This window comes from Phyllobates terribilis, unplaced genomic scaffold, assembly GCF_046119375.1.
Source record: "Phyllobates terribilis strain yellow unplaced genomic scaffold, ASM4611937v1 Scaffold_6__1_contigs__length_29720123, whole genome shotgun sequence".
Lineage (NCBI taxonomy): Eukaryota > Metazoa > Chordata > Amphibia > Anura > Dendrobatidae > Phyllobates > Phyllobates terribilis.
Genome location: NW_027362766.1, coordinates 2,941,899 through 3,518,614, shown reverse-complemented (window position 1 = coordinate 3,518,614; position 576,716 = coordinate 2,941,899). Strand labels below are relative to the sequence as shown.

Below are 576,716 nucleotides of genomic sequence, written 5' to 3'. Positions count from 1 at the left end.
AGAAATCGCAGGTTAACAGCAGCTCAGATTAGAGACCAGGTCAATGCCACACAGAGTTCTAGCAGCAGACTCATCTCTACAACAACTGTTAAGAGGAGACTTTGTGCAGCAGGCCTTCATGGTAAAATAGCTGCTAGGAAACCACTGCTAAGGACAGGCAACAAGCAGAAGAGACTTGTTTGGGCTAAAGAACACAAGGAATGAACATTAGACCAGTGGAAATCTGTGCTTTGGTCTGATGAGTCCAAATTTGAGATCTTTGGTTCCAACCATCGTGTCTTTGTGCGACGCAGAAAAGGTGAACGGATGGACTCTACATGCCTGGTTTCCACCGAGAAGCATGGAGGAGCAGGTGTGATGGTGTGGGGGGGCTTTGCTGGTGACACTGTTGGGGATTTATTCAAAATTGAAGGCATACTGAACCAGCATGGCTACCACAGCATCTTGCAGCGGCATGCTATTCCATCTGGTTTGCGTTTAGTTGGACCATCATTTATATTTCAACAGGACAATGACCCCAAACACACCTCCAGGCTGTGTAAGGGCTATTTGACCAAGGAGGAGAGTGATGGGGTGTTACGCCAGATGACCTGGCCTCCACAGTCACCAGACCTGAACCCAATCAAGATGGTTTGGGGTGACCTGGACCGCAGAGTGAAGGCAAAAGGGCCAACAAGTGCTAAGCATCTCTGGGAACTCCTTCAAGATTGTTGGAAGACCATTTCCGGTGACTACCTCTTGAAGCTCCTCAAGAGAATGCCAAGAGTGTGCAAAGCAGTCATCAAAGCAAAAGGTGGCTACTGTGAAGACCCTAGAATATAAGACATATTTTCAGTTGTTTCACACTTTTTTGTTCAGTATATAATTCCACATGTGGTAATTCATAGTTTTGATGCCTTCAGTGTGAATGTACAATTTTCAAAGTCATGAAAATGCAGAAAAATCTTTAAATGAGAAGCTGTGTCCAAACTTTTGGTCTGTACTGTATATACCAGGATGGGCGATATTAGAACAGAATTGGGGGACATATACATATATTCCATGTGGTGGTATCGGGGTATATACATATATTCCATGTGGTGGTATCGGGGTATATACATATATTCCATGTGGTGGTATCGGGGTATATACATATATTCCATGTGGTGGTATCGGGGGTATATACATATATTCCATGTGGTGGTATCGGGGTATATACATATATTCCATGTGGTGGTATCGGGGGTATATACATATATTCCATGTGGTGGTATCGGGGTATATACATATATTCCATGTGGTGATATCGGGGGTATATACATATATTCCATGTGGTGGTATCGGGGTATATACATATATTCCATGTGGTGATATCGGGGTATATACATATTTCCATGTGGTGGTATCGGGGGTATATACATATATTCCATGTGGTGGTATCGGGGGTATATACATATATTCCATGTGGTGGTATCGGGGTATATACATATATTCCATGTGGTGGTATCGGGGGTATATACATATATTCCATGTGGTGGTATATACATATATTCCATGTGGTGGTATATACATATATTCCATGTGGTGGTATATACATATATTCCATGTGGTGGTATATACATATATTCCACGTGGTGGTATCGGGGGTATATACATATATTCCATGTGGTGGTATCGGGGGTATATACATATATTCCATGTGGTGGTATCGGGGGTATATACATATATTCCATGTGGTGGTATCGGGGGTATATACATATATTCCATGTGGTGGTATCGGGGGTATATACATATATTCCATGTGGTGGTATCGGGGGTATATACATATATTCCATGTGGTGGTATCGGGGATATATACATATATTCCATGTGGTGGTATCGGGGGTATATACATATATTCCATGTGGTGGTATAGGGGGTATATACATATATTCCATGTGGTGATATCGGGGGTATATACATATATTCCATGTGGTGGTATCGGGGGTATATACATATATTCCATGTGGTGGTATCGGGATATATACATATATTCCATGTGGTGGTATCGGGGGTATATACATATATTCCATGTGGTGGTATCGGGGGTATATACATATATTCCATGTGGTGGTATCGGGGGTATATACATATATTCCATGTGGTGGTATCGGGGGTATATACATATATTCCATGTGGTGGTATCGGGGGTATATACATATATTCCATGTGGTGGTATCGGGGGTATATACATATATTCCATGTGGTGGTATCGGGGGTATATACATATATTCCGTGTGGTGGTATCGGGGTATATACATATATTCCATGTGGTGGTGTCGGGGGTATATACATATATTCCATGTGGTGGTATCGGGCGTATATACATATATTCCATGTGGTGGTATCGGGGTATATACATATATTCCATGGGGTGGTATCGGGGTATATACATATATTCCATGTGGTGGTATCGGGGTATATACATATATTCCATGTGGTGGTATCGGGGTATATACATATATTCCATGTGGTGGTATCGGGGGTATATACATATATTCCATGTGGTGGTATCGGGGGTATATACATATATTCCATGTGGTGGTATCGGGGGTATATACATATATTCCATGTGGTGGTATCGGGGATATATACATATATTCCATGTGGTGGTATCGGGGGTATATACATATATTCCATGTGGTGGTATAGGGGGTATATACATATATTCCATGTGGTGATATCGGGGGTATATACATATATTCCATGTGGTGGTATCGGGGGTATATACATATATTCCATGTGGTGGTATCGGGATATATACATATATTCCATGTGGTGGTATCGGGGGTATATACATATATTCCATGTGGTGGTATCGGGGGTATATACATATATTCCATGTGGTGGTATCGGGGGTATATACATATATTCCATGTGGTGGTATCGGGGGTATATACATATATTCCATGTGGTGGTATCGGGGGTATATACATATATTCCGTGTGGTGGTATCGGGGTATATACATATATTCCATGTGGTGGTGTCGGGGGTATATACATATATTCCATGTGGTGGTATCGGGGTATATACATATATTCCATGTGGTGGTATCGGGGTATATACATATATTCCATGTGGTGGTATCGGGGTATATACATATATTCCATGTGGTGGTATCGGGGTATATACATATATTCCATGTGGTGGTATCGGGGGTATATACATATATTCCATGTGGTGGTATCGGGGGTATATACATATATTCCATGTGGTGGTATCGGGGGTATATACATATATTCCATGTGGTGGTATCGGGGATATATACATATATTCCATGTGGTGGTATCGGGGGTATATACATATATTCCATGTGGTGGTATCGGGGGTATATACATATATTCCATGTGGTGGTATCGGGGGTATATACATATATTCCATGTGGTGGTATCGGGGATATATACATATATTCCATGTGGTGGTATCGGGGGTATATACATATATTCCATGTGGTGGTATAGGGGGTATATACATATATTCCATGTGGTGATATCGGGGGTATATACATATATTCCATGTGGTGGTATCGGGGGTATATACATATATTCCATGTGGTGGTATCGGGATATATACATATATTCCATGTGGTGGTATCGGGGGTATATACATATATTCCATGTGGTGGTATCGGGGGTATATACATATATTCCATGTGGTGGTATCGGGGGTATATACATATATTCCATGTGGTGGTATCGGGGGTATATACATATATTCCATGTGGTGGTATCGGGGGTATATACATATATTCCGTGTGGTGGTATCGGGGTATATACATATATTCCATGTGGTGGTGTCGGGGGTATATACATATATTCCATGTGGTGGTATCGGGCGTATATACATATATTCCATGTGGTGGTATCGGGGTATATACATATATTCCATGTGGTGGTATCGGGGTATATACATATATTCCATGTGGTGGTATCGGGGTATATACATATATTCCATGTGGTGGTATCGGGGTATATACATATATTCCATGTGGTGGTATCGGGGTATATACATATATTCCATGGGGTGGTATCGGGGTATATACATATATTCCATGTGGTGGTATCGGGGTATATACATATATTCCATGTGGTGGTATCGGGGTATATACATATATTCCATGTGGTGGTATCGGGGATATATACATATATTCCATGTGGTGGTATCGGGGGTATATACATATATTCCATGTGGTGGTATAGGGGGTATATACATATATTCCATGTGGTGATATCGGGGGTATATACATATATTCCATGTGGTGGTATCGGGGTATATACATATATTCCGTGTGGTGGTATCGGGGGTATATACATATATTCCATGTGGTGGTATCGGGGTATATACATATATTCCATGTGGTGGTATCGGGCGTATATACATATATTCCATGTGGTGGTATCGGGGGTATATACATATATTCCATGTGGTGGTATCGGGGATATATACATATATTCCATGTGGTGGTATCGGGGGTATATACATATATTCCATGTGGTGGTATAGGGGGTATATACATATATTCCATGTGGTGATATCGGGGGTATATACATATATTCCATGTGGTGGTATCGGGATATATACATATATTCCATGTGGTGGTGTCGGGGGTATATACATATATTCCGTGTGGTGGTATCGGGGGTATATACATATATTCCATGTGGTGGTATAGGGGGTATATACATATATTCCATGTGGTGATATCGGGGGTATATACATATATTCCATGTGGTGGTATCGGGGTATATACATATATTCCATGTGGTGGTATCGGGGGTATATACATATATTCCATGTGGTGGTATCGGGATATATACATATATTCCATGTGGTGGTGTCGGGGGTATATACATATATTCCGTGTGGTGGTATCGGGGGTATATACATATATTCCATGTGGTGGTATAGGGGGTATATACATATATTCCATGTGGTGGTATCGGGGGTATATACATATATTCCGTGTGGTGGTATCGGGGTATATACATATATTCCATGTGGTGGTATCGGGGGTATATACATATATTCCATGTGGTGGTATCGGGGGTATATACATATATTCCATGTGGTGGTATCGGGGATATATACATATATTCCATGTGGTGGTATCGGGGGTATATACATATATTCCATGTGGTGGTATAGGGGGTATATACATATATTCCATGTGGTGATATCGGGGGTATATACATATATTCCATGTGGTGGTATCGGGGGTATATACATATATTCCATGTGGTGGTATCGGGGATATATACATATATTCCATGTGGTGGTATCGGGGGTATATACATATATTCCGTGTGGTGGTATCGGGGGGATATACATATATTCCATGTGGTGGTATCGGGGGTATATACATATATTCCATGTGGTGGTATCGGGGTATATACATATATTCCATGTGGTGGTATCGGGATATATACATATATTCCATGTGGTGGTGTCGGGGGTATATACATATATTCCGTGTGGTGGTATCGGGGGTATATACATATATTCCATGTGGTGGTATCGGGGTATATACATATATTCCATGTGGTGGTATCGGGGGTATATATATTGTAATGCAGCAGGTTGCTAGCATTACTGTAAATGGTCCAGGATGTGCTTACTGGACCATATACCTTCCCCTTTATCTGACTGGTCACATGACTGTGACATCACCCAGGTCCTGTATGCACAGTAAAGCTCTGTATACATGACTGGGACAGCACACAGGACCTAGACACACAGCTGACTGATCACATGACTGTGACATCAGCAAGGTCCTGTCAGTATGAGGCTGTCTGTGCACAGCATATATAAACCTGCTTAATTTGAGACAGGTGTGTTCGGTGTGAGAGGCGTGAGGCCTGTTCCCCATGTGTGTGGGATACCGTGATACCGTGAAGCCTGGCAGCCTGAAGGCAAAGACTAGATCCTGTGCGGATGCTAGTGGCCTTGGAAGGCAGCGGCTTTGAAGTGAAGCCTGGTACCTGAAAGGTCGAGCCTGGATCCTGTGCGGATGTCAGTGGCCTTTGAGGGAGAGCCGGCTTGAGTAAGAGTCCTGGAAGGCAGAGCCTGGATCCTGTGTGGATGTCAGTGGCCTTTGAGGGAACGACGGCTGGAGACCCCTACCTGGGAAGCCGCAGAGCCACAGTGGTGGCAGAGTAACGGACTGAGACAGCTATACCCGGCAAAGGTAATACCCGGTGCTATATGGACATTGTGATATGAACATTGCTACTTTATTACCTTGCCGTAAGCTGTACCCTGGAGCAAGTGGGCCGGTGTGCCACTTGGCTCATGAATTGTTTATGTGTGTAAACCTGCCGGTGGCGGACTAAGATGAACTGTGTGTGAACAGCGGTTTATGAAGTGCCATAATAAACTGCAACACTGTGTGAAAAACGTAAAGACATTGCACGTGTGCATTGATTGACGCAGCGAAGCGAGTTACCCCCAGTATGATGACGAGCGCTGCCTTACATATGGTTCGAGAGTGCGGGCAACGGCAGCCCGGTTGCTAGTGGCAACGACAACCCCGGTTGCTAAGGGCAACGGCACAGGACGACGAGTGTGGATAAAGCATCTTGCGGCAACTCGGCGGGGTTGCGAAGATTGGCGTCGCACTCAAACCTGGTTTGCTGTGGCTCGGCGGGGCTCACGAAGTATAAAGCATCTTGCGGCAACTCGGCGGGGTTGCGAAGATTCTCATCGCACTCAAATCCGGTTTTGCGGTGGCTTGGAGGGGCCACGAAAATTTTTCCGGGAGAGCGATGAAGTGCTAGTGTGAACAGTGTACCGCGATGGCTGTGAGCAAAGCAGCAGATCTGTCTGGAGCTATTGAGCGGTTGAAGGGCCGGTTGGGACCGGAGCAGGTATTTGGGAAACTTTTACTGGACATGGTGCAGGAACCGCAGGAGCTGTGGGCACCATATGGAATGGCGGCAGTGGACCATTCTATGGACTCTCCGGGGGCGCCAGTGTTGTCCCAGAGTGCCCGGGGAGGTGGTAAGAGATGTTGTGAACTGAGTCCTAAGACTACTGCAGATTTTTTGTGTAAAAATTACCCTGCCGGTGTGGTTGTTAAAAAGGGGGCGGAGTCTAAAAAGGGGCGGATTTTCACAAGAGTGTGGAGTGTAGAAAACTGAAAATTGTTACTGTTGGTGGGTTGGTGCCTCCTAAAAATGACAATGTGACCGTTGATAACGGGGTAACTCCAGTAGAAGGGGGTGACGTCAAAGTGGGAGGTGACCTGTTAGTCCACAACACCATGGGTAGTGACACAGACCCCGTAGCTGACTGTGACACTATGAAAGTAAAAAGTGAGTTCAGTCAGGAGGGGCTAGACGTGGTGAGAGAGTCCCCATCTCGTAGACGGCGCAAGGGCCACAAAAAGGTTGCTCCTGTAGACTTGGCTGAAAATAAAAATAAAGAGAGGGTAGTACTGTGTGCCTTTGCTTCAAGTGTGGATCCTCCATTAGAGGTAGAAGAGGAGGTGACGTTGCCAGTAGCAACCTCCGGTACGGTACCGAGTCAGGAGGATCTGACAGCCCTGGAAGGGGAGGCGGCCAGTCGTGACCAAGAGCTGGAACCTATCGGCCAGCAGGGTCAGAGTGATGGGCAGCAATTATGTGGAAACCTGGGGAACTTGTCCTCAGACCAGCTGAACCTGGAGTCTGTACAGCAGAAAATACTCCAGCTTGTGAAGGACTTACAGCGAGATCTAAAGGGAAGCAACGAGGAAATTAACCAGTGGAAGGAAATGTTCTACGCAATTAAGGAGGACCGCCGCAAAATCCAGGAAGAGGTTTTGCAGTTGAAGCTTGAGAAGGAGGCGCGGCAGAATGGTGTTTCTGGACGCGAACAAATCCTAGAACGACTGCGCAAACAGCTCAACCAGGAGCTGTGTGACTCCAAGAAGGTGTGTGGTGAACGCAGTAGGGAACTGCAACAGAGTAAGAGAGATTATGAGGATCTCCTCAAGGTGAAGGAGAAACTAGAGGAGGATAAGGTGGGTGCAGAGCAAGTGCACCAAGCGGTTGAGACCACTCTGCAAGACACCCGTGAGGAGAATGATGGTCTCCGGGGAAAGACCCTAGATCTGGAAGCTCAGGTGAAGGAGCTACAGATGTCCTGTGATGCTCTCCAGAAGGCGGAGACGTACCTTAAAGAAACCGTCAGCAAGATGGAAGCTGAGCGGAAAAAGATGGAGGAGTCTGTCGGAGAATCCACAGACCAGGGCCAGGAGTTGGCCGCTGGTGAGGGGAGGTGTGAAGCAGATACCTCCTCGAGTGATGCGAGCTTGGATGATTCGGTGGAAGTAAGAGCCGAGATCAGGGAGCTCAAGGAGTTGCTACAAACCCAGTGGACGCAAGAGAAGCGTGAGAGACTGGCTATTGAGAGCCGAGTGGGCACATTGGAGACGGAGAGGTCTGAGAGAGCTCTGCTGCTGGAAGCGCAGTTGAAGCAGGAAGAGCTTCAGAGACGGGCCGCTGAGAGGCGAGTAACTGAGCTGGAAGGAGAAGTTTTAGAGCTCAAAGGTCGCCTAGCAAAGTGTCACGTGGTGAACGAGGTCTCCTTGGAGAAGGGAAAAGGCAAACAAGTTGCACTTACTCCCTTAGACCCTGAGAAGGAGGACCTGAGGAGAGCTAAAAGTATGGTGTTGGAAGATAAAGGTGAAGTGGAGGTGGTCAAGACGAAAAGTTGTGAAGTGGTAGCTGTGAGTCAGCTCAGGGGAAGCATCCAGGGTGGCTATCCTAAGTGACATGCACTGGCGATGTGTTCGCACGAAGCGGTTTCTCCGGTTGAAGACGGAACAAGCCGTTAGACAACTGGAGCTTAGGAGAAAAGCTCACAGTATGCGTGAAGAGGTTATCCGGGTGCCTCATGTTCTGGTGAGAAAGCTCATTGGGAGAAGCGGTCGAGCCATGCAGATGATGGTCAAGAAGTCTGGTGTGGTGAAAGTAAGCAGTCCACGTGATCAACAGGACTGGATACCAGACAAAGACGGCATGGTGTCCTTTTCCGCTGTAGGAACAGAAGAAAGCCTAGAATATATACGCATGCTGATTGAGTACCGAGTGACCTGCCTGCAGGAGGTAGAACAATTGAATCTCGCTAGACTGCGAGTAGATAGACAGCATCATCTGAGCAGCAGAAGATGGAAGCCGTCTAGCAATAGTGAGACCCGACAGAGAAAGGGCCCCCTAAATAACAGAACAGCTACAGCTGGAGTTAGGGACCTTTTAGGATGTCCTGAGAGTAGTGGGTGTGGGTTTAGAGGTAGTGAGACCTCCAGTAACTCCGGTTTGAGCAGCCCATACAAACGACCCAATAGAGGACGGGACAGTACGGAGTCGAACCGGACCTTAGATACCGGGGCATGTGAGTCGCGCTGCTGTATTGACCGCTGGGAGCGGGGAAGACCTGACAGGGTTTCGATTGACCGCTGGGAGCGGGGGAGACCTGACAAAGTTACGACCCGGAAAGGTGACCTGACGAAGTCAGTGACAGTGACAAATGGTAGGTCCCTAAAGAATGGGCTAATGTCATTGACTAAGGTTCCAGGGGCTGAGTAGCACAATTGTAAAGTTCATGGTCTCTGTGAGCTGGGGGTTATAATGTTATTGTGTATATTATGTGTTCAACCCCACAAGTTTGAACAGAGGGGAGGGATATGTAATGCAGCAGGTTGCTAGCATTACTGTAAATGGTCCAGGATGTGCTTACCGGACCATATACCTTCCCCTTTATCTGACTGGTCACATGACTGTGACATCACCCAGGTCCTGCATGCACAGTAAAGCTCTGTATACATGACTGGGACAGCACACAGGACCTATACACACAGCTGACTGATCACATGACTGTGACATCAGCAAGGTCCTGTCAGTATGTGGCCGTCTGTGCACAGCATATATAAACCTGCTTAATTTGAGACAGGTGTGAGAGGCGTGAGGCCTGTTCCCCATGTGTGTGGGATACCGTGATACCGTGAAGCCTGGCAGCCTGAAGGCAAAGACTAGATCCTGTGCGGATGCTAGTGGCCTTGGAAGGCAGCGGCTTTGAAGTGAAGCCTGGTACCTGAAAGGTCGAGCCTGGATCCTGTGCGGATGTCAGTGGCCTTTGAGGGAGAGCCGGCTTGAGTAAGAGTCCTGGAAGGCAGAGCCTGGATCCTGTGTGGATGTCAGTGGCCTTTGAGGGAACGACGGCTGGAGACCCCTACCTGGGAAGCCGCAGAGCCACAGTGGTGGCAGAGTAACGGACTGAGACAGCTATACCCGGCAAAGGTAATACCCGGTGCTATATGGACATTGTGATGTGAACATTGCTACTTTATTACCTTGCCGTAAGCTGTACCCTGGAGCAAGTGGGCCGGTGTGCCACTTGGCTCATGAATTGTTTATGTGTGTAAACCTGCCGGTGGCGGACTAAGATGAACTGTGTGTGAACAGCGGTTTATGAAGTGCCATAATAAACTGCAACACTGTGTGAAAAACGTAAAGACATTGCACGTGTGCATTGATTGACGCAGCGAAGCGAGTTACCCCCAGTATGATGACGAGCGCTGCCTTACAACATATATTCCATGGGGTGGTATCGGGGTATATACATATATTCCGTGTGGTGGTATCGGGGGTATATACATATATTCCGTGTGGTGGTATCGGGGTATATACATATATTCCATGTGGTGGTATCGGGGGTATATACATATATTCCATGTGGTGGTATCGGGGTATATACATATATTCCGTGTGGTGGTATCGGGGGTATATACATATATTCCGTGTGGTGGTATCGGGGTATATACATATATTCCATGTGGTGGTATGGGGGTATATACATATATTCCATGTGGTGGTATCGGGGTATATACATATATTCCATGTGGTGGTATCGGGATATATACATATATTCCATGTGGTGGTATCGGGGGTATATACATATATTCCATGTGGTGGTATCGGGGGTATATACATATATTCCATGTGGTGGTATCGGGGGTATATACATATATTCCATGTGGTGGTATCGGGGGTATATACATATATTCCATGTGGTGGTATCGGGGGTATATACATATATTCCATGTGGTGGTATAGGGGGTATATACATATATTCCATGTGGTGATATCGGGGGTATATACATATATTCCATGTGGTGGTATCGGGGTATATACATATATTCCACGTGGTGGTATCGGGGGTATATACATATATTCCATGTGGTGGTATATACATATATTCCATGTGATGGTATCGGGGGTATATACATATATTCCACGTGGTGGTATCGGGGGTATATACATATATTCCATGTGGTGGTATCGGGGGTATATACATATATTCCATGTGGTGGTATCGGGGGTATATACATATATTCCATGTGGGGGTATATACATATATTCCATGTGGGGGTATATACATATATTCCATGTGGGGGTATATACATATATTCCATGTGGGGGTATATACATATATTCCATGTGGTGGTATCGGGGGTATATACATATATTCCATGTGGGGGTATATACATATATTCCATGTGGGGGTATATACATATATTCCATGTGGGGGTATATACATATATTCCATGTGGTGGTATATACATATATTCCATGTGGTGGTATCGGGGGTATATACATATATTCCATGTGGTGGTATCGGGGGTATATACATATATTCCATGTGGTGGTATCGGGGGTATATACATATATTCCATGTGGTGGTATCGGGGGTATATACATATATTCCATGTGGTGGTATCGGGGGTATATAGATATATTCCATGTGGTGGTATCGGGGGTATATAGATATATTCCATGTGGTGGTATCGGGGGTATATACATATATTCCACGTGGTGGTATCGGGGGTATATACATATATTCTGTAACGGGTCTGGGAGGCGGAACCTCTGAGCTACTATACAAGGGGGCGGTCCTTGTAAGGGAGCGGGTGGCGACCAGGCAGGCAGTCACAGCAGGTGACCGGGACAGTCTCTGGGTGTACGGGCAGGAGGTCACGGCAAGTGACCGGGACAGTCTCTGGATGAACGGGCTGGAGGTCACGGCAAGTGACCGGGGCAGTCTCTGGGTGAACGGGCTGGAGGTCACGGCAAGTGACCGGGGCAGTCTCTAGGTAAAGGGTAGGTACGACCTGTGATGGCTGAACCTCCAGGTAGGCTAGCAAGGCAGATGGAGGATGTGTGCTCCCAGGTGAGCAAGCGAGAGTCTCTGGAATAGCTGGTGGTCACAGCACGTGACGGCGGAGCCTCCAGGTAGGCTAGCAGGCAGGTAGCGGAGGAGCGCTCCCAGGTGAGCGGGCAAGCTGGTCCATAGACAGACTGACAGGAGTAGAAAGGCAGACCGTCGGACCTCAGGCTAGCAAGCAGGCAGGTAGCTGATGTGCGCTCCCAGGTGAGCGGGCAAGCTGGTCCTTAGACAGACTGACAGGAGTTGTAAGGCAGACCGTCGGACCTCAGGCTAGCAAGCAGGTAGCAGGAATAACAGGCAGGAAACAGACAGCAAACTGGCAGGACTCTGGCAGGAATCAGGCAGGTAACTGGCAGGTAACTGGCAACGGGACCTGAGGTCTGAAGCAGAGTAGAACAGTGCAACAACATTGCTCGGGCACCTCCATTTTGGAGGAGGTGCCTTATATATGGTGAAGTCCTCCGGCCATTGGCCGGGGACTCCTTAGGACGGCGCGCGCGGCCCCTTTAAGAGGAAGGGAGAGCGCGCGCGCCCTAAGCACAGTGGCCGGGAAGGAGCGCGCGCTGCCAGCAGAGCGGGAGGAGGACGCCGGGCACGGAGCAGGGAGGTGAGGGGAACAGCGTCCCTGCCTAGCAGAGGGCAGGGACGCCGGCGCTACAGTACCCCCCCCTTTAGGCCCCCCCTTTTTTAGGCCAGACAGAAATTTAGCAAGGATAAGAGGGGCATGGATGTTCTCCCGGGGCTCCCACGTTCTCTCCTCAGGACCAAACCCCTTCCAATCTACTAGAAAAAAGGTCTTTCCTCTTACGCTTTTGGTGGCAAGAATGTTCTCTACCTCAAACTCGTCCTCAGCAGAAACCGGAGCAGGAGGCGTACCTGTAGACTTGGAAAAAGAGTTAAGTACCACAGGTTTGAGGAGAGATACATGGAAGGAGTTAGGGATCCGTAAGTTGGCCGGGAGTTTCAATTTATAGGCCACCGGGTTGATCTGACTGATGACCTCCAGGGGGCCGATGAACCGAGGCCCTAACTTGTAAGAAGGTATCTTGAGTCGGACATATTTAGATGAGAGCCAGACTTTATCTCCGGGACGAAATTGTGGAGGATCCAGGCGTTTTTTGTCAGCGTGTCTTTTCATACGCTCGGATGACAGAAGGAGTGCGGATCGGGTACTCTCCCAAATGGAGGAAAATTTGCCAACGAGAGATTCCGCAGCCGGGTTGTCCACAGAGGTGGAGACAGGAAAAGGAATCCGAGGATGCTGACCGAAGACTACAAAAAACGGGGATTTGGAGGAGGATTCGCTCTCGTGATTGTTATAAGAGAACTCGGCCCATGGTAGGAGATCCACCCAGTCTGAATAATGGGCATTAACGAAGTGCCGGAGGTAACTGGTCAGGTTCTGATTGATCCGCTCCACTTAACCATTGGACTGTGGGTGGTAAGCGGAAGAGAAGTCCAGGGTGACGTCTAGCAGTTTACAAGTGGCTCTCCAGAAGCGTGAGGTGAACTGTACCCCACGATCCGACACGATGTGGAGGGGCAGGCCATGAAGACGGAAGATGTGACGAATAAAGTCTTTAGCTAGCTCGGGTGCAGACGGGAGGCCTGGCAGCGGAACGAAATGAGCCATCTTGGAGAAGCGGTCAGCGACCACCCAAATGACCGTACAACCGGCAGAGACTGGGAGGTCTGTTATAAAGTCCATTGCTATATGATGCCAGGGGGCAGCAGGTACTGGGAGCGGAAGGAGGCGACCGGCTGGCAGATGTCTCGGAACCTTGTTGCGGGCGCAGGACACACAGGCAGAAACAAAGTCTATTACGTCCTTGTGCAGGGTAGGCCACCAGTAGTGCCGGGTAATAAGCTGGAGGGTCTTTTTCTGACCGGCATGGCCAGCCAGTTTAGACGAGTGACCCCAGTGAAGGATCTTCTCCCGATCAGGTACTGATACGAACGTCTTTCCGGGAGGGAGACGATTTAGACTCACGGGAGCCACCTGCATTACTCTGGCGGGATCGATGATGTGTTTCGGATCTTCCTCGAGATCAGACACCAGAAAGGATCGAGACAAGGCGTCCGCCTTGACGTTTTTGTCAGCCGGGCGAAAATGAAGAACAAAATCAAAGCGAGCAAAAAACAAGGACCACCGGGCTTGGCGCGGTTTAAGTCTCTGGGCATGCTGGAGATAAGCCAAGTTCTTGTGGTCAGTGTAAATTATTACCGGGTGAAGAGCCCCCTCGAGCAGGTAACGCCACTCCTCCAATGCCAGTTTGATGGCCAATAACTCTCGGTCTCCTATGGAATAATTGCGCTCTGAGGAGGAGAAGAGTTTAGAGAAGAAGCCGCAAGTTACCATCCTCCCGGAAGATGATTTTTGAGTAAGTACCGCTCCGGCTCCAGAGGAGGAGGCGTCAACTTCCAGGAAGAACTGCTTGTTGCCGTCCGGGCGATGCAGCACCGGGGCGGAAGAGAAGGCCTGTTTTAAGGAAAGAAAGGCCTCCTCTGCTTCGGGCGGCCACTCTTTGGGATTAGTACCCTTACGGGTGAGCGCGGAAATTGGGGCAGTCCGGGAAGAGAAGTGTGGTATGAAGAGGCGGTAGTAGTTGGCGAAGCCCAGGAACCGCTGAATGGCCTTCAACCCCTCCGGTCGAGGCCATTTCTCGATGGCAGACAGTTTCTCTGGATCCATTCGTAGGCCGGTCTGAGAAATAATGTAGCCCAAAAACGGAAGCGAGGTCTGCTCAAAGAGGCACTTCTCGTATTTAGCGAAGAGGTGATTCTGCCTGAGCCTGAGCAGGACCTGACGAACGTCCCTCCGGTGAGTCTGGAGATCCGGAGAGAAGACCAAGATGTCGTCCAGGTACACCACTACGCAGGAGTAGAGCAGGTCCCAGAAGATGTCATTGACCAACTCTTGAAAGACGGCAGGAGCGTTACAGAGACCAAAGAGCATTACCAGATATTCATAGTGGCCGTCCCGAGTGTTGAATGCCGTCTTCCATTCATCCCCCTGACGGATACGAACCAGGTTGTACGCCCCACGGAGGTCCAGTTTGGTGAAGATTCTAGCCCCTCTCAGACGATCAAATAACTCCGGAATGAGCGGAAGGGGGTACTTATTCTTCACCGTGATTTGGTTAAGGCCTCTATAGTCTATACAGGGACGGAGAGAGCCGTCCTTCTTTTTTACGAAGAAGAAGCCTGCTCCCGCCGGGGAGGTAGATTTCCGGATGAATCCCCTGGCCAGATTCTCCTCAATATATTCGGACATCGACCGGGTCTCAGCAGCGGATAATGGATAAATACGCCCACGGGGAGGAGTAGTACCGGGTAACAGGTCGATAGGGCAGTCGTATGGTCTATGAGGGGGTAGTGTCTCTGCTTCCTTTTTATTAAAGACATCAGCATAAGACCAATAAGGAATCGGAAGTCCAGGTAGATTAGCTGGGGTAGGAGAAGGACGGATGGGATGGACGGGAACCAGACAGGTCTTATGGCAGTCCTGTCCCCAGCGAAGGACCTCTCCGGTCTGCCAGTCAAGCACGGGTGCATGTCTCTGGAGCCAAGGTAGACCTAGCAAGAGGGCGTGAGAGAGTCCAGGCAGAACATGAAAGGAGATACTCTCAGAATGCAGCATTCCCACCTGCAGAGTAATGGATTCGGTGATGAGTTGGATGGGGCGTGGTAAGAGACCCCCATCCACGGCAGCAACAGACAAGGGTACAGCCAGAGGTTTGGTGGGGATGCGGTATTTCTCTACCAGGGACTGTGAAATAAGATTCCCGGCTGCTCCAGAGTCCAGTTGGGCTAGTTCGAAATAACGGTTCTCCCCGCAGACGATTGAAACTGACAGCAGCAGAGATGGAGAGGATTTATTCTTGTCTAGGTCGACCTCTCTGAGCAAACCTAGACACAGGTGTTTCCCGACCTCTCTGGGCAGGCACGGATCCGGTGCTCCTTACTGCCACAGTAGAAGCAGCTCCCCTCGGCACGGCGTAAGTCCTGACGGGTTTTGACCATCTTGGTCTGGTCGACCTGCATAGACTCAGGAGAGTGTACCTGGGGAGAGACGGAGGGAGTGACGGGTTTCTGAAAGGTAGGAGCTAGACGTGGAAACCTCCTCTCACGGGTGACCTCTTTGGCACGCTCCTGGAACCGTAGGTCAATCCGGGTGGCAAGAGTTATTAAGTCATCGAGAGTGGTAGGAATGTCCCGACCGGCAAGTTCATCTTTAATACGGCCGGACAGACCCTCCCAGAAGACGGATACCAGAGCGTCGTTATCCCAGGCCAGCTCCGAGGCAAGGGTACGGAACCGTATGGCATATTGGCCCACGGTGAGACTTCCCTGACGGAGGCGTAGCAGAGATGATGCGGATGAGGTCTTCCGTCCGGGTTCGTCGAAGACTTTCCGGAAAGCCGTGAGGAAGGCAGGCAAGTCGGACACCAGGGGGTCTCCTCTCTCCCATAGAGGATTTAGCCAGGCCAGGGCCTTCCCGGTGAGATGGGACATGATGAAGGCAATTTTGGCCCGGTCAGAGTTAAACTGGTGGGACAGGAGTTCAAAGTGCAGGGTGCACTGATTTATGAAGCCCCGAGCCTGGGCGGAGTCGCCTCCGAAGCGAGGAGGTGCAGAAAGCCGGGGTCCGGGGTAGGATACCATGGTATTGGTGGGCAGCGGAGCTGCCGGGTTGCGAGTCATGGCACTGGCGGTGGTTGCTGGTGGAGCAGTCAGAGTGTCCAGGCGAGAGTTGACATTCCGCAGGTGACCCAGGATGGACTCCTGTTGGGACCTCTGACGGGACAGTTCATGACAGAGGTCCGAGAGCGAGGGAGCTTGGGTGCCACCGGGTTCCATGGCCCGAGCAAACTGTAACGGGTCTGGGAGGCAGAACCTCTGAGCTACTATACAAGGGGGCGGTCCTTGTAAGGGAGCGGGTGGCGACCAGGCAGGCAGTCACAGCAGGTGACCGGGACAGTCTCTGGGTGTACGGGCAGGAGGTCACGGCAAGTGACCGGGACAGTCTCTGGATGAACGGGCTGCAGGTCACGGCAAGTGACCGGGGCAGTCTCTGGGTGAACGGGCTGGAGGTCACGGCAAGTGACCGGGGCAGTCTCTGGGTGAACGGGCTGGAGGTCACGGCAAGTGACCGGGGCAGTCTCTAGGTAAAGGGTAGGTACGACCTGAGATGGCTGAACCTTCAGGTAGGCTAGCAAGGCAGATGGAGGATGTGTGCTCCCAGGTGAGCAAGCGAGAGTCTCTGGAATAGCAGGTGGTCACAGCACGTGACGGCGAAGCCTCCAGGTAGGCAAGCAGGCAGGTAGCGGAGAAGCGCTCCCAGGTGAGCGGGCAAGCTGGTCCATAGACAGACTGACAGGAGTAGAAAGGCAGACCGTCGGACCTCAGGCTAGCAAGCAGGCAGGTAGCTGATGTGCGCTCCCAGGTGAGCGGGCAAGCTGGTCCTTAGACAGACTGACAGGAGTTGTAAGGCAGACCGTCGGACCTCAGGCTAGCAAGCAGGTAGCAGGAATAACAGGCAGGAAACAGACAGCAAACTGGCAACGGGACCTGAGGGCTGAAGCAGAGTAGAACAGTGCAACAACATTGCTCGGGCACCTCCATTTTGGAGCAGGTGCCTTATATATGGTGAAGTCCTCCGGCCATTGGCCGGGGACTCCTTAGGACGGCGCGCGCGGCCCCTTTAAGAGGAAGGGAGAGCGCGCGCGCGCGCCCTAAGCACAGTGGCCGGGAAGGAGCGCGCGCTGCCAGCAGAGCGGGAGGAGGACGCCGGGCACGGAGCAGAGAGGTGAGGGGAACAGCGTCCCTGCCTAGCAGAGGGCAGGGACGCCGGCGCTACATATTCCATGTGGTGGTATCGGGGTATATACATATATTCCATGTGGTGGTATTGGGGTATATACATATATTCCATGTGTTGGTATCGGGGGTATATACATATATTCCATGTGGTGGTATCGGGGGTATATACATATATTCCATGTGGTGGTATCGGGGGTATATACATATATTCCATGTGGTGGTATCGGGGGTATATACATATATTCCATGTGGTGGTATCGGGGGTATATACATATATTCCGTGTGGTGGTATAGGGGGTATATACATATATTCCGTGTGGTGGTATCGGGGTATATACATATATTCCGTGTGGTGGTATCGGGGTATATACATATATTCCATGTGGTGGTATCGGGGGTATATACATATATTCCACGTGGTGGTATAGGGGGTATATACATATATTCCACGTGGTGGTATCGGGGTATATACATATATCCCATGTGGTGGTATCGGGGGTATATACATATATCCCATGTGGTGGTATCGGGGTATATACATATGTTCCATGTGGTGGTATCGGGGGTATATACATATATTCCATGTGGTGGTATTGGGGTATATACATATATTCCATGTGGTGGTATCGGGGGTATATACATATATTCCATGTGTTGGTATCGGGGGTATATACATATATTCCATGTGGGGGTATATACATATATTCCATGTGGGGGTATATACATATATTCCATGTGGGGGTATATACATATATTCCATGTGGGGGTATATACATATATTCCATGTGGGGGTATATACATATATTCCATGTGGTGGTATCGGGGGTATATACATATATTCCATGTGGTGGTATTGGGGTATATACATATATTCCATGTGTTGGTATCGGGGGTATATACATATATTCCATGTGTTGGTATCGGGGGTATATACATATATTCCATGTGTTGGTATCGGGGGTATATACATATATTCCATGTGGGGGTATATACATATATTCCATGTGGTGGTATCGGGGGTATATACATATATTACATGTGGTGGTATCGGGGGTATATAGATATATTCCATGTGGTGGTATCGGGGGTATATACATATATTCCATGTGGTGGTATCGGGGGTATATACATATATTCCATGTGGTGGTATCGGGGGTATATACATATATTCCATGTGGTGGTATTGTGGGGGTCGTGATGACATTCCACTCGTCCTCCAGTCACTCCAAATTCAAACTATGAGCATGGGTCAACCATTCAAAGAATGAGTCAGACAACAAGCTGGTTCAAGCTCAGAGCATGCTCAGAAGACTACTACAGTCAACGTCCTCAGCATTGTTCTGAATTTATTTTTTACATGCACAAATCTAAATACACTACATAATGGGAGGGGAAAGGGGTTGTCCGGGGCGGGGTAAGCCATGAAAGTCCAATGTCTGGCCACTCCTGATTGGTCCACATCTCCTTATCTCAGTCTCTGGGCAGATATTGCAGCCGTCAGCTTATAATCTTGTTTCGTTTCTCTGAAATGTCTTGGCAACACTGGAAATGTCTTAGTTTAAGTTTCGATTTGAGTAATTACGTAGCAAGGAAAGCTTATTGTTATATGACACAAAATGGTGGTTAGTACATTAGCAAAAAAGCGTATAAAAGTTACAAAAATATAAAAGTTACAAATATATATATTCTCTTTTACCCTGACATTCCCCCCTAAACACTAAGCTTTCCTTTGCTTCGGGGCCTTTGAGACTGTCCATGTGTGGGGAGAGGGGAGGTGGATTTCTTCACCCAATCATCTTAGAAGCTGCCCCCTTATGGGACGCCCCCAGACAATTGAGCCCTATCCTGGGTGACACATGGAGTTCTCCCAACTGATCCTAAACTGAATCTCTCAATTGGACTTTGTCATGGGGGGGCTGGTCAGGCTTGTTCAAAGGAGTGTATTTCTCTATATAAGGGGACTATGCAGCACAGGACCACCAGGCCCAATACTAGTAGACCTCCCATTACTAGACAAACTTGTTGGAGGAATCCCTTGAGCCCTCCCAACCAACTTGAGAAAAAGGAGCTATCTACCCCTGTGTGGTAGCTGTCCACCCTGGGACAGACAGTAAGCATATGGAAAGGATATAGAAGAAGGTAGTCATCTTTTATAGACTCGTTCTGTCTCTCTTGCAGTGGGAGCCGTGAATCCAGGTGCTCTTGCCCTCAAGCTTCAGAGCCGTCGGGGTGGTGAGAAGCACAGTGTACGGTCCCTCGAACCGCGGCTGGAGGCTGTCTTTCCGGACAAACTTCTTCACATACACTAGATCGCCTGGGATGAAATCATGTACTGCATCACCTGTAGATTCTGGGAGAGAAGCAGATACTGGAGAGCGGGTGTTAGTCAATTCTTTAGACAGAGCAATCACAAATTTTACTACTCTATCATGTGTTTCAGACAACTCTTGGGGCCTAATCTCTCCTATCTTGGGTGGGGTCCTAAACAAAATTTTATAGGGAGTCAGCCCATGTTTGGCCTGAGGAGTGTGTGTGATATGATACAATACTATGGGGAGTAGGTCGGGCCAGGGGAGGGGATGATCTTAGGTCATTTTCAAGAGCTGGGTCTTGAGTGTGGAATTCATCCTTTCCACTTTGCCTGAACTGGCAGGATGGTATGGAGTGTGGAGGCCCAAATCTGTTCCCAACATGTTCCAGAGTTCTTCGTAGATATTTGCTGTGAAAGCTGGTCCTTGATCCGATTCTATGACTTGGGGAAACTCCAAATCTGCAGGCAATTTCGGTGATCAGTTTCTTGGCTGTGACTTTAGCAGTCATGTTGACAGCCGGGTAGGCCTCGGGCCAGGCTGAGAACATATCCACGGCTACCAAAACGTACTCCTATTTTCTTGCTTTAGGCATTTGGATATGGTCGACTTGTATTCTCTGCCAAGGATAATCTGGTTTAGCCAGGTGTTGGAGAGGGACCCGTGCCGTACACGTTGGGTTGCAGGTAGCGCAGACAGAGCAGAATTTTGAGTATGCAGTCACAGTGGAAGAGATTCCGGGTGCAACGTACAGTTTCTTGATACATGCCAAGGCTTGATTCTTTCCTCCGTGTGTAGGCCCGTGAGCCCATGCTGCCACAGCTGAGTACATGCGTCTAGGCAAGCAAGGCTTCCCATCCACTTGGTAAAGAGTCGAGTTGACCTTTGAATCTTTGCGACCTGCCAGCACGGCTCCTGCCGCTTTCCATTGCTTGACTTCTTCAGTGGGGGTCTCCCTTTGTTCCTCACACAATTTTTCTTCAGGCATCCTGACCCCCCTGGATTCCATTCGTGTCTCCGCTGGACTTGTATGGTCTTCCGCCGGCTGTTCCTTGGCTCTTGCTCTAGTGAGCGCCACAGCTACGGTTTGCAGGGTTTCTCCCATCTCTTCTTCCTTTTCCTGCCACTTTGATGACACATTCTCCACTGCTGCAGTCTTGGCTGCTTGGTCAGCTAGGTGATTGCCCCTGGCTTCTCTGGATTCTAGTCTTCCATGAGCCTTGACCTTGATAACAGCAACCTGAATGGATAGTTCCAGGGCCTTCATTAGGGCCTTAATCCATGAGGCATGTTTCACTGGTGTACCTGCAGCTGTGATGAATCCTCTAGACTTCCACAAAAGTCCAAAATCGTTGCAAATTCCATGTCCATACCTGGAATCGATATATATATATTCGCCTTTGTTCCTGCTGCCAGGTGGCAGGCCTCTGTGAGAGCCACAAGTTCAGCTTCTTGTGCAGACATGTATGGTGGTAGAGCTTCAGCCTTGAGGACTGTTAGGTCTGTTGTGACAGCATATCCCGTGTGGAACCTCCCTTGAGGGTCTGCGAAACGGGATCCATCAGTCCGTAGGTGCAAGGCAGGGTCTGCGAGCGGATGTGCCACCATATTCTCTGGAGCAGAAGTCTCTTCCTGCAAAATTTTTATACAATCATGAGGCTCCACCAATGGACCTTCACCCTCTTCACCTTCCCCCCTAGAAGGTGGAGGCAAAGTGGCAGGATTGATAGTCAGACATCTGGTCAGCTGACTTGTCAAGGAGGATGTGAGCAGCGTGGAACGCCTTAAGGCACGGGGGGGGCAGTTCGGGCGACAGGGTCCAGGCGGGCTGAGTAGTAGCCCAAAGGCCGATACTTATGATCATAGCGTTATGCTAGAACTCCAGAGGCATGACCTTCCGATTTCGAGACAAAAAAGTGAAATGGCTGAGTATAGTCTGGTAAGCCCAAGGCCGGGGCAAAAACAACAGCCTGTTTAAGGCGGTCAAAACATAGTCTGTGTTGATGAGAAACACGTGGATCTTCAGCATGAAGCCAAACTGAGCCTTCATCCTTGAAACAATCGTACAGGGGTTGCATGAGCTTTGAGGCATCAGGGATCCATTGCCTGCAGTAAGTGATGAGGCCAAGGAAAGTCTGCATAGCGGAGTAGGTGGTTGGGAAGGTGATATCCATGATGGCTTGTTTTCTTTCTTCAGTCAGATGTCTAGCACCTTGTGATATACAATGTCCGAGGAAAATGACCTTGGGCAGACACCATTGGACTTTGCCTTTCGAGACTTTACAGTTAGCTGAGTGAAGAGACCAGAGAAGGGATACTGACATCTCTGGCAAATTTTCTTCAGTGCCACAGAGTAAAAGATCATCCACATACTGTAGAAGGGTGACCTGAGGGTTCTCTTGAACCCATGGCTCCAGAATAGACTTCATAGAATGAGTGAATTGGTTAGGAGAGTTCTGGGCTCCTTGTGGAGTCCTGGTCCATGTAAACTGTGCTCCTTGAAAGGTGAAGGCAAAAAGAAACCACGAATCTTCATGTAAGGGTATACTGAAGAAGGCGTTGGCCAGATCTAACACCGTAAACAAGGTGGCCGTTGGAGGCACCTGAGACAAAAGGGTGTTTGGGTTGGGTACCACTGGAGTTTCTAAAATGGTAGCTGCATTGACGGCTCTGAGATCCTGAACCAACCGGTATCTTGGAGGCTCTCCCGGAACTGTTTTCTTTTTTACAGGAAAGAGGGGTGTATTGCATGGAGATACACATCTGACAAGGACTCCTGATTCCAGGAGGGAAGCGACTTGGGTACTCAAGCTTTGTTCTTGTGCAGCCTTGAGGGGGTATTGTGGCAACCGTGGGTACCTATGTCCAGGCTTGAGGTGTACTCGGACCGGGGGAACCTGCAGGAGGCCAACGTCCTCTGGCCCGCTGGACCACAGAGAGTGAGGGAACTGTGAGGTTGTATGGTCATCATCATGAGAGGGAAGGCTTTAAAAACACAGTGGTCTTCAGTCCCTTGTTCGGAATGAGGGTCCCGCAAAAGAAGCTCCATACCATGGTTTCCGAAGGTAATTGTTGCCTTCATTCGCTCTAAGAGATCGGTTCCCAACAGATTGACAGGACAAGTTTCAGAGACCAAGAATCTTGTGAGTACTCCGGTGAACGGTCCTGCAGACACAGGGACTGTGGGTGGAGAGGAAATATGTTGGCCTTCCACCCCAACACAGGTGAGGGTATCCGGTGATAGGGATACAGAAGGAGGGAGCTGTGCAGAGGAAATGACAGATGTGGCCGCCCCAGTGTCCACCAGGAACTTCAGTGGTTGATGGTCCACCTGTAAAGTGACAGTCTCTGAGGATGTGGTCAAGGCTACCACACTGCCAACATAACATTCATCCTTCAGAATCACGAGATTGTCTTCTGTTTTTAGATGATCCCTTGTCATCTCTTCTGTCTTGTTTTCTATATGTGGGAGGAGTATCATCACCTGTGCCTTTAACCATTACCCACTTGATTCCATGTTGGTTGCCAGGGGGTGGGTAGCTTTCTTGAGCTTGATATAGCATGGCAGGAGCGGTTTTCTTCTTTGGCTTAGTATCCTTTTCCATTTTTAGCATGGCTTTTTGGAAAGCTTTGACAATGTTCACTACGTCGTTAAAAGAAGAAGAACGAATCTCGGGGCGTACCCTCAGAACGTCATCTCTGAGAGCGTCTTGTAGGCCATCTACTAGGGCCTGAACCAACAGGGCGGCCTGCATCTTGACGTGAGGACTGTATCCGAGATCCTTAAAATGCATGCTGAGTCTTGCAGCAGATCTTTCCACAGATTCATCAGGGTCTTGTTGAACATCTTGTACAGACCCAGCTTGATCTGACAAGCGATCCTGAGCCCAGGCTTTTAACTGTTTCATGTATTCTAGGCCGGATTCATACGTACTAAGGGATCCTGCTTTTGTGGAATTCATGGCCTTTTGAAAGCTCTCCGTTTTCGGCTAAGTGAGCCTGGCATTCTGCAGCCAGAGTAGAACCAGCAGCAAGGGCAATTTTACGAACCAATCCTCCAACATGGCTCATACAGGTGTTTGCAGGGTTGGCTATGGCCCCCACCCGATGTGTAAGGATGTCACCATAGCCTATTGACAGAGTGACAGGGTGTCCTGATGGGTCTACTAGGTTCCGGGAGCGGCAGGGGTCCCAGACTTCTGAGGGGCTGGGGGGTGGTGTTCTGTCAGCAGTTGCTTGGAGCAAGGGCCGGAATATGGGTAATGAATGTGGGGTGGAGGATGCCATAGGAGACGTATGGGGTAAAAAGGGGGGGGGGGGCTGGAGTATCTTGAGCCCATCCCTCATCTGGCTCCGTATCGTCTTGAGTAACAGTATGTTGGCGGAGGGAGAGCAGTCTGGCCTGAAATTCTGGGGAGTTGAGGAGGATATCCCCAGGGTTGTGGGTGACTCCCATAGGAAACAGGGGAAGCGTCTCAGCATCGTGAACTGGAGCAGAGGGTGTCACATTAGTTTCAGATGGGTACTCTGGGACTACGGGCTTTTCCACCTGTGCTGGTGGCTGGTAATATGCACTGGACGGATCTAGTAGTGGATATAGGCTGGATTGGGGCTTTACGGGCCTCCCACAACAAGTAAGAGGTGTAGCAAGATGGCCGTGGGAGGGAGGAGTTAAAATGGAAGTGGGATTATTCTTGGAGGCAGGAAAAGGTGTAGTAAGATGGCCGTTGGAGGGGGGAGTGGGGGTGGGATTGTTCTTGGGGGCAGGCTGGGCATCGTGCCATGGGCGGCCCGCCCAGAGTGGGTTTTGCTCTCCACACACCCGACACGTCCACCCCTCCGGTGATTTGTTGTTGGCACCATTATAGGGCGGTGGCTGAAGGCTCGGTGTAGTGACAGGCATCAACGGGGTTACGGCCAATTTAGGGTCACATAACAAATCACATTCTGTAGCTTTCATGTATCCGAACAAAGGCTCGGCATTCTCTGTCCCCCCCCCTGCACCATCTACTCTAAGATGTGCTTGCAGAAATCCTCACCCAACTTTCCCAACTTCTGTGTAACACATTCATAAGCTTATCATATTCTACAAATTCCTAACATTCTTCTTGCCTTCTTGCCTTCCCGTAACTCCACTAATTGGCTTAACTCCTACAGCAGCATTCCGCAACTTACGAAATCTTTCAAATTTGAATATACACAACATTTTCTTATAGAATGCAATGATCTGTCGCGACTCAGATCACTGGTGCAGCCGACAGGTCGCCACTCCTCAGTGTAGAGACACCTCGATACACTGTTGAGATAGAGAGACACCTCAATCTAACTCCTTTCCTAGCCTTGAATGGCGACTTTACAGTGCGACTCACCACGGCACCCTGACTACAGGTCACCACCCGTCAGTGTAGAGACACCTCGATACACTGTTTAGATAGAGAGACACCTCAATCTATCTGCTTTCCTACCACAGCACCACCCGACAGTGTAGAGACACCTCAATACACTGTTTCCTAACCTTGACTTAACAGCAGTCTCTGTATTAGACGAAGAGTACTCCTCAATTCGTCACAGATTCTTTCTCCCTTACACTACAATTCAGGAATGCTTTGTAACCTTGACTATCAGTCACGGGAGGCAGCTATCTAAGAAAAGTACAGTGACCGGGGGAGGAGGAGGTGGTGTGCACACGAGCACGCGCAGGCATGCGACGTCACTCGGTTTAACACTTGCTGGTTCAGGACGTGGTGCGGGACGCCCAAGGTCTCACCACTCGACCGGTCACCCACCCAGATCCAACCTGACAACCCCACAGAAACCGCTGCGGCTGACACACAGGCAAGTGAGACATATAAAATACATCTCAACTTACCGTGTTCGATGGAGGTTGATCAGGCCTCAAATTCAGCCACCGCGGTCACCACCAGGGAAATCAGCAATATGGGTCCGGGAGGGCGGCGTACCGCTAGCCACGCCCCACGTTGGGCGCCATTTGTGGGGGTCGTGATGACATTCCACTCGTCCTCCAGTCACTCCAAATTCAAACTATGAGCATGGGTCAACCATTCAAAGAATGAGTCAGACAACAAGCTGGTTCAAGCTCAGAGCATGCTCAGAAGACTACTACAGTCAACGTCCTCAGCATTGTTCTGAATTTATTTTTTACATGCACAAATCTAAATACACTACATAATGGGAGGGGAAAGGGGTTGTCCGGGGCGGGGTAAACCATGAAAGTCCAGTGTCTGGCCACTCCTGATTGGTCCACATCTCCTTATCTCAGTCTCTGGGCAGATATTGCAGCCGTCAGCTTATAATCTTGTTTCGTTTCTCTGAAATGTCTTGGCAACACTGGAAATGTCTTAGTTTAAGTTTCGATTTGAGTAATTACGTAGCAAGGAAAGCTTATTGTTATATGACACAAAATGGTGGTTAGTACATTAGCAAAAAAGCGTATAAAAGTTACAAAAATATAAAAGTTACAAATATATATATTCTCTTTTACCCTGACAGTATCGGGGGTATATACAGTACAGACCAAAAGTTTGGACACACCTTCTCATTTAAAGATTGTTCTGTATTTTCATGACTTTGAAAATTGTACATTCACACTGAAGGCATCAAAACTATGAATTACCACATGTGGAATTATATACTTAACAAAAAAGTGTGAAACAACTGAAAATATGTCTTATATTCTAGGTTCTTCAAAGTAGCCACCTTTTGCTTTGATGACGGCTTTGCACACTCTTGGCATTCTCCTGATGAGCTTCAAGAGGCAGTCACCGGAAATGGTCTTCACTTCACAGGTGTGCCCTGTCAGGTTTAATAAGTGGGATTTCTTGCCTTATAAATGGGGTTGGGACCATCAGTTGTGTTGTGCAGAAGTCAGGTGGATACACAGCTGATAGTCCTACTGAATAGACTGTTAGAATTTGTATTATGGCAAGAAAAAAGCAGCTAAGTAAAGAAAAACGAGTGGCCATCATTACTTTAAGAAATGAAGGTCAGTCAGTGCGAAAAATTGGGCAAACTTTGAAAGTGTCCCCAAGTTCAGTTGCAAAAACCATCAAGCACTAAGCTACAAAGAAACTGGCTCACATGAGGACCGCCCCAGGAAAGGAAGACCAAGAGTCACCTCTGCTTCTGAGGATAAGTTTATCCGAGTCACCAGCCTCAGAAATCGCAGGTTAACAGCAGCTCAGATTAGAGACCAGGTCAATGGCACACAGAGGTCTAGCAGCAGACACATCTCTACAACAACTATTAAGAGGAGACTTTGTGCAGCAGGCCTTCATGGTAAAATAGCTGCTAGGAAACCACTGCTAAGGACAGGCAACAAGTAGAAGAGACTTGTTTGGGCTAAAGAACACAAAGAATGGACATTAGACCAGTGGAAATCTGTGCTTTGGTCTGATGAGTCCAAATTTGAGATCTTTGGTTCCAACCACCATGTCTTTGTGCGACACAGAAAAGGTGAACGGATGGACTCCACATGCCTGGTTCCCACCGTGAAGCATGGAGGAGGAGGTGTGATGGTGTGGGGGTGCTTTGCTGGTGACACTGTTCGGGATTTATTCAAAATTGAAGGCATACTGAACCAGCATGGCTACCACAGCATCTTGCAGCGGCATGCTATTCCATCCGGTTTGCGTTTAGTTGGACCATCATTTATTTTTCAACAGGACAATGACCCCAAACACACCTCCAGGCTGTGTAAGGGCTATTTGACCAAGATGGAGAGTGATGGGGTGCTACGCCAGATGTCCTGGCCTCCAGTCACCAGACCTGAACCCAATCGAGATGGTTTGGGGTGAGCTGGACCGCAGAGTGAAGGCAAAAGGGCCAACAAGTGCTAAGCATCTCTGGGAACTCCTTCAAGATTGTTGGAAGACCATTTCCGGTGACTACCTCTTGAAGCTCATCAAGAGAATGCCAAGAGTGTGCAAAGCAGTCATCAAAGCAAAAGGTGGCTACTGTGAAGAACCTAGAATATAAGACATATTTTCAGTTGTTTCACACTTTTTTGTTAAGTATATAATTCCACATGTGGTAATTCATAGTTTTGATGCCTTCAGTGTGAATGTACAATTTTCATAGTCATGAAAATACAGAAAATCTTTAAATGAGAAGGTGTGTCCAAACTTTTGGTCTGTACTGTACATATATTCCATGTGGTGGTATCGGGGGTATATACATATATTCCATGTGGTGGTATCGGGGGTATATACATATATTCCATGTGGTGGTATCGGGGGTATATACATATATTCCATGTGGTGGTATCGGGGGTATATACATATATTCCATGTGGTGGTATCGGGGTATATACGTATATTCCACGTGGTGGTATCGGGGGTATATACATATATTCCATGTGGTGGTATATACATATATTCCGTGTGATGGTATCGGGGGTATATACATATATTCCACGTGGTGGTATCGGGGGTATATACATATATTCCATGTGGTGGTATCGGGGGTATATACATGTATTCCATGTGGTGGTATAGGGGGTATATACATATATTCCATGTGGTGGTATCGGGGTATATACATATATTCCATGTGGTGGTATCGGGGGTATATACATATATTCCATGTGGTGGTATCGGGGGTATCGGGGTACATACATATATTCCATGTGGTGGTATCGGGGTATATACATATATTCCATGTGGTGGTATCGGGGGTATATACATATATTCCATGTGGTGGTATCGGGGTATATACATATATTCCATGTGGTGGTATCGGGGGTATATACATATATTCCATGTGGTGGTATCGGGGGTATATACATATATTCCATATGGTGGTATCGGGGGTATATACATATATTCCATGTGGTGGTATCGGGGTATATGCGTATATTCCATATGGTGGTATCGGGGGTATATACATATATTCCATATGGTGGTATCGGGGGTATATACATATATTCCATGTGGTGGTATCGGGGTATATGCGTATATTCCATATGGTGGTATCGGGGTATATACATATATTCCACGTGGTGGTATCGGGGGTATATACATATATCCCATGTGGTGGTATTGGGGGTATATACATATATTCCATGTGGTGGTATCGGGGTATATACATCTATTCCATGTGGTGGTATCGGGGGTATATACATATATTCCATGTGGTGGTATCGGGGGTATATACATATATTCCATGTGGTGGTATCGGGGGTATATACATATATTCCATGTGGTGGTATTGGGGTATATACATATATTCCATGTGGTGGTATCGGGGGTATATACATATATTCCATGTGTTGGTATCGGGGGTATATACATATATTCCATGTGTTGGTATCGGGGGTATATACATATATTCCATGTGGGGGTATATACATATATTCCATGTGGGGGTATATACATATATTCCATGTGGTGGTATCGGGGGTATATACATATATTACATGTGGTGGTATCGGGGGTATATACATATATTCCATGTGGTGATATCGGGGGTATATAGATATATTCCATGTGTTGGTATCGGGGGTATATACATATATTCCATGTGGTGATATCGGGGGTATATAGATATATTCCATGTGTTGGTATCGGGGGTATATACATATATTCCATGTGGTGGTATCGGGGGTATATAGATATATTCCATGTGGTGGTATCGGGGGTATATACATATATTCCATGTGGTGGTATCGGGGGTATATACATATATTCCATGTGGTGGTATAGGGGGTATATACATATATTCCATGTGGTGGTATCGGGGGTATATACATATATTCCATGTGGTGGTATCGGGGGTATATACATATATTCCATGTGGTGGTATCGGGGGTATATACATATATTCCATGTGGTGGTATCGGGGGTATATACAGTACAGACCAAAAGTTTGGACACACCTTCTCATTTAAAGATTGTTCTGTATTTTCAGGACTATGAAAATTGTACATTCACACTGAAGGCATCAAAACTATGAATTACCACATGTGGAATTATATACTTAACAAAAAAGTGTGAAACAACTGAAAATATGTCTTATATTCTAGGGTCTTCACAGTAGCCACCTTTTGCTTTGATGACTGCTTTGCACACTCTTGGCATTCTCCTGATGAGCTTCAAGAGGCAGTCACCGGAAATGGTCTTCACTTCACAGGTGTTCCCTGTCAGGTTTAATAAGTGGGATTTCTTGCCTTATAAATGGGGTTGGGACCATCAGTTGTGTTGTGCAGAAGTCAGGTGGATACACAGCTGATAGTCCTACTGAATAGACTGTTAGCTGCTTTTTTCTTGCCATAATACAAATTCTAAGTAAAGAAAAACGAGTGGCCATCATTACTTTAAGAAATGAAGGTCAGTCAGTGCGAAAAATTGGGCAAACTTTGAATGTATCCCCAAGTGCAGTTGCAAAACCCATCAAGCGCTACAAAGAAACTGGCTCACATGAGGACCGCCCCATGAAAGGAAGACCAAGAGTCACCTATGCTTCTGAGGATAAGTTTATCCGAGTCACCAGCCTCAGAAATCGCAGGTTAACAGCAGCTCAGATTAGAGACCAGGTCAATGGCACACAGAGGTCTAGCAGCAGACACATCTCTACAACAACTGTTAGGAGGAGACTTTGTGCAGCAGGCCTTCATGGTAAAATAGCTGCTAGGAAACCACTGCTAAGGACAGGCAACAAGCAGAAGAGACTTGTTTGGGCTAAAGAACACAAGAAATGGACATTAGACCAGTGGAAATCTGTGCTTTGGTCTGATGAGTCCAAATTTGAGATCTTTGGTTCCAACCACCATGTCTTTGTGCGACACAGAAAAGGTGAACGGATGGACTCCACATGCCTGGTTCCCACCGTGAAGCATGGAGGAGGAGGTGTGATGGTGTGGGGGGGCTTTGCTGGTGACACTGTTCGGGATTTATTCAAAATTGAAGGCATACTGAACCAGCATGGCTACCACAGCATCTTGCAGCGGCATGCTATTCCATCCGGTTTGCGTTTAGTTGGACCATCATTTATTTTTCAACAGGACAATGACCCCAAACACACCTCCAGGCTGTGTAAGGGCTATTTGACCAAGATGGAGAGTGATGGGGTGCTACGCCAGATGTCCTGGCCTCCACAGTCACCAGACCTGAACCCAATCGAGATGGTTTGGGGTGAGCTGGACCGCAGAGTGAAGGCAAAAGGGCCAACAAGTGCTAAGCATCTCTGGGAACTCCTTCAAGATTGTTGGAAGACCATTTCCGGTGACTACCTCTTGAAGCTCATCAAGAGAATGCCAAGAGTGTGCAAAGCAGTCATCAAAGCAAAAGGTGGCTACTTTGAAGAACCTAGAATATAAGACATATTTTCAGTTGTTTCACACTTTTTTGTTAAGTATATAATTCCACATGTGGTAATTCATAGTTTTGAAGCCTTCAGTGTGAATGTACAATTTTCATAGTCATGAAAATACAGAAAATCTTTAAATGAGAAGGTGTGTCCAAACTTTTGGTCTGTACTGTACATATATTCCATGTGGTGGTATCGGGGGTATATACATATATTCCATGTGGTGGTATCGGGGTATATACATATATTCCATGTGGTGGTATCGGGGTATATACATATATTCCACGTGGTGGTATCGGGGGTATATACATATATTCCATGTGGTGGTATCGGGGGTATATACATATATTCCATGTGGTGGTATCGGGGGGGGGATATACATATTTTCCATGTGGTGGTATCGGGGGTATATACATATATTCCATGTGGTGGTATCGGGGGTATATACATATATTCCATGTGGTGGTATCGGGGGGGGGATATACATATTTTCCATGTGGTGGTATCGAGGGGATATACATATATTCCATGTGGTGGTATCGGGGGTATATACATATATTCCATGTGGTGGTATCGGGGGTATATACATATATTCCATGTGGTGGTATCGGGGTACATACATATATTCCATGTGGTGGTATCGGGGTATATACATATATTCCATGTGGTGGTATCGGGGGTATATACATATATTCCATGTGGTGGTATCGGGGGTATATACATATATTCCATGTGGTGGTGTCGGGGGTATATACATATATTCCATGTGGTGGTATCGGGGGTATATACATATATTCCATGTGGTGGTATCGGGGGTATATACATATATTCCATGTGGTGGTATCGGGGGTATATACATATATTCCATGTGGTGGTATCGGGGGTATATACATATATTCCATGTGGTGGTATCGGGGGTATATACATATATTCCATGTGGTGGTATCGGGGGTATATACATATATTCCATGTGGTGGTATCGGGGGTATATACATATATTCCATGTGGTGGTATCGGGGGTATATACATATATTCCATGTGGTGGTATCGGGGGTATATACATATATTCCATGTGGTGGTATCGGGGGTATATACATATATTCCATGTGGTGGTATCGGGGTTATATACATATATCCCATGTGGTGGTATCGAGGGTATATACATATATCCCATGTGGTGGTATCGGGGGTATATACATATATCCCATGTGGTGGTATCGGGGGTATATACATATATCCCATGTGGTGGTATCGGGGGTATATACATATATCCCATGTGGTGGTATCGGAGGTATATACATATATTCCATGTGGTGGTATCGGGGGTATATACATATATTCCATGTGGTGGTATCGGGGGTATATACATATATTCCATGTGGTGGTATCGGGGGTATATACATATATTCCATGTGGTGGTATCGGGGGTATATACATATATTCCATGTGGTGGTATCGGGGGTATATACATATATTCCATGTGGTGGTATCGGGGGTATATACATATATTCCATGTGGTGGTATCGGGGGTATATATATATATATTCCATGTGGTGGTATCGGGGGTATATACATATATTCCATGTGGTGGTATTGTCGGGGTAAAAGAGAATATATATATTTTTGTAACTTTTATACGCTTTTTTTGCTTATGTACTAACCACCATTTTGTGTCATATAACAATAAGCTTTCCTTGCTACATATTACTCAAATCGAAACTTAAACTAAGACAGTTCCAGTGTTGCCAAGATTTATTTCAGAGAAACTAAACAAGATTATAAGCTGACGGCTGCAATATCTGCCCAGAGACTGAGATAAGGAGATGTGGACCAATCAGGAGTGGCCAGACACTGGACTTTCATGGCTTACCCCGCCCCGGACAACCCCTTTCCCCTCCCCATTATGTAGTGTATTTAGTTTTGTGTATGTAGGAATAAACGAAGAACATTGCTGAGAACGTTGTCTGTAGTAGCCTTCTGAGCATGCTCTGAGTTTGAACCAGCTTGTTGTCTGACTCATTCTTTGAATGGTTGACCCATGCTCATAGTTTGAATTTGGAGTGACTGGAGGACGAGTGGAATGTCATCACGACCCCCACAAATGGCGCTCAACGTGCGGCGTGGTTAGCGGTACGCCGCCCTCCCGGACCCATATTGCTGACTTCCCTGGTGGTGACCGCGGTGGCTGAATTTGAGGCCTGATCAACCTCCATCGAACACGGTAAGTTGAGATGTATTTTATATGTCTCACTTGCCTGTGTGTCAGCCGCAGCGGTTCCTGTTGGGTTGTCAGGTTGGGTCTGGGTGGGTGACCGGTCGAGTGGTGAGACCTTAGGCGTCCCGCACCACGTCCTGAACCAGCAAGTGTTAAAACGAGTGACGTTGCATGCCTGCGCGTGCTCGTGTGAACACCATCTCCTCCTCCTCCTCCTCCGGTCACTGAACTTTCTTTAGATAGCTGCCTCCCGTGATTGATAGTCGAGGTTTCAAAGCATTCCTGAATTGTAGTGTAAGGGAGAAAGAATCTGTGACGAATTGAGGAGTGCTCTTCGTTTAACACACAGACTGCTCTAAATTCAAGGTTAGCAAAGGAGATAGATTGAGAGGTGTCTCTCTATCTCATCAGTGTATTGAGAGGTACTCTACACTGACGGGTGGTGCCGTGGTAGGAAAGAAGACGGATTGAGAGGTACTCTTCGTCTTATACAGAGAAACCTCATAAGGAGGGGTTCTGCTGTCAGTCAGGGTGCCGTGGTGAGTCGTACTGTAAAGTCGCCATTCAAGGTTAGGGAAGGGATAGATTGAGAGGTGTCTCTCTATCTCATCAGTGTATTGAGAGGTACTCTACACTGACGGGTGGCGACCTGTCGGCTGCACCAGTGATCTGAGTCGCGACAGATCATTGCATTCTATAAGAAAATGTTGCGTATATTCAAATTTGAAAGATCTCGTAAGTTGTGGAATGCTGCTGTAGGAGTTAAGCCAATTAGTGGAGTTACGGGAAGGCAAGAAGGCAAGAAGAATGTTAGGAATTTGTATAAATTGATAGGTTTATCTAGTACAGGCAGGCTCCAGCCTTCAGTTTGGAAAGAATGCGTCACACAGAGAAAGGGAAAGTTGAGTGATTTAGGACTCCTGCACCAGGCTCAGACACATTTTAGAGTAGATGGTGCAGGGGGGAACAGAGAATGCCGAGCCTTTGTTCGGATACATGAAAGCTGCAGAATGTGATTTGTTATGTGACCCTAAATTGGCCGTAACCCCGTTGATGCCTGTTACTACACCTTTCCCTGCCCCCAAGAACAATCCCACCCCCACTCCCCCCTCCTCCCTCCCACGGCCATCTTGCTACACCTCTTACTTGTTGTGGGAGGCCCGGAAAGCCCCAATCCGGCCTATATCCACTACTACATCCGTCCGGTGCATATTACCAGCCACCAGCACAGGTGGAAAAGCCCGCAGTCCCAGAGCACCCATCTGAAACTAATGTGACACTTTCTGCTCCAGTCCACGATGCTGAGACGCTTCCCCTGTTTCCTATGGGAGTCACTCACAACCCTGGGGATATCCTCCTCAACTCCCCAGAATTTCAAGCCAGACTGCTCTCCCTCCGCCAACATACTGTTACTCAAGACGATACGGAGCCAGATGACGGATGGGCTCAAGATACTCCAGCCCCCCCTCCTTTATCCCATACGTCTCCTATGGCATCCTCCACCCCACATCCATTACCCGTACTCCGGCCCTTGCTCCAAGCAACTGCTGAAAGAACACCACCCCCCAGCCTCTCAGAAGTTTGGGACCCCTGCCGCTCCCGTAATCTAGTAGACCCATCAGGACGCCCTGTCACTCTGTCAATAGGCTATGGTAACATCCTTACACATCGGGTGGGGGCCATAGTCAACCCTGCAAACACCTGTATGAGCCATGTTGTAGGATTGGCTCGCAAAATTTCCCTTGCTGCTGGTTCTACTCTGGCTGCAGAATGCCAGGCTCACTTAGCCGAAAACGGAGAGCTTTCAAAAGGCCATGGATTCCACAAAAGCAGGATCCCTCAGTACGTATGAATCCGGCCTAGAATACATGAAACAGTTAAAAGTCTGGGCTCAGGATCGCTTGTCAGATCAAGCTGGGTCTGTACAAGATGTTCAACAAGACCCTGATGAATCAGTGGAAAGATATGCTGCAAGACTCAGCATGCATTTTGAGGATCTCGGATACAGTCCTCACGTCAAGACGCAGGCCGCCCTGTTGGTTCAGGCCCTAGTAGATGGCCTAGAAGACGCTCTCAGAGATGAAGTCCTGAGAGTACGGCCCGAGATTCGTTCTTCTTCTTTCAACGACGCGGTGGACATCGTTAAAGCTTTCCAAAAATCAATGCTAAAAATAAAAAGGATACTAAGCCAAAGAAGAAAGCCGCTCCTGCCATGGTATATCAAGCTCAAGAAAGCTACCCACCCCCTGGCAACCAACATGGAATCAAGTGGGTAATGGTTAAAGGCACAGGTGATGATACTCCTCCCACATATAGAAGACAAGACAGAAGAGATGACAGGGGACCATCCAGAAACAAAAGACCATCTCGTGATCCTGAAGGACGAATGTTGTGTTGGGAGTGTGGTAGCCTTCACCACATCCTCAGAGACTGTCCAACTCGCAGACAGTACCATGACCGGTCGTTCCGTGACGGTCCACACAACCATGGACCTTCCCGTGAACCATCTCATCCACGCCAATGACGGCTCGGTCAACCAGTGTCCACTTTCCCGGCTACGCATCTCACGGCCGCCTGTGGGACTGTCACTTTACAGGGGGACCATCAACCACTGGAGTTCCTGGTGGACACTGGGGCGGCCACATCTGTCATTTCCTCTGCACAGCTCCCTCCTTCTGTATCCCTATCACCGGATACCCTCACCTGTGTTGCGGTGGAAGGCCAACATATTTCCTCTCCACTCACAGTCCCTGTGTCTACAGGACCGTTCACCGGAGTACTCACAAGATTCTTGGTCTCTGAAACTTGCCCTGTCAATCTGTTGGGAGCCGATCTCTTAGAGCGGATGAAGGCAACAATTACCTTCGGAAACCATGGTATGGAGCTTCTTTTGCGGGACCCTCATTCCGAACAAGGGACTGAAGACCGCTGTGTTCTTAAAGCCTTCCCTCTCATAATGATGACCATACAACCTCACACTCTTCTTGATACCTCACAGTTCCCTCACTCTCTGTGGTCCAGTGGGCCAGAGGACGTCGGCCTCCTGCAAGTTCCCCCGGTCCGAGTACACCTCAAGCCTGGACATAGGTACCCACGGTTGCCACAATACCCCCTCAAGGCTGCACAAGAACAAAGCTTGAGTACCCAAGTCGCTTCCCTCCTGGAATCAGGAGTCCTTGTCAGATGTGTATCTCCATGCAATACACCCCTCTTTCCTGTAAAAAAGAAAACCGCTCCGGGAGAGCCTCCAAGATACCGGTTGGTTCAGGATCTCAGAGCCGTCAATGCAGCTACCATTTTAGAAACTCCAGTGGTACCCAACCCAAACACCCTCTTGTCTCAGGTGCCTCCAACGGCCACCTTGTTTACGGTGTTAGATCTGGCCAACGCCTTCTTCAGTATACCCTTACATGAAGATTCGTGGTTTACAACGCTATGATCATAAGTATCGGCCTTTGGGCTACTACTCAGCCTGCCTGGACCCTGTCGCCCGAACTGCCCCCACGTGCCTTAAGGCGGTCCACGCTGCTCACATCCTCCTTGACAAGTCAGCTGATATCGTCCTTGGACATGATCTAGTTATACAGGCCGGCCATGATCTCTCAGCTGTTCTGCAACAAACATCTCCGAAACATCTAACCAACCAAAGACACCTGCGGCTGCAGTGTTCCCTATTGTTGCCCTCCAATATAACATTTACCAGATGTCTGACTATCAACCCTGCCACTTTGCTTCCACCTTCTAGGGGGGAAGGTGAAGAGGGTGAAGATCCATTGGTGGAACCTCATGATTGTATAAAAATTTTGCAGGAAGAGACTTCTGCTCCAGAGAATATGGTGGCACCACCGCTCGCACACCCTGCCATGCACCTATGGACTGATGGATCCCGTTTCGCAGACCCTCAAGGGAAGTTCCACACGGGATATGCTGTCACAACAGACCTAACAGTTCTGAAGGCTGAAGCTGTACCACCATACATGTCTGCACAAGAAGCTGAACTTGTGGCTCTCGCAGAGGCCTGCCACCTGGCAGCAGGAACAAAGGCGAATATATATATACCGATTCCAGGTATGGACATGGAATTTGCAATGATTCTGGACTTTTGTGGAAGTCTAGAGGATTCATCACAGCTGCAGGTACACCAGTGAAACATGTCTCATGGATTAAGGCCCTAATGAAGGCCCTGGAACTACCCATTCAGGTTGCTGTTATCAAGGTCAAGGCTCATGGAAGACTAGAATCCAGAGAAGCCAGGGGCAACCACCTGGCTGACCAAGCAGCCAAGACTGCAGCAGTGGAGAATGTGTCATCAAAGTGGCAGGAAAAGGAAGAAGAGATGGGGGAGACCCTGCAAACCGTAGCTGTGGCGCTCACTAGAGCAAGAGCCAAAGAACAGTCGGCGGAAGACCATACAAGTCCAGCGGAGACACGAGTGGAATCCAGGGGGGTCAGGATGCCTGAAGAAAAATTGTGTGAGGAACAAAGGAAGACCCCCACTGAAGAAGTCAAGCAATTGAAAGCGGCAGGAGCCGTGCTGGCAGGTCGCAAAGATTCAAAGGTCAACTCGACTCTTTACCAAGTGGATGGAAAACCTTGCTTGCCCAGGCGCATGTACTCAGCCGTGGCAGCATGGGCTCACGGGCCTATACACAGAGGAAAGAATCAAGCCTTGGCATGTATCAAGAAACTGTACTTTGCACCCGGAATCTCTTCCACTGTGACTGCGTACTCAAAATCCTGCTCTGTCTGCGTTACCTGCAACCCAACGTGTACGGCACGGGTCCCTTTTCAACACCTGGCTAAACCAGACTACCCTTGGCAGAGAATACAAGTCGACCATATCCAAATGCCTAAAGCAGGAAAATAGGAGTACGTTTTGGTAGCCGTGGATATGTTCTCAGCCTGGCCCGAGGCCTACCCGGTTGTCAACATGACTGCTAAAGTCACAGCCAAGAAACTGATCACCGAAATTGCCTACAGATTTGGAGTTCCCCAAGTCATAGAATCGGACCAAGGACCAGCTTTCACAGTAAATATCTACGAAGAACTCTGGAACATGTTGGGAACAGATTTGGGCCTCCACACTCCATACCATCCTGCCAGTTCAGGCAAAGTGGAGAGAATGAATTCCACACTCAAGACCCAGCTCTTGAAAATGACCCAAGATCATCCCCTCCCCTGGCCCGACCTACTCCCCATAGTATTGTATTGTATCATATCACACACACTCCTCAGGCCAAACATGGGCTGACTCCCTATAAAATTTTGTTTGGGACCCCACCCAAGATAGGAGAAATTAGGCCCCAAGAGTTGTCTGAAACACATGATAGAGTAGTAAAATTTGTGATTGCTTTGTCTAGAGAATTGACTAACACCCGCTCTCCAGTATCTGCTTCTCTCCCAGAATCTACAGGTGATGCAGTACATGATTTCATCCCAGGCGATCTAGTGTATGTGAAGAAGTTTGTCCGGAAAGACTGCCTCCAGCTGCGGTTCGAGGGACCGTACACTGTGCTTCTCACCACCCCGACGGCTCTGAAGCTTAAGGGCAAGAGCACCTGGATTCACGCCTCCCACTGCAAGAGAGACAGAACGAGTCTATAAAAGATGACTACCTTCTTCTATATCCTTTCCATATGCTTACTGTCTGTCCCAGGGTGGACAGCTACCACACAGGGGTAGATACCTCCTTCTTCTCAAGTTGGTTGGGAGGGCTCAAGGGATTCCTCCAACAAGTTTGTCTAGTAATGGGAGGTCTACTAGTATTGGGCCTGGTGGTCCTGTGCTGCATAATCCCCTTATACAGGAAAAATATAACCAATGCTGTCCCAACCTCCGGGACCTCTCTGAATCAAGAGAAGATATGGAGAAATACACTCCTTTGAACAAGCCTGACCAGCCCCCCCCCCATGACAAAGTTCAATTGAGAGATTTAGTTTAGGGACAGTTGGGAGAACTCCATGTGTCATCCAGGATAGGGCTCGATTGTCTGGGGGCGTCCCATAAGGGGGCAGCTTCTAAGATGATTGGGTGAAGAAATCCACCTCCCCTCTCCCCACACATGGACAGTCTCAAAGGCCCCGAAGCAAGGGAAAGCTTAGTGTTTAGGGGGGAATGTCGGGGTAAAAGAGAATATATATATTTTTGTAACTTTTATACTTTTGTAACTTTTATACGCTTTTTTTGCTAATGTACTAACCACCATTTTGTGTCATATAACAATAAGCTTTCCTTGCTACATATTACTCAAATCGAAACTTAAACTAAGACAGTTCCAGTGTTGCCAAGATTTATTTCAGAGAAACGAAACAAGATTATAAGCTGACGGCTGCAATATCTGCCCAGAGACTGAGATAAGGAGATGTGGACCAATCAGGAGTGGCCAGACACTGGACTTTCATGGCTTACCCCGCCCCGGACAACCCCTTTCCCCTCCCCATTATGTAGTGTATTTAGGTTTGTGTATGTAGGAATAAACGAAGAACATTGCTGAGAACGTTGTCTGTAGTAGCCTTCTGAGCATGCTCTGAGCTTGAACCAGCTTGTTGTCTGACTCATTCTTTGAATGGTTGACCCATGCTCATAGTTTGAATTTGGAGTGACTGAAGGACGAGTGGAATGTCATCACGACCCTCACAGTATCGGGGGTATATACATATATTCCATGTGGTGGTATCGGGGTAAATACATATATTCCATGTGGTGGTATCGGGGGTATATATATATATCCCATGTGGTGGTATCGGGGTATATACATATATTCCATGGGGTGGTGTCGGGGGTAAATACATATATTCCATGGGGTGGTGTCGGGGGTAAATACATATATTCCATGGGGTGGTGTCGGGGGTATATACATATATTCCATGGGGTGGTATCGGGGGTATATACATATATTCCATGGGGTGGTATCGGGGGTATATACATATATTCCATGGGGTGGTGTCGGGGGTATATACATATATTCCATGTGGTGGTATCGGGGGTATATACCATACGCTCGCTGTTAGTTTCTCAATGTCGCGGCCTCGTCCATCACTCGCCGTCAGTTACACAGTGAGCTGATGATTGCTGGCGGCAGTGTTGCGTCCTCTGACCACTGGGGGCAGTGTAGAAACCTGTGCTTATCCCTGGCACATAGATTACTGGTGACGTCACGTGTGTGGGCGAGCTTTGTCTCCATCCTGCGCTGTGATTGGCCTTTAGGTACGTAACCCTCCTCCTTCCCCATTCTCTGTACTACGCATGCGCTGACCTGTAGTGACGCCTGGAGCCGCCGCAGAGCCTGGCGAGTAGTGGCAGCCAATCAGCGGTGAGCGCGAGCTGCTCCCGGCGTGCACCGCTCCTGTCCTCATAGAGACGTCAGTCCAGTATCAGCTGCTCCTCCGGGTGTCGCTGTCTCCGCCCAGTACTGGCCAGGTGAGAGGAGTACGGAAGCCGAGAGCGTCCTGCTGTGTGATAGAGGGGTGTATACGGCGGCCTCTGTATACAGCGCAGAGCGGCCTCTGTATACAGCTTAGAGCGGCCTCTATATACAGCGCAGAGCGGCCTCTGTATACAGCGCAGAGCGGCCTCTATATACAGCGCAGAGGGGCCTCTGTATACAGCGCAGAGCGGCCTCTATATACAGCTTAGAGCGGCCTCTATATACAGCGCAGAGGGGCCTCTATATACAGCGCAGAGCGGCCTCTATATACAGCTTAGAGCGGCCTCTATATACAGCGCAGAGGGGCCTCTATATACAGCGCAGAGCGGCCTCTGTATACTGCGCAGAGGAGCCTCTATATACAGCGCAGAGCGGCCTCTATATACAGCGCAGAGGAGCCTCTATATACAGCGCAGAGCGGCCTCTATATACAGCGCAGAGGAGCCTCTATATACAGCGCAGAGCGGCCTCTGTATACAGCGCAGAGGGGCCTCTATATACGGCGCAGAGCGGCCTCTGTATACGGCGCAGAGCGGCCTCTGTATGCAGCGCAGAGCGGCCTGTATATACAGCGCAGAGCGGCCTCTATATACAGCGCAGAGCGGCCTCTATATACAGCGCAGAGCGGCCTCTATATACAGCGCAGAGCGGCCTCTGTATACAGCGCAGAGCGGCCTCTATATACAGCGCAGAGCGGCCTCTATATACAGCGCAGAGCGGCCTCTGTATACAGCGCAGAGCGGCCTCTGTATGCAGCGCAGAGCGGCCTCTGTATACAGCGCAGAGCGGCCTCTATATACAGCGCAGAGGGGCCTCTATATACAGCGCAGAGCGGCCTCTATATACAGCGCAGAGGGGCCTCTGTATACAGCGCAGAGCGGCCTCTGTATACAGCGCAGAGCGGCCTCTGTATGCAGCGCAGAGCGGCCTCTGTATACAGCGCAGAGCGGCCTCTGTATACAGCGCAGAGGGGCCTCTATATACAGCGCAGAGCGGCCTCTATATACAGCGCAGAGCGGCCTCTGTATACAGCGCAGAGCGGCCTCTGTATACAGCGCAGAGCGGCCTCTGTATACAGCGCAGAGCGGCCTCTGTATACAGCGCAGAGCGGCCTCTGTATACAGCGCAGAGCGGCCTCTGTATGCAGCGCAGAGCGGCCTCTGTATACAGCGCAGAGCGGCCTCTGTATACAGCGCAGAGCGTCCTCTGTATATACAGCGCAGAGCGGCCTCTGTATACAGCGCAGAGCGGCCTCTATATACAGCGCAGAGCGGCCTCTGTATACAGCGCAGAGCGGCCTCTGTATACAGCGCAGAGCGGCCTCTGTATACAGCGCAGAGCGGCCTCTGTATACAGCGCAGAGGAGCCTCTATATACAGCGCAGAGCGGCCTCTATATACAGCGCAGAGGAGCCTCTATATACAGCGCAGAGCGGCCTCTGTATACAGCGCAGAGCGGCCTCTATATACAGCGCAGAGGGGCCTCTATATACAGCGCAGAGCGGCCTCTGTATACTGCGCAGAGGAGCCTCTATATACAGCGCAGAGCGGCCTCTATATACAGCGCAGAGGAGCCTCTATATACAGCGCAGAGCGGCCTCTATATACAGCGCAGAGGAGCCTCTATATACAGCGCAGAGCGGCCTCTGTCTACAGCGCGGAGCGGCCTCTGTCTACAGCGCGGAGCGGCCTCTGTCTACAGCGCGGAGCGGCCTCTGTCTACAGCGCGGAGCGGCCTCTGTCTACAGCGCGGAGCGGCCTCTGTATACAGCGCAGAGCGGCCTCTGTATACAGCGCAGAGCGGCCTCTGTATACAGCGCAGAGCGGCCTCTGTATACAGCGCAGAGCGGCCTCTGTATACAGCGCAGAGCGGCCTCTGTATACAGCGCGGAGCGGCCTCCGTCTACAGCGCGGAGCGGCCTCCGTCTACAGCGCGGAGCGGCCTCCGTCTACAGCGCGGAGCGGCCTCCGTCTACAGCGCGGAGCGGCCTCCGTCTACAGCGCGGAGCGGCCTCAGTCTACAGCGCGGAGCGGCCTCAGTCTACAGCGCGGAGCGGCCTCAGTCTACAGCGCGGAGCGGCCTCAGTCTACAGCGCGGAGCGGCCTCAGTCTACAGCGCGGAGCGGCCTCAGTCTACAGCGCGGAGCGGCCTCAGTCTACAGCGCGGAGCGGCCTCAGTCTACAGCGCGGAGCGGCCTCAGTCTACAGCGCGGAGCGGCCTCAGTCTACAGCGCGGAGCGGCCTCCGTCTACAGGGCAGACTGGGGCCTCCGTATACAGCGCAAAGGGGCCTCCGTGTACCCGGGGCAGACTGGGGCCTCCGTATACAGTGTAGCCTATATACTGTACAGAGCTGCCTGTATACAGTGTAGCCTATATACTGTACAGAGCTGCCCGTATACAGTGTAGCCTATATACTGTACAGAGCTGCCCGTATACAGTGTAGCCTATATACTGTACAGAGCTGCCCGTATACAGTGTAGCCTATATACTGTACAGAGCAGCCCGTATACAGTGTAGCCTATATACTGTACAGTGTAGCCTATATACTGTACGGAGCTGCCCGTATACAGTGTAGCCTATATACTGTACGGAGCTGCCCGTATACAGTGTAGCCTATATACTGTACGGAGCTGCCCGTATACAGTGTAGCCTATATAATGTACGGAGCTGCCCGTATACAGTGTAGCCTATATACTGTACGGAGCTGCCCGTATACAGTGTAGCCTATATACTGTACGGAGCTGCCCGTATACAGTGTAACCTATTGTTAATGATTATAACCGTGTTGTAATGCTGCTGTACTCACCACGCTGTTACCTTTTTGTCACAAGCAGCGCTCTGCTGCCCCCTATCGTCAGGATAATTACCCAATTGAAGGACGAGGCTGCGGCTGCTCGCTAGTAGGCCGGTTATTGGGGAAATGACAGTGAGCGTATGGTATTTACACCTCTGATTCCAACACATGGAATATCTATATACCCCCAATACGGTCTCTGTGAATTCCCCGATAACCCAAGTACGTCTCTGCCAGCAGCGATCATTTACAGGCGATTACACCCCTGCCAGGCAGCGTATGGCTTCAGGAGGGCGGATTACAGAACAAGAGGCTATGGGAAGAAACTGTCCCGGCACTCGCGTGTCATTTAATGCTCTTTAGTGGAAATCCACACGACGACGTTTCAGCCCATCCCGGGCTTCTGTCACTTGTGGAATAACAAATCCCAGATGAATTTCTAGGGTCCTTCCCCGGAAATGACACCGAAGAAAAATGTATCATCATTAACAATGTATCGCAGTGTGATAACATATAGATCTATATCTCCAGTAAGAAAACCTTTCACATTATTGGGCAAACCGCATAAAATATAAATCCTGATCCTATATAATCCCCAATCATTACAAGAAGTCAACACCTCAGATACATTACAGAGGAGAGATAAGAATCACCACCGCTGACCCCAGAAAGTCTCATCATTAATAGCCATTCTACATTTAACTTCTTTCTATTTCATTCATTTTATATATATTTTTATCATTCTTTCCCCTTAATCATAGCGGAATTGATTAAACATGTCCTGTATATAAAATATATATATATCCATTTTCAACAAAATGATTGACATACAGTGGAGGAAATAAGTGCTCCCTTTCTGTTTTTGTAAGTTTGCCCACTGACCAAGACATGAACAGTCTATATTTTTAAGGGTCGGTTAATTTTAACATTGAGAGAATATCCAAAGAAAATCACATTGTATAAATTAGATACATTTATTTGCATTTTGCAGTGAGAAATAAGTATTTGATCCCCTACAAACCATTATGAGTTCTGGTTCCTACAGACCAGTTAGACTCTCCTAATAAACTCGTTACCTGCATTAAAGACAGCTGTCTTACATAGTCACCTGTATAAAAGACTCCTGTCCACAGACTCCATTAATCAGTCAGACTCTAACCTCTACAACATGGGCAAGACCAAAGAGCTTTCTAAGGATGTCAGGGACAAGATCATAGACCTGCACAAAGCTGGAATGGGCTACAAAACCATAAGTAAGACGCTGGGTGAGAAGGAGACAACTGTTGGTGCAATAGTAAGAAAATGGAAGAAATACAAAATGACTGTCAATCGACATCAATCTGGGGCACCATGCAAAATCTCACCTCGTGGGGTATCCTTGATCATGAGGAAGGTGAGAGATCAGCCTAAAACTACATGGGGGGAACTTGTTAATGATCTCCAGGCAGCTGGGACCACAGTCACCAAGAAAACCATTGGTAACACATTACGTCTTAAAGGTTTAAAATCCTGCAGTGCCCGCAATGTCCCCCTGCTGAAGAAGGCACATGTGCAGGCCCGTCTGAAGTCTGCCAATGAACTCCTGGATGATTCTGTGAGTTATTGGGAGAAGTTGCTGTGGTCAGATGAGACAAAAATCCAGCTCTTTGGCATTAACTCAACTTGCCGTGTTTGGAGGAAGAGAAATGCTGCCTATGACCCAAAGAACACCATCCCCACTGTCAAGCATGGAGGTGGAAACATTTATGTTTTAGGGGTGTTTCTCTGCTAAGGGCACAGGACTACTTCACCGCATCAATGGGAGAATGGATGGATCCATGTAACGTAAAATCCTGAGTGACAACCTCCTTCCCTCCGCCAGGGCATTAAAAATGGGTTGTGGCTGGGTCTTCCAGCAAGACAATGACTCAACTACAAAAAACCTCTGACTGCTGTGCTGCCAACAAGGGTTTTACCACCAAGTATTAAGTGTTGTTTGCCAGGGGGATCAAATACTTTATTTCTCACTGCAAAATGCAAATAAATTTATCTAATTTATACAATGTGATTTTTTTTTTTTTTTTTTTGAATTTTTTGGGATATTCTATCTCTGAATGTTAAAATTAACCTACCCTTAAAATTATAGACTGTTCATGTCTTTGTCAGTGGGCAAACTTACAAAAGCAGCAGGGGATCAAATACTTATTTCCTTCACTGTATGCGAATACTTGATTAGAGCACTTGGGATATATCTGGAGTAAAAAGAAGAAATGCAGTCAGTGAATCCCATTTACATAAAGCGGATTGTCTGATCATCCCTGTTCAGTGGGTTTGGAGAGTGTAGATCCCGCCCGCCCGCTCGCGCTCTGCTGTTCCCCGTCTCCTGGGTGTCTGACGGCTCCAGCACTTGGTATCGTCATTGTGTGATGGAACGACCAGGATGTGATCTCGTCACAACCAGTAGTTGTCTCTTCTGCTGCCCTCTTGTTGCATTGTCTCCCCTATATACAGTAACACACTGCTCGTCATACAGGTAAGAAACCTCGGACTTCACAACGTCTCCCTGCTCGGGGGAAGAAAACGTTGATCACTTTATTACATTGGGACAATTAAGGCTTGGGAAGCTGCCATTGTCTTTTTGTGGAAAAGATGTCTAAGCTGTTTAATCGCACCGCCAACATCTGCTCCTATCAGTTTATTTGTAATATTAGAGAGTTTTTTTTATTGCAGATCAAGGGAGGATTATTAAAGTCAGACATTTTGATTTGCTCTTTCAGGAATGTGCCAGTGTTTTTTTTATTATATGGTCGATCTTGCACTGGCACTTTGTAGCACGTTTTCTCTATTTGAGCTTTATCCTCTGCTTCGCCCGATAACCTCTCGATCAGCATTTCCAGAAGCCTTTGCATACATTGTGTCTGAAACAAGTGTATGGACCCTCTGGAATTAGGATTTATAAATCCCTGTTTTCGGAGTGTGGGTTAGTGGAAAACACGATTTGTATCAAACCCCCCACTAGTATCCTGCATAACTGTATCCAGAAAATTCACTTTTTGAGTGTCATTATGAAATACTGAATTGTAATTCACTCCAATACCTGGGACACATGATGCCTGGTGTGCGGTCAGCAATAGCGCCACTCACAGGCAAGAATGACAACACAAGGTAATTACAAAAACACTAATTTACACTCTATAAATCGATGGGGGCCTTGAGTATAGAAGTGGACAACCTCTTTAATTGTTCAATATTCTCAATCTGGACTTTGTGGACCGTTTACAACCTGAGGACAGTCAATAATCTCCGGTCCGGAGAACACATCATCTGTTCAAAGGTGTCACAGTAAGTAGGATCATCAGAAAACAAAGTGGGCTGTAAATCCACTCTCAAACCTCTTTTAATCCTCCTTTCCCGGTAACTCTGTGAGCTGCAGAGTCCTATGAAATTAGTCTTCTTCATTCTTTTTCCTAATCACGTCTCTGAAATTTGCTCGATGGAATTTTTTTTAAAAATCTATAGAAACTGAGGATTGAGCAATAATTTTCCCAGCCTCATCTTCATTGAAAAAAAAAAAACAACTTATAACCGCCACGAGGAAAAAACATATGCTCATACCAAAAAAGTTACAATTTATTTTTTTACGCAGTTTGAGCAATAATGTCGAATGTTGTTGCGTTATAAACAGATATATATATAATCATATTGCAATGTATACATTTTTTATGATACATTTTCTGTTTTTTTCTTTCTTTGGTGTCATTTTCGGGGATGGACCCTAGAAATTCATGTATTTGTTATTCCACAATTGACAAAAGTCCGGGATTGGCTGAAAAGTCGTTGTGTGGATTTCCATTAAAGAGCATTAACCGACTCGTGAGTGCCGGGACATTTTGTTTCCATACGCTGCTGGCTTTTCCTCAATTTAGAACATATATTTACATTATACAGAACAAAAGCAGAAGAGCTAGTAAATTTGATATTTAATCCAGAACGATAGGTAGTGTTTGTAAAAAAAAAAAAAAAAAAAATGTAAAATCTTTTGTAAAAGGGACAACACAATACAGCACATACAGTTACATAAAATAAAAGGATGAACAAAATAAACTTACTAAACCTGATGTCACTGCAATGACTTCAGAACTTAACCGATGGAAGCAATCCGATTGAAAATGTGGATCGAAAACGGCCTTGTATCTCCCGGCCTTGAACACATCATGACGAGCACCGGCATTCGATATTGCGGTCATGTTTTTTTCGTGATTTTACCTTTTCATAGATAGGAAACATGGCTGTTAGCTATCTGGCCACTATTGATTTTAACACAAATTACACTAAGGAAATCCACATCTATGGGAGATTTCAAAGAAGACTCCTAGGTCAATATGAAAGCCCATATAATTACAGTTTGTGTACCATGTGGACACAGTGAATGGCAGACCAATCGGATGAGAACACGAGATAAGGAGAACCACCGAATGTCAGGTCCAAAAAATCATTTAGACATTAGCTATATAAAAAAAACTTTATTAACAAAATGGTTATAGTGGTGATCAAACACGAGATGTGTCTGCAATCAAAATAATACAATTACAACATCAATGAATTATTTTATGTTTATTTATACGTTTGACATGGGCTGCATATACACAAAGTGTATCCATGGTGTCATGATGCGTTGTGTTGCCCCAAAATGTTGCCATTATTACTAGTGTACATTCCTCTATTTGGCATCTTGTGAGCCTGGCGCGGCCACGTCCCTAGCTGCGGCGCCTGACGTCCTCCCTTCTGTGACCGCGCAGCCAACTGCTGCGCGCTCATGGAAGTGACCGCCGTGTAGCTGCTGCGGGACCTGTCTGATCCAGTGCGCACGCGCCGCACAACCGATGCCATTGGTGGTTTGACGGTCACGTGGTTCACCACATGACCGCCCACCTGGTGTATTTCAAGGTCCTCTTGCCACACTAATTCACCTTCCCTTGAGAAAGCCGTCTATACTACACGCGAAACGCGCGTTGGGAAGTGGCTTACACTTCAATCCTTGGCACTGTCACTACCCGGGGTAAGCTTTATTATTTTCATTGATTCTACGTTGTTGCCACCACTGCTGAGCCACAAGTTATTGTACTTTAATTTATCATGGCCGATATGTTTTTATGATACCATATATTTATGAAGGTGCCATGTTAAATATTTGAACTATCCCTGTTACTTGTGCTTGTTTGTCTGTGACAGCAACTATATTATGTGATCTCCTGAAGCTTTCCCCTGGTACGGCTAGTGCCTTGCTGCTATTTTCCTAACCCTCCGGCACACGTCTCTTTTTATATGTATAGTCTTGTTTAAATTAATTGTTAATAAAGTTTATACAATTTTTATTATATTTGAAAAACTCCCTTCCTGGCGTTATACTATACAGTACAGACCAAAAGTTTGGACACACCTTCTCATTTAAAGATTTTTCTGTATGTTCATGACTGAAAATTGTACATTCACACTGAAGGCATCAAAACTATGAATTACCACATGTGGAATTATATACTTAACAAAAAAGTGTGAAACAACTGAAAATATGTCTTATATTCTAGGTTCTTCAAAGTAGCCACCTTTTGCTTTGATGACTGCTTTGCACACTCTTGGCATTCTCTTGATGAGCTTCACGAGGTAGTCACCGGAAATGGTTTTCACTTTACAGGTGTGCTCTGTCAGGTTTAATAAGTGGGATTTCTTGTCTTATAAATGGGGTTGGGACCATCAGTTGTGTTGTGCATAAGTCTGGTGGATACACAGCTGATAGTCCTACTGAATAGACTGTTAGCTGCTTTTTTATTGCCATAATACAAATTCTAAGTAAAGAAAAATGAGTGGCCATCATTACTTTAAGAAATGAAGGTCAGTCAGTCTGAAAAATTGGGAAAACTTTGAAAGTGTCCCCAAGTGCAGTTGCAAAAACCATCAAGCGCTACAAAGAAACTGGCTCACATGAGGACCGCCCCAAGAAAGGAAGACCAAGAGTCACCTCTGCTTCTGAGGATAAGTTTATCCAAGTCACCAGCCTCAGAAATCGCAGGTTAACAGCAGCTCAGATTAGAGACCAGGTCAATGCCACACAGAGTTCTAGCAGCAGACACATCTCTTCAACAACTGATAGGAGGAGACTTTGTGCAGCAGGCCTTCATGGTAAAATAGCTGCTAGGAAACCACTGCTAAGGACAGGCAACAAGCAGAAGAGACTTGTTTGGGCTAAAGAACTCAAGGAATGGACATTAGACCAGTGGAAATCTGTGCTTTGGTTTGATGAGTCCAAATTTGAGATCTTTGGTTCCAACCACCGTGTCTTTGTGCGACGCAGAAAAGGTGAACAGATGGACTCTACATGCCTGGTTCCCACCGTGAAGCATGGAGGAGGAGGTGTGATGGTGTGGGGGGGCTTTGCTGGTGACACTGTTGGGCATTTATTCAAAATTGAAGGCATACTGAACCCGCATGGCTACCACAGCATCTTGCAGCGGCATGCTATTCCATCCGGTTTGCGTTTAGTTGGACCATCATTTATTTTTCAACAGGACAATGACCCCAAACACATCTCCAGGCTGTGTAAGGGCTATTTGACCAAGAAGGAGAGTGATGGGGGGGCTACGCCAGATGACCTGGCCTCCACAGTCACCAGACCTGAACCCAATCGAGATGGTTTGGGGTGAACTGGACCACAGAGTGAAGGCAAAAGTGCCAACAAGTGCTAAGCATCTCTGGGAACTCCTTCAAGATTGTTGGAAGACCATTTCCGGTGACTACCTCTTGAAGCTCATCAAGAGAATGCCAAGAGTGTGCAAAGCAGTCATCAAAGCAAAAGGTGGCTACTGTGAAGAACCGAGAATATAAGACCTTTTCAGTTGTTTCACACTTTTTTGTTTAGTATATAATTCCACATGTGGTAATTCATAGTTTTGATGCCTTCAGTGTGAATGGCAATTTTCATAGTCATGAAAATACAGAAAAATCTTTAAATGAGAAGGTGTCCAAACTTTTGGTCTGTACTGTACATATACAGTATATATTTCACACAGCCCTACATTACACAGTGTACAGCTATGTCAAAGATCACAGCCAGAGGGGGAATGGTGAACCCACCATGCTGTTGCCTTTTTATCACAAAAAGCCCTCTGCTGCCTCCTGTTGTCAGGACAATTACGCAATTGACCAACAATTAACGGAGGAGGCTACGGCTGTTACCACTTCTAGGCTGGTTATTGGGGAACTAACAGTGAGCGTTGTCAGGGATTCATACGGACGACATCGGGGAGATCACACAATATCCCCCCCCCGCTGCCGTCGCTCTGTCTAGATTGAGCAGGGATTCCCGTGCACACGATCCCAATTACTCACTACGTAGGTATGGGCAAGCGTGCAGTGAGCGTATGGTGTACACACCTCCAGATCCCAACACATGGAATATGTGGACATGCCCCAGTACAGTCACTGCCAGCTTCACGATGGCCCAATTAATATTATTCGCTGCCACCACCGACCAAATTTGAAATATAATACAGGCCTGGTTGGACGCCTGCGTTTTGGTAGCATATATGGCTTCAGGGGAAGGAACGATTTCAGAGCAAAAGAAACAGAACTATAAAATGTTATATTTAATCCAAAAGGGAGGCAGTGTTTATGAAAAATATACAAAAGGTTTTACAAAAGGAGACAATACAGTACAGAATATACAGTTACACAAAATAAAATAGGATCAAAGAAGAACTTACTAAAAGGATCACAGAGACTATTCCGTTTAGCTGGAGCGGAGGTGCTCCAATGCCCATTCAGTGAACGTGACCCCTTGCTTATAGAATCTATACCTCCCGGTAACGAGTACTGACCCACCCTCGGCTGGGTCTTTTATGTCGAAGCGGAAAACCTGCTCACACATCCCTTGTGATGACATCACGTGGGCTGGACTCCAGCCTTCATATTTTTATTAAAATATCTAACTTCCGCGATAACTCATCGTTGATTGATCGCCGAAGCTTGCAAGTGACGCCATATTTTTTGTTACGAATTTACCTTTCCTTAGAGACTACACATGGCATAGCTGCGGTCCGTTATTCTGGTACTATTGCACCACAGCTCAGCGGAGGGGCCCACAGCTATAAAAAATAAGTGTATTATTCCTTAGCTAACCCTGTCGCTAAAAATGTGTCCCATTATTATTGGTAGTATAGAACTTCAGATATTACATATTTCGTGTCAGTGCCTAAAAGCTTGGAGTTTGCAGCTGGCTATTGTGAGTAGTGTTTGAAGCCTAAACGAGCTGCATCCTCCTCACCAAGGTGTAAATTTATCGTAGGCCTGTGCCACTGGAACGTACACTCGCATGTTAATTGGGTTTGCCACCTCTCTTTGTACTGGCATTTGTCTATTAGCCACTTCTCCTGTGTGTGCTAATTTGCATACAGACAGCTCCGTAGATTGTCAGCTCTCCTACTGACAAACAGTATGGAGGAGGGGGGGTGAGTGGTTTCAGGGGGAGAGAGAGATCCTTAATATTTCTTAATATTTTTATGATAATCGTATAGTATATACACTTCCGATTCCAACTCCTGGAATATAGGTATATACCCCTGGTACGGTCACTACCAGCTTCGCAATAACAAAACTAATTAGCTGCCACCACTAATCGTTTACAGGTCGATTGAACACAGTACAAGTAGCGTATGGCTTCAGGGGTGCAGTTTACAGAACAAAGGAACAGAACTATTAAATTTTATATTTAATCCTGAGATATAGGCAGTGTTTCTAAAAAATATAAAAAAGATTTTACAAAGGGGATGTCATTGAAATATTGAGAATTTCTTCCCAAGCCCCTCTTCACCCTCCCTTATCAACCATCTGTCAGTACAAGAAGCTCTCCGTGTAAATCGCAGCACACATGAGGTGGCAAACCGAATTAACATGCGAGTGTATTTTGGAGTGGCACAGGCCTGCGATAAATTTACACCTAGGCGATAAGGATGTAGTCCTGGCTTCAAAAGAATTCTCTCACCCCCAGGGCATCACCCTTTTGCTCTACAGAAATCTACAGTCTGGCCGCCACCGACATGAAATATGGAATATCTGAAGTTCTATACTTACGATAATAAGGGCACACGTATTTTTAGCAACAGGGTGAGCTAAGGAACAATATGCATAAATTTCTGTAGCTGTATGCCCCTCCGGTAAGCGGTAATGCAAAAATACAAAATGACAGGACCGCAGCTATGTCATGTGTGGTCTCTAAAGAAAGGTACGTTCATAATAGAAAATATGGTATCACTTTCGGGCTTCTGCAATCCATCAGTGAGAAGTTATCGCAGAAGCCAGATATTTTAGTAAAACCATAAAGGGCGGAGACCACCCACATAAGATCATCACAAGGGAGTGTGTGGGCAGGTCCCCCATTCGACATAAAAGACCCAGCCAAGGGTGGGTCAGTACTCATATTGGAAGTTACATATTTACGTGTAGCACGGGTCACGTTTGCTGAATGGCATTGGAGCGCTTCCCTCCAGCTAAACTGAATTGTCTCTGTGATCTTTTTAGTAAGTTCTTCTTTAACCCCATTTATTTTCTGTAACTGTATATTCTGCATTGTAATGTCTCCTTTTGTAAAACCTTTTGTACATTTTTCATAAACACTGCCTCCCTTTTGTATTAAATATAAAATGTAATAGTCCTGTTTCTTTTGTCCTGTAATCGTTCTTCCCCCGAAACTGTATACGCTACCATAAAGCAGGCCTGTACTATAGTTCAAATTTGGTCGGTAGTGGCAGCGAATAATATTAAGTGAAGCTGGAAGTGACCGTACTGGGGCGTATACACATATTCCATGCGTTGGAATCCGGAGGTGTGTATGCCATACGCTCATTGCGCGCTTGCCGATACCTACGTAGTGAGTAGTAGGGATCGTGTGTGTGCGAATCCCTGACAATCCTGACCGAGTGACGGGAGCGGTGGGATATTGTGTGATCTCCCCGGTGTTGATCCTGACAGGACAAAACAATACAGTATATAGAGTTACATAAAATGAAAGGATTAACAAAAGAAAATAACTAAACCTCACATCACTGCAATGGCTTCAGATTTATGGAGGATGTCACTTCAGAAAGAAAATGAACAGAACTAAAGTTAGCTGCACCTCCCGGCACTAACAATTGATCCGGACTCCGGTTCTGCTTTTTATTAGCTCCTGAGTTACACCCACACACCTCCCCTTGATGGCTTATAACAGGGCTGGTCAAGGGATGTAGCTTCAGTTTCAGAAAATTATAAGATTCCCAACATTCACAATATCTTCTCTCCTGAGGGTCGCAGGCGCTAACCATTGCGGTCATATTTTTTTTAAATGATTTTACTATTGCATAGACCACAAATATGACAGGTATAGCCTCGTCTATCAGGTCCGTATTCAATTGAAGGGATTCTGGACATTGCCAAGCGACGTGAAACCAAGCTTTGCATTCGCCACTTCATCACGTTTCCAAAAATATGACTTTTCTATTAGATCGACGCAGGTCATATAAACCTCCCTTCTTAATTTCTAGTAAGCAGACAAAAGATCTTTACATTTCTTTTAATTCTTATCTTTGTTGTAAATCTGCTTCTCCACATGCCTGGTGCAGGGGCTCAGATCTGTTAGCCATTAGGAGTTTCCTTAATTACTTGATTCCAAAGCATGGGGTCAGCTGCACAGATTGTCATGTGGAGGCGCTTGTAGAGTATATGCTCTTCCTCTCATATCTGCATGGATTTTAATTTTCTTTATGACAAGCTACACTATACATATACAGTAGAAACTGTATTACACACAATCCTACATTACACACACGTACAATTTTTATATAAAAATATCCATTACTCTACATTTAGGAGGTGAAATAAGTATTGAACACGTAATCAGTTTTGTAAGTAAATCTATTTCTAAAGGTGCTTTTGACATGAAATTCTCCCCAGATGTCGGTAACAACCCATCCAATCTACACAGGCAAAGAAACATCTCAAGATGGGTAAAACCAGTGAGCTGTCTCAAGAGCTTCGCAACCTTATTGTTGCAAAACATACCGATGGCATTGGCTACAAAAAAATTTCTAAACTACTGAAGGTTTCAGTGAGCACTGTTGGATCCATAATCCGGAAGTGGAAAGAACATCATTTCACCAGGAACCGGCCACGACCAGGTGCTCCCCGCAAGATTTCAGACAAAGGAGTGAAAAACATTATCAGAAAAGTTGTCCAAGAGCCAAGGACCACCTATGGTGAGCTACAGAAAGACCTGGAATCAGCAGGTACAATTGTTTCCAAGAAAACGATTAGTAATGCACTCAGTCTCCACGGCCTGTATGCACACTCACCACTCAAGACTCCATTGCTAAAAAAAAAGCATGTTCAAGCGCGTTCACAGTTTGTACAACAACATTTAGACAAGCCTGTGAAATCCTGGAAGAATATAGTCTGGTCAAATGAGACCAAAATAGAACTATTTGGATGCCATAATAAACACCATGTTTCGAGTCCAAAAGGCCCTGCATATCATACTATGCTTACTCCTCTTCTAAATCAGAAGACGTCGAGCAGTGCCATCAGCTCAGAACTGGCAGCCACCAGTGGGATCCAGATACACCCATCTACTGTTCGGAGAATTCTGTCCAAAAGAGGAAGAATTGCAGCCAAAAAGCCAAGCCTTCAACATGGGAACAAGTCCAAGCAAGTCGACTATTCAGAAAAACAAGAGGTATCTGCAGTTATGGAGACTTTATATGTGGGGTTGTGGATGGAGAGGGATTATATGTTGGGGTGTCGATATAGCGGTATTACTTGTAGGAGGTGTATAGAAGTATTATATGTCGAGGTTGTAGATGAAAAGGTATTATACGTAGATGTAGAGGTCTTAGGAGGGTGGTATCCTCTTGCTCAGTAGATGATCTGGCCTCAGGGTGGTCCGCTCCTGCTCTAGCATTCTCTTTCCCCGCAGGACTGGACTATGAGCTCCATGACTGGGACTTTCACTTCTGATGAGCGCCAGGAGTTCTGCGGCTTCTTTGACCAGATTGTGCAGGATCTGACTGCGGAGGATTGGGGTCACCCTGAGATTGGCGATGCGGTGTTGCGCTTGCGGCAGGTGAGATTGGTGATTCGTTGTTGGGTGGAGACGTCTTGCCACGGTCCTTCTGTGTCTTACGTGGAGGTTTATTTTTCAGGTACTGGAGTATAACGCTGCCGGGGGGAAGTGTAATCGTGGGATGACCGTCTTGGCCTCATATTTGGAGCTAGTGGGTCCCGAACTGCAGAAGGACGAGAACATCCAGAGGGCACTGGCGGTGGGCTGGTGTGTGGAGCTGGTAGGTGTGCCCACCCTGCGGCTCCTGTCCTGTGACTCGCGGACCTCTCCCTCCTCATCATCTCTTCTCTTTTAGCTCCAGGCTTTCTTCCTGGTTGCTGATGACATTATGGATAACTCTGTGACCCGTCGCGGGCAGCCATGCTGGTACAGGAGGGTAGGTGGTTATAGAGGAGGGGGATATGCTGTTACACGATGGGTATGCTGATCATCCTTCTTCTCCTCCTGTAGGCCGGCATCGGACTGGACGCCATCAATGATTCCTTCCTACTGGAGGCCTCCATATACCGCGTCCTGAAGAAGCAGTGCCGACGGCAGCCATATTACGTCAGCCTGCTGGAGCTTTTCCTGGAGGTGAGATGGGACCTCCACTCATCACCCCCAGATCTTGGGAGGCAATGAACCTGGCACCACGTTCCACTGTGTCAGGCGGGGGGGGGGGGGGGGCACTGTGCCTTGACGTACTTACCACTGTGTGGGGAGAAGGGCGCTGTGCTTGGCACTCACTCGCTCTCCTGCTCGTAGACCTATCAGATGGAGCTAGAGTAGGCGGTACATACCACTGTGCGGGGAGGAGGCGCTGTTCCTGGGTGTATGTACCACTGTGCGGGGAGGAGGCGCTGTGCCTGGGTGTATGTACCACTGTGCGGGTAGGGGGGCGCTGTTCCTGGATGTACGTAGAACTGTGTGGGGATGGGGGGGGGGCGCTGTGCCTGGATGTACGTACCACCACGAGGGTAGGGGGGCGCTGTTCCTGGATGTACGTAACACTGTGGAGGGGACAGGGGCACTGTGCCTGGATGTATGTACCACTGCGAGGGTAGGGGGGCGCTGTTCCTGGATGTACGTAACACTGTGGCGGGGACAGGGGCGCTGTGCCTGGATGTACGTACCACTGCGAGGGTAGGGGGGCGCTGTTCCTGGATGTACGTACCACTGCGAGGGTAGGGGGGCGCTGTTCCTGGATGTACGTAACACTGTGGGGGGGACAGGGGCGCTGTGCCTGGCACTCACTCGTTCTTCTGCTCGCAGACCTCCTATCAGACGGAGCTGGGGCAGGCGCTGGACCTGATCACTGCTCAGCCGGGGAAGGTTGATCTGGATCGGTACACAGAGAGTAGGTGAGGGACCCCCCGTATTCCTGCGCAGTTGCTGCAGACTTCAGCGTCTCACACCCGTCTGCGTTCTAGGTATAAGTCCATTGTGAAGTACAAGACGGCCTTCTACTCCTTCTACCTGCCGGTGGCTGCCGCCATGTATATGGTGAGTCTATGGGGCTGATGTACCGGCGGGGGATGGGGCAGTGAGAAGTTACCCGTCTTCTCTCCTCGCAGGCCGGAATAGACAATGAGGACGATCACCAGAACGCCAAAACTATCCTGCTGGAAATGGGCGAGTTTTTCCAGATCCAGGTGAGACAGGTGCTGGTGGGGTGCGGTGACCCCAATATTCATGTGTAGTAATGTCCCTGTCTGTGGTCAGGACGATTATCTGGACTGTTACGGGGACCCCAGCATCACGGGGAAGATCGGGACCGACATCCAGGACAACAAGTGCGGCTGGCTGGTGGTGGAGGCGCTGAAGAGAGTGACGCCCGAACAGCGGGATGTCCTCCAGGTAAAGAGCAGGCAACCCTGCTGTACAATACATCACACCTTACCAGAGAGAAGATGTCACCTCCGCCGTACACTACATGACCACCCCCCACCCCCCCAATTATCAGGGCCGGCAGACTCGTGGGCTTCAAGCCATCGTCCCGTCCATTAACCCTTGCTTTTCTTCACAGGAGAACTATGGGCAGGATGATACAGAGAAGGTGCAGCGGGTGAAGCAGTTGTATGAGGAGCTGGACCTCTCGGGGGTCTACATGCGGTACGAGGAGGACAGTTACCGGAGACTGCAGACTCTCATCTCTCAGCATGCCAATGGTCTGTCCAAAGAGATTTTCCTGGGGCTGGCACGTAAAATCTACAAAAGGCAGAAGTGAAGCCACAAACTGTATATAACCCCCACCCAGAGGGGCTTCTCCTGCTTGTCCCAGTAGGACGCCCTCGACCATGACTGATGGCTGACATCGAGGGAGAGGCAGTGCCCTTTCTCATCACTTGGGGGCATGTCTCTGTATCAGTGTAAAACATTGGTATTTTGGGAGGTTTGGAACAGTTCTCTGTCCTAAGGACCCACGTCACAGAAGACCATTGTCATAGAAAATATTAAAAATCTCTGAAGTCACTCACATCCCCCCCTCCCTCTTTTTTCTTATCACACAGATTTCCAGTAAGGCAATCTAGTTGATACTCTTAGATGGAAGATTTTACAATAGACAAAGAGATGTGAACCATCTTTGTTAAATTGCATGGAGTCCTTTTGAAACCAAGTGAAAGAAGATGTCTTTTGTAAGAAAAACTGAGATTTACAATAGACCCTGGCATACTGAGGAGGATGTCCATTGTGTATGGACAAAGATTTACAGATTGGACAAATAGTTAAGACAGGAAAAGGCCTTTTAAGTTTCCAGAGGATTGAAGCAGATACCTCACACCCATAAGAAAGAGCTATTGTCATCCTGCATACACATTCCTTTCATCAGCAGAGCTTCACTCAGACTTAATGTGTTAGGAACCGACCTGGGTTGGAGTAGTGATATTGCAAACACTAGCGGCAGCCCCGGTAGGTAGTCTAGACAGGAATTGGTACACAGGAAAGCAGTATAATCTTTGTTAGAAGCAGCAGAAGGGATAGCTTGACTAATGGCTGGGAGCTCAATAATCTCACAAGGAGGAGGTGCAGGCCAGGTTTAAATAAGGTGTGCAATCAGTAACACAGGATTAAGCCAATTAGGAGCAACACTGGGTGGAGCCACTCAGGAACAATACAGGTACTAGAATCTAGTTTAGCCAGAAACTGTCCAGAGAGCAGAATAGCTCAGAGGGAAGAGCTGCCGCCTGGTGTATAAGAGCAGCTGGGTTCAGCTCCTGCCATAATGTCTCTGAAAGGAAATATTGAATATCGAAATTTGTATAAATCCGATATTGATGAAACATACATTTTCAGCACAGGGGCTCACAGGGGAAGAAGACGCATCATTTTTCCTAACTGTAACCCCTGCTAATGAGCCACTAATCCACAGTGACCAGATAACTGACAACAGCTATGTCATGTTTCCCATTTAAGGAAAGATAAAACCCCATTGGAAAATATGGCGTCAATCTCGAACTTCTACGATCATTTGGTAAGGAGTTATCTCATAAGTTGGGATTTCATAAAATCCTGAAAAGCTGAGGATCGCTCACACCCAGGCCTACGTGAGGTCGCCACGGGGAGTGAGATGGGTGGGACACGGGCTGATAAAAGATTGAGCCGAATTATGATCTGGATTCTTATGTGTGAATCCTGTATATTGAACGGCCCCAAACAAAGTGCTCTCCTTCGGCTAAGTTGACTCGTCTCTGCGAGCGGCATAATAAGTTATCTTTTTAATCCCTTTTATTTCCTGTAACTGTATATGTCCCCTTTGTAAAATCTTTGTATAGTTTTCATTAACACTGCCTCCCTTTGGATTAAACATAAACGTAGGTTGAATAAAGACCTCGGTCCATCCAGTTCAACCTTTCTCCCCCAATTGTACTCCCTACACTCACTTACTGAGACTACGCCTCACAAATGTATTATTACCATTGTTATTATTGCTGCACTATCACAATAAAAATGAACCCCTTTATAATTTAATTAGTTTTATATTTTGTATGACTCTTGTGATTCTAATAATGATATTACTAAAATCCCTGTACCTAAATCTGTTGGACCAGAAGAAGGCAAAAACCCCCAGGACACATTCAGCCAATTTGCATCACGGGAAAAAATCCTTCTTGACCCTGAAAAAAGGCGATCAGTCCTAGACCTCCGGATCAAACCTAATTATACTAGTTATGTAATTACTATTATCGTATTACACACACTACTACAGGTGTAATATTTTGTCTAATTTACCTGTAGCCCACAATGTTATGTTTATCGAGAAAATCGTCCAGCCCTTTTTTGAAAGCTGTTATAGTGTCGGCCATCACTACCTCTTGTGGTCGGCATTGCCCAGTCTGACTGCTCTGACTGTAAAGAACCCTTTCCTGTTTAGGTACCGGAATTGCATTTCTTCCGCCTGTAATGAGCCCCCTGGTCCTTAGTACGGTCTTTGGAAGGAATAAGTCCTGTGCCGTCCTTTGTACTGACCACACATATATTTACATGTAAATGAGCTCTCCTCTGAGGCATCGTTTTTCTAAGCTAAACAGACTCAACTTTTCTCATATGAGAGGCCTCCATCTTGTGTAATAATCTAGTTGCCCTCCTTTGAACTGACTCTAACTTCTGAATATTCTTTTTAATATGTGGAGCCCAAAACTGGATCCCATATTCCAGATGTGGCCTCACCAGTGATTTATAAAGGGGTAACAGTACCTTGGGATCGCGGGATTTTATTTCTCTTTTTATATACCCTAAAATCTTATTTGCTTTTGCGGCTGCTGCCTGACATTGAGTGCTGCTGCTCAGCTGACTTGTAACCAGAATTCCCCGTCCTTCTCCTGTTCTGTAGTCCCGAGTATACTCCCATCTAATGTATATGCAGCAATAGGATTCCTCCGTCCTCGGTGCATTACTCTACATTTATCTACATTAACCTCATCTGCCGAGTGTTTCCCATTCAGTCGTCTTATCCAGATCGTTCTGCAATATTGTAACGTCAAGATCAGATTTTAATATCCGACATAGTTTGGTGTCGTCAGCAAAGACTGAGACTTTACTCTAAATCCCATCAACAAGTTCATTAATAATAAAGAGGTTAAAAAGAATCAGTCCTAGCACAGATCCCTGCGGCCCCCACTGCTCCCGGTACAGATCCCTGCGGCCCCCACTGCTCCCAGTACAGATCCTTGCGGTCCCCACTGCTCCCAGTACAGATCCCTGCGGTCCCCACTGCTCCCGGTACAGATCCCTGCGGTCCCCACTGCTCCCGGTACAGATCCCTGCGGTCCATACTGCTCCCAGTACAGATCCCTGCGGTCCATACTGCTCCCAGTACAGATCCCTGCGGTCCCCACTGCTCCTGGTACAGATCCCTGCGGTCCCCACTGCTCCCGGTACAGATCCCTGCGGTCCTCACTACTCCCGGTACAGATCCCTGCGGTCCCCACTGCTCCTAGCACAGATCCCTGCGGTCCTCACTGCTCCCGGTACAGATCCCTGCGGTCCCCACTGCTCCCGGTACAGATCCCTGCGGCCACCACTGCTCCCAATACAGATCCCTGCGGCCCCCACTGCTCCCAGTACAGATCCCTGCGGTCCCCAATGCTCCCGGTACAGATCACTGCAGTCCCCACTGCTCCCAGTACAGATCCTTGCGGTCCCCACTGCTCCCAGTACAGATCCCTGCGGTCCCCACTGCTCCCGGTACAGATCCCTGCGGTCCCCACTGCTCCCGGTACAGATCCCTGCGGTCCCCACTGCTCCCGGTACAGATCCCTGCGGTCCTCACTGCTCCCAGCACAGATCCCTGCGGTCCTCACTGCTCCCGGCACATATCCCTGCGGTCCTCACTGCTCCCGGTACAGATCCCTGCGGTCCCCACTGCTCCTAGCACAGATCCCTGCGGTCCCCACTGCTCCCAGTACAGATCCCTGCGGTCCCCACTGCTCCCGGTACAGATCCCTGCGGTCCTCACTGCTCCCAGCACAGATCCCTGCAGTCCTCACTGCTCCCAGCACAGATCCCTGCGGTCCTCACTGCTCCCGGTACAGATCCCTGCGGTCCTAACTGCTCCCGGTACAGATCCCTGCGGTCCCCACTGCTCCTAGCACAGATCCCTGCGGTCCCCACTGCTCCCGGTACAGATCCCTGCGGTCCCCACTGCTCCCGGTACAGATCCCTGCGGCCCCCACTACTCCCGGTACAGATCCCTGCAGTCCCCACTGCTCCCGGTACAGATCCCTGCGGTCCCCACTGCTCCCAGTACAGATCCCTGCGGCCCCCACTGCTCCCAGTACAGATCCCTGCGGCCCCCACTGTTGACTATATCTCATTTAGAGAATGTACCATTTATGAAGACTTTATTTCCTATCATTTAGCCAATTCCTTACTCATCTGCATATAATACCCCCAGTTCCGGCTTCTGTAGCTTCAGTATAAGGCTGTTACGTGGTACAGTAATAAATGCCTTTGCAAAGTCCAGATAAATCACATCATAGAACCCAACATGTTTGTTAGCCATGACCTATTTTTCATGAATCCGCACTGGTTATCATTTATTATATTATTCTCTGTGATATAACTCTGCAGGTCGTCTCTTATGATGCTCTCAAAAACTTTGCACACTACTGATGTCAGGCTTACCGGACGGTAGTTACCTGGATCCACCTCTTACCTTTCTTAAATATCGGTACCACATCAGCTATCCTCCAATCCTGTGGCACTACCCCTAATACCAGAGGGTCTAAGACTAGGAGGTACAGCGGTTTGTCAATTAATGAGCTTAATTCCCTCAGTATCTGTGGATGAATACCATCTGGGCCGAGGGATTTGTCAATATTTAATTTGCTCAGATGCAGGCGTACTTCTTCTTGTGTTAAACTAGTTATATCAGGTGGTGAACTTTGATTTTTGCCCTGTTGAAAGATCCTTGGAACCGACGGTTTATTGGTGATTATGGATGAAAATTGCCTGTTTAATATCTCAGCCTTTTCTTTGTCCTCTATAATTATCTTATCATTTTTTAAGGGGCCGATAGCATCTGATTTTTTGGGGGGGGCATTGATATATGTATAAAATTTTTGGGGATTTAGTTTAAATGTCGCTGGCGATTTGTTGCTCTGTAGATAATTTAGCAGCTTGATTTCTTTTTTACATTTCTTATTTAGGTCTTTATACTCCTGAAATGCTATTTCTGCATTCTCGGCCTTCAAGATTTCTCAGCCCTTTGTTTTTGTCTTATTAATCTTTGTACTGTCTTATTTATCCATAACGGTTTCTTTTTATTCCTGGACATTTTATTACCAGAGGGTATAAATTTTCTACAGGATTCTTGTAGTATTTCCTTAAACATGCCCCATTTACGTTCAGTATCCCCAGTTACCATGACATGGTCCCAGTCTACGCGATTAAGCTCTTCCCTTAATTTGTTGAAATCAGCTTTCCTAAAGTTCCAGGTTTTTGCATTTCCTTTTTGAAATGCTTTACTGAATATTACATTGAAACTTACCATAGTATGGTCACTGTTTCCCAAATGCTCCCGGACCTGTAGATCTGAAATTGTATCTGGTCTATTTGACAGAACCAGATCCAGCAGATTACCACCCATGCTTGGGTACCAGCTGAGAGAGGTCATTGCCCTGAACTGTGTATAAGAACTTGGAGCTTTTAGCACAACTGGACAATTCTATGTCCCATTGGATATCTGGATAGTTAAAATCCTCCATAATAAGGACTGTGAAGGTATTCAAGGTAATCCCCTGTCAATCACTGTGCACTACGTGACGGTGATTACAGAGATCTCCATGTACAATGTAATTCGACACTGCAGCTTGCAAAGGAGGGGGCCGACAAGCGTGAGTGACAAACCCTCAGCAGCTGCAAGCAGCTGCACAGGGTTTGTCCCTTCCCATCCCCCACGCCATATGCTTCTATTGTTCAAGAATCTATAATTCAACATTGAATTATGGGAAACCGATACATCCAAGCGATATACAAGATAGATTTTCGGAAACCTAAAAGAATGGAGAATCTCACCATTCCTTTCCACACCGCCCAGCAAGCAAGGATAGGGAGATATGTGGCACAGCTTTTCAGAAGCCCCTAGCGCCACTGTGTTTGGTCTCCACGCATAGCAGGGGCCCGGCTGGGTCTGTTGACACCAGAACCGGTTCCCTGGGACCATCTAGTAAAGAGGTATAGCCCATTTTAGTTTTTGGAATCTCTTAACTAAGAGAGACAAGGGGAGGAGATTTGGGCGTAGTGACGAAGCTGGATTTGGTGTCATCCAGAGGGGTTAAGTACTCCAGGAACCCTGACATCATTGTCTTTTTTTCCTGGGGGGACCGTGACGTCAAATCGTGTGGAAGGAGTCCATCAACCAAGTGAGGGCCCACAAGCCTCCCATGTGGCAGCCCTCCCCCCACAAGTCAGGCCTTTTCATCTACCCGGTAATTGACACGTAATAACTGCTTTATACTTGTTGTACCATACTTTTCTATTTGTAACTCTGACCACTGTGTATGTATAACCCTTATGTATATAGTGTATTTAGTGTTTAGTGTGCCGATTAAATAGATAATTTAACCTTGGGCTGTTCTTTTATCTCAATCCACGATCCTTACGTCTGTTGTTCAGTCCAATGAACACACTACTATGCTGGTTTCTAGCCCGATATAAGTCCGTTATATCAAATAGAAACTGGTGGCAGCTCTACCAGGCCGACAAGGCTCTATTTCACTTTAGTGAAAGAGCCTCTCAGCCTGTCAGGGGCGTGAGCGAGTGTGGTGCCATGTCAGTGGCTGAGTGGACCACTTTTTCTCACTCCCTGGTGCCTCTCTGTACCTGTGTGGACATGGGGTGACTGTGTAGAACTGTACCAATCTGATCTTACGTGTCCTTGAGGGGGGTGCAGAACGTCACATTGGTGCAAAGGGTAGAACCGTATCACGTGCTCCGTGTGGTATAGTGTGACGGGGTGTGGATCCATCACAAGTAGTGGCAACAGAGAGGTTCTGCGGGGTCTCCCTGTTTCTGTTTCTTCACAAGGACCCTATTATTATTTGCTGCCTTTTTAATTTGTTGCAGCATTTCATCCTCTACCTATTCAGCTATATTAGGAGGCTTGTAACAAACTCCAATTAGTAGCTTTCCATTATGGCCATAACGCCGACTGACTCTACATTGTCGCAATGCCCCCAATGTCGTCATTGAGCACAGGTTTTAAGTTGGATCTTACGAGAATACACACCCCTCCACCTTTTTTGTCTTTCCTGTCCTTTCTGAATGTATTGTATCCCTCCATGTTTGTCACCCAGTCACGGCTTTCATGCAGCCAGGTTTCCATAATATCCACCACATCATATTCCGTGACCGACATAAGTCTCCAGTTCATTCATTTTGTTTGCGAGACTTCTTACATTTGCCAGCAGACATTTAATACCATTAGCACATTTGTTACTCCTACTCAGCTCCCTACTTTACTTGCGTATCCCAGCCCCTTCTAGATCCTCTATAACCCCTGCTGTCTCACTCTCTCTGTCTACTCTATCTATACCTTTATTAGCACAAATACCCTCACTCCCCCCTGATTCTAGTTTAAAAGCTCCTCCATCCGTCTGACCATTTTTTCCCCTAGCACAGCTACACCCTCCCCATTGAGATGCAGCCTGTCCCTACTGTATAGCCTGTAGCCAACAGCGAAGTCAGCCCAGTTCTCCATGAACCTAAACTCTTTCTTCCTGCACCAATTTCTGAGCCACTTATTTATCTCCCTAAGCTCCCGCTGTCTATCTAGTGACGCATATGGCACCGGCAGTATTTCTGAAAACACCACCTTGGATGTCCTGGCCTTCAGCTTCTCTCCTAGTTCCCTGTACTCATTTTTAAGTACCTTCCACCTCCCTCTAACTTTGTCATTGGTACCGATGTGTACCATGACCGCTTGGTTTTCCCCAGCCCCACCCAGCAATCTGCCTATCCGATCCGCAATATTTCGAACCCGACAGAAAACACACTGTTTGGCATTCACGGTCTCGGCGGCAGATGACCCTGTCTGTCCGCCTAATTATAGAGTCCCCTACCACCAATATCTGTCTGGCCTTTGCTGCACTCCTATTTCCGTCCTTTCTACAGCAGTCGTCTTCCTTGTTGCTAGGAGCAATGTCCTGCTGCAGTGATCCCAGCCCTGGGCTTGCATTTCTAATATCAGCCAAACAGGCATATTTACTAGGCTGTGCTAGATCAGGACTGGGCTCCCTGGCACTTTTCCCCCTACCCCTTCTTCTAACTGTTCCCCAGCTACCTACTTCTGGGTCCTGATCTTCCCCACCTCCACCCTCCTCCATATCACTGGCCCCAACCAGTACAAGCTCAGTGAGCTCTAGACTCCTCTCCAGGTTTGCAATGCTCCTGAGTGTTGTAGCTGCACATTTAGATCCAGTATCTGGGCTTCCAAACACGTAACTCGCTGACATCGAGCGCAGACATATTCACCGTCGAAGGGCTGTTCAAGGCCTGGAGACATCTCACAAGACGCACCTGGTAGGGTGTCCATGGAGCTCATATTATATGGGGATAAACAATACAAGTAAAATCAGAAAAACTAAATAGGAGGCAAGTAAGGAAAACACCAAACTATGCTCTTGTGTTAAACTAGGATATTGTGTTTAACTATGTACTTATCTGCCCCTCTGTGTACTTATGCCTCCTCTGGGACGATCAATCATACAATATATTACATGTGGTGGTATCGGGGGTATATACATATATTCCATGTGGTGGTATCGGGGGTATATACGTATATTCCATGTGGTGGTATCGGGGGTATATACATATATTCCATGTGGTGGTATCGTGGTATATACATATATTCCATGTGGTGGTATCGGGGGTATATACATATATTCCATGTGGAGGTATCAAGGGTATATACATATATTCCATGTGGTGGTATCGGGGGTATATACATATATTCCATGTGGTGGTATCGGGGGTATATACATATATTCCATGTGGTGGTATCGGGGGGTATATACAGTTGTGCTCAAAAGTTTACATACCCCGGCAAAATTTTTGATTTCTTGGCCTTATTTCAGAGAATATGAATGATAACAAAACAACTTTTTCTCCTCTCATGGTTATTGGTTGGGTGAAGCCATTTATTGTCAAACTGTTTTCTCTTTTTAAATCTTAATGATTAACCAAAAACATCCAAATGACCCTGATCAAAAGTTCACATACTCTGGTGATTTTGGCCTGATAACATGCTCAGAATTTTACACAAATGGGTTTGAATGACTGCTAAAGGTAACATCCTCACCTGTGACCTGTTTGCTTGTAATCTGTGTGTGTGCAAAAAAGCTAAGTGAGTTTCTGGGATCCAGACAGACTCTTGCATCTTTCATCCAGCCACTGACGTTTCTGGATTGTGAGTCATGGGGAAAGCAAAAGAATTTTCAACGGATCTACGGGAAAAAGGTAGCTGAACTGTATAACACAGGAAAGGGATACAAAAAGATATGCAAGGAATTGATAATGCCAGTCAGCAGCGTTCAAACTGTGATTAACAAATGGAAAATCAGGGGATCTGTAAAAACCAAACCACGGTCAGGTAGACCAACAAAAATTTCGGCCACAACTGCCAGGAAAATTGTTGGGGATGCAAAGAAAACCCACAAATAACATCAGCTGAAATTCAGGACTCACTGAAAACTAGCGGTGTGGCTGCTTCAAGATTCACAATAAGGAGGCACTTGAAGAAAAATGGGCTGCATGGTCGAGTCGCCAGAAGAAAGTCATTAATGCGCAAATGCCACAAAGTATCTCGCCTACAATACGCCAAACTGCACAGATGTAACATCCCTGGCTGGCATGGCTTGCCACCTCCCACCATGCAAGACCGCCTTCTTACCTATCAGTCCAGGCTGCACACTTTGCTCCAGTATCTGCTGTGTGCATGTCTCTTGTCTGATTGCTTAGGGCGGCGGCATGGTTACTGACTGTTTCTTATAGTTACTGTGTGCACAGTCCTAATGCGTCCCCAACCTATTGCTGTGAGTCACTGGATACTTAAACCCCCTCCACCCAGTAGGAGGTGCCTGAGCAACACTTTCTTTCAGTGTGTTCTGTGCAACTGAGTTGCCAGGTCCTGTCCTGTATCTTGTCTGTTTCCGCCACCCTGGAGGCTGAGTTCCCAGGCTCGTTCCTGTATCTTGTTCCTGGTTCAGTTCCTGTCTGAACAGTGTCCTAGCCCATTACTTGTTTTGTCTCTATGTCCGTATCTTCCCTTTTCCTGAAGTGCCTGAACCTGCACCTAACTCCAACTCGTTGTCTCTGTACTTCTGTTTGAGAGTTTAGTGTCCACTCGCTATTTCATTGTAAGTACCTTGTGTGTATTTGCTCTGCTCTGCTTGTCTACTGCACCTGCGGGTTTTGCTCTGCTCTGCTTGTTTACCGCACCTGCGGGTTTTGCTCTGCTCTGCTTGTCTACCGCACCTGCGGGTTTTGCTCTGCTCGTTTACCGCACCTGCGGGTTTTGCTCTGCTCTGCTTGTCTACCGCACCTGCGGGTTTTGCTCTGCTCTGCTTGTCTACCGCACCTACGGGTTTTTCTCTGCTCTGCTTGTCTACTGCACTTGCGGCTCTGTTCCTGTATCCCAGTCTGTGCAGGTCCCTATCCTGCCTGCGTTCCTACCTGCCAGTACCCACCTGTCTGCATACCAGCCGTGCCTGCCAGTACCCACCTGTCTGCATACCAGCCGTGCCTGCTAGTACCCACCTGTCTGCATACCAGCCGTGCCTGCCAATACCCACCTGTCTGCCAGCCTAACCTGCCTGTTCCTGCATTCCCTGGTGTGGGTCAACAGCTGTGACCGGGGTCTGACCAGGAGTAGCACCTGGTCCCTCTGCTCGGTTCCTCCCTGGTTCACGGAGTCGACTGAGCCGCCGTGCGACCTTGGTTGGACCGAGTTGATACTTAGTCACGCCCCTCCAGGCACTCCTCGGTTCATGGTCCAGTGGGATCACTAACCATGCTCACGCCAGTCAGCCGGGCTTGTGCGTAACAGTTTGCTCAGGCTATGGTCCCCGTTGAGCCTCATGGCCCTTCTCTCTCGGAGACATTTGAATCCTTGTCTGGCGAATACGTGCACGAAGAAAATTTTTTTTCTCAAGCTGAGGTCCAGGCGATTTACGCACCAGCCCAAATGGAGCTATCAGCACTCGTTCCTGCGGATCCACCACGGTACTATGGGGATCCAAAACAAAGCCGTCCATTTGTGGAGCAATGCATGCTGCATTTCAAATTCTATGCTCACTATTTTCCCACTGATCGGGTTAAAGTAGCATTTCTGATGTCCTACTTAGCAGGTGATGCCTTGAATTGGATCACCCCCTTATGGGAAGCATGGGATCCTATCGTCTTTGACCTGAAGGCCTTCCTGGTGGCCTTTCTAATGGTCTTCGATGACCCTAACCCTGAGGCTTCTGCTAAAGCTTCCCTTCCCAATATCCTGGAGCAGTCCCGATGGGTGATGCGTGTAGGTAGCCCACCAGCTCTCCAGCCTGAAGAGACTGCTGCCCACATAGAATCCACACAGGATGACAATGCTCCACAGACTACTTCTCTTCCCAACCTCAAGAGGCAGTCCAGACGTGCAAGGCGTAGAGGTAAACCGTCACGCCAGGTTCTGTCCTCCCAAAGACCTCCTGTTCCCCAGCCTGTAGAGGCAGCTATCCGCACAGAATCCATGAAGGATGACCAGGTTCGTCAGGCAAAGCAGAGGCCGGAACTCAGTCACAAAATCGGATTGCGGTCCCTCTGCGGTTGTTTGGGACCCCCTGACAGTCTTTGTCCAGCGAGGGTTGGAGAATCCCAAGACATTAGGCCTGTAGGAGAGGCTGCCCTTGGCGTTAGTGTTTCCTCTCCACAGATGACCATGACTGTCTCCGTGGCAAGTGAAGGCCTCGGATTAACCGGAAGTTTCGGGCTTAAAGTCTTGAAGAGTCGGTGTCTGATTCCCATCCGACAACTCCAGAAGCCGGTTTGCGCATTGTCAGCGGAAGGACAAGTCCTACTCAGAAACAGTCAAAATATGTGTACAAATTAAGCTCCAGATTGGAGCATTACACATGAAGAAGTTCACATTCCAGGTGCTGTCTAATTTACCCACAGGTCGTCCAGAGCCGAGAGATCTAGTGCCCGCTCAAGTCTGGAGATCCTGCATGGTGTATCCAGGGGGACTGCTGAGGTACAAGGGGTGTCCAGTCCCCATATCTTCAGGACAGTCAGCAGTGTCTTCTTCTTCACCAGATCTGCTAGTCGCTGACTCGCTGTGCGCTGAAGTCTCCGAAGGAAGGGAAGCGGAGGCATTGTCCCCACACAGTCTCGACGATTGTACCAATGATCTGGCTTTAGGCACTGTCAGGGTAAAAGAGAATATATATATTTGTAACTTTTATATTTTTGTAACTTTTATACGCTTTTTTGCTAATGTACTAACCACCATTTTGTATCATATAACAATAAGCTTTCCTTGCTACGTAATACTCAAATCGAAACTTAAACTAAGACATTTCCAGTGTTGCCAGGACTTATTTCAGAGAAACGAAACAAGATTATAAGCTGACGGCTGCAATATCTGCCCAGAGACTGAGATAAGGAGATGTGGACCAATCAGGAGTGGCCAGACACTGGACTTTCATTGTTTAACCCGCCCCGGACAACCCCTTTTCCCTCCCATTATGTAGTGTATTTAGATTTGTGTATGTAAAAATAAACGCAGAACAATGCTGAGGAGGTTGACTGTAGTAGTCTTCTGAGCATGCTCTGAGCTTGAACCAGCTTGTTGTCTGACTCATTCTTTGAATGGTTGACCCATGCTCATAGTTTGAATTTGGAGTGACTGGGGGACGAGTGGAATGTCATCACGACCCCCACAAATGGCGCCCAACGTGGGGCGTGGCTAGCGGTACGCCGCCCTCCCGGACCCATATCGCTGATTTCCCTGGTGGTGACCGCGGTGGCTGAATTTGAGGCCTGATCAACCTCCATCGAACACGGTAAGTTGAGATGTATTTTATATGTCTCACTTGCCTGTGTGTCAGCCGCAGCGGTTTCTGTGGGATTGTCAGGTTGGATCTGGGTGGGTGACCGGTCGAGTGGTGAGACCTTGGGCGTCCCGCACCACGTCCTGAACCAGCAAGTGTTAAACCGAGTGACGTCGCATGCCTGCGCGTGCTCGTGTGCACACCACCTCCTCCTCCCCCGGTCACTGTACTTTTCTTAGATAGCTGCCTCCCGTAACTGATAGTCGAAGTTTCAAAGCATTCCTGAATTGTAGTGTAAGGTGTTGTGCTGTCAGAATCTGTGACGAATTGAGGAGTATTCTTCGTCTAATACAGAGACTGCTGTAAAGTCAAGGTTAGGAAACAGTGTATTGAGAGGTGTACTCTACACTGACGGGTGATGCCGTGTTAGGAAAGGAGACAGATTGAGAGGTTACTCTCTGTCTTGTCAGTGTATTGAGAGGTGTACTCTACACTGACGGGTGGTGCCGTAGTAGGAAAGAAGACGAATTGAGAGGTGCTCTTCGTCTTATACAGAGAAACCTCATAAGGAGGGGTTCTGCTGTCAGGGTGCCGTGGTGAGTCGTACTGTAAAGTCGCCATTCAAGGTTAGGGAAGGGACAGATTGAGAGGTTACTCTCTGTCTTATCAGTGTATTGAGAGGTGTCTCTACACTGAGGAGTGGCGACCTGTCGGCTGCACCAGTGATCTGAGTCGCGACAGATCATTGCATTCTATAAGAAAATGTTGTGTATATTCAAATTTGAAAGATTTCGTAAGTTGCGGAATGCTGCTGTAGGAGTTAAGCCAATTAGTGGAGTTACGGGAAGGCAAGAAGGCAAGAAGAATGTTAGGAATTTGTAGAATATGATAAGCTTATGAATGTGTTACACAGAAGTTGGGAAAGTTGGGTGAGGATTTCTGCAAGCACATCTTAGAGTAGATGGTGCAGGGGGGGGACAGAGAATGCCGAGCCTTTGTTCGGATACATGAAAGCTACAGAATGTGATTTGTTATGTGACCCTAAATTGGCCGTAACCCCGTTGATGCCTGTCACTACACCGAGCCTTCAGCCACCGCCCTATAATGGTGCCAACAACAAATCACCGGAGGGGTGGACGTGTCGGGTGTGTGGAGAGCAAAACCCACTCTGGGCGGGCCGCCCATGGCACGATGCCCAGCCTGCCCCCAAGAACAATCCCACCCCCACTCCCCCCTCCTCCCTCCAACGGCCATCTTACTACACCTTTTCCTGCCTCCAAGAATAATCCCACTTCCATTTTAACTCCTCCCTCCCACGGCCATCTTGCTACACCTCTTACTTGTTGTGGGAGGCCCGGAAAGCCCCAATCCAGCCTATATCCACTACTAGATCCGTCCGGTGCATATTACCAGCCACCAGCACAGGTGGAAAAGCCCGTAGTCCCAGAGTACCCATCTGAAACTAATGTGACACCCTCTGCTCCAGTCCACGATGCTGAGACGCTTCCCCTGTTTCCTATGGGAGTCACCCACAACCCTGGGGATATCCTCCTCAACTCCCCAGAATTTCAGGCCAGACTGCTCTCCCTCCGCCAACATACTGTTACTCAAGACGATACGGAGCCAGATGAGGGATGGGCTCAAGATACTCCAGCCCCCCCCCCTTTACCCCATACGTTTCCTATGGCATCCTCCGCCCCACATTCATTGCCCATACTCCGGCCCTTGCTCCAAGCAACTGCTGAAAGAGCACCACCCCCCCAGCCCCTCAGAAGTCTGGGACCCCTGCCGCTCCCGGAATCTAGTAGACCCATCAGGACGCCCTGTCACTCTGTCAATAGGCTATGGTGACATCCTTACACATCGGGTGGGGGCCATAGTCAACCCTGCAAACACCTGTATGAGCCATGCTGGAGGATTGGTTCGTAAAATTGCCCTTGCTGCTGGTTCTACTCTGGCTGCAGAATGCCAGGCTCACTTAGCCGAAAACGGAGAGCTTTCAAAAGGCCATGAATTCCACAAAAGCAGGATCCCTTAGTACGTATGAATCCGGCCTAGAATACATGAAACAGTTAAAAGCCTGGGCTCAGGATCGCTTGTCAGATCAAGCTGGGTCTGTACAAGATGTTCAACAAGACCCTGATGAATCTGTGGAAAGATATGCTGCAAGACTCAGCATGCATTTTGAGGATCTTGGATACAGTCCTCATGTCAAGACGCAGGCCGCCCTGTTGGTTCAGGCCCTAGTAGATGGCCTACAAGACGCTCTCAGAGATGAAGTCCTGAGAGTACGGCCCGAGATTCGTTCTTCTTCTTTCAACGACGTAGTGAACATTGTCAAAGCTTTCCAAAAAGCCATGCTAAAAATGGAAAAGGATACTAAGCCAAGGAAGAAAGCCGCTTCTGCCACGGTATATCAAGCTCAAGAAAGCTACCCACCCCTGGCAACCAACATGGAATCAAGTGGGTAATGGTTAAAGGCACAGGTGATGATACTCCTCCCACATATAGAAGACAAGACAGAAGAGATGACAAGGGATCATCTAGAAACAGAAGACAACCTCGTGATTCTGAAGGATGAATGTTATGTTGGCAGTGTGGTAGCCTTGACCACATCCTCAGAGACTGTCACTTTACAGGTGGACCATCAACCACTGAAGTTCCTGGTGGACACTGGGGCGGCCACATCTGTCATTTCCTCTGCACAGCTCCCTCCTTCTGTATCCCTATCACCGGATACCCTCACCTGTGTTGGGGTGGAAGGCCAACATATTTCCTCTCCACCCACAGTCCCTGTGTCTGCAGGACCGTTCACCGGAGTACTCACAAGATTCTTGGTCTCTGAAACTTGTCCTGTCAATCTGTTGGGAACCGATCTCTTAGAGCGAATGAAGGCAACAATTACCTTCGGAAACCATGGTATGGAGTTTCTTTTGCGGGACCCTCATTCCGAACAAGGGACTGAAGACCACTGTGTTTTTAAAGCCTTCCCTCTCATGATGATGACCATACAACCTAACTCTCTGTGGTCCAGTGGGCCAGAGGACGTCGGCCTCCTGCAGGTTCCCCCGGTCCGAGTACACCTCAAGCCTGGACACAGGTATCCACGGTTGCCACAATACCCCCTCAAGGCTGCACAAGAACAACACTTGGGTACCCAAATCGTTTCCCTCCTGGAATCAGGAGTCCTTGTCAGATGTGTATCTCCATGCAATACACCCCTCTTTCCTGTAAAAAGGAAAACCGCTTCAGGAGAGCCTCCAAAATACCGGTTGGTTCAGGATCTCAGAGCCGTCAATGCAGCTACCATTTTAGAAACTCCAGTGGTACCCAACCCAAACACCCTCTTGTCTCAGCTGCCTCCAACGGCCACTTTGTTTACGGTGTTAGATCTGGCCAACGTTTTTTTCAGTATACCCTTACATGAAGATTCGTGGTTTCTTTTTGTTTTCACCTTTCAAAGAGCCCAGAACTCTCCTAACCAATTCACTCATTCTATGAAGTCTATTCTGGAGCCATGGGTTCAAGATAACCCTCAGGTCACCCTTCTACGGTATGTGGATGATCTTTTACTCTGTGGCACTGAAGAAAATTTGCCAGAGATGTCAGAATCCCTTCTCTGGTTTCTTCACTCAGCTAACTGTAAAGTCTCGAAAGGCGAAGTCCAATGGTGTCTGCCCAAGGTCATTTTCCTCGGACATTGTATATCACAAGGTGCTAGACATCTGACTGAAGAAAGAAAACAAGCCATCATGGATATCACCTTCCCAACCACCTACTCCGCTATGCAGACTTTCCTTGGCCTCATCACTTACTGCAGGCAATGGATCCCTGATGCCTCAAAGCTCATGCAACCTCTGTACGACTGTCTCAAGAATGAAGGCTCAGTTTGGTTTCATGCTGAAGATCCACGTGTTTCTCATCAACACAGACTATGTTTTGACCGCCTTAAACAGGCTGTTGTCTCTGCCCCGGCCTTGGGCTTACTAGACTATACTCAGCCATTTCATCTTTTTGCCTCGGAATCGGAAGGTCATGCCTCTGGAGTTCTAGCACAACGCTATGATCATAAGTATCGGCCTTTAGGCTACTACTCAGCCCGCCTGGACCCTGTCGCCCGAACTGCCCCCATGTGCCTTAAGGCGGTCCACGCTGCTCACATCCTCCTTGACAAGTCAGCTGATATCGTCCTTGGACATGATCTAGTTATACAGGCCGGTCATGATCTCTCAGCTGTTCTGCAACAAACATCTCCGAAACATCTAACCAACCAAAGACACCTGCGGCTGCAGTGTTCCCTATTGTTGCCCTCCAATATAACATTTACCAGATGTCTGACTATCAACCCTGCCACTTTGCTTCCACCTTCTAGGGGGGAAGGTGAAGAGGGTGAAGGTCCATTGGTGGAACCTCATGATTGTATAAAAATTTTGCAGGAAGAGACTTCTGCTCCAGAGAATATGGTGGCACATCCGCTCGCAGACCCTGCCTTGCACCTATGGACTGATGGATCCCGTTTCGCAGACCCTCAAGGGAAGTTCCACACGGGATATGCTGTCACAACAGACCTAATAGTTCTGAAGGCTGAAGCTCTACCACCATACATGTCTGCACAAGAAGCTGAACTTGTGGCTCTCACAGAGGCCTGCCACCTGGCAGCAGGAACAAAGGCGAATATATATATATATATACCGATTCCAGGTATGGACATGGAATTTGCAACGATTTTGGACTTTTGTGGAAGTCTAGAGGATTCATCACAGCTGCAGGTACACCAGTGAAACATGCCTCATGGATTAAGGCCCTAATGAAGGCCCTGGAACTACCCATTCAGGTTGCTGTTATGAAGGTCAAGGCTCATGGAAGACTAGAATCCAGAGAAGCCAGGGGCAACCACCTAGCTGACCAAGCAGCCAAGACTGCAGCAGTGGAGAATGTGTCATCAAAGTGGCAGGAAAAGGAAGAAGAGATGGGAGAGACTCTGCAAACCGTAGCTGTGGCGCTCACTAGAGCAAGAGCCAAGGAACAGCCGGCGGAAGACCATACAAGTCCAGCGGAGACACGGGTGGAATCCAGAGGGGTCAGGATGCCTGAAGAAAAATTGTGTGAGGAACAAAGGAAAACCCCCACTGAAGAAGTCAAGCAATGGAAAGCGGCAGGAGCCGTGCTGGCAGGTCGCAAAGATTCAAAGGTCAACTCGACTCTTTACCAAGTGGATGGGAAGCCTTGCTTGCCTAGACGCATGTACTCAGCTGCGGCAGCATGGGCTCACGGGCCTACACACAGAGGAAAGAATCAAGCCTTGGCATGTATCAAGAAACTGTACTTTGCACCTGGAATCTCTTCCACTGTGACTGCATACTCAAAATCCTGCACTGTCTGCGCTACCTGCAACCCAACGTGTACGGCACGGGTCCCTCTCCAACACCTGGCTAAACCAGACTACCCTTGGCAGAGAATACAAGTCGACCATATCCAAATGTCTAAAGCAAGAAAATAGGAGTACGTTTTGGTAGCCGTGGATATGTTCTCAGCCTGGCCCGAGGCCTACCCGGTTGTCAACATGACTGCTAAAGTCACAGCCAGGAAACTGATCACCGAAATTGCCTGCAGATTTGGAGTTTTCCCCAAGTCATAGAATCGGATCAAGGACCAGCTTTCACAGCAAATATCTACGAAGAACTCTGGAACATGTTGGGAACAGATTTGGGCCTCCACACTCCATACCATCCTGCCAGTTCAGGCAAAGTGGAGAGAATGAATTCCACACTCAAGACCCAGCTCTTGAAAATGACCTAAGATCATCCCCTCCCCTGGCCCGACCCACTCCCCATAGTATTGTATCATATCACACACACTCCTCAGGCCAAACATGGGCTGACTCCCTATAAAATTTTGTTTAGGACCCCACCCAAGATAGGAGAGATTAGGCCCCAAGAGTTGTCTGAAACACATGATAGAGTGGTAAAATTTGTGATTGTTTTGTCTAGAGAATTGACTAACACCCGCTCTCCAGTATCTGCTTCTCTCCCAGAATCTACAGGTGATGCAGTACATGATTTCACCCCAGGCGATCTAGTGTATGTGAAGAAGTTTGTCCGGAAAGACTGCCTCCAGCCGCGGTTCGAGGGACCGTACACTGTGCTTCTCACCACCCCGACGGCTCTGAAGCTTGAGGGCAAGAGCACCTGGATTCACGGCTCCCACTGCAAGAGAGACAGAACGAGTCTATAAAAGATGACTACCTTCTTCTATATCCTTTCCATATGCTTACTGTCTGTCCCAGGGTGGACAGCTACCACACAGGGGTAGATAGCTCCTTTTTCTCAAGTTGGTTGGGAGGGCTCAAGGGATTCCTCCAACAAGTTTGTCTAGTAATGGGAGGTCTACTAGTATTGGGCCTGGTGGTCCTGTGCTGCATAGTCCCCTTATATAGAGAAATACACTCCTTTGAACAAGCCTGACCAGCCCCCCCATGACAAAGTCCAATTGAGAGATTCAGTTTAGGATCAGTTGGGAGAACTCCATGTGTCACCCAGGATAGGGCTCAATTGTCTGGGGGCGTCCCATAAGGGGGCAGCTTCTAAGATGATTGGGTGAAGAAATCCACCTCCCCTCTCCCCACACATGGACAGTCTCAAAGGCCCCGAAGCAAAGGAAAGCTTAGTGTTTAGGGGGGAATGTCAGGGTAAAAGAGAATATATATATTTGTAACTTTTATATTTTTGTAACTTTTATACGCTTTTTTGCTAATGTACTAACCACCATTTTGTATCATATAACAATAAGCTTTCCTTGCTACGTAATACTCAAATCGAAACTTAAACTAAGACATTTCCAGTGTTGCCAGGACTTATTTCAGAGAAACGAAACAAGATTATAAGCTGACGGCTGCAATATCTGCCCAGAGACTGAGATAAGGAGATGTGGACCAATCAGGAGTGGCCAGACACTGGACTTTCATTGTTTAACCCGCCCCGGACAACCCCTTTTCCCTCCCATTATGTAGTGTATTTAGATTTGTGTATGTAAAAATAAACGCAGAACAATGCTGAGGAGGTTGACTGTAGTAGTCTTCTGAGCATGCTCTGAGCTTGAACCAGCTTGTTGTCTGACTCATTCTTTGAATGGTTGACCCATGCTCATAGTTTGAATTTGGAGTGACTGGAGGACGAGTGGAATGTCATCACGACCCCCACAGCACCACCCCGCCTTGCAGACGTGTCATTTCAGAAACCAGACTGAAGTTGGTCCCTAAGCAAGGATCCTCCATCTCTAACAAATCTGGCAATAAGTCCATCAAGGCGGTGGCTACCTCCAAGTCTCTGCACCCCTCCAACCAGGTGGAGGACCTCCAGTTGCCTCCTGAATCCTCCGGGGTGCTTCCTGATAAGAAATGGAGAAAGACTTTTCTGCACCCTGTACCTGGTACTTCACCCACTTCATCCAGTAAACTTGGCAAAGTATACGTCAAGGCGGTGGTTACCCCCGAGTCTCTGCACCCCTCCAACCCGGTGGAGGATCTCCAATTGTCCCGTGAATCCTTTGGGGTGCTACCCGACATTAACAAATGGAGAGAGACTTTCCTGTGTCTTGTTCGTGGTACTTCACTCACTTCATCTGTTGCTGAGGATGGCTCGATGGGAGGAAGCATCCTAGTCACCAAGATGGTGAGACCAGTTTCATTCCCGCTAGTGGACAGAAGAGGTAATCTTCTTGAAGAGAAGGATCGGCCTCTAAATTCTCTGCGGATATCCTTGCAGGCTTGAAGAAGAGGGGGTGTAAAGGGGGGGGGTACTGTAACATCCCTGGCGGCGTGCTGGCATGGCTTACCACCTCCCACCATGCAAGACCGCCATCTTACCTATCAGTCCAGGCTGCACACTTTGCTCCAGTACCTGCTGTGTGCATGTCTCTTGTCCGATGGCTTAGGGCGGCGGCGTGGTTACTGCCTGTTTCTTATAGTTACTGTGTGCACAGTCCTAATGCTTCCCCAGCCTATTACTGTGAGTCACTGGATACTTAAACCCCCTCCACCCAGTAGGAGGTGCCTGAGCAACACTTTCTTTCAGTGTGTTCTGTGCAACTGAGTTGCCAGGTCCTGTCCTGTATCTTGTCTGTTCTGCCCCTGGGGGCTGTATACCCAGGCCTGTTACCTTTATCTGTGACTTCTAGTCTGTTTCCGCCACCCTGGGGGCTGAGTTCCCAGGCTCGTTCCTGTATCTTGTTCCTGGTTCAGTTCATGTCTGAACAGTGTCCTAGCCCCTTACTTGTTTGTCTCTATGTCCGTATCTTCCCTTTTCCTGCAGTGCGTGAACCTGCACCTAACTCCAAATCGTTGTCTCTGTACTTCTGTTTGTGAGTTTAGTGTCCACTCGCTACTTCATTGTAAGTACCTTGTGTGTATTTGCTCTGCTCTGCTTGTCTACTGCACCTGCGGGTTTTGCTCTGCTCTGCTTGTTTACCGCACCTGCGGGTTTTGCTTTGCTCTGCTTGTTTACCGCACCTGCGAGTTTTGCTCTGCTCTGCTTGTTTACCGCACCTGCGGGTTTTGCTCTGCTCTGCTTGTCTACCGCACCTGCGGGTTTTGCTCTGCTTGTCTACCGCACCTGTGGGTTTTGCTCTGCTCTGCATCTCTACCGCACCTGCGGGTTTTGCTCTGCTCTGCTTGTCTACCGCACCTGCGGGTTTTGCTCTGCTCTGCTTGTCTACCGCACCTGCGGCTCTGTTCCTGTATCCCAGTCTGTACTGATCCCTATCCTGCCTGTGTTCCTACCTGCCAGTACCCACCTGACTGCATACCAGCCGTGCCTGCCAGTACCCACCTGCCGGTATGCCAGCCTAACCTGCCTGTTCCTGCATTCCCCGGTGTGGGTCAACAGCTGTGACCGGGGTCTGACCAGGAGTAGCACCTGGTCTCTCTGCTTGGTTCCTCCCTGGTTCACGGAGTCGACTGAGCCGCCGTGCGACCTTGGTCGGACCGAGTTGATACTTAGTCACGTCCCTCCAGGCACTCCTCGGTTCATGGTCCAGTGGGATCACCAACCACGCTCACGCCAGTCAGTCCGGGCATGTGCGTAACAACAGAGACAAGTCTCAAAATTTCTGGAACAAGGTAATTTGGAGTGATGAGACCAAAATTTAACTTTTTGGCCACAACCATAAACGTTACATTTGGAGAGAAGTCAACAAGGCCTATGATGAAAGAAACACCATTCCTACAGTAAAGCAGGGAGGTGGATCGCTGATGTTTTGGGGATGTGTGAGCTACAAAGGCACAGGAAACTTGGTAGAAGTTGAAGGAAAGATGAATGCAGCACGTTATCGGCAAATACTGGAGGCATACCGGATTTGCACTCATCAGCCCGGTAGCTTCGCATGGGACGTACTTGGATGTTCCAACATGACAACGATCCAAAACACAAAGCCAAGTCGACCTGTCATTGGCTACAGCAGAACAAAGTGAAGGTTTTGGAGTGGCCATCTCAGTCTCCTGACCTCAATATCATTGAGCCACTCTGGGGAGATCTCAAGCGCGCAGTTCATGCTAGACAGCCCAGGAATTTACAGGAACTGGAGGCTTTTTGCCAAGAAGAATGGGCAGCTTTACCACCTGAGAAAATAAAGAACCTCATCCACAACTACCACAAAAGACTTCAAGCTGTCATTGATGTTAGAGGGGGCAATACTCGGTATTAAGAACTGGGGTATGTGAACTTTTGATCAGGGTCATTTGGATGTTTTTGGTTGTCATTAAGACTTAAAAAGAGAAAACGCAGTATGTCAAGTATTCCCACAGCGACGACACCAGGGAGATCACGCAATATCTTGCCGTGCCGTCACTGTGTCATGGATTTCGTCCGGAATCGCGAGCACACGATCCAGACTACTTACTCCTTAGGTATCGGCAAGCGACCAGTGAATATATGGCGTCACACCTCTGGATTCCAACGCATTGAATACGTGTTTACGCCCTCTATACGGTCACTGTCAACTTCACGATAGCCCGATTATTAATCTTATTCTCTGCCACCACCGTCCAGATTTGAAATATAATACAGGCCTGGCCGGACGCCTGCAGTTTGGTAGCGTATATGGCTTCGGGGAATGGAACGATTACAGGACAAAAGAAACAGAACTATTAAATGTTATATTTAATCCAAAAGGGAGGCAGTGTTTAGGGAAAATATATACAAGGATGTTGCAAAGGAGACAATAAAATACATAAGCAGTTACATAAAATAAACAGGATTAAAGAGGAAACTTACGCTATACAGTTCGCAGGGACGAATCAGCATAGGTGGAGGAGGGGCTCCCCAGTTTGATTTGAGCTGCTTATAGTCCTTATAGCCCCCTGGCAATGAGTGCCCCTCGATTCTTTTATACCTAAGGGGAGATCTGCCCACACACCCCTTGTGGTGACATCATGTGGGCTGGGCTCCAGCCTGTACATTGTTATTAAAAAAGCTAACTAATGCAATAACTGTTAGAACCTTGCTGTTAGGTTTTTTTTCCTTTTCTGGTCACATGACCTTGTTGGCCTATTTAATCCTGCTCCGCCCTTCTGGCTTTGCTGGACTTCATTGTATATCTACTTTCTAGCTAGCCTGTGCTCTGTATCTAGCTCTGTTAGTTTGCTTGGTCTACGGACCTCTATGTTCTATCTATTTTGTTTGTTCGTCTGTCTGCTACTATTTCTGTTAGGAGGTGTCCCATATTCCTCCCAGTCCTTAGTACTTGTAGGGATTCCCTCCCCACATCTATAGGTCTCCGTACAGACTAGATTAGGACTTTAGCAGGTCTGATCGCAGGATCAGGTTCCCTGTTACATCGTAGGGATTCAGCTGAGTCCTATAGTAGGGACAGATCTCCTCTCTTTCCTTAGCTTTGGTAGCAGAACATAACAGTAAGTCCAGCCAGCAAATTCTCTAAGGAAAGATTTTTTTTTTTTTGTTCCATCATGATGTCGGTTCAGGATTTGGCTAAACACCTGCAGGGACTCTCTCTGGAAGTGGCCGAGCTCCGTCAGCACGTGAGTAACTGTCCTGGAGCATATTTCTTGGAGGAATACATACAGACAAGTTTGGCCGCCGGTCACATTAGGCCCTCTAAGTCTCCTGTGGCGGTTGGATTTTTTTTTGTAAAAAAAAAGGACGGCGGTTTACGTCCTTGTCTGGATTTTCGTGAGATTAACAAAATTACGGTACGCAATCCTTACCCACTGCCATTGATTCCTGATCTGTTTAACCAGTTATTGGGGGCCAAGTGGTTCTCTAAAATTGACCTTAAGGGGGCATACAATCTGTTGCGCATGAAGGAGGGTGATGAATGGAAGACTGCTTTTAACACTCCTGTGGGTCATTTTGAGAATCTGGTTATGCCTTTTGGTCTTACTAATGCTCCTGCATTTTTTCAGAATCTGATTAATGACATCCTTAGACCTTTGATCGGTAAAAATGTGGTTGTGTATTTGGATGACATTTTGATTTATTCGCCAGATCTGGAGTCTCATTGGCGGAGCGTGCGTGAGGTATTACAGTTATTAATGGACAATTCGCTTTTTGCTAAGCTGGAGAAATGTGAGTTCGCTGTACAGAGAATTAGTTTTTTGGGCTACATTATCTCCAGCAAAGGTTTTGAGGTGGCCTGGAAAGGTTTCGGACCCGAGGATAACTCTTGGGTGAGGTCAGATGATGTTTCCGCGTCCAGACTTATCAGAGCGTTTCACAGGAGATTTCCTGATAAGCCTGGTCCTAGGGGATCCGGAGGATCCTCTTAGAAGGGGGGGTACTGTTAGAACCTTGCTGTTAGGTTTTTTTTCCTTTGCTGGTCACATGACCTTGTTGGCCTATTTAATCCTGCTCCGCCCTTCTGGCTTTGCTGGACTTCATTGTATATCTACTTTCTAGCTAGCCTGTGCTCTGTATCTAACTCTGTTAGTTTGCTTGGTCTACGGACCTCTATGTTCTATCTATTTTGTTTGTTCGTCTGTCTGCTACTATTTCTGTTAGGAGGTGTCCCATATTCCTCCCAGTCCTTAGTACTTGTAGGGATTCCCTCCCCACATCTATAGGTCTCCGTACAGACTAGATTAGGACTTTAGCAGGTCTGATCGCAGGATCAGGTTCCCTGTTACATCGTAGGGATTCAGCTGAGTCCTATAGTAGGGACAGATCTCCTCTCTTTCCTTAGCTTTGGTAGCAGAACAAAACAATAACTTTTCGCTTGTTGATCGCTGAAGCTTGCAAACGACGCCATTTTTTCTGTTATGATTTTACCTTATTTAGAGACCACACATGACATATTTGCGACCCGTCATTCTGGTGCTTTTGTGCTACAGCTTGACGGAGGGTTTTTCAGCGATAAAAAAGTATCCCTATCATTCCCTAGCTGGTCCTACTCCTAAAAATCTGGGTCCCATTATTATGGTAGTTATGGAACTTACAATATTCCATATTCCGTATCGGAGTCGGCTTGTCTATAAACTTCTTTTTGAAGTTCAGGAAGCAAGCTTCAATAGTTACATGCAAATTATTTCAATACTGCCAGTAATTACCCCCTGTGTCTGCCAGGGACAAGATGCTTGCATTTTAACTAAGTTGTAACACTTCTCAGCTGGCATTTGTTTGTGTAAGCTATTTTGGCTGTGATAATTTGCAGGGAGACACTGTAGATTGTCATCTCTGGACTGTCAGCTCTCAAAAGATGGATAAGGGAGGAGGTGAAGAGAGGCTTGGGAGAAATGGTCAATATCTATGACAACGGGAGCAAGAGAATATTTTCAATATTCCTCAATATTTCCCTGACACAGTAGTTTGAAAATAAATGGCATCACCCAACCAATAACCAAGAGTGGAGAAAAAGTTTTTTTGTTATCATTCATATTCTCTGAAACAAGAAAAGAAAAATTCTGCCGGGTATGTAAACTTTTGAGCACAACTGTACATATATTCCATGTTGTGGTACCGGGGGTATATACATATATTCCATGTGGGGGTATATACATATATTCCATGTGGTGGTAACGGGGGTATATACATATATTCCATGTGGTGGTATCGGGGTATATACATATATTCCATGTGGTGGTATCGGGAGTATATACATATATTCCATGTGGTGGTATCGAGGGTATATACATATATTCCATGTGGTGGTATCGGGGTATATACATATATTCCATGTGGTGGTATCGGGGGTATATACATATATTCCATGTGGTGGTATCGGGGGTATATACATATATTCCATGTGGTGGTATCGGGGTATATACATATATTCCATGTGTTGGTATCGGGGGTATATACATATATTCCGTGTGGTGGTATCGGGGGTATATACATATATTCCGTGTGGTGGTATCGGAGTATATACATATATCCCATGTGGTGGTATCGGGGGTATATACATATATTCCATGTGGTGGTATCGGGGTATATACATATATTCCATGTGGTGGTATCGGGGTATATACATATATTCCATGTGGTGGTATCGGGGGTATATACATATATTCCGTGTGTTGGTATCGGGGGTATATACATATATTCCGTGTGGTGGTATCGGGGTATATACATATATTCTGTGTGGTGGTATCGGGGGTATATACATATATTCCATGTGGTGGTATCGGGGGTATATACATATATTCCATGTGGTGGTATCGGGGGTATATACATATATTCCATGTGGTGGTATCGGGGGTATATACATATATTCCATGTGGTGGTATCGGGGGTATATACATATATTCCATGTGGTGGTACCGGGGGTATATACATATATTCCATGTGTTGGTATCGGGGGTATATACATATATTCCATGTGGTGGTATCGGGGTATATATACATATATTCCATGTGGTGGTATCGGGGGTATATACATATATTCCATGTGGTGGTATCGGGGGTATATACATATATTCCATGTGGTGGTATCGGGGGTATATACATATATTCCATGTGGTGGTATCGGGGGTATATACATATATCCCATGTGGTGGTATCGGGGTATATACATATATTCCATGTGGTGGTATCGGGGTATATACATATATTCCATGTGGTGGTATCGGGGGTATATACATATATTCTATGTGGTGGTATCGGGATATATACATATATTGCATGTGGTGGTATCGGGGGTATACACATATATTCCATGTGGTGGTATCGGGGGTATATACATATATTCCATGTGTTGGTATCGGGGGTATATACATATATTCCGTGTGGTGGTATCGGGGATATATACATATATTCCGTGTTGTGGTATCGGAGTATATACATATATCCCATGTGGTGGTATCGGGGGTATATACATATATTCCGTGTGGTGGTATCAGGGTATATACATATATTCCATGTGGTGGTATCGGGGTATATACATATATTCCATGTGGTGGTATCGGGGGTATATACATATATTCCATGTGGTGGTATCGGGGGTATATACATATATCCCATGTGGTGGTATCGGGGTATATACATATATTCCATGTGGTGGTATCGGGGTATATACATATATCCCATGTGGTGATATCGGGGTATATACATATATTCCATTTTAATGGTATCGGTGTATATACATATATTCCATGTGGTGGTATCGGGGGTATATACATATATCCCATGTGGTGATATCGGGGTATATACATATATTCCATGTGGTGGTATCGGGGGTATATACAGTACATATATTCCATGTGGTGGTATCGGGGGTATATACATATATTCCATGTGGTGGTATCGGGGGTATATACATATATTCCATGTGGTGGTATCGGGGTATATACATATATTCCATGTGGTGGTATCGGGGGTATATACATATATTCCATGTGGTGGTATCGGGGTATATACATATATTCCATGTGGTGGTATCGGGGGTATATACATATATTCCATGTGGTGGTATCGGGGGTATATACATATATTCCATGTGGTGGTATCGGGGGTATATACATATATTCCATGTGGTGGTATCGGGGGTATATACATATATTCCATGTGGTGGTGTCGGGGGTATATACATATATCCCATGTGGTGGTATCGGGGTATATACATATATTCCGTGTGGTGGTATCGGGGTATATACATATATTCCATGTGGTGGTATCGGGGGTATATAGATATATTCCATGTGGTGATATCGGGGGTATATACATATATCCCATGTGGTGGTATCGGGGTATATACATATATTCCATGGGGTGGTATCGGGGTATATACATATATCCCATGTGGTGGTATCGGGGTATATACATATATTCCGTGTGGTGGTATCGGGGGTATATACATATATTCCGTGTGGTGGTATCGGGGGTATATACATATATTCCGTGTGGTGGTATCGGGGGTATATACATATATTCCATGTGGTGGTATCAAGGGTATATACATATATTCCATGTGGTGTTATCGGGGTATATACATATATTCCATGTGGTGGTATCGGGGTATATACATATATTCCATGTGGTGGTATCGGGGGTATATACATATATTCCATGTGGTGGTATCGGGGTATATACATATATTCCATGTGGTGTTATCGGGGTATATACATATATTCCATGTGGTGGTATCGGGGTATATACATATATTCCATGTGGTGGTATCGGGGGTATATACATATATTCCATGTGGTGGTATCGGGGGTATATACATATATTCCATGTGGTGGTATCGGGGGTATATACATATATTCCGTGTGGTGGTATCGGGGGTATATACATATATTCCATGTGGTGGTATTGGGGGTATATACATATATTCCGTGTGGTGGTATCGGGGGTATATACATATATTCCATGTGGTGGTGTCGGGGGTATATACATATATTCCGTGTGGTGGTATCGGGGGTATATACATATATTCCATGTGGTGGTATCGGGGGTATATACATATATTCCATGTGGTGGTATCGGGGGTATATACATATATTCCATGTGGTGGTATCGGGGTATATACATATATTCCATGTGGTGGTATCGGGGTATATACATATATTCCATGTGGTGGTATCGGGGTATATACATATATTCCATGTGGTGGTATCGGGGGTATATACATATATTCCATGTGGTGGTATCGGGGGTATATACATATATTCCATGTGGTGGTATCGGGGGTATATACATATATTCCGTGTGGTGGTATCGGGGGTATATACATATATTCCATGTGGTGGTATTGGGGGTATATACATATATTCCGTGTGGTGGTATCGGGGGTATATACATATATTCCATGTGGTGGTGTCGGGGGTATATACAGTACAGACCAAAAGTTTGGACACATCTTCTTATTTAAAGATTTTTCTGTATTTTCTTGACTATGAAAATTGTACATTCACACTGAAGGCATCAAAACTATGAATTACCACATGTGGAATTATATACTTAACAAAAAAGTGTGAGACAACTGAAAATATGTCTTATATTCTAGGTTCTTCAAAGTAGCCACCTTTTGCTTTGATGACTGCTTTGCACACTCTTGGCATTCTCTTGATGAGCTTCAAGAGGTAGTCACCGGAAATGGTCTTCACTTCACAGGTGTGCCCTGTCAGGTTTAATAAGTGGGATTTCTTGCCTTATAAATGGGATTGGGACCATCAGTTGTGTTGTTCAGAAGTCAGATGGATACACAGCTGATAGTCCTACTGAATAGACTGTTAGAATTTGTATTATGGCAAGAAAAAAGCAGCTAAGTAAAGAAAAATGAATGGCCATCATTACTTTAAGAAATGAAGGTCAGTCAGTGCGAAAAATTGGGAAAACTTTGAAAGTGTCCCCAAGTGCAGTTGCAAAAACCATCAAGCGCTACAAAGAAACTGGCTCACATGAGGACCGCCCCAGAAAAGGAAGACCAAGAGTCACCTCTGCTTCTGAGGATAAGTTTATCCGAGTCACCAGCCTCAGAAATCGCAGGTTAACAGCAGCTCAGATTAGAGACCAGGTCAATGCCACACAGAGTTCTAGCAGCAGACACATCTCTACAACAACTGTTAAGAGGAGACTTTGTGCAGCAGGCCTTCATGGTAAAATAGCTGCTAGGAATCCACTGCTAAGGACAGGCAACAAGCAGAAGAGACTTGTTTGGGCTGAAGAACATAAGGAATGGACATTAGACCAGTGGAAATCTGTGCTTTGGTCTGATAAGTCCAAATTTGAGATCTTTGGTTCCAACCACCGTGTCTTTGTGCAACGCAGAAAAGGTGAACGGATGGACTCTACATGCCTGGTTCCCACCATGAAGCATGGAGGAGGAGGTGTGATGGTGTGGGGGTGCTTTGCTGGTGACACTGTTGGGAATTTATTCAAAATTGAAGGCATACTAACTAGCATGGCTACCACAGCATCTTGCAGCGGCATGCTATTCCATCCGGTTTGCGCTTAGTTGGACCATCATTTATTTTTCAACAGGACAATGACCCCAAACACACCTCCAGGCTGTGTAAGGGCTATTTGACCAAGAGGGAGAGTGATGGGGTGCTATGCCAGATGACCTGGCCTCCACAGTCACCAGACCTGAACCCAATCGAGATGGTTTGGGGTGAGCTGGACCGCAGAGTGAAGGCAAAAGGGCCAACAAGTGCTAAGCATCTCTGGGAACTCCTTCAAGATTGTTGGAAGACCATTTACGGTGACTACCTCTTGAAGCTCATCAAGAGAATGCCAAGAGTGTGCAAAGCAGTCATCAAAGCAAAAGGTGGCTACTTTGAAGAACCTAGAATATAAGACATATTTTCAGTTGTTTCACACTTTTTTGTTAAGTATATAATTCCACATGTGGTAATTCATAGTTTTGATGCCTTCAGTGTGAATGTACAATTTTCAAAGTCATGAGTATACAGAAAAATCTTTAAATGAGAAGGTGTGTCCAAACTTTTGGTCTGTACTGTACATATATTCCATGTGGTGGTATCGGGGTATATACATATATTCCATGTGGTGGTATCGGGGGTATATACATATATCCCATGTGGTGGTATCGGGGTATATACATATATTCCGTGTGGTGGTATCGGGGGTATATACATATATTCCATGTGGTGGTATCTGGGGTATATACATATATTCCATGTGGTGGTATCTGGGGTATATACATATATTCCATGTGGTGTTATCGGGGTATATACATATATTCCATGTGGTGGTATCGGGGGTATATACATATATTCCATGTGGTGGTATCGGGGGTATATACATATATTCCATGTGGTGGTATCGGGGTATATACATATATTCTGTGTGGTGGTATCGGGGGTATATACGTATATTCCGTGTGGTGGTATCGGGGGTATCTACGTATATTCCGTGTGGTGGTATCGGGGGTATCTACGTATATTCCGTGTGGTGGTATCGGGGGTATCTACGTATATTCCATGTGGTGGTATCGGGGGTATATACATATATTCCGTGTGGTGGTATCGGGGGTATATACATATATTCGATGTGGTGGTGTCGGGGGTATATACATATATTCCATGTGGTGGTATCGGGGGGATATACATATATTCCATGTGGTGGTATCGGGGGGATATACATATATTCCGTGTGGTGGTATCGGGGGGATATACATATATTCCGTGTGGTGGTATCGGAGTATATGCATATATTCCGTGTGGTGGTATCGGGGTATATACATATATTCCATGTGGTGGTATCGGGGTATATACATATATTCCATGTGGTGGTATCGGGGTATATACATATATTCCATGTGGTGGTATCGGGGGTATATACATATATTCCATGTGGTGGTATCGGGGGTATATACATATATTCCATGTGGTGGTATCGGGGGTATATACATATATTCCGTGTGGTGGTATCGGGGGTATATACATATATTCCATGTGGTGGTATTGGGGGTATATACATATATTCCGTGTGGTGGTATCGGGGGTATATACATATATTCCATGTGGTGGTGTCGGGGGTATATACAGTACAGACCAAAAGTTTGGACACATCTTCTTATTTAAAGATTTTTCTGTATTTTCTTGACTATGAAAATTGTACATTCACACTGAAGGCATCAAAACTATGAATTACCACATGTGGAATTATATACTTAACAAAAAAGTGTGAGACAACTGAAAATATGTCTTATATTCTAGGTTCTTCAAAGTAGCCACCTTTTGCTTTGATGACTGCTTTGCACACTCTTGGCATTCTCTTGATGAGCTTCAAGAGGTAGTCACCGGAAATGGTCTTCACTTCACAGGTGTGCCCTGTCAGGTTTAATAAGTGGGATTTCTTGCCTTATAAATGGGATTGGGACCATCAGTTGTGTTGTTCAGAAGTCAGATGGATACACAGCTGATAGTCCTACTGAATAGACTGTTAGAATTTGTATTATGGCAAGAAAAAAGCAGCTAAGTAAAGAAAAATGAATGGCCATCATTACTTTAAGAAATGAAGGTCAGTCAGTGCGAAAAATTGGGAAAACTTTGAAAGTGTCCCCAAGTGCAGTTGCAAAAACCATCAAGCGCTACAAAGAAACTGGCTCACATGAGGACCGCCCCAGAAAAGGAAGACCAAGAGTCACCTCTGCTTCTGAGGATAAGTTTATCCGAGTCACCAGCCTCAGAAATCGCAGGTTAACAGCAGCTCAGATTAGAGACCAGGTCAATGCCACACAGAGTTCTAGCAGCAGACACATCTCTACAACAACTGTTAAGAGGAGACTTTGTGCAGCAGGCCTTCATGGTAAAATAGCTGCTAGGAATCCACTGCTAAGGACAGGCAACAAGCAGAAGAGACTTGTTTGGGCTGAAGAACATAAGGAATGGACATTAGACCAGTGGAAATCTGTGCTTTGGTCTGATAAGTCCAAATTTGAGATCTTTGGTTCCAACCACCGTGTCTTTGTGCAACGCAGAAAAGGTGAACGGATGGACTCTACATGCCTGGTTCCCACCATGAAGCATGGAGGAGGAGGTGTGATGGTGTGGGGGTGCTTTGCTGGTGACACTGTTGGGAATTTATTCAAAATTGAAGGCATACTAACTAGCATGGCTACCACAGCATCTTGCAGCGGCATGCTATTCCATCCGGTTTGCGCTTAGTTGGACCATCATTTATTTTTCAACAGGACAATGACCCCAAACACACCTCCAGGCTGTGTAAGGGCTATTTGACCAAGAGGGAGAGTGATGGGGTGCTATGCCAGATGACCTGGCCTCCACAGTCACCAGACCTGAACCCAATCGAGATGGTTTGGGGTGAGCTGGACCGCAGAGTGAAGGCAAAAGGGCCAACAAGTGCTAAGCATCTCTGGGAACTCCTTCAAGATTGTTGGAAGACCATTTACGGTGACTACCTCTTGAAGCTCATCAAGAGAATGCCAAGAGTGTGCAAAGCAGTCATCAAAGCAAAAGGTGGCTACTTTGAAGAACCTAGAATATAAGACATATTTTCAGTTGTTTCACACTTTTTTGTTAAGTATATAATTCCACATGTGGTAATTCATAGTTTTGATGCCTTCAGTGTGAATGTACAATTTTCAAAGTCATGAGTATACAGAAAAATCTTTAAATGAGAAGGTGTGTCCAAACTTTTGGTCTGTACTGTACATATATTCCATGTGGTGGTATCGGGGTATATACATATATTCCATGTGGTGGTATCGGGGGTATATACATATATCCCATGTGGTGGTATCGGGGTATATACATATATTCCGTGTGGTGGTATCGGGGGTATATACATATATTCCATGTGGTGGTATCTGGGGTATATACATATATTCCATGTGGTGGTATCTGGGGTATATACATATATTCCATGTGGTGTTATCGGGGTATATACATATATTCCATGTGGTGGTATCGGGGGTATATACATATATTCCATGTGGTGGTATCGGGGGTATATACATATATTCCATGTGGTGGTATCGGGGTATATACATATATTCTGTGTGGTGGTATCGGGGGTATATACGTATATTCCGTGTGGTGGTATCGGGGGTATCTACGTATATTCCGTGTGGTGGTATCGGGGGTATCTACGTATATTCCGTGTGGTGGTATCGGGGGTATCTACGTATATTCCATGTGGTGGTATCGGGGGTATATACATATATTCCGTGTGGTGGTATCGGGGGTATATACATATATTCGATGTGGTGGTGTCGGGGGTATATACATATATTCCATGTGGTGGTATCGGGGGGATATACATATATTCCATGTGGTGGTATCGGGGGGATATACATATATTCCGTGTGGTGGTATCGGGGGGATATACATATATTCCGTGTGGTGGTATCGGAGTATATGCATATATTCCGTGTGGTGGTATCGGGGGTATATACATATATTCCATGTGGTGGTATCGGGGGTATATACATATATTCCATGTGGTGGTATCGGGGGTATATACATATATTCCATGTGGTGGTATCGGGGGTATATACATATATTCCATGTGGTGGTATCGGGGGTATATACATATATACCATGTGGTGGTATCGGGGGTATATACATATATTCCATGTGGTGGTATCGGGGGTATATACATATATTCCATGTGGTGGTATCGGGGTATATACATATATTCCATGTGGTGGTATCGGGGGTATATACATATATTCCATGTGGTGGTATCAGGGGTATATACATATATTCCATGTGGTGGTATCGGGGTATATACATATATTCCATGTGGTGGTATCGGGGGTATATACATATATTCCATGTGGTGGTATCGGGGTATATACATATATTCCATGTGGTGGTATCGGGGGTATATACATATATTCCATGTGGTGGTATCGGGGTATATACATATATTCCATGTGGTGGTATCGGGGGTATATACATATATTCCATGTGGTGGTATCGGGTGTATATACATATATTGCATGTGGTGGTATCGGGGGTATATACATTATACATATATTCCGTGTGGTGGTATCGGGGGTATATACATATATTCCATGTGGTGGTATCGGGGGTATATACATATATTCCGTGTGGTGGTATCGGGGGTATATACATATATTCCATGTGGTGGTGTCGGGGGTATATACATATATTCCATGTGGTGGTATCGGGGTATATACATATATTCCATGTGGTGGTATCGGGGGTATATACATATATCCCATGTGGTGGTATTGGGGTATATACATATATTCCGTGTGGTGGTATCGGGGGTATATACATATATTCCGTGTGGTGGTATCGGGGGTATATACATATATTCCATGTGGTGGTATCGGGGGTATATACATATATTCCATGTGGTGGTATCGGGGGTATATACATATATTCCATGTGGTGGTATCGGGGGTATATACATATATTCCATGTGGTGGTATCGGGGGTATATACATATATTCCATGTGGTGGTATCGGGATATATACATATATTCCATGTGGTGGTATCGGGGGTATATACATATATTCCATGTGGTGGTATCGGGGGTATATACATATATTCCATGTGGTGGTATCGGGGTATATACATATATTCCATGTGGTGGTATCGGGGGTATATACATATATTCCATGTGATGGTATCGGGGGTATATACATATATTCCATGTGGTGGTATCGGGGTATATACATATATTCCATGTGGTGGTATCGGGGGTATATACATATATTTCATGTGGGGGTATATACATATATTCCATGTGGTGGTATCGGGGTATATACATATATTCCATGTGGTGGTGTCGGGGGTATATACATATATTCCATGTGGTGGTGTCGGGGGTATATACATATATTCCATGTGGTGGTATCGGGGGTATATACATATATTCCATGTGGTGGTGTCGGGGGTATATACATATATTCCATGTGGTGGTGTCGGGGGTATATACATATATTCCATGTGGTGGTATCGGAGTATATACATATATTCCATGTGGTGGTATCGGGGGTATATACATATATTCCATGTGGTGGTATCGGGGGTATATACATATATTCCATGTGGTGGTATCGGGGGTATATACATATATTCCATGTGGTGGTATCGGGGGTATATACATATATTCCATGTGGTGGTATCGGGGGTATATACATATATTCCATGTGGTGGTATCGGGGTATATACATATATTCCATGTGGTGGTATCGGGGGTATATACATATATTCCATGTGGTGGTATCGGGGGTATATACATATATTCCATGTGGTGGTATCGGGGGTATATACATATATTCCATGTGGTGGTATCGGGGGTATATACATATATTCTATGTGGTGGTATCGGGGGTATATACATATATTCCATGTGGTGGTATCGGGGGTATATTCATATATTCCATGTGGTGGTATCGGGGGTATATACATATATTCCATGTGGTGGTATCGGGGGTATATACATATATTCCATGTGGTGGTATCGGGGGTATATACATATATTCCATGTGGTGGTATCGGGGGTATATACATATATTCCATGTGGTGGTATCGGGGGTATATACATATATTCCATGTGGTGGTATCGGGGGTATATACATATATTCCATGTGGTGGTATCGGGGGTATATACATATATTCCATGTGGTGGTATCGGGGGTATATACATATATTCCAGGTGGTGGTATCGGGGGTATATACATATATTCCATGTGGTGGTATCGGGGGTATATACATATATTCCATGTGGTGGTATCGGGGGTATATACATATATTCCATGTGGTGGTATCGGGGTATATATATATATTCCAGGTGGTGGTATCGGGGGTATATACATATATTCCATGTGGTGGTATCGGGGGTATATACATATATTCCATGTGGTGGTATCGGGGTATATACATATATTCCATGTGGTGGTATCGGGGGTATATACATATATTCCATGTGGTGGTATCGGGGGTATATACATATATTCCATGTGGTGGAATCGGGGTATATACATATATTCCATGTGGTGGTATCGGGGGTATATACATATATTCCATGTGGTGGTATCGGGGTATATACATATATTCCATGTGGTGGTATCGGGGGTATATACATATATTCCATGTGGTGGTATCGGGGTATATACATATATTCCATGTGGTGGTATCGGGGGTATATACATATATTCCATGTGGTGGTATCGGGGGTATATACATATATTCCATGTGGTGGTATCGGGGGTATATACATATATTCCGTGTGGTGGTATCGGGGGTATATACATATATTCCATGTGGTGGTATCGGGGGTATATACATATATTCCGTGTGGTGGTATCGGGGGTATATACATATATTCCATGTGGTGGTGTCGGGGGTATATACATATATTCCATGTGGTGGTATCGGGGGTATATACATATATTCCATGTGGTGGTATCGGGGTATATACATATATTCCATGTGGTGGTATCGGGGTATATACATATATTCCATGTGGTGGTATCGGGGGTATATACATATATTCCATGTGGTGGTATCGGGGGTATATACATATATTCCATGTGGTGGTATCGGGGTATATACATATATTCCATGGGGTGGTATCGGGGTATATACATATATTCCATGTGGTGGTATCGGGGGTATATACATATATTCCACGTGGTGGTATCGGGGTATATACATATATTCCATGTGGTGGTATCGGTGGTATATACATATATTCCATGTGGTGGTATCGGGGGTATATACATATATTCCATGTGGTGGTATCGGGGGTATATACATATATTCCATGTGGTGGTATCGGGGGTATATACATATATTCCATGTGGTGGTATCGGGGGTATATACATATATTCCATGTGGTGGTATCGGGAGTATATACATATATTCCATGTGGTGGTATCGGGGGTATATACATATATTCCATGTGGTGGTATCGGGGGTATATACATATATTCCATGGGGTGGTATCGGGGGTATATACATATATTCCATGGGGTGGTATCGGGGGTATATACATATATTCCATGTGGTGGTATCGGGGGTATATACATATATTCCGTGTGGTGGTATCGGGGTATATACATATATTCCATGTGGTGGTATCGGGGGTATATACATATATTCCATGGGGTGGTATCGGGGTATATACATATATTCCATGTGGTGGTATCGGGGGTATATACATATATTCCATGTGGTGGTATCGGGTATATACATATATTCCATGGGGTGGTATCGGTGGTATATACATATATTCCATGTGGTGGTATCGGGGTATATACATATATTCCATGTGGTGGTATCGGGGTATATACATATATTCCATGGGGTGGTATCGGGTATATACATATATTCCATGGGGTGGTATCGGGGTATATACATATATTCCATGGGGTGGTATCGGGGTATATACATATATTCCATGTGGTGGTATCGGGGGTATATACATATATTCCATGTGGTGGTATCGGGGGTATATACATATATTCCATGGGGTGGTATCAGGGTATATACATATATTCCATGTGGTGGTATATACATATATTCCATGTGGCGGTATCGGGGGTATATACATATATTCCATGGGGTGGTATCGGGGGTATATACATATATTCCATGTGGTGGTATCGGGGGTATATACATATATTCCGTGTGGTGGTATATACATATATTCCATGTGGCGGTATCGGGGGTATATACATATATTCCATGTGGCGGTATCGGGGGTATATACATATATTCCATGTGGTGGTATCGGGGGTATATACATATATTCCGTGTGGTGGTATCGGGGGTATATACATATATTCCATGGGGTGGTATCAGGGTATATACATATATTCCATGTGGTGGTATATACATATATTCCATGTGGCGGTATCGGGGGTATATACATATATTCCATGTGGTGGTATCGGGGGTATATACATATATTCCGTGTGGTGGTATCGGGGGTATATACATATATTCCATGGGGTGGTATCAGGGTATATACATATATTCCGTGTGGTGGTATATACATATATTCCATGTGGCGGTATCGGGGGTATATACATATATTCCATGTGGTGGTATCGGGGGTATATACATATATTCCATGTGGTGATATCGGGGGTATATACATATATTCCATGTGGTGGTATCGGGGGTATATACATATATTCCATGTGGTGGTATCGGGGGTATATACATATATACCATGTGGTGGTATCGGGGTATATACATATATTCCATGTGGTGGTATCGGGGGTATATACATATATTCCATGGGGTGGTATCAGGGTATATACATATATTCCATGTGGTGGTATATACATATATTCCATGTGGCGGTATCGGGGGTATATACATACATTCCATGGGGTGGTATCGGAGGAGTACTCTACACTGACGGGTGGTGCCGTAGTGGGAAGGAAGACGAATTGAGGTGTACTCTTCGTCTTATACAGAGAAACCTCATAAGGAGGGGTTCTGCTGTAAGGGTCTGTGACGAATTGAGGTGTACTCTTCGTCTTATACAGAGAAACCTCATAAGGAGGGGTTCTGCTGTCAGTCAGGGTGCCGTGGTGAGTCGTACTGTAAAGTCGCCATTCAAGGTTAGGGAAGGGACGGATCGAGGTGTACTCTCTGTCTTATCAGTGTATTGAGGAGTACTCTACGCTGAGGAGTGGCGACCTGTCGGCTGCACCAGTGATCTGAGTCGCGACAGATCATTGCATTCTATAAGAAAATGTTGTGTATATTTAAATTTGAAAGATCTCGTAAGTTGCGGAATGCTGCTGTAGGAGTTAAGCCAATTAGTGGAGTTACGGGAAGGCAAGAAGGCAAGAAGAATGTTAGGAATTTGTATAACATGATAAGCTTATCCAGTACAGGCAGGCTTTAGTTTTCAGTGTAGAAAGAATGTGTGATACAGAAGTTGGGAAAGTTGGGTGAGGATTTTTGCACCAGACTCAAGCACATCTTAGAGTAGATGGTGCAGGGGGGAACAGAGAATGCCGAGCCTTTGTTCGGATACATGAAAGCTGCAGAATGTGATTTGTTATGTGACCCTAAATTGGCCGTAACCCCGTTGATGCCTGTTACTACACCTTTTTCCTGCCTCCAAGAACAATCCCACTTCCACTCTAACTCCTCCCTCCCACGGCCATCTTGCTACACCTCTTACTTGTTTTACTTGTTGTGAGAAGCCCGGAAAGCCCCAATCCGGCCTATATCCACTACTAGATCCGTCCGGTGCATATTACCAGCCACCAGCACAGGTGGAAAAGCCCGCAGTCCCAGAGCACCCATCTGAAACTAATGTGACACCCTCTGCTCCAGTCCACGATGCTGAGACGCTTCCCCTGTTTCCTATGGGAGTCACCCACAACCCTGGGGATATCCTCCTCAACTCCCCAGAATTTCAGGCCAGACTGCTCTCCCTCCGCCAACATACTGTTACTCAAGACGATACGGAGCCAGATGAGGGATGGGCTCAAGATACTCCAGCCCCCCCCTCCTTTACCCCATACGTCTCCTATGGCATCCTCCACCCCATATCCATTACCCGTACTCCGGCCCTTGCTCCAAGCAACTGCTGAAAGAGCACCACCCCTCAGCCCCTCAGAAGTCTGGGACCCCTGCCGCTCCCGTAATCTAGTAGACCCATCAGGACGCCCTGTCACTCTGTCAATAGGCTATGGTGACATCCTTACACATCGGGTGGGGGCCATAGTCAACCCTGCAAACACCTGTATGAGCCATGCTGGAGGATTGGCTCGCAAAATTTCCCTTGCTGTTGGTTCTACTCTGGCTGCAGAATGCCAGGCTCACTTAGCCGAAAACGGAGAGCTTTCAAAAGGCCATGGTTTCCACAAAAGCAGGACCCCTTAGTACGTATGAATCCGGCCTAGAATACATGAAACAGTTAAAAGCCTGGACTCAGGATCGCTTGTCAGATCAAGCTGGGTCTGTACAAGATGTTCAACAAAACCCTGATGAATCTGTGGAAAAATATGCTGCAAGACTCAGCATGCATTTTGAGGATCTCGGATACAGTCTTCACGTCAGGACGCAGGCCGCCCTGTTGGTTCAGGCCCTAGTAGATGGCCTACAAGACGCTCTCAGAGATGAAGTCCTGAGAGTACGGCCCGAGATTCGTTCTTCTTCTTTCAACGACGCGGTGGACATCGTTAAAGCTTTCCAAAAATCAATGCTAAAAATGGAAAAAGATACTAAGCCAAAGAAGAAAGCCGCACCTGCCATGCTATATCAAGCTCAAGAAAGCTACCCACCCCCTGGCAACCAACATGGAATCAAGTGGGTAATGGTTAAAGGCACAGGTGATGATACTCCTCCCACATATAGAAAACAAGACAGAAGAGATGACAAGGGATCATCTAGAAACAGAAGACAATCTCGTGATTCTGAAGGATGAATGTTATGTTGGGAGTGTGGTAGCCTTGACCACATCCTCAGAGACTGTCACTTTACAGGTGGACCATCAACCACTGGAGTTACAGGTGGACACTGGGGCGGTCACATCTGTCATTTCCTCTGCACAGCTCCCTCCTTCTGTATCCCTATCACCGGATACCCTCACCTGTGTTGGGGTAGAAGGCCAACATATTTCTTCTCCACTCACAGTCCCTGTGTCTGCAGGACCGTTCACCGGAGTACTCACAGGATTCTTGGTCTCTGAAACTTGCCCTGTCAACCTGTTGGGAGCCGATCTCTTAGAGCGGATGAAGGCAACAATTACCTTCGGAAACCATGGTATGGAGCTTCTTTTGCGGGACCCTCATTCCAAACAAGGGACTGAAGACCGCGGTGTTCTTAAAGCCTTCCCTCTCATGATGATGACCATACAACCTCACAGTTCCCTCACTCTCTGTGGTCCAGCGGGCCAGAGGACGTTGGCCTCCTGCAGGTTCCCCCGGTCCAGGTACACCTCAAGCCTGGACACAGGTACCCACGGTTGCCACAATACCCCCTCAAGGCTGCACAAGAACAAAGCTTGAGTACCCAAGTCGCTTCCCTCCTGGAATCAGGAGTACTTGTCAGATGTGTATCTCCATGCAATACACCCCTCTTTCCTGTAAAAAGGAAAACCGCTCCGGGAGAGCCTCCAAGATACCGGTTGGTTCAGGATCTCAGAGCCGTCAATGCAGCTACCATTTTAGAAACTCCAGTGGTACCCAACCCAAACACCCTCTTGTCTCAGCTGCCTCCAACGGCCACTTTGTTTACGGTGTTAGATCTAGCCAACGCCTTTTTCAGTATACCCTTACATGAAGATTCGTGGTTTCTTTCTGCCTTCACCTTTCAAGGAGCACAGCTTACATGGACCAGGACTCCGCAAAGAGCCCAGAACTCTCCTAACCAATTCACTCATTCTATGAAGTCTATTCTGGAGCCATGGGTTCAAGAGAACCCTCAGGTCACCCTTCTACAGTATGTGGATGATCTTTTACTCTGTGGCACTGAAGAAAATTTGCCAGAGATGTCAGTATCCCTTCTCTGGTTTCTTCACTCAGCTAACTGTAAAGTCTCGAAAGGCGAAGTCCAATGGTGTCTGCCCAAGGTCATTTTCCTCGGACATTGTATATCACAAGGTGCTAGACATCTGACTGAAGAAAGAAAACAAGCCATCATGGATATCACCTTCCCAACCACCTACTCCGCTATGCAGACTTTCCTTGGCCTCATCACTTACTGCAGGCAATGGATCCCTGATGCCTCAAAGCTCATGCAACCTCTGTACGACTGTCTCAAGAATGAAGGCTCAGTTTGGCTTCATGCTGAAGATCCACGTGTTTCTCATCAACACAGACTATGTTTTGACCGTCTTAAACAGGCTGTTGTCTCTGCCCCGGCCTTGGGCTTACCAGACTATACTCAGCCATTTCACCTTTTTGTCTCGGAATCGGAAGGTCATGCCTCTGGAGTTCTAGCACAACGCTATGATCATAAGTATCGGCCTTTGGGCTACTACTCAGCCCGCCTGGACCCTGTCGCCCGAACTGCCTCCACGTGCCTTAAGACGTTCCACGCTGCTCACATCCTCCTTGACAAGTCAGCTGACCAGATGTCTGACTATCAATCCTGCCACTTTGCTTCCACCTTCTAGGGGGGAAGGTGAGGAGGGTGAAGGTCCATTGGTAGAACCTCATGATTGTATAAAAATTTTGCAGGAAGAGACTTCTGCTCCAGAGAATATGGTGGCACATCCGCTCGCAGACCCTCAAGGGAAGTTCCACACGGGATATGCTGTCACAACGGACCTAACAGTCCTCAAGGCTGAAGCTCTACCACCATACATGTCTGCACAAGAAGCTGAACTTGTGGCTCTCACAGAGGCCTGCCACCTGGCAGCAGGAACAAAGGCGAATATGTATATACCGATTCCAGGTATGGACATGGAATTTGTAATGATTCTGGACTCTTGTGGAAGTCTAGAGGATTCATCACAGCTGCAGGTACACCAGTGAAACATGTCTCATGGATTAAGGCCCTAATGAAGGCCCTGGAACTACCCATTCAGGTTGCTGTTATCAAGGTCAAGGCTCATGGAAGACTAGAATCCAGAGAAGCCAGGGGCAACCACCTAGCTGACCAAGCAGCCAAGACTGCAGCAGTGGAGAATGTGTCATCAAAGTGGCAGGAAAAGGAAGAAGAGATGGGAGAGACTCTGCAAACCGTAGCTGTGGCGCTCACTAGAGCAAGAGCCAAGGAACAGCCGGCGGAAGACCATACAAGTCCAGCGGAGACACGAGTGGAATCCAGGGGGGTCAGGATGCCTAAAGAAAAATTGTGTGAGGAACAAAGGAAGACCCCCCACTGAAGAAGTCAAGCAATGGAAAGCGGCAGGAGCTGTGCTGGCAGGTTGCAAAGATTCAAAGGTCAACTCGACTCTTTACCAAGTGGATGGGAAGCCTTGCTTGCCTAGACGCATGTACTCAGCTGTGGCAGCATGGGCTCACGGGCCTACACACAGAGGAAAGAATCAAGCCTTGGCATGTATCAAGAAACTGTACTTTGCACCCGGAATCTCTTCCACTGTGACTGCGTACTCAAAATCCTGCTCTGTCTGCGCTACCTGCAACCCAACGTGTATGGCACGGGTCCCTTTTCAACATCTGGCTAAACCAGACTACCCTTGGCAGAGAATACAAGTCGACCATATCCAAATGCCTAAAGCAGGAAAATAGGAGTACGTTTTGGTAGCCGTGGATATGTTCTCAGCCTGGCCCGAGGCCTACCCGGTTGTCAACATGACTGCTAAAGTCACAGCCAAGAAACTGATCACCGAAATTGCCTGCAGATTTGGAGTTTCCCCAAGTCATAGAATCGGATCAAGGACCAGCTTTCACAGCAAATATCTACGAAGAACTCTGGAACATGTTGGGAACAGATTTGGGCCTCCACACTCCATACCATCCTGCCAGTTCAGGCAAAGTGGAGAGAATGAATTCCACACTCAAGACCCAGCTCTTGAAAATGACCAAAGATCATCCCCTCCCCTGGCCCGACCTACTCCCCATAGTATTGTATCATATCACACACACTCCTCAGGCCAAACATGGGCTGACTCCCTATAAAATTTTGTTTGGGACCCCACCCAAGATAGGAGAGATTAGGCCCCAAGAGTTGTCTGAAACACATGATAGAGTGGTAAAATTTGTGATTGCCTTGTCTAGAGAATTGACTAACACCCGCTCTCCAGTATCTGCTTCTCTCCCAGAATCTACAGGTGATGCAGTACATGATTTCATCCCAGGCGATCTAGTGTATGTGAAGAAGTTTGTCCGGAAAGACTGCCTCCAGCCGCGGTTCGAGGGACCGTACACTGTGCTTCTCACCACCCCGACGGCTCTGAAGCTTGAGGGCAAGAGCACCTGGATTCACGCCTCCCACTGCACGAGAGACAGAACGAGTCTATAAAAGATGACTACCTTCTTCTATATCCTTTCCATATGCTTACTGTCTGTCCCAGGGTGGACAGCTACCACACAGGGGTAGATACCTCCTTCTTCTCAGGTTGGTTGGGAGGGCTCAAGGGATTCCTCCAACAAGTTTGTCTAGTAATGGGAGGTCTACTAGTATTGGGCCTGGTGGTCCTGTGCTGCATAGTCCCCTTATATAGAGAAATATACTCCTTTGAACAAGCCTGACCAGAGCCACCCCATGATAAAGTCCAATTGAAAGATTTAGTTTAGGGACAGTTGGGAGAACTCCATGTGTCATTCAGGATAGGGCTCGATTGTCTGGGGGCGTCCCATAAGGGGGCAGCTTCTAAGATGATTGGGTGAAGAAATCCACCTCCCCTCTCCCCACACATGGACAGTCTCAAAGGCCCCGAAGCAAAGGAAAGCTTAGTGTTTAGGGGGGAATGTCGGGGTAAAAGAGAATATATATATTTGTAACCTTTATACTTTTGTAACTTTTATACGCTTTTTTGCTAATGTACTAACCACCATTTTGTGTCATATAACAATAAGCTTTCCTTGCTACGTAATACTCAAATCGAAACTTAAACTAAGACAGTTCCAGTGTTGCCAAGATTTATTTCAGAGAAACGAAACAAGATTATAAGCTGACGGCTGCAATATCTGCCCAGAGACTGAGATAAGGAGATGTGGACCAATCAGGAGTGGCCAGACACTGGACTTTCATGGCTTACCCCGCTCCGGACAACCTCTTTCCCCTCCCATTATGTAGTGTATTTAGATTTGTGCATGTAAAAAATAAACACAGAACATTGCTGAGGACGTTGTCTGTAGTAGCCTTCTGAGCATGCTCTGAGCTTGAACCAGCTTGTTGTCTGACTCATTCTTTGAATGGTTGACCCATGCTCATAGTTTGAATTTGGAGTGACTGGAGGACGAGTGGAATGTCATCACGACCCCCACACATATATTCCATGTGGTGGTATCGGGGGTATATACATATATTCCATGTGGTGGTATCGGGGGTATATACATATATTCCATGGGGTGGTATCAGGGTATATACATATATTCCATGTGGTGGTATCGGGGGTATATACATATATTCCATGGAGTGGTATCGGGGGTATATACATATATTCCATGTGGTGGTATCGGGGGTATATACATATATTCCATGTGGTGGTATCGGGTATATACATATATTCCATGTGGTGGTATCGGGGGTATATACATATATTCCATGTGGTGGTATCGGGGGTATATACATATATTCCATGGGGTGGTATTGGGGTATATACATATATTCCATGTGGTGGTATCGGGGGTATATACATATATTCCATGGGGTGGTATCGGGGGTATATACATATATTCCATGGGGTGGTATCAGGGTATATACATATATTCCATGTGGTGGTATCGGGGGTATATACATATATTCCATGTGGTGGTATCGGGGGTATATACCATACGCTCACTGTTAGTTTCTCAATGTCGCGGCCTCGTCCATCACTCGCCGTCAGTTACACAGTGATCTGATGATTGCTGGCGGCAGTGTTGCGTCCTCTGACCACTGGGGGCAGTGTAGAAACCTGTGCTTATCCCTGGCACATAGATTACTGGTGACGTCACGTGTGTGGGCGGGCTTTGTTTCCATCCTGCGCTGTGATTGGCCTTTAGGTACGTAACCCTCCTCCTTCCCCATTCTCTGTACTACGCATGCGCTGACATGTAGTGACGCCTGGAGCCGCACCAGGGCCTGCCGAGTAGTGGCAGCCAATCAGCGGTGAGCGCGAGCTGCTCCCGGCGTGCACCGCTCCTGTCCTCATAGAGACGTCAGTCCAGTATCAGCTGCTCCTCCGGGTGTCGCTGTTTCCGCCCAGTACTGGCCAGGTGAGAGGAGTACGGAAGCCGAGAGCGTCCTGCTGTGTGATAGAGGGTGTATACGGCGGCCTCTATATACAGCGCAGAGCGGCCTCTGTATATACAGCGCAGAGCGGCCTCTGTATACAGCGCAGAGCGGCCTCTGTATACAGCGCAGAGCGGCCTCTGTATACAGCGCAGAGCGGCCTCTGTATACAGCGCAGAGCGGCCTCTGTATACAGCGCAGAGCGGCCTCTATATACAGCGCAGAGCGGCCTCTGTATACAGCGCAGAGCGGCCTCTGTATACAGCGCAGAGCGGCCTCTGTATACAGCGCAGAGCGGCCTCTGTATACAGCGCAGAGCGGCCTCTATATACAGCGCAGAGGAGCCTCTATATACAGCGCAGAGCGGCCTCTATATACAGCGCAGAGCGGCCTCTATATACAGCGCAGAGCGGCCTCTATATACAGCGCAGAGGAGCCTCTATATACAGCGCAGAGGAGCCTCTATATACAGCGCAGAGGAGCCTCTATATACAGCGCAGAGCGGCCTCTATATACAGCGCAGAGCGGCCTCCGTATACAGCGCAGAGCGGCCTCCGTATACAGCGCAGAGCGGCCTCCGTATACAGCGCAGAGCGGCCTCCGTATACAGCGCAGAGCGGCCTCCGTATACAGCGCAGAGCGGCCTCTGTATACAGCGCAGAGCGGCCTCTGTATACAGCGCAGAGGGGCCTCTATATACAGCGCAGAGGGGCCTCTATATACAGCGCAGAGGGGCCTCTGTATACAGCGCAGAGGGGCCTGTATATACAGCGCAGAGGGGCCTGTATATACAGCGCAGAGCGGCCTGTATATACAGCGCAGAGCGGCCTGTATATACAGCGCAGAGCGGCCTGTATATACAGCGCAGAGCGGCCTGTATATACAGCGCAGAGCGGCCTGTATATACAGCGCAGAGCGGCCTGTATATACAGCGCAGAGCGGCCTGTATATACAGCGCAGAGCGGCCTGTATATACAGCGCAGAGCGGCCTGTATATACAGCGCAGAGCGGCCTGTATATACAGCGCAGAGCGGCCTGTATATACAGCGCAGAGCGGCCTGTATATACAGCGCAGAGCGGCCTGTATATACAGCGCAGAGCGGCCTGTATATACAGCGCAGAGCGGCCTGTATATACAGCGCAGAGCGGCCTGTATATACAGCGCAGAGCGGCCTGTATATACAGCGCAGAGGAGCCTCTATATGCAGCGCAGAGCGGCCTGTGTATACGGCGCAGAGCGGCCTGTGTATACGGCGCAGAGCGGCCTGTGTATACGGCGCAGAGGGGCCTCCCGTATACGGCGCAGAGGGGCCTCCCGTATACGGCGCAGAGGGGCCTCCCGTATACGGCGCAGAGGGGCCTCCCGTATACGGCGCAGAGGGGCCTCCCGTATACGGCGCAGAGGGGCCTCCCGTATACGGCGCAGAGGGGCCTCCCGTATACGGCGCAGAGGGGCCTCCCGTATACGGCGCAGAGGGGCCTCCCGTATACGGCGCAGAGGGGCCTCCCGTACACGGCGCAGAGGGGCCTCCCGTACACGGCGCAGAGGGGCCTCCCGTACACGGCGCAGAGGGGCCTCCCGTACACGGCGCAGAGGGGCCTCCCGTACACGGGGCAGAGGGGCCTCCCGTACACGGGGCAGAGGGGCCTCCCGTACACGGGGCAGAGGGGCCTCCCGTACACGGGGCAGAGGGGCCTCCCGTACACGGGGCAGAGATGGGCCTGTATCTAGTTGTGATTGAACAGCTTCTAATCTTAATCAGCCAGATTAGATTTGTTAATCCAAGAGAAATACACTATTGTTTGTGTGACTTGTACATGTATTTCTGTGACTGGTCAAGAAGGACAGTGACTCAGCGTGGAACAATGAATGTTTGCTAATTATGTTGATTAACCTTTGTGTGGACCCTGTGGCTTGTTGACTCACAAGACAGGTGGATAAGCTATGCAAATTAATTAAATGCTCAAACAATGAGACCTGAGACCGCCACCTGAGTACTGCACCTTTCCCCCCAACATATGAATAATGACATTACACAGATATAAATATAAACAGGGATGGCTTTAGTGCTGCAAGCAGAATCAGAAAGACTTTACAAGGAGAATGAGACATCCTTCAGGAGAGTAGCTTGGTAGCATGGCTTTAACAAAAGAGACACAGATTTGGATTCTACATGATTCATGCCTAAGGATATATGGCCCTGACCAGAAGGATACAGATCTGCTCCATTGGCCATCAGAGAGCCCATGGATACATTTGGGGAGACCAGGTTGGGACGATGAAGTCACCTGACCCCATGGATATGTTGTTTGGGGTTGCCAGGTGGGACCCTCCGGTCTCCTAGAACCCATGGAGACATTCGGAGAAACCAGATCGGGACCAGCTGGTCATCTGGCCCCATGGAAACTCGGAGAGTCCAGGGTGGGACCCTCGGGTCTCCTGGCCTTGTACCTCGATGGACTGCTAGTTTCCTAAGCTTGCTGCTACCTTCTCTCTGTGGGGGCCCGCCAGAAGCGGGGGGGCCACTGGTTGAGGTAGTTTTCCCTGGAAGTCTTCAAAGTCGCAGCTGTTCTATCCCAGGCGGGCGGAGAAGGAAGGGTGAGACTGTAATGTTGTACCATCTTCGGTATTTGCTGGGACTGTTTTGTGTGTTTATTGTCCACTTTGTCGGTCAGTAAAGTATTGCCACGCTGTGTTACCCTCACCCTGTGTTGTCTGAGTAGCGTTACCCATGGTCTTCACAACAGTCTAGAGCTGCCTATATACAGTGTATCCTTTATACAGCGCAGAGCAGCCCATATACAGTGCATAGAAGGCTATATACAGTGCAGAGCGGCTTATATACCGTGCAGAGAAGCCTATATACTATGTAGTGCAGCGGGAAAGTGTCAGATAGGCATGACAGGTGCAGTACCCCAGTCACAGAGTGGGTGGTGTAACTCTGAAGCAAGAGCCCGGAAAGGTTGATGCCATCACCACCTGGCCTACCCCCAAGACCAAGAAGCAGGTGATGTCCTTCTTGGGTACGGCAGGGTACTATAGGAAGTTTATTCCCAACTATAGTGCCCTTGCTAAGCCTCTGACTCACCTCAGAAAAAATAAGTTACCGCTAAGGCTATGTGCCCACGATGCAGAAATGCTCTGGATTTTTCCAGAGCGTTTCTGCATCTCCATGGCAGAAAAAACTTTCTGCCAGGGACAAGCGTCTGTCAAGCGTTTTTAGCATGTAATTTCGCATGCTTTTGTCTAGCGCTGTACCAAGCGATTTTAGCATCACTTGGAAAAGTGCTTGAAAGTTGGTATGGATTTATATTGTGTGACCAACGTAATGTTAAAAAAAAAAAAGAATTAGTGCTTAAAAAATAACCTTATACTCACCTTTCCGGCGGCCTCAGTCTGCTTCCGGTGTCGCTGCTGGCTCCGTGGTGGGCACCTGTAGTGTAAAAGGACCTTCCATGACGTCAGCGGCCATATGATACGTCACGCGACCGCCAACGTCAGCAGTCGCGTGACCTGTCATATGACCGCCGACGTCATGGAAGGTCCTTTTACATTACCGGTACTCGCCACGGAGCCAGCAGCGACGCCGGGGGCCATCGGAAGATGAGTATAAGGTTATTTTTTATTTTAATTCTTTTTTTTTTTTTTTACAAGTTCTATGGTACCCGGGTCTGGAGGAGAGTCTCCTCTTCTCCTGGCCCGGGTACCATCCGCGCATTAATTGCATAAGATCCGCATGACTACATGTAGTCATGCGGATCTTATGCGAACCAATGCAAGTCAATGGTGGCGATTTCACAGCGAAATGGTCTTGCTGCGTTTTTTACCGCAATGCGAATTCGCAGCGGAAATTTCCGCATGATGTGCACAGCACATGCGGATTTGCATTGCAGTACATGGCAGACCTATTACAAGCGATTTTAATGCGTTTTCGCAGCGAAAATCCACCGCAAAAACACATTAAAATCGCTTCGTGTGCACACAGCCTAACACTCAACTGGACAGCTGACTGTGAACAGTCCTTCATGGTGCTGAAGTTCTGCAGGCCCTGGACTTCACCCAGCGGTTTGTAGTCCAAACAGATGCCGGTGCTGTGCTCAGCCAAGTAAATGAGGAGGGGGAATGAGTCGGCGTAGCAGGTTTCTTTTGTTCTATTTTTTTTTTTTTTCATGTAATTGTATATGCTGTATTGTTTTGGTTCTGCAATAACTCGCTCGTTGATCGCAGAAGCTTGCAAACTGCGCCATTTTTTCCCTTATGATTTTATCTTTATTTAGAGACCACACATCACATAGCTGCAGTCTGCTATTCTGGTGTTTTTGCGCTACAGCTTCCTGATTTTGCTTACAGCCCTGGAAAACTACATATACATTCCTGGGCTGATTTAGTCACTAAACATATGGGCACCGTTAATGTCGGACGTATGGAACTCACAATATTTCATAGTACATATCGGAGTCAGCGCGTCTGCAAATTTCCCTTTGAGGCATGGGAAGCAGCCTCATGGTTACATGCAAATTAGTGCAAGCCAGAGTTTTAATTACCTCCTGCGTCTTTCAGAGACAAGATGCTTACTTCCTAACAAAGTTATAACACTCCTTGGCTGGCATTGTTTGCATAAGCTATTTCTCAGGTGAACATCTATGTCAGGCAAATATGGAAGAACATTTTACTGACATTAATATTTTCCTGACACAGTATGCTGTACTTAAGAACGCACGCAAATACTACAAGCAGATAAGTGTTTAACCACATCCTGATGCAACTCAGGCCACCAAAAACGACGAGAAACAATGTCCGCAGTTGCCTTACCACCTGGATGACCAGCAAGCACAGAGTTATGATGTTCGTTAATTACTTTGCGGAGCAGATTAGATGGTACAAAAATAACCTTCCTGATGGGCAGAAGGCAGGGGCGTCCACCTGAGCTTCCAACACCTCACCCTTCAGTTCAGGGTACAATGCCGAAATGACTACCTCTTTTGCAAAATCGGGGCAGGGTTCTCATGTTCACCACCACCAGGGAAGCTCCGGGACAAAGCATCAGCCTTGACATTTTTGATCCCTGGACGAAAAGTGACAACAAAATTGAACCTAGTAAAAAACAGGGACCATCTGGCTTGCCTAGGGTTGAGACGTTTAGCCAATTGAAGATATCATAGGTTCTTATGGTCAGTAATAACAGTAACAGGATGGACAGCCCCCTCCAACCAATGTCGCCATTCTTTGAACGCCAATTTACTCTCCAAATGCTCCCTATTACCCATGTCATAATTTCTTAGCCAAGAAAGTGCATGGACGCCATTTACCAGGGGACGGACCCTGAGACAACACAGCTCCAACCCCGACATCCAAAGCATCGACCTCCACAATAAAGGGTTGGGAAACATCGGGCTGACTGAGAATAGGTGCAGTGGCAAAACAGCGCTTTAGGGAGGAAAAAGTCTGCAGGGCGGCATCCGACCATTTGGAAAAATCAGACCCCTTTCTAGTCATGTCAATAAGGGGTTTCACAATTACTGAATAATTTTGGATGAATTTCCGGTAAAAATTAGTAAAGCCCAGATAATGTTGTAGAGCCTTCAGGTTCTCGGGACGGTCCCAATCAAGAAGAGCACAGATCTTCACCGGATCCATCCGAAAACCCTAAGATGACAACGGGTACCCCAAAAGCTGCACCTCCTGGACTGCGAAAACACACTTTACTAGTTTGGCATATAGTTTATCCCTTAATATCTGAAGCACCTGCTTAACATGCCCCCGATGTGTCTCAAAATCAGATGAGTAAACCAAAATATCGTCCAGATAGACTACCACAAACCTGCCCACCAAATGATGGAAAATATCATTAATGAAATGCTTGAATACTGCAGGTGCATTGGTCAAACTGAAAGGCATAACCAGACTCTCAAAATGCCCTTCAAGGATATTGAACGCTCTTTTCCATTCATCCCCCTCTCTGATACTAACCAGATTTTAGGCCCCCCTTAAATCCAACATGGAGACTACCTTAGCTCCCACAACCTGGCTGAACAAATCAGGAATCAGAGGAAGAGGGTATTGATCCCGGATGGTAATTTGATTTACTTTCCGGAAATTTAAACGGGGACGTAGACCGCCATCTTTTTTTTTTACGAAAAACAACTCTGCCGCCACGGGCGAAGATGAGGGTCTGATTTGTCCCTTCTCCAGACTTTCTGCAATGAAATCCTTCATGGCTTCTCTCTCAGGGCCAGAAAGATTATACAGTCTGGACTTCGGTAGTTTAGCTTCGGTAGTCAGGTTAATAGGACAGTCATAAGCACGATGAGGAGACAAATCCTGACACCCCCTCTCGAAAAAAAACGTCCTCAAAACCAGACAAAAATGAAGGAAAGGTCTATGTAGAGACTGTAGAAAGGGAAATATTTAAACAGTTGTCATGGCAGTAATCTCTCCACTCAATGATCTCTCTGGATTGCCAATCCACCAACGGATTATGTTTCACCAACCAGGGTAGACCCAAAACAATTGGGGTGGGAAGACCGTCCAGGACATTGCAAGGGATTATCTCAAAATGGACTGACCCCACCTTCAGGTTTAAACCATGTACAATCTAATCTGAGTCAGAGCTCTGTGCAAGTGGCGCTGAGTCGATGGCGAAGATCAGAATGGGTTTAGGTAAAGTGCAGCAAGCAAGACCATGAGTTCTCACAAACTCAGCATTAACGATGCTGACTCCAGCTCCACTGTCAACAAATACAGAAATGTTCTCGGTTCTGCTGTCTAGCACCACCTCTGCTGTCAGGACAAACCGGGAACTGCAGGTTGACGATAAATGCACCCCTTGCTTATGCAGATCCAGACTACCAAGGGTTAATAGTTTCCTTTTGCTTAGGAATCGAAGAACAGGCCCCAATAAAATATCCCTTTTTTCTACAAAAAAAACACGCCCTTCTTTTTGCGGATCTCCGCAGAAATGTACGATTCAAAAGCACCCCTTAACTGCATGGGTTCCTCCACCTCCCCCTGTACTGGTTCGCCGCCAGACCACCCAGCACCACCACGAAAAGAATGCTCCGGAGGAGGTGGTCTCACCCACCATCCCTGAAGGCGTCTATCAACATGTATAGCCAGTGACATGGCAGCCTCCAAGGACTCTCCGGTTTCATATACTGCCAAAGCATCTTTCAACTTTTCAGTAAGGCCCTGACAAAATTGGCTTCTCTAGAGCTGGGTAATTCCATTTTGTATCAGTTGCCCATCTGCAAAATTCGGATCTGTACGTCTCCACTGACTGATTCCCCTGATGAAGGTGACGCAACCTGGACTCGGCCAAGGAGATTCGGTCAGGGTCATCATAAATGAGGGCTAGAGCCCCAAAAAACCCCTCCACAGACTGGAGACACACCGAACCCTGCGGCAAAGAGAGAGCCCAGGATTGAAGATCTCCTTGCAGCAGTGAGATCACAATTCCCACTCATTACTCCTCACCTCTGGAGCAGTAAGGACGAAGTTTAAAATACAGTTAGGAAGCTTCCTTGAACACAAAAAACTTGTCCCTTCCTCCTGAAAACCTGTCTGGGAGGGCAACCTTGGGTTCAAGCTGGACTGGCCTACCTGCAGAGACCCCAACATTGGGGACCTGCTGCTGAACCTCATAGCAGAGGTCAAAGTCACCTCCAGAGACCGCCTGTGCACCTGCTCTGACAGCTAAGCAATGGAATCCATGAACCAAAAGAACGACAACCACACCCGTAACAAAAAAAACACAAAAACAAGTTGTTGTTTATATATATATATATATATATATATATATATATATATATATATATATATAAAAATATATATATATATATAAAAATATATATATATATATATAAATTATAATAAAAATATGCACAGCCGGTAATGATGTCACGCACAGTGTGGGAAAGACTAAGTGCAACACAAAGGGATGAGGGGAAGGAAGCCCAAACACTAGGGAAAGGGGGAGTGTAGACTCCTAGGCAGATCTAACGACACCCTGCCTACCCTAACGTCCCTATATTGGTTCCACACCAATCACTGAGCAGGCAACCTAAGCCCTGTATATCCCTAGAGCTAGGCCGTAGATAGGGAGGAAAGTGGTTGAGCACTGGTCAGTCGTCACTATAACCTAAAGACAACAAAGGAGGCAAACAAAGGGGGGGAAACTTAGCTTGAGCAGACACCAGAGAGAGGACACCAAGCATCCTCCAAGGGCACCACAGAGGAAGCTAGCAGACTGTTGTAGCTCCAAGCCTTCACAAGGGGAAACGTGAATATCACTGACGACTCCCTGCAGCATACAGAGTTTATAAACACCCAGACCAGGGTTGCCCCTTGGTCCAAAAGTGAGAAGGATTTAGGAAGACATCTGCAATGCCAAACGCAGTGATCTTCTGCAGCCAGATGCAGATCGACTGTCTGTCACATCTGACACACCCGTGACACCACCTCCGTTAATCGGTCAGTCGTGTAATTATCTGGACGATGGGGGGCAGCAGATAGCGTTTTGCTCCAAAAGATAACAACCTCGGTGGTTCAGTGATGACCCCCCTGACTGCGATCTTTGACAATAATTGTCAAAGATCGGCTACACTGTATACAGACTGCTCTGCACTGTATATGGGCCACTGTCAAGGATCGTAGCCAGGTGGGATGTAGACACTAAACCCACCTGCTGTTCTCTTTGGAGCGAATAGCTCTTTGCTGACCCCTGTCATCCAGACAATTAAAATGATTGGCCGAGAATTAACAGAGGAGGCCTCAGGCTGTTTCCACTAATAGGCCGGTTATCGGGAAACCAACAGTGAGCGTATGGTATATACACCTCCAATTCCAACTCATGGAATATGTGTATATACCCCCGTACAGACACCTCTAACTCCACGATAACCCAAGACTACTCGCCAGACTGACTGGACTCCTGACAGGAAGCATATAGCTTCAGGGTGCGGTTTACAGAACCAAAGGAACAGAACTATTACATTTTATATTTAATCCAGAACGATAGGCAGTGTTTATATAAAAAAAAATATACAAAAGATTTTACAAAGGGGACAAAAAAATACAGCCTACACAGTTACATAAAATAATAAGGAATAGCAAAAGAAACTTACTAAGGCTCTCACAAAGATGAGTCAATTTAGCCGAAGGAGAGCTCTTCGATTGGAGACCTTCAGTGAATGGGATTTATGCATACACAGATGTGTACCTCTCTACAGGAATACAGATCATAATTCGGCTTGACCTTTTATCAGCACCTAAGTTACACCAACACATCCCACTTGATAACCTCACGTGGGCAGTGTTGTGGAATCTTCTCAGCCCCTCAGGATTTTATGAAATTCCCAAGTTATGTTCCCTCCTGACAGCAGAAGTTCGAGATGGTTGCCATATTTTTTGAGATTTTACCTTTCCCCAGAGACCAAACATGACATGGCTGTTGTCCGTTATCTGGATACTAGTGATTTGGGGTTTATAGGCAGGTGTTACAGTTACACGGTACAGCGTGACTTGGCTGAGTTTTTTCCCTTACTACAGAACATTTTCCTTATGCATAACATTCACATTCACAGTATGAACCTTTGCAATGCATGACATATCCGATCTGAGAAGGTTGTCAGGAAGATATTGGGCAACCAACCGTCCCAGATCAGTCCCAATAACACATTTGTAGGGAGATTCGACACCTCCAATTCCCTTATACCCCGCAACCCAATCCAGTAAAACCCGAGCCATCAGTAAGGGACGGGGAACACCCCCAAATCAAGTGACAGGGTCTTCCCAGGGATGAGTTTTTCCAGTAACACAAACTCAGGCTGGATGAGGGTTTGTTCTGCGCTGGTGTCCTTGAGCCCAACAGTAATGGTGTTGCCCACTGTCATAGAAAATAAGAATCTCCCCCCCCCCCCCCCCTCCTCTTCCTCTCCCCATTATCGACTATCTGTCAAGAGTAAAAGAAGCTCTCCATGGAAATCGTAGCACACACAGGAGAGGTGACAAACTCAATTGCCCATTCAAATTAACATACAAATGTATTTCCTAGAGGCACAGGCTGGTGATAAATATACATCTAGGTGAGAAGGATGCAGTTCCTGGCTTCAAAATAATTCTCTCACCCCCAGGGCATCCCCCATTTGCTCAACAGAAATCTACAGTCTCGCCGGCACCGACACAAAATATGGAATATCGGAAGTTCTATACTTCCGATAGTAATGGGACACATACTTTTAGCGGCCGGGTCAGCTAAGGAACAATATGCATAATTTTCCGAATCTGTGAGCCCTTCTGGTGAGCTATAATGCAAAAGTACCAGAATAACAGACCGTAGTCACGTCATGTCCAGTCTCTACAGAAAGGTAAATTTGTAATACAAAATAGGGCGTCGCTTGCGAGCGTCTGCGATCAACCAGCGAGAAGTTATCGCTGAAATTAAATATTTTAATAACATAAAGGGTGGAGCCCCACCCACGTGATGTCATCACAGGGGGTGTGTGGGCAGGTCCCCCCCTTCGGCATAACAGACCCAGCTGAAGATGGATCCATACTCATGTTGGAAGTTTACATATTTATGTGTAGCACGGGTCACGTTCGCTGAACGGGCATCAGAGTGCTTCCCTCCAGCTAAATTGAATCGTGTCTGCGATCTTTATAGTAATTTCTTCTGTAATCCCATTTATTTTTGTGTAACTGCATATGTATTGTATTGTCTCCTTTTGTAAAACCATTTGTATATTTTTCATAAACACTGCCTCCCTTTTGGATTAAATATAAAATGTAATAGTCCTGTTTCTTTTGTCCTGTAATCGTTCCTCCCCCGAAGCCATATACGCTACCATAAAGCAGGCATCCGATCAGGCCTGTATTATATTTTAAAATTGGATGTACTGGCAGGGCCACTGGGGGTGGTTGTCGGCTTACCCCCCTTCCAGCTGGCGACAGCTGACTTCCGCACCTCTGACATATAATTGCCCTCATAAGTGTCGGCGATCTGTGCTGCTTTGGCTCCCGGTCCAGTACGAACTGTCGCACCTCCACAGGGCAAAGATGAAGATACTGGTCCTTCACCATCAGATCCTTCAGGCCCTCGAAGGTGGTAACGGACAGTCCTTGGACTATAGCGGTCATGCGGTCCACGCTGGTGGGCTCGGAGCTTTTTGTGGTACACCTCAGGAGTAAGCTGGTACTGTTTTATTAGGGCCTACTTGATGGCCTCATAGTCTCTTTCTTGGTCACGAGGGAGAGAGGTGAACACCTCCAGAACTTTTCCTCTGAGCCCTGGGGTTAAATATTGGTCCCACTGGTACTCAGGCAGCTGGTACTGCTTGCAGGCTTTTTCAAACCCCCTTAGAAATATGTCCAAGTCCTCGTCCTTGTCCATTACAGGAAAATGCTCAGGACGGGGTTTAAAGGTGGAAACGTTACTAGACTCACTGCTCGATGGGGAAGATCTCTGCATCTGAATTTGGGCTAACTCCAGCTGGTACTGATGTTTGGATCGAGCCTGTAACTCAGCCTCTTGGTCAGCTTGGGCCTATTGCTCTGCCTACTCTTGGAATTGCTGAATCCGCTTCAGACGTCCCTCACGATCATCTGCATCAAGTTGCTTCATAGCCATCTGCAGGTGGGGGTCCACACTACCCTGGTTGCGGGTATAGCTGGCACTCACAGGTTGGACCTCTGCAGCAGCGCCACCTGCTCCTTGGCTGGCCGACCCTTCATCAGGGCTCTGGTGACTGTCTTGTCACATTGATACAGTTCAGCAATCATTTTGTTCCTGGTTTTGGCCATGGAATCAATCTGTCTCAGCGTACAGAGGGCAATAAGAGCGACCTTGGACTGTTGGTTATACCAGGGCTCTACATCCGCCTTCATTGCTGAACAAAAGATAGGACAGAAAAACAAGAGAAGAGGGGAGGGGTGTAACTGCTAAATGTACAGTGTCATTCCAGATAAAAAATAATAAAAACAATGAGTCTGATTCCTCAAAACTTTGCACTGAATTCTTTCAAGAACCGTCCAAGTTTTCAGTGACCGGAATGATTACTCAATCCAGCCACTGATTTGTAATATCCCATCGCTTGCCACCAATTGTCAACGATCGCAGTCAGCAAGGTCGTCACGGACGACCCCCCCCTCCTGACGGCGATCTTTAACAGTTGGTGGCTGTCGTAGAAAATAATATTTCTAAAGCCACTGTAGTGAAGGGGCATTCACCCCCTCCCTCCTTTCTCACACAGATTTGCAGTAGGATAGAGAGCTTGCAATGTACCAACCTCTTAATAGGATCACACAGGTATCACATGGTGTAGTGAGGAATCCGCATTAAAATGCAGTATGTCTTTTGTGAAAGGCTGAGATTTATAGAATGGACAGGTAATTGGGCAGGAAAGGTCTTTTCCAAAACGCCGGGTAACAATAGGGACATGTATTTACACATAGACAGAGAAGTGGGAGAAGCCGCTTTTGTCCACAGGAAATACATCATGACTTGAAATTACACTTTTGTCCCTTTAATGGAAATATTACCTCTGCAGCCAGTCGAGCCGCCATCAGTGAAAAGTTTAAAATATCGGGGTCTGCATGGATCTGATAGTGATGGGATATACATTTTCAGCTTCAGGGCTAGTAGGGGAAGAATATGCATATTTTTTCATAACTGTGACACCTGCCTATAAGCCCCAAATCCATAGTGCCCAGATAACTGACACCAGCCATATCATGTTAGGTCTCTGGGGAAAGGTAAAATCCCGATGAAAAATAATACAGCGATCTCAAACTTCTGCGATCGTCAGGAATGGAGATATCCCATAAGTCCAAAATTTCATAAAATCCTGAAAAGCTGAGAACATCTCACAACCCAGCCCACGTGAGGTCATCAAGGGGGGGTGTGTAGGTGTAACTCAGGTGCGGATAAAAGGTCAAGACAAATTATGATCTGTGTTCCTGTAGACAGATACACTTCGGTGTATGCATGAATCCCGTTCACTGAACGTCTCCAATCGAAGTAATTCCCTTCGCTAGCTGAGCCATCTTAGTGGTCGGCGTAGTAAGTTTCTTTTGTTTTATCCTTTTATTTTATGTAATTGTACATGATGTATTGTTTTGTTCCCTTTGTAATATCTTTTGTATATTTTTTTATAAACACTGCCTATCGTTCTGGATTAAATACAAAAAAGTAATAGTTCTGTTCCTTTTGTTCTGTAAAACGCGCCCCGAAGCCATATGCTTCCTGTCAGGCGTCCAGTCAGCCTGTAAAAGGGACTGGTGGTAGCAGCGAGTAGTACTTGGGTTATCATGGAGTTAACGGTGACTGGAGGGTGTGTATATACACATATTCCATACTTTGGAGTCGGACGTGTATATACCATACTCTGTGTTAGTTTTCCGATAACCGGCCTATTAGAGGAAACAGCCTGCAGCCCCCTCCGTTAATGGTCGGCCAGTCGTGTAATTGTCTGGATGATAGGGGTCAGCAGAGAGCTGTTTGCTCCAAAGATAAAAGTGAGTGGGTTCAGTGACGGGTCCCCCCTGGCTGCAATCTTTGACAGTGGCCCATATACAGTGCAGAACAGCCTGTATATAGTGTAGCCTATACAGTGGGTACAGAAAGTATTCAGACCCCTTTACATTTTTCACTCTGTTTCATTGCAGCCATTTGGTAAATTCTAAAAAGTTCATTTTTTTCTCATTAAAGTCCACTCTGCACCCCATCTTCACTGAAAAAAAAAACAAATGTAGAAATTTTTGCAAATTTATTAAAAAAGAAAAACTGAAATATCACATGGTCATAAGTATTAAAGTGTAGCCTATATAAAATGAAAATTAGCTTATATACATTGTACAATGGCCCATATACAGAGCAGAGCTGCCTATATACATTGCAGAGTGTCATATACACAATGCATAGCTGCCTATATACAGTGTAGAGCTGGTCATGTGCAGTTCAAAGCACCCCATATACAGTGCAGAGCAGCCTATATACAGTGTAGAGTGGCTCAATCACAGGGCAGAGCTACACTGTGTATACAGTGAAGAGCTGCACTATAGATATACAGTACAGACCAAAAGTTTGGACACACCTTCTCATTTAAAGATTTTTCTGTATTTTCTTGACTATGAAAATTGTACATTCACACTGAAGGCATCAAAACTATGAATTACCACATGTGGAATTATATACTTAACAAAAAAGTGTGAAACAACTGAAAATATGTCTTATATTCTAGGGTCTTCACAGTAGCCACCTTTTGCTTTGATGACTGCTTTGCACACTCTTGGCATTCTCTTCATATATTTGTCCAAAAGAGATACTCCATCTTTTACCGCGGCTTTTAAAGATCTTACTAAATCATTTAAAGATCAAACCACGTCATGGTGGGAGGTACAAACTTTAGAAAGTTATCTGAAGGCAGGGATTGTTCCCAGACATCTGAGAATGTCGCTCCAACCCCCCTTTAGATACAAGAACCCTAACCTCTTAAACCGGTGGGAGAAGGAGGCAACGGAAAGCTCTTCGAGATTCATGAGGTTGCTTTTAGAAGAAGAGAAGCAGACACTTATAGCCCTGAACGACTCTTAAAACACAAGTAGACATTACAAAAAAATTTGCATCTGAACCTGACTTTGCATCTAAGGAGACCACCCAACAGAATACTCTGGAGAAATGTCAGCACCACTTAAAAGAACGTAAACATAATGCTTTGTGAGAGATCTTCAAGAGTTTACAGAGAACAAGGCATATAACTTCCCGACGTATAGGGGTTCTAGATAGCAAGAGACTGATATTTCGTCTACAGACACAGAAGCCTCCGACCCCGAGACTAGGTATAAATCACAGAGGGAAAGACAAAGGGGCAGAGGGAATAGGAATAATAACAGGAGGTCCTCAGTTAGAGGGCATTTTTTAGAGGAGGGGTATCCACTCAGGAGTCGTTTCAATTTGTCCAACCCACAGGGTCTGTAAATGACTTCCAGGTTATTAATCTCTCCTCCAGGACCCTTAATGTACATGAGATGGGGGTTCTGAGTAAGGCGCTTACTTTTGTACCAACAACTGACTATAAATGATTTGATGCGGTGAAAGATGTGAACCTATTTGTTCGTAAGATTAAATGGAGGAAACATTTTGTTCCGATGAACAAACTCACTTGTTCCGATCTGGGGGTATCCGATGATTTACTGGTTGACATTAGGACTCTTTTTGATTTGGGTTTACCAGACCCTAATTTTGAGGGTAGGGGGTCCCTTCACTGATCTACATTTGAAAAGTACCAATATGCCGCCACCACAGGTTGATGTTGGCCCCATTGTTGTGTTTCTGGACCTGGTCACAGAAGACCTGACCGCCTTGGAAAAAAAACAAAACAAGATATAAATATAATGTGACAAAACTCGAGATGCTGGCTTTATGTAATCTGGAAGGGGATCAGTCAATTACTATTAAGCCCTCAGATAAAGGGGGCAATGTTGTGGTTATGGATTCCAAAAATTACCATCAGATGTGCCTGAATATTTTGCGTGATAAAGATTGCTATAGGGTCGTGAAGGGTAATCCTACTGGTGAATATATGGATGATCTGAAATTGTTGGCATCTGAGGGCCTGACTAGTGGGGTTATCAGTAAGAAGGAATTTGATTTTATCTGCCCTAAATTCCCTATAATGGCCACTTTTTATAGTCTCCCCAAGGTGCATAAGGGGACGAGTCCTTTGAAAGGACGTCCTATAGTGGCAGGGGTGGACAGTCTTACCCAAAATTTGGGTGTGTATCTTGATAAAATCTTGAGACCATTTGTTATTGGCCTTAATTCACACAGAGATACCAGTGACCTATTGAGAAAATTGAATGGCATATCTGGGGATCCCGATGTAATGCTGGCTAGTATTGACGTGGAATCCCTATATTCATCAATTCCCCATGAAAAGGGCCTGGAGGCGGTGGAATACTTCTTGCGTAGCAGAGGATGTCAATTCGCCGACCACAATGAGTTTATTAAAAAGTCTTATCAAGTTTTGCCTGAACAGAAACGTTTTTCTATTTGACGACCAGTACTTCCACCAGCTCAGGGGGACGGCAATGGGGAGTCCCTGCGCCCCATCATACGCCAATCTTTACCTGGGCTGGTGGGAGGAAACAATTGTGTTTGGGGAATGTCCTGTGGAAGGTAGTGAGAGGATATCCCTATGGATACGGTATATCAATGATATCCTAATTTTTTGGAAGGGGGACTCCATACAATTTGATACTTTTGTGAAGGTGGTCAACAAAAATAGTTTTAATTTGCGGTTTACATGTGAAATAGGCATCAATACTTTACCTTTTCTGGACATTTTGCTGTGTAAGAAGGACGGTAGTATCTCTACCTGTACATACCGTAAAAAAAAGCTACAAATTCACTATTGAAATGGGAGAGCAATCACCCCTTGCCCTTGAAGAAAGGGATCCCAAAGGGCCAGTATCTGAGGGTCCGTAGAAATTGTTCAGATAATGCGGTTTTTGATCAGCAGGCCTCTGAATTACGGGATAGATTCATTTGAAAGAGGATACCCCAAAAAAGTTCTAGCTAAGGTCTATGAGGTAACCCTGGCGAAGTATCGTACGACTCTTCTTTATCCATCCTCACAGGATCAGGAAGTAAATGACACATGTGGAGTGATTACTATCTACTCAAATAAGGCACATGAGGTCAGAAAAACTCTCCAGAAACACTGGAAGATCCTTCAGATGGATGAAGATATAGGGAGCTATGTCAAGTCCACCCCACAGATTACATACCTTAGGGGTAGATCCCTTCGAGATAGGCTTGTACATAGCCACTACGTTGGTAGAGCGGGTACCGAATGGCTTAGAGCAACTGGCAAGGGGTGCTTTAAATGTAGTGGATGTGTGGCATGTAAGGTGATCACACAAAGTAAAACTTTTGAGAGTAAGGTGACTGGAGAAATACACTATATTAACTCCTTCATAAATTGTAGATCCAAAGGGATTATTTACAAAGCCACATGTCAATGTAATATCGAATATGTGGCTAAAATGAAGAGAAGACTCAGGAGGCGTATGGGTGAACATCTGCGGGATATTGTTAATAAAAAGGACACACCCTTGGCTAAACAGGTTAACACCATGCATGAGGGCAAAGTTGATTCGGTCAGGTTCATAGGTATTGATAAGGTCAAGTTTCCCCAGAGAGGTGGGGATTGGGATAAGGCTCTACTTCAGAGAGAGGCCAGATGGATGCACTATCTGCGTACGCTGGCACCTAGTGGACTGAATGAACAAATCTCGTATAAATGTTTCCTTTAGGTTGAGGGACAATCTAGGGAAAGGAGTGTAGGGACAGCCGCCGTTGAGTGGGGGCGCCACTGCGCAGGTCTAGGGTGCCAACCTCCGCTGTCAGGTAGGGATGAGGACCTAGGGTCAGTGTAGAAAAGATCCTGTGTGCCATTCTTTATCCTTTTGGCCTCATATATAGGGTTTCCATTTCGCCAGGGTTTCCTTAATTTTTTAGAAATATACCATTTATTTGCCTGCCCCATTGTGTGTGTGTTTTTTTTCTCTACCCCGTACTTCAGATGCTGTCCTTTGGTTTAACCTTTTGGGTAATGTTCCAAATTGTTTGTTGTGGACAAATATATGTGGGTTCTAGCCTTCTAGCTATGCCTGCTTAGCTGTCTGGTGAAGATAGCCCTATGGTGGGACGACGGATGCTTCCTTTTTCTTAAGTCGATTTGCTATAAATAAGTTGGTCCCATTATTTGATATTTTGCTGCGTGATAAGAGTGGCGAATATATCTGAATGGAGGTGAGGAGGTGGACTATATCCCCTAGTTTTTTGACTTTGGTAGTGGATTGCTTTTTTCCTCCTCCCTCGCCAACCACCGCTCTGTAAAATCCAGATTAGGATTGGAGGTTTTTGTTTCTATGAAGCGCCAGTGTAGTGTTCAGGATGCGCCTCATTAATGCATACATGCGTTCCAATAACCGGAAATAGGGAGGACGTCACCGGATGTGATGTCAGCGAGATGCTGTATGCACTCCACCTGGATGGTGGATGCGTTCTGAATACCGGATATACCAGCCCACGTCACCGGATGTGATGTCAGCGAGATGCTGTATGCGTTCCACCTGGATGGTGGATGCGTTCTGAATACCGGATATACCAGCCCACGTCACCAGATGTGATGACAGCGAGATGCTGTATGCGTTCCACCTGGATGGTGGATGCGTTCCAGATACCGGATATACCAGCCCACGTCACCGGATGTGATGTCAGCGAGATGCTGTATGCGTTCCACCTGGATGGTGGATGTGTACCATATACCGGATATACCAGCCCACGTCACCGGATGTGATGTCAGCGAGATGCTGTATGCGTTCCACCTGGATGGTGGATGTGTACCATATACCGGATATACCAGCCCACGTCACTGGATGTGATGTCAGCGAGATGCTGTATGTGACGCGCCCCCTGGGCCTGTGCTGCTGCTGATGTGCAGGGGGAATACCCGGATCGCTGGGGGTTGTAGTTCTCCGTGGCGGTGATCCGGTCCGTGCCCAGGGTGGTCAAACCAGTGGCAGTCTAAATGTTGTAATAAGTGTCCGACTACGCCACCCGTGGATTGCGGTCAGTGGGGACCGCCGCTGCGCTGCAGACCGCTGAGGCTGATGTTGTTTGCGCAGCTGAGTATGGGATGACTCCCCACGGGAGAAGTATTGCCTCAGGGCAGCTAATGTGAGAGATGATGGGAGTGATGGTGTGAGGGTCCCAGTGCTAGTGGTGCTGGAGCGGCAAGGAATCACAGAGACGTGTGGTGCAGTTTCCAAAGCTTTACTCAGTTGTTGCTCCGGTCACTTCGGCCAGCAGTGACCGCCCGAGCCGTGCTGCGTCCACCAGGTGAGGGACTCGGGCAACTCCCAAGCAATTCCAGAGTGTGGCTGAAAGCTCCCCTCTCTTCCTTTCTACTGGCCGTCCCCACCAGTGACCCACCTTTGTCCAGCTTCCTCGGGCCTTCTGTTGGTGAAACCTCTCTCCGGTCTCCCTGACCCTATGCGGTATGCCTTTCTGGTGGATGTAGTGAGGGGTCGCACCAAGATGTGGTCACGACCTCCGGTTTTGGCTGAGGATTATTCGCCTCCACCAATTCGGGTTCCGGTACCCTGCTCTGCCGACCCTTCACCCAGTATCGCCTCTGGGAATATGGGGTTCCTTCTGCCTTCGTGTCTCTGGGCCTTTCTTTGTGTTCCTTGCCTCCTTTCTCCTCCGTTTCAGTTCCTTTCTTACTTTCCTTTCCGTTCCTTCTCCTCTCTCTTTCTGCTGTTTCTGGCCTCCACTCCAGGCCTGCCTCTGGAGCTGGGCCCAGACTGAGCCACAGCTCCCTGTCAGCCCTCTCTGGCTGAACTCCTGTCTTCTTCTCCTCCTCTCTGAACTGAACCGGACTGAACCCTGATCTAAGATGGTGCCCACCTTATATACCTTCCTCTATGTGTGAGCCCAGGTGACTAGCAACCAATGGGCTCCTACCTATGCCCAGAAACCCACCCCTATCTGCTCCTACACCACTGGGTTTTCCTCCCCCTCCCCACTCCAGCCAGGAACAGAAGCTGTCGTGCCTGCACTCTGTCTAGTGGGAGCACCGTTGAGCTGTCCCTCGGAAATGGGGTGTGTGTGGTGCATGCAGCCTACTGAGCCCCGGTCCACACTCCATCCTTACCCGGGAGTGGAATATCACACCTCTGGTTCGAGGTGCAATACCCCTGTAGCAGCCGAGTCCTCGGGGTGCTACATTCCCCCCTGGTAAATCACAGCACGTCCTCGGGCTGGAAAAGAGCAAAGACAATTTAAAACATACAAATTTTTAAAGTGCACTCATATATAAGACATTAACTTTTCACTCATCCCTTTATGGGAGGTACTTTTTTTTTTTTTTTTTTTTTTTAACGTTACTGGTATAAAACATTTTTATAAAACATTCTACTAATGCCACTGGAACTCTTTTTGCAAAACACCATATAAAACTTTTGGCATTACTATTTTAGCAGCATATTAAACTTTCCATTATAAGACATTTTCAAATAAACATTTTCAAAACCTATTCTTGAGCTCTGGCCGCTGTGCAACTTGCGACCAGGTAAAAGTGCAACAGTCCATTTTAATCCGCCTTGAGGTAGACGTTGCGGTTCTTGTATAAAACCAGTAGGGGGCGCTTTAAGAAGCGCAACTATGTACAAGGGTATGGCCGCTCTCAGTCCTCGGCCAGTGGGAATAGGGGAATGGCTGCTCACAGTCCTCAGCCTGGTTAGGGATTAGGGGCACACAGGTAACAGTTCACACAATCAACCATTTCACGACAGTTCTTGTACCCCGACGGGTAACTATATACAGTTCCACTTTACCATTCTCTAATAATGGTGTCCTCCTTGTTCTTCCGGGTAGTCTTCAGGTCCGTCTGGACCCTCGGTGTACTCTGTTTCTGGGCGGTACTGTAGTTCCTCCTCCGTGAGCCTGTGAACGTGGAGGGCGTACGGTCCCTTGGCACCCTTGTGCCGGGTGAAGGTGACCACATCACCCGGGTAGAGATCACGTCCGCGGTGTCCCTCCGGCAGGTGGCTCTCGACATCCCTGCGGGTGACAAAGACGTCGCCGGGGGTTCGATGGTCTCGGATAAAGCCCCAGCCATGCTCCAGCTGGAACTTTATTACGGTCCCGTTGACTCGGGGACCGCGGGCGGCTCGGGGATCTTGTCGGGCCCTGCGCTTCTGCTCCGCGCTCCGGGCCTGCAGCTGTTCTTCTCGGATTCGCCTCTCCCGCCGTTCCCTTTCAAATACCTCCAGCTGTTGACGGCAGCACTCTTCACGCCGGGCTGCGTCCGCCCGGGTCTCCTGGGTGAACCCTATGAGATTCTCACCGGTGGGGTCCCATGCAAACTGGGCATGCTCCAGCGGAAGCGGAGCGATTTTGGCGGGCTCCGGAGCCGGGATCAGAGGCTCACACAGGGGCCGTTCCCTCCGGAGACGGGGGTTGACGTACTCCGGTGGCGACACGAAGGGCAGCCCGTCCGGGCTGGTATGTTGCGCATAGAGATCTGCGCCCAAGGGTGGCACCACGGGTCCCGATCGGGGAGCAGCGCCCCGGGTTACTCGGCCTTGCGACCAGGCCGGGGAACTTCCGGTTGGGTCTGGGGGTGGCACTGTTGAGGAAGAGGGCGCTGGAGGGGCAGCGGCGCCCGGGTTCACCAGGCCTTGCGACCAGGCCGGTGGTACTTCCTCTTTTGCCGCGCCCGGGGTCGAGGGGTGTGGCGCGGAACGGGGCGTGACCGCGGCTCCTGCCGCTTGAGGCCTAGTTGGGAGCAGTGGCGGCGCGGCAACGGGTGTGGTGAGTAGGGCTTCGGGCTCTGCGACGGGAGGCTGGGGCAGGCTTACGGCTGCTGGGCTCGGGGTGATGACGTCCCCATTACCTGCCTCAATCCTTGCGGCTCCCTCCGCGGCATCGTCTCCGGCCTTCGTCCCTCCTGCACCATCCTCAGAGGCAGACGTGCTCCATGTTGCGGGTGGCGCTTCCTGCCGGCGGGTTCCAGCCTGCCGGGCCATCTCCCTTCTCCACTCGGCCAGCGCATCCTGCTGTGCCCGGGCCATCCTCCGGTCCAAGTCCTCCAGCGCAGCCTGTGCCCGCTCCGGATCTCTGGGGAGCTGTGCCAGGATCTCCACTAGGCTGTCTGGCGGTGCGGCCTGCAGCAGGCTCCGGACCAAGGTGTTGGCACTGCTGGACGCTTCCTCCATTCCCGGGTGCGGTCTGTCCAGACTGATCCAGAGCGCACCCTCCCCCACAGTTTTCTTCACTTCCCGCCCCCATTGGGGGTGGTCCTGGGGCAACTTGGTGACAGTCAGTTTCAAGGGCAGCCCTCCCACGCTGATGGACATCTCCACTGCTGCATTCATGGCTGGTGGGGGCGGGCTCCTTTGGCGCCACTCTGGGACCTGGCCCACGATGGGAGGTGGCTTCCTGCTGTCCTTTGGTGCGCACATAATGGCGTCCGCTCTGCCAGGGCGGGAAAAACTGATGAAGATGGCGGGAAACGGTCCAAGATGGCATCTGATGGCGGGAATCGGCTCCGGATGGCGGGAAACGACTCCGGACGGCGGGAAACTTCTTTTTAAGGTACATGTGCAGTTTTCTTCAGGCACGCAATACCCGCTTGTGGCGGGTTGGTAACGATCCTGCCGACTACGCCAAAGTTGACGCGCCCCCTGGGCCTGTGCTGCTGCTGCTGTGCAGGGGGAATACCCGGATCGCTGGGGGTTGTAGTTCTCCGTGGCGGTGACCCGGTCCGTGCCCAGGGTGGTCAAACCAGTGGCAGTCTAAATGTTGTAATAAGTGTCCGACTACGCCACCCGTGGATTGCGGTCAGTGGGGACCGCCGCTGCGCTGCAGACCGCTGAGGCTGATGTTGTTTGCGCAGCTGAGTATGGGATGACTCCCCACGGGAGAAGTATTGCCTCAGGGCAGCTAATGTGAGAGATGATGGGAGTGATGGTGTGAGGGTCCCAGTGCTAGTGGTGCTGGAGCTGCAAGGAATCACAGAGACGTGTGGTGCAGTTTCCAAAGCTTTACTCACAGTTGTTGCTCCGGTCACTTCGGCCAGCAGTGACCGCCCGAGCCGTGCTGCGTCCACCAGGTGAGGGACTCGGCCAACTCCCAAGCAATTCCAGAGTGTGGCTGAAAGCTCCCCTCTCTTCCTTTCTACTGGCCGTCCCCACCAGTGACCCACCTTTGTCCAGCTTCCTCGGGCCTTCTGTTGGTGAAACCTCTCTCCGGTCTCCCTGATGCCTTTCTGGTGGATGTAGTGAGGGGTCTCACCAAGATGTGGTCACGACCTCCGGTTTTGGCTGAGGATTATTCGCCTCCACCAATTCGGGTTCCGGTACCCTGCTCTGCCGACCCTTCACCCAGTATCGCCTCTGGGAATATGGGGTTCCTTCTGCCTTCGTGTCTCTGGGCCTTTCTTTGTGTTCCTTGCCTCCTTTCTCCTCCGTTTCAGTTCCTTTCTTACTTTCCTTTCCGTTCCTTCTCCTCTCTCTTTCTGCTGTTTCTGGCCTCCACTCCAGGCTTGCCTCTGGAGCTGGGCCCAGACTGAGCCACAGCTCCCTGTCAGCCCTCTCTGGCTGAACTCCTGTCTTCTTCTCCTCCTCTCTGAACTGAACCGGACTGAACCCTGATCTAAGATGGTGCCCACCTTATATACCTTCCTCTATGTGTGAGCCCAGGTGACTAGCAACCAATGGGCTCCTACCTATGCCCAGAAACCCACCCCTATCTGCTCCTACACCACTGGGTTTTCCTCCCCCTCCCCACTCCAGCCAGGAACAGAAGCTGTCGTGCCTGCACTCTGTCTAGTGGGAGCACCGTTGAGCTGTCCCTCGGAAATGGGGTGTGTGTGGTGCATGCAGCCTACTGAGCCCCGGTCCACACTCCATCCTTACCTGGGAGTGGAATATCACACCTCTGGTTCGAGGTGCAATACCCCTGTAGCAGCCGAGTCCTCGGGGTGCTACATATGCACTCCACCTGGATGGTGGATGCGTTCTGAATACCGGATATACCAGCCCACGTCACCGGATGTGATGTCAGCGAGATGCTGTATGCACTCCACCTGGATGGTGGATGCGTTCTGAATACCGGATATACCAGCCCACGTCACCGGATGTGATGTCAGCGAGATGCTGTATACGTTCCACCTGGATGGTGGATGCGTTCTGAATACCGGATATACCAGCCCACGTCACCGGATGTGATGTCAGCGAGATGCTGTATGCGTTCCACCAGGATGGTGGATGAGTTCCAAATACCGGATATACCAGCCCACGTCACCGGATGTGACGTAGCGGCGTGTTGTGAGCGCAGCCGATTAAAGGAGACATCGTGTAGGAAGTGAGAGGTGGAACCCCGGGTCTTCTGAGAGGAGGATAAGGGCTGATTGTAATGGTGGAGACCCTCAGTTCAGTTTTCAGTCTCCCCTGATGAATGTATTTGGGAGGAAACGCGTTGGGAGCAGGATTCCTCCAATACTCCTTGGTCTTGAATAATAGGATGACATTATACCAGGATGAATCAAGCCATGATGCACTATAGGATTGGGTGAGATTGTTTCATTATGGTTGGTACAATAACCCGAAGGATTTTTTTAGTGAGGCTTTGTTGATTTTCCCTGACATGGTCCACGGTACCTTTTTTTATGTATAAAGGGCGTGTGGGATTTCACTGTATACCTAAGGTTATGGATAATGTATTGCACACTCCTGTGAGTCGCAGGATTTATATAGGTGCCAGGTTGGTGAATATTATCTTGACCTATTATACACCTTTTGAGCGCATACATGGTATCTCTCTATGATTGTTACTAAAAATGTCAACCAACACTAGTAAGGTAATATTCAATTGTATGATCCTCTGTGTTCTGGATGAACTGAGGCTGGCTCTTCTAAACCCTATATACAGTACAGACCAAAAGTTTGGACACACCTTCTCATTTAAAGATTTTTCTGTATTTTCATGACTATGAAAATTGTACATTCACACTGAAGGCATCAAAACTATGAATTACCACATGTGGAATTATATACTTAACAAAAAAGTGTGAAACAACTGAAAATATGTCTTATATTCTAGGGTCTTCACAGTAGCCACCTTTTGCTTTGATGACTGCTTTGCACACTCTTGGCATTCTCTTGATGAGCTTCAAGAGGTAGTCACCAGAAATGGTTTTCACTTCACAGGTGTGCCCTGTCAGGTTTAATAAGAGGGATTTCTTGCCTTATAAATGGGGTTGGGACCATCAGTTGTGTTGTGCAGAAGTCTGGTGGATACACAGCTGATAGTCCTACTGAATAGACTGTTAGAATTTGTATTATGGCAAGAAAAAAGCAGCTACGTAAAGAAAAACGAGTGGCCATCATTACTTAAAGAAATGAAGGTCAGTCAGTGCGAAAAATTGGGAAAACTTTGACAGTGTCCCCAAGTGCAGTTGCAAAAACCATCAAGCACTACAAAGAAACTGGCTCACATGAGGACCGCCCCAGGAAAGGAAGACCAAGAGTCACTTCTGCTTCTGAGGATAAGTTTATCCGAGTCACCAGCCTCAGAAATCGCAGGTTAACAGTAGCTCAGATTAGAGACCAGGTCAATGCCACACAGAGTTCTAGCAGCAGACACATCTCTTCAACAACTGTTAAGAGGAGACTTTGTGCAGCAGACCTTCATGGTAAAATAGCTGCTAGGAAACCACTGCTAAGGACAGGCAACAAGCAGAAGAGACTTGTTTGGGCTAAAGAACACAAGGAATGGACATTAGACCAGTGGAAATCTGTGCTTTGGTCTGATGAGTCCAAATTTGAGATCTTTGGTTCCAACCACCGTGTCTTTGTGCGACGCAGAAAAGGTGAACGGATGGACTCTACATGCCTGGTTCCCACCGTGAATCATGGAGGAGGAGGTGTGATGGTGTGGGGGGGCTTTGCTGGTGACACTGTTGGGAATTTATTCAAAATTGAAGACATACTGAACCAGCATGGCTACCACAGCATCTTGCAGCGGCATGCTATTCCATCCGGTTTGCGTTTAGTTGGACCATCATTTATTTTTCAACAGGACAATGACCCCAAACACACCTCCAGGCTGTGTAAGGGCTATTTGGCCAAGAAGGAGAGTGATGGTGGGCTACGCCAGATGACCTGGCCTCCACAGTCCCCAGACCTGAACCCAATCGAGATGGTTTGGGGTGAGCTGGACCGCAGAGTGAAGGCAAAAGGGCCAACAAGTGCTAAGCATCTCTGGGAACTCCTTCAAGATTGTTGGAAAACCATTTCCAGTGACTACCTCTTGAAGCTCATCAAGAGAATGCCAAGAGTGTGCAAAGCAGTCATCAAAGCAAAAGGTGGCTACTCTGAAGAACCTAGAATAAAAGACATATTTTCAGTTGTTTCACACTTTTTTGTTAAGTACATAATTCCACATGTGGTAATTCATAGTTTTGATGCCTTCAGTGTGAATGTACAATTTTCATAGTCAAGAAAATACAGAAAAATCTTTAAATGAGAAGGTGTGTCCAAACGTTTGGTCTGTACTGTACATGTCCCCATCCTGGTATATATGGCCCCCATCTTAATCCTAGTATGCATGGCCCCCCTCATCCTGGTATGTATGACACCCCTCATCTCCAGCCTGATATACCTGGCTCCCTATCCCTCGCCTGGTGTGCATGGCCCCCCTCATCCCCAATCCTGGCATGCATGGCCCCCCTCATCCCCAATCCTGGCATGCATGGCCCCCCTCATCCCCAATCCTGGCATGCATGGCACCCCTCATCCCCAATCCTGGTATGCATGGCACCCCTCATCCCCAATCCTGGTATGCATGGCACCACCCCTCATCCCCAATCCTGGTATGCATGGCACCACCTCTCATCCCCAATCCTGGTATGCATGGCACCACCCGTCATCCCCAATCCTGGTATGCGTGGCACCACCCGTCATCCCCAATCCTGGTATGCGTGGCACCACCCGTCATCCCCAATCCTGGTATGCGTGGCACCACCCGTCATCCCCAATCCTGGTATGCGTGGCACCACCCGTCATCCCCAATCCTGGTATGCGTGGCACCACCCGTCATCCCCAATCCTGGTATGCGTGGCACCCCTCATCTCCAGCCTGATATACCTGGCTCCCTATCCCCCAATCCTGGTATGCATGGCCCCCTCACCCCCAATCCTGGCATGCGTGGCACCACCCCTCACCCCCAATCCTGGCATGCGTGGCACCACCCCTCACCCCCAATCCTGGCATGCGTGGCACCACCCCTCACCCCCAATCCTGGCATGCGTGGCACCACCCGTCATCCCCAATCCTGGTATGCGTGGCACCACCCGTCATCCCCAATCCTGGTATGCGTGGCACCACCCGTCATCCCCAATCCTGGTATGCGTGGCACCACCCGTCATCCCCAATCCTGGTATGCGTGGCACCACCCGTCATCCCCAATCCTGGTATGCGTGGCACCACCCGTCATCCCCAATCCTGGTATGCGTGGCACCACCCGTCATCCCCAATCCTGGTATGCGTGGCACCACCCGTCATCCCCAATCCTGGTATGCGTGGCACCCCTCATCTCCAGCCTGATATACCTGGCTCCCTATCCCCCAATCCTGGTATGCATGGCCCCCTCACCCCCAATCCTGGCATGCGTGGCACCACCCCTCACCCCCAATCCTGGCATGCGTGGCACCACCCCTCACCCCCAATCCTGGCATGCGTGGCACCACCCCTCACCCCCAATCCTGGCATGCGTGGCACCACCCGTCATCCCCAATCCTGGTATGCGTGGCACCACCCGTCATCCCCAATCCTGGTATGCGTGGCACCACCCGTCATCCCCAATCCTGGTATGCGTGGCACCACCCGTCATCCCCAATCCTGGTATGCGTGGCACCACCCGTCATCCCCAATCCTGGTATGCGTGGCACCACCCGTCATCCCCAATCCTGGTATGCATGGCACCCCTCATCTCCAGCCTGATATACCTGGCTCCCTATCCCCCAATCCTGGTATGCATGGCCCCCTCACCCCCAATCCTGGCATGCGTGGCACCACCCCTCACCCCCAATCCTGGCATGCGTGGCACCACCCCTCACCCCCAATCCTGGCATGCGTGGCACCACCCCTCACCCCCAATCCTGGCATGTGTGGCACCACCCCTCACCCCCAATCCTGGCATGCGTGGCACCACCCCTCATCTTCAGCCTGATATACCTGGCTACCTATCCCTCTTCTGGTGTGTATGGCCCCCTCATCCCACAATCCTGGTATGCATGGCACCCCTCATCTCCAGCCTGATATACCCAGCTACCTATCCCTCTCCTGGTGTGCATGGCCCCCTCATCCCCAATCCTGGTATGCATGGCCCCCTCATCCCCAATCCTGGTATGCATGGCACCCCTCATCCCCAATCCTGGCATGCGTGGCACCACCCCTCACCCCCAATCCTGGCATGCGTGGCACCACCCCTCACCCCCAATCCTGGCATGCGTGGCACCACCCCTCACCCCCAATCCTGGCATGCGTGGCACCACCCCTCACCCCCAATCCTGGCATGCGTGGCACCACCCCTCACCCCCAATCCTGGCATGCGTGGCACCACCCCTCATCTTCAGCCTGATATACCTGGCTACCTATCCCTCTTCTGGTGTGTATGGCCCCCTCATCCCACAATCCTGGTATGCATGGCACCCCTCATCTCCAGCCTGATATACCCAGCTACCTATCCCTCTCCTGGTGTGCATGGCCCCCTCATCCCCAATCCTGGTATGCATGGCCCCCTCATCCCCAATCCTGGTATGCATGGCACCCCTCATCCCCAATCCTGGAATGCATGGCCCCCTCATCCCCAATCCTGGTATGCATGGCCCCCTCATCCCCAATCCTGGTATGCATGGCCTCCTCATCCCCCAATCCTGGTATGCATGGCACCCCTCATCTCCAGCCTGATATACCTGGCTACCTATCCCTCTTCTGGTGTGTATGGCCCCCTCATCCCCCAATCCTGGTATGCATGGCACCCCTCATCTCCAGCCTGATATACCCAGCTACCTATCCCTCTCCTGGTGTGCATGGCCCCCTCATCCCCAATCCTGGTATGCATGGCACCCCTCATCTCCAGCCTGATATACCCAGCTACCTATCCCTCTCCTGGTGTGCATGGCCCCCTCATCCCCCAATCCTGGTATGCATGGCACCCCTCATCCCCCAATCCTGGTATGCATGGCACCCCTCATCCCCCAATCCTGGTATGCATGGCACCCCTCATCCCCCAATCCTGGTATGCATGGCACCCCTCATCCCCCAATCCTGGTATGCATGGCACCCCTCATCCCCCAATCCTGGTATGCATGGCACCCCTCATCCCCCAATCCTGGTATGCATGGCACCCCTCATCCCCCAATCCTGGTATGCATGGCACCCCTCATCCCCCAATCCTGGTATGCATGGCACCCCTCATCCCCCAATCCTGGTATGCATGGCACCCCTCATCCCCCAATCCTGGTATGCACGGCACCCCTCATCCCCCAATCCTGGTATGCACGGCACCCCTCATCCCCCAATCCTGGTATGCACGGCACCCCTCATCCCCCAATCCTGGTATGCACGGCACCCCTCATCCCCCAATCCTGGTATGCACGGCACCCCTCATCCCCCAATCCTGGTATGCACGGCACCCCTCATCCCCCAATCCTGGTATGCACGGCACCCCTCATCCCTCAATCCTGGTATGCATGGCACCCCTCAGCCCCCAATCCTGGTATGCATGGCACCCCTCAGCCCCCAATCCTGGTATGCATGGCACCCCTCAGCCCCCAATCCTGGTATGCATGGCACCCCTCAGCCCCCAATCCTGGTATGCATGGCACCCCTCAGCCCCCAATCCTGGTATGCATGGCACCCCTCAGCCCCCAATCCTGGTATGCATGGCACCCCTCAGCCCCCAATCCTGGTATGCATGGCACCCCTCAGCCCCCAATCCTGGTATGCATGGCACCCCTCAGCCCCCAATCCTGGTATGCATGGCACCCCTCAGTCCCCAATCCTGGTATGCATGGCACCCCTCAGCCCCCAATCCTGGTATGCATGGCACCCCTCAGCCCCCAATCCTGGTGTGCATGGCACCCCTCATCCCCCAATCCTGGTGTGCATGGCCTCCTCATCCCCCAATCCTGGTATGCATGGCACCCCTCATCTCCAGCCTGACATACCTGGCTCCCTATCCCCCAATCCTGGCTTGCATGGCCCCCTCATCCCCAATCCTGGTTTGCATGGCCTCCTCATCCCCCAATCCTGGTATGCATGGCCTCCTCATCACCCAATCCTGGTATGCATGGCACCCCTCATCTCCAGCCTGACATACCTGGCTCCCTATCCCCCAATCCTGGTGTGCATGGCCCCCTCATCCCCAATCCTGGTTTGCATGGCCTCCTCATCCCCCAATCCTGGTATGCATGGCACCCCTCATCTCCAGCCTGATATGCCTGGCTACCTATCCCTCTCCTGGTGTGTATGGTCCCCTCATCCCCCAATCCTGGTATGCATGGCACCCCTCATCTCCAGCCTGATATACCCGGCTACCTATCCCTCTCCTGGGGTGAATGGCCCCCTCATCCCCCAATCCTGGTATGCATGGCACCCCTCATCTCCAGCCTGATATACTCGGCTACCTATCCCATTCCTGGTGTGCATGGCCCCCTCATCCCCCAATCCTGGTGTGCGTGGCCCCCTCATCCCCCAATCCTGGTGTGCATGGTTCTCCCATGTTTGGAGGAAAAAAGTGCATCTTTTAGTCCGAAAAATACGGCATTTTGTGACCGCCCATAATCCGTTCTTAAGGTAGATTTGTAAGATTGTACAGAATATGTGATGATTATCATTTTCATATGCAGGTTGAAATTTGGTGATTAAACAGAAACACCCGCGTATGGGGATTTAAACTGGGTGAGGAACAGTTATACTCTGCATTAAAGGTGAGATTGTGGAAGACAGTTTCATATCACAGGTCAAACACCATGAGAAGACTGAGCACAGAAACAAGACACCAGGTAGTTATACTGCATCAGCAAGGCCTATCCCAAGCAAAGATTTCAAAGCAGACTGGGGTTTCGAGATGTGCCGTTCAAGCTCTTTTGAAGAAGCATCAAGAAATGGGCAACGTTGAGGACCGTAGACGCAGTGGTCGGCCAAGGAAACTTAGTGCAGAAGATGAAATACAAATCATGCTTACTTCCCTTCTGAATCAGAAGATGTCGAGCAGTGCCATCAGCTCAGAACTGGCAGCCACCAGTGGGATCCAGCTACACCCATCTACTGTTCGGAGAATTCTGTCCAGAAGAGGAAGAATTGCAGCCAAAAAGCCAAGCCTTCGACATGAGAACAAGTCCAAACAAGTCGACTATTCAGAAAAACAAGAGGTATCTGCAGTTATGGAGACGTTATATGTGGGGTTGTGGATGGTGAGGGATTATATGTTGGGGGTGTAGATATAGCGGTATTACATGTAGGAGGTGTATGGAAGTATTATATGTCGAGGTTGTAGATGAAAAGGTATTATACGTAGATGTTGAGGTATTAGGAGGGTGGTCTCCTCCTTGCTCAGTAGATTTGGCCTCGGGTGGTCCGCTCCTGCTCTAGCATTCTCTTTCCCCGCAGGACTGGACTATGAGCTCCATGACTGGGACTTTCACTTCTGATGAGCGCCAGGAGTTCTGCGGCTTCTTTGACCAGATTGTGAAGGATCTGACTGCGGAGGATTGGGGTCACCCTGAGATTGGCGATGCGGTGTTGCGCTTGCGGCAGGTGAGATTAGTTTTTGGGTGGAGACGTCTTGCCACGGTCCTTCTGTGTCTTACGTGGCGGTTTATTTTTCAGGTACTGGAGTATAACGCTGCCGGGGGGAAGTGTAATCGTGGGATGACCGTCTTGGCCTCGTATTTGGAGCTAGTGGGTCCCGAACTGCAGAAGGACGAGAACATCCAGAGGGCACTGGCGGTGGGCTGGTGTGTGGAGCTGGTAGGTGTGCCCACCCTGCATCTCCTGTCCTGTGACTCCCGGACCTCTCCCTCCTCATCGTCTCGTCTCTTTTAGCTCCAGGCTTTCTTCCTGGTTGCTGATGACATTATGGATAACTCTGTGACCCGTCGCGGGCAGCCATGCTGGTACAGGAGGGTAGGTGGTTATAGAGGAGGGGGATATGCTGTTACACGATGGGTATGCTGATCATACTTCTCCTCCTCTTGTAGGCCGGCATCGGACTGGACGCCATCAATGATTCCTTCCTACTGGAGGCCTCCATATACCGCGTCCTGAAGAAGCACTGCCGACGGCAGCCATATTACCTCAGCCTGCTGGAGCTTTTCCTGGAGGTGAGAAGGGACCTCCACTCATCACCCCCAGATCTTGAGAGGCAATGAACCTGGCAGCATGTTCCACTGTGCGGTGAGGGGGGAGCGCTGTGCCTGGATGTACGTATCACTGCGGGGAGGGGGGGCGCTGTTCCTGGGTGTACGTATCACTGCGGGGAGGGGGGGCGCTGTTCCTGGGTGTACGTACAACTGTGCAGGGATGGGGGGGCGCTGTTCCTGGGTGTACGTACAACTGTGCAGGGATGGGGGGGGCGCTGTTCCTGGGTGTACGTACAACTGTGCAGGGATGGGGGGGCGCTGTTCCTGGGTGTACGTACAACTGTGCAGGGATGGGGGGGGCGCTGTTCCTGGGTGTACGTACAACTGTGCAGGGATGGGGGGGCGCTGTTCCTGGATGTACATAACACTGTGCTGGGGGCGCTGTGCCCGGATATATGTACCACTGTGCGGGTAGGGGGACGCTGTTCCTGGATGTACGTAACACTGTGGGGGGGACAGGGGCGCTGTGCCTGGATGTACGTACCACTGCGAGGGTAGGGGGGCGCTGTGCCTGGATGTACGTACCACTGCGAGGGTAGGGGGGCGCTGTGCCTGGATGTACGTACCACTGCGAGGGTAGGGGGGCGCTGTGCCTGGATGTACGTACCACTGCGAGGGTAGGGGGGCGCTGTTCCTGGATGTACGTAACACTGTGGGGGGGACAGGGGCACTGTGCCTGGCACTCACTCGATCTTCTGCTCGCAGACCTCCTATCAGACGGAGCTGGGGCAGGCGCTGGACCTGATCACGGCTCAGCCGGGGAAGGTTGATCTGGATCGGTACACAGAGAGTAGGTGAGGGACGCCCCGTATTCCTGCGCAGTTGCTGCAGACTTCAGCGTCTCACACCCGTCTGCGTTCTAGGTATAAGTCCATTGTGAAGTACAAGACGGCCTTCTACTCCTTCTACCTGCCGGTGGCTGCCGCCATGTATATGGTGAGTCTGTGGGGCTGATGTACCGGCGGGGGATGGGGCAGTGAGAAGTTACCTGTCTTCTCTTCTCGCAGGCCGGAATAGACAGCGAGGATGATCACCAGAACGCCAAAACTATCCTGCTGGAAATGGGCGAGTTCTTCCAGATCCAGGTGAGGCAGGTGATGGTGGGGTGCGGTGACCCCAATATTCATATGTAGTAATGTCTCTGTGTGTGGTCAGGATGATTATCTGGACTGTTACGGGGACCCCAGCATCACAGGGAAGATCGGGACCGACATCCAGGACAACAAATGCGGCTGGCTGGTGGTGGAGGCGCTGAAGAGAGTGACCCCCGAACAGCGGGATGTCCTCCAGGTAAAGAGGGGCGCAGGCTGCCCTGCTGTACACTACGTGTCACTCTACCAGAGAGTAGCCGTCACCTCCGCCGTACACTACATCACACCCCACCAGAGAGGAGCTGCCACCTCCGCTGTACACTGCATGACACCCCACCAGAGAGGAGCCATCACCTCCGCCGTACACTACATCACACCCCACCAGAGAGGAGCTGCCACCTCCGCTGTACACTGCATGACACCCCACCAGAGAGGAGCCATCACCTCCGCCGTACACTACATCACACCCCACCAGAGAGGAGCTGCCACCTCCGCCGTACACTACATCACACCCCACCAGAGAGGAGCTGCCACCTCCGCCGTACACTACATCACACCCCACCAGAGAGGAGCTGCCACCTCCGCCGTACACTACGTGTCGCCCTATGTCAAAGATCGCAGACGGGGGTTGTGCTGAACCCACCCGCTGTTATCTTTCTTTCACAAACAGCTCTCTGCTGCCCCCTATCACCAGGACAATTACACAATTGACCGATGATTAACGGAGGCTGCCTCAGGCTGTTTCCACTACTTGACCAGTTATTGGAGAACTAACAGTGAGCGTACGGTATTTACACCTCCGGTTCCAACGCATGGAGAATATATATATTCCCCCCCCCCCCCCCGCTGTGGTCACTGCTAACTCCACGATGACCTTAGAACTACTCGCTGATACCACCAATTGTTTTTTTACAGGCCGATCGGACCTCTGGTTTCTACTAGCGTATAGCTTTCAGGATTTTGGTTTACAGAACAAAAGGAACATAACTATTACATTTTAAATTTAATCCAGAACGATAGGCAGGGTTTATAAAAAATATACAAAAGATTTTACAATAGGGACAAAACTATACAGAATATACAATTACATAAAATAAAAGGACAAACAAAAGAAACTTAATACGCTGATCACCGAGATGAATCAGCTTTGCGAAGGAGAGCACTTCGATTGGAAATATCCGGTGTGTGCATCCTTCTACAGGAACACTGATCATAATTTGCCTTGCCCTTTTATCCACACCTAAGTTACACCAACACACTCCTCTTGATGAATCATAACAGGGCTGGTCATTGGACGTGGCTTCAGTGTCAGAAAATTATGATATTCTCAATATTCACAATATCTTCACTTCTGATGACCACAGGCATTAGATATTGCTGTCATATTTTTTTATCATGATTTTACCTTTCCACAGCTAAGAATCATGGCATGGTTAATGTCAGTGATCTGCTCACTATTTATTTGGAGCTTATGAGCAGGTGTCACAGTTATGGAAAAATATGCATGTTCTTCCCCTTTTAGTCATGAAGTTGAAAATGTATGTCCCATCAGTATCGGATCTATACAAACCCCAATATTCATAACTTTCCATCGGAGACACAAAGTCTGGATAAGTTATTTTATCATAGCAAATCATCCTGGAAAAGAGCCTCCTTTAATCAAACAAACACCAGACTTCATGTCTATTCTCAGCAAGTACACCAGTCTTCATTACCTGTCCACACCAGGAAGTCTGGGATTCCAAGAGGAGTTTTAATTCGTCTTATCACTTCTCAGCTATACATAATTTCCTCAATTCCCATATGTCAACTGTGTAATTCTACTTCAAGGAGGCTCTTAGATTGCAAGCTCTTTCTCCTTGAGAGATTCTGTATGAGAGAGGAGGGGGATGCCTGCCCCCTCCCGGGAGATGTTATGGATTTTAATGTTTTCTATGACACCCCACCAGAGAAGAGCCGCCACCTCCCCCGTACACTACATCACACCCCACCAGAGAGGGGCTGTCGCTTCTGTCATACATTACATCAAACCCCACCAAGAGAGGAGCAGTCACCTCCGCTGTACACTACATCACACCCCACCAGATATCAGGGCCGGCAGCCTGGTGGGCTTCACGCCATCTCCGGTCCCGTCAATTAACCCTTGCTTTTCTGAACAGGAGAACTATGGGCAGGATGACACAGAGAAGGTGCAGCGAGTGAAGCAGTTGTATGAGGAGCTGGACCTCTCGGTGGTCTACACGCAGTACGAGGAGGACAGTTACCAGCGACTGCAGACCCTCATCTCTCAGCATGCCAATGGTCTGTCCAAAGAGATTTTCCTGGGGCTGGCACGTAAAATCTACAAAAGGCAGAAGTGAAGCCACAAACTGTATATAACCCCCACCCAGAGGGGCTTCTCCTGCCGGTCCCAGTAGGACGCCCTCTTCCATGACTGATGGCTGACATCGGGGGACAGGCAGTGCCCTTTTTCATTGCCCGGGGGCATGTCTCTGTATCAGTGTAAAACATTGGTATTCTGGGAGGTTTGGAACTGTTCTCTGTACTAAGGACCCACATCATCCAAGACCACGTGTCTGTAAATGGTCGTAGCCACGACTCCTGATGGGTTAGATGTGAATGAGGAAATAAAGTACAATGATTTTCTACAAGTAGAACCCTGCCTCTTCTGCACTGTTAATCCACCTGCACTGAGCCGAAGACCCTCCGCCACCGATCACATATACTGAACTTATAGCCGCCTGTAGTGCCACCGATCACATATACTGAGCCTAACAGCCGTGTCTAGTGCCACCTATCACATATACTGAGCCTAGCAGCAGTCTCTAGTGCCACCGATCACATATACTGAGCCTAGCAGCAGTCTCTAGTGCCACCGATCACATATACTGAGCCTAGCAGCAGTGTCTAGTGCCACCGATCACATATACTGAGCCTAGCAGCCGTGTCTAGTGCCACCGATCACATATACTGAGCCTAGCAGCCGTGTCTAGTCCCACCGATCACATATACTGAGCCTAGCAGCCGTGTCTAGTCCCACCGATCACATATACTGAGCCTAGCAGCCGTGTCTAGTCCCACCGATCACATATACTGAGCCTAGCAGCCGTCTCTAGTGCCACCGATCACATATACTGAGCCTAGCAGCCGTCTCTAGTGCCACCGATCACATATACTGAGCCTAGCAGCCGTCTCTAGTGCCACCGATCACATATACTGAGCCTAGCAGCCGTCTCTAGCGCCACCGATCACATATACTGAGCCTAGCAGCCGTCTCTAGTGCCACCGATCACATATACTGAGCCTAGCAGCCGTCTCTACTGCCACCGATCAGATATACTGAGCCTAGCAGCCGTCTCTAGTACCACCGATCACATATTGTCACGGGTGTGTCGCCACGAAGATCGTCACGAGTACACAGCCTGACTTCTCGCAGCTGACTTGTTGGTGCTTTGTGTTTTTCGGCAGTGAGGGAGTTAATTCTCTCTCTCTCTGTGCTAGACGAGGTCCAGCCTCTCCCAGCTGCAATCAATGCTGCTGTAGTGAGACTCCTTCAAATGCCTGCTGGTCTGTTTGGGAAGTGTCGGTGAAAGCATTTCATTCAGACTAACAGAGCGGATCGTGGTGTTTGGAGTTTCTGAGATAAGTGTATTTGGAGTGTTTTTTCCCTTCCTCGCTTTATCATTTATCTCCTTTCCCGTTGGTGTTCCCTCTGTTGTAGTTGTTGTATGCAAGGTGGTTTTGGTTTTTCCCTTGTACTGTCTCGTTCGTCTAAGTACTGTGTGTGGGCATATTATTACTTGTCCCCTTTTGTTGTGATCGGGGTCCTTCTCAGGACTAGATTACTTAGGTGCAGGGATCCTCAGGAGGTAGGGGTTACGCTGGCGGCCTGGACCTCTGTACCTTTAACAGTACCTCCAGGTTGAGGGACTAGTCAGGGCCCCAGCTTAGGGTCAGCTTAGGCCCCCTACCTCCAGTATACGGAGACAGCGTGACATTTTCACCGACCCACTTAGTTTTTCTCCAGCTACCATGGATCCAGTAGCCGGTCTAGCTCGGCAGTTGCAGAGTTTGTCCATGGAGCTGGCGGACGTTAGGTCCAAGGTTTTGCATCCTCAGGAGCAAGCCGGACCAGAACCTAAAGTAGCTCTCCCTGACAGGTTCACTGGGGGGCGGGACAAGTTTTTTGTTTTCCGGGAGGCATGCAAGTTGTACTTTTGGCTGCGGCCTCGGTCATCGGGGAGTGAAGAACAAAGGGTGGGAATTGTCATCTCGCTCCTACAAGGGGACCCACAATCTTGGGCGTTCTCTCTTCCCCCGGGCTCCCCGGCTCTCCAGTCAGTGGATAGGTTTTTCGCTGCTCTGGGACTCGTATATGATGACCCAGATCGGATCTCCCTTGCTGAGTCTAAGTTACGTAGGATCCAGCAGGGAGATCGTCCGGCGGAGGAATTCTGTTCGGAGTTCCGTAGGTGGGCCACGGACACCCAGTGGAATGACCCGGCTCTTAGGAGCCAGTTTTGTCATGGTTTATCCGACAAATTACAGGATGTGTTGGCACAGTATGACTCTCCCGCGTCACTGGAAGCCGCTATGGCCCTTGCTATTCGCGTTGACAGACGGCTTCGGGAGAGGTGCGGGATAACTCTACCCCCTGTGATGACTCCACCTCCTACAAGGTCCCCTCATATGGTGGTTCCCCTGGTCAGTCCAGAGGAGCCTATGCAATTAGGAGGGACATCATTTCGGGGGAGGGGACCGGTGGTGCGCCATAAGACAGGAAGGTGTTTCTTCTGCGGGAGAAAGGGACATTTTATTGGGGGGTGTCCATCCCGTCCCTTGCAGAGTGAAGAGTCGTCGGAAAACTGTTGATCCCAGGTTGTGTGGTGGACGGCAATCTGGGAGTAGGTATTTCGTCCCTAGGTTCGTCTCAGTTTCTCGTACCGGCGGAGGTGGTGGTGGGTACGAGAACTGAGAGGATATCTGTTCTTCTGGATAGTGGGGCCGGGGCTAATCTGGTTGATGCTCGGTTTGCCCGGGTTCAAGGTATGCAATTAAGTGAGTTGGCTAAACCCATCCCCATATTCTCGATCGATGCCAGGCCTCTCGGTCAGGGAAGTTTTTTGCAAGCTGTGCATGACGTAAAACTTCAAGTGGGGGCGATACATAAAGAACTGTTGTCTTGCTACGTGTTGGAGGGTCTTCCCACTCCTATAGTGTTGGGCCTTCCTTGGTTAGCTAAGCATAACCCGGTTATTAATTGGCAAACCAGAGAGATAAGCCAATGGAGTAAATTCTGTAATAAAAACTGTATGAACACGGTCATCGGTGCGGTTACTCCTTGGGTCTTACCTCCATTTCTGGCGGACTTTGAGGATGTATTCTCGGAGAAAAGGTGTCAGGAACTACCTCCTCATCGCGAGTATGACTGTTCTGTAAAACTGCTCCCTGAGGCCAAGTTACCTAAAGCTAGGTTGTATAACCTTTCTGGTCCTGAGAGGCAGGCCATGAAGGATTATATTTCAGAAAGTCTGGCTAAGGGGCATATTAGACCTTCATCTTCACCGGTGGCTGCGGGGTTCTTCTTTGTTAAGAAGAAAGATGGAGGCCTACGCCCTTGCCTGGATTTCCGTGAACTTAATCGGATTACGGTCCTAGATCCGTATCCGCTCCCACTTATTCCCGATCTCTTTAATCAGATCGTGGGCGCCAAATGGTTCTCTAAGTTGGATCTCAGGGGGGCGTACAATCTGATTAGGATGAAGGAGGGGGATGAGTGGAAGACGGCGTTTAACACTCCGGAGGGGCATTATGAGAACCTTGTCATGCCATTCGGTCTGACTAATGCCCCGGCGGTGTTCCAACACTTTGTTAATGACATTTTTCGCCGCCTGGTGGGACAGTTTGTTGTCATATATCTGGATGATATCTTAATTTACTCGCCGGATCTGGTGTCTCATCAGGAGCACGTTAGGCAGGTGTTACAGATCTTGCGGGATAATAAACTGTATGCCAAATGGGAAAAGTGTGTGTTCGCCGTACAGGAACTCCAGTTTTTAGGCTTCCTGGTTTCAGCGTCCGGTTTTCGTATGGACCCTGGGAAAGTGCGGGCAGTTCTTGAGTGGGATCGGCCAGAGAATCTTAAGGCACTACAATGTTTCCTGGGGTTTGCTAATTATTACCGGAAGTTCATTCGTAATTTCTCGTCCATGGTTAAGCCTCTCACAGACATGACTAAAAAGGGGACGGATTTTTCTAGGTGGTCTGACAAGGCTTGTCAAGCATTCTCCTCCTTGAAAAAATGTTTTGCCTCGGCACCCATACTCATTCAACCTGATGCGTCACAGCCATTCATTGTAGAGGTAGATGCTTCCGAGGTAGGGGTGGGAGCAGTATTGTCACAGGGTTCGTCCCCTGGTAAGTGGCATCCGTGCGCCTTTTTCTCTAAAAAATTGTCGTCCGCTGAGAGGAATTACGATGTCGGCAATAGGGAACTCTTGGCCATTAAGTTAGCTTTTGAGGAGTGGCACCATTTTTTGGAGGGGGCAGTCCATCCGGTCACCGTCATCACCGATCACAAGAACCTGCTATATCTGGAGTCCGCGAAACGTCTGAATCCCAGACAAGCTAGGTGGTCATTGTTTTTTACCAGGTTTAATTTTGTTGTTACATATCGTCCTGGGTCAAAAAATGTAAAGGCGGATGCCTTATCTCGTAGTTTCCCTGGGGCCGGGAATACGGACGACCCGATTCCTATCCTTCAGGAGGGGGTGGTGGTTTCGGCAGTATGCTCTGAGCTGGAGGAGGAGGTATTGGAGGCTCAGGGGGACTCCCCTGTTGGACCTCCGGGGAGACTGTTTGTTCCAGATCAGTTGCGACAAAAGGTGATCGAGGCACACCATAACTCAGTTTTTGCAGGACACCCGGGGAGTAAAGCAACTGTGGATCTCCTCTCGCGTCGGTTTTGGTGGCCTAACTTACAAAAGGAGGTGGTAACTTTTGTCGCGTACTGTGGGGTTTGTGCGCGCTCTAAGACCTCACATACCCGTCCGTCTGGGGCCCTCTTACCTTTGAAGATCCCGGAGCGTCCTTGGACTCATCTGTCTATGGACTTTATTACGGACCTCCCTCCGTCTTCGGGTAAAACGGTCATACTCGTTGTAGTGGACAGGTTCAGCAAGATGGCACATTTTATCGCTCTTCCGGCTCTCCCTAATGCTAAAACTCTTGCGCAGGTGTTCGTTGGGGAGATTGTGAGGCTTCACGGGGTACCCTCCGAGGTGGTGTCTGATCGGGGGTCTCAGTTTGTGTCCAAGTTCTGGAAGGCGTTTTGTGCACGGCGGGGGATGCATTTGTCATTCTCATCGGCTTTTCATCCTCAGACCAATGGTCAGACGGAACGTATGAACCAGAGCTTGGAGACATATCTCCGGTGTTTTGTGTCAGAGAACCAGGAGGACTGGGCTTCTTTCTTACCTCTGGCAGAGTTTGCTCTTAATAATAGGCGGAGCGAGTCCACTGGTAAGTCCCCGTTTTTTGGGGCATATGGTTTTCACCCCCAGTTTTGTACTTTCAGTAGGGGGGGCTCTTCGGGGGTTCCTGAGGAGGAACGATTTTCCTCATCACTCGCTTCAGTATGGAGAGGGGTGCTGAAGAATCTGAATACTATGGGGAACCGATACAAACGTATGGCTGATAGGAGGAGAGTGTCTGGTCCGGACCTAAGTGTGAACGATCGGGTATGGTTGTCTACCAGGAATATTAAACTTAAGGTTCCCTCCTGGAAACTGGGTCCCAGGTTCATCGGGCCGTACAGAATCAGTTCTATTATTAATCCGGTGGCATTCCGTCTTGACCTCCCCCCTACGTTTAAAATTCACAACGTGTTCCACAGATCGTTGCTTAAGAGGTATGTGGCGCCGGTGGTACCGTCACCTTTACCTCCCCCTCCAGTGGTGGTCAATGGTAACTTGGAGTTCCAGGTATCGAGGGTCATCGATTCACGCTTTAATCGCCGGTCCCTTCAGTACCTGGTTCATTGGAAAGGGTATGGTCCTGAGGAGAGGATGTGGGTTCCTGCGTCGGATATTAACGCAGACCGATTAGTTCGGGCCTTCCACACGACTCACCTGGATAAACCTGGCCCTGAGGGTCCGGAGGCCCCTCGTAGAAGGGGGGGTACTGTCACGGGTGTGTCGCCACGAAGATCGTCACGAGTACACAGCCTGACTTCTCGCAGCTGACTTGTTGGTGCTTTGTGTTTTTCGGCAGTGAGGGAGTTAATTCTCTCTCTCTCTGTGCTAGACGAGGTCCAGCCTCTCCCAGCTGCAATCAATGCTGCTGTAGTGAGACTCCTTCAAATGCCTGCTGGTCTGTTTGGGAAGTGTCGGTGAAAGCATTTCATTCAGACTAACAGAGCGGATCGTGGTGTTTGGAGTTTCTGAGATAAGTGTATTTGGAGTGTTTTTTCCCTTCCTCGCTTTATCATTTATCTCCTTTCCCGTTGGTGTTCCCTCTGTTGTAGTTGTGTAGTTGTTGTATGCAAGGTGGTTTTGGTTTTTCCCTTGTACTGTCTCGTTCGTCTAAGTACTGTGTGTGGGCATATTATTACTTGTCCCCTTTTGTTGTGATCGGGGTCCTTCTCAGGACTAGATTACTTAGGTGCAGGGATCCTCAGGAGGTAGGGGTTACGCTGGCGGCCTGGACCTCTGTACCTTTAACAGTACCTCCAGGTTGAGGGACTAGTCAGGGCCCCAGCTTAGGCCCCCTACCTCCAGTATACGGAGACAGCGTGACATTTATACTCAGCCTAGCAGCCGTGTCTAGTGCCACCGATCACATATACTCAGCCTAGCAGCCGTCTCTAGTACCACCGATCACATATACTGAGCCTAGCAGTCGTCTCTAGTGCCACTGATCACATATACTCAGCCTAGCAGCCGTCTCTAGTGCCACCGATCACATATACTGAGCCTAGCAGCCGTCTCTACTGCCACTGATCAGATATACTGAGCCTAGCAGCCGTCTCTAGTACCACTGATCAGATATACTGAGCCTAGCAGCCGTCTCTAGTACCACCGATCACATATACTGAGCCTAGCAGTCGTCTCTAGTGCCACCGATCACATATACTGAGCCTAGCAGCCGTCTCTAGTGCCACTGATCAGATATACTGAGCCTAGCAGCCGTCTCTAGTACCACCGATCACATATACTGAGCCTAGCAGTCGTCTCTAGTGCCACTGATCACATATACTCAGCCTAGCAGCCGTCTCTAGTGCCACCGATCACATATACTGAGCCTAGCAGCCGTCTCTACTGCCACTGATCAGATATACTGAGCCTAGCAGCCGTGTCTAGTGCCACCGATCACATATACTCAGCCTAGCAGCCGTGTCTAGTGCCACCGATCACATATACTCAGCCTAGCAGCCGTCTCTAGTGCCACCGATCACATATACTGAGCCTAGCAGCCGTCTCTAGTGCCACTGATCAGATATACTGAGCCTAGCAGCCGTCTCTAGTGCCACCGATCACATATACTGAGCCTAGCAGTCGTCTCTAGTGCCACCGATCACATATACTCAGCCTAGCAGCCGTCTCTAGTGCCACCGATCACATATACTGAGCCTAGCAGCCGTCTCTAGTGCCACTGATCAGATATACTGAGCCTAGCAGCCGTCTCTAGTGCCACTGATCACATATACTCAGCCTAGCAGCCGTCTCTAGTGCCACCGATCACATATACTGAGCCTAGCAGCCGTCTCTAGTGCCACCGATCACATATACTGAGCCTAGCAGCCGTCTCTAGTGCCACCGATCACATATACTGAGCCTAGCAGCCGTCTCTAGTGCCACCGATCAGATATACTGAGCCTAGCAGCCGTCTCTAGTACCACCGATCACATATACTGAGCCTAGCAGCCGTGTCTAGTGCCACCGATCACATATACTCAGCCTAGCAGCTGTCTCTAGTGCCACCGATCAGATATACTGAGCCTAGCAGCCGTCTCTAGTGCCACTGATCACATATACTCAGCCTAGCAGCCGTCTCTAGTGCCACCGATCACATATACTGAGCCTAGCAGCCGTGTCTAGTCCCACCGATCACATATACTGAGCCTAGCAGCAGTGTCTAGTGCCACCGATCACATATACTGAGCCTAGCAGCCGTCTCTAGTGCCACCGATCACATATACTGAGCCTAGCAGCCGTCTCTAGTACCACCGATCACATATACTGAGCCTAGCAGCCGTCTCTAGTGCCACCGATCACATATACTGAGCCTAGCAGCCGTCTCTACTACCACCGATCACATATACTGAGCCTAGCAGCCGTCTCTAGTGCCACCGATCACATATACTGAGCCTAGCAGCCGTCTCTAGTGCCACCGATCACATATACTGAGCCTAGCAGCCGTCTCTAGTGCCACCGATCACATATACTGAGCCTAGCAGCCGTCTCTAGTGCCACCGATCACATATACTGAGCCTAGCAGCCGTCTCTAGTACCACCGATCACATATACTGAGCCTAGCAGCCGTCTCTAGTGCCACCGATCACATATACTGAGCCTAGCAGCCGTCTCTAGTGCCACTGATCAGATATACTGAGCCTAGCGGCCGTCTCTAGTACCACCAATCACATATACATTCAAGCACGTCCCCAGAAGAAGCGAGGCGAAACGGCGTCAGGGTGAGGAGGTCCTCCTCTGCCTCATCAATTGTTTTTAATGGAGAAACTTGCACATATAATAGTTACCAGATTGTGATATTTAATTTATATAGATCTTTGGAGAGATTTGCCACCACGGCGCCCTCTTGAGGCATCTTTGCTTTTTAATTGAATACTGTTTTTCCATATATATGGAATACTTTTTCTTTGAGACTATAAATAATCTTGAGGAAGGATAATTGATTACATGATTAGAAGTGCAATAGAGAGATTGAGATCTGGACTTTCATTTCTGTAATATACCCAAGTTTCTGTATGGCCACCTCTACTCTAGGACACCCAGAACTCATCGTAGACCATTCAACAAAATAAGGATGAAACCCATAATTACAAACAAAAAGGCAAGGTTCCAGCGGACTGATTGTCTTTCCTACACTATGCGTAACAACGGGTCAAAGTGCAACACGAAGGAATGAGGGGAAGGGAGCCCAGACACTCAGGACAGAGGGGGTGGAGACCTCCTAGGCTGATCTGATAGCACCCTGTCCTTCCCTACCGTCCCTATATTGGTTGCTCACCAATCGCCGAGCATGAACCTAAAACCCTGTCGCTCCCTAGAGCTAGGGTCTGGCTAGAGAACGGGGGGCGGGGAGAGGTGAGCGCTAATCAGTCCCCACTAACACTAAAGACAGCAAGGGGAGACAGACACGGGGAAAGTAGCTTAGCTTGAGTCGACCTCAGAGAGATTGCACACACGTCCTCTTAGCACCAGAGAAGTAAGAACTGCACTTGCTCCAAGCCTTCACAAGGGGTCATGTGAATATCACCGGTGCATCCGTATTGCAAAGTGAAAGTATTTATACACTCAGGCCAGGGTGTTAATTAGCAAGAGGAAGGTAGCCGCTGGGTCCTAGAGTGAGAGATCTAAGAAGGTGTCTGTAATGCCTAATGAAGAGATCTCCTGCAACCAACTACAGGGCGACTGTCTTATCTGACACACCTGTGACATGCGCCTGTTAACGGCGAAATCGGCAAGAGGTAAGAATGACGACCAGTCCTCCTGCTGAGCCGCAACGAAACACCTTAGAATTAGTGATGGGAAGCACTAAAATGCTCGGGTACTCGTGTCGAGCACATTGGAATACTCGGGTGCTCGACCCAAGCAACGAGCCCAATGTAAGTCTATGGGAAACTCGAGCATTTTTCAGGCGGCTCCCCCCGGCGGTCTGCAGAGAGCCTAAAAATTGCCCAAATCTATGGGAACAGTGCTCAAATGACATGGGAACAGCATGGGGAAGACCCCTGGAAGCATCTCTGACCCCCAGGTCACTGCTGTCTACAACGTTGTCAGAGGTATTACGCCACTTTTATGGACTCCCAATAAAACATACAAAAACGAAACCAAAATGGATTTTCCTGGGAAATATGTTAAGGAACATCCTTTCCAGGGTAATGACTTGTATATAAGGCAAAATAAATAACCAAAACCAAAAATACTCCTCCACACCTTGGACTATGTTCACACGTAGCGTTTTTGATACATTTTTGCACTTTTGCATTGCTTTCAACCGTGACAAATGCATTCACCAGGAAATGTCATTTTAACATTTTACTACCTTATCTGGCCATGTGGTGTGTGACACATCATCAGACACATCCTGTTTCATTTATGATGGAGGGATTGTGAAAGTCACAAAGCCTATTTTTATAGGGCCATCAGGCGGCCCTTACTATTCTTAAAGGGCCAGCAGTCGGCCCTCACTATTTGTAGAGAGCCATCAGCCAGCTATGCTTTGTTGCTCCCATTACTAAACAGTGGGTCTCCTATACTGTTATTGCGTATGCAGTGAATGGCAGGGCTGCCCAAAATTTGGACACACCCCAATACCCCTTTGAAAATTTGGACGCACCGCAATACCCCTTCTAGGAGACTTAGAGGAGGGCCTCCTGAAAATAATGTTCCCATTATTAGGAAGTGGGTCTCCCATAGTGTTGGCCTATGCAGTGAATGCAAGGGCTGCCAAAAATTTGGAGGCACTCCAATGCCCCTTGGAAAAGACGTGGAGGAGGGCTCATAAAAAAATGTTCCCATTAGAAAGGAGCGGGTCTCCTATACTTGTAATGCCCATGCACTAAGTGTATGTGCTGACAAACATTTACCCCTTGGGGGTATACATGAACATGCTGTGTACATTATTTTTTTTTTTATGGGCATCATAAACACCCTTTAAAAAAAATATGTGGGTGTTGCATCACGGACCACGGTCACCCTGGTGATATGGTGGTGGAGGATGAGGATGAGGAGAAGGAGGAGGACAAGAGCAAATAGCCAAAATCAGGAAGCGTATACCCATGTGTGGGTGTGAAGAGGTGCATGGGAATACACCTCCCAAGAAAAGACACTGGATTTGAGTTTATGTTACGCTGCTATCATTCGGTGGTGTTGAGAAGTCTGGCCCAATCCAGCCCTTGTTCATTTTTATAAGAGTCAGCCTGTCAGCATTTTCAGTTGACAGGCGGATGCGCTTATCAGTTATAATTCCACCAGCAGAATAAAACGCAGTTCATTCCACGTGTCCAGTTTGGATACCCAATTATTATAAGGCATAGAGGAATCACGGAGGACGTTGGTACGGTCAACAAGGTACTCCCTCAGCATCTTCCCAAACTTTGCACTCCTTGTGAGAGTACCCCGCGCCTCAGGCCCTGTGCGATGGGAGGGGCTGAGAGAACTCTTCCAGAACTTTGACAGTGTTCCCCTGCCTCTGTTGGATTGGAGTTGTGTCTCTCTCGGCTGTACATCTTGGTTGTCCAACGAACTGTGACCTCTGCCGCCAGCGTGTTCAGATGGGAATTTTTTTAATAGTTAACAAGGGCCTTCTGGTACTGCCCTATTTTTGTAGACCTGTCCGCCTCAGGAATAAGAGATAGAAAGTTCTCTTTATAGCGTGGGTCTAGAAGTGTCACCAACCAGTAATGACTGTCACCCAAAATTTTGAGAACACAAGGGTCACGGGAAAGGCAGCGTAACATAAACTCAGCCATGTGTGCCAGACTGGTAACAGGCAAGACTTCCGTGTCCTCACCAAGAGGATGACTGACTATGCTCTCCTCCTCCTCCCTGTCTAGCTCCTGATCTTCCTCATCGTCTTCCTCATTGTCACCCAATTCACGTTGGGATGAGATGAGGCTTGGCTGTGTGTAATCACCCTGTATGGTTCCTTGCTCCATCTCATCGTGCTCCGCCTGCAATGCATCCTCTTTGATTGTGAACAGAGAGCGTTTCAGAAGACAAGAGAAGCGGGATGGTGACGCTAATTATGGCGTCATCGCCGCTCACCATCTTGGTGGAGTCCTCAAAGTTTGGAGGATGGTACATATGTCTGACTTCCATGTCCGAACCTGAGGTCTTATGTGTAGTCTGAACTGAATACCGATGGCCTTGTTGATGCTGGTAGTCAACAACTGCTCTCTTCTGCTCACAAATCCTTCCCAACATCTGCAGTGTAGAATTCCAACGCGTGGGGACATCACACACCAGTCGGTGAGCCGGAAGCTGCAAATGCTGCACGGCAAGGGCGGCGGAAGCTGTAGCTGACTTTCTAAAATGGGCACACAGGCGGCGTACTTTGAAAAGCAGATCCGGCAGCTCCAGGTAGGTTTTGAAAAACCACTGAACCTCAAGGTTAAGCAAATGGGCCAGGCATGTACATGTGTGAGCTCGCCTAGCCTCAGAGCCGCCACCAGGTTCCGACCATTGTCACACAACACCATGCCTAGCTGTAGGTTCAGCGGTGTCAGCCACAGATCTGCCTGCTCTTTCAGAGCTGTCCACAACTCTTCAGCATTGTGCTGTTTGTCTCCTAAGCATATTAGCTTCAGCACAGCCTGTTGCCGCTTGGCCGTGGCAATGCTGCAGTGCTTCCAGCTTGTGACTGATGTGGTAATTTCAGAGATGGAGGCTGAAGAGGAGGAGGAGGGGGCTGAGGAGGATGAGGTGCAGGAGCTATAGACTGTGGGGGCAACCCTGACTGACCTAGGGCCCGCAATCCTCGGCGTCGGGATGATGTGTTCCGTCCCAAGGACCGACTGGGTCCCGGCTTCCACTATGTTAACTCAGTGTGCTGTCTCAGAGATGTACCGTCCCTGTCCACAAGCACTTGTCCACATGTCCGTGGTTAGGTGGACTTTCCCAGTAACTGCATTGTTGAGGGCACAGCCAATGTTGTGGGACACGTGCTTGTGTAATGTGGGGACGGCACACCGGGAGAAATAGTAGTGGCTGGGGACCGAGTACCGAGGGACGGCCGCAGCCATCAGGTTGCGGAAAGTTTCCGTCTCCACGAGCCTAAGAGGCAACATTTCGAGAGCAAGCAGTCGCGAAATGTGGAAATTTAGTAGTGTGGCCTGTGGGGCGTTGGCTGCATATTTGCGCTTACGTTCCAAGGAGTGGGCTATGGATAACTGAACGCTGTGCTGGGACAAAGACGTGCTTGCCGATGGTGCTAGTTGAGAGTGTGCAACGACAGGTGCAGCGCAAGAGGCATCTTCGCATGCACTGTGGACAGGGGATTGGCTTGCATGCACAACAGTGGAAGCAGTGGTGTCACCCGCAGACACTGTTCCTGGACCCTGGGGTTCGGCCCACAAAGTCGGTGCTTTGCTGCCATGTGCCTGATCATGCTGGTGGTGGTCAGGTTGGTAGTTTTGCCTGCTGATGCTGGCCTGGCAGGTGGTGCAAATGGCCTTTTTGGGGTTATCAGCAGAGTCTTTAAAAGCAACCAGACTCGGGAAGACCTAACAGTTGTACTGGCAACTTCCGTCGTGTTGGTGTTACGGGGAATGGTTGCCTTCTGTCTGCAGCCACCACACTGCTTCTTCCTGCCTGTTGTGGTGTTATGCCTCCCTTCCCATGTGTGCTGCTGTCCTCACTCTGCATGTCCTCTTGCCAGGTTGGGTCAGTTACTATATTATCCACCACCTTGTCTTCCACTTCCGCACCCTGATTCTCCTCCTCACTTTCTGGCAATTGTGTCTCATCATCGTCCACCTCTTGTGACACTTTCCCACCATCGTCTTCATATGACCATGGCTGCTCAAATATTTGGGCATCGCTACATGTGATCTAGTCTTGCCTCGCTTCAAGTGGACCGGGCGAGAGCCCCGAATCTATAAATGGAAAAGTGAACAGCTCTTCGGAGTGTCCAAGTGTGGGATCAGTTGTCTCCGGGCACTCGGCATGGTGGGAGGAAGGAGGTTCAGGGTGAGGAATATGCAGTCCAGACTCACGGCTACTGAGACTTGACCGTGTGGAAGACAGGGTGGTGGTGGCTAAGTGACTGGAAGCATTATCCGCTATCCAACCAACAACCTTTTGACACTGCTCTGGGCTCAATAGTAGTGTTCTGCCTAGTAATTGGGACAGGAAGGTCGGGCGAGAAGATGTGGGTGTTTGTTGTGGCACAATTTCAGCTTGCCCATGGCCTTGGCCTCTGCATGCACCATCACCATCACGTCCAGTTCCCAGTCCCTTGCCCATTTTAAATGGAGGACAATATCTTCCACGCTCACTACAAATGGCTGAATTTGGAGCGAAGTTATATGTGATCAGTGTGACGGACAAACCACAGTTTTAAATAGCTGGATTTTTAGTTCTGTAATATGGAAAGGATGTGGCTGTATTCTGCAGTGGGACAAAGTGAGCTTGTTTACTGAATCGGTCAACCACCACCCAAATAGCAGTTTTCCCACCATAGGCAAATCTCAATAATGAAAGCCATTGACAGATGAGTCCATGGCCTTTCTGGAATTGGCAGTGGAGCCAATTCCCCGGCCAGCTGATTATGACAAACTTTAGCGCGTGCATAGACCTCACAAGTGGATACAAGATTCTTAATAATATTATACATGGATGACCACCAAAAGAGTCAAACAATTGCTTTGCGTGTAGCAGTAACCCCAGGATGACCACTGAAGACGGAATCATGAAACTATTGCAACAGACACAATCTTGGGTACACCGGCACAAATAATTTGGGACCTGGAGTGGTGGAAGGAGCCAACAGCTGGAATTTACGGATCTCCACATCCAACTCCAAGGATACCATAGAAACCACAATATCTTGAGGAAGAATGGAGGTTCTGGAGGAGAAACAATCAAACCTGTGTGCTAAAGCATCAGCCTTCACATTCTTGGACCCCGGCCTGAACATGATCGAAAAATTAAATCTAGAAAAGAATAAAAAGGACCATCTGGCCTGTCTTGAGGTTAATCGTTTAGTTTATTCAATGTAAGCTATATTTTTATAATCTGTCACCACCGTGACTTGATGAATGGCTCCCTCCAAAAACGTGTCCATTATTCGAAAGCTAATATAACCGTGAGCATCTCGCGATTCCCAACATCATAAATTCTCTCGGCGGACGAAAATTTCCTAGAGAAAAATGCAGTCGCAAGTTGGTCAGTGTTTTGGAATCTTGAGATAATGCAGCCCCTACTCCGAAGTCTGAAGCACCCACCTCCACAATGAACGGTTCCTGGAAAAAATTTGGTGAAATTGCAAATAAAGTGCAATTCCACAACTGTTTTTTTTTTTTTTACCATGTTCACAAAATGCTAAAACTGACCTGCCATTATTATTCTCCAGGTCATTACGAGTTCGTACATACCAAACATGTACAGGTTCTGTTTTATTTAAGTGCTGAAATTTTTTTTCCAAAGTTTGCAAAAAAGGGGGGGAAAAAAGGCGCCATTTCCGAGACCCGTAGCGTCTCCATTTTTCAGGATCTGTTGCACATTAATGACCGGGCCAATTTTTACAATTCTGACCACTGTCACTTCATGGGGTAATAATTCTGGAGCTTCAACGGATCCCACTGATTGTGAGATTGTTTTTTTGTGACATCTTGTACTTCATGATTGTGGTAAAAATTTGTTGATATGGCTGGCAATTATTTCTGCAAAAATCGGAAATTTGGTGAAAATTTCGCAATTTTCAAACTGAATTTTCATGCCCTTAAATCAGAGAGATAGGTGACAAATAGTTAATAAATAACATTTCCCACATGTCTACTTCACATCAGCACAATTTTGGAACCAAATTATTATTTGTTTTGTTAGGGAGCTATAAGGGTTAAAAGTTGACCAGCGATTTCTCATTTTTACAACAAAATTTACAAAACCATTTTTTTACGGACCACATCATATTTGAAGTCACTTTGAGGGGCCTTTATGATAGAAAATACCCAAAAGTGACACCATTCTAAAAACTGCACCCCTCAAGGTGCTCAAAACCACATTCAAGAAGTTTATTAACCCTTCAGGTGCTTCACAGGAATTTTTGGAATGTGGAAGAAAACAATGAACATTTAACTTTTTTTGACAAAAATTTTACATTAGACCCAAATTTTTTATTTTTGCAGGGGTAACAGGAAAAAATGGACCCCAAAATTTGTTATGTAATTTCTCCTGAGCACGTTGATTCCCCATATGTGGGGGAAAACCACTGTCTGGGTGCACTGCAGGGCTCGGAAGGGAAGGAGCGCCATTTGACTTTTTGAATGTAAAACTTGCTTGAATAATTAGCGGACATCATGTCGCGTTTGGAGAGCCCCTTATGTGCCTAAACAGTGGAAACCCCCCACAAGTGACACCATTTTGGAAGCTAGACCCCTCAGGGAACTTATCTAGGTGTGTGGTTAGCACCTTAAACTCCCAGGTGCTTCACAGAAGTTTATAGCATTGAGCCAGAAAAATAAAATTTACACATTTTTCCCAGAAAAATGTTTTTTTTTTAGCCCCAAATTTTTTCTTTTCAAAGGGGTAACAGGAGAAAATGGACCCCAAAATTTGTTGTGCAGTTTCTCCTGAGCACGCAGATACCCCATATGTGGGGGAAAACTATTGTTTGGGCACACGGCAGGGCTCAGAAAGGAAGGAGCGGCATTTTGGAACGCAGCCTTTGATGCTCCTAAGTGCTAGAAGAGCAGAAGCCCCCCTCAAGTGACCCCATTTTGGAAATTATACCCCTTTGTGAATTTATCTACAGGTGTGTTGAGGATTAACTACATGGGTGTTTTCCAGAAACAAGCAGCAGTGGATGTTGCTGAGTAAATTGCAAACGGACGTTGTAGTGACCAATACATTGTAGTGACCAGTACATTATGCCCAGCTTGTGCTTCTGGAGACATGCACCCGTAAATTAGACGGGCTCTCATCACTACAGAAATGCCAAACATGTGGACGCTAACTGCGGTTTATGCACACTGGGGCTCAGAAGGGAGGGGGGCATTTGGATTTGGGAGCACAGAATTTGCTGAATTTCTTTTGGGGGTCAAGGCCCATTTCGCTTTTCCAGAGCCTTTGTGCTACTAGTAACGTGGAAGCCCCCTACATTTCCGTTAACGGATGACGGATCTGAGTGGGGACTCGCATTTTGTTGATTGAGTCAAAGCTTTTATTGTGATCCAAAATGTTCCCTTTTATCCTGCGCTCTACGCTGAACTCTGATATCGGGGATCCATTGAAATCTCTGAGTGACGTAATTCAGATGAAACCCCCAAGGGAGGGATCCATTCACTATAATGAGGCAGCAGAGTTACTCTGGACTCAGTATGGCCTCTGTGCAGCGGTGTCCTTTTTTTCAGTAGTGCACAAAACTGTGGCTGACGGCAGTTTTATGCAAGCCTAATAAAAAGAAGGTCACTGTGGGATCACAGGCCAGATGACGTCCACGGTGCCTCCATCTGCCTCATTACAGGGAATCTTCCGTCGGGGGTTCCGTCTCAATCACGTATTTCAGAGATTTACACGGAAACCCTGGAGTAAGAGCTCAGTGCAGAGCGCAGGATAAATGTGAGCTGAGCCATACTGCGATCTTTGGGAGGCAGATTGAACAAATCAGCTGCAGGTGAAGAATTGGTTTTATTTTTTACGCCGTTCCTCGTGCGGTATAAGTGATTAGACTACTTTATTCTTCGGGTCGGTGCGATTACAGCGATACCAGATTTATATCGGGTTTTTATGATTGACAGCTGTCACACACTAAAAGACGTTTTTTTTTTTGCAGACTAGTTTTCGCATCGCCATATTTTGACAGCTATAATTTTTCCACATTTAAGCTGACAGAGTCATGTGACAGCTTGTTTTTTGTGGGACAAGTTGACGTTGTTATTGGTGCCATTTTCGGGCACGTGACATTTTTTGATCGCTTTCTATTCCGATTTTTGGGAGACAGAATAAACAAAAACCAACAATTCAGGAATAGTTTTTTTTTTTTTTAATGCCGTTCTGCGTGTGGTAAAATTGAGAAGGCAGATTTATTTTTTTGGGTCAGTAAGAATACAACGATACTTTATATATATTTTTTTAATGTTTTGGCGCTTTTACACAATAAAAACTATTTTATAGAAAAAATTATTTTTTTTGCATCACTTTATTCTGAGAGCTATGATTTTTTTTATTTTTCCTCTGATGGAGCTCTATGACAATATTCGGTCATCATGGCAACGACCGGGATCTCACGATGATGTCGTGGGGTCTCTGATAATCTGATATAGGCCACATTATACCCCTCCGGGTCAGATTATACCCCAGCTGCTGTAGATCAGATTTTTCACGCTTTTGAGAACCATTGAGTGATATACTTAGGGTTAGGGGCCCCAGGCAGCACACAGGGGCCCCAGACAGTGCAGAGGGGGGGGGGGAGAGACTGCGCACAGGGCCCCTGTGAGCTTTCTTTGCCCCCCTGTGCGCTGTCTCTGCCCAACTGTACGCTATCTGGGACCCCCTTTGTGCTGTCTGGGACCCCCTGTGCAATGTTTGGGGCCCCTGTGCGATGTCTGGGGCCCCTGTGTGACGTCTGGGGCCCCTGTGCAACGTCTTGGGGCCCCGTTCTTGAGTATATCACTCAATGGTTCTCATAAGCGTGAAAAATCAGATCTACAGCAGCAGGGGTATATTCTGGCGCGGAGGAGTATAATCTGGCCTAGGCTATAATATACCCCTGGTCTATACTCCTCTAGGGCAGAATATTACTGTGTTTTTGCTGCTGTAGTGCTACAGTATATATAGATGCACATACACAAACCATATACCATTTCATGCGGCTTTTGTCAGATTTTGATGCGTCTGCAGCAGATTTCCCTCTTCCATGTGACACGGAGAAATCTGCTGTGATTCTGCACAAAAAATCCACATCATTGGGATGCAGATTTTGATGCAGATTGGCTGCTGATTTTTTCCCTGTGGAAAATCAGCAGCAAATCTAGTGCATGGGAATGGGTAGAGTAGACTTACAGCATGTGTTGGAGGCATTACATTGAACTAACAGTAGATGGCGCCGTTCCATCAGTGCATAGTTAATGTTACGTGCTGTAACTTGTTATATCTGTTTCTCCCTGCTCTCTATGATATGCACTTTAAGTTCTCCAGGGTGAGAGTTCCTATTCTATCCTGATAAGGTTATATAAAGTGAACTTGGAACACCTCCAACAAAAAAATAAGTTTTCCAATTTTGACAACAATGGAAGACCAACTGTATGATCAGCTTTTGAGATTCTACACTGCAACAGAACAAAAGTACCCCCACTGGATCTACGATCTACCTCCAGTGGATCTACGATCTACCTCCAGTGGATCTACGATCTACCTCCAGTGGATCTACGATCTACCTCCAGTGGATCTACGATCTACCTCCAGAGAAACGTTCAAACTCCAAAGTCCCAGTTTAGACAAACATCTAAGCCATATCGAGCAGAGAAAGCCGACTGCCAAATATCCTGACAACCCAACTTCTGGTGGCCATTTTGGCAGAGATAAAACATTTGCCAAAATTTCTAACCGTTATTACTGGAAGGGAATGAAGAACGATGTTCACCAACATGTCAAAACCTGTCAAAAATGTTTTGTCACAAGTCCCAAAATCAGCAAAGAAACTCCACCACTCAACAGTATACCAGTGCCTGGAAAAGTATGGAGCTTAGTTGGGATTGATAAGATCGGTCCTCTTCAGGAAACATCAAAAGGCAACAAATATATAGTTGCTGTCACTGATCGTTTCTCCCAGTGGACTGAAGCAGCAGCTGTTCCATGTACCATGTCAGTAGCAAAATTTTTGCACACCATGATTTGCCGCTTAGGCTGTATGGACACTTTGATTAGCGACCAGGGAAGAGAGTTTGTGAACTCGATCATCAACAACCTGATGGATCATTTTCAAAACAGATCACAGCATTTCATCTGCCTATCACCCACAAACAAATGGCCAGCGGGAACGTGACAATCGAACACTCAAAGAATCTCTTAGCAAGCTTGTCAATGACCAAGGAACCAACTGGGACCAGTTCATCCCTGGTGTTTTGTTTGCCTATCACACATCTGTGCATGCTTCAACCAAGTGCACTCCATTTGAGGTCATGTATGGACGAAAGGCTAAGCTTCTGTAATGCAGCGGCTTGCTGCATTGCTAGAATGTCCAAGGGGTGTGCTCTAGCTGACCATTTATCTCCCCCTCAGGTGACTGATCACGTGACTGTGACATCATCACAGGTCCTGAGTGCACAAAAGGATATATAAACCCTGGTAGTTTTGAAACAGGGAAAGAGTGGCCTGGTGAGGCCTAGAGAGAGAGGCCTGGTGAAGCCTGGAAGGCAAAGGCTGGATCCCCGGTGTTCGAGATACCAGTAGCCTTGGAGGGCGAGAGGCCTGGTCCCTGAGTGGGACTCCACTAGCCTGGAAGGCAGAGGCTGGATCCCCCTGTGTTTGAGATACCAGTAGCCTTTGAAGGTACGTGGCCCGGAGGCCCCATCTGGGAAGCCTTAAAGCCACAGCTGTGGCAGAACCGAGCTGACTGAAGCAGCTACGACCCGGCAAAGGTAAAAACGCTGCTTGATGTGGACATTGATATTGTTACCTTGCTGAAGGCTATGTCTGGAGCCAAGTGGGCATATCGATCACTGGAAAGGCTCTTGGATGTTGTATGTATAACATGTCGGCGAGCCACTGAGATGGACTATTATGTGTGGTTTATGAGGTGTAATAAACTGCTGGACTACATATTACCGGAAAACGTTGCATGTGTGCTTTAACTGACCCGGTGAAGCGAGTACCCCAGCATGATGAGTAGTGCTACCTTACACTTCCTATTGACCTCAATCTATCAGAAAATGACACTGTGGATGTCATGTGTCTTTCAGATTATGCCAACCCTGATGTGTTAAATACAGTCACAATAATTCATAACAAGATCCACTAAACTGTAAAGTACCAACATCCATTCTGATCGCCAACAGAACAGCAACAAAGAAATCACTGCTGGCACCATTGTTTATATCAAGAATCAATGTCGTATTCATCGCATGGGTTCAAAGATGGAACCACGCTGGGTTGGACCTTACTTAGTTGTGGAATCCTTAACCAAGGGACGAGTAAAACTTAAGAACAATAAGACTGGTAAGATACTAAGCAACACCTACCATGCCAGCAACCTTAAGATTTACCAGGATGAAGAGACTTCTCCACCACCCCAGTCCCTGATGACTGTCCCAGTGACTCTGCCACACAGGAACACAAGCAAACCAAGACTTCCAACCCACTACCAAGTTCAGGAAGGAAGTATCTTACAATCATTCTTGACCTTACGTTTAGTAGGGTTGTGTACTTTGGATGCACAAGAGATCTTGGACAACCACAGCGTACATATAAAACCAAAGGTGATAGGAACTGCTACTTTCGGGCCATCAGCTATATCCTGCCAGGAACAGAGAACAACTACTCTCTTCTCAGAGCTAGAGTCATCCACCACATGAAAACTGACTTGTCCAAAAAAACTACAGGGCTACTTTAATCAAGATGTGAATGAATATGTGAACACCTCTGGCATCTCTCGTGATGGAGTCTGGGCAACTGATGCAGAAATCATGGCCACAGCAAATCTGTTGAGTTGTGACAACGTCATCTACACAAAGGTCGGTTGCACCATGGATTGGTTGACCTATCCCGCAAGCTTCAATCTGCCGTCAACAGCAGAACATGCACTTTATCCTGAACACAAGCAGGATCATTTTAATGTTATCAGTGTTTACCTTTGAAGGTTTATATTGTAGCGTCCTGTCACCAGCCATGTGCACGAGTATCCGCCGAAAGCCTCTCTGGAACCAATAATCGCCCCATGTAAAGGTCCTTTATAAGCTGAAGTTTCAGAATGTTATAATTTTTATTAAATCCTGAACAGTCAAGTTTTTTATGAACAGTCAAGATTTTCTGGTTGAGGTAAAAAAAAAAGTCTGTGTGTTTAGAGTTTGAAGCAATAAAATGTTGAAAATAGAATTAGACTTACCGGTAATTCGGTTTCTAATAACCCACCACGACAGCACCAAAGGAGGAGGATGTCACCCCACCCTAATAGGGACAGGAAATACGAAGAGGTTTAAATAGCCCCCCCCCCCCCCCCCACATCTATTATAAAGGACCACAAGACTATAGATGCTTCAAATTAATTTTTATTTCTACTGATAAAACTGTCGTAGAAACAATAAGCGAGGGGGAGGGAATTACCCGTGCTGTCGTGGTGGGTTATTAGAAACCGAATTACCGGTAAGCCTAATTCTATTTTCTCTAATAACCCCCCACGACAGCACACAGGAGGTATACCAAAGATATACTAGGGAGGGACAATAATACCAGATGAGATGGAACCCTTCAAATAGGTAAGGACCATAGTATCACGAAGAGGGTCCTCCCAGACTAAATATATGGGACAATACTGAACAGAAAGGAGTAGTGACCCAAAAAGCAGTCAAAGCAACAGTAATGTATGTAAAATGTAATAACATTTATTAAATCCATTAAAAAACAGAGTTAGTTATACACGTAATTATGAAGGGTGAGAGATAAAAAGACACAAACGCGAAACGCGCGTAGGGGCTCCTGTTTGCTTGACCAATTTTGGCACTGCAGCACTTTATGGGTGAGTTCACTTGCCATACACATAGTACATAGTTTGTAAAGCCGAATAAAGACTTGCGTCCATCAAGTTCGACCTGTAAGTTCTGTAGTTGCTAAAGTTGATCCAGAGGAGGGCAAAAACCCCAAATGATTTAGCCAATCTTCACCTGAGGAAAAATTCCCTCCCGACTCTGAAACCAGCAGTCAGAATAAATCCCTGTATCAACCTACTATTTTATTCTATTTTTAAGTATACGCTGAAATCTGCCTGGTATCTAGAAATGCATCCAGTCCCCGCTTGAACTGGTTTAGTGAATCCGACATTACCGTCTCCTCACTCAGTGAATTCCATATTCTCACTGCTCTTACCGTAAAGAACCCCTTCCTATGCTGGTGCTGAAACCTTTTCTCTTCCAGTCTTAGTGAGTGCCCTCTTGTTACCGTAATATCCCTCCTTTTGAACAAATCCCGGGCAAGGTCTCTATACTGTCCCCTAACATATTTGTACCCATTTATTATGTCCCCCCTCAACCTTCTCTTTTCCAGGCTGAATAGTCCTAGTTTTGCCAACCTCTCTGGGTATTGCAGTCCCTCCATTCCCTTTATTAATTTTGTTGCCCTCCTTTGTACCTTTTCAAGCTCATTTATATCCTTTCTATATATTGGGGCCCATAACTGAGCACAGTATTCCAAGTGTGGTCTGACCAGTGCTTTGTACAGTGGAAGAACAATGTTCTCCTCCTTTGCAGCTATACCTCTTCTGATACATCCCATTACCCTGTTTGCCCTTACAGCAGCCGCCTGACTTTGGGCACTCCAATTTAGTTTGCTATCAATCAAGATGCCCAAGTCCTTCTCCATCTCTGAATTCCCCAATGATTTCCCATTCAGTGAGTACTGGTGACTTCCATTTTTCCTTCCCATATGTATGACCTTACATTTCTCCTCGTTAAACCTCATTTGCCATTTAATGCTCCACCTACCCAGCTTATCCAAATCCCTCTGAAGGTCTGCACTGTCCTCTTTTGTATTAATTGTTTTACATAACTTTGTGTCATCTGCAAATATTGATATTTTACTATTTATCCCGTTGACTATGTCGTTAATAAAGATATTAAATAACATTGGGCCTAGTACAGACCCCTGTGGTACCCCACTAGTGACGCTTACCCAATCTGAGTATATTCCATTTATAACCACCCTCTGCCTTCTATCCTTTAGCCAGTTAGCTACCCACTTGCAGACATTTTCCCCCAGCCCCATCATTCTCATTTTGTATACCAACCTATTATGTGGCAAGCTATCGAACGCTTTTGAGAAGTCGAGATACACGACATCCACTGGTTCCCCCTGATCTACTCGAGAGCTAACCTCCTCGTAGAAGTCAATCAGGTTTGTTTGGCAGGAGCGATTCCTCATGAATCCATGTTGGTTCGGGGTTAATAGATTATTAGCGTCAAGATGCTCCGTAATTGCCTCATTAATAAAGCCTTCAAAAATTTTGCCCACAACGGACGTCAGACTCACCGGCCGATAGTTTCCGGCGTCACTTTTCGCTCCCTTTTTGAATATTGGCACTACATTCGCCTGTCGCCAATCAAGTGGTACAGACCCAGTCTCAACAGAGTCCTTAAATATAAGATATAACGGTCTGTCTATCACATGACTTAGTTCCCTTAGTACCCGTGGGTGTATGCCATCAGGTCCTGGTGATTGGTTTATTTTAATGTTACTGAGGCGTTTCTGTACCCCAGCTTGGGTTAGATTTGTCATACTTAGTGGAGGATTAAGCTTGTCACTTCTCATTTCGCCTGTTAGTTCTTTTTCCTTTGTGAAAGTTGACGAAAAAAATTTATTTAATAGATTAGCTTTATCCTCATCTTTCTCTATGATTTTGCCTTCCTCACTTTTTATCGGTCCAATATTATTCGATTTAATCCTTTTACTATTTATATACGTAAAGAACAGTTTGGGATTTGATCTACTTTCCCTAGCAATACGTCTCTCTGTTTCCTCCTTTGCTATTTTTATTTGTTTTTTGCAGGTTCTCGTTTTTTCCTTGTAACACATTAGTGCCTCCTTACTGTTTTCCTGTTTTAATCTCTTGAATGCCTCTTTTTTGCTATTTAACGCCCCTTTTACGTTCTTGTTCAACCATATTGGTTTCCTCTTATTTCGGGCCCTTTTATTCCCATACGGTATATACCTCTCGCACTGAGTATTCAGAATTCTTTTGAAGGTTTCCCATTTACTATTCGTATTCCATTGATTAAGAACTTTGTCCCAGTCAATAAGTTGAAGGTTTTCTTTCAGCTGATCAAACTTCGCCCTCCTAAAGTTTAATGTTTTAGTTGTTCCCTTATTGATAACCCTACTGAAGGGTTATTTTGTCTTTCTGGACAGGAGGCCTTTCTGGCCAATGATGGAATTACATTTGTACTAATTTATCGTATAGGGACTTCACAATTGATCATAGATACTTTGCTTATATGGAATCTGTTCCCTTTGCCTATTAGCCTTTCCAGGTGTTCAGATACCCCATGTGCAATACTACATGACATAGTTGTGCCAAATTCGTCACACGTTTGTGTCTTTTTATCTCTCACCCTTCATAATTACGTGTATAACTAACTCTGTTTTTTAATGGATTTAATAAATGTTATTACGTTTTACATACATTACTGTTGCTTTGACTGCTTTTTGGGTCACCACTCCTTTCTGTTCAGTATTGTCCCATATAGGGAGGGACAATAGCCTGAAGGACCTTCCTTCCGAAGGCTAAATCTCCAACAGACATTAGGTCTAGTCTGTAGTGTTTGGAGAAAGTATGAATTGAGGACCATGTAGCAGCTCTGCAAATCTTTTCGATGGATGCGCTGGCTTTTTCAGCCCAGGAAACAGATATCGCCCTTGTAGAATGGGCCTTGAGCTTTGCTGGAGGAGGTAGATCCTGGATCTGGTAAGCCTCCGTAATCGCCCTCTTTATCCAGTTGGCTATTGTGGATTTTGCTTTCTTTCCTCTGTTTGGACCTTGTGTATGGACAAATAGGTTCTTGTCTTTCCTTCTTCTGTTTCCTGAAGATAGTGCAGGACTATTCTCCGAACGTCCAGAGTGTGGAATTCCATCTCTTTTTTGTCTTTTGGGTTGTCACAAAAAGATGGAAGGATTATCTCCTGAGATCTGTGGAAATTTGAGACCACCTTAGGTAGAAATGAAGGGTCAAGTTGGAAAATTAGACAATCTTCCAGGATTCTCAGGTAGGGTTCGTTAACCGAAAGGGCCTGTAGTTAACACACTCTTCTGGCTGTAGTTATTGCCACCAGAAAAGCCGTTTTCCAGGTCAGCCTGTCCAGTCTAAGGGCTCAAAGAGTGGAAGGGTTAACCCTTTCAGAACAATGCAAAGGTCCCAGGGGGGAACCAGGTCTGTTACTCTAGGGTGGATGCGGGTGGCTGCTGTCATAAATGTTCTCACCCACTGATGTTCCGCTAGTCTTTGATCGAAGCATGAACTTAACGCCACTACCTGGACCTTAAGAGTACTAGGTCTGAGACCTTTGTCCAGGCCTTCTTGTAAAAAGTCTAGAATCTGAGCCACATCAGCCCTATGAGGGTCTGGGAAAGTGGGTGCACACCACCTTAAGAAGGTTTTCCAGATCTTATGGTAAATGGTGTTCGTAACAGGTTTCCTGCTCTTCTGGAGAGTTTTGATGACTTTCTCTAAGAGGCCTCTTGTTTTTAATATCAGGAATTCAGAAGCCAGGCAGTTAGGTGTAGTCTCTAGGGATCCGGATGGTGAATCGGTCTCTGGAGAAGGAGATCCTTGATGGGAGGAAGGATTAGAGGGGTCTCCACACTCAGACTGGTTAACGTTCCGAACCAACTTCTTTTTGGCCAGCGAGGGGCCACTAGGATTACGCTGATCCCTTTGGTCCTTATCTTCTGTAAGGTTTTTGAAAGGATAGGTAGTTGGGGAAAGGCATACACTAGTTTGAATTCCCATTTGTAAGCGAATGCGTCCACGCCCAGGCAAGGGCCATTTGGATCCAGGGAGAAATATTGAGGTACTTTCGTGTTCTGGTGTCCGGCGAAGAGATCTACCTCTGGATAGCCCCATCTCTCGACTAACATCTGGAAGACGTCTGGGTTTAGGCTCCACTCTCCTGGATGAATCTTTGTTCTGCTTAAGAAGTCGGCCTGGCTATTGACTGAACCTTTGATATGAAGAGCCGACAAGGAAAGAAGATGTTCTTCGGCCCAGGAGAATATGCTTGCTGAGATTGCTTTTAAGCTTTTGTATCTTGTGCCCCCTTGATGACGAAGGTGGGCTACCGTGGTGATATTGTCTGAAAATATCTGAATGTGAGATTTCTGGACCAGAGGCTCCGCTGCTCTGAGGACTTCCTCTACGGCTTTTAGTTCTCTGAAATTTGATGAGCGTTGGCTCACCTCTTTGGTCCATATACCCTGGAATAGCTCTTGGGAGACTATGGCTCCCCATCCCTTTTCGCTGGCATCCACCTTTATGGTTACCAGTGGATTCTAGATCCATGGTACTTCTCTGTTCAGATTTTTTCCGTTCAGCCACCAGAATAGAGAGGTCCTTACTCGAGGTGGTACAGGGATTCTCCTGTTCAGAGACCGTGGGGATCCGTCCCAATTAGTAAGGATGTGGGTCTGTAATGTTCGGGTATGCGCCTGAGCCCAGGCCACCATCTGAATACAGGATTTCATAGACCCAAGGACCGACATGGCGTCTCTTAATGATACTAATCTTCTGCTCCTTAGGACATTGATTTTTGCTTTTATCATGACCTGTTTTTGTTTGAGCAGGAATGACATCTGGCTGTGGGAATCCAATAGTACTCCTATAAATGTTTTTGTCATGGAGGGAACCAGATCTGATTTTTTCTGGTTCACTAACCAGCCCAGAGACTATAGGATCCGAGTGGTCAACTGTAGATGTTCTCGGAGTACTGGTACTGAGGGCCCGATTAATAAAAGGTCGTCGAGGTATGGTACTATTGAAATGTTCTGACCCCTGATATAAACCATGAGTTCTGCCATGACTTTTGTAAATATTTGTGGGGCTGATGAAATTCCAAATGGGAGAACATTGAATTGATAGTGGACTATTTGATCCCCCTAAGCCACTGCGAATCTTAGGAACCTCCTGTGAAGTGGATGTATGGGGATGTGGTAATATGCATCCTGGAGGTCGAATGTGGCCATGACATGGTCCTGTCCTATCAGAGGGACCATCGACCTCATGGATTCCATCTTGAATCGTTGGTAGTGGATATACTGATTCTGTGGCCTTAGATTGATTATAACACGGTGTGAGCCATTTGTTTTTTTTTATTAGGAAGAGTCTGGAATAATGTCCTGTGCCTATCGCTCTTGTAGGAACCAGGGATATCACCCCTGAGGACAATAGGTCTGTAAGATCGGATATCAGGGTGGCCTGACGACTCTGAGAGGAGAGCGGTGTTAACCTTATCCTCTGGAGGATAGGAGAAATTTATTTTTACTCCGAATTCGACAACCCTCAGGACCCATGGGTCTGAGCAGATTTCTTTCCACTGAGGGAGAAAACTCGAGATGCGGCCCCCGACTGTCCTGACGTCATGGTCTGTTCTGAAGTTGGTTTTGGGAGAGAAAAAGATTTTTGCCTCCTCTACCTTTTGGGTAGCTCCTCGTCCTGTTTTGCCTTTACCCCTATATTGAGAGCTCTGCTCTTGTGAAGGATGAAAAGGCCTCGTCCTCACATTCCTAGGTTCTGGGAGGGCCTTCTTCTTGTCTGAGGCCTTCTCTAGAAGATTATCTAGGGCTGGCTCGAACATGTATTTCCCCTTAAAGGGGATGGAACACAACTTCATTTTTGATGCCACGTCGCTGTTCCAGGATTTCAATCATAGGGCTCTTCTTACAGAGTTTGATAGCTCAGATGCTCTTGCCGCCACTCTCACGGATTCTGCAGAGGCATCTGCTAAAAACCCCGTAGTTTTCTGTAGAAGTGGTAGGGACGCCAAGATGTCTTCTCTGGGGGTGCCTGAAACTAGGTGTTCCTCCAGTTGATCTAGCCAACGAGCCATTGATCGAGCTAGCGACTGCGTTGGTGCTTAATAGTGTTACCGAGGTCTCCCAGGATTTTCTGAGTAGTCCCTCAATTTTGCATTCCAAGGGGTCTTTTAATTGAGAGAAATCTTCAAAGGGCAGTATGGTTTTCTTTGCTACTCGTGCAATTTGGATATCCACTCTTGGGACTTCAGACCAGCATTCTGCCATCTCATTGTCTACAGGAAATCTATCCCTTAACTCTGTAGGGGTATTTAATCTCTTTTCTGGAGATTCCCGCTCCTCTAAGACTAAGTCCCTAATACTCTGGTGTATAGGGAACACTAAGTTTTTCCTGGAACGTAGCCCCCCAAACATCTGATCCTGTACTGTTTTGGGCACTTTTTCTTCCTCGACCTCCATAGTTCGCCTTACTGCCATGAGGAGTTCCTGCAAGCTATCTGATGGAAAGTAATATCTCTCTCGTTGGGAGTTATCAGGGGTTGGACTTAGTTCACCTTCCTCTGGAAGATCTTCCGAGATATATATCTCCTCTTGAGAGTCTTCCTCCCCTCCCTCTGGCGGGCTAATTTTACTCTTTTTGGCTGCTGAGGGAGTAGATGTAGAACCCTGACTAGGTGAGGGCATAGGGAGAGTGACCGAGGCTAAGGAGGATTTGATCTCCTGATGTACAATCCCCTTTATTTCCTCCATTAAGGAAGGTTGTTCCTGCCTGATAATCTTCTCCGTACAGTCCTTGCATAGGGGCTTTCTATGGGAGAACGATAGTTTTTTTTGTACAGATGGGACATCTGCGTGAGGGTTTAACTTTTTCTCCAGATGCAGGTTCCTTGTCCCCCTACAAGAGAGGGGAGAAGGGGAGGGTTGCTATAATCACTATTTACTGCATCTGGGAGATGGACTACCAGTGCCATACTTACTGGGACCAGCCCGGCACTGGGCTCTACAGATGCAGAGCGAGAAGCTTCAACAGACATGGTTTTCTCCTACCTGTAGATGTCTTCCTGTCCTAGGGCTCCTTTTATGGGCAACCAGACAAGTGCCTCCCTCTGTTTAGAGGGCTCCTGCCCCGGTGTCCAGGTGAAGATTTCTGATCACCGGCACCATTCCGCTCTTTTTCCCCCCATAGCTTTTTGATGCGGTCCACAGTGGAACGCAAACTGCCGGAAGTGACGTCATCATCCACCACCCGGCATCCGACGTCACTTCCGGCGCTGCGGCGTGTGCTCCACATCCTGGAGCCGGCATCTCCAGCGGGGGAGAGGAGGAGATGGACTGGAGAGCTCAGAGAGGCCTCCGGTCAGAAGATTCTGCAGACCTTGCCCGAGAGCGCGGACTGCAGGATGAGGTCCCGAATCCGGAGGAGACGGGAGCAGCGCCTTGAGGAGGAGAGGTAAAGACCGCTCGATCCTCCGCTCCCCGGCTTCCCCCAGTGCCTGTCGCCGGCCCAGCACAATCGGGGATGACCTTGATAGGGACAGGAAATAACACTGGATGGAGGATGTGGGAGGGGCTATTTAAACCTCCTCGTATTTCCTGTCCCTATTAGGGTGGGGTTACATCCTCCTGTGTGCTGTCGTGGGGGGTTATTAGAGAAAAATTGTTTTCTGGTTGAAGTAACAAAAGTCTGTGTGTTTAGAGTTTAAGAATAAAATGTTGAAAAATTATGTAATTCTTGAGTATATCACTCAATGGTTCTCATAAATGTGAAAAATCTGATCTTTAATATACTCAAGAACGGGGCCCCAGACAGCGCACGGGGGGGCAGAGACAACGCGCCAGTTGGGGGGTATGAGACAGCACGCAAGGGGGGGGGGGGGTGGGAAACAGTGTGCTCTTTGGGACCCGTGCGCTGTCTCTGCCCCCCGTGTGCAGCCTGGGGCCCCGTTATTGGGTATATCACTCAGTGGTTCTCAAAAGCCTGAAAAATCTGATCTACAGCAGCTGGGGTATATTCTGGCCTAGGCCAATTTATACCCGGGGTATATTCTGGCCCAGAGGGGTATAAACTGGCCTAAACCAATTTATACCCCGGGGTATAGTTTGGCCTAGGCCAGAATATGCCCGGGGTATAATATGGCCTAGGCCACTTTAACGCCGGGTATATTCTGGGCGAGGGGTTAATCTGGCCTGTTACACCGGCAATGACAACCACATGGCTCTCCTGCAGACCCCAGGTTGTCATGCTGACCCATTGGCGACCCGCGGTCATGTGACACAGGCCCCGAAGGGCGGGATTAGTGATGCGCTTCCGACACGGCCATGTTAAATGCTGCTGAGATTGACAGCATTTAACATGTCATAATTCCACTCGCGGCTGTTGGGGTACGTCAGCTGATCAGATCAGCTGTCATGTGCCCGGTAACATACAGGCTCATCACCAGAGCCTGCATGGAGTGCAGGGATACCACCTTGGACATACTCACACGTCCAAGGCCGTTAAGGGGTTAAGGTCCCGAGATTGAACCCAATCAGTTATGGCCTGCACCTTCCCAGGATCCATTTTGAACCTTTCAGCTGAGACCATGAATGATCTCTCTTGGACAGAAAGTACATTTCTCCAGTTAAGCAAAGAATTCTCTCTACGATTTTGTAAAACAAAATGGAGAAGTTCATGGTGCGAATCCAGATCGGGCGAAAAAATTAGAATGTCTTCAAAGTAAATCACAATAAAGCTTCCCATACAATCAGAAAATATCGTTCATAACATTTTGAAATACTGCTAGTGCATTGGTTAACTCGAAAAATTACAAGATCTTCAAATAGTCCTTCCGACGTTAAAAACACCATTTTCAACTCATCACCCTCCCCGATACGCATCAGATTGTAAGCCCCTCTAAGATCCAGTTTAGAAAACCACTTGGCCCACAGAAGTGGATTATATAGATCGGGGATGAGTGGAAGGGGGTAAGTATTATTAACATTAATCTTGTTTAGTTCATGGAAATCGAGGCAAGGACGGAGACCCCCATCTTTCTTTTTAACCTTGAAAAATGCAGCAGCCACACGGGAGGAAGGACGGATATGACCCTTCCGTAAACTTTCGCTTACATTTTCTTTCATGGCGGTCCGTTCAGGTCCAGACAAATTGTACAGGCGAGCGTTAGGTAGTCTGGCATTAGGGATAAGATTAAAGGCACATTCATAAGGAGGTAGTATCTTCACCTTTTTTTCTGAGAACACATCTCCAAACTCCTTCAGGTTCCCCGGCAAACTCTCCAGACTAACGGAGCTTATTTGTACTGATTTTACACATTTCTTGTAACAGTATCCTTCCGACACCAAGCAATAACAGGATGGTGAACAAGCAGCCATGGAGGCCCCAGAACAAACCCAGCAGGTAAATCGTCCAGCACATAGCAGGAGATGGTTTCAGAGTGAAGTGCTCCAACTCTTGGTGTGAACTCCACCATTATGATCTGGAATAAATTCTGGAGTAACGGTGTCTTGTCAATGAGGACAATCTGAATGGGTCTTTCCAACATAACTGCCCCTAATCCTAATTTCAGAACCAGTCCAGAATCAATGACGTTGGCGTCAGACCCATAGTCAATGAAATCCAACGCAGATAACCATTGGTCCTTACAAAGTAGTTCCACGTTTAACAGTATTTTGTCTGAGGAGGAAAAAGGTACCTGGGAGTCTGGGAGACCTCCTCGACAATCACCCAGACTCAGGCGTTTCCCGTCGCCTTGCTTGCTTGAGGGCGTAATGAGCTGTCCTTAAAGATTTCCACTACTTGGACAACTCCTTGTCATACTCCAAGCTTAGCCCTGATAAAAACCTTATACTCACCTCCTGTGCAGGCGCTGTTCTCGCGGTGTCATCACTCCCTTTCCCCGGGCTCCCGTTGTGACACGTGACGCTATCGGCCAATCAGCGCTGGCGTCACTGTCTCCACCTCCTGTCAAATTGAGCATGAAGAGGAAGTCAGAGATCAGCCAAAGCCTGGATGTCCTCTTCATGTTCAATTTGACAGGAGGTGGAGACAGTGATGCCGGGATCTCGTGTCACAAAAGAACAAGAGCTCCAGGACCGTGAGTGGCAACACCGATGGAACGGCGCTGGCACGGCGGGGTGAATATAAGCTTTTTTATTTTATCAGGGCCAAACATTTACATCAACAAGGGGTTGTCGGAGACCTCTGTCCCGTGTAATAGAGGAGAGGCCTCCGTCCCGTGTGTGAGGAGCTGCCCACTTACTAAAGACTATGATACTTTTCCAGCAACGGACCATCATTTTTGGCAATATGATTATTGTGTTTTATTAGTGATTTACTTGTTATGTTTTATATAGTTCTGCTAACTTGTCAGTATGTGCACTAGATTCACTTGTAAAATGTCCAGCATTCCAATAATCTGTATCTCAGGAGTATCTAACCATTGTTTCAACAGCCAATAATCTCATTATATGTGTGTAGATTGTAGACACAGTGGAGCCGTCACCACAGGGGGTCTTACATGCAGTCTCAGATGAAAGCTTCTAGAATATTCTTCATTGTTTTTAGCTAACAGTAAATGCTTAAGGGGGAGGGTGATCACTTCTGACCTGGGAGGGGACTGATCCCAGCGAAAGAAAGGACAGACATGTTTTAGTCAGAGTTGTGGGGAAGGATTGAAGGAAGAGGATGGAGACCGTGGACTTGGAAGGATGGATGGATAAACATATTACCATTATGGATTATGTCGTTTGGATTTAAACTTTCTTAAAAGGACTGCTGCTACTGGATACCTGTGCTTTCATCGTTTTATCTGCCGTCTAGAGGATCATGAACTGTGGCTACAGACTATACTGGCTGGAGATACGAAATCTGTTCACCTTTTCTGCATCGCATAAAGACACGGTGGTTGGAACCAAAGATCTCAAATTTGGACTCATCAGACCAAAGCACAGATTTCCACTGGTCTAATGTCCATTCCTTGTGTTCTTTAGCCCAAACAAGTCTCTTCTGCTTGTTGCCTGTCCTTAGCAGTGGTTTCCTAGCAGCTATTTTACCATGAAGGCCTGCTGCACAAAGTCTCCTCTTAACAGTTGTTGTAGAGATGTGTCTGCTGCTAGAACTCTGTGTGGCATTGACCTGGTCTCTAATCTGAGCTGCTGTTAACCTGCGATTTCTGAGGCTGGTGACTCGGATAAACTTATCCTCAGAAGCAGAGGTGACTCTTGGTCTTCCTTTCCTGGGGCGTTACTCATGTGAGCCAGTTTCTTTGTAGCGCTTGATGGTTTTTGCAACTGCACTTGGGGACACTTTCAAAGCTTACCCAATTTTTAAGACTGACTGACCTTCATTTCTTAAAGTAATGATGGCCACTCGTTTTTCTTTACTTAGCTGCTTTTTTCTTGCCATAATACAAATTCTACCAGTCTATTCAGTAGAAGCAAGACAAAAATATATCTCATACCCTACCATAATTACCATGCCCTTTGTTGAGCTGATTGGTATATATGTAGCTTACCACGGGCCTAGGTGGTCTGGAGTTGGGACCCGGTCCTATTTGTCTACCCTTTTATATGCATTACTTCAACTTTGATATACAGTAAGGTTTTTAATATAGGCAGTATAGGTACCGTCCCAATTTAGGGTCACCTTGCCGCTGGTGGGACGGCTTGTATACTTTTTTTGATCAAAAATAGTTCACTAAGTACCCTATATTTATTATGCAATTTTGCTTTACATTTATATATAATTATGGTAGGGTATGAGATATATTTTTGTCTTGCTTCTTTTTTGCTAGTGTGAACATGCCTCTGTTTCTTGTATGTCTGCCATCTTAGACCTCAGTTCACATTGTCCAGTCTATTCAGTAGGACTATCAACTGTGTATCCACCAGACTTCTGCACAACACAACTGATGGTCCCAACCCCATTTATAAGGCAAGAAATCCCACTTATTAAACCTGACAGGGCACACCTGTGAAGTGAAAACCATTTCCGGTGACTACCTCTTGAAGCTCATCAAGAGAATGCCAAGAGTGTGCAAAGCAGTCATCAAAGCAAAAGGTGGCTACTTTGAAGAACCTAGAATATAAGACATTTTCCGTTGTTTCACACTTTTTTGTTAAGTATATAATTCCACATGTGGTAATTCATAGTTTTGATGCCTTCAGTGTGAATGTACAATTTTCATAGTCATGAAAATACAGAAAAATCTTTAAATGAGAAGGTGTGTCCAAACTTTTGGTCTGTACTGTACATCACACAAAATAGTTAATAAATAACATTTCCCACATGTCTACTTTACATCAGCACAATTTTGGAACCAAATTATTATTTTTTTTTTTATTAGGGAGCTATAAGGGTTAAAAGTTGACCAGCGATTTCTCATTTTTCCAACAAAATTTACAAAACCATTTTTTTAGGGACCACATCACATTTGAAGTGACTTTGAGGGGTCTTTATGACAGAAAATACCCAAAAGTGACACCATTCTAAAAACTGCACCCCTCAAGGTGCTCAAAACCACATTCAAGAAGTTTACTAACCCTTCAGGTGCTTCACAGGAATTTTTGGAATGTGGAAGAAAAAGATTAACATTTAACTTTTTTCACAAAAATGTTACTTTAGATCCATTTGTTTTTATTTTCACAGGGGCAACAAGAAAAAATGGACCCCAAAATTTGTTGTGCAATTTCCCCTGAGCACACAGATACCGCATATGTGGGGGAAAACTACTGTTTGGGTGCACGGCAGGGATCGGAAGAGAAGGAGCGCCATTTGAGTTTTTGAATGTAAAATTTGCTTGAATAATTAGCGGACGCCATGTTGCGTTTGGAGAGCCCCTGATGTGCCTTAACAGTGGAAACCCCCCACAAGTGACACCATTTTGGAAGCTAGACCCCTCAGGGAACTTATCTAGGTGTGTGGTGAGCACCTTGAACCCCCAGGTGCTTCACAGAAGTTTATAACATTGAGCCATAAATATAACATTTTCACATTTTCGCAACAAAAATGTTTTTTCAGCCCCCAATTTTGCATTTTCATAAGGGTAACAGGAGAAATTGCACCATGCAATTTGTTGCGCAATCTCTCCTGAGTAAGCCGATACCCCATATGTGGGGGAAAACTACTGTTTTGGCGCACAGCAGGGTTCGGAAGGGGAAGGAGCACCATTTGACTTTTTGAATGTAAAATTTACTTGAATAATTAGCGGACGCCATGTTGCGTTTGGAGAGCCCCTGATGTGCCTAAACAGTGGAAACCCCCCACAAGTGACACCATTTTGGAAACTAGACCCCTCATGGAACTTATCTAGATGTGTGGTGAGCACCTTGAACCCCCAAGTGCTTTACAGAAGTTTATAACATGGAGCTGTGAAAATAAAAATAAAAAATCTAACTTTTTCCACAAAAATGATGTTTTAGTCCCATTTTTTTTATTTTCACAAGGGTAAGAGGAGAAAATGGACCCCAAAAACTTTTGTGCAATTTCTCCTGAGTACGCCAATACCCCATATGTGGGGAAAATACAGTGTTTGGGAGCACGGCAGAGTTCCGAAGGGAAGGAGCACTGTGTGACTTTTTGAACGCAAAATTGGCTGGAATCGAGAGCGGACGCATTTGGAGAGCCCCTGATGTGCATAAACAGTGGAAACCCCCCACAAGTGACACCATTTTGGAAACTACACCCTTCAAGGATTTTATCAAGGGGTATAGTGAACATTTTGAACCCAGAGGTACGACAGAATTTGATAACATTAGGTCATCATATTGAATAAGTTGTCATTAGTCTCGAGCGCAAGTTCTCGCTACTTGGGTTTACATCGAGTACTCGGGTATGCACCATGTATCGCGGGTGCTCGAGTGACATACTCAAGTCCCCGACCGGCATGTTTCATAGTTATTAGACACCCAAAAAAAAAACATGCGGGGATCGCTCGTGCATGGCAGGCAATCCCCGCAAGGTTTTTTTTGGCCGCGAAGCATATGGGGCGGAGACTCGAGCATGTCACTCGACCACCTGCGATACTCAGTGCATACCCGAGCACCCGATGCAAACTCAAGTAGCGAGCACTTGCGCTCAACACTAGTCGCCATATCGTCATCTTTTTTTTTTTACTTTTGAAAAAAATTGCAACCCTAATACAACCCCAACCCTAACACAACCCTAACCCTAGCCCTAACACAACCCTAGCCCTAGAGTTTATTTTTTACGCCGTTCCCTGTGCGGTATAAGTGATTATACGACTTTATTCTTCGAGTCGGTGCGATTACAGCGATACCAGATTCATATTGGGTTTTTATGATTGACAGCTGTCACACACTAAAGGACGCAGTTTTTAGTATCTTCCTGCTGTCTGGTGACCTGGATGTTGTCATGACATCGGGTCTTCATGGCAACATCCGGGAAGCTGCGGCAGACATCGTTGGACTCCGGCAGAAGAGGTGAGTATCGAGATCACCTCCCCTTGCCCCCGCAATGCTGCAATCGACTTAAATCGCAGCATTGCAGGGGTTAATGTGCCGGGAGCGGTGCGGGACCGCTCTCAGCACATAGCACCGGGTGTCAGCTGTGACAATCAGCAGACACCCGGCGGTGATCGCTTGCGTGCCGGCGAAACCAACAGGGAGTACTAATATGTATCAGGCTCGTAAGTCCCAGGGCACAGATACGTATTAGTACGTCCTGGGCTTTAAAGGGGTTAATGCCACTTGAGCTATTATTTATAAATATATGTATTTTGCCCATTTATGACTGTCAGACATTTATAGTTGAACTTTGACCTCTGTAGTCACAATTATTTATAGGGCATTGTTATAGGTTGTCCCTCACAACTGAGGTACCTTGCTTTCTGTTTTTTTTTAATATTGTCAACATTGTTATTTAATAAACATTAATTTTAATATTAATTGTAGTGGTCATTATTTTGATTACCCCACCATGCTTTTTGGTTTTGGGGTGTCATTTTTTTGTTTGATGGTGGGCATATTAGGTAGTAGGATTTAGTGTACAGGACAACAGACAGTTAATACATTTGGGACCAGCTCAGCGTGGGAGGGCGTTTTGTCAAACAAAAAAGGGGGGCACTTTCTGATTAGATCAGTGAGAGATAGAGTTAGTGAAACAGAGTTCAAGGCCAAAGGACTGGAGGCACGAGAAGTATGCATCGTTCTAGCAGTATGAAAACTTCGGCAACTTTCTTTGGACATTTCTGTAATGTCTAGGGTCTACAGACCGAACTAGGCACTAAGAAGAGTGCCTTATTCTGTTGGAACAAGTGGAAGCCAGACAGGGAACCGTATGAGGGGGACAGGACAGGTCTCGGGGATACTGCGCAGCCGAGTGGAGTATCCCGGGGACTGAAGGAGCAAGAAAGCGAAAGAATAGCTCAGGCTGAACGCATGGGGAACATGAAAATGTACTGTGCTTTGTCATCAATTGAACTCAGACTGTTAAGTAAGTAAAGCCCCGCGGCCCCCGCTGCTCCCGGTAAAGAGCCCCGCGGCCCCCGGCACAGATCCTCGCGGTCCCCGCTGTTCCCTGCACAGATCCTTGCGGTCCCCACATCTCCTCTCCTCCAGGGTGAGCCCCGAGCCTGGGCGTCTCCCTCTCCTCCAGGGTGAGCCCCGAGCCTGGGCGTCTCCCTCTCCTCCAGGGTGAGCCCCGAGCCTGGGCGTCTCCCTCTCCTCCAGGGTGAGCCCCGAGCCTGGGCGTCTCCCTCTCCTCCAGGGTGAGCCCCGAGCCTGGGCGTCTCCCTCTCCTCCAGGGTGAGCCCCGAGCCTGGGCGTCTCCCTCTCATCCAGGGTGAGCCCCGAGCCTGGGCGTCTCCCTCTCCTCCAGGGTGAGCCCCGAGCCTGGGCGTCTCCCTCTCCTCCAGGGTGAGCCCCGAGCCTGCGCGTCTCCTTCTCCTCCAGGGTGAGCCCTGAGCCTGGGCGTCTCCCTCTCCTGTCAGACTCAGTCGTGGACTTCTTTCTGCCTCTGGGTCATATATACAGCGACCGCTCATCTCGGGCTGAATCTATACTAGATCAGCTTCAGCTGGGAGACCGCGCAGCAGAGGAATATGGCTCCGAGGTCCTTAGATGGTCCATGGACACAAAGTGGAAGGACCCCGAAATCAGTAGTCAGATCTGTCAGGGGCTTTCTGTGAGGGAGAAGGAGACCTCTACTCTATGAGACAATGCTTCCCTGGAGGCGGCCACGTGTCTGGCTATAAGTGTGGACCACCACCTTCATAAGAGACTGCAGCTATACTACAGACAGGAGGACTACAAGCTCCAGCATGTCCTGACGCCATGTGATCTCTGTATGCTACAGACAGGAGGACTACAAGCTCCAGCATGTCCTGACGCCATGTGATCTCTGTATGCTTCAGACAGGAGGACTACAAGCTCCAGCATGTCCTGACGCCATGTGATCTCTGTACGCTACAGACAGGAGGACTACAAGCTCCAGCATGTCCTGACACCATGTGATCTCTGTACGCTACAGACAGGAGGACTACAAGCTCCAACATGTCCTGACACCATGTGATCTCTGTACGCTACAGACAGGAGGACTACAAGCTCCAGCATGTCCTGACACCATGTGATCTCTGTACGCCACAGACAGGAGGACTACAAGCTCCAGCATGTCCTGACACCATGTGATCTCTGTACGCTACAGACAGGAGGACTACAAGCTCCAGCATGTCCTGACACCATGTGATCTCTGTACGCTACAGACAGGAGGACTACAAGCTCCAGCATGTCCTGACACCATGTGATCTCTGTACGCCACAGACAGGAGGACTACAAGCTCCAGCATGTCCTGACACCATGTGATCTCTGTACGCCACAGACAGGAGGACTACAAGCTCCAGCATGTCCTGACACCATGTGATCTCTGTACGCCACAGACAGGAGGACTACAAGCTCCAGCATGTCCTGACACCATGTGATCTCTGTACGCCACAGACAGGAGGACTACAAGCTCCAGCATGTCCTGACACCATGTGATCTCTGTACGCCACAGACAGGAGGACTACAAGCTCCAGCATGTCCTGACACCATGTGATCTCTGTACGCCACAGACAGGAGGACTACAAGCTCCAGCATGTCCTGACACCATGTGATCTCTGTACGCCACAGACAGGAGGACTACAAGCTCCAGCATGTCCTGACACCATGTGATCTCTGTACGCCACAGACAGGAGGACTACAAGCTCCAGCATGTCCTGACACCATGTGATCTCTGTACGCCACAGACAGGAGGACTACAAGCTCCAGCATGTCCTGACACCATGTCATCTCTATAGGCCACAGACAGGAGGACTACAAGCTCCAGCATGTCCTGACACCATGTCATCTCTATAGGCCACAGACAGGAGGACTACAAGCTCCAGCATGTCCTGACACCATGTCATCTCTATAGGCCACAGACAGGAGGACTACAAGCTCCAGCATGTCCTGACACCATGTGATCTCTGTACGCCACAGACAGGAGGACTACAAGCTCCAGCATGTCCTGACACCATGTGATCTCTGTACGCCACAGACAGGAGGACTACAAGCTCCAGCATGTCCTGACACCATGTGATCTCTGTACGCCACAGACAGGAGGACTACAAGCTCCAGCATGTCCTGACACCATGTGATCTCTATAGGCCACAGACAGGAGGACTACAAGCTCCAGCATGTCCTGACACCATGTGATCTCTATAGGCCACAGACAGGAGGACTACAAGCTCCAGCATGTCCTGACACCATGTCATCTCTATAGGCCACAGACAGGAGGACTACAAGCTCCAGCATGTCCTGACACCATGTCATCTCTATAGGCCACAGACAGGAGGACTACAAGCTCCAGCATGTCCTGACACCATGTCATCTCTATAGGCCACAGACAGGAGGACTACAAGCTCCAGCATGTCCTGACACCATGTCATCTCTATAGGCCACAGACAGGAGGACTACAAGCTCCAGCATGTCCTGACACCATGTCATCTCTATAGGCCACAGACAGGAGGACTACAAGCTCCAGCATGTCCTGACACCATGTCATCTCTATAGGCCACAGACAGGAGGACTACAAGCTCCAGCATGTCCTGACACCATGTCATCTCTATAGGCCACAGACAGGAGGACTACAAGCTCCAGCATGTCCTGACACCATGTCATCTCTATAGGCCACAGACAGGAGGACTACAAGCTCCAGCATGTCCTGACACCATGTCATCTCTATAGGCCACAGAGAGGAGGACTACAAGCTCCAGCATGTCCTGACACCATGTCATCTCTATAGGCCACAGACAGGAGGACTACAAGCTCCAGCATGTCCTGACACCATGTCATCTCTATAGGCCACAGACAGGAGGACTACAAGCTCCAGCATGTCCTGACACCATGTCATCTCTATACGCCACAGACAGGAGGACTACAAGCTCCAGCATGTCCTGACACCATGTCATCTCTATACGCCACAGAGAGGAGGACTACAAGCTCCAGCATGTCCTGACACCATGTCATCTCTATACGCCACAGAGAGGAGGACTACAAGCTCCAGCATGTCCTGACACCATGTCATCTCTATACGCCACAGAGAGGAGGACTACAAGCTCCAGCATGTCCTGACACCATGTCATCTCTATACGCCACAGAGAGGAGGACTACAAGCTCCAGCATGTCCTGACACCATGTCATCTCTATACGCCACAGAGAGGAGGACTACAAGCTCCAGCATGTCCTGACACCATGTCATCTCTATACGCCACAGAGAGGAGGACTACAAGCTCCAGCATGTCCTGACACCATGTCATCTCTATACGCCACAGACAGGAGGACGACAAGCTCCAGCATGTCCTGACACCATGTCATCTCTATACGCCACAGACAGGAGGACGACAAGCTCCAGCATGTCCTGACACCATGTCATCTCTATACGCCACAGACAGGAGGACGACAAGCTCCAGCATGTCCTGACACCATGTCATCTCTATACGCCACAGACAGGAGGACTACAAGCTCCAGCATGTCCTGACACCATGTCATCTCTATACGCCACAGACAGGAGGACTACAAGCTCCAGCATGTCCTGACACCATGTCATCTCTATACGCCACAGACAGGAGGACTACAAGCTCCAGCATGTCCTGACACCATGTCATCTCTATACGCCACAGACAGGAGGACGACAAGCTCCAGCATATCCTGACACCATGTCATCTCTATACGCCACAGACAGGAGGACTACAAGCTCCAGCATGTCCTGACACCATGTCATCTCTATACGCCACAGACAGGAGGACTACAAGCTCCAGCATGTCCTGACACCATGTCATCTCTATACGCCACAGACAGGAGGACTACAAGCTCCAGCATGTCCTGACACCATGTCATCTCTATACGCCACAGACAGGAGGACTACAAGCTCCAGCATGTCCTGACACCATGTGATCTCTATACGCCACAGACAGGAGGACTACAAGCTCCAGCATGTCCTGACACCATGTGATCTCTATAGGCCACAGACAGGAGGACTACAAGCTCCAGCATGTCCTGACACCATGTCATCTCTATAGGCCACAGACAGGAGGACTACAAGCTCCAGCATGTCCTGACACCATGTCATCTCTATAGGCCACAGACAGGAGGACTACAAGCTCCAGCATGTCCTGACACCATGTCATCTCTATAGGCCACAGACAGGAGGACTACAAGCTCCAGCATGTCCTGACACCATGTCATCTCTATAGGCCACAGACAGGAGGACTACAAGCTCCAGCATGTCCTGACACCATGTCATCTCTATAGGCCACAGACAGGAGGACTACAAGCTCCAGCATGTCCTGACACCATGTCATCTCTATAGGCCACAGACAGGAGGACTACAAGCTCCAGCATGTCCTGACACCATGTCATCTCTATAGGCCACAGACAGGAGGACTACAAGCTCCAGCATGTCCTGACACCATGTCATCTCTATAGGCCACAGACAGGAGGACTACAAGCTCCAGCATGTCCTGACACCATGTCATCTCTATAGGCCACAGACAGGAGGACTACAAGCTCCAGCATGTCCTGACACCATGTCATCTCTATAGGCCACAGACAGGAGGACTACAAGCTCCAGCATGTCCTGACACCATGTCATCTCTATAGGCCACAGACAGGAGGACTACAAGCTCCAGCATGTCCTGACACCATGTCATCTCTATAGGCCACAGACAGGAGGACTACAAGCTCCAGCATGTCCTGACACCATGTCATCTCTATAGGCCACAGACAGGAGGACTACAAGCTCCAGCATGTCCTGACACCATGTGATCTCTATACGCCACAGACAGGAGGACTACAAGCTCCAGCATGTCCTGACACCATGTCATCTCTATACGCCACAGACAGGAGGACTACAAGCTCCAGCATGTCCTGACACCATGTCATCTCTATACGCCACAGACAGGAGGACTACAAGCTCCAGCATGTCCTGACACCATGTCATCTCTATACGCCACAGACAGGAGGACTACAAGCTCCAGCATGTCCTGACACCATGTCATCTCTATACGCCACAGAGAGGAGGACTACAAGCTCCAGCATGTCCTGACACCATGTCATCTCTATACGCTACAGACAGGAGGACTACAAGCTCCAGCATGTCCCGGGAGTACTACAGGCCCCAGCATGTCCTCCACCTTCAGCCTCGGGCGTTGTTACCTCAGGTTTCCCCTCACGTTGTGCTGTTATGAGAAGCATTAGTAGGCGGAGCTTCCTGCATCCTGAGCAGTGATTGGCTGCTGTGTACAGGGCCCATCCTCATACGATACCAACAACCAATCAGCGTGCTCCCACGTCAGATAGGACGCCGCCGGCCTTCTCGTCCCTTCAGCCGAGCCCCTGCCTTCTCCCGGGAGTTGTAGTTTTTGCGGAGGCGGCGAATGCAGTAGATAATTGAAGACGAACTACAATTCCCTGCATGCACCGGGAATGGAACAGAGTTTAAAGTCGGTCCCTCGCTATCGGATTGTAGTGCTGAAGCCGGTGCCCGGGACATAAGGTAATGGCTGCTGCTGCGGAGGGACACTGGGAGACTGTCAGCAGGGGGATGATGATACTGTGGAGACTGTCAGCAGGGGGATGATGATACTGTGGAGACTGTCAGCAGGGGGATGATGATACTGTGGAGACTGTCAGCGGGGGGGATGATGATACTGTGGAGACTGTCAGCAGGGGGGATGATGATACTGTGGAGACTGTCAGCAGGGGGATGATGATACTGTGGAGACTGTCAGCGGGGGGATGATGATACTGTGGAGACTGTCAGCGGGGGGATGATGATACTGTGGAGACTGTCAGCAGGGGGATGATGATACTGTGGAGACTGTCAGCAGGGGGATGATGATACTGTGGAGACTGTCAGCGGGGGGATGATGATACTGTGGAGACTGTCAGCGGGGGGATGATACTGTGGAGACTGTCAGCAGGGGGATGATGATACTGTGGAGACTGTCAGCAGGGGGGGGTGATGATACTGTGGAGACTGTCAGCGGGGGGATGATGATACTGTGGAGACTGTCAGCAGGGGGATGATGATACTGTGGAGACTGTCAGCAGGGGGATGATGATACTGTGGAGACTGTCAGCGGGGGGGTGATGATACTGTGGAGACTGTCAGCGGGGGGGTGATGATACTGTGGAGACTGTCAGCGGGGGGGTGATGATACTGTGGAGACTGTCAGCAGGGGGATGATGATACTGTGGAGACTGTCAGCAGGGGGAGGATGATACTGTGGAGACTGTCAGCAGGGGGAGGATGATACTGTGGAGACTGTCAGCAGGGGGAGGATGATACTGTGGAGACTGTCAGCAGGGGGAGGATGATACTGTGGAGACTGTCAGCAGGGGGAGGATGATACTGTGGAGACTGTCAGCAGGGGGGTGATGATACTGTGGAGACTGTCAGCAGGGGGAGGATGATACTGTGGAGACTGTCAGCAGGGGGAGGATGATACTGTGGAGACTGTCAGCAGGGGGGTGATGATACTGTGGAGACTGTCAGCAGGGGGGTGATGATACTGTGGAGACTGTCAGCAGGGGGGTGATGATACTGTGGAGACTGTCAGCAGGGGGATGATGATACTGTGGAGACTGTCAGCAGGGGGATGATGATACTGTGGAGACTGTCAGCAGGGGGATGATGATACTGTGGAGACTGTCAGCAGGGGGATGATGATACTGTGGAGACTGTCAGCAGGGGGATGATGATACTGTGGAGACTGTCAGCAGGGGGATGATGATACTGTGGAGACTGTCAGCAGGGGGATGATGATACTGTGGAGACTGTCAGCAGGGGGATGATGATACTGTGGAGACTGTCAGCAGGGGGATGATGATACTGTGGAGACTGTCAGCAGGGGGATGATGATACTGTGGAGACTGTCAGCAGGGGGATGATGATACTGTGGAGACTGTCAGCAGGGGGATGATGATACTGTGGAGACTGTCAGCAGGGGGGGGATGATACTGTGGAGACTGTCAGCAGGGGGGGATGATACTGTGGAGACTGTCAGCAGGGGGATGATGATACTGTGGAGACTGTCAGCAGGGGGATGATGATACTGTGGAGACTGTCAGCAGGGGGATGATGATACTGTGGAGACTGTCAGCAGGGGGATGATGATACTGTGGAGACTGTCAGCAGGGGGAGGATGATACTGTGGAGACTGTCAGCAGGGGGAGGATGATACTGTGGAGACTGTCAGCAGGGGGAGGATGATACTGTGGAGACTGTCAGCAGGGGGAGGATGATACTGTGGAGACTGTCAGCGGGGGGATGATGATACTGTGGAGACTGTCAGCGGGGGGAGGATGATACTGTGGAGACTGTCAGCGGGGGGAGGATGATACTGTGGAGACTGTCAGCGGGGGGGGGATGATACTGTGGAGACTGTCAGCGGGGGGGGGATGATACTGTGGAGACTGTCAGCGGGGGGGGGATGATACTGTGGAGACTGTCAGCAGGGGGGGTGATGATACTGTGGAGACTGTCAGCAGGGGGGGGTGATGATACTGTGGAGACTGTCAGCAGGGGGGGGTGATGATACTGTGGAGACTGTCAGCAGGGGGGGGTGATGATACTGTGGAGACTGTCAGCAGGGGGGGGTGATGATACTGTGGAGACTGTCAGCAGGGGGGGGTGATGATACTGTGGAGACTGTCAGCAGGGGGGGGTGATGATACTGTGGAGACTGTCAGCAGGGGGGGGTGATGATACTGTGGAGACTGTCAGCAGGGGGGGGTGATGATACTGTGGAGACTGTCAGCAGGGGGGGGTGATGATACTGTGGAGACTGTCAGCAGGGGGGGGTGATGATACTGTGGAGACTGTCAGCAGGGGGGGGTGATGATACTGTGGAGACTGTCAGCAGGGGGGGGTGATGATACTGTGGAGACTGTCAGCAGGGGGGGGTGATGATACTGTGGAGACTGTCAGCAGGGGGGGGTGATGATACTGTGGAGACTGTCAGCAGGGGGGGGTGATGATACTGTGGAGACTGTCAGCAGGGGGGGGTGATGATACTGTGGAGACTGTCAGCAGGGGGGGGTGATGATACTGTGGAGACTGTCAGCAGGGGGGGGTGATGATACTGTGGAGACTGTCAGCAGGGGGGGTGATGATACTGTGGAGACTGTCAGCAGGGGGGGGTGATGATACTGTGGAGACTGTCAGCAGGGGGGGGTGATGATACTGTGGAGACTGTCAGCAGGGGGGGGTGATGATACTGTGGAGACTGTCAGCAGGGGGGGGTGATGATACTGTGGAGACTGTCAGCGGGGGGGTGATGACACTGTGGAGACTGTCAGCGGGGGGGTGATGATACTGTGGAGACTGTCAGCGGGGGGATGATGATACTGTGGAGACTGTCAGCAGGGGGATGATACTGTGGAGACTGTCAGCAGGGGGGGTGATGATACTGTGGAGACTGTCAGCAGGGGGGGTGATGATACTGTGGAGACTGTCAGCAGGGGGGGTGATGATACTGTGGAGACTGTCAGCAGGGGGGGTGATGATACTGTGGAGACTGTCAGCGGGGGGATGGGCGGTTGCTGTCAGCAGCGCGCCGATGTGACGTCCTGGCTATAGTGGGCGGGGCTGACACCATATAAGGCATTGCGCAGTCGCAGTTCGCCGTTGCCAGGCAGCAGTGGAGCAGCCAGTGGGCGGGGCTCGGGGTCGGTGAAGGAGACGCCTGCTGCATGTGGCTTCGCGTTGTGCTCAGTGGACGGTTCTGGTTCCGCCCTCTCCGGAGGGTCAGCGGTCCACCGTGCGCCCGGAACCGGCCAACCACAGAAGTGCCATGGGGGCGGCCCGGAGCAGCCTGGAAACGGGTGTGTGCGCGAGTGACGGGTATACAGCGGTGTGTGACGTCACCTCAATGTATATATGGAGTATACAGGTGATGTGTATATAGTGAGTGTCCAGCTGAGCCCGGCCGTCCTCCTCCATCACATATATATATATGGAGTATACAGGTGATGTGTATATAGTGAGTGTCCAGCAGAGCCCGGCCGTCCTCCTCCATCACATATATATATATATATATATGGAGTATACAGGTGATGTGTATATAGTGAGTGTCCAGCAGAGCCCGGCCGTCCTCCACCATCACATATATATATGGAGTATACAGGTGATGTGTATATAGTGAGTGTCCAGCTGAGCCCGGCCGTCCTCCTCCATCACATATATATATGGAGTATACAGGTGATGTGTATATAGTGAGTGTCCAGCTGAGCCCGGCCGTCCTCCTCCATCACATATATATATGGAGTATACAGGTGATGTGTATATAGTGAGTGTCCAGCTGAGCCCGGCCGTCCTCCTCCATCACATATATATATGGAGTATACAGGTGATGTGTATATAGTGAGTGTCCAGCTGAGCCCGGCCGTCCTCCTCCATCACATATATATATATATATATATATATGGAGTATACAGGTGATGTGTATATAGTGAGTGTCCAGCTGAGCCCGGCCGTCCTCCTCCATCACATATATATATATATATATATATATGGAGTATACAGGTGATGTGTATATAGTGAGTGTCCAGCTGAGCCTGGCCGTCCTCCTCCATCACATATATATATATATGGAGTATACAAGTGATGTGTATATAGTGAGTGTCCAGCTGAGCCCGGCCGTCCTCCTCCATCACATTATATATATATATGGAGTATACAAGTGATGTGTATATAGTGAGTGTCCAGCAGAGCCCGGCCGTCCTCCACCATCACATATATATATATGGAGTATACAGGTGATGTGTATATAGTGAGTGTCCAGCTGAGCCCGGCCGTCCTCCACCATCACATATATATATATGGAGTATACAAGTGATGTGTATATAGTGAGTGTCCAGCTGAGCCCGGCCGTCCTCCTCCATCACATATATATATATGGAGTATACAGGTGATGTGTATATAGTGAGTGTCCAGCTGAGCCCGGCCGTCCTCCTCCATCACATTTTATATATATAATAGTGGGTATGGAAAGTATTCAGACCCCTTTACATTTTTCACTGTTCTGTTTCACTTCAGCCATTTGGTAAATTATAAAAAGTTCATTTTTTTTCTCAGTAAAGTCCACTCTGTTCCCATCACCCAAAAACAAAGGTAGAAATGTAGAAATTTTTGCAAATTAAAAAAGAACTGAAATATCCCATGATCATAAGTATTCAGACCCTTTGCTCAGTATTGAGTAGAAGCCCCCTTTTGAGCTAGTACAGACATGAGTCTTCTTGGGAATGATGTAACACGTTTTTTACCCCTGGATTCGGGGATCCTCTGCCATTCTTCCTTGCAGATCCTCTCCAGTTCCGTCAGGTTGGATGGTAATCGTTGGTGGACAGCCATTATCAGGTCTCTCCAGAGATGCTCAATTGGTTTTACGTCTGGGCTCTGGCTGGGCCAGTCAAGAATGGTCACAGAGTTGTTCTGAAGCCACTCCTTTGTTATTTTAGCTGTGTGCTTAGGGTCATTGTCTTGTTGGAAGGTGAACCTTCGGCCAAGTCTGAGGTCTAGAGCACTGTGAAAGAAGTTTTCATCCAGGATATCTCTGTACTTGGCCGCATTCATGTTTCCTTCAATTGCAACCAGTTGTCCTGTCCCTGCAGCTGAAAAAAACACCCCCACAGCATGATGCTGCCACCACCATGTTTCACTGTTGGGATTGTATTAGGCAGGTGATGAGTAGTGCCTGGTTTTCTCCACATATTCCACTTAGAACTTTGGTGATAATTCTATCTTCATCTCATTAGACCAGAAAATCTTATTTCTCAAAACTCCTTCCACGACAGCATTGGAGGATGTCGTCCACGCCCTATTGTGGAAAAGGAACACAGAGAGTTTAAAAGCCCCTCCCCACCGTCAGTCGCCAGTGTTTTCCTGTCCCCCTTGGGGCATGGAGAGGTCCTGCGGTGCTGTCTGGCCAGCAGTGCAGCATTGTGCTTTAAAGTTTTTTTTTTTTTTTTTTATACTTGCCAAGTAGTGGTCGATCGGGGTGCTTGCTCCTACCTCCATGCCGCTCCTTATGGGGACCGTCCTGGTCTTCCTGCGCCCCATAGAGGGTAAAGCAGGCCAAGTAAATTTCATGCCGGAGGCCTGTCTTCACTCTCCAGATATCCTCCTTCCTCCGGCAGTCTGCACGCTTGCGCGCCAGACGTGACGTCATCAGAAGGTCCCTTCCGGTCTATGCGTTCCATTCCTAAGGTAGATATCCAGGTGGCAAGGGTAGTGAGGAAAACCTCGTTCCCCTTTGAAGACTCATCCCAATTAAAGGACCACTTGGACAGTAAAATGGAAAGAGTCCTTAAAAAATCATGGGAAACCTCTTCTGCCTCTCTTAAGGTCAGTATCTCTTCAACTTGTGTGGCCAGATCCCTCTTCAAGTGGCTAGCCCAACTGGAGGAACATCTGTCATTGGGCACATTTAGAGAAGACCTGCTAAATTCCATTCCCCTCCTTCAAAAAGCTACGATTTCTTGGCGGACGCCTTGGCTGAGTCAATCCGAATCGCGGCCAGAGCAGCTGTTTTATCCAATACCGCTCGCCGCGCACCATGGCTTAAAACATGGAGTGGAGATATCTCCTCCTAAGGTAAAACTCTGCTCCATCCCCTTTCAGGGGAAATATGTATTCGGGCCAGCCCTGGATGATATTCTGGAAAAAGGCCTCGGACAGAAAGAAAACCCTTCCTGAACAGAAACAAGCTAAGAAGCGTTCCTTTCGACCTCCTCAGAATCATCCCTCCCAATATAAGGGGAAGTGTAAGTCTGGGCGCTGGGCCTACCCTAAAGGAGGCAAGGGCCGTAACATCCTTGTACCTCAGCAGCAGGAGAGGAAATGACTTGATCCTTGTCGGGGGGCGTCTCTCGTTTCTTTGCTAAGTGGCAGGCAATAACTTCATGCCAGTGGATCCTAAATACCATCAAAGCGGGTCTTCTCATGGAATTCAAGACGCTCTCCCCTCAGGTCCTACGGGTCACTTCCCTTCCTTCTCAGAGAGCTCAGGACCTGTTATCAGTCGGTCTACAGGACCTTCTGAACTCCGGGGTAATTTCTCCAGTCTTCCCTGGCAGGGAAGGGACGGGTCATAACTCAAAACTATTTATAATACGGAAACCTTCGGCGTCCCCGTGCATCATAATCAACCTGAAGTCCCTGAACCACCACATTAAGTACACACGATTCAAGATGGAATCCATAAGATCAATTATCCCACTAATCGGGAAAGACTATGTGATGGCAATTATAGATTTAAAGAGCGCTTATTTTCATTTGCCAATCCATCCGTCCCACAGGAAGGTTCTACACTTCGCAATCTCCAGGGACAATATGACGAAACACTACCAGTACAACGTACTGCTGTTCGGCATCTCTTCGGGTGTTTCTAAAGATTATGGCCGAAGTCATTGCGCTCATTCAAAAACAAGGTGTCTGTATAATTCTAATAATATCTGGATGACATGTTGATCATAGCCCCTTCCATGGTGACCCTCAATCTTCATGTGTCCAGAACCTTATAAACCCTCCGCTCTTTAGAGTGGATTCGAAACCGCAACAAAATCCAAGCTCTTGCCTTCATCAAGGAGAAGATTCCTGGGTGTCCTACTAGACTCCAACAAGCAAACTACTTTCCTTCTGCTAGAGCATCAAACACCTCTCAGAACCAAGGTTTCAATTTTCAGACACCAGAAAAACCCAACTTTGAGAACAGCCATGTCATTATTGGGGTCGATGACTGTTTGTATCCAGTCAGTATCATGGGCTCGGGCCCACTCAAGGCTCCTTCAGAATCATATCCTGGAACAGACTGGGGAAGTCTCTAAACAAACGGACCAGGACCCCCAGTTGGATAAAGGCTTCTCCTTTCTTGGTGGCTAAGCTCCCAGAATCTTCAGAGGGGGATCTCTTGGTCCCAAGACCCTCTGATTGCAAGGATTACCGATGCCAGCATACAAGGTTGGGGGGCCATGGTGGCTCACACTCCTTTTTTAGGGCAAATGGAGTCATGAGATGAGTATCAAATCCTCCAACTTCAGGGAGCTAAAAGCAGTAGAAGAAGCACTCAGAGCCGCAGTCAACCTGGTCCAAGGGGCTCACATCAAGATACTCTCAGACAATATGACTACAATCGCCTTCCTTCGTCATCAGGGAGATACAAAGGTAGAGAGTCTGAAACAGGTTGCAGGTCGAATATTCTCCTGGGCAGAACATCATCTTCTATCACTTTCGGCAGTTCACCTGAAGGGCTCAGACAACACACAAGCAGACTTTCTAAGCAGAAAAGACATCCATCCAGGAGAATGGAGCCTAAATCTTCAGGTGTTCCAGTCACTGGTATCAAAAGAGATCCACCTCGGGGAGACCTCATTTATCAGTCGCCTAAACGCAAAAGTTCTTCTCTTCTCACTGGCCAGAAGAGACAATACCATAGAGTTGGACGCATTAGCTCATCCCTGGAACTTCAAACTGGTTTATGCATTTCCTCCAGTTCCCCTGCTGTCAAAAGCTATCCAGAAAATCCAGTTAGAGAAAGTTGCCACAATTCTGGTGGCCCCTCTGTGGGCCAAAAGGCCCTGGTTTGGAGCCATATCAGAACTCTGCCTGAACGGTCCGATGATACTTCCACAGGTCAACAACCTTCTCTCACAGGGCCCACTATTCCATCCAAATCCTCAGTGGCTAAACCTTGCAGCCGGGTTACTGAAGCCGAGATCCTAAGATCTAAAGGTCTTTCAGAGAAAGTCATAAGAACTCTTCAGCAAAGCAGGAAACAAGTAACCAATGCCATATACGGCAAGATATGGAAAAAATATATATTTTGGTGTGCTCCGGACACTCCTGATTCCCCCCCCCCTACACCCTAACATAGCTCAGATCCTTGACTTTCTACAGAGTGGATTGGAGTTGGGACTTAAACCTAGTACTCTTAGGGCTGAAATCTGCACTTTATGTTCGATCAAGATCTGGCCTCCCATAGATGGATCAAGAGATTCATGACTTTGGCACTCAGACTTCATCCGAGAATTCAGATTCATGTCCCAAATTGGGATCTCAATGTGGTGCTCAAGGGTCTAACGCTCTTTCTCCCTTCGAGCCATTATCCTCTAGCACGATACAGTCTCTCTCTATCATCTCTCTCCTTTTTAATAGCCATCACTTCAGCTCGAAGAGTGGGAGAATTGCAGGCTCTCTCTATCAGAGAACCCTACATGAATGTCACCGAGGACAGACTTACACTTCGTCTGGATCCTTCATTTCTCCCGAAGGTGGTCTCGGATTTTCATCGCTCTCAGGAGGTCTTCCTTCCCTCCTTTTGCCAGAACCCTACCAATTCAAAGGAAGCAGAGTTTCATCTCTTAGATGTCCGCAGAGTTGTTCTTCACGATCTTCAACAAACTGAGTCTTGGAGACTGGACCAGAATATCTTTATCCAACACTCAGGGCATAACAGAGGAAGGAAGGCAGCTAAATCCACTATAGCAATCAGCGAAGCCTACATCAACCAACAGCTAGCTCCTCCAATTGTTCTGAAGGCACATTCTACCAGATCTACATCAGCTTCCTGGGCCGAAAGAGCAGGCACATCTTCAGAGCAGATCTGCAGGGCAGCTACATGGTCTTCCCTTCACACATTCTCCAAACATTATAGATTAGATCTGTCATCTAGTAGGGGTTTAGCCTTTTGGTAGCAAAGTCCTCCAAGCTATTGTCCCTCCCTAGTAAAATATACGTTGGTATTCCTCCAATGCTGTCGTGGAAGGTATATTGAGAAAATAGAAAACAAATTACCGGTAAGGACTAATTCTAGAAGCCTTCCACGACTGCACGAATTTCCCTCCCTACTCTGTTCTTGGATTTCCACATAATTGTCAGGTAACAATTTCCATGTGATCTTGGTCAACACTGGCGATTGACTCTGGGGAGGGGCTTTTAACCTCCTGTGTTCCTGTCCCCCAATAGGGCGTGGACGACATCCTCCAATGCTGTCTTGGAAGGCTCCTAGAAAACTAATTACCGGTAAGGACTAATTCTATTTTCTCATAGTCTGTGAGTCCTTCATGTGTTTTTGAGTAAACTCTATGCGGGCTTTCATATGTCTTGCACTGAGGAGAGGCTTCCGTCGGGGCCACTCTGCCATAAAGGCCCAACTGGTGGAGGGCTGCAGTGATAGTTGACTTTGTGGAACTTTCTCCCATCTCCCTACAGCATCTCTGGAGCTCAGCCACAGTGATCTTCGGGTTCTTCTTTACCGCTCTCACTAAGGCTCTTCTCCCACGATTACTCAGTTTGGCTGGACGGCCAGGTCTAGGAAGACTTCTGGTGGTCCCAAACTTCTTCCATTTAAGGATTATGGAGGCCACTGTGCTCTTGGGAACCTTGAGTAATGCAGAAATTATTTTGTAACCTCGGCCAGATCTGTGCCTTGCCACAATTCTGTCTCTGAGCTCCTTGGGCAGTTCCTTTGAGGTGATGATTCTCATTTGGTCTGTCTGCCTTTCCAAATCAAGTCCTATCAGTTTAATTACACACAGCTGGACTCCAATGAAGGAGTAGAACCATCTCAAGGAGGATCACAAGGAAATGGGCAGCATGTGACTTAAATATGAGTGTCTGAGCAAAGAGTCTGAATACTTATGACCATGTGATATTTCAGTTTTTTCTTTTTTTAATACATTTGCAAAAGTCTACATTTCTGTTTTTTTGTCAGTCAAGATGGGGTGTAGAGTGTACTTTAATGAGAAAAAAATGAACTTTTTAGAATCTACCAAATGGCTGCAATGAAGCAAAGGGTGAACAACTTAAAGGGGTCTGAATACTTTCTGTACCCACTGTAGATGGTGTATATAGTGAGTGTCCAGCAGGGCCTGGCCGTCCTCTACCACCATCTCTCCATGTCTGACGGCCATTCCATTCCAGCGTCAGTTGAATTCCACCCACCGTCCATCTCATACTACTTAATGTGCTTCTGATTAGGTGACCACCTGAACCAAATCTTATGTAACGAGGGAAAGTATAAAAAAACACTGCTGTGGTCTTCACAAGCCTCTTCAGTAGGACAAGCTGGATGGCAAAACAAGTGCTAGGAACGGCCCAAAAGTAATTGGAATGGAAAAATAACTTGTAACCATGCCAAAGGAGTTGAAAAGAAAAGTCTTGAGTGAGGAAAAGAAGGGCTCAATTCTGACTTTACTAGCAGAGGGATACAGTGAGCGTCATGTTGCCTCCATCCTTAAAATTTCGAAGACTGCAGTCCATTACAACAAGGTCAAAAAGCAGACATTGGGGACAACAAAGCTACAGACCGGCAGAGGGCGAAAGCGACTCTCCACTGACCAGGATGACCGTAATCTTATTCGAATGTCACTCAGCAACCGCAGGATGACATCAAGTGACCTACAAAAGGAATGGCAAATGGCAGCTGGGGTGAAGTGCACGGCAAGAACAGTTCGTAAAAGGCTCCTAGACGCAGGCCTCAAGTCATGTAAAGCTAGAAAAAAGCCGTTCATCAATGAGAAGCAAAGGAGAGCCAGGCTGAAGATTGCCAAAGACCATAAGGATTGGACCATAGAGGACTGGAGTAAGGTAATCTTGACTGTGTTAATTTGGGGCTTTGTGCTGAGATTTTTATGGAGACTGTTCTTGTACTGACAAATGGTGAGGGGGGGCTTCAGGGGTGGAAGAAATGGTTAATATTTTACGAACATCAATATTGCCCTGACAGTCTGTGTCCCTGCATGGTGGGGGAGGGGAAGCCATGCAGGGACGCAGGCTGTGGTGTTACAGTACTTATGCCCCTTCTTCTTCACGCATTGAAGTATCGTCTGCAGAAGAAGTGAAGTCCGACTGTCCTCAGGACCATTTACAGTCCAGTACATCAAGGCATTCTTGGGGAAAAAAGGAAGCAGGCGTAATACCAGGAACCTTGGATTGCTAAGTCTCTCTCTGCCCAGCAAGATCAACTACAACCATGGAAGATGCAACAATGTGGACTTCTTCCTCCTGGTCGGTGAATAGAGACTTGAAGGATTCCGCCTTGACATCTTTGTCAACCGGCCACTTGGGAACTGAAGGCACCTTCCCAGGGTCCATCTTCTGGTTGTCCAGAAAAAAAAAAAATGTTCTTGAGGCGGGGAGGTTCCTGGGAACTGATCATTGGTGATGTGTGGAGAAATCGTCACCTCTTCTTTGTTCAGAGACATCAGCATCCCTTGACTTGCCGACTAGTAGACAAGTAACAATCTGATTGTCCATGGCAACAGTTGAGATCAAAGTTGGAGGGGGAATAATACCCTTGCTATGAGTATCCTCTCCTACAGACCCAAGGCTTTAGAGTACTTCAGGCTTCTCAGGACAGACAGATGCAATGTTCTATACAACTGCTGTAATCGCTTAATCCCTTAAGTTATGTCAGAGTTCAGACTGCAGCTCAAACAGCCAAACCTGGTCGACTTGCATGGGTTCAGAGCAGACTGCCATCCCAGGAAGTTGGGAAACAAACGGTCTTTGGAACGACTGAGCTAGGCGTGACTGTCTCCTCACACATCACTACTTTGGTCCGCACCTGGAAGCTGGAAAGAGAAGATGTAGCAGGAGATTTGACTTGGCTCATCGAAGACCCCTCGGAAGGCTACCAGGAAAGGCCTGAGGTGACAGGATCCCTTATCTCCCACAATGGGTTGAGCCATGCTAGGGCAGCTCCTGCTAAGTTGGACATGAGGAATCCTACCTTAACCCAATCGGAGTAAAAAAGATGAGCACAAAATTTGTAGTGCTCCATGCACTGCTCCAGGAATCCACGGCACTGCTTCGAATACCTATAGTACCGCGGTGGATCCGTCGGGACAGGTTCCACTCTAGGAACGCAAGTTAAAGGTTGAATAGGCACGGTCAGCAGATACTATGACTTGGGGAAGTCAGGGCTTCTGATCGGGTAAAAAAAGATTTCCCTGTCGCTCATAGTGGCAAAACAATAGTTGATATATACTGTAACTCCTGAGGGCGAAGGACCATGGCCTAAGTAAACTGTTACGCTCATGCTTGGACTGTTAAGCGCTAGCGTGAATCGTGGCCCCACTGTGCTGTGGACCGAGGAGAGCCTGGAGGAGCGTGACTAAGTGCCACACCCAGACTGACCTCTGATGCACGGCAACTGAGTGTGCCACGATCCGAGGAGAGCCCGGGCACGAAACCAGGTGCTACTCCAGGCTAGACCTCAGACACACGACAGATGACTCTCAAGGAGGTATACAAACTGCCAGGTGTAGGACCCAGTTCAGACTGGACGGGCAGGATCAGCTTCAGGAAAAACGGTCACTGACAGGTACAACTGGAATACAGGGATGGGTAGGACTCAGTTCAGACTGGATGGACAGGAACAGTTTCAGGATCTGAACTGGATGGACAGGAACAGTTTCAGGAAGGTTTGGACCTGGGTATTCCACCCCAGGGTGGCAGGAAACTGGTTCATGGACAGGACCTGACAACTCAGTACTTACACAAAACACACTGGTGGAGGTGCCTTAAGTACCAAGTGCCTTCTGGCAATGGGCTGGGACACATTAGGAATGTTTGCACTGTTTCTTTGAGAATCAGGAAGTGCATGTGTGGCCGCCCTAACCATACAGCCAGGAAACATGCACAGCAAGCAGAGGACCAGGAGTTCACTGCACGGCCCAGGGCGGTGAGTAGGTCAGTGTACCTGCATGGTGGGGGATGGGAAGCCATGCAGTGATGCAGGCAGTGGTGTTACAGTATATACAACGCATGGAATATAATTTGTACCCCAGTACGGTCACTGCCGACTTCCAATAACAAAAGAGACTACTCGCTGCCACCATTAATCGTCTATACAGGCCGATTGAACACCCGTTACAGGTCGCGTATGGCTTCAAGGGTGCGGTTTATAGAGCAAGAGGAACGGAGCCATTACATTTTATATTTAATCCAAAAATATAGTGTCATGGTTTCATCTTTACTGTGGCCTAGGGACGCTATGAGTGACAGCTCCGCTGCCCTATGGGATCTGGAGCGTGCTGATCTGTCAGTCCAGTCATCCAAGCTGATCCCGTGGCGTGCTGGGCTGTCAGCATTTTGATTGACAGACCTGCTGCTCAATCTGGCCTAGTCTGCAGTCGTTTTCCCAGTTGTCTCCTGTCCTTGGTGATTTGCTAGCTATTTAGCTGTGAGCAGTTAGCTTAGTGCGTGCTCTGTCTCATTGTGTCTGACTTCTTGATCTTGGTGCCCGCCTAGGATTTGCCATGACTGTTGATGTGGATTATCCCTTCTGTGCTTGACACTCTCTGACTTAAGATACCTGACCCCACACTTGGCCTCTGACTATCCGTTTCTTACTGTCTTGATGTACCCTCCTGGCATTTGACCCTGGACTGGTACTGGACCATGCCTTTGTCTTGCCCTCCTGATATCTGACCTTGGACCTTCTGACTACCTTGTCTCAGTCTCGTCTATGAGTAGGGACTCATCCTCACAGGCAGTGTTTGTTTATAAAAAAAAAAATATACAATATGGGTCTGTTTGTGGGACAGGGCAGTCAGGAGGTCCAAGGTCCGATATCAGGAGGGCTCGTGGTACAGAAGGGCAAGACAAAGGCATGGTAGGGTACCAGATCCTGAACATTGGTCTCTACCAGGGATGAGAAGACCTACTAAATATGACCGGTATAGCATCATCTATCAGACGTTATGCAATTGGAGGGATTCTAGTGGCCTTCCAGGCTTGAGTGAATGTGCCACATCTGTCACTTCGCTACGACGCTGAAAATCTATATCCCATACATATCGGATCGATAAAACCCCAATATTCCTATCTAGACCCAGGGAATGGAGTGTCTAAAACATGTTCAGAAAACATCCTTTCAGCCCAGGATGCCCTTCCTGAGAACAAGGGAAACTTCTGCACTTCTCCGCCTATGCGTAAACACTCTTTTTTTTTTTTTTTTTTTTTTTTTTGGTATCTGGACCTCAGGAGATCTTTCCTGCTAATCACCTGGCCACTGCAGGAGGTCTCTGTAGTTCCCTTGTTTAATTACTTTCTTCTCCCTAGGGCTAATTAATCCCAGATGTTCCATGTGTAATTCTACTTCGTAGAGAGTTTGAGTGTCAGCTCTTCTACTTCTGTAGATGTTTTATGGATTTTAATTTTCCTCTGACAGTCACATGCCGGACACTACCAGTACTGGCTAGAATTTCCTGCAGCTCTTTAATGTTGCTGTCAGCCACTTGCAGCCTCCAGGAACAATTTTCTTTTTGTCTTTCATCAATTTTTGAGGGATGTCCAGTTCTAGGTAATGTCACTGTGATATAAATTTAGACCTCTTGATGATGTCTTCATTGTCCATGGTCTATCTGATGCCTAGGAAATGTTTTTGCACCCTTCTGCCTGGAAACTTTCCACAATAAGATCCTTTGCTGTGTTGTCAGCTGTTTACAGACCAGAAAATAGAACAGTGACACTTTCTCTGGGGTCTATCAGAATTGCTGTAAATGACTGCGGCTGAACACTGACTACTATGTAACATGGGGGAAATGTGACCGGCTGATTCTGATCTCAACTACAACCCCTATTATAGGAGGGTGCTCACACTTATGCAACCACATTATTGTAGTTTTGTTGTTTTTTTATTTTCCCATTCCAAAAAATGTTTAGTTTTCAATGGATTGGTGCAGATTATGGGCCACATAAATGAGGAGGGTGGGGGTCCTGAAATGAATTCTTAGTGGCATTATCTTACATGGCAAAAACATTGGCATTTACCAGGGGTGTGTAGACTTTTAATAGCCACTGCATATAGATGTAGAGGTCTTAGGAGGGTGGTCTCCTCTTGCTCAGTAGATGATCTAGCCTCAGGGTGGTCTCCTCTTGCTCAGTAGATTTGGCCTTGGGTGGTCCGCTCCTGCTCTAGCATTCTCTTTCCCCGCAGGACTGGACTATGAGCTCCATGACTGGGACTTTCACTTCTGATGAGCGCCAGGAGTTCTGCGGCTTCTTTGACCAGATTGTGCAGGATCTGACTGCGGAGGATTGGGGTCACCCTGAGATTGGCGATGCGGTGTTGCGCTTGCGGCAGGTGAGATTGGTGATTCGTTGTTGGGTGGAGACGTCTTGCCATGGTCCTTCTGTGTCTTACGTGGCGGTTTATTTTTCAGGTACTGGAGTATAACGCTGCCGGGGGGAAGTGTAATCGCGGGATGACCGTCTTGGCCTCGTATTTGGAGCTAGTGGGTCCCGAGCTGCAGAAGGAAGAGAACATCCAGAGGGCACTGGCGGTGGGCTGGTGTGTGGAGCTGGTAGGTGTGCCCACCCTGCGGCTCCTGTCCTGTGACTCCCGGACCTCTCCCTCCTCATCGTCTCTTCTCTTTTAGCTCCAGGCTTTCTTCCTGGTTGCTGATGACATTATGGATAACTCTGTGACCCGTCGCGGGCAGCCATGCTGGTACAGGAGGGTAGGTGGTTATAGAGGAGGGGGATATGCTGTTACACGATGGGTATGCTGATCATACTTCTCCTCCTCCTGTAGGCCGGCATCGGACTGGACGCCATCAATGATTCCTTCCTACTGGAGGCCTCCATATACCGCGTCCTGAAGAAGCACTGCCGACGGCAGCCATATTACCTCAGCCTGCTGGAGCTTTTCCTGGAGGTGAGAAGGGACTTCTACTCGTCACCCCCAGATCTTGGGAGGCAATGAACCTGGTGGCACGTTCCACTTTGCAGGGAGGGGGTTTTCTGTTCCTGGGTGTATGTAACACTGTGCAGGGGGCGCTGTGCCCGGATGTATGTACCACTGTGCGGGTAGGGGGGCGCGGTTCCTGGATGTACGTAACACTGTGGGGGGGACAGGGGCGCTGTTCCTGGATGTACGTACCACTGCGAGGGTAGGGGGGGCGCTGTTCCTGGATGTACTTACCACTGCGAGGGTAGGGGGGCGCTGTTCCTGGATGTACGTAACACTGTGGGGGGGACAGGGGCGCTGTGCCTGGCACTCACTCGATCTTCTGCTCGCAGACCTCCTATCAGACGGAGCTGGGGCAGGCGCTGGACCTGATCACGGCTCAGCCGGGGAAGGTTGATCTGGATCGGTACACAGAGAGTAGGTGAGGGACGCCCTGTATTCCTGCGCAGTTGCTGCAGACTTCAGCGTCTCACACCCGTCTGCGTTCTAGGTATAAGTCCATTGTGAAGTACAAGACGGCCTTCTACTCCTTCTACCTGCCGGTGGCTGCCGCCATGTATATGGTGAGTCTATGGGGTTGATGTACCGGCGGGGGATGGGGCAGTGAGAAGTTACCCGTCTTCTCTCCTCGCAGGCCGGAATAGACAGCGAGGACGATCACCAGAACGCCAAAACTATCCTGCTGGAAATGGGCGAGTTCTTCCAGATCCAGGTGAGGCAGGTGATGGTGGGGTGCGGTGACCCCAATATTCATGTGTAGTAATGTCTCTGTGTGTGGTCAGGATGATTATCTGGACTGTTACGGGGACCCCAGCATCACAGGGAAGATCGGGACCGACATCCAGGACAACAAGTGTGGCTGGCTGGTGGTGGAGGCGCTGAAGAGAGTGACCCCCGAACAGCGGGATGTCCTCCAGGTAAAGAGCAGGCAAACCTGCTGTACAATACATCACACCTTACCAGAGAGTAGCTGCCACCTCCGCCGTACACTACATCACACCCCACCAGAGAGGAGCTGCCACCTCTGCCGTACACTGCATGACACCCCACCAGAGAGGAGCTGCCACCTCCGCCGTACACTACATCACACCCCACCAGAGAGGAGCTGCCACCTCCGCCTCACCCTACATGACACCCCACCAAAGAACAGCCGTTGCCTTCGCAGTACACTAAATCACACCCCACCAGTTATCAGGGCCGGCAGCCTGGTGGGCTTCACGCCATCTCCGGTCCCGTCAATTAACCCTTGCTTTTCTTCACAGGAGAACTATGGGCAGGATGACACAGAGAAGGTGCAGCAGGTGAAGCAGTTGTATGAGGAGCTGGACCTCTCGGGGGTCTACACGCAGTACGAGGAGGACAGTTACCAGCGACTGCAGACCCTCATCTCTCAGCATGCCAATGGTCTGTCCAAAGAGATTTTCCTGGGGCTGGCACGTAAAATCTACAAAAGGCAGAAGTGAAGCCACAAACTGTATATAACCCCCACCCAGAGGGGCTTCTCCTGCCGGTCCCAGTAGGACGCCCTCTTCCATGACTGATGGCTGACATCGGGGGAGGGGCTGTGCCCTTTTTCATTGCCCGGGGGCATGTCTCTGTATCAGTGTAAAACATTGGTATTCTGGGAGGTTTGGAACTGTTCTCTGTACAAAGGACCCACGTCATCCAAGACCACGTGTCTGTAAATGGTCGTAGCCACGACTCCTGATGGGTTAGATGTGAATGAGGAAATAAAGTACAAAAATTGTGTCTAATAAGAATGATCCCTGCCTCTTCTACACCATTCATCCACCCACACTGGGCCTAAGAGCTGCTGCTACCAATCACATATACTGAGCCTAGCAGCCGTCTCTGGTGCCACCGATCACATATACTGAGCCTAGCAGCCGTCTCTAGTGCCACCGATCACATATACTGAGCCTAGCAGCCGTCTCTAGTGCCACCGATCACATATACTGAGCCTAGCAGCCGTCTCTAGTGCCACCGATCACATATACTGAGCCTAGCAGCCGTCTCTAGTGCCACCGATCACATATACTGAGCCTAGCAGCCGTCTCTAGTGCCACTGATCACATATACTGAGCCTAGCAGCCGTCTCTAGTGCCACTGATCACATATACTGAGCCTAGCAGCCGTCTCTAGTGCCACTGATCACATATACTGAGCCTAGCAGCCGTGTCTAGTGCCACCGATCACATATACTGAGCCTAGCAGTCGTCTCTAGTGCCACCGATCACATATACTGAGCCTAGCAGCCGTCTCTAGTCCCACCGATCACATATACTGAGCCTAGCAGCCGTCTCTAGTCCCACCGATCACATATACTGAGCCTAGCAGCCGTGTCTAGTCCCACCGATTACATATACTGAGCCTAGCAGCCGTGTCTAGTGCCACCGATCACAGATACTGAGCCTAGCAGCCGTGTCTAGTGCCACCGATCACATATACTGAGCCTAGCAGCCGTCTCTAGTACCAGGATCACATATACTGAGCCTAGCAGCCGTCTCTAGTGCCACCGATCACAGATACTGAGCCTAGCAGCCGTCTCTAGTGCCACCGATCACATATACTGAGCCTAGCAGCCGTCTCTGGTGCCACCGATCACATATACTGAGCCTAGCAGCCGTCTCTAGTGCCACCGATCACATATACTGAGCCTAGCAGCCGTCTCTAGTGCCACCGATCACATATACTGAGCCTAGCAGCCGTCTCTAGTGCCACTGATCACATACTGAGCCTAGCAGCCGTCTCTAGTGCCACCGATCACATATACTGAGCCTAGAAGCCGTCTCTGGTGCCACCGATCACATATACTGAGCCTAGCAGTTGTCTCTAGTGCCAGAATGGGGTCCCGTTATGTACTCCTGAAACACCTGGGAGATTGCTGAACCCATGCCTTGGTGAACACAGGACAGCGTGGGAGGTTACCCTGGTCCTGGTAACCTGGAGTCTGACAACTGTGAGTAAATCTGAAGACTGCACCTCACTGTGTCCTAGAATGATTATCTGCACCATCCCCTGCACTACACTGCACAGCAACATCTTCCTCATTAATCTTCATTGCACCGCCCTGGAGCTTAGCTCTACCTGTGGAGAGCTGAACCAACTCTGCTGCGTCACCATCAGCTCCAGAGGATCTGCTCCGCAGCGGCGGCTCCATATAGCCGCATACCACAGGTGGCGTCACGAACAATATACAGTACATACCAAAAGTTTGGACACACCTTCTCATTGAAAGATTTTTCTGCATTTTCATGACTATGAAAATTGTACATTCACACTGAAGGCATCAAAACTATGAATTACCACATGTGGAATTATATACTTAGCAAAAAAGTGTGAAACAACTGAAAATATGTCTTATATTCTAGGTCCTTCACAGTAGCCACCTTTTGCTTTGATGACTGCTTTGCACACTCTTGGCATTCTCTTGATGAGCTTCAAGAGGTAGTCACCAGAAATGGTTTTCACTTCACAGGTGTGCCCTGTCAGGTTTAATAAGTGGGATTTCTTGCCTTATAAATGGGGTTGGGACCATAAGTTGTGTTGTGCAGAAGTCAGGTGGATACACAGCTGATAGTCCTACTGAATAGACTGTTAGCTGCTTTTTTCTTGCCATAATACAAAATTCGAAGTAAAGAAAAACGAGTGGCCATCTTTACTTTAAGAAATGAAGGTCAGTCAGTCCGAAAAATTGGGAAAACTTTGAATGTGTCCCCAAGTGCAGCTGCAAAAACCATGAAGCGCTACAAAGAAACTGGCTCACATGAGGACCGCCCCAGGAAAGGAAGACCAAGAGTCACCTCTGCTTCTGAGAATAAGTTTATCCGAGTCACCAGCCTCAGAAATCGCAGGTTAACAGCAGCTCAGATTAGAGACTAGGTCAATGCTACACAGAGTTCTAGCAGCAGACACATCTCTTCAACAACTGTTAAGAGGAGACTTTGTGCAGCAGGCCTTCATGGTAAAATAGCTGCTAGGAAACCACTGCTAAGGACAGGCAACAAGCAGAAGAGACTTGTTTGGGCTAAAGAACACAAGGAATGGACATTAGACCAGTGGAAATCTGTGCTTTGGTCTGATGAGTCCAAATTTGAGATCTTTGGTTCCAACCACCGTGTCTTTGTGCGACGCAGAAAAGGTGAACGGATGGACTCTACATGCCTGGTTCCCACCGTGAAGCATGGAGGAGGAGGTGTGATGGTGTGGGGGTGCTTTGCTGGTGACACTGTTGGGGATTTATTCAAAATTGAAGGCATACTGAACCAGCATGGCTACCACAGCATCTTGCAGCGGCATGCTATTCCATCCGGTTTGCGTTTAGTTGGACCATCATTTATTTTTCAACAGGACAATGACCCCAAACACACCTCCAGGCTGTGTAAGGGCTATTTGACCAACAAGGAGAGTGATGGGGGGCTACGCCAGATGACCTAGCCTCCACAGTCACCAGACCTGAACCATATCGAGATGGTTTGGGGTGAGCTGGACCACAGAGTGAAGGCAAAAGGGCCAACAAGTGCTAAGCATCTCTGGGAACTCCTTCAAGATTGTTGGAAGACCATTTCCGGTGACTACCTCTTGAAGTTCATCAAGAGAATGCCAAGAGTGTGCAAAGCAGTCATCAAAGCAAAAGGTGGCTACTTTGAAGAACCTAGAATATAAGACATATTTTCAGTTGTTTCACACTTTTTTGTTAAGTATATAATTCCACATGTGGTAATTCATAGTTTTGATGCCTTCAGTGTGAATGTACAATTTCCATAGTCAAGAAAATACAGAAAAATCTTTAAAAGAGAATGTGAGTCCAAACTTTTGGTCTGTACTGTACCATACGCTCACTGTTAGTTTCCCAATAACTGGCCTATTAGTGAACACAGCCTGCGGCCTACTCCGGTAACCATCAGTTAATTGTGTAATAGTCCGGACGATAGGGAACAGCAGAGAGCTGTTCACTCCAAAGATTACAGCGGGTGGGTTGAGCTACAAACCCCCAGCTGTGATCTTTGACATATTGGTGAACTCTGCGTGGTCTCTCCGGTGTCATCTTTGACAATTGGTGGCAAGCGGTGTAACATTACAGGACATCAGTGATCTTGTTCGAGCAATCATTCCTGTCACTGAAAGCTTGCACGGTTTTTGCGAGAATTCCATGCAAAGTGTTGAGGAATCAGACGCTGTTTTTATAATTTTTTTTTATCTGGGACATTAATGTACGTGTAGCAGTTACACCCCTCCTCCTCTCTTGTTTTTCTGTCCTATTTTTTGTTTAGCAATGAGGTCTACGGTTGGAGAGCCCTGGTATAACCAGCAGTCCAAGGACACGCTTCTTTCCCTCTGTGAGCTGAGACAGATTGACTCCACGGGCAAAACCAGGCACCAAATGATTGCAAGGAGGCATAGAGTCAGTCCGTCACCAGAGCCCTGATGAAGGGGTGGGCCAGCCAAGGTGCAGGTGGCGCTGCTGCAAAGGTCCCATGTGTGAATGCCAGTCATATCTGCAACCAGGGTACTGTGGACCTCCTCCTGCAGATGGCCTTCGAGGAACTCAACACTGACGGTTGTGAGGGACGTCTGAAGCTGATTCTGCAATTCCAAGAGCGACAAGCCGAGCAAAAGTACCAGCTGGAATTGGCCCGAATCCAGAAGGAGCCGTCCACCCCATCGAGCAGTGAGTCCAGAAACGCTAATCGCTTTAAACCTCGCCCTGAGCATTTTCCTGTAATGGACAAGGATGGGGACTTGGACATATTTCTGCAGAGGTTTGAAAAGGCCTGCAGACAGTACCACTGGGCCCAGTATTTAACCCCAGGTCTGAGAGGCAAGACCCTGGAAGTGTTCGCTTCTCTCCCTCGAAACCAAGATGGAGACTATGAGGCCATCAAACAGGCCCTGATAATAAAAAAAAGTACCAGCTGACTCTAGAGGTTTACCAGAAAAAGTTCCTTGCCCTCCAGCATGGACCACATGATAGTTATAGTAATGTGGTGGACGGGCTCAGAACCTACTTTGAGCACTAGGTCCAAGGACTGTCAGTCACCACCTTTGAGGACCTGAAGGATCTGATGGTGAAGGACCAGTTTCTTCAGCTTTGCTCTGTGGAGGCTCTATGACCAAGAGCTAAAAGAGGCCGCTAAAGCAGAACAGATCGCACATGCTTATGAGGCCAATCATACACCGGATGTGCAGAAGTCAGCTGTCGCCAGCTGGAAAGGGGGTAAGCCAACAACCACCACCAATGCTCCTGACAGCCGGTCTTCACGGGGTCCTGCCCCATCTTCCAGCACCCGGCGTGCATCTGGCTCTCGCCAGTGCTATACCTGAGACCGAACTGGTTACATCAGCCTCGTCTGCCCAGAGAGGCAGCCCATGGGCCCAGTGCTCCTATTCTTTTTGCGGGTGGGGTGGTTGGGAGGGCCCGGGAGAATTTGCAACTGGTTACGGTGGGCTCAAGGACACCGGCGCAGAACGTACCCTCATCCTCCCAGAGCTTGTGCTGCGGAAGAACTCATCCCTGGGAAGACCCTGACTGTCACTGGGTCTGGGGTGCTTACTGTCCCATACCAATGGCCTTGGTGTTCCTGGATTAGGGTGTGGGGAGAGGGAAAAGGGAAGTGGGGGTGTCCAAGAACCTCCCCACAAATGTGTTATTGGGGAGTGATCTGGGACGGCTGGTTGCCCAATACCTTCCTGACAACCCTCCCAGATCTGATGTCATGTGATGCATAATGAAAATGTGTGTTGTGATAAAGGAGAACTCAGCCATGTGATGTTGCTGAGGATTCTCTAAAAGGAGCCAGCATAAGTGCTAAGGGTGATGGGAGCAGGCACGGAGCCCATGAAGCAGGTGGTCCCGTGCAGGTGACTGTGATGGACTGTGACATGGCCGGTGGTAGCTGTCCCATAGTTAGCACAGCTCCTAAGGTAACAAGGAGAGCAGGGAAGGTCTAGCCAACAGTCTCAAACCTGTCAGTTGGTGCTGAGTAACCCCTCGGAGAAGCCCATCTCCGAATCCCAGAAGGAGAGGGTATTGTGGGATCCAGGAAGGATGGGCCATAAAGTAGGCTTGAGGGGCGAACTATTATTCAGCCTCTACGCTACCTCAAAAAGGGGGAGGTGTCATAGAAAATATTAAGGTCTCTGAAGCCATTGCCAAAGTGGTATTCACCACCCCCCCCTCCCTCCTTCTCTTTCACACAGGAACAAGAGCTTACAATTTACCAACTACCAACCTCTTTTGATAATAGGCCCACACAGGTAGAGGAAGAAGATGCATATTTTTTTCTAACTGTAACCCCTTCCTATAGGCCACAAATCAATAATGGGCAAATCGCTGACAGCAGCCATGTCATGTTTGGTCTCTGGGTAACGGTAAAATCCTAATAAAAAATATGGCTGTGATCATCCGGAGAGAAGTTATCGCATAAGTTGAGAATTTCATAAAATCCTGAAGGTTTGAGAACAACCCACAGCCCGGCACACGTGAGGTCATCAAGGGGGGAGGTTGACTCATCTCTGTGAGCGGCTTAGTAAGTTTCTTATGTTTTATCCATTTTATTTTATGTAATTGTATATATTGTATTGTTTTGTTCCCTTTGTAAAATCTTTTTATAAACACGGCCTATCGTTCTGGATTAAATATAAGATTTAATAGTTCTGTTCCTTTTCCTCTGTAGACCGCGCCTCGAAGCCATAGGCTACCAGAACCAGGCGTCCAGTCAGCCTTTAAAAACGACTGGTGGTGGCAGCTAATAATCTTTCCTGGGTTATCGTGTGGTTAGCAGTGATCGTACAATGGTAACCAGGAATTGAAGCTGGAGGGAAATAATTTGTTTATTGCTGGTGCATTCTGGGAAGACTGAAGAGTCGCCGCGAGTCTGAAGATCTGTGGGTGTAGCTGGATCGGAAAAGTTGCAAAGTCTAGAAGAGTGTCACTCAAGGTGAGGGAAAGACTTAGTGCAACACAAATGGAAGAGGGAAAGGGAGCTCAGACTCTAGGGAAAGGGGGGAAGTGGAGACCTCCTAGGTAGATCTGGCGTCACCCTGTCTCCCCTAACGTCCTGTATTGGCTCTACACCAATCGCCGCACGCGTGCCTCGCCCTGAGTTTCCCTGGCGTATAGCTAAGGCTAGGGAAGGGAGAAGATAAGCACTAGTCGATCTCCACTAAACACTATAGACAACAAGGGTACACAAACAGGGGGAGATTGCTTAGCTTTAGACTAAACCAGACAAATGTGCACACGTCCTCAAGCTCCAGAGAGCATGAAGTACTGCTCTTGCTGAAGCTTTCACAAGTAGAAATGAATATCACCAGCACCTCTGTGGCACCCCTGCGGGTTCAGTTGTCACAGAGGTACTGCATCTCAGCCAGACGTGTGGTACCCCACTCTCAGGTAAGGAGGGAGCATTACCAGGGACCCACACACCCACATACAACACCACATAACTCCAGTAGGGAAGGGCAAGATTGCTCCTGAGGGAGAGCACAGTCCCTGTCCCTGTCTGGAGGGGGGAACTAGGTAGAGGAGGTGGGTGGATGAAGTAGTTTAGGGGAGCACTGAAGGTAGAGAGGACCACGTAGAGTGACAGTTAGTGACGTGGGTCACATGACAGAGTATAAAAGGAAAGGTAGAAAGATCTAGAAGGGTCCTAGGAGCAGGAGCGCAGTGAGTGAGGACCGTGGAAGAGAGTCAGTCAGAGCAGTTGGTGACAGGAGTCTGTCACAGGGAGTGAAGAGAGAAGACCGGAGCAGTGAGAAAGGCTCCAGAGTGAGAGAAAGGATCTTAGGTGCACGGGAAGTGCGGAGTTCACCCGTGCGCCCGAGTTCACGCCGAAGATGAAGAGATCAGGTCGCAGTAGGGATCAGGTCGCAGTAGGGAACCGGCCCCAGACTAGTGGAGGACTACAAGACTCAGCTAGCAAACCGGAGGTTGCGGTATCTTCAAGTTTCGTAGCCAAAACCACACACACATTCGCTGAATTGTGAACCTTAAGGGCCAGAGGAAACTCAAGACGAAACGCTGCTGGGTTAATGATGGCGGTTATTTTATAGGGACCAATAAACCTAGGTCCCAGCTTCCAAGAAGGAACTTTCAATCTTATATTCCTGGTAGACAACCACACAAAGTCATTCAGATCCGGACCTGGCAAGCGTTTTCTGTCAGCCATACATTTATACCTGTCTCCCATGATCTTTAAATTACTCAGGACCCCCCGCCACACCAAGGAGAGTGACGAAGCAAACCGTTCCTTCTCAGGAACTCTCGAAGCTAATCCACCACTAACGGTACCAAACTGTGGGTGATAACCGTATGCACGAAGAACGGTGACCTGCCAGTGGATTCTTGACGATGATTATTGATGGCAAATTCTGCCAGCGGTAAATAGGATGCCCAATCCTCCTGATTTTCAGAGACAAAACACCTGAGGTAGGTCTCCAAATTCTGATTAATGCACTTGGTCTGTCCATTCGACTGGGGGTAGAAGGCAGAGGAAAAGGACAGCTGCACCCCCAGTCGAAAACAGAATGCCTTCCAGAACTTGGAAACAAACTGGGTCCCCCCGATCTGACACCACATCGGAGGGAACCCCGTGAAGCTTCACAATCTCATTTATGAACACCTGAGCAAGTGTCTTGGCATCTGGAAGTGCAGATAATGCGACAAAGTGAACCATTTTACTGAACCTATCTACAACCACCAAAACCACCGTTTTGCCTGCAGATACCGGTAGGTCAGTAATAAAATCCATGGACAAGTGTGTGCATGGCCTGCTAGCGGAAGAAGAGTACCAGACGGACGCAGGGGCAGACATACCGCCTGTGCAGCCGGTGCTCTGGCCCCGAGCAGGAGGGGGCCCAAGAGATCCAACACAGAGCTATCAGTAGCATTAACACTTAACAGGAGAGGCAGGGCCCCCCCGCTCTGCTACACACTACACAAGGTTATGATGAAAGCCGCCCCCCCCCTTGTCCTCACTTGTTAAGGGTTAATTTTGCTGTCTGGTCTTATCAGACTGTGTGGGGAGGGAGGGAGCCATGCTGTGATAAGATGCTCTTATATGAGGCAGCAGAATTGTAATGCAGGTGCCCGAATGCAACGCACAGAGACACAAGGCGAGAACAGTCAGAGATGATTGTAAACCGTTTTATACAACAGGTATACTGAAACAAGGGATTAGCAACAAGGGTAAAGAACAGTGGTGTGAAATAGCAGAAAAATACGAAATTTCTCAAAGTAAGGCGCAGTCTCTTAAAGTAAGGTGATGCCCTCAAGCATGAGAGACACCACACAAGTTCTTTAACCGTGAATTTGGCCCTAGCGGGGGTCACCGGTTATTCCCGCTAGGCCGTGAGTCTCTTTCCGGATGAATTCAATTAAATCACGTTGTGCTACTTTAGCCCCAACCGTCCCCCTCCCAACCTGAGTACTTAAACCCAATTGTCCCCGGTACCGTGGGTGAGCAGTGGAAGTGACGGCCCTGCTCACGTATGCAGCTCCTCTCTGCTTAGCCGTTGGGGGCAGTCTCTCGAGCCTTGGATAGGGGGGTCCAGGCCTCGTCTGTCGGCGGCCGACGTCGGGTTCCGCGAACTCACTCAGCACAGCGATCAGGTTCCTAGTATCCCCAGCAGGCACAGCACTCGGGTCACAACTGTGAGGGATTCGGAGCTCTTTTACCGGTGCCCTTCTGGAGCACCTCTCAGACCTCTGGATTTGGCCTGTCACGCGGGGTTTCTCAGGACGCACGGAGCACATCTATTCCTCTCTGCTGCTTGGCGCCAAAGACCCCTCAGGTTTGGCGCGCTAGCCTCTTATCTCTCTGAACTCCTTCCTGGAAGTCACCTGATCAGGTCCAGCATCTGAATCTGCCCTCCCTGCAACTTCCTTTGTATATTTTGGTTCTGCTTGACTGTCTCTGGCCAGTAGATGGCAGTCTCGCTCCATCCTTGAAACGTCATGTTGAAGTTCTTTTACAAGCTTTTTTGCTCGTTCTACAGAATCACAGGCCAAAGCCATCTGTGACCCCTCTATACCAGCACTTGACAAGACAGGCAGGAAGTTACCAACAATCTGCCTGTGACCCCTCTATACCAGCACTTGACAAGACAGGCAGGAAGTTACCAACAATCTGCCTGTTAGCTCAATCTGGCCCTGTTAGACCCATAGTAAAAAAAAAAAGAAACTGAGTTTTGAAAAAAAAAATGAATTTCTCCTAACTACAGTATTATTTCCTCCAATATGTAAAGTAGTCTGGACCACTCGATAAGTGATCGGCCACGAAAAGCACATCCAGATACCACGGATCAATGGCATAACGGCTCTGTGTGATATTCAGTTCTTAAATATCGTACTTACATTTATTGTTTTAGATTTTATAATTGTGTTCTAAACTAGTAATAAATATAACAATCTTTATATAACATTTTTTTGCATTATGAAGGTGCAGAGCCCAGAAATGTTTCTTGCACAGGGGCCCTCAACAGTCTGTGTCCGCTCCAGCTACAAACAGCAGCCAAGAGAGACGCTTCAGAGCCGCACTACAAACAGCAGCCAAGAGAGACGCTCCAGAGCCGCACTACAAACAGCAGCCAAGAGAGATGCTTCAGAGCCGCACTACAAACAGCAGCCAAGAGAGACGCTCCAGAGCCGCACTACAAACAGCAGCCAGGAGAGACGCTCCAGAGCCGCACTACAAACAGCAGCCAAGAGAGACGCTCCAGAGCCGCACTACAAACAGCAGCCAAGAGAGACGCTCCAGAGCCGCACTACAAACAGCAGCCAAGACAGACGCTCCAGAGTCACACTACAAACAGCAGCCAAGAGAGACGCTCCAGAGCCGCACTACAAACAGCAGCCAAGACAGACGCTCCAGAGTCACACTACAAACAGCAGCCAAGAGAGACGCTCCAGAGCCGCACTACAAACAGCAGCCAAGAGAGACGCTCCAGAGCCGCACTACAAACAGCAGCCAAGACAGACGCTCCAGAGCCGCACTACAAACAGCAGCCAAGAGAGACGCTCCAGAGCCGCACTACAAACAGCAGCCAAGAGAGACGCTCCAGAGCCGCACTACAAACAGCAGCCAAGAGAGACGCTCCAGAGCCGCACTACAAACAGCAGCCAAGAGAGACGCTCCAGAGCCGCACTACAAACAGCAGCCAAGAGAGACGCTCCAGAGTCACACTACAAACAGCAGCCAAGAGAGACGCTCCAGAGCCGCACTACAAACAGCAGCCAAGAGAGACGCTCCAGAGCCGCACTACAAACAGCAGCCAAGAGAGACGCTCCAGAGCCGCACTACAAACAGCAGCTAAGAGAGACGCTCCAGAGCCGCACTACAAACGACAGCCAACAGAGACGCTCCAGAGCCGCACTACAAACGGCAGCCAAGAGAGACGCTCCAGAGTCACACTACAAACAGCAGCCAAGAGAGACGCTCCAGAGCGACACTACAAACAGCAGGGAAGAGAGACACTCCAGAGCGACACTACAAACAGCAGCCAAGAGAGACGCTCCAGAGCCGCACTACAAACAGCAGCCAATAGAGACACTCCAGAGCCGCACTACAAACAGCAGCCAAGAGAGACGCTCCAGAGCCGCACTACAAACAGCAGCCAAGAGAGACGCTCCAGAGCCGCACTACAAACAGCAGCCAAGAGAGATGCTCCAGAGCCGCACTACAAACAGCAGCCAAGAGAGACGCTCCAGAGCCGCACTACAAACGACAGCCAACAGAGACGCTCCAGAGCCGCACTACAAACAGCAGCCAAGAGAGACGCTCCAGAGCCGCACTACAAACAGCAGCCAAGAGAGACGCTCCAGAGCGACACTACAAACAGCAGCCAAGAGAGACGCTCCAGAACCGCACTACAAACAGCAGCCAGGAGAGACGCTCCAGAGCCGCACTACAAACAGCAGCCAAGACAGACGCTCCAGAGCCGCACTACAAACAGCAGCCAAGAGAGACGCTCCAGAGCCGCACTACAAACAGCAGCCAAGACAGACGCTCCAGAGCCGCACTACAAACAGCAGCCAAGAGAGACGCTCCAGAGCCGCACTACAAACAGCAGCCAAGAGAGACGCTCCAGAGCCGCACTACAAACAGCAGCCAAGAGAGACGCTCCAGAGCCGCACTACAAACAGCAGCCAAGAGAGACGCTCCAGAGCCGCACTACAACAGCAGCCAAGAGAGACGCTCCAGAGCGACACTACAAACAGCAGCCAAGAGAGACGCTCCAGAGCCGCACTACAAACAGCAGCCAGGAGAGACGCTCCAGAGCCGCACTGCAAACAGCAGCCAAGAGAGACGCTCCAGAGCCGCACTACAAACAGCAGCCAAGAGAGACGCTCCAGAGCCGCACTACAAACAGCAGCCAAGAGAGACGCTCCAGAGCGACACTACAAACAGCAGCCAAGAGAGACGCTCCAGAGCCACACTGCAAACAGCAGCCAAGAGAGACGCTCCAGAGCGACACTACAAACAGCAGCCAAGAGAGACGCTCCAGAGCCGCACTACAAACAGCAGCCAAGAGAGACGCTCCAGAGCCGCACTACAAACAGCAGCCAAGAGAGACGCTCCAGAGCCGCACTACAAACAGCAGCCAAGAGAGACGCTCCAGAGCCGCACTACAAACAGCAGCCAAGAGAGACGCTCCAGAGCCGCACTACAAACAGCAGCCAATAGAGACACTCCAGAGCGACACTACAAACAGCAGCCAAGAGAGACGCTCCAGAGCCGCACTACAAACAGCAGCCAAGAGAGACGCTCCAGAGCCGCACTGCAAACAGCAGCCAATAGAGACACTCCAGAGCGACACTACAAACAGCAGCCAAGAGAGACGCTCCAGAGCAACACTACAAACAGCAGCCAAGAGAGACGCTCCAGAGCCGCACAGCAAACAGCAGCCAAGAGAGACGCTCCAGAGCAACACTACAAACAGCAGCCAAGAGAGACGCTCCAGAGCGACACTACAAACAGCAGCCAAGAGAGACGCTCCAGAGCACCACTACAAACAGCAGCCAAGAGAGACGCTCCAGAGCCGCACTGCAAACAGCAGCCAAGAGAGACGCTCCAGAGCCACACTACAAACAGCAGCCAAGAGAGACGATCCAGAGCCGCACTACAAACAGCAGCCAAGAGAGACGCTCCAGAGCCGCACTACAAACAGCAGCCAAGAGAGACGATCCAGAGCCGCACTGCAAACAGCAGGGAAGAGAGACGCTCCAGAGCCGCACTGCAAACAGCAGGGAAGAGAGACGCTCCAGAGCCGCACTACAAACAGCAGGGAAGAGAGACGCTCCAGAGCCGCATTACAAACAGCAGCCAAGAGAGATGCTCCAGAGCCGCACTACAAACAGCAGCCAAGAGAGAAGCTCCAGAGAAGCACTACAAACAGCAGCCAAGAGAGACGCTCCAGAGCCGCACTACAAACAGCAGCCAAGAGAGACGCTCCAGAGCGACACTACAAACAGCAGCCAAGAGAGACGCTCCAGAGCGACACTACAAACAGCAGCCAAGAGAGACGCTCCAGAGCCGCACTACAAACAGCAGCCAAGAGAGACGCTCCAGAGCCACACTACAAACAGCAGCCAATAGAGACACTCCAGAGCCGCACTACAAACAGCAGCCAAGAGAGACGATCCAGAGCCGCACTACAAACAGCAGCCAAGAGAGACGATCCAGAGCGACACTACAAACAGCAGCCAAGAGAGACGCTCCAGAGCCGCACTACAAACAGCAGGGAAGAGAGACGCTCCAGAGCGACACTACAAACAGCAGCCAAGAGAGACGCTCCAGAGCCGCACTACAAACAGCAGCCAAGAGAGACGCTCCAGAGCCGCACTACAAACAGCAGCCAAGAGAGACGATCCAGAGCCTCACTACAAACAGCAGCCAAGAGAGACGCTCCAGAGCCACACTACAAACAGCAGCCAAGAGAGACGCTCCAGAGCCGCACTACAAACAGCAGCCAAGAGAGACGATCCAGAGCCGCACTACAAACAGCAGCCAAGAGAGACGCTCCAGAGCCGCACTACAAACAGCAGCCAAGAGAGACGCTCCAGAGCCGCACTAAAAACAGCAGCCAAGAGAGACGCTCCAGAGCCGCACTACAAACAGCAGCCAAGAGAGACGCTCCAGAGCCGCACTACAAACAGCAGGGAAGAGAGACGCTCCAGAGTCACACTACAAACAGCAGCCAAGAGAGACGCTCCAGAGCGACACTACAAACAGCAGGGAAGAGAGACGCTCCAGAGCCACACTACAAACAGCAGCCAAGAGAGACACTCCAGAGCCGCACTACAAACAGCAGCCAAGAGAGACGCTCCAGAGCCGCACTACAAACAGCAGCCAAGAGAGACGCTCCAGAGCCGCACTACAAACAGCAGCCAAGAGAGACGCTCCAGAGCCGCACTACAAACAGCAGCCAAGAGAGACGCTCCAGAGCGACACTACAAACAGCAGCCAAGAGAGACGCTCCAGAGCCACACTACAAACAGCAGCCAAGAGAGACGCTCCAGAGCCGCACTACAAACAGCAGCCAAGAGAGACGCTCCAGAGCAGAGCCGCACTACAAACAGCAGCCAAGAGAGACGCTCCAGAGCCGCACTACAAACAGCAGCCAAGAGAGACGCTCCAGAGCGACACTACAAGCAGCAGCCAAGAGAGACGCTCCAGAGCCGCACTACAAACAGCAGCCAGGAGAGACGCTCCAGAGCCGCACTACAAACAGCAGCCAAGAGAGACGCTCCAGAGTCACACTACAAACAGCAGCCAAGAGAGACGCTCCAGAGCCGCACTACAAACAGCAGCCAAGAGAGACGCTCCAGAGCCGCACTACAAACAGCAGCCAAGAGAGACGCTCCAGAGCCGCACTACAAACAGCGGCCAAGAGAGACGCTCCAGAGCCGCACTACAAACAGCAGCCAAGAGAGACGCTCCAGAGCCGCACTACAAACAGCAGCCAAGAGAGACGCTCCAGAGCCGCACTACAAACAGCAGCCAAGAGAGACGATCCAGAGCCGCACTACAAACAGCAGCCAAGAGAGACGCTCCAGAGCCGCACTACAAACAGCAGCCAAGAGAGACGCTCCAGAGCCGCACTACAAACAGCAGCCAAGAGAGACGCTCCAGAGCCGCACTACAAACAGCAGCCAGGAGAGACGCTCCAGAGCCGCACTACAAACAGCAGCCAAGACAGACGCTCCAGAGCCGCACTACAAACAGCAGCCAAGAGAGACGATCCAGAGCCGCACTACAAACAGCAGCCAGGAGAGACGCTCCAGAGCCGCACTACAAACAGCAGCCAAGAGAGACGCTCCAGAGCCGCACTACAAACAGCAGCCAAGAGAGACGCTCCAGAGCCGCACTGCAAACAGCAGCCAAGAGAGACGCTCCAGAGCCACACTACAAACAGCAGCCAAGAGAGACGATCCAGAGCCGCACTACAAACAGCAGCCAAGAGAGACGCTCCAGAGCCGCACTACAAACAGCAGCCAAGAGAGACGATCCAGAGCCGCACTACAAACAGCAGCCAAGAGAGACGCTCCAGAGCCGCACTACAAACAGCAGCCAAGAGAGACGCTCCAGAGCCGCACTACAAACAGCAGCCAAGAGAGACGCTCCAGAGCCGCACTGCAAACAGCAGCCAAGAGAGACGCTCCAGAGCCGCACTACAAACAGCAGCCAAGAGAGACGCTCCAGAGCAACACTACAAACAGCAGCCAAGAGAGACGCTCCAGAGCCGCACTACAAACAGCAGCCAAGAGAGACGCTCCAGAGCCGCACTACAAACAGCAGCCAAGAGAGACGCTCCAGAGCCGCACTGCAAACAGCAGCCAAGAGAGACGCTCCAGAGCCGCACTACAAACAGCAGCCAAGAGAGACGCTCCAGAGCCGCACTACAAACAGCAGCCAAGAGAGACGCTCCAGAGCCGCACTACAAACAGCAGCCAAGAGAGACGCTCCAGAGCCGCACTACAAACAGCAGCCAAGAGAGACGCTCTAGAGCCACATTGCAAACAGCAGCCAAGAGAGACGCTCCAGAGCCGCACTACAAACAGCAGCCAAGAGAGACAATCCAGAGCGACACTACAAACAGCAGCCAGGAGAGACGCTCCAGAGCCGCACTACAAACAGCAGCCAAGAGAGACGCTCCAGAGCCGCACTACAAACAGCAGCCAAGAGAGACGCTCCAGAGCAACACTACAAACAGCAGCCAAGAGAGACGCTCCAGAGCAACACTACAAACAGCAGCCAAGAGAGACGCTCCAGAGCGACACTACAAACAGCAGCCAAGAGAGACGCTCCAGAGCCGCACTACAAACAGCAGCCAAGAGAGACGCTCCAGAGCCACACTACAAACAGCAGCCAAGTGCAACGATCCAGAGCCGCACTACAAACAGCAGCCAAGAGAGACGCTCCAGAGCCGCACTACAAACAGCAGCCAAGAGAGACGCTCCAGAGCGACACTACAAAAAGCAGCCAAGAGAGACGCTCCAGAGCCGCACTACAAACAGCGGCCAAGAGAGACGCTCCAGAGCCGCACTACAAACAGCAGCCAAGAGAGACGATCCAGAGCCGCACTACAAACAGCAGCCAAGAGAGACGCTCCAGAGCCGCACTACAAACAGCAGCCAAGAGAGACGCTCCAGAGCCGCACTACAAACAGCAGCCAAGAGAGACGCTCCAGAGCCGCACTACAAACAGCAGCCAAGAGAGACGCTCCAGAGCAACACTACAAACAGCAGCCAAGAGAGACGCTCCAGAGCAACACTACAAACAGCAGCCAAGAGAGACGCTCCAGAGCGACACTACAAACAGCAGCCAAGAGAGACGCTCCAGAGCCGCACTACAAACAGCAGCCAAGAGAGACGCTCCAGAGCCACACTACAAACAGCAGCCAAGTGCAACGATCCAGAGCCGCACTACAAACAGCAGCCAAGAGAGACGCTCCAGAGACGCACTACAAACAGCAGCCAAGAGAGACGCTCCAGAGCGACACTACAAAAAGCAGCCAAGAGAGACGCTCCAGAGCCGCACTACAAACAGCGGCCAAGAGAGACGCTCCAGAGCCGCACTACAAACAGCAGCCAAGAGAGACGATCCAGAGCCGCACTACAAACAGCAGCCAAGAGAGACGCTCCAGAGCAACACTACAAACAGCAGCCAAGAGAGACGCTCCAGAGCCGCACTACAAACAGCAGCCAAGAGAGACGCTCCAGAGCCGCACTACAAACAGCAGCCAAGAGAGACGCTCCAGAGCCGCACTACAAACAGCAGCCAAGAGAGACGCTCCAGAGCCGCACTACAAACAGCAGCCAAGAGAGACGCTCTAGAGCCACATTGCAAACAGCAGCCAAGAGAGACGCTCCAGAGCCGCACTACAAACAGCAGCCAAGAGAGACAATCCAGAGCGACACTACAAACAGCAGCCAGGAGAGACGCTCCAGAGCCGCACTACAAACAGCAGCCAAGAGAGACGCTCCAGAGCCGCACTACAAACAGCAGCCAAGAGAGACGCTCCAGAGCCGCACTGCAAACAGCAGCCAAGAGAGACGCTCCAGAGCCGCACTACAAACAGCAGCCAAGAGAGACGCTCCAGAGCCGCACTACAAACAGCAGCCAAGAGAGACGCTCCAGAGCCGCACTACAAACAGCAGCCAAGAGAGACGCTCCAGAGCCGCACTACAAACAGCAGCCAAGAGAGACGCTCTAGAGCCACATTGCAAACAGCAGCCAAGAGAGACGCTCCAGAGCCGCACTACAAACAGCAGCCAAGAGAGATGCTCCAGAGCCGCACTACAAACAGCAGCCAAGAGAGACGCTCCAGAGCCGCACTACAAACGACAGCCAACAGAGACGCTCCAGAGCCGCACTACAAACAGCAGCCAAGAGAGACGCTCCAGAGCCGCACTACAAACAGCAGCCAAGAGAGACGCTCCAGAGCGACACTACAAACAGCAGCCAAGAGAGACGCTCCAGAACCGCACTACAAACAGCAGCCAGGAGAGACGCTCCAGAGCCGCACTACAAACAGCAGCCAAGACAGACGCTCCAGAGCCGCACTACAAACAGCAGCCAAGAGAGACGCTCCAGAGCCGCACTACAAACAGCAGCCAAGACAGACGCTCCAGAGCCGCACTACAAACAGCAGCCAAGAGAGACGCTCCAGAGCCGCACTACAAACAGCAGCCAAGAGAGACGCTCCAGAGCCGCACTACAAACAGCAGCCAAGAGAGACGCTCCAGAGCCGCACTACAAACAGCAGCCAAGAGAGACGCTCCAGAGCCGCACTACAAACAGCAGCCAAGAGAGACGCTCCAGAGCGACACTACAAACAGCAGCCAAGAGAGACGCTCCAGAGCCGCACTACAAACAGCAGCCAAGAGAGACGCTCCAGAGCCGCACTACAAACAGCAGCCAAGAGAGACGCTCCAGAGCCGCACTACAAACAGCAGCCAAGAGAGACGCTCCAGAGCCGCACTACAAACAGCAGCCAAGAGAGACGCTCCAGAGCCGCACTACAAACAGCAGCCAATAGAGACACTCCAGAGCGACACTACAAACAGCAGCCAAGAGAGACGCTCCAGAGCCGCACTACAAACAGCAGCCAAGAGAGACGCTCCAGAGCCGCACTGCAAACAGCAGCCAATAGAGACACTCCAGAGCGACACTACAAACAGCAGCCAAGAGAGACGCTCCAGAGCAACACTACAAACAGCAGCCAAGAGAGACGCTCCAGAGCCGCACTGCAAACAGCAGCCAAGAGAGACGCTCCAGAGCAACACTACAAACAGCAGCCAAGAGAGACGCTCCAGAGCGACACTACAAACAGCAGCCAAGAGAGACGCTCCAGAGCACCACTACAAACAGCAGCCAAGAGAGACGCTCCAGAGCCGCACTGCAAACAGCAGCCAAGAGAGACGCTCCAGAGCCACACTACAAACAGCAGCCAAGAGAGACGATCCAGAGCCGCACTACAAACAGCAGCCAAGAGAGACGCTCCAGAGCCGCACTACAAACAGCAGCCAAGAGAGACGATCCAGAGCCGCACTGCAAACAGCAGGGAAGAGAGACGCTCCAGAGCCGCACTGCAAACAGCAGGGAAGAGAGACGCTCCAGAGCCGCACTACAAACAGCAGGGAAGAGAGACGCTCCAGAGCCGCACTACAAACAGCAGCCAAGAGAGATGCTCCAGAGCCGCACTACAAACAGCAGCCAAGAGAGAAGCTCCAGAGAAGCACTACAAACAGCAGCCAAGAGAGACGCTCCAGAGCCGCACTACAAACAGCAGCCAAGAGAGACGCTCCAGAGCGACACTACAAACAGCAGCCAAGAGAGACGCTCCAGAGCGACACTACAAACAGCAGCCAAGAGAGACGCTCCAGAGCCGCACTACAAACAGCAGCCAAGAGAGACGCTCCAGAGCCACACTACAAACAGCAGCCAATAGAGACACTCCAGAGCCGCACTACAAACAGCAGCCAAGAGAGACGATCCAGAGCCGCACTACAAACAGCAGCCAAGAGAGACGATCCAGAGCGACACTACAAACAGCAGCCAAGAGAGACGCTCCAGAGCCGCACTACAAACAGCAGGGAAGAGAGACGCTCCAGAGCGACACTACAAACAGCAGCCAAGAGAGACGCTCCAGAGCCGCACTACAAACAGCAGCCAAGAGAGACGCTCCAGAGCCGCACTACAAACAGCAGCCAAGAGAGACGATCCAGAGCCTCACTACAAACAGCAGCCAAGAGAGACGCTCCAGAGCCACACTACAAACAGCAGCCAAGAGAGACGCTCCAGAGCCGCACTACAAACAGCAGCCAAGAGAGACGATCCAGAGCCGCACTACAAACAGCAGCCAAGAGAGACGCTCCAGAGCCGCACTACAAACAGCAGCCAAGAGAGACGCTCCAGAGCCGCACTAAAAACAGCAGCCAAGAGAGACGCTCCAGAGCCGCACTACAAACAGCAGCCAAGAGAGACGCTCCAGAGCCGCACTACAAACAGCAGGGAAGAGAGACGCTCCAGAGTCACACTACAAACAGCAGCCAAGAGAGACGCTCCAGAGCGACACTACAAACAGCAGGGAAGAGAGACGCTCCAGAGCCACACTACAAACAGCAGCCAAGAGAGACACTCCAGAGCCGCACTACAAACAGCAGCCAAGAGAGACGCTCCAGAGCCGCACTACAAACAGCAGCCAAGAGAGACGCTCCAGAGCCGCACTACAAACAGCAGCCAAGAGAGACGCTCCAGAGCCGCACTACAAACAGCAGCCAAGAGAGACGCTCCAGAGCGACACTACAAACAGCAGCCAAGAGAGACGCTCCAGAGCCACACTACAAACAGCAGCCAAGAGAGACGCTCCAGAGCCGCACTACAAACAGCAGCCAAGAGAGACGCTCCAGAGCAGAGCCGCACTACAAACAGCAGCCAAGAGAGACGCTCCAGAGCCGCACTACAAACAGCAGCCAAGAGAGACGCTCCAGAGCGACACTACAAGCAGCAGCCAAGAGAGACGCTCCAGAGCCGCACTACAAACAGCAGCCAGGAGAGACGCTCCAGAGCCGCACTACAAACAGCAGCCAAGAGAGACGCTCCAGAGTCACACTACAAACAGCAGCCAAGAGAGACGCTCCAGAGCCGCACTACAAACAGCAGCCAAGAGAGACGCTCCAGAGCCGCACTACAAACAGCAGCCAAGAGAGACGCTCCAGAGCCGCACTACAAACAGCGGCCAAGAGAGACGCTCCAGAGCCGCACTACAAACAGCAGCCAAGAGAGACGCTCCAGAGCCGCACTACAAACAGCAGCCAAGAGAGACGCTCCAGAGCCGCACTACAAACAGCAGCCAAGAGAGACGATCCAGAGCCGCACTACAAACAGCAGCCAAGAGAGACGCTCCAGAGCCGCACTACAAACAGCAGCCAAGAGAGACGCTCCAGAGCCGCACTACAAACAGCAGCCAAGAGAGACGCTCCAGAGCCGCACTACAAACAGCAGCCAGGAGAGACGCTCCAGAGCCGCACTACAAACAGCAGCCAAGACAGACGCTCCAGAGCCGCACTACAAACAGCAGCCAAGAGAGACGATCCAGAGCCGCACTACAAACAGCAGCCAGGAGAGACGCTCCAGAGCCGCACTACAAACAGCAGCCAAGAGAGACGCTCCAGAGCCGCACTACAAACAGCAGCCAAGAGAGACGCTCCAGAGCCGCACTGCAAACAGCAGCCAAGAGAGACGCTCCAGAGCCACACTACAAACAGCAGCCAAGAGAGACGATCCAGAGCCGCACTACAAACAGCAGCCAAGAGAGACGCTCCAGAGCCGCACTACAAACAGCAGCCAAGAGAGACGATCCAGAGCCGCACTACAAACAGCAGCCAAGAGAGACGCTCCAGAGCCGCACTACAAACAGCAGCCAAGAGAGACGCTCCAGAGCCGCACTACAAACAGCAGCCAAGAGAGACGCTCCAGAGCCGCACTGCAAACAGCAGCCAAGAGAGACGCTCCAGAGCCGCACTACAAACAGCAGCCAAGAGAGACGCTCCAGAGCAACACTACAAACAGCAGCCAAGAGAGACGCTCCAGAGCCGCACTACAAACAGCAGCCAAGAGAGACGCTCCAGAGCCGCACTACAAACAGCAGCCAAGAGAGACGCTCCAGAGCCGCACTGCAAACAGCAGCCAAGAGAGACGCTCCAGAGCCGCACTACAAACAGCAGCCAAGAGAGACGCTCCAGAGCCGCACTACAAACAGCAGCCAAGAGAGACGCTCCAGAGCCGCACTACAAACAGCAGCCAAGAGAGACGCTCCAGAGCCGCACTACAAACAGCAGCCAAGAGAGACGCTCTAGAGCCACATTGCAAACAGCAGCCAAGAGAGACGCTCCAGAGCCGCACTACAAACAGCAGCCAAGAGAGACAATCCAGAGCGACACTACAAACAGCAGCCAGGAGAGACGCTCCAGAGCCGCACTACAAACAGCAGCCAAGAGAGACGCTCCAGAGCCGCACTACAAACAGCAGCCAAGAGAGACGCTCCAGAGCAACACTACAAACAGCAGCCAAGAGAGACGCTCCAGAGCAACACTACAAACAGCAGCCAAGAGAGACGCTCCAGAGCGACACTACAAACAGCAGCCAAGAGAGACGCTCCAGAGCCGCACTACAAACAGCAGCCAAGAGAGACGCTCCAGAGCCACACTACAAACAGCAGCCAAGTGCAACGATCCAGAGCCGCACTACAAACAGCAGCCAAGAGAGACGCTCCAGAGCCGCACTACAAACAGCAGCCAAGAGAGACGCTCCAGAGCGACACTACAAAAAGCAGCCAAGAGAGACGCTCCAGAGCCGCACTACAAACAGCGGCCAAGAGAGACGCTCCAGAGCCGCACTACAAACAGCAGCCAAGAGAGACGATCCAGAGCCGCACTACAAACAGCAGCCAAGAGAGACGCTCCAGAGCCGCACTACAAACAGCAGCCAAGAGAGACGCTCCAGAGCCGCACTACAAACAGCAGCCAAGAGAGACGCTCCAGAGCCGCACTACAAACAGCAGCCAAGAGAGACGATCCAGAGCGACACTACAAACAGCAGCCAAGAGAGACGCTCCAGAGCCGCACTACAAACAGCAGCCAAGAGAGACGCTCCAGAGCCGCACTACAAACAGCAGCCAAGAGAGACGCTCCAGAGCCGCACTACAAACAGCAGGGAAGAGAGACGCTCCAGAGCGACACTACAAACAGCAGCCAAGAGAGACGCTCCAGAGCCGCACTACAAACAGTAGCCAAGAGAGACGCTCCAGAGCCGCACTACAAACAGCAGCCAAGAGAGACGATCCAGAGCGACACTACAAACAGCAGCCAAGAGAGACGCTCCAGAGCCGCACTACAAACAGCAGCCAAGAGAGACGATCCAGAGCGACACTACAAACAGCAGCCAAGAGAGACGCTCCAGAGCCGCACTACAAACAGCAGCCAAGAGAGACGCTCCAGAGCCGCACTACAAACAGCAGCCAAGAGAGACGCTCCAGAGCCGCACTGCAAATAGCAGCCAAGAGAGACGCTCCAGAGCCACACTACAAACAGCAGCCAAGAGAGACGCTCCAGAGCGACACTACAAACAGCAGCCAAGAGAGACGCTCCAGAGCCGCACTACAAACAGCAGCCAAGAGAGACGCTCCAGAGCCGCACTACAAACAGCAGCCAAGAGAGACGCTCCAGAGCCGCACTACAAACAGCAGCCAAGAGAGACGCTCCAGAGCCGCACTACAAACAGCAGCCAAGAGCAACGATCCAGAGACGCACTACAAACAGCAGCCAAGAGAGACGCTTCAGAGCGACACTACAAACAGCAGCCAAGAGAGACGCTCCAGAGCCGCACTACAAACAGCGGCCAAGAGAGACGCTCCAGAGCCGCACTACAAACAGCAGCCAAGAGAGACGCTCCAGAGCCGCACTACAAACAGCAGCCAAGAGAGACGATCCAGAGCCGCACTACAAACAGCAGCCAAGAGAGACGCTCCAGAGCAACACTACAAACAGCAGCCAAGAGAGATGCTCCAGAGCCGCACTACAAACAGCAGCCAAGAGAGACGCTCCAGAGCGACACTACAAACAGCAGCCAAGAGAGACGCTCCAGAGCCGCACTACAAACAGCAGCCAAGAGAGACGCTCCAGAGCCGCACTACAAACAGCAGCCAAGAGAGACGCTCCAGAGCGACACTACAAACAGCAGCCAAGAGAGACGCTCCAGAGCAACACTACAAACAGCAGCCAAGAGAGACGCTCCAGAGCCGCACTACAAACAGCAGCCAAGAGAGACGCTCCAGAGCCACACTACAAACAGCAGCCAAGAGAGACGCTCCAGAGCCGCACTACAAACAGCAGCCAAGAGAGACGCTCCAGAGCCGCACTGCAAACAGCAGCCAAGAGAGACGCTCCAGAGCCGCACTACAAACAGCAGCCAAGAGAGACGCTCCAGAGCAACACTACAAACAGCAGCCAAGAGAGACGCTCCAGAGCCGCACTACAAACAGCAGCCAAGAGAGACGCTCCAGAGCCGCACTACAAACAGCAGCCAAGAGAGACGCTCCAGAGCCGCACTGCAAACAGCAGCCAAGAGAGACGCTCCAGAGCCGCACTACAAACAGCAGCCAAGAGAGACGCTCCAGAGCCGCACTACAAACAGCAGCCAAGAGAGACGCTCCAGAGCCGCACTACAAACAGCAGCCAAGAGAGACGCTCCAGAGCCGCACTACAAACAGCAGCCAAGAGAGACGCTCTAGAGCCACATTGCAAACAGCAGCCAAGAGAGACGCTCCAGAGCCGCACTACAAACAGCAGCCAAGAGAGACAATCCAGAGCGACACTACAAACAGCAGCCAGGAGAGACGCTCCAGAGCCGCACTACAAACAGCAGCCAAGAGAGACGCTCCAGAGCCGCACTACAAACAGCAGCCAAGAGAGACGCTCCAGAGCAACACTACAAACAGCAGCCAAGAGAGACGCTCCAGAGCAACACTACAAACAGCAGCCAAGAGAGACGCTCCAGAGCGACACTACAAACAGCAGCCAAGAGAGACGCTCCAGAGCCGCACTACAAACAGCAGCCAAGAGAGACGCTCCAGAGCCACACTACAAACAGCAGCCAAGTGCAACGATCCAGAGCCGCACTACAAACAGCAGCCAAGAGAGACGCTCCAGAGCCGCACTACAAACAGCAGCCAAGAGAGACGCTCCAGAGCGACACTACAAAAAGCAGCCAAGAGAGACGCTCCAGAGCCGCACTACAAACAGCGGCCAAGAGAGACGCTCCAGAGCCGCACTACAAACAGCAGCCAAGAGAGACGATCCAGAGCCGCACTACAAACAGCAGCCAAGAGAGACGCTCCAGAGCCGCACTACAAACAGCAGCCAAGAGAGACGCTCCAGAGCCGCACTACAAACAGCAGCCAAGAGAGACGCTCCAGAGCCGCACTACAAACAGCAGCCAAGAGAGACGATCCAGAGCGACACTACAAACAGCAGCCAAGAGAGACGCTCCAGAGCCGCACTACAAACAGCAGCCAAGAGAGACGCTCCAGAGCCGCACTACAAACAGCAGCCAAGAGAGACGCTCCAGAGCCGCACTACAAACAGCAGGGAAGAGAGACGCTCCAGAGCGACACTACAAACAGCAGCCAAGAGAGACGCTCCAGAGCCGCACTACAAACAGTAGCCAAGAGAGACGCTCCAGAGCCGCACTACAAACAGCAGCCAAGAGAGACGATCCAGAGCGACACTGCAAACAGCAGCCAAGAGAGACGCTCCAGAGCCGCACTACAAACAGCAGCCAAGAGAGACGATCCAGAGCGACACTACAAACAGCAGCCAAGAGAGACGCTCCAGAGCCGCACTACAAACAGCAGCCAAGAGAGACGCTCCAGAGCCGCACTACAAACAGCAGCCAAGAGAGACGCTCCAGAGCCGCACTGCAAATAGCAGCCAAGAGAGACGCTCCAGAGCCACACTACAAACAGCAGCCAAGAGAGACGCTCCAGAGCGACACTACAAACAGCAGCCAAGAGAGACGCTCCAGAGCCGCACTACAAACAGCAGCCAAGAGAGACGCTCCAGAGCCGCACTACAAACAGCAGCCAAGAGAGACGCTCCAGAGCCGCACTACAAACAGCAGCCAAGAGAGACGCTCCAGAGCCGCACTACAAACAGCAGCCAAGAGCAACGATCCAGAGACGCACTACAAACAGCAGCCAAGAGAGACGCTTCAGAGCGACACTACAAACAGCAGCCAAGAGAGACGCTCCAGAGCCGCACTACAAACAGCGGCCAAGAGAGACGCTCCAGAGCCGCACTACAAACAGCAGCCAAGAGAGACGCTCCAGAGCCGCACTACAAACAGCAGCCAAGAGAGACGATCCAGAGCCGCACTACAAACAGCAGCCAAGAGAGACGCTCCAGAGCAACACTACAAACAGCAGCCAAGAGAGATGCTCCAGAGCCGCACTACAAACAGCAGCCAAGAGAGACGCTCCAGAGCGACACTACAAACAGCAGCCAAGAGAGACGCTCCAGAGCCGCACTACAAACAGCAGCCAAGAGAGACGCTCCAGAGCCGCACTACAAACAGCAGCCAAGAGAGACGCTCCAGAGCGACACTACAAACAGCAGCCAAGAGAGACGCTCCAGAGCAACACTACAAACAGCAGCCAAGAGAGACGCTCCAGAGCCGCACTACAAACAGCAGCCAAGAGAGACGCTCCAGAGCCACACTACAAACAGCAGCCAAGAGAGACGCTCCAGAGCCACACTACAAACAGCAGCCAAGAGAGACGCTCCAGAGCCGCACTACAAACAGCGGCCAAGAGAGACGCTCCAGAGCCGCACTACAAACAGCAGCCAAGAGAGACGCTCTAGAGCCGCACTACAAACAGCAGCCATGAGAGACGCTCCAGAGCCGCACTACAAACAGCAGCGAAGAGAAACGCTCCAGAGCCGCACTACAAACAGCGGCCAAGAGAGACGCTCCAGAGCCGCACTAAAACAGCAGCCAAGAGAGACGCTCCAGAGCCGCACTACAAACAGCAGCCAAGAGAGACGCTCCAGAGCCGCACTACAAACAGCAGCCAAGAGAGACGCTCCAGAGCCGCACTACAAACAGCAGCCAAGAGAGACGCTCCAGAGCGACACTACAAACAGCAGCCAAGAGAGACGCTCCAGAGCCGCACTACAAACAGCGGCCAAGAGAGACGCTCCAGAGCCGCACTACAAACAGCAGCCAAGAGAGACGCTCCAGAGCCGCACTACAAACAGCGGCCAAGAGAGACGCTCCAGAGCCGCACTAAAACAGCAGCCAAGAGAGACGCTCCAGAGCCGCACTACAAACAGCAGCCAAGAGAGACGCTCCAGAGCCGCACTACAAACAGCAGCCAGGAGAGACGCTCCAGAGCCGCACTACAAACAGCAGCCAAGAGAGACGCTCCAGAGCCGCACTACAACCAGCAGCCAAGAGAGACGCTCCAGAGCCACACTACAAACAGCAGCCAAGAGAGACGCTCCAGAGCGACACTACAAACAGCAGCCAAGAGAGACGCTCCAGAGCGACACTACAAACAGCAGCCAAGAGAGACGCTCCAGAGCCGCACTACAAACAGCAGCCAAGAGAGACGCTCCAGAGCCGCACTACAAACAGCAGCCAAGAGAGACGCTCCAGAGCCGCACTACAAACAGCAGCCAAGAGAGACGCTCCAGAGCCGCACTACAAACAGCAGCCAAGAGAGACGCTCCAGAGCGACACTACAAACAGCAGCCAAGAGAGACGCTCCAGAGCCGCACTACAAACAGCAGCCAAGAGAGACGCTCCAGAGCCGCACTACAAACAGCAGCCAAGAGAGACGCTCCAGAGCCGCACTACAAACAGCAGCCAAGAGAGACGCTCCAGAGCCGCACTACAAACAGCAGCCAAGAGAGACGCTCCAGAGCCGCACTACAAACAGCAGCCAAGACAGACGCTCCAGAGCCGCAATACAAACAGCAGCCAAGAGAGACGCTCCAGAGCGACACTACAAACAGCAGCCAAGAGAGACGCTCCAGAGCCGCACTACAAACAGCAGCCAAGAGAGACGCTCCAGAGCCGCACTACAAACAGCAGCCAAGAGAGACGCTCCAGAGCCGCACTACAAACAGCAGCCGAGACGCTCCAGATCCTCACTACAAACGCCAGTCAAGAGAAAGCGCCCAACTTGAAATTGCAATAAATGTACATATTTATTACGTACTTTGGTCCATGTAATGATAGTTAATCCTAAACATTCCCAATAAACGTGTGGAAGCATTTTGCAAATTTCACCTTGTATCTATAAATTGTATATTTCTTTAATTTCATTGCCCAATGTGACGATACAGCCTATAGTCTTAATAAGCCAGACGTCTATATCTGTTAATCCAAGAGAAATACACTATTATCTTTGTGTTGACTTATAGATGTATTTGTATTTCTGTGGCTGGTCAAGAAGGACATACAATTATTTGTATAACCCTGATTGCTGTCTCCTCTTGGGTTTGGAAACAATGATGTTTGCTACTATGCTAATGACATATTATACTAAACTAGCTAGATGTTAATTTACAAGCGTCCCCTACTATATAAATTATGTAAATAGATTAGCTCAAACAATGATACCTGAGTCCTGTGAGTAATGCCCTTCTTAACCCCTTACCTGTGAATGTGTACTGGCAAGGACAACTGGAACTATTTTAAGGGACATGTACTTCAGTAGCAGTCAGACTTGACACAGAGATTGGAAAGAGACTTTACAAGGAGAATCAAAGATTAGACTCTCTAAGACCATGCGCTTGAAAGTATAGCTTTAACCAAAGAGACACAGATTTGGATTCTGCATGACTCCAGCCTAAGGGTATGGCCCTGACTGGAAAGATACAGATCTGCTCTATTGACCATTAGAGAGACCATCAATACATTTGGGGAGACCAGGTTGGGACGATGAAGTCACAGGAACCCATGGATATGTTGTTTGGGGTTGCCAGGTGGGACCCATGTAGACATTCGGAGAAGCCAGATTGGGACCAGCTGGTCATCTGGCTCCATGGAATTGACTCGCCCCCTGGGCCGTGGGGTACTCGGAACAGGGCCTTCTAGTGTACGGTGCTGATGGGGGTAGTAGTGGCAACCCGATCCCGTGGCTCAGGGTGGTCAGACCAAGGTTGTGGCAGTCTCTGTATCAGTATAATGCAATGTCCGACTACGCCACCCGTCGATTGCGGTCAATAAGAACCGCCGCTGCTGAGCAGAACTCTGAGGTTGATGTTGTGAGGGCAGCAGAGTGTAGTATAACTCCCCACGGGAGGAATTTAGCCTCAGGGCAGTGTAGAGTGATGATGGTAGTTGTGGTGCGGGGAGTCCCAGTACTAGTGGTGCTGACGTGGTGAGAAAGCACTTTGTAAATGTTTTTTCCCAGCGATATGCGCTCCTGAAGGATGATGATGGAACTTGATATTCGGATTCAAAGAATTTTTATTTCAAACTAAAATACTAAATACTAAAGTATTTTAGTTTGAAATAAAAATTCTTTGAATCCGAATATCAAGTTCCATCATCATCCTTCAGGAGCGCATATCGCTGGGAAAAAACATTTACAAAGTGGTATTGCCTATGAAAGCTCTGTCCAGTGCTCTCATCAGCTCCCAGATTTCTGCAGCAAACTGAATGGAAAGAGGAATGGAGTGATCCACTGATTGGATTTACATGCTTTACCTCAAGATACCAAATAGGTGAGTGGATTTATACTGGAATCTAACTACTACACTAAGAAAAATATCTCCAGGTTATTTTTTAGCTTTGAGAAAAATATGAAAGGTGAAATTAAACACCAGCTGGACGCAGACTTTTTGAATATCTGTTTGGAGCAGAAAATTATCCCAAATGGTCTGCGGATACATTTTAACAGCACATTCATAGAAGATAAGGAATTCACGGAAAAATGGTACAATATATTAGATGATTGTTCCTACAACCTTATGAAACTTTTAATAGAAAAACGTAATAAGTTGGCAAAAAATTTTGCGGCATTATGTGAAAGTGATCTTGGAGAACTAGTAGAGTATAGTTCTTTACCTCTGTATGAAGCACTTAATAGGGATACAAATAGAAATTTACAAACTTTTGAAAGCAATTTGATTGAGATGAAGACCAAAAAGGTTCGCAGAGATTTTTTTGACCTAAAAAAACGGGTGAATAAACATCCGGAGAAACCACAGCCGGGGTGGAGAGTGACTAAAAATAATGAAGTTCCCACAAAACCAAAAACCTCTGGTCAGGTAAACTCCATAGGAACCGCATTAGAGGTAGATAATAATAGGTTTTTGAAAAAACAAAATGAAATAGTAAAGGGTTTGCGTACCTTTTATAATTCTAAGACTAATTCTGCCCGTATGGAGGGTTCATTTAAACCCGTTGGAAGCAGGGGCTATTCCAAAAATGAATATCAAAAATAACATGAATAAAAATAATAATATTTTGGAACCAGAGAAACAAAATACTAGGGTCATATCTTCCACTCCAGGTGCGATTTCTCTACCGTTACATAAGAAAAGAATTGATGGGGCAGCTAGCGAGGAGACTAGTACACATAATTCTGAGGGAGATATATCAATTATGGCGGAAGAGGAATTCAACAATTCACTCTTCTCCTTTCTTTCTCCCAATTTAGTAGAGTCTAATACAATATCACAGGTAATAATACGACCACAGAATCACATATCTGAATTATGCTCTAACTATAGTGTTTTCACAACACATAACACCACTGAATCACCTAATCTTTACACCACAGTAGTGCAAGCACCATCTCCTTCTCCAGCAAATTCAAATATATCTTTTTTAGAGATTGTACCAAGACCAACACGACCACCCACGGAGATAATTTTACCCAGTCTGGAGCCTGGCTCGCTGGTAGCATCTCCAATACAGGTACAAAAGAAGAATCTGATCACAAAGTATTTTCCTCCAACACCGTTGCAATCCTCAAAAAGAAAAGGAGGACCAGAGGTTCTAGAGGAGGGAGGAAAGAAAAAAACTCTGGTCTCTCCATAAGAAGGAGGTGTATAAAAAAGAATAATATTGAAGGGAATGTGGAGAATAGTACGATAAAATTATTTAATTTATCTAAATACCAACTCTCTAAGGCTGAAGAAGCAATTCTATCTAAAGGTCTGGGCTTCTGTCCCACACAGAGAGCCAGGCCTTTTGATTTATTCCTACATCTAAATAAATATGTCCGCAAATTAACACTTATTAGACATTTTGCTATAATGGATCGAACAGCAGGGTGTAAAGATACGAATGAAGGAAAAACTATTGAAAAAGCTGATACCATACAACCCAGTAATAGTATACATAAAAATGTCCGCCCCAAATCCAATTTTAAGCCCACTCACCACCGGGGCAGCCATTTGGATACTTTTTACGCTTTGGTATCCGAGGAATTTCGGGGATTAAATAGGACTGGAGAGAAAAACATACAAAAAGGGAAAACAGAAAACATGAGTTCTGGAGCAAGAACCAGGAATAAAAGATCGATTCAACAAACGAATATTTCAAAGGAAGAAAAAGAAGCCTTAATAAAACTAAAGGACAATGAAAAAATCGTGATTAGAGGGGCAGATAAAGGAGGGGGTATTGTCATTCAGGACCGAGATGACTATTTGGAGGAAGCATACAATATATTATCAGACGCAAAATATTATAAAAAATTAGATGTTGACCCTTCCAAAAAACATATTGAAGAATATCATAGGTTGATAGACACTGCCTTCAAACAAGACATCATAAATAAAAGGGAAAAACGATTCCTGACTAACAAAAATCCAAATACAGCCCTCTTTTATCACCTGCCAAAGGTGCATAAAGACCCTGGGAAACCTCCCGGACGACCGATAATTTCGGGTATAGGGTCACTAACCAGTCAACTGTCACATTACATCGATCTGCACTTACAGGATCTAGTTAGAAAATGACCCTCTTTTCTCCTAGACTCCAGTCAATTAATAAAAGAATGTGAACATTTTGCATGGGAAGAAGATTACATGTTCATAACCTTAGACGTACATGCTCTCTACTCCAATATTGAACACATATTGGGAATCAATTCAGTTTCACATTATTTGAATGGGATAGTAGATATGCCAGAAAATCAGAGACGATTTTTAATAATGGGTCTAAAATTTATATTGGAACATAACCTTTTCACTTTCCAGGGGCAATTCTATATACAGCGGCTTGGCACAGCGATGGGGACTCGGGTAGCCCCAAGTTTTGCAAATCTTTTCATGGGGTGCTTCGAGTCCTCATCGCCCTTCTGTCAGCGCCCCTACTGCAACAACATATTATATTATCGTCGCTATATTGACGATCTAATCATTTTTTGGAAAGGTACTGAGGTTGAAGCTCGAGAATTCATCACGACATTAAATAGGAATGACTGGGGGATCACGTTTTCTGCACAGGTCAATAAAGAAAAAATAAATTTCCTCGATTTAGAAATATCCCATAAAAATAAAAAAATCAGCACTAAAACGTACTTTAAGAAAACTGATACTAATGGCTTCCTTGATTTTCGGAGCGCACACCATCAAAAATGGAAGCAAAACATTCCTTATAGCCAATTTCGTCGAATTAGGAGAAATAATACAAATAAGGAAGATTATGTGGAACAATCAAAAATTCTGATCAATAGGTTTACAGATAAGAAGTATCCAAAACGATTAATTATGGCAGCATACAGAACTAATCTAGCAAGAACTCAGCAGGAGCGCTTATCTAGAGAGAATAACAAAAATAAGGATGTGGAGGAGGGGATAACGAAGGAAGGAGGAGAAAAGCCCAAGCAGATAATTAATAAGAATAAGGAAAGAAAAAAAGATGGGTGGCAGTATAACTTTATTACCGCTTTCAATCGTAGTAATACGGAGATAAGAAACATTTTAAATAAATACTGGTACTTGTTGAAAAAGGATACATTTTTGAAAAAACTTCTACCAGATAGACCCAATATTACCTTTCGTAGGGGCCAAACAGTGAAGGGTATAATTGCCCCTAGTAATCTCAGAATGACCAAAGATGGGGAACAGGAATGTATTAAGAAAAAAGAAAAAACTAGGACAAATAAAACGGATGCTTTCAAACCGGGGGTCCATCGATGTGGCTCCCGAAAATGTTGTACCTGCAAAATCATCAATCATATGACTCAGTACATTACATCGTACAGTGCGGGTGAAACCATAGCAATCACACAAAAATTAACATGTGATAGTGATTTTGTAATATATGTCATTACCTGTACCTGTGGCCTGCAATACGTGGGTCGGACCATCCAGTCCCTACGATCCCGTATGAATGGCCACAGGCACAATACCAAAAATGGGTTTTTAAAACAGAGCTTATCTCGGCACTTATGTTTGAAGCATAATAAAATATTTAATATTTCCGTGACCCCGTTGGAGCAAATACCTGAGAATTGTACTAATAGGGTACAAAATTTAAACCGGAAAGAATCATATTGGATCTTCCGTCTGGGTACATTATACCCAGATGGATTAAATGATATTATAGAGGGTATTTGACATGCAAATGTCGACAGGTATGCATGTGCATGCATATATATATATTTTTTTTCATGTGTATATATGCATATGTGCATGTATGTGTATATATGTGTATGTATGTATATATATATATGTGTATATATATATATTTTTTTTTTCTACTAAATTGTATTTGATAATGGTTTTAATATGAAGAAAGAAAAGGTTTTAAATTTTGTCATAATGTACATTTTTGCAGGATTTTACATTTCTGTATGAAATCAAACTTTTAGTATGTTCAATAACATTTTAGAAGACATTTTATATATGGTAAAATTATAATTATATTTATAGTGTTTTTAGAAAAGAAAATGCTTTCTGTGTGAAGGAAGGAAGGAAAGGAGAAAAAAAAATAAAAATAAATTTGTGTGCAAAAAATTTATTTATTTTTTTAAAACTGTATGAAAGTCATTTAGTATATGGGTTTTGTTAGATTCCTCAGAGTGCAAAATCCTGCATATCTGAGTATCTGGGTGTGTCTGAAAAACAGATCTTTCAGTCTCCACCCAAAATGACAAGCAGGGATATCTGCTATAAAATGTGTGTAGATAGATCTGTTTATATGCATGATGTTATACCTGAGGAAGACTCAAAGAAGGCGAAACCGGTTGTATTTTAGTTTGAAATAAAAATTCTTTGAATCCGAATATCAAGTTCCATCATCATCCTTCAGGAGCGCATATCGCTGGGAAAAAACATTTACAAAGTGGTGAGAAAGCACAGAGACAAGGTGTTGCAGTTCAGATTCTTTACTCACAGTTCTCATCCAGGTCACTTGTGCACAGGTAGGACCGCCGGAGCCGTGCTGCGTCCATCAGGCAGGGGGCTCGATCAACCCCCAGGTAATTCTGGAGTGTGGCACAGGACTCCCTTCTATCCTTTCGTCAGCCGTGCCCGACCAGTGACACTACCTCTGTCCAAATGCCTCGGGTCTTCTCCTGGGAGGACTGGGTGTCCACTTCCCTGACCCTATGTGGTGTGCCTTCCTAGTAGGTGTAGTGAGGGGTCGCACCAAGATGTGATCACGACCTCCGGTTCTTGGTTAAGGATTAGTCACCTCCACCAACTTGGGATCCGGTACCCTGTTCTGCCAACCCGTCACCCTGTATCTCCTGGGTCCTTAGGGTTCCTTCTGCCTTCGTGTCTCTGGGCCTCTCTTGGTGTTCTGTTCCTTCTTACTTTCCTTTCTGTTCTCCTCTCTTCTCTTGGGCCCCTGCCTCTACTCTAGGCCTGGCCCTGGAGCAGAGCTCCTGCAGAGCCTCTCCTCACAGACTGCACTTCTTCTCTGCACGACTGAACTCCCTCCCTGTCCTAAGATGGTGCCCACCTCTTATACCTCCCTCTCTGTGTATGAGCCCAGGTGACTTGCAACCAATGGGCTCCAACCTATGCCCAGAAACCGTCCCCTCCTGCTCCTACATCACTGGGTTTTCCTCCCTCCTCCTCCAGCCAGGGACAGATTCTGTCATGCCTGCATTACTATATAAATGGGAGCACCGTTGAGCTGTCCCCCAGAAATGGGGTGTGTGAGCTGTATGCAGCTAACCGAGCCCTGGTCCATACTCCATCCTTACCCGGGAGTGGAATATCACACCTCTGGCAGAGGTGCAATACCTCTGTAGCGACCGAACCCGAGGGGCGCTACAGAATCTCTCGGAGAGGCTAGGGTGGGACGCCCAAGTCTCCTGGCCTTGTATATCGATGGACTGCTAGCTTCCTAAGCTTCCTACCTCCTCTCTGTGGGGGCCCGCCAGAAGCGGGGGGCTACTGGTTGAGGTAGTCGGCCTTGGAAGTCTCCAAAAGAGCAGCTGTTCTATCCCAGGCGGGCGGAGAAGGAAGGGTGAGACTGTGTAATGTTGCACCATCTTGGGTATTTGTTGAGACTGTTCTATGTGTTTATTGTCCGCTTTGTGGGTCAATAAAGTAATGCCACGCTGCTTTACCCTCACCCTGTGTTGTGTGAGTAGCATTACGCCCACAGAAGACCCCGGGTCTTCACATCCAACATCTCCTATTTAAAAAAAAATAAAGCTAATGATTTAGCAATATGGTAATAATCTGCTCCATTGCAGTCATAGACATGTAAATAACCTAATTTGAATGCATTTACAAAGAATTCATGAAAATTTGTTGAACAGTGAAATTGGGAGCATGTTCCCTTTAACAACACCCCCTCTGGATCCTGACATGGTCGCTTATTGAGTGGCTCCCCCTACAGCAGACTCATCCCTCTCAGAAGATCCGTCTCATGGTCCTAAAGCCCTCTGACATATTGCCAGCAGCTGCTGTTCTGTATGTCTCCTTATGTCAGCAGAGCCCCCTCCTCAGTCCTGGTGCCGCCCTGAGTGTGGATGCAGAGGAGTGCAATCCCCTCCTCCATAGATGCTGATAGCCCTCCCCTGGTCCTGCAAGTCCTGGATGCAGAAAATCCGCAACCTTCCTCCAGGACATCAGGTACCTGAGATGTGGATGGAGGGGCTGGATATTGTAGATGATGTGGATACTGGTGGAGGGGCTGGATATTGTGGAGGATGTGGATACTGGTGGAGGAGCTGGATATTGTGGAGGATGTGGATACTGGTGGAGGGGCTGGATATTGTGGATGATGTGGATACTGGTGGAGGGGCAGGATATTGTGGAGGATGTGGATACTGGTGGAGGGGCTGGATATTGTGGATGATGTGGATACTGGTGGAGGGGCTGGATATTGTGGAGGATGTGAATACTGGTGGAGGGGCTGGATATTGTGGAGGATGTGGATACTGGTGGAGGAGCTGGATATTGTGGAGGATGTGGATACTGGTGGAGGGGCTGGATATTGTGGATGATGTGGATACTGGTGGAGGGGCAGGATATTGTGGAGGATGTGGATACTGGTGGAGGGGCTGGATATTGTGGAGGCTGTGAATACTGGTGGAGGGGCTGGATATTGTGGAGGATGTGGATACTGGTGGAGGGGCTGGATATTGTGGAGGATGTGGATACTGGTGGAGGGGCTGGATATTGTGGAGGCTGTGAATACTGGTGGAGGGGCTGGATATTGTGGAGGATGTGGATACTGGTGGAGGGGCTGGATATTGTGGAGGATGTGGATACTGGTGGAGGGGCTGGATATTGTGGAGGCTGTGAATACTGGTGGAGAGGCTGGATATTGTGGAGGATGTGGATACTGGTGGAGGGGCTGGATATTGTGGAGGATGTGGATACTGGTGGAGGGGCTGCATATTGTGGAGGATGTGGATACTGGTGGAGGGGCTGGATATTGTGGATGATGTGGATACTGATGGAGGGGCTGGATATTGTGGAGGATGTGGATACTGGTGGAGGGGCTGGATATTGTGGATGATGTGGATACTGGTGGAGGGGCTGGATATTGTGGATGATGTGGATACTGGTGGAGGGGCTGGATATTGTGGATGATGTGGATACTGGTGGAGGGGCTGGATATTGAGGATAATGTGGATACTGGTGGAGGGGCTGGATATTATAGATGATGTGGATACTGGTGGAGGGGCTGGATATTGTGGATGATGTGGATACTGGTGGAGGGGCTGGATATTGTGGAGGATGTGGATACTAGTGGAGGGGCTGGATATTGTGGAGGATGTGGATACTGGTGGAGGGGCTGGATATTGTGGAGGATGTGGATACTGGTGGAGGGGCTGGATATTGTGGATGATGTGGATACTGGTGGAGAGGCTGGATATTGTGAAGGATGTGGATACTGGTGGAGGGGCTGGATATTGAGGATAATGTGCATACTGGTGGAGGGGCTGGATATTATAGATGATGTGGATACTGGTGGAGGGGCTGGATATTGTGGAGGATGTGGATACTGGTGGAGGGGCTGGATATTGTGGATGATGTGGATACTGATGGAGGGGCTGGATATTGTGGAGGATGTGGATACTGGTGGAGGGGCTGGATATTGTGGAGGATGTAGATACTGGTGGAGGGGCTGGATATTGTGGATGATGTGGATACTGATGGAGGGGCTGGATATTGTGGAGGATGTGGATACTGATGGAGGGGCTGGATATTGTGGAGGATGTGGATACTGGTGGAGGGGCTGGATATTGTGGATGATGTGGATACTGGTGGAGAGGCCGGATATTGTGGATGATGTGGATACTGGTGGAGGGGCTGGATATTGTGGAGGATGTGGATACTGGTGGAGGAGCTGGATATTGTGGAGGATGTGGATACTGGTGGAGGGGCTGGATATTGTGGATGATGTTGATACTGGTGGAGGGGCTGGATATTGTGGATGATGTGGATACTAGTGGAAGGGCTGGATATTATGGATGATGAGGATACTGGTGGAGGGGCTGGATATTGTAGAGGATGTGGATACTGGTGGAGGGGCTGGATATTGTGGATGATGCGAATACTGGTGGACGGGGCTGGATATTGTTGATGATGTGGATACTAGTGGGGGGGCTGGATATTGTGGAGGATGTGGATACTGGTGGGGGGGCTGGATATTGTGGAGGATGTGGATACTGGTGGAGGGGCTGGATATTGTGGATGATGTGGATACTGGTGGAGGGGCTGGATATTGTGGAGGATGTGGATACTGGTGAAGGGGCTGGATATTGTGGAGGATGTGGATACTGGTGGGGGGGCTGGATATTGTGGAGGATGTGGATACTGGTGAAGGGGCTGGATATTGTGGAGGATGTGGATACTGGTGGAGGGGCTGGATATTGTGGAGGATGTGGATACTGGTGGAGAGGCAGGATATTGTAGATTATGTGGATACTGGTGGAGGAGCTGGATATTGTGGAGGATGTGGATACTGGTGGAGGAGCTGGATATTGTGGAGGATGTGGATACTGGTGGAGTGGCTGGATATTGTGGAGGATGTGGATACTGGTGGAGGGGCTGGATATTGTGGATGATGTGGATACTGGTGGAGGGGCTGGATATTGTGGATGATGTGGATACTGGTGGAGGGGCTGGATATTGTGGATGATGTGGATACTGGTGGAGAGGCTGGATATTGTGGATGATGTGGATACCGGTGGAGAGGCTGGATATTGTGGATGATGCGGATACTGGTGGAGGAGCTGGATATTGTGGATGATGTGGATACTGGTGGAGGAGCTGGATATTGTGGATGATGTGGATACTGGTGGACGGGCTGGATATTGTGGATGATGTGGATACTGGTGGAGGGGCTGGATATTGTGGATGATGTGGATACTGGTGGAGGGGCTGCATATTGTGGATGATGTGAATACTGGTAGGGGGGCTGGATATTGTGGAGGATGTGGATACTGGTGGAGGGGCTGGATATTGTGGATGATGTGGACACTGGTGGAGAGGCAGGATATTGTGGATGATGTGGATACTGGTGGGGGGGATGGATGATGTGGATACTGGTGGAGGGGCTGGATGATGTGGATACTGGTGGGGGGGCTGGATATTGTGGAGGCTGTGAAAACTGGTGGAGGGGCTGGATATTGTGGAGGATGTGGATACTGGTGGAGAGGCTGGATATTGTGGATGATGTGGATACTGGTGGAGGGGCTGGATATTGTGGATGATGTGGATACTGGTGGAGAGGCTGGATATTGTGGAGGATGTGGATACTGGTGGAGGGGCAGGATATTGTGGATGATATGGATACTGGTGGGGGGGCTAGATATTGTGGAGGTTGTGGATACTGGTGGAGGGGCTGGATATTGTGGATGATGGGAATACTGGTGGAGGGGCTGGATATTGTGGAGGATGTGGAAACAGGTGGAGGGGCTGGATATTGTGGATGATGTGGATACTGGTGGAGGAGCTGGATATTGTGGAGGATGTGGATACTGGTGGAGGGGCTGGATATTGTGGATGATGTGGATACTTGTGGAGCAGCTGGATATTGTGGATGATGTGGATACTTGTGGAGGGGCTGGATATTGTGGAGGATGTGGATACTGATGGAGGGGCTGGATATTGTGGAGGATGTAGATACTGGTGGAGGGGCTGGATATTGTGGATGATGTGGATACTGGTGGAGGGGCTGGATATTGTAGAGGATGTGGATACTGGTGGAGAGGCTGGATATTGTGGATGATGTGGATACTGGTGGAGGGGCGGGATATTGTGGAGGATGTGGATACTGGTGGAGGGGCTGGATATTGTGGTTGATGTGGATACTGGTAGAGGGGCTGGATATTGTGGATGATGTGGGTACTGGTGGAGGGGCTGGATATTGTGGATGATGTGGGTACTGGTGGAGGGGCTGGATATTGTGGATGATGTGGATACTGGTGGAGGGGCTGGATATTGTGGATGATGTGGATACTGGTGGAGAGGCTGGATATTGTGGATGATGTGGATACTGGTGGAGGGGCTGGATATTGTGGAGGATGTGGATACTGGTGGAGGGGTTGGATATTGTGGAGGATGTGGATACTGGTGGGGGGGCTGGATATTGTGGATGATGTGGATACTGGTGGGGGGGCTGGATGATGTGGATACTGGTGGGGGGGCTGGATGATGTGGATACTGGTGGAGGGGCTGGATATTGTGGAGGATGTGGAAACTGGTGGGGGGGCTGGATATTGTGGATACTGGTGGAGGGGCTGGATATTGTGGATGATGTGGATACTGGTGGGGGGGCTGGATGATGTGGATACTGGTGGGGGGGCTGGATGATGTGGATGCTGGTGGAGGGGCTGGATATTGTGGAGAATGTGGAAACTGGTGGGGGGGTTGGACATTGTGAATGATGTGGATACTGGTGGAGGGGCTGGATATTGTGGATGATGTGGATACTGGTGGGGGGTTGGATGATGTGGATACTGGTGTGGGGGCTGGATGATGTGGATACTGGTGGAGGGGCTGGATATTGTGGAGGATGTGGAAACTGGTGGGGGGGCTGGATATTGTGGAAGATGTGGATACTGGTGGGGGGGCTGGATATTGTGGAGGCTGTGAATACTGGTGGAGGGGCTGGATATTGTGGAGGATGTGGATACTGGTGGAGAGGCTGGATATTTTGGAGGATGTGGATACTGGTGGAGGGGCTGGATATTGTGGATGATGTGGATACTGGTGGAGGGGCTGGATATTGTAGAAGATGTGGATACTGGTGGAGAGGCTGTATATTGTGGATGATGTGGATACTGGTGGAGGGGCTGGAAATTGTGAAGGATGTGGATACTAGTGGAGAGGCTGGATATTGTGGAGGATGTGGATACTGGTGGAGGGGCTGGATATTGTGGAGGATGTGGATACTGGTGGAGGGGCTGGATATTGTGGAGGATGTGGATACTGGTGGAGAGGCTGGATATTGTGGAGGATGTGGATACTGGTGGAGAGGCTGGATATTGTGGATGATGTGGATACTGGTGGAGGGGCTGGATATTGTGGAGGATGTGGATACTGGTGGAGAGGCTGGATATTGTGGAGGATGTGGATACTGGTGGAGGAGCTGGATATTGTATAGGATGTGGATACTGGTGGAGGGGCTGGATATTGTGGATGATGTGGATACTGGTGGAGGGGCTGGATATTGTGGATGATGTGGATACTGGTGGAGGGGCTGGATATTGTGGAGGATGTGGATACTGGTGGAGGGGCTGGATATTGTGGAGGATGTGAATACTGGTGGAGGGGCTGGATATTGTGGAGGATGTAGATACTGGTAAAGGGGCTGGATATTGTAGAGGATGTGGATACTGGTGGGGGGGCTGGATATTGTGGAGGCTGTGAATACTGGTGGAGGGGCTGGATATTGTGCAGGATGTGGATACTGGTGGAGGGGATGGATATTGTGGAGGATGTGGATACTGGTGGAGGGGCTGGATATTGTGGAGGATGTGGATACTGGTGGGGGGGCTGGATATTGTGGAGGATGTGGATACTGGTGGAGGGGCTGGATATTGTGGAGGATGTGGATACTGGTGGGGGGGGCTGGATATTGTGGATGATGTGGATACTGGTGGAGGGGTCGGATATTGTGGATGATGTGGATACTGGTGGAGAGGCTGGATATTGTGGAGGATGTAGATACTGGTGGAGGGGCTGGATATTGTGGATGATGTGGATACTGGTGGAGGGGCAGGATATTGTGGAGGATGTGGATACTGGTGGAGGGGCTAGATATTGTGGATGATGTGGATACTGGTGGAGAGGCTGGATATTGTGGATGATGGGGATACTGGTGAAGGGGCTGGATATTGTGGATGATGTGGATACTGATGGAGGGGCTGGATATTGTGGATGATGTGGATACTGGTGGAGGGGCTGGATATTGTGGATGATGTGGATACTGGTGGAGGGGCTGGATATTGTGGATGATGTGGATACTGGTGGAGAGGCTTGATATTGTGGAGGATGTGGTTACTGGTGGAGGGGCTGGATATTGTGGAGGATGTGGATACTGGTGGAGGGGCTTGAAATTGTAGAGGATGTGGATACTGGTGGAGGAGCTGGATATTGTGGATGATGTGGATACTGGTGGAGGGGCTGGATATTGTGGATGATTTGGATACTGGTGGAGGGGCTGGATATTGTGGATGATGTGGATACTGGTGGAGGGGCTGGATATTGTGAATGATGTGGATACTGGTGGAGGGGCTGGATTTTGTTGATGATGTGGATACTGGTGGAGGGGCTGGATATTGTTGATGATGTGGATACTGGTGGAGGTGCTGGATATTGTGGAGGATGTGGATACTGGTGGAGAGGCTGGATATTGTGGATGATGTGGATACTGGTGGAGAGGCTGGATATTGTGGAGGATGTGGATACTGGTGGAGGAGCTGGATATTGTAGAGGATGTGGATACTGGTGGGGGGGCTGGATATTGTGGATGATGTGGATACTGGTGGAGAGGCTGGATATTGTGGATGATGTGGATACCGGTGGAGAGGCTGGATATTGTGGATGATGCGGATACTGGTGGAGGAGCTGGATATTGTGGATGATGTGGATACTGGTGGAGGAGCTGGATATTGTGGATGATGTGGATACTGGTGGACGGGCTGGATATTGTGGATGATGTGGATACTGGTGGAGGAGCTGGATATTGTGGATGATGTGGATACTGGTGGAGGGGCTGGATATTGTGGATGATGTGAATACTGGTGGGGGGGCTGGATATTGTGGAGGATGTGGATACTGGTGGAGGGGCTGGATATTGTGGATGATGTGGACACTGGTGGAGAGGCAGGATATTGTGGATGATGTGGATACTGGTGGGGGGGCTGGATGATGTGGATACTGGTGGGGGGGATGGATGATGTGGATACTGGTGGAGGGGCTGGATGATGTGGATACTGGTGGGGGGGCTGGATATTGTGGAGGCTGTGAAAACTGGTGGAGGGGCTGGATATTGTGGAGGATGTGGATACTGGTGGAGAGGCTGGATATTGTGGATGACGTGGATACTGGTGGAGGGGCTGGATATTGTGGATGATGTGGATACTGGTGGAGAGGCTGGATATTGTGGAGGATGTGGATACTGGTGGAGGGGCAGGATATTGTGGATGATGTGGATACTGGTGGGGGGGCTAGATATTGTGGAGGTTGTGGATACTGGTGGAGGGGCTGGATATTGTGGATGATGGGAATACTGGTGGAGGGGCTGGATATTGTGGAGGATGTGGATACAGGTGGAGGGGCTGGATATTGTGGATGATGTGGATACTGGTGGAGGAGCTGGATATTGTGGAGGATGTGGATACTGGTGGAGGGGCTGGATATTGTGGATGATGTGGATACTTGTGGAGCGGCTGGATATTGTGGAGGGGCTGGATATTGTGGAGGATGTGGATACTGATGGAGGGGCTGGATATTGTGGAGGATGTGGATACTGGTGGAGGGGCTGGATATTGTGGATGATGTGGATACTGGTGGAGGGGCTGGATATTGTGGAGGATGTGGATACTGGTGGAGGGGCGGGATATTGTGGAGGATGTGGATACGGGTAGAGGGGCTGGATATTGTGGAGGATGTGGATACTGGTGGGGGGGCTAGATATTGTGGATGATGTGGATACTGGTGGAGGGGCTGGATATTGTGGATGATGTGGATACTGGTGGAGGGGCTGGATATTGTGGAGGATGTGGATACTGGTGGAGGGGCGGGATATTGTGGAGGATGTGGATACGGGTAGAGGGGCTGGATATTGTGGAGGATGTGGATACTGGTGGGGGGGCTAGATATTGTGGATGATGTGGATACTGGTGGGGGGGCTAGATATTGTGGAGGATGTGGATACTGGTGGAGAGGCTGGATATTGTGGAGGATGTGGATACTGGTGGAGGGGTTGGATATTGTGGATGATGTGGATACTGGTGGAGGGTCTGGATATTGTGGAGGATGTGGATACTGGTGGAGAGGCTGGATATTGTGGTTGATGTGGATACTGGTAGAGGGGCTGGATATTGTGGATGATGTGGGTACTGGTGGAGGGGCTGGATATTGTGGATGATGTGGATACTGGTGGATGGGCTGGATATTGTGGATGATGTGGATACTGGAGGAGAGGCTGGATATTGTGGATGATGTGGATACTGGTGGAGGGGCTGGATATTGTGGAGGATGTGGATACTGGTGGAGGGGTTGGATATTGTGGAGGATGTGGATACTGGTGGGGGGGCGGGATATTGTGGATGATGTGGATACTGGTGGGGGGGCTGGATGATGTGGATACTGGTGGGGGGGCTGGATGATGTGGATACTGGTGGAGGGGCTGGATATTGTGGAGGATGTGGAAACTGGTGGGGGGGCTGGATATTGTGGATACTGGTGGAGGGGCTGGATATTGTGGATGATGTGGATACTGGTGGGGGGGCTGGATGATGTGGATGCTGGTGGAGGGGCTGGATATTGTGGAGGATGTGGAAACTGGTGGGGGGGTTGGACATTGTGAATGATGTGGATACTGGTGGAGGGGCTGGATATTGTGGATGATGTGGATACTGGTGGGGGGCTGGATGATGTGGATACTGGTGGGGGGGCTGGATGATGTGGATACTGGTGGAGGGGCTGGATATTGTGGAGGATGTGGAAACTGGTGGGGGGGCTGAATATTGTGGATGATGTGGATACTGGTGGGGGGGCTGGATATTGTGGAGGCTGTGAATACTGGTGGAGGGGCTGGATATTGTGGAGGCTGTGGATACTGGTGGAGGAGCTGGATATTGTGGAGGATGTGGATACTGGGGGAGGAGCTGGATATGGTGGATGATGTGGATACTGGTGGAGGGGCTGGATATTGTGGAGGATGTGGATAATGGTGGAGTGGCTTGATATTGTGGAGGATGTGGATACCGGTGGAGGGGCTGGATATTGTGGAGGATGTGGATACTGGTGGAGGGTCTGGATATTGTGGATGATGTGGATACTGGTGGAGACGCAGGATATTGTGGATGATGTGGATACTGGTGAAGGGGCTGGATATTGTGGAGGATGTGGATACTGGTGGGGGGGTTGGATATTGTGGAGGATGTGGATACTGGTGAAGGGACTGGATATTGTAGATGATGTGGATACTGGTGGAGGAGCTGGATATTGTGGATGATGTGGATACTGGTGGAGGAGCTGGATATTGTGGATGATGTGGATACTGGTGGAGGAGCTGGATATTGTGGATGATGTGGATACTTGTGGAGGGGCTGGATATTGTGGAGGATGTGGATACTGGTGGAGGGGCTGGATATTGTGGAGGATGTGGATACTGGTGGAGGGGCAGGATATTGTAGAAGATGTGGATACTGGTGGAGGAGCTGGATATTGTGGATGATGTGGATACTGGTGGAGGAGCTGGATATTGTGGATGATGTGGATACTGGTGGAGGAGCTGGATATTGTGGATGATGTGGATACTGGTAGAGAGGCTGGATATTGTGGATGATGTGGATACTGGTGGACGGGCTGGATATTGAGGATGATGTTGATACTGGTGGAGGGGCTGGATATTGTGGATGATGTGGATACTGGTGGAGGGGCTGGATATTGTGGATTATGTGAATACTGGTGGAGAGGCTGGATATTGTGGAGGATGTAGATACTGGTGGAGGGGCTGGATATTGTGGATGATGTGGATACTGGTGGAGGGGAAGGATATTGTGGAGGATGTGGATACTGGTGGAGGGGCTAGATATTGTGGATGATGTGGATACTGGTGGAGGGGCTAGATATTGTGGATGATGGGGATACTGGTGAAGGGGCTGGATATTGTGGATGATGTGGATACTGATGGAGGGGCTGGATATTGTGGATGATGTGGATACTGGTGGAGGGGCTGGATATTGTGGATGATGTGGATACTGGTGGAGGGGCTGGATATTGTGGATGATGTGGATACTGGTGGAGAGGCTTGATATTGTGGAGGATGTGGTTACTGGTGGAGGGGCTGGATATTGTGGAGGATATGGATACTGGTGGAGGGGCTGGATATTGTAGAGGATGTGGATACTGGTGGAGGAGCTGGATATTGTGGATGATGTGGATACTGGTGGAAGGGCTGGATATTGTGGATGATTTGGATACTGGTGGAGGGGCTGGATATTGTGGATGATGTGGATACTGGTGGAGGGGCTGGATATTGTGAATGATGTGGATACTGGTGGAGGGGCTGGATTTTGTTGATGATGTGGATACTGGTGGAGGGGCTGGATATTGTGGAGGATGTGGATACTGGTGGAGAGGCTGGATATTGTGGATGATGTGGATACTGGTGGAGAGGCTGGATATTGTGGAGGATGTGGATACTGGTGGAGGAGCTGGATATTGTAGAGGATGTGGATACTGGTGGGGGGGCTGGATATTGTGGATGATGTGGATACTGGTGGAGAGGCTGGATATTGTGGATGATGTGGATACCGGTGGAGAGGCTGGATATTGTGGATGATGCGGATACTGGTGGAGGAGCTGGATATTGTGGATGATGTGGATACTGGTGGAGGAGCTGGATATTGTGGATGATGTGGATACTGGTGGACGGGCTGGATATTGTGGATGATGTGGATACTGGTGGAGGAGCTGGATATTGTGGATGATGTGGATACTGGTGGAGGGGCTGGATATTGTGGATGATGTGAATACTGGTGGGGGGGCTGGATATTGTGGAGGATGTGGATACTGGTGGAGGGGCTGGATATTGTGGATGATGTGGACACTGGTGGAGAGGCAGGATATTGTGGATGATGTGGATACTGGTGGGGGGGCTGGATGATGTGGATACTGGTGGGGGGGATGGATGATGTGGATACTGGTGGAGGGGCTGGATGATGTGGATACTGGTGGGGGGGCTGGATATTGTGGAGGCTGTGAAAACTGGTGGAGGGGCTGGATATTGTGGAGGATGTGGATACTGGTGGAGAGGCTGGATATTGTGGATGACGTGGATACTGGTGGAGGGGCTGGAAATTGTGGATGATGTGGATACTGGTGGAGAGGCTGGATATTGTGGAGGATGTGGATACTGGTGGAGGGGCAGGATATTGTGGATGATGTGGATACTGGGGGGGGGCTAGATATTGTGGAGGTTGTGGATACTGGTGGAGGGGCTGGATATTGTGGATGATGGGAATACTGGTGGAGGGGCTGGATATTGTGGAGGATGTGGATACAGGTGGAGGGGCTGGATATTGTGGATGATGTGGATACTGGTGGAGGAGCTGGATATTGTGGAGGATGTGGATACTGGTGGAGGGGCTGGATATTGTGGATGATGTGGATACTTGTGGAGCGGCTGGATATTGTGGAGGGGCTGGATATTGTGGAGGATGTGGATACTGATGGAGGGGCTGGATATTGTGGAGGATGTGGATACTGGTGGAGGGGCTGGATATTGTGGATGATGTGGATACTGGTGGAGGGGCTGGATATTGTGGAGGATGTGGATACTGGTGGAGGGGCGGAATATTGTGGAGGATGTGGATACGGGTAGAGGGGCTGGATATTGTGGAGGATGTGGATACTGGTGGGGGGGCTAGATATTGTGGATGATGTGGATACTGGTGGAGGGGCTGGATATTGTGGAGGATGTGGATACTGGTGGAGAGGCTGGATATTGTGGAGGATGTGGATACTGGAGGAGGGGTTGGATATTGTGAATGATGTGGATACTGGTGGAGGGGCTGGATATTGTGGAGGATGTGGATACTGGTGGAGAGGCTGGATATTGTGGTTGATGTGGATACTGGTAGAGGGGCTGGATATTGTGGATGATGTGGATACTGGGGGAGAGGCTGGATATTGTGGATGATGTGGATACTGGTGGAGGAGCTGGATATTGTGGATGATGTGGATACTGGTGGACGGGCTGGATATTGTGGATGATGTGCATACTGGTGGAGGAGCTGGATATTGTGGATGATGTGGATACTGGTGGAGGGGCTGGATATTGTGGATGATGTGAATACTGGTGGGGGGGCTGGATATTGTGGAGGATGTGGATACTGGTGGAGGGGCTGGATATTGTGGATGATGTGGACACTGGTGGAGAGGCAGGATATTGTGGATGATGTGGATACTGGTCGGGGGGCTGGATGATGTGGATACTGGTGGGGGGGATGGATGATGTGGATACTGGTGGAGGGGCTGGATGATGTGGATACTGGTGGGGGGGCTGGATATTGTGGAGGCTGTGAAAACTGGTGGAGGGGCTGGATATTGTGGAGGATGTGGATACTGGTGGAGAGGCTGGATATTGTGGATGACGTGGATACTGGTGGAGGGGCTGGATATTGTGGATGATGTGGATACTGGTGGAGAGGCTGGATATTGTGGAGGATGTGGATACTGGTGGAGGGGCAGGATATTGTGGATGATGTGGATACTGGTGGGGGGGCTAGATATTGTGGAGGTTGTGGATACTGGTGGAGGGGCTGGATATTGTGGATGATGGGAATACTGGTGGAGGGGCTGGATATTGTGGAGGATGTGGATACAGGTGGAGGGGCTGGATATTGTGGATGATGTGGATACTGGTGGAGGAGCTGGATATTGTGGAGGATGTGGATACTGGTGGAGGGGCTGGATATTGTGGATGATGTGGATACTTGTGGAGCGGCTGGATATTGTGGAGGGGCTGGATATTGTGGAGGATGTGGATACTGATGGAGGGGCTGGATATTGTGGAGGATGTGGATACTGGTGGAGGGGCTGGATATTGTGGATGATGTGGATTCTGGTGGAGGGGCTGGATATTGTGGAGGATGTGGATACTGGTGGTGGGGCGGGATATTGTGGAGGATGTGGATACGGGTAGAGGGGCTGGATATTGTGGAGGATGTGGATACTGGTGGGGGGGCTAGATATTGTGGATGATGTGGATACTGGTGGAGGGGCTGGATATTGTGGAGGATGTGGATACTGGTGGAGAGGCTGGATATTGTGGAGGATGTGGATACTGGTGGAGGGGTTGGATATTGTGGATGATGTGGATACTGGTGGAGGGGCTGGATATTGTGGAGGATGTGGATACTGGTGGAGAGGCTGGATATTGTGGTTGATGTGGATACTGGTAGAGGGGCTGGATATTGTGGATGATGTGGGTACTGGTGGAGGGGCTGGATATTGTGGATGATGTGGATACTGGTGGATGGGCTGGATATTGTGGATGATGTGGATACTGGGGGAGAGGCTGGATATTGTGGATGATGTGGATACTGGTGGAGGGGCTGGATATTGTGGAGGATGTGGATACTGGTGGAAAGGTTGGATATTGTGGAGGATGTGGATACTGGTGGGGGGGCTGGATATTGTGGATGATGTGGATACTGGTGGGGGGGTTGGATGATGTGGATACTGGTGGGGGGGCTGGATGATGTGGATACTGGTGGAGGGACTGGATATTGTGGAGGATGTGGAAACTGGTGGGGGGGCTGGATATTGTGGATGATGTGGATACTGGTGGGGGGGCTGGATGATGTGGATGCTGGTGGAGGGGCTGGATATTGTGGAGGATGTGGAAACTGGTGGGGGGGTTGGACATTGTGAATGATGTGAATACTGGTGGAGGGGCTGGATATTGTGGATGATGTGGATACTGGTGGGGGGCTGGATGATGTGGATACTGGTGGGGGGGCTGGATGATGTGGATACTGGTGGAGGGGCTGGATATTGTGGAGGATGTGGAAACTGGTGGGGGGGCTGGATATTGTGGATGATGTGGATACTGGTGGGGGGGCTGGATATTGTGGAGGCTGTGAATACTGGTGGAGGGGCTGGATATTGTGGAGGCTGTGGATACTGGTGGAGGAGCTGGATATTGTGGAGGATGTGGATACTGGGGGAGGAGCTGGATATGGTGGATGATGTGGATACTGGTGGAGGGGCTGGATATTGTGGAGGATGTGGATAATGGTGGAGTGGCTTGATATTGTGGAGGATGTGGATACTGGTGGAGGGGCTGGATATTGTGGAGGATGTGGATACTGGTGGAGGGTCTGGATATTGTGGATGATGTGGATACTGGTGGAGACGCAGGATATTGTGGATGATGTGGATACTGGTGAAGGGGCTGGATATTGTGGAGGATGTGGATACTGGTGGGGGGGCTGGATATTGTGGAGGATGTGTATACTGGTGAAGGGACTGGATATTGTAGATGATGTGGATACTGGTGGAGGAGCTGGATATTGTGGATGATGTGGATACTGGTGGAGGAGCTAGATATTGTGGATGATGTGGATACTGGTGGAGGAGCTGGATATTGTGGATGATGTGGATACTTGTGGAGGGGCTGGATATTGTGGAGGATGTGTATACTGGTGGAAGGGCTGGATATTGTGGAGGATGTGGATACTGGTGGAGGGGCAGGATATTGTAGATGATGTGGATACTGGTGGAGGAGCTGGATATTGTGGATGATGTGGATACTGGTGGAGGAGCTGGATATTGTGGATGATGTGGATACTGGTGGAGGAGCTGGATATTGTGGATGATGTGGATACTGGTGGAGAGGCTGGATATTGTGGATGACGTGGATACTGGTGGACGGGCTGGATATTGAGGATGATGTTGATGCTGGTGGAGGGGCTGGATATTGTGGATGATGTGGATACTGGTGGAGGGGCTGAATATTGTGGATTATGTGAATACTGGTGGAGGGGCTGGATATTGTGGAGGATGTGGATACTGGTGGAGGGGCTGGATATTGTGGATGATGTGGATACTGGTGGAGAGGCAGGATATTGTGGATGATGTGGATACTGGTGGGGGGGCTGGATGATGTGGATACTGGTGGGGGGGCTGGATGATGTGGATACTGGTGGAGGGGCTGGATCATGTGGATATTGGTGGGGGGGCTGGATATTGTGGAGGCTGTGAATACTGGTGGAGGGGCTGGATATTGTGGAGGATGTGGATGATGGGGATACTGGTGGAGAGGCTGGATATTGTGGATGATGTGGATACTGGTGGAGGGGCTGGATATTGTGGATGATGTGGATACTGGTGGAGAGGCTGGATATTGTGGAGGATGTGGATACTGGTGGAGGGGCTGGATATTGTGGAAGATGTGGATACTGGTGGAGGGGGCTGGATATTGTGGATGATGTGGATACTGGTGGAGGGGGCTGGATATTGTGGATGATGTGGATACTGATGGAGGAGCTGGATATTGTGGATGATGTGGATACTGGTGGAGGGGCTGGATATTGTGGAGGATGTGGATATGGGTAGAGGGCCTGGATATTGTGGATGATGGGGATACTGGTGGGGGGGCTGGATATTGTGGATGATGTGGATACTGGTGGAGGGGCTGGATATTGTGGAGGATGTGGATACTGGTGGAGAGGCTGGATATTGTGGAGGATGTGGATACTGGTGGAGGGGCTGGATATTGTGGATGATGTGGATACTGGTGGAGGGGCTGGATATTGTAGAAGATGTGGATACTGGTGGAGAGGCTGTTTATTGTGGATGATGTGGATACTGGTGGAGGGGCTGGATATTGTGAAGGATGTGGATACTGGTGGAGAGGCTGAATATTGTGGAGGATGTGGATACTGGTGGAGGGGCTGGATATTGTGGAGGATGTGGATACTGGTGGAGGGGCTGGATATTGTGGAGGATGTAGATACTGGTGGAGGGGCTGGATATTGTGGATGATGTGGATACTGGTGGAGTGGCAGGATATTGTGGAGGATGTGGATACTGGTGGAGGGGCTGGATATTGTGGATGATGTGGATACTGGTGGAGAGGCTGGATATTGTGGATGATGGGGATACTGGTGAAGGGGCTGGATATTGTGGATGATGTGGATACTGATGGAGGGGCTGGATATTGTGGATGATGTGGATACTGGTGGAGGGGCTGGATATTGTGGATGATGTGGATACTGGTGGAGGGGCTGGATATTGTGGATGATGTGGATACTGGTGGAGAGGCTTGATATTGTGGAAGATGTGGATACTGGTGGAGGGGCTGGATATTGTGGAGGATGTGGATACTGGTGGAGGGGCTGGATATTGTAGAGGATGTGGATACTGGTGGAGGAGCTGGATATTGTGGATGATGTGGATACTGGTGGAGGGGCTGGATATTGTGGATGATTTGGATACTGGTGGAGGGGCTGGATATTGTAGAGGATGTGGATACTGGTGGGGGGGCTGAATATTGTGGATGATGTGGATACTGGTGGAGGGGCTGGATATTGTGGATGATGTGGATACTGGTGGAGGAGCTGGATATTGTAGAGGATGTGGATACTGGTGGGGGGGCTGGATATTGTGGATGATGTGGATACTGGTGGAGGTGCTGGATATTGTAGAGGATGTGGATACTGGTAGAGGGCCTGGATATTGTGGAGGATGTGGATACTGGTGGAGGGGCTGGATATTGTGGATGATGTGGATACTGGTGGAGGGGCTGGATATTGTTGATGATGTGGATACTGGTGGAGGTGCTGGATATTGTGGAGGATGTGGATACTGGTGGAGAGGCTGGATATTGTGGATGATGTGGATACTGGTGGAGAGGCTGGATATTGTGGAGGATGTGGATACTGGTGGAGGAGCTGGATATTGTAGAGGATGTGGATACTGGTGGGGGGGCTGGATATTTTGGATGATGTGGATACTGGTGGAGGGGCTGGATATTGTGGATGATGTGGATACTGGTGGAGGGGCTGGATATTGTGGATGATGTGGATACTGGTGGAGGGGCTGGATATTGTAGAAGATGTGGATACTGGTGGAGAGGCTGTTTATTGTGGATGATGTGGATACTGGTGGAGGGGCTGGATATTGTGAAGGATGTGGATACTGGTGGAGAGGCTGAATATTGTGGAGGATGTGGATACTGGTGGAGGGGCTGGATATTGTGGAGGATGTGGATACTGGTGGAGGGGCTGGATATTGTGGAGGATGTAGATACTGGTGGAGGGGCTGGATATTGTGGATGATGTGGATACTGGTGGAGTGGCAGGATATTGTGGAGGATGTGGATACTGGTGGAGGGGCTGGATATTGTGGATGATGTGGATACTGGTGGAGAGGCTGGATATTGTGGATGATGGGGATACTGGTGAAGGGGCTGGATATTGTGGATGATGTGGATACTGATGGAGGGGCTGGATATTGTGGATGATGTGGATACTGGTGGAGGGGCTGGATATTGTGGATGATGTGGATACTGGTGGAGGGGCTGGATATTGTGGATGATGTGGATACTGGTGGAGAGGCTTGATATTGTGGAAGATGTGGATACTGGTGGAGGGGCTGGATATTGTGGAGGATGTGGATACTGGTGGAGGGGCTGGATATTGTAGAGGATGTGGATACTGGTGGAGGAGCTGGATATTGTGGATGATGTGGATACTGGTGGAGGGGCTGGATATTGTGGATGATTTGGATACTGGTGGAGGGGCTGGATATTGTAGAGGATGTGGATACTGGTGGGGGGGCTGAATATTGTGGATGATGTGGATACTGGTGGAGGGGCTGGATATTGTGGATGATGTGGATACTGGTGGAGGAGCTGGATATTGTAGAGGATGTGGATACTGGTGGGGGGGCTGGATATTGTGGATGATGTGGATACTGGTGGAGGTGCTGGATATTGTAGAGGATGTGGATACTGGTAGAGGGCCTGGATATTGTGGAGGATGTGGATACTGGTGGAGGGGCTGGATATTGTGGATGATGTGGATACTGGTGGAGGGGCTGGATATTGTTGATGATGTGGATACTGGTGGAGGTGCTGGATATTGTGGAGGATGTGGATACTGGTGGAGAGGCTGGATATTGTGGATGATGTGGATACTGGTGGAGAGGCTGGATATTGTGGAGGATGTGGATACTGGTGGAGGAGCTGGATATTGTAGAGGATGTGGATACTGGTGGGGGGGCTGGATATTTTGGATGATGTGGATACTGGTGGAGGGGCTGGATATTGTGGATGATGTGGATACTGGTGGAGGGGCTGGATATTGTGGATGATGTGGATACTGGTGGAGGGGCTGGATATTGTGGATGATGTGGATACTGGTGGAGGGGCTGGATATTGTGGAGCATGTGGATACTGGTGAAGGGGCTGAATATTGTGGAGGATGTGGATACTGGTGGGGGGGCTGGATATTGTGGATGATGTGGATACTGGTGGAGGGGCTGGATATTGTGGATGATGTGGATACTGGTGGAGGGGCTGGATATTGTGGATGATGTGGATACTGGTGGAGGGGCTGGATATTGTGGAGCATGTGGATACTGGTGGAGGGGCTGGATATTGTGGAGGATGTGGATACTGGTTGGGGGGCTGGATATTGTGGAGGATGTGGATACTGGTGGAGGGGCTGGATATTGTGGAGGATGTGGATACTGGTGGAGGGGCTGGATATTGTGGAGGATGTGGATACTGGTGGGGGGGGCTGGATATTGTGGATGATGTGGATACTGGTGGAGGGGCTGGATATTGTGGATGATGTGGATACTGGTGGAGGGGCTGGATACTGTGGAGAATGTAGATACTGGTAAAGGGGCTGGATATTGTAGAGGATGTGGATACTGGTGGGGGGGCTGGATATTGTGGAGGCTGTGAATACTGGTGGAGGGGCTGGATATTGTGCAGGATGTGGTTACTGGTGGAGGGGATGGATATTGTGGAGGATGTGGATACTGGTGGAGGGGCTGGATATTGTGGAGCATGTGGATACTGGTGGAGGGGCTGGATATTGTGGAGGATGTGGATACTGGTGGGGGGGCTGGATATTGTGGATGATGTGGATACTGGTGGAGGGGCTGGATATTGTGGATGATGTGGATACTGGTGGAGGGGCTGGATATTGTGGAGCATGTGGATACTGGTGGAGGGGCTGGATATTGTGGAGGATGTGGATACTGGTGGGGGGGCTGGATATTGTGGAGGATGTGGATACTGGTGGAGGGGCTGGATATTGTGGAGGATGTGGATACTAGTGGAGGGGCTGGATATTGTGGAGGATGTGGATACTGGTGGGGGGGGCTGGATATTGTGGATGATGTGGATACTGGTGGAGGGGCCGGATATTGTGGATGATGTGGATACTGGTGGAGAGGCTGGATATTGTGGAGGATGTAGATACTGGTGGAGGGGCTGGATATTGTGGATGATGTGGATACTGGTGGAGGGGCAGGATATTGTGGAGGATGTGGATACTGGTGGGGGGGCTGGATATTGTGGATGATGTGGATACTGGTGGAGAGGCTGGATATTGTGGATGATGTGGATACCGGTGGAGAGGCTGGATATTGTGGATGATGCGGATACTGGTGGAGGAGCTGGATATTGTGGATGATGTGGATACTGGTGGAGGAGCTGGATATTGTGGATGATGTGGATACTGGTGGACGGGCTGGATATTGTGGATGATGTGGATACTGGTGGAGGAGCTGGATATTGTGGATGATGTGGATACTGGTGGAGGGGCTGGATATTGTGGATGATGTGAATACTGGTGGGGGGGCTGGATATTGTGGAGGATGTGGATACTGGTGGAGGGGCTGGATATTGTGGATGATGTGGACACTGGTGGAGAGGCAGGATATTGTGGATGATGTGGATACTGGTGGGGGGGCTGGATGATGTGGATACTGGTGGGGGGGATGGATGATGTGGATACTGGTGGAGGGGCTGGATGATGTGGATACTGGTGGGGGGGCTGGATATTGTGGAGGCTGTGAAAACTGGTGGAGGGGCTGGATATTGTGGAGGATGTGGATACTGGTGGAGAGGCTGGATATTGTGGATGACGTGGATACTGGTGGAGGGGCTGGAAATTGTGGATGATGTGGATACTGGTGGAGAGGCTGGATATTGTGGAGGATGTGGATACTGGTGGAGGGGCAGGATATTGTGGATGATGTGGATACTGGTGGGGGGGCTAGATATTGTGGAGGTTGTGGATACTGGTGGAGGGGCTGGATATTGTGGATGATGGGAATACTGGTGGAGGGGCTGGATATTGTGGAGGATGTGGATACAGGTGGAGGGGCTGGATATTGTGGATGATGTGGATACTGGTGGAGGAGCTGGATATTGTGGAGGATGTGGATACGGGTAGAGGGGCTGGATATTGTGGAGGATGTGGATACTGGTGGGGGGGCTAGATATTGTGGATGATGTGGATACTGGTGGAGGGGCTGGATATTGTGGAGGATGTGGATACTGGTGGAGAGGCTGGATATTGTGGAGGATGTGGATACTGGTGGAGGGGTTGGATATTGTGGATGATGTGGATACTGGTGGAGGGGCTGGATATTGTGGAGGATGTGGATACTGGTGGAGAGGCTGGATATTGTGGTTGATGTGGATACTGGTAGAGGGGCTGGATATTGTGGATGATGTGGATACTGGGGGAGAGGCTGGATATTGTGGATGATGTGGATACTGGTGGAGGAGCTGGATATTGTGGATGATGTGGATACTGGTGGACGGGCTGGATATTGTGGATGATGTGCATACTGGTGGAGGAGCTGGATATTGTGGATGATGTGGATACTGGTGGAGGGGCTGGATATTGTGGATGATGTGAATACTGGTGGGGGGGCTGGATATTGTGGAGGATGTGGATACTGGTGGAGGGGCTGGATATTGTGGATGATGTGGACACTGGTGGAGAGGCAGGATATTGTGGATGATGTGGATACTGGTCGGGGGGCTGGATGATGTGGATACTGGTGGGGGGGATGGATGATGTGGATACTGGTGGAGGGGCTGGATGATGTGGATACTGGTGGGGGGGCTGGATATTGTGGAGGCTGTGAAAACTGGTGGAGGGGCTGGATATTGTGGAGGATGTGGATACTGGTGGAGAGGCTGGATATTGTGGATGACGTGGATACTGGTGGAGGGGCTGGATATTGTGGATGATGTGGATACTGGTGGAGAGGCTGGATATTGTGGAGGATGTGGATACTGGTGGAGGGGCAGGATATTGTGGATGATGTGGATACTGGTGGGGGGGCTAGATATTGTGGAGGTTGTGGATACTGGTGGAGGGGCTGGATATTGTGGATGATGGGAATACTGGTGGAGGGGCTGGATATTGTGGAGGATGTGGATACAGGTGGAGGGGCTGGATATTGTGGATGATGTGGATACTGGTGGAGGAGCTGGATATTGTGGAGGATGTGGATACTGGTGGAGGGGCTGGATATTGTGGATGATGTGGATACTTGTGGAGCGGCTGGATATTGTGGAGGGGCTGGATATTGTGGAGGATGTGGATACTGATGGAGGGGCTGGATATTGTGGAGGATGTGGATACTGGTGGAGGGGCTGGATATTGTGGATGATGTGGATACTGGTGGAGGGGCTGGATATTGTGGAGGATGTGGATACTGGTGGAGGGGCGGGATATTGTGGAGGATGTGGATACGGGTAGAGGGGCTGGATATTGTGGAGGATGTGGATACTGGTGGGGGGGCTAGATATTGTGGATGATGTGGATACTGGTGGAGGGGCTGGATATTGTGGAGGATGTGGATACTGGTGGAGAGGCTGGATATTGTGGAGGATGTGGATACTGGTGGAGGGGTTGGATATTGTGGATGATGTGGATACTGGTGGAGGGGCTGGATATTGTGGAGGATGTGGATACTGGTGGAGAGGCTGGATATTGTGGTTGATGTGGATACTGGTAGAGGGGCTGGATATTGTGGATGATGTGGGTACTGGTGGAGGGGCTGGATATTGTGGATGATGTGGATACTGGTGGATGGGCTGGATATTGTGGATGATGTGGATACTGGGGGAGAGGCTGGATATTGTGGATGATGTGGATACTGGTGGAGGGGCTGGATATTGTGGAGGATGTGGATACTGGTGGAAAGGTTGGATATTGTGGAGGATGTGGATACTGGTGGGGGGGCTGGATATTGTGGATGATGTGGATACTGGTGGGGGGGTTGGATGATGTGGATACTGGTGGGGGGGCTGGATGATGTGGATACTGGTGGAGGGACTGGATATTGTGGAGGATGTGGAAACTGGTGGGGGGGCTGGATATTGTGGATACTGGTGGAGGGGCTGGATATTGTGGATGATGTGGATACTGGTGGGGGGGCTGGATGATGTGGATGCTGGTGGAGGGGCTGGATATTGTGGAGGATGTGGAAACTGGTGGGGGGGTTGGACATTGTGAATGATGTGAATACTGGTGGAGGGGCTGGATATTGTGGATGATGTGGATACTGGTGGGGGGCTGGATGATGTGGATACTGGTGGGGGGGCTGGATGATGTGGATACTGGTGGAGGGGCTGGATATTGTGGAGGATGTGGAAACTGGTGGGGGGGCTGGATATTGTGGAGGATGTGGATACTGGTGGGGGGGCTGGATATTGTGGAGGCTGTGAATACTGGTGGAGGGGCTGGATATTGTGGAGGCTGTGGATACTGGTGGAGGAGCTGGATATTGTGGAGGATGTGGATACTGGGGGAGGAGCTGGATATGGTGGATGATGTGGATACTGGTGGAGGGGCTGGATATTGTGGAGGATGTGGATAATGGTGGAGTGGCTTGATATTGTGGAGGATGTGGATACTGGTGGAGGGGCTGGATATTGTGGAGGATGTGGATACTGGTGGAGGGTCTGGATATTGTGGATGATGTGGATACTGGTGGAGACGCAGGATATTGTGGATGATGTGGATACTGGTGAAGGGGCTGGATATTGTGGAGGATGTGGATACTGGTGGGGGGGCTGGATATTGTGGAGGATGTGTATATTGGTGAAGGGACTGGATATTGTAGATGATGTGGATACTGGTGGAGGAGCTGGATATTGTGGATGATGTGGATACTGGTGGAGGAGCTAGATATTGTGGATGATGTGGATACTGGTGGAGGAGCTGGATATTGTGGATGATGTGGATACTTGTGGAGGGGCTGGATATTGTGGAGGATGTGTATACTGGTGGAAGGGCTGGATATTGTGGAGGATGTGGATACTGGTGGAGGGGCAGGATATTGTAGATGATGTGGATACTGGTGGAGGAGCTGGATATTGTGGATGATGTGGATACTGGTGGAGGAGCTGGATATTGTGGATGATGTGGATACTGGTGGAGGAGCTGGATATTGTGGATGATGTGGATACTGGTGGAGAGGCTGGATATTGTGGATGACGTGGATACTGGTGGACGGGCTGGATATTGAGGATGATGTTGATGCTGGTGGAGGGGCTGGATATTGTGGATGATGTGGATACTGGTGGAGGGGCTGGATATTGTGGATTATGTGAATACTGGTGGAGGGGCTGGATATTGTGGAGGATGTGGATACTGGTGGAGGGGCTGGATATTGTGGATGATGTGGATACTGGTGGAGAGGCAGGATATTGTGGATGATGTGGATACTGGTGGGGGGGCTGGATGATGTGGATACTGGTGGGGGGGCTGGATGATGTGGATACTGGTGGAGGGGCTGGATCATGTGGATATTGGTGGGGGGGCTGGATATTGTGGAGGCTGTGAATACTGGTGGAGGGGCTGGATATTGTGGAGGATGTGGATGATGGGGATACTGGTGGAGAGGCTGGATATTGTGGATGATGTGGATACTGGTGGAGGGGCTGGATATTGTGGATGATGTGGATACTGGTGGAGAGGCTGGATATTGTGGAGGATGTGGATACTGGTGGAGGGGCTGGATATTGTGGAAGATGTGGATACTGGTGGAGGGGGCTGGATATTGTGGATGATGTGGATACTGGTGGAGGGGGCTGGATATTGTGGATGATGTGGATACTGATGGAGGAGCTGGATATTGTGGATGATGTGGATACTGGTGGAGGGGCTGGATATTGTGGAGGATGTGGATATGGGTAGAGGGCCTGGATATTGTGGATGATGGGGATACTGGTGGGGGGGCTGGATATTGTGGATGATGTGGATACTGGTGGAGGGGCTGGATATTGTGGAGGATGTGGATACTGGTGGAGAGGCTGGATATTGTGGAGGATGTGGATACTGGTGGAGGGGCTGGATATTGTGGATGATGTGGATACTGGTGGAGGGGCTGGATATTGTAGAAGATGTGGATACTGGTGGAGAGGCTGTTTATTGTGGATGATGTGGATACTGGTGGAGGGGCTGGATATTGTGAAGGATGTGGATACTGGTGGAGAGGCTGAATATTGTGGAGGATGTGGATACTGGTGGAGGGGCTGGATATTGTGGAGGATGTGGATACTGGTGGAGGGGCTGGATATTGTGGAGGATGTAGATACTGGTGGAGGGGCTGGATATTGTGGATGATGTGGATACTGGTGGAGTGGCAGGATATTGTGGAGGATGTGGATACTGGTGGAGGGGCTGGATATTGTGGATGATGTGGATACTGGTGGAGAGGCTGGATATTGTGGATGATGGGGATACTGGTGAAGGGGCTGGATATTGTGGATGATGTGGATACTGATGGAGGGGCTGGATATTGTGGATGATGTGGATACTGGTGGAGGGGCTGGATATTGTGGATGATGTGGATACTGGTGGAGGGGCTGGATATTGTGGATGATGTGGATACTGGTGGAGAGGCTTGATATTGTGGAAGATGTGGATACTGGTGGAGGGGCTGGATATTGTGGAGGATGTGGATACTGGTGGAGGGGCTGGATATTGTAGAGGATGTGGATACTGGTGGAGGAGCTGGATATTGTGGATGATGTGGATACTGGTGGAGGGGCTGGATATTGTGGATGATTTGGATACTGGTGGAGGGGCTGGATATTGTAGAGGATGTGGATACTGGTGGGGGGGCTGAATATTGTGGATGATGTGGATACTGGTGGAGGGGCTGGATATTGTGGATGATGTGGATACTGGTGGAGGAGCTGGATATTGTAGAGGATGTGGATACTGGTGGGGGGGCTGGATATTGTGGATGATGTGGATACTGGTGGAGGTGCTGGATATTGTAGAGGATGTGGATACTGGTAGAGGGCCTGGATATTGTGGAGGATGTGGATACTGGTGGAGGGGCTGGATATTGTGGATGATGTGGATACTGGTGGAGGGGCTGGATATTGTGAATGATGTGGATACTGGTGGAGGGGCTGGATTTTGTTGATGATGTGGATACTGGTGGAGGGGCTGGATATTGTTGATGATGTGGATACTGGTGGAGGTGCTGGATATTGTGGAGGATGTGGATACTGGTGGAGAGGCTGGATATTGTGGATGATGTGGATACTGGTGGAGAGGCTGGATATTGTGGAGGATGTGGATACTGGTGGAGGAGCTGGATATTGTAGAGGATGTGGATACTGGTGGGGGGGCTGGATATTTTGGATGATGTGGATACTGGTGGAGGGGCTGGATATTGTGGATGATGTGGATACTGGTGGAGGGGCTGGATATTGTGGATGATGTGGATACTGGTGGAGGGGCTGGATATTGTGGATGATGTGGATACTGGTGGAGGGGCTGGATATTGTGGAGCATGTGGATACTGGTGAAGGGGCTGAATATTGTGGAGGATGTGGATACTGGTGGGGGGGCTGGATATTGTGGATGATGTGGATACTGGTGGAGGGGCTGGATATTGTGGATGATGTGGATACTGGTGGAGGGGCTGGATATTGTGGATGATGTGGATACTGGTGGAGGGGCTGGATATTGTGGAGCATGTGGATACTGGTGGAGGGGCTGGATATTGTGGAGGATGTGGATACTGGTGGGGGGGCTGGATATTGTGGAGGATGTGGATACTGGTGGATTGGCTGGATATTGTGGAGGATGTGGATACTGGTGGAGGGGCTGGATATTGTGGAGGATGTGGATACTGGTGGGGGGGGCTGGATATTGTGGATGATGTGGATACTGGTGGAGGGGCTGGATATTGTGGATGATGTGGATACTGGTGGAGGGGCTGGATACTGTGGAGAATGTAGATACTGGTAAAGGGGCTGGATATTGTAGAGGATGTGAATACTGGTGGGGGGGCTGGATATTGTGGAGGCTGTGAATACTGGTGGAGGGGCTGGATATTGTGCAGGATGTGGTTACTGGTGGAGGGGATGGATATTGTGGAGGATGTGGATACTGGTGGAGGGGCTGGATATTGTGGAGCATGTGGATACTGGTGGAGGGGCTGGATATTGTGGAGGATGTGGATACTGGTGGGGGGGCTGGATATTGTGGATGATGTGGATACTGGTGGAGGGGCTGGATATTGTGGATGATGTGGATACTGGTGGAGGGTTGGATATTGTGGAGCATGTGGATACTGGTGGAGGGGCTGGATATTGTGGAGGATGTGGATACTGGTGGGGGGGCTGGATATTGTGGAGGATGTGGATACTGGTGGAGGGGCTGGATATTGTGGAGGATGTGGATACTAGTGGAGGGGCTGGATATTGTGGAGGATGTGGATACTGGTGGGGGGGGCTGGATATTGTGGATGATGTGGATACTGGTGGAGGGGCCGGATATTGTGGATGATGTGGATACTGGTGGAGAGGCTGGATATTGTGGAGGATGTAGATACTGGTGGAGGGGCTGGATATTGTGGATGATGTGGATACTGGTGGAGGGGCAGGATATTGTGGAGGATGTGGATACTGGTGGAGGGGCTGGATATTGTGGATGATGTGGATACTGGTGGAGAGGCTGGATATTGTGGATGATGGTTATACTGGTGGAGGGGCAGGATATTGTGGAGGATGTGGATACTGGTGGAGGGGCTGGATAGTATGGATGATGTGGATACTGGTGGAAGAGCTGGATATTGTGGATGATGTGGATACTGGTGGAGGAGCTGGATATTGTGGAGGATATGGTTACTGGTGGAGGGGCTGGATATTGTGGAGGATGTGGATACAGGTGGAGGGACTGGATATTGTGGAGGATGTGGATACTGGTGGAGGGGCTGGATATTGTGGAGGATGTGGATACTGGAGGAGGAGCTGGATATTGTGGATGATGTGGATACTGGTGGAGGGGCTGGATATTGTGGATGATGTGGATACTGGTGGAGGGGATGGATATTGTGGATGATGTGGATACTGGTGGAGCGGCAGGATATTGTGGAGGATGTGGATACTGGTGGAGGGGCTGAATATTGTGAAGGATGTGGATACTGGTGGAGGGGGCTGGATATTGTGGATGATGTGGATACTGGTGGAGGGGCTGGATATTGTGGAGGATGTGGATACTGGTGGAGGGGCTGGATATTGTGGAGGATGTGGATACTGGTGGAGGGGCTGGATATTGTGGATGATGTGGATACTGGTGGAGGGGCTGGATATTGTGGGTGATGTGGATACTGGTGGAGGGGCTGGATATTGTGGAGCATGTGGATACTGGTGGAGGGGCTGGATATTGTGGAGGATGTGGATACTGGTGGAGGGGCTGGATATTGTGGATGATGTGGATACTGGTGGAGAGGCTGTATATTGTGGATGATGTGGATACTGGTGGAGGGACTGGATATTGTGGATGATGTGGATACTGGTGGAGGGGCTGGATATTATGGAGGATGTGGATACTGGTAGAGGGCCTGGATATTGTGGATGATGGGGATACTGGTGGGGGGGGGGGCTGGATATTGTGGAGGATGTGGATACTGGTAGGTGGGCTATATATTGTGGAGGATGTGGATACTGGTGGAGAGGCTGGATATTATAGATGATGTGGATACTGGTGGAGGGGCTGGATATTGTGGAGGATGTGGATACTGGTGGGGAGGCTGGATATTTTTGAGGATATGGATACTGGTGGACAGGCTGGATATTATAGATGATGTGGATACTGGTGGAGGGGCTGGATATTGTGGAGGATGTGGATACGGGTAGAGGGCCTGCATATTGTGGATGATGGGGATACTGGTGGGGGGGCTGGATATTATGGATGATGTGGATACTGGTGGAGGGGCTGGATATTGTGGATGATGTGGATACTGGTGGAGAGGCTGGATATTGTGGATGATGTGGATACTGGTGGAGGGGCTGGATATTGTGGAGGATGTGGATACTGGTGGAGGGGCTGGATATTGTGGATGATGTGGATACTGGTGGAGAGGCTGGATATTGTGGATGATGTGGATGCTGGTGGAGGGGCTGGATATTGTGGAGGATGTGGATACTGGTGGAGGGGCTGGATATTATGGATGATGTGGATACTGGTGGAGGAGCTGGATATTGTGGATGATGTGGATACTGGTGGAGGGGCTGGATATTGTGGATGATGTGGATACTGGTGGAGGGGCTGGATATTGTGGATGATGTGGATACTGGTGGAGAGGCTGGATATTATGGAGGATGTGGATACTGGTGGAGGGGCTGGATATCATGGAGGATGAGGATACTGGTGGACGGGGCTGGATATTGTGGATGATGTGGATACTGGTGAAGGGGCTGGATATTATGGAGGATGTGGATACTGGTAGAGGGCCTGGATATTGTGGATGATGGGGATACTGGTGGGGGGGGGGGCTGGATATTGTGGAGGATGTGGATACTGGTGGAGGGGCTGGATATTGTGGAGGATGTGGATACTGGTGGAGGGGCTGGATATTGTGGATGATGTGTGTGGATACTGGTGGAGGGGATGGATATTGTGGAGGATGTGGATACGGGTAGAGGGCCTGGATATTGTGGATGATGGGGATACTGGTGGGGGGCTGGATATTATGGATGATGTGGATACTGGTGGAGAGGCTGGATATTGTGGATGATGTGGATACTAGTGGAAGGGCTGGATATTGTGGATGATGGGGATACTGGTGGAGGGGCTGGATATTGTGGAGGATGTGGATACTGGTGGAGGGGCAGGATATTGTGGAGGATGTGGATACTGGTGGAGGGGCTGGATAGTATGGATGATGTGGATACTGGTGGAAGAGCTGGATATTGTGGATGATGTGGATACTGGTGGAGGAGCTGGATATTGTGGAGGATATGGTTACTGGTGGAGGGGCTGGATATTGTGGAGGATGTGGATACAGGTGGAGGGACTGGATATTGTGGAGGATGTGGATACTGGTGGAGGGGCTGGATATTGTGGAGGATGTGGATACTGGAGGAGGAGCTGGATATTGTGGATGATGTGGATACTGGTGGAGGGGCTGGATATTGTGGATGATGTGGATACTGGTGGAGGGGATGGATATTGTGGATGATGTGGATACTGGTGGAGCGGCAGGATATTGTGGAGGATGTGGATACTGGTGGAGGGGCTGAATATTGTGAAGGATGTGGATACTGGTGGAGGGGGCTGGATATTGTGGATGATGTGGATACTGGTGGAGGGGCTGGATATTGTGGAGGATGTGGATACTGGTGGAGGGGCTGGATATTGTGGAGGATGTGGATACTGGTGGAGGGGCTGGATATTGTGGAGGATGTGGATACTGGTGGAGGTGCTGGATATTGTGGAGGATGGGGATACTGGTGGAGGAGCTGGATATTGTGGAAGATGTGGATACAGGTGGAGGGGCTGGATATTGTGGAGGATGTGGATACTGGTGAAGGGGCTGGATATTGTGGATGATGTGTATACTGTTGAAGGGGCTGGATATTGTGGATGATGTGGATACTGGTGGAGGGGCTGGATATTGTGGATGATGTGGATACTGGTGGAGGGGCTGGATATTTTGGATGATGTGGATACTGGTGGAAGAGCTGGATATTGTGGATGATGTGGATACTGGTGGAGGAGCTGGATATTGTGGAGGATGAGAATGATGGGGAAACTGGTGGAGGGGCTGGATATTGAGGATGATGTGGATACAGGTTGAGGGGCTGGATATTGTGGAGGATGTGGATACTGGTGAAGGGGCTGGATATTGTGGATGATGTGGATACTGGTGGAGGGGCTGGATATTGTGGATGATGTGGATACTGGTGGAGAGGCTGGATATTATAGATGATGTGGATACTGGTGGAGGGGCTGGATATTGTGGAGGATGTGGATACTGGTGGGGAGGCTGGATATTTTTGAGGATGTGGATACTGGTGGAGAGGCTGGATATTATAGATGATGTGGATACTGGTGGAGGGGCTGGATATTGTGGAGGATGTGGATACGGGTAGAGGGCCTGCATATTGTGGATGATGGGGATACTGGTGGGGGGGCTGGATATTATGGATGATGTGGATACTGGTGGAGGGGCTGGATATTGTGGATGATGTGGATACTGGTGGAGAGGCTGGATATTGTGGATGATGTGGATACTGGTGGAGGGGCTGGATATTGTGGATGATGTGGATACTGGTGGAGAGGCTGGATATTGTGGATGATGTGGATACTGGTGGAGGGGCTGGATATTGTGGATGATGTGGATACTGGTGGAGAGGCTGGATATTGTGGATGATGTGAATGCTGGTGGAGGGGCTGGATATTGTGGAGGATGTGGATACTGGTGGAGGGGCTGGATATTATGGATGATGTGGATACTGGTGGAGGAGCTGGATATTGTGGATGATGTGGATACTGGTGGAGGGGCTGGATATTGTGGATGATGTGGATACTGGTGGAGGGGCTGGATATTGTGGATGATGTGTATACTGGTGGAGAGGCTGGATATTATGGAGGATGTGGATACTGGTGAAGGGGCTGGATATCATGGAGGATGAGGATACTGGTGGACGGGGCTGGATATTGTGGATGATGTGGATACTGGTGAAGGGGCTGGATATTATGGAGGATGTGGATACTGGTAGAGGGCCTGGATATTGTGGATGATGGGGATACTGGTGGGGGGGGGCTGGATATTGTGGAGGATGTGGATACTGGTGGAGGGGCTGGATATTGTAGAGGATGTGGATACTGGTGGAGGGGCTGGATATTGTGGAGGATGTGGATACTGGTGGAAGGGCTGGATATTGTGGATGATGTGTGTGGATACTGGTGGAGGGGATGGATATTGTGGAGGATGTGGATACGGGTAGAGGGCCTGGATATTGTGGATGATGGGGATACTGGTGGGGGGCTGGATATTATGGATGATGTGGATACTGGTGGAGAGGCTGGATATTGTGGATGATGTGGATACTAGTGGAAGGGCTGGATATTGTGGATGATGGGGATACTGGTGGAGGGGCTGGATATTGTGGAGGATGTGGATACTGGTGGAGGGGCAGGATATTGTGGAGGATGTGGATACTGGTGGAGGGGCTGGATATTATGGATGATGTGGATACTGGTGGAAGAGCTGGATATTGTGGATGATGTGGATACTGGTGGAGGAGCTGGATATTGTGGAGGATATGGTTACTGGTGGAGGGGCTGGATATTGTGGAGGATGTGGATACAGGTGGAGGGACTGGATATTGTGGAGGATGTGGATACTGGTGGAGGGGCTGGATATTGTGGAGGATGTGGATACTGGAGGAGGAGCTGGATATTGTGGATGATGTGGATACTGGTGGAGGGGCTGGATATTGTGGATGATGTGGATACTGGTGGAGGGGATGGATATTGTGGATGATGTGGATACTGGTGGAGCGGCAGGATATTGTGGAGGATGTGGATACTGGTGGAGGGGCTGAATATTGTGAAGGATGTGGATACTGGTGGAGGGGGCCGGATATTGTGGATGATGTGGATACTGGTGGAGGGGCTGGATATTGTGGAGGATGTGGATACTGGTGGAGGGGCTGGATATTGTGGAGGATGTGGATACTGGTGGAGGGGCTGGATATTGTGGAGGATGTGGATTCTGGTGGAGGTGATGGATATTGTGGAGGATGGGGATACTGGTGGAGGAGCTAGATATTGTGGAAGATGTGGATACAGGTGGAGGGGCTGGATATTGTGGAGGATGTGGATACTGGTGGAGGGGCTGGATATTGTGGATGATGTGGATACTGGTGGAGGGGCTGGATATTTTGGATGATGTGGATACTGGTGGAAGAGCTGGATATTGTGGATGATGTGGATACTGGTGGAGGAGCTGGATATTGTGGAGGATGAGAATGATGGGGAAACTGGTGGAGGGGCTGGATATTGAGGATGATGTGGATACAGGTTGAGGGGCTGGATATTGTGGAGGATGTGGATACTGGTGAAGGGGCTGGATATTGTGGATGATGTGGATACTGGTGGAGGGGCTGGATATTGTGGATGATGTGGATACTGGTGGAGAGGCTGGATATTATAGATGATGTGGATACTGGTGGAGGGGCTGGATATTGTGGAGGATGTGGATACTGGTGGGGAGGCTGGATATTTTTGAGGATGTGGATACTGGTGGAGAGGCTGGATATTATAGATGATGTGGATACTGGTGGAGGGGCTGGATATTGTGGAGGATGTGGATACGGGTAGAGGGCCTGCATATTGTGGATGATGGGGATACTGGTGGGGGGGCTGGATATTATGGATGATGTGGATACTGGTGGAGGGGCTGGATATTGTGGATGATGTGGATACTGGTGGAGAGGCTGGATATTGTGGATGATGTGGATACTGGTGGAGGGGCTGGATATTGTGGATGATGTGGATACTGGTGGAGAGGCTGGATATTGTGGATGATGTGGATACTGGTGGAGGGGCTGGATATTGTGGATGATGTGGATACTGGTGGAGAGGCTGGATATTGTGGATGATGTGAATGCTGGTGGAGGGGCTGGATATTGTGGAGGATGTGGATACTGGTGGAGGGGCTGAATATTATGGATGATGTGGATACTGGTGGAGGAGCTGGATATTGTGGATGATGTGGATACTGGTGGAGGGGCTGGATATTGTGGATGATGTGGATACTGGTGGAGGGGCTGGATATTGTGGATGATGTGGATACTGGTGGAGAGGCTGGATATTATGGAGGATGTGGATACTGGTGGAGGGGCTGGATATCATGGAGGATGAGGATACTGGTGGACGGGGCTGGATATTGTGGATGATGTGGATACTGGTGAAGGGGCTGGATATTATGGAGGATGTGGATACTGGTAGAGGGCCTGGATATTGTGGATGATGGGGATACTGGTGGGGGGGGGCTGGATATTGTGGAGGATGTGGATACTGGTGGAGGGGCTGGATATTGTAGAGGATGTGGATACTGGTGGAGGGGCTGGATATTGTGGAGGATGTGGATACTGGTGGAAGGGCTGGATATTGTGGATGATGTGTGTGGATACTGGTGGAGGGGATGGATATTGTGGAGGATGTGGATACGGGTAGAGGGCCTCGATATTGTGGATGATGGGGATACTGGTGGGGGGCTGGATATTATGGATGATGTGGATACTGGTGGAGAGGCTGGATATTGTGGATGATGTGGATACTAGTGGAAGGGCTGGATATTGTGGATGATGGGGATACTGGTGGAGGGGCTGGATATTGTGGAGGATGTGGATACTGGTGGAGGGGCAGGATATTGTGGAGGATGTGGATACTGGTGGAGGGGCTGGATATTATGGATGATGTGGATACTGGTGGAAGAGCTGGATATTGTGGATGATGTGGATACTGGTGGAGGAGCTGGATATTGTGGAGGATATGGTTACTGGTGGAGGGGCTGGATATTGTGGAGGATGTGGATACAGGTGGAGGGACTGGATATTGTGGAGGATGTGGATACTGGTGGAGGGGCTGGATATTGTGGAGGATGTGGATACTGGAGGAGGAGCTGGATATTGTGGATGATGTGGATACTGGTGGAGGGGCTGGATATTGTGGATGATGTGGATACTGGTGGAGGGGATGGATATTGTGGATGATGTGGATACTGGTGGAGCGGCAGGATATTGTGGAGGATGTGGATACTGGTGGAGGGGCTGAATATTGTGAAGGATGTGTATACTGGTGGAGGGGGCCGGATATTGTGGATGATGTGGATACTGGTGGAGGGGCTGGATATTGTGGAGGATGTGGATACTGGTGGAGGGGCTGGATATTGTGGAGGATGTGGATACTGGTGGAGGGGCTGGATATTGTGGAGGATGTGGATTCTGGTGGAGGTGCTGGATATTGTGGAGGATGGGGATACTGGTGGAGGAGCTGGATATTGTGGAAGATGTGGATACAGGTGGAGGGGCTGGATATTGTGGAGGATGTGGATACTGGTGGAGGGGCTGGATATTGTGGATGATGTGGATACTGGTGGAGGGGCTGGATATTTTGGATGATGTGGATACTGGTGGAAGAGCTGGATATTGTGGATGATGTGGATACTGGTGGAGGAGCTGGATATTGTGGAGGATGTGGATACTGGTGGAGGGGCTGGATATTGTGGAGGATGTGGATACTGGTGGAGGGGCTGGATATTGTGGAGGATGTGGATATTGGTGGAGGGGCTGGATATTGTAGAGGATGTGGATACTGGTGGAGGGGCTGGATATTGTGGAGGATGTAGATACTGGTGGAGGGTCTGGATATTGTGGATGATGTGGATACTGGTGAAGGGGCTGGATATTGTGGATGATGTGGATACTGGTGGAGGGGCTGGATATTGTGGAGGATGTGGATACTGGTGGAGGGGCTGGATATTGTGGATGATGTGGATACTGGTGGAGGAGCTGGATATTGTGGATGATGTGGATACTGGTGGAGAGGCTGGATATTGTGGAGGATGTGGATACTGGTGGGGGTCTGGATATTGTGGAAGATGTGGATACTGGTGGAGGGGCTGGATATTGTGGAGGATGTAGATACTGGTGGGGGGGCTGGATATTGTGGAGGATGTGTATACTGGTGGAGGGGCTGGATATTGCGGAGGATGTGTATACTGGTGGAGAGGCTGGATATTGTGGAGGATGTGTATACTGGTGGAGGGTCTGGATATTGTGGATGATATGGATACTGGTGGAGGAGCTGGATATTGTGGAGGATGTGGATACTGGTGGGGGGGGGCTGGATATTGTGGAGGATGTGGATACTGGTGGAGGGGCTGGATATTGTGGATGATGTGGATACTGGTGGAGGGGCTGGATATTGTGGAGGATGTGTATACTGGTGGAGGGGCTGGATATTGTGGATGATGTGGATACTGGTGGAGGGGCTGGATATTGTGGAAGATGTGGATACTGGTAGAGAGGCTGGATATTATGGAGGATGAGGATACTGGTGGACGGGGCTGGATATTATGGAGGATGTGGATACTGGTGGAGGGGCTGGATATTGTGGAGGATGTGGATACTGGTGGAGGGGCTGGATATTGTGGATGATGTGGATACTGGTGGGGGGGCTGGATATTATGGAGGATGTGGATACAGGTGGAGGGGCTGGATATTGTGGATGATGTGGATACTGGTGGAGGGGCTGGATATTATGGAGGATGTGGATACTGGTGGAGGGGCTGGATATTGTGGAGGATGTGGATACTGGTAGAGAGGCTGGATATTATGGAAGATGTGGATACTGGTGGAGAGGCTGGATATTGTGGATGATGTGGATACTGGTGGAGGGGCTGGATATTGTAGATGAAGTGGATACTGGTGGGGGGGCTGGATATTGTGGATGATGTGGATACTGGTGGAGGAGCTGGATATTGTGCAGGATGTGGATACTGGTGGAGGAGCTGGATATTGTGGAGGATGTGGATGATGTGGATACTGGTGGAGGAGCTGGATATTGTGGATGATGTGGATACTGGTGGGGGGGCTGGATATTGTGGAAGATGTGGATACTGGTAGAGAGGCTGGATATTATGGATGATGTGGATACTGGTGGAGGAGCTGGATATTGTGGATGATGTGGATACTGGTGGGGGGGCTGGATATTGTGGAGGATGTGGATCCTGGTGGGGGGGCTGGATATTGTGGAGGATGTGGATACTGGTGAAGGGGCTGGATATTGTGGAGGATGTGGATACTGGTGGGGGGGCTGGATATTGTGGAGGATGTGGATACTGGTGAAGGGGCTGGATATTGTGCAGGATGTGGATACTGGTGGAGGGGCTGGATATTGTGGGGGATGTGGATACTGGTGGAGGGGCTGGATATTGTGGAGGATGTGGATACTGGTGGAGGGGCGGGATATTGTGGAGGATGTGGATACGGGTAGAGGGACTGGATATTGTGGAGGATGTGGATACTGGTGGGGGGGGCTGGATATTGTGGATGATGTGGATACTGGTGGAGGGGCTGGATATTGTGGAGGATGTGGATACTGGTGGAGAGGCTGGATATTGTGGAGGATGTGGATACTGGTGGAGGGGCTGGATATTGTGGATGATGTGGATACTGGTGGAGGGGCTGGATATTGTAGAGGATGTGGATACTGGTGGAGCGGCTGGATATTGTGGATGATGTGGATACTGGTGGAGGGGCTGGATATTGTGGAGGATGTGGATACTGGTGGAGGGGCGGGATATTGTGCAGGATGTGGATACGGGTAGAGGGGCTGGATATTGTGGAGGATGTGGATACTGGTGGGGTGGCTGGATATTGTGGATACTGGTGGAGGGGCTGGATATTGTGGAGGATGTGGATACTGGTGGAGAGGCTGGATATTGTGGAGGATGTGGATACTGGTGGAGGGGCTGGATATTGTGGATGATGTGGCTACTGGTGGAGGGGCTGGATATTGTAGAGGATGTGGATACTGGTGGAGGGGCTGGATATTGTGCAGGATGTGGATACTGGTGGGGGGGCTGGATATTGTGGAGGATGTTGATACTGGTGGAGAGGCTGGATATTGTGGATGATGTGGATACTGGTGGAGGGGCTGGATATTGTGGAGGATGTGGATACTGGTGGAGGGGCTGGATATTGTGGTTGATGTGGATACTGGTAGAGGGGCTGGATATTGTGGATGATGTGGGTACTGGTGGAGGGGCTGGATATTGTGGATGATGTGGACACTGGTGGGGGGGCTGGATGATGTGGATACTGGTGGGGGGGCTGGATGATGTGGATACTGGTGGAGGGGCTGGATATTGTGGAGGATGTGGAAACTGGTGGGGGGGCTGGATATTGTGGATGAGGTGGATACTGGTGGAGGGGCTGGATATTGTGGATGATGTGGATACTGGTGGGGGGGCTGGATGATGTGGATACTGGTGGGGGGGCTGGATGATGTGGATACTGGTGGAGGGGCTGGATATTGTGGAGGATGTGGAAACTGGTGGGGGGGGCTGGATGATGTGGATACTGGTGGGGGGGCTGGATGATGTGGATACTGGTGGAGGGGCTGGATATTGTGGAGGATGTGGAAACTGGTGGGGGGGTTGGACATTGTGGATGATGTGGATACTGGTGGAGGGGCTGGATATTGTGGATGATGTGGATACTGGTGGAGGGGCTGGATATTGTGGATGAAGTGGATACTGGTGGAGGGGCTGGATATTATGGAGGATGTGGATACTGGTGGAGTGGCTGGATATTGTGGAGGATGTGGATACTGGTAGAGAGGCTGGATATTATGGAAGATGTGGATACTGGTGGAGAGGCTGGATATTGTGGATGATGTGGATACTGGTGGAGGGGCTGGATATTGTGGATGATGTGGATACTGGTGGGGGGGCTGGATATTGTGGATGATGTGGATACTGGTGGAGGAGCTGGATATTGTGCAGGATGTGGATACTGGTGGAGGAGCTGGATATTGTGGAGGATGTGGATGATGTGGATACTGGTGGAGGAGCTGGATATTGTGGATGATGTGGATACTGGTGGGGGGGCTGGATATTGTGGAGGATGTGGATACTGGTAGAGAGGCTGGATATTATGGATGATGTGGATACTGGTGGAGGAGCTGGATATTGTGGATGATGTGGATACTGGTGGGGGGGCTGGATATTGTGGAGGATGTGGATCCTGGTGGGGGGGCTGGATATTGTGGAGGATGTGGATACTGGTGAAGGGGCTGGATATTGTGGAGGATGTGGATACTGGTGGGGGGGTTGGATATTGTGGAGGATGTGGATACTGGTGAAGGGGCTGGATATTGTGCAGGATGTGGATACTGGTGGAGGGGCTGGATATTGTGGGGGATGTGGATACTGGTGGAGGGGCTGGATATTGTGGAGGATGTGGATACTGGTGGAGGGGCGGGATATTGTGGAGGATGTGGATACGGGTAGAGGGGCTGGATATTGTGGAGGATGTGGATACTGGTGGGGGGGCTGGATATTGTGGATGATGTGGATACTGGTGGAGGGGCTGGATATTGTGGAGGATGTGGATACTGGTGGAGAGGCTGGATATTATGGAGGATGTGGATACTGGTGGAGGGGCTGGATATTGTGGATGATGTGGATACTGGTGGAGGGGCTGGATATTGTAGAGGATGTGGATACTGGTGGAGCGGCTGGATATTGTGGATGATGTGGATACTGGTGGAGGGGCTGGATATTGTGGAGGATGTGGATACTGGTGGAGGGGCGGGATATTGTGCAGGATGTGGATACGGGTAGAGGGGCTGGATATTGTGGAGGATGTGGATACTGGTGGGGGGGCTGGATATTGTGGATACTGGTGGAGGGGCTGGAAATTGTGGAGGATGTGGATACTGGTGGAGAGGCTGGATATTGTGGAGGATGTGGATACTGGTGGAGGGGCTGGATATTGTGGATGATGTGGCTACTGGTGGAGGGGCTGGATATTGTAGAGGATGTGGATACTGGTGGAGGGGCTGGATATTGTGCAGGATGTGGATACTGGTGGGGGGGCTGGATATTGTGGAGGATGTGGATACTGGTGGAGAGGCTGGATATTGTGGATGATGTGGATACTGGTGGAGGGGCTGGATATTGTGGAGGATGTGGATACTGGTGGAGGGGCTGGATATTGTGGTTGATGTGGATACTGGTAGAGGGGCTGGATATTGTGGATGATGTGGGTACTGGTGGAGGGGCTGGATACTGTGGATGATGTGGATACTGGTGGGGGGGCTGGATGATGTGGATACTGGCGGGGGGGCTGGATGATGTGGATACTGGTGGAGGGGCTGGATATTGTGGAGGATGTGGAAACTGGTGGGGGGGCTGGATATTGTGGATAAGGTGGATACTGGTGGAGGGGCTGGATATTGTGGATGATGTGGATACTGGTGGGGGGGCTGGATGATGTGGATACTGGTGGGGGGGCTGGATGATGTGGATACTGGTGGAGGGGCAGGATATTGTGGAGGATGTGGAAACTGGTGGGGGGGGCTGGATGATGTGGAAACTGGTGGGGGGGGCTGGATGATGTGGATACTGGTGGGGGGGCTGGATGATGTGGATACTGGTGGAGGGGCTGGATATTGTGGAGGATGTGGAAACTGGTGGGGGGGTTGGACATTGTGGATGATGTGGATACTGGTGGAGGGGCTGGATATTGTGGATGAAGTGGATACTGGTGGAGGGGCTGGATATTGTGGAGGATGTGGAAACTGGTGGGGGGGTTGGACATTGTGGATGATGTGGATACTGGTGGAGGGGCTGGATATTGTGGATGATGTGGATACTGCTGGGGGGGCTGGATGATGTGGATACTGGTGGGGGGGCTAAGTGATGTGGATACTGGTGGAGGGGCTGGATATTGTGGAGGATGTGGAAACTGGTGGGGGGGCTGAATATTGTGGATGATGTGGAAACTGGTGGGGGGGCTGGATATTGTGGAGGATGTGGATACTGGTGGAGGAGATGGATATGGTGGATGATGTGGATACTGGTGGAGGGGCTTGATATTGTGGAGGATGTGGATACTGGTGGAGGGGCTGGATATTGTGGAGGATGTGGATACTGGTGGAGGGTCTGGATATTGTGGATGATGTGGATACTGGTGGAGAGGCAGGATATTGTGGATGATGTGGATACTGGTGAAGGGGCTGGATATTGTAGATGATGTGGATACTGGTGGAGGAGCTGGATATTGTGGATGATGTGGATACTGGTGGAGGAGCTGGATATTGTGGATGATGTGGATACTGGTGGAGGAGCTGGATATTGTGGATGATGTGGATACTTGTGGAGGGGCTGGATATTGTGGAGGATGTGGATACTGGTGGAGGGGCTGGATATTATGGAGGATGTGGATACTGGTGGAGGGGCAGGATATTGTAGATGATGTGGATACTGGTGGAGGAGCTGGATATTGTGGATGATGTGGATACTGGTGGAGGAGCTGGATATTGTGGATGATGTGGATACTGGTGGAGGAGCGGGATATTGTGGATGATGTGGATACTGGTGGACGGGCTGGATACTGAGGATGATGTGGATACTGGTGGAGGGGCTGGATATTGTGGATGATGTGGATACTGGTGAAGGGGCTGGATATTGTGGATGATGTGAATACTGGTGGAGGGGCTGGATATTTTTGAGGATGTGGAAACTGGTGGTGGGGCTGGATATTGTGGATGATGTGGATACTGGTGGAGAGGCAGGATATTGTGGATGATGTGGATACTGGTGGGGGGGCTGGATGATGTGGATACTGGTGGGGGGGCTGGATGATGTGGATACTGGTGGAGGGGCTGGATGATGTGGATACTGGTGGGGGGGCTGGATATTGTGGAGGCTGTGAATACTGGTGGAAGGGCTGGATATTGTGGAGGATGTGGATGATGGGGATACAGGTGGAGAGGCTGGATATTGTGGATGATGTGGATACTGGTGGAGGGGCTGGATATTGTGGATGATGTGGATACTGGTGGAGAGGCTGGATATTGTGGAGGATGTGGATACTGGTGGAGGGGCAGGATATTGTGGATGATGTGGATACTGGTGGGGGGGCTAGATATTGTGGAGGTTGTGGATACTGGTGGGGGGGCTGGATATTGTGGAGGTTGTGGATACTGGTGGAGGGGCTGGATATTGTGGAGGATGTGGATACGGTTAGAGGGCCTGGATATTGTGGATGATGGGGATACTGGTGGGGGGGCTGGATATTGTGGATGATGTGGATACTGGTGGAGGGGCTGGATATTGTGGAGGATGTGGATACTGGTGGAGAGGCAGGATATTGTGGAGGATGTGGATACTGGTGGAGGGGCTGGATATTGTGGATGATGTGGATACTGGTGGAGGGGCTGGATATTGTAGAAGATGTGGATACTAGTGGAGGGGCTGGATATTGTGCAGGATGTAGAAACTGGTGGGGGGGCTGGATATTGTGGAGGATGTGGATACTGGTGGAGAGGCTGGATATTGTGGATGATGTGGATACTGGTGGAGGGGCTGGATATTGTGGAGGATGTGGATACTGGTGGAGGGGCTGGATATTGTGGTTGATGTGGATACTGGTAGAGGGGCTGGATATTGTGGATGATGTGGGTACTGGTGCAGGGGCTGGATATTGTGGATGATGTGGATACTGGTGGGGGGGCTGGATGATGTGGATACTGGTGGAGGGGCTGGATATTGTGGAGGATGTGGAATCTGGTGGGGGGGCTGGATATTGTGGATGATGTGGATACTGGTGGGGGGGCTGGATATTGTGGAGGCTGTGAATACTGGTGGAGCGGCTGGATATTGTGGAGGCTGTGAATACTGGTGGAGGAGCTGGATATTGTGGAGGATGTGGATACTGGTGGAGGGGCTGGATATTGTGGAGGATGTGGATACTTGTGGAGGCGCTGGATATTTTGGAGGATGTGGATACTGGTGGAGGGGCAGGATATTGTGGATACTGGTGGAGGGGCTGGATATTGTGGAGGATGTGGATACTTGTGGAGGGGCTGGATATTGTGGAGGATGTGGATACTGGTGGAGGGGCTGGATATTGTGGAGGATGTGGATACTGGTGGAGGGGCTGGATATTGTGGAGTATGTGGATACTTGTGGAGGGGCTGGATATTGTGGAGGATGTGGATACTTGTGGAGGGGCTGGATATTGTGGAGGATGTGGATACTGGTGGTGGGGCTGGATATTGTGGAGGATGTGGATACTAGTGGAGGGGCTGGATATTGTGGAGGATGTGGATACTTGTGGAGGGGCTGGATATTGTGGAGGATGTGGATTCTGGTGGAGGGGCTGGATATTGTGGAGGATGTGGATACTGGTGGAGGGGCTGGATATTGTGGAGGATGTGGATACTGGTGGAGGGGCTGGATATTGTGGAGGATGTGGATACTGGTGGAGGGGCTGGATATTGTGGATGATGTGGATACTGGTGGAGGGGCTGGATATTGTGGAGGCTGTGTATACTGGTGGAGGAGCTGGATATTGTGGAGGCTGTGGATACTGGTGGAGGGGCTGGATATTGTGGAGGATGTGGATACTTGTGGAGGGGCTGGATATTGTGGAGGATGTGTATACTGGTGGAGGAGCTGGATATTGTGGAGGCTGTGGATACTGGTGGAGGGGCTGGATATTGTGGATGATGTGAATACTGGTGGAGGGGCTGGATATTGTGGAGGCTGTGAATACTGGTGGAGGAGCTGGATATTGTGGAGGATGTGGATACTGGTGGAGGGGCTGGATATTGTGGAGGATGTGGATACTTGTGGAGGGGCTGGATATTGTGGAGGATGTGGATACTTGTGGAGGGGCTGGATATTGTGGAGGATGTGGATACTGGTGGAGGGGCAGGATATTGTGGATACTGGTGGAGGGGCTGGATATTGTGGAGGATCTGGATACTGGTGGAGGGGCTGGATATTGTGGAGGATGTGTATACTGGTGGAGGGGCTGGATATTGTGGATGATGTGGATACTGGTGGAGGGGCTGGATATTGTAGAGGATGTGGATACTGGTGGAGGGGCTGGATATTGTGCAGGATGTAGATACTGGTGGGGGGGCTGGATATTGTGGAGGATGTGGATACTGGTGGAGAGGCTGGATATTGTGGATGATGTGGATACTGGTGGAGGGGCTGGATATTGTGGAGGATGTGGATACTGGTGGAGGGGCTGGATATTGTGGAGGCTGTGAATACTAGTGGAGAGGCTGGATATTGTGGTTGATGTGGATACTGGTAGAGGGGCTGGATATTGTGGATGATGTGGGTACTGGTGGAGGGGCTGGATATTGTGGATGATGTGGATACTGGTGGGGGGGCTGGATGATGTGGATACTGGTGGAGGGGCTGGATATTGTGGAGGATGTGGAAACTGGTGGGGGGGCTGGATATTGTGGATGATGTGGATACTGGTGGGGGGGCTGGATATTGTGGAGGCTGTGAATACTGGTGGAGGGGCTGGATATTGTGGAGGCTGTGAATACTAGTGGAGGAGCTGGATATTGTGGAGGATGTGGATACTGGTGGAGGGGCTGGATATTGTGGAGGATGTGGATACTTGTGGAGGGGCTGGATATTGTGGAGGATGTGGATACTGGTGGAGGGGCAGGATATTGTGGATACTGGTGGAGGGGCTGGATATTGTGGAGGATGTGGATACTTGTGGAGGGGCTGGATATTGTGGAGGATGTGGATACTGGTGGAGGGGCTGGATATTGTGGAGGATGTGGATACTGGTGGAGGGGCTGGATATTGTGGAGGATGTGGATACTGGTGGAGGGGCTGGATATTGTGGAGGATGTGGATACTTGTGGAGGGGCTGGATATTGTGGAGGATGTGGATACTTGTGGAGGGGCTGGATATTGTGGAGGATGTGGATACTGGTGGAGGGGCTGGATATTGTGGATGATGTGGATACTGGTGGAGGGGCTGGATATTGTAGAGGATGTGGATACTGGTGGAGGGGCTGGATATTGTGCAGGATGTAGATACTGGTGGTGGGGCTGGATATTGTGGAGGATGTGGATACTGGTGGAGAGGCTGGATATTGTGGATGATGTGGATACTGGTGGAGGGGCTGGATATTGTGGAGGATGTGGATACTGGTGGAGGGGCTGGATATTGTGATTGATATGGATACTGGTAGAGGGGCTGGATATTGTGGATGATGTGGGTACTGGTGGAGGGGCTGGATATTGTGGATGATGTGGATACTGGTGGGGGGGCTGGATGATGTGGATACTGGTGGGGGGGCTGGATGATGTGGATACTGGTGGAGGGGCTGGATATTGTGGAGGATGTGGAAACTGGTGGGGGGGCTGGATATTGTGGATGACGTGGATACTGGTGGGGGGGCTGGATATTGTGGAGGCTGTGAATACTGGTGGAGGGGCTGGATATTGTGGAGGCTGTGAATACAGGTGGAGGAGCTGGATATTGTGGAGGATGTGGATACTGGTGGAGGGGCTGAATATTGTGGAGGATGTGGATACTTGTGGAGGGGCTGGATATTGTGGAGGATGTGGATACTGGTGGAGGGGCAGGATATTGTGGATACTGGTGGAGGGGCTAGATATTGTGGAGGATGTGGATACTTGTGGAGGGGCTGGATATTGTGGAGGATGTGGATACTGGTGGAGGGGATGGATATTGTGGAGGATGTGGATACTGGTGGAGGGGCTGGATATTGTGGAGGATGTGGATACAGGTGGAGGGGCTGGATATTGTGGAGGATGTGGATACTGGTGGAGGGGCTGGATATTGTGGAGGATGTGGATACTGGTGGAGGGGCTGGATATTGTGGAGGATGTGGATACTAGTGGAGGGGCTGGATATTGTGGAGGATGTGGATACTTGTGGAGGGGCTGGATATTGTGGAGGATGTGGATACTGGTGGAGGGGCTGGATATTGTGGAGGATGTGGATACTGGTGGAGGGGCTGGATATTGTGGATGATGTGGATACTGGTGGAGGGGCTGGATATTGTGGAGGCTGTGTATACTGGTGGAGGAGCTGGATATTGTGGAGGCTGTGGATACTGGTGGAGGGGCTGGATATTGTGGAGGATGTGGATACTTGTGGAGGGGCTGGATATTGTGGAGGATGTGTATACTGGTGGAGGAGCTGGATATTGTGGAGGCTGTGGATACTGGTGGAGGGGCTGGATATTGTGGATGATGTGAATACTGGTGGAGGGGCTGGATATTGTGGAGGCTGTGAATACTGGTGGAGGAGCTGGATATTGTGGAGGATGTGGATACTGGTGGAGGGGCTGGATATTGTGGAGGATGTGGATACTTGTGGAGGGGCTGGATATTGTGGAGGTTGTGGATACTTGTGGAGGGGCTGGATATTGTGGAGGATGTGGATACTGGTGGAGGGGCAGGATATTGTGGATACTGGTGGAGGGGCTGGATATTGTGGAGGATGTGGATACTGGTGGAGGGGCTGGATATTGTGGAGGATGTGTATACTGGTGGAGGGGCTGGATATTGTGGATGATGTGGATACTGGTGGAGGGGCTGGATATTGTAGAGGATGTGGATACTGGTGGAGGGGCTGGATATTGTGCAGGATGTAGATACTGGTGGGGGGGCTGGATATTGTGGAGGATGTGGATACTCGTGGAGAGGCTGGATATTGTGGATGATGTGGATACTGGTGGAGGGGCTGGATATTGTGGAGGATGTGGATACTGGTGGAGGGGCTGGATATTGTGGAGGCTGTGAATACTAGTGGAGAGGCTGGATATTGTGGTTGATGTGGATACTGGTAGAGGGGCTGGATATTGTGGATGATGTGGGTACTGGTGGAGGGGCTGGATATTGTGGATGATGTGGATACTGGTGGGGGGGCTGGATGATGTGGATACTGGTGGAGGGGCTGGATATTGTGGAGGATGTGGAAACTGGTGGGGGGGCTGAATATTGTGGATGATGTGGATACTGGTGGGGGGGCTGGATATTGTGGAGGCTGTGAATACTGGTGGAGGGGCTGGATATTGTGGAGGCTGTGAATACTAGTGGAGGAGCTGGATATTGTGGAGGATGTGGATACTGGTGGAGGGGCTGGATATTGTGGAGGATGTGGATACTTGTGGAGGGGCTGGATATTGTGGAGGATGTGGATACTGGTGGAGGGGCAGGATATTGTGGATACTGGTGAAGGGGCTGGATATTGTGGAGGATGTGGATACTTGTGGAGGGGCTGGATATTGTGGAGGATGTGGATACTGGTGGAGGGGCTGGATATTGTGGAGGATGTGGATACTGGTGGAGGGGCTGGATATTGTGGAGGATGTGGATACTGGTGGAGGGGCTGGATATTGTGGAGGATGTGGATACTGGTGGAGGGGCTGGATATTGTGGAGGATGTGGATACTTGTGGAGGGGCTGGATATTGTGGAGGATGTGGATACTGGTGGAGGGGCTGGATATTGTGGATGATGTGGATACTGGTGGAGGGGCTGGATATTGTAGAGGATGTGGATACTGGTGGAGGGGCTGGATATTGTGCAGGATGTAGATACTGGTGGTGGGGCTGGATATTGTGGAGGATGTGGATACTGGTGGAGAGACTGGATATTGTGGATGATGTGGATACTGGTGGAGGGGCTGGATATTGTGGAGGATGTGGATACTGGTGGAGGGGCTGGATATTGTGATTGATGTGGATACTGGTAGAGGGGCTGGATATTGTGGATGATGTGGGTACTGGTGGAGGGGCTGGATATTGTGGATGATGTGGATACTGGTGGGGGGGCTGGATGATGTGGATACTGGTGGGGGGGCTGGATGATGTGGATACTGGTGGAGGGGCTGGATATTGTGGAGGATGTGGAAACTGGTGGGGGGGCTGGATATTGTGGATGATGTGGATACTGGTGGGGGGGCTGGATATTGTGGAGGCTGTGAATACTGGTGGAGGGGCTGGATATTGTGAAGGATGTGGATACAGGTGGAGGAGCTGGATATTGTGGAGGATGTGGATACTGGTGGAGGGGCTGGATATTGTGGAGGATGTGGATACTTGTGGAGGGGCTGGATATTGTGGAGGATGTGGATACAGGTGGAGGAGCTGGATATTGTGGAGGATATGGATACTGGTGGGGGGGCTGGATATTGTGGAGGCTGTGAATACAGGTGGAGGAGCTGGATATTGTGGAGGATGTGGATACTGGTGGAGGGGCTGGATATTGTGGAGGATGTGGATACTTGTGGAGGGGCTGGATATTGTGGAGGATGTGGATACTGGTGGAGGGGCAGGATATTGTGGATACTGGTGGAGGGGCTGGATATTGTGGAGGATGTGGATACTTGTGGAGGGGCTGGATATTGTGGAGGATGTGGATACTGGTGGAGGGGCAGGATATTGTGGATACTGGTGGAGGGGCTGGATATTGTGGAGGATGTGGATACTGGTGGAGGGGCTGGATATTGTGGAGGATGTGGATACAGGTGGAGGGGCTGGATATTGTGGAGGATGTGGATACTGGTGGAGGGGCTGGATATTGTGGAGGATGTGGATACTGGTGGAGGGGCTGGATATTGTGGAGGATGTGGATACTAGTGGAGGGGCTGGATATTGTGGAGGATGTGGATACTTGTGGAGGGGCTGGATATTGTGGAGGATGTGGATACTGGTGGTGGGGCTGGATATTGTGGAGGATGTGGATACTGGTGGAGGGGCTGGATATTGTGGAGGATGTGGATACTTGTGGAGGGGCTGGATATTGTGGAGGATGTGGATTCTGGTGGAGGGGCTGGATATTGTGGAGGATGTGGATACTGGTGGAGGGGCTGGATATTGTGGAGGATGTGGATACTGGTGGAGGGGCTGGATATTGTGGATGATGTGGATACTGGTGGAGGGGCTGGATATTGTGGAGGCTGTGAATACTGGTGGAGGGGCTGGATATTGTGGAGGCTGTGAATACTGGTGGAGGGGCTGGATATTGTGGAGGCTGTGAATACTGGTGGAGGAGCTGGATATTGTGGAGGATGTGGATACTGGTGGAGGGGCTGGAGATTGTGGAGGATGTGGATACTTGTGGAGGGGCTGGATATTGTGGAGGATGTGGATACTTGTGGAGGGGCTGGATATTGTGGAGGATGTGGATACTGGTGGAGGGGCAGGATATTGTGGATACTGGTGGAGGGGCTGGATATTGTGGAGGATGTGGATACTGATGGAGGGGCTGGATATTGTGGAGGATGTGTATACTGGTGGAGGGGCTGGATATTGTGGATGATGTGGATACTGGTGGAGGGGCTGGATATTGTAGAGGATGTGGATACTGGTGGAGGGTCTGGATATTGTGCAGGATGTAGATACTGGTGGGGGGGCTGGATATTGTGGAGGATGTGGAAACTCGTGGAGAGGCTGGATATTGTGGATGATGTGGATATTGGTGGAGGGGCTGGATATTGTGGAGGATGTGGATACTGGTGGAGGGGCTGGATATTGTGGTTGATGTGGATACTGGTAGAGGGGCTGGATATTGTGGATGATGTGGGTACTGGTGGAGGGGCTGGATATTGTGGATGATGTGGATACTGGTGGGGGGGCTGGATGATGTGGATACTGGTGGAGGGGCTGGATATTGTGGAGGATGTGGAAACTGGTGGGGGGGCTGGATATTGTGGATGATGTGGATACTGGTGGGGGGGCTGGATATTGTGGAGGCTGTGAATACTGGTGGAGGGGCTGGATATTGTGGAGGCTGTGAATACTGGTGGAGGAGCTGGATATTGTGGAGGATGTGGATACTGGTGGAGGGGCTGGATATTGTGGATGTGGATACTTGTGAAGGGGCTGGATATTGTGGAGGATGTGGATACTGGTGGAGGGGCTGGATATTGTGGAGGATGTGGATACTTGTGGAGGGGCTGGATATTGTGGAGGATGTGGATACTGGTGGAGGGGCAGGATATTGTGGATACTGGTGGAGGGGCTGGATATTGTGGAGGATGTGGATACTTGTGGAGGGGCTGGATATTGTGGAGGATGTAGATACTGGTGGAGGGGCTGGATATTGTGGAGGATGTGGATACTGGTGGAGGGGCTGGATATTGTGGAGGATGTGGATACTGGTGGAGGGGCTGGATATTGTGGAGGATGTGGATACTTGTGGAGGGGCTGGATATTGTGGAGGATGTGGATACTGGTGGAGGGGCAGGATATTGTGGATACTGGTGGAGGGGCTGGATATTGTGGAGGATGTGGATACTTGTGGAGGGGCTGGATATTGTGGAGGATGTGGATACTGGTGGAGGGGCTGGATATTGTGGAGGATGTGGATACTGGTGGAGGGGCTGGATATTGTGGAGGATGTGGATACTGGTGGAGGGGCTGGATATTGTGGAGGATGTAGATACTGGTGGGGGGGCTGGATATTGTGGAGGATGTGGATACTCGTGGAGAGGCTGGATATTGTGGATGATGTGGATACTGGTGGAGGGGCTGGATATTGTGGAGGATGTGGATACTGGTGGAGGGGCTGGATATTGTGGAGGCTGTGAATACTAGTGGAGAGGCTGGATATTGTGGTTGATGTGGATACTGGTAGAGGGGCTGGATATTGTGGATGATGTGGGTACTGGTGGAGGGGCTGGATATTGTGGATGATGTGGATACTGGTGGGGGGGCTGGATGATGTGGATACTGGTGGAGGGGCTGGATGATGTGGATACTGGTGGAGGGGCTGGATATTGTGGAGGATGTGGAAACTGGTGGGGGGGCTGGATATTGTGGATGATGTGGATACTGGTGGGGGGGCTGGATATTGTGGAGGCTGTGAATACTGGTGGAGGGGCTGGATATTGTGGAGGCTGTGAATATTAGTGGAGGAGCTGGATATTGTGGAGGATGTGGATACTGGTGGAGGGGCTGGATATTGTGGAGGATGTGGATACTTGTGGAGGGGCTGGATATTGTGGAGGATGTGGATACTGGTGGAGGGGCAGGATATTGTGGATACTGGTGGAGGGGCTGGATATTGTGGAGGATGTGGATACTTGTGGAGGGGCTGGATATTGTGGAGGATGTGGACACTGGTGGAGGGGCTGGATATTGTGGAGGATGTGGATACTGGTGGAGGGGCTGGATATTGTGGAGGATGTGGATACTGGTGGAGGGGCTGGATATTGTGGAGGATGTGGATACTTGTGGAGGGGCTGGATATTGTGGAGGATGTGGATACTTGTGGAGGGGCTGGATATTGTGGAGGATGTGGATACTGGTGGAGGGGCTGGATATTGTGGATGATGTGGATACTGGTGGAGGGGCTGGATATTGTAGAGGATGTGGATACTGGTGGAGGGGCTGGATATTGTGCAGGATGTAGATACTGGTGGGGGGGCTGGATATTGTGGAGGATGTGGATACTGGTGGAGGGGCTGGATATTGTGGTTGATGTGGATACTGGTAGAGGGGCTGGATATTGTGGATGATGTGGGTACTGGTGGAGGGGCTGGATATTGTGGATGATGTGGATACTGGTGGGGGGGCTGGATGATGTGGATACTGGTGGGGGGGCTGGATGATGTGGATACTGGTGGAGGGGCTGGATATTGTGGAGGATGTGGAAACTGGTGGGGGGGCTGGATATTGTGGATGATGTGGATACTGCTGGGGGGGCTGGATATTGTGGAAGATGTGGATACTGGTGGGGGGGCTGGATATTGTGGAGGCTGTGAATACTGGTGGAGGGGCTGGATATTGTGGAGGCTGTGAATACTGGTGGAAGAGCTGGATATTGTGGAGGATGTGGATACTGGTGGAGGGGCTGGATATTGTGGAGGATGTGGATACTTGTGGAGGGGCTGGATATTGTGGAGGTTGTGGATACTTGTGGAGGGGCTGGATATTGTGGAGGATGTGGATACTGGTGGAGGGGCAGGATATTGTGGATACTGGTGGAGGGGCTGGATATTGTGGAGGATGTGGATACTGGTGGAGGGGCTGGATATTGTGGAGGATGTGTATACTGGTGGAGGGGCTGGATATTGTGGATGATGTGGATACTGGTGGAGGGGCTGGATATTGTAGAGGATGTGGATACTGGTGGAGGGGCTGGATATTGTGCAGGATGTAGATACTGGTGGGGGGGCTGGATATTGTGGAGGATGTGGATACTCGTGGAGAGGCTGGATATTGTGGATGATGTGGATACTGGTGGAGGGGCTGGATATTGTGGAGGATGTGGATACTGGTGGAGGGGCTGGATATTGTGGAGGCTGTGAATACTAGTGGAGAGGCTGGATATTGTGGTTGATGTGGATACTGGTAGAGGGGCTGGATATTGTGGATGATGTGGGTACTGGTGGAGGGGCTGGATATTGTGGATGATGTGGATACTGGTGGGGGGGCTGGATGATGTGGATACTGGTGGAGGGGCTGGATATTGTGGAGGATGTGGAAACTGGTGGGGGGGCTGAATATTGTGGATGATGTGGATACTGGTGGGGGGGCTGGATATTGTGGAGGCTGTGAATACTGGTGGAGGGGCTGGATATTGTGGAGGCTGTGAATACTAGTGGAGGAGCTGGATATTGTGGAGGATGTGGATACTGGTGGAGGGGCTGGATATTGTGGAGGATGTGGATACTTGTGGAGGGGCTGGATATTGTGGAGGATGTGGATACTGGTGGAGGGGCAGGATATTGTGGATACTGGTGGAGGGGCTGGATATTGTGGAGGATGTGGATACTTGTGGAGGGGCTGGATATTGTGGAGGATGTGGATACTGGTGGAGGGGCTGGATATTGTGGAGGATGTGGATACTGGTGGAGGGGCTGGATATTGTGGAGGATGTGGATACTGGTGGAGGGGCTGGATATTGTGGAGGATGTGGATACTGGTGGAGGGGCTGGATATTGTGGAGGATGTGGATACTTGTGGAGGGGCTGGATATTGTGGAGGATGTGGATACTGGTGGAGGGGCTGGATATTGTGGATGATGTGGATACTGGTGGAGGGGCTGGATATTGTAGAGGATGTGGATACTGGTGGAGGGGCTGGATATTGTGCAGGATGTAGATACTGGTGGTGGGGCTGGATATTGTGGAGGATGTGGATACTGGTGGAGAGACTGGATATTGTGGATGATGTGGATACTGGTGGAGGGGCTGGATATTGTGGAGGATGTGGATACTGGTGGAGGGGCTGGATATTGTGATTGATGTGGATACTGGTAGAGGGGCTGGATATTGTGGATGATGTGGGTACTGGTGGAGGGGCTGGATATTGTGGATGATGTGGATACTGGTGGGGGGGCTGGATGATGTGGATACTGGTGGGGGGGCTGGATGATGTGGATACTGGTGGAGGGGCTGGATATTGTGGAGGATGTGGAAACTGGTGGGGGGGCTGGATATTGTGGATGATGTGGATACTGGTGGGGGGGCTGGATATTGTGGAGGCTGTGAATACTGGTGGAGGGGCTGGATATTGTGAAGGATGTGGATACAGGTGGAGGAGCTGGATATTGTGGAGGATGTGGATACTGGTGGAGGGGCTGGATATTGTGGAGGATGTGGATACTTGTGGAGGGGCTGGATATTGTGGAGGATGTGGATACAGGTGGAGGAGCTGGATATTGTGGAGGATATGGATACTGGTGGGGGGGCTGGATATTGTGGAGGCTGTGAATACAGGTGGAGGAGCTGGATATTGTGGAGGATGTGGATACTGGAGGAGGGGCTGGATATTGTGGAGGATGTGGATACTTGTGGAGGGGCTGGATATTGTGGAGGATGTGGATACTGGTGGAGGGGCAGGATATTGTGGATACTGGTGGAGGGGCTGGATATTGTGGAGGATGTGGATACTTGTGGAGGGGCTGGATATTGTGGAGGATGTGGATACTGGTGGAGGGGCAGGATATTGTGGATACTGGTGGAGGGGCTGGATATTGTGGAGGATGTGGATACTGGTGGAGGGGCTGGATATTGTGGAGGATGTGGATACAGGTGGAGGGGCTGGATATTGTGGAGGATGTGGATACTGGTGGAGGGGCTGGATATTGTGGAGGATGTGGATACTGGTGGAGGGGCTGGATATTGTGGAGGATGTGGATACTAGTGGAGGGGCTGGATATTGTGGAGGATGTGGATACTTGTGGAGGGGCTGGATATTGTGGAGGATGTGGATACTGGTGGTGGGGCTGGATATTGTGGAGGATGTGGATACTGGTGGAGGGGCTGGATATTGTGGAGGATGTGGATACTTGTGGAGGGGCTGGATATTGTGGAGGATGTGGATTCTGGTGGAGGGGCTGGATATTGTGGAGGATGTGGATACTGGTGGAGGGGCTGGATATTGTGGAGGATGTGGATACTGGTGGAGGGGCTGGATATTGTGGATGATGTGGATACTGGTGGAGGGGCTGGATATTGTGGAGGCTGTGAATACTGGTGGAGGGGCTGGATATTGTGGAGGCTGTGAATACTGGTGGAGGGGCTGGATATTGTGGAGGCTGTGAATACTGGTGGAGGAGCTGGATATTGTGGAGGATGTGGATACTGGTGGAGGGGCTGGAGATTGTGGAGGATGTGGATACTTGTGGAGGGGCTGGATATTGTGGAGGATGTGGATACTTGTGGAGGGGCTGGATATTGTGGAGGATGTGGATACTGGTGGAGGGGCAGGATATTGTGGATACTGGTGGAGGGGCTGGATATTGTGGAGGATGTGGATACTGATGGAGGGGCTGGATATTGTGGAGGATGTGTATACTGGTGGAGGGGCTGGATATTGTGGATGATGTGGATACTGGTGGAGGGGCTGGATATTGTAGAGGATGTGGATACTGGTGGAGGGTCTGGATATTGTGCAGGATGTAGATACTGGTGGGGGGGCTGGATATTGTGGAGGATGTGGAAACTCGTGGAGAGGCTGGATATTGTGGATGATGTGGATATTGGTGGAGGGGCTGGATATTGTGGAGGATGTGGATACTGGTGGAGGGGCTGGATATTGTGGTTGATGTGGATACTGGTAGAGGGGCTGGATATTGTGGATGATGTGGGTACTGGTGGAGGGGCTGGATATTGTGGATGATGTGGATACTGGTGGGGGGGCTGGATGATGTGGATACTGGTGGAGGGGCTGGATATTGTGGAGGATGTGGAAACTGGTGGGGGGGCTGGATATTGTGGATGATGTGGATACTGGTGGGGGGGCTGGATATTGTGGAGGCTGTGAATACTGGTGGAGGGGCTGGATATTGTGGAGGCTGTGAATACTGGTGGAGGAGCTGGATATTGTGGAGGATGTGGATACTGGTGGAGGGGCTGGATATTGTGGATGTGGATACTTGTGAAGGGGCTGGATATTGTGGAGGATGTGGATACTGGTGGAGGGGCTGGATATTGTGGAGGATGTGGATACTTGTGGAGGGGCTGGATATTGTGGAGGATGTGGATACTGGTGGAGGGGCAGGATATTGTGGATACTGGTGGAGGGGCTGGATATTGTGGAGGATGTGGATACTTGTGGAGGGGCTGGATATTGTGGAGGATGTAGATACTGGTGGAGGGGCTGGATATTGTGGAGGATGTGGATACTGGTGGAGGGGCTGGATATTGTGGAGGATGTGGATACTGGTGGAGGGGCTGGATATTGTGGAGGATGTGGATACTTGTGGAGGGGCTGGATATTGTGGAGGATGTGGATACTGGTGGAGGGGCAGGATATTGTGGATACTGGTGGAGGGGCTGGATATTGTGGAGGATGTGGATACTTGTGGAGGGGCTGGATATTGTGGAGGATGTGGATACTGGTGGAGGGGCTGGATATTGTGGAGGATGTGGATACTGGTGGAGGGGCTGGATATTGTGGAGGATGTGGATACTGGTGGAGGGGCTGGATATTGTGGAGGATGTAGATACTGGTGGGGGGGCTGGATATTGTGGAGGATGTGGATACTCGTGGAGAGGCTGGATATTGTGGATGATGTGGATACTGGTGGAGGGGCTGGATATTGTGGAGGATGTGGATACTGGTGGAGGGGCTGGATATTGTGGAGGCTGTGAATACTAGTGGAGAGGCTGGATATTGTGGTTGATGTGGATACTGGTAGAGGGGCTGGATATTGTGGATGATGTGGGTACTGGTGGAGGGGCTGGATATTGTGGATGATGTGGATACTGGTGGGGGGGCTGGATGATGTGGATACTGGTGGAGGGGCTGGATGATGTGGATACTGGTGGAGGGGCTGGATATTGTGGAGGATGTGGAAACTGGTGGGGGGGCTGGATATTGTGGATGATGTGGATACTGGTGGGGGGGCTGGATATTGTGGAGGCTGTGAATACTGGTGGAGGGGCTGGATATTGTGGAGGCTGTGAATATTAGTGGAGGAGCTGGATATTGTGGAGGATGTGGATACTGGTGGAGGGGCTGGATATTGTGGAGGATGTGGATACTTGTGGAGGGGCTGGATATTGTGGAGGATGTGGATACTGGTGGAGGGGCAGGATATTGTGGATACTGGTGGAGGGGCTGGATATTGTGGAGGATGTGGATACTTGTGGAGGGGCTGGATATTGTGGAGGATGTGGATACTGGTGGAGGGGCTGGATATTGTGGAGGATGTGGATACTGGTGGAGGGGCTGGATATTGTGGAGGATGTGGATACTGGTGGAGGGGCTGGATATTGTGGAGGATGTGGATACTTGTGGAGGGGCTGGATATTGTGGAGGATGTGGATACTTGTGGAGGGGCTGGATATTGTGGAGGATGTGGATACTGGTGGAGGGGCTGGATATTGTGGATGATGTGGATACTGGTGGAGGGGCTGGATATTGTAGAGGATGTGGATACTGGTGGAGGGGCTGGATATTGTGCAGGATGTAGATACTGGTGGGGGGGCTGGATATTGTGGAGGATGTGGATACTGGTGGAGGGGCTGGATATTGTGGTTGATGTGGATACTGGTAGAGGGGCTGGATATTGTGGATGATGTGGGTACTGGTGGAGGGGCTGGATATTGTGGATGATGTGGATACTGGTGGGGGGGCTGGATGATGTGGATACTGGTGGGGGGGCTGGATGATGTGGATACTGGTGGAGGGGCTGGATATTGTGGAGGATGTGGAAACTGGTGGGGGGGCTGGATATTGTGGATGATGTGGATACTGCTGGGGGGGCTGGATATTGTGGAAGATGTGGATACTGGTGGGGGGGCTGGATATTGTGGAGGCTGTGAATACTGGTGGAGGGGCTGGATATTGTGGAGGATGTGGATACTGGTGGAGAGGCTGGATATTGTGGAGGATGTGGATACTGGTGGAGGGGCTGGATATTGTGGATGATGTGGATACTGGTGGAGGGGCTGGATATTGTAGAAGATGTGGATACTGGTGGAGAGGCTGTATATTGTGGATGATGTGGATACTGGTGGAGGGGCTGGAAATTGTGAAGGATGTGGATACTAGTGGAGAGGCTGGATATTGTGGAGGATGTGGATACTGGTGGAGGGGCTGGATATTGTGGAGGATGTGGATACTGGTGGAGGGGCTGGATATTGTGGAGGATGTGGATACTGGTGGAGAGGCTGGATATTGTGGAGGATGTGGATACTGGTGGAGAGGCTGGATATTGTGGATGATGTGGATACTGGTGGAGGGGCTGGATATTGTCGAGGATGTGGATACTGGTGGAGAGGCTGGATATTGTGGAGGATGTGGATACTGGTGGAGGAGCTGGATATTGTATAGGATGTGGATACTGGTGGAGGGGCTGGATATTGTGGATGATGTGGATACTGGTGGAGGGGCTGGATATTGTGGATGATGTGGATACTGGTGGAGGGGCTGGATATTGTGGAGGATGTGGATACTGGTGGAGGGGCTGGATATTGTGGAGGATGTGAATACTGGTGGAGGGGCTGGATATTGTGGAGGATGTAGATACTGGTAAAGGGGCTGGATATTGTAGAGGATGTGGATACTGGTGGGGGGGCTGGATATTGTGGAGGCTGTGAATACTGGTGGAGGGGCTGGATATTGTGCAGGATGTGGATACTGGTGGAGGGGATGGATATTGTGGAGGATGTGGATACTGGTGGAGGGGCTGGATATTGTGGAGGATGTGGAAACTGGTGGGGGGGCTGGATATTGTGTAGGATGTGGATACTGGTGGAGGGGCTGGATATTGTGGAGGATGTGGATACTGGTGGGGGGGGCTGGATATTGTGGATGATGTGGATACTGGTGGAGGGGTCGGATATTGTGGATGATGTGGATACTGGTGGAGAGGCTGGATATTGTGGAGGATGTAGATACTGGTGGAGGGGCTGGATATTGTGGATGATGTGGATACTGGTGGAGGGGCAGGATATTGTGGAGGATGTGGATACTGGTGGAGGGGCTAGATATTGTGGATGATGTGGATACTGGTGGAGAGGCTGGATATTGTGGATGATGGGGATACTGGTGAAGGGGCTGGATATTGTGGATGATGTGGATACTGATGGAGGGGCTGGATATTGTGGATGATGTGGATACTGGTGGAGGGGCTGGATATTGTGGATGATGTGGATACTGGTGGAGGGGCTGGATATTGTGGATGATGTGGATACTGGTGGAGAGGCTTGATATTGTGGAGGATGTGGTTACTGGTGGAGGGGCTGATATTGTGGAGGATGTGGATACTGGTGGAGGGGCTGGATATTGTAGAGGATGTGGATACTGGTGGAGGAGCTGGATATTGTGCATGATGTGGATACTGGTGGAGGGGCTGGATATTGTGGATGATTTGGATACTGGTGGAGGGGCTGGATATTGTGAATGATGTGGATACTGGTGGAGGGGCTGGATTTTGTTGATGATGTGGATACTGGTGGAGGGGCTGGATATTGTTGATGATGTGGATACTGGTGGAGGTGCTGGATATTGTGGAGGATGTGGATACTGGTGGAGAGGCTGGATATTGTGGATGATGTGGATACTGGTGGAGAGGCTGGATATTGTGGAGGATGTGGATACTGGTGGAGGAGCTGGATATTGTAGAGGATGTGGATACTGGTGGGGGGGCTGGATATTGTGGATGATGTGGATACTGGTGGAGAGGCTGGATATTGTGGATGATGTGGATACCGGTGGCGAGGCTGGATATTGTGGATGATGCGGATACTGGTGGAGGAGCTGGATATTGTGGATGATGTGGATACTGGTGAAGGAGCTGGATATTGTGGATGATGTGGATACTGGTGGACGGGCTGGATATTGTGGATGATGTGGATACTGGTGGAGGAGCTGGATATTGTGGATGATGTGGATACTGGTGGAGGGGCTGGATATTGTGGATGATGTGAATACTGGTGGGGGGGCTGGATATTGTGGAGGATGTGGATACTGGTGGAGGGGCTGGATATTGTGGATGATGTGGACACTGGTGGAGAGGCAGGATATTGTGGATGATGTGGATACTGGTGGGGGGGCTGGATGATGTGGATACTGGTGGGTGGGATGGATGATGTGGATACTGGTGGAGGGGCTGGATGATGTGGATACTGGTGGGGGGGCTGGATATTGTGGAGGCTGTGAAAACTGGTGGAGGGGCTGGATATTGTGGAGGATGTGGATACTGGTGGAGAGGCTGGATATTGTGGATGACGTGGATACTGGTGGAGGAGCTGGATATTGTGGATGATGTGGATACTGGTGGAGGGGCTGGATATTGTGGATGATGTGGATACTGGTGGAGGGGCTGGATATTGTGAATGATGTGGATACTGGTGGAGGGGCTGGATTTTGTTGATGATGTGGATACTGGTGGAGGGGCTGGATATTGTTGATGATGTGGATACTGGTGGAGGTGCTGGATATTGTGGAGGATGTGGATACTGGTGGAGAGGCTGGATATTGTGGATGATGTGGATACTGGTGGAGAGGCTGGATATTGTGGAGGATGTGGATACTGGTGGAGGAGCTGGATATTGTAGAGGATGTGGATACTGGTGGGGGGGCTGGATATTGTGGATGATGTGGATACTGGTGGAGAGGCTGGATATTGTGGATGATGTGGATACCGGTGGCGAGGCTGGATATTGTGGATGATGCGGATACTGGTGGAGGAGCTGGATATTGTGGATGATGTGGATACTGGTGAAGGAGCTGGATATTGTGGATGATGTGGATACTGGTGGACGGGCTGGATATTGTGGATGATGTGGATACTGGTGGAGGAGCTGGATATTGTGGAGGCTGTGAATACTGGTGGAGGGGCTGGATATTGTGGAGGCTGTGAATACTGGTGGAGGGGCTGGATATTGTGGAGGCTGTGAATACTGGTGGAGGAGCTGGATATTGTGGAGGATGTGGATACTGGTGGAGGGGCTGGAGATTGTGGAGGATGTGGATACTTGTGGAGGGGCTGGATATTGTGGAGGATGTGGATACTTGTGGAGGGGCTGGATATTGTGGAGGATGTGGATACTGGTGGAGGGGCAGGATATTGTGGATACTGGTGGAGGGGCTGGATATTGTGGAGGATGTGGATACTGATGGAGGGGCTGGATATTGTGGAGGATGTGTATACTGGTGGAGGGGCTGGATATTGTGGATGATGTGGATACTGGTGGAGGGGCTGGATATTGTAGAGGATGTGGATACTGGTGGAGGGTCTGGATATTGTGCAGGATGTAGATACTGGTGGGGGGGCTGGATATTGTGGAGGATGTGGAAACTCGTGGAGAGGCTGGATATTGTGGATGATGTGGATATTGGTGGAGGGGCTGGATATTGTGGAGGATGTGGATACTGGTGGAGGGGCTGGATATTGTGGTTGATGTGGATACTGGTAGAGGGGCTGGATATTGTGGATGATGTGGGTACTGGTGGAGGGGCTGGATATTGTGGATGATGTGGATACTGGTGGGGGGGCTGGATGATGTGGATACTGGTGGAGGGGCTGGATATTGTGGAGGATGTGGAAACTGGTGGGGGGGCTGGATATTGTGGATGATGTGGATACTGGTGGGGGGGCTGGATATTGTGGAGGCTGTGAATACTGGTGGAGGGGCTGGATATTGTGGAGGCTGTGAATACTGGTGGAGGAGCTGGATATTGTGGAGGATGTGGATACTGGTGGAGGGGCTGGATATTGTGGATGTGGATACTTGTGAAGGGGCTGGATATTGTGGAGGATGTGGATACTGGTGGAGGGGCTGGATATTGTGGAGGATGTGGATACTTGTGGAGGGGCTGGATATTGTGGAGGATGTGGATACTGGTGGAGGGGCAGGATATTGTGGATACTGGTGGAGGGGCTGGATATTGTGGAGGATGTGGATACTTGTGGAGGGGCTGGATATTGTGGAGGATGTAGATACTGGTGGAGGGGCTGGATATTGTGGAGGATGTGGATACTGGTGGAGGGGCTGGATATTGTGGAGGATGTGGATACTGGTGGAGGGGCTGGATATTGTGGAGGATGTGGATACTTGTGGAGGGGCTGGATATTGTGGAGGATGTGGATACTGGTGGAGGGGCAGGATATTGTGGATACTGGTGGAGGGGCTGGATATTGTGGAGGATGTGGATACTTGTGGAGGGGCTGGATATTGTGGAGGATGTGGATACTGGTGGAGGGGCTGGATATTGTGGAGGATGTGGATACTGGTGGAGGGGCTGGATATTGTGGAGGATGTGGATACTGGTGGAGGGGCTGGATATTGTGGAGGATGTAGATACTGGTGGGGGGGCTGGATATTGTGGAGGATGTGGATACTCGTGGATAGGCTGGATATTGTGGATGATGTGGATACTGGTGGAGGGGCTGGATATTGTGGAGGATGTGGATACTGGTGGAGGGGCTGGATATTGTGGAGGCTGTGAATACTAGTGGAGAGGCTGGATATTGTGGTTGATGTGGATACTGGTAGAGGGGCTGGATATTGTGGATGATGTGGGTACTGGTGGAGGGGCTGGATATTGTGGATGATGTGGATACTGGTGGGGGGGCTGGATGATGTGGATACTGGTGGAGGGGCTGGATGATGTGGATACTGGTGGAGGGGCTGGATATTGTGGAGGATGTGGAAACTGGTGGGGGGGCTGGATATTGTGGATGATGTGGATACTGGTGGGGGGGCTGGATATTGTGGAGGCTGTGAATACTGGTGGAGGGGCTGGATATTGTGGAGGCTGTGAATATTAGTGGAGGAGCTGGATATTGTGGAGGATGTGGATACTGGTGGAGGGGCTGGATATTGTGGAGGATGTGGATACTAGTGGAGGGGCTGGATATTGTGGAGGATGTGGATACTGGTGGAGGGGCAGGATATTGTGGATACTGGTGGAGGGGCTGGATATTGTGGAGGATGTGGATACTTGTGGAGGGGCTGGATATTGTGGAGGATGTGGATACTGGTGGAGGGGCTGGATATTGTGGAGGATGTGGATACTGGTGGAGGGGCTGGATATTGTGGAGGATGTGGATACTGGTGGAGGGGCTGGATATTGTGGAGGATGTGGATACTTGTGGAGGGGCTGGATATTGTGGAGGATGTGGATACTTGTGGAGGGGCTGGATATTGTGGAGGATGTGGATACTGGTGGAGGGGCTGGATATTGTGGATGATGTGGATACTGGTGGAGGGGCTGGATATTGTAGAGGATGTGGATACTGGTGGAGGGGCTGGATATTGTGCAGGATGTAGATACTGGTGGGGGGGCTGGATATTGTGGAGGATGTGGATACTGGTGGAGGGGCTGGATATTGTGGTTGATGTGGATACTGGTAGAGGGGCTGGATATTGTGGATGATGTGGGTACTGGTGGAGGGGCTGGATATTGTGGATGATGTGGATACTGGTGGGGGGGCTGGATGATGTGGATACTGGTGGGGGGGCTGGATGATGTGGATACTGGTGGAGGGGCTGGATATTGTGGAGGATGTGGAAACTGGTGGGGGGGCTGGATATTGTGGATGATGTGGATACTGCTGGGGGGGCTGGATATTGTGGAAGATGTGGATACTGGTGGGGGGGCTGGATATTGTGGAGGCTGTGAATACTGGTGGAGGGGCTGGATATTGTGGAGGATGTGGATACTGGTGGAGAGGCTGGATATTGTGGAGGATGTGGATACTGGTGGAGGGGCTGGATATTGTGGATGATGTGGATACTGGTGGAGGGGCTGGATATTGTAGAAGATGTGGATACTGGTGGAGAGGCTGTATATTGTGGATGATGTGGATACTGGTGGAGGGGCTGGAAATTGTGAAGGATGTGGATACTAGTGGAGAGGCTGGATATTGTGGAGGATGTGGATACTGGTGGAGGGGCTGGATATTGTGGAGGATGTGGATACTGGTGGAGGGGCTGGATATTGTGGAGGATGTGGATACTGGTGGAGAGGCTGGATATTGTGGAGGATGTGGATACTGGTGGAGAGGCTGGATATTGTGGATGATGTGGATACTGGTGGAGGGGCTGGATATTGTCGAGGATGTGGATACTGGTGGAGAGGCTGGATATTGTGGAGGATGTGGATACTGGTGGAGGAGCTGGATATTGTATAGGATGTGGATACTGGTGGAGGGGCTGGATATTGTGGATGATGTGGATACTGGTGGAGGGGCTGGATATTGTGGATGATGTGGATACTGGTGGAGGGGCTGGATATTGTGGAGGATGTGGATACTGGTGGAGGGGCTGGATATTGTGGAGGATGTGAATACTGGTGGAGGGGCTGGATATTGTGGAGGATGTAGATACTGGTAAAGGGGCTGGATATTGTAGAGGATGTGGATACTGGTGGGGGGGCTGGATATTGTGGAGGCTGTGAATACTGGTGGAGGGGCTGGATATTGTGCAGGATGTGGATACTGGTGGAGGGGATGGATATTGTGGAGGATGTGGATACTGGTGGAGGGGCTGGATATTGTGGAGGATGTGGAAACTGGTGGGGGGGCTGGATATTGTGTAGGATGTGGATACTGGTGGAGGGGCTGGATATTGTGGAGGATGTGGATACTGGTGGGGGGGGCTGGATATTGTGGATGATGTGGATACTGGTGGAGGGGTCGGATATTGTGGATGATGTGGATACTGGTGGAGAGGCTGGATATTGTGGAGGATGTAGATACTGGTGGAGGGGCTGGATATTGTGGATGATGTGGATACTGGTGGAGGGGCAGGATATTGTGGAGGATGTGGATACTGGTGGAGGGGCTAGATATTGTGGATGATGTGGATACTGGTGGAGAGGCTGGATATTGTGGATGATGGGGATACTGGTGAAGGGGCTGGATATTGTGGATGATGTGGATACTGATGGAGGGGCTGGATATTGTGGATGATGTGGATACTGGTGGAGGGGCTGGATATTGTGGATGATGTGGATACTGGTGGAGGGGCTGGATATTGTGGATGATGTGGATACTGGTGGAGAGGCTTGATATTGTGGAGGATGTGGTTACTGGTGGAGGGGCTGGATATTGTGGAGGATGTGGATACTGGTGGAGGGGCTGGATATTGTAGAGGATGTGGATACTGGTGGAGGAGCTGGATATTGTGCATGATGTGGATACTGGTGGAGGGGCTGGATATTGTGGATGATTTGGATACTGGTGGAGGGGCTGGATATTGTGAATGATGTGGATACTGGTGGAGGGGCTGGATTTTGTTGATGATGTGGATACTGGTGGAGGGGCTGGATATTGTTGATGATGTGGATACTGGTGGAGGTGCTGGATATTGTGGAGGATGTGGATACTGGTGGAGAGGCTGGATATTGTGGATGATGTGGATACTGGTGGAGAGGCTGGATATTGTGGAGGATGTGGATACTGGTGGAGGAGCTGGATATTGTAGAGGATGTGGATACTGGTGGGGGGGCTGGATATTGTGGATGATGTGGATACTGGTGGAGAGGCTGGATATTGTGGATGATGTGGATACCGGTGGCGAGGCTGGATATTGTGGATGATGCGGATACTGGTGGAGGAGCTGGATATTGTGGATGATGTGGATACTGGTGAAGGAGCTGGATATTGTGGATGATGTGGATACTGGTGGACGGGCTGGATATTGTGGATGATGTGGATACTGGTGGAGGAGCTGGATATTGTGGATGATGTGGATACTGGTGGAGGGGCTGGATATTGTGGATGATGTGAATACTGGTGGGGGGGCTGGATATTGTGGAGGATGTGGATACTGGTGGAGGGGCTGGATATTGTGGATGATGTGGACACTGGTGGAGAGGCAGGATATTGTGGATGATGTGGATACTGGTGGGGGGGCTGGATGATGTGGATACTGGTGGGGGGGATGGATGATGTGGATACTGGTGGAGGGGCTGGATGATGTGGATACTGGTGGGGGGGCTGGATATTGTGGAGGCTGTGAAAACTGGTGGAGGGGCTGGATATTGTGGAGGATGTGGATACTGGTGGAGAGGCTGGATATTGTGGATGACGTGGATACTGGTGGAGGAGCTGGATATTGTGGATGATGTGGATACTGGTGGAGGGGCTGGATATTGTGGATGATGTGGATACTGGTGGAGGGGCTGGATATTGTGAATGATGTGGATACTGGTGGAGGGGCTGGATTTTGTTGATGATGTGGATACTGGTGGAGGGGCTGGATATTGTTGATGATGTGGATACTGGTGGAGGTGCTGGATATTGTGGAGGATGTGGATACTGGTGGAGAGGCTGGATATTGTGGATGATGTGGATACTGGTGGAGAGGCTGGATATTGTGGAGGATGTGGATACTGGTGGAGGAGCTGGATATTGTAGAGGATGTGGATACTGGTGGGGGGGCTGGATATTGTGGATGATGTGGATACTGGTGGAGAGGCTGGATATTGTGGATGATGTGGATACCGGTGGCGAGGCTGGATATTGTGGATGATGCGGATACTGGTGGAGGAGCTGGATATTGTGGATGATGTGGATACTGGTGAAGGAGCTGGATATTGTGGATGATGTGGATACTGGTGGACGGGCTGGATATTGTGGATGATGTGGATACTGGTGGAGGAGCTGGATATTGTGGATGATGTGGATACTGGTGGAGGGGCTGGATATTGTGGATGATGTGAATACTGGTGGGGGGGCTGGATATTGTGGAGGATGTGGATACTGGTGGAGGGGCTGGATATTGTGGATGATGTGGACACTGGTGGAGAGGCAGGATATTGTGGATGATGTGGATACTGGTGGGGGGGCTGGATGATGTGGATACTGGTGGGGGGGATGGATGATGTGGATACTGGTGGAGGGGCTGGATGATGTGGATACTGGTGGGGGGGCTGGATATTGTGGAGGCTGTGAAAACTGGTGGAGGGGCTGGATATTGTGGAGGATGTGGATACTGGTGGAGAGGCTGGATATTGTGGATGACGTGGATACTGGTGGAGGAGCTGGATATTGTGGATGATGTGGATACTGGTGGAGAGGCTGGATATTGTGGAGGATGTGGATACTGGTGGAGGGGCAGGATATTGTGGATGATGTGGATACTGGTGGGGGGGCTAGATATTGTGGAGGTTGTGGATACTGGTGGAGGGGCTGGATATTGTGGATGATGGGAATACTGGTGGAGGGGCTGGATATTGTGGAGGATGTGGATACAGGTGGAGGGGCTGGATATTGTGGATGATGTGGATACTGGTGGAGGAGCTGGATATTGTGGAGGATGTGGATACTGGTGGAGGGGCTGGATATTGTGGATGATGTGGATACTTGTGGAGCGGCTGGATATTGTGGAGGGGCTGGATATTGTGGAGGGTGTGGATACTGATGGAGGGGCTGGATATTGTGGAGGATGTGGATACTGGTGGAGGGGCTGGATATTGTGGATGATGTGGATACTTGTGGAGCGGCTGGATATTGTGGAGGGGCTGGATATTGTGGAGGATGTGGATACTGATGGAGGGGCTGGATATTGTGGAGGATGTGGATACTGGTGGAGGGGCTGGATATTGTGGATGATGTGGATACTGGTGGAGGGGCTGGATATTGTGGAGGATGTGGATACTGGTGGAGGGGCGGGATATTGTGGAGGATGTGGATACGGGTAGAGGGGCTGGATATTGTGGAGGATGTGGATACTGGTGGGGGGGCTAGATATTGTGGATGATGTGGATACTGGTGGAGGGGCTGGATATTGTGGAGGATGTGGATACTGGTGGAGAGGCTGGATATTGTGGAGGATGTGGATACTGGTGGAGGGGTTGGATATTGTGGATGATGTGGATACTGGTGGAGGGGCTGGATATTGTGGAGGATGTGGATACTGGTGGAGAGGCTGGATATTGTGGTTGATGTGGATACTGGTAGAGGGGCTGGATATTGTGGATGATGTGGGTACTGGTGGAGGGGATGGATATTGTGGATGATGTGGATACTGGTGGATGGGCTGGATATTGTGGATGATGTGGATACTGGAGGAGAGGCTGGATATTGTGGATGATGTGGATACTGGTGGAGGGGCTGGATATTGTGGAGGATGTGGATACTGGTGGAGGGGTTGGATATTGTGGAGGATGTGGATACTGGTGGGGGGGCGGGATATTGTGGATGATGTGGATACTGGTGGGGGGGCTGGATGATGTGGATACTGGTGGGGGGGCTGGATGATGTGGATACTGGTGGAGGGGCTGGATATTGTGGAGGATGTGGAAACTAGTGGGGGGGCTGGATATTGTGGATACTGGTGGAGGGGCTGGATATTGTGGATGATGTGGATACTGGTGGGGGGGCTGGATGATGTGGATGCTGGTGGAGGGGCTGGATATTGTGGAGGATGTGGAAACTGGTGGGGGGGTTGGACATTGTGAATGATGTGGATACTGGTGGAGGGGCTGGATATTGTGGATGATGTGGATACTGGTGGGGGGCTGGATGATGTGGATACTGGTGGGGGGGCTGGATGATGTGGATACTGGTGGAGGGGCTGGATATTGTGGAGGATGTGGAAACTGGTGGGGGGGCTGAATATTGTGGATGATGTGGATACTGGTGGGGGGGCTGGATATTGTGGAGGCTGTGAATACTGGTGGAGGGGCTGGATATTGTGGAGGCTGTGGATACTGGTGGAGGAGCTGGATATTGTGGAGGATGTGGATACTGGGGGAGGAGCTGGATATGGTGGATGATGTGGATACTGGTGGAGGGGCTGGATATTGTGGAGGATCTGGATAATGGTGGAGTGGCTTGATATTGTGGAGGATGTGGATACCGGTGGAGGGGCTGGATATTGTGGAGGATGTGGATACTGGTGGAGGGTCTGGATATTGTGGATGATGTGGATACTGGTGGAGACGCAGGATATTGTGGATGATGTGGATACTGGTGAAGGGGCTGGATATTGTGGAGGATGTGGATACTGGTGGGGGGGCTGGATATTGTGGAGGATGTGGATACTGGTGAAGGGACTGGATATTGTAGATGATGTGGATACTGGTGGAGGAGCTGGATATTGTGGATGATGTGGATACTGGTGGAGGAGCTGGATATTGTGGATGATGTGGATACTGGTGGAGGAGCTGGATATTGTGGATGATGTGGATACTTGTGGAGGGGCTGGATATTGTGGAGGATGTGGATACTGGTGGAGTGGCTGGATATTGTGGAGGATGTGGATACTGGTGGAGGGGCAGGATATTGTAGAAGATGTGGATACTGGTGGAGGAGCTGGATATTGTGGATGATGTGGATACTGGTGGAGGAGCTGGATATTGTGGATGATGTGGATACTGGTGGAGGAGCTGGATATTGTGGATGATGTGGATACTGGTAGAGAGGCTGGATATTGTGGATGATGTGGATACTGGTGGACGGGCTGGATATTGAGGATGATGTTGATACTGGTGGAGGGGCTGGATATTGTGGATGATGTGGATACTGGTGGAGGGGCTGGATATTGTGGATTATGTGAATACTGGTGGAGAGGCTGGATATTGTGGAGGATGTAGATACTGGTGGAGGGGCTGGATATTGTGGATGATGTGGATACTGGTGGAGGGGAAGGATATTGTGGAGGATGTGGATACTGGTGGAGGGGCTAGATATTGTGGATGATGTGGATACTGGTGGAGGGGCTAGATATTGTGGATGATGGGGATACTGGTGAAGGGGCTGGATATTTTGGATGATGTGGATACTGATGGAGGGGCTGGATATTGTGGATGATGTGGATACTGGTGGAGGGGCTGGATATTGTGGATGATGTGGATACTGGTGGAGGGGCTGGATATTGTGGATGATGTGGATACTGGTGGAGAGGCTTGATATTGTGGAGGATGTGGTTACTGGTGGAGGGGCTGGATATTGTGGAGGATGTGGATACTGGTGGAGGGGCTGGATATTGTAGAGGATGTGGATACTGGTGGAGGAGCTGGATATTGTGGATGATGTCGATACTGGTGGAGGGGCTGGATATTGTGGATGATTTGGATACTGGTGGAGGGGCTGGATATTGTGGATGATGTGGATACTGGTGGAGGGGCTGGATATTGTGAATGATGTGGATACTGGTGGAGGGGCTGGATTTTGTTGATGATGTGGATACTGGTGGAGGGGCTGGATATTGTGGAGGATGTGGATACTGGTGGAGAGGCTGGATATTGTGGATGATGTGGATACTGGTGGAGAGGCTGGATATTGTGGAGGATGTGGATACTGGTGGAGGAGCTGGATATTGTAGAGGATGTGGATACTGGTGGGGGGGCTGGATATTGTGGATGATGTGGATACTGGTGGAGAGGCTGGATATTGTGGATGATGTGGATACCGGTGGAGAGGCTGGATATTGTGGATGATGCGGATACTGGTGGAGGAGCTGGATATTGTGGATGATGTGGATACTGGTGGAGGAGCTGGATATTGTGGATGATGTGGATACTGGTGGACGGGCTGGATATTGTGGATGATGTGGATACTGGTGAAGGAGCTGGATATTGTGGATGATGTGGATACTGGTGGAGGGGCTGGATATTGTGGATGATGTGAATACTGGTGGGGGGGCTGGATATTGTGGAGGATGTGGATACTGGTGGAGGGGCTGGATATTGTGGATGATGTGGACACTGGTGGAGAGGCAGGATATTGTGGATGATGTGGATACTGGTGGGGGGGCTGGATGATGTGGATACTGGTGGGGGGATGGATGATGTGGATACTGGTGGAGGGGCTGGATGATGTGGATACTGGTGGGGGGGCTGGATATTGTGGAGGCTGTGAAAACTGGTGGAGGGGCTGGATATTGTGGAGGATGTGGATACTGGTGGAGAGGCTGGATATTGTGGATGACGTGGATACTGGTGGAGGGGCTGGAAATTGTGGATGATGTGGATACTGGTGGAGAGGCTGGATATTGTGGAGGATGTGGATACTGGTGGAGGGGCAGGATATTGTGGATGATGTGGATACTGGTGGGGGGGCTAGATATTGTGGAGGTTGTGGATACTGGTGGAGGGGCTGGATATTGTGGATGATGGGAATACTGGTGGAGGGGCTGGATATTGTGGAGGATGTGGATACAGGTGGAGGGGCTGGATATTGTGGATGATGTGGATACTGGTGGAGGAGCTGGATATTGTGGAGGATGTGGATACTGGTGGAGGGGCTGGATATTGTGGATGATGTGGATACTTGTGGAGCGGCTGGATATTGTGGAGGGGCTGGATATTGTGGAGGATGTGGATACTGATGGAGGGGCTGGATATTGTGGAGGATGTGGATACTGGTGGAGGGGCTGGATATTGTGGATGATGTGGATACTGGTGGAGGGGCTGGATATTGTGGAGGATGTGGATACTGGTGGAGGGGCGGAATATTGTGGAGGATGTGGATACGGGTAGAGGGGCTGGATATTGTGGAGGATGTGGATACTGGTGGGGGGGCTAGATATTGTGGATGATGTGGATACTGGTGGAGGGGCTGGATATTGTGGAGGATGTGGATACTGGTGGAGAGGCTGGATATTGTGGAGGATGTGGATACTGGTGGAGGGGTTGGATATTGTGGATGATGTGGATACTGGTGGAGGGGCTGGATATTGTGGAGGATGTGGATACTGGTGGAGAGGCTGGATATTGTGGTTGATGTGGATACTGGTAGAGGGGCTGGATATTGTGGATGATGTGGATACTGGGGGAGAGGCTGGATATTGTGGATGATGTGGATACTGGTGGAGGAGCTGGATATTGTGGATGATGTGGATACTGGTGGACGGGCTGGATATTGTGGATGATGTGGATACTGGTAGAGGAGCTGGATATTGTGGATGATGTGGATACTGGTGGAGGGGCTGGATATTGTGGATGATGTGAATACTGGTGGGGGGGCTGGATATTGTGGAGGATGTGGATACTGGTGGAGGGGCTGGATATTGTGGATGATGTGGACACTGGTGGAGAGGCAGGATATTGTGGATGATGTGGATACTGGTGGGGGGGCTGGATGATGTGGATACTGGTGGGGGGGATGGATGATGTGGATACTGGTGGAGGGGCTGGATGATGTGGATACTGGTGGGGGGGCTGGATATTGTGGAGGCTGTGAAAACTGGTGGAGGGGCTGGATATTGTGGAGGATGTGGATACTGGTGGAGAGGCTGGATATTGTGGATGACGTGGATACTGGTGGAGGGGCTGGATATTGTGGATGATGTGGATACTGGTGGAGAGGCTGGATATTGTGGAGGATGTGGATACTGGTGGAGGGGCAGGATATTGTGGATGATGTGGATACTGGTGGGGGGGCTAGATATTGTGGAGGTTGTGGATACTGGTGGAGGGGCTGGATATTGTGGATGATGGGAATACTGGTGGAGGGGCTGGATATTGTGGAGGATGTGGATACAGGTGGAGGGGCTGGATATTGTGGATGATGTGGATACTGGTGGAGGAGCTGGATATTGTGGAGGATGTGGATACTGGTGGAGGGGCTGGATATTGTGGATGATGTGGATACTTGTGGAGCGGCTGGATATTGTGGAGGGGCTGGATATTGTGGAGGATGTGGATACTGATGGAGGGGCTGGATATTGTGGAGGATGTGGATACTGGTGGAGGGGCTGGATATTGTGGATGATGTGGATACTGGTGGAGGGGCTGGATATTGTGGAGGATGTGGATACTGGTGGAGGGGCGGGATATTGTGGAGGATGTGGATACGGGTAGAGGGGCTGGATATTGTGGAGGATGTGGATACTGGTGGGGGGGCTAGATATTGTGGAGGATGTGGATACTGGTGGAGAGGCTGGATATTGTGGAGGATGTGGATACTGGTGGAGGGGTTGGATATTGTGGATGATGTGGATACTGGTGGAGGGGCTGGATATTGTGGAGGATGTGGATACTGGTGGAGAGGCTGGATATTGTGGTTGATGTGGATACTGGTAGAGGGGCTGGATATTGTGGATGATGTGGGTACTGGTGGAGGGGCTGGATATTGTGGATGATGTGGATACTGGTGGATGGGCTGGATATTGTGGATGATGTGGATACTGGGGGAGAGGCTGGATATTGTGGATGATGTGGATACTGGTGGAGGGGCTGGATATTGTGGAGGATGTGGATACTGGTGGAAAGGTTGGATATTGTGGAGGATGTGGATACTGGTGGGGGGGCTGGATATTGTGGATGATGTGGATACTGGTGGGGGGGTTGGATGATGTGGATACTGGTGGGGGGGCTGGATGATGTGGATACTGGTGGAGGGGCTGGATATTGTGGAGGATGTGGAAACTGGTGGGGGGGCTGGATATTGTGGATACTGGTGGAGGGGCTGGATATTGTGGATGATGTGGATACTGGTGGGGGGGCTGGATGATGTGGATGCTGGTGGAGGGGCTGGATATTGTGGAGGATGTGGAAACTGGTGGGGGGGTTGGACATTGTGAATGATGTGGATACTGGTGGAGGGGCTGGATATTGTGGATGATGTGGATACTGGTGGGGGGCTGGATGATGTGGATACTGGTGGGGGGGCTGGATGATGTGGATACTGGTGGAGGGGCTGGATATTGTGGAGGATGTGGAAACTGGTGGGGGGGCTGGATATTGTGGATGATGTGGATACTGGTGGGGGGGCTGGATATTGTGGAGGCTGTGAATACTGGTGGAGGGGCTGGATATTGTGGAGGCTGTGGATACTGGTGGAGGAGCTGGATATTGTGGAGGATGTGGATACTGGGGGAGGAGCTGGATATGGTGGATGATGTGGATACTGGTGGAGGGGCTGGATATTGTGGAGGATGTGGATAATGGTGGAGTGGCTTGATATTGTGGAGGATGTGGATACTGGTGGAGGGGCTGGATATTGTGGAGGATGTGGATACTGGTGGAGGGTCTGGATATTGTGGATGATGTGGATACTGGTGGAGACGCAGGATATTGTGGATGATGTGGATACTGGTGAAGGGGCTGGATATTGTGGAGGATGTGGATACTGGTGGGGGGGCTGGATATTGTGGAGGATGTGTATACTGGTGAAGGGACTGGATATTGTAGATGATGTGGATACTGGTGGAGGAGCTGGATATTGTGGATGATGTGGATACTGGTGGAGGAGCTAGATATTGTGGATGATGTGGATACTGGTGGAGGAGCTGGATATTGTGGATGATGTGGATACTTGTGGAGGGGCTGGATATTGTGGAGGATGTGTATACTGGTGGAGGGGCTGGATATTGTGGAGGATGTGGATACTGGTGGAGGGGCAGGATATTGTAGATGATGTGGATACTGGTGGAGGAGCTGGATATTGTGGATGATGTGGATACTGGTGGAGGAGCTGGATATTGTGGATGATGTGGATACTGGTGGAGGAGCTGGATATTGTGGATGATGTGGATACTGGTGGAGAGGCTGGATATTGTGGATGATGTGGATAATGGTGGACGGGCTGGATATTGAGGATGATGTTGATGCTGGTGGAGGGGCTGGATATTGTGGATGATGTGGATACTGGTGGAGGGGCTGGATATTGTGGATTATGTGAATACTGGTGGAGGGGCTGGATATTGTGGAGGATGTGGATACTGGTGGAGGGGCTGGATATTGTGGATGATGTGGATACTGGTGGAGAGGCAGGATATTGTGGATGATGTGGATACTGGTGGGGGGGCTGGATGATGTGGATACTGGTGGGGGGGCTGGATGATGTGGATACTGGTGGAGGGGCTGGATCATGTGGATATTGGTGGGGGGGCTGGATATTGTGGAGGCTGTGAATACTGGTGGAGGGGCTGGATATTGTGGAGGATGTGGAGGATGGGGATACTGGTGGAGAGGCTGGATATTGTGGATGATGTGGATACTGGTGGAGGGGCTGGATATTGTGGATGATGTGGATACTGGTGGAGAGGCTGGATATTGTGGAGGATGTGGATACTGGTGGAGGGGCTGGATATTGTGGAAGATGTGGATACTGGTGGAGGGGGCTGGATATTGTGGATGATGTGGATACTGGTGGAGGGGGCTGGATATTGTGGATGATGTGGATACTGATGGAGGAGCTGGATATTGTGGATGATGTGGATACTGGTGGAGGGGCTGGATATTGTGGAGGATGTGGATATGGGTAGAGGGCCTGGATATTGTGGATGATGGGGATACTGGTGGGGGGGCTGGATATTGTGGATGATGTGGATACTGGTGGAGGGGCTGGATATTGTGGAGGATGTGGATACTGGTGGAGAGGCTGGATATTGTGGAGGATGTGGATACTGGTGGAGGGGCTGGATATTGTGGATGATGTGGATACTGGTGGAGCGGCTGGATATTGTGGAGGGGCTGGATATTGTGGAGGATGTGGATACTGATGGAGGGGCTGGATATTGTGGATGATGTGGATACTTGTGGAGCGGCTGGATATTGTGGAGGGGCTGGATATTGTGGAGGATGTGGATACTGATGGAGGGGCTGGATATTGTGGAGGATGTGGATACTGGTGGAGGGGCTGGATATTGTGGATGATGTGGATACTGGTGGAGGGGCTGGATATTGTGGAGGATGTGGATACTGGTGGAGGGGCGGAATATTGTGGAGGATGTGGATACGGGTAGAGGGGCTGGATATTGTGGAGGATGTGGATACTGATGGAGGGGCTGGATATTGTGGAGGATGTGGATACTGGTGGAGGGGCTGGATATTGTGGAGGATGTGGATACTGGTGGAGAGGCTGGATATTGTGGTTGATGTGGATACTGGTAGAGGGGCTGGATATTGTGGATGATGTGGATACTGGGGGAGAGGCTGGATATTGTGGATGATGTGGATACTGGTGGAGGAGCTGGATATTGTGGATGATGTGGATACTGGTGGACGGGCTGGATATTGTGGATGATGTGGATACTGGTGGAGGAGCTGGATATTGTGGATGATGTGGATACTGGTGGAGGGGCTGGATATTGTGGATGATGTGAATACTGGTGGGGGGGCTGGATATTGTGGAGGATGTGGATACTGGTGGAGGGGCTGGATATTGTGGATGATGTGGACACTGGTGGAGAGGCAGGATATTGTGGATGATGTGGATACTGGTGGGGGGGCTGGATGATGTGGATACTGGTGGGGGGGATGGATGATGTGGATACTGGTGGAGGGGCTGGATGATGTGGATACTGGTGGGGGGGCTGGATATTGTGGAGGCTGTGAAAACTGGTGGAGGGGCTGGATATTGTGGAGGATGTGGATACTGGTGGAGAGGCTGGATATTGTGGATGACGTGGATACTGGTGGAGGGGCTGGATATTGTGGATGATGTGGATACTGGTGGAGAGGCTGGATATTGTGGAGGATGTGGATACTGGTGGAGGGGCAGGATATTGTGGATGATGTGGATACTGGTGGGGGGGCTAGATATTGTGGAGGTTGTGGATACTGGTGGAGGGGCTGGATATTGTGGATGATGGGAATACTGGTGGAGGGGCTGGATATTGTGGAGGATGTGGATACAGGTGGAGGGGCTGGATATTGTGGATGATGTGGATACTGGTGGAGGAGCTGGATATTGTGGAGGATGTGGATACTGGTGGAGGGGCTGGATATTGTGGATGATGTGGATACTTGTGGAGCGGCTGGATATTGTGGAGGGGCTGGATATTGTGGAGGATGTGGATACTGATGGAGGGGCTGGATATTGTGGAGGATGTGGATACTGGTGGAGGGGCTGGATATTGTGGATGATGTGGATACTGGTGGAGGGGCTGGATATTGTGGAGGATGTGGATACTGGTGGAGAGGCTGGATATTGTGGAGGATGTGGATACTGGTGGAGGGGTTGGATATTGTGGATGATGTGGATACTGGTGGAGGGGCTGGATATTGTGGAGGATGTGGATACTGGTGGAGAGGCTGGATATTGTGGTTGATGTGGATACTGGTAGAGGGGCTGGATATTGTGGATGATGTGGGTACTGGTGGAGGGGCTGGATATTGTGGATGATGTGGATACTGGTGGATGGGCTGGATATTGTGGATGATGTGGATACTGGGGGAGAGGCTGGATATTGTGGATGATGTGGATACTGGTGGAGGGGCTGGATATTGTGGAGGATGTGGATACTGGTGGAAAGGTTGGATATTGTGGAGGATGTGGATACTGGTGGGGGGGCTGGATATTGTGGATGATGTGGATACTGGTGGGGGGGTTGGATGATGTGGATACTGGTGGGGGGGCTGGATGATGTGGATACTGGTGGAGGGGCTGGATATTGTGGAGGATGTGGAAACTGGTGGGGGGGCTGGATATTGTGGATACTGGTGGAGGGGCTGGATATTGTGGATGATGTGGATACTGGTGGGGGGGCTGGATGATGTGGATGCTGGTGGAGGGGCTGGATATTGTGGAGGATGTGGAAACTGGTGGGGGGGTTGGACATTGTGAATGATGTGGATACTGGTGGAGGGGCTGGATATTGTGGATGATGTGGATACTGGTGTGGGGCTGGATGATGTGGATACTGGTGGGGGGGCTGGATGATGTGGATACTGGTGGAGGGGCTGGATATTGTGGAGGATGTGGAAACTGGTGGGGGGGCTGGATATTGTGGATGATGTGGATACTGGTGGGGGGGCTGGATATTGTGGAGGCTGTGAATACTGGTGGAGGGGCTGGATATTGTGGAGGCTGTGGATACTGGTGGAGGAGCTGGATATTGTGGAGGATGTGGATACTGGGGGAGGAGCTGGATATGGTGGATGATGTGGATACTGGTGGAGGGGCTGGATATTGTGGAGGATGTGGATAATGGTGGAGTGGCTTGATATTGTGGAGGATGTGGATACTGGTGGAGGGGCTGGATATTGTGGAGGATGTGGATACTGGTGGAGGGTCTGGATATTGTGGATGATGTGGATACTGGTGGAGACGCAGGATATTGTGGATGATGTGGATACTGGTGAAGGGGCTGGATATTGTGGAGGATGTGGATACTGGTGGGGGGGCTGGATATTGTGGAGGATGTGTATACTGGTGAAGGGACTGGATATTGTAGATGATGTGGATACTGGTGGAGGAGCTGGATATTGTGGATGATGTGGATACTGGTGGAGGAGCTAGATATTGTGGATGATGTGGATACTGGTGGAGGAGCTGGATATTGTGGATGATGTGGATACTTGTGGAGGGGCTGGATATTGTGGAGGATGTGTATACTGGTGGAGGGGCTGGATATTGTGGAGGATGTGGATACTGGTGGAGGGGCAGGATATTGTAGATGATGTGGATACTGGTGGAGGAGCTGGATATTGTGGATGATGTGGATACTGGTGGAGGAGCTGGATATTGTGGATGATGTGGATACTGGTGGAGGAGCTGGATATTGTGGATGATGTGGATACTGGTGGAGAGGCTGGATATTGTGGATGATGTGGATACTGGTGGACGGGCTGGATATTGAGGATGATGTTGATGCTGGTGGAGGGGCTGGATATTGTGGATGATGTGGATACTGGTGGAGGGGCTGGATATTGTGGATTATGTGAATACTGGTGGAGGGGCTGGATATTGTGGAGGATGTGGATACTGGTGGAGGGGCTGGATATTGTGGATGATGTGGATACTGGTGGAGAGGCAGGATATTGTGGATGATGTGGATACTGGTGGGGGGGCTGGATGATGTGGATACTGGTGCGGGGGCTGGATGATGTGGATACTGGTGGAGGGGCTGGATATTGTGGAGGCTGTGAATACTGGTGGAGGGGCTGGATATTGTGGAGGATGTGGATGATGGGGATACTGGTGGAGAGGCTGGATATTGTGGATGATGTGGATACTGGTGGAGGGGCTGGATATTGTGGATGATGTGGATACTGGTGGAGAGGCTGGATATTGTGGAGGATGTGGATACTGGTGGAGGGGCTGGATATTGTGGAAGATGTGGATACTGGTGGAGGGGGCTGGATATTGTGGATGATGTGGATACTGGTGGAGGGGGCTGGATATTGTGGATGATGTGGATACTGATGGAGGAGCTGGATATTGTGGATGATGTGGATACTGGTGGAGGGGCTGGATATTGTGGAGGATGTGGATATGGGGAGAGGGCCTGGATATTGTGGATGATGGGGATACTGGTGGGGGGGCTGGATATTGTGGATGATGTGGATACTGGTGGAGGGGCTGGATATTGTGGAGGATGTGGATACTGGTGGAGAGGCTGGATATTGTGGAGGATGTGGATACTGGTGGAGGGGCTGGATATTGTGGATGATGTGGATACTGGTGGAGGGGCTGGATATTGTAGAAGATGTGGATACTGGTGGAGAGGCTGTTTATTGTGGATGAAGTGGATACTGGTGGAGGGGCTGGATATTGTGAAGGATGTGGATACTGGTGGAGAGGCTGAATATTGTGGAGGATGTGGATACTGGTGGAGGGGCTGGATATTGTGGAGGATGTGGATACTGGTGGAGGGGCTGGATATTGTGGAGGATGTAGATACTGGTGGAGGGGCTGGATATTGTGGATGATGTGGATACTGGTGGAGTGGCAGGATATTGTGGAGGATGTGGATACTGGTGGAGGGGCTGGATATTGTGGATGATGTGGATACTGGTGGAGAGGCTGGATATTGTGGATGATGGGGATACTGGTGAAGGGGCTGGATATTGTGGATGATGTGGATACTGATGGAGGGGCTGGATATTGTGGATGATGTGGATACTGGTGGAGGGGCTGGATATTGTGGATGATGTGGATACTGGTGGAGGGGCTGGATATTGTGGATGATGTGGATACTGGTGGAGAGGCTTGATATTGTGGAAGATGTGGATACTGGTGGAGGGGCTGGATATTGTGGAGGATGTGGATACTGGTGGATGGGCTGGATATTGTAGAGGATGTGGATACTGGTGGAGGAGCTGGATATTGTGGATGATGTGGATACTGGTGGAGGGGCTGGATATTGTGGATGATTTGGATACTGGTGGAGGGGCTGGATATTGTAGAGGATGTGGATACTGGTGGGGGGGCTGAATATTGTGGATGATGTGGATACTGGTGGAGGGGCTGGATATTGTGGATGATGTGGATACTGGTGGAGGAGCTGGATATTGTAGAGGATGTGGATACTGGTGGGGGGGCTGGATATTGTGGATGATGTGGATACTGGTGGAGGTGCTGGATATTGTAGAGGATGTGGATACTGGTAGAGGGCCTGGATATTGTGGAGGATGTGGATACTGGTGGAGGGGCTGGATATTGTGGATGATGTGGATACTGGTGGAGGGGCTGGATATTGTGAATGATGTGGATACTGGTGGAGGGGCTGGATTTTGTTGATGATGTGGATACTGGTGGAGGGGCTGGATATTGTTGATGATGTGGATACTGGTGGAGGTGCTGGATATTGTGGAGGATGTGGATACTGGTGGAGAGGCTGGATATTGTGGATGATGTGGATACTGGTGGAGAGGCTGGATATTGTGGAGGATGTGGATACTGGTGGAGGAGCTGGATATTGTAGAGGATGTGGATACTGGTGGGGGGGCTGGATATTTTGGATGATGTGGATACTGGTGGAGGGGCTGGATATTGTGGATGATGTGGATACTGGTGGAGGGGCTGGATATTGTGGATGATGTGGATACTGATGGAGGGGCTGGATATTGTGGATGATGTGGATACTGGTGGAGGGGCTGGATATTGTGGAGCATGTGGATACTGGTGAAGGGGCTGGATATTGTGGAGGATGTGGATACTGGTGGGGGGGCTGGATATTGTGGATGATGTGGATACTGGTGGAGGGGCTGGATATTGTGGATGATGTGGATACTGGTGGAGGGGCTGGATATTGTGGATGATGTGGATACTGGTGGAGGGGCTGGATATTGTGGAGCATGTGGATACTGGTGGAGGGGCTGGATATTGTGGAGGATGTGGATACTGGTGGGGGGGCTGGATATTGTGGAGGATGTGGATACTGGTGGAGGGGCTGGATATTGTGGAGGATGTGGATACTGGTGGAGGGGCTGGATATTGTGGACGATGTGGATACTGGTGGGGGGGCTGGATATTGTGGATGATGTGGATACTGGTGGAGGGGCTGCATATTGTGGATGATGTAGATACTGGTGGAGGGGCTGGATACTGTGGAGGATGTAGATACTGGTAAAGGGGCTGGATATTGTAGAGGATGTGGATACTGGTGGGGGGGCTGGATATTGTGGAGGCTGTGAATACTGGTGGAGGGGCTGGATATTGTGCAGGATGTGGATACTGGTGGAGGGGATGGATATTGTGGAGGATGTGGATACTGGTGGAGGGGCTGGATATTGTGGAGCATGTGGATACTGGTGGAGGGGCTGGATATTGTGGAGGATGTGGATACTGGTGGGGGGGCTGGATATTGTGGATGATGTGGATACTGGTGGAGGGGCTGGATATTGTGGATGATGTGGATACTGGTGGAGGGGCTGGATATTGTGGAGCATGTGGATACTGGTGGAGGGGCTGGATATTGTGGAGGATGTGGATACTGGTGGGGGGGCTGGATATTGTGGAGGATGTGGATACTGGTGGAGGGGCTGGATATTGTGGAGGATGTGGATACTAGTGGAGGGGCTGGATATTGTGGAGGATGTGGATACTGGTGGGGGGGGCTGGATATTGTGGATGATGTGGATACTGGTGGAGGGGCCGGATATTGTGGATGATGTGGATACTGGTGGAGAGGCTGGATATTGTGGAGGATGTAGATACTGGTGGAGGGGCTGGATATTGTGGATGATGTGGATACTGGTGGAGGGGCAGGATATTGTGGAGGATGTGGATACTGGTGGAGGGGCTGGATATTGTGGATGATGTGGATACTGGTGGAGAGGCTGGATATTGTGGATGATGGGGATACTGGTGAAGGGGCTGGATATTGTGGATGATGTGGATACTGATGGAGGGGCTGGATATTGTGGATGATGTGGATACTGGTGGAGGGGCTGGATATTGTGGATGATGTGGATACTGGTGGAGGGGCTGGATATTGTGGATGATGTGGATACTGGTGGAGAGGCTTGATATTGTGGAGGATGTGGATACTGGTGGAGGGGCTGGATATTGTGGAGGATGTGGATACTGGTGGAGGGGCTGGATATTGTAGAGGATGTGGATACTGGTGGAGGAGCTGGATATTGTGGATGATGTGGATACTGGTGGAGGGGCTGGATATTGTGGATGATTTGGATATTGGTGGAGGGGCTGGATATTGTAGAGGATGTGGATACTGGTGGGGGGGTTGAATATTGTGGATGATGTGGATACTGGTGGAGGGGCTGGATATTGTCGATGATGTGGATACTGGTGGAGGAGCTGGATATTGTAGAGGATGTGGATACTGGTGGGGGGGCTGGATATTGTGGATGATGTGGATACTGGTGGAGGTGCTGGATATTGTAGAAGATGTGGATACTGGTAGAGGGCCTGGATATTGTGGAGGATGTGGATACTGGTGGAGGGGCTGGATATTGTGGATGATGTGGATACTGGTGGAGGGGCTGGATATTGTGAATGATGTGGATACTGGTGGAGGGGCTGGATATTGTGGAGGATGTGGATACTGGTGGAGAGGCTGGATATTGTGGTTGATGTGGATACTGGTAGAGGGGCTGGATATTGTGGATGATGTGGATACTGGGGGAGAGGCTGGATATTGTGGATGATGTGGATACTGGTGGAGGAGCTGGATATTGTGGATGATGTGGATACTGGTGGACGGGCTGGATATTGTGGATGATGTGGATACTGGTAGAGGAGCTGGATATTGTGGATGATGTGGATACTGGTGGAGGGGCTGGATATTGTGGATGATGTGAATACTGGTGGGGGGGCTGGATATTGTGGAGGATGTGGATACTGGTGGAGGGGCTGGATATTGTGGATGATGTGGACACTGGTGGAGAGGCAGGATATTGTGGATGATGTGGATACTGGTGGGGGGGCTGGATGATGTGGATACTGGTGGGGGGGATGGATGATGTGGATACTGGTGGAGGGGCTGGATGATGTGGATACTGGTGGGGGGGCTGGATATTGTGGAGGCTGTGAAAACTGGTGGAGGGGCTGGATATTGTGGAGGATGTGGATACTGGTGGAGAGGCTGGATATTGTGGATGACGTGGATACTGGTGGAGGGGCTGGATATTGTGGATGATGTGGATACTGGTGGAGAGGCTGGATATTGTGGAGGATGTGGATACTGGTGGAGGGGCAGGATATTGTGGATGATGTGGATACTGGTGGGGGGGCTAGATATTGTGGAGGTTGTGGATACTGGTGGAGGGGCTGGATATTGTGGATGATGGGAATACTGGTGGAGGGGCTGGATATTGTGGAGGATGTGGATACAGGTGGAGGGGCTGGATATTGTGGATGATGTGGATACTGGTGGAGGAGCTGGATATTGTGGAGGATGTGGATACTGGTGGAGGGGCTGGATATTGTGGATGATGTGGATACTTGTGGAGCGGCTGGATATTGTGGAGGGGCTGGATATTGTGGAGGATGTGGATACTGATGGAGGGGCTGGATATTGTGGAGGATGTGGATACTGGTGGAGGGGCTGGATATTGTGGATGATGTGGATACTGGTGGAGGGGCTGGATATTGTGGAGGATGTGGATACTGGTGGAGGGGCGGGATATTGTGGAGGATGTGGATACGGGTAGAGGGGCTGGATATTGTGGAGGATGTGGATACTGGTGGGGGGGCTAGATATTGTGGAGGATGTGGATACTGGTGGAGAGGCTGGATATTGTGGAGGATGTGGATACTGGTGGAGGGGTTGGATATTGTGGATGATGTGGATACTGGTGGAGGGGCTGGATATTGTGGAGGATGTGGATACTGGTGGAGAGGCTGGATATTGTGGTTGATGTGGATACTGGTAGAGGGGCTGGATATTGTGGATGATGTGGGTACTGGTGGAGGGGCTGGATATTGTGGATGATGTGGATACTGGTGGATGGGCTGGATATTGTGGATGATGTGGATACTGGGGGAGAGGCTGGATATTGTGGATGATGTGGATACTGGTGGAGGGGCTGGATATTGTGGAGGATGTGGATACTGGTGGAAAGGTTGGATATTGTGGAGGATGTGGATACTGGTGGGGGGGCTGGATATTGTGGATGATGTGGATACTGGTGGGGGGGTTGGATGATGTGGATACTGGTGGGGGGGCTGGATGATGTGGATACTGGTGGAGGGGCTGGATATTGTGGAGGATGTGGAAACTGGTGGGGGGGCTGGATATTGTGGATACTGGTGGAGGGGCTGGATATTGTGGATGATGTGGATACTGGTGGGGGGGCTGGATGATGTGGATGCTGGTGGAGGGGCTGGATATTGTGGAGGATGTGGAAACTGGTGGGGGGGTTGGACATTGTGAATGATGTGGATACTGGTGGAGGGGCTGGATATTGTGGATGATGTGGATACTGGTGGGGGGCTGGATGATGTGGATACTGGTGGGGGGGCTGGATGATGTGGATACTGGTGGAGGGGCTGGATATTGTGGAGGATGTGGAAACTGGTGGGGGGGCTGGATATTGTGGATGATGTGGATACTGGTGGGGGGGCTGGATATTGTGGAGGCTGTGAATACTGGTGGAGGGGCTGGATATTGTGGAGGCTGTGGATACTGGTGGAGGAGCTGGATATTGTGGAGGATGTGGATACTGGGGGAGGAGCTGGATATGGTGGATGATGTGGATACTGGTGGAGGGGCTGGATATTGTGGAGGATGTGGATAATGGTGGAGTGGCTTGATATTGTGGAGGATGTGGATACTGGTGGAGGGGCTGGATATTGTGGAGGATGTGGATACTGGTGGAGGGTCTGGATATTGTGGATGATGTGGATACTGGTGGAGACGCAGGATATTGTGGATGATGTGGATACTGGTGAAGGGGCTGGATATTGTGGAGGATGTGGATACTGGTGGGGGGGCTGGATATTGTGGAGGATGTGTATACTGGTGAAGGGACTGGATATTGTAGATGATGTGGATACTGGTGGAGGAGCTGGATATTGTGGATGATGTGGATACTGGTGGAGGAGCTAGATATTGTGGATGATGTGGATACTGGTGGAGGAGCTGGATATTGTGGATGATGTGGATACTTGTGGAGGGGCTGGATATTGTGGAGGATGTGTATACTGGTGGAGGGGCTGGATATTGTGGAGGATGTGGATACTGGTGGAGGGGCAGGATATTGTAGATGATGTGGATACTGGTGGAGGAGCTGGATATTGTGGATGATGTGGATACTGGTGGAGGAGCTGGATATTGTGGATGATGTGGATACTGGTGGAGGAGCTGGATATTGTGGATGATGTGGATACTGGTGGAGAGGCTGGATATTGTGGATGATGTGGATAATTGTGGACGGGCTGGATATTGAGGATGATGTTGATGCTGGTGGAGGGGCTGGATATTGTGGATGATGTGGATACTGGTGGAGGGGCTGGATATTGTGGATTATGTGAATACTGGTGGAGGGGCTGGATATTGTGGAGGATGTGGATACTGGTGGAGGGGCTGGATATTGTGGATGATGTGGATACTGGTGGAGAGGCAGGATATTGTGGATGATGTGGATACTGGTGGGGGGGCTGGATGATGTGGATACTGGTGGGGGGGCTGGATGATGTGGATACTGGTGGAGGGGCTGGATCATGTGGATATTGGTGGGGGGGCTGGATATTGTGGAGGCTGTGAATACTGGTGGAGGGGCTGGATATTGTGGAGGATGTGGAGGATGGGGATACTGGTGGAGAGGCTGGATATTGTGGATGATGTGGATACTGGTGGAGGGGCTGGATATTGTGGATGATGTGGATACTGGTGGAGAGGCTGGATATTGTGGAGGATGTGGATACTGGTGGAGGGGCTGGATATTGTGGAAGATGTGGATACTGGTGGAGGGGGCTGGATATTGTGGATGATGTGGATACTGGTGGAGGGGGCTGGATATTGTGGATGATGTGGATACTGATGGAGGAGCTGGATATTGTGGATGATGTGGATACTGGTGGAGGGGCTGGATATTGTGGAGGATGTGGATATGGGTAGAGGGCCTGGATATTGTGGATGATGGGGATACTGGTGGGGGGGCTGGATATTGTGGATGATGTGGATACTGGTGGAGGGGCTGGATATTGTGGAGGATGTGGATACTGGTGGAGAGGCTGGATATTGTGGAGGATGTGGATACTGGTGGAGGGGCTGGATATTGTGGATGATGTGGATACTGGTGGAGCGGCTGGATATTGTGGAGGGGCTGGATATTGTGGAGGATGTGGATACTGATGGAGGGGCTGGATATTGTGGATGATGTGGATACTTGTGGAGCGGCTGGATATTGTGGAGGGGCTGGATATTGTGGAGGATGTGGATACTGATGGAGGGGCTGGATATTGTGGAGGATGTGGATACTGGTGGAGGGGCTGGATATTGTGGATGATGTGGATACTGGTGGAGGGGCTGGATATTGTGGAGGATGTGGATACTGGTGGAGGGGCGGAATATTGTGGAGGATGTGGATACGGGTAGAGGGGCTGGATATTGTGGAGGATGTGGATACTGATGGAGGGGCTGGATATTGTGGAGGATGTGGATACTGGTGGAGGGGCTGGATATTGTGGAGGATGTGGATACTGGTGGAGAGGCTGGATATTGTGGTTGATGTGGATACTGGTAGAGGGGCTGGATATTGTGGATGATGTGGATACTGGGGGAGAGGCTGGATATTGTGGATGATGTGGATACTGGTGGAGGAGCTGGATATTGTGGATGATGTGGATACTGGTGGACGGGCTGGATATTGTGGATGATGTGGATACTGGTGGAGGAGCTGGATATTGTGGATGATGTGGATACTGGTGGAGGGGCTGGATATTGTGGATGATGTGAATACTGGTGGGGGGGCTGGATATTGTGGAGGATGTGGATACTGGTGGAGGGGCTGGATATTGTGGATGATGTGGACACTGGTGGAGAGGCAGGATATTGTGGATGATGTGGATACTGGTGGGGGGGCTGGATGATGTGGATACTGGTGGGGGGGATGGATGATGTGGATACTGGTGGAGGGGCTGGATGATGTGGATACTGGTGGGGGGGCTGGATATTGTGGAGGCTGTGAAAACTGGTGGAGGGGCTGGATATTGTGGAGGATGTGGATACTGGTGGAGAGGCTGGATATTGTGGATGACGTGGATACTGGTGGAGGGGCTGGATATTGTGGATGATGTGGATACTGGTGGAGAGGCTGGATATTGTGGAGGATGTGGATACTGGTGGAGGGGCAGGATATTGTGGATGATGTGGATACTGGTGGGGGGGCTAGATATTGTGGAGGTTGTGGATACTGGTGGAGGGGCTGGATATTGTGGATGATGGGAATACTGGTGGAGGGGCTGGATATTGTGGAGGATGTGGATACAGGTGGAGGGGCTGGATATTGTGGATGATGTGGATACTGGTGGAGGAGCTGGATATTGTGGAGGATGTGGATACTGGTGGAGGGGCTGGATATTGTGGATGATGTGGATACTTGTGGAGCGGCTGGATATTGTGGAGGGGCTGGATATTGTGGAGGATGTGGATACTGATGGAGGGGCTGGATATTGTGGAGGATGTGGATACTGGTGGAGGGGCTGGATATTGTGGATGATGTGGATACTGGTGGAGGGGCTGGATATTGTGGAGGATGTGGATACTGGTGGAGAGGCTGGATATTGTGGAGGATGTGGATACTGGTGGAGGGGTTGGATATTGTGGATGATGTGGATACTGGTGGAGGGGCTGGATATTGTGGAGGATGTGGATACTGGTGGAGAGGCTGGATATTGTGGTTGATGTGGATACTGGTAGAGGGGCTGGATATTGTGGATGATGTGGGTACTGGTGGAGGGGCTGGATATTGTGGATGATGTGGATACTGGTGGATGGGCTGGATATTGTGGATGATGTGGATACTGGGGGAGAGGCTGGATATTGTGGATGATGTGGATACTGGTGGAGGGGCTGGATATTGTGGAGGATGTGGATACTGGTGGAAAGGTTGGATATTGTGGAGGATGTGGATACTGGTGGGGGGGCTGGATATTGTGGATGATGTGGATACTGGTGGGGGGGTTGGATGATGTGGATACTGGTGGGGGGGCTGGATGATGTGGATACTGGTGGAGGGGCTGGATATTGTGGAGGATGTGGAAACTGGTGGGGGGGCTGGATATTGTGGATACTGGTGGAGGGGCTGGATATTGTGGATGATGTGGATACTGGTGGGGGGGCTGGATGATGTGGATGCTGGTGGAGGGGCTGGATATTGTGGAGGATGTGGAAACTGGTGGGGGGGTTGGACATTGTGAATGATGTGGATACTGGTGGAGGGGCTGGATATTGTGGATGATGTGGATACTGGTGTGGGGCTGGATGATGTGGATACTGGTGGGGGGGCTGGATGATGTGGATACTGGTGGAGGGGCTGGATATTGTGGAGGATGTGGAAACTGGTGGGGGGGCTGGATATTGTGGATGATGTGGATACTGGTGGGGGGGCTGGATATTGTGGAGGCTGTGAATACTGGTGGAGGGGCTGGATATTGTGGAGGCTGTGGATACTGGTGGAGGAGCTGGATATTGTGGAGGATGTGGATACTGGGGGAGGAGCTGGATATGGTGGATGATGTGGATACTGGTGGAGGGGCTGGATATTGTGGAGGATGTGGATAATGGTGGAGTGGCTTGATATTGTGGAGGATGTGGATACTGGTGGAGGGGCTGGATATTGTGGAGGATGTGGATACTGGTGGAGGGTCTGGATATTGTGGATGATGTGGATACTGGTGGAGACGCAGGATATTGTGGATGATGTGGATACTGGTGAAGGGGCTGGATATTGTGGAGGATGTGGATACTGGTGGGGGGGCTGGATATTGTGGAGGATGTGTATACTGGTGAAGGGACTGGATATTGTAGATGATGTGGATACTGGTGGAGGAGCTGGATATTGTGGATGATGTGGATACTGGTGGAGGAGCTAGATATTGTGGATGATGTGGATACTGGTGGAGGAGCTGGATATTGTGGATGATGTGGATACTTGTGGAGGGGCTGGATATTGTGGAGGATGTGTATACTGGTGGAGGGGCTGGATATTGTGGAGGATGTGGATACTGGTGGAGGGGCAGGATATTGTAGATGATGTGGATACTGGTGGAGGAGCTGGATATTGTGGATGATGTGGATACTGGTGGAGGAGCTGGATATTGTGGATGATGTGGATACTGGTGGAGGAGCTGGATATTGTGGATGATGTGGATACTGGTGGAGAGGCTGGATATTGTGGATGATGTGGATACTGGTGGACGGGCTGGATATTGAGGATGATGTTGATGCTGGTGGAGGGGCTGGATATTGTGGATGATGTGGATACTGGTGGAGGGGCTGGATATTGTGGATTATGTGAATACTGGTGGAGGGGCTGGATATTGTGGAGGATGTGGATACTGGTGGAGGGGCTGGATATTGTGGATGATGTGGATACTGGTGGAGAGGCAGGATATTGTGGATGATGTGGATACTGGTGGGGGGGCTGGATGATGTGGATACTGGTGCGGGGGCTGGATGATGTGGATACTGGTGGAGGGGCTGGATATTGTGGAGGCTGTGAATACTGGTGGAGGGGCTGGATATTGTGGAGGATGTGGATGATGGGGATACTGGTGGAGAGGCTGGATATTGTGGATGATGTGGATACTGGTGGAGGGGCTGGATATTGTGGATGATGTGGATACTGGTGGAGAGGCTGGATATTGTGGAGGATGTGGATACTGGTGGAGGGGCTGGATATTGTGGAAGATGTGGATACTGGTGGAGGGGGCTGGATATTGTGGATGATGTGGATACTGGTGGAGGGGGCTGGATATTGTGGATGATGTGGATACTGATGGAGGAGCTGGATATTGTGGATGATGTGGATACTGGTGGAGGGGCTGGATATTGTGGAGGATGTGGATATGGGGAGAGGGCCTGGATATTGTGGATGATGGGGATACTGGTGGGGGGGCTGGATATTGTGGATGATGTGGATACTGGTGGAGGGGCTGGATATTGTGGAGGATGTGGATACTGGTGGAGAGGCTGGATATTGTGGAGGATGTGGATACTGGTGGAGGGGCTGGATATTGTGGATGATGTGGATACTGGTGGAGGGGCTGGATATTGTAGAAGATGTGGATACTGGTGGAGAGGCTGTTTATTGTGGATGAAGTGGATACTGGTGGAGGGGCTGGATATTGTGAAGGATGTGGATACTGGTGGAGAGGCTGAATATTGTGGAGGATGTGGATACTGGTGGAGGGGCTGGATATTGTGGAGGATGTGGATACTGGTGGAGGGGCTGGATATTGTGGAGGATGTAGATACTGGTGGAGGGGCTGGATATTGTGGATGATGTGGATACTGGTGGAGTGGCAGGATATTGTGGAGGATGTGGATACTGGTGGAGGGGCTGGATATTGTGGATGATGTGGATACTGGTGGAGAGGCTGGATATTGTGGATGATGGGGATACTGGTGAAGGGGCTGGATATTGTGGATGATGTGGATACTGATGGAGGGGCTGGATATTGTGGATGATGTGGATACTGGTGGAGGGGCTGGATATTGTGGATGATGTGGATACTGGTGGAGGGGCTGGATATTGTGGATGATGTGGATACTGGTGGAGAGGCTTGATATTGTGGAAGATGTGGATACTGGTGGAGGGGCTGGATATTGTGGAGGATGTGGATACTGGTGGATGGGCTGGATATTGTAGAGGATGTGGATACTGGTGGAGGAGCTGGATATTGTGGATGATGTGGATACTGGTGGAGGGGCTGGATATTGTGGATGATTTGGATACTGGTGGAGGGGCTGGATATTGTAGAGGATGTGGATACTGGTGGGGGGGCTGAATATTGTGGATGATGTGGATACTGGTGGAGGGGCTGGATATTGTGGATGATGTGGATACTGGTGGAGGAGCTGGATATTGTAGAGGATGTGGATACTGGTGGGGGGGCTGGATATTGTGGATGATGTGGATACTGGTGGAGGTGCTGGATATTGTAGAGGATGTGGATACTGGTAGAGGGCCTGGATATTGTGGAGGATGTGGATACTGGTGGAGGGGCTGGATATTGTGGATGATGTGGATACTGGTGGAGGGGCTGGATATTGTGAATGATGTGGATACTGGTGGAGGGGCTGGATTTTGTTGATGATGTGGATACTGGTGGAGGGGCTGGATATTGTTGATGATGTGGATACTGGTGGAGGTGCTGGATATTGTGGAGGATGTGGATACTGGTGGAGAGGCTGGATATTGTGGATGATGTGGATACTGGTGGAGAGGCTGGATATTGTGGAGGATGTGGATACTGGTGGAGGAGCTGGATATTGTAGAGGATGTGGATACTGGTGGGGGGGCTGGATATTTTGGATGATGTGGATACTGGTGGAGGGGCTGGATATTGTGGATGATGTGAATACTGATGGAGGGGCTGGATATTGTGGATGATGTGGATACTGGTGGAGGGGCTGGATATTGTGGAGCATGTGGATACTGGTGAAGGGGCTGGATATTGTGGAGGATGTGGATACTGGTGGGGGGGCTGGATATTGTGGATGATGTGGATACTGGTGGAGGGGCTGGATATTGTGGATGATGTGGATACTGGTGGAGGGGCTGGATATTGTGGATGATGTGGATACTGGTGGAGGGGCTGGATATTGTGGAGCATGTGGATACTGGTGGAGGGGCTGGATATTGTGGAGGATGTGGATACTGGTGGGGGGGCTGGATATTGTGGAGGATGTGGATACTGGTGGAGGGGCTGGATATTGTGGAGGATGTGGATACTGGTGGAGGGGCTGGATATTGTGGACGATGTGGATACTGGTGGGGGGGCTGGATATTGTGGATGATGTGGATACTGGTGGAGGGGCTGCATATTGTGGATGATGTAGATACTGGTGGAGGGGCTGGATACTGTGGAGGATGTAGATACTGGTAAAGGGGCTGGATATTGTAGAGGATGTGGATACTGGTGGGGGGGCTGGATATTGTGGAGGCTGTGAATACTGGTGGAGGGGCTGGATATTGTGCAGGATGTGGATACTGGTGGAGGGGATGGATATTGTGGAGGATGTGGATACTGGTGGAGGGGCTGGATATTGTGGAGCATGTGGATACTGGTGGAGGGGCTGGATATTGTGGAGGATGTGGATACTGGTGGGGGGGCTGGATATTGTGGATGATGTGGATACTGGTGGAGGGGCTGGATATTGTGGATGATGTGGATACTGGTGGAGGGGCTGGATATTGTGGAGCATGTGGATACTGGTGGAGGGGCTGGATATTGTGGAGGATGTGGATACTGGTGGGGGGGCTGGATATTGTGGAGGATGTGGATACTGGTGGAGGGGCTGGATATTGTGGAGGATGTGGATACTAGTGGAGGGGCTGGATATTGTGGAGGATGTGGATACTGGTGGGGGGGGCTGGATATTGTGGATGATGTGGATACTGGTGGAGGGGCCGGATATTGTGGATGATGTGGATACTGGTGGAGAGGCTGGATATTGTGGAGGATGTAGATACTGGTGGAGGGGCTGGATATTGTGGATGATGTGGATACTGGTGGAGGGGCAGGATATTGTGGAGGATGTGGATACTGGTGGAGGGGCTGGATATTGTGGATGATGTGGATACTGGTGGAGAGGCTGGATATTGTGGATGATGGGGATACTGGTGAAGGGGCTGGATATTGTGGATGATGTGGATACTGATGGAGGGGCTGGATATTGTGGATGATGTGGATACTGGTGGAGGGGCTGGATATTGTGGATGATGTGGATACTGGTGGAGGGGCTGGATATTGTGGATGATGTGGATACTGGTGGAGAGGCTTGATATTGTGGAGGATGTGGATACTGGTGGAGGGGCTGGATATTGTGGAGGATGTGGATACTGGTGGAGGGGCTGGATATTGTAGAGGATGTGGATACTGGTGGAGGAGCTGGATATTGTGGATGATGTGGATACTGGTGGAGGGGCTGGATATTGTGGATGATTTGGATATTGGTGGAGGGGCTGGATATTGTAGAGGATGTGGATACTGGTGGGGGGGTTGAATATTGTGGATGATGTGGATACTGGTGGAGGGGCTGGATATTGTCGATGATGTGGATACTGGTGGAGGAGCTGGATATTGTAGAGGATGTGGATACTGGTGGGGGGGCTGGATATTGTGGATGATGTGGATACTGGTGGAGGTGCTGGATATTGTAGAAGATGTGGATACTGGTAGAGGGCCTGGATATTGTGGAGGATGTGGATACTGGTGGAGGGGCTGGATATTGTGGATGATGTGGATACTGGTGGAGGGGCTGGATATTGTGAATGATGTGGATACTGGTGGAGGGGCTGGATTTTTTTGATGATGTGGATACTGGTGGAGGGGCTGGATATTGTTGATGATGTGGATACTGGTGGAGGTGCTGGATATTGTGGAGGATGTGGATACTGGTGGAGAGGCTGGATATTGTGGATGATGTGGATACTGGTGGAGAGGCTGGATATTGTGGAGGATGTGGATACTGGTGGAGGAGCTGGATATTGTAGAGGATGTGGATACTGGTGGGGGGGCTGGATATTGTGGATGATGTGGATACTGGTGGAGGGGCTGGATATTGTGGATGATGTGGATACTGGTGGAGGGGCTGGATATTGTGGATGATGTGGATACTGGTGGAGGGGCTGGATATTGTGGGTGATGTGGATACTGGTGGAGGGGCTGGATATTGTGGAGCATGTGGATACTGGTGGAGGGGCTGGATATTGTGGAGGATGTGGATACTGGTGGAGGGGCTGGATATTGTGGATGATGTGGATACTGGTGGAGAGGCTGTATATTGTGGATGATGTGGATACTGGTGGAGGGACTGGATATTGTGGATGATGTGGATACTGGTGGAGGGGCTGGATATTATGGAGGATGTGGATACTGGTAGAGGGCCTGGATATTGTGGATGATGGGGATACTGGTGGGGGGGGGGCTGGATATTGTGGAGGATGTGGATACTGGTAGGTGGGCTATATATTGTGGAGGATGTGGATACTGGTGGAGAGGCTGGATATTATAGATGATGTGGATACTGGTGGAGGGGCTGGATATTGTGGAGGATGTGGATACTGGTGGGGAGGCTGGATATTTTTGAGGATGTGGATACTGGTGGAGAGGCTGGATATTATAGATGATGTGGATACTGGTGGAGGGGCTGGATATTGTGGAGGATGTGGATACGGGTAGAGGGCCTGCATATTGTGGATGATGGGGATACTGGTGGGGGGGCTGGATATTATGGATGATGTGGATACTGGTGGAGGGGCTGGATATTGTGGATGATGTGGATACTGGTGGAGAGGCTGGATATTGTGGATGATGTGGATACTGGTGGAGGGGCTGGATATTGTGGAGGATGTGGATACTGGTGGAGGGGCTGGATATTGTGGATGATGTGGATACTGGTGGAGAGGCTGGATATTGTGGATGATGTGGATGCTGGTGGAGGGGCTGGATATTGTGGAGGATGTGGATACTGGTGGAGGGGCTGGATATTATGGATGATGTGGATACTGGTGGAGGAGCTGGATATTGTGGATGATGTGGATACTGGTGGAGGGGCTGGATATTGTGGATGATGTGGATACTGGTGGAGGGGCTGGATATTGTGGATGATGTGGATACTGGTGGAGAGGCTGGATATTATGGAGGATGTGGATACTGGTGGAGGGGCTGGATATCATGGAGGATGAGGATACTGGTGGACGGGGCTGGATATTGTGGATGATGTGGATACTGGTGAAGGGGCTGGATATTATGGAGGATGTGGATACTGGTAGAGGGCCTGGATATTGTGGATGATGGGGATACTGGTGGGGGGGGGGGGGCTGGATATTGTGGAGGATGTGGATACTGGTGGAGGGGCTGGATATTGTAGAGGATGTGGATACTGGTGGAGGGGCTGGATATTGTGGAGGATGTGGATACTGGTGGAGGGGCTGGATATTGTGGATGATGTGTGTGGATACTGGTGGAGGGGATGGATATTGTGGAGGATGTGGATACGGGTAGAGGGCCTGGATATTGTGGATGATGGGGATACTGGTGGGGGGCTGGATATTATGGATGATGTGGATACTGGTGGAGAGGCTGGATATTGTGGATGATGTGGATACTAGTGGAAGGGCTGGATATTGTGGATGATGGGGATACTGGTGGAGGGGCTGGATATTGTGGAGGATGTGGATACTGGTGGAGGGGCAGGATATTGTGGAGGATGTGGATACTGGTGGAGGGGCTGGATATTATGGATGATGTGGATACTGGTGGAAGAGCTGGATATTGTGGATGATGTGGAAACTGGTGGAGGAGCTGGATATTGTGGAGGATATGGTTACTGGTGGAGGGGCTGGATATTGTGGAGGATGTGGATACAGGTGGAGGGACTGGATATTGTGGAGGATGTGGATACTGGTGGAGGGGCTGGATATTGTGGAGGATGTGGATACTGGAGGAGGAGCTGGATATTGTGGATGATGTGGATACTGGTGGAGGGGCTGGATATTGTGGATGATGTGGATACTGGTGGAGGGGATGGATATTGTGGATGATGTGGATACTGGTGGAGCGGCAGGATATTGTGGAGGATGTGGATACTGGTGGAGGGGCTGAATATTGTGAAGGATGTGGATACTGGTGGAGGGGGCTGGATATTGTGGATGATGTGGATACTGGTGGAGGGGCTGGATATTGTGGAGGATGTGGATACTGGTGGAGGGGCTGGATATTGTGGAGGATGTGGATACTGGTGGAGGGGCTGGATATTGTGGAGGATGTGGATACTGGTGGAGGTGCTGGATATTGTGGAGGATGGGGATACTGGTGGAGGAGCTGGATATTGTGGAAGATGTGGATACAGGTGGAGGGGCTGGATATTGTGGAGGATGTGGATACTGGTGAAGGGGCTGGATATTGTGGATGATGTGGATACTGTTGGAGGGGCTGGATATTGTGGATGATGTGGATACTGGTGGAGGGGCTGGATATTGTGGATGATGTGGATACTGGTGGAGGGGCTGGATATTTTGGATGATGTGGATACTGGTGGAAGAGCTGGATATTGTGGATGATGTGGATACTGGTGGAGGAGCTGGATATTGTGGAGGATGAGAATGATGGGGAAACTGGTGGAGGGGCTGGATATTGAGGATGATGTGGATACAGGTTGAGGGGCTGGATATTGTGGAGGATGTGGATACTGGTGAAGGGGCTGGATATTGTGGATGATGTGGATACTGGTGGAGGGGCTGGATATTGTGGATGATGTGGATACTGGTGGAGAGGCTGGATATTATAGATGATGTGGATACTGGTGGAGGGGCTGGATATTGTGGAGGATGTGGATACTGGTGGAGGGGCTGGATATTATAGATGATGTGGATACTGGTGGAGGGGCTGGATATTGTGGAGGATGTGGATACGGGTAGAGGGCCTGCATATTGTGGATGATGGGGATACTGGTGGGGGGGCTGGATATTATGGATGATGTGGATACTGGTGGAGGGGCTGGATATTGTGGATGATGTGGATACTGGTGGAGAGGCTGGATATTGTGGATGATGTGGATACTGATGGAGGGGCTGGATATTGTGGATGATGTGGATACTGGTGGAGAGGCTGGATATTGTGGATGATGTGGATACTGGTGGAGGGGCTGGATATTGTGGATGATGTGGATACTGGTGGAGAGGCTGGATATTGTGGATGATGTGAATGCTGGTGGAGGGGCTGGATATTGTGGAGGATGTGGATACTGGTGGAGGGGCTGGATATTATAGATGATGTGGATACTGGTGGAGGGGCTGGATATTGTGGATGATGTGGATACTGGTGGAGAGGCTGGATATTATAGATGATGTGGATACTGGTGGAGGGGCTGGATATTTTTGAGGATGTGGATACTGGTGGAGAGGCTGGATATTATAGATGATGTGGATACTGGTGGAGGGGCTGGATATTGTGGAGGATGTGGATACGGGTAGAGGGCCTGCATATTGTGGATGATGGGGATACTGGTGGGGGGGCTGGATATTATGGATGATGTGGATACTGGTGGAGGGGCTGGATATTGTGGATGATGTGGATACTGGTGGAGAGGCTGGATATTGTGGATGATGTGGATACTGATGGAGGGGCTGGATATTGTGGATGATGTGGATACTGGTGGAGAGGCTGGATATTGTGGATGATGTGGATACTGGTGGAGGGGCTGGATATTGTGGATGATGTGGATACTGGTGGAGAGGCTGGATATTGTGGATGATGTGAATGCTGGTGGAGGGGCTGGATATTGTGGAGGATGTGGATACTGGTGGAGGGGCTGGATATTATGGATGATGTGGATACTGGTGGAGGAGCTGGATATTGTGGATGATGTGGATACTGGTGGAGGGGCTGGATATTGTGGATGATGTGGATACTGGTGGAGGGGCTGGATATTGTGGATGATGTGGATACTGGTGGAGAGGCTGGATATTATGGAGGATGTGGATACTGGTGGAGGGGCTGGATATCATGGAGGATGAGGATACTGGTGGACGGGGCTGGATATTGTGGATGATGTGGATACTGGTGAAGGGGCTGGATATTATGGAGGATGTGGATACTGGTAGAGGGCCTGGATATTGTGGATGATGGGGATACTGGTGGGGGGGGACTGGATATTGTGGAGGATGTGGATACTGGTGGAGGGGCTGGATATTGTAGAGGATGTGGATACTGGTGGAGGGGCTGGATATTGTGGAGGATGTGGATACTGGTGGAAGGGCTGGATATTGTGGATGATGTGTGTGGATACTGGTGGAGGGGATGGATATTGTGGAGGATGTGGATACGGGTAGAGGGCCTGGATATTGTGGATGATGGGGATACTGGTGGGGGGCTGGATATTATGGATGATGTGGATACTGGTGGAGAGGCTGGATATTGTGGATGATGTGGATACTAGTGGAAGGGCTGGATATTGTGGATGATGGGGATACTGGTGGAGGGGCTGGATATTGTGGAGGATGTGGATACTGGTGGAGGGGCAGGATATTGTGGAGGATGTGGATACTGGTGGAGGGGCTGGATATTATGGATGATGTGGATACTGGTGGAAGAGCTGGATATTGTGGATGATGTGGATACTGGTGGAGGAGCTGGATATTGTGGAGGATATGGTTACTGGTGGAGGGGCTGGATATTGTGGAGGATGTGGATACAGGTGGAGGGACTGGATATTGTGGAGGATGTGGATACTGGTGGAGGGGCTGGATATTGTGGAGGATGTGGATACTGGAGGAGGAGCTGGATATTGTGGATGATGTGGATACTGGTGGAGGGGCTGGATATTGTGGATGATGTGGATACTGGTGGAGGGGATGGATATTGTGGATGATGTGGATACTGGTGGAGCGGCAGGATATTGTGGAGGATGTGGATACTGGTGGAGGGGCTGAATATTGTGAAGGATGTGGATACTGGTGGAGGGGGCCGGATATTGTGGATGATGTGGATACTGGTGGAGGGGCTGGATATTGTGGAGGATGTGGATACTGGTGGAGGGGCTGGATATTGTGGAGGATGTGGATACTGGTGGAGGGGCTGGATATTGTGGAGGATGTGGATTCTGGTGGAGGTGCTGGATATTGTGGAGGATGGGGATACTGGTGGAGGAGCTGGATATTGTGGAAGATGTGGATACAGGTGGAGGGGCTGGATATTGTGGAGGATGTGGATACTGGTGGAGGGGCTGGATATTGTGGATGATGTGGATACTGGTGGAGGGGCTGGATATTTTGGATGATGTGGATACTGGTGGAAGAGCTGGATATTGTGGATGATGTGGATACTGGTGGAGGAGCTGGATATTGTGGAGGATGAGAATGATGGGGAAACTGGTGGAGGGGCTGGATATTGAGGATGATGTGGATACAGGTTGAGGGGCTGGATATTGTGGAGGATATGGATACTGGTGAAGGGGCTGGATATTGTGGATGATGTGGATACTGGTGGAGGGGCTGGATATTGTGGATGATGTGGATACTGCTGGAGGGGCTGGATATTGTGGATGATGTGGATACTGGTGGAGGGGCTGGATATTGTGGATGATGTGGATACTGGTGGAGGGGCTGGATATTGTGGATGATGTGGATACTGGTGGAGGGGCTGGATATTGTGGAGGATGTGGATACTGGTGGAGGGGCTGGATATTGTGGAGGATGTGGATACTGGTGGAGGGGCTGGATATTATGGATGATGTGGATACTGGTGGAAGAGCTGGATATTGTGGATGATGTGGATACTGGTGGAGGAGCTGGATATTGTGGAGGATGTGGATACTGGTGGAGGGGCTGGATATTGTGGAGGATGTGGATACTGGTGGAGGGGCTGGATATTGTGGAGGATGTGGATATTGGTGGAGGGGCTGGATATTGTAGAGGATGTGGATACTGGTGGAGGGGCTGGATATTGTGGAGGATGTAGATACTGGTGGAGGGTCTGGATATTGTGGATGATGTGGATACTGGTGAAGGGGCTGGATATTGTGGATGATGTGGATACTGGTGGAGGGGCTGGATATTGTGGAGGATGTGGATACTGGTGGAGGGGCTGGATATTGTGGATGATGTGGATACTGGTGGAGGAGCTGGATATTGTGGATGATGTGGATACTGGTGGAGAGGCTGGATATTGTGGAGGATGTGGATACTGGTGGGGGTCTGGATATTGTGGAAGATGTGGATACTGGTGGAGGGGCTGGATATTGTGGAGGATGTGGATACTGGTGGGGGGGCTGGATATTGTGGAGGATGTGTATACTGGTGGAGGGGCTGGATATTGCGGAGGATGTGTATACTGGTGGAGAGGCTGGATATTGTGGAGGATGTGTATACTGGTGGAGGGTCTGGATATTGTGGATGATGTGGATACTGGTGGAGGAGCTGGATATTGTGGAGGATGTGGATACTGGTGGGGGGGGCTGGATATTGTGGAGGATGTGGATACTGGTGGAGGGGCTGGATATTGTGGATGATGTGGATACTGGTGGAGGGGCTGGATATTGTGGAGGATGTGTATACTGGTGGAGGGGCTGGATATTGTGGATGATGTGGATACTGGTGGAGGGGCTGGATATTGTGGAAGATGTGGATACTGGTAGAGAGGCTGGATATTATGGAGGATGAGGATACTGGTGGACGGGGCTGGATATTATGGAGGATGTGGATACTGGTGGAGGGGCTGGATATTGTGGAGGATGTGGATACTGGTGGAGGGGCTGGATATTGTGGATGATGTGGATACTGGTGGGGGGGCTGGATATTATGGAGGATGTGGATACAGGTGGAGGGGCTGGATATTGTGGATGATGTGGATACTGGTGGAGGGGCTGGATATTATGGAGGATGTGGATACTGGTGGAGGGGCTGGATATTGTGGAGGATGTGGATACTGGTAGAGAGGCTGGATATTATGGAAGATGTGGATACTGGTGGAGAGGCTGGATATTGTGGATGATGTGGATACTGGTGGAGGGGCTGGATATTGTAGATGAAGTGGATACTGGTGGGGGGGCTGGATATTGTGGATGATGTGGATACTGGTGGAGGAGCTGGATATTATGGATGATGTGGATACTGGTGGAGGAGCTGGATATTGTGGATGATGTGGATACTGGTGGGGGGGCTGGATATTGTGGAGGATGTGGATCCTGGTGGGGGGGCTGGATATTGTGGAGGATGTGGATACTGGTGAAGGGGCTGGATATTGTGGAGGATGTGGATACTGGTGGGGGGGCTGGATATTGTGGAGGATGTGGATACTGGTGAAGGGGCTGGATATTGTGCAGGATGTGGATACTGGTGGAGGGGCTGGATATTGTGGGGGATGTGGATACTGGTGGAGGGGCTGGATATTGTGGAGGATGTGGATACTGGTGGAGGGGCGGGATATTGTGGAGGATGTGGATACGGGTAGAGGGGCTGGATATTGTGGAGGATGTGGATACTGGTGGGGGGGGCTGGATATTGTGGATGATGTGGATACTGGTGGAGGGGCTGGATATTGTGGAGGATGTGGATACTGGTGGAGAGGCTGGATATTGTGGAGGATGTGGATACTGGTGGAGGGGCTGGATATTGTGGATGATGTGGATACTGGTGGAGGGGCTGGATATTGTAGAGGATGTGGATACTGGTGGAGCGGCTGGATATTGTGGATGATGTGGATACTGGTGGAGGGGCTGGATATTGTGGAGGATGTGGATACTGGTGGAGGGGCGGGATATTGTGCAGGATGTGGATACGGGTAGAGGGGCTGGATATTGTGGAGGATGTGGATACTGGTGGGGTGGCTGGATATTGTGGATACTGGTGGAGGGGCTGGATATTGTGGAGGATGTGGATACTGGTGGAGAGGCTGGATATTGTGGAGGATGTGGATACTGGTGGAGGGGCTGGATATTGTGGATGATGTGGCTACTGGTGGAGGGGCTGGATATTGTAGAGGATGTGGATACTGGTGGAGGGGCTGGATATTGTGCAGGATGTGGATACTGGTGGGGGGGCTGGATATTGTGGAGGATGTTGATACTGGTGGAGAGGCTGGATATTGTGGATGATGTGGATATGGTGGAGGGGCTGGAGATTGTGGAGGATGTGGATACTGGTGGAGGGGCTGGATATTGTGGTTGATGTGGATACTGGTAGAGGGGCTGGATATTGTGGATGATGTGGGTACTGGTGGAGGGGCTGGATATTGTGGATGATGTGGACACTGGTGGGGGGGCTGGATGATGTGGATACTGGTGGGGGGGCTGGATGATGTGGATACTGGTGGAGGGGCTGGATATTGTGGAGGATGTGGAAACTGGTGGGGGGGCTGGATATTGTGGATGAGGTGGATACTGGTGGAGGGGCTGGATATTGTGGATGATGTGGATACTGGTGGGGGGGCTGGATGATGTGGATACTGGTGGGGGGGCTGGATGATGTGGATACTGGTGGAGGGGCTGGATATTGTGGAGGATGTGGAAACTGGTGGGGGGGGCTGGATGATGTGGATACTGGTGGGGGGGCTGGATGATGTGGATACTGGTGGAGGGGCTGGATATTGTGGAGGATGTGGAAACTGGTGGGGGGGTTGGACATTGTGGATGATGTGGATACTGGTGGAGCGGCTGGATATTGTGGATGATGTGGATACTGGTGGAGGGGCTGGATATTGTGGATGAAGTGGATACTGGTGGAGGGGCTGGATATTATGGAGGATGTGGATACTGGTGGAGGGGCTGGATATTGTGGAGGATGTGGATACTGGTAGAGAGGCTGGATATTATGGAAGATGTGGATACTGGTGGAGAGGCTGGATATTGTGGATGATGTGGATACTGGTGGAGGGGCTGGATATTGTGGATGATGTGGATACTGGTGGGGGGGCTGGATATTGTGGATGATGTGGATACTGGTGGAGGAGCTGGATATTGTGCAGGATGTGGATACTGGTGGAGGAGCTGGATATTGTGGAGGATGTGGATGATGTGGATACTGGTGGAGGAGCTGGATATTGTGGATGATGTGGATACTGGTGGGGGGGCTGGATATTGTGGAGGATGTGGATACTGGTAGAGAGGCTGGATATTATGGATGATGTGGATACTGGTGGAGGAGCTGGATATTGTGGATGATGTGGATACTGGTGGGGGGGCTGGATATTGTGGAGGATGTGGATCCTGGTGGGGGGGCTGGATATTGTGGAGGATGTGGATACTGGTGAAGGGGCTGGATATTGTGGAGGATGTGGATACTGGTGGGGGGGTTGGATATTGTGGAGGATGTGGATACTGGTGAAGGGGCTGGATATTGTGCAGGATGTGGATACTGGTGGAGGGGCTGGATATTGTGGGGGATGTGGATACTGGTGGAGGGGCTGGATATTGTGGAGGATGTGGATACTGGTGGAGGGGCGGGATATTGTGGAGGATGTGGATACGGGTAGAGGGGCTGGATATTGTGGAGGATGTGGATACTGGTGGGGGGGCTGGATATTGTGGATGATGTGGATACTGGTAGAGGGGCTGGATATTGTGGAGGATGTGGATACTGGTGGAGAGGCTGGATATTATGGAGGATGTGGATACTGGTGGAGGGGCTGGATATTGTGGATGATGTGGATACTGGTGGAGGGGCTGGATATTGTAGAGGATGTGGATACTGGTGGAGCGGCTGGATATTGTGGATGATGTGGATACTGGTGGAGGGGCTGGATATTGTGGAGGATGTGGATACTGGTGGAGGGGCGGGATATTGTGCAGGATGTGGATACTGGTAGAGGGGCTGGATATTGTGGAGGATGTGGATACTGGTGGGGGGGCTGGATATTGTGGATACTGGTGGAGGGGCTGGATATTGTGGAGGATGTGGATACTGGTGGAGAGGCTGGATATTGTGGAGGATGTGGATACTGGTGGAGGGGCTGGATATTGTGGATGATGTGGCTACTGGTGGAGGGGCTGGATATTGTAGAGGATGTGGATACTGGTGGAGGGGCTGGATATTGTGGATGATGTGGATACTGGTGGGGGGGCTGGATATTGTGGATGATGTGGATACTGGTGGAGGAGCTGGATATTGTGCAGGATGTGGATACTGGTGGAGGAGCTGGATATTGTGGAGGATGTGGATGATGTGGATACTGGTGGAGGAGCTGGATATTGTGGATGATGTGGATACTGGTGGGGGGGCTGGATATTGTGGAGGATGTGGATACTGGTAGAGAGGCTGGATATTATGGATGATGTGGATACTGGTGGAGGAGCTGGATATTGTGGATGATGTGGTACTGGTGGGGGGGCTGGATATTGTGGAGGATGTGGATCCTGGTGGGGGGGCTGGATATTGTGGAGGATGTGGATACTGGTGAAGGGGCTGGATATTGTGGAGGATGTGGATACTGGTGGGGGGGTTGGATATTGTGGAGGATGTGGATACTGGTGAAGGGGCTGGATATTGTGCAGGATGTGGATACTGGTGGAGGGGCTGGATATTGTGGGGGATGTGGATACTGGTGGAGGGGCTGGATATTGTGGAGGATGTGGATACTGGTGGAGGGGCGGGATATTGTGGAGGATGTGGATACGGGTAGAGGGGCTGGATATTGTGGAGGATGTGGATACTGGTGGGGGGGCTGGATATTGTGGATGATGTGGATACTGGTGGAGGGGCTGGATATTGTGGAGGATGTGGATACTGGTGGAGAGGCTGGATATTATGGAGGATGTGGATACTGGTGGAGGGGCTGGATATTGTGGATGATGTGGATACTGGTGGAGGGGCTGGATATTGTAGAGGATGTGGATACTGGTGGAGCGGCTGGATATTGTGGATGATGTGGATACTGGTGGAGGGGCTGGATATTGTGGAGGATGTGGATACTGGTGGAGGGGCGGGATATTGTGCAGGATGTGGATACGGGTAGAGGGGCTGGATATTGTGGAGGATGTGGATACTGGTGGGGGGGCTGGATATTGTGGATACTGGTGGAGGGGCTGGATATTGTGGAGGATGTGGATACTGGTGGAGAGGCTGGATATTGTGGAGGATGTGGATACTGGTGGAGGGGCTGGATATTGTGGATGATGTGGCTACTGGTGGAGGGGCTGGATATTGTAGAGGATGTGGATACTGGTGGAGGGGCTGGATATTGTGCAGGATGTGGATACTGGTGGGGGGGCTGGATATTGTGGAGGATGTGGATACTGGTGGAGAGGCTGGATATTGTGGATGATGTGGATACTGGTGGAGGGGCTGGATATTGTGGAGGATGTGGATACTGGTGGAGGGGATGGATATTGTGGTTGATGTGGATACTGGTAGAGGGGCTGGATATTGTGGATGATGTGGGTACTGGTGGAGGGGCTGGATACTGTGGATGATGTGGATACTGGTGGGGGGGCTGGATGATGTGGATACTGGCGGGGGGGCTGGATGATGTGGATACTGGTGGAGGGGCTGGATATTGTGGAGGATGTGGAAACTGGTGGGGGGGCTGGATATTGTGGATAAGGTGGATACTGGTGGAGGGGCTGGATATTGTGGATGATGTGGATACTGGTGGGGGGGCTGGATGATGTGGATACTGGTGGGGGGGCTGGATGATGTGGATACTGGTGGAGGGGCTGGATATTGTGGAGGATGTGGAAACTGGTGGGGGGGGGCTGGATGATGTGGATACTGGTGGGGGGGCTGGAAGATGTGGATACTGGTGGAGGGGCTGGATATTGTGGAGGATGTGGAAACTGGTGGGGGGGTTGGACATTGTGGATGATGTGGATACTGGTGTAGGGGCTGGATATTGTGGATGATGTGGATACTGGTGGAGGGGCTGGATATTGTGGATGAAGTGGATACTGGTGGAGGGGCTGGATATTGTGGAGGATGTGGAAACTGGTGGGGGGGTTGGACATTGTGGATGATGTGGATACTGGTGGAGGGGCTGGATATTGTGGATGATGTGGATACTGCTGGGGGGGCTGGATGATGTGGATACTGGTGGGGGGGCTGGATGATGTGGATACTGGTGGGGGGGCTAAGTGATGTGGATACTGGTGGAGGGGCTGGATATTGTGGAGGATGTGGAAACTGGTGGGGGGGCTGAATATTGTGGATGATGTGGAAACTGGTGGGGGGGCTGGATATTGTGGAGGATGTGGATACTGGTGGAGGAGATGGATATGGTGGATGATGTGGATACTGGTGGAGGGGCTTGATATTGTGGAGGATGTGGATACTGGTGGAGGGGCTGGATATTGTGGAGGATGTGGATACTGGTGGAGGGTCTGGATATTGTGGATGATGTGGATACTGGTGGAGAGGCAGGATATTGTGGATGATGTGGATACTGGTGAAGGGGCTGGATATTGTAGATGATGTGGATACTGGTGGAGGAGCTGGATATTGTGGATGATGTGGATACTGGTGGAGGAGCTGGATATTGTGGATGATGTGGATACTGGTGGAGGAGCGGGATATTGTGGATGATGTGGATACTGGTGGACGGGCTGGATACTGAGGATGATGTGGATACTGGTGGAGGGGCTGGATATTGTGGATGATGTGGATACTGGTGAAGGGGCTGGATATTGTGGATGATGTGAATACTGGTGGAGGGGCTGGATATTTTTGAGGATGTGGAAACTGGTGGTGGGGCTGGATATTGTGGATGATGTGGATACTGGTGGAGAGGCAGGATATTGTGGATGATGTGGATACTGGTGGGGGGGCTGGATGATGTGGATACTGGTGGGGGGGCTGGATGATGTGGATACTGGTGGAGGGGCTGGATGATGTGGATACTGGTGGGGGGGCTGGATATTGTGGAGGCTGTGAATACTGGTGGAAGGGCTGGATATTGTGGAGGATGTGGATGATGGGGATACAGGTGGAGAGGCTGGATATTGTGGATGATGTGGATACTGGTGGAGGGGCTGGATATTGTGGATGATGTGGATACTGGTGGAGAGGCTGGATATTGTGGAGGATGTGGATACTGGTGGAGGGGCAGGATATTGTGGATGATGTGGATACTGGTGGGGGGGCTAGATATTGTGGAGGTTGTGGATACTGGTGGGGGGGCTGGATATTGTGGAGGTTGTGGATACTGGTGGAGGGGCTGGATATTGTGGAGGATGTGGATACGGTTAGAGGGCCTGGATATTGTGGATGATGGGGATACTGGTGGGGGGGCTGGATATTGTGGATGATGTGGATACTGGTGGAGGGGCTGGATATTGTGGAGGATGTGGATACTGGTGGAGAGGCAGGATATTGTGGAGGATGTGGATACTGGTGGAGGGGCTGGATATTGTGGATGATGTGGATACTGGTGGAGGGGCTGGATATTGTAGAAGATGTGGATACTGGTGGAGGGGCTGGATATTGTGCAGGATGTAGAAACTGGTGGGGGGGCTGGATATTGTGGAGGATGTGGATACTGGTGGAGAGGCTGGATATTGTGGATGATGTGGATACTGGTGGAGGGGCTGGATATTGTGGAGGATGTGGATACTGGTGGAGGGGCTGGATATTGTGGTTGATGTGGATACTGGTAGAGGGGCTGGATATTGTGGATGATGTGGGTACTGGTGCAGGGGCTGGATATTGTGGATGATGTGGATACTGGTGGGGGGGCTGGATGATGTGGATACTGGTGGAGGGGCTGGATATTGTGGAGGATGTGGAAACTGGTGGGGGGGCTGGATATTGTGGATGATGTGGATACTGGTGGGGGGGCTGGATATTGTGGAGGCTGTGAATACTGGTGGAGCGGCTGGATATTGTGGAGGCTGTGAATACTGGTGGAGGAGCTGGATATTGTGGAGGATGTGGATACTGGTGGAGGGGCTGGATATTGTGGAGGATGTGGATACTTGTGGAGGCGCTGGATATTTTGGAGGATGTGGATACTGGTGGAGGGGCAGGATATTGTGGATACTGGTGGAGGGGCTGGATATTGTGGAGGATGTGGATACTTGTGGAGGGGCTGGATATTGTGGAGGATGTGGATACTGGTGGAGGGGCTGGATATTGTGGAGGATGTGGATACTGGTGGAGGGGCTGGATATTGTGCAGGATGTAGATACTGGTGGGGGGGCTGGATATTGTGGAGGATGTGGATACTCGTGGAGAGGCTGGATATTGTGGATGATGTGGATACTGGTGGAGGGGCTGGATATTGTGGAGGATGTGGATACTGGTGGAGGGGCTGGATATTGTGGAGGCTGTGAATACTAGTGGAGAGGCTGGATATTGTGGTTGATGTGGATACTGGTAGAGGGGCTGGATATTGTGGATGATGTGGGTACTGGTGGAGGGGCTGGATATTGTGGATGATGTGGATACTGGTGGGGGGGCTGGATGATGTGGATACTGGTGGAGGGGCTGGATATTGTGGAGGATGTGGAAACTGGTGGGGGGGCTGGATATTGTGGATGATGTGGATACTGGTGGGGGGGCTGGATATTGTGGAGGCTGTGAATACTGGTGGAGGGGCTGGATATTGTGGAGGCTGTGAGTACTAGTGGAGGAGCTGGATATTGTGGAGGATGTGGATACTGGTGGAGGGGCTGGATATTGTGGAGGATGTGGATACTGGTGGAGGGGCAGGATATTGTGGATACTGGTGGAGGGGCTGGATATTGTGGAGGATGTGGATACTTGTGGAGGGGCTGGATATTGTGGAGGATGTGGATACTGGTGGAGGGGCTGGATATTGTGGAGGATGTGGATACTGGTGGAGGGGCTGGATATTGTGGAGGATGTGGATACTGGTGGAGGGGCTGGATATTGTGGAGGATGTGGATACTTGTGGAGGGGCTGGATATTGTGGAGGATGTGGATACTTGTGGAGGGGCTGGATATTGTGGAGGATGTGGATACTGGTGGAGGGGCTGGATATTGTGGATGATGTGGATACTGGTGGAGGGGCTGGATATTGTAGAGGATGTGGATACTGGTGGAGGGGCTGGATATTGTGCAGGATGTAGATACTGGTGGTGGGGCTGGATATTGTGCAGGATGTGGATACTGGTGGAGAGGCTGGATATTGTGGATGATGTGGATACTGGTGGAGGGGCTGGATATTGTGGAGGATGTGTATACTGGTGGAGGGGCTGGATATTGTGATTGATGTGGATACTGGTAGAGGGGCTGGATATTGTGGATGATGTGGGTACTGGTGGAGGGGCTGGATATTGTGGATGATGTGGATACTGGTGGGGGGGCTGGATGATGTGGATATTGGTGGGGGGGCTGGATGATGTGGATACTGGTGGAGGGGCTGGATATTGTGGAGGATGTGGAAACTGGTGGGGGGGCTGGATATTGTGGATGACGTGGATACTGGTGGGGGGGCTGGATATTGTGGAGGCTGTGAATACTGGTGGAGGGGCTGGATATTGTGGAGGCTGTGAATACAGGTGGAGGAGCTGGATATTGTGGAGGATGTGGATACTGGTGGAGGGGCTGGATATTGTGGAGGATGTGGATACTTGTGGAGGGGCTGGATATTGTGGAGGATGTGGATACTGGTGGAGGGGCAGGATATTGTGGATACTGGTGGAGGGGCTGGATATTGTGGAGGATGTGGATACTTGTGGAGGGGCTGGATATTGTGGAGGATGTGGATACTGGTGGAGGGGCTGGATATTGTGGAGGATGTGGATACTGGTGGAGGGGCTGGATATTGTGGAGGATGTGGATACAGGTGGAGGGGCTGGATATTGTGGAGGATGTGGATACTGGTGGAGGGGCTGGATATTGTGGAGGATGTGGATACTGGTGGAGGGGCTGGATATTGTGGAGGATGTGGATACTAGTGGAGGGGCTGGATATTGTGGAGGATGTGGATACTTGTGGAGGGGCTGGATATTGTGGAGGATGTGGATACTGGTGGAGGGGCTGGATATTGTGGAGGATGTGGATACTGGTGGAGGGGCTGGATATTGTGGATGATGTGGATACTGGTGGAGGGGCTGGATATTGTGGAGGCTGTGTATACTGGTGGAGGAGCTGGATATTGTGGAAGCTGTGGATACTGGTGGAGGGGCTGGATATTGTGGAGGATGTGGATACTTGTGGAGGGGCTGGATATTGTGGAGGATGTGTATACTGGTGGAGGAGCTGGATATTGTGGAGGCTGTGGATACTGGTGGAGGGGCTGGATATTGTGGATGATGTGAATACTGGTGGAGGGGCTGGATATTGTGGAGGCTGTGAATACTGGTGGAGGAGCTGGATATTGTGGAGGATGTGGATACTGGTGGAGGGGCTGGATATTGTGGAGGATGTGGATACTTGTGGAGGGGCTGGATATTGTGGAGGATGTGGATACTTGTGGAGGGGCTGGATATTGTGGAGGATGTGGATACTGGTGGAGGGGCAGGATATTGTGGATACTGGTGGAGGGGCTGGATATTGTGGAGGTTGTGGATACTTGTGGAGGGGCTGGATATTGTGGAGGATGTGGATACTGGTGGAGGGGCAGGATATTGTGGATACTGGTGGAGGGGCTGGATATTGTGGAGGATGTGGATACTGGTGGAGGGGCTGGATATTGTGGAGGATGTGTATACTGGTGGAGGGGCTGGATATTGTGGATGATGTGGATACTGGTGGAGGGGCTGGATATTGTAGAGGATGTGGATACTGGTGGAGGGGCTGGATATTGTGCAGGATGTAGATACTGGTGGGGGGGCTGGATATTGTGGAGGATGTGGATACTCGTGGAGAGGCTGGATATTGTGGATGATGTGGATACTGGTGGAGGGGCTGGATATTGTGGAGGATGTGGATACTGGTGGAGGGGCTAGATATTGTGGAGGCTGTGAATACTAGTGGAGAGGCTGGATATTGTGGTTGATGTGGATACTGGTAGAGGGGCTGGATATTGTGGATGATGTGGGTACTGGTGGAGGGGCTGGATATTGTGGATGATGTGGATACTGGTGGGGGGGCTGGATGATGTGGATACTGGTGGAGGGGCTGGATATTGTGGAGGATGTGGAAACTGGTGGGGGGGCTGGATATTGTGGATGATGTGGATACTGGTGGGGGGGCTGGATATTGTGGAGGCTGTGAATACTGGTGGAGGGGCTGGATATTGTGGAGGCTGTGAATACTAGTGGAGGAGCTGGATATTGTGGAGGATGTGGATACTGGTGGAGGGGCTGGATATTGTGGAGGATGTGGATACTTGTGGAGGGGCTGGATATTGTGGAGGATGTGGATACTGGTGGAGGGGCAGGATATTGTGGATACTGGTGGAGGGGCTGGATATTGTGGAGGATGTGGATACTTGTGGAGGGGCTGGATATTGTGGAGGATGTGGATACTGGTGGAGGGGCTGGATATTGTGGAGGATGTGGATACTGGTGGAGGGGCTGGATATTGTGGAGGATGTGGATACTGGTGGAGGGGCTGGATATTGTGGAGGATGTGGATACTGGTGGAGGGGCTGGATATTGTGGAGGATGTGGATACTTGTGGAGGGGCTGGATATTGTGGAGGATGTGGATACTGGTGGAGGGGCTGGATATTGTGGATGATGTGGATACTGGTGGAGGGGCTGGATATTGTAGAGGATGTGGATACTGGTGGAGGGGCTGGATATTGTGCAGGATGTAGATACTGGTGGTGGGGCTGGATATTGTGGAGGATGTGGATACTGGTGGAGAGGCTGGATATTGTGGATGATGTGGATACTGGTGGAGGGGCTGGATATTGTGGAGGATGTGGATACTGGTGGAGGGGCTGGATATTGTGATTGATGTGGATACTGGTAGAGGGGCTGGATATTGTGGATGATGTGGGTACTGGTGGAGGGGCTGGATATTGTGGATGATGTGGATACTGGTGGGGGGGCTGGATGATGTGGATACTGGTGGGGGGGCTGGATGATGTGGATACTGGTGGAGGGGCTGGATATTGTGGAGGATGTGGAAACTGGTGGGGGGGCTGGATATTGTGGATGATGTGGATACTGGTGGGGGGGCTGGATATTGTGGAGGCTGTGAATACTGGTGGAGGGGCTGGATATTGTGGAGGATGTGGATACAGGTGGAGGAGCTGGATATTGTGGAGGATGTGGATACTGGTGGAGGGGCTGGATATTGTGGAGGATGTGGATACTTGTGGAGGGGCTGGATATTGTGGAGGATGTGGATACAGGTGGAGGAGCTGGATATTGTGGAGGATGTGGATACTGGTGGGGGGGCTGGATATTGTGGAGGCTGTGAATACAGGTGGAGGAGCTGGATATTGTGGAGGATGTGGATACTGGTGGAGGGGCTGGATATTGTGGAGGATGTGGATACTTGTGGAGGGGCTGGATATTGTGGAGGATGTGGATACTGGTGGAGGGGCAGGATATTGTGGATACTGGTGGAGGGGCTGGATATTGTGGAGGATGTGGATACTTGTGGAGGGGCTGGATATTGTGGAGGATGTGGATACTGGTGGAGGGGCTGGATATTGTGGAGGATGTGGATACTGGTGGAGGGGCTGGATATTGTGGAGGATGTGGATACAGGTGGAGGGGCTGGATATTGTGGAGGATGTGGATACTGGTGGAGGGGCTGGATATTGTGGAGGATGTGGATACTGGTGGAGGGGCTGGATATTGTGGAGGATGTGGATACTAGTGGAGGGGCTGGATATTGTGGAGGATGTGGATACTTGTGGAGGGGCTGGATATTGTGGAGGATGTGGATACTGGTGGTGGGGCTGGATATTGTGGAGGATGTGGATACTGGTGGAGGGGCTGGATATTGTGGAGGATGTGGATACTTGTGGAGGGGCTGGATATTGTGGAGGATGTGGATTCTGGTGGAGGGGCTGGATATTGTGGAGGATGTGGATACTGGTGGAGGGGCTGGATATTGTGGAGGATGTGGATACTGGTGGAGGGGCTGGATATTGTGGATGATGTGGATACTGGTGGAGGGGCTGGATATTGTGGAGGCTGTGAATACTGGTGGAGGGGCTGGATATTGTGGAGGCTGTGAATACTGGTGGAGGGGCTGGATATTGTGGAGGCTGTGAATACTGGTGGAGGAGCTGGATATTGTGGAGGATGTGGATACTGGTGGAGGGGCTGGAGATTGTGGAGGATGTGGATACTTGTGGAGGGGCTGGATATTGTGGAGGATGTGGATACTTGTGGAGGGGCTGGATATTGTGGAGGATGTGGATACTGGTGGAGGGGCAGGATATTGTGGATACTGGTGGAGGGGCTGGATATTGTGGAGGATGTGGATACTGATGGAGGGGCTGGATATTGTGGAGGATGTGTATACTGGTGGAGGGGCTGGATATTGTGGATGATGTGGATACTGGTGGAGGGGCTGGATATTGTAGAGGATGTGGATACTGGTGGAGGGTCTGGATATTGTGCAGGATGTAGATACTGGTGGGGGGGCTGGATATTGTGGAGGATGTGGATACTCGTGGAGAGGCTGGATATTGTGGATGATGTGGATACTGGTGGAGGGGCTGGATATTGTGGAGGATGTGGATACTGGTGGAGGGGCTGGATATTGTGGTTGATGTGGATACTGGTAGAGGGGCTGGATATTGTGGATGATGTGGGTACTGGTGGAGGGGCTGGATATTGTGGATGATGTGGATACTGGTGGGGGGGCTGGATGATGTGGATACTGGTGGAGGGGCTGGATATTGTGGAGGATGTGGAAACTGGTGGGGGGGCTGGATATTGTGGATGATGTGGATACTGGTGGGGGGGCTGGATATTGTGGAGGCTGTGAATACTGGTGGAGGGGCTGGATATTGTGGAGGCTGTGAATACTGGTGGAGGAGCTGGATATTGTGGAGGATGTGGATACTGGTGGAGGGGCTGGATATTGTGGATGTGGATACTTGTGAAGGGGCTGGATATTGTGGAGGATGTGGATACTGGTGGAGGGGCTGGATATTGTGGAGGATGTGGATACTTGTGGAGGGGCTGGATATTGTGGAGGATGTGGATACTGGTGGAGGGGCAGGATATTGTGGATACTGGTGGAGGGGCTGGATATTGTGGAGGATGTGGATACTTGTGGAGGGGCTGGATATTGTGGAGGATGTAGATAATGGTGTAGGGGCTGGATATTGTGGAGGATGTGGATACTGGTGGAGGGGCTGGATATTGTGGAGGATGTGGATACTGGTGGAGGGGCTGGATATTGTGGAGGATGTGGATACTTGTGGAGGGGCTGGATATTGTGGAGGATGTGGATACTGGTGGAGGGGCAGGATATTGTGGATACTGGTGGAGGGGCTGGATATTGTGGAGGATGTGGATACTTGTGGAGGGGCTGGATATTGTGGAGGATGTGGATACTGGTGGAGGGGCTGGATATTGTGGAGGATGTGGATACTGGTGGAGGGGCTGGATATTGTGGAGGATGTGGATACTGGTGGAGGGGCTGGATATTGTGGAGGATGTAGATACTGGTGGGGGGGCTGGATGATACTCGTGGAGAGGCTGGATATTGTGGATGATGTGGATACTGGTGGAGGGGCTGGATATTGTGGAGGATGTGGATACTCGTGGAGGGGCTGGATATTGTGGAGGCTGTGAATACTAGTGGAGAGGCTGGATATTGTGGTTGATGTGGATACTGGTAGAGGGGCTGGATATTGTGGATGATGTGGGTACTGGTGGAGGGGCTGGATATTGTGGATGATGTGGATACTGGTGGGGGGGCTGGATGATGTGGATACTGGTGGAGGGGCTGGATGATGTGGATACTGGTGGAGGGGCTGGATATTGTGGAGGATGTGGAAACTGGTGGGGGGGCTGGATATTGTGGATGATGTGGATACTGGTGGGGGGGCTGGATATTGTGGAGGCTGTGAATACTGGTGGAGGGGCTGGATATTGTGGAGGCTGTGAATACTAGTGGAGGAGCTGGATATTGTGGAGGATGTGGATACTGGTGGAGGGGCTGGATATTGTGGAGGATGTGGATACTTGTGGAGGGGCTGGATATTGTGGAGGATGTGGATACTGGTGGAGGGGCAGGATATTGTGGATACTGGTGGAGGGGCTGGATATTGTGGAGGATGTGGATACTTGTGGAGGGGCTGGATATTGTGGAGGATGTGCATACTGGTGGAGGGGCTGGATATTGTGGAGGATGTGGATACTGGTGGAGGGGCTGGATATTGTGGAGGATGTGGATACTGGTGGAGGGGCTGGATATTGTGGAGGATGTGGATACTTGTGGAGGGGCTGGATATTGTGGAGGATGTGGATACTTGTGGAGGGGCTGGATATTGTGGAGGATGTGGATACTGGTGGAGGGGCTGGATATTGTGGATGATGTGGATACTGGTGGAGGGGCTGGATATTGTAGAGGATGTGGATACTGGTGGAGGGGCTGGATATTGTGCAGGATGCAGATACTGGTGGGGGGGCTGGATATTGTGGAGGATGTGGATACTGGTGGAGAGGCTGGATATTGTGGATGATGTGGATACTGGTGGAGGGGCTGGATATTGTGGAGGATGTGGATACTGGTGGAGGGGCTGGATATTGTGGTTGATGTGGATACTGGTAGAGGGGCTGGATATTGTGGATGATGTGGGTACTGGTGGAGGGGCTGGATATTGTGGATTATGTGGATACTGGTGGGGGGGCTGGATGATGTGGATACTGGTGGGGGGGCTGGATGATGTGGATACTGGTGGAGGGGCTGGATATTGTGGAGGATGTGGAAACTGGTGGGGGGGCTGGATATTGTGGATGATGTGGATACTGGTGGGGGGGCTGGGTATTGTGGAGGCTGTGAATACTGGTGGAGGGGCTGGATATTGTGGAGGCTGTGAATACAGGTGGAGGAGCTGGATATTGTGGATGATGTGGATACTGGTGGAGGGGCTGGATATTGTGGAGGATGTGGATACTTGTGGAGGGGCTGGATATTGTGGAGGATGTGGATACTGGTGGAGGGGCAGAATATTGTGGATACTGGTGGAGGGGCTGGATATTGTGGAGGATGTGGATACTTGTGGAGGGGCTGGATATTGTGGAGGATGTGGATACTGGTGGAGGGGCTGGATATTGTGGAGGATGTGGATACAGGTGGAGGGGCTGGATATTGTGGAGGATGTGGATACTGGTGGAGGGGCTGGATATTGTGGAGGATGTGGATACTGGTGGAGGGGCTGGATATTGTGGAGGATGTGGATACTAGTGGAGGGGCTGGATATTGTGGAGGATGTGGATACTTGTGGAGGGGCTGGATATTGTGGAGGATGTGGATACTGGTGGTGGGGCTGGATATTGTGGAGGATGTGGATACTGGTGGAGGGGCTGGATATTGTGGAGGATGTGGATACTTGTGGAGGGGCTGGATATTGTGGAGGATGTGGATTCTGGTGGAGGGCCTGGATATTGTGGAGGATGTGGATACTGGTGGAGGGGCTGGATATTGTGGAGGATGTGGATACTGGTGGAGGGGCTGGATATTGTGGAGGATGTGGATACTGGTGGAGGGGCTGGATATTGTGGATGATGTGGATACTGGTGGAGGGGCTGGATATTGTGGAGGCTGTGAATACTGGTGGAGGGGCTGGATATTGTGGAGGCTGTGAATACTGGTGGAGGAGCTGGATATTGTGGAGGATGTGGATACTGGTGGAGGGGCTGGATATTGTGGAGGATGTGGATACTTGTGGAGGGGCTGGATATTGTGGAGGATGTGGATACTTGTGGAGGGGCTGGATATTGTGGAGGATGTGGATACTGGTGGAGGGGCAGGATATTGTGGATACTGGTGGAGGGGCTGGATATTGTGGAGGATGTGGATACTGATGGAGGGGCTGGATATTGTGGAGGATGTGTATACTGGTGGAGGGGCTGGATATTTTGGATGATGTGGATACTGGTGGAGGGGCTGGATATTGTAGAGGATGTGGATACTGGTGGAGGGTCTGGATATTGTGCAGGATGTAGATACTGGTGGGGGGGCTGGATATTGTGGAGGATGTGGATACTCGTGGAGAGGCTGGATATTGTGGATGATGTGGATACTGGTGGAGGGGCTGGATATTGTGGAGGATGTGGATACTGGTGGAGGGGCTGGATATTGTGGTTGATGTGGATACTGGTAGAGGGGCTGGATATTGTGGATGATGTGGGTACTGGTGGAGGGGCTGGATATTGTGGATGATGTGGATACTGATGGGGAGGCTGGATGATGTGGATACTGGTGGAGGGGCTGGATATTGTGGAGGATGTGGAAACTGGTGGGGGGGCTGGATATTGTGGATGATGGGGATACTGGTGGGGGGGCTGGATATTGTGGAGGCTGTGAATACTGGTGGAGGGGCTGGATATTGTGGAGGCTGTGAATACTGGTGGAGGAGCTGGATATTGTGGAGGATGTGGATACTGGTGGAGGGGCTGGATATTGTGGATGTGGATACTTGTGAAGGGGCTGGATATTGTGGAGGATGTGGATACTGGTGGAGGGGCTGGATATTGTGGAGGATGTGGATACTTGTGGAGGGGCTGGATATTGTGGAGGATGTGGATACTGGTGGAGGGGCAGGATATTGTGGATACTGGTGGACGGGCTGGATATTGTGGAGGATGTGGATACTTGTGGAGGGGCTGGATATTGTGGAGGATGTAGATACTGGTGGAGGGGCTGGATATTGTGGAGGATGTGGATACTGGTGGAGGGGCTGGATATTGTGGAGGATGTGGATACTGGTGGAGGGGCTGGATATTGTGGAGGATGTGGATACTTGTGGAGGGGCTGGATATTGTGGAGGATGTGGATACTTGTGGAGGGGCTGGATATTGTGGAGGATGTGGATACTGGTGGAGGGGCTGGATATTGTGGATGGTGTGGATACTGGTGGAGGGGCTGGATATTGTAGAGGATGTGGATACTGGTGGAGGGGCTGGATATTGTGCAGGATGTAGATACTGGTGGGGGGGCTGGATATTGTGGAGGATGTGGATACTGGTGGAGAGGCTGGATATTGTGGATGATGTGGATACTGGTGGAGGGGCTGGATATTGTGGAGGATGTGGATACTGGTGGAGAGGCTGGATATTGTGGTTGATGTGGATACTGGTAGAGGGGCTGGATATTGTGGATGGTGTGGGTACTGGTGGAGGGGCTGGATATTGTGGATGATGTGGATACTGGTGGGGGGGCTGGATGATGTGGATACTGGTGGGGGGGCTGGATGATGTGGATACTGGTGGAGGGGCTGGATATTGTGGAGGATGTGGAAACTGGTGGGGGGCTGGATATTGTGGATGATGTGGATACTGGTGGGGGGCTGGATATTGTGGAGGCTGTGAATACTGGTGGAGGGGCTGGATATTGTGGAGGCTGTGAATACAGGTGGAGGAGCTGGATATTGTGGAGGATGTGGATACTGGTGGAGGGGCTGGATATTGTGGAGGATGTGGATACTTGTGGAGGGGCTGGATATTGTGGAGGATGTGGATACTGGTGGAGGGGCAGGATATTGTGGATACTGGTGGAGGGGCTGGATATTGTCGATGATGTGGATACTTGTGGAGGGGCTGGATATTGTGGAGGATGTGGATACTGGTGGAGGGGCTGGATATTGTGGAGGATGTGGATACTGGTGGAGGGGCTGGATATTGTGGAGGATGTGGATACTGGTGGAGGGGCTGGATATTGTGGAGGATGTGGATACTTGTGGAGGGGCTGGATATTGTGGAGGATGTGGATACTGGTGGAGGGGCTGGATATTGTGGAGGATGTGGATACTTGTGGAGGGGCTGGATATTGTGGAGGATGTGGATACTTGTGGAGGGGCTGGATATTGTGGAGGATGTGGATACTGGTGGAGGGGCTGGATATTGTGGATGATGTGGATACTGGTGGAGGGGCTGGATATTGTAGAGGATGTGGATACTGGTGGAGGGGCTGGATATTGTGCAGGATGTAGATACTGGTGGGGGGGCTGGATATTGTGGAGGATGTGGATACTCGTGGAGAGGCTGGATATTGTGGATGATGTGGATACTGGTGGAGGGGCTGGATATTGTGGAGGATGTGGATACTGGTGGAGGGGCTGGATATTGTGGAGGCTGTGAATACTAGTGGAGAGGCTGGATATTGTGGTTGATGTGGATACTGGTAGAGGGGCTGGATATTGTGGATGATGTGGGTACTGGTGGAGGGGCTGGATATTGTGGATGATGTGGATACTGGTGGGGGGGCTGGATGATGTGGATACTGGTGGAGGGGCTGGATGATGTGGATACTGGTGGAGGGGCTGGATATTGTGGAGGATGTGGAAACTGGTGGGGGGGCTGGATATTGTGGATGATGTGGATACTGGTGGGGGGGCTGGATATTGTGGAGGCTGTGAATACTGGTGGAGGGGCTGGATATTGTGGAGGCTGTGAATACTAGTGGAGGAGCTGGATATTGTGGAGGATGTGGATACTGGTGGAGGGGCTGGATATTGTGGAGGATGTGGATACTTGTGGAGGGGCTGGATATTGTGGAGGATGTGGATACTGGTGGAGGGGCAGGATATTGTGGATACTGGTGGAGGGGCTGGATATTGTGGAGGATGTGGATACTTGTGGAGGGGCTGGATATTGTGGAGGATGTGGATACTGGTGGAGGGGCTGGATATTGTGGAGGATGTGGATACTGGTGGAGGGGCTGGATATTGTGGAGGATGTGGATACTGATGGAGGGGCTGGATATTGTGGAGGATGTAGATACTGGTGGGGGGGCTGGATATTGTGGAGGATGTGGATACTCGTGGAGAGGCTGGATATTGTGGATGATGTGGATACTGGTGGAGGGGCTGGATATTGTGGAGGATGTGGATACTGGTGGAGGGGCTGGATATTGTGGAGGCTGTGAATACTGGCAGAGGGGCTGGATATTGTGGTTGATGTGGGTACTGGTGGAGGGGCTGGATATTGTGGATGATGTGGATACTGGTGGGGGGGCTGGATGATGTGGATACTGGTGGGGGGGCTGGATGATGTGGATACTGGTGGAGGGGCTGGATATTGTGGAGGATGTGGAAACTGGTGGGGGGGCTGGATATTGTGGATGACGTGGATACTGGTGGGGGGGCTGGATATTGTGGAGGCTGTGAATACTGGTGGAGGGGCTGGATATTGTGGAGGCTGTGAATACAGGTGGAGGAGCTGGATATTGTGGAGGATGTGGATACTGGTGGAGGGGCTGGATATTGTGGAGGATGTGGATACTTGTGGAGGGGCTGGATATTGTGGAGGATGTGGATACTGGTGGAGGGGCAGGATATTGTGGATACTGGTGGAGGGGCTGGATATTGTGGAGGATGTGGATACTTGTGGAGGGGCTGGATATTGTGGAGGATGTGGATACTGGTGGAGGGGCTGGATATTGTGGAGGATGTGGATACTGGTGGAGGGGCTGGATATTGTGGAGGATGTGGATACTGGTGGAGGGGCTGGATATTGTGGAGGATGTGAATACTTGTGGAGGGCCTGGATATTGTGGAGGATGTGGATACTGGTGGAGGGGCTGGATATTGTGGAGGATGTGGATACTGGTGGAGGGGCTGGATATTGTGGAGGATGTGGATATTTGTGGAGGGGCTGGATATTGTGGAGGATGTGGATACTGGTGGAGGGGCAGGATATTGTGGATACTGGTGGAGGGGCTGGATATTGTGGAGGATGTGGATACTTGTGGAGGGGCTGGATATTGTGGAGGATGTGGATACTGGTGGAGGGGCTGGATATTGTGGAGGATGTGGATACTGGTGGAGGGGCTGGATATTGTGGATGATGTGGATACTGGTGGAGGGGCTGGATATTGTGGAGGCTGTGAATACTGGTGGAGGAGCTGGATATTGTGGAGGATGTGGATACTTTTGGAGGGGTTGGATATTGTGGAGGATGTGGATACTTGTGGAGGGGCTGGATATTGTGGATACTGGTGGAGGGGCTGGATATTGTGGAGGCTGTGAATACTGGTGGAGGGGCTGGATATTGTGGAGGCTGTGAATACTGGTGGAGGAGCTGGATATTGTGGAAGATGTGGATACTGGTGGAGGGGCTGGATATTGTGGAGGATGTGGATACTTGTGGAGGGGCTGGATATTGTGGAGGATGTGGATACTGGTGGAGGGGCTGGATATTGTGGAGGATGTGTATACTGGTGGAGGGGCTGGATACTGTGGATGATGTGGATACTGGTGGAGGGGCTGGATATTGTAGAGGATGTGGATACTGGTGGAGGGGCTGGATATTGTGCAGGATGTAGATACTGGTGGGGGGGCTGGATATTGTGGAGGATGTGGATATTGGTGGAGAGGCTGGATATTGTGGATGATGTGGATACTGGTGGAGGGGCTGGATATTGTGGAGGATGTGGATACTGGTGGAGGGGCTGGATATTGTGGTTGATGTGGATACTGGTAGAGGGGCTGGATATTGTGGAGGATGTGGATATTGGTGGAGAGGCTGGATATTGTGGATGATGTGGATACTGGTGGAGGGGCTGGATATTGTGGAGGATGTGGATACTGGTGGAGGGGCTGGATATTGTGGTTGATGTGGATACTGGTAGAGGGGCTGGATATTGTGGATGATGTGGGTACTGGTGGAGGGGCTGGATATTGTGGATGATGTGGATACTGGTGGGGGGGCTGGATGATGTGGATACTGGTGGAGGGGCTGGATATTGTGGAGGATGTGGAAACTGGTGGGGGGGCTGGATATTGTGGATGATGTGGATACTGGTGGGGGGGCTGGATATTGTGGAGGCTGTGAATACTGGTGGGGGGGCTGGATATTGTGGAGGCTGTGAATACAGGTGGAGGAGCTGGATATTGTGGAGGATGTGGATACTGGTGGAGGGGCTGGATATCGTGGAGGATGTGGATACTTGTGGAGGGGCTGGATATTGTGGAGGATGTGGATACTGGTGGAGGGGCAGGATATTGTGGATTCTGGTGGAGGGGCTGGATATTGTGGAGGATGTGGATACTTGTGGAAGGGCTGGATATTGTGGAGGATGTGGATACTGGTGGAGGGGCTGGATATTGTGGAGGATGTGGATACTGGAGGAGGGGCTGGATATTGTGGAGGATGTGGATACTTGTGGGGGGGCTGGATATTGTGGAGGATGTGGATACTGGTGGAGGGGCTGGATATTGTGGAGGATGTGGATACAGGTGGAGGGGCTGGATATTGTGGAGGATGTGGATACTTGTGGAGGGGCTGGATATTGTGGAGGATGTGGATACTTGTGGAGGGGCTGGATATTGTGGAGGATGTGGATACTTGTGAAGGGGCTGGATATTGTGGAGGATGTGGATACTTGTGGAGAGGCTGGATATTGTGGAGGATGTGGATACTGGTGGAGGGGCAGGATATTGTGGATACTGGTGGAGGGGCTGGATATTGTGGAGGATGTGGATAATGGTGGAGGGGCTGGATATTGTGGAGGATGTGTATACTGGTGGAGGGGCTGGATATTGTAGAGGATGTGGATACTGGTGGAGGGGCTGGATATTGTGGATGATGTAAATACTGGTGGAGGGGATGGATATTGTGGAGGCTGTGAATACTGGTGGAGGGGCTGGATATTGTGGAGGATGTGGATACTGGTGGAGGGGCTGGATATTGTGGAGGATGTGGATACTGGTGGAGGGGCTGGATATTGTGGAGGATGTAGATACTGGTAAAGGGGCTGGATATTGTAGAGGATGCAGATACTGGTGGGGGGGCTGGATATTGTGGAGGCTGTGAATACTGGTGGAGGGGCTGGATATTGTGGAGGATGTGGATACTGGTGGGGGGGCTGGATATTGTGGAGGATGTGGATACTGGTGGAGGGGCTGGATATTTTGGAGGATGTGGATACTGGTGGAGGGGCTGGATATTGTGGAGGATGTGGATACTTGTGGAGGGGCTGGATATTGTGGAGGATGTGGATACTGGTGGAGGGGCAGGATATTGTGGATACTGGTGGAAGGGCTGGATATTGTGGAGGATGTGGATACTTGTGGAGGGGCTGGATATTGTGGAGGATGTGGATACTGGTGGAGGGGCTGGATATTGTGGAGGATGTTGATACTGGTGGTGGGGCTGGATATTGTGGAGGATGTGGATACTGGTGGAGGTGCTGGATATTGTGGAGGATGTGGATACTGGTGGAGGGGCTGGATATTGTGGATGATGTGGATACTGGTGGAGGGGCTGGATATTGTGGAGGCTGTGAATACTGGTGGAGGGGCTGGATATTATGGAGGCTGTGAATACTGGTGGAGGAGCTGGATATTGTGGAGGATGTGGATACTGGTGGAGGGGCTGGATATTGTGGAGGATGTGGATACTTGTGGAGGGGCTGGATATGGTGGAGGATGTGGATACTTGTGGAGGGGCTGGATATTGTGGAGGATGTGGATACTGGTGGAGGGGCAGGATATTGTGGATACTGGTGGAGGGGCTGGATATTGTGGAGGATGTGGATACTGGTGGAGGGGCTGGATATTGTGGAGGATGTGTATACTGGTGGAGGGGCTGGATATTGTAGAGGATGTGGATACTGGTGGAGGGGCTGGATATTGTGGATGATGTAAATACTGGTGGAGGGGATGGATATTGTGGAGGCTGTGAATACTGGTGGAGGGGCTGGATATTGTGGAGGATGTGGATACTGGTGGAGGGGCTGGATATTGTGGAGGATGTAGATACTGGTAAAGGGGCTGGATATTGTAGAGGATGCAGATACTGGTGGGGGGGCTGGATATTGTGGAGGCTGTGAATACTGGTGGAGGGGCTGGATATTGTGGAGGATGTGGATACTGGTGGTGGGGCTGGATATTGTGGAGGATGTGGATACTGGTGGAGGGGCTGGATATTGTGGAGGATGTGGATACTGGTGGGGGGGCTGGATATTGTGGATGATGTGGATACTGGAGGAGGGGCTGGATATTGTGGATGATGTGGATACTGGTGGGGAGGCTGGATATTGTGGAGATGTAGATACTGGTGGAGGGGCTGGATATTGTGGATGATGTGGATACTGGTGGAGGGGCAGGATATTGTGGAGGATGTGGATACTGGTGGAGGGGATGGATATTGTGGAGGCTGTGAATACTGGTGGAGGGGCTGGATATTGTGGATGATGTAAATACTGGTGGAGGGGCTGGATATTGTGGAGGCTGTGAATACTGGTGAAGGGGCTGGATATTGTGGAGGATGTGGATACTGGTGGAGGGGCTGGATATTGTGGAGGATGTGGATACTGGTGGAGGGGCTGGATATTGTGGAGGATGTAGATACTGGTAAAGGGGCTGGATATTGTAGAGGATGCGGATACTGGTGGGGGGGCTGGATATTGTGGAGGCTGTGAATACTGGTGGAGGGGCTGGATATTGTGGAGGATGTGGATACTGGTGGGGGGGCTGGATATTGTGGAGGATGTGAATATTGGTGGGGGGGCTGGATATTGTGGAGGATGTGGATACTGGTGGGGGGGCTGGATATTGTGGAGGATGTGTATACTGGTGGAGGGGCTGGATATTGTGGATGATGTGGATACTGGTGGAGGGGCTGGATATTGTAGAGGATGTGGATACTGGTGGAGGGGCTGGATATTGTGCAGGATGTAGATACTGGTGGGGGGCTGGATATTGTGGAGGATGTGGATACTGGTGGAGAGGCTGGATATTGTGGATGATGTGGATACTGGTGGAGGGGCTGGATATTGTGGAGGATGTGGATACTGGTGGAGGGGCTGGATATTGTGGTTGATGTGGATACTGGTAGAGGGGCTGGATATTGTGGATGATGTGGGTACTGGTGGAGGGGCTGGATATTGTGGATGATGTGGATAATGGTGGGGGGGCTGGATGATGTGGATACTGGTGGAAGGGCTGGATATTGTGGAGGATGTGGAAACTGGTGGGGGGGCTGGATATTGTGGATGATGTGGATACTGGTGGGGGGGCTGGATATTGTGGAGGCTGTGAATACTGGTGGAGGGGCTGGATATTGTGGAGGCTGTGAATACTGGTGGAGGAGCTGGATATTGTGGAGGATGTGGATACTGGTGGAGGGGCTGGATATTGTGGAGGATGTGGATACTTGTGGAGGGGCTGGATATTGTGGAGGATGTGGATACTGGTGGAGGGGCAGGATATTGTGGATACTGGTGGAGGGACTGGATATTGTGGAGGATGTGGATACTTGTGGAGGGGCTGGATATTGTGGAGGATGTGGATACTGGTGGAGGGGCTGGATATTGTGGAGGATGTGGATACTGGAGGAGGGTCTGGATATTGTGGAGGATGTGGATACTTGTGGGGGGGCTGGATATTGTGGAGGATGTGGATACTGGTGGAGGGGCTGGATATTGTGGAGGATGTGGATACTGGTGGAGGGGCTGGATATTGTGGAGGATGTGGATACTTGTGGAGGGGCTGGATATTGTGGAGGATGTGGATACTTGTGGAGGGGCTGGATATTGTGGAGGATATGGATACTGGTGGAGGGGCTGGATATTGTGGAGGATGTGGATACTGGTGGAGGGGCTGGATATTGTGGAGGATGTGGATACTTGTGGAGGGGCTGGATATTGTGGAGGATGTGGATACTTGTGGAGGGGCTGGATATTGTGGAGGATGTGGATACTGGTGGAGGGGCAGGATATTGTGGATACTGGTGGAGGGGCTGGATATTGTGGAGGATGTGGATACTTGTGGAGGGGCTGGATATTGTGGAGGATGTGGATACTGGTGGATGGGCTGGATATTGTGGATGATGTGGATACTGGTGGAGGGGCTGGATATTGTGGAGGCTGTGAATACTGGTGGAGGGGCTGGATATTGTGGAGGCTGTGAATACTGGTGGAGGAGCTGGATATTGTGGAGGATGTGGATACTGGTGGAGGGGCTGGATATTGTGGAGGATGTGGATACTAGTGGAGGGGCTGGATATTGTGGAGGATGTGGATACTTGTGGAGGGGCTGGATATTGTGGAGGATGTGGATACTGGTGGAGGGGCAGGATATTGTGGATACTGGTGGAGGGGCTGGATATTGTGGAGGATGTGGATACTGGTGGAGGGGCTGGATATTGTGGAGGATGTGTATACTGGTGGAGGGGCTGGATATTGTAGAGGATGTGGATACTGGTGGAGGGGCTGGATATTGTGGATGATGTAAATACTGGTGGAGGGGATGGATATTGTGGAGGCTGTGAATACTGGTGGAGGGGCTGGATATTGTGGATGATGTAAATACTGGTGGAGGGGCTGGATATTGTGGAGGCTGTGAATACTGGTGAAGGGGCTGGATATTGTGGAGGATGTGGATACTGGTGGAGGGGCTGGATATTGTGGAGGATGTGGATACTGGTGGAGGGGCTGGATATTGTGGAGGATGTAGATACTGGTAAAGGGGCTGGATATTGTAGAGGATGCGGATACTGGTGGGGGGGCTGGATATTGTGGAGGCTGTGAATACTGGTGGAGGGGCTGGATATTGTGGAGGATGTGGATACCGGTGGGGGGGCTGGATATTGTGGAGGATGTGGATACTGGTGGAGTGGCTGGATATTGTGGAGGATGTGGATACTGGTGGAGGGGCTGGATATTGTGGAGGATGTGGATACTGGTGGGGGGGCTGGATATTGTGGATGATGTGGATACTGGAGGAGGGGCTGGATATTGTGGATGATGTGGATACTGGTGGGGAGGCTGGATATTGTGGAGGATGTAGATACTGGTGGAGGGGCTGGATATTGTGGATGATGTGGATACTGGTGGAGGGGCAGGATATTGTGGAGGATGTGGATACTGGTGGAGGGGATGGATATTGTGGAGGCTGTGAATACTGGTGGAGGGGCTGGATATTGTGGATGATGTAAATACTGGTGGAGGGGCTGGATATTGTGGAGGCTGTGAATACTGGTGGAGGGGCTGGATATTGTGGAGGATGTGGATACTTGTGGAGGGGCTGGATATTGTGGAGGATGTGGATACTGGTGGAGGGGCTGGATATTGTGGAGGATGTAGATACTGGTAAAGGGGCTGGATATTGTAGAGGATGCGGATACTGGTGGGGGGGCTGGATATTGTGGAGGCTGTGAATACTGGTGGAGGGTCTGGATATTGTGGAGGATGTGGATACTGGTGGGGGGGCTGGATATTGTGGAGGATGTGAATATTGGTGGGGGGGCTGGATATTGTGGAGGATGTGGATACTGGTGGGGGGGCTGGATATTGTGGAGGATGTGTATACTGGTGGAGGGGCTGGATATGTGGATGATGTGGATACTGGTGGAGGGGCTGGATATTGTAGAGGATGTGGATACTGGTGGAGGGGCTGGATATTGTGCAGGATGTAGATACTGGTGGGGGGGCTGGATATTGTGGAGGATGTGGATACTGGTGGAGAGGCTGGATATTGTGGATGATGTGGATACTGGTGGAGGGGCTGGATATTGTGGAGGATGTGGATACTGGTGGAGGGGCTGGATATTGTGGTTGATGTGGATACTAGTGGGGGGGCTGGATGATGTGGATACTGGTGGAGGGGCTGGATATTGTGGAGGATGTGGAAACTGGTGGGGGGGCTGGATATTGTGGATGATGTGGATACTGGTGGGGGGGCTGGATATTGTGGAGGCTGTGAATACTGGTGGAGGGGCTGGATATTGTGGAGGCTGTGAATACTGGTGGAGGAGCTGGATATTGTGGAGGATGTGGATACTGGTGGAGGGGCTGGATATTGTGGAGGATGTGGATACTTGTGGAGGGGCTGGATATTGTGGAGGATGTGGATACTGGTGGAGGGGCAGGATATTGTGGATACTGGTGGAGGGGCTGGATATTGTGGAGGATGTGGATACTTGTGGAGGGGCTGGATATTGTGGAGGATGTGGATACTGGTGGAGGGGCTGGAAATTGTGGAGGATGTGGATACTGGAGGAGGGGCTGGATATTGTGGAGGATGTGGATACTTGTGGGGGGGCTGGATATTGTGGAGGATGTGGATACTGGTGGAGGGGCTGGATATTGTGGAGGATGTGGATACTGGTGGAGGGGCTGGATATTGTGGAGGATGTGGATACTTGTGGAGGGGCTAGATATTGTGGAGGATGTGGATACTTGTGTAGGGGCTGGATATTGTGGAGGATATGGATACTGGTGGAGTGGCTGGATATTGTGGAGGATGTGGATACTGGTGGAGGGGCTGGATATTGTGGAGGATGTGGATACTTGTGGAGGGGCTGGATATTGTGGAGGATGTGGATACTTGTGGAGGGGCTGGATATTGTGGAGGATGTGGATACTGGTGGAGGGGCAGGATATTGTGGATACTGGTGGAGGGGCTGGATATTGTGGAGGATGTGGATACTTGTGGAAGGGCTGGATATTGTGGAGGATGTGGATACTTGTGGAAGGGCTGGATATTGTGGAGGCTGTGAATACTGGTGGAGGGGCTGGATATTGTGGAGGCTGTGAATACTGGTGGAGGAGCTGGATATTGTGGAGGATGTGGATACTGGTGGAGGGGCTGGATATTGTGGAGGATGTGGATACTTGTGGAGGGGCTGGATATTGTGGAGGATGTGGATACTTGTGGAGGGGCTGGATATTGTGGAGGATGTGGATACTGGTGGAGGGGCAGGATATTGTGGATACTGGTGGAGGGGCTGGATATTGTGGAGGATGTGGATACTGATGGAGGGGCTGGATATTGTGGAGGATGTGTATACTGGTGGAGGGGCTGGATATTTTGGATGATGTGGATACTGGTGGAGGGGCTGGATATTGTAGAGGATGTGGATACTGGTGGAGGGTCTGGATATTGTGCAGGATGTAGATACTGGTGGGGGGGCTGGATATTGTGGAGGATGTGGATACTCGTGGAGAGGCTGGATATTGTGGATGATGTGGATACTGGTGGAGGGGCTGGATATTGTGGAGGATGTGGATACTGGTGGAGGGGCTGGATATTGTGGTTGATGTGGATACTGGTAGAGGGGCTGGATATTGTGGATGATGTGGGTACTGGTGGAGGGGCTGGATATTGTGGATGATGTGGATACTGATGGGGAGGCTGGATGATGTGGATACTGGTGGAGGGGCTGGATATTGTGGAGGATGTGGAAACTGGTGGGGGGGCTGGATATTGTGGATGATGGGGATACTGGTGGGGGGGCTGGATATTGTGGAGGCTGTGAATACTGGTGGAGGGGCTGGATATTGTGGAGGCTGTGAATACTGGTGGAGGAGCTGGATATTGTGGAGGATGTGGATACTGGTGGAGGGGCTGGATATTGTGGATGTGGATACTTGTGAAGGGGCTGGATATTGTGGAGGATGTGGATACTGGTGGAGGGGCTGGATATTGTGGAGGATGTGGATACTTGTGGAGGGGCTGGATATTGTGGAGGATGTGGATACTGGTGGAGGGGCAGGATATTGTGGATACTGGTGGACGGGCTGGATATTGTGGAGGATGTGGATACTTGTGGAGGGGCTGGATATTGTGGAGGATGTAGATACTGGTGGAGGGGCTGGATATTGTGGAGGATGTGGATACTGGTGGAGGGGCTGGATATTGTGGAGGATGTGGATACTGGTGGAGGGGCTGGATATTGTGGAGGATGTGGATACTTGTGGAGGGGCTGGATATTGTGGAGGATGTGGATACTTGTGGAGGGGCTGGATATTGTGGAGGATGTGGATACTGGTGGAGGGGCTGGATATTGTGGATGGTGTGGATACTGGTGGAGGGGCTGGATATTGTAGAGGATGTGGATACTGGTGGAGGGGCTGGATATTGTGCAGGATGTAGATACTGGTGGGGGGGCTGGATATTGTGGAGGATGTGGATACTGGTGGAGAGGCTGGATATTGTGGATGATGTGGATACTGGTGGAGGGGCTGGATATTGTGGAGGATGTGGATACTGGTGGAGAGGCTGGATATTGTGGTTGATGTGGATACTGGTAGAGGGGCTGGATATTGTGGATGGTGTGGGTACTGGTGGAGGGGCTGGATATTGTGGATGATGTGGATACTGGTGGGGGGGCTGGATGATGTGGATACTGGTGGGGGGGCTGGATGATGTGGATACTGGTGGAGGGGCTGGATATTGTGGAGGATGTGGAAACTGGTGGGGGGCTGGATATTGTGGATGATGTGGATACTGGTGGGGGGCTGGATATTGTGGAGGCTGTGAATACTGGTGGAGGGGCTGGATATTGTGGAGGCTGTGAATACAGGTGGAGGAGCTGGATATTGTGGAGGATGTGGATACTGGTGGAGGGGCTGGATATTGTGGAGGATGTGGATACTTGTGGAGGGGCTGGATATTGTGGAGGATGTGGATACTGGTGGAGGGGCAGGATATTGTGGATACTGGTGGAGGGGCTGGATATTGTCGATGATGTGGATACTTGTGGAGGGGCTGGATATTGTGGAGGATGTGGATACTGGTGGAGGGGCTGGATATTGTGGAGGATGTGGATACTGGTGGAGGGGCTGGATATTGTGGAGGATGTGGATACTGGTGGAGGGGCTGGATATTGTGGAGGATGTGGATACTTGTGGAGGGGCTGGATATTGTGGAGGATGTGGATACTGGTGGAGGGGCTGGATATTGTGGAGGATGTGGATACTTGTGGAGGGGCTGGATATTGTGGAGGATGTGGATACTTGTGGAGGGGCTGGATATTGTGGAGGATGTGGATACTGGTGGAGGGGCTGGATATTGTGGATGATGTGGATACTGGTGGAGGGGCTGGATATTGTAGAGGATGTGGATACTGGTGGAGGGGCTGGATATTGTGCAGGATGTAGATACTGGTGGGGGGGCTGGATATTGTGGAGGATGTGGATACTCGTGGAGAGGCTGGATATTGTGGATGATGTGGATACTGGTGGAGGGGCTGGATATTGTGGAGGATGTGGATACTGGTGGAGGGGCTGGATATTGTGGAGGCTGTGAATACTAGTGGAGAGGCTGGATATTGTGGTTGATGTGGATACTGGTAGAGGGGCTGGATATTGTGGATGATGTGGGTACTGGTGGAGGGGCTGGATATTGTGGATGATGTGGATACTGGTGGGGGGGCTGGATGATGTGGATACTGGTGGAGGGGCTGGATGATGTGGATACTGGTGGAGGGGCTGGATATTGTGGAGGATGTGGAAACTGGTGGGGGGGCTGGATATTGTGGATGATGTGGATACTGGTGGGGGGGCTGGATATTGTGGAGGCTGTGAATACTGGTGGAGGGGCTGGATATTGTGGAGGCTGTGAATACTAGTGGAGGAGCTGGATATTGTGGAGGATGTGGATACTGGTGGAGGGGCTGGATATTGTGGAGGATGTGGATACTTGTGGAGGGGCTGGATATTGTGGAGGATGTGGATACTGGTGGAGGGGCAGGATATTGTGGATACTGGTGGAGGGGCTGGATATTGTGGAGGATGTGGATACTTGTGGAGGGGCTGGATATTGTGGAGGATGTGGATACTGGTGGAGGGGCTGGATATTGTGGAGGATGTGGATACTGGTGGAGGGGCTGGATATTGTGGAGGATGTGGATACTGATGGAGGGGCTGGATATTGTGGAGGATGTAGATACTGGTGGGGGGGCTGGATATTGTGGAGGATGTGGATACTCGTGGAGAGGCTGGATATTGTGGATGATGTGGATACTGGTGGAGGGGCTGGATATTGTGGAGGATGTGGATACTGGTGGAGGGGCTGGATATTGTGGAGGCTGTGAATACTGGCAGAGGGGCTGGATATTGTGGTTGATGTGGGTACTGGTGGAGGGGCTGGATATTGTGGATGATGTGGATACTGGTGGGGGGGCTGGATGATGTGGATACTGGTGGGGGGGCTGGATGATGTGGATACTGGTGGAGGGGCTGGATATTGTGGAGGATGTGGAAACTGGTGGGGGGGCTGGATATTGTGGATGACGTGGATACTGGTGGGGGGGCTGGATATTGTGGAGGCTGTGAATACTGGTGGAGGGGCTGGATATTGTGGAGGCTGTGAATACAGGTGGAGGAGCTGGATATTGTGGAGGATGTGGATACTGGTGGAGGGGCTGGATATTGTGGAGGATGTGGATACTTGTGGAGGGGCTGGATATTGTGGAGGATGTGGATACTGGTGGAGGGGCAGGATATTGTGGATACTGGTGGAGGGGCTGGATATTGTGGAGGATGTGGATACTTGTGGAGGGGCTGGATATTGTGGAGGATGTGGATACTGGTGGAGGGGCTGGATATTGTGGAGGATGTGGATACTGGTGGAGGGGCTGGATATTGTGGAGGATGTGGATACTGGTGGAGGGGCTGGATATTGTGGAGGATGTGAATACTTGTGGAGGGCCTGGATATTGTGGAGGATGTGGATACTGGTGGAGGGGCTGGATATTGTGGAGGATGTGGATACTGGTGGAGGGGCTGGATATTGTGGAGGATGTGGATATTTGTGGAGGGGCTGGATATTGTGGAGGATGTGGATACTGGTGGAGGGGCAGGATATTGTGGATACTGGTGGAGGGGCTGGATATTGTGGAGGATGTGGATACTTGTGGAGGGGCTGGATATTGTGGAGGATGTGGATACTGGTGGAGGGGCTGGATATTGTGGAGGATGTGGATACTGGTGGAGGGGCTGGATATTGTGGATGATGTGGATACTGGTGGAGGGGCTGGATATTGTGGAGGCTGTGAATACTGGTGGAGGAGCTGGATATTGTGGAGGATGTGGATACTTTTGGAGGGGTTGGATATTGTGGAGGATGTGGATACTTGTGGAGGGGCTGGATATTGTGGATACTGGTGGAGGGGCTGGATATTGTGGAGGCTGTGAATACTGGTGGAGGGGCTGGATATTGTGGAGGCTGTGAATACTGGTGGAGGAGCTGGATATTGTGGAAGATGTGGATACTGGTGGAGGGGCTGGATATTGTGGAGGATGTGGATACTTGTGGAGGGGCTGGATATTGTGGAGGATGTGGATACTGGTGGAGGGGCTGGATATTGTGGAGGATGTGTATACTGGTGGAGGGGCTGGATACTGTGGATGATGTGGATACTGGTGGAGGGGCTGGATATTGTAGAGGATGTGGATACTGGTGGAGGGGCTGGATATTGTGCAGGATGTAGATACTGGTGGGGGGGCTGGATATTGTGGAGGATGTGGATATTGGTGGAGAGGCTGGATATTGTGGATGATGTGGATACTGGTGGAGGGGCTGGATATTGTGGAGGATGTGGATACTGGTGGAGGGGCTGGATATTGTGGTTGATGTGGATACTGGTAGAGGGGCTGGATATTGTGGAGGATGTGGATATTGGTGGAGAGGCTGGATATTGTGGATGATGTGGATACTGGTGGAGGGGCTGGATATTGTGGAGGATGTGGATACTGGTGGAGGGGCTGGATATTGTGGTTGATGTGGATACTGGTAGAGGGGCTGGATATTGTGGATGATGTGGGTACTGGTGGAGGGGCTGGATATTGTGGATGATGTGGATACTGGTGGGGGGGCTGGATGATGTGGATACTGGTGGAGGGGCTGGATATTGTGGAGGATGTGGAAACTGGTGGGGGGGCTGGATATTGTGGATGATGTGGATACTGGTGGGGGGGCTGGATATTGTGGAGGCTGTGAATACTGGTGGGGGGGCTGGATATTGTGGAGGCTGTGAATACAGGTGGAGGAGCTGGATATTGTGGAGGATGTGGATACTGGTGGAGGGGCTGGATATCGTGGAGGATGTGGATACTTGTGGAGGGGCTGGATATTGTGGAGGATGTGGATACTGGTGGAGGGGCAGGATATTGTGGATTCTGGTGGAGGGGCTGGATATTGTGGAGGATGTGGATACTTGTGGAAGGGCTGGATATTGTGGAGGATGTGGATACTGGTGGAGGGGCTGGATATTGTGGAGGATGTGGATACTGGAGGAGGGGCTGGATATTGTGGAGGATGTGGATACTTGTGGGGGGGCTGGATATTGTGGAGGATGTGGATACTGGTGGAGGGGCTGGATATTGTGGAGGATGTGGATACAGGTGGAGGGGCTGGATATTGTGGAGGATGTGGATACTTGTGGAGGGGCTGGATATTGTGGAGGATGTGGATACTTGTGGAGGGGCTGGATATTGTGGAGGATGTGGATACTTGTGAAGGGGCTGGATATTGTGGAGGATGTGGATACTTGTGGAGAGGCTGGATATTGTGGAGGATGTGGATACTGGTGGAGGGGCAGGATATTGTGGATACTGGTGGAGGGGCTGGATATTGTGGAGGATGTGGATAATGGTGGAGGGGCTGGATATTGTGGAGGATGTGTATACTGGTGGAGGGGCTGGATATTGTAGAGGATGTGGATACTGGTGGAGGGGCTGGATATTGTGGATGATGTAAATACTGGTGGAGGGGATGGATATTGTGGAGGCTGTGAATACTGGTGGAGGGGCTGGATATTGTGGAGGATGTGGATACTGGTGGAGGGGCTGGATATTGTGGAGGATGTGGATACTGGTGGAGGGGCTGGATATTGTGGAGGATGTAGATACTGGTAAAGGGGCTGGATATTGTAGAGGATGCAGATACTGGTGGGGGGGCTGGATATTGTGGAGGCTGTGAATACTGGTGGAGGGGCTGGATATTGTGGAGGATGTGGATACTGGTGGGGGGGCTGGATATTGTGGAGGATGTGGATACTGGTGGAGGGGCTGGATATTTTGGAGGATGTGGATACTGGTGGAGGGGCTGGATATTGTGGAGGATGTGGATACTTGTGGAGGGGCTGGATATTGTGGAGGATGTGGATACTGGTGGAGGGGCAGGATATTGTGGATACTGGTGGAAGGGCTGGATATTGTGGAGGATGTGGATACTTGTGGAGGGGCTGGATATTGTGGAGGATGTGGATACTGGTGGAGGGGCTGGATATTGTGGAGGATGTTGATACTGGTGGTGGGGCTGGATATTGTGGAGGATGTGGATACTGGTGGAGGTGCTGGATATTGTGGAGGATGTGGATACTGGTGGAGGGGCTGGATATTGTGGATGATGTGGATACTGGTGGAGGGGCTGGATATTGTGGAGGCTGTGAATACTGGTGGAGGGGCTGGATATTATGGAGGCTGTGAATACTGGTGGAGGAGCTGGATATTGTGGAGGATGTGGATACTGGTGGAGGGGCTGGATATTGTGGAGGATGTGGATACTTGTGGAGGGGCTGGATATGGTGGAGGATGTGGATACTTGTGGAGGGGCTGGATATTGTGGAGGATGTGGATACTGGTGGAGGGGCAGGATATTGTGGATACTGGTGGAGGGGCTGGATATTGTGGAGGATGTGGATACTGGTGGAGGGGCTGGATATTGTGGAGGATGTGTATACTGGTGGAGGGGCTGGATATTGTAGAGGATGTGGATACTGGTGGAGGGGCTGGATATTGTGGATGATGTAAATACTGGTGGAGGGGATGGATATTGTGGAGGCTGTGAATACTGGTGGAGGGGCTGGATATTGTGGAGGATGTGGATACTGGTGGAGGGGCTGGATATTGTGGAGGATGTAGATACTGGTAAAGGGGCTGGATATTGTAGAGGATGCAGATACTGGTGGGGGGGCTGGATATTGTGGAGGCTGTGAATACTGGTGGAGGGGCTGGATATTGTGGAGGATGTGGATACTGGTGGTGGGGCTGGATATTGTGGAGGATGTGGATACTGGTGGAGGGGCTGGATATTGTGGAGGATGTGGATACTGGTGGGGGGGCTGGATATTGTGGATGATGTGGATACTGGAGGAGGGGCTGGATATTGTGGATGATGTGGATACTGGTGGGGAGGCTGGATATTGTGGAGATGTAGATACTGGTGGAGGGGCTGGATATTGTGGATGATGTGGATACTGGTGGAGGGGCAGGATATTGTGGAGGATGTGGATACTGGTGGAGGGGATGGATATTGTGGAGGCTGTGAATACTGGTGGAGGGGCTGGATATTGTGGATGATGTAAATACTGGTGGAGGGGCTGGATATTGTGGAGGCTGTGAATACTGGTGAAGGGGCTGGATATTGTGGAGGATGTGGATACTGGTGGAGGGGCTGGATATTGTGGAGGATGTGGATACTGGTGGAGGGGCTGGATATTGTGGAGGATGTAGATACTGGTAAAGGGGCTGGATATTGTAGAGGATGCGGATACTGGTGGGGGGGCTGGATATTGTGGAGGCTGTGAATACTGGTGGAGGGGCTGGATATTGTGGAGGATGTGGATACTGGTGGGGGGGCTGGATATTGTGGAGGATGTGAATATTGGTGGGGGGGCTGGATATTGTGGAGGATGTGGATACTGGTGGGGGGGCTGGATATTGTGGAGGATGTGTATACTGGTGGAGGGGCTGGATATTGTGGATGATGTGGATACTGGTGGAGGGGCTGGATATTGTAGAGGATGTGGATACTGGTGGAGGGGCTGGATATTGTGCAGGATGTAGATACTGGTGGGGGGCTGGATATTGTGGAGGATGTGGATACTGGTGGAGAGGCTGGATATTGTGGATGATGTGGATACTGGTGGAGGGGCTGGATATTGTGGAGGATGTGGATACTGGTGGAGGGGCTGGATATTGTGGTTGATGTGGATACTGGTAGAGGGGCTGGATATTGTGGATGATGTGGGTACTGGTGGAGGGGCTGGATATTGTGGATGATGTGGATAATGGTGGGGGGGCTGGATGATGTGGATACTGGTGGAAGGGCTGGATATTGTGGAGGATGTGGAAACTGGTGGGGGGGCTGGATATTGTGGATGATGTGGATACTGGTGGGGGGGCTGGATATTGTGGAGGCTGTGAATACTGGTGGAGGGGCTGGATATTGTGGAGGCTGTGAATACTGGTGGAGGAGCTGGATATTGTGGAGGATGTGGATACTGGTGGAGGGGCTGGATATTGTGGAGGATGTGGATACTTGTGGAGGGGCTGGATATTGTGGAGGATGTGGATACTGGTGGAGGGGCAGGATATTGTGGATACTGGTGGAGGGACTGGATATTGTGGAGGATGTGGATACTTGTGGAGGGGCTGGATATTGTGGAGGATGTGGATACTGGTGGAGGGGCTGGATATTGTGGAGGATGTGGATACTGGAGGAGGGTCTGGATATTGTGGAGGATGTGGATACTTGTGGGGGGGCTGGATATTGTGGAGGATGTGGATACTGGTGGAGGGGCTGGATATTGTGGAGGATGTGGATACTGGTGGAGGGGCTGGATATTGTGGAGGATGTGGATACTTGTGGAGGGGCTGGATATTGTGGAGGATGTGGATACTTGTGGAGGGGCTGGATATTGTGGAGGATATGGATACTGGTGGAGGGGCTGGATATTGTGGAGGATGTGGATACTGGTGGAGGGGCTGGATATTGTGGAGGATGTGGATACTTGTGGAGGGGCTGGATATTGTGGAGGATGTGGATACTTGTGGAGGGGCTGGATATTGTGGAGGATGTGGATACTGGTGGAGGGGCAGGATATTGTGGATACTGGTGGAGGGGCTGGATATTGTGGAGGATGTGGATACTTGTGGAGGGGCTGGATATTGTGGAGGATGTGGATACTGGTGGATGGGCTGGATATTGTGGATGATGTGGATACTGGTGGAGGGGCTGGATATTGTGGAGGCTGTGAATACTGGTGGAGGGGCTGGATATTGTGGAGGCTGTGAATACTGGTGGAGGAGCTGGATATTGTGGAGGATGTGGATACTGGTGGAGGGGCTGGATATTGTGGAGGATGTGGATACTAGTGGAGGGGCTGGATATTGTGGAGGATGTGGATACTTGTGGAGGGGCTGGATATTGTGGAGGATGTGGATACTGGTGGAGGGGCAGGATATTGTGGATACTGGTGGAGGGGCTGGATATTGTGGAGGATGTGGATACTGGTGGAGGGGCTGGATATTGTGGAGGATGTGTATACTGGTGGAGGGGCTGGATATTGTAGAGGATGTGGATACTGGTGGAGGGGCTGGATATTGTGGATGATGTAAATACTGGTGGAGGGGATGGATATTGTGGAGGCTGTGAATACTGGTGGAGGGGCTGGATATTGTGGATGATGTAAATACTGGTGGAGGGGCTGGATATTGTGGAGGCTGTGAATACTGGTGAAGGGGCTGGATATTGTGGAGGATGTGGATACTGGTGGAGGGGCTGGATATTGTGGAGGATGTGGATACTGGTGGAGGGGCTGGATATTGTGGAGGATGTAGATACTGGTAAAGGGGCTGGATATTGTAGAGGATGCGGATACTGGTGGGGGGGCTGGATATTGTGGAGGCTGTGAATACTGGTGGAGGGGCTGGATATTGTGGAGGATGTGGATACCGGTGGGGGGGCTGGATATTGTGGAGGATGTGGATACTGGTGGAGTGGCTGGATATTGTGGAGGATGTGGATACTGGTGGAGGGGCTGGATATTGTGGAGGATGTGGATACTGGTGGGGGGGCTGGATATTGTGGATGATGTGGATACTGGAGGAGGGGCTGGATATTGTGGATGATGTGGATACTGGTGGGGAGGCTGGATATTGTGGAGGATGTAGATACTGGTGGAGGGGCTGGATATTGTGGATGATGTGGATACTGGTGGAGGGGCAGGATATTGTGGAGGATGTGGATACTGGTGGAGGGGATGGATATTGTGGAGGCTGTGAATACTGGTGGAGGGGCTGGATATTGTGGATGATGTAAATACTGGTGGAGGGGCTGGATATTGTGGAGGCTGTGAATACTGGTGGAGGGGCTGGATATTGTGGAGGATGTGGATACTTGTGGAGGGGCTGGATATTGTGGAGGATGTGGATACTGGTGGAGGGGCTGGATATTGTGGAGGATGTAGATACTGGTAAAGGGGCTGGATATTGTAGAGGATGCGGATACTGGTGGGGGGGCTGGATATTGTGGAGGCTGTGAATACTGGTGGAGGGTCTGGATATTGTGGAGGATGTGGATACTGGTGGGGGGGCTGGATATTGTGGAGGATGTGAATATTGGTGGGGGGGCTGGATATTGTGGAGGATGTGGATACTGGTGGGGGGGCTGGATATTGTGGAGGATGTGTATACTGGTGGAGGGGCTGGATATGTGGATGATGTGGATACTGGTGGAGGGGCTGGATATTGTAGAGGATGTGGATACTGGTGGAGGGGCTGGATATTGTGCAGGATGTAGATACTGGTGGGGGGGCTGGATATTGTGGAGGATGTGGATACTGGTGGAGAGGCTGGATATTGTGGATGATGTGGATACTGGTGGAGGGGCTGGATATTGTGGAGGATGTGGATACTGGTGGAGGGGCTGGATATTGTGGTTGATGTGGATACTAGTGGGGGGGCTGGATGATGTGGATACTGGTGGAGGGGCTGGATATTGTGGAGGATGTGGAAACTGGTGGGGGGGCTGGATATTGTGGATGATGTGGATACTGGTGGGGGGGCTGGATATTGTGGAGGCTGTGAATACTGGTGGAGGGGCTGGATATTGTGGAGGCTGTGAATACTGGTGGAGGAGCTGGATATTGTGGAGGATGTGGATACTGGTGGAGGGGCTGGATATTGTGGAGGATGTGGATACTTGTGGAGGGGCTGGATATTGTGGAGGATGTGGATACTGGTGGAGGGGCAGGATATTGTGGATACTGGTGGAGGGGCTGGATATTGTGGAGGATGTGGATACTTGTGGAGGGGCTGGATATTGTGGAGGATGTGGATACTGGTGGAGGGGCTGGAAATTGTGGAGGATGTGGATACTGGAGGAGGGGCTGGATATTGTGGAGGATGTGGATACTTGTGGGGGGGCTGGATATTGTGGAGGATGTGGATACTGGTGGAGGGGCTGGATATTGTGGAGGATGTGGATACTGGTGGAGGGGCTGGATATTGTGGAGGATGTGGATACTTGTGGAGGGGCTAGATATTGTGGAGGATGTGGATACTTGTGTAGGGGCTGGATATTGTGGAGGATATGGATACTGGTGGAGTGGCTGGATATTGTGGAGGATGTGGATACTGGTGGAGGGGCTGGATATTGTGGAGGATGTGGATACTTGTGGAGGGGCTGGATATTGTGGAGGATGTGGATACTTGTGGAGGGGCTGGATATTGTGGAGGATGTGGATACTGGTGGAGGGGCAGGATATTGTGGATACTGGTGGAGGGGCTGGATATTGTGGAGGATGTGGATACTTGTGGAAGGGCTGGATATTGTGGAGGATGTGGATACTGGTGGAGGGGCTGGATATTGTGGAGGATGTGGATACTGGTGGTGGGGCTGGATATTGTGGAGGATGTGGATACTGGTGGAGGGGCTGGATATTGTGGAGGATGTGGATACTGGTGGAGGGGCTGGATATTGTGGATGATGTGGATACTGGTGGGGGGCTGGATATTGTGGAGGCTGTGAATACTGGTGGAGGGGCTGGATATTGTGGAGGCTGTGAATACTGGTGGAGGAGCTGGATATTGTGGAGGATGTGTATACTGGTGAAGGGGCTGGATATTGTGGAGGATGTGGATACTTGTGGAGGGGCTGGATATTGTGGAGGATGTGGATACTTGTGGAGGGGCTGGATATTGTGAAGGATGTGGATACTGGTGGAGGGGCAGGATATTGTGGATACTGGTGGAGGGGCTGGATATTGTAGAGGATGTGGATACTGGTGGAGGGGCTGGATATTGTGGAGGATGTGTATACTGGTGGAGGGGCTGGATATTGTAGAGGATGTGGATACTGGTGGAGGGGCTGGATATTGTGGATGATGTAAATACTGGTGGAGGGGATGGATATTGTGGAGGCTGTGAATACTGGTGGAGGGGCTGGATATTGTGGAGGATGTGGATACTGGTGGAGGGGCTGGATATTGTGGAGGATGTGGATACTGGTGGAGGGGCTAGATATTGTGGAGGATTTAGATACTGGTAAAGGGGCTGGATATTGTAGAGGATGCAGATACTGGTGGGGGGGCTGGATATTGTGGAGGCTGTGAATACTGGTGGAGGGTCTGGATATTGTGGAGGATGTGGATACTGGTGGGGGGGCTGGACATTGTGGAGGATGTGGATACTGGTGGAGGGGCTGGATATTGTGGAGGATGTGGATACTTGTAGAGGGGCTGGATATTGTGGAGGATGTGGATACTGGTGGGGGGGCTGGATATTGTGGATGATGTGGATACTGGAGGAGGGGCTGGATATTGTGGATGATGTGGATACTGTTGGGGAGGCTGGATATTGTGGAGGATGTAGATACTGGTGGAGGGGCAGGATATTGTGGAGGATGTGGATACTGGTGGAGGGGCTGGATATTGTGGAGGCTGTGAATACTGGTGGAGGGGCTGGATATTGTGGATGATGTAAATACTGGTGGAGGGGTTGGATATTGTGGAGGCTGTGAATACTGGTGGAGGGGCTGGATATTGTGGAGGATGTGGATACTGGTGGAGGGGCTGGATATTGTGGAGGATGTGGATACTGGTGGAGGGGCTGGATATTGTGGAGGATGTAGATACTGGTAAAGGGGCTGGATATTGTAGAGGATGCGGATACTGGTGGGGGGGCTGGATATTGTGGAGGCTGTGAATACTGGTGGAGGGGCTGGATATTGTGGAGGATGTGGATACTGGTGGGGGGGCTGGATATTGTGGAGGATGTGAATACTGGTGGGGGGGCTGGATATTGTGGAGGATGTGGATACTGGTGGAGGGGCTGGATATTGTGGAGGATGTGGATACTGGTGGGGGGGCTGGATATTGTGGATGATGTGGATACTGGAGGAGGGGCTGGATATTGTGGAGGATGTGGATACTGGTGGAGGGGCTGGATATTGTGGAGGATGTGGATACTGGTGGAGGGGCTGGATATTGTGGAGGATGTGGATACTGGTGGAGGGGCTGGATATTGTGGAGGATGTGGATACTGGTGGAGGGGCTGGATATTGTGGATGATGTGGATACTGGAGGAGGGGCTGGATATTGTGGATGATGTGGATACTGGTGGGGAGGCTGGATATTTTGGAGGATGTGGATACTGGTGGATGGGCTAGATATTGTGGATGATGTGGATACTGGTGGAGGGGCAAGATATTGTGGAGGATGTGGATACTGGTGGAGGGGCTGGATATTGTGGAGGCTGTGAATACTGGTGGAGGGGCTGGATATTGTGGATGATGTGGATACTGGTGGAGGGGCTGGATATTGTGGATGATATGGATACTGGTGGAGAGGCTGGATATTGTGGAGGATGTGGATACTGGTGGAGGGGCTGGATATTGTGGAGGCTGTGAATACTGGTGGATGGGCTGGATATTGTGGAGGATGTGGAAACTGGTGGGGGGGCTGGATATTGTGGATGATGTGGATACTGGTGGGGGGGCTGGATATTGTGGAGGATGTGGATACTGGTGGAGGGGCTGGATATTGCGGAGGATGTGGATACTGGTGGAGGGGCTGGATATTGTGGATGATGTGGATACTGGTGGGGAGGCTGGATATTGTGGAGGATGTAGATACTGGTGGAGGGGCTGGATATTGTGGATGATGTGGATACTGGTGGAGGGGCAGGATATTGTGGAGGATGTGGATACTGGTGGAGGGGCTGGATATTGTGGAGGCTGTGAATACTGGTGGAGGGGCTGGATATTGTGGATGATGTGGATACTGGTGGAGGGGCTGGATATTGTGGATGATATGGATACTGGTGGAGAGGCTGGATATTGTGGAGGATGTGGATACTGGTGGAGGGGCTGGATATTGTGGAGGCTGTGAATACTGGTGGATGGGCTGGATATTGTGGAGGATGTGGATACTGGTGGGGGGGCTGGATATTGTGGATGATGTGGATACTGGTGGGGGGGCTGGATATTGTGGAGGATGTGGATACTGGTGGAGGGTCTGGATATTGCGGAGGATGTGGATACTTGTGGAGGGGCTTGATATTGTGGAGGATGTGGATACTGGTGGAGGGTCTGGATATTGTGGAGGATGTGGATACTGGTGGAGGGGCTGGATATTGTAGAGGATGTGGATACTGGTGGAGGGGCTGGATATTGTGGATGATGTGAATACTGGTGGAGGGGCGGGATATTGTGAAGGCTGTGAATACTGGTGGAGGGGCTGGATATTGTGGAGGATGTGGATACTGGTGGAGGGGCTGGATATTGTGGAGGATGTGGATACTGGTGGAGGGGCTGGATATTGTGGAGGATGTGGATACTGGTGGAGGGGCAAGATATTGTGGAGGATGTGGATACTGGTGGAGGGGCTGGATATTGTGGAGGCTGTGAATACTGGTGGAGGGGCTGGATATTGTGGATGATGTGGATACTGGTGGAGGGGCTGGATATTGTGGATGATATGGATACTGGTGGAGAGGCTGGATATTGTGGAGGATGTGGATACTGGTGGAGGGGCTGGATATTGTGGAGGCTGTGAATACTGGTGGATGGGCTGGATATTGTGGAGGATGTGGAAACTGGTGGGGGGGCTGGATATTGTGGATGATGTGGATACTGGTGGGGGGGCTGGATATTGCGGAGGATGTGGATACTGGTGGAGGGGTTGGATATTGCGGAGGATGTGGATACTGGTGGAGGGGCTGGATATTGTGGATGATGTGGATACTGGTGGGGAGGCTGGATATTGTGGAGGATGTAGATACTGGTGGAGGGGCTGGATATTGTGGATGATGTGGATACTGGTGGAAGGGCAGGATATTGTGGAGGATGTGGATACTGGTGGAGGGGCTGGATATTGTGGAGGCTGTGAATACTGGTGGAGGGGCTGGATATTGTGGATGATGTGGATACTGGTGGAGGGGCTGGATATTGTGGATGATATGGATACTGGTGGAGAGGCTGGATATTGTGGAGGATGTGGATACTGGTGGAGGGGCTGGATATTGTGGAGGCTGTGAATACTGGTGGATGGGCTGGATATTGTGGAGGATGTGGATACTGGTGGGGGGGCTGGATATTGTGGATGATGTGGATACTGGTGGGGGGGCTGGATATTGTGGAGGATGTGGATACTGGTGGAGGGGCTGGATATTGCGGAGGATGTGGATACTTGTGGAGGGGCTTGATATTGTGGAGGATGTGGATACTGGTGGAGGGTCTGGATATTGTGGAGGATGTGGATACTGGTGGAGGGGCTGGATATTGTAGAGGATGTGGATACTGGTGGAGGGGCTGGATATTGTGGATGATGTGAATACTGGTGGAGGGGCGGGATATTGTGAAGGCTGTGAATACTGGTGGAGGGGCTGGATATTGTGGAGGATGTGGATACTGGTGGAGGGGCTGGATATTGTGGAGGATGTGGATACTGGTGGAGGGGCTGGATATTGTGGAGGATGTAGATACCGGTAAAGGGGCTGGATATTGTAGAGGATGTGGATATTGGTGGGGGGGCTGGATATTGTGGAGTCTGTGAATACTGGTGGAGGGGCTGGATATTGTGCAGGATGTGGATACTGGTGGAGAGGCTGGATATTGTTGATGATGTGGATACTGGTGGAGAGGCTGGATATTGTTGATGATGTGGATACTGGTGGAGGGGCTGGATATCGTTGATGATGTGGATACTGTTGGAGGAGCTTGATATTGTAGAGGATGTGGATACTGGTGGGGGGGCTGGATATTGTGGATGATGTGGATACTGGTGGAGGGGCTGGATATTGTGGATGATGTGGATACTGGTGGAGGGGCTGGATATTGTGGAGGATGTGGATACTTGTAGAGGGGCTGGATATTGTGGAGGATGTGGATACTGGTGGAGGGTCTGGATATTGTGGAGGATGTGGATACTGGTGGAGGGGCTGGATATTGTAGAGGATGTGGATACTGGTGGAGGGGCTGGATATTGTGGATGATGTGAATACTGGTGGAGGGGCTGGATATTGTGAAGGCTGTGAATACTGGTGGAGGGGCTGGATATTGTGGAGGATGTGGATACTGGTGGAGGGGCTGGATATTGTGGAGGATGTGGATACTGGTGGAGGGGCTGGATATTGTGGAGGATGTAGATACCGGTAAAGGGGCTGGATATTGTAGAGGATGTGGATACTGGTGGGGGGGCTGGATATTGTGGAGGCTGTGAATACTGGTGGAGGGGCTGGATATTGTGCAGGATGTGGATACTGGTGGAGAGGCTGGATATTGTTGATGATGTGGATACTGGTGGAGAGGCTGGATATTGTTGATGATGTGGATACTGGAGGAGGGGCTGGATATTGTTGATGATGTGGATACTGGTGGAGGAGCTGGATATTGTAGAGGATGTGGATACTGGTGGGGGGGCTGGATATTGTGGATGATGTGGATACTGGTGGAGGGGCTGGATATTGTGGAGGATGTGGATACTGGTGGAGGGGCTGGATATTGTGGAGGATGTGGATACTGGTGGAGGGGCTGGATATTGTGGAGGATGTGGATACTGGTGGAGGGGCAGGATATTGTGGATACTGGTGGAGGGGCTGGATATTGTGGAGGATGTGGATACTTGTGGAGGGGCTGGATATTGTGGAGGATGTGGATACTGGTGGAGGGGCTGGATATTGTGGAGGATGTGTATACTGGTGGAGGGGCTGGATATTGTAGAGGATGTGGATACTGGTGGAGGGGCTGGATATTGTGGTAGATGTGGATACTGGTGGAGGGGCTGGATATTGTGGATGATGTGGATACTGGTGGGGGGGCTGGATATTGTGGATGATGTGGATACTGGTGGAGGGGCTGGATATTGTGGATGATGTGAATACAGGTGGAGGGGCTGGATATTGTGGAGGCTGTGAATACTGGTGGAGGGGCTGGATATTGTGGAGGCTGTGAATACTGGTGGAGGGGCTGGATATTGTGGAGGATGTAGATACTGGTAAAGGGGCTGGATATTGTGGAGGTTGTGAATACTGGTGGAGGGGCTGGATATTGTGGAGGATGTGGATACTGGTGGAGGGGCTGGATATTGTGGATGATGTGGATACTGGTGAAGGGGCTGGATATTGTGGAGGATGTGGATACTGGTGGAGGGGCTGGATATTGTGGAGGATGTGGATACTGGTGGAGGGGCTGGATATTGTGGAGGATGTGAATACTGGTGGGGGGGCTGGATATTGTGGATGATGTGGATACTGGAGGAGGGGCTGGATATTGTGGATGATGTGGATACTGGTGGGGAGGCTGGATATTGTGGAGCATGTAGATACTGGTGGAGGGGCAGGATATTGTGGAGGATGTGGATACTGGTGGAGGGGCTGGATATTGTGGAGGCTGTGAATACTGGTGGAGGGGCTGGATATTGTGGAGGATGTGGATACTGGTGGAGGGGCTGGATATTGTGGAGGCTGTGAATACTGGTGGATGGGCTGGATATTGTGGAGGATGTGGAAACTGGTGGGGGGGCTGGATATTGTGGATGATGTGGATACTGGTGGGGGGGCTGGATATTGTGGAGGATGTGGATACTGGTGGAGGGGCTGGATATTGTGGAGGATGTGGAAACTGGTGGGGGGGCTGGATATTGTGGATGATGTGGATACTGGTGGGGGGGCTGGATATTGTGGAGGATGTGGATACTGGTGGAGGGGCTGGATATTGCGGAGGATGTGGATACTGGTGGAGGGGCTGGATATTGTGGATGATGTGGATACTGGTGGGGAGGCTGGATATTGTGGAGGATGTAGATACTGGTGGAGGGGCTGGATATTGTGGATGATGTGGATACTGGTGGAGGGGCAGGATATTGTGGAGGATGTGGATACTGGTGGAGGGGCTGGATATTGTGGAGGCTGTGAATACTGGTGGAGGGGCTGGATATTGTGGATGATGTGGATACTGGTGGAGGGGCTGGATATTGTGGATGATATGGATACTGGTGGAGAGGCTGGATATTGTGGAGGATGTGGATACTGGTGGAGGGGCTGGATATTGTGGAGGCTGTGAATACTGGTGGATGGGCTGGATATTGTGGAGGATGTGGATACTGGTGGGGGGGCTGGATATTGTGGATGATGTGGATACTGGTGGGGGGGCTGGATATTGTGGAGGATGTGGATACTGGTGGAGGGGCTGGATATTGCGGAGGATGTGGATACTTGTGGAGGGGCTTGATATTGTGGAGGATGTGGATACTGGTGGAGGGTCTGGATATTGTGGAGGATGTGGATACTGGTGGAGGGGCTGGATATTGTAGAGGATGTGGATACTGGTGGAGGGGCTGGATACTGTGGATGATGTGAATACTGGTGGAGGGGCGGGATATTGTGAAGGCTGTGAATACTGGTGGAGGGGCTGGATATTGTGGAGGATGTGGATACTGGTGGAGGGGCTGGATATTGTGGAGGATGTGGATACCGGTAAAGGGGCTGGATATTGTAGAGGATGTGGATACTGGTGGGGGGGCTGGATATTGTGGAGTCTGTGAATACTGGTGGAGGGGCTGGATATTGTGCAGGATGTGGATACTGGTGGAGAGGCTGGATATTGTTGATGATGTGGATACTGGTGGAGAGGCTGGATATTGTTGATGATGTGGATACTGGTGGAGGGGCTGGATATCGTTGATGATGTGGATACTGTTGGAGGAGCTTGATATTGTAGAGGATGTGGATACTGGTGGGGGGGCTGGATATTGTGGATGATGTGGATACTGGTGGAGGGGCTGGATATTGTGGATGATGTGGATACTGGTGGAGGGGCTGGATATTGTGGAGGATGTGGATACTTGTAGAGGGGCTGGATATTGTGGAGGATGTGGATACTGGTGGAGGGTCTGGATATTGTGGAGGATGTGGATACTGGTGGAGGGGCTGGATATTGTAGAGGATGTGGATACTGGTGGAGGGGCTGGATATTGTGGATGATGTGAATACTGGTGGAGGGGCTGGATATTGTGAAGGCTGTGAATACTGGTGGAGGGGCTGGATATTGTGGAGGATGTGGATACTGGTGGAGGGGCTGGATATTGTGGAGGATGTGGATACTGGTGGAGGGGCTGGATATTGTGGAGGATGTAGATACCGGTAAAGGGGCTGGATATTGTAGAGGATGTGGATACTGGTGGGGGGGCTGGATATTGTGGAGGCTGTGAATACTGGTGGAGGGGCTGGATATTGTGCAGGATGTGGATACTGGTGGAGAGGCTGGATATTGTTGATGATGTGGATACTGGTGGAGAGGCTGGATATTGTTGATGATGTGGATACTGGAGGAGGGGCTGGATATTGTTGATGATGTGGATACTGGTGGAGGAGCTGGATATTGTAGAGGATGTGGATACTGGTGGGGGGGCTGGATATTGTGGATGATGTGGATACTGGTGGAGGGGCTGGATATTGTGGAGGATGTGGATACTGGTGGAGGGGCTGGATATTGTGGAGGATGTGGATACTGGTGGAGGGGCTGGATATTGTGGAGGATGTGGATACTGGTGGAGGGGCAGGATATTGTGGATACTGGTGGAGGGGCTGGATATTGTGGAGGATGTGGATACTTGTGGAGGGGCTGGATATTGTGGAGGATGTGGATACTGGTGGAGGGGCTGGATATTGTGGAGGATGTGGATACTGGTGGAGGGGCTGGATATTGTAGAGGATGTGGATACTGGTGGAGGGGCTGGATATTGTAGAGGATGTGGATACTGGTGGAGGGGCTGGATATTGTGGTAGATGTGGATACTGGTGGAGGGGCTGGATATTGTGGATGATGTGGATACTGGTGGGGGGGCTGGATATTGTGGATGATGTGGATACTGGTGGAGGGGCTGGATATTGTGGATGATGTGAATACAGGTGGAGGGGCTGGATATTGTGGAGGCTGTGAATACTGGTGGAGGGGCTGGATATTGTGGAGGCTGTGAATACTGGTGGAGGGGCTGGATATTGTGGAGGATGTAGATACTGGTAAAGGGGCTGGATATTGTGGAGGTTGTGAATACTGGTGGAGGGGCTGGATATTGTGGAGGATGTGGATACTGGTGGAGGGGCTGGATATTGTGGATGATGTGGATACTGGTGAAGGGGCTGGATATTGTGGAGGATGTGGATACTCGTGGAGGGGCTGGATATTGTGGAGGATGTGGATACTGGTGGAGGGGCTGGATATTGTGGAGGATGTGAATACTGGTGGGGGGGCTGGATATTGTGGATGATGTGGATACTGGAGGAGGGGCTGGATATTGTGGATGATGTGGATACTGGTGGGGAGGCTGGATATTGTGGAGCATGTAGATACTGGTGGAGGGGCAGGATATTGTGGAGGATGTGGATACTGGTGGAGGGGCTGGATATTGTGGAGGCTGTGAATACTGGTGGAGGGGCTGGATATTGTGGAGGATGTGGATACTGGTGGAGGGGCTGGATATTGTGGAGGCTGTGAATACTGGTGGATGGGCTGGATATTGTGGAGGATGTGGAAACTGGTGGGGGGGCTGGATATTGTGGATGATGTGGATACTGGTGGGGGGGCTGGATATTGTGGAGGATGTGGATACTGGTGGAGGGGCTGGATATTGTGGAGGATGTGGATACTTGTGGAGGGGCTGGACATTGTGGAGGATGTGGATACTGGTGGAGGGGCTGGATATTGTGGAGGATGTGGATACTGGTGGAGGGGCTGGATATTGTAGAGGATGTGGATACTGGTGGAGGGGCTGGATATTGTGGATGATGTGAATACTGGTGGAGGGGTTGGATATTGTGAAGGCTGTGAATACTGGTGGAGGGGCTGGATATTTTGGAGGATGTGGATACTGGTGGAGGGGCTGGATATTGTGGAGGATGTGGATACTGGTGGAGGGGCTGGATATTGTGGAGGATGTGGATACTGGTGGAGGGGCTGGATATTGTGGAGGATGTAGATACTGGTAAAGGGGCTGGATATTGTGAAGGCTGTGAATACTGGTGGAGGGGCTGGATATTGTGGAGGATGTGGATACTGGTGGAGGGGCTGGATATTGTGGTAGATGTGGATACTGGTGGAGGGGCTGGATATTGTGGATGATGTGGATACTGGTGGGGGGGCTGGATATTGTGGATGATGTGGATACTGGTGGAGGGGCTGGATATTGTGGATGATGTGAATACAGGTGGAGGGGCTGGATATTGTGGAGGCTGTGAATACTGGTGGAGGGGCTGGATATTGTGGAGGCTGTGAATACTGGTGGAGGGGCTGGATATTGTGGAGGATGTAGATACTGGTAAAGGGGCTGGATATTGTGGAAGTTGTGAATACTGGTGGAGGGGCTGGATATTGTGGAGGATGTGGATACTGGTGGAGGGGCTGGATATTGTGGATGATGTGGATACTGGTGAAGGGGCTGGATATTGTGGAGGATGTGGATACTGGTGGAGGGGCTGGATATTGTGGAGGATGTGGATACTGGTGGAGGGGCTGGATATTGTGGAGGATGTGAATACTGGTGGGGGGGCTGGATATTGTGGATGATGTGGATACTGGAGGAGGGGCTGGATATTGTGGATGATGTGGATACTGGTGGGGAGGCTGGATATTGTGGAGCATGTAGATACTGGTGGAGGGGCAGGATATTGTGGAGGATGTGGATACTGGTGGAGGGGCTGGATATTGTGGAGGCTGTGAATACTGGTGGAGGGGCTGGATATTGTGGAGGATGTGGATACTGGTGGAGGGGCTGGATATTGTGGAGGCTGTGAATACTGGTGGATGGGCTGGATATTGTGGAGGATGTGGAAACTGGTGGGGGGGCTGGATATTGTGGATGATGTGGATACTGGTGGGGGGGCTGGATATTGTGGAGGATGTGGATACTGGTGGAGGGGCTGGATATTGTGGAGGATGTGGATACTTGTGGAGGGGCTGGATATTGTGGAGGATGTGGATACTGGTGGAGGGGCTGGATATTGTGGAGGATGTGGATACTGGTGGAGAGGCTGGATATTGTAGAGGATGTGGATACTGGTGGAGGGGCTGGATATTGTGGATGATGTGAATACTGGTGGAGGGGCTGGATATTGTGAAGGCTGTGAATACTGGTGGAGGGGCTGGATATTGTGGAGGATGTGGATACTGGTGGAGGGGCTGGATATTGTGGAGGATGTGGATACTGGTGGAGGGGCTGGATATTGTGGAGGATGTGGATACTGGTGGAGGGGCTGGATATTGTGGAGGATGTAGATACTGGTAAAGGGGCTGGATATTGTGAAGGCTGTGAATACTGGTGGAGGGGCTGGATATTGTGGAGGATGTGGATACTGGTGGAGGGGCTGGATATTGTGGAGGATGTGGATACTGGTGGAGGGGCTGGATATTGTGGATGATGTGGATGCTGGTGGAGAGGCTGGATATTGTAGAGGATGTGGATACTGGTGGGGGGGCTGGATTTTGTGGAGGCTGTGAATACTGGTGGAGGGGCTGGATATTGTGCAGGATGTGGATACTGGTGGAGGGGCTGGATATTGTTGATGATGTGGATACTGGTGGAGGGGCTGGATATTGTTGATGATGTGGATACTGGTTGAGAGGCTGGATATTGTTGATGATGTGGAAACTGGTGGGGGGGCTGGATATTGTGGATGATGTGGATACTGGTGGGGGGGCTGGATATTGTGGAGGATGTGGATACTGGTGGAGGGGCTGGATATTGTGGAGGATGTGGATACTTGTGGAGGGGCTGGACATTGTGGAGGATGTGGATACTGGTGGAGGGGCTGGATATTGTGGAGGATGTGGATACTGGTGGAGGGGCTGGATATTGTAGAGGATGTGGATACTGGTGGAGGGGCTGGATATTGTGGATGATGTGAATACTGGTGGAGGGGTTGGATATTGTGAAGGCTGTGAATACTGGTGGAGGGGCTGGATATTTTGGAGGATGTGGATACTGGTGGAGGGGCTGGATATTGTGGAGGATGTGGATACTGGTGGAGGGGCTGGATATTGTGGAGGATGTGGATACTGGTGGAGGGGCTGGATATTGTGGAGGATGTAGATACTGGTAAAGGGGCTGGATATTGTGAAGGCTGTGAATACTGGTGGAGGGGCTGGATATTGTGGAGGATGTGGATACTGGTGGAGGGGCTGGATATTGTGGTAGATGTGGATACTGGTGGAGGGGCTGGATATTGTGGATGATGTGGATACTGGTGGGGGGGCTGGATATTGTGGATGATGTGGATACTGGTGGAGGGGCTGGATATTGTGGATGATGTGAATACAGGTGGAGGGGCTGGATATTGTGGAGGCTGTGAATACTGGTGGAGGGGCTGGATATTGTGGAGGCTGTGAATACTGGTGGAGGGGCTGGATATTGTGGAGGATGTAGATACTGGTAAAGGGGCTGGATATTGTGGAGGTTGTGAATACTGGTGGAGGGGCTGGATATTGTGGAGGATGTGGATACTGGTGGAGGGGCTGGATATTGTGGATGATGTGGATACTGGTGAAGGGGCTGGATATTGTGGAGGATGTGGATACTGGTGGAGGGGCTGGATATTGTGGAGGATGTGGATACTGGTGGAGGGGCTGGATATTGTGGAGGATGTGAATACTGGTGGGGGGGCTGGATATTGTGGATGATGTGGATACTGGAGGAGGGGCTGGATATTGTGGATGATGTGGATACTGGTGGGGAGGCTGGATATTGTGGAGCATGTAGATACTGGTGGAGGGGCAGGATATTGTGGAGGATGTGGATACTGGTGGAGGGGCTGGATATTGTGGAGGCTGTGAATACTGGTGGAGGGGCTGGATATTGTGGAGGATGTGGATACTGGTGGAGGGGCTGGATATTGTGGAGGCTGTGAATACTGGTGGATGGGCTGGATATTGTGGAGGATGTGGAAACTGGTGGGGGGGCTGGATATTGTGGATGATGTGGATACTGGTGGGGGGGCTGGATATTGTGGAGGATGTGGATACTGGTGGAGGGGCTGGATATTGTGGAGGATGTGGATACTTGTGGAGGGGCTGGATATTGTGGAGGATGTGGATACTGGTGGAGGGGCTGGATATTGTGGAGGATGTGGATACTGGTGGAGAGGCTGGATATTGTAGAGGATGTGGATACTGGTGGAGGGGCTGGATATTGTGGATGATGTGAATACTGGTGGAGGGGCTGGATATTGTGAAGGCTGTGAATACTGGTGGAGGGGCTGGATATTGTGGAGGATGTGGATACTGGTGGAGGGGCTGGATATTGTGGAGGATGTGGATACTGGTGGAGGGGCTGGATATTGTGGAGGATGTAGATACTGGTAAAGGGGCTGGATATTGTGAAGGCTGTGAATACTGGTGGAGGGGCTGGATATTGTGGAGGATGTGGATACTGGTGGAGGGGCTGGATATTGTGGAGGATGTGGATACTGGTGGAGGGGCTGGATATTGTGGATGATGTGGATGCTGGTGGAGAGGCTGGATATTGTAGAGGATGTGGATACTGGTGGGGGGGCTGGATTTTGTGGAGGCTGTGAATACTGGTGGAGGGGCTGGATATTGTGCAGGATGTGGATACTGGTGGAGGGGCTGGATATTGTTGATGATGTGGATACTGGTGGAGGGGCTGGATATTGTTGATGATGTGGATACTGGTTGAGAGGCTGGATATTGTTGATGATGTGGATACTGGTGGAGGGGCTGGATATTGTGGAGGATGTGGATACTGGTGGAGGGGCTGGATATTGTGGATGATGTGGATACTGGTGGAGGGGCTGGATATTGTTGATGATGTGGATACTGGTGGAGGGGCTGGATATTGTTGATGATGTGGATACTGGTGGAGGGGCTGGATATTGTTGATGATGTGGATACTGGTTGAGAGGCTGGATATTGTTGATGATGTGGATACTGGTGGAGGGGCTGGATATTGTGGATGATATGGATACTGGTGGAGAGGCTGGATATTGTGGAGGATGTGGATACTGGTGGAGGGGCTGGATATTGTGGAGGCTGTGAATACTGGTGGATGGGCTGGATATTGTGGAGGATGTGGAAACTGGTGGGGGGGCTGGATATTGTGGAGGATGTGGATACTGGTGGGGGGGCTGGATATTGTGGAGGATGTGGATACTGGTGGAGGGGCTGGATATTGCGGAGGATGTGGATACTGGTGGAGGGGCTGGATATTGTGGATGATGTGGATACTTGAGGAGGGGCTGGATATTGTGGATGATGTGGATACTGGTGGGGAGGCTGGATATTGTGGAGGATGTAGATACTGGTGGAGGGGCTGGATATTGTGGATGATGTGGATACTGGTGGAGGGGCAGGATATTGTGGAGGATGTGGATACTGGTGGAGGGGCTGGATATTGTGGAGGCTGTGAATACTGGTGGAGGGGCTGGATATTGTGGATGATGTGGATACTGGTGGAGGGGCTGGATATTGTGGATGATATGGATACTGGTGGAGAGGCTGGATATTGTGGAGGATGTGGATACTGGTGGAGGGGCTGGATATTGTGGAGGCTGTGAATACTGGTGGATGGGCTGGATATTGTGGAGGATGTGGATACTGGTGGGGGGGCTGGATATTGTGGATGATGTGGATACTGGTGGGGGGGCTGGATATTGTGGAGGATGTGGATACTGGTGGAGGGGCTGGATATTGCGGAGGATGTGGATACTTGTGGAGGGGCTGGATATTGTGGAGGATGTGGATACTGGTGGAGGGTCTGGATATTGTGGAGGATGTGGATACTGGTGGAGGGGCTGGATATTGTAGAGGATGTGGATACTGGTGGAGGGGCTGGATATTGTGGATGATGTGAATACTGGTGGAGGGGCGGGATATTGTGAAGGCTGTGAATACTGGTGGAGGGGCTGGATATTGTGGAGGATGTGGATACTGGTGGAGGGGCTGGATATTGTGGAGGATGTGCATACTGGTGGAGGGGCTGGATATTGTGGAGGATGTAGATACCGGTAAAGGGGCTGGATATTGTAGAGGATGTGGATAGTGGTGGGGGGGCTGGATATTGTGGAGGCTGTGAATACTGGTGGAGGGGCTGGATATTGTGCAGGATGTGGATACTGGTGGAGAGGCTGGATATTGTTGATGATGTGGATACTGGTGGAGAGGCTGGATATTGTTGATGATGTGGATACTGGTGGAGGGGCTGGATATTGTTGATGATGTGGATACTGGTGGAGGAGCTTGATATTGTAGAGGATGTGGATACTGGTGGGGGGGCTGGATATTGTGGATGATGTGGATACTGGTGGAGGGGCTGGATATTGTGGATGATGTGGATACTGGTGGAGGGGCTGAATATTGTGGAGGATGTGGATACTTGTAGAGGGGCTGGATATTGTGGAGGATGTGGATACTGGTGGAGGGTCTGGATATTGTGGAGGATGTGGATACTGGTGGAGGGGCTGGATATTGTAGAGGATGTGGATACTGGTGGAGGGGCTGGATATTGTGGATGATGTGAATACTGGTGGAGGGGCTGGATATTGTGAAGGCTGTGAATACTGGTGGAGGGGCTGGATATTGTGGAGGATGTGGATACTGGTGGAGGGGCTGGATATTGTGGAGGATGTGGATACTGGTGGAGGGGCTGGATATTGTGGAGGATGTAGATACCGGTAAAGGGGCTGGATATTGTAGAGGATGTGGATACTGGTGGGGGGGCTGGATATTGTGGAGGCTGTGAATACTGGTGGAGGGGCTGGATATTGTGCAGGATGTGGATACTGGTGGAGAGGCTGGATATTGTTGATGACGTGGATACTGGTGGAGAGGCTGGATATTGTTGATGATGTGGATACTGGTGGAGGGGCTGGATATTGTTGATGATGTGGATACTGGTGGAGGAGCTGGATATTGTAGAGGATGTGGATACTGGTGGGGGGGCTGGATATTGTGGATGATGTGGATACTGGTGGAGGGGCTGGATATTGTGGAGGATGTAGATACTGGTGGAGGGGCAGGATATTGTGGATACTGGTGGAGGGGCTGGATATTGTGGAGGATGTGGATACTTGTGGAGGGGCTGGATATTGTGGAGGATGTGGATACTGGTGGAGGGGCTGGATATTGTGGAGGATGTGTATACTGGTGGAGGGGCTGGATATTGTAGAGGATGTGGATACTGGTGGAGGGGCTGGATATTGTGGTAGATGTGGATACTGGTGGAGGGGCTGGATATTGTGGATGATGTGGATACTGGTGGGGGGGCTGGATATTGTGGATGATGTGGATACTGGTGGAGGGGCTGGATATTGTGGATGATGTGGATACTGGTGGAGGGGCTGGATATTGTGGATGATGTGAATACAGGTGGAGGGGCTGGATATTGTGGAGGCTGTGAATACTGGTGGAGGGGCTGGATATTGTGGAGGATGTAGATACTGGTAAAGGGGCTGGATATTGTGGAGGTTGTGAATACTGGTGGAGGGGCTGGATATTGTGGAGGATGTGGATACTGGTGGAGGGGCTGGATATTGTGGATGATGTGGATACTGGTGAAGGGGCTGGATATTGTGGAGGATGTGGATACTGGTGGAGGGGCTGGATATTGTGGAGGATGTGGATACTGGTGGAGGGGCTGGATATTGTGGAGGATGTGGATACTGGTGGAGGGGCTGGATATTGTGGAGGATGTGAATACTGGTGGGGGGGCTGGATATTGTGGATGATGTGGATACTGGAGGAGGGGCTGGATATTGTGGATGATGTGGATACTGGTGGGGAGGCTGGATATTGTGGAGGATGTAGATACTGGTGGAGGGGCAGGATATTGTGGAGGATGTGGATACTGGTGGAGGGGCTGGATATTGTGGAGGCTGTGAATACTGGTGGAGGGGCTGGATATTGTGGAGGATGTGGATACTGGTGGAGGGGCTGGATATTGTGGAGGCTGTGAATACTGGTGGATGGGCTGGATATTGTGGAGGATGTGGAAACTGGTGGGGGGGCTGGATATTTTGGATGATGTGGATACTGATGGGGGGGCTGGATATTGTGGAGGATGTGGATACTGGTGGAGGGGCTGGATATTGTGGAGGATGTGGATACTTGTGGAGGGGCTGGATATTGTGGAGGATGTGGATACTGGTGGAGGGGCTGGATATTGTGGAGGATGTGGATACTGGTGGAGGGGCTGGATATTGTAGAGGATGTGGATACTGGTGGAGGGGCTGGATATTGTGGATGATGTGAATACTGGTGGAGGGGCTGGATATTGTGAAGGCTGTGAATACTGGTGGAGGGGCTGGATATTGTGGAGGATGTGGATACTGGTGGAGGGGCTGGATATTATGGAGGATGTGGATACTGGTGGAGGGGCTGGATATTGTGGAGGATGTAGATACTGGTAAAGGGGCTGGATATTGTGAAGGCTGTGAATAATGGTGGAGGGGCTGGATATTGTGGAGGATGTGGATACTGGTGGAGGGGCTGGATATTGTGGATGATGTGGATGCTGGTGGAGAGGCTGGATATTGTAGAGGATGTGGATACTGGTGGGGGGGCTGGATATTGTGGAGGCTGTGAATACTGGTGGAGGGGCTGGATATTGTGCAGGATGTGGATACTGGTGGAGGGGCTGGATATTGTTGATGATGTGGATACTGGTGGAGGGGTTGGATATTGTTGATGATGTGGATACTGGTTGAGAGGCTGGATATTGTTGATGATGTGGATACTGGTGGAGGGGCTGGATATTGTGGAGGATGTGGATACTGGTGGAGGGGCTGGATATTGTGGATGATGTGGATACTGGTGGAGGGGCTGGATATTGTTGATGATGTGGATACTGGTGGAGGAGCTGGATATTGTAGAGGATGTGGATACTGGTGGGGGGGCTGAATATAGTGGATGATGTGGATACTGGTGGAGGGGCTGGATATTGTGGAGGATGTGGATACTGTTGGAGGGGCTGGATATTGTGGAGGATGTGGATACTGGTGGAGGGGGCTGGATATTGTGCAGGATGTGGATACTGGTGGAGGGGCTGGATATTGTTGATGATGTGGATACTGGTGGAGGGGTTGGATATTGTTGATGATGTGGATACTGGTTGAGAGGCTGGATATTGTTGATGATGTGGATACTGGTGGAGGGGCTGGATATTGTGGAGGATGTGGATACTGGTGGAGGGGGCTGGATATTGTGCAGGATGTGGATACTGGTGGAGGGGCTGGATATTGTTGATGATGTGGATACTGGTGGAGGGGCTGGATATTGTGCAGGATGTGGATACTGGTGGAGGGGCTGGATATTGTTGATGATGTGGATACTGGTGGAGGGGTTGGATATTGTTGATGATGTGGATACTGGTTGAGAGGCTGGATATTGTTGATGATGTGGATACTGGTGGAGGGGCTGGATATTGTGGAGGATGTGGATACTGGTGGAGGGGCTGGATATTGTGGATGATGTGGATACTGGTGGAGGGGCTGGATATTGTTGATGATGTGGATACTGGTGGAGGGGCTGGATATTGTTGATGATGTGGATACTGGTGGAGGAGCTGGATATTGTAGAGGATGTGGATACTGGTGGGGGGGCTGGATATAGTGGATGATGTGGATACTGGTGGAGGGGCTGGATATTGTGGATGATGTGGATACTGTTGGAGGGGCTGTATATTGTGGAGGATGTGGATACTGGTGGAGGGGTTGGATATTGTGGATGATGTGGATACTGGTGGAGGGGCTGGATATTGTGGATGATGTGGATACTGGTGGAGGGGCTGGATATTGTGGAGCATGTGGATACTGGTGGAGGGGCTGGATATTGAGGATGATGTGGATACTGGTGGAGGGGCTGGATATTATAGATGATGTGGATACTGGTGGAGGGGCTGAATATTGTGGATGATGTGGATACTGGTGGAGGGGCTGGATATTATAGATGATGTGGATACTGGTGGAGGGGCTGAATATTGTGGATGATGTGGATACTGGTGGAGGGGCTGGATATTATAGATGATGTGGATACTGGTGGAGAGGCTGGATATTGTAGAGGATGTGGATACTGGTGGAGAGGCTGGATATTGTGGATGATGTGGATACTGGTGGAGAGGCTGGATATTGTAGATGATGTGGATACTGGTGGAGGGGCTGAATATTGTGGATGATGTGGATACTGGTGGAGGGGCTGGATATTATAGATGATGTGGATACTGGTGGAGAGGCTGGATATTATAGATGATGTGGATACTGGTGGAGGGGCTGGATATTGTGGATGATGTGGATACTGGTGGAGGGGCTGGATATTGTGGAGGATGCGGATACTGGTGGAGAGGCTGGATATTGTAGATGATGTGGATACTGGTGGAGGGGCTGAATATTGTGGATGATGTGGATACTGGTGGAGGGGCTGGATATTATAGATGATGTGGATACTGGTGGAGAGGCTGGATATTATAGATGATGTGGATACTGGTGGAGGGGCTGGATATTGTGGATGATGTGGATACTGGTGGAGGGGCTGGATATTGTGGAGGATGCGGATACTGGTGGAGGGGCTGGACATTGTGGAGGATGTGGATACTGGTGGAGGGGCTGGATATTGTGGATGATGTGGATACTGGTGGAGGAGCTGGATATTGTGGATGATGTGGGTACTGGTGGAGGGGCTGGATATTGTGCAGGATGTGGATACTGGTGGAGGGGCTGGATATTGTGGATGATGTGGATGCTGGTGGAGGGGCTGGATATTGTGGAGGATGTGGATACTGGTGGAGGGGATGGATATTGTGGATGATGTGGATACTGGTGGAGGAGGTGAATATTGTGGATGATGTGGATACTGGTGGAGGGGCTGGATATTGTATATGATGTGGATACTGGTGGAGGGGCTGGATATTGTGGAGGATGTGGATACTGGTGGAGGGGCTGGATATTGTGCAGGATGTGGATACTGGTGGAGGGGCTGGATATTGTGGAGGATGTAGATACCGGTAAAGGGGCTGGATATTGTGGATGATGTGAATACTGGTGGAGGGGCTGGATATTGTGGATGATGTGGATACTGGTGGAGGAGCTGGATATTGTGGATGATGTGGGTACTGGTGGAGGGGCTGGATATTGTGCAGGATGTGGATACTGGTGGAGGGGCTGGATATTGTGGATGATGTGGATACTGGTGGAGGGGCTGGATATTGTGGAGGATGTGGATACTGGTGGAGGGGCTGGATATTGTGGATGATGTGGATACTGGTGGAGGAGGTGAATATTGTGGATGATGTGGATACTGGTGGAGGGGCTGGATATTGTATATGATGTGGATACTGGTGGAGGGGCTGGATATTGTGGAGGATGTGGATACTGGTGGAGGGGCTGGATATTGTGCAGGATGTGGATACTGGTGGAGGGGCTGGATATTGTGGAGGATGTGGATACTGGTGGAGGGGCTGGATATTGTGGAGGATGTAGATACCGGTAAAGGGGCTGGATATTGTAGAGGATGTGGATACTGGTGGGGGGGCTGGATATTGTGGAGGCTGTGAATACTGGTGGAGGGGCTGGATATTGTGCAGGATGTGGATACTGGTGGAGAGGCTGGATATTGTTGATGATGTGGATACTGGTGGAGAGGCTGGATATTGTTGATGATGTGGATACTGGTGGAGGGGCTGGATATTGTTGATGATGTGGATACTGTTGGAGGAGCTTGATATTGTAGAGGATGTGGATACTGGTGGGGGGGCTGGATATTGTGGATGATGTGGATACTGGTGGAGGGGCTGGATATTGTGGATACTGGTGGAGGGGCTGGATATTGTGGAGGATGTGGATACTTGTAGAGGGGCTGGATATTGTGGAGGATGTGGATACTGGTGGAGGGTCTGGATATTGTGGAGGATGTGGATACTGGTGGAGGGGCTGGATATTGTAGAGGATGTGGATACTGGTGGAGGGGCTGGATATTGTGGATGATGTGAATACTGGTGGAGGGGCTGGATATTGTGAAGGCTGTGAATACTGGTGGAGGGGCTGGATATTGTGGAGGATGTGGATACTGGTGGAGGGGCTGGATATTGTGGAGGATGTGGATACTGGTGGAGGGGCTGGATATTGTGGAGGATGTAGATACCGGTAAAGGGGCTGGATATTGTAGAGGATGTGGATACTGGTGGGGGGGCTGGATATTGTGGAGGCTGTGAATACTGGTGGAGGGGCTGGATATTGTGCAGGATGTGGATACTGGTGGAGAGGCTGGATATTGTTGATGACGTGGATACTGGTGGAGAGGCTGGATATTGTTGATGATGTGGATACTGGTGGAGGGGCTGGATATTGTTGATGATGTGGATACTGGTGGAGGAGCTGGATATTGTAGAGGATGTGGATACTGGTGGGGGGGCTGGATATTGTGGATGATGTGGATACTGGTGGAGGGGCTGGATATTGTGGAGGATGTAGATACTGGTGGAGGGGCAGGATATTGTGGATACTGGTGGAGGGGCTGGATATTGTGGAGGATGTGGATACTTGTGGAGGGGCTGGATATTGTGGAGGATGTGGATACTGGTGGAGGGGCTGGATATTGTGGAGGATGTGTATACTGGTGGAGGGGCTGGATATTGTAGAGGATGTGGATACTGGTGGAGGGGCTGGATATTGTGGTAGATGTGGATACTGGTGGAGGGGCTGGATATTGTGGATGATGTGGATACTGGTGGGGGGGCTGGATATTGTGGATGATGTGGATACTGGTGGAGGGGCTGGATATTGTGGATGATGTGGATACTGGTGGAGGGGCTGGATATTGTGGATGATGTGAATACAGGTGGAGGGGCTGGATATTGTGGAGGCTGTGAATACTGGTGGAGGGGCTGGATATTGTGGAGGATGTAGATACTGGTAAAGGGGCTGGATATTGTGGAGGTTGTGAATACTGGTGGAGGGGCTGGATATTGTGGAGGATGTGGATACTGGTGGAGGGGCTGGATATTGTGGATGATGTGGATACTGGTGAAGGGGCTGGATATTGTGGAGGATGTGGATACTGGTGGAGGGGCTGGATATTGTGGAGGATGTGGATACTGGTGGAGGGGCTGGATATTGTGGAGGATGTGGATACTGGTGGAGGGGCTGGATATTGTGGAGGATGTGAATACTGGTGGGGGGGCTGGATATTGTGGATGATGTGGATACTGGAGGAGGGGCTGGATATTGTGGATGATGTGGATACTGGTGGGGAGGCTGGATATTGTGGAGGATGTAGATACTGGTGGAGGGGCAGGATATTGTGGAGGATGTGGATACTGGTGGAGGGGCTGGATATTGTGGAGGCTGTGAATACTGGTGGAGGGGCTGGATATTGTGGAGGATGTGGATACTGGTGGAGGGGCTGGATATTGTGGAGGATGTGGATACTGGTGGAGGGGCTGGATATTGTGGAGGCTGTGAATACTGGTGGAGGGGCTGGATATTGTGGAGGATGTGGATACTGGTGGAGGGGCTGGATATTGTGGAGGCTGTGAATACTGGTGGATGGGCTGGATATTGTGGAGGATGTGGAAACTGGTGAGGGGGCTGGATATTGTGGAGGATGTGGATACTGGTGGGGGGGCTGGATATTGTGGAGGATGTGGATACTGGTGGAGGGGCTGGATATTGTGGAGGATGTGGATACTTGTGGAGGGGCTGGATATTGTGGAGGATGTGGATACTGGTGGAGGGGCTGGATATTGTGGAGGATGTGGATACTGGTGGAGGGGCTGGATATTGTAGAGGATGTGGATACTGGTGGAGGGGCTGGATATTGTGGATGATGTGAATACTGGTGGAGGGGCTGGATATTGTGAAGGCTGTGAATACTGGTGGAGGGGCTGGATATTGTGGAGGATGTGGATACTGGTGGAGGGGCTGGATATTATGGAGGATGTGGATACTGGTGGAGGGGCTGGATATTGTGGAGGATGTAGATACTGGTAAAGGGGCTGGATATTGTGAAGGCTGTGAATACTGGTGGAGGGGCTGGATATTGTGGAGGATGTGGATACTGGTGGAGGGGCTGGATATTGTGGATGATGTGGATGCTGGTGGAGAGGCTGGATATTGTAGAGGATGTGGATACTGGTGGGGGGGCTGGATATTGTGGAGGCTGTGAATACTGGTGGAGGGGCTGGATATTGTGCAGGATGTGGATACTGGTGGAGGGGCTGGATATTGTTGATGATGTGGATACTGGTGGAGGGGTTGGATATTGTTGATGATGTGGATACTGGTTGAGAGGCTGGATATTGTTGATGATGTGGATACTGGTGGAGGGGCTGGATATTGTGGAGGATGTGGATACTGGTGGAGGGGCTGGATATTGTGGATGATGTGGATACTGGTGGAGGGGCTGGATATTGATGATGTGGATACTGGTGGAGGGGCTGGATATTGTTGATGATGTGGATACTGGTGGAGGAGCTGGATATTGTAAAGGATGTGGATACTGGTGGGGGGGCTGGATATAGTGGATGATGTGGATACTGGTGGAGGGGCTGGATATTGTGGATGATGTGGATACTGTTGGAGGGGCTGGATATTGTGGAGGATGTGGATACTGGTGGAGGGGGCTGGATATTGTGCAGGATGTGGATACTGGTGGAGGGGCTGGATATTGTTGATGATGTGGATACTGGTGGAGGGGTTGGATATTGTTGATGATGTGGATACTGGTTGAGAGGCTGGATATTGTTGATGATGTGGATACTGGTGGAGGGGCTGGATATTGTGGAGGATGTGGATACTGGTGGAGGGGGCTGGATATTGTGCAGGATGTGGATACTGGTGGAGGGGCTGGATATTGTTGATGATGTGGATACTGGTGGAGGGGCTGGATATTGTGCAGGATGTGGATACTGGTGGAGGGGCTGGATATTGTTGATGATGTGGATACTAGTGGAGGGGTTGGATATTGTTGATGATGTGGATACTGGTTGAGAGGCTGGATATTGTTGATGATGTGGATACTGGTGGAGGGGCTGGATATTGTGGAGGATGTGGATACTGGTGGAGGGGTTGGATATTGTGGATGATGTGGATACTGGTGGAGGGGCTGGATATTGTTGATGATGTGGATACTGGTGGAGGGGCTGGATATTGTTGATGATGTGGATACTGGTGGAGGAGCTGGATATTGTAGAGGATGTGGATACTGGTGGGGGGGCTGGATATAGTGGATGATGTGGATACTGGTGGAGGGGCTGGATATTGTGGATGATGTGGATACTGTTGGAGGAGCTGTATATTGTGGAGGATGTGGATACTGGTGGAGGGGCTGGATATTGTGGATGATGTGGATACTGGTGGAGGGGCTGGATATTGTGGATGATGTGGATACTGGTGGAGGGGCTGGATATTGTGGAGCATGTGGATACTGGTGGAGGGGCTGGATATTGAGGATGATGTGGATACTGGTGGAGGGGCTGGATATTATAGATGATGTGGATACTGGTGGAGGGGCTGAATATTGTGGATGATGTGGATACTGGTGGAGGGGCTGGATATTATAGATGATGTGGATACTGGTGGAGAGGCTGGATATTGTAGAGGATGTGGATACTGGTGGAGAGGCTGGATATTGTGGATGATGTGGATACTGGTGGAGGGGCTGGATATTGTGGATGATGTGGATACTGGTGGAGGGGCTGAATATTGTGGATGATGTGGATACTGGTGGAGGGGCTGGATATTATAGATGATGTGGATACTGGTGGAGAGGCTGGATATTATAGATGATGTGGATACTGGTGGAGGGGCTGGATATTGTGGATGATGTGGATACTGGTGGAGGGGCTGGATATTGTGGAGGATGCGGATACTGGTGGAGGGGCTGGACATTGTGGAGGATGTGGATACTGGTGGAGGGGCTGGATATTGTGGATGATGTGGATACTGGTGGAGGAGCTGGATATTGTGGATGATGTGGGTACTGGTGGAGGGGCTGGATATTGTGCAGGATGTGGATACTGGTGGAGGGGCTGGATATTGTGGATGATGTGGATACTGGTGGAGGGGCTGGATACTGTGGAGGATGTGGATACTGGTGGAGGGGCTGGATATTGTGGATGATGTGGATACTGGTGGAGGAGGTGAATATTGTGGATGATGTGGATACTGGTGGAGGGGCTGGATATTGTATATGATGTGGATACTGGTGGAGGGGCTGGATATTGTGGAGGATGTGGATACTGGTGGAGGGGCTGGATATTGTGCAGGATGTCGATACTGGTGGAGGGGCTGGATATTGTGGAGGATGTAGATACCGGTAAAGGGGCTGGATATTGTGGATGATGTGGATACTGGTGGAGGGGCTGGATATTGTGGATGATGTGGATACTGGTGGAGGAGCTGGATATTGTGGATGATGTGGGTACTGGTGGAGGGGCTGGATATTGTGCAGGATGTGGATACTGGTGGAGGGGCTGGATATTGTGGATGATGTGGATACTGGTGGAGGGGCTGGATATTGTGGAGGATGTGGATACTGGTGGAGGGGCTGGATATTGTGGATGATGTGGATACTGGTGGAGGAGGTGAATATTGTGGATGATGTGGATACTGGTGGAGGGGCTGGATATTGTATATGATGTGGATACTGGTGGAGGGGCTGGATATTGTGGAGGATGTGGATACTGTTGGAGGGGCTGGATATTGTGCAGGATGTGGATACTGGTGGAGGGGCTGGATATTGTGGATGATGTGGATACTGGTGGAGGGGCTGGATATTGTGGATGATGTGGATACTGGTGGAGGGGCTGGATATTGTGGATGATGTGGTTACTGGTGGGGGGGCTGGATATTGTGGAGGATGTGGATACTGGTGGGGGGGCTGGATATTGTGGAGGATGTGGATACTGGTGGAGGGGCTGGATATTGTGGAGGATGTGGATACTGGTGGAGAGGCTGGATATTGTGGATGATGTGGATACTGGTGGAGGGGCTGGATATTATTGATGATGTGGATACTGGGGGGGGGGCTGGATATTAAGTAGACATAAGGGTTACCCTAATGAGCATTAGTATAGCCTCTGAGGCAATAGAGGCATTCCTGTGGCATTTGGCACATCTCACTGGATGAGTATATTTTTCTACATTATACATTTATACCTGCTAAACCGGATATCAGTATTTTGTGTGCCTATGCATATATCAACGCATTAAGCACTTTATCAAAAAGAGATCTTTTGGCACTTTGCACTTTGTTATACACAATTCTTATTTAGTATTTTTTATGTGTTTTTTTTGCTGGGGATGTGACCTTTTTCGATTAACCGGTCACAGGTGATAATATCAGTATAGCATCTTTTTCTGTTTGTCATAACACCTACACCTCCCTTAGCGTTGAGGTATCTTGATGCATTAGCCTAGGGTCGTGGACACAATCACTATCTATAGGGAGAGTTAGGGACCTCTAGGGTCAGTCACCGAGGAGCGGTGGCGCCTTTAGGGTACCAATCTCCGCTGTGAGGTAGGGGAAGGGTAGGTTAAGTCTAGGGAATCAGCTAGACCTGCATTTTGACAATCACTTTTGTCTTCCCTTTTGTGTCTTTATGTGTTTTGTATTGTGGGTGTGTGCTCTAGTTTTATGGATCAAGAGATTCTCGATCTTTTTATATATTAGTAAATAAAAGGTATTTTTTAGGTCTCGCTATGATTTTTCTGATATTTATTTACCATAATGTACCTGTTTTTTGTGCTTCCAGAGTTAGACAACACGTAGAAAGACATTTTTTGGAATGCCGAGTTCCAATCTGCAGGGTGACTGGTAGCGTGATACAACGAATAGGTTCTGCCAGGAGCTGTCCTTCAATGCAGGCAATAGACAAGGGATGATCCAGCTGTTGTGTAGGCAGCTGAATAGACGGACCAAATCTACCGGGTCTTCACTAGAGCCTGTGATGGTGAGGATAGGCTGGGCTGCCGGTAGACAACAGGTACTACTGCAGGGCAGTTCCCGGAATTGCAGCAGCTGGTAGACACCAGGTACCACTCCAGGGCAGTCCCCGGAACTGCAGCATCCGACCAGAGGGTTAGAGACGCGGGTACAAGGTACAGGAGGGCGAGACATCAGTGTAGTCAGGAGGTCCGAGGTCGGGGCAGGCAGCACGGGTTCACAGAACAAGGCCGGAGTCAAGGATGGAGAAGTTAAGCAGAGCAAGTAAACAGGCCAGGTCGATAACGGGAGACATAATATTGAAATATACTTAAAAAGGTGGTAGCGGACTAGGAGCCAACGTCCAGGCAAAGAATGGGGGGGGTGGAGTTGCCTGATATATCACCCGCTAGAACAGGGATGGGGAACTTCAGGCCCAGGTGCTGTTTACGGCCATCAATGACCTTTTATCCGCCCCCCGGGCAGATTCCCTTGGATCCCAGTGCTTGGGCCGGAAGCTGGACCTTGAATTTCTTCTTGCTCTGTGAGCACGAGGTCACTGTGTTCACTACTGAACTAAGTGCAATGAAACATTACGTCCTGACACCAGTGCCAGCATCAGGATGTACTTTGTAGGCGGAGTTAGAGTGCAATTTGTGCGGCCCCCCCCCCAAGGATGGTATAAATATCCAGAGGGCCCTTGGCTGAGAAATGGTCCCCCCCCCCCCCAACGTGCTAGAAGTTGATAGATTGGGGAAGCAAATCTCTGCAAGACAGGCTGGATACAAATACCTGCAGAGATCGGCCACGCCCCCTATGACTCACAACCAGCACAAGGCAACTCAGAGAGATGGTCAGGTACTGGGTGGAGCAGAGCGAAACACACAAATGAGTAGGGAGGCGCTTAGAAGGCGTGCGAGTGGCCAGCATAACAGTCTATATCCTAAGCTTTATGAATAGAACAACAAAGCTGCAGTGCAGACTGACACAGGAGACAGAGAGAGAGGGACTCTGCATAAGAAAATGTATATATATATCAATCAGCAAGCAGTGTAAAGTATAGACTAGACTACAGGGAGGTTTTACACATGACAGGGGCTTGCAATTTTGGGAGACCTATCTACTGATGTAGACCAGGGCAGCAAGGACACTAGCCTGACTCCATGTTGCTCTTAAGTAATATGATGTAGGCAGTGACCTGCTTTGTGGATGTGGTGGATTAAAGTTCTTTTGTCTGCATACTTGGTGATCATGTCGTCCGGTCATCGTTGTGAACAGTATTTGCCCCTTATGGTTTCTTGGACCTAATGCCTCATCTTGGACCTTCCTGGTTCTTATCGCCCACAGGAAACCATTAGGGAAATGGGTACTTGGTAACTATGGGAAGCCATATTGGATGACCGATGACTACATTCACAGTGGCAGCTGGACGTCTCCTGGTCGCCTTACCGATCTGAAGACATTTCATGTTCACATTGTAACTAAGCCCTAAGAGCATATTTCATAATGTTGGCCTCCAGAAAAGCTCTTCTGAGCAATCTGAACTATGTCCATCTACAGCAAGCGTCCCTCGGGGTCCATCTATCGATGCAACCTGCAGTGACCGATACTACCATGAACCAAGGAACAGGCGTGAAAGATGGATGTCGCCACAAATGGGGAGACACAGCAGAGGTGGACCCAAACTCAAATGACCCATCGATGCCTTGCCAGTGCTGTGACCAACACCCAAGGCAGGAGTCTTTACAGTACAGCTCCTTGGAAGATCTGGAGGCAATCATATGTGATGAGTGCCTGTCCCCCGATGATCTCCCATTGAGTCCTCTGTCTCTCTCTTCTCCTTCCACCGACAGTAGCAGCTCATCAGACTTCACATTGGATGATTCTCCAGCCTCCATGTATTACAAGGAATACTCTCAGGACAGCATGGACACCCCGGACCAGCAGCCAGATATCATTCCTCTTGATGTGGCCACAGACAGTCCGTACTGTCTTTCACCACAAAAAGTGGACACTACCCCCAACTCCAACCTATCGGAGACCAACTACCAAGAGATCACAAACAACAACAACATGGAGGCAGACGACACACCTTTTATAGACTGGGACTCTGATTCGATACTGGATAGTAACAGTAATACTCTCATAGAAAAATCGGGGTGTTCCTCCTTGGACAGCGATACCATCACAGAGCCTGAATGCCAGACAAACAAAATGGGCGAAGATCAGTGGTCCGAGGAGCAGGACCTTCTGCCAGGGTTACCCTTCCTAGAACACACATCCATGCCAACCCAAAAGAAGAAGACTATCACTTCATTCCATGAGTTGGCCTTGAGGAGGAGGAGGAGTGGGGGACAGCTGCCTTCACAACCAAAAAGAGACCATAGTGATTGGCTCATTGCCTTCTCCCCCGACACTGAGCAGCCCCCTATAAATGAACTGACGGCCTCTGCTTTTGATCATGGAATTCTGGAATCCCAAACCCACCCATTACCGGTAGCAAAGGAAGTCACTACCTTCCAAGAACTGAGATATCGCAACGCTCTGAACAAGATAAGTGTCCAGCAGATAAAGGTCCATGAAGAGAGATTGAGCATGACCTCAGCAGAGGCCACCACTGATCCCTCACCTATAGGACAGGTCCTGAGTGGAGCCAGGGAACCCAAAGATCGTCAGCAGCTACTCACAACACATGATGGCACCATGGGAGAGTACAAAAACCAGTCTCAAGGGTTACAGCGTCCCAAGAGCCCAGCTTGTAGAAGTGGCACAGATACAAATATACCATCCTCGACAGATCATAAACAGTCCGGCTTGGGGAGCAACCTGCCAAGGATCAAAAATAAAGGTGCCAGGTATTGGGAAATAACAGACAAGAAGCCCATGCCAACTGCAGCAGTGACCTGGAAACGAGGATTGGCAGATGGAGGTGACCGGAGAGGCCAGGAAGGTAAGAACACAGTTACGCCATGATACATTTCTCATAAAAGGTAAAAAAGGGGTTTGGTACCGTGTTAGCAGTTGAAAAAATATTGCACTCAGTGGGAAAAACAAGATACTCTTGTAGTTATGATACCTTTTATCAAAAATAAAATAAATGATGTTACAAGGCAAGATTTCGGGACAACTTAGGTCCCTTCCTCAGGCATGGTACAACATGATATATGAAGAAACACAAATATATGCAAAAGAAAAGCAGATGCATGGCATAATAAATTGACATTTAAATAAAGAAACTGAGCTTAGAGAGTGAGTCCTTAATTGGATTAGATTAGCGGTGTGAAAGTTTTATGGTCCCAATATCCATGTAAGATCATAGGCCTGGTGCCCTCACTATCTCTGGAGCAGATTTCCCCAGATTTTGTAGTGGGACATAAATCCTCCTGACAAATTTATTCCTGTGTGGAGGGTGCCAAAAACTCTAACAAGTTTGTGTTCCCAAACTCTTCTGTGTTTTTGTGATTTAAAGTTGCCTTTTAATATGACAACTTTGATATTGTTGATGTTGTGTCCTGGACCACAGAAATGTTTGGCCACCGGTACCAGGGTTTTTTTTAATCTGTAATCGTGTGGCGATGAGACCTCATCCTTGCTCTCAGTTTCTGTCCTGTTTATCACACAGAGACCCCCCAATAGGACATATAGTGCACAGAATTAAGTACACCACATTGGAAGAGGAACATGTGAATGTCCTGGGAATCTTATATTCCTGCTGTGTGTTGGGAATCTGTATCCAGTCTCTTCATGGGTGTTTCTTCATATATCATGTTATACCATGCCTGAGGAAGGGACCTAAGTTGTCCCAAAAGCTTGCCTTGTAACATAATTTATTTTATTTTTGTTAGCCATTAAAAGGTATCATAACTACAAGGTATCTTGTTTTTCCCACTGAGAGCAATCACATTTCTCATAGACACACCTAAACTCATAGGGCCAGGGATATCGGGAGGGGACAGGGGCAATATAATAAGGAACTCCAGAAACAGGTGAGGACGTGTTCTAGAAGCATATGGTAACGGGTTGTCAGAATTAAAATGAACATCACTCCCATTGTGTGTATAACTGGGCAGTTTATATGGGTTTCCTAATACTAGACAGCAGTGCATTGTGGGACCACAGACGAGCCAGGGCACAAATCTGCGATAGTGAGGAGCTGCCACCAGCCGAATTCTGAAATCAGCTCTGGCTGCTGAATGCAGGGCTGTGGAGTCAGTAAGCCAAACCTCCGACTCCTCAATGTCCACGACTCCGACCCCCTCATACGCGGCTCATGCTTAAGTGATCAATTTACTGTAGCACAGATTCATCTCAGATAAAAGTCCAGACCCTGAGATCAGGAATAGGACGGACATTTATAGGACATTTCATAACTTTCCCAAATTCTTATGAAAAAAATATTCCCACAAACTGCATTGAACGACTGCACCCAATGTATTATATATTTTAGGAGTCGGAGTTAGTCCATTTTACACCGACTCTGATTCCGACTCCACCAAAATGGACACCGACTCCACAGCCCTGGCCTCAAGTGGTGACCACTTTGCACTGATACCACCTGGTCAGACAGGTCATCAACAATGAGACATGGGTCCCACAGGGTCTATGATGGGGTATATAGCAGAAGATACTCTAGGTGTGGTAGTTAATGACAGGAGCATGCTCTCTCCGCTGACATAGGTGTAATCTGCTCCATTTCTGTGTTGGCACTAATTGCCCTTCCATCTCTTCTCTTGCTTTGCTCCTTCCACCCTTGGGATTCCCCCGTGTCACTGCTTCACTTTACCCCCTGCTGACACATGTGTTGGTATTGTGGCTCCTGTCCATCACGTTTTCTACTATAACATCATCATGTGCCATCATCATGTGCCCCTCCCGATGCTGCAGATGCTACCACCTTTGCTTCTTCTCAATTTCTCCTCCCCATCTATAATCTACGGCCCCTCTACCCATACTCCCTGATGTCCTGGCATAACTTTGGTCCTGATTATCCCCATCCTTGTGGCCCAGCCCAAGTGCCCTGGTACTCTGGCTTACCACCTCGTCTCTCCCCTGTGGGGGCCTCCTCCCCTCCTCACCGGGCATTGCTCCCACTTATGGACACGCCAGATGTAGCCGTCCTGCTATCACCAATGTTTCCAAAGAAACGTACCTTCATCCAAGTGACGAGAGGCCATGAAGCATGGTGCCAGGTGAAGACCGACCCCCTTGACACAGGTTATGCACCTATTCATAACGTTTCTTCATTCCATATCAATGGCTGCCAGTAGGTGACCACCCAATATCAACTACACCGCCTCACACCCCTACCCCTGTGTATTTCACACCTACCCACTCTGTCTCCTCTCACCCCTCTATGTCTCCTCTCATCCCCTCTATGTCTCCTCTCACCCCTCTGTGTCTCCTCTCACCCCCTCTATGTCTCCTCTCACCCCCTCTATGTCTCCTCTCACCCCTGTCTCCTCTCACCCCTCTGTCTCCTCTCACCCCTCTATGTCTCCTCTCACCCTCTCTATGTCTCCTCTCACCCTCTCTATGTCTCCTCTCACCCCCTCTCTGTCTCCTCTCACCCCTCTATGTCTCCTCTCACCCCTCTATGTCTCCTCTCACCCTCCCTATGTCTCCTCTCACCCCCTCTGTCTCCTCTCACCCCTCTATGTCTCCTCTCACCCTCTCTATGTCTCCTCTCACCCCTCTGTGTCTCCTCTCACCCCTCTATATCTCCTCTCACCCCTCTATGTCTCCTCTCACCCCTCTAAGTCTCCTCTCACCCCTCTAAGTCTCCTCTCACCCCTCTAAGTCTCCTCTCACCCCTCTATGTCTCCTCTCACCCCTCTGTGTCTCCTCTCACCCCTCTGTGTCTCCTCTCACCCCTCTGTCTCCTCTCACCCCCTCTATGTCTCCTCTCACCCCTCTATGTCTCCTCTCACCCCTCTATGTCTCCTCTCACCCCTCTATGTCTCCTCTCACCCCTCTGTCTCCTCTCACCCCCTCTCTGTCTCCTCTCACCCCCTCTATGTCTCCTCTCACCCCTGTCTCCTCTCACCCCTCTATGTCTCCTCTCACCCCGTCTCCTCTCACTCACTGTTTCCTCTCACCCCGTTTCCTCTATGTCTCCTCTCAACCTCTCTCTGTGTCCTCTCACCCCCTGTCTCTTCTCACCCCCTCTGTATCTCTCCTCACAGTGCACCACTGAAACTTAGCTCTTCCCTTCTATATTGTGCCATTCAGCCCCTCCTCATCGTATCTTGCCCCTCTCCCCCTTTTTTGTCTCTCCCGGCCCCGTATCTCCACTCCTCCTCATCTTGCCCCTCTACCCATTTTTGGCCCTCCCTCCTCGGTATCTCCACTGTGCCTCCGTATCTTTGCCCTATCCCCCTTTTTTTTTGGCTTTGCCACCTCCGTATCTCTACTCCTCCTCCGTATCTTTCCCCTCTCCCCCTTTTTTTTAGCTCTCCTAGACCCGTATCTCCACTCCTCCTCCGCATCTTGCCCCTCTCCCCCTTTTTGGCTCCCCCTCCTTATCTCCCCCTTTTTTGGCTCTCCCCGCCTCCACATCTCCACTCCTCCTCCATATCTTGCCCCTCTCCCCCCTCTGTATTTCCACTCCTCAATATTTTGCCCCTCTTCACCTTTTTTGGCTCCCCCCCCTCTGTATCTCCACTCCTATGAATCTTGCCACTGTCCCCCTTTTTTTGGCTCTCCTGGCACCGGATCTCCACTCCTCTGTATCTTGCCCCCCCTCCGTATCTTGCCCCTCTCCCCCCGAATCTCCACTCCTCCGTATCTTGCCCCTCTCCCCGTTTTTTGGCTCTCCCCGCTCTGTATCTCTCCTCCTCCTCCGTATCCTTCCCCTCTACCCCTTTTTTTTTTAGCTCTCCCAGACCCGTATCTCCACTCCTCCTCCGTATCTTGCCCCTCTCCTCCATTTTTGGCTCTCCCCCCTCAGTATTTCCACTCCTCCATATCTTGCCCCTCTCCACCTTTTTTGGCTCTCCCCCCTCTGTATCTCCACTCCTTCTATGTATCTTGCCACTGTTCCCCTTTTTTGGCTCTCCTGGCACCGTATCTCCACTCCTCCTCTGTATCTTGCCCCTCTCCCCCCGAATCTCCACTCCTCCGTATCTTGCCCCTCTCCCCCTTTTTTGGCTCTCCCCCCTCCGTATTTCAACTCCTCCTTCGTATCTTGCCCCTCTCCACCTTTTTTGGCTCTCTCTGTATCTCCACTCCTCCTCCATATCTTGCCCCTCTCAACCTTTTTTGGCTCTCCCCCCTCCGTATCTCCACTCCTCATCCGTATCTTGCCACTCTCTCCCCTTTTTTGGCTCTCCCCCCTCCATATCTTGCCCCTCTTCCCATTTTTTCCGCTATCCCGGCCCCGAATCTCCACTCCTCCGTATCTTGCCTCTCTCCCCTCCGTATCTCCACTCCTCCTCCGTATCTTGCCCTTCTCCTCATTTTTGGCTCTCCCACCTATGTATCTCCACTGCTTCTCCGTATCTTTGCCCTCTCCTCCTTTTTTTGGTTCTCCCCCCTCTGTATCTCCACTCCTCCTCCGTATCCTTTCCCTCTTCCCCGTTTTTTTAGCTCTCCCAGCCACATATCTCCACTCCCCCTCCATATCTTGCCCCTCTCCCCTTTTTTGGCTCTCCCGGCCCCGTATCGCCACTCCTCCGTATCTTGCCCCTCTCCCTCTTTTTTGGCTCTCCCCCCTCCTTATCTCGCCCTTGTTTGGCTCTCCCCGCCTCCACATCTCCACTCCAGCTCCATATCTTGCCCCTGTCTCCCATTTTTAGCTCTCTACCCTCAGTATTTCCACTCCTCCGTATCTTGCCCCTCTCCACCTTGTTTGGCTCTCCCCCTCCATATCTCCACTCCTCCTTCATATTTTGCCACTCTTCCCCATTTTTGGCTCTCCCCCCTCCGTATCTCCACTCCTCCTCCGTATCTTGACACTCTCCCCCCTTTTTTGGCTCTCCCGGTCCCGTATTTCCACTCCTCCTCCGTATCTTGCCCCTCTCCCCCCTTTTTCCCGCTCTCCCCCTCCGTATCTTGCCCCTCTCCCCATTTTTCCCGCCCTCCTCCGCCGTATCTTGCCCCTCTCCCCCCTTTTTCCCGCTCTCCTCCTCCGTATCTTGCCCCTCTCCCCCTTTATTCCGCCCTATCTTGCCCCTCTCCCCCCTTTTTCCCGCTCTCCTCCTCTTCCGTATCTTGCCCCTCTGCCCCCTTTTTCCTGCTCTTCTCCTCCGTATCTTGCCCCTCTCCCCCCTTTTTCCCGCTCTCCTCCTCCGTATCTTGCCCCTCTCCCCCTTTTTCCTGCTCTCCTCCTCTGTATCTTGCCCCTCTCCCCCCTTTTTCCCGCTCTCCTCCTCCGTATCTTGCCCCTCTCCCCCCTTTTTCCCGCTCTCCTCCTCCGTATCTTGCCCCTCTCCCCTTTTTCCCGCTCTCCTCCCCCTCTGTATCTTGCCCTTCTCCCTTTTTCCCCTCCCCCCCCTTTTTCCCGCTCTCCTCCTCCGTATCTTGCCCCTCTCCCTGCTTTTTTCCGCTCTCCTCCTCCGTATCTTGCCCCTCTCCCCCCTTTTTTCCGCTCTCCTCCTCCGTATCTTGCCCCTCTCCCCCTTTTTTCCCGCTCTCCTCCTCCATATCTTGCTCCTCTCCTCCCGTTTTCCAACTCTCCTCCTCCGTATCTTGCTCCTCTCCCCCCTTTTTCGTGCTCTCCTCCTCTGTATCTTGCCCTTCTCCCTTTTTCCCGCTCTCCTCCTCTGTATCTTGCCCCTCTCCCCCCTTTTTCCCCTCTCCTCCTCCGTATCTTGCCCCTCTCCCCCCTTTTTTCCGCTCTCCTCCTCCGTATCTTGCTCCTCTCCTCCCTTTTTCCTGCTCTCCTCCTCCGTATCTTGCCCCTCTCCCCCTTTTTTCCGCTCTACTCCTCCGTATCTTGCCCCTCTCCCCCTTTTTCCCGCTCTCCTCCTCCGTATCTTGCCCTTCTCCCTTTTTCCCCTCTCCCTTTTTCCCGCTCTCCTCCTCCGTATCTTGCCCCTCTCCCCCTTCTTTCCTCTCTCCTCCTCCGTATCTTGCCCCTCTCCCCCCTTTTTTTCCCGCTCTCCTCCTCCGTATCTTTCCCCTCTCCCCCCTTTTTCCCGCTCTCCTCCTCCGTATCTTGCCCCTCTCCCCCCTTTTTTTCCCCTCTCCTCCTCCGTATCTTGCCCCTCTCCCCCCTTTTTTCCCCTCTCCTCCTCCGTATCTTGCCCCTCTCCCCCCTTTTTTTCCCGCTCTCCTCCTCCGTATCTTGCCCCTCTCCCCCCTTTTTTCCCGCTCTCCTCCTCCGTATCTTGCCCCTCTCCCCCCTTTTTTCCCCCTCTCCTCCTCCGTATCTTGCCATTCTCCCTTTTTCCCGCTCTCCTCCTCCGTATCTTGCCCCTCTCCCCCCTTTTTTTCCCCTCTCCTCCTCCGTATCTTGCCCCTCTCCCCCCTTTTTTCCCCCTCTCCTCCTCCGTATCTTGCCCCTCTCCCCTTTTTTCCCCGCTCTCCTCCTCCGTATCTTGCCCCTCTCCCCCTTTTTTTCCCCTCTCCTCCTCCGTATCTTGCCCCTCTCCCCCCTTTTTTTCCCCTCTCCTCCTCCGTATCTTGCCCCTCTCCCCCCTTTTTTCCCGCTCTCCTCCTCCGTATCTTGCCCCTCTCCCCCCTTTTTTTCCCCTCTCCTCCTCCGTATCTTGCCCCTCTCCCCCCTTTTTTCCCGCTCTCCTCCTCCGTATCTTGCCCCTCTCCCCCCTTTTTTTCCCCTCTCCTCCTCCGTATCTTGCCCCTCTCCCCCCTTTTTTCCCGCTCTCCTCCTCCGTATCTTGCCCCTCTCCCCCCTTTTTTCCCGCTCTCCTCCTCCGTATCTTGCCCCTCTCCCCCTTTTTTTCCCCTCTCCTCCTCCGTATCTTGCCCCTCTCCCCCCTTTTTTCCCCCTCTCCTCCTCCGTATCTTGTCCCTCTCCCCCCTTTTTCCCGCTCTCCTCCTCCGTATCTTGCCCCTCTCCCCCCTTTTTCCCCCTCTCCTCCTCCGTATCTTGCCCCTCTCCCCCCTTTTTCCCGCTCTCCTCCTCCGTATCTTGCCCCTCTCCCCCCTTTTTCCCGCTCTCCTCCTCCGTATCTTGCCCCTCTCCCCCCTTTTTTCCCGCTCTCCTCCTCCGTATCTTGCCCCTCTCCCCCCTTTTTTCCCGCTCTCCTCCTCCGTATCTTGCCCCTCTCCCCCCTTTTTTCCCGCTCTCCGCCTCCGTATCTTGCCCCTCTCCCCCTTTTTTTCCCCTCTCCTCCTCCATATCTTGCCCCTCTCCCCCCTTTTTTCCCCCTCTCCTCCTCCGTATCTTGTCCCTCTCCCCCCTTTTTCCCGCTCTCCTCCTCCGTATCTTGCCCCTCTCCCCCCTTTTTTCCCGCTCTCCTCCTCCGTATCTTGCCCCTCTCCCCCTTTTTTTCCCGCTCTCCTCCTCCGTATCTTGCCCCTCTCCCCCCTTTTTTCCCGCTCTCCTCCTCCGTATCTTGCCCCTCTCCCCCTTTTTTTCCCCTCTCCTCCTCCGTATCTTGCCCCTCTCCCCCCTTTTTCCCCCTCTCCTCCTCCGTATCTTGCCCCTCTCCCCCTTTTTTTCCCGCTCTCTCCTCCGTATCTTGCCCCTCTCCCCCCTTTTTCCCCCTCTCCTCCTCCGTATCTTGTCCCTCTCCCCCCTTTTTCCCGCTCTCCTCCTCCGTATCTTGCCCCTCTCCCCCCTTTTTCCCGCTCTCCTCCTCCGTATCTTGCCCCTCTCCCCCTTTTTCCCGCTCTCCTCCTCCGTATCTTGCCCCTCTCCCCCCTTTTTTCCCGCTCTCCTCCTCCGTATCTTGCCCCTCTCCCCCCTTTTTTCCCGCTCTCCTCCTCCGTATCTTGCCCCTCTCCCCCCTTTTTCCCCCTCTCCTCCTCCGTATCTTGTCCCTCTCCCCCCTTTTTCCCGCTCTCCTCCTCCGTATCTTGCCCCTCTCCCCCCTTTTTCCCGCTCTCCTCCTCCGTATCTTGCCCCTCTCCCCCCTTTTTCCCCGCTCTCCTCCTCCGTATCTTGCCCCTCTCCCCCCTTTTTCCCGCTCTCCTCCTCCGTATCTTGCCCCTCTCCCCCCTTTTTTTCCCCTCTCCTCCTCCGTATCTTGCCCCTCTCCCCCCTTTTTCCCCCTCTCCTCCTCCGTATCTTGTCCCTCTCCCCCCTTTTTTCCCGCTCTCTCCTCCGTATCTTGCCCCTCTCCCCCCTTTTTCCCCCTCTCCTCCTCCGTATCTTGTCCCTCTCCCCCCTTTTTCCCGCTCTCCTCCTCCGTATCTTGCCCCTCTCCCCCCTTTTTCCCGCTCTCCTCCTCCGTATCTTGCCCCTCTCCCCCCTTTTTCCCGCTCTCCTCCTCCGTATCTTGCCCCTCTCCCCCTTTTTCCCGCTCTCCTCCTCCGTATCTTGCCCCTCTCCCCCCTTTTTTCCCGCTCTCCTCCTCCGTATCTTGCCCCTCTCCCCCCTTTTTTCCCGCTCTCCTCCTCCGTATCTTGCCCCTCTCCCCCCTTTTTCCCCCTCTCCTCCTCCGTATCTTGTCCCTCTCCCCCCTTTTTCCCCTCTCCTCCTCCGTATCTTGCCCCTCTCCCCCATTTTTCCCGCTCTCCTCCTCCGTATCTTGCCCCTCTCCCCCCTTTTTTCCCGCTCTCCTCCTCCGTATCTTGCCCCTCTCCCCCCTTTTTTCCCGCTCTCCTCCTCCGTATCTTGCCCCTCTCCCCCCTTCTCCTCCTCCGTATCTTGTCCCTCTCCCCCCTTTTTTTCCCCTCTCCTCCTCCGTATCTTGCCCCTCTCCCCCCTTTTTCCCGCTCTCCTCCTCCGTATCTTGCCCCTCTCCCCCCTTTTTTCCCGCTCTCCTCCTCCGTATCTTGCCCCTCTCCCCCCTTTTTCCCGCTCTCCTCCTCCGTATCTTGCCCCTCTCCCCCCTTTTTTTCCCCTCTCCTCCTCCGTATCTTGCCCCCTCCCCCTTTTTTCACGTGACTGCCTGCGGAGTTTTAGCAGGAAGTGATTGTGATTGGTTTCTATGTCACGTGATGTGTGTCTGCAAATCACCTCTCAGAGAGGCATTAGCGGCTGTGCTGCCGCACAGGGTGAGTGACAGCGCCGGCCCCGCCCCAGCACGTGACCACAGCCCCTCACACTATAAGGCCGCTTACCATCTGTCGCGCAGCGACCCTCAGCAGCCGTCACCTGCCGGCACAGGTGGTGATGAGTGCGGCTCTGCTGGAGGGACCTGAGGGCCGCTGTATGTCATATAATACACCCTCAGACTGCACCCCCTATAGTACCTGTCATATAGGGGCCCTCCTGTCATTATATAGGGGCCCTCTGTCCTCCTGTCATTATATAGGGGTCCCTCCGTCCTCCTGTCATACTATAGGGGCCCTCTGTCCTCCTGTCATTATATAGGGGCCCTCCGTCCTCCTGTCATTATATAGGGGCCCTCCGTCCTCCTGTCATTATATAGGGGCCCTCTGTCCTCCTGTCATTATATAGGGGTCCCTCCGTCCTCCTGTCATACTATAGGGGTCCCTCCGTCCTCCTGTCATTATATAGGGGTCCCTCCGTCCTCCTGTCATACTATAGGGGTCCCTCCGTCCTCCTGTCATACTATAGGGGCCCTCCGTCCTCCTGTCATACTATAGGGGCCCTCCGTCCTCCTGTCATACTATAGGGGTCCCTCCGTCCTCCTGTCATTATATAGGGGCCCTCCGTCCTCCTGTCATTATATAGGGGTCCCTCCGTCCTCCTGTCATACTATAGGGGCCCTCCGTCCTCCTGTCATTATATAGGGGTCCCTCCGTCCTCCTGTCATTATATAGGGGCCCTCTGTCCTCCTGTCATTATATAGGGGTCCCTCCATCCTCCTGTCATTATATAGGGGCCCTCTGTCCTCCTGTCATACTATAGGGGCCCTCCGTCCTCCTGTCATACTATAGGGGCCCTCCGTCCTCCTGTCATACTATAGGGGCCCTCTGTCCTCCTGTCATTATATAGGGGCCCTCCATCCTCCTGTCATTATATAGGGGCCCTCCGTCCTCCTGTCATACTATAGGGGCCCTCCGTCCTCCTGTCATACTATAGGGGCCCTCCGTCCTCCTGTTATTATATAGGGGCCCTCCGTCCTGTCATTATATAGGGGCCCTCCGTCCTCCTGTCATTATATAGGGGGCCCTCCGTCCTCCTGTTATTATATAGGGGCCCTCCGTCCTCCTGTCATACTATAGGGGCCCTCCGTCCTCCTGTCATACTATAGGGGCCCTTCGTCCTCCTGTCATAACATAGGGGCCCTTCGTCCTCCTGTCATAACATAGGGGCCCTCCGTCCTCCTCTCATACTATAGGGGCCCTCCGTCCTCCTGTCATTATATAGGGGCCCTCTATCCTGTCATTATATAGGGGCCCTCCGTCCTCCTGTCATTATATAGGGGCCCTCCGTCCTCCTGTCATTATATAGGGGCCCTCCATCCTCCTGTCATAATATAGGGGCCCTCCGTCCTCCTGTCATTGTATAGGGGTCCCTCCGTCCTCCTGTCATTATATAGGGGTCCCTCCGTCCTCCTGTCATTATATAGGGGTCCCTCCGTCCTCCTGTCATAATATAGGGTTCCTCCGTCCTCCTGTCATAATATAGGGCCCCTTCTGTCATTATATAGGGGCCCCTCAGTCTCCTGTCATAATATAGGGGCCCTCCGTCCTCCTGTCATTATATAGGGGTCCCTCCGTCCTCCTGTCATAATATAGGGGTCCTCCGTCCTCCTGTCATAATATAGGGCCCCTTCTGTCATTATATAGGGGTCCCTCAGTCTCCTGTCATTATATAGGGGCCCTCCGTCCTCCTGTCATTATATAGGGGCCCTCCGTCCTCCTGTCATTATATAGGGGCCCTCTGTCCTCCTGTCATACTATAGGGACCCTCCGTCCTCCTGTCATTATATAGGGGCCCTCTGTCCTCCTGTCATTATATAGGGGTCCCTCCGTCCTTCTGTCATTATATAGGGGCCCTCCATCCTCCTGTCATTATATAGGGGCCCTCCATCCTCCTGTCATTATATAGGGGCCCTCCGTCCTCCTGTCATACTATAGGGGCCCTCCGTCCTCCTGTTATTATATAGGGGCCCTCCGTCCTCCTGTCATTATATAGGGGCCCTCCGTCCTCCTGTCATTATATAGGGGCCCTCCGTCCTCCTGTCATTATATAGGGGGCCCTCCGTCCTCCTGTCATTATATAGGGGCCCTCCGTCCTCCTGTCATACTATAGGGGCCCTCCGTCCTCCTGTCATACTATAGGGGCCCTCCGTCCTCCTGTCATACTATAGGGGCCCTCCGTCCTCCTGTCATACTATAGGGGCCCTTCGTCCTCCTGTCATAACATAGGGGCCCTCCGTCCTCCTGTCATACTATAAGGGCCCTCCGTCCTCCTGTCATATTATAGGGGCCCTCTATCCTGTCATTATATAGGGGCCCTCCGTCCTCCTGTCATTATATAGGGGCCCTCCGTCCTCCTGTCATTATATAGGGGCCCTCCGTCGCCCTGTCATTATATAGGGGCCCTCCGTCCTCCTGTCATTATATAGGGGCCCTCCGTCCTCCTGTCATTATATAGGGGTCCCTCCGTCCTCCTGTCATAATATAGGGGTCCTCCGTCCTCCTGTCATAATATAGGGCCCCTTCTGTCATTATATAGGGGTCTCTCAGTCTCCTGTCATTATATAGGGGCCCTCCGTCCTCCTGTCATAATATAGGGCCCTCTGTCCTGTCATCATATAGGGCCCCTTCTGTCATTATATAGGGTCCCTCCGTCCTCCTGTCATTATATAGGGTCCCTCCGTCCTCCTGTCATTATATAGGGGCCCTCCGTCCTCCTGTCATTATATAGGGGCCCTCCGTCCTCCTGTCATTATATAGGGGCCCTCCATCCTCCTGTCATTATATAGGGGCCCTCTGTCCTCCTATCATTATATAGGGGTCCCTCCGTCCTCCTGTCATTCTATAGGGGCCCTCCGTCCTCCTGTCAATATATAGGGGCCCTCCGTCCTCCTGTCATTATATAGGGGCCCTCCATCCTCCTGTCATTATATAGGGGTCCCTCCGTCCTCCTGTCATTATATAGGGGTCCCTCCGTCCTCCTGTCATTATATAGGGCCCTCTGTCCTGTCATAATATAGGGCCCCTTCTGTCATACTATAGGGGCCCTCCGTCCTCCTGTCATAACATAGGGGCCCTCCGTCCTCCTGTCATAATATAGGGGTCCCTTCCTCCTCCTGTCATTATATAGGGCCCTCTGTCCTGTCATCATATAGGGCCCCTTCTGTCATTATATAGGGGTCCCTCCGTCCTCCTATCATTATATAGGGGCTGTTTGGCTGAGTCTTTACTTCTGTCGTTCAGAGGTTGTGACCTCTCTATTTGAGCAGCCCCCCTCTAATGCTCTAGTGGGGCGTTTCGAATGATGACCCCCAGATGTCGCTGCTGTTTGGTACCGGCCTCATCCTGGCGGCAGCTTTCCTGCTGCGCCGGTGCCCACAGAGGGATGAAACTCCTGGGGGTTGTGGGTCCTCCTCTCCTGGGGGGTGTGGGTCCTCCTCTCCTGGGGGGTGTGGGTCCTCCTCTCCTGGGAGGTGTGGGTCCTCCTCTCCTGGGGGGTGTGGGTCCTCCTCTCCTAGGGGGTGTGGGTCCTCCTCTCCTGGGGGGTGTGGGTCCTCCTCTCCTGAGGGGTGTGGGTCCTCCTCTCCTGGGGGGTGTGGGTCCTCCTCTCCTGGGGGGTGTGGGTCCTCCTCTCCTGGGGGGTGTGGGTCCTCCTCTCCTGGGGGTGTGGGTCCTCCTCTCCTGGGGGTGTGGGTCCTCCTCTCCTGGGGGGTGTGGGTCCTCCTCTCCTTGGGGTGTGGGTCTTCCTCTCCTGGGGGTGTGGGTCCTCCTCTCCTGGGGGTGTGGGTCCTCCTCTCCTGGGGGTGTGGGTCCTCCTCTCCTGGGGGGTGTGGGTCCTCCTCTCCTTGGGGTGTGGGTCCTCCTCTCCTGGGGGTGTGGGTCCTGACCCCGCAGAGCTGATGCTATTTGCCCAATGACACGTGATCTGACACGACCTCTGTTCCTGCAGCTGCGGAGCGTGAGCTGTTAATGGCGGATGAGGCTGAAGACTCTATACAGCGGCAGAAAAAAAGTGAGTGTTCTACCGGTCTGCGGAGGGGGCCTTTAGCGCAAAGGAGGTTGAAGAGCCACACATTGACTCTGGAGACCCCATTAAATTTTTTTATGCTGTGATCATAATGCACCTACACAAGTGTAAGCTCCGAGGTCTGTGCCATCAGAGCCGGGACACACCGGGCAGCACATAATGCTCCTACACAACGAGTGTAAGCTCCGAGGTCTGTACCATCAGAGCCAGGACACACCGGGCAGCACATAATGCTCCTACACAGCGAGTGTAAGCTCCGAGGTCTGTGCCATCAGAGCCGGGACACACCGGGCAGCACATAATGCTCCTACACAACGAGTGTAAGCTCCGAGGTCTGTGCCATCAGAGCCAGGACACACCGGGCAGCACATAATGCTCCTACACAGCGAGTGTAAGCTCCGAGGTCTGTGCCATCAGAGCCGGGACACACCGGGCAGCACATAATGCTCCTACACAACGAGTGTAAGCTCCGAGGTCTGTGCCATCAGAGCCAGGACACACCGGGCAGCACATAATGCTCCTACACAACGAGTGTAAGCTCCGAGGTCTGTACCATCAGAGCCGGGACACACCGGGCAGCACATAATGCTCCTACACAACGAGTGTAAGCTCCGAGGTCTGTACCATCAGAGCCAGGACACACCGGGCAGCACATAATGCTCCTACACAGCGAGTGTAAGCTCCGAGGTCTGTACCATCAGAGCCAGGACACACCGGGCAGCACATAATGCTCCTACACAACGAGTGTAAGCTCCGAGGTCTGTACCATCAGAGCCGGGACACACCGGGCAGCACATAATGCTCCTACACAACGAGTGTAAGCTCCGAGGTCTGTGCCATCAGAGCCAGGACACACCGGGCAGCACATAATGCTCCTACACAACGAGTGTAAGCTCCGAGGTCTGTGCCATCAGAGCCAGGACACACCGGGCAGCACATAATGCTCCTACACAACGAGTGTAAGCTCCGAGGTCTGTGCCATCAGAGCCAGGACACACCGGGCAGCACATAATGCTCCTACACAACGAGTGTAAGCTCCGAGGTCTGTGCCATAAGAGCCGGGACACACCGGGCAGCACATAATGCTCCTACACAAGTGTAAGCTCCGAGGTCTGTGCCATCAGAGCCGGGACACACCGGGCAGCACATAATGCTCCTACACGACGAGTGTAAGCTCCGAGGTCTGTACCATCAGAGCCAGGACACACCGGGCAGCACATAATGCTCCTACACAACGAGTGTAAGCTCCGAGGTCTGTGCCATCAGAGCCGGGACACACCGGGCAGCACATAATGCTCCTACACAACGAGTGTAAGCTCCGAGGTCTGTACCATCAGAGCCGGGACACACCGGACAGCACATAATGCTCCTACACAACGAGTGTAAGCTCCGAGGTCTGTACCATCAGAGCCGGGACACACCGGGCAGCACATAATGCTCCTACACAGCGAGTGTAAGCTCCGAGGTCTGTACCATCAGAGCCAGGACACACTGGGCAGTACATAATGCTCCTACACAACGAGTGTAAGCTCCGAGGTCTGTGCCATCAGAGCCGGGACACACCGGACAGCACATAATGCTCCTACACAACGAGTGTAAGCTCCGAGGTCTGTACCATCAGAGCCAGGACACACCGGGCAGCACATAATGCTCCTACACAACGAGTGTAAGCTCCGAGGTCTGTACCATCAGAGCCGGGACACACCGGACAGCACATAATGCTCCTACACAACGAGTGTAAGCTCCGAGGTCTGTACCATCAGAGCCGGGACACACCGGGCAGCACATAATGCTCCTACACAGCGAGTGTAAGCTCCGAGGTCTGTACCATCAGAGCCGGGGCACACCGGGCAGCACATAATGCTCCTACACAGCGAGTGTAAGCTCCGAGGTCTGTACCATCAGAGCCGGGACACACCCCGGGCAGCACATAATGCTCCTACACAACGAGTGTAAGCTCCGAGGTCTGTACCATCAGAGCCAGGACACACCGGGCAGCACATAATGCTCCTACACAACGAGTGTAAGCTACGAGGTCTGTGCCATCAGAGCCAGGACACACCGGGCAGCACATAATGCTCCTACACAACGAGTGTAAGCTCCGAGGTCTGTGCCATCAGAGCCGGGACACACCGGGCAGCACATAATGCTCCTACACAGCGAGTGTAAGCTCCGAGGTCTGTGCCATCAGAGCCGGGACACACCGGGCAGCACATAATGCTCCTACACAGCGAGTGTAAGCTCCGAGGTCTGTGCCATCAGAGCCAGGACACACCGGGCAGCACATAATGCTCCTACACAACGAGTGTAAGCTCCGAGGTCTGTGCCATCAGAGCCGGGACACACCGGGCAGCACATAATGCTCCTACACAACGAGTGTAAGCTCCGAGGTCTGTACCATCAGAGCCACGACACACCGGGCAGCACATAATGCTCCTACACAACGAGTGTAAGCTCCGAGGTCTGTGCCATCAGAGCCGGGACACACCGGGCAGCACATAATGCTCCTACACAACGAGTGTAAGCTCCGAGGTCTGTGCCATCAGAGCCGGGACACACCGGGCAGCACATAATGCTCCTACACAACGAGTGTAAGCTCCGAGGTCTGTGCCATCAGAGCCGGGACACACTGGGCAGCACATAATGCTCCTACACAACGAGTGTAAGCTCCGAGGTCTGTGCCATCAGAGCCGGGACACGTCGGGCAGCACATAATGCTCCTACACAGCGAGTGTAAGCTCCGAGGTCTGTGCCATCAGAGCCGGGACACACTGGACAGCACATAATGCTCCTACACAACGAGTGTAAGCTCCGAGGTCTGTACCATCAGAGCCAGGACACACCGGGCAGCACATAATGCTCCTACACAGCGAGTGTAAGCTCCGAGGTCTGTGCCATCAGAGCCGGGACACACTGGACAGCACATAATGCTCCTACACAACGAGTGTAAGCTCCGAGGTCTGTACCATCAGAGCCAGGACACACCGGGCAGCACATAATGCTCCTACACAGCGAGTGTAAGCTCCGAGGTCTGTACCATCAGAGCCAGGACACACCGGGCAGCACATAATGCTCCTACACAACGAGTGTACTCTCCGAGGTCTGTGCCATGAGAGCCGGGATACACCGGGCAGCATATAATGCTCCTACACAGCGAGTGTAAGCTCCTAGGTCTGTGCCATCAGAGCCAGGACACATCGGGCAGCACATAATGCTCCTACACAACGAGTGTAAGCTCCGAGGTCTGTACCATCAGAGCCAGGACACACCGGGCAGCACATAATGCTCCTACACAGCGAGTGTAAGCTCCGAGGTCTGTGCCATCAGAGCCAGGACACACCGGGCAGCACATAATGCTCCTACACAACGAGTGTAAGCTCCGAGGTCTGTACCATCAGAGCCACGACACACCGGGCAGCACATAATGCTCCTACACAGCGAGTGTAAGCTCCGAGGTCTGTGCCATCAGAGCCGGGACACACCGGGCAGTACATAATGCTCCTACACAACGAGTGTAAGCTCAGAGGTCTGTGCCATCAGAGCCGGGACACACCGGGCAGTACATAATGCTCCTACACAGCGAGTGTAAGCTCCGAGGTCTGTACCATCAGAGCCAGGACACACCGGGCAGTACATAATGCTCCTACACAACGAGTGTAAGCTCCGAGGTCTTTACCATCAGAGCCGGGACACACCGGGCAGCACATAATGCTCCTACACAACGAGTGTAAGCTCCAAGGTCTGTACCATCAGAGCCAGGACACACCGGGCAGCACATAATGCTCCTACACAACGAGTGTAAGCTCCGAGGTCTGTGCCATCAGAGCCGGGACACACAGGGCAGCACATAATGCTCCTACACAACGAGTGTAAGCTCCGAGGTCTGTGCCATCAGAGCCGGGACACACCGGGCAGCAAATAATGCTCCTACACAACGAGTGTAAGCTCCGAGGTCTGTACCATCAGAGCCAGGACACACTGGGCAGCACATAATGCTCCTACACAACGAGTGTAAGCTCCGAGGTCTGTGCCATCAGAGCCGGGACACGTCGGGCAGCACATAATGCTCCTACACAGCGAGTGTAAGCTCCGAGGTCTGTGCCATCAGAGCCGGGACACACTGGACAGCACATAATGCTCCTACACAACGAGTGTAAGCTCCGAGGTCTGTACCATCAGAGCCAGGACACACCGGGCAGCACATAATGCTCCTACACAGCGAGTGTAAGCTCCGAGGTCTGTGCCATCAGAGCCGGGACACACTGGACAGCACATAATGCTCCTACACAACGAGTGTAAGCTCCGAGGTCTGTACCATCAGAGCCAGGACACACCGGGCAGCACATAATGCTCCTACACAACGAGTGTAATCTCCGAGGTCTGTGCCATCAGAGCCGGGACACACCGGGCAGCACATAATGCTCCTACACAGCGAGTGTAAGCTCCGAGGTCTGTACCATCAGAGCCAGGACACACCGGGCAGCACATAATGCTCCTACACAACGAGTGTAATCTCCGAGGTCTGTGCCATGAGAGCCGGGATACACCGGGCAGCATATAATGCTCCTACACAGCGAGTGTAAGCTCCGAGGTCTGTACCATCAGAGCCAGGACACACCGGGCAGCACATAATGCTCCTACACAGCGAGTGTAAGCTCCGAGGTCTGTGCCATCAGAGCCAGGACACATCGGGCAGCACATAATGCTCCTACACAGCGAGTGTAAGCTCCGAGGTCTGTGCCATCAGAGCCAGGACACATCGGGCAGCACATAATGCTCCTACACAGCGAGTGTAATCTCCTAGGTCTGTGCCATCAGAGCCAGGACACATCGGGCAGCACATAATGCTCCTACACAACGAGTGTAAGCTCCGAGGTCTGTACCATCAGAGCCAGGACACACCGGGCAGCACATAATGCTCCTACACAGCGAGTGTAAGCTCCGAGGTCTGTGCCATCAGAGCCAGGACACACCGGGCAGCACATAATGCTCCTACACAACGAGTGTAAGCTCCGAGGTCTGTACCATCAGAGCCACGACACACCGGGCAGCACATAATGCTCCTACACAGCGAGTGTAAGCTCCGAGGTCTGTACCATCAGAGCCAGGACACACCGGGCAGCACATAATGCTCCTACACAACGAGTGTAAGCTCCGAGGTCTGTACCATCAGAGCCAGGACACACCGGGCAGCACATAATGCTCCTACACAGCGAGTGTAAGCTCCGAGGTCTGTACCATCAGAGCCAGGACACACCGGGCAGCACATAATGCTCCTACACAGCGAGTGTAAGCTCCGAGGTCTGTACCATCAGAGCCAGGACACACCGGGCAGCACATAATGCTCCTACACAACGAGTGTAAGCTCCGAGGTCTGTACCATCAGAGCCGGGACACACCGGGCAGCACATAATGCTCCTACTCAGCGAGTGTAAGCTCCGAGGTCTGTACCATCAGAGCCAGGACACACCGGGCAGCACATAATGCTCCTACACAACGAGTGTAAGCTCCGAGGTCTGTACCATCAGAGCCAGGACACACCGGGCAGCACATAATGCTCCTACACAGCGAGTGTAAGCTCCGAGGTCTGTGCCATCAGAGCCGGGACACACCGGGCAGCACATAATGCTCCTACACAACGAGTGTAAGCTCCGAGGTCTGTACCATCAGAACCGGGACACACCGGGCAGCACATAATGCTCCTACACAACGAGTGTAAGCTCCGAGGTCTGTACCATCAGAGCCGGGACACACCGGGCAGCACATAATGCTCCTACACAGCGAGTGTAAGCTGCGAGGTCTGTACCATCAGAGCCAGGACACACCGGGCAGCACATAATGCTCCTACACAGCGAGTGTAAGCTCCGAGGTCTGTACCATCAGAGCCAGGACACACCGGGCAGCACATAATGCTCCTACATAGCGAGTCTAAGCTCGGAGGTCTGTGCCATCAGAGCCAGGACACACCGGGCAGCACATAATGCTCCTACACAGCGAGTGTAAGCTCCGAGGTCTGTACCATCAGAGCCGGGACACACCGGGCAGCACATAATGCTCCTACACAGCGAGTGTAAGCTCCGAGGTCTGTACCATCAGAGCCAGGACACACCGGGCAGCACATAATGCTCCTACACAGCGAGTGTAAGCTCCGAGGTCTGTACCATCAGAGCCAGGACACACCGGGCAGCACATAATGCTCCTACACAGCGAGTGTAAGCTCCGAGGTCTGTACCATCAGAGCCAGGACACACCGGGCAGCACATAATGCTCCTACACAACGAGTGTAAGCTCCGAGGTCTGTACCATCAGAGCCAGGACACACCAGGCAGCACATAATGCTCCTACACGAGTGTAAGCTCCGAGGTCTGTACCATCAGAGCCAGGACACACCGGGCAGCACATAATGCTCCTACACAACGAGTGTAAGCTCCGAGGTCTGTACCATCAGAGCCGGGACACACCGGGCAGCACATAATGCTCCTACACAACGAGTGTAAGCTCCGAGGTCTGTGCCATCAGAGCCGGGACACACCGGGCAGCACATAATGCTCCTACACAACGTGTGTAAGCTCCGAGGTCTGTACCATCAGAGCCAGGACACACCGGGCAGCACATAATGCTCCTACACAGCGAGTGTAAGCTCCGAGGTCTGTGCCATCAGAGCCGGGACACACCGGGCAGCACATAATGCTCCTACACAACGAGTGTAAGCTCCGAGGTCTGTGCCATCAGAGCCGGGACACACCGGGCAGCACATAATGCTCCTACACAACGTGTGTAAGCTCCGAGGTCTGTACCATCAGAGCCAGGACACACCGGGCAGCACATAATGCTCCTACACAGCGAGTGTAAGCTCCGAGGTCTGTACCATCAGAGCCAGGACACACCGGGCAGTACATAATGCTCCTACACAACGAGTGTAAGCTCCGAGGTCTGTGCCATCAGAGCCGGGACACACCGGGCAGCACATAATGCTCCTACACAACGTGTGTAAGCTCCGAGGTCTGTACCATCAGAGCCAGGACACACCGGGCAGCACATAATGCTCCTACACAGCGAGTGTAAGCTCCGAGGTCTGTACCATCAGAGCCAGGACACACCGGGCAGTACATAATGCTCCTACACAACGAGTGTAAGCTCCGAGGTCTGTGCCATCAGAGCCGGGACACACCGGGCAGCACATAATGCTCCTACACAACGAGTGTAAGCTCCGAGGTCTGTACCATCAGAGCCAGGACACACCGGGCAGCACATAATGCTCCTACACAGCGAGTGTAAGCTCCGAGGTCTGTACCATCAGAGCCAGGACACACCGGGCAGCACATAATGCTCCTACACAGCGAGTGTAAGCTCCGAGGTCTGTACCATCAGAGCCAGGACACACCGGGCAGCACATAATGCTCCTACACAGCGAGTGTAAGCTCCGAGGTCTGTACCATCAGAACCGGGACACACCGGGCAGCACATAATGCTCCTACACAACGAGTGTAAGCTCCGAGGTCTGTACCATCAGAGCCGGGACACACCGGGCAGCACATAATGCTCCTACACAGCGAGTGTAAGCTCCGAGGTCTGTACCATCAGAGCCGGGACACACCGGGCAGCACATAATGCTCCTACACAGCGAGTGTAAGCTCCGAGGTCTGTACCATCAGAGCCAGGACACACCGGGCAGCACATAATGCTCCTACACAGCGAGTGTAAGCTCCGAGGTCTGTGCCATCAGAGCTGGGACACGTCGGGCAGCACATAATGCTCCTACATAGCGAGTCTAAGCTCCGAGGTCTGTGCCATCAGAGCCAGGACACACCGGGCAGCACATAATGCTCCTACACAACGAGTGTAAGCTCCGAGGTCTGTGCCATCAGAGCTGGGACACGTCGGGCAGCACATAATGCTCCTACACAACGAGTGTAAGCTCCGAGGTCTGTGCCATCAGAGCCGGGACACACCGGGCAGCACATAATGCTCCTACACGAGTGTAAGCTCCGAGGTCTGTACCATCAGAGCCAGGACACACCGGGCAGCACATAATGCTCCTACACAACGAGTGTAAGCTCCGAGGTCTGTACCATCAGAGCCAGGACACACCGGGCAGCACATAATGCTCCTACACAACGAGTGTAAGCTCCGAGGTCTGTACCATCAGAGCCAGGACACACCGGGCAGTACATAATGCTCCTACACAACGAGTGTAAGCTCCGAGGTCTGTGCCATCAGAGCCGGGACACACCGGGCAGCACATAATGCTCCTACACAACGAGTGTAAGCTCCGAGGTCTGTACCATCAGAGCCAGGACACACCGGGCAGCACATAATGCTCCTACACAGCGAGTGTAAGCTCCGAGGTCTGTACCATCAGAGCCAGGACACACCGGGCAGCACATAATGCTCCTACACAGCGAGTGTAAGCTCCGAGGTCTGTACCATCAGAGCCAGGACACACCGGGCAGCACATAATGCTCCTACACAGCGAGTGTAAGCTCCGAGGTCTGTACCATCAGAACCGGGACACACCGGGCAGCACATAATGCTCCTACACAACGAGTGTAAGCTCCGAGGTCTGTACCATCAGAGCCGGGACACACCGGGCAGCACATAATGCTCCTACACAGCGAGTGTAAGCTCCGAGGTCTGTACCATCAGAGCCAGGACACACCGGGCAGCACATAATGCTCCTACACAGCGAGTGTAAGCTCCGAGGTCTGTACCATCAGAGCCAGGACACACCGGGCAGCACATAATGCTCCTACATAGCGAGTCTAAGCTCCGAGGTCTGTGCCATCAGAGCCAGGACACACCGGGCAGCACATAATGCTCCTACACAACGAGTGTAAGCTCCGAGGTCTGTGCCATCAGAGCTGGGACACGTCGGGCAGCACATAATGCTCCTACACAACGAGTGTAAGCTCCGAGGTCTGTGCCATCAGAGCCGGGACACACCGGGCAGCACATAATGCTCCTACACGAGTGTAAGCTCCGAGGTCTGTACCATCAGAGCCAGGACACACCGGGCAGCACATAATGCTCCTACACAACGAGTGTAAGCTCCGAGGTCTGTACCATCAGAGCCGGGACACACCGGGCAGCACATAATGCTCCTACACAACGAGTGTAAGCTCCGAGGTCTGTGCCATCAGAGCCGGGACACACCGGGCAGCACATAATGCTCCTACACAACGTGTGTAAGCTCCGAGGTCTGTACCATCAGAGCCAGGACACACCGGGCAGCACATAATGCTCCTACACAGCGAGTGTAAGCTCCGAGGTCTGTGCCATCAGAGCCGGGACACACCGGGCAGCACATAATGCTCCTACACAACGAGTGTAAGCTCCGAGTTCTGTGCCATCAGAGCCGGGACACACCGGGCAGCACATAATGCTCCTACACAACGTGTGTAAGCTCCGAGGTCTGTACCATCAGAGCCAGGACACACCGGGCAGCACATAATGCTCCTACACAGCGAGTGTAAGCTCCGAGGTCTGTACCATCAGAGCCAGGACACACCGGGCAGTACATAATGCTCCTACACAACGAGTGTAAGCTCCGAGGTCTGTGCCATCAGAGCCGGGACACACCGGGCAGCACATAATGCTCCTACACAACGAGTGTAAGCTCCGAGGTCTGTGCCATCAGAGCCGGGACACACCGGGCAGCACATAATGCTCCTACACAGCGAGTGTAAGCTCCGAGGTCTGTACCATCAGAGCCGGGACACACCGGGCAGCACATAATGCTCCTACACAGCGAGTGTAAGCTCCGAGGTCTGTACCATCAGAGCCAGGACACACCGGGCAGCACATAATGCTCCTACACAACGAGTGTAAGCTCCGAGGTCTGTACCATCAGAGCCGGGACACACCGGGCAGCACATAATGCTCCTACACAACGAGTGTAAGCTCCGAGGTCTGTACCATCAGAGCCGGGACACACCGGGCAGCACATAATGCTCCTACACAACGAGTGTAAGCTCCGAGGTCTGTGCCATCAGAGCCGGGACACACCGGGCAGTACATAATGCTCCTACACAACGAGTGTAAGCTCCGAGGTCTTTACCATCAGAGCCGGGACACACCGGGCAGCACATAATGCTCCTACACAACGAGTGTAAGCTCCGAGGTCTGTACCATCAGAGCCGGGACACACCGGGCAGCACATAATGCTCCTACACAACGAGTGTAAGCTCCGAGGTCTGTGCCATCAGAGCCAGGACACACCGGGCAGCACATAATGCTCCTACACAACGAGTGTAAGCTCCGAGGTCTGTGCCATCAGAGCCGGGACACACCGGGCAGTACACAATGCTCCTACACAACGAGTGTAAGCTCCGAGGTCTGTGCCATCAGAGCCGGGACACACCGGGCAGTACATAATGCTCCTACACAGCGAGTGTAAGCTCCGAGGTCTGTGCCATCAGAGCCGGGACACACCGGGCAGTACATAATGCTCCTACACAACGAGTGTAAGCTCCGAGGTCTGTACCATCAGAGCCAGGACACACCGGGCAGCACATAATGCTCCTACACAGCGAGTGTAAGCTCCGAGGTCTGTACCATCAGAGCCAGGACACACCGGGCAGCACATAATGCTCCTACACAACGAGTGTAAGCTCCGAGGTCTGTGCCATCAGAGCCGGGACACACCGGGCAGCACATAATGCTCCTACACAACGAGTGTAAGCTCCGAGGTCTGTGCCATCAGAGCCGGGACACACTGGGCAGCACATAATGCTCCTACACAACGAGTGTAAGCTCCGAGGTCTGTGCCATCAGAGCCGGGACACGTCGGGCAGCACATAATGCTCCTACACAGCGAGTGTAAGCTCCGAGGTCTGTGCCATCAGAGCCGGGACACACTGGACAGCACATAATGCTCCTACACAACGAGTGTAAGCTCCGAGGTCTGTACCATCAGAGCCAGGACACACCGGGCAGCACATAATGCTCCTACACAGCGAGTGTAAGCTCCGAGGTCTGTACCATCAGAGCCAGGACACACCGGGCAGCACATAATGCTCCTACACAACGAGTGTAATCTCCGAGGTCTGTGCCATGAGAGCCGGGACACACCGGGCAGCACATAATGCTCCTACACAGCGAGTGTAAGCTCCGAGGTCTGTACCATCAGAGCCAGGACACACCGGGCAGCACATAATGCTCCTACACAACGAGTGTAAGCTCCGAGGTCTGTGCCATCAGAGCCAGGACACACAGGGCAGCACATAATGCTACTACACAACGAGTGTAAGCTCCGAGGTCTGTACCATCAGAGCCAGGACACACCGGGCAGCACATAATGCTCCTACACAACGAGTGTAAGCTCCGAGGTCTGTACCATCAGAGCCAGGACACACCGGGCAGCACATAATGCTCCTACACAGCGAGTGTAAGCTCCGAGGTCTGTACCATCAGAGCCAGGACACACCGGGCAGCACATAATGCTCCTACACAGCGAGTGTAAGCTCCGAGGTCTGTACCATCAGAGCCAGGACACACCGGGCAGCACATAATGCTCCTACACAGCGAGTGTAAGCTCCGAGGTCTGTACCATCAGAACTGGGACACACAGGGCAGCACATAATGCTCCTACACAACGAGTGTAAGCTCCGAGGTCTGTACCATCAGAGCCGGGACACACCGGGCAGCACATAATGCTCCTACACAGCGAGTGTAAGCTCCGAGGTCTGTACCATCAGAGCCAGGACACACCGGGCAGCACATAATGCTCCTACATAGCGAGTCTAAGCTCAGAGGTCTGTGCCATCAGAGCCAGGACACACCGGGCAGCACATAATGCTCCTACACAACGAGTGTAAGCTCCGAGGTCTGTGCCATCAGAGCTGGGACACGTCGGGCAGCACATAATGCTCCTACACAACGAGTGTAAGCTCTGAGGTCTGTACCATCAGAGCCGGGACACACCGGGCAGCACATAATGCTCCTACACAACGAGTGTAAGCTCCGAGGTCTGTGCCATCAGAGCCGGGACACACCGGGCAGCACATAATGCTCCACACAACGAGTGTAAGCTCCGAGGTCTGTACCATCAGAGCCGGGACACACCGGGCAGCACATAATGCTCCTACACAACGAGTGTAAGCTCCGAGGTCTGTACCATCAGAGCCGGGACACACCGGGCAGCACATAATGCTCCTACACAACGAGTGTAAGCTCCGAGGTCTGTGCCATCAGAGCCAGGACACACCGGGCAGCACATAATGCTCCTACACAGCGAGTCTAAGCTCCGAGGTCTGTGCCATCAGAGCCGGGACACACCGGGCAGCACATAATGCTCCTACACAACGAGTGTAAGCTCCGAGGTCTGTACCATCAGAGCCAGGACACACCGGGCAGCACATAATGCTCCTACACAGCGAGTGTAAGCTCCGAGGTCTGTACCATCAGAGCCAGGACACACCGGGCAGCACATAATGCTCCTACACAGCGAGTCTAAGCTCCGAGGTCTGTGCCATCAGAGCCGAGACACACCGGGCAGCACATAATGCTCCTACACAACGAGTGTAAGCTCCGAGGTCTGTGCCATCAGAGCCGGGACACACCGGGCAGCACATAATGCTCCTACACAGCGAGTGTAAGCTCCGAGGTCTGTGCCATCAGAGCCGGGACACACCGGGCAGCACATAATGCTCCTACACGAGTGTAAGCTCCGAGGTCTGTACCATCAGAGCCAGGACACACCGGGCAGCACATAATGCTCCTACACAACGAGTGTAAGCTCCGAGGTCTGTACCATCAGAGCTGGGACACACCGGGCAGCACATAATGCTCCTACACAACGAGTGTAAGCTCCGAGGTCTGTACCATCAGAGCCAGGATACACCGGGCAGCACATAATGCTCCTACACAACGAGTGTAAGCTCCGAGGTCTGTGCCATCAGAGCCGGGACACACCGGGCAGCACATAATGCTCCTACACAACGTGTGTAAGCTCCGAGGTCTGTACCATCAGAGCCAGGACACACCGGGCAGCACATAATGCTCCTACACAGCGAGTGTAAGCTCCGAGGTCTGTACCATCAGAGCCAGGACACACCGGGCAGCACATAATGCTCCTACACAGCGAGTGTAAGCTCCGAGGTCTGTACCATCAGAGCCAGGACACACCGGGCAGCACATAATGCTCCTACACAGCGAGTGTAAGCTCCGAGGTCTGTACCATCAGAGCCAGGACACACCGGGCAGCACATAATGCTCCTACACAGCGAGTGTAAGCTCCGAGGTCTGTACCATCAGAGCCAGGACACGTCGGGCAGCACATAATGCTCCTACACAACGAGTGTAAGCTCCGAGGTCTGTGCTATCAGAGCCGGGACACGTCGGGCAGCACATAATGCTCCTACACAGCGAGTGTAAGCTCCGAGGTCTGTACCATCAGAGCCAGGACACGTCGGGCAGCACATAATGCTCCTACACAACGAGTGTAAGCTCCGAGGTCTGTGCCATCAGAGCCGGGACACACCGGACAGCACATAATTCTCCTACACAACGAGTGTAAGCTCCGAGGTCTGTGCCATCAGAGCCGGGACACACCGGGCAGCACATAATGCTCCTACACAACGAGTGTAAGCTCCGAGGTCTGTGCCATCAGAGCCAGGACACACCGGGCAGCACATAATGCTCCTACACAACGAGTGTAAGCTCCGAGGTCTGTGCCATCAGAGCCGGGACACACCGGACAGCACATAATGCTCCTACACAACGAGTGTAAGCTCCGAGGTCTGTACCATCAGAGCCGGGACACACCGGGCAGCACATAATGCTCCTACACAACGAGTGTAAGCTCCGAAGTCTGTGCCATCAGAGCCAGGACACACCGGGCAGCACATAATGCTCCTACACAACGAGTGTAAGCTCCGAGGTCTGTGCCATCAGAGCCGGGACACACCGGACAGCACATAATGCTCCTACACAACGAGTGTAAGCTCCGAGGTCTGTACCATCAGAGCCGGGACACACCGGGCAGCACATAATGCTCCTACACAACGAGTGTAAGCTCCGAGGTCTGTGCCATCAGAGCCGGGACACACCGGGCAGCACATAATGCTCCTACACAACGAGTGTAAGCTCCGAGGTCTGTACCATCAGAGCCGGGACACACCGGGCAGCACATAATGCTCCTACACAACGAGTGTAAGCTCCGAAGTCTGTGCCATCAGAGCCAGGACACACCGGGCAGCACATAATGCTCCTACACAACGAGTGTAAGCTCCGAGGTCTGTACCATCAGAGCCAGGACACACCGGGCAGCACATAATGCTCCTACACAACGAGTGTAAGCTCCGAGGTCTGTGCCATCACAGCCGGGACACACCGGGCAGCACATAATGCTCCTACACAACGAGTGTAAGCTCCGAGGTCTGTACCATCAGAGCCAGGACACACCGGGCAGTACATAATGCTCCTACACAGCGAGTGTAAGCTCCGAGGTCTGTACCATCAGAGCCGGGACACACCGGGCAGTACATAATGCTCCTACACAGCGAGCGTAAGCTCCGAGGTCTGTACCATCAGAGCCAGGACACACCGGGCAGTACATAATGCTCCTACACAACGAGTGTAAGCTCCGAGGTCTGTGCCATCAGAGCCGGGACACACCGGGCAGCACATAATGCTCCTACACAACGAGTGTAAGCTCCGAGGTCTGTGCCATCAGAGCCGGGACACACCGGGCAGCACATAATGCTCCTACACAACGACTGTAAGCTCCGAGGTCTGTACCATCAGAGCCGGGACACACCGGGCAGCACATAATGCTCCTACACAACGAGTGTAAGCTCCGAGGTCTGTACCATCAGAGCCAGGACACACCGGGCAGCACATAATGCTCCTACACAACGAGTGTAAGCTCCGAGGTCTGTGCCATCAGAGCCGGGACACACCGGGCAGCACATAATGCTCCTACACAGCGAGTGTAAGCTCCGAGGTCTGTACCATCAGAGCCGGGACACACCGGGCAGCACATAATGCTCCTACACAACGAGTGTAAGCTCCGAGGTCTGTACCATCAGAGCCAGGACACACCGGGCACCACATAATGCTCCTACACAGCGAGTGTAAGCTCCAAGGTCTGTGCCATCAGAGCCGGGACACACCGGGCAGCACATAATGCTCCTACACAACGAGTGTAAGCTCCGAGGTCTGTACCATCAGAGCCGGGACACACCGGGCAGCACATAATGCTCCTACACAGCGAGTGTAAGCTCCGAGGTCTGTACCATCAGAGCCAGGACACACCGGGCAGCACATAATGCTCCTACACAGCGAGTGTAAGCTCCGAGGTCTGTACCATCAGAGCCAGGACACACCGGGCAGTACATAATGCTCCTACACAACGAGTGTAAGCTCCAAGGTCTGTACCATCAGAGCCAGGACACACCGGGCAGCACATAATGCTCCTACACAACGAGTGTAAGCTCCGAGGTCTGTACCATCAGAGCCAGGACACACCGGGCAGTACATAATGCTCCTACACAAGAGTGTAAGCTCCAAGGTCTGTACCATCAGAGCCAGGACACACCGGGCAGCACATAATGCTCCTACACAACGAGTGTAAGCTCCGAGGTCTGTACCATCAGAGCCAGGACACACCGGGCAGTACATAATGCTCCTACACAACGAGTGTAAGCTCCAAGGTCTGTACCATCAGAGCCAGGACACACCGGGCAGCACATAATGCTCCTACACAACGAGTGTAAGCTCCGAGGTCTGTACCATCAGAGCCGGGACACACCGGGCAGCACATAATGCTCCTACACAGCGAGTGTAAGCTCCGAGGTCTGTACCATCAGAGCCAGGACACACCGGGCAGCACATAATGCTCCTACACAGCGAATGTAAGCTCCGAGGTCTGTACCATCAGAGCCAGGACACACCGGGCAGCACATAATGCTCCTACACAGCGAGTGTAAGCTCCGAGGTCTGTACCATCAGAGCCAGGACACACCGGGCAGCACATAATGCTCCTACACAGCGAGTGTAAGCTCCGAGGTCTGTACCATCAGAGCCAGGACACACCGGGCAGCACATAATGCTCCTACACAGCGAGTGTAAGCTCCGAGGTCTGTACCATCAGAGCCAGGACACACCGGGCAGTACATAATGCTCCTACACAACGAGTGTAAGCTCCAAGGTCTGTACCATCAGAGCCGGGACACACCGGGCAGCACATAATGCTCCTACACAGCGAGTGTAAGCTCCGAGGTCTGTGCCATCAGAGCCGGGACACACCGGGCAGCACATAATGCTCCTACACAACGAGTGTAAGCTCCGAGGTCTGTACCATCAGAGCCAGGACACACCGGGCAGCACATAATGCTCCTACACAACGAGTGTAAGCTCCGAGGTCTGTACCATCAGAGCCGGGACACACCGGGCAGCACATAATGCTCCTACACAGTGAGTGTAAGCTCCGAGGTCTGTGCCATCAGAGCCAGGACACACCGGGCAGCACATAATGCTCCTACACAGCGAGTGTAAGCTCCGAGGTCTGTGCCATCAGAGCCGGGACACGTCGGGCAGCACATAATGCTCCTACACGAGTGTAAGCTCCGAGGTCTGTACCATCAGAGCCGGGACACACCGGGCAGCACATAATGCTCCTAAACAACGAGTGTAAGCTCCGAGGTCTGTGCCATCAGAGCCAGGACACACCGGGCAGCACATAATGCTCCTACACAACGAGTGTAAGCTCCGAGGTCTGTACCATCAGAGCCAGGACACACCGGGCAGCACATAATGCTCCTACACAACGAGTGTAAGCTCCGAGGTCTGTACCATCAGAGCCGGGACACACCGGGCAGCACATAATGCTCCTACACAACGAGTGTAAGCTCCGAGGTCTGTGCCATCAGAGCCAGGACACACCGGGCAGCACATAATGCTCCAACACAACGAGTGTAAGCTCCGAGGTCTGTGCCATCAGAGCCGGGACACACCGGACAGCACATAATGCTCCTACACAGCGAGTGTAAGCTCCGAGGTCTGTACCATCAGAGCCGGGACACACCGGGCAGCACATAATGCTCCAACACAACGAGTGTAAGCTCCGAGGTCTGTGCCATCAGAGCCAGGACACACCGGGCAGCACATAATGCTCCAACACAACGAGTGTAAGCTCCGAGGTCTGTGCCATCAGAGCCGGGACACACCGGACAGCACATAATGCTCCTACACAACGAGTGTAAGCTCCGAGGTCTCTGCCATCACAGCCGGGACACACCGGGCAGCACATAATGCTCCTACACAACGAGTGTAAGCTCCGAGGTCTGTACCATCAGAGCCAGGACACACCGGGCAGTACATAATGCTCCTACACAGCGAGTGTAAGCTCCGAGGTCTGTACCATCAGAGCCAGGACACACCGGGCAGCACATAATGCTCCTACACAGCGAGTGTAAGCTCCGAGGTCTGTACCATCAGAGCCAGGACACACCGGGCAGCACATAATGCTCCTACACAGCGAGTGTAAGCTCCGAGGTCTGTACCATCAGAGCCAGGACACACCGGGCAGCACATAATGCTCCTACACAGCGAGTGTAAGCTCCGAGGTCTGTACCATCAGAGCCAGGACACACCGGGCAGCACATAATGCTCCTACACAGCGAGTGTAAGCTCCGAGGTCTGTACCATCAGAGCCAGGACACACCGGGCAGCACATAATGCTCCTACACAACGAGTGTAAGCTCCAAGGTCTGTACCATCAGAGCCGGGACACACCGGGCAGCACATAATGCTCCTACACAGCGAGTGTAAGCTCCGAGGTCTGTGCCATCAGAGCCGGGACACACCGGGCAGCACATAATGCTCCTACACAACGAGTGTAAGCTCCGAGGTCTGTACCATCAGAGCCAGGACACACCGGGCAGCACATAATGCTCCTACACAGTGAGTGTAAGCTCCGAGGTCTGTGCCATCAGAGCCAGGACACACCGGGCAGCACATAATGCTCCTACACAGCGAGTGTAAGCTCCGAGGTCTGTGCCATCAGAGCCGGGACACACCGGGCAGCACATAATGCTCCTACACAACGAGTGTAAGCTCCAAGGTCTGTACCATCAGAGCCGGGACACACCGGGCAGCACATAATGCTCCTACACAGCGAGTGTAAGCTCCGAGGTCTGTACCATCAGAGCCGGGACACATCGGGCAGCGCATAATGCTCCTACACAACGAGTGTAAGCTCCGAGGTCTGTGCCATCAGAGCCAGGACACACCGGGCAGCACATAATGCTCCTACACAGCGAGTGTAAGCTCCGAGGTCTGTACCATCAGAGCCGGGACACACCGGGCAGCACATAATGCTCCTACACAGCGAGTGTAAGCTCCGAGGTCTGTACCATCAGAGCCGGGACACACCGGGCAGCACATAATGCTCCTACACAACGAGTGTAAGCTCCGAGGTCTCTGCCATCACAGCCGGGACACACCGGGCAGCACATAATGCTCCTACACAACGAGTGTAAGCTCCGAGGTCTGTACCATCAGAGCCAGGACACACCGGGCAGCACATAATGCTCCTACACAACGAGTGTAAGCTCCGAGGTCTCTGCCATCACAGCCGGGACACACCGGGCAGCACATAATGCTCCTACACAGCGAGTGTAAGCTCCGAGATCTGTGCCATCAGAGCCGGGACACGTCGGGCAGCACATAATGCTCCTACACAACGAGTGTAAGCTCCGAGGTCTGTGCCATCAGAGCCGGGACACACCGGGCAGCACATAATGCTCCTACACAACGAGTGTAAGCTCCGAGGTCTGTGCCATCAGAGCCGGGACACACCGGGCAGCACATAATGCTCCTACACAGCGAGTGTAAGCTCCGAGGTCTGTACCATCAGAGCCGGGACACACTGGGCAGCACATAATGCTCCTACACAACGAGTGTAAGCTCCGAGGTCTGTACCATCAGAGCCGGGACACACCGGGCAGCACATAATGCTCCTACACAACGAGTGTAAGCTCCAAGGTCTGTACCATCAGAGCCGGGACACACCGGGCAGCACATAATGCTCCTACACAGCGAGTGTAAGCTCCGAGGTCTGTACCATCAGAGCCGGGACACACCGGGCAGCACATAATGCTCCTACACAGCGAGTGTAAGCTCCGAGGTCTGTACCATCAGAGCCGGGACACACCGGGCAGCACATAATGCTCCTACACAGCGAGTGTAAGCTCCGAGATCTGTACCATCAGAGCCAGGACACACCGGGCAGTACATAATGCTCCTACACAGCGAGTGTAAGCTCCGAGGTCTGTACCATCAGAGCCAGGACACACCGGGCAGCACATAATGCTCCTACACAGCGAGTGTAAGCTCCGAGGTCTGTGCCATCAGAGCCGGGACACACCGGGCAGCACATAATGCTCCTACACAACGAGTGTAAGCTCCGAGGTCTGTGCCATCAGAGCCGGGACACACCGGGCAGCACATAATGCTCCTACACAACGAGTGTAAGCTCCGAGGTCTGTACCATCAGAGCCGGGACACACCGGGCAGCACATAATGCTCCTACACAACGAGTGTAAGCTCCGAGGTCTGTACCATCAGAGCCGGGACACACCGGGCAGCACATAATGCTCCTACACAACGAGTGTAAGCTCCGAGGTCTGTACCATCAGAGCCGGGACACACCGGGCAGCACATAATGCTCCTACACAACGAGTGTAAGCTCCGAGGTCTGTGCCATCAGAGCCGGGACACACCGGGCAGCACATAATGCTCCTACACAACGAGTGTAAGCTCCGAGGTCTGTGCCATCAGAGCCGGGACACACCGGGCAGCACATAATGCTCCTACACAGCGAGTGTAAGCTCCGAGGTCTGTACCATCAGAGCCGGGACACACCGGGCAGTACATAATGCTCCTACACAACGAGTGTAAGCTCCGAGGTCTGTGCCATCAGAGCCGGGACACACCGGGCAGCACATAATGCTCCTACACAACGAGTGTAAGCTCCGAGGTCTGTGCCATCAGAGCCGGGACACACCGGGCAGCACATAATGCTCCTACACAACGACTGTAAGCTCCGAGGTCTGTACCATCAGAGCCGGGACACACCGGGCAGCACATAATGCTCCTACACAACGAGTGTAAGCTCCGAGGTCTGTACCATCAGAGCCAGGACACACCGGGCAGCACATAATGCTCCTACACAACGAGTGTAAGCTCCGAGGTCTGTGCCATCAGAGCCGGGACACACCGGGCAGCACATAATGCTCCTACACAGCGAGTGTAAGCTCCGAGGTCTGTACCATCAGAGCCGGGACACACCGGGCAGCACATAATGCTCCTACACAACGAGTGTAAGCTCCGAGGTCTGTGCCATCAGAGCCGGGACACACCGGGCAGCACATAATGCTCCTACACAACGAGTGTAAGCTCCGAGGTCTGTGCCATCAGAGCCAGGACACACCGGGCAGCACATAATGCTCCTACACAGCGAGTGTAAGCTCCGAGGTCTGTGCCATCAGAGCCGGGACACACCGGGCAGCACATAATGCTCCTACACAACGAGTGTAAGCTCCAAGGTCTGTACCATCAGAGCCGGGACACACCGGGCAGTACATAATGCTCCTACACAGCGAGTGTAAGCTCCGAGGTCTGTACCATCAGAGCCGGGACACATCGGGCAGCGCATAATGCTCCTACACAGTGAGTGTAAGCTCCGAGGTCTGTGCCATCAGAGCCGGGATACACCGGGCAGCACATAATGCTCCTACACAGCGAGTGTAAGCTCCGAGGTCTGTGCCATCAGAGCCAGGACACACCGGACAGCACATAATGCTCCTACACAACGAGTGTAAGCTCCGAGGTCTGTGCCATCAGAGCCAGGACACACCGGGCAGCACATAATGCTCCTACACAGCGAGTGTAAGCTCCGAGGTCTGTACCATCAGAGCCGGGACACACCGGGCAGCACATAATGCTCCTACACAGCGAGTGTAAGCTCCGAGGTCTGTACCATCAGAGCCGGGACACACCGGGCAGCACATAATGCTCCTACACAGCGAGTGTAAGCTCCGAGGTCTGTGCCATCAGAGCCGGGACACGTCGGGCAGCACATAATGCTCCTACACAACGAGTGTAAGCTCCGAGGTCTGTGCCATCAGAGCCGGGACACACCGGGCAGCACATAATGCTCCTACACAACGAGTGTAAGCTCCGAGGTCTGTGCCATCAGAGCCGGGACACACCGGGCAGCACATAATGCTCCTACACAGCGAGTGTAAGCTCCGAGGTCTGTACCATCAGAGCCGGGACACACCGGGCAGCACATAATGCTCCTACACAGCGAGTGTAAGCTCCGAGATCTGTACCATCAGAGCCAGGACACACCGGGCAGTACATAATGCTCCTACACAGCGAGTGTAAGCTCCGAGGTCTGTACCATCAGAGCCAGGACACACCGGGCAGCACATAATGCTCCTACACAGCGAGTGTAAGCTCCGAGGTCTGTGCCATCAGAGCCAGGACACACCGGGCAGCACATAATGCTCCTACACAGCGAGTGTAAGCTCCGAGGTCTGTACCATCAGAGCCAGGACACACCGGGCAGCACATAATGCTCCTACACAACGAGTGTAAGCTCCGAGGTCTGTGCCATCAGAGCCAGGACACACCGGGCAGCACATAATGCTCCTACACAGCGAGTGTAAGCTCCGAGGTCTGTGCCATCAGAGCCGGGACACACCGGGCAGCACATAATGCTCCTACACAACGAGTATAAGCTCCGAGGTCTGTGCCATCAGAGCCGGGACACACCGGGCAACACAAAATGCTCCTACACAACGAGTGTAAGCTCCGAGGTCTGTACCATCAGAGCCGGGACACACCGGGCAGCACATAATGCTCCTACACAACGAGTGTAAGCTCCGAGGTCTGTACCATCAGAGCCGGGACACACCGGGCAGCACATAATGCTCCTACACAACGAGTGTAAGCTCCGAGGTCTGTGCCATCAGAGCCGGGACACACCGGGCAGCACATAATGCTCCTACACAACGAGTGTAAGCTCCGAGGTCTGTACCATCAGAGCCAGGACACACCGGGCAGCACATAATGCTCCTACACAACGAGTGTAAGCTCCGAGGTCTGTACCATCAGAGCCAGGACACACCGGGCAGCACATAATGCTCCTACACAACGAGTGTAAGCTCCGAGGTCTGTGCCATCAGAGCCGGGACACACCGGGCAGCACATAATGCTCCTACACGAGTGTAAGCTCCGAGGTCTGTACCATCAGAGCCGGGACACACCGGGCAGCACATAATGCTCCTACACAGCGAGTGTAAGCTCCGAGGTCTGTGCTATCAGAGCCAGGACACACCGGGCAGCACATAATGCTCCTACACAACGAGTGTAAGCTCCGAGGTCTGTGCCATCAGAGCCGGGACACACCGGGCAGCACATAATGCTCCTACACAGCGAGTGTAAGCTCCGAGGTCTGTGCTATCAGAGCCAGGACACACCGGGCAGCACATAATGCTCCTACACAGCGAGTGTAAGCTCCGAGGTCTGTACCATCAGAGCCAGGACACACCGGACAGCACATAATGCTCCTACACAACGAGTGTAAGCTCCGAGGTCTGTACCATCAGAGCCGGGACACACCGGGCAGCACATAATGCTCCTACACAACGAGTGTAAGCTCCGAGGTCTGTACCATCAGAGCCGGGACACACCGGGCAGCACATAATGCTCCTACACAACGAGTGTAAGCTCCGAGGTCTGTACCATCAGAGCCGGGACACACCGGGCAGCACATAATGCTCCTACACAACGAGTGTAAGCTCCGAGGTCTGTGCCATCAGAGCCAGGACAAACCGGGCAGCACATAATGCTCCTACACAACGAGTGTAAGCTCCGAGGTCTGTGCCATCAGAGCCGGGACACACCGGGCAGCACATAATGCTCCTACACAACGAGTGTAAGCTCCGAGGTCTGTACCATCAGAGCCGGGACACACCGGGCAGCACATAATGCTCCTACACAACGAGTGTAAGCTCCGAGGTCTGTACCATCAGAGCCGGGACACACAGGGCAGCACATAATGCTCCTACACAACGAGTGTAAGCTCCGAGGTCTGTGCCATCAGAGCCAGGACACGCCGGACAGCACATAATGCTCCTACACAGCGAGTGTAAGCTCCGAGGTCTGTACCATCAGAGCTGGGACACACCGGGCAGCACATAATGCTCCTACACAGCGAGTGTAAGCTCCGAGGTCTGTACCATCAGAGCTGGGACACACCGGGCAGCACATAATGCTCCGACACAACGAGTGTAAGCTCCGAGGTCTGTGCCATCAGAGCCAGGACACACCGGGCAGCACATAATGCTCCTACACAACGAGTGTAAGCTCCGAGGTCTGTACCATCAGAGCTGGGACACACCGGGCAGCACATAATGCTCCTACACAACGAGTGTAAGCTCCGAGGTCTGTACCATCAGAGCTGGGACACACCGGGCAGCACATAATGCTCCTACACAACGAGTGTAAGCTCCGAGGTCTGTGCCATCAGAGCCAGGACACACCGGGCAGCACATAATGCTCCTACACAACGAGTGTAAGCTCCGAGGTCTGTACCATCAGAGCCAGGACACACCGGGCAGCACATAATGCTCCTACACAGCGAGTGTAAGCTCCGAGGTCTGTGCCATCAGAGCCGGGACACACCGGGCAGCACATAATGCTCCTACACAACGAGTGTAAGCTCCGAGGTCTGTGCCATCAGAGCCAGGACACACCGGGCAGCACATAATGCTCCTACACAGCGAGTGTAAGCTCCGAGGTCTGTGCCATCAGAGCCGGGACACACCGGGCAGCACATAATGCTCCTACACAGCGAGTGTAAGCTCCGAGGTCTGTGCCATCAGAGCCGGGACACACCGGGCAGCACATAATGCTCCTACACAACGAGTGTAAGCTCCGAGGTCTGTACCATCAGAGCCGGGACACACCGGGCAGCACATAATGCTCCAACACAACGAGTGTAAGCTCCGAGGTCTCTACCATCAGAGCCGGGACACACCGGGCAGCACATAATGCTCCAACACAACGAGTGTAAGCTCCGAGGTCTGTACCATCAGAGCCGGGACACACCGGGCAGCACATAATGCTCCTACACAACGAGTGTAAGCTCCGATGTCTGTACCATCAGAGCCGGGACACACCGGGCAGCACATAATGCTCCTACACAACGAGTGTAAGCTCCGAGGTCTGTGCCATCAGAGCCAGGACACACCGGGCAGCACATAATGCTCCTACAAAGCGAGTGTAAGCTCCGAGGTCTGTACCATCAGAGCCGGGACACACCGGGCAGCACATAATGCTCCTACACAGCGAGTGTAAGCTCCGAGGTCTGTACCATCAGAGCCAGGACACACCGGGCAGCACATAATGCTACTACACAACGAGTGTAAGCTCCGAGGTCTGTGCCATCAGAGCCGGGACACACCGGGCAGCACATAATGCTCCTACACAGCGAGTGTAAGCTCCGAGGTCTGTGCCATCAGAGCCAGGACACACCGGGCAGCACATAATGCTCCTACACAGCGAGTGTAAGCTCCGAGGTCTGTGCCATCAGAGCCAGGACACACCGGGCAGCACATAATGCTCCTACACAACGAGTGTAAGCTCCGAGGTCTGTGCCATCAGAGCCGGGACACACCGGGCAGCACATAATGCTCCTACACAGCGAGTGTAAGCTCCGAGGTCTGTACCATCAGAGCCAGGACACACCGGGCAGCACATAATGCTCCTACACAACGAGTGTAAGCTCCGAGGTCTGTGCCATCAGAGCCAGGACACACCGGGCAGCACATAATGCTCCTACACAACGAGTGTAAGCTCCGAGGTCTGTACCATCAGAGCCGGGACACACCGGGCAGCACATAATGCTCCTACACAACGAGTGTAAGCTCCGAGGTCTGTACCATCAGAGCCAGGACACACCGGGCAGCACATAATGCTCCTACACAACGAGTGTAAGCTCCGAGGTCTGTGCCATCAGAGCCAGGACACACCGGGCAGCACATAATGCTCCTACACAACGAGTGTAAGCTCCGAGGTCTGTACCATCAGAGCCGGGACACACCGGGCAGCACATAATGCTCCTACACAACGAGTGTAAGCTCCGAGGTCTGTGCCATCAGAGCCAGGACACACCGGGCAGCACATAATGCTCCTACACAACGAGTGTAAGCTCCGAGGTCTGTACCATCAGAGCCGGGACACACCGGGCAGCACATAATGCTCCTACACAACGAGTGTAAGCTCCGAGGTCTGTACCATCAGAGCCAGGACACACCGGGCAGCACATAATGCTCCTACACAACGAGTGTAAGCTCCGAGGTCTGTACCATCAGAGCCGGGACACACCGGGCAGCACATAATGCTCCTACACAACGAGTGTAAGCTCCGAGGTCTGTGCCATCAGAGCCGGGACACACCGGGCAGCACATAATGCTCCTACACAACGAGTGTAAGCTCCGAGGTCTGTGCCATCAGAGCCAGGACACACCGGGCAGCACATAATGCTCCTACACAACGAGTGTAAGCTCCGAGGTCTGTGCCATCAGAGCCGGGACAAGTCGGGCAGCACATAATGCTCCTACACAACGAGTGTAAGCTCCGAGGTCTGTGCCATCAGAGCCGGGACACACCGGGCAGCACATAATGCTCCTACACAACGAGTGTAAGCTCCGAGGTCTGTGCCATCAGAGCCAGGACACACCGGGCAGCACATAATGCTCCTACACAACGAGTGTAAGCTCCGAGGTCTGTGCCATCAGAGCCGGGACACGTCGGGCAGTACATAATGCTCCTACACAACGAGTGTAAGCTCCGAGGTCTGTGTCATCAGAGCCAGGACACACCGGGCAGCACATAATGCTCCTACACAACGAGTGTAAGCTCCGAGGTCTGTACCATCAGAGCCGGGACACGTCGGGCAGCACATAATGCTCCTACACAACGAGTGTAAGCTCCGAGGTCTGTGCCATCAGAGCCGGGACACACCGGGCAGCACATAATGCTCCTACACAACGAGTGTAAGCTCCGAGGTCTGTACCATCAGAGCCAGGACACACCGGGCAGCACATAATGCTCCTACACAACGAGTGTAAGCTCCGAGGTCTGTACCATCAGAGCCAGGACACACCGGGCAGCACATAATGCTCCTACACAACGAGTGTAAGCTCCGAGGTCTGTACCATCAGAGCCAGGACACACCGGGCAGCACATAATGCTCCTACACAACGAGTGTAAGCTCGGAGGTCTGTGCCATCAGAGCCGGGACACACCGGGCAGCACATAATGCTCCTACACAGCGAGTGTAAGCTCCGAGGTCTGTGCCATCAGAGCCGGGACACACCGGGCAGCACATAATGCTACTACACAGCGAGTGTAAGCTCCGAGGTCTGTGCCATCAGAGCCGGGACACACCGGGCAGCATATAATGCTCCTACACAACGAGTGTAAGCTCCGAGGTCTGTACCATCAGAGCCGGGACACACCGGGCAGCACATAATGCTCCTACACAACGAGTGTAAGCTCCGAGGTCTGTACCATCAGAGCCGGGACACACCGGGCAGCACATAATGCTCCTACACAACGAGTGTAAGCTCCGAGGTCTGTGCCATCAGAGCCAGGACACACCGGGCAGCACATAATGCTCCTACACAACGAGTGTAAGCTCCGAGGTCTGTACCATCAGAGCCAGGACACACCGGGCAGCACATAATGCTCCTACACAACGAGTGTAAGCTCCGAGGTCTGTACCATCAGAGCCAGGACACACCGGGCAGCACATAATGCTCCTACACAGCGAGTGTAAGCTCCGAGGTCTGTGCCATCAGAGCCGGGACACACCGGGCAGCACATAATGCTCCTACACAGCGAGTGTAAGCTCCGAGGTCTGTACCATCAGAGCCGGGACACACCGGGCAGCACATAATGCTCCTACACAGCGAGTGTAAGCTCCGAGGTCTGTGCCATCAGAGCCGGGACACACCGGGCAGCACATAATGCTCCTACACAGCGAGTGTAAGCTCCGAGGTCTGTGCCATCAGAGCCAGGACACACCGGGCAGCACATAATGCTCCTACACAACGAGTGTAAGCTCCGAGGTCTGTGCCATCAGAGCCGGGACACACCGGGCAGCACATAATGCTCCTACACAGCGAGTGTAAGCTCCGAGGTCTGTACCATCAGAGCCGGGACACACCGGGCAGCACATAATGCTCCTACACAGCGAGTGTAAGCTCCGAGGTCTGTGCCATCAGAGCCGGGACACACCGGGCAGCACATAATGCTCCTACACAACGAGTGTAAGCTCCGAGGTCTGTGCCATCAGAGCCGGGACACACCGGGCAGCACATAATGCTCCTACACAACGAGTGTAAGCTCCGAGGTCTGTACCATCAGAGCCAGGACACACCGGGCAGCACATAATGCTCCTACACAACGAGTGTAAGCTCCGAGGTCTGTGCCATCAGAGCCGGGACACACCGGGCAGCACATAATGCTCCTACACAACGAGTGTAAGCTCCGAGGTCTGTACCATCAGAGCCGGGACACACCGGGCAGCACATAATGCTCCTACACAACGAGTGTAAGCTCCGAGGTCTGTGCCATCAGAGCCGGGACACACCGGGCAGTACATAATGCTCCTACACAGCGAGTGTAAGCTCCGAGGTCTGTACCATCAGAGCCGGGACACACCGGGCAGCACATAATGCTCCTACACAACGAGTGTAAGCTCCGAGGTCTGTGCCATCAGAGCCGGGACACACCGGGCAGCACATAATGCTCCTACACAACGAATGTAAGCTCCGAGGTCTGTACCATCAGAGCCAGGACACACCGGGCAGCACATAATGCTCCTACACAGCGAGTGTAAGCTCCGAGGTCTGTGCCATCAGAGCCGGGACAAGTCGGGCAGCACATAATGCTCCTACACAACGAGTGTAAGCTCCGAGGTCTGTACCATCAGAGCCGGGACACACCGGGCAGCACATAATGCTCCTACACAGCGAGTGTAAGCTCCGAGGTCTGTACCATCAGAGCCGGGACACACCGGGCAGCACATAATGCTCCAACACAACGAGTGTAAGCTCCGAGGTCTGTACCATCAGAGCCGGGACACACCGGGCAGCACATAATGCTCCTACACAACGAGTGTAAGCTCCGAGGTCTGTACCATCAGAGCCAGGACACACCGGGCAGCACATAATGCTCCTACACAACGAGTGTAAGCTCCGAGGTCTGTACCATCAGAGCCAGGACACACCTGGCAGCACATAATGCTCCTACACAACGAGTGTAAGCTCCGAGGTCTGTGCCATCAGAGCCAGGACACACCGGGCAGCACATAATGCTCCTACACAGCGAGTGTAAGCTCCGAGGTCTGTACCATCAGAGCCGGGACACACCGGGCAGCACATAATGCTCCTACACAACGAGTGTAAGCTCCGAGGTCTGTGCCATCTGAGCCGGGACACACCGGACATCACATAATACTCCAACACAACGAGTGTAAGCTCCGAGGTCTGTGCCATCAGAGCCAGGACACACCGGGCAGCACATAATGCTCCTACACAACGAGTGTAAGCTCCGAGGTCTGTGCCATCAGAGCCGGGACACACTGGGCAGCACATAATGCTCCTACACAACGATTGTAAGCTCCGAGGTCTGTACCATCAGAGCCAGGACACACCGGGCAGCACATAATGCTCCTACACAACGAGTGTAAGCTCCGAGGTCTGTGCCATCAGAGCCGGGACACACCGGGCAGCACATAATGCTCCTACACAACGAGTGTAAGCTCCGAGGTCTGTGCCATCAGAGCCGGGACACACCGGGCAGCACATAATGCTCCTACACAGCGAGTGTAAGCTCCGAGGTCTGTACCATCAGAGCCAGGACACACCGGGCAGCACATAATGCTCCTACACAACGAGTGTAAGCTACGAGGTCTGTACCATCAGAGCCAGGACACACCGGGCAGCACATAATGCTCCTACACAGCGAGTGTAAGCTCCGAGGTCTGTGCCATCAGAGCCAGGACACACCGGGCAGCACATAATGCTCCAACACAACGAGTGTAAGCTCCGAGGTCTGTACCATCAGAGCCAGGACACACCGGGCAGCACATAATGCTCCTACACAGCGAGTGTAAGCTCCGAGGTCTGTGCCATCAGAGCCAGGACACACCGGGCAGCACATAATGCTCCTACACAGCGAGTGTAAGCTCCGAGGTCTGTGCCATCAGAGCCAGGACACACCGGGCAGCACATAATGCTCCAACACAACGAGTGTAAGCTCCGAGGTCTGTACCATCAGAGCCGGGACACACCGGGCAGCACATAATGCTCCTACACAACGAGTGTAAGCTCCGAGGTCTGTACCATCAGAGCCGGGACACACCGGGCAGCACATAATGCTCCTACACAACGAGTGTAAGCTCCGAGGTCTGTACTATCAGAGCCAGGACACACCGGGCAGCACATAATGCTCCTACACAGCGAGTGTAAGCTCCGAGGTCTGTGCCATCAGAGCCGGGACACACCGGGCAGCACATAATGCTCCTACACAGCGAGTGTAAGCTCCGAGGTCTGTGCCATCAGAGCCGGGACACACCGGGCAGCACATAATGCTCCTACACAGCGAGTGTAAGCTCCGAGGTCTGTACCATCAGAGCCGGGACACATCGGGCAGCACATAATGCTCCTACACAGCGAGTGTAAGCTCCGAGGTCTGTGCCATCAGAGCCGGGACACACCGGGCAGCACATAATGCTCCTACACAGCGAGTGTAAGCTCCGAGGTCTGTACCATCAGAGCCGGGACACACCGGGCAGCACATAATGCTCCTACACAACGAGTGTAAGCTCCGAGGTCTGTGCCATCAGAGCCAGGACACACCGGGCAGCACATAATGCTCCTACACAACGAGTGTAAGCTCCGAGGTCTGTACCATCAGAGCCAGGACACGTCGGGCAGCACATAATGCTCCTACACAACGAGTGTAAGCTCCGAGGTCTGTACCATCAGAGCCAGGACACACTTGCAGCACATAATGCTCCTACACAACGAGTGTAAGCTCCGAGGTCTGTGCCATCAGAGCCGGGACACACCGGGCAGCACATAATGCTCCTACACAACGAGTGTAAGCTCCGAGGTCTGTACCATCAGAGCCAGGACACACTTGCAGCACATAATGCTCCTACACAACGAGTGTAAGCTCCGAGGTCTGTGCCATCAGGGCTCGGAGACATTGGTCCTGTGGATGCTGCCCTATCAGGCTGTATGAACGGGGGCATAAGGTGACACATGATGTTGGTCATACTCTCAGTATCAATAGGCCATAAGAGGCCATTGATGGATGTGGCCTTGGGGTCCATGGGCAGCTCTGGAGGAGACTTTTAGATTAGTGTGGGTGCTTTGTGTCACCTCTTTGTCTATCTCCACCAGCTCTCCTTATTGCTGTTGGCTCGTCCGTGGAGAAGATCATCTCTCATTTCAACACGAGCAGGAACCAAGTGCAGAAGGTAAGTGGACCCGGGGAAAGGCCATTGCCCCACAGCTCTTCCCCTGGGGATGGGTTAGTGTCGTAGTCCTTCATGTGGGGATTGGAGATCAGCAGTGTTTCTGGGCGTTCACATAGCAGAGTGGGAGAGGATCCCTTTCTGCGGAGACCCTCTTGTGATAATATTGTCCTGTAGAGGTCACGTAGTTGCAGGATTCTGTCTTTGTGGCATTGTACCTTTCTGCTCGCCCAGCGCCACCTTGTGGTTGGAGAGGGCTGGACTTACAGTCATGGCTCCCTCTTCCAGGCACAGCTAGGGGACAGTAGACTGAGTCCTGTATTGGGCTACCTCATTCTCAATCACCTGTGTCCTTCACTGTACTCGCTCCTCGGCGATGGACTGAAACCGTATCAGAAGGACATGATCATCGGTCGGCGAAGGTCCAGTCCATGGAGTTTGGTGGAGGCTTCTACGAAGACAGGTGAGAAGGTTGTTCTCTACTCAGACGTAGAGCGAAGTCCTGACTACACTTATATCATCTGTCATTGTGCACACAGGCCCCGAGACCGTGCACCTCCTGTTCAGTAAAGTCAGCCATTTACCACAGCTACGAGACCCTCAGCGGAAATTCAACGCCTTCATCTTTGGCCTACTGAAGTGAGTAAAGAATGGGAGCAGCGTGTTTTGTGGGTGGGGGTATCCCATATACGACATAACACGTTGGCCCTACTTCGGTATATTCTCTGCATCTGATGTCACGTATTGTCTTTGTAGTATGAAGCAGTTGGACGTGTGGGTTCTGCACCTTCATCAGATCTATGGTAAGTGCCCCTCTACTGGTGAGCATTGCTATCTTCTCTGGAGCCTGGTCTACATCCTCTTCTTCTGGGGTCCTCGCTTCGCACCCGTCCCACACTGTCTGCCGGGAGACTCTTGATAGGATGTGATTTCTGACGAGCTTGGTTGTTTTATCTTTCATTTTTCATCTGCAGACCAGATTTCCACCTTTTACCTCCCATCTGGGTTCTTGGCGTTGGCAGCAACTTTGCACCTGGATCTTCGGGATGAGCTACTGCTGAGCTTACAGCCCCTTTCTACGCTCACCTTTCACACTGACCTTTTGTTTGAACATCATCACCTATCACTACATGATCTACCGACCCCTCATAGAGCGCACAACCCTGTGTCTGACAACTGGGCGGTACCTTCCTTACAGAACATACTGGACCTAGGAGGCTGGATCACACACAACCTTACAGGGAGCACGGAGAACAGGAACCCATCTCCTAATAAAGACAAGTCAGTGGATGTTCCTGGAGATAAGTTTGTTGCTGATGGCTTACAACCAGAATTGGCTGGAGATCGTTCACGTGGTAGAAACGCGTTTGTACATCCTGAGCCTTCACCCTTACGCACAGACACCATAGCTACCTACAACACCGAATTTTCTCAAGGTCTGACCCCTGGCAACTGGTGGGGACATCTCAGCCAGGCCTCCCATATCTTCATTCCTGCCAATAAGGAATCGCTAACCTTCTCTACTCTTAGGAAACTGACAAGCTGGGACTCCAAGGACAAAGAGCCGAACCATAGAGTGTCGTCTACAAAAGAAAGAGATTTACAAAAGCATAGACTCATAGAGGAGATAATCAGCGGAGTAGCCCCCAAAAACATGCCAAGAGGCACTGAGCGTCAGAAGCAAGAGGGTGATGCAGAGGGTAAGAACATGCCCTGTTCAGCATTCAGTGAGGGTACATCAGATGGTAATTCCTGCGGCACTGGGGCTGAGCCGATGAAGGATGCCACCACCATGGACAGCAGCCGAGGGCAGTGTCCCACTAATGAGGAGAAGGGCAAGTGGCTTGGACAACTATTTGGTGCGAACTCCAGTCATGGACGAGAGACCGAAGTAAAAAGTTCTAAATCCAGGTAGGACAGGTGGAAAATGGAGGTGGGTTTTTACAGTGCGACTTTTATTGGGTTAACCCAAAATACAGCAACATTGTCCTCTTCCGGAGGAGCCTGCCGAAAACGTCAGCTCCTGTACCAGTGGTCATCAGATGTGGAGTGATGGATGATGCAGCCTCACACATTTTACTGTAGTTACACCAGACACACACATTCAGTGACCTCCATCTGTGACCTCTCAGGCGATGGTGGTCTGTCATCAGCGACTAAAACGACTGTCGTTACCCTTCATCCAATAAACAATTGTTTTGGGTAAAGTCGAACATGTATGGACGTAGCTGCGGCATCTTCTGGATGATGTATCCCTCATCACACCTTCCGTTAGCGGTGACTGTCTACTGGCTGTCGTCCATCCAGCACATCCCCCGTCTGATGCAGATCCTTTCATCCTACAGGCGTCCTTCTAGTTGGCTGCTTCCGAATGTCAATGTTTGGCACCTCATAAGGAAGCAATCCACCCCAGGGAATGCAGACACCTTCTCACATGAAGAAGAGAAGCTGAAGAATAGCAGGAGACAACAAAGGTACGTAAGAGTTGTAGTCTGCATGGAAGCGCTATGGCCACTATTACATGCCACATTTGGGGTGTGTACAAGGTGGGTGTTGTGAAGGTTCCTACCGGACATAAACCACAGTTTCCCTCCCAGCAGGTCTCTCCGTGCGCTATGTGATCACTCCGCCTCGACCAAGACTCAGCTAAGTTTTAAGAAAGGTGATGTTCTGCAGCTTCTCGGTACGGTGGACGAGGACTGGATCCAGTGCCGTCGAGGCAGTGATACAGGTTTGGTACCAGTGGGATACACTTCGCTGATCCTATGACGACTTCCCTATGTACGAGTGTCTTGTATCCGAGCTTCTTCCTCCATGTCTGAGATACTTTGCCTCCCACATCCCAGTATTCAGCCCCCCGAGGCGTCAGGATATTCTGTTGTCAGGGGGCGTACTGATCGTGCTGCCATGATGTGAAGATCTGAGGACAGTATACAGATATAATATATTACGTGGAGGTGCCGGCCCCGTCATTGTGTCATTGGAATATTAATGTTATGCCTGAAATGCCGCGACGCCACTTCTTTGCATCACTCCCAGTCTGTTACCAGCTGAAAAACTGCAAAATAAAGAATGAAAATGAAAGCGGTCGCTCCACTTCAGTCACGTCTTGTGCTCCGGTCACATCCAGAGCTGCCCACACATGGGTTCCACCACTGGACAGGACATATCACCACGGTGTAGGAGCAGCAGAGAGGACAGGGGTCTGGCGGGGATGAGGGGCCACATAGAGAAAAACACGAGAAAAAAGACTAGTGAGAAGAACAAGGGGAGCTTCCATTTATTACGAGACTCATGGAGTCGTAATACATCATGTACAGAGATCAACCCACCCAGCGTCCCACACGTCTCCTGCCAGAAATCAACGCAATAGCAGCAAGTGCAGGCCAGGTGGAGCGTCTGGGGGGAGCGTCCGGGAGGAGCGTCTGGGGTGATAGTGCGTCGGGGGGCCATTCGGGAGGAGCGTCCTGGCGGAGCTTCCGATGGGGGTGGGAGCGTCCTGGCAGAGCTTTTGGGGGGAGTGTTCTGGCGGAGCCGTCCAGGCGGAGGGGAGGGCGTCCGGGAGGAGCGTCTGGGGGGCCATTCAGGAGGAACGTCCTGGCGAAGCTTCCGGAGGAAAGGGGGGTGCATCCTGGCAAAGCTTTTGGGGGGGGGAGTGTTCTGGTGGAGCCGTCCAGGGGGTGGGGACAGTCTCCAGGAGGAGATTCTGGGGTGGCCGATGGAGAGAAGCGTCCTAGCGGAGCTTCCGATGGGGGTGGGAGCGTCCTGGCAGAGCTTTTGGGGGGAGTGTTCTGGCGGAGCCGTCCAGGCGGAGGGGAGAGCGTCCGGGAGGAGCGTCTGGGGTGATAGTGCGTCGGGGGGGCCATTCGGGAGGAGCGTCCTGGCAGAGCTTCCGATGGAGGGGGCGGGGGGGGGGGGGAGCGCCTGGCAGAGCTTTTGGGGGGAGTGTTCTGGTGGAGCCGTCCAGGGGGTGGTGAGAGCGTCCAGGAGGAGCGTCTGGGGTGGCCAATCGAGAGAAGCGTCCTGGCGGAGCTTCTTGGGGGTGGGGGGAGCGTTCTGGCGGAGCCTTCCAGGGGATAGGGTGAGCGTCCGGGGGGAGGGGAGAGCGTCCTGGCGGAGCTTCTCAGGGGTGGGGGGGAGAGTTCTGGCAGAGCTGTCCAGGGGATAGGGTGAGCGTCCGGGGGGAGGGGAGAGCGTCCTGGCGGAGCTTCTCGGGGGTGGGGGGAGCGTTCTGGCGGAGCCGTCCAGGGGATAGGGTGAGCGTCCGGGGGGAGGGGAGAGCGTCCTGGCGGAGCTTCTCGGGGGTGGGGGGAACGTTCTGGCGGAGCCGTCCAGGGGATAGGGTGAGCGTCCGGGGGTAGGGGAGAGCGTCCTGGCGGAGCTTCTCGGGGGTGGGGGGAGCGTTCTGGCGGAGCCGTCCAGGGGATAGGGTGAGCGTCCGGGGGGAGGGGAGAGCGTCCTGGCGGAGCTTCTCGGGGGTGGGGGGAGAGTTCTGGCGGAGCTGTCCAGGGGATAGGGTGAGCGTCCGGGGGGAGGGGAGAGCGTCCTGGCGGAGCTTCTCGGGGGTGGGGGGAGCGTTCTGGCGGAGCCGTCCAGGGGATAGGGTGAGCGTCCGGGGGGAGGGGAGAGCGTCCAAGAGGCCCGCAGTAGTGCTTCTAGAAACCATTAATAGAAAACCACCAGAAATGACAAAAAAACCCACAAGCGACACACACAAAAAATGAGCTGATCCGGCCTGTGATTGTCTGCAGCGCCGGCTGCCGCCTCCTCGCAGGGGTGTGGCGTGCAGACTGCCTGCGCTCGACAGTAAGAAAATATGCAAAATACATCTGTGGCCTTTTTTCTTTTTTAATAAAATATTCTTTACTGAAATGATTTTGTGCGCTCTGGCCAACCAGACGGGGGCGCCGCCGCTCATCGTATTGCTTTACACCCATGGAACTTGGCACCTTTCTCTCCTTACAAGGACAGGAACAATAGTTAAGCTTTGCTTTATTTACAACCGCCAGCCCCGGGTGGTCCTTCTTCCTGGGCGCTGGCAGGTTCGGCGGTGGGACTCCTCCGCTTAGTGTGTGCTGACCGTCCCTTGTCCCACTGGGTAAAGTGCCTCTAGACCGTGGTGACAGCTGGGGGACATTGGGTAAAGTGCCTGTTGCCTGCCGCGCCTGTCGCTCCCCAAGGAGGGCGCTGATTCGTCAGTGAACCGTTCATGTAAACACCAATGAGCAGAAGCCGGCGGGGGTCTGCGGATCTCCGTCCCTTACATTCAGCGCTCTGCAGAGGATTGTGGGTACTTAGTGTAGGGAGACCTCTGCTGCAGTGAGACAAGGTGGGATACCCGACCCTGGGGGGGGCACGGAGCAGCCCGTCCTCTTCACAGCTCAGTCTATACATGGGCACCGCACTCCACTCTTCTGGCCTCCATCACTCCGGGATGTTCGGAGGTCACTTTCTGAAGATGCACTCGGGGAGGTTCAGAGTTCGGCGTCGCAGCTTCCGACATGGACCCTCCTCCAGGAGATAGGTGACATCGATGGCTGCAGAAAGCAGAGAGCAGTCATCACCAGGACAATGAGATGGAGGACCGTTGCCCCGTACAGTGGGCAACAAGGGTCCATGAATGGACGTACACACTGGGGTGACATGACTTACCATTCTTCCCCGGCAGTTTCTCCAGAAGTCGAAGTAGTATCCGGTTCAGCTTGTCTCTCTTAGTTTGCCGTCGTTCTTGCAGGGCGCAGAGGCGCGGGAGGCGCTCATTGGCCTCTACTATGCGGCTCTCACTCACTTCAGCTTGGAGGGGTTCGAGCACCTCCGGAGCAGGGGCCTCACTGCCCACCAGTAGGTCCTCTATGACAGGCATGGGCTCCTCCTGCTGTACGTCTGTTCTGGATGCCTTGGGTGGCTCCGATTTCCATGATGACCTGTGAGGGGGAGCAGTCAACGTTAGAGGGCGCCACAGTAACGTAACGCGCGTATATATCCAGGGACGCCACGCTCTCACCTGCCGCCATTACGTTTGTAGTTATCTGGCACATAATGAGGCTGAAAAGATAAGACAGGTGACACATTACAGCAGCAGACGCAGCATCCGAAGACCCCAGAACATGGGACTAATACGCGTTACACTCACTGAAAAGTCCCTTTTTGGGGTCAGCTTCTTAGGGAAATGGTGGAAGGCGTAAGTCTTGGTGCAGACCGGGAAGCGGTTGCGGTGGATTTTGTAGAAGAGGTGAGCGGACTTGTCCAACCGGTAGTCGCAGATATACACGTCCAGCTCCTTAACTCCTTTTGGCCGCCCTGTAATAATACAGTGGGTGTCATGGCTGATGTATGAACAAGGCTCATGGCAGCCGCCGCCGAGCTCAGCCCTTTGTCTACCTTTGCAGTATGTGTACAAGTCCAGGACACAGCAGGTGCCGACCACGGCCTCCAGGGGGATGATCTCATACAGCGGCACGCGGAACAGCTCATTCTGGTAGAACTTCCGGGACGGTGAGTGATGGGTTTCATGTGGCCGAAAGTAATGGTGACCGAAGGCAAAGCGCTCACCCCTGTGGAGAGAAGAACATTGTTTAGAGGTGGGCGCAACGTCCATCACTCAGAAGCACAGAGGAGACATCAAGGGTGGGGTGGCAAGGGCGTAGAGAAGACCACAGTCAGCGGCAGACGCGGGCAAGACCACAGTCAGCGGCAGGGGAGACCACAGTCAGCGGCAGGGGAGACCACAGTCAGCGGCAGGGGAGACCACAGTCAGCGGCAGGGGAGACCACAGTCAGCGGCAGGCGCAGGGGAGACCACAGTCAGCGGCAGGCGCAGGGGAGACCACAGTCAGCGGCAGGCGCAGGGGAGACCACAGTCAGCGGCAGGCGCAGGGGAGACCACAGTCAGCGGCAGGCGCAGGGGAGACCACAGTCAGCGGCAGGGGAGACCACAGTCAGCGGCAGGGGAGACCACAGTCAGCGGCAGGGGAGACCACAGTCAGCGGCAGGGGAGACCACAGTCAGCGGCAGGGGAGACCACAGTCAGCGGCAGGGGAGACCACAGTCAGCGGCAGGGGAGACCACAGTCAGCGGCAGGGGAGACCACAGTCAGCGGCAGGGGAGACCACAGTCAGCGGCAGGCGCGGGGGACCACAGTCAGCGGCAGGCGCGGGGGAGACCACAGTCAGCGGCAGGCGCGGGGGAGACCACAGTCAGCGGCAGGCGCGGGGGAGACCACAGTCAGCGGCAGGCGCGGGGGAGACCACAGTCAGCGGCAGGCGCGGGGGAGACCACAGTCAGCGGCAGGCGCGGGGGAGACCACAGTCAGCGGCAGGCGCGGGGGAGACCACAGTCAGCGGCAGCCGCCGGGGAGACCACAGTCAGCGGCAGCCGCCGGGGAGACCACAGTCAGCGGCAGCCGCCGGGGAGACCACAGTCAGCGGCAGCCGCCGGGGAGACCACAGTCAGCGGCAGGCGCAGGGGAGACCACAGTCAGCGGCAGGGGAGACCACAGTCAGCGGCAGGCGCGGGGGAGACCACAGTCAGCGGCAGGCGCGGGGGAGACCACAGTCAGCGGCAGGCGCGGGGGAGACCACAGTCAGCGGCAGGCGCGGGGGAGACCACAGTCAGCGGCAGGCGCGACCACAGTCAGCGGCAGGCGCGACCACAGTCAGCGGCAGGCGCGACCACAGTCAGCGGCAGGCGCGACCACAGTCAGCGGCAGGGGAGACCACAGTCAGCGGCAGGGGAGACCACAGTCAGCGGCAGGGGAGACCACAGTCAGCGGCAGGGGAGACCACAGTCAGCGGCAGGGGAGACCACAGTCAGCGGCAGGGGAGACCACAGTCAGCGGCAGGTGCAGGGGAGACCACAGTCAGCGGCAGGGGAGACCACAGTCAGCGGCAGGGGAGACCACAGTCAGCGGCAGGGGAGACCACAGTCAGCGGCAGGGGAGACCACAGTCAGCGGCAGGCGCGGGGGAGACCACAGTCAGCGGCAGGCGCGGGGGAGACCACAGTCAGCGGCAGGCGCAGGGGAGACCACAGTCAGCGGCAGGGGAGACCACAGTCAGCGGCAGGTGCAGGGGAGACCACAGTCAGCGGCAGGCGCAGAGGAGACCACAGTCAGCGGCAGGCGCAGAGGAGACCACAGTCAGCGGCAGGGGAGACCACAGTCATCGGCAGGGGAGACCACAGTCAGCGGCAGGCGCGGGGGAGACCACAGTCAGCGGCAGGCGCGGGGGAGACCACAGTCAGAGGCAGGCGCGGGGGAGACCACAGTCAGAGGCAGGCGCGGGGGAGACCACAGTCAGCGGCAGGGGAGACCACAGTCAGCGGCAGGGGAGACCACAGTCAGCGGCAGGGGAGACCACAGTCAGCGGCAGGGGAGACCACAGTCAGCGGCAGGGGAGACCACAGTCAGCGGCAGGCGCGGGGGAGACCACAGTCAGCGGCAGGCGCGGGGGAGACCACAGTCAGCGGCAGGCGCGGGGGAGACCACAGTCAGCGGCAGGCGCGGGGGAGACCACAGTCAGCGGCAGGCGCGGGGGAGACCACAGTCAGCGGCAGGCGCGGGGGAGACCACAGTCAGCGGCAGGCGCGGGGGAGACCACAGTCAGCGGCAGGCGCGGGGGAGACCACAGTCAGCGGCAGGCGCGGGGGAGACCACAGTCAGCGGCAGGCGCAGAGGAGACCACAGTCAGCGGCAGGCGCAGAGGAGACCACAGTCAGCGGCAGGCGCAGAGGAGACCACAGTCAGCGGCAGGCGCAGAGGAGACCACAGTCAGCGGCAGGCGCAGAGGAGACCACAGTCAGCGGCAGGCGCAGAGGAGACCACAGTCAGCGGCAGGCGCAGAGGAGACCACAGTCAGCGGCAGGCGCAGGGGAGACCACAGTCAGCGGCAGGGGAGACCACAGTCAGCGGCAGGTGCAGGGGAGACCACAGTCAGCGGCAGGCGCAGAGGAGACCACAGTCAGCGGCAGGCGCAGAGGAGACCACAGTCAGCGGCAGGGGAGACCACAGTCATCGGCAGGGGAGACCACAGTCAGCGGCAGGCGCGGGGGAGACCACAGTCAGCGGCAGGCGCGGGGGAGACCACAGTCAGAGGCAGGCGCGGGGGAGACCACAGTCAGAGGCAGGCGCGGGGGAGACCACAGTCAGCGGCAGGGGAGACCACAGTCAGCGGCAGGGGAGACCACAGTCAGCGGCAGGGGAGACCACAGTCAGCGGCAGGGGAGACCACAGTCAGCGGCAGGGGAGACCACAGTCAGCGGCAGGGGAGACCACAGTCAGCGGCAGGGGAGACCACAGTCAGCGGCAGGCGCGGGGGAGACCACAGTCAGCGGCAGGCGCGGGGGAGACCACAGTCAGCGGCAGGCGCCGGGGAGACCACAGTCAGCGGCAGGCGACGGGGAGACCACAGTCAGCGGCAGGCGCAGGGGAGACCACAGTCAGCGGCAGGCGCAGGGGAGACCACAGTCAGCGGCAGGCGCAGGGGAGACCACAGTCAGCGGCAGGCGCAGAGGAGACCACAGTCAGCGGCAGGCGCAGAGGAGACCACAGTCAGCGGCAGGCGCAGGGGAGACCACAGTCAGCGGCAAGCGCAGAGGAGACCACAGTCAGCGGCAGAGGAGACCACAGTCAGCGGCAGGGGAGACCACAGTCAGCGGCAGGCGCAGGGGAGACCACAGTCAGCGGCAGGCGCAGGGGAGACCACAGTCAGCGGCAGGCGCAGGGGAGACCACAGTCAGCGGCAGGCGCAGGGGAGACCACAGTCAGCGGCAGGCGCAGGGGAGACCACAGTCAGCGGCAGGCGCAGGGGAGACCACAGTCAGCGGCAGGCGCAGGGGAGACCACAGTCAGCGGCAGGCGCAGGGGAGACCACAGTCAGCGGCAGGCGCAGAGGAGACCACAGTCAGCGGCAGGGGAGACCACAGTCAGCAGCAGGCGCAGGGGAGACCACAGTCAGCGGCAGGCGCAGGGGAGACCACAGTCAGCGGCAGGGGAGACCACAGTCAGCGGCAGGGGAGACCACAGTCAGCGGCAGGGGAGACCACAGTCAGCGGCAGGGGAGACCACAGTCAGCGGCAGGGGAGACCACAGTCAGCGGCAGGGGAGACCACAGTCAGCGGCAGGGGAGACCACAGTCAGCGGCAGGGGAGACCACAGTCAGCGGCAGGCGCCGGGGAGACCACAGTCAGCGGCAGGCGCGGGGGAGACCACAGTCAGCGGCAGGGGAGACCACAGTCAGCGGCAGGGGAGACCACAGTCAGCAGCAGGGGTGACCACAGTCAGCGGCAGGCGCGCAGGCGCGGGGGAGACCACAGTCAGCGGCAGGGGAGACCACAGTCAGCGGCAGGGGAGACCACAGTCAGCGGCAGGGGAGACCACAGTCAGCGGCAGGGGAGACCACAGTCAGCGGCAGGGGAGACCACAGTCAGCGGCAGGGGAGACCACAGTCAGCGGCAGGGGAGACCACAGTCAGCGGCAGGGGAGACCACAGTCAGCGGCAGGCGCGGGGGAGACCACAGTCAGCGGCAGGCGCGGGGGAGACCACAGTCAGCGGCAGGCGCGGGGGAGACCACAGTCAGCGGCAGGCGCAGGGGAGACCACAGTCAGCGGCAGGCGCAGGGGAGACCACAGTCAGCGGCAGGCGCAGGGGAGACCACAGTCAGCGGCAGGCGCAGGGGAGACCACAGTCTGTGGCAGGGGAGACCACAGTCAGCGGCAAGCGCAGGGGAGACCACAGTCAGCGGCAGGCGCAGGGGAGACCACAGTCAGCGGCAGGAGCAGGGGAGATCACAGTCAGCGGCAGGCGCAGGGGAGACCACAGTCAGCGGCAGGCGCAGGGGAGACCACAGTCAGCGGCAGGCGCAGGGGAGACCACAGTCAGCGGCAGGCGCAGGGGAGACCACAGTCAGCGGCAGGCGCAGGGGAGACCACAGTCAGCGGCAGGCGCAGGGGAGACCACAGTCAGCGGCAGGCGCAGGGGAGACCACAGTCAGCGGCAGGCGCAGGGGAGACCACAGTCAGCGGCAGGCGCAGGGGAGACCACAGTCAGCGGAAGGCGCAGGGGAGACCACAGTCAGCGGCAGGCGCAGGGGAGACCACAGTCAGCGGCAGGCGCAGGGGAGACCACAGTCAGCGGCAGGCGCAGGGGAGACCACAGTCAGCGGCAGGCGCAGGAGAGACCACAGTCAGCGGCAGGCGCAGGAGAGACCACAGTCAGCGGCAGGCGCAGGGGAGACCACAGTCAGCGGCAGGCGCAGGGGAGACCACAGTCAGCGGCAGGAACAGAGGAGACCACAGTGAGGGGCAGGCGCAGAGGAGACCACAGTGAGGGGCAGGCGCAGAGGAGACCACAGTCAGCGGCAGGCGCAGGGGAGACCACAGTCAGCGGCAGGCGCAGGGGAGACCACAGTCAGCGGCAGGCGCAGGGGAGACCACAGTCAGCGGCAGGCGCAGGGGAGACCACAGTCAGCGGCAGGCGCAGAGGAGACCACAGTCAGCGGCAGGGGAGACCACAGTCAGCAGCAGGCGCAGGGGAGACCACAGTCAGCGGCAGGCGCAGGGGAGACCACAGTCAGCGGCAGGGGAGACCACAGTCAGCGGCAGGGGAGACCACAGTCAGCGGCAGGGGAGACCACAGTCAGCGGCAGGGGAGACCACAGTCAGCGGCAGGGGAGACCACAGTCAGCGGCAGGGGAGACCACAGTCAGCGGCAGGGGAGACCACAGTCAGCGGCAGGGGAGACCACAGTCAGCGGCAGGGGAGACCACAGTCAGCGGCAGGGGAGACCACAGTCAGCGGCAGGGGAGACCACAGTCAGCGGCAGGGGAGACCACAGTCAGCGGCAGGGGAGACCACAGTCAGCGGCAGGCGCGGGGGAGACCACAGTCAGCGGCAGGCGCGGGGGAGACCACAGTCAGCGGCAGGCGCGGGGGAGACCACAGTCAGCGGCAGGCGCAGGGGAGACCACAGTCAGCGGCAGGCGCAGGGGAGACCACAGTCAGCGGCAGGCGCAGGGGAGACCACAGTCAGCGGCAGGCGCAGGGGAGACCACAGTCTGTGGCAGGGGAGACCACAGTCAGCGGCAAGCGCAGGGGAGACCACAGTCAGCGGCAGGCGCAGGGGAGACCACAGTCAGCGGCAGGCGCAGGGGAGATCACAGTCAGCGGCAGGCGCAGGGGAGACCACAGTCAGCGGCAGGCGCAGGGGAGACCACAGTCAGCGGCAGGCGCAGGGGAGACCACAGTCAGCGGCAGGCGCAGGGGAGACCACAGTCAGCGGCAGGCGCAGGGGAGACCACAGTCAGCGGCAGGCGCAGGGGAGACCACAGTCAGCGGCAGGCGCAGGGGAGACCACAGTCAGCGGCAGGCGCAGGGGAGACCACAGTCAGCGGCAGGCGCAGGGGAGACCACAGTCAGCGGCAGGCGCAGGGGAGACCACAGTCAGCGGCAGGCGCAGGGGAGACCACAGTCAGCGGAAGGCGCAGGGGAGACCACAGTCAGCGGCAGGCGCAGGGGAGACCACAGTCAGCGGCAGGCGCAGGGGAGACCACAGTCAGCGGCAGGCGCAGGGGAGACCACAGTCAGCGGCAGGCGCAGGAGAGACCACAGTCAGCGGCAGGCGCAGGAGAGACCACAGTCAGCGGCAGGCGCAGGGGAGACCACAGTCAGCGGCAGGCGCAGGGGAGACCACAGTCAGCGGCAGGAACAGAGGAGACCACAGTGAGGGGCAGGCGCAGAGGAGACCACAGTGAGGGGCAGGTGCAGAGGAGACCACAGTCAGCGGCAGGCGCAGGGGAGACCACAGTCAGCGGCAGGCGCAGGGGAGACCACAGTCAGCGGCAGGCGCAGGGGAGACCACAGTCAGCGGCAGGCGCAGGGGAGACCACAGTCAGCGGCAGGCGCAGGGGAGACCACAGTCAGCGGCAGGCGCAGGGGAGACCACAGTCAGCGGCAGGCGCAGGGGAGACCACAGTCAGCGGCAGGCGCAGGGGAGACCACAGTCAGCGGCAGGCGCAGGGGAGACCACAGTCAGCGGCAGGCGCAGGGGAGACCACAGTCAGCGGCAGGCGCAGGGGAGACCACAGTCAGCGGCAGGCGCAGAGGAGACCACAGTCAGCGGCAGGCGCAGGGGAGACCACAGTCAGCGGCAGGCGCAGGGGAGACCACAGTCAGCGGCAGGCGCAGGGGAGACCACAGTCAGCGGCAGGCGCAGGGGAGACCACAGTCAGCGGCAGGCGCAGGGGAGACCACAGTCAGCGGCAGGCGCAGGGGAGACCACAGTCAGCGGCAGGCGCAGAGGAGACCACAGTGAGGGCCAGGCAGAGCACCTCTGCACACGATTAGTGGTGGTCATACTTCTCGTTCTTCCACAGCTTCTCTATTCGGAAAATGTCCAGCTTCTCCCGGTTGATGTGTGACAGGAGTCGGTATGACTGTCTGACAGGCTGTCCATCAGTTGTCCGGCGGCTGTCCCGCATGAGATAGACGCAGTCACCTGACAGACAGATAGTTAGAGGGCACACCCAGCATACACCACGTCTACTACCACGCTCACGTGACTGCCCGTACCTTGGCGCAGCAGAAGTTCATCTCGCAGGAGGCAGATGAAGTAGATGAATCCAGGCTGCGCGTAATGTGGGCACGGGATCATGGGAACTTCCTGGAATATCACATGACATCATGAAGAGGCGGAGCTAACACAACCACAAGACTATGGTGTCATAACTCACCTTATCCACATCCCGCGGGTCACAGTGCTCACACAGGTAATGCTCCACGTCAGATGTCACCCCCATACAGTCACAGTGCTGCCAGACCTGCTGGGCATAGAGCCATCACTAGGTATACGGAAGATATCCGGAGGATACAGTGTATACACCACTCATACCGCACATTGCATGAGATATCAGGAGGAAAAACAGTATATACACCGCTCATACAGCACATTACAGTAGATATCAGGAGGATATACAGTATATACACCGCTCATACAGCACATTACAGGAGATATCAGGAGGATATACAGTATATACACCGCTCATACCGCACATTACAGGAGAGATCAGGAGGATATACAGTATATACACCGCTCATACCGCACATTACAGGAGAGATCAGGAGGATATACAGTATATACACCGCTCATACCGCACATTACAGGAGATATCAGGAGGATATACAGTATATACACCGCTCATACCACACATTACAGGAGAGATCAGGAGGATATACAGTATATACACCGCTCATACCGCACATTACAGGAGATATCAGGAGGATATACAGTATATACACCGCTCATACCGCACATTACAGGAGACATCAGCAGGATATACAGTATATACACCGCTCATACCGCACATTACAGGAGACATCAGCAGGATATACAGTATATACACCGCTCATACCACACATTACAGGAGAGATCAGGAGGATATACAGTATATACACCGCTCATACTGCACATTACAGGAGATATCAGGAGGATATACAGTATATACACCGCTCATACCGCACATTACAGGATACATCAGGAGGATATACAGTATATACACCACTCATACCGCACATTACAGGAGACATCAGCAGGATATACAGTATATACACCGCTCATACCGCACATTACAGGAGACATCAGGAGGATATACAATATATACACCGCTCATACCGCACATTACAGGAGACATCAGGAGGATATACAGTATATACACCGCTCATACCGCACATTACAGGAGACATCAGGAGGATATACAGTATATACACCGCTCATACTGCACATTACAGGAGACATCAGGAGGATATACAGTATATACACCGCTAACACTGCACATTACAGGAGACATCAGGAGGATATACAGTATATACACCGCTCATACCGCACATTACAGGAGACATCAGGAGGATACACAGTATATACACCGCTCATACAGCACATTACAGGAGATATCAGGAGGAAACACAGTATATACACCACTCATACCGCACATTACAGGAGACATCAGGAGGATATACAGTATATACACCGCTCATACCGCACATTACAGGAGATATCAGGAGGATACACAGTATATACACCGCTCATACCGCACATTACAGGAGACATCAGGAGGATATACAGTATATACACAGCTCATACAGCACATTACAGGAGATATCAGGAGGATACACAGTATATACACCACTCATACCGCACATTGCATGAGATATCAGGAGGATATACAGTATATACACCGCTCATACCGCACATTACAGGAGACATCAGGAGGATATACAGTATATACACCGCTCATACTGCACATTACAGGAGATATCAGGAGGATATACAGTATATACACCACTCATACAGCACATTACAGGAGATATCAGGAGGATATACAGTATATACACCGCTCATACCGCACATTACAGGAGACATCAGGAGGATATACAGTATATACACCGCTCATACCGCACATTACAGGAGACATCAGGAGGATATACAGTATATATACCGCTCATACAGCACATTACAGGAGATATCAGGAGGATATACAGTATATACACCGCTCATACCGCACATTACAGGAGACATCAGGAGGATATACAGTATATACACCGCTCATACAGCACATTACAGGAGATATCAGGAGGATACACAGTATATACACCGCTCATACAGCACAATACAGGAGACATCAGCAGGATATACAGTATATACACCGCTCATACCGCACATTACAGGAGACATCAGGAGGATATACAGTATATACACCGCTCATACAGCACATTACAGGAGATATCAGGAGGATATACAGTATATACACCACTCATACCGCACATTACAGGAGATATCAGGAGGATATACAGTATATACACCGCTCATACAGCACATTACAGGAGATATCAGGAGGATATACAAAATATACACCGCTCATACCGCACATCACAGGAGATATCAGGAGGATATACAGTTAATACACTGCTCATACCACACATTACAGGAGATATCAGGAGGATATACAGTATATACACCGCTCATACCGCACATTACAGGAGAGATCAGGAGGATATACGGTATATACACCGCTCATACAGCACATTACAGGAGATATCAGGAGGATATACGGTATATACACCGCTCATACCGCACATTACAGGAGATATCAGGAGGATATACAGTATATACACCGCTCATACCGCACATTATAGGAGATATCAGGAGGATATACAGTATATACACCGCTTATACCGCACATTACAGGAGATATCAGGAGGATATACAGTATATACACCGCTCATACCGCACATTACAGGAGATATCAGGAGGATACACAGTATATACACCACTCATACCGCACATTACAGGAGATATCAGGAGGATATATAGCATATACACCGCTCATACCGCACATTACAGGAGATATCAGGAGGATATACAGTATATACACCGCTCACACTGCACATTACAGGAGATATCAGGAGGATATACAGTATATACACCGCTCATACAGCACATTACAGGAGATATCAGGAGGATATACAGTATATACACCACTCATACAGCACATTACAGGAGACATCAGGAGGATATACAGTATATATACCACTCATACAGCACATTACAGGAGACATCAGGAGGATATACAGTATATACACCACTCATACCGCACATTACAGGAGATATCAGGAGGATATACAGTATATACACCACTCATACCGCACATTACAGGAGATATCAGGAGGATATACAGTATATACACCACTCATACCGCACATTACAGGAGATATCAGGAGGATATACAGTATATACACCGCTCATACCGCACATTACAGGAGAGATCAGGAGGATATACAGTATATACACCGCTCATACCGCACATTACAGGAGATATCAGGAGGATATACAGTATATACACCGCTCATACCGCACATTACAGGAGATATCAGGAGGATATACAGTATATACACCGCTCATACCGCACATTACAGGAGACATCAGGAGGATATACAGTATATACACCACTCATACCGCACATTACAGGAGACATCAGGAGGATATACAGTATATACACCACTCATACCGCACATTACAGGAGATATCAGGAGGATATACAGTATATACACCGCTCATACAGCACATTACAGGAGATATCAGGAGGATATACAGTATATACACCGCTCATACCGCACATTACAGGAGAGATCAGGAGGATACACAGTATATACACCACTCATACAGCACATTACAGGAGATATCAGGAGGATATACAGTATATACACCGCTCATACAGCACATTACAGGAGATATCAGGAGGATATACAGTATATACACCGCTCATACAGCACATTACAGGAGATATCAGGAGGATATACAGTGTATACACCACTCATACAGCACATTACAGGAGATATCAGGAGGATATACAGTATATACACCGCTCATACAGCACATTACAGGAGAGATCAGGAGGATATACAGTATATACACCGCTCATAGCGCACATTACAGGAGTTATCAGGAGGATATACAGTATATACACCGCTCATACCGCACATTACAGGAGATATCAGGAGGATATACAGTATATACACCGCTCATACCGCATATTACAGGAGATATCAGGAGGATATACAGTATATACACCGCTCATACAGCACATTACAGGATACATCAGGAGGATACACAGTATATACACAGCTCATACCGCACATTACAGGAGACATCAGGAGGATATACAGTATATACACCGCTCATACAGCACATTACAGGAGATATCAGGTGGATATACAGTATATACACCGCTCATACAGCACATTACAGGATACATCAGGAGGATACACAGTATATACACAGCTCATACCGCACATTACAGGAGACATCAGGAGGATATACAGTATACACACCGCTCATACAGCACATTACAGGAGATATCAGGTGGATATACAGTATATACACCGCTCATACTGCACATTACAGGAGACATCAGGAGGATATACAGTATATACACCGCTCATACAGCACATTACAGGAGAGATCAGGAGGATATGCAGTATATACACCGCTCATAGCGCACATTACAGGAGTTATCAGGAGGATATACAGTATATACACCGCTCATACCGCACATTACAGGAGATATCAGGAGGATATACAGTATATACACCGCTCATACCGCATATTACAGGAGATATCAGGAGGATATACAGTATATACACCGCTCATACAGCACATTACAGGATACATCAGGAGGATACACAGTATATACACAGCTCATACGGCACATTACAGGAGACATCAGGAGGATATACAGTATACACACAGCTCATACAGCACATTACAGGAGATATCAGGTGGATATACAGTATATACACCGCTCATACTGCACATTACAGGAGACATCAGGAGGATATACAGTATATACACCGCTCATACCGCACATTACAGGAGAGATCAGGAGGATATACAGTATATACACCGCTCATACAGCACATTACAGGAGATATCAGGTGGATATACAGTATATACACCGCTCATACTGCACATTACAGGAGACATAGGAGGATATACAGTATATACACCGCTCATACCGCACATTACAGGAGATATCAGGAGGATACACAGTATATACACCGCTCATACAGCACATTACAGGAGATATCAGGAGGATATACAGTATATACACCGCTCATACCGCACATTACAGGAGACATCAGGAGGATATACAGTATATACACCGCTCATACAGCACATTACAGGAGATATCAGGAGGATATACAGTATATACACCGCTCATACCGCACATTACAGGAGACATCAGGAGGATATACAGTATATACACCGCTCATACCGCACATTACAGGAGAGATCAGGAGGATATACAGTATATACACCGCTCATACAGCACATTACAGGAGAGATCATGAGGATATACAGTATATACACCGCTCATACTGCACATTACAGGAGAGATCAGGAGGATATACAGTATATACACCGCTCATACTGCACATTACAGGAGAGATCAGGAGGATATACAGTATATACACCGCTCATACCGCACATTACAGGAGACATCAGGAGGATATACAGTATATACACCGCTCATACTGCACATTACAGGAGACATCAGGAGGATATACAGTATATACACCGCTCATACTGCACATTACAGGAGATATCAGGAGGATATACAGTATATACACCGCTCATACCGCACATTACATGAGATATCAGGAGGATATACAGTATATACACCGCTCATACCGCACATTACAGGAGAGATCAGGAGGATATACAGTATATACACCGCTCATAGAGCACATTACAGGAGATATCAGGAGGATATACAGTATATACACCGCTCATACGGCACATTACAGGAGACATCAGGAGGATATACAGTATATACACCGCTCATACCGCACATTACAGGAGAGATCAGGAGGATATACAGTATATACACCGCTCATACCGCACATTACAGGAGATATCAGGATATACAGTATATACACCGCTCATACAGCACATTACAGGAGATATAAAGAGGATATACAGTATATACACCGCTCATACCGCACATTACAGGAGACATCAGGAGGATATACAGTATATACACCGCTCATACAGCACATTACAGGAGATATCAGGAGGATATACAGTATATACACCGCTCATACCGCACATTACAGGAGACATCAGGAGGATATACAGTATATACACCGCTCATACCGCACATTACAGGAGAGATCAGGAGGATATACAGTATATACACCGCTCATACAGCACATTACAGGAGAGATCATGAGGATATACAGTATATACACCGCTCATACTGCACATTACAGGAGAGATCAGGAGGATATACAGTATATACACCGCTCATACTGCACATTACAGGAGAGATCAGGAGGATATACAGTATATACACCGCTCATACCGCACATTACAGGAGACATCAGGAGGATATACAGTATATACACCGCTCATACTGCACATTACAGGAGACATCAGGAGGATATACAGTATATACACCGCTCATACCGCACATTACAGGAGATATCAGGAGGATATACAGTATATACACCGCACATTACATGAGATATCAGGAGGATATACAGTATATACACCGCTCATACCGCACATTACAGGAGAGATCAGGAGGATATACAGTATATACACCGCTCATACAGCACATTACAGGAGATATCAGGAGGATATACAGTATATACACCGCTCATACGGCACATTACAGGAGACATCAGGAGGATATACAGTATATACACCGCTCATACCGCACATTACAGGAGAGATCAGGAGGATATACAGTATATACACCGCTCATACCGCACATTACAGGAGATATCAGGATATACAGTATATACACCGCTCATACCGCACATTACAGGAGATATCAGGAGGATACACAGTATATACACCGCTCATACCGCACATTACAGGAGATATCAGGAGGATATACAGTATATACACCGCTCATACAGCACATTACAGGAGATATCAAGAGGATATACAGTATATACACCGCCTATACCGCACATTACAGGAGATATCAGGAGGATATACAGTATATACACCGCTCATACCGCACATTACAGGATACATCAGGAGGATATACAGTATATACACCGCTCATACCGCACATTACAGGAGATATCAGGAGGCTATACAGTATATACACCGCTCATACCGCACATTACAGGAGATATCATGAGGATATACAGTATATACACCGCTCATACAGCACATTACAGGATACATCAGGAGGATATACAGTATATACACCGCTCATACCGCACATTGCAGGAGATATCAGGAGGATATACAGTATATACACCGCTCATACCGCACATTACAGGATACATCAGGAGGATATACAGTATATACACCGCTCATACCGCACATTGCAGGAGAGATCAGGAGGATATACAGTATATACACCGCTCATACCGCACATTACAGGATACATCAGGAGGATATACAGTATATACACCGCTCATACAGCACATTACAGGAGAGATCAGGAGGATATACAGTATATACACCGCTCATACTGCACATTACAGGAGAGATCAGGAGGATATACAGTATATACACCGCTCATACCGCACATTACAGGAGAGATCAGGAGGATATACAGTATATACACCGCTCATACCGCACATTACAGCAGATATCAGGAGGATATACAGTATATACACCACTCATTACAGGAGACATCAGGAGGATATACGGTACATACACCGCTCATACTGCACATTACAGGAGAGAGCAGGAAGATATACAGTATATACACCGCTCATACTGCACATTACAGGAGGATATACGGTATATACACCGCTCATACAGCACATTACAGGAGAGATCAGGAGGATATACGGTATATACACCGCTCATACCACACATTACAGGAGAGATCAGGAGGATACACGGTATATACACCGCTCATACTGCACATTACAGGAGAGATCAGGAAGATATACAGTATATACACCGCTCATACAGCAAATAACAGGAGACATCAGGAGGATATACAGTATATACACCGCTCATACAGCACATTACAGGAGATATCAGGAGGATACACAGTATATACACCGCTCATACCGCACATTACAGGAGATATCAGGAGGATACACAGTATATACACCGCTCATACCGCACATTACAGGAGACATCAGGAGGATATACAGTATATACACCGCTCATACAGCACATTACAGGACATATCAGGAGGATATACAGTATATACACCGCTCATACTGCACATTACAGGAGACATCAGGAGGATATACAGTATATACACCGCTCATACTGCACATTACAGGAGACATCAGGAGGATATACAGTATATACACAGCTCATACCGCACATTACAGGAGATATCAGGAGGATATACAGTATATACACCGCTCATACCGCACATTACAGGAGACATCAGGAGGATATACAGTGTATACACCGCTCATACCGCACATTACAGGAGACATCAGGAGGATATACAGTATATACACAGCACATTACAGGAGATATCAGGAGGATATACAGTATATACACCGCTCAAACTGCACATTACAGGAGATATTAGGAGGATATACAGCATATACACCGCTCAAACTGCACATTACAGGAGATATCAGGAGGATACACAGTATATTCACCGCTCATACCGCACATTACAGGATACATCAGGAGGATATACAGTATATACACCGCTCATACAGCATATTACAGGAGATATCAGGAGGATATACAGTATATACACTGCTCATACCGCACATTACAGGAGACATCAGGAGGATATACAGTATATACACCGTTCATACTGCACATTACAGGAGACATCAGGAGGATATACAGTATATACACCGCTCATACTGCACATTACAGGAGAGATCAGGAGGATATACAGTATATACACAGCACATTACAGGAGATATCAGGAGGATATACAGTATATACATCGCTCATACCGCACATTACAGGAGATATCAGGAGGATATACAGTATATACACCGCTCATACTGCACATTACAGGAGAGATCAGGAGGATATACGGTATATACACCGCTCATACTGCACATTACAGGAGAGATCAGGAGGATATACAGTATATACACCGCTCATTACAGGAGACATCAGGAGGATATACGGTATATACACCGCTCATACTGCACATTACAGGAGAGAGCAGGAGGATATACAGTATATACACCGCTCATACTGCACATTACAGGAGGATATACAGTATATACACCGCTCATACTGCACATTACAGGAGAGAGCAGGAGGATATACAGTATATACACCGCTCATACTGCACATTACAGGAGAGAGCAGGAGGATATACAGTATATACACCGCTCATACTGCACATTACAGGAGAGATCAGGAGGATACACAGGATATACACCGCTGAAACTGCACATTACAGGAGATATCAGGAGGATACACAGTATATACACCGCTCATACCGCACATTACAGGATACATCAGGAGGATATACAGTATATACACCGCTCATACAGCATATTACAGGAGATATCAGGAGGATATACAGTATATACACCGCTCATACCGCACATTATAGGAGACATCAGGAGGATATACAGTATATACACCGCTCATACGCACATTACAGGAGACATCAGGAGGATATACAGTATTTACACCGCTCATACTGCACATTACAGGAGAGATCAGGAGGATATACAGTATATACACCGCTCATACTGCACATTACAGGAGAGATCAGGAGGATATACAGTATATACACCGCTCATACTGCACATTACAGGAGAGATCAGGAGGATATACAGTATATACACAGCTCATTACAGGAGACATCAGGAGGATATACGGTATATACACCGCTCATACTGCACATTACAGGAGAGAGCAGGAGGATATACAGTATATACACCGCTCATACTGCACATTACAGGAGGATATACACCGCTCATACCGCACATTACAGGAGACATCAGGAGGATATAAAGTATATACACCGCTCAAACCGCACATTACAGGAGATATCAGGAGGATATACGGTATATACACCGCTCATACCACACATTACAGGAGAGAGCAGGAGGATACACGGTATATACACCGCTCATACTGCACATTACAGGATACATCAGGAGGATATACAGTATATACACCACTCATACAGCACATTACAGGAGATATCAGGAGGATATACAGTATATACACCGCTCATACCGCACATTACAGGAGATATCAGGAGGATATACAGTATATACACCGCTCATACCGCACATTACAGGAGACATCAGGAGGATATACAGTATATACACCGCTCATACTGCACATTACAGGAGACATCAGGAGGATATACAGTATATACACAGCACATTACAGGAGATATCAGGAGGATATACAGTATATACACCGCTCATACCGCACATTACAGGAGATATCAGGAGGATATACAGTATATACACCGCTCATACTGCACATTACAGGAGAGATCAGGAGGATATACGGTATATACACCGCTCATACTGCACATTACAGGAGAGATCAGGAAGATATACAGTATATACACCGCTCATTACAGGAGACATCAGGAGGATATACGGTATATACACCGCTCATTACAGGAGACATCAGGAGGATATACGGTATATACACCGCTCATACTGCACATTACAGGAGAGAGCAGGAGGATATACAGTATATACACCGCTCATACTGCACATTACAGGAGGATATACAGTATATACACAGCTCATACTGCACATTACAGGAGAGAGCAGGAGGATATACAGTATATACACCGCTCATACTGCACATTACAGGAGAGAGCAGGAGGATATACAGTATATACACCGCTCATACTGCACATTACAGGAGAGATCAGGAGGATACACAGTATATACACCGCTGAAACTGCACATTACAGGAGATATCAGGAGGATACACAGTATATACACCGCTCATACCGCACATTACAGGATACATCAGGAGGATATACAGTATATACACCGCTCATACAGCATATTACAGGAGATATCAGGAGGATATACAGTATATACACCGCTCATACCGCACATTACAGGAGACATCAGGAGGATATACAGTATATACACCGCTCATACTGCACATTACAGGAGAGATCAGGAGGATATACAGTATATACACCGCTCATACTGCACATTACAGGAGAGATCAGGAGGATATACAGTATATACACCGCTCATTACAGGAGACATCAGGAGGATATACGGTATATACACCGCTCATACTGCACATTACAGGAGGATATACAGGATATACACCGCTCATACCGCACATTACAGGAGACATCAGGAGGATATACAGTATATACACCGCTCAAACCGCACATTACAGGAGATATCAGGAGGATATACGGTATATACACCGCTCATACCACACATTACAGGAGAGAGCAGGAGGATATACAGTATATACACCGCTCATACTGCACATTACAGGAGGATATACAGGATATACACCGCTCATACCGCACATTACAGGAGACATCAGGAGGATATACAGTATATACACCGCTCAAACCGCACATTACAGGAGATATCAGGAGGATATACAGTATATACACCGCTCATACTGCACATTACAGGATACATCAGGAGGATATACAGTATATACACCACTCATACAGCACATTACAGGAGATATCAGGAGGATATACAGTATATACACCGCTCATACCGCACATTACAGGAGATATCAGGAGGATATACAGTATATACACCGCTCATACCGCACATTACAGGAGATATCAGGAGGATATACAGTATATACACCGCTCATACCGCACATTACAGGAGATATCAGGAGGATATACAGTATATACACCGTTCATACCGCACATTACAGGAGATATCAGGAGGATATACAGTATATACACCGCTCATACCGCACATTACAGGATACATCAGGAGGATATACAGTATATACACCGCTCATACCGCACATTACAGGAGAGATCAGGAGGATATACAGTATATACACCGCTCATACTGCACATTACAGGAGAGATCAGGAGGATATACAGTATATACACCGCTCATACCGCACATTACAGGAGAGATCAGGAGGATATACAGTATATACACCGCTCATACCGCACATTACAGGAGATATCAGGAGGATATACAGTATATACACCACTCATTACAGGAGACATCAGGAGGATATACGGTACATACACCGCTCATACTGCACATTACAGGAGAGAGCAGGAGGATATACAGTATATACACCGCTCATACTGCACATTACAGGAGGATATACGGTATATACACCGCTCATACAGCACATTACAGGAGAGATCAGGAGGATATACGGTATATACACCGCTCATACTGCACATTACAGGAGAGATCAGGAGGATATACAGTATATACACCGCTCATACAGCACATTACAGGAGACATCAGGAGGATATACAGTATATACACCGCTCATACAGCACATTACAGGAGATATCAGGAGGATACACAGTATATACACCGCTCATACCGCACATTACAGGAGATATCAGGAGGATACACAGTATATACACCGCTCATACCGCACATTACAGGAGACATCAGGAGGATATACAGTATATACACCGCTCATACAGCACATTACAGGAGATATCAGGAGGATATACAGTATATACACCGCTCATACTGCACATTACAGGAGACATCAGGAGGATATACAGTATATACACCGCTCATACTGCACATTACAGGAGACATCAGGAGGATATACAGTATATACACAGCTCATACCGCACATTACAGGAGATATCAGGAGGATATACAGTATATACACCGCTCATACTGCACATTACAGGAGATATCAGGAGGATATACAGTATATACACAGCACATTACAGGAGATATCAGGAGGATATACAGTATATACACCGCTCAAACTGCACATTACAGGAGATATCAGGAGGATATACAGCATATACACCGCTCAAACTGCACATTACAGGAGATATCAGGAGGATACACAGTATATTCACCGCTCATACCGCACATTACAGGATACATCAGGAGGATATACAGTATATACACCGCTCATACAGCATATTACAGGAGATATCAGGATATACAGTATATACACTGCTCATACCGCACATTACAGGAGACATCAGGAGGATATACAGTATATACACCGCTCATACTGCACATTACAGGAGACATCAGGAGGATATACAGTATATGCACCGCTCATACTGCACATTACAGGAGAGATCAGGAGGATATACAGTATATACACAGCACATTACAGGAGATATCAGGAGGATATACGGTACATACACCGCTCATACTGCACATTACAGGAGAGAGCAGGAGGATATACAGTATATACACCGCTCATACTGCACATTACAGGAGGATATACGGTATATACACCGCTCATACAGCACATTACAGGAGATATCAGGATATACAGTATATACACTGCTCATACCGCACATTACAGGAGACATCAGGAGGATATACAGTATATACACCGCTCATACTGCACATTACAGGAGACATCAGGAGGATATACAGTATATGCACCGCTCATACTGCACATTACAGGAGAGATCAGGAGGATATACAGTATATACACAGCACATTACAGGAGATATCAGGAGGATATACAGTATATACACCGCTCATACCGCACATTACAGGAGATATCAGGAGGATATACAGTATATACACCGCTCATACTGCACATTACAGGAGAGATCAGGAGGATATACGGTATATACACTGCTCATACTGCACATTACAGGAGAGATCAGGAGGATATACAGTATATACACCGCTCATTACAGGAGACATCAGGAGGATATACGGTATATACACCGCTCATACTGCACATTACAGGAGAGAGCAGGAGGATATACAGTATATACACCGCTCATACTGCACATTACAGGAGGATATACAGTATATACACCGCTCATACTGCACATTACAGGAGAGAGCAGGAGGATATACAGTATATACACCGCTCATACTGCACATTACAGGAGAGAGCAGGAGGATATACAGTATATACACCGCTCATACTGCACATTACAGGAGAGATCAGGAGGATACACAGTATATACACCGCTCAAACTGCACATTACAGGAGATATCAGGAGGATACACAGTATATACACCGCTCATACCGCACATTACAGGATACATCAGGAGGATATACAGTATATACACCGCTCATACAGCATAATACAGGAGATATCAGGAGGATATACAGTATATACACCGCTCATACCGCACACTACAGGAGACATCAGGAGGATATACAGTATATACACCGCTCATACCGCACATTACAGGAGAGATCAGGAGGATATACAGTATATACACCGCTCATACAGCACATTACAGGATACATCAGGAGGATACACAGTATATACACAGCTCATACCGCACATTACAGGAGACATCAGGAGGATATACAGTATATACACCGCTCATACAGCACATTACAGGAGATATCAGGTGGATATACAGTATATACACCACTCATACTGCACATTACAGGAGACATCAGGAGGATATACAGTATATACACCGCTCATACCGCACATTACGGGGGATATCAGGAGGATACACAGTATATACACCGCTCATACAGCACATTACAGGAGATATCAGGAGGATATACAGTATATACACCGCTCATACCGCACATTACAGGAGACATCAGGAGGATATACAGTATATACACCGCTCATACAGCACATTACAGGAGATATCAGGAGGATATACAGTATATAAACCGCTCATACCGCACATTACAGGAGACATCAGGAGGATATACAGTATATACACCGCTCATACCGCACATTACAGGAGAGATCAGGAGGATATACAGTATATACACCGCTCATACAGCACATTACAGGAGAGATCAGGAGGATATACAGTATATACACCGCTCATACTGCACATTACAGGAGAGATCAGGAGGATATACAGTATATACACCGCTCATACTGCACATTACAGGAGAGATCAGGAGGATATACAGTATATACACCGCTCATATCGCACATTACAGGAGACATCAGGAGGATATACAGTATATACACCGCTCATACTGCACATTACAGGAGACATCAGGAGGATATACAGTATATACACCGCTCATACTGCACATTACAGGAGATATCAGGAGGATATACAGTATATACACCGCTCATACCGCACATTACATGAGATATCAGGAGGATATACAGTATATACACCGCTCATACCGCACATTACAGGAGAGATCAGGAGGATATACAGTATATACACCGCTCATACAGCACATTACAGGAGATATCAGGAGGATATACAGTATATACACCGCTCATACGGCACATTACAGGAGACATCAGGAGGATATACAGTATATACACCGCTCATACCGCACATTACAGGAGAGATCAGGAGGATATACAGTATATACACCGCTCATACCGCACATTACAGGAGATATCAGGATATACAGTATATACACCGCTCAAACAGCACATTACAGGAGATATAAAGAGTATATACAGTATATACACCGCTCATACCGCACATTACAGGAGATATCAGGAGGATATACAGTATATACACCGCTCATACCGCACATTACAGGATACATCAGGAGGATATACAGTATATACACCGCTCATACCGCACATTACAGGAGATATCAGGAGGATATACAGTATATACACCGCTCATACCGCACATTACAGGAGATATCAGGAGGATATACAGTATATACACCGCTCATACCGCACATTACAGGAGATGTCAGGAGGATACACAGTATATACACCGCTCATACCGCACATTACAGGAGATATCAGGAGGATATACAGTATATACACCGCTCATACAGCACATTACAGGAGATATCAAGAGGATATACAGTATATACACCGCCTATACCGCACATTACAGGAGATATCAGGAGGATATACAGTATATACACCGCTCATACCGCAGATTACAGGAGATATCAGGAGGATATACAGTATATACACCGCTCATACAGCACATTACAGGATACATCAGGAGGATATACAGTATATACACCGCTCATACCGCACATTGCAGGAGATATCAGGAGGATATACAGTATATACACCGCTCATACCGCACATTACAGGATACATCAGGAGGATATACAGTATATACACCGCTCATACCGCACATTGCAGGAGAGATCAGGAGGATATACAGTATATACACCGCTCATACCGCACATTACAGGATACATCAGGAGGATATACAGTATATACACCGCTCATACCGCACATTACAGGAGAGATCAGGAGGATATACAGTATATACACCGCTCATACTGCACATTACAGGAGAGATCAGGAGGATATACAGTATATACACCGCTCATACCGCACATTACAGGAGAGATCAGGAGGATATACAGTATATACACCGCTCATACCGCACATTACAGGAGATATCAGGAGGATATACAGTATATACACCACTCATTACAGGAGACATCAGGAGGATATACGGTACATACACCGCTCATACTGCACATTACAGGAGAGAGCAGGAGGATATACAGTATATACACCGCTCATACTGCACATTACAGGAGGATATACGGTATATACACCGCTCATACAGCACATTACAGGAGAGATCAGGAGGATATACGGTATATACACCGCTCATACCACACATTACAGGAGAGATCAGGAGGATACACGGTATATACACCGCTCATACTGCACATTACAGGAGAGATCAGGAGGATATACAGTATATACACCGCTCATACAGCACACTACAGGAGACATCAGGAGGATATACAGTATATACACCGCTCATACAGCACATTACAGGAGATATCAGGAGGATACACAGTATATACACCGCTCATACCGCACATTACAGGAGATATCAGGAGGATACTCAGTATATACACCGCTCATACCGCACATTACAGGAGACATCAGGAGGATATACAGTATATACACCGCTCATACAGCACATTACAGGAGATATCAGGAGGATATACAGTATATACACCGCTCATACTGCACATTACAGGAGACATCAGGAGGATATACAGTATATACACCGCTCATACTGCACATTACAGGAGACATCAGGAGGATATACAGTATATACACAGCTCATACCGCACATTACAGGAGATATCAGGAGGATATACAGTATATACACCGCTCATACTGCACATTACAGGAGATATCAGGAGGATATACAGTATATACACCGCTCATACCGCACATTACAGGAGAGATCAGGAGGATATACAGTATATACACCGCTCATACTGCACATTACAGGAGAGATCAGGAGGATATACAGTATATACACCGCTCATACTGCACATTACAGGAGAGATCAGGAGGATATACAGTATATACACCGCTCATTACAGGAGACATCAGGAGGATATACGGTATATACACCGCTCATACTGCACATTACAGGAGAGAGCAGGAGGATATACAGTATATACACCGCTCATACTGCACATTACAGGAGGATATACAGGAAATACACCGCTCATACCGCACATTACAGGAGACATCAGGAGGATATACAGTATATACACCGCTCATACCGCACATTACAGGAGATATCAGGAGGATATACGGTATATACACCGCTCATACCACACATTACAGGAGAGAGCAGGAGGATACACGGTATATACACCGCTCATACTGCACATTACAGGATACATCAGGAGGATATACAGTATATACACCACTCATACAGCACATTACAGGAGATATCAGGAGGATATACAGTATATACACCGCTCATACCGCACATTACAGGAGATATCAGGAGGATATACAGTATATACACCGCTCATACCGCACATTACAGGAGATATCAGGAGGATATACAGTATATACACCGCTCATACCGCACATTACAGGAGATATCAGGAGGATATACAGTATATACACCGCTCATACCGCACATTACAGGAGATATCAGGAGGATATACAGTATATACACCGCTCATACCGCACATTACAGGATACATCAGGAGGATATACAGTATATACACCGCTCATACCGCACATTACAGGAGAGATCAGGAGGATATACAGTATATACACCGCTCATACGCACATTACAGGAGAGATCAGGAGGATATACAGTATATACACCGCTCATACCGCACATTACAGGAGAGATCAGGAGGATATACAGTATATACACCGCTCATACCGCACATTACAGGAGAGATCAGGAGGATATACAGTATATACACCGCTCATTACAGGAGACATCAGGAGGATATACCGTATATACACCGCTCATACTGTACATTACAGGAGAGAGCAGGAGGATATACGGTATATACACCGCTCATACTGCACATTACAGGAGGATTACAGTATATACACCGCTCATACCGCACATTACAGGAGACATCAGGAGGATATACAGTATATACACCGCTCATACCGCACATTACAGGAGATATCAGGAGGATATACGGTATATACACCGCTCATGCAGCACATTACAGGAGAGATCAGGAGGATATACGGTATATACACCGCTCATACCACACATTACAGGAGAGATCAGGAGGATACACGGTATATACACCGCTCATACTGCACATTACAGGAGAGATCAGGAGGATATACAGTATATACACCGCTCATACCGCACATTACAGGAGATATCAGGTGGATACACAGTATATACACCGCTCATACCGCACATTACAGGAGATATCAGGAGGATACACAGTATATACACCGCTCATACAACACATTACAGGAGACATCAGGAGGATATACAGTATATACACCGCTCATACAGCACATTACAGGAGACATCAGGAGGATATACAGTATATACACCGCTCATACTGCACATTACAGGAGACATCAGGAGGATATACAGTATATACACAGCTCATACCGCACATTACAGGAGATATCAGGAGGATATACAGTATATACACCGCTCATACTGCACATTACAGGAGATATCAGGAGGATATACAGTATATACACCGCTCATACCGCACATTACAGGAGACATCAGGAGGATATACAGTGTATACACCGCTCATACCGCACATTACAGGAGACATCAGGAGGATATACAGTATATACACAGCACATTACAGGAGATATCAGGAGGATATACAGTATATACATCGCTCATACTGCACATTACAGGAGATATCAGGATAAACGGTATATACACCGCTCATACCGCACATTACAGGAGATATCAGGAGGATATACAGTATATACACCGCTCATACCGCACATTACAGGAGATATCAGGAGGATATACAGTATATACACCGCTCATACCGCACATTACAGGAGATATCAGGAGGATATACAGTATATACACCGCTCATACCGCACATTACAGGAGATATCAGGAGGATACACAGTATATACACTGCTCATACTGCACATTACAGGAGATATCAGGAGGATATACAGTATATACACCGATCATACTGCACATTACAGGAAACATCAGGAGGATATACAGCATATACACAGCTCATACAGCACATTACAGGAGATATCAGGAGGATATACAGTATGTACACCGATCATACTGCACATTACAGGAGATATCAGGAGGATATACAGTATATACACCGATCATACTGCACATTATAGGAGATATCAGGAGGATATACAGTATATACACAGCTCATACCGCACATTACAGTTGATATCAGGAGGATATACTGTATATACACCGCTCATACCGCATATTACAGGAGAGATCAGGAGGATATACAGTATATACACAGCTCATACCGCACATTACAGGAGACATCAGGAGGATATACAGTATATACACCGCTCATACCGCACATTACAGGAGATATCAGGAGGATATACAGTATATACACCGCTCATACCGCACATTACAGGAGATATCAGGAGGATATACAGTATATACACCGCTCATACAGCACATTACAGGAGATATCAGGAGGATATACAGTATATACACCGCTCATACCGCATATTACAGGAGATATCAGGAGGATATACAGTATATACACCGCTCATACCGCACATTACAGGAGATATCAGGAGGATATACTGTATATACACTGCTCATACCGCACATTACAGGAGATATCAGGAGGATATACAGTATATACACCGCTCATACCGCACATTACAGGAGAGATCAGGAGGATATACTGTATATACACCGCTCATACCGCATATTACAGGAGATATCAGGAGGATATACAGTATATACACCGCACATTACAGGAGATATCAGGAGGATACACAGTATATACACCGCTCATACCACACATTACAGGAGACATCAGGAGGATATACAGTATATACACCGCTCATACCGCACATTACAGGAGACATCAGGAGGATATACAGTATATACACCGCTCATACTGCACATTACAGGAGAGATCAGGAGGATATACAGTATATACACCGCTCATACCGCACATTACAGGAGATATCAGGAGGATACACAGTATATACACTGCTCATACTGCACATTACAGGAGATATCAGGAGGATATACAGTATATACACCGATCATACTGCACATTACAGGAGACATCAGGAGGATATACAGTATATACACCGCTCATACTGCACATTACAGGAGAGATCAGGAGGATATACAGTATATACACCGCTCATACCGCACATTACAGGAGATATCAGGAGGATACACAGTATATACACCGCTCATACAACACATTACAGGAGACATCAGGAGGATATACAGTATATACACCGCTCATACAGCACATTACAGGAGACATCAGGAGGATATACAGTATATACACCGCTCATACTGCACATTACAGGAGACATCAGGAGGATATACAGTACATACACAGCTCATACTGCACATTTCAGGAGATATCAGGAGGATATACAGTATATACACCGCTCATATCGCACATTACAGGAGACATCAGGAGGATATACAGTGTATACACCGCTCATACCGCACATTACAGGAGACATCAGGAGGATATACAGTATATACACAGCACATTACAGGAGATATCAGGAGGATATACAGTATATACATCGCTCATACTGCACATTACAGGAGATATCAGGATATACGGTATATACACCGCTCATACCGCACATTACAGGAGATATCAGGAGGATATACAGTATATACACCGCTCATACCGCACATTACAGGAGATATCAGGAGGATATACAGTATATACACCGCTCATACCGCACATTACAGGAGATATCAGGAGGATATACAGTATATACACCGCTCATACCGCACATTACAGGAGATATCAGGAGGATACACAGTATATACACTGCTCATACTGCACATTACAGGAGATATCAGGAGGATATACAGTATATACACCGATCATACTGCACATTACAGGAGACATCAGGAGGATATACAGTATATACACAGCTCATACAGCACATTACAGGAGATATCAGGAGGATATACAGTATATACACCGATCATACTGCACATTACAGGAGATATCAGGAGGATATACAGTATATACACAGCTCATACCGCACATTACAGGAGACATCAGGAGGATATACAGTATATACACCGCTCATACCGCACATTACAGGAGATATCAGGAGGATATACAGTATATACACCGCTCATACCGCACATTACAGGAGATATCAGGAGGATATACAGTATATACACCGCTCATACAGCACATTACAGGAGATATCAGGAGGATATACAGTATATACACCGCTCATACCGCATATTACAGGAGATATCAGGAGGATATACAGTATATACACCGCTCATACCGCACATTACAGGATACATCAGGAGGATATACAGTATATACACCGCTCATACCGCACATTACAGGAGAGATCAGGAGGATATACAGTATATACACCGCTCATACTGCACATTACAGGAGAGATCAGGAGGATATACAGTATATACACCGCTCATACCGCACATTACAGGAGAGATCAGGAGGATATACAGTATATACACCGCTCATACCGCACATTACAGGAGATATCAGGAGGATATACAGTATATACACCACTCATTACAGGAGACATCAGGAGGATATACGGTACATACACCGCTCATACTGCACATTACAGGAGAGAGCAGGAGGATATACAGTATATACACCGCTCATACTGCACATTACAGGAGGATATACGGTATATACACCGCTCATACAGCACATTACAGGAGAGATCAGGAGGATATACGGTATATACACCGCTCATACCACACATTACAGGAGAGATCAGGAGGATACACGGTATATACACCGCTCATACTGCACATTACAGGAGAGATCAGGAGGATATACAGTATATACACCGCTCATACAGCACACTACAGGAGACATCAGGAGGATATACAGTATATACACCGCTCATACAGCACATTACAGGAGATATCAGGAGGATACACAGTATATACACCGCTCATACCGCACATTACAGGAGATATCAGGAGGATACTCAGTATATACACCGCTCATACCGCACATTACAGGAGACATCAGGAGGATATACAGTATATACACCGCTCATACAGCACATTACAGGAGATATCAGAAGGATATACAGTATATACACCGCTCATACTGCACATTACAGGAGACATCAGGAGGATATACAGTATATACACCGCTCATACTGCACATTACAGGAGACATCAGGAGGATATACAGTATATACACAGCTCATACCGCACATTACAGGAGATATCAGGAGGATATACAGTATATACACCGCTCATACTGCACATTACAGGAGATATCAGGAGGATATACAGTATATACACCGCTCATACCGCACATTACAGGAGAGATCAGGAGGATATACAGTATATACACCGCTCATACTGCACATTACAGGAGAGATCAGGAGGATATACAGTATATACACCGCTCATACTGCACATTACAGGAGAGATCAGGAGGATATACAGTATATACACCGCTCATTACAGGAGACATCAGGAGAATATACGGTATATACACCGCTCATACTGCACATTACAGGAGAGAGCAGGAGGATATACAGTATATACACCGCTCATACTGCACATTACAGGAGGATATACAGGAAATACACCGCTCATACCGCACATTACAGGAGACATCAGGAGGATATACAGTATATACACCGCTCATACCGCACATTACAGGAGATATCAGGAGGATATACGGTATATACACCGCTCATACCACACATTACAGGAGAGAGCAGGAGGATACACGGTATATACACCGCTCATACTGCACATTACAGGATACATCAGGAGGATATACAGTATATACACCACTCATACAGCACATTACAGGAGATATCAGGAGGATATACAGTATATACACCGCTCATACCGCACATTACAGGAGATATCAGGAGGATATACAGTATATACACCGCTCATACCGCACATTACAGGAGATATCAGGAGGATATACAGTATATACACCGCTCATACCGCACATTACAGGAGATATCAGGAGGATATACAGTATATACACCGCTCATACCGCACATTACAGGAGATATCAGGAGGATATACAGTATATACACCGCTCATACCGCACATTACAGGATACATCAGGAGGATATACAGTATATACACCGCTCATACCGCACATTACAGGAGAGATCAGGAGGATATACAGTATATACACCGCTCATACCGCACATTACAGGAGAGATCAGGAGGATATACAGTATATACACCGCTCATACCGCACATTACAGGAGAGATCAGGAGGATATACAGTATATACACCGCTCATACCGCACATTACAGGAGAGATCAGGAGGATATACAGTATATACACCGCTCATTACAGGAGACATCAGGAGGATATACCGTATATACACCGCTCATACTGTACATTACAAGAGAGAGCAGGAGGATATACGGTATATACACCGCTCATACTGCACATTACAGGAGGATTACAGTATATACACCGCTCATACCGCACATTACAGGAGACATCAGGAGGATATACAGTATATACACCGCTCATACCGCACATTACAGGAGATATCAGGAGGATATACGGTATATACACCGCTCATGCAGCACATTACAGGAGAGATCAGGAGGATATACGGTATATACACCGCTCATACCACACATTACAGGAGAGATCAGGAGGATACACGGTATATACACCGCTCATACTGCACATTACAGGAGAGATCAGGAGGATATACAGTATATACACCGCTCATACCGCACATTACAGGAGATATCAGGTGGATACACAGTATATACACCGCTCATACCGCACATTACAGGAGATATCAGGAGGATACACAGTATATACACCGCTCATACAACACATTACAGGAGACATCAGGAGGATATACAGTATATACACCGCTCATACAGCACATTACAGGAGACATCAGGAGGATATACAGTATATACACCGCTCATACTGCACATTACAGGAGACATCAGGAGGATATACAGTATATACACAGCTCATACCGCACATTACAGGAGATATCAGGAGGATATACAGTATATACACCGCTCATACTGCACATTACAGGAGATATCAGGAGGATATACAGTATATACACCGCTCATACCGCACATTACAGGAGACATCAGGAGGATATACAGTGTATACACCGCTCATACCGCACATTACAGGAGACATCAGGAGGATATACAGTATATACACAGCACATTACAGGAGATATCAGGAGGATATACAGTATATACATCGCTCATACTGCACATTACAGGAGATATCAGGATAAACGGTATATACACCGCTCATACCGCACATTACAGGAGATATCAGGAGGATATACAGTATATACACCGCTCATACCGCACATTACAGGAGATATCAGGAGGATATACAGTATATACACCGCTCATACCGCACATTACAGGAGATATCAGGAGGATATACAGTATATACACCGCTCATACCGCACATTACAGGAGATATCAGGAGGATACACAGTATATACACTGCTCATACTGCACATTACAGGAGATATCAGGCGGATATACAGTATATACACCGATCATACTGCACATTACAGGAAACATCAGGAGGATATACAGCATATACACAGCTCATACAGCACATTACAGGAGATATCAGGAGGATATACAGTATGTACACCGATCATACTGCACATTACAGGAGATATCAGGAGGATATACAGTATATACACCGATCATACTGCACATTATAGGAGATATCAGGAGGATATACAGTATATACACAGCTCATACCGCACATTACAGTTGATATCAGGAGGATATACTGTATATACACCGCTCATACCGCATATTACAGGAGAGATCAGGAGGATATACAGTATATACACAGCTCATACCGCACATTACAGGAGACATCAGGAGGATATACAGTATATACACCGCTCATACCGCACATTACAGGAGATATCAGGAGGATATACAGTATATACACCGCTCATACCGCACATTACAGGAGATATCAGGAGGATATACAGTATATACACCGCTCATACAGCACATTACAGGAGATATCAGGAGGATATACAGTATATACACCGCTCATACCGCATATTACAGGAGATATCAGGAGGATATACAGTATATACACCGCTCATACCGCACATTACAGGAGATATCAGGAGGATATACTGTATATACACTGCTCATACCGCACATTACAGGAGATATCAGGAGGATATACAGTATATACACCGCTCATACCGCACATTACAGGAGAGATCAGGAGGATATACTGTATATACACCGCTCATACCGCATATTACAGGAGATATCAGGAGGATATACAGTATATACACCGCACATTACAGGAGATATCAGGAGGATACACAGTATATACACCGCTCATACCGCACATTACAGGAGACATCAGGAGGATATACAGTATATACACCGCTCATACCGCACATTACAGGAGACATCAGGAGGATATACAGTATATACACCGCTCATACTGCACATTACAGGAGAGATCAGGAGGATATACAGTATATACACCGCTCATGCTGCACATTACAGGAGAGATCAGGAGGATATACAGTATATACACCGCTCATACTGCACATTACAGGAGAGATCAGGAGGATATACAGTATATACACCGCTCATACCGCACATTACAGGAGATATCAGGAGGATACACAGTATATACACCGCTCATACAACACATTACAGGAGACATCAGGAGGATATACAGTATATACACCGCTCATACAGCACATTACAGGAGACATCAGGAGGATATACAGTATATACACCGCTCATACTGCACATTACAGGAGACATCAGGAGGATATACAGTATATACACAGCTCATACCGCACATTACAGGAGATATCAGGAGGATATACAGTATATACACCGCTCATACTGCACATTTCAGGAGATATCAGGAGGATATACAGTATATACACCGCTCATATCGCACATTACAGGAGACATCAGGAGGATATACAGTGTATACACCGCTCATACCGCACATTACAGGAGACATCAGGAGGATATACAGTATATACACAGCACATTACAGGAGATATCAGGAGGATATACAGTATATACATCGCTCATACTGCACATTACAGGAGATATCAGGATATACGGTATATACACCGCTCATACCGCACATTACAGGAGATATCAGGAGGATATACAGTATATACACCGCTCATACCGCACATTACAGGAGATATCAGGAGGATATACAGTATATACACCGCTCATACCGCACATTACAGGAGATATCAGGAGGATATACAGTATATACACCGCTCATACCGCACATTACAGGAGATATCAGGAGGATACACAGTATATACACTGCTCATACTGCACATTACAGGAGATATCAGGAGGATATACAGTATATACACCGATCATACTGCACATTACAGGAGACATCAGGAGGATATACAGTATATACACAGCTCATACAGCACATTACAGGAGATATCAGGAGGATATACAGTATATACACCGATCATACTGCACATTACAGGAGATATCAGGAGGATATACAGTATATACACAGCTCATACCGCACATTACAGGAGACATCAGGAGGATATACAGTATATACACCGCTCATACCGCACATTACAGGAGATATCAGGAGGATATACAGTATATACACCGCTCATACCGCACATTACAGGAGATATCAGGAGGATATACAGTATATACACCGCTCATACAGCACATTACAGGAGATATCAGGAGGATATACAGTATATACACCGCTCATACCGCATATTACAGGAGATATCAGGAGGATATACAGTATATACACCGCTCATACCGCACATTACAGGAGATATCAGGAGGATATACTGTATATACACCGCTCATACCGCATATTACAGGAGAGATCAGGAGGATATACAGTATATACACAGCTCATACCGCACATTACAGGAGACATCAGGAGGATATACAGTATATACACCGCTCATACCGCACATTACAGGAGATATCAGGAGGATATACAGTATATACACCGCTCATACCGCACATTACAGGAGATATCAGGAGGATATACAGTATATACACCGCTCATACAGCACATTACAGGAGATATCAGGAGGATATACAGTATATACACCGCTCATACCGCATATTACAGGAGATATCAGGAGGATATACAGTATATACACCGCTCATACCGCACATTACAGGAGATATCAGGAGGATATACTGTATATACACTGCTCATACCGCACATTACAGGAGATATCAGGAGGATATACAGTATATACACCGCTCATACCGCACATTACAGGAGATATCAGGAGGATATACAGTATATACACCGCTCATACCGCACATGACAGGAGACATCAGGAGGATATACAGTATATACACCGCTCATACCGCACATTACAGGAGATATCAGGAGGATATACTGTATATACACCGCTCATACCGCATATTACAGGAGATATCAGGAGGATATACAGTATATACACCGCACATTACAGGAGATATCAGGAGGATACACAGTATATACACCGCTCATACCGCACATTACAGGAGACATCAGGAGGATATACAGTATATACACCGCTCATACCGCACATTACAGGAGACATCAGGAGGATATACGGTATATACACCGCTCATACCGCACATGACAGGAGACATCAGGAGGATATACAGTATATACACCGCTCATACTGCACATTACAGGAGATATCAGGAGGATATACTGTATATACACCGCTCATACCGCATATTACAGGAGATATCAGGAGGATATACAGTATATACACCGCACATTACAGGAGATATCAGGAGGATACACAGTATATACACCGCTCATACCGCACATTACAGGAGATATCAGGAGGATATACAGTATATACACCGCACATTACAGGAGATATCAGGAGGATACACGGTATATACACCGCTCATACCGCACATTACAGGAGACATCAGGAGGATATACAGTATATACACCGCTCATACCGCACATTACAGGAGACATCAGGAGGATATACGGTATATACACCGCTCATACCGCACATTACAGGATACATCAGGAGGATATACGGTATATACACCGCTCATACTGCACATTACAGGAGACATCAGGAGGATATACAGTATATACACAGCTCATACCGCACATTACAGGAGATATCAGGAGGATATACGGTATATACACCGCTCATACCGCACATTACAGGATACATCAGGAGGATATACAGTATATACATCGCTCATACAGCACATTACAGGAGATATCAGGAGGATATACAGTATATACACCGCTCATACCGCACATTACAGGAGAGATCAGGAGGATATACAGTATATACACCGCTCATACCGCACATTACAGGAGACATCAGGAGGATATACAGTATATACACAGCTCATACCACACACCATCCTCCGTATACTAGTCATACACACACACACACCAACCTCCGTATACTAGTCATACACACACACCATGCTCCGTATACTAGTCCTACACACACACACCATCCTCCGTATACTAGTCATACACACACACACACACCATCCTCCGTATACTAGTCATACACACACACACACACACCATCCTCCGTATACCAGTCATACACACACACACACACCATCCTCCGTATACTAGTCACACACACACCATCCTCCGTATACTAGTCATACATACACCATCCTCCGTATACTAGTCATACACACACCATCCTTCGTATACCAGTCATACACACACCATCCTCCGTATACTAGTCATACACACACCATCCTCCGTATACTAGTCATACACACACACCATCCTCCGTATACCAGTCATACACACACACCATCCTCCGTATACCAGTCATACACACACCATCCTCCGTATACCAGTCATACAGACACACCATCCTCCGTATACCAGTCATACACACACACCATCCTCCGTATACCAGTCATACACACACACACACACACCATCCTCCGTATACTAGTCATACACACACCATCCTCTGTATACTAGTCACACACACACCATCCTCCGTATTCCAGTCATACACACACACCATCCTCCGTATACTAGTCATACACACACACCATCCTCCGTATACTAGTCATACACACACCATCCTCCGTATACTAGTCATACACACACACCATCCTCCGTATACTAGTCATACACACACACCATCCTCCGTATACTAGTCATACACACACACCATCCTCCGTATACTAGTCATACACACACCATCCTCCGTATACTAGTCATACACACACACCATCCTCCGTATACTAGTCATACACACACCATCCTCCGTATACCAGTCATACACACACCATCCTCCGTATACTAGTCATACACACACCATCCTCAGTATACTAGTCATACACACACACCATCCTCCGTATACTAGTCATACACACACACCATCCTCCGTATACTAGTCATACACACACCATCCTCCGTATACTAGTCATACACACACCATCCTCCGTATACTAGTCATACACACACCATCCTCCGTATACTAGTCATACACACACACCATCCTCCGTATACCAGTCATACACACACACCATCCTCCGTATACTAGTCATACACACACACCATCCTCCGTATACCAGTCATACACACACACCATCCTCCGTATACTAGTCATACACACACACCATCCTCCGTATACTAGTCATACACACACCATCCTCCGTATACTAGTCATACACACACACCATCCTCCGTATACCAGTCATACACACACCATCCTCCGTATACCAGTCATACACACACCATCCTCCGTATACTAGTCATACACACACCATCCTCCGTATACTAGTCATACACACACCATCCTCCGTATACTAGTCATACACACACACCATCCTCCGTATACCAGTCATACACACACACCATCCTCCGTATACCAGTCATACACACACACCATCCTCCGTATACTAGTCATACACACACCATCCTCCGTATACTAGTCATACACACACACCATCCTCCGTATACTAGTCATACACACACACCATCCTCCGTATACCAGTCATACACACACCATCCTCCGTATACTAGTCATACACACACACCATCCTCCGTATACTAGTCATACACACACCATCCTCCGTATACTAGTCATACACACACACCATCCTCCGTATACCAGTCATACACACACACCATCCTTCGTATACCAGTCATACACACACCATCCTCCGTATACTAGTCATACACACACCATCCTCCGTATACTAGTCATACACACACCATCCTCCGTATACTAGTCATACACACACACCATCTTCCGTATACCAGTCATACACACACCATCCTCCGTATACCAGTCATACACACACACCATCCTCCGTATACCAGTCATACACACACCATCCTCCGTATACTAGTCATACACACACCATCCTTCGTATACCAGTCATACACACACCATCCTCCGTATACTAGTCATACACACACCATCCTCCGTATACTAGTCATACACACACACCATCCTCCGTATACCAGTCATACACACACACCATCCTCCGTATACCAGTCATACACACACCATCCTCCGTATACCAGTCATACACACACACCATCCTCCGTATACCAGTCATACACACACACCATCCTCCGTATACCAGTCATACACACACACCATCCTCCGTATACTAGTCATACACACACCATCCTCCGTATACTAGTCATACACACACACCATCCTCCGTATACCAGTCATACACACACCATCCTCCGTATACCAGTCATACACACACACCATCCTCCGTATACTAGTCATACACACAACCATCCTCCGTATACTAGTCATACACACACACCATCCTCCGTATACCAGTCATACACACACACACACACCATCCTCTGTATACTAGTCATACACACACCATCCTCTATATACTAGTCATACACACACCATCCTCCGTATACCAGTCATACACACACACCATCCTCTGTATACTAGTCATACACACACACCATCCTCCGTATACCAGTCATACACACACACCATCCTCCGTAAACTAGTCATACACACACCATCCTCCGTATACCAGTCATACACACACCATCCTCCGTATACTAGTCATACACACACACCATCCTCCGTATACCAGTCATACACACACCATCCTCCGTATACCAGTCATACACACACCATCCTCCGTATACTAGTCATACACACACCATCCTCCGTATACCAGTCATACACACACACCATCCTCCGTATACCAGTCATACACACACACCATCCTCCGTATACTAGTCATACACACACCATCCTCCGTATACTAGTCATACACACACCATCCTCCGTATACCAGTCATACACACACCATCCTCCGTATACTAGTCATACACACACCATCCTCCGTATACCAGTCATACACACACACCATCCTCCGTATACCAGTCATACACACACACCATCCTCCGTATACTAGTCATACACACACCATCCTCCGTATACTAGTCATACACACACCATCCTCCGTATACCAGTCATACACACACACCATCCTCCGTATACCAGTCATACACACACACCATCCTCCGTATACTAGTCATACACACACCATCCTCCGTATACCAGTCATACACACACACCATCCTCCGTATACCAGTCATACACACACACCATCCTCCGTATACTAGTCATACACACACCATCCTCCGTATACCAGTCATACACACACACCATCCTCCGTATACCAGTCATACACACACACCATCCTCCGTATACTAGTCATACACACACCATCCTCTGTATACTCACCATACACTTCTCACACTGAATCATTAGTCCTTCATCCTTGTAGAGGCCACATATACAGCGGATGATGTCGTCCTCCTTCTCATGGCCGCCATCTTTGTCACACAGGGAGGTCTCGCTGCTGTCGGCTTCGCTCGCGGTCTCCCCCATGATTTCATCGATCTGTGCGGCGGACTCGTGGCGAGCGCTGTAATAAGCCTTCCGGAGCCGGCACACATCTCTCCCGATAGACGACTTCCTCCCGTGATATTTCTGGGAAATGGCAGGATTTAATCTTCACATTCTCAGGTTTCTACAGCAGGGGGCGCCGCAGCCGCGCCACTTACCTCTGCATTCCGGAAAACTTTCAGCATGTCCGTGTCAAAGGCTTCGACAGTCCGGTAGAATCCGCTCAGAATCTGCTTCTCAACCGTCAGCAGATCGAGAGGATCCCCAACCTTCTCATAGTAGAAAGGGTTCCTGCAACAGCAAGTACTGTGAGACCACCGGGGAAAGGAGGGGACCCCACCACCAACCCCTACAGAGAGCCACCCCACCGCCAAACCCTACACAGAGAGCGACCCCACCACCAACCACTACAGAGAACGACCCCACCGCCAACCGCTACAGAGAGCGACCCCACCACCACCAACCCCTAAACAGAGAGCGACCCCACCGCCAACCCCTATACAGAGCGAACCCACCACCACCAACCCCTATACAGAGAGCCACCCCACCGCCAAACCCTACGCAGAGAGCGACCCCACCGCCAACCGCTGCAGAGAGCGACCCCACCACCACCAACCCCTATACAGAGAGCGACCCCACCGCCAACCCCTATACAGAGAGCGAACCCACCACCACCAACCCCTATACAGAGAGCCACCCCACCGCCAACCCCTATACAGAGAGCGAACCCACCACCACCAACCCCTATACAGAGAGCCACCCCACCGCCAAACCCTACGCAGAGAGCGACCCCACCGCCAACCGCTGCAGAGAGCGACCCCACCACCACCAACCCCTATACAGAGAGCGACCCCACCGCCAACCCCTATACAGAGAGCGAACCCACCACCACCAACCCCTATACAGAGAGCCACCCCACCGCCAAACCCTACACAGAGAGCGACCCCACCACCAACCACTACAGAGAACGACCCCACCGCCAACCGCTACAGAGAGCGACCCCACCACCACCAACCCCTATACAGAGAGCCACCCCACCGCCAACCCCTATACAGACAGCGAACCCACCACCACCAACCCCTATACAGAGAGCCACCCCACCGCCAAACCCTACGCAGAGAGCGACCCCACCACCAACCACTACAGAGAACGACCCCACCGCCAACCGCTGCAGAGAGCGACCCCACCACCAACCCCTATACAGAGAGCGAACCCACCACCACCAACCCCTATACAGAGCGACCCCACCGCCAACCCCTATACACAGAGCGACCCCACCACCACCAACCCCTATACAGAGAGCGACCCCACCGCCAACCGCTACAGAGAACGACCCCACCACCACCAGCCCCTATACAGAGAGCGACCCCACCACCACCAACCCCTATACAGAGAGCGACCCCACCGCCAACCCCTATACAGAGAGCGAACCCACCACCACCAACCCTTATACAGAGCGACCCCACCGCCAAACCCTACACAGAGAGCGACCCCACCACCAACCACTACAGAGAACGACCCCACCGCCAACCGCTACAGAGAGCGACCCCACCACCACCAACCCCTATACAGAGAGCGACCCCACCGCCAACCCCTATACAGAGAGCGAACCCACCACCACCAACCCCTATACAGAGAGCCACCCCACCGCCAAACCCTACACAGAGAGCGACCCCACCACCACCAACCCCTATACAGAGAGCCACCCCACCGCCAACCCCTATACAGAGAGCGAACCCACCACCACCAACCCCTATACAGAGCGACCCCACCGCCAAACCCTACGCAGAGAGCGACCCCACCACCAACCACTACAGAGAACGACCCCACCGCCAACCGCTGCAGAGAGCGACCCCACCACCACCAACCCCTATACAGAGAGCGACCCCACCGCCAACCCCTATACAGAGAGCGAACCCACCACCACCAACCCCTATACAGAGCGACCCCACCGCCAACCCCTATACACAGAGCGACCCCACCACCACCAACCCCTATACAGAGAGCGACCCCACCGCCAACCGCTACAGAGAACGACCCCACCACCACCAACCCCTATACAGAGAGCGACCCCACCACCACCAACCCCTATACAGAGAGCGACCCCACCACCACCAACCCCTATACAGAGCGACCCCACCGCCAACCCCTATACAGAGAGCGACCCCACCACCACCAACCCCTATACAGAGAGCGACCCCACCGCCAACCCCTATACAGAGAGCGAACCCACCACCACCAACCCCTATACAGAGCGACCCCACCGCCAACCCCTATACACAGAGCGACCCCACCACCACCAACCCCTATACAGAGAGCGACCCCACCGCCAACCGCTACAGAGAACGACCCCACCACCACCAACCCCTATACAGAGAGCGACCCCACCACCACCAACCCCTATACAGAGAGCGACCCCACCACCACCAACCCCTATACAGAGCGACCCCCACCGCCAACCCCTATACAGAGAGCGACCCCACCGCCAACCGCTACAGAGAACGACCCCACCACCACCAACCCCTATACAGAGAGCGACCCCATCGCCAACCCCTATACAGAGAGCGAACCCACCACCAACCCCTATACAGAGAGCGACCCCACCGCCAACCCCTATACAGAGAGCGACCCCACCACCACCAACCCCTATACAGAGCGACCCCCACCACCAACCCCTATACAGAGAGCGACCCCACCGCCAACCGCTACAGAGAACGACCCCACCACCACCAACCCCTATACAGAGAGCGACCCCATCGCCAACCCCTATACAGAGAGCCACCCCACCGCCAAACCCTACGCAGAGAGCGACCCCACCACCAACCACTACAGAGAACGACCCCACCGCCAACCACTACAGAGAACGACCCCACCGCCAACCGCTGCAGAGAGCGACCCCACCACCAACCCCTATACAGAGAGCGACCCCACCACCAACCCCTATACAGAGAGCGAACCCACCACCACCAACCCCTATACAGAGCGACCCCACCGCCAACCCCTATACACAGAGCGACCCCACCACCACCAACCCCTATACAGAGAGCGACCCCACCGCCAACCGCTACAGAGAACGACCCCACCACCACCAACCCCTATACAGAGAGCGACCCCACCACCACCAACCCCTATACAGAGAGCGACCCCACCGCCAACCCCTATACAGAGAGCGAACCCACCACCACCAACCCCTATACAGAGCGACCCCACCGCCAACCCCTATACAGAGAGCGACCCCACCACCACCAACCCCTATACAGAGAGCGACCCCACCGCCAACCCCTATACAGAGAGCGAACCCACCACCACCAACCCCTATACAGAGCGACCCCACTGCCAACCCCTATACAGAGAGCGACCCCACCACCACCAACCCCTATGCAGAGAGCGACCCCACCACCAACCCCTATACAGAGAGCCACCCCACCGTCAAACCCTACGCAGAGAGCGACCCCACCGCCAACCGCTACAGAGAACGACCCCACCACCACCAACCCCTATACAGAGAGCGACCCCACCACCACCAACCCCTATACAGAGAGCGACCCCACCGCCAACCCCTATACAGAGAGCCACCCCACCGTCAAACCCTACGCAGAGAGCGACCCCACCACCAACCACTACAGAGAACGACCCCACCGCCAACCGCTACAGAGAGCGACCCCACCACCACCAACCCCTATACAGAGAGCGACCCCATCGCCAACCCCTATACAGAGAGCGAACCCACCACCACCAACCCCTATACAGAGCGACCCCACCGCCAACCCCTATACAGAGAGCGACCCCACCACCACCAACCCCTATAACGAGAGCGACCCCACCGCCAACCGCTACAGAGAACGACCCCACCACCACCAACCCCTATACAGAGAGCGACCCCACCGCCAACCCCTATACAGAGAGCGAACCCACCACCACCAACCCCTATACAGAGCGACCCCACCGCCAACCCCTATACACAGAGCGACCCCACCACCACCAACCCCTATACAGAGAGCGACCCCACCGCCAACCGCTACAGAGAACGACCCCACCACCACCAACCCCTATACAGAGAGCGACCCCACCACCACCAACCCCTATACAGAGAGCGACCCCACCACCACCAACCCCTATACAGAGCGACCCCACCGCCAACCCCTATACAGAGAGCGACCCCACCACCACCAACCCCTATACAGAGAGCCACCCCACCGCCAACCCCTATACAGAGAGCGAACCCACCACCACCAACCCCTATACAGAGCGACCCCACCACCAACCCCTATACAGAGAGCGACCCCACCACCACCAACCCCTATACAGAGAGCGACCCCACCGCCAACCCCTATACAGAGAGCGAACCCACCACCACCAACCCCTATACAGAGCGACCCCACCGCCAACCCCTATACACAGAGCGACCCCACCACCACCAACAGAGAACGACCCCACCACCACCAACCCCTATACAGAGAGCGACCCCACCACCACCAACCCCTATACAGAGAGCGACCCCACCACCACCAACCCCTATACAGAGCGACCCCACCGCCAACCCCTATACAGAGAGCGACCCCACCACCACCAACCCCTATACAGAGAGCGACCCCACCGCCAACCGCTACAGAGAACGACCCCATCACCACCAACCCCTATACAGAGAGCGACCCCATCGCCAACCCCTATACAGAGAGCGAACCCACCACCACCAACCCCTATACAGAGAGCGACCCCACCGCCAACCGCTACAGAGAACGACCCCACCACCACCAACCCCTATACAGAGAGCGACCCCACCACCACCAACCCCTATACAGAGAGCGACCCCACCACCACCAACCCCTATACAGAGCGACCCCACCGCCAACCCCTATACAGAGAGCGACCCCACCACCACCAACCCCTATACAGAGAGCCACCCCACCGCCAACCCCTATACAGAGAGCGAACCCACCACCACCAACCCCTATACAGAGCGACCCCACCGCCAACCCCTATACAGAGAGCGACCCCACCACCACCAACCCCTATACAGAGAGCGACCCCACCGCCAACCGCTACAGAGAACGACCCCACCACCACCAACCCCTATACAGAGAGCGACCCCATCGCCAACCCCTATACAGAGAGCCACCCCACCGCCAAACCCTACGCAGAGAGCGACCCCACCACCAACCACTACAGAGAACGACCCCACCGCCAACCGCTGCAGAGAGCGACCCCACCACCAACCCCTATACAGAGAGCGAACCCACCACCACCAACCCCTATACAGAGCGACCCCACCGCCAACCCCTATACACAGAGAAACCCCACCACCACCAACCCCTATACAGAGAGCGACCCCACCGCCAACCGCTACAGAGAACGACCCCACCACCACCAGCCCCTATACAGAGAGCGACCCCACCGCCAACCGCTACAGAGAACGACCCCACCACCACCAACCCCTATACAGAGAGCGACCCCACCACCACCAACCCCTATACAGAGAGCGACCCCACCGCCAACCCCTATACAGAGAGCGAACCCACCACCACCAACCCCTATACAGAGCGACCCCACCGCCAACCCCTATACAGAGAGCGACCCCACCACCACCAACCCCTATACAGAGAGCGACCCCACCGCCAACCCCTATACAGAGAGCGAACCCACCACCACCAACCCCTATACAGAGCGACCCCACTGCCAACCCCTATACAGAGAGCGACCCCACCACCACCAACCCCTATGCAGAGAGCGACCCCACCGCCAACCGCTACAGAGAACGACCCCACCACCACCAACCCCTATACAGAGAGCGACCCCACCACCACCAACCCCTATACAGAGAGCGACCCCACCGCCAACCCCTATAAAGAGAGCCACCCCACCGTCAAACCCTACGCAGAGAGCGACCCCACCACCAACCACTACAGAGAACGACCCCACCGCCAACCACTACAGAGAGCGACCCCACCACCACCAACCCCTATACAGAGAGCGAACCCACCACCACCAACCCCTATACAGAGCGACCCCACCGCCAACCCCTATACAGAGAGCGACCCCACCACCACCAACCCCTATAACGAGAGCGACCCCACCGCCAACCGCTACAGAGAACGACCCCACCACCACCAACCCCTATACAGAGAGCGACCCCACCGCCAACCCCTATACAGAGAGCCACCCCACCGCCAAACCCTACGCAGAGAGCGACCCCACCACCAACCACTACAGAGAACGACCCCACCGCCAACCGCTACAGAGAGCGACCCCACCACCACCAACCCCTATACAGAGAGCGACCCCACCGCCAACCCCTATACAGAGAGCGAACCCACCACCACCAACCCCTATACAGAGCGACCCCACCGCCAACCCCTATACAGAGCGACCCCACCGCCAACCCCTATACAGAGAGCGACCCCACCACCAACCACTACAGAGAACGACCCCACCACCACCAACCCCTATACAAAGCGACCCCACCGCCAACCGCTACAGAGAACGACCCCACCACCACCAACCCCTATACAGAGAGCGACCCCACCACCACCAACCCCTATACAGAGAGCGACCCCACCACCACCAACCCCTATACAGAGAGCGACCCCACCACCACCAACCCCTATACAGAGAGCGACCCCACCGCCAACCCCTATACAGAGAGCCACCCCACCGTCAAACCCTAGGCAGAGAGCGACCCCACCACCAACCACTACAGAGAACGACCCCACCACCAACCGCTACAGAGAGCGACCCCACCACCACCAACCCCTATACAGAGAGCGACCCCACCGCCAACCCGTATACAGAGAGCGAACCCACCACCACCAACCCCTATACAGAGAGCGACCCCACCGCCAACCGCTACAGAGAACGACCCCACCACCACCAACCCCTATACAGAGAGCGACCCCACCGCCAACCCCTATACAGAGAGCCACCCCACCGCCAAACCCTACGCAGAGAGCGACCCCACCACCAACCACTACAGAGAACGACCCCACCGCCAACCGCTACAGAGAGCGACCCCACCACCACCAACCCCTATACAGAGAGCGACCCCACCGCCAACCCCTATACAGAGAGCGAACCCACCACCACCAACCCCTATACAGAGCGACCCCACTGCCAACCCCTATACAGAGAGCGACCCCACCACCACCAACCCCTATGCAGAGAGCGACCCCACCGCCAACCGCTACAGAGAACGACCCCACCACCACCAACCCCTATACAGAGAGCGACCCCACCACCACCAACCCCTATACAGAGAGCGACCCCACCGCCAACCCCTATAAAGAGAGCCACCCCACCGTCAAACCCTACGCAGAGAGCGACCCCACCACCAACCACTACAGAGAACGACCCCACCGCCAACCACTACAGAGAGCGACCCCACCACCACCAACCCCTATACAGAGAGCGAACCCACCACCACCAACCCCTATACAGAGCGACCCCACCGCCAACCCCTATACAGAGAGCGACCCCACCACCACCAACCCCTATAACGAGAGCGACCCCACCGCCAACCGCTACAGAGAACGACCCCACCACCACCAACCCCTATACAGAGAGCGACCCCACCGCCAACCCCTATACAGAGAGCCACCCCACCGCCAAACCCTACGCAGAGAGCGACCCCACCACCAACCACTACAGAGAACGACCCCACCGCCAACCGCTACAGAGAGCGACCCCACCACCACCAACCCCTATACAGAGAGCGACCCCACCGCCAACCCCTATACAGAGAGCGAACCCACCACCACCAACCCGTATACAGAGCGACCCCACCGCCAACCCCTATACAGAGCGACCCCACCGCCAACCCCTATACAGAGAGCGACCCCACCACCAACCACTACAGAGAACGACCCCACCACCACCAACCCCTATACAAAGCGACCCCACCGCCAACCGCTACAGAGAACGACCCCACCACCACCAACCCCTATACAGAGAGCGACCCCACCACCACCAACCCCTATACAGAGAGCGACCCCACCACCACCAACCCCTATACAGAGAGCGACCCCACCACCACCAACCCCTATACAGAGAGCGACCCCACCGCCAACCCCTATACAGAGAGCCACCCCACCGTCAAACCCTAGGCAGAGAGCGACCCCACCACCAACCACTACAGAGAACGACCCCACCGCCAACCGCTGCAGAGAGCGACCCCACCACCAACCCCTATACAGAGAGCGAACCCACCACCACCAACCCCTATACAGAGCGACCCCACCGCCAACCCCTATACACAGAGAAACCCCACCACCACCAACCCCTATACAGAGAGCGACCCCACCGCCAACCGCTACAGAGAACGACCCCACCACCACCAGCCCCTATACAGAGAGCGACCCCACCGCCAACCGCTACAGAGAACGACCCCACCACCACCAACCCCTATACAGAGAGCGACCCCACCACCACCAACCCCTATACAGAGAGCGACCCCACCGCCAACCCCTATACAGAGAGCGAACCCACCACCACCAACCCCTATACAGAGCGACCCCACCGCCAACCCCTATACAGAGAGCGACCCCACCACCACCAACCCCTATACAGAGAGCGACCCCACCGCCAACCCCTATACAGAGAGCGAACCCACCACCACCAACCCCTATACAGAGCGACCCCACTGCCAACCCCTATACAGAGAGCGACCCCACCACCACCAACCCCTATGCAGAGAGCGACCCCACCGCCAACCGCTACAGAGAACGACCCCACCACCACCAACCCCTATACAGAGAGCGACCCCACCACCACCAACCCCTATACAGAGAGCGACCCCACCGCCAACCCCTATAAAGAGAGCCACCCCACCGTCAAACCCTACGCAGAGAGCGACCCCACCACCAACCACTACAGAGAACGACCCCACCGCCAACCACTACAGAGAGCGACCCCACCACCACCAACCCCTATACAGAGAGCGAACCCACCACCACCAACCCCTATACAGAGCGACCCCACCGCCAACCCCTATACAGAGAGCGACCCCACCACCACCAACCCCTATAACGAGAGCGACCCCACCGCCAACCGCTACAGAGAACGACCCCACCACCACCAACCCCTATACAGAGAGCGACCCCACCGCCAACCCCTATACAGAGAGCCACCCCACCGCCAAACCCTACGCAGAGAGCGACCCCACCACCAACCACTACAGAGAACGACCCCACCGCCAACCGCTACAGAGAGCGACCCCACCACCACCAACCCCTATACAGAGAGCGACCCCACCGCCAACCCCTATACAGAGAGCGAACCCACCACCACCAACCCCTATACAGAGCGACCCCACCGCCAACCCCTATACAGAGCGACCCCACCGCCAACCCCTATACAGAGAGCGACCCCACCACCAACCACTACAGAGAACGACCCCACCACCACCAACCCCTATACAAAGCGACCCCACCGCCAACCGCTACAGAGAACGACCCCACCACCACCAACCCCTATACAGAGAGCGACCCCACCACCACCAACCCCTATACAGAGAGCGACCCCACCACCACCAACCCCTATACAGAGAGCGACCCCACCACCACCAACCCCTATACAGAGAGCGACCCCACCGCCAACCCCTATACAGAGAGCCACCCCACCGTCAAACCCTAGGCAGAGAGCGACCCCACCACCAACCACTACAGAGAACGACCCCACCACCAACCGCTACAGAGAGCGACCCCACCACCACCAACCCCTATACAGAGAGCGACCCCACCGCCAACCCGTATACAGAGAGCGAACCCACCACCACCAACCCCTATACAGAGAGCGACCCCACCGCCAACCGCTACAGAGAACGACCCCACCACCACCAACCCCTATACAGAGAGCGACCCCACCGCCAACCCCTATACAGAGAGCCACCCCACCGCCAAACCCTACGCAGAGAGCGACCCCACCACCAACCACTACAGAGAACGACCCCACCGCCAACCGCTACAGAGAGCGACCCCACCACCACCAACCCCTATACAGAGAGCGACCCCACCGCCAACCCCTATACAGAGAGCGAACCCACCACCACCAACCCCTATACAGAGCGACCCCACTGCCAACCCCTATACAGAGAGCGACCCCACCACCACCAACCCCTATGCAGAGAGCGACCCCACCGCCAACCGCTACAGAGAACGACCCCACCACCACCAACCCCTATACAGAGAGCGACCCCACCACCACCAACCCCTATACAGAGAGCGACCCCACCGCCAACCCCTATAAAGAGAGCCACCCCACCGTCAAACCCTACGCAGAGAGCGACCCCACCACCAACCACTACAGAGAACGACCCCACCGCCAACCACTACAGAGAGCGACCCCACCACCACCAACCCCTATACAGAGAGCGAACCCACCACCACCAACCCCTATACAGAGCGACCCCACCGCCAACCCCTATACAGAGAGCGACCCCACCACCACCAACCCCTATAACGAGAGCGACCCCACCGCCAACCGCTACAGAGAACGACCCCACCACCACCAACCCCTATACAGAGAGCGACCCCACCGCCAACCCCTATACAGAGAGCCACCCCACCGCCAAACCCTACGCAGAGAGCGACCCCACCACCAACCACTACAGAGAACGACCCCACCGCCAACCGCTACAGAGAGCGACCCCACCACCACCAACCCCTATACAGAGAGCGACCCCACCGCCAACCCCTATACAGAGAGCGAACCCACCACCACCAACCCCTATACAGAGCGACCCCACCGCCAACCCCTATACAGAGCGACCCCACCGCCAACCCCTATACAGAGAGCGACCCCACCACCAACCACTACAGAGAACGACCCCACCACCACCAACCCCTATACAAAGCGACCCCACCGCCAACCGCTACAGAGAACGACCCCACCACCAACCCCTATACAGAGAGCGACCCCACCACCACCAACCCCTATACAGAGAGCGACCCCACCGCCAACCCCTATACAGAGAGCCACCCCACCGTCAAACCCTAGGCAGAGAGCGACCCCACCACCAACCACTACAGAGAACGACCCCACCGCCAACCGCTACAGAGAGCGACCCCACCACCACCAACCCCTATACAGAGAGCGACCCCACCGCCAACCCCTATACAGAGAGCGAACCCACCACCACCAACCCCTATACAGAGCGACCCCACCGCCAACCCCTATACAGAGAGCGACCCCACCACCACCAACCCCTATACAGAGAGCGACCCCACCGCCAACCGCTACAGAGAACGACCCCACCACCACCAACCCCTATACAGAGAGCGACCCCACCACCACCAACCCCTATACAGAGAACCACCCCACCGCCAACAGCTACAGAGAGCAACCCCACCACCACCAACCCCTATACAGAGAGCGACCCCACCGCCAACCCCTATACAGAGAGCGACCCCACCACCACCAACCCCTATACAGAGAACGACCCCACCGCCAACCGCTACAGAGAGCGACCCCACCACCACCAACCCCTATACAGAGAGCGACCCCACCGCCAACCCCTATACAGAGAGCGACCCCACCACCAACCCCTATACAGAGAACGACCCCACCGCCAACCCCTATACAGATAGCGACCCCACCACCACCAACCCCTATACAGAGAGCGACCCCACCGTCAACCGCTACAGAAAGCAACCCCACCGCCACCAACCCCTATACAGAGAGCCACCCAACCGCTACAGAGAACGACCCCACCGCCAACCGCTACAGAGAGCGACCCCACCACCACCAACCCCTATACAGAGAGCGACCCCACCGCCAACCCCTATACAGAGAGCCACCCCACCACCAACCCCTACAGAGAGCAACCCCACCACCAACCCCTACAGAGAGCAACCCCACCACCATCAACCCCTACAGAGAGCAACCCCACCACCACCAACCCCTATACAGAGAGCGACCCCACCACGAACCCCTACAGAGAGCGACCCCACCGCCAACCCCTACAGAGAGCCACCCCACCACCAACCCCTACAGAGAGAGACCCCACCGCCAACCCCTACAGAGAGAGACCCCAAAGCCAACCCCTAGAGAGCCACCCCACCACCAACCCCTATACAGAGAGCGACCCCACCACCACCAACCCCTACAGAGAGCGACCCAACCACCAACCGCTAGAGAGCAACCCCACCACCACCAACCCCTACAGAGAGTGACCCCACCACCACCAACCCCTACAGAAAACGACCCCACCACCAACCCCTAGAGAGCGACCCTACCACCACCAACCCCTACAGAAAGCGACCCCACCACCAACCCCTACAGAGAGCGACCCCACCACCAACCCCTACAGAGAGCGACCCAACCACCAACCCCTACAGAGAGACCCCACCACCAACCCCTAGAGAGCCACCCCACCACCAACCCCTATACAGAGAGCGACCCCACCACCACCAACCCCTACAGAGAGCGACCCAACCACCAACCGCTAGAGAGCCCTATACAGAGAGCCACCCCACCGCCAAACCCTACGCAGAGAGCGACCCCACCACCAACCACTACAGAGAACGACCCCACCGCCAACCGCTACAGAGAGCGACCCCACCACCACCAACCCCTATACAGAGAGCGACCCCACCGCCAACCCCTATACAGAGAGCGAACCCACCACCACCAACCCCTATACAGAGCGACCCCACCGCCAACCCCTATACAGAGCGACCCCACCGCCAACCCCTATACAGAGAGCGACCCCACCACCAACCACTACAGAGAACGACCCCACCACCACCAACCCCTATACAGAGCGACCCCACCGCCAACCGCTACAGAGAACGACCCCACCACCAACCCCTATACAGAGAGCGACCCCACCACCACCAACCCCTATACAGAGAGCGACCCCACCGCCAACCCCTATACAGAGAGCCACCCCACCGTCAAACCCTAGGCAGAGAGCGACCCCACCACCAACCACTACAGAGAACGACCCCACCGCCAACCGCTACAGAGAGCGACCCCACCACCACCAACCCCTATACAGAGAGCGACCCCACCGCCAACCCCTATACAGAGAGCGAACCCACCACCACCAACCCCTATACAGAGCGACCCCACCGCCAACCCCTATACAGAGAGCGACCCCACCACCACCAACCCCTATACAGAGAGCGACCCCACCGCCAACCGCTACAGAGAACGACCCCACCACCACCAACCCCTATACAGAGAGCGACCCCACCACCACCAACCCCTATACAGAGAACCACCCCACCGCCAACCGCTACAGAGAGCAACCCCACCACCACCAACCCCTATACAGAGAGCGACCCCACCACCAACCCCTATACAGAGAGCGACCCCACCACCACCAACCCCTATACAGAGAACGACCCCACCGCCAACCGCTACAGAGAGCGACCCCACCACCACCAACCCCTATACAGAGAGCGACCCCACCGCCAACCCCTATACAGAGAGCGACCCCACCACCAACCCCTATACAGAGAACGACCCCACCGCCAACCCCTATACAGATAGCGACCCCACCACCACCAACCCCTATACAGAGAGCGACCCCACCGCCAACCGCTACAGAAAGCAACCCCACCGCCACCAACCCCTATACAGAGAGCCACCCAACCGCTACAGAGAACGACCCCACCGCCAACCGCTACAGAGAGCGACCCCACCACCACCAACCCCTATACAGAGAGCGACCCCACCGCCAACCCCTATACAGAGAGCCACCCCACCACCAACCCCTACAGAGAGCAACCCCACCACCATCAACCCCTACAGAGAGCAACCCCACCACCACCAACCCCTATACAGAGAGCGACCCCACCACGAACCCCTACAGAGAGCGACCCCACCGCCAACCCCTACAGAGAGCCACCCCACCACCAACCCCTACAGAGAGAGACCCCACCGCCAACCCCTACAGAGAGAGACCCCAAAGCCAACCCCTAGAGAGCCACCCCACCACCAACCCCTATACAGAGAGCGACCCCACCACCACCAACCCCTACAGAGAGCGACCCAACCACCAACCGCTAGAGAGCAACCCCACCACCACCAACCCCTACAGAGAGCGACCCCACCACCACCAACCCCTACAGAAAACGACCCCACCACCAACCCCTAGAGAGCGACCCTACCACCAACCCCTACAGAGAGCGACCCAACCACCAACCGCTAGAGAGCAACCCCACCACCACCAACCCCTACAGAAAGCGACCCCACCACCAACCCCTACAGAGAGCGACCCCACCACCAACCCCTACAGAGAGCGACCCCACCACCAACCCCTACAGAGAGCGACCCAACCACCAACCCCTACAGAGAGACCCCACCACCAACCCCTAGAGAGCCACCCCACCACCAACCCCTATACAGAGAGCGACCCCACCACCACCAACCCCTACAGAGAGCGACCCAACCACCAACCGCTAGAGAGCAACCCCACCACCACCAACCCCTACAGAGAGCGACCCCACCACCACCAACCCCTACAGAGAACGACCCCACCACCAACCCCTAGAGAGCGACCCTACCACCACCAACCCCTACAGAAAGCGACCCCACCACCAACCCCTACAGAGAGCGACCCCACCACCAACACCTACAGAGAGACCCCACCACCAACCCCTAGAGAGCCACCCCACCGCCAACCCCTATACAGAGAGCGACCCCACCACCACCAACCCCTACAGAGAGCGACCCAACCACCAACCCCTACAGAGAGCAACCCCACCACCACCAACCCCTACAGAGAGCGACCCCACCACCACCAACCCCTACAGAGAACGACCCCACCACCAACCCCTAGAGAGCGACCCCACCACCACCAACCCCTACAGAGAACGACCCCACCACCACCAACCCCTACAGAGAACGACCCCACCACCAACCCCTACAGAGAGCGACCCCACCACCAACCCCTACAGACAGCGACCCCACTACCAACCCCTACAGAGAACGACCCCACCACCAACGCCTACAGAGAGCGACCCCACCACCAACCCCTACAGAGAGCGACCCCACCACCAACCCCTATACAGAGAGCAACCCCACCACCACGAACCCCTATAGAGCGACCCCACCGCCAACCCCTATACAGAGCGACCCCACCGCCAACCCCTATACAGAGAGCCTCCCCACCACCAAACCCTACAGAGAGCGACCCCACCACCAACCCCTACACAGAGAACGACCCCACCACCAACCCCTACAGAGAGCCACCCCACCACCAAACACTACAGAGAACGACCCCACCAACCCCTACAGAGAGCCACCCCACCGCCAACCCCTATACAGAGAGCGACCCCACCGCCAACCCCTATACAGAGAGCGACCCCACCGCCAACCCCTATACAGAGAGCGACCCCACCGCCAACCCCTATACAGAGAGCGACCCCACCGCCAACCCCTATACAGAGAGCGACCCCACCGCCAACCCCTACAGAGAGCGACCCCACCGCCAACCCCTATACAGAGAGCCACCCCACCACCACCAACCCCTACAGAGAGCGACCCCACCGCCAACCCCTATACAGAGAGCGACCCCACCGCCAACCCCTATACAGAGAGCGACCCCACCGCCAACCCCTAGAGAGCCACCCCACCGCCAACCCCTATACAGAGAGCGACCCCACCGCCAACCCCTATACAGAGAGCCACCCCACCACCACCAACCCCTACAGAGAGCGACCCCACCGCCAACCCCTACAAAGAGCCACCCCACCACCAACCCCTACAGAGAGCGACCCCACCGCCAACCCCTATACAGAGAGCCACCCCACCACCAACCCCTACAGAGAGCAACCCACCACCAACCGTTACAGAGAGTGACCCCACCACCACCCTCCATTCAGAAAAAAGAGAGCGACCCCACCGCCTCCCTATATACAGATAGTAGAGACCCCACCGCCTCCCTATATAGATAATAGAGACCCCATCGCCTCCCTATATAGAGATAATAGAGACCCCATCGCCTCCCTATATACAGATAATAGGGAGAGACCCCACCGCCTCCATATATACAGATAGTAGAGACCCCACCGCCTCCATATATACAGATAATAGGGAGAGACCCCACCGCCTCCATATATACAGATAGTAGAGACCCCACCGCCTCCATATATACAGATAATAGGGAGAGACCCCACCGCCTCCCTATATACAGATAATAGGGAGAGACCCCACCGCCTCCATATATACAGATAGTAGAGACCCCACCGCCTCCCTATATACAGATAATAGGGAGAGACCCCACCGCCTCCATATATACAGATAGTAGAGACCCCACCGCCTCCATATATACAGATAATAGGGAGAGACCCCACCGCCTCCCTATATACAGATAATAGGGAGAGACCCCACCGCCTCCATATATACAGATAGTAGAGACCCCACCGCCTCCCTATATACAGATAGTAGAGACCCCACTGCCTCCCTATATAGATAATAGAGAGACCCCATCGCCTCCCTATATAGAGATAATAGAGACCCCATCGCCTCCCTATATACAGATAATAGGGAGAGACCCCACCGCCTCCATATATACAGATAATAGGGAGAGACCCCACCGCCTCCATATATACAGATAGTAGAGACCCCACCGCCTCCATATATACAGATAATAGGGAGAGACCCCACCGCCAACCCCTATATACAGATAATAGGGAGAGACCCCACCGCCTCCATATATACAGATAGTAGAGACCCCACCGCCTCCATATATACAGATAATAGGGAGAGACCCCACCGCCAACCCCTATATACAGATAATAGGGAGAGACCCCACAGCCTCCATATATACAGATAGTAGAGACCCCACCGCCTCCCTATATACAGATAATAGGGAGAGACCCCACCGCCTCCATATATACAGATAGTAGAGACCCCACCGCCAACCCCTATATACAGATAATAGGGAGAGACCCCACCGCCTCCCTATATACAGATAGTAGAGACCCCACCGCCTCCCTATATACAGATAATAGGGAGAGACCCCACCGCCTCCATATATACAGATAATAGGGAGAGACCCCACCGCCTCCATATATACAGATAGTAGAGACCCCACCGCCTCCCTATATACAGATAATAGGGAGAGACCCCACCGCCTCCATATATACAGATAGTAGAGACCCCACCGCCTCCATATATACAGATAATAGGGAGAGACCCCACCGCCTCCATATATAGATAGTAGAGACCCCACCGCCTCCATATATACAGATAATAGGGAGAGACCCCACCGCCTCCCTATATAGATAGTAGAGACCCCATCGCCTCCCTATATACAGATAATAGGGAGAGACCCCACCGCCTCCATATATACAGATAGTAGAGACCCCACAGCCTCCATATATACAGATAGTAGAGACCCCACCGCCTCCCTATATACAGATAATAGGGAGAGACCCCACCGCCTCCATATATACAGATAGTAGAGACCCCACAGCCTCCATATATACAGATAGTAGAGACCCCACCGCCTCCCTATATACAGATAATAGGGAGAGACCCCACCGCCTCCATATATACAGATAGTAGAGACCCCACCGCCAACCCCTATATACAGATAATAGGGAGGGTCCCACCACCACCCTTGCCGGATATAGAAGTAAGCTGTGGTCCTTACTTTTTCTTGGGGGGGAGGCTGAGCAGCGGAACTGCAAGACTTCGGTTGATGGAATCTGTGATTAGAGAGGTCATCAGATATAAAGTCATCATGTCCACCATGCTCTACACTACATCATGCAGTCAGCAAGCAGCACCAGAGGAGGAGAGTAATGTGTATAATGAAAGGGCAAGGAGAAACACGGAAGCCTAATACTACAGGGTATTCATCGATGTCTGTGTACAGCACCAGTGAGAAGTTCTCACACCCTGCGGTGGTTTCCCCAGTTCTTATTGGAATGTGCACATTTTAGATTCAGACTGTAGGCAGCAAAACCACGAAGGATACGGGAACAAGGAATAAAGACACATGGGAGACAAGCCAGAATATGTTACCCCTCAGATTCCTCCTGGTGCCCCTCCCGTTACTCTGACGATAGCGTTACACTCCATCGCCATCCTGTCCAGCGGCTTCATCAGTAGTGGTCCTTTGTAGTTAGACGCCCTCAGTGGCGGCTCCTCCTCGTTTGCCGCCCTCAGTGGCGGCTCCTCCTCGTTTGCCGCCCTCACTGGCGGCTCCTCCTCGTTTGCCGCCCTCAGTGACGGCTCCTCCTCGTTTGCCGCTCTCAGTGGCGGCTCCTCCTCGTTTGCCGCTCTCAGTGGCGGCTCCTCCTCGTTTGCCGCCCTCAGTGACGGCTCCTCCTCGTTTGCCGCCCTCAGTGGCGGCTCCTCCTCGTTTGCCGCCCTCAGTGGCGGCTCCTCCTCGTTTGCCGCTCTCAGTGACGGCTCCTCCTCGTTTGCCGCCCTCAGTGGCGGCTCCTCCTCGTTTGCCGCCCTCAGTGGCGGCTCCTCCTCGTTTGCCGCCCTCAGTGGCGGCTCCTCCTCGTTTGCCGCCCTCAGTGGCGGCTCCTCCTCGTTTGCCGCTCTCAGTGGCGGCTCCTCCTCGTTTGCCGCCCTCACTGGCGGCTCCTCCTCGTTTGCCACCCTCAGTGGCGGCTCCTCCTCGTTTGCCGCCCTCAGTGCCGGCTCCTCCTCGTTTGCCGCCCTCAGTGCCAGCTCCTCCTCGTTTGCCGCTCTCAGTGGCGGCTCCTCCTCGTTTGCCGCCCTCAGTGGCGGCTCCTCCTCGTTTGCCGCCCTCAGTGCCGACTCCTCCTCGTTTGCCGCTCTCAGTGGCGGCTCCTCCTCGTTTGCCGCCCTCAGTGGCGGCTCCTCCTCGTTTGCCGCCCTCAGTGGCGGCTCCTCCTCGTTTGCCGCCCTCAGTGGCGGCTCCTCCTCGTTTGCCGCCCTCAGTGCCGACTCCTCCTCGTTTGCCGCCCTCAGTGGCGGCTCCTCCTCGTTTGCTGCCCTCACTGAAGGCCCCTTCTTGTTTGACGTCCTCAGTAATGGTCCTTCCTTGTTTGCCATCCTTAGTGGTGGCCCCTTCTCGTTTGACATCCTCAGTGGCGGCTCCATGTCTGCTGTCCTCAGTACTGGCTTCTTGTTTGTGGTCCTCACTAGTGATTTTTTTGTAGTAATTTGACCATGAAGGCCACAGCTCACAGTCTCCTGTACACAACCAATCATTTATGAGAACTGTTATCTGAGGTGCTGTCTATTTGTATGTTCTGTGGCTCGTAACTGATGAACTTATCCTCTGCAGCAGAGGTCATTCTTGGTATTCCTTTCCTACGATGGTTCTCAGTAATGATGGTGCGACGACAAAGCATTTTTTTTAAATTATACTAGAAGTAAATTCCGTAAGCCCAGAATGATAAGACTATTGTCTTAATTATTGACTATTGAATTTGTGGGTTTCTTTCTTCAGTTGGTCAAGACACATGGACTTTTGTCATGAGTCTGAATGTTGACTCTTCATCTAGGTTGAGTTGATACTTGTTAATTGATGAATGACTGTTATTTGTCAGCTCCTACAGTTTATTGTACTGTTATGTTTGCAAGACAGGGACGCAGGGTCACTGAACAATGATGTCTGCTAATATGTTGATTGCACATTATACCAGGCCATGCAGCTTGTTGACTTGCATTATTTGGGTATTTATAGTTTATCCTTCAATGTTTGCAAGTCAACATTGGGTGATGAACTGTGGATGCTCGAGCAATGCGAGTGTGAAGACACGGGGTCTTCCATGGGCATGATACTACTCAGACAACACAGGGTGAGGGTAAAACAGTGCGGCAATACTTTAATGAACCACCAAACAGACAAACATATCGAACAGTCCTAGCAAATACCCAGGGTTTTGCAAAATTACACAGTCTCAACCTTCCGCTGGCGAGCTGGGAATAGAGCAGCTGCAACTTTGAGATCTACAGGGATAACTACCTCAACAAGTGGCACCCCGTTTTGGGTGGACACCCACAGAAAGGAGGTAGCGGCAAACTTAGGAAGCTGACAGTCCATTGAGGTATGTGGCCAGGAGACCCGAGGGTGCCACCCTGGCTTCTCCGAACATATTCATGGAAATAGTTGACCGGATGGTTCCAACCTGGCTTTCTCCGAACATATCCATGGAATAAGGTGACCGGAGGGTCCCACCTGGCAACCCCAAACAACATATCCATGGGACCAGGTGACCTCATCGCTCCAACCGTATTTCCCCAAATGTATCCATGGGTTCTGTGTTTGTCAGTGGAGCAGATCTGTAGAGTCAGATGAAGCCATGTGTCCTGGTTGCTGTACTGACTATTCCCTATGATTCCCCTTTCAGCACGATAGAAATCCCTTTTTATATTTACATCTGTGGCTCAGGTCATCGTTCACAGGTCAGGGGGGAAAGGTGGCAGGGGGCTCAAGTCTCATTGTTAGAGCATTTAATCAATTTGCATAGCTGGTATCCCCCTGCTCTGCAGATCAACAAACTAGCTGGCCCAGTACAATATGTAATTAGCATATTAGCAAACATCATTGTTCCAAGACTCTGAGTTGCTGTCTTGCAAAACTAGCATTCAATACGTTGTAGGAGCTGATCTAAGATGTAAATAACAGCCATTCATCAATTAACAAATATCAACATCCAGGCTTATTCAAACAATAAACTGAAGATCTGAACTGGAATGTAAATTGGTATGCGTGCAATATATATATGTAAGAGCACGTTCACACATGGCCACTAGACAGAAAAAAACAAAGACAGAAACACAATGCGCAAATACCCTAAAATAAGTAAATAAATCGCAACAGTGCTTGAAAGTAAAAATAATAAAGGATACTTAGTTAACATAATTTTGATCAAAATAACGTGTAAGCCATCCCGCCTCATCATGGCGACCCCCATGGGACAGTCCTAACTCTAATATTAAAAACCTTACCGTTGGTCAAGTGACATCATACATGTAAGAGAAGGGCAGAGAGACTGAACCACTGAAGGACACAGAGACATGGAAGCAAGTTAGGATAGACTTTCCAGCTCAGACAAAAGGTGGCCACACCCTTATATGCACTTGACAAACGGTAAGGTTTTTAATATTAGAGTTAGGACTGTCCCATAGGGGTCGCCGTGACAAGGTGAGATAGCTTAAGCATTATTTTGATGAAAATTATGTTAACTAAGTACCCTTTATTATTTTCAAGCACTGTTGCAGTTTATTTACTTATTTTAAAGTATTTGTGCATTGTGTTTCTGTCTTTGTTTTTATTCAAACAATAGTCTGTGTTGATCAACCAAAGAGCACAAATTCAAATGTCAACATAAAGATAAAGGTGCATGGCTCCTGTCCTACTGAATTTACACATCTGGATAATTAAGATTAAAAGCTTTGTCGTCACATTGCTCCCCCATCTTAATTAGCCAGACGGGATAGGCTTCCAATCATCCTTCTCCACTTATTGGGGACAGTCCATCAGCATGTCTTTAAGCACAGACATGAATTTAAGAGGTCTCACCTTCATTAGAACAAAATTTTGTATCACACGTAATTGAAGAGAACCGACTCGTATCCATTGTGTCCACACATGCCATCCTGTGGTTTCTGGATTAAATCCGATGAGTGTCGTTGGCCCGGTATTCAATCCGCTGAAGCTGGCACAGCTCCTGTAGTTGCCATTTCTTGTTGCACTCCACTCCGGTCTTCCTCCCAAGGCCGGGCTGGTGGGGTTGGACATGGTAGAGTCCAAAACCCGCTGTGTAAGTCTCACCTATGGACTGCTGGGCCTGTCTACTTGCCTCCCTGGTTGTGGAGCCCTTGGACGGTGACTGTGAACACCAGTCCCCTGGAGCTTCCCCGGATCAGCCGGGCTGAGTAGTATCCCACCGCTGCCACCAAAATGTGGTTCAATAAATTGTTGCCGCAATATTTAACCTTCACCCTGTGTTGTCTGAGTAGTGTTCTGTCCACGGGAAAGGAGAGCGGGCGTTCAGTGGGATGATCCATGCGGTCGTCCTAAAGACAGCCGGGCCAGCGGACGAGAGACCCCCGTGTCTCTACAGATGGACTGTGGCTTCTCTTAGTTGAGCGCTTTTTCTTTCTGGCTTAGAACAGCACTGTATAGTGCTGCGCACCAACTCTGCTGCGCACCAACTCTGCTTCCGCAAAACATCTGAGGACTGGTGAGTCCATGCTTGAGGTCCTGACGAGGCGACCTTATCACTGGAAGGCATTCTAGGTGTCGAGGGTGTAAAGCCATCATCAGAGTAATGGGGGGGCACAGGAGGAGTCTGAGGGGTAACATCTGCTGGTCCATGTCATACGTCGCACTTCCCCTTGTGTCCCTATCGGTTCCTTCTTGGTTTGCTGCCTTCTGCATAAGGCAAACTATTGCCTGAAAAGGGGTGTCCCAACTTCTGTCCGGTTCTGTATGAGTCTGGGCGCACTAGTTTGTAAGTGAGTGTGTGTTCTGCACCTTTAGAATAGATTATCCCATCAGAGATCTCCTTAAATATCTGGGCGAGGCGGGCAGTCCGGGCCACCTCGATGTTCTCCTCCGCAGCGGCTAGCCTACGGGTGCGGACCGAACGAGATGTCTGCAGAGCTGCGAACTGCGTCATAAAGACGTCTACAAAAGAAGAGGTGACAATGCTTACTGGCCACCCGAGCGCAGGACACAGGAGGCCACGGCACAGGAGGCCACGGCAGAGGCCAGCCTCACCAGACTTTATGTTCCCATCATCTCTACACACACTGCTCCACCGGCTGTACAGCGAGGACGAGCTCAAGTCACCCTTCACCTCCTCGTGTCTGCGCCGCGTCGTCTCCCAGTTCCTCAACAGGAAAACACCATGCTTCAACACGAAATTCCTGAAAAGGAACAGGGATGCGGGGGTCGACCCATCAGGTATCAACACATAGGAAGGTAGTGATGAGACAGGTAGCAGCGGTCAGACAGGCAGCAGCTGTCACGTGTGCAGTGACGGGGTGCGGGGGGTCACACGTGCAGTGACGGGGTGCGGGGCAGACACGGGGGCAGCAGCGGTCACACGTGCAGTGACGGGGTGCGGGGCAGACACGGGGGCAGCAGCGATCACACGTGCAGTGACGGGGTGCGGGGCAGACACGGGGGCAGCAGCGGTCACACGTGCAGTGACGGGGTGCGGGGCAGTATGGGGGCAGCAGCGGTCACACGTGCAGTGTCGGGGTGCGGGGCAGTATGGGGGGCAGCAGCGGTCACACGTGCAGTGACTGGGTGCGGGGCAGTATGGGGGCAGCAGCGGTCACACGTGCAGTGACGGGGTGCGGGGCAGACACGGGGGCAGCAGCGGTCACACGTGCAGTGACGGGGTGCGGGGCAGACACGGTGGGAACAGCGGTCACACGTGCAGTGACGGGGTGCGGGGCAGACACGGTGGGAACAGCGGTCACACGTGCAGTGACAGGGTGCGGGGCAGACACGGGGGCAGCAGCGATCACACGTGCAGTGACGGGGTGCGGGGGGTCACACGTGCAGTGACGGGGTGCGGGGCAGACACGGGGGCAGCAGCGATCACACGTGCAGTGACGGGGTGCGGGGCAGACACGGTGGGAACAGCGGTCACACGTGCAGTGACGGGGTGCGGGGCAGTATGGGGGGCAGCAGTGGTCACACGTGCAGTGACGGGGTGCGGGGCAGACACGGTGGGAACAGCGGTCACACGTGCAGTGACGGGGTGCGGGGCAGTATGGGGGGCAGCAGTGGTCACACGTGCAGTGACGGGGTGCGGGGCAGACACGGGGGCAGCAGCGGTCACACGTGCAGTGACGGGGTGCGGGGCAGTAAGGGGTCAGCAGCGGTCACACGTGCAGTGACGGGGTGCGGGGCAGACACGGGGGCAGCAGCGATCACACGTGCAGTGACGGGGTGCGGGGCAGACACGGGGGCAGCAGCGGTCACACGTGCAGTGACAGGGTGCGGGGCAGACACGGGGGCAGCAGCGATCACACGTGCAGTGACGGGGTGCGGGGGGTCACACGTGCAGTGACGGGGTGCGGGGCAGACACGGGGGCAGCAGCGATCACACGTGCAGTGACGGGGTGCGGGGCAGTAAGGGGTCAGCAGCGGTCACACGTGCAGTGACGGGGTGCGGGGCAGTATGGGGGGCAGCAGTGGTCACACGTGCAGTGATGGGGTGCGGGGCAGTATGGGGGCAGCAGTGGTCACACGTGCAGTGACGGGGTGCGGGGCAGACACGGGGGCAGCAGCGGTCACACGTGCAGTGACGGGGTGCGGGGCAGACAAGGGGGCAGCAGCGATCACACGTGCAGTGACGGGGTGCGGGGCAGACAAGGGGGCAGCAGCGATCACACGTGCAGTAATGGGGTGCGGGGCAGAAGCGGTCACACGTGCAGTGATGGGGTGCGGGGCAGTATGGGGGGCAGCAGCGGTCACACGTGCAGTGACGGGGTGCGGGGCAGACACGGGGGCAGCAGCGGTCACACGTGCAGTGACGGGGTGCGGGGCAGACACGGGGACAGCAGCTGTCAGGAGTGCAGTGACGGGGTGCGGGGCAGTATGGGGGGCAGTAGCGGTCACACGTGCAGTGACGGGGTGCGGGGCAGACACGGGGGCAGCAGCGGTCACACGTGCAGTGACGGGGTGCGGGGCAGTAAGGGGTCAGCAGCGGTCACACGTGCAGTGACGGGGTGCGGGGCAGACACGGGGGCAGCAGCGGTCACACGTGCAGTGACGGGGTGCGGGGCAGTATGGGGGGCAGCAGTGGTCACACGTGCAGTGACGGGGTGCGGGGCAGTATGGGGGGCAGTAGCGGTCACACGTGCAGTGACGGGGTGCGGGGCAGTAAGGGGTCAGCAGCGGTCACACGTGCAGTGACGGGGTGCGGGGCAGTAAGGGGTCAGCAGCGGTCACACGTGCAGTGACGGGGTGCGGGGCAGTATGGGGGGCAGCAGTGGTCACACGTGCAGTGATGGGGTGCGGGGCAGTATGGGGGCAGCAGTGGTCACACGTGCAGTGACGGGGTGCGGGGCAGACACGGGGGCAGCAGCGGTCACACGTGCAGTGACGGGGTGCGGGGCAGACACGGGGGCAGCAGCGATCACACGTGCAGTGACGGGGTGCGGGGCAGACACGGGGGCAGCAGCGGTCACACGTGCAGTGACGGGGTGCGGGGCAGCAGCGGTCACACGTGCAGTGACGGGGTGCGGGGCAGTATGGGGGCAGCAGCGGTCACACGTGCAGTGTCGGGGTGCGGGGCAGTATGGGGGGCAGCAGTGGTCACACGTGCAGTGACGGGGTGCGGGGCAGTATGGGGGCAACAGCGGTCACACGTGCAGTGACGGGGTGCGGGGCAGTATGGGGGCAGCAGCGGTCACACGTGCAGTGACGGGGTGCGGGGCAGCAGCGATCACACGTGCAGTGACGGGGTGCGGGGCAGACACGGTGGGAACAGCGGTCACACGTGCAGTGACGGGGTGCGGGGCAGTATGGGGGGCAGCAGTGGTCACACGTGCAGTGACAGGGTGCGGGGCAGACACGGGGGCAGCAGCAGTCACACGTGCAGTGACGGGGTGCGGGGCAGTAAGGGGTCAGCAGCGGTCACACGTGCAGTGACGGGGTGCGGGGCAGTAAGGGGTCAGCAGCGGTCACACGTGCAGTGACGGGGTGCGGGGCAGTAAGGGGTCAGCAGCGGTCACACGTGCAGTGACGGGGTGCGGGGCAGTATGGGGGGCAGCAGTGGTCACACGTGCAGTGATGGGGTGCGGGGCAGACACGGGGGCAGCAGCGGTCACACGTGCAGTGACGGGGTGCGGGGCAGTATGGGGGGCAGCAGTGGTCACACGTGCAGTGATGGGGTGCGGGGCAGTATGGGGGCAGCAGTGGTCACACGTGCAGTGACGGGGTGCGGGGCAGACACGGGGGCAGCAGCGGTCACACGTGCAGTGACGGGGTGCGGGGCAGACAAGGGGGCAGCAGCGATCACACGTGCAGTGATGGGGTGCGGGGCAGAAGCGGTCACACGTGCAGTGATGGGGTGCGGGGCAGTATGGGGGGCAGCAGCGGTCACACGTGCAGTGACGGGGTGCGGGGCAGACACGGGGGCAGCAGCGGTCACACGTGCAGTGACGGGGTGCGGGGCAGACACGGGGACAGCAGCTGTCAGGTGTGCAGTGACGGGGTGCGGGGCAGTATGGGGGGCAGTAGCGGTCACACGTGCAGTGACGGGGTGCGGGGCAGACACGGGGGCAGCAGCGGTCACACGTGCAGTGACGGGGTGCGGGGCAGTAAGGGGTCAGCAGCGGTCACACGTGCAGTGACGGGGTGCGGGGCAGACACGGGGGCAGCAGCGGTCACACGTGCAGTGACGGGGTGCGGGGCAGTATGGGGGGCAGCAGTGGTCACACGTGCAGTGACGGGGTGCGGGGCAGTATGGGGGGCAGTAGCGGTCACACGTGCAGTGACGGGGTGCGGGGCAGTAAGGGGTCAGCAGCGGTCACACGTGCAGTGACGGGGTGCGGGGCAGTATGGGGGGCAGCAGTGGTCACACGTGCAGTAATGGGGTGCCGGGCAGTATGGGGGCAGCAGTGGTCACACGTGCAATGACGGGGTGCGGGGCAGACACGGGGGCAGCAGCGGTCACACGTGCAGTGACGGGGTGCGGGGCAGACACGGGGGCAGCAGCGGTCACACGTGCAGTGACGGGGTGCGGGGCAGACAAGGGGGCAGCAGCGATCACACGTGCAGTGACGGGGTGCGGGGCAGACAAGGGGGCAGCAGCGGTCACACGTGCAGTGATGGGGTGCGGGGCAGTATGGGGGGCAGCAGCGGTCACACGTGCAGTGACGGGGTGCGGGGCAGCAGCGGTCACACGTGCAGTGACGGGGTGCGGGGCAGACATGGGGACAGCAGCTGTCAGGTGTGCAGTGACGGGGTGCGGGGCAGTATGGGGGGCAGTAGCGGTCACACGTGCAGTGACGGGGTGCGGGGCAGACACGGGGGCAGCGGCGCGTCTCCTCACCTCTCTCTGTTGGACAGGGGCTTCATGTGTGGCTGGGGGCCGGGGCGATTAGCAGAGCCGACGCCGGTCTCCTCACTCAGGTGCCCCCTCTGCAGGACAGAAATGTGATGCGGTTTATGCTGCATGTCTCCGGACCCCGCAGTGCCGGCGGCCTCGCACTCACCCTCCTCTTCAGCCGGTGCTTGGACTTCCTCTTCTCCTTGGAGCGTCCTGGCCTCCGGTGCGAGGGGTAATGGCCGGATTTGGTGCTCAGACCGTTCATCCTCTGACTCTTGCCACCGATAATCCCGCGACACTGCTCGAAGCCGCACTTACAGAGTTGCTGCAGACGAGAGCAGGGATGAGGTTACCCATGAGGCCGAGCTGTGGTCCGCGGACCCCCAGACTCAGGGCCCCACCTGCTTCTCCGTGTTGAATGAGTGGAAGTTGTAGTCGTAGGTCAGCTCCGTCCCGGCGGCCATGTCCTTCAGGGCGTACAGTCCGATGCGATATACACCATTCACAGACCTGAGCAATCAATAAGCAGCCGTTATCCCCCGCCACACCGGGCCCAGACCCCACCCCCCGCCACACCGGGCCCAGACCCCACACCCCGCCACACCGGGCCCAGACCCCATACCCCGCCACACCGGGCCCAGACCCCATCCCCCGCCACAGACCCCATCCCCCGCCACAACGGACCCAGACCCCACCCCCCGCCACACCGGGCCCAGACCCCATACCCCGCCACACCGGGCCCAGACCCCATACCCCGCCACACCGGGCCCAGACCCCATCCCCCGCCACAGACCCCATCCCCCGCCACAACGGACCCAGACCCCACGCTTCACCGGGCCCAGACCCCACCCCCGCCACACCGGGCCCAGACCCCACCCCCCGCCACACCGGGCCCAGACCCCATCCCCCGCCACACCGGGCCCAGACCCCATCCCCCGCCTCACCGGGCCCAGACCCCATACCCCGCCTCACCGGGCCCAGACCCCATACCCCGCCTCACCGGGCCCAGACCCCACCCCCCGCCACACCGGGCCCAGACCCCACACCCCGCCACACCGGGCCCAGACCCCATACCCCGCCACACCGGGCCCAGACCCCATCCCCCGCCACAGACCCCATCCCCCGCCACAACGGACCCAGACCCCACCCCCCGCCACACCGGGCCCAGACCCCATACCCCGCCACACCGGGCCCAGACCCCATCCCCCGCCACACCGGGCCCAGACCCCATCCCCCGCCACAGACCCCATCCCCCACCACAACGGACCCCATCCCCCGCCACAACGGACCCAGACCCCACGCTTCACCGGGCCCAGACCCCACCCCCGCCACACCGGGCCCAGACCCCACCCCCCGCCACACCGGGCCCAGACCCCATCCCCCGCCACACCGGGCCCAGACCCCATCCCCCGCCTCACCGGGCCCAGACCCCATACCCCGCCTCACCGGGCCCAGACCCCATACCCCGCCTCACCGGGCCCAGACCCCATACCCCGCCTCACCGGGCCCAGACCCCACCCCCCGCCACACCGGGCCCAGACCCCATACCCCGCCTCACCGGGCCCAGACCCCATACCCCGCCTCACCGGGCCCACACCCCATACCCCGCCTCACCGGGCCCAGACCCCACGCCTCACCGGGCCCAGAACCCATCCCCCGCCACACCGGGCCCAGACCCCACCCCACGCCACAGACCCCATGCCCCGCCTCACCGGGCCCAGACCCCATACCCCGCCTCACCGGGCCCAGACCCCACCCCCCGCCACAGACCCCATCACCCGCCACACCGGGCCCAGACCCCATCCCCCGGCACAGACCCCATCCACCGCAACACAGGACCCAGACCCCATCCCCCGCCACAGACCCCATCCCCCGCCACAACGGACCCAGACCCCATCCCCCGCCACAGACCCCATCCCCCGCCACACCGGGCCCAGACCCCACCCCCCGCCACACCGGGCCCAGACCACATCTCCCATCCCCCGCCACAGACCCCACCTCCCATACCTGGCACAGACCCCACCTCCCATACCTGGCACAGACCCCACCTCCCATACCTGGCACAGACCCCCATCTCCGGTCACAGACGCCACCTCCCATCCCCCGCCACAGACCCCACCCCCTGCCTCATCGGGCCCTGACCCCATCCCCCACCACAGACCCATCCCCCGCCACACCGGGCCCAGACCACATCTCCCATCCCCCGCCGCAGACCCCACCCCCCGCCTCACCGGGCCCAGACCCCATCCCCCACCACAGACCCCATCCCCCGCCACACCAGGCCCAGACCTCACCCCCCGCCTCACCGGGCCCAGACCACATCTCCCATCCCCCGCCACAGACCCCACCTCCCATCCCCCGCCACAGACTCCACCTCCCATCCTCCGCCACAGACCCCATCTCCCATTCCCCACCACACCGGGCCCAGACCCCACCCCCCGCCACACCAGGCACAGACCACATCTCCCATCCCCCGCCACAGACCCCACCTCCCATACCGGGCACAGACCCCATCTCCCATACCGGCCACAGACCCCACCTCCCACACCGGGCACAGACCCCATCTCCCATCCCCCGCCACAGACCCCATCTCCCATACCGGGCAGACCCCATCTCCCATACCGGGCACAGACCCCACCTCCCATACCGGCCACAGACCCCACCTCCCATACCGGGCACAGACCCCATCTCCCATACCGGGCACAGACCCCACCTCCCATACCGGGCACAGACCCCACCTCCCATACCGGGCACAGACCCCATCTCCCATACCGGGCACAGACCCCATCTCCCATCCTCCGGCACAGACCCCATCTCCCATTCTCCGGCACAGACCCCCATCTCCCATACCGGGCACAGACCCCATCTCCCATCCTCCGGCACAGACCCCATCTCCCATACCGGGCACAGACCCCATCTCCCATCCCCCGCCACAGACCCCATCTCCCATACCGGGCACAGACCCCATCTCCCATACCGGGCACAGACCCCACCTCCCATACCGGGCACAGACCCCACCTCCCATACCGGGCACAGACCCCATCTCCCATCCTCCGGCACAGACCCCATCTCCCATACCGGGCACAGACCCCATCTCCCATCCCCCGCCACAGACCCCATCTCCCATACCGGGCACAGACCCCACCTCCCATACCGGGCACAGACCCCACCTCCCATACCGGGCACAGACCCCATCTCCCATCCTCCGGCACAGACCCCATCTCCCATTCTCCGGCACAGACCCCCATCTCCCATACCGGGCACAGACCCCATCTCCCATCCTCCGGCACAGACCCCATCTCCCATACCGGACACAGACCCCATCTCCCATACCGGGCACAGACCCCATCTCCCATACCGGCCACAGACCCCACCTCCCATACCGGGCACAGACCCCATCTCCCATACCGGCCACAGACCCCACCTCCCATACCGGGCACAGACCCCACCTCCCATACCGGCCACAGACCCCACCTCCCATACCGGGCACAGACCCCATCTCCCATCCTCCGGCACAGACCCCATCTCCCATTCTCCGGCACAGACCCCATCTCCCATTCTCCGGCACAGACCCCCATCTCCCATACCGGGCACAGACCCCATCTCCCATCCTCCGGCACAGACCCCATCTCCCATACCGGACACAGACCCCATCTCCCATACCGGGCACAGACCCCATCTCCCATACCGGCCACAGACCCCACCTCCCATACCGGGCACAGACCCCATCTCCCATACCGGCCACAGACCCCACCTCCCATACCGGGCACAGACCCCACCTCCCATACCGGCCACAGACCCCACCTCCCATCACAGGCCCCACCTCCCATCCTTCGGCACAGACCCCATCTCCCATACCGGCCACAGACCCCACCTCCCATACCGGGCACAGACCCCATCTCCCATACCGGGCACAGACCCCATCTCCCATACCGGGCACAGACCCCATCTCCCATACCGGGCACAGACCCCCACCTCTCATCAGAGGCCCCACCTCCCAATAGGATTGCAGACCCTCGCCCGCTCACCACTTCTGCATCTCACAGTTGGGGTCACAGCTGTGGTTGATGAAGCGCGCCTCGTTGCCCATCCGGTAGCTGTCGATCACCATGCCGCTGTCCAGGCTCAGGCAGTAATGGTCGCTGTGGTTGTGATACTGCTCGATGGTCCGGTTCCTAGGAGAATCCTGCACTTACTACCACTCCCATCATTTGCCCGTCATGCACACAGCAGGGGGTGTGGTACCTGAACTCCTGCTCGCTCACCACCTCGCCCAGGTACTCAATGATGAACTGTGAGGCCCGCAGCGCCTCCTTGGTGCGGATGCCCCAGCCCTTGCCCTCGGCCCGGAAGCGCTCCAGGCACTGCACCCACTCGTGCTTCTGGATCCGCTGGTTGCTGCACTGCTCCTCACATGGACACGTGGTGGGGGAGCACTCCGCCAAAATCATCCTACCCGGAAAACAGAGAGCGTCAGCACCAGGCACACCCCAACCAGCCCCGGAGCCCACCAAGGCCACAGCCCACCGGTTCAGACAGTCCTCGGCACAGCCCTGCTCCGCCATGTTCTCCGGCCTCTTACAGTTACAGGTGGTGGCTTCATCTCCAGAGAGCGGCCGCACATCCACGTACACGTCTGCCGGGAAGAGGAGCAACATGGAGGGGTCAGCAAATAGGGTACAGCAGCTTGGGGGTCACATACAGAAGACACCCCCTGTACAGTGAGCAGTGTGAGGGTACAGCACCATGGGGTCATATACAGAGGACACCCCCTGTACAGTGAGCAGTGTGAGGGTACAGCACCATGGGGTCATATACAGAGGACACCCCCTGTACGGGGAGCAGTGTGGGGGTACAGCACCATGGGGTCATATACAGAGGACACCCCCTGTACGGGGAGCAGTGTGAGGGTACAGCACCAAGGGGTCATATACAGAGGACACCCCCTGTATGGGGAGCAGTGTGAGGGTACAGCACCATGGGGTCACATACAGAGGACACCCCTGTACGGTGAGCAGTGTGAGGGTACAGCACCATGGGGTCATATACAGAGGACACCCCCTGTATGGGGAGCAGTGTGAGGGTACAGCACCATGGGGTCATATACAGAGGACACCCCCTGCACGGGGAGCAGTGTGAGGGTACAGCACCATGGGGTCATATACAGAGGACACCCCCTGTACAGGGAGCAGTGTGAGGGTACAGCACCATGGGGTCATATACAGAGGACACCCCCTGTATGGGGAGCAGTGTGAGGGTACAGCACCATGGGGTCATATACAGAGGACACCCCCTGCACGGGGAGCAGTGTGAGGGTACAGCACCATGGGGTCATATACAGAGGACACCCCCTGTACGGGGAGCAGTGTGGGGGTACAGCACCATGGGGTCATATACAGAGGACACCCCCTGTACGGGGAGCAGTGTGGGGGTACAGCACCATGGGGTCATATACAGAGGACACCCCCTGTACGGGAAGCAGTGTGGGGGTACAGCACCATGGGGTCATATACAGAGGACACCCCCTGTACAGTGAGCAGTGTGAGGGTACAGCACCATGGGGTCATATACAGAGGACACCCCCTGTACGGGGAGCAGTGTGAGGGTACAGCACCGTGGGGTCATATACAGAGGACACCCCCTGTACGGGGAGCAGTGTGAGGGTACAGCACCATGGGGTCATATGCAGAGGACACCCCCTGTATGGGGAGCAGTGTGAGGGTACAGCACCATGGGGTCATATACAGAGGACACCCCCTGCACGGGGAGCAGTGTGAGGGTACAGCACCATGGGGTCATATACAGAGGACACCCCCTGTACGGGGAGCAGTGTGGGGGTACAGCAGCATGGGGTCATATACAGAGGACACCCCCTGTACGGGGAGCAGTGTGAGGGTACAGCACCATGGGGTCATACACAGAGGACACCCCCTGTATGGGGAGCAGTGTGGGGGTACAGCACCATGGGGTCATATACAGAGGACACCCCCTGTACGGGGAGCAGTGTGAGGGTACAGCACCATGGGGTCATATACAGAGGACACCCCCTGTACGGGGAGCAGTGTGAGGGTACAGCACCATGGGGTCATATGCAGAGGACACCCCCTGTATGGGGAGCAGTGTGAGGGTACAGCACCATGGGGTCATATACAGAGGACACCCCCTGCACGGGGAGCAGTGTGAGGGTACAGCACCATGGGGTCATATACAGAGGACACCCCCTGTACGGGGAGCAGTGTGGGGGTACAGCAGCATGGGGTCATATACAGAGGACACCCCCTGTACGGGGAGCAGTGTGAGGGTACAGCACCATGGGGTCATACACAGAGGACACCCCCTGTATGGGGAGCAGTGTGGGGGTACAGCACCATGGGGTCATATACAGAGGACACCCCCTGTACGGGGAGCAGTGTGGGGGTACAGCACCATGGGGTCATATACAGAGGACACCCCCTGTATGGGGAGCAGTGTGAGGGTACAGCACCATGGGGTCATATACAGAGGACACCCCCTGTACGGGGAGCAGTGTGGGGGTACAGCAGCATGGGGTCATATACAGAGGACACCCCTTGTACGGGGAGCAGTGTGAGGGTACAGCACCATGGGGTCATATACAGAGGACACCCCCTGTACGGGGAGCAGTGTGAGGGTACAGCACCATGGGGTCACATACAGAGGACACCCCCTGTACGGGGAGCAGTGTGGGGGTACAGCACCATGGGGTCATATACAGAGGACACCCCCTGTACGGGGAGCAGTGTGAGGGTACAGCACCATGGGGTCATATACAGAGGACACCCCCTGCACGGGGAGCAGTGTGAGGGTACAACACCATGGGGTCATATACAGAGGACACCCCCTGTACGGGGAGCAGTGTGGGGGTACAGCACCATGGGGTCATATACAGAGGACACCCCCTGTACGGGGAGCAGTGTGAGGGTACAGCACCAAGGGGTCATATACAGAGGACACCCCCTGTATGGGGAGCAGTGTGGGGGTACAGCACCATGGGGTCATATACAGAGGACACCCCCTGTACGGGGAGCAGTAGGAGGGTACAGCACCATGGGGTCATATACAGAGGACACCCCCTGTACGGGGAGCAGTGTGGGGGTACAGCACCATGGGGTCATATACAGAGGACACCCCCTATATGGGGAGCAGTGTGAGGGTACAGCACCATGGGGTCATATACAGAGGACACCCCCTGTATGGGGAGCAGTGTGGGGGTACAGCACCATGGGGTCATATACAGAGGACACCCCCTGTACAGGGAGCAGTGTGAGGGTACAGCACCATGGGGTCATATACAGAGGACACCCCCTGTACGGGGAGCAGTGTGGGGGTACAGCACCATGGGGTCATATACAGAGGACACCCCCTGTACAGGGAGCAGTGTGAGGGTACAGCACCATGGGGTCATATACAGAGGACACCCCCTGTATGGGGAGCAGTGTGGGGGTACAGCACCATGGGGTCATATACAGAGGACACCCTCTCTACGGGGAGCAGTGTGGGGGTACAGCACCATGGGGTCATATACAGAGGACACCCCCTGTACGGGGAGCAGTGTGGGGGTACAGCAGCATGGGGTCATATACAAAGGACACCCCCTGTACGGGGAGCAGTGTGAGGGTACAGCACCATGGGGTCAAATACAGAGGACACCCCCTGTACGGGAAGCAGTGTGAGGGTACAGCACCATGGGGTCATATACAGAGGACACCCCCTGTACGGGGAGCAGTGTGGGGGTACAGCACCATGGGGTCATATACAGAGGACACCCCCTGTACGGGGAGCAGTGTGAGGGTACAGCACCATGGGGTCACATACAGAGGACACCCCCTGTACGGGGAGCAGTGTGGGGGTACAGCACCATGGGGTCATATACAGAGGACACCCCCTGTACGGGGAGCAGTGTGAGGGTACAGCACCATGGGGTCATATACAGAGGACACCCCCTGCACGGGGAGCAGTGTGAGGGTACAGCACCATGGGGTCATATACAGAGGACACCCCCTGTACGGGGAGCAGTGTGGGGGTACAGCACCATGGGGTCATATACAGAGGACACCCCCTGTACGGGGAGCAGTGTGAGGGTACAGCACCAAGGGGTCATATACAGAGGACACCCCCTGTATGGGGAGCAGTGTGGGGGTACAGCACCATGGGGTCATATACAGAGGACACCCCCTGTACGGGGAGCAGTAGGAGGGTACAGCACCATGGGGTCATATACAGAGGACACCCCCTGTACGGGGAGCAGTGTGGGGGTACAGCACCATGGGGTCATATACAGAGGACACCCCCTATATGGGGAGCAGTGTGAGGGTACAGCACCATGGGGTCATATACAGAGGACACCCTCTCTACGGGGAGCAGTGTGGGGGTACAGCACCATGGGGTCATATACAGAGGACACCCCCTGTACGGGGAGCAGTGTGAGGGTACAGCACCATGGGGTCATATACAGAGGACACCCCCTGTACGGGGAGCAGTGTGGGGGTACAGCACCATGGGGTCATATACAGAGGACACCCCCTGTACAGGGAGCAGTGTGAGGGTACAGCACCATGGGGTCATATACAGAGGACACCCCCTGTATGGGGAGCAGTGTGGGGGTACAGCACCATGGGGTCATATACAGAGGACACCCTCTCTACGGGGAGCAGTGTGGGGGTACAGCACTATGGGGTCATATACAGAGGACACCCCCTGTACGGGGAGCAGTGTGGGGGTACAGCACCATGGGGTCATATACAGAGGACACCCCCTGTACAGGGAGCAGTGTGAGGGTACAGCACCATGGGGTCATATACAGAGGACACCCCCTGTACGGGGAGCAGTGTGGGGGTACAGCACCATGGGGTCATATACAGAGGACACACCCTGTACAGGGAGCAGTGTGAGGGTACAGCACCATGGGGTCATATACAGAGGACACCCCCTGTATGGGGAGCAGTGTGGGGGTACAGCACCATGGGGTCATATACAGAGGACACCCTCTCTACGGGGAGCAGTGTGGGGGTACAGCACCATGGGGTCATATACAGAGGACACCCCCTGTACGGGGAGCAGTGTGGGGGTACAGCAGCATGGGGTCATATACAAAGGACACCCCCTGTACGGGGAGCAGTGTGAGGGTACAGCACCATGGGGTCAAATACAGAGGACACCCCCTGTACGGGAAGCAGTGTGAGGGTACAGCACCATGGGGTCATATACAGAGGACACCCCCTGTACGGGGAGCAGTGTGGGGGTACAGCACCATGGGGTCATATACAGAGGACACCCCCTGTACGGGGAGCAGTGTGAGGGTACAGCACCATGGGGTCACATACAGAGGACACCCCCTGTACGGGGAGCAGTGTGGGGGTACAGCACCATGGGGTCATATACAGAGGACACCCCCTGTACGGGGAGCAGTGTGAGGGTACAGCACCATGGGGTCATATACAGAGGACACCCCCTGCACGGGGAGCAGTGTGAGGGTACAGCACCATGGGGTCATATACAGAGGACACCCCCTGTACGGGGAGCAGTGTGGGGGTACAGCACCATGGGGTCATATACAGAGGACACCCCCTGTACGGGGAGCAGTGTGAGGGTACAGCACCAAGGGGTCATATACAGAGGACACCCCCTGTATGGGGAGCAGTGTGGGGGTACAGCACCATGGGGTCATATACAGAGGACACCCCCTGTACGGGGAGCAGTAGGAGGGTACAGCACCATGGGGTCATATACAGAGGACACCCCCTGTACGGGGAGCAGTGTGGGGGTACAGCACCATGGGGTCATATACAGAGGACACCCCCTATATGGGGAGCAGTGTGAGGGTACAGCACCATGGGGTCATATACAGAGGACACCCCCTGTATGGGGAGCAGTGTGGGGGTACAGCACCATGGGGTCATATACAGAGGACACCCCCTGTACGGGGAGCAGTGTGAGGGTACAGCACCATGGGGTCATATACAGAGGACACCCCCTGTACGGGGAGCAGTGTGGGGGTACAGCACCATGGGGTCATATACAGAGGACACCCCCTGTACAGGGAGCAGTGTGAGGGTACAGCACCATGGGGTCATATACAGAGGACACCCCCTGTATGGGGAGCAGTGTGGGGGTACAGCACCATGGGGTCATATACAGAGGACACCTTCTCTACGGGGAGCAGTGTGGGGGTACAGCACTATGGGGTCATATACAGAGGACACCCCCTGTACGGGGAGCAGTGTGGGGGTACAGCAGCATGGGGTCATATACAAAGGACACCCCCTGTACGGGGAGCAGTGTGAGGGTACAGCACCATGGGGTCAAATACAGAGGACACCCCCTGTACGGGAAGCAGTGTGAGGGTACAGCACCATGGGGTCATATACAGAGGACACCCCCTGTACGGGGAGCAGTGTGGGGGTACAGCACCATGGGGTCATATACAGAGGACACCCCCTGTACGGGGAGCAGTGTGAGGGTACAGCACCATGGGGTCATATACAGAGGACACCCCCTGTACGGGGAGCAGTGTGAGGGTACAGCACCATGGGGTCATATACAGAGGACACCCCCTGTACGGGGAGCAGTGTGAGGGTACAGCACCATGGGGTCATATACAGAGGACACCCTCTGTACAGGGAGCAGTGTGGGGGTACAGCACCATGGGGTCATATACAGAGGACACCCCCTGTATGGGGAGCAGTGTGAGGGTACAGCACCATGGGGTCATATACAGAGGACACCCCCTGTACGGGGAGCAGTGTGAGGGTACAGCACCATGTGGTCATACACAGAGGACACCCCCTGTATGGGGAGCAGTGTGGGGGTACAGCACCATGGGGTCATATACAGAGGACACCCCCTGTACGGGGAGCAGTGTGAGGGTACAGCACCATGGGGTCATATACAGAGGACACCCCCTGTACGGGGAGCAGTGTGGGGGTACAGCACCATGGGGTCATATACAGAGGACACCCCCTGTATGGGGAGCAGTGTGAGGGTACAGCACCATGGGGTCATATACAGAGGACATCCCCTGTACAGTGAGCAGTGTGAGGGTACAGCACCATGGGGTCATATACAGAGGACACCCCCTGTACGGGGAGCAGTGTGGGGGTACAGCACCATGAGGTCATATACAGAGGACACCCCCTGTACGGGGAGCAGTGTGAGGGTACAGCACCATGGGGTCATATACAGAGGACACACCCTGCACGGGGAGCAGTGTGAGGGTACAGCACCATGGGGTCATATACAGAGGACACCCCCTGTACGGGGAGCAGTGTGGGGGTACAGCACCATGGGGTCATATACAGAGGACACCCCCTGTACGGGGAGCAGTGTGAGGGTACAGCACCAAGGGGTCATATACAGAGGACACCCCCTGTATGGGGAGCAGTGTGGGGGTACAGCACCATGGGGTCATATACAGAGGACACCCCCTGTACGGGGAGCAGTAGGAGGGTACAGCACCATGGGGTCATATACAGAGGACACCCCCTGTACGGGGAGCAGTGTGGGGGTACAGCACCATGGGGTCATATACAGAGGACACCCCCTATATGGGGAGCAGTGTGAGGGTACAGCACCATGGGGTCATATACAGAGGACACCCCCTGTATGGGGAGCAGTGTGGGGGTACAGCACCATGGGGTCATATACAGAGGACACCCCCTGTACGGGGAGCAGTGTGAGAGTACAGCACCATGGGGTCATATACAGAGGACACCCCCTGTACGGGGAGCAGTGTGGGGGTACAGCACCATGGGGTCATATACAGAGGACACCCCCTGTACAGGGAGCAGTGTGAGGGTACAGCACCATGGGGTCATATACAGAGGACACCCCCTGTATGGGGAGCAGTGTGGGGGTACAGCACCATGGGGTCATATACAGAGGACACCCTCTCTACGGGGAGCAGTGTGGGGGTACAGCACCATGGGGTCATATACAGAGGACACCCCCTGTACAGGGAGCAGTGTGGGGGTACAGCAGCATGGGGTCATATACAAAGGACACCCCCTGTACGGGGAGCAGTGTGAGGGTACAGCACCATGGGGTCAAATACAGAGGACACCCCCTGTACGGGAAGCAGTGTGAGGGTACAGCACCATGGGGTCATATACAGAGGACACCCCCTGTACGGGGAGCAGTGTGGGGGTACAGCACCATGGGGTCATATACAGAGGACACCCCCTGTACGGGGAGCAGTGTGAGGGTACAGCACCATGGGGTCATATACAGAGGACACCCCCTGTACGGGGAGCAGTGTGAGGGTACAGCACCATGGGGTCATATACAGAGGACACCCCCTGTATGGGGAGCAGTGTGAGGGTACAGCACCATGGGGTCATATACAGAGGACACTCCCTGTACGGGGAGCAGTGTGGGGGTACAGCACCATGGGGTCATATACAGAGGACACCCCCTGTATGGGGAGCAGTGTGAGGGTACAGCACCATGGGGTCATATACAGAGGACACTCCCTGTACGGGGAGCAGTGTGGGGGTACAGCACCATGGGGTCATATACAGAGGACACCCCCTGTATGGGGAGCAGTGTGAGGGTACAGCACCATGGGGTCATATACAGAGGACACTCCCTGTACGGGGAGCAGTGTGAGGGTACAGCACCATGTGGTCATACACAGAGGACACCCCCTGTACGGGGAGCAGTGTGGGGGTACAGCACCATGGGGTCATATACAGAGGACACCCCCTGTACGGGGAGCAGTGTGAGGGTACAGCACCATGGGGTCATATACAGAGGACACCCCCTGTACGGGGAGCAGTGTGAGGGTACAGCACCATGGGGTCATATACAGAGGACACCCCCTGTATGGGGAGCAGTGTGAGGGTACAGCACCATGGGGTCATATACAGAGGACATCCCCTGTACAGTGAGCAGTGTGAGGGTACAGCACCATGGGGTCATATACAGAGGACACCCCCTGTACGGGGAGCAGTGTGGGGGTACAGCACCATGAGGTCATATACAGAGGACACCCTCTCTACGGGGAGCAGTGTGAGGGTACAGCACCATGGGGTCATATACAGAGGACACCCCCTGTACAGGGAGCAGTGTGAGGGTACAGCACCATGGGGTCATATACAGAGGACACCCCCTGTATGGGGAGCAGTGTGGGGGTACAGCACCATGGGGTCATATACAGAGGACACCCTCTCTACGGGGAGCAGTGTGGGGGTACAGCACCATGGGGTCATATACAGAGGGCACCCCCTGTACGGGGAGCAGTGTGGGGGTACAGCAGCATGGGGTCATATACAAAGGACACCCCCTGTACGGGGAGCAGTGTGAGGGTACAGCACCATGGGGTCACATACAGAGGACACCCCCTGTACGGGAAGCAGTGTGAGGGTACAGCACCATGGGGTCATATACAGAGGACACCCCCTGTACGGGAAGCAGTGTGAGGGTACAGCACCATGGGGTCATATACAGAGGACACCCCCTGTACGGGGAGCAGTGTGAGGGTACAGCACCATGGGGTCATATACAGAGGACACCCCCTGTACGGGAAGCAGTGTGGGGGTACAGCACCATGGAGTCAAATACAGAGGACACCCCCTGTACGGGAAGCAGTGTGAGGGTACAGCACCATGGGGTCATATACAGAGGACACCCCCTGTACGGGGAGCAGTGTGGGGGTACAGCACCATGGGGTCATATACAGAGGACACCCCCTGTACGGGGAGCAGTGTGAGGGTACAGCACCATGGGGTCATATACAGAGGACACCCTCTGTACAGGGAGCAGTGTGGGGGTACAGCACCATGGGATCATATACAGAGGACACCCCCTGTATGGGGAGCAGTGTGAGGGTACAGCACCATGGGGTCATATACAGAGGACACCCCCTGTACGGGGAGCAGTGTGAGGGTACAGCACCATGTGGTCATACACAGAGGACACCCCCTGTACGGGGAGCAGTGTGGGGGTACAGCACCATGGGGTCATATACAGAGGACACCCCCTGTACGGGGAGCAGTGTGAGGGTACAGCACCATGGGGTCATATACAGAGGACACCCCCTGTACGGGGAGCAGTGTGAGGGTACAGCACCATGGGGTCATATACAGAGGACACCCCCTGTACGGGGAGCAGTGTGAGGGTACAGCACCATGTGGTCATACACAGAGGACACCCCCTGTACGGGGAGCAGTGTGGGGGTACAGCACCATGGGGTCATATACAGAGGACACCCCCTGTACGGGGAGCAGTGTGAGGGTACAGCACCATGGGGTCATATACAGAGGACACCCCCTGTACGGGGAGCAGTGTGAGGGTACAGCACCATGGGGTCATATACAGAGGACACCCTCTCTACGGGGAGCAGTGTGAGGGTACAGCACCATGGGGTCATATACAGAGGACACCCCCTGTACAGGGAGCAGTGTGAGGGTACAGCACCATGGGGTCATATACAGAGGACACCCCCTGTATGGGGAGCAGTGTGGGGGTACAGCACCATGGGGTCATATACAGAGGACACCCTCTCTACGGGGAGCAGTGTGGGGGTACAGCACCATGGGGTCATATACAGAGAACACCCCCTGTACGGGGAGCAGTGTGGGGGTACAGCAGCATGGGGTCATATACAGAGGACACCCTCTGTACAGGGAGCAGTGTGGGGGTACAGCACCATGGGGTCATATACAGAGGACACCCCCTGTATGGGGAGCAGTGTGAGGGTACAGCACCATGGGGTCATATACAGAGGACACCCCCTGTACGGGGAGCAGTGTGAGGGTACAGCACCATGTGGTCATACACAGAGGACACCCCCTGTATGGGGAGCAGTGTGGGGGTACAGCACCATGGGGTCATATACAGAGGACACCCCCTGTACGGGGAGCAGTGTGAGGGTACAGCACCATGGGGTCATATACAGAGGACACCCCCTGTACGGGGAGCAGTGTGAGGGTACAGCACCATGGGGTCATATACAGAGGACACCCCCTGTATGGGGAGCAGTGTGAGGGTACAGCACCACGGGGTCATATACAGAGGACACCCCCTGTATGGGGAGCAGTGTGAGGGTACAGCACCATGGGGTCATATACAGAGGACATCCCCTGTACAGTGAGCAGTGTGAGGGTACAGCACCATGGGGTCATATACAGAGGACACCCCCTGTACGGGGAGCAGTGTGGGGGTACAGCACCATGAGGTCATATACAGAGGACACCCCCTGTACGGGGAGCAGTGTGAGGGTACAGCACCATGGGGTCATATACAGAGGACACCCCCTGCACGGGGAGCAGTGTGAGGGTACAGCACCATGGGGTCATATACAGAGGACACCCCCTGTACGGGGAGCAGTGTGGGGGTACAGCACCATGGGGTCATATACAGAGGACACCCCCTGTACGGGGAGCAGTGTGAGGGTACAGCACCAAGGGGTCATATACAGAGGACACCCCCTGTATGGGGAGCAGTGTGGGGGTACAGCACCATGGGGTCATATACAGAGGACACCCCCTGTACGGGGAGCAGTAGGAGGGTACAGCACCATGGGGTCATATACAGAGGACACCCCCTGTACGGGGAGCAGTGTGGGGGTACAGCACCATGGGGTCATATACAGAGAACACCCCCTATATGGGGAGCAGTGTGAGGGTACAGCACCATGGGGTCATATACAGAGGACACCCCCTGTATGGGGAGCAGTGTGGGGGTACAGCACCATGGGGTCATATACAGAGGACACCCCCTGTACGGGGAGCAGTGTGAGAGTACAGCACCATGGGGTCATATACAGAGGACACCCCCTGTACGGGGAGCAGTGTGGGGGTACAGCACCATGGGGTCATATACAGAGGACACCCCCTGTACAGGGAGCAGTGTGAGGGTACAGCACCATGGGGTCATATACAGAGGACACCCCCTGTATGGGGAGCAGTGTGGGGGTACAGCACCATGGGGTCATATACAGAGGACACCCTCTCTACGGGGAGCAGTGTGGGGGTACAGCACCATGGGGTCATATACAGAGGACACCCCCTGTACGGGGAGCAGTGTGGGGGTACAGCAGCATGGGGTCATATACAAAGGACACCCCCTGTACGGGGAGCAGTGTGAGGGTACAGCACCATGGGGTCAAATACAGAGGACACCCCCTGTACGGGAAGCAGTGTGAGGGTACAGCACCATGGGGTCATATACAGAGGACACCCCCTGTACGGGGAGCAGTGTGGGGGTACAGCACCATGGGGTCATATACAGAGGACACCCCCTGTACGGGGAGCAGTGTGAGGGTACAGCACCATGGGGTCATATACAGAGGACACCCCCTGTACGGGGAGCAGTGTGAGGGTACAGCACCATGGGGTCATATACAGAGGACACCCCCTGTACGGGGAGCAGTGTGAGGGTACAGCACCATGGGGTCATATACAGAGGACACCCTCTGTACAGGGAGCAGTGTGGGGGTACAGCACCATGGGGTCATATACAGAGGACACACCCTGTATGGGGAGCAGTGTGAGGGTACAGCACCATGGGGTCATATACAGAGGACACCCCCTGTACGGGGAGCAGTGTGAGGGTACAGCACCATGTGGTCATACACAGAGGACACCCCCTGTACGGGGAGCAGTGTGGGGGTACAGCACCATGGGGTCATATACAGAGGACACCCCCTGTACGGGGAGCAGTGTGAGGGTACAGCACCATGGGGTCATATACAGAGGACACCCCCTGTACGGGGAGCAGTGTGAGGGTACAGCACCATGGGGTCATATACAGAGGACACCCCCTGTATGGGGAGCAGTGTGAGGGTACAGCACCATGGGGTCATATACAGAGGACATCCCCTGTACAGTGAGCAGTGTGAGGGTACAGCACCATGGGGTCATATACAGAGGACACCCCCTGTACGGGGAGCAGTGTGGGGGTACAGCACCATGAGGTCATATACAGAGGACACCCTCTCTACGGGGAGCAGTGTGAGGGTACAGCACCATGGGGTCATATACAGAGGACACCCCCTGTACAGGGAGCAGTGTGAGGGTACAGCACCATGGGGTCATATACAGAGGACACCCCCTGTATGGGGAGCAGTGTGGGGGTACAGCACCATGGGGTCATATACAGAGGACACCCTCTCTACGGGGAGCAGTGTGGGGGTACAGCACCATGGGGTCATATACAGAGGGCACCCCCTGTACGGGGAGCAGTGTGGGGGTACAGCAGCATGGGGTCATATACAAAGGACACCCCCTGTACGGGGAGCAGTGTGAGGGTACAGCACCATGGGGTCATATACAGAGGACACCCCCTGTACGGGGAGCAGTGTGAGGGTACAGCACCATGGGGTCATATACAGAGGGCACCCCCTGTACGGGGAGCAGTGTGGAGGTACAGCACCATGGGGTCATATACAAAGGACACCCCCTGTACAGTGAGCAGTGTGAGGGTACAGCACCATGGGGTCATATACAGAGGACACCCCCTGTACGGGAAGCAGTGTGAGGGTACAGCACCATGGGGTCATATACAGAGGACACCCCCTGTACGGGGAGCAGTGTGAGGGTACAGCACCATGGGGTCATATACAGAGGACACCCCCTGTACGGGAAGCAGTGTGGGGGTACAGCACCATGGAGTCAAATACAGAGGACACCCCCTGTACGGGGAGCAATGTGAGGGTACAGCACCATGGGGTCATATACAGAGGACACCCCCTGTACGGGGAGCAGTGTTAAGGGTACAGCACCATGGGGTCATATACAGAGGACACCCCCTGTACGGGGAGCAGTGTGGGGGTACAGCACCATGGGGTCATATACAGAGGACACCCCCTGTATGGGGAGCAGTGTGGGGGTACAGCACCATGGGGTCATATACAGAGGACACCCCTTGTATGGGGAGCAGTGTGAGGGTACAGCACCATGGGGTCATATACAGAGGACACCCCCTGTACGGGGAGCAGTGTGAGGGTACAGCACCATGGGGTCATATACAGAGGACACCCCCTGTATGGGGAGCAGTGTGGGGGTACAGCACCATGGGGTCATATACAGAGGACACCCCCTGTACGGGGAGCAGTGTGGGGGTACAGCACCATGGGGTCATATACAGAGGACACCCTCTCTACGGGGAGCAGTGTGGGGGTACAGCACCATGGGGTCACATACAGAGGACACCCCCTGTATGGGGAGCAGTGTGGGGGTACAGCACCATGGGGTCATATACAGAGGACACCCCCTGTATGGGGAGCAGTGTGGGGGTACAGCACCATGGGGTCATATACAGAGGACACCCTCTCTACGGGGAGCAGTGTGCGGGTACAGCACCATGGGGTCATATACAGAGGACACCCCCTGAACGGGGAGCAGTGTGGGGGTACAGCAGCATGGGGTCATATACAGAGGACACCCCTTGTACGGGGAGCAGTGTGAGGGTACAGCACCATGGGGTCATATACAGAGGACACCCCCTGTACGGGGAGCAGTGTGAGGGTACAGCACCATGGGGTCATATACAGAGGACACCCTCTGTACAGGGAGCAGTGTGGGGGTACAGCACCATGGGATCATATACAGAGGACACCCCCTGTATGGGGAGCAGTGTGAGGGTACAGCACCATGGGGTCATATACAGAGGACACCCCCTGTACGGGGAGCACTGTGAGGGTACAGCACCATGGGGTCATATACAGAGGACACCCCCTGTACGGGGAGCAGTGTGGGGGTACAGCACCATGGGGTCATATACAGAGGACACCCCCTGTACGGGGAGCAGTGTGAGGGTACAGCACCATGGGGTCATATACAGAGGACACCCCCTGTACGGGGAGCAGTGTGAGGGTACAGCACCATGGGGTCATATACAGAGGACACCCCCTGTAAGGGGAGCAGTGTGAGGGTACAGCACCATGGGGTCATATACAGAGGACACCCCCTGTAAGGGGAGCAGTGTGAGGGTACAGCACCATGGGGTCATATACAGAGGACACCCCCTGTACGGGGAGCAGTGTGAGGGTACAGAACCATGGGGTCATATACAGAGTACACCCCTTTGTACAGGGAGCAGTGTGAGGGTACAGCACCATGGGGTCATATACAGAGGACACCCCCTGTACGGGGAGCAGTGTGGGGGTACAGCAACATGGGGTCATATACAGAGGACACCCCCTGTACGGGGAGCAGTGTGAGGGTACAGCACCATGGGGTCATATACAGAGGACACCCCCTGTACGGGGAGCAGTGTGGGGGTACAGCACCATGGGGTCACATACAGAGGACACCCCCTGTACGGTGAGCAGTGTGAGGGTACAGCACCATGGGGTCATATACAGAGGACACCCCCTGTACGGGGAGCAGTGTGAGGGTACAGCACCATGGGGTCATATACAGAGGACACCCCCTGTACGGGGAGCAGTGTAAGGGTACAGCACCATGGGGTCATATACAGAGGACACCCCCTGTACGGGGAGCAGTGTGGGGGTACAGCACCATGGGGTCATATACAGAGGACACCCCCTGTATGGGGAGCAGTGTGGGGGTACAGCACCATGGGGTCATATACAGAGGACACCCCTTGTATGGGGAGCAGTGTGAGGGTACAGCACCATGGGGTCATATACAGAGGACACCCCCTGTACGGGGAGCAGTGTGAGGGTACAGCACCATGGGGTCATATACAGAGGACACCCCCTGTATGGGGAGCAGTGTGGGGGTACAGCACCATGGGGTCATATACAGAGGACACCCCCTGTACGGGGAGCAGTGTGGGGGTACAGCACCATGGGGTCATATACAGAGGACACCCTCTCTACGGGGAGCAGTGTGGGGGTACAGCACCATGGGGTCACATACAGAGGACACCCCCTGTATGGGGAGCAGTGTGGGGGTACAGCACCATGGGGTCATATACAGAGGACACCCCCTGTATGGGGAGCAGTGTGGGGGTACAGCACCATGGGGTCATATACAGAGGACACCCTCTCTACGGGGAGCAGTGTGCGGGTACAGCACCATGGGGTCATATACAGAGGACACCCCCTGAACGGGGAGCAGTGTGGGGGTACAGCAGCATGGGGTCATATACAGAGGACACCCCTTGTACGGGGAGCAGTGTGAGGGTACAGCACCATGGGGTCACATACAGAGGACACCCCCTGTACGGGGAGCAGTGTGAGGGTACAGCACCATGGGGTCATATACAGAGGACACCCCCTGTACGGGGAGCAGTGTGAGGGTACAGCACCATGTGGTCATACACAGAGGACACCCCCTGTACGGGGAGCAGTGTGGGGGTACAGCACCATGGGGTCATATACAGAGGACACCCCCTGTACGGGGAGCAGTGTGAGGGTACAGCAACATGGGGTCATACACAGAGGACACCCCCTGTATGGGGAGCAGTGTGGGGGTACAGCACCATGGGGTCATATACAGAGGACACCCCCTGTATGGGGAGCAGTGTGGGGGTACAGGACCATGGGGTCATATACAGAGGACACCCCCTGTATGGGGAGCAGTGTGGGGGTACAGCACCATGGGGTCATATACAGAGGACACCCCCTGTATGGGGAGCAGTGTGGGGGTACAGCACCATGGGGTCATATACAGAGGACACCCTCTCTACGGGGAGCAGTGTGAGGGTACAGCACCATGGGGTCACATACAGAGGACACCCCCTGTACGGGGAGCAGTGTGAGGGTACAGCACCATTGGGTCATATACAGAGGACACCCCCTGTACGGGGAGCAGTGTGAGGGTACAGCACCATGGGGTCATACACAGAGGACACCCCCTGTACGGGGAGCAGTGTGGGGATACAGCACCATGGGGTCATATACAGAGGACACCCTCTCTACGGGGAGCAGTGTGAGGGTACAGCACCATGGGGTCATATACAGAGGACACCCCCTGTACGGGGAGCAGTGTGAGGGTACAGCACCATTGGGTCATATACAGAGGACACCCCCTGTACGGGGAGCAGTGTGAGGGTACAGCACCATGGGGTCATACACAGAGGACACCCCCTGTACAGGGAGCAGTGTGGGGATACAGCACCATGGGGTCATATACAGAGGACACCCTCTCTACGGGGAGCAGTGTGAGGGTACAGCACCATGGGGTCATATACAGAGGACACCCCCTGTACGGGGAGCAGTGTGGGGGTACAGCACCATGGGGTCATATACAGAGGACACCCTCTCTACGGGGAGCAGTGTGAGGGTACAGCACCATGGGGTCATATACAGAGGACACACCCTGTACGGGGAGCAGTGTGGGGGTACAGCACCATGGGGTCATATACAGAGGACACCCCCTGTACGGGGAGCAGTGTGGGGGTACAGCACCATGGGGTCATATACAGAGGACACCCCCTGTATGGGGAGCAGTGTGAGGGTACAGCACCATGGGGTCATATACAGAGGACACCCCCTGTACGGGGAGCAGTGTGGAGGTACAGCACCATGGGGTCATATACAGAGGACACCCCCTGTACGGGGAGCAGTGTGGGGGTACAGCACCATGGGGTCATATACAGAGGACACCCCCTGTACGGGGAGCAGTGTGAGGGTACAGCACCATGGGGTCATATACAGAGGACACCCCATGTATGGGGAGCAGTGTGGGGGTACAGCACCATGGGGTCATATACAGAGGACACCCTCTCTACGGGGAGCAGTGTGGGGGTACAGCACCATGGGGTCACATACAGAGGACACCCCCTGTATGGGGAGCAGTGTGGGGGTACAGCACCATGGGGTCATATACAGAGGACACCCCCTGTATGGGGAGCAGTGTGGGGGTACAGCACCATGGGGTCATATACAGAGGACACCCTCTCTACGGGAGCAGTGTGCGGGTACAGCACCATGGGGTCATATACAGAGGACACCCCCTGAACGGGGAGCAGTGTGGGGGTACAGCAGCATGGGGTCATATACAGAGGACACCCCTTGTACGGGGAGCAGTGTGAGGGTACAGCACCATGGGGTCACATACAGAGGACACCCCCTGTACGGGGAGCAGTGTGAGGGTACAGCACCATTGGGTCATATACAGAGGACAACCCCTGTACGGGGAGCAGTGTGAGGGTACAGCAACATGGGGTCATACACAGAGGACACCCCCTGTATGGGGAGCAGTGTGGGGGTACAGCACCATGGGGTCATATACAGAGGACACCCCCTGTATGGGGAGCAGTGTGGGGGTACAGGACCATGGGGTCATATACAGAGGACACCCCCTGTATGGGGAGCAGTGTGGGGGTACAGCACCATGGGGTCATATACAGAGGACACCCCCTGTATGGGGAGCAGTGTGGGGGTACAGCACCATGGGGTCATATACAGAGGACACCCTCTCTACGGGGAGCAGTGTGGGGGTACAGCACCATGGGGTCATATACAGAGGACACCCCCTGTACGGGGAGCAGTGTGGGGTTACAGCAGCATGGGGTCATATACAGAGGACACCCCTTGTACGGGGAGCAGTGTGAGGGTACAGCACCATGGGGTCACATACAGAGGACACCCCCTGTACGGGGAGCAGTGTGAGGGTACAGCACGATGGGGTCATACACAGAGGACACCCCCTGTACGGGGAGCAGTGTGGGGATACAGCACCATGGGGTCATATACAGAGGACACCCTCTCTACGGGGAGCAGTGTGAGGGTACAGCACCATGGGGTCATATACAGAGGACACCCCCTGTACGGGGAGCAGTGTGAGGGTACAGCACCATGGGGTCATATACAGAGGACACCCCCTGTACGGGGAGCAGTGTGGGGGTACAGCACCATGGGGTCATATACAGAGGACACCCCCTGTACGGGGAGCAGTGTGGGGGTACAGCACCATGGGGTCATATACAGAGGACACCCCCTGTACGGGGAGCAGTGTGAGGGTACAGCACCATTGGGTCATATACAGAGGACACCCCCTGTATGGGGAGCAGTGTGGGGGTACAGCACCATGGGGTCATATACAGAGGACACCCCCTGTACGGGGAGCAGTGTGGAGGTACAGCAGCATGGGGTCATATACAGAGGACACCCCCTGTACGGGGAGCAGTGTGAGGGTACAGCACCATGGGGTCATATACAGAGGACACCCCCTGTACGGGGAGCAGTGTGGGGGTACAGCACCATGGGGTCATATACAGAGGACACCCCCTGTATGGGGAGCAGTGTGGGGGTACAGCACCATGGGGTCATATACAGAGGACACCCCCTGTATGGGGAGCAGTGTGGGGGTACAGCACCATGGGGTCATATACAGAGGACACCCCCTGTATAGGGAGCAGTGTGGGGTACAGCACCATGGGGTCATATACAGAGGACACCCCCTGTACGGGGAGCAGTGTGGAGGTACAGCACCATGGGGTCATATACAGAGGACACCCCCTGTACGGGGAGCAGTGTGGGGGTACAGCTTCATGGCCAGAGAATGGCACCATGCCTGGACACCTCCTGTTCGGGGTGCACTAAGACCAGGGGGGCTGTCTTACTTACTGGAGCGGATTTTCTTGTACAGCGGGACGTCCGGCTTCTTGTACAGCTATGAGAGAGAGTGTGGGAAGTTGAGTGACGGCGCGGACCACCCAGTGTGCAGACCACCTGCGCCTCACTCGCTCCACCTACCTGGTTGTGTTTCCACTGCCACAGGATGTCGTACGGCAGCTGGAAGTCGCTCCTCTTATGTCGCAGATACTTGCCTGAAACACAAGAGGTAGGACTGATGAGATGCCGCCATGTGACTCCGCAGGTACCAGAGGATGGGGACCACCAGTGCCGGTGACACGATGAGAAGGGAAGAGTTCTGGGCAGGAGATATTGATAGCGATTATTCCTCAGCCCACAGCTAGGACATCTGTGTTCCCGGCAGCTCCAGGAAGCACCGGATCTGCTGGGAATCGGCTCCTTCTGGGGTGACCTCACTAACTAGAACAAAGGCCTTATTGAGCAGCGGTGGCAGTCCGCCAGGAGCACTGCTCATCTGTGAGACACCAGGAACAGAAGTGGGGTCCCTACCAGGACCATGGTACCACGAATGTGCACCACCACCAGAAATGGACCTGCGCTGACCAACAAATCACTCAGACATTAGTACCCGGTACGGACCACTCACCGATGTGGATGGGGGCTGGCAGCAGCCCGTACTCGTGCTCACGGGGGACATACTCCAACTTCTCCTTCTTCAGCTGTATCAGGCGGCTCTTAGGACTGCAGAAGGGAGACATAAGAGGTGACACACAGATGCCGCACCCCAGCCCCAAAACACGAAAGTCACACCAAGGCCCCGAAACATGGTGGCCACACCCCGGCCCCGAAACATGGTGGCCACACCCCGGCCCTGACACACGAAAGTCACACCTCGGCCCCGAAACATGGTGGCCGCACCCCGGCCCTGACACACAAAAGTCACACCTCGGCCCCGAAACATGGTAGCCACACCCCGGCCCTGAAACATGGTGGCCACACCCCGGCCCTGAAACACGAAAGTCACACCTTGGCCCCGAAACATGGTGGCCACACCCCGGCCCTGACACACGAAAGTCACACCTCGGCCCCGAAACATGGTAGCCACACCCCGGCCCTGAAACATGGTGGCCACACCCCGGCCCTGACACACAGATGCCGCACCCCGGCCCTGAAACATGGTGGCCACACCCCGGCCCCAACACACAAAAGTCACACCCCGGCCCCAAACATGGTGGCCACACCCCGGCCCTGACACACGAAAGTCACACCTCGGCCCCGAAACATGGTAGCCACACCCCGGCCCTGAAACATGGTGGCCACACCCCGGCCCTGACACACAGATGCCGCACCCCGGCCCTGACACACAGATGCCGCACCCCGGCCCTGAAACATGGTGGCCACACCCCGGCCCCAACACACGAAAGTCACACCAAGGCCCCGAAACATGGTGGCCACACCCCGGCCCTGACACATGGTGGCCACACCCCGGCCCTGACACACAGATGCCGCACCCCGGCCCTGAAACATGGTGGCCACACCCCGGCCCCAACACACGAAAGTCACACCTCGGCCCCGAAACATGGTAGCCACACCCCGGCCCTGAAACATGGTTGCCACATCCCGGCCCTGACACACAGATGCCGCACCCCAGCCCCAACACACAAAAGTCACACCCCAGCCCCAAACATGGTGGCCACACCCCGGCCCCAACACACGAAAGTCACACCAAGGCCCCGAAACATGGTGGCCACACCCCGGCCTTGACACACAGATGCCACACCCCAGCCCCAACACACAAAAGTCACACCCCGGCCCCAAACATGGTGGCCACACCCGGGCCCCAACACACGAAAGTCACACCTCGGCCCCGAAACATGGTGGCCACACCCCGGCCCTGACACACAAAAGTCACACCTCGGCCCCGAAACATGGTAGCCACACCCCGGCCCTGAAACATGGTGGCCACACCCCGGCCCTGAAACATGGTGGCCACACCCCGGCCCTGAAACATGGTGGCCACACCCCGGCCCTGAAACATGGTGGCCACACCCCGGCCCTGACACACGAAAGTCACACCTCGGCCCCGAAACATGGTGGCCACACCCCGGCCCTGACACACGAAAGTCACACCTCGGCACCAAAACATGGTAGCCACACCCCGGCCCTGAAACATGGTGGCCACACCCCGGCCCTGACACACAGATGCCGCACCCCGGCCCTGAAACATGGTGGCCACACCCCGGCCCCAACACACAAAAGTCACACCCCGACCCCAAACATGGTGGCCACACCCCGGCCCCAACACACGTAAGTCACACCAAGGCCCCGAAACATGGTGGCCACACCCCGGCCCTGAAACATGGTGGCCACACCCCGGCCCTGACACACAGATGCCGCACCCCGGCCCTGAAACATGGTGGCCACACCCCGGCCCCAACACACGAAAGTCACACCTCGGCCCCGAAACATGGTAGCCACACCCCGGCCCTGAAACATGGTGGCCACATCCCGGCCCTGAAACATGGTGGCCACACCCCGGCCCTGACACACGAAAGTCACACCTCGGCCCCGAAACATGGTGGTCACACCCCGGCCCTGACACACGAAAGTCACACCTCGGCACCAAAACATGGTAGCCACACCCCGGCCCTGAAACATGGTGGCCACACCCCGGCCCTGACACACAGATGCCGCACCCCGGCCCTGAAACATGGTGGCCACACCCCGGCCCCAACACACAAAAGTCACACCCCGGCCCCAAACATGGTGGCCACACCCCGGCCCCAACACACGAAAGTCACACCAAGGCCCCGAAACATGGTGGCCACACCCCGGCCCTGAAACATGGTGGCCACACCCCGGCCCTGACACACAGATGCCGCACCCCGGCCCTGAAACATGGTGGCCACACCCCGGCCCCAACACACGAAAGTCACACCTCGGCCCCGAAACATGGTAGCCACACCCCGGCCCTGAAACATGGTGGCCACACCCCGGCCCTGAAACATGGTTGCCACATCCCGGCCCTGACACACAGATGCCGCACCCCAGCCCCAACACACAAAAGTCACACCCCAGCCCCAAACATGGTGGCCACACCCCGGCCCTGAAACATGGTGGCCACACCCCGGCCCTGACACACAGATGCCGCACCCCGGCCCCAACACACAAAAGTCACACCTCGGCCCCGACACACAGATGCCACACCCCGGCCCCAACACACGAAAGTCACAGCTCGGCCCCGAAACATGGTGGCCACACCCCGGCCCTGACACACAGATGCCACACCCCGGCCCCAACACACGAAAGTCACAGCTCGGCCCCGAAACATGGTGGCCACACCCCGGCCCTGACACACAGATGCCGCACCCCGGCCCCAACACACGAAAGTCACACCTCGGCCCCGAAACATGGTGGCCACACCCCGGCCCTGACACACAGATGCCACACCCCGGCCCCAACACACGAAAGTCACAGCTCGGCCCCGAAACATGGTGGCCACACCCCGGCCCTGACACACAGATGCCGCACCCCGGCCCCAACACACGAAAGTCACACCTCGGCCCCGAAACATGGTGGCCACACCCCGGCCCTGACACACAGATGCCACACCCCGGCCCCAACACACGAAAGTCACACCTCAGCCCCGAAACATGGTGGCCACACCCCGGCCCTGACACACGAAAGTCACACCTCGGCCCCGAAACATGGTGGCCACACCCCGGCCCCAAAACATGGTGGCCACACCCCGGCCCCGACACACGAAAGTCACACCTCGGCCTCGAAACATGGTGGCCACACCCCGGCCCTGACACACAGATGCAGCACCCCGGCCCCAACACACGAAAGTCACAGCTCGGCCCCGAAACATGGTGGCCACACCCCGGCCCTGACACACAGATGCCGCACCCCGGCCCCGAAATATGGACCTGACACACTTGTCACTATGAGAACACCCCACTTCATAACTGACACAATAGTATAAGAGAAGCCGACACTGAGAAATTAAAGGGATTATCCTGATATAAAAAATATTAATAAAAATTGCAGCAGTGACCATAGACTTCTCCCTTTTTTTGGAGATATTATCTGCTTCTTTCGAAGAATTAGACAACCCCTTTAACAGCAGCATTGTCTATGAGTCTGTGCCTCACCCTCCTACGTAACAGTATACACACAGGCACTACACGCACCACTCATCACAGTGTTCCCACTCCACGTTCCCAGCCCTGCCCTCGGGAAGCCAGCCCTGCCCTCGAGAAACCAGCCCTGCCCACTGAAAATGAGCCCTGCCCTCGGGAAGCCAGCCCTGCCCTCGGGAAGCCAGCCCTGCCCACTGAAAATGAGCACTGCCCTCGGGAAGCCAGCCCTCGGGAAGCCAGCCCTGCCCACGGGAAGCCAGCCCTGCCCTCGGGAAGCCAGCCCTGCCCACTGAAAATGAGCCCTGCCCTCGGGAAGCCAGCCCTGCCCTCGAGAAGCCAGCCCTGCCCTCGAGAAACCAGCCCTGCCCACTGAAAATGAGCCCTGCCCTCGGGAAGCCAGCCCTGCCCACGGGAAGCCAGCCCTGCCCTCGGGAAGCCAGCCCTGCCCTCGAGAAACCAGCCCTGCCCTCGAGAAACCAGCCCTGCCCACTGAAAATGAGCCCTGCCCTCGGGAAGCCAGCCCTGCCCACGGGAAGCCAGCCCTGCCCACGGGAAGCCAGCCCTGCCCTCGGGAAGCCAGCCCTGCCCACGGGAAGCCAGCCCTGCCCACGGGAAGCCAGCCCTGCCCACGGGAAGCCAGCCCTGCCCACGGGAAGCCAGCCCTGCCCACGGGAAGCCAGCCCTGCCCTCGGGAAGCCAGCCCTGCCCTCGGGAAGCCAGCCCTGCCCTCGGGAAGCCAGCCCTGCCCTCGGGAAGCCAGCCCTGCCCTAGGGAAGCCAGCCCTGCCCACGGGAAGCCAGCCCTGCCCTCGGGAAGCCAGCCCTGCCCTCGGGAAGCCAGCCCTGCCCTAGGGAAGCCAACCACTGCTCGCTCACATTACTCACTCTGCGGCTTTATACACGTCAGAGAAGAGGCCGGCTTTCTGGAATTTCTTCTTGGGCAGACGAGCGACCTTCTTCTCTCGCTGCACCAGTGGCGTCGGGTGACAGGTCGGAGCACGGTCACACATTTTGCGGCTGGTGTCAGCATCTTGACTAGGGGCAACTTCTTCAAGGTGCAGGTCAGCCACACTGTAAAGGATGAAGGCAGCAGAAATTCACTGACCAGTTCCATTACCCATCCCTCCAATTACACCTATTGACAGACAGAGGGGACGATGCGCACAGTCCTCTGTACCTGCTGGTGGGGTCCACGTCTTCCTCACTTCTCTGCCTCTTCTTCCCTGCCTTCTCCAGCTCATGGTGCTTCCTCTTCCAGCCTCTACAATGCTCATTCTCCAGGCTCACGCCTTGTACTACGGCCTCAATGACATCAGTAACAGTGTCTGCCCGCTCACTAAGGGTGCGGGAGATCAGCTGCGGAGGGAGGCCGTCCTGCAGGGGGTATTTGCGGGGTCTCCCAGGCCGTCTCTTTACTATGTTGTTCCCAGTCCGGGACTGTCTCTGCAGCTTTTTGGCTTTCAGGATCTTGTTGACATGATCCAGGTTTTTCTTGGAGACCAGGATGTGGTTGTAGTTGCACATTCTGCGGGCCTGCTTGTGTATGGCCTCTACCACGCTCCTCTTTAGGCTGTGGCTGGCATAGTTACTGGGCAGCCGATTAGTGGACACCCCCATGCCGTCTATTTGGGATTCCGGAGGTAGGTGGTCTGACATGCCCTGGCTCTTCTCCCGGTTAAGTCCTCTAGCTGGGCTGCAGGAGGGAGATACGGAGGTGTTGGCGGTGAGGGCCACGTCCACCTCCTTGGCCAGAGCACTCTGCTTCTCTCCACAGCCGCTCCTGTGCAGAAGGCCGTCCACTGATTCTTCACCCGCAGAGCCGTGCCTCACGCTTCGCAAAGAAACCCCCATTACTGAAAGAAGAAGATCCAATTCATTACATACAGGAGCACCCAGAACAGCGCCCCTGAACAGCTCACGCGTAGCTCACCGCCTCTAGTGATCCCATGACAATGGAAGGTTGGTAACCGCGGATAGTGTCTAGTCACATGTGGTTAACAATCATCTACTGGTAATGTACCCTGCTCTGCAGCTCCACGTGGCCCCCCAGCTTTGACCGTGTGGGGCCTCGTCAGCCGCAGACACCTTGGCCTCCAATTTAAAATGTAGGTCACCGTCTACCAAATCAAGGCCAGAAACCTTCTGAGACATGTGCTTTTTATACCTCACTATTAACAAAACTTACACCTACGCTAGCGGTCAAAAAATGAAAACAGCTGTGAGACTGCATCTTGATCTGGTCTTGCCGAGGGTTGGAGGCCCCGCGCCAGTGTCAAGGGTTGGAGGCCCCGTGCCAGTGTCAAGGGTCAAAGGCCTTGGACCAGGGCCGAAGGCAGCACAGTGTGGAGACCCAAGAACTGACAACAAGCAGAAAAACTGAGAATTTCAAGGTTTTTATTCTGCAGTGGCTGAGCTAAATGGGTATTGTAGTGTGGCCCATTGCTTACGTACCTGAGCATGCAGTACTCTCTGAAGCACTCCGTCTTCTGGGAGGACTACACCCTAAGAGGTCCGGCGTCCTCAGGTTTCGCTCCTGACAAGCTGAAAGATGAGGAGATCATTACACGTGACATCACCTGCAACCTCAGCGTCACCACGTCACTGAAAATGACCAGAAACAATATCATATCCCTGGGGGGCAACCGGTGGCAAGAGGAGGGTCAGACCACACCTTGGGACATGAGACAGAATGCCACCTAGCGACGTCACCACCATTATCACCACCCTGTGCACACCAATACCTGACTGGGATGGGGGGCTCTCCTTCCTCAGCCACCTGCCGTCAGAGAATAAGGAATCACTCAGCACTTTGCGGCCGGCGCCGGCTGACAGTCCGCCTCGGCAGCTTCCTATTGCGCTGGTGAAGAGGTTCGTGTGCTCTTCGCTGCTGGTGGGCTCAGAAGCAGCAGTATGATTACCAAGCGAGAGGCCAACAGAACTGCTGCAACAATCGATCTGTAGTGGAGTCTGAAGTCCGAGAGCCAATGAGCCAGGCTCGGGGGTCTCTCTGCAGAGCCATGGCTCGTCTCTGCTCATTAACCCTTTGGAAGGAGTCAGGTGACCACACGGTAGGTGGCAGCGGTGCTTGTCTTTGTGTTTGTACCGATCGGTCAAATGGTCTTTCCCAAATCTGTAACGTTTTAAAGACTCCAGAACTGCCCTGGAAGAGCCAACTCCAGCCAGAGGGTCCATGGAGAGCGTCTGCTGCTCTGAGCGATGCTCTCGGTGCTTGTGGCGGTGCCGGTGTTTGTGCTCCACCATCCAGCTGTACGCCATGTCTGGAGGAACGCTGGGGTACGTTCCCACTGGCAGGAGTGGGGTATGGCTGGTAGTCAGGAAGGCTTCCTGGCGCAGCAGCTTGTGTTTCTTCTTATGGTACTTGGAGGGGTTAAGTAGGAGATGACCTGTGTGCATATAAGATGGGGGGTGCAGGGGTGCAGTAAATGAAGGGGATGGCGGGGGAGGATAAATAGTAGGGGGATATCGTCCATAATAACTTAAGCCGATGGGGGCAGTGGTAAGGGGCGAGGGGGAGTAAGGCATGCTGTATGAGGGGTAGAAGCCTGTGCTGGAGAGCGGAAAGCCCAGGCTGTGCATAAACGGCATTTCGGACATGGTCTCCCGCATTTTAGGCGGCCGTCCCCTTTTCTTTTTTAGATCCGGTTTTCGGATGTAGTGCAAAGGGTCCAAAGGAAACGTCGGGCGACTGTAAAAGCTATTGAAATTTAGGCGAAATATCGTGGGGAGCAAATCCCTGGGAATGAAGTGATGACTGCGATGGGTTATGTGGACCTCGCTCAGGTGGGCCACTATCTCCTCCAGCTCGGCCAGGAAGCCTGGGTCCTGGCGGCTGCGCAGCTGCGGGTGCTTCTTTTTCCGCTTCCTTTTCTGCCTCTTGATTTTGTTGTAGGATATGAAGTCGTAGCTCCGGTGCTTGCACTTGTGCTTGTGCTTCTCCGTGAGGCTGCCGAGAACCGCTGAAGCCTCCGGACCGATGAGCGAGATGTGCTCAAAAGAATGCCTCCTCTTCTTTTGGGCACAGAACTTCTCAGCGCGGTCCGACGTGCTGTTGTTGTCCGTCCCGATACCGCTGTCACTGGGGATGGTCTCGTCACTGTGAGACTCGCTGATGGGCGAGGACGTGGCTTCCTTCAGAGACGTCATCTCGTTCACGTGAGATGGAGAGTTCGGCAGTAATGTTGGAGGAGACAGCAGCCCAGAATCCTTGGAAGCTTTTCTCATAGCGAGCGTCTGGAGGAAAGAACCATGCCGAGAGGGATTGTGAGTGTATGGCACTGAGCTCGGCTCCACAAAGCTGGCATCGCTGCTTAATGGGCTCTGGGCGTCACTAGCAGCAGAAGAGAAAGAGTTAACTGGAGAAGGGAAGGCCTGGGCACTAGGCATGATTGGTGACATAACAGGTGACACTATAGACTCTGGCTGGCCGGCTTTCACCACTAAACTCTCAGTGGTGGCATTCCTGGCCACGATGCAGTCAATGTTTGCCTTTGGCTTCCGGCCTCGCCTCTTCCCGATGTAGATGGTGCCTTTTTTGCTCACATTTATTTGATGACCCAGCTTCGAGCTGAAGGTGGCGGCCAGTGAGGAGACGGGTCCTGGCACTTTTGCTTGCACTTTCCCCTTGCAGCTTTGGTCAGCGCCGGCAGAGAGGATCTGGCTCAAAAGCTTCTTCCTCTTGATGGTCTTCATCTTGTTGATCTTCCGTATGATGGTATTCATTAGTTGCCCATTATTCCTCCGCACAGACTTCTTGTCTGGCTCACCAGATGTAGGGCCCGCTCTGTATGGGTTGTCACTGTGGTGAAGTTTGCTGTGCAGGGAGTCTTCATTTTGTTTCCGATTACTTTCGCAATCTGTTCGCTTTGGATTATGGGTCACCAAAAAAGGTGCGACAGAGAGCACAGGTGGAGCCCGCAGTGGAAGGGCTGCGTCCCTTCTGGGTCTTCCTCTCTTCCGCGGAAATAGTGGCCTAGAGAAATTAGCTTTTAGAGACGGCATCTGTATTTCGGGCTGCAGAACAGGAGGACCCGGCTCTTCTCTGGACTGCGAGGAGACCACCTTAAAGGATGGGATTTTTAGGGCTCTTTTGGGAGGACGGTCCAGATGCGGCATGTCCTTATTCTTTGACTTTCCTCGGCTGGGCTTCTCGGGTGAAGGGCTTGCAATTTTGTAGCTCCGGTGAGTGCCATGTAGTCTCGGAGACTCCTTGTGGGCCTCCTTGGCAGGTGCATGGCTGGAAGTGCTTGGCTTGGACAATGTAGACTTCTGCATGTTACTAGACAGGGTCGCTCGGCCGCCACCTTTCTCAGGTCCGGCTTGCTGATGGTTCTGTGGTTCCTTGGAGAAATGGATGCTTTTGGTGGGTACTTTAGTCCACCGGGGCTTCTTGCCTTTTCGTCTTCTGAAGTGTTTGGCTGGAGAGTTGCTGATGCCCCCACCAGCTTGCACACCGGAGCTCCGTTTCTCAGTCAGGCTGCTAACTTTAATCAGCTGCTTTTTCCTAAGCAAACTGGCAAAGCTGACGATGGAGGGGTCTGACTTGTGAGCCGCGGGCTCCACACGCTGGGTAGGCTTTTTGGCAGAAGCACAGGGTCCGGGGAGCAGATGGCTGCTTACTTTCACCTCCTTACAGGTCTTATTCTGGTTGTGTAGGAAGTCTAGAGAGTGTTGAGAGGTTCCCGGACCCGGTGCAGTGTCCGATGTGAACAAGCTTTTGTCACTTGGCTCATCAATACATTCCACGTGACACGTGTCAGAGGTTAAGTGCAATGAGCTAGAGGGGGGCTGGGGACCGTTCACATTTGAGCTGGTGCTGCAGGATGTCAGAGCCTGCAGAGTTCCTTCACTGAAAGGTGACTCGGTGGTGGGGGCATCAGATGCATTCCCCTTCCTGTAGTCCAATGAAGTGCAAAATACAGAAGGCAGCTTCTCCTGCAGCTCGGAGACCCCTTTCTCAGGAGGCACACTTGTCCTGGCGTTTTCCAGGATGCTCTCCTCGGCTTGTCGTACACTAGTATGCTCTAACACTGGGCAGGTTTTTTTGTCAGGGCTGTTAGAGGATCCACTTGGTAGGGCAGAACACTTCCCGACAGAAGCAGAGTCCGTTGGCAGAGCTCCCCGCTCATCGGGGACTGGGTCGCCATGAGCCGTTGCTGACTGCTTTTTGGCTCTGATTTTGGAAGACTTAGAAGGTGGGCAAGTGGCGATGAGTTGGGCGAGCTTCTCAGTAACACTGGTGGCTGTGCCATTTACCACAACCCTGTCTTTTAAGTCAGGGTCTCTGTTACTGATGGGTCTCGGTGTTGGTGCCTTGTGTTCAGTTACTTCAGAATGCAAAGGTGAAGGGTTCTTGGAGGAGGATTTCTTCTCCTCAGGCCGGGCATGTAAACACTCCTCCTCGGGGTTATCAGGAGCTTGGCTGTCTCTAGACTCCATCACTTTGGAAGACTCCTAAAAGACACAAAGGATAAAAGCAGGGTCACATGGGAGAACACATGGTGGTGGTCTGATCGCAAAACTCCTATATGACCCATTCTAAGTAAATGCCGGGGTCTGGGCATGGCTGTGAACTAACAAGAGTCACCACAGACCAAGGTCAGCAGCCATTTCTCTGGAGGCTTCCGACAATACAACATCAGGCGTTACAGACGGCTTTCATGGCAGTACACCTCGCCTCACTCCTAGTATAGAGCAGTTCAACAGAATCTCACACCTCACAAGCCTCCTCACACTAGCCCAGAGTATGTAGAAGCAGCCGGCAGGGCTATTATACCTAGATATGTGGTACTGTGCAGACGTGGCCGCTGATCTGCCACAATCAGCTGTCTGGGTTTGGTGTTCACACTGAACCCTGTGGAGGAATGCAACTGCTGCTACAGAGAGCACGGGCACGGTGCCAGCTGCAGCCTCCTCCCGCCCCGCACACTGCTCTGTGCACAATCCCAAAATCCACCAGGAAACATCCTAGTGACTCAACCAACAGCAGCCAGGAAATCACACATTATTGGCTGGACGACGAGTGGTGAGCGGAGGACATAGGGGCCAAATGAGAAATGGTGCACGAAGACACCGGGGCTGGATAATAAGTGTAAGGAAGACATCAGGACAGGGGGAGGAGCACGCGGAGGACATCGGGGCCGAATGAGGAATGGTGGGCAGAGGACATTGGAGACGGATAATGAGTGGTGAGCGGAGGACATCAGGCTCAGATGATGAGTGCACGGAGGACGCTAGGGCAGGCTGAGTGATGTGCAGAGGACATAGGGGCCGGATGATGAACGGTGAGCGGAGGACATCATGGCCGGATAATAAGCGGTGCGCAGAGGACATCAAGGCCGAATGAGGAATGGTGCACGGAGGACATCAGGGCCGGATGAGAAATGGTGCACGGAGGACATCAGGGCCGGATGAGAAATGGTGCACGGAGGACATCACGGCCGGATGAGAAATGGTGCAAGGAGGATATCACGGCCGGATAATAAGCGGTGCGCAGAGGACATTAAGGCCGAATGAGGAATGGTGCACGGAGGACATCAGGGCCGGATGAGAAATGGTGCACGGAGGACATCAGGGCCGGATGAGAAATGGTGCATGGAGGACATCAGGGCCGGATGAGAAATGGTGCACAGAGGACATCAGGGCTGGATGACAAATAGTACACGGAGGACATCACGGCCGGATGAGAAATGGTGCACAGAGGACATCAGGGCCAGATGAGAAATGGTGCACGGAGGAAATCAGGGCTGGATGAGAAATGGTGCACGGAGGATATCACGGCCGGATGAGAAATGGTGCACGGAGGATATCACGGCCGAATGAGAAATGGTGCACGAAGGATATCACGGCCGGATGAGAAATGGTGCACGGAGGATATCACGGCCGGATGAGAAATGGTGCACGGAGGATATCACGGCCGGATGAGAAATGGTGCACAGAGGACATCAGGGCCGAATGAGGAATGGTGCACGGAGGACATCACGGCCGGATGAGAAATGGTGCACGGAGGACATCACGGCCTGATGAGAAATGGTGCACGGAGGATATCACGGCCGGATGAGAAATGGTGCACGGAGGATATCACGGCCGGATGATGAGTGGTGAAAAGAGTACATTGGGGCCGGATGAGTGGTGGACGGAGGACATCTGGGCTGGACAATGAGTGGTGCGCGGAAAACATCGGGTCTGAACAACGAGTGGTGAGCGGAAGGCGTCGGTGCCAAATAACGAGTGGTGCGCAGAGGACATCATGGCTGGATTATAAGCGGTGCGCAGAGGACATCAAGGCCGAATGAAGAATGGTGCATGGAGGACATCAGGGCCGAATGAGGAATGGTGCACGGAGGACATCAGGGCCAAATGAGGAATGGTGCACGGAGGACATCAGGGCCGAATGAGGAATGGTGCACGGAGGATATCACGGCCGGATAATGAGTGGTGAGAAGAGTACATTGGGGCCGGATGAGTGGTGGACGGAGGACATCGGGGCTGGACAATGAGTGGTGTGCGGAGGACATCGGGGCTGAACAACGAGTGGTGAGCGGAAGGCGTCGGCGCCAAATAACGAGTGGTGCGCAGAGGACATCATGGTCGGACGATGAGTGGTGAGGCGAGGACATTAGGGCTGGATGAGGAGTGCACGGAGGAAATCAGGGCTGGATGCTGTGTGCACAGAGGACATTGGGCCTGGTTGAGGAGTACGTGGAGGATATGGGGCCTGGAAGATGCATGCACGGTGGATATCGGGGACGGATGATGCGTGCGCGGAGAAGATCGGGACCGGCTTAGGAGTGTGGAGGATATCGGGGCCTGGATAATGAGTGCGCGGAGGAGATCGGGACCGGCTTAGGAGTGTGGAGGATATCGGGGCCTGGACAATGAGTGCGCGGAGGACACCGGGCCTGGATGATGCGTGCGCGGAGGACATTGGGGCCGGATGAATGGAGCGTGGAGGATATTGGGGCTGGATGAGGAGTGCATGGAGGATACTGAACCTGGATGATGAAGGCGTGGAGGATATCAGGGCTGGATGATGAACGCGTGGAGGATATCAGGGCTGGATGATGAACGTGTGGAGACTTATCAGGGCTGGATGATGAGTGCGTGGACGACACCTGGCGTGGATGATGAATGCATGGAGGATATCAGGGCTGGATGATGAGTGCGTGGACGACACCTGGCGTGGATGATGAATGCATGGAGGATATCAGGGCTGGACGATGAGTGCGCGGAGGACACAGGGCCTTGATGATGTGTGCATGGAAGATATCAGGGCTGGATGATGAGGGCGTGGACGACACCTGGCGTGGATGATGAATGCGTGGAAGATATCAGGGCTGGATGATGAGGGCGTGGACGACACCTGGCTTGGATGATGAATGTGTGGAGGATATCGGGGCTGGACAATGAGTGTGCGGAGGACACAGGGCCTTGATGATGTGTGCATGGAAGATATCAGGGCTGGATGATGAGGGCGTGGACGACACCTGGCGTGGATGATGAATGCGTGGAGGATATCGGGGCTGGACGATGAGTGCGCGGAGGACACAGGGCCTTGATGAAGAGTGCGCAGAAGATATCGGGGCCAGATGATTAGTGCGTGCAGGAGATTGGGCCTGTATGATGCGTGCGTGGAGGACACCAGGCCTTGATGAGGAGTGTGCGGAGGAGATCGGGCCCGGATGATGAGTGTGTGGAAAATATCAGAGCTGGATGATGAGTGCGCAGAAGAATTAGGGACCAGATGATCATAATAAAACATAATAATCTTTCCCATCACCTCTGAAGCCTAATTTCAATGTGTCGTCAAAAAACTCCTGCCTGCATCCACGAATTAGGTCAGCCGTTACCATGGAAACCATGAAAAGCTGCATCAAGATAGCAGCTAATGCGAACATTGCTTTATCATAACTAAGAATACCATCACGTCTGCATGCAGCATGGTCAACAGAGATCAGCAGCGTCCTCTGGTCAGTGGCCTCAACCCCAGGAGCCACAAAATACAAGTGTAACCACATAGCTTTTAATCTTAATTATCCAGACATCTAGATTCAGTAGGTCAGGAGCCACTCGCTTTTATTTTTATGTTAACTTTTGATTTTGTGTGTTTCTTTCTCCGGGTGGGACAAGGAACATGGACTTTTGTCATAAGTCTGAATGTTGACTTCTGTTGTAGGTTGAGTTGATATTTGATAATTGATGAATGGCTGTTATTTACATCTTATATCCGCTCCCACAGTTTATTGTACGGTTATCTTTGCACAGGGTCTTTGAACAATGAATGTTTGCTAAATATGTTGATTAACCATTGTGTGGGCCTTGTGGCTTGTTGACTCGCAGATCAGAGGAGTAGAAGCTATGCAGATCGATTAAATGCTCAAACAATGGAGAGTTAAACTCATCTCACCTCCCCCCTGACCCGTAGAAAATGTCTGGAAGGACAGTTGTGAACTATATAAGGGGGATACGCCTCTATATCAGGAGTCTTTAACAAAACCAGACAGGAACACCAAGTGACAGCTCTACAGGACAGCATGGCTCCATCCAGAGAGATACAGATCTGCTCCATTGTCCATCACTGACCCTATGAAGACGTTTGGGAAAGTCAGGATTGTGACCCTCCGGTCACCTGGTCCCATGGATATGTTCGGAGAAGCCAGGTTGGGACCATCTGGTCACCTGGAACCAATGGACACATTTGGAGAAGCCAGATTGGGACCAACCGGTCATCTGACCCCATGGAAACTGTTGGAGAGGCCAGGTTGGGACTCTCGGGTCTCCTGGCCTTGTACCTCAATGGACTGTCAGCTTCCTAAGCTTGCTGCTACCTCCTCTCTGTGGGTTTCAACCCTAAGCAGGGGGCCATTAGTTGAAGTAGTTGGCCCTGGAAGTCCTAAAGTCACAGCTGCTCTATTCCCGGCGGGTCAGTGGAAGGGTGAGACTGTGGAAGTTTGCACCATCTTGGGTATTTGCTAGGACTGTTCTATATGTTATTGTCTGTTTGGTTTTTCAATAACATTATTGCCACGCTGTTTTACCCTCACCCTGTGTTGTCTGACTAGTATTATACACACGGAAGACCCCGAATCTTCACAAGTAACAGCCGGCCACAGGCAGCCATACACTCCCACTGATGGAAAGCAAGCAGCGACCGCCACAGACACCGCGTGACCGCGAGCAGCGACCGCCAGACACAGCGTGACCGAAAGCAGCGACCGCCACAGACACCGCGTGACCGAGAGCAGCGACCGCCAGACACCGTGTGACCGCGAGCAGCGACCGCCACAGACACCGCGTGACCGAGAGCAGCGACCGCCAGACACCGTGTGACCGCGAGCAGCGACCGCCACAGACACCGCGTGACCGCGAGCAGCGACCGCCAGACACAGCGTGACCGAAAGCAGCGACCGCCACAGACACCGCGTGACCGAGAGCAGCGACCGCCAGACACCGTGTGACCGCGAGCAGCGACCGCCACAGACACCGCGTGACCGCGAGCAGCGACCGCCAGACACAGCGTGACCGAAAGCAGCGACCGCCACAGACACCGCGTGACCGCGAGCAGCGACCGCCAGACACCGTGTGACCGCGAGCAGCGACCGCCAGACACTGCGTGACCGCGAGCAGCGACCGCCACAGACACAGCGTGACCGCGAGCAGCGACCGCCACAGACACAGCGTGACCGCGAGCAGCGACCGCCACAGACACAGCGTGACCGCGAGCATCGACTGCCACAGACACCGCATGACCGCGAGCAGCGACCCCCACAGACACTGCGTGACCGCGAGCAGCGACCGCCACAGACACAGCGTGACCGCGAGCAGCGACCGCCACAGACACAGCGTGACCGCGAGCAGCGACCGCCACAGACACAGCGTGACCGCGAGCATCGACTGCCACAGACACCGCATGACCGCGAGCAGCGACCCCCACAGACACTGCGTGACCGCGAGCGGCGACCGCCACAGACACTGCGTGACCGCGAGCGGCGACCGCCACAGACACCGCGTGACCGCGAGCGGCGACCGCCACAGACACAGCGTGACCGCGAGCATCGACTGCCACAGACACCGCATGACCGCGAGCGGCGACCCCCACAGACACTGCGTGACCGCGAGCGGCGACCGCCACAGACACCGCGTGACCGCGAGCGGCGACCGCCACAGACACAGCGTGACCGCGAGCAGCGACAGCAACAGACACAGCGTGACCGCGAGCGGCGACCGCCACAGACGCAGCGTGACCGCGAGCGGCGACCGCCACAGACGCAGCGTGACCGCGAGCGGCGACCGCCACAGACACCGCGTGACCGCGAGCATCGACCGCCACAGACACCGCGTGACCGCGAGCATCGACCGCCACAGACACCGCGTGACCGCGAGCGACCGCCAGACACCGCGTGACCGCGAGCAGCGACCGCCAGACACCGCGTGACCGCGAGCAGCGACCGCCAGACACAGCGTGACCGAAAGCAGCGACCGCCACAGACACCGCGTGACCGCGAGCAGCGACCGCCAGACACCGTGTGACCGCGAGCAGCGACCGCCACAGACACTGCGTGACCGCGAGCAGCGACCGCCACAGACACAGCGTGACCGCGAGCAGCGACCGCCACAGACACAGCGTGACCGCGAGCATCGACTGCCACAGACACCGCATGACCGCGAGCAGCGACCCCCACAGACACCGCATGACCGCGAGCAGCGACCCCCACAGACACTGCGTGACCGCGAGCGGCGACCGCCACAGACACCGCGTGACCGCGAGCGGCGACCGCCACAGACACAGCGTGACCGCGAGCAGCGACAGCAACAGACACAGCGTGACCGCGAGCGGCGACCGCCACAGACGCAGCGTGACCGCGAGCGGCGACCGCCACAGACGCAGCGTGACCGCGAGCGGCGACCGCCACAGACACCGCGTGACCGCGAGCATCGACCGCCACAGACACCGCGTGACCGCGAGCGACCGCCAGACACCGCGTGACCGCGAGCAGCGACCGTCAGACACCGCGTGACCGCGAGCAGCGACCGCCACAGACACCGCGTGACCGCGAGCAGCGACCGCCAGACACAGCGTGACCGAAAGCAGCGACCGCCACAGACACCGCGTGACCGAGAGCAGCGACCGCCAGACACCGCGTGACCGCGAGCAGCGACCGCCACAGACACCGCGTGACCGCGAGCATCGACCGCCACAGACACCGCGTGACCGCGAGCATCGACCGCCACAGACACCGCGTGACCGCGAGCGACCGCCAGACACCGCGTGACCGCGAGCAGCGACCGCCAGACACCGCGTGACCGCGAGCAGCGACCGCCAGACACAGCGTGACCGAAAGCAGCGACCGCCACAGACACCGCGTGACCGCGAGCAGCGACCGCCAGACACCGTGTGACCGCGAGCAGCGACCGCCACAGACACTGCGTGACCGCGAGCAGCGACCGCCACAGACACAGCGTGACCGCGAGCAGCGACCGCCACAGACACAGCGTGACCGCGAGCATCGACTGCCACAGACACCGCATGACCGCGAGCAGCGACCCCCACAGACACCGCATGACCGCGAGCAGCGACCCCCACAGACACTGCGTGACCGCGAGCGGCGACCGCCACAGACACCGCGTGACCGCGAGCGGCGACCGCCACAGACACAGCGTGACCGCGAGCAGCGACAGCAACAGACACAGCGTGACCGCGAGCGGCGACCGCCACAGACGCAGCGTGACCGCGAGCGGCGACCGCCACAGACGCAGCGTGACCGCGAGCGGCGACCGCCACAGACACCGCGTGACCGCGAGCATCGACCGCCACAGACACCGCGTGACCGCGAGCGACCGCCAGACACCGCGTGACCGCGAGCAGCGACCGTCAGACACCGCGTGACCGCGAGCAGCGACCGCCACAGACACCGCGTGACCGCGAGCAGCGACCGCCAGACACAGCGTGACCGAAAGCAGCGACCGCCACAGACACCGCGTGACCGAGAGCAGCGACCGCCAGACACCGTGTGACCGCGAGCAGCGACCGCCACAGACACTGCGTGACCGCGAGCAGCGACCGCCAGACACCGTGTGACCGCGAGCAGCGACCGCCACAGACACCGCGAGCAGCGACCGCCACAGACACCGCGAGCAGCGACCGCCACAGACACCGCGAGCAGCGACCGCCACAGACACCGCGAGCAGCGACCGCCACAGACACCGCGAGCAGCGACCGCCACAGACACTGCGTGACCGAGAGCGGCGACCGCCAGACACCGTGTGACCGCGAGCAGCGACCGCCACAGACACCGCGAGCAGTGACCGCCACAGACACCGCAAGCAGCGACCGCCACAGACACCGCAAGCAGCGAAAGCCACAGACACCGCGAGCAGCGACCGCCACAGACACTGCGTGACCGAGAGCGGCGACCGCCACAGACACTGCGTGACCGAGAGCGGCGACCGCCACAGACACTGCGTGACCGAGAGCGGCGACCGCCACAGACACTGCGTGACCGAGAGCGGCGACCGCCACAGACACTGCGTGACCGAGAGCGGCGACCGTCACAGACACTGCGTGACCGAGAGCGGCGACCGCCACAGACACTGCGTGACCGAGAGCGGCGACCGCCACAGACACTGCGTGACCGAGAGCGGCGACCGCCACAGACACTGCGTGACCGAGAGCGGCGACCGCCACAGACACTGCGTGACCGAGAGCGGCGACCGCCACAGACACCGCGCGACCGAGAGCGGCGACCGCCACAGACACCGCGTGACCGAGAGCGGCGACCGCCACAGACACCGCGTGACCGAGAGCGGCGACCGCCACAGACACCGCGTGACCGAGAGCGGCGACCGCCACAGACACTGCGTGACCGCGAGCGGCGACCGCCACAGACACCGCGTGACCGCGAGCGGCGACCGCCACAGACACCGCGTGACCGCGAGCAAAGACCGCCACAGACACCGTGTGACGGCGAGCAGCGACCTCCACACACACTGCGTGACCGCGAGCGGCGACCGCAACAGACGCAGCGTGACCGCGAGCGGCGACCGCAACAGACGCAGCGTGACCGCGAGCGGCGACCGCCACAGACGCAGCGAGACCGCGAGCGGCGACCGCCACAGACGCAGCGTGACCGCGAGCGGTGACCGCCACAGACGCAGCGTGACCGCGAGCGCCGACCGCCACAGACACAGCTTGACCGCGAGCGGCGACCACCACAGACACCGCGTGACCGAGAGCGGCGACCGCCACAGACACCGTGAGCAGCGACCGCCACAGACACCGCGCGACCGAGAGCGGCGACCGCCACAGACACCGCGTGACCGAGAGCGGCGACCACCAGACACCGCGTGACCGAGAGCGGCGACCGCCACAGACACCGCGTGACCGCGAGCGGCGACCGCCACAGACACCGCGTGACCGCGAGCGGCGACCGCCACAGACACCGCGTGACCACGAGCGGCGACCGCCACAGACACCGCGTGACCGCGTGCGGCGACCGCCACAGACACCGCGTGACCGCGAGCAAAGACCGCCACAGACACCGTGTGACGGCGAGCAGCGACCTCCACAGACACCGCGTGACCGCGAGCAAAGACCGCCACAGACACCGTGTGACGGCGAGCAGCGACCTCCACACACAATGCGTGACCGCGAGCGGCGACCGCAACAGACGCAGCGTGACCGCGAGCGGCGACCGCAACAGACGTAGCGTGACCGCGAGCGGCGACCGCCACAGACGCAGCGAGACCGCGAGCGGCGACCGCCACAGACGCAGCGTGACCGCGAGCGGCGACCGCCACAGACGCAGCGTGACCGCGAGCGCCGACCGCCACAGACGCAGCTTGACCGCGAGCGGCGACCGCCACAGACACCGCGTGACCGAGAGCGGCGACCGCCACAGACACCGCGAGCAGCGACCGCCACAGACACCGCGAGCAGCGACCGCCACAGACACCGCGTGACCGCGAGCGGCGACCGCCACAGACACCGCGTGACCGCGAGCGGCGACCGCCACAGACACCGCGTGACCGAGAGCGGCGACCGCCACAGACACCGCGTGACCGAGAGCGGCGACCGCCACAGACACTGCGTGACCGAGAGCGGCGACCGCCACAGACACTGCGTGACCGAGAGCGGCGACCGCCACAGACACTGCGTGACCGAGAGCGGCGACCGCCACAGACACCGCGTGACCGAGAGCGGCGACCGCCACAGACACCGCGTGACCGAGAGCGGCGACCGCCACAGACACCGCGTGACCGAGAGCGGCGACCGCCAAAGACACCGCGTGACCGCGAGCAAAGACCGCCACAGACACCGTGTGACGGCGAGCAGCGACCTCCACACACAATGCGTGACCGCGAGCAGCGACCTCCACACACACTGCGTGACCGCGAGCAGCGATCGCCACAGACACCGCGTGACCGCGAGCAAAGACCGCCACAGACACCGCGTGACCGCGAGCAAAGACCGCCACAGACACCGTGTGACGGCGAGCAGCGACCTCCACACACACTGCGTGACCGCGAGCAGCGACCTCCACACACACTGCGTGACCGCGAGCAGCGACCTCCACACACACTGCGTGACTGCGAGCAGCGACCGTCACTGCATACATTACACAGGGAGCTAGAAGAGAGCAGTGAGCATACATTACACAGGGAGCTAGAAGAGAGCAGGGACCATACATTACACAGGGAGCTAGAAGAGAGCAGGGACCATACATTACACAGGGAGCTAGAAGAGAGCAGTGAGCATACATTACACAGGGAGCTAGAAGAGAGCAGGGACCATACATTACACAGGGAGCTAGAAGAGAGCAGTGAGCATACATTACACAGGGAGCTAGAAGAGAGCAGTGACCATACATTACACAGGGAGCTACAAGAGAGCAAGGACCATACATTACACAGGGAGCTAGAAGAGAGCAGGGACCATACATTACACAGGGAGCTAGAAGAGAGCAGGGACCATACATTACACAGGGAGCTAGAAGAGAGCAGTGAGCATACATTACACAGGGAGCTAGAAGAGAGCAGTGAGCATACATTACACAGGGAGCTAGAAGAGAGCAGGGACCTTACATTACACAGGGAGCTAGAAGAGAGCAGTGAGCATACATTACACAGGGAGCTAGAAGAGAGCAGTGAGCATACATTACACAGGGAGCTAGAAGAGAGCAGTGAGCATACATTACACAGGGAGCTAGAAGAGAGCAGTGACCATACATTACACAGGGAGCTAGAAGAGAGCAGTGAGCATACATTACACAAGGAGCTAGAAGAGAGCAGTGAGCATACATTACACAGGGAGCTAGAAGAGAGCAGTGAGCATACATTACACAGGGAGGTAGAAGAGAGCAGTGAGCATACATTACACAGGGAGGTAGAAGAGAGCAGTGACCATACATTACACAGGGAGCTAGAAGAGAGCAGGGACCATACATTACACAGGGAGCTAGAAGAGAGCAGGGACCATACATTACACAGGGAGCTAGAAGAGAGCAGTGAGCATACATTACACAAGGAGCTAGAAGAGAGCAGTGAGCATACATTACACAGGGAGCTAGAAGAGAGCAGTGAGCATACATTACACAGGGAGGTAGAAGAGAGCAGTGAGCATACATTACACAGGGAGGTAGAAGAGAGCAGTGACCATACATTACACAGGGAGCTAGAAGAGAGCAGGGACCATACATTACACAGGGAGCTAGAAGAGAGCAGGGACCATACATTACACAGGGAGCTAGAAGAGAGCAGGGACCATACATTACACAGGGAGCTAGAAGAGAGCAGTGAGCATACATTACACAGGGAGCTAGAATAGAGCAGTGAGCATACATTACACAGGGAGCTAGAAGAGAGCAGTGAGCATACATTACACAGGGAGCTAGAAGAGAGCAGTGAACATACATTACACAGGGAGCTAGAAGAGAGCAGGGACCTTACATTACACAGGGAGCTAGAAGAGAGCAGTGAGCATACATTACACAGGGAGCTAGAAGAGAGCAGTGAGCATACATTACACAGGGAGCTAGAAGAGAGCAGTGAGCATACATTACACAGGGAGCTAGAAGAGAGCAGTGAGCATACATTACACAGGGAGCTAGAAGAGAGCAGTGAGCATACATTACACAGGGAGCTAGAAGAGAGCAGGGACCTTACATTACACAGGGAGCTAGAAGAGAGCAGTGAGCATACATTACACAGGGAGCTAGAAGAGAGCAGTGAGCATACATTACACAGGGAGCTAGAAGAGAGCAGTGAGCATACATTACACAGGGAGCTAGAAGAGAGCAGTGAGCATACATTACACAGGGAGCTAGAAGAGAGCAGGGACCTTACATTACACAGGGAGCTAGAAGAGAGCAGTGACCATACATTACACAGGGAGCTAGAAGAGAGCAAGGACCATACATTACACAGGGAGCTAGAAGAGAGCAGGGACCATACATTACACAGGGAGCTAGAAGAGAGCAGTGAGCATACATTACACAGGGAGCTAGAAGAGAGCAGTGAGCATACATTACACAGGGAGCTAGAAGAGAGCAGGGACCTTACATTATACAGGGAGCTAGAAAAGAGCAGTGAGCATACATTACACAGGGAGCTAGAAGAGAGCAGCGAGCATACATTACACAGGGAGCTAGAAGAGAGCAGGGACCATACATTACGCAGGGAGCTAGAAGAGAGCAGGGACCTTACATTATACAGGGAGCTAGAAAAGAGCAGTGAGCATACATTACACAGGGAGCTAGAAGAGAGCAGTGAGCATACATTACACAGGGAGCTAGAAGAGAGCAGGGACCTTACATTACACAGGGAGCTAGAAGAGAGCAGGGACCATACATTACACAGGGAGCTAGAAGAGAGCAGTGAGCATACATTACACAGGGAGCTAGAAGAGAGCAGTGAGCATACATTACACAGGGAGCTAGAAGAGAGCAGTGACCTTACATTACACAGGGAGCTAGAAGAGAGCAGGGACCATACATTACACAGGGAGCTAGAAGAGAGCAGGGACCATACATTACACAGGGAGCTAGAAGAGAGCAGTGAGCATACATTACACAGGGAGCTAGAAGAGAGCAGGGACCATACATTACACAGGGAGCTAGAAGAGAGCAGGGACCATACATTACACAGGGAGCTAGAAGAGAGCAGGGACCATACATTACACAGGGAGCTAGAAGAGAGCAGGGACCTTACATTACACAGGGAGCTAGAAGAGAGCAGCGAGCATACATTACACAGGGAGCTAGAAGAGAGCAGTGAGCATACATTACACAGGGAGCTAGAAGAGAGCAGTGAGCATACATTACACAGGGAGCTAGAAGAGAGCAGGGACCATACATTACACAGGGAGATAGAAGAGAGCAGTGAGCATACATTACACAGGGAGCTAGAAGAGAGCAGTGAGCATACATTACACAGGGAGCTAGAAGAGAGCAGGGACCATACATTACACAGGGAGCTAGAAGAGAGCAGTGACCATACATTACACAGGGAGCTAGAAGAGAGCAGTGAGCATACATTACACAGGGAGCTAGAAGAGAGCAGGGACCATACATTACACAGGGAGCTAGAAGAGAGCAGTGAGCATACATTACACAGGGAGCTAGAAGAGAGCAGTGAGCATACATTACACAGGGAGCTAGAAGAGAGCAGGGACCATACATTACACAGGGAGCTAGAAGAGAGCAGTGAGCATACATTACACAGGGAGCTAGAAGAGAGCAGTGAGCATACATTACACAGGGAGCTAGAAGAGAGCAGGGACCTTACATTACACAGGGAGCTAGAAGAGAGCAGGGACCATACAGTACAGACCAAAAGTTTGGACACACCTTCTCATTTAAAGATTTTTCTGTATTTTCATGACTATGAAAATTGTACATTCACAATGAAGGCATCAAAACTATGAATTAACACATGTGGAATTATATACTTACCAAAAAAGTGTGAAACCACTGAAAATATGTCTTATATTCTAGGTTCTTCACAGTAGCCACCTTTTGCTTTGATGACTGCTTTGCACACTCTTGGCATTCTCTTGATGAGCTTCAAGAGGTAGTCACCAGAAATGGTTTTCACTTCACAGGTGTGCCCTGTCAGGTTTAATAAGTGGGATTTCTTGCCTTATAAATGGGGTTGGAACCATCAGTTGTGTTGTGCAGAAGTCTGGTGGATACACAGCTGATAGTCCTACTGAATAGACTGTTAGCTGCTTTTTTCTTGCCATAATACAAATTCTAAGTAAAGAAAAATGAGTGGCCATCATTACTTTAGGAAATGAAGGTCAGTCAGTCCGAAAAATTGGGAAAACTTTGAAAGTGTCCCCAAGTGCAGTTGCAAAAACCATCAAGCGCTACAAAGAAACTGGCTCACATGAGGACTGCCCCAGGAAAGGAAGACCAAGAGTCACCTCTGCTTCTGAGGATAAGTTTATCCGAGTCACCAGCCTCAGAAATCGCAGGTTAACAGTAGCTCAGATTAGAGACCAGGTCAATGCCACACAGAGTTCTAGCAGCAGACACATCTCTTCAACAACTGTTAAGAGGAGACTTTGTGCAGCAGGCCTTCATGGTAAAATAGCTGCTAGGAAACCACTGCTAAGGACAGGCAACAAGCAGAAGAGACTTGTTTGGGCTAAAGAACGCAAGGAATGGACATTAGACCAGTGGAAATCTGTGCTTTGGTCTGATAAGTCCAAATTTGAGATCTTTGGTTCCAACCACCATGTCTTTGTGCGACGCAGAAATGGTGAACGGATGGACTCTACATGCCTGGTTCCCACCGTGAAGCATGGAGGAGGAGGTGTGATGGTGTGGGGGTGCTTTTCTGGTGACACTGTTGGGGATTTATTCAAAATTGAAGGCATACTGAACCAGCATGGCTACCACAGCATCTTGCAGCGGCATGCTATTCCATCCGGTTTGCGTTTAGTTGGACCATCATTTATTTTTCTTCAGGACAATGACCCCAAACACACCTCCAGGCTGTGTAAGGGCTATTTGACCAGGAGGGAGAGTGATGGGGTGCTACGCCAGATGACCTGGCCTCCACAGTCACCAGACCTGAACTCAATCGAGATGGTTTGGGGTGGGCTGGACCGCAGAGTGAAGGCAAAAGGTCCAACAAGTGCTAAGCATCTCTGGGAACTTCAAGATTGTTGGAAGACCATTTCAGGTGACTACCTCTTGACAGCCCATCAAGAGAATGCCAAGAGTGTGCAAAGCAGTCATCAAAGCAAAAGGTGGCTACTGTGAAGAACCTAGAATATAAGACATATTTTCAGTTGTTTCACACTTTTTTGTTAAGTATATAATTCCACATGTGGTAATTCATAGTTTTGATGCCTTCAGTGTGAATGTACAATTTTCATAGTCATGAAACTACAGAAAAATTTTTAAATGATTAGGTGTGTCCAAACTTTTGGTCTGTACTGTACATTACACAGGGAGCTAGAAGAGAGCAGGGACCATACATTACACAGGGAGCTAGAAGAGAGCAGCGAGCATACATTACACAGGGAGCTAGAAGAGAGCAGTGAGCATACATTACACAGGGAGCTAGAAGAGAGCAGTGAGCATACATTACACAGGGAGCTAGAAGAGAGCAGGGACCATACATTATACAGGGAGCTAGAAAAGAGCAGTGAGCATACATTACACAGGGAGCTAGAAGAGAGCAGTGACCATACATTATACAGGGAGCTAGAAAAGAGCAGCGAGCATACATTACACAGGGAGCTAGAAGAGAGCAGGGACCATACATTACACAGGGAGCTAGAAGAGAGCAGGGACCATACATTACACAGGGAGCTAGAAGAGAGCAGTGAGCATACATTACACAGGGAGCTAGAAGAGAGCAGGGACCATACATTACACAGGGAGCTAGAAGAGAGCAGTGAGCATACATTACACAGGGAGCTAGAAGAGAGCAGTGAGCATACATTACACAGGGAGCTAGAAGAGAGCAGTGAGCATACATTACACAGGGAGCTAGAAGAGAGCAGTGAGCATACATTACACAGGGAGCTAGAAGAGAGCAGTGAGCATACATTACACAGGGAGCTAGAAGAGAGCAGTGAGCATACATTACACAGGGAGCTAGAAGAGAGCAGTGAGCATACATTACACAGGGAGCTAGAAGAGAGCAGTGAGCATACATTACACAGGGAGCTAGAAGAGAGCAGGGACCATACATTACACAGGGAGCTAGAAGAGAGCAGTGAGCATACATTACACAGGGAGCTAGAAGAGAGCAGGGACCTTACATTACACAGGGAGCTAGAAGAGAGCAGGGACCTTACATTATACAGGGAGCTAGAAGAGAGCAGTGAGCATACATTACACAGGGAGCTAGAAGAGAGCAGTGAGCATACATTACACAGGGAGCTAGAAGAGAGCAGTGACCATGCATTACACAGGGAGCTAGAAGAGAACAGGGACCATACATTACACAGGGAGCTAGAAGAGAGCAGTGAGCATACATTACACAGGGAGCTAGAAGAGAGCAGGGACCTTACATTACACAGGGAGCTAGAAGAGAGCAGCGAGCATACATTACACAGGGAGCTAGAAGAGAGCAGTGAGCATACATTACACAGGGAGCTAGAAGAGAGCAGGGACCATACATTACACAGAGAGCTAGAAGAGAGCAGTGAGCATACATTACACAGGGAGCTAGAAGAGAGCAGGGACCATACATTACACAGGGAGCTAGAAGAGAGCAGGGACCTTACATTATACAGGGAGCTAGAAGAGAGCAGTGAGCATACATTACACAGGGAGCTAGAAGAGAGCAGTGAGCATACATTACACAGGGAGCTAGAAGAGAGCAGGGACCATACATTACACAGGGAGCTAGAAGAGAGCAGTGACCATACATTACACAGGGAGCTAGAAGAGAGCAGTGAGCATACATTACACAGAGAGCTAGAAGAGAGCAGTGAGCATACATTACACAGGGAGCTAGAAGAGAGCAGTGAGCATACATTACACAGGGAGCTAGAAGAGAGCAGGGACCATACATTACACAGGGAGCTAGAAGAGAGCAGGGACCTTACATTACACAGGGAGCTAGAAGAGAGCAGGGACCATACATTACACAGGGAGCTAGAAGAGAGCAGGGACCATACATTACACAGGGAGCTAGAAGAGAGCAGTGAGCATACATTACACAGGGAGCTAGAAGAGAGCAGTGAGCATACATTACACAGGGAGCTAGAAGAGAGCAGTGAGCATACATTACACAGGGAGCTAGAAGAGAGCAGGGACCATACATTACACAGGGAGCTAGAAGAGAGCAGTGAGCATACATTACACAGGGAGCTAGAAGAGAGCAGTGAGCATATATTACACAGGGAGCTAGAAGAGAGCAGTGAGCATACATTACACAGGGAGCTAGAAGAGAGCAGTGTGCATACATTACACAGGGAGCTAGAAGAGAGCAGTGAGCATACATTACACAGGGAGCTAGAAGAGAGCAGGGACCATACATTACACAGGGAGCTAGAAGAGAGCAGTGAGCATACATTACACAGGGAGCTAGAAGAGAGCAGTGAGCATACATTACACAGGGAGCTAGAAGAGAGCAGCGAGCATACATTACACAGGGAGCTAGAAGAGAGCAGCGAGCATACATTACACAGGGAGCTAGAAGAGAGCAGCGAGCATACATTACACAGGGAGCTAGAAGAGAGCAGGGACCATACATTACACAGGGAGCTAGAAGAGAGCAGTGAGCATACATTACACAGGGAGCTAGAAGAGAGCAGGGACCTTACATTATACAGGGAGCTAGAAGAGAGCAGTGAGCATACATTACACAGGGAGCTAGAAGAGAGCAGGGACCATACATTACACAGGGAGCTAGAAGAGAGCAGTGAGCATACATTACACAGGGAGCTAGAAGAGAGCAGTGAGCATACATTACACAGGGAGCTAGAAGAGAGCAGGGACCTTACATTACACAGGGAGCTAGAAGAGAGCAGTGAGCATACATTACACAGGGAGCTAGAAGAGAGCAGGGACCTTACATTATACAGGGAGCTAGAAGAGAGCAGGGACCATACATTACACAGGGAGCTAGAAGAGAGCAGTGAGCATACATTACACAGGGAGCTAGAAGAGAGCAGGGACCATACATTACACAGGGAGCTAGAAGAGAGCAGGGACCATACATTATACAGGGAGCTAGAAGAGAGCAGTGAGCATACATTACACAGGGAGCTAGAAGAGAGCAGGGACCATACATTACACAGGGAGCTAGAAGAGAGCAGTGAGCATACATTACACAGGGAGCTAGAAGAGAGCAGTGAGCATACATTACACAGGGAGCTAGAAGAGAGCAGGGACCTTACATTACACAGGGAGCTAGAAGAGAGCAGTGAGCATACATTACACAGGGAGCTAGAAGAGAGCAGTGAGCATACATTACACAGGGAGCTAGAAGAGAGCAGCGAGCATACATTACACAGGGAGCTAGAAGAGAGCAGGGACCATACATTACACAGGGAGCTAGAAGAGAGCAGTGAGCATACATTACACAGGGAGCTAGAAGAGAGCAGGGACCTTACATTACACAGGGAGCTAGAAGAGAGCAGTGAGCATACATTACACAGGGAGCTAGAAGAGAGCAGTGAGCATACATTACACAGGGAGCTAGAAGAGAGCAGTGAGCATACATTACACAGGGAGCTAGAAGAGAGCAGTGAGCATACATTACACAGGGAGCTAGAAGAGAGCAGTGAGCATACATTACACAGGGAGCTAGAAGAGAGCAGTGAGCATACATTACACAGGGAGCTAGAAGAGAGCAGGGACCTTACATTATACCTGTCCTTTAATATGCAGGTACCAGGGTATCAGACCTGCCCTGCTCTTACATGGGGATGCACAATGTCCCCCCAGGGTGGAGATGCTGCCGTTATACGCACTCCTGGGGTCTCACCTGCTTATTCGAGTCCTCTCCCATCTTCTTGCGGGGAATGAGCCTCCGCGTTTGCCTGATGCTGGTCTTTATTGCGGGGCGACAGACATAGTTCTCCAGGTTTTTGGGGGGCTTTTTAGTCCTTTTAGCCTGAAGGCCGATCTTCAGCTTTAGGTTTCCCTCTGAAAAGTCAGTCTGTGTGACGGAGAACTGCTGTGGCTGGTCCCCGGGGAGGACGTCGGGGGTCCTATCCTGCTCCTTGGTGCCACGGTTGGAATCTGTCGTGCCTGCAGATGCACTGGGACATTTCATGTGCCCATCGGAATCGGCACCCACTCCTGACATAGCAGAGTTCCTATGGTCCATCCCAGGCTGGCAGCGCCTTCCCACGGTGGGCAGTAGGCATCTACCGGCCGGCGCTGTCAGGGCGAGAAACACACCAGATTTAGTCCTACGTTACACCAGTTCAAGACCACCATAAGCCGTGAGATCCAGCACAACAACAAGGACCCTCCACCAGGAGGCTACTGTCCTGTACGTACCCCATACACTGCTCAGACCCCCGACCAGGAGGCTGCTGCCCCGTACATACCCCATACACTGCCCAGACCCCCGACCAGGAGGCTGCTGCCCCGTACATACCCCATACACTGCCCAGACGCCCGACCAGGAGGCTGCTGCCCCGTACATACCCCATACACTGCAGACACTGCCCGGACCCCCGACCAGGAGGCTGCTGCCCCGTACATACCCCATACACTGCCCAGACGCCCGACCAGGAGGCTGCTGCCCCGTACATACCCCATACACTGCAGACACTGCCCGGACCCCCGACCAGGAGGCTGCTGCCAAGTACATATCCCATACACTGCTCAGACCCCCGACCAGGAGGCTGCTGCCCCGTACATACCCCATACACTGCCCAGACCCCCGACCAGGAGGCTGCTGCCCCGTACATACCCCATACACTGCAGACACTGCCAGACCCCCGACCAGGAGGCCGCTGCCCCGTACATACCCCATACACTGCAGACACTGCCAGACCCCCGACCAGCAGGCTGCTGCCCCGTACATACCCCATACACTGCAGAAACTGCCCGGACCCCCGACCAGGAGGCTGCTGCCAAGTACATATCCCATACACTGCTCAGACCCCCGACCAGGAGGCTGCTGCCCCGTACATACCCCATACACTGCCCAGACCCCCGACCAGGAGGCTGCTGCCCCGTACATACCCCATACACTGCAGACACTGCCAGACCCCCGACCAGGAGGCCGCTGCCCCGTACATACCCCATACACTGCAGACACTGCCCAGACCCCCGACCAGGAGGCTGCTGCCCCGTACATATCCCATACACTGCAGACACTGCCCGGACCCCCGACCAGGAGGCCGCTGCCCCGTACATACCCCATACACTGCAGACACTGCCAGACCCCCGACCAGGAGGCTGCTGTCCCGTACATAACCCATACACTGCAGAAACTGCCCAGACCCCCGACCAGGAGGCTGCTGCCCCGTACATACCCCATACACTGCAGACACTGCCAGACCCCCGACCAGGAGGCTGCTGCCCCGTACATACCCCATACATTGCCCAGACCCCCGACCAGGAGGCCGCTGCCCCGTACATACCCCATACATTGCCCAGACCCCCGACCAGGAGGCCGCTGCCCCGTACATACCCCATACACTGCAGACACTGCCAGACCCCCGACCAGGAGGCCGCTGCCCCGTACATACCCCATACACTGCAGACACTGCCAGACCCCCGACCAGGAGGCCGCTGCCCCGTACATACCCCATACACTGCAGACACTGCCAGACCCCCGACCAGGAGGCTGCTGCCCAGTACATACCCCATACACTGCAGACACTGCCCAGACCCCCGACCAGGAGGCTGCTGCCCCGTACATACCCCATACACTGCAGACACTCGACCAGGAGGCTGCTGCCCCGTACATACCCCATACACTGCAGAAACTGCCCGGACCCCCGACCAGGAGGCTGCTGCCAAGTACATACCCCATACACCGCCCAGACACCCGACCAGGAGGCTGCTGCCCCGTACGTACCCCACACACTGCAGACACTGCCCAGACCCCCGACCAGGAGGCTACTGTCCTGTACGTACCCCATACACTGCTCAGACCCCCTACAAGGAGGCTGCTGCCCTGTACATACCCCATACACTGCCCAGACCCCAGACCAGGAGGCTGCTGCCCGGTACGTACCCCATACACTGCCCAGACCCCCGACCAGGAGGCTGCTGCCCGGTACGTACCCCATACACTGCAGACACTGCCAGACCCCCGACCAGGAGGCCGCTGCCAAGTACATACCCCATACACTGCAGACACTGCCCAGACCCCCGACCAGGAGGCTGCTGCCCCGTACATACCCCATACACTGCCCAGACCCCCGACCAGGAGGCTGCTGCCTCGTACGTACCCCACACACTGCAGACACTGCCAGACCCCTGACCAGGAGGCCGCTGCCAAGTACATATCCCATACACTGCAGACACTGCCCGGACCCCGACCAGGAGGCTGCTGCCCCGTACGTATCCCATACACTGCTCAGACCCCCGACCAGGAGGCTGCTGCCCGGTACATACCCCATACACTGCAAGACCCCTGACCAGGAGGCCGCTGCCCCGTACATACCCCATACACTGCAGACACTGCCCAGACCCCCGACCAGGATGCTGCTGCCCCGTACATACCCCATACACTGCCCAGACCCCCGACCAGGAGGCTGCTGCCTCGTACGTACCCCACACACTGCAGACACTGCCAGACCCCCGACCAGGAGGCCGCTGCCAAGTACATATCCCATACACTGCAAACACTGCCCGGACCCCGACCTGGAGGCTGCTGCCCCGTACGTATCCCATACACTGCTCAGACCCCCGACCAGGAGGCTGCTGCCCGGTACATACCCCATACACTGCCAGACCCCTGACCAGGAGGCCGCTGCCCCGTACATACCCCATACACTGCAGACACTGCCAGACCCCCGACCAGGAGGCCGCTGCCAAGTACATATCCCATACACTGCAAACACTGACAGACCCCCGACCAGGAGGTCGCTGCCCCGTACGTATCCCATACACTGCCAGACCCCCGACCAGGAGGCTGCTGCCCGGTACATACCCCATACACTGCCAGACCCCTGACCAGGAGGCCGCTGCCCCGTACATACCCCATACACTGCAGACACTGCCAGACCCCCGATCAGGAGGCCGCTGCCAAGTACATATCCCATACACTGCAGACACTGCCCGGACCCCGAC

The 576,716-nt window shown here is 51.5% G+C and overlaps 5 protein-coding genes across 15 annotated transcripts; 4 read left to right on the top strand and 1 right to left on the bottom strand.

Annotated features, from left to right (window-relative positions):
- The first annotated feature begins 41,172 nt into the window (after positions 1-41,172).
- LOC141152696 (farnesyl pyrophosphate synthase-like) lies at positions 41,173-60,185 on the top strand. 3 transcript variants are annotated; one of them, XM_073637271.1, is made up of 11 exons: positions 41,173-41,311; positions 55,073-55,850; positions 56,091-56,237; positions 56,317-56,457; positions 56,533-56,613; positions 56,688-56,810; positions 57,489-57,577; positions 57,647-57,719; positions 57,791-57,868; positions 57,939-58,073; positions 58,243-60,185. In XM_073637271.1, the coding sequence occupies exons 2-11, from the start codon at positions 55,122-55,124 to the stop codon at positions 58,441-58,443; spliced, it is 1,797 nt and encodes a 598-aa protein (XP_073493372.1). In that variant the 5' UTR covers positions 41,173-41,311; positions 55,073-55,121; the 3' UTR covers positions 58,444-60,185. The 3 variants fall into 3 exon arrangements, with proteins under 3 accessions (XP_073493372.1, XP_073493373.1, XP_073493374.1); XM_073637272.1 differs by having other exon boundaries at positions 41,181-41,311; positions 55,104-55,850; XM_073637273.1 differs by lacking the exon at positions 55,073-55,850 and having other exon boundaries at positions 41,182-41,311.
- Positions 41,180-140,722, top strand: LOC141152698 (farnesyl pyrophosphate synthase-like). Of its 2 annotated transcripts, none has more exons than XM_073637275.1 (11): positions 41,180-41,311; positions 135,460-135,984; positions 136,223-136,369; positions 136,442-136,582; positions 136,658-136,738; positions 136,813-136,935; positions 137,680-137,768; positions 137,838-137,910; positions 137,982-138,059; positions 138,130-138,264; positions 140,225-140,722. In XM_073637275.1, the coding sequence occupies exons 2-11, from the start codon at positions 135,583-135,585 to the stop codon at positions 140,423-140,425; spliced, it is 1,470 nt and encodes a 489-aa protein (XP_073493376.1). In that variant the 5' UTR covers positions 41,180-41,311; positions 135,460-135,582; the 3' UTR covers positions 140,426-140,722. The 2 variants fall into 2 exon arrangements, with proteins under 2 accessions (XP_073493376.1, XP_073493375.1); XM_073637274.1 differs by lacking the exon at positions 41,180-41,311 and adding an exon at positions 104,773-104,960.
- A 42,837-nt stretch (positions 140,723-183,559) lies between these two features.
- LOC141152695 (farnesyl pyrophosphate synthase-like) lies at positions 183,560-201,693 on the top strand. 6 transcript variants are annotated; one of them, XM_073637266.1, is made up of 11 exons: positions 183,560-183,729; positions 194,215-194,823; positions 199,181-199,327; positions 199,407-199,547; positions 199,623-199,703; positions 199,778-199,900; positions 200,266-200,354; positions 200,424-200,496; positions 200,568-200,645; positions 200,716-200,850; positions 201,196-201,693. In XM_073637266.1, the coding sequence occupies exons 2-11, from the start codon at positions 194,368-194,370 to the stop codon at positions 201,394-201,396; spliced, it is 1,524 nt and encodes a 507-aa protein (XP_073493367.1). In that variant the 5' UTR covers positions 183,560-183,729; positions 194,215-194,367; the 3' UTR covers positions 201,397-201,693. The 6 variants fall into 6 exon arrangements, with proteins under 6 accessions (XP_073493367.1, XP_073493371.1, XP_073493370.1 ...); XM_073637270.1 differs by lacking the exon at positions 194,215-194,823 and adding an exon at positions 193,201-193,257 and having other exon boundaries at positions 183,570-183,729; XM_073637265.1 differs by lacking the exon at positions 183,560-183,729 and adding an exon at positions 186,925-187,061.
- Positions 201,694-236,354: 34,661 nt separating this feature from the next.
- On the top strand, positions 236,355-451,022 carry RUSC1 (RUN and SH3 domain containing 1). 2 transcript variants are annotated; one of them, XM_073637263.1, is made up of 10 exons: positions 236,355-236,555; positions 402,511-404,113; positions 417,293-417,355; positions 447,865-447,941; positions 448,227-448,401; positions 448,478-448,577; positions 448,695-448,741; positions 448,913-449,849; positions 450,284-450,412; positions 450,539-451,022. In XM_073637263.1, exons 2-10 carry the CDS (start codon positions 402,670-402,672, stop codon positions 450,705-450,707), a joined length of 3,141 nt encoding a protein of 1,046 aa, XP_073493364.1. In that variant the 5' UTR covers positions 236,355-236,555; positions 402,511-402,669; the 3' UTR covers positions 450,708-451,022. The 2 variants fall into 2 exon arrangements, with proteins under 2 accessions (XP_073493364.1, XP_073493363.1); XM_073637262.1 differs by having other exon boundaries at positions 450,536-451,022.
- Positions 451,023-452,470: 1,448 nt separating this feature from the next.
- Positions 452,471-573,860, bottom strand: ASH1L (ASH1 like histone lysine methyltransferase). Of its 2 annotated transcripts, none has more exons than XM_073637260.1 (27): positions 573,442-573,860; positions 551,214-554,943; positions 550,924-551,013; positions 549,650-550,325; positions 549,358-549,543; positions 544,978-545,072; positions 544,491-544,564; positions 544,362-544,407; positions 525,392-525,500; positions 525,110-525,316; positions 524,893-525,039; positions 521,266-521,374; positions 521,031-521,189; positions 520,868-520,956; positions 516,571-516,719; positions 516,325-516,477; positions 511,507-511,561; positions 494,069-494,201; positions 493,746-493,994; positions 461,661-461,750; positions 461,500-461,590; positions 461,287-461,425; positions 454,320-454,492; positions 454,072-454,238; positions 453,943-453,983; positions 453,591-453,862; positions 452,471-453,475 (listed from the first exon to the last, which is right to left on the bottom strand). In XM_073637260.1, the coding sequence occupies exons 1-27, from the start codon at positions 573,784-573,786 to the stop codon at positions 453,384-453,386; spliced, it is 7,866 nt and encodes a 2,621-aa protein (XP_073493361.1). In that variant the 5' UTR covers positions 573,787-573,860; the 3' UTR covers positions 452,471-453,383. The 2 variants fall into 2 exon arrangements, with proteins under 2 accessions (XP_073493361.1, XP_073493362.1); XM_073637261.1 differs by having other exon boundaries at positions 452,472-453,475; positions 461,661-461,747.
- Between the last annotated feature and the right edge of the window lie 2,856 nt (positions 573,861-576,716).

Bases quoted from the DNA above. Each gene is read 5' to 3' on its own strand.
- LOC141152696 (XM_073637271.1), top strand. From the start codon at position 55,122: ATGGGTAAAACCAGTGAGCTGTCTCAAGAGCTTCGCAACCTTATTGTT. The intron at 56,458-56,532 runs GTAGGTGTGCCC...CTTCTCTTTTAG, and splicing joins TGGGCTGGTGTGTGGAGCTG to CTCCAGGCTTTCTTCCTGGT. The intron at 56,614-56,687 runs GTAGGTGGTTAT...CTCCTCCTGTAG, and splicing joins AGCCATGCTGGTACAGGAGG to GCCGGCATCGGACTGGACGC.
- LOC141152698 (XM_073637275.1), top strand. From the start codon at position 135,583: ATGAGAAGACTGAGCACAGAAACAAGACACCAGGTAGTTATACTGCAT. The intron at 136,370-136,441 runs GTGAGATTAGTT...TTTATTTTTCAG, and splicing joins CGGTGTTGCGCTTGCGGCAG to GTACTGGAGTATAACGCTGC. The intron at 137,911-137,981 runs GTGAGTCTGTGG...CTCTTCTCGCAG, and splicing joins TGGCTGCCGCCATGTATATG to GCCGGAATAGACAGCGAGGA.
- LOC141152695 (XM_073637266.1), top strand. From the start codon at position 194,368: ATGCCAAAGGAGTTGAAAAGAAAAGTCTTGAGTGAGGAAAAGAAGGGC. The intron at 194,824-199,180 runs GTAATCTTGACT...CTTTCCCCGCAG, and splicing joins CCATAGAGGACTGGAGTAAG to GACTGGACTATGAGCTCCAT. The intron at 200,355-200,423 runs GTGAGGGACGCC...TCTGCGTTCTAG, and splicing joins GATCGGTACACAGAGAGTAG to GTATAAGTCCATTGTGAAGT.
- RUSC1 (XM_073637262.1), top strand. From the start codon at position 402,670: ATGTTGGCCTCCAGAAAAGCTCTTCTGAGCAATCTGAACTATGTCCAT. The intron at 448,742-448,912 runs GTAAGTGCCCCT...TTTCATCTGCAG, and splicing joins GCACCTTCATCAGATCTATG to ACCAGATTTCCACCTTTTAC. The intron at 449,850-450,283 runs GTAGGACAGGTG...TTCATCCTACAG, and splicing joins GTAAAAAGTTCTAAATCCAG to GCGTCCTTCTAGTTGGCTGC.
- ASH1L (XM_073637260.1), bottom strand. From the start codon at position 573,786: ATGGACCATAGGAACTCTGCTATGTCAGGAGTGGGTGCCGATTCCGAT. The intron at 520,957-521,030 runs GTGAGTGCGAGG...TCTGTCCTGCAG, and splicing joins AGCACCGGCTGAAGAGGAGG to AGGGGGCACCTGAGTGAGGA. The intron at 494,202-511,506 runs GTAAGGACCACA...TTGCTGTTGCAG, and splicing joins AGCCTCCCCCCCAAGAAAAA to GAACCCTTTCTACTATGAGA.